This window comes from Platalea leucorodia (assembly GCF_965183815.1).
Source record: "Platalea leucorodia genome assembly, chromosome: 2".
Taxonomy (NCBI): Eukaryota; Metazoa; Chordata; class Aves; order Pelecaniformes; family Threskiornithidae; genus Platalea; species Platalea leucorodia.
Window position 1 is genome coordinate 132041646 of NC_138824.1, and position 457473 is coordinate 132499118.

The 457473-nt window shown below is 43.8% G+C and overlaps 7 protein-coding genes across 21 annotated transcripts; 4 read left to right on the top strand and 3 right to left on the bottom strand.

The window, feature by feature from the left end:
- Positions 1–193484: 193484 nt before the first annotated feature.
- SPAG17 (sperm associated antigen 17) lies at positions 193485–302286 on the top strand (the record flags this gene model as incomplete). The annotated part of the gene is made up of 47 exons (XM_082336821.1): positions 193485–193580; positions 202093–202233; positions 202628–202687; positions 218779–218910; positions 222694–222895; positions 226985–227179; positions 232842–233023; positions 236081–236227; positions 236947–237028; positions 237394–237512; positions 238416–238553; positions 238636–238749; positions 240213–240363; positions 242030–242260; positions 244253–244341; positions 244998–245114; positions 246635–246789; positions 251194–251382; positions 253063–253153; positions 254463–254699; positions 256209–256320; positions 256892–257020; positions 257539–257652; positions 260168–260376; positions 264057–264177; positions 267072–267400; positions 269677–269806; positions 271439–271659; positions 271954–272098; positions 273235–273389; positions 275251–275427; positions 277634–277761; positions 278928–279058; positions 280651–280778; positions 281173–281355; positions 283730–283843; positions 286049–286094; positions 287765–287867; positions 288318–288371; positions 291360–291462; positions 292051–292147; positions 293438–293536; positions 295457–295608; positions 296102–296271; positions 299503–299563; positions 300797–300941; positions 302150–302286. The coding sequence occupies 47 exons, from the start codon at positions 193485–193487 to the stop codon at positions 302284–302286; spliced, it is 6561 nt and encodes a 2186-aa protein (XP_082192947.1).
- Positions 302287–304149: 1863 nt separating this feature from the next.
- Positions 304150–330373, bottom strand: WDR3 (WD repeat domain 3). 6 transcript variants are annotated; one of them, XM_082304641.1, is made up of 28 exons: positions 330147–330373; positions 328959–329168; positions 328382–328500; positions 326602–326680; positions 326160–326255; positions 325595–325705; positions 324454–324555; positions 324239–324336; positions 323247–323342; positions 322684–322914; positions 321757–321850; positions 321280–321381; positions 318426–318511; positions 317834–317969; positions 317076–317132; positions 315546–315646; positions 315283–315394; positions 315033–315167; positions 313404–313454; positions 312661–312726; positions 311716–311808; positions 311124–311171; positions 309984–310027; positions 309374–309502; positions 308527–308620; positions 306303–307899; positions 304906–305870; positions 304156–304383 (listed from the first exon to the last, which is right to left on the bottom strand). In XM_082304641.1, exons 1-26 carry the CDS (start codon positions 330315–330317, stop codon positions 307744–307746), a joined length of 2817 nt encoding a protein of 938 aa, XP_082160767.1. In that variant the 5' UTR covers positions 330318–330373; the 3' UTR covers positions 304156–304383; positions 304906–305870; positions 306303–307743. The 6 variants fall into 6 exon arrangements, with proteins under 6 accessions (XP_082160769.1, XP_082160766.1, XP_082160767.1 ...); XM_082304642.1 differs by having other exon boundaries at positions 304160–304383; positions 304906–306424; positions 307293–307899; XM_082304640.1 differs by having other exon boundaries at positions 304153–304383; positions 304906–307899.
- Positions 330374–330531: 158 nt separating this feature from the next.
- On the top strand, positions 330532–356001 carry GDAP2 (ganglioside induced differentiation associated protein 2). Of its 2 annotated transcripts, none has more exons than XM_082303821.1 (14): positions 330532–330619; positions 332244–332490; positions 333992–334131; positions 338289–338442; positions 339995–340083; positions 342445–342521; positions 343615–343774; positions 345487–345637; positions 346625–346701; positions 348095–348171; positions 348747–348886; positions 349479–349533; positions 354229–354372; positions 355214–356000. In XM_082303821.1, exons 2-14 carry the CDS (start codon positions 332315–332317, stop codon positions 355259–355261), a joined length of 1488 nt encoding a protein of 495 aa, XP_082159947.1. In that variant the 5' UTR covers positions 330532–330619; positions 332244–332314; the 3' UTR covers positions 355262–356000. The 2 variants fall into 2 exon arrangements, with proteins under 2 accessions (XP_082159947.1, XP_082159948.1); XM_082303822.1 differs by lacking the exon at positions 330532–330619 and adding an exon at positions 331822–332051 and having other exon boundaries at positions 355214–356001.
- Positions 356002–381856: 25855 nt separating this feature from the next.
- TENT5C (terminal nucleotidyltransferase 5C) lies at positions 381857–387721 on the bottom strand. The gene has a single exon (XM_082304343.1). The coding sequence runs from the start codon at positions 387698–387700 to the stop codon at positions 386528–386530; it is 1173 nt and encodes a 390-aa protein (XP_082160469.1). The 5' UTR covers positions 387701–387721; the 3' UTR covers positions 381857–386527.
- Positions 387722–397222: 9501 nt separating this feature from the next.
- Positions 397223–401282, top strand: DUSP12 (dual specificity phosphatase 12). The gene is made up of 6 exons (XM_082305153.1): positions 397223–397512; positions 397618–397731; positions 397814–397932; positions 398845–398941; positions 399651–399837; positions 400449–401282. Exons 1-6 carry the CDS (start codon positions 397226–397228, stop codon positions 400608–400610), a joined length of 966 nt encoding a protein of 321 aa, XP_082161279.1. The 5' UTR covers positions 397223–397225; the 3' UTR covers positions 400611–401282.
- A 155-nt stretch (positions 401283–401437) lies between these two features.
- On the bottom strand, positions 401438–431999 carry ATP6V1A (ATPase H+ transporting V1 subunit A). Of its 8 annotated transcripts, XR_014227403.1 has the most exons (16): positions 431939–431999; positions 419442–419536; positions 417625–417753; positions 415855–416069; positions 414985–415122; positions 414322–414473; positions 413332–413494; positions 411981–412089; positions 411040–411162; positions 410837–410951; positions 409643–409706; positions 408680–408883; positions 406563–406657; positions 405189–405360; positions 403257–403719; positions 401438–403043 (listed from the first exon to the last, which is right to left on the bottom strand). XR_014227403.1 is itself a non-coding variant. In XM_082303870.1 (15 exons), the coding sequence occupies exons 2-15, from the start codon at positions 419521–419523 to the stop codon at positions 403627–403629; spliced, it is 1854 nt and encodes a 617-aa protein (XP_082159996.1). In that variant the 5' UTR covers positions 419524–419536; positions 431939–431999; the 3' UTR covers positions 401438–403626. The 8 variants fall into 8 exon arrangements, 7 of the variants coding, with proteins under 7 accessions (XP_082159996.1, XP_082159997.1, XP_082159999.1 ...); XM_082303870.1 differs by having other exon boundaries at positions 401438–403719; XM_082303871.1 differs by lacking the exon at positions 431939–431999 and adding an exon at positions 431312–431856 and having other exon boundaries at positions 401438–403719.
- Positions 432000–432119: 120 nt separating this feature from the next.
- On the top strand, positions 432120–453394 carry NAA50 (N-alpha-acetyltransferase 50, NatE catalytic subunit). 2 transcript variants are annotated; one of them, XM_082304870.1, is made up of 5 exons: positions 432120–432261; positions 445602–445738; positions 446211–446330; positions 447268–447334; positions 449479–453394. In XM_082304870.1, exons 1-5 carry the CDS (start codon positions 432254–432256, stop codon positions 449657–449659), a joined length of 513 nt encoding a protein of 170 aa, XP_082160996.1. In that variant the 5' UTR covers positions 432120–432253; the 3' UTR covers positions 449660–453394. The 2 variants fall into 2 exon arrangements, with proteins under 2 accessions (XP_082160996.1, XP_082160997.1); XM_082304871.1 differs by having other exon boundaries at positions 445605–445738.
- The last annotated feature ends 4079 nt before the right edge of the window (positions 453395–457473 follow it).

The window sequence follows — 457473 nt, forward strand, 5'->3', positions numbered from 1 at the left end:
AAAAAGACGGGCTGCCTGTAGTCATTCTCAGTGAAGGCGCCTGTGCCTGGGAAGGGCTTTTCCCTCCAGACTACCCAGATGACAGCCCTGGGGACATGCTGCAGCGCCCATCGCCTTCCCAGTGTTTCCTTCATAAGAATCAGGAGTGCCCAGTGGGTGGCAGGAGGGGTGACATGGCCTCAGGTTCCTCTCCTGCCTGAGCTGGTTTCTAACATTTCCCTTAATGTGCAGGCAGGTAACTGCACATTAATACAGTTGCATTTAAAGATGGTGTAAGTGGCCCAGGAACAGGCACAAAGAAAAACTGCTGTTTGATATATTAAATAATGCAGTCCAGTGTTTGGAGGCTTGATGTAATTACCTGCCTCTTCCTCTCCCAGTAAAGCTGGAACAAGTTGCAGTGCAATTAACCCAGCATAAACTTAAGTACAGCCTGCCAACCATCTGAACCAGGGCCAGCACTTTACTCCATGGTTTATATTATGTTGCTACGCAAAGGTCTGTATACAGAAATATTAAGATTAGTTAGAAGTATAAATGCAGATGTGTGTGTGTAAAAGCACCAGAGGACCACGGGAGCAAGAATTCAAAGAATGGCCTGTACTGATAGCCAGGGACATGACCAACAGCAGCAAAATTGGTAACCACTGGGGAATGTGTTGCTTTCACCAAAATCACAGCACAGATGACTCAACAGCAGAAAACCTGCAATATCTCGTAATACAAGGATGGCAACAAGACTACAGCACACTGTGTGTGCTATTTCTCTCCCTGTAACCCCAACAAGAAGCCAAGCTTTAACAGCAAGCTACCCAAAATGAGGATGGAGAAGACAATGTGCAGCAATGTCACCCAAGGTTTACGATGGGTAATTAAGCAAGACTCCAAGGTGAAAAGCTCAGTACTTGTGACTCCTGAAATGTATAAAAGACCCATCTAAAAACCAATTCATTACCACCAGTGAAAAGAAAGCCAGAAGATGAAGTGAAGGTTCGATGGTGATCTTCCCTTGCATGCAAGTGATTCTGCCCAGACTACTTGAAGACATACCTTTGGAGCTTGTGAGTCCCATGTGTGCCTTGGCAGTCTCATGTTTTTTAGAAAACTAAATAAAAATCACTTCCACTTCTATACAGTCTTGCACTGAGTTGTGTTACATCAGTTCCTGTAGTATTACCCATAAAATACTCCAACTCCTAACTCTGTGAACGTTACAAAATTGGGAGCAGTCTTTTTACAGAAGACTGGAGGAAACCAACAAAAATTTGGTGAACTGAGGGGGAAAAAAGTAAAAAGAATAAAAGAGTATATAAAAAGAGGTTATGTTAGCTTGAAGAAACCTACATAAAAGTGAAAAACAAAGTGCACGCATCCAAAATAAGAAAGAACTGGCCGTGAACATATAGCAAAAGGGACAACATAAAGTCTGTGAAGATGTTTTGTGAATAGCTCAGATACTTTTGGATAATGAATAGTAAACTGCCCTGCTTCTTGGATGGAGAATTTGAACTTGTCCACAGGAGCTTGTGATGCTCTAGCTTCTGACCAAAAAGATAAAAATCATATCAACAAAAAAATCAGCCTTTGAAAGGAAACATATTCACTCCTTAAACATGAAATGTGCAGTATTAAATTTGTTGTTTACACTGTATACACTATTGCATACACTGTTTATAGCTACTGAAGGTATCAGGCAACTAATCACTAAACATACACAATTAAAAGCACATAAAATTGGGTACGTTGTCTGTACATAAACATAACTGGTTTTATGCTATGCCTAATTGTTCTTTGTTTTTTTCCAGTGTGACACAAACACCATGAAGTGTTAGGAGTTATTATCTCAGCTGTCTGCCCCTGTAACAGGGGACTTGTGAAACATTTTCCATCACTGCCATGGTCTGGGAAGGAAACAGTCTGATTCAAAGAACTTCTAGGGTTAAAACCCTGCTTAATAGTGATTCCTGATTTATCATGTGTGCTTTCTGTTGGAAAATGAAGACCCTGGCTCCTGTCTTAGGTCATGCACAAATCCAAATTGGGGAACTAAATAATTCTGGAATCTGTGTTTTCCAGCACACAGGATGGGGTGGGGAGGTTCTGCAATGGCATAGGAGAAATGTAAGGCTGGAAAGATCTGTCTAAAATGACTATAGTTCAAGCTGTCAACTAAGGCTTATAAATAGTAAAAAGCAAGATGAGGAGATAGGGGGAGCAAGGCTTAGCTGTCATATGGCATTAGTTCTTTGCCTTCTCCTCTCTAATATCAAGGTCATATTCACATTGTGAGTGTATGAGCGTGCCGTGAATACCTGATGTGAAGGGATCTCTGATGTCCATCTCTTTCAGGTCTAAGTTGGCAGACTTCTCAGTGTTCATTGTATTAGCATCAATGAACAGTATCTATGAAATTGAGCCATAGCCATATAAAAATCAATGCGCCCTGTGTTCAAGGCAGTTTGACACCCCTTGACACTGAGTTTCAGCAATAATTTACTTTTCATCATATACAACATGTTGTGAAGAGAAGATAAAGCAGGAAAAGGGAAATTCAAGGGCAATATCAAGTAAAGTAGCTTGACAAGCTGAATTTAGCTGTGGAGCAGACTCACACTGCTAAAGCTCGGGGAAGTCCTGCAGGAGCAGTCCGGGGTGGGCTGTGGACTAGATGCCCAGTGCTAATGCTATTTTCCGTTTCTAAGTCCAACAGTTCTAAAACAGAAGGAGCAATATACAGCATCCATGAATTGCCCCTACAAGGCAAGCAGGGAATTCACAATTTCAATTGAGCTTGAATCCAAACCTAAAAAATTCTCTAGGTTCATCCATCCATAATATCTATGTTTTTTTCTCCCTTCAGCTGTTGCCACAATTGTGCCACTGGGGGGTTCTTTAATTCAGTTCTCCACTGCTTTTATCCATGTTTCCCAGAATGCTAACAGCTGCAATATAATGAGATTATTTATGATTTCTAAATATCATTTTCTAATGCATCTCCCAGGCCAGCAAAGCGGCAGCCCAGCAAATCTCGCTGAACTAGAGCTGCCTGTAACAATCCCAAGGTGTCCAGCCATCCATTTCCATTCATTTCCCGGCCCCACTGCTTTCTCACTGCACTTTTTCAGCTTTCCTTCTGGATCTTTTTTTTTTTTTTTTTTTTTACACAGCAATAACAGAAAGAAAAATGTTCTTGGCTGCTGGTGTTCAATCCCTGAAGAGGCATTGCAGCAGAAGCTTCTCTTCTAGGACTATTTTGGTGGTGTACAGAGCAAACAATATAAGTTCTGCCCTCGATGCTGTCCCCAGACACAGTGTCCCCTGACCCAGCAGCCCCTGAAGGAGAGTCTGCGGTGACATGGATGGATATGCTCCCACAACCTTCTGCTCTGATCTCAACAGCTGGCATTTCTTCCATTCCTCCATTTTTCTCACCCACTTTGGGCCTTGCCCTTTCAGACAGGTATGTACTTTAGGATGAACACGTTTCTAATGCTGCAAGTGCAGACTGAATCTCCTTCAGGGCGAGACTGAGTTGACTGCTTTTCAGCAAAGTTATTGGGCATTTATGTCTAAATAAAGACTTCCATATAGCAACAAAATATTATTTCAGGTTTTCCTATTTCATGTTGATTAATTTTTAAGATAATTTTTGCTGCTTTACATAGCCAGAAAAATACCTACAACCTCCTCTTTGCAATAGTAGTTGAAAATTTATTCTCTACTTTCCATAGCCAAGGCACTTACTTAGATAGTTTAACTAAGTAATCCCTGCACCTCCCTTGCTGGTGAAGGCAGTATAGCTCCATTTTACATACCAGTAAAATGAACAAAAGATTTGCCCTTGACCATGCATACCCTACACCAGTCTCTGCTCCATTTATTGCAAAACTGTAATCACTAGTAAAAGCAATGACAAAGTCCCCATCTTTGCCAATTTGGTTCTGCATTAAAGGTAATGTTGCTCCATTTATACTTTCAGCATTTAAGTCAGATGGGAGGAAGAGCATGCTGTGTGATGACTGACACCACCAAGCATAGGTAGTCTGAGCTATATTTCTCATGTTGCTGTTGCAACATCAACCAGCCATGCAGGCTTAGTGGGACCAAGCTTAGTATTTTATCACTGACCCATGGCAAGGCGATGGTGAAAGAGTTTCCAGCTGAGGCTGCAAAGGCTGTGGGTTGTACAGGCAGCAAAACTTGACCATCATGTGCTGCTCCAGAGCAGTCCTGCTGCTGGCCAGCGGAAATCTCCAGGGCACAATTGCCAGCTCCTTACCAGCACGCAGAGCTGCAAAGTGCACCCCTGGAAACTCAGTACTTGTGCCGACGGTGCTCTTCAGTTTGGTTTTACTCTCCCTCTGTGTGCGGATAAACACAGCCCTGTGCCAGCAGCCCTGTGTCGGTGCACAGGGAAAAAGAGACAGTTGTCCAAACAATATGGTATGGAGGGCTGGGGAAAAGGCATGTTGAAAATGTAAAGGACATTTACGTTAAAGGAAGGTGTGAGAGCTGTAGGAAGAGCCAAATTACAAAAAAAGTGAGTACTTCAAGCAGCCAAATTAAACAAGACACAATGGGGGCCAACTTTGCCTCCCAGGCTTTTCACGAGCCCACACCCCAGAGTTCAGGGGGTGCTGGGGGGAGAGCCATGTGTCCCTTCAGGTCTTATTTAACTTGGCGATGTGTAAAGAACTTCTTAACTCTTTTGTGACTTGCCTGTTTCTACAGCACTCATATCTTCCCACTTTTTGCTTTATTGCTGGGTGTTTTTTGTTGGGTGAGTTTTAAATCCTTTTGAAGACAAATAATTTTTTTCTATTTAGAAAAATAATCAGTGGAGGCAAAGCGTAAAGTCATTTCGATCATAGTATCTTGGAGGAAAATAGATACAGTATTTTGGAAAGAATTTGAAATGAAAACACAAAGCCTGATGGGATTTAAATGTAGAAAACCAAAAATTCAGTCTCGCCCCCTCTTTTCCCTCCCCCTATTCATGAGGTCACCATTTCTCATCTCACAGCCTATGGCATCTTGCCGGGATCCTAAGGCAGCCACCAGAAAAAGTGTTCTTTCCCCTGCGAGCGCAAAGCAGGATCAAACTGGCCAAGAGAAAATAATTAGAGTAGTTTCTCAAGGGTACAAAAAGAGAAACTTTGTAGAACCAGCAAGAAAAAGATGTCCAGAAAATGCAGGCGACCTTTCTTGTCCCCTCAAAAATTTGATGCATAAGCACTTGAGAAAAAGGAGACCAGGTGAAAATACGTGAATTAGTTAATGTGCACTGAAATTCAGCATTGTTGCTTGTAAACAACTTGCTTGTAAAAGAATTGTGTGTTCATGCATGTGCGTGTGTGTACGAAGGACGAGAAGCAGGAGAGTGTCCCTGCATGCACAACATGTGGCAAACCTCAGTTCAACAAGCTTAAGTTTAATCCTGCTTGCAAGCACTTCGCTGCAGCAGGCTGGCTCTCTGAAGAGGGAGGGCTGACACCGTTGACATCTCAGCTCCACACCTGCTTCTGTGGCAAACGACTTTTCTCACAACATTACTTGTACTGCCTCTGCTCAGAGCTCAGGAGGTGGACCTTTGTTCAGCCCTGGCCCGGTGTGAGCACCACCTAAGCTTTGCATCCCATGTAGTTCTCAGCCCACCTGGCAAGAGTGATCACTCGCTCTCTGGTGCTGCGTTGACCTTGTTTGGCTACAGATAATTCACCCTTCTTTAATAAATTGTGACCCGTTTGAGGGCAAATCAATAGCATGAGTGGAGTAGAGACTGTGAATATTGTTCTCCCCTTGCAGATTTCTTTGTAGAAAGACCCTGCAAAGTCAAAGGACTTCCTGGCCATTTCAGTGGCTCCTACTTGCTCTGTCACAACTTCTGGGACAACAGTGGCAAAGTACATGCTCTAACTCTTACCAAAGTCAGGCTGCAGCACGATTATTTTCAGTGTAGATTTCTGAGTTATTTTGTTGCTACATAAGTCCAGCGTGGACTGGAGTTGAAGATCCAGTTTAGAAATGCATCTTCATGACAATTTCCCCAATGCAAGAAAGAAGGAGAACTTACTACAAAGAGAAATTTGTGCCCTTTAGAGAGAAAGATTTGTTTGTTGAATTTTGGCTCTGGATTTGAATTGTCTCCAAGAAAAACTGATGGCATTAAGGGCACGGAGTCAGTTTGGCTAGATGGGATAGTCCTCTGAAATAGGGGAAAGTCTTAAGCATGTGCATCAAGCACATTCCTAATATCCTGTCCATAGGAATATGGATGTCCATATGACAAAGCCTGCAGCCAAAGTCTTCAGCTTGGTAAAAGCACATCTGCTGCCCATGGGCATGACTCAGGTACCAGTGAGGAGCACAGCTCCTGGCTGTGCACCTACAAAGTTCTATCTAAAGATCACCATTGAGTGATTTACCATCATGCTGACTTTGTTGCTCAGGACAAGACTAGCTCGAGCTGTATCTGACAAGACTTCCAGCCTACCATGGTGTTAATCACATCATTCAGTATAATGGTAGGGGATTCTCCTCTTAAATTTCCTTTCCAGTCTGAAAGCCTCCATTTGCCATGTTCTTCTCAGCTCCTTAAGAGCAAAGAGGTGCTTATTTCTGTTCAATGCCTTGCAGCACGTTGGTGTGAAACTGTCCCATACACCTCCTGGAATACGCACTGGGATTTTTACCTAGGTCTGCAGTTGCCCTGAGTACCTCTGAAAGACAAATCTTCTGGTCTTTATTCTTTTCTCATCTGCTGCTACTTTTGTCCTGGATCAGATGGAGTTCCTCAGTCCTGTAGTAATAGTATTTTCCTTACACCACTTGTGGGAATGTAGGGATGAGCGCAGAGTGTCTGGCTCTGACACTGACAGATCTCACACTGCTCCCAGGGAGACGCCCAAATGTTACAAAGATGAACCATATGGGCAGCCCCAGCACTTGAGGCCATTAATAGGAATTTTTAAGCAACTGTGATTGATGGGGCAGCTCTTACAAGTCTGAGATCAATGAAAATGCAACCTGATCTTTTGAACTCAACTCCTTAATTTTTTTGTTCCTTTTTCTGCAGAGAATCCCATAAAACCATTTCTGTGCAGACAAAAGCTGTCTGGGACACTTCATGTGAATTTGTCATGCATTTTCCTTTTGCTCCCCCCTCCACCCTGTTTGCGGTTTCACATGCAGTTTGGTTTTGAGTCTTTCTCCATGATTTGTACAGGCACTTCAATATCAACTTTTTCTGTACTTGTGACTGGACATTGTCTTAAGGGTATTTTTTGAGACTCATTATTTTTCATTTGTTTTCAATTTAATTAATTTACCCCTCATTATAACCTGAACACCAGGGGAAAAAAATGGTAGGAAAAAAGAAAAGCAAAAGTCATTGAGGACAGAGAAAAGGCTGAACAACCTTCAGGAGAAAGCGGGGAGACCAAGAAAAGAACAAGAGAGAGGACGCAACATATAATCATGTCTAACGAGGCTTGAATTATCCAATATTGATACTTTTCTTCCCTCCTGATCTGCTGACACAAATCAACACTATCCAAAATGGCCCCATCTTCCAACATTCTCTGTCAGACACTTGACCAACAGTGCAGTCGCTCCCAGTAACTTTGAATTGAGCTGGTCGTCAGCCAAGACGGTAATAGTCTTCTACTGGCTGGATACTCCTGGAAATGAAGAGGCTGCCAGGCTACTTACAGCTAGAGGAGAATGAGCCTAGAAAGTCAGAGGGAAGCTTCGTAGAAAGCCAGGCAGGGAATTAGGGAGAGCCTGGGGAGCATGGTAGTGAGAGTGGCATGGGGAGCTGTAGTTAGCCCGGGGATACACAAGAGACCCCAGGGTGCAGGAGGGAAGAGGAGGCCAAAAGCAACACGGATAGCATGGGTGAGCTTGAGGGAGCAGAGAGAACAGCAGGGCACACCAAGAAGAGAGGGCAGAGTGGTCCAGAGTGAGGATGTGAACAGCAAAGGTCTGCAGAGGAGAGGAGGGAAGCACAGAAGTAAGGAGAATTGTGAGAAAGGCAAGGGAAGAGCCTTGGAGAGTTTGGGAGGCATGCAAAGGGAGAGGGGGAAAAGCAGAGAAACAGCAACTCTTCTCTCTCCAAGGAGGGGAAGAGCAGGAAATGGAGCCCATGGTTTGTGTGGGACTGACAGCTGTATTTTGAACTTGAAACAACCACATATGAGTCAAGAGTTGGGAAAATGTCCCTTTGGGCACTAAAATGAAGAAACAGGTGAAAGCAACGAAAGTCACGTGTTTAGTGACTTGATGCTTGAACCAATGTCAGTGCAAAGGGGATTTGGAGAAGGAGTTCCAGGGGTGGTTCTGACTCTTGGATTAGTAGTGCCTGGAGTGGGATATCTTCCCTTCCCTTAACTAGCTGTGGGCTCAAATAACTCAGTGCATGGCTCAAGGTAGATAAGTTCTAGCAGAGTTTTGGGACAGGCTGCGCATACTAGGCTTCCAGGAAGGATGAGGATCTGTTCCCAGAAATCCCAGTTTGAATGCATTTTCTAGAGCACACCAAACCTTAATGGAGTAACACTCTAGTAAAAGTGGGGAGGACTTTTTTACTACCCCTTCCTGCTTGACTGCTTGGCATAAAGTTGGGCACACTTACCAGCTGAGTATGACAAATGGCAGCAATGGGAGCACTGGTGGTGGAGGATGCAATGCAGTCCCTCCGAGTTACATAGCACTACTGAAACACAGTGAATCGCCACTCTTGCCTTTCTTTGCAGCTGTTGGTGTAAGGCCCAGCTAAGAGAGAAACAGAGAGGTGGAATGAACCGGTTGAGAATGGTGTGAGTCTAGGAGCTGGGATTATTCAGTTTGTGTCAGTTGCAGGCTTAGCCCACCCTGGCTCATGCTGCTTCCCTGCTCTTGGCCATGGTTGTCAAGGAGCAAGTCTGGGTTCAGAGCACACAGCCAACTCAGAAAAAGAGTTGCTGAGGGCATTGATGGGATTGGGAGCACCCAGCACTTCATCACCTATCAAAAGCACAAAGAAAACTGAAGGTGTTTGCAGGACCCAGTGACACAGCTCAGCTCCGGACAGCTGGTCACCAAAGTAATGTGGGAACTTACAGTATGTGATAAAATTTCCAGCGTAGCCAGGCTTTCATTACAGCTCTGTGTTTCTTTTATAGGGAAAGAGTCAAACCTTTCCTCTGAACAACACCCGGGATTCTCCCTTACATTATCAGGTTTCCAAAACTAGTCCTTCTGGGACGTGGTCCTGGACAGGCAGAAGGAAGGGTGGCTACAGCTGCAGGCTAGGAATGATGGGTCCGGCACAGTCCTCTGGAGCTCCCACCCACTTCTGGGAGAAGGGCAAGCAACTGCTAAGCAATGGAAAGTGCTTGTGCACTCTCCAGTCCTCAAGCACCCCAAAGTGTTCAGGCACTTTGATACCTTCTAGCAGTGGGCAGAGATCCAGTTGCAGTTGTATGCAGCCTGCAGACTTTTGTCTTCAAACAAGCCCTTCAGTGGTGTCACAGAGATCGCTCACAATGTGGGTGACTGCCAGGGCCTCACCAGGATCTTCTGGAGAACCCACATCTCTGGTCTGCAGTTCATATGTGACAATGTGGTATCCCCGGAGACACACTCACACTAGATATTCTTCCATTAAAAGCCTTAACATCTGCAAAATGCAACATTCCCTCATTAAAAATATTACACTCATTTAGCTGATGGTAATGACTCAGAAGTGCCTTAAGCTCCGGAGTGTGCCAGTGACAATGCCTAACCTGAGTGGTCTGGACTTTACAGTCTTTTCTTTGTAACTAATACATGTGATTAACATTTTCCTTAAAAATGATCAGTGGAGCAGTGAGACATACCAGGCTGGCAGCGTTAAAAATTGGAGCTGTGTCCCCAAAGAGCAGATGTAGGTTGGCAAAAGACAGGGCCAGCTTCTCACACCCACACAGGTCTCTGGCCACACCACTTGGCCCCACACCCAACTTGGAGTGACAGCTTCAAGAATTGAACAGTGAGTTCAGTTGCCACAACTTTCTCAGATGCTGGCTGCAATTACTGAGGCTGCCAAAAGCCACAAGAAGGCAGCCAGATAGCATCACAGCGTGCTGGCGAGGCTTGCCTCTTACGAGCATCTACTGACTGGAAGCCCTTTCATTGCCATCCCCCTGCTTTTCTAGGTCAACTGCAGCACAGGGTTGAGCTTTAACAGGAGACCCAAACCAACCATCCATTGGCCTAACCCACCTCCCCTTGCAGACAGTTTGCCTCAGCTGGGCACTCCTTGAACCAGGTTGAGTGTTTGCTTCATTGAAACAGCAGCCTGGTCTTACAGAGCCTCTGCAACTGGTCACATTTAGACTTTCCCCACCATGAGCATTAGGGAAGGACTAAATGGTTGCAGGGAAGTTCCTTTCAGCCTTGCTCTCTCTGAACCTCTGCTTTTTTCTTTCTTTCCTATTTTCTATTCTGTTTTTTAAAACTTCCTTTAAAATGACACTGACTCTCCTACTTATAGTTGCTGCTCTGGAGCTCAGTCAGCCTTGTTGATCCCTGCTGCAAGTGACAACACTTCTCACTGTCTTTTATATATCAGCTTAACAGCCTGATAACAACTGCGCAGGACTGGATATTCCTGGCACTCTGTGCGTATACTGTGCAAGGCTTGTAATACGGCACTAGCTATATTTTGCTGTCTCTTGCTCTTGAACTCTTACCTTCTGATTGCTTGAAAATGACTCATGAGGTTCATATGGTCCAAATTAAGTCTATGGCTGAACACTTGTGGTGCTGTAGATTACTTAAAGGATTTTAGGCAGAATCTTAATCTTTCATTGTATGCCTGCAAAATCCGAGATTTTTGTAGCAGGAAGCAAAATACAAATTTTGCAAACTACAGAAATGTTTCATCAGCTGAAGATCTGAACCCTACTTCCATGCTCTTTTAATACCTTTCATAGCGCACTACGCTTAATGCAACTATAAAGCAATGTTGTTATGGAAACTTTCAGTCTCTCTAGGGCATTTCTCCATTTTTGTGCACTAGTTCAACACTAGAATTCTTCTTCATACAGTGGAGCATCTTCACCAGGTGTTTCTTTAAAAAACATGATAAGCATCTAATGGGACATTTCCATTTTCTTGGGTTGTAGAAGATGTTATGTGTATACAAGCGTCCATTTTGAGCTCTGGCTGGCAGGGTAATCTCTGCTGTCAGCAGTTCTTTTCCAAGCCATCCTAAGAGCTTCTCTCCAACCCCTATCCCTGTTCTCATCCTCTCCACATCTGCAGCATTGGCCCTGCACTCCCGGTCCACCAGCTCTGCTCCTCATCAACAAAGCAATGCTGGAGGATTTTCCAGAGCACATTCGGTGATGTGAATTGGTGAAGAATAGACAAATACTGCTCCTGGTGTGCAAACAATTACTGCACTCAACAACGCTTTTTCAGAGCTGCTGCTAAGCTTACTCTCCATTTGACAAGTATGTAGGTGAGACTCAAAAAGCTGAAAGGACAAAAGTCTTGGCTTCTCTATTCTCCATTACCCTAAAAACCTGACCTACCTACTGTTTTGGGGAGCTGTGCTGTTGGTCTGGAAGTCACTCTTGCACCCCAGAATTTGCTGCGGAAAAAAATTACCCTTCCCTAGGGCTTAATTATTTTATGCTTGATTCCCCAGCATTCCCAAAGGGTGTTCAAAACAGCTTTAGCACTTGGACTGTCCATTTTAAATTTTAGCAAAGGCTGGAGGGTTTGTCAGTGGTTTTTCTTTCCCAGCATAAGCTAAACATGCCTGCCAGATTTCTCAAGAGGGGATGTAAGATTTTCCAATTTCTAAATAGGCCAATGAAGCATAAAAATATCAAAATATAAAATGAATGTTTTATGAAAGGATTCTCTGTTGTCAAGGAAGGAGGGCTGGCAAACACCTGAGGGCGCCGGGAACTTTTCTCCTCTGTGACCTGAGGCTCTCGGGAAATGACCTTTACCAGCCTGGAGGCGCAGGAATGTGGTGGTGCCAAGCTTCCCCTCCACGTGTTGTGGGCAACTTCATGGAAAAACCTGTAAATATGGCAGAATGTCATGAATTGTTAGTAATATTACTAAGTCGTTAGATAGAGGCATGTACTGTGCATTTTATTCTCTCTAACTCTCTTTTCATAACAGTTAACTACTGTCTAACAAGGAAAGACAAGTCAGAGGTTTCATGCTTACAGGAAGTATATAGTGTCGATGGATTTGCATAGTATTTAGAAGAGTTAGAGTTACATTGCAGTGACGCAGTTCTACAGCACTTGCTAATTCCCTCTTCTCCCCAAATACTTCCTCCTGGCTCCCACTCTTGTTTGTTTGAACATACCCAGTCTGTTATTCCTCTCTCCAAGCGCTGTGCGGTTACCGGACAATTGCAGTTTAACGTATTGATGCTGCATTTAATATTCTGCAGCAGATCTCAGTGCTGACAGTGGGTCCAGATGGGGGTCCACTGCCCTATCCACAAGTATCAGACATGGTCATCCAGACTCTCCAAACGGGAATCACAGACATTTGTCTTTTGCTATCTATTTCCATCTTGTTTTCTGTCTCAAAACGTTGCTCTCCATTCATGCATCTGTTCAAGCAACTGCAGTAAACCAGGTCTTAAAATCCCACTTCATTGCCTAGCAAAGCAGAGCATGAAGCAGAGCAAAGCAGAGCATGAAGGAGAGCTTGTGTGATGGTGAGCTCCACGTCGGAGGCAGGCTTTATATTTGCAGATTTCTATCCAGAGTTCGGGTTTCACATAGATATTACCCCATCCTTGCCCACATGTGGCAGCCCGTTACTCTGCCGTGCCTGACCAGAAGTAGCAGAGCTGTTGCACCAACTTCTGCTCTGATTCTGGTAGAGGGGCAAACCTCCCATGAACCATCTAACAGCGTTGAAACAGTGACCCTGGAAAACTCCCTGGAAATGCCCTTTCCTCTTTCCACTTTGAGAGCTGGTTTCAATTGCCCTTCTTTCGTGGCAAATGGGGGTAGAGGTGGTGACATCAGGCCCTTCTTGGCAGCTCCCTTTTCACAAGGAAGCATGCATTCAATTAGAGGATTTTAATTAAAATACTTTTCTGTAGCATCCTGTTTCCAGGCCCTGCTGTAAATTTAACTTGACGTTCTCTCATTTAACAGGTGGGTGAGATTATTCTGAGAGCTGCCAGATGGAAGAAGGCAGAAACAGGGCTGGCTGTTGAGATAGAAGGATGAAGAGAGGAAGAGAGAGAGCAAAAGCAAGGAGTGGGACAGATATCTGCTGCATATCTGTCAATATTTACTATGTAACATGCTATCCCTTTCTGTGGTGGTTCTTCATTGCCACATGCACATGACTTCTTAAATTTCTTTTGAAGGATAAAAGTGGCAAATCCAGGATCAACACAGTTGCATTTGATTTCCTTTCCTTTTGGATCGGAGCAGTTCAGGAATAACCAATGAATGGCAACTGATGCAAAATTCAAAGTACCCCCATCCTATCCACAAAAAAGAAAAAAGCCACCCTTTTACTTGGAAGCTGGAAAGCAGAGTAACAGCTGTGAGGCTGCAGTGGTAGCCATGGGGGTGGGCAGTTCGCTAGTGGCCCCTTCTGCCACTGCAGCTGTGTCAGCACCAGCTTCCAGATGCAATGGGTTAAAGGATATGGGAGAGAAGAGATTGTTTCCAAGAGGTTAAAACTCAGTGGCTAGCAGGAGCAAGGATGAAGAATGTGGAAAGCTGCCAGCTGGGAGTCTGTGAAGTAGAAAGGCTGGAGGCAAGGGGTGGCTAGGAAAGAAAATGAGAAGGACCAAAAGAAGAGAGAAAAAGGGGAAGGACATTCTGGGAAGGAGGAACCGTAGGCAACAGGAGAGGAAGAACTGCTGGGGGTTGCTGAGCACAGGGAGAATGAGAAAGCCACAGAGGCGACAAGGAGAGGAATGACGAAGGAGAGGAATGAAGACCCTTATGCTCTCTTTTTCTCTTTGAAAGCAATAAAACATAAGGGAATTAAAGACCAAACTTCAAGCTAATGTGGAAAGGTGCTTGCACTGATCTCCTTCCACTGTGCTATGTAGGACTGGAGTACTCTGACCCATCCACCACACGCATGTGCTGCCAGAGGTGAGACCTCCAGAGCAATGCAGGGTAGAGGCTGCCTGAGCCAGTACAAAGGTGCGGTGCAAGCAAAGAGGGTATTATAAATCCTCAGAAGCATTGCGCACTGCTGTCATAACTCATAGCGGCAGTGCAACTAGTCTCACTTTTGCATTGGACACCTGAACCAGCTGCTTTCAAAGGAGACTTTTGCAGCAGAAGGCTTAGCAGATAAGGTGTTACTGGGGAAAATTCCTGGTAAGGCCTGTCTTTCTTCTTTCCGTTTGGTAGAGATTGGTTTAGGCTCCAATGTAAGAGGTCTGGAGCTTTCACAGCTACTGATTGCCTCTTTAGATTTGCTGTTCTAACTCCAGAGGCCTGCTGAGTGAATCCACAGTCTGAGTGATTTGGTTGTAGACTGAACTTGAAATTGTCCAGGTAAGCGCTGAGAGTCCTCATGGTTTCCCCACAAAGAATGGGATTTCAGACAGAGCGGCGGTCAGTCCAGGATGGACACGAGAACTTTTCATGGAACTTTTCTTTTGCTACAGACCGCAAACTTTTTACTCCATCCATAGTATTGTACATAATAAACCCCACCCCTCTGCTTTGTTTTGTCTGTAGAACTGAAATACGATGTGGACTAAACACCTCTGACTTTATAATTTTGCTGTTAAAGCTACCTGTATCCGAGTAAGGCTTTTTTTTTATTATTTTTGTTCCTAATATATTTTAAAATGTTCTCTTTAAAGCCACAGTGGTCACTTCTATTTTAAAACCTGCTTTATTTTGACTTCTCACGCATGTATTTTTAATTTATAAATTAAATTAACCATCTGCTACCTTCTCTTTCCCTATTTTTTTATCTGACCGCTTGTTATTTAATCACTGCTTTCAGATAGCCTTTTAACCAGGGTGGTTTCCGTTCAGCTGTGCTTCCATCCATACCCAACAAAATTGCATTTTACACATGCACGTGATGTTCTCTTGTGAGCGTTCATCTGCTAGGGGATCCACAAAGGACTCCCAGGCTTAACTGAGCTTTTCCAAGTTTTCCAGTCAGAAATACTTACAAGCATTGGGAAATGGACTTTGGAGTTTTAAATAAAAATTAGGTTACTGTTTCATGCAATTCTGTTTGCACGTGACAAATAAATACACTTTTGCCATCACTGGCATTGAGGCTACCAATGACCCTTAGGTTAGTTATTAACTCCTTGTCCAGCACAAGAGTTGGTACTGAGTTACCTCATCCCAGATGCAGGATACTGTCTGTAAAGAAATTACCACCTATTATTTTTAGAAATTCTCAGAAGTTTTGTCAGTAGCAACATGAGAAGTCCAGCAAATACTCCCCAGGTTCTTCTCAGCCAGATGTCTGCCATTCCCCATCCTCAGTGACACTAGTTAGACCTTTAGCTCACGTGCATTCAAATTTTGTTATTCTGAAACAACGGTGACTCTTCAGTACATTACAGCCTCTCTGATGTCTGGAGACACAGTCTCTCTGCTGTTATCCCTGCTGGACAAGTTGTAGCTGTGAATTTTAGTGCCCATGTTGTAAGATTTACCCCATCCTGATTGTAAGGACTGCTAGTTTTTTGGCTCTAGAATTGATGTCACCCAGTTTGGTTATTATCTCATGCACAGGTGGAAAAGAGAAATAGTCCTTTCATTAATGTACATGGAGGCATCTTAGAACTTGGACCCCATGAACTGGTTAGAGAAAGGTGCCTCAATGTCTTTACTTCTACACGTCCCTACTGAGTGTACGGTCGTCTCAGGTCAACCATAGCCGTCGTGGTCTGACTTCTCACTCACCCATCCCCTTTGGAAACAGATCTCTGTGGCCAAAGCTCAAGGGGACACAGCTGGGAAGATTTCCTATAATTTTGGATGTACGAATGTGAGTTAATTTTTTGAAGTTTATGTGAACACAGGTTTTATTTCTGATGCTATCACTGTAACAACATGGCCTACGGGATTAGTTACCCCAAAGGCTGCCAATTTTTAAACATTTGGACTCTGTTTCATGCCACAGACCACTGCTCAGACCTCTACATTTCCCATAGCCTTGTTTCTTCTGAGGAAAAAAAGGAATAAAGTGATTTAGGAAGAGTTAATACCCCTGAACAGATGCACCAGCAAGAGATGTGACAAAATGTCAAGTGGAATGTGCCTGAGGGCTTGGAATTTGGCCGTGAAGGCAGCAGATGAGTCCCCAGGATGGCATGTCCCCCAGAGGCCTGGCATGTTTTGGTGACAGCTGTGATTTTTATGACCCGGCTTCGATGACAGTTTGGGAGGGGTCAGTTCTGCTCTTCTCTGACAGGAATTTGGTTTGTCATCAGATTCTAAAATCCCTCTGATTTATGGCATCAGCCACTGCTGGCGTTTTACTCATATGCATGTCCTCTCCCCACTCCCTGCAGACTGGGAGGTTAAGGTGTAAACACTAATGTTTGAATTAAACTAATTGGGAGGAAAAGGAAAGTGGCAGGTCATGAGGTGATAGGAAACACCGAGAAGAGCTAGCTCCAAAAAGCTCTCATTAAGAGCACTTCATCTGAAAACAGACAGCTCTTCCACCACCATCTGAACACCAACTCTTCTACTAACCTCCACGGTCCATAACCCGACAGACTTACGCATGTTGCAGGGAATTAAAAGATAACAGAGGCCTACCCCTTGGTACCATGTCCCCTCATATTTGCCAGTGACAAAGCAAACTCCCAGAAAGGTGATCTGTTGGAACAAAAGCTTTAAGAGTAGGTGTTGAATGCCTCCAGCCACATAGGGTAAGGGCCATGTCAGCACAGCACTCCTCAGCTTCTCAGATCCCACTTGGTGTGACCACGGCGTGCATTCCCGTGGTCACTTAGCACCCAGCAGGGGACCCATGTGGCACTTGCAGACAGTCACTTAGGGCACAGGTAGCTCCTGTTTTCTTCCTGGGTTTTCTGACCACTGAAACATTTTTTTTTGCAGGTCTGGTGAGACCCAGTAGCACAAACAGTTCCTGTGCAAGCCAAGAGCCCAACTCCCATCAACACTGGCATTTAATTCACATCCTAAGAGAAGATGTTACAGGACAAGTATGTCCATTCTGATGACTCTTTCAGCTGCCACCACAGCTTAAAACAGGTGAAAAACAAGGTTGTTGCTTCCAAACATTACTTACTCACCCTTTACTTACCTTACAGGTACAGCTCTGTTACCAGCCAGGGGGGTTAACTGTCTCCTGCTGGGAACTCCAGTTCTGTTCAGGCTTCATAGCATCTGGAAGACCCCAAGGTATGGGATATTCTCTGTGGAAGTGAACAGGGAAAGCTGAAGGTGACCATTCAAATATCTGAGACAAGAAAAAAGGACTGGTTCTGAAGCAGCTTCCTTGCAACCGTGAGAAACACTGGCCTCTAATGCAGTTGTGATCACATTATTGAAAAGTCCTAAAATGGGTACGAGAAGACGTGGGTGTGTACCCATGTAAAGGGATGAGTGTCTGTTCCAGTACTCCTCATGAACTCTGCTATAAATGTGGCTGCACAAGCCTGGGACAGAGGCTGGAGACTTCGGGGATCGCTTTTTGGGGAGATGAAAACAAAATATTCAAAATCACTGGATACCCTGTGGCCGAGCTGTGTGTGCTCTGTGGGATCAAGAGGGGCTGAGTGGTGGGAATTCTCAGCACGGCACCTGACACTCTTCTAGCAAGATATGTGTATTGCCTGCCTGGATGCACCACCATTCTTGCCTGGCATCCTCTTACCCTTGGGCCTCATGCATTTGCTTCCCTCTTTCCTCTGTATATTCTGCCACGTCATTTTTAGCACTCTGATTAGGAGTTCCTTCCATTCCTGCTTACTCAAGTTCTTTGCATGTTTGTAAACACACAGTCTTACTAATTACCCAGTGGTCCATTGTGTTTTCCAGGCAAAAGGTGTAAAGATGTAATTTTCTACTGTAAATTTCTAATGAAGTAAGTAAAAATTAAAGAAAAAAGACAAAAACGTATTCAATCCTTTTTATCAAGCATGAATCGAAGGAATCCCAGGCTTGTATTTCTCATTGAAAGTTATTTGACCACAGGGTTTTACAGGATAAATACACTCCTTTCCACACAACTGATTAAAGGGATTTTACATCAGATTTCCCACAAATTTGCTTGACATGTTTGGTGAGTTTCTCTTTACCCAGGCAGGGGAGAAAATGCAAATATTCCCAAAAGTAAGAGAAACGATTCAAATCAATCAAGATTTTTTCACCAAAATGAAAAAGCCTGGGAGAATCATGGTAGAACAACAGCAAGAGGAAGCTCAACTCAGATCCTCTCCCACAAAGGATGCAGGGGACACAGAGGGTCCCAGGAGGTCCATCACACCTCCTGGGGACTTGGAAAAATAGCTGAACTGGCCCTTGCTGTGGAAACATTCCAGTTCATTTTTTTCATAAACCAGCTACAGTTTTGGTCTGTTGAAAAACTTCATCTCAGTAAGAAATATGTCAGGCAGAGGTCAATCAGGACGTCTCAGTACTTCTGGTGTGGTGGAAAACCATAATAGTTTTGTCATCCATCCATCAGGATGAAAAATATTTTGAAATATCAGAGTTTTCTGGTGAATGGGTGCTACAAATTCCAACTGCATTTATGTAGAGTCTCTTTTTTTTCTCCATTTGCCATCACAGGGCTCTAGTAGTCATGTTATAGCACTTCTCACAATTAGCTCTGTGTGAGAGAGGTATATGGAATGGCAATAGAAATCTCTGCCCAAGGGACCGTTCTGCTTCCTTTATGCCTATTTTGGTTTATGTTCCAGTTGTCATCCTAATATGCAACTGCCTAATCAGATAGCAAATGCTCCCTAAAGACCGCAGGATGCTGCGTGCAGTGTGGGGACAGCACTGAAACAGGAAAAGCCAGTGCCGCATGAAATAGAAGAATACATTTTTTGTTAATAGTCTAAATATTTTTCCCCTGATTTCCAAGCGGCTGAGTTCAGTAGGCACAATCCTCCTGTTTCCTTAGTTAGAGGAACAGCAATGCCAAAACGCAGGCTTTGGGCAAGATGAGTGGCCAAAGAATTGCAGGGAAAAGAAAGGACCAACTGATTACAACTGCTAACACAATCAGAAAGAGTGAAATACTGGTCTGAGGGCCCAAAAGACTCCCAAGCTCCACAGCTGTTTGAATAAGCAATCAGAATTTCAGTACCATCTATCTGCCTCTAGACTCCGCAACACTTCACAGATTTTTTTTCCCTGAGAAATGTTTTCCAGATTTGCTCTGCTTCTGCCAGTGATACAAATACCACAAGAGCAGTCTATCTCAAAAGTGTTCTGGCAAACAATTCAGGTGCTGGCTAAGAATCTAACGTGCATTGGCTACATTAGGCTTTTATAATGTGTCAGCTAGCCCCTGATAGCTACCATGTGGTGATAACGATTATTCAGTCCAAGCCCTAAACGAGATGGAGAAAGCGCATGTGTAAAGTGGGAATCCATCTCTGCAGCCATGCTCTCATTCCTACACTTGCTAGGGGTGAATTCAGAGGCCTGGGCCATTACCACTGAAAGAGGTCCTACTCTTCCCAGCCTCATATCTGTGGGTTCATCACCACTATTTGTCACCACTATGTCTTAATCTTTTTTTTTTTTCCCCAGCTTAGTAATGCAGAAGTTGTAGAGAGTCTAGTGCAACTCACATAGCTCTCTAAAGCAGCTAATGGTCTGACAGTCCACTGGAGAAAATTGATTGTGTCAGAGCAAACGAGCCACTCCTGGGCTGATCAGCCTCACCAAAGTCAAGGTTTGCACTCAGTTGCCGATATTTTGGAGTTGCATGTCAGGTATAATTTAATACTGGGAACTCAGAAGTGTCTGACTGGACTTTGGAGAGAGCCTAACCACTCTACCCTGCATGTCAAATTAACTACCCAGTAGTGAGCTCCCCTGGCTAAATGATCACCCGTTGGCCAGCTGCCACACCACAAAGTTCCCCATACAACCGTCTCAAAAATGGAAACTTGTTATTCCGGAGCTGCCCTGTGAATACCCGTTCTGTCAGGGCTGGAGGGAAATATTTGGGGCAGGCAGGCTGAGAAAACAGAGAGGTGTTGGGTGTCAGAATTGATTTAAATGGGCTGCAGCTTTCCACGGGAGCACTGGGGCTCAGCAGCCGGAGGATGGGAGGTAGCCAGGGTGGGGGCTTAGGGGCAGAAGAAAATGCACTAGAGATAATCCTCAGATACCTGAGAGCATCATTTGGATGAAAGAACAGAGCATTGTCTGTTCCCACTTGACGTGTGAGGCCTTCCTAATCTTCACAAGCACTCACAGGTAGCAATTGTCTTCTGCTGCTGGCAAATCAATGGAGGTTGCTTCCCAGGGGGCCTTGCAGGCTGAACTGCCAGGGGACCTGGTATGTCTGAGAGTGACAGATTCAACCTCAGCAAATGACCTTTATTTGAGTCAGCTGTGGAGTTAACGGTGCACTGCACAGAGCTGGCAGCGACTGCTCACGAGGCCTTTGCGAAGATCCTTTGAGGGTGCTGAGCACTTCTGGGTGCTTCACCCCACAAAAGATTCCTGTGTCCCTAAAGCTCCTGCATTGTCCAGACCAGGAGACCTACTGGAACACACCACATTTTCCTCGTTTTGAAGGAAACCAGGCTGGTTAGGAGTTGGTGAATACCAGCTGTCATCCAGACATGCCGTCAGGATATAGTCAGAGTGTGCCCAGGAGTCAGGAACTGCAAAGTGGTAAATTGGGATCCCTTGATAAAGGTGTGACCATGACCTAGAATCACAGGATCCTGACAACGTGAAAGATGTCTCTAGCCCAAGACACCACCCAAAGCAGAGTCAGCTGTGAGAAAAAATGAGATTGCTCAGGGCTTGCTCCAGCTGTGTTGCTTAATCCCTCTGGGCAGCTCACCTGCTTTAATGCCCTCATGGAACAAGCTTCAGTTTTCAATGCTTCTATGCCACCAGAAGGACAAGAAGAAAGACAACATATTCATGAGGGATAACAGAAAATGCACCACTGTAAGTCAACTGTTTGTCCTGTAACCTTTTCATTGGCCCCAGGCCACCCAAATCAGATCACATCATCTTACATAACACAGCTAGTCTACACCAGATTTTTTCAGACTCCTGGCTGCTGTCACCCAGACTTCATGAAGCAAGTTCACTCATGTAAGCGCAGGGTAAAGCATAGCTGCTGTTAAGCAAAGAAACCCTGTTCTTGCAACTTGCAGTCGCAAATTCCCAGGGTTGAGCTGGGATACACCACTCAATTCTATGCTTCCTTACCTCAGGATGCTAGAAATAGACCATTCAATGAGTCAGTCTTCTGGGGAGAAATGTCTTTCTGCTCTAAGTTCATCACCAAGAAATACCACTCTTCCCCTATCCTCCAGAAGCCACGTGCTTCATTAACCCTACAGGTACAAGTGCCTAAACACTACAAGTGACACCAAGATGTTACCGTACTGGGACCAACACAACAATAGCAAAAGCTATCCAGGTCCATGAGAAATCTGAAGAGACTGGTGTGCACATGAAACCAAGTGGCAACACATTACGTCTTTGTGAGATAAAGTCTACAGGAGTGAAACTGAACACGAGGAGCTCTTCTGTCCCTCATGGTATGGTGTCTGACACAATGTGCAGAGTACAGATCTTCTTGGAAACAGATACAAATACCTGCCATTTTGTTCAGGTGGACGTATTCTACATGACTATTTTCTTAGTCATAAAATGATATTAGTTCTTCCCATTTGCAAATTAATTTTCTACTCCAATTTCCAACATCTATAGAAAGTCACCTCCGATCTATGATACCTACACAGATTTGGGACAAGCAACAGGTACCCTAGATAAATATGTTAGTTATAAATATCTTTCAATCCTATTCCAAAACTATTTTGAAACTGTCTCCATGCTTGGCAAAGTTACCTACATTAAATTGTTTCCTCCCTACCTTGCACTGAGCCATTTTCTTCCTCATCTTTTACACTAGTTTTCTCTTTCTATTCCACAGCCTGTTGCCTGAAGTTCTGACCATTTTCAGAAGGCTTTCTGGCTTACTTCACCTCACAGAAAAAGACCCCTTGCCATATTTTCTTCCTCTTTTTAGTATCCAATAACATTACATACAAGAAATCCTTCTAAAATCCATTTTATATCAAGATAGTGTAAATCCAGTTATACATTGTGCTACATATCACTGCTATATGTTTGCATTTACATTGTTCATTTGTTTCTAATAATAAAGATAAGTTTATCATAATTGATTTTTACTTTCAAAATACAAAGATGCTCAACTCTTTGATAATAACTTTGCTGGGCACAACCAGTCCGATCTGTCAGCCCATAAACAGTTGAGCTGGTTTAGTCTTTTTGTTACACAGCTCTGTTAGCACTCCTGGTGACCTTGATTCATCCTTTGCAAACACATCAGTCTGCAGGGTCTGTGAGTCTACAATAAGAGTGCCATAACTCATCATATCTTCAGCTTTAGAGAGGCCCATCATTGCAGGCTTGACGTGACATCTCTGATAAATAGTTTGCTCAAAGTTCTCTTACAAACTTGCATATAGTACACAGGTGTGTATCAGCACTAGCAACTTTTTAATCTGGTCTGATTTTTATGCTTGGGCTGGCAGGCTACTCAGAAAAGATGCCCACATATGTTTCGCTATCATCCTGGGCTTCCAGAGAATGTGAATGGTCAACAGGCTTGATAAGGCCACAGCATTAAGCAGACATTGCACCGGTATGTAGCATGCAATAGATTTAAATCATATCAGAAGTTTAGCAGTCTCACAATCTCTTTGTGTTTCTCTTTCTGCAACTAGAAGTCTAATGCTACTTTCACAGGCATTTCGAAAGTATTATGACACTTACATATGTTTTTAACTACTGTTTACATGACAAGATTGCTTTCCAGAACAAGCTTTGTTATTTGCTATAAACTCAAAGGGGCAGCTGACTATTTGGTGAGGTGTTGGGTGCATTGTGTTTGTTTTGGAAAAACAAGAACTCTAATCTCAGGGAAGGCCTGAAGAATTTAGTCAACAATATCAACATCTGAGGCTATGCCACAAAAAGGATGGAACTGCTGTGAAAGGCAAGAAGGTAGGAGAAGGTAGGAGAGCTCAGTATGGAATGACAAACAAAAGTTATGTGGATTTTTGAAAGCTTTGGATAAGACTTGGATATCATGACATCCCCAACAATATGGTTAAAGCAGAAGCAGCAAGAATTCTGCTTGTTTGCAAAAGGGGACTTCAGAAAGGAGTATCTTGAGGACCCACAAAATGGCGTTTGGGCATTGCATGTTAAAACTGTTTCTTTTCTAATTACTTCTGGAAGGCCATGACAATTGTCATACCTGACCAAATGGGAACGAAATGTGCCCCAGTGTCCTTTCTGTAGCCAAGTCTGCAGAATGGAATAATGGGAAAAGCTCATTCTTATGTTTGCCAACAGAAGAGAAGGGGTTCATACTAGTGCTTTTAAAAACATATTTTTCCTCTGTAACTTCATTGTTCTCCCTACCACACCCACTTTTGAATCTCATTTAACTACTGACACAGTCCTCAGGTATTTTTGTGACCACTATGGATTCATTATGAACTATGTAAAAAACAAAAACCTCCTTAGATTAACCTTCTAATCTGGTGCTGCAGCTTAAATTCAGGGATGCCCTTTGGTCTTGTTAGCATTTCCCCTCCTCCATCTCTCCTTTCTACACTGAACAGATTTGGTCTCTTTACTCATCTGGAAGCCTGTCGTGCTTACAACCGTTTTTGTCACCTGACACAGACCCTTTCCCAGAAGTTAGCCAGAGTTGTTCTTTACCTGGTCACTTCCATCTGTGTGGCCACGGTGCAGGCTAGCAGTACGCAGCTCAAAGCATCCTACCAGATTTGGATCTGCTATTCTGCCAGCTGTGCCATTACCAGCAAATTCTCATCTTGTTCATTTGACAGAATGAAATGAAAACATTGGAAGATGTTTCAGAAATGGCTTGTGAATATTCACTTGCCCACCTGAGCCATGTGCAAGTACAGGGTACGATCTATTTTGAAATCACAAGCCCAAATGCCATAAAATTCAAACATGGTAAGCTTGTGCGCAGACGAGCAGTATAGCCTATGTGTTTGTGAACTACTTACTGACTTGCATTAAGGGCCTGGCTGTATCTCTGCCTGCAAAATCAAATTATAGAAATGGAAAAGAGTAAATCTCGACCCTCCCTAGCAGCTCTGTTCTTGCAGAACAGCAGGTGCAAGTTTCAAGGGCAGGTCAAGGTCACTTTCAAAACATGGCCCTTCATGTCAGGTTATCAGACAAAGATCATCTTCTTTTCCTTCCTAAAAGCCCGTAATAGCACAGGCTCCCATCAGAAACTGAATTACCTTGCCTTTGCCAGCAAGGAACCTTTCTGTTTCATAAATCCGATGCCTACTTTTCATCAGTACTGCAACACAAATGTCACACCAAGCCTAAGGGTCTTTAACTACTCTGCGATAGGTGAGGAGACAGAGATTCGCACACAAGAAAAAAAATTGCTCCTAAGTCTTTCCAGATATTCTACCTGCCTGTTCCTTTTTAGCCTTTTAGTGCCTACACCAGGATGAGTAAGGTGGCTGGTGGCTGACACGTTGAATTCTCACCTCCCTACTTCACAGCTTTCCAGATGGCATCATATTCCAAAGAGGTCTGACAGAGATCCTTTCCATGCTGACATTCTTTGATGCACAAGCAAAGTCTTTCTAGCCTTCCAGCCTAATCGATATCCTTGTTCAACTCATGCTACCCTTTCTTTCCCCCAGAATTTCCAGGCTTTCTCCCTCAAAACATGAGCTGCATCCAAAGGCCACTTTCGTCTTAAAGAAACAAGGCAGAAACTGCCTGGCAGTGTTATCACTGCCTGTGCTCTCTCAAGGGAGGCATTCTCACGGCTGCCTTCCCAACCAACCTGGGCAGAGCTCTTGTCAACCTACCAGGAGGAAGGAGGCTCAAAGCAGTCAAGTTCAAGAGCTTATTTCAGGGATGTAAGATTTCTGTGTGACCTTGTACAACACAGGAACTTTCCCAGCTTAGCAGTTTCCCCAGAGGTGTAATTCTAAAACACCCCCTGAAGGCAGCCCCACCACAGCTGCTCTGAGAGCACTTCCCAGCCCCACCACGCACGTTCCTCTTGGGATTCACAGTGGCACTACCTCAAACTGTTTCTCACGAGGAACAGAGCACCCATTGCCTCCTCTGTCACCCCCCAAAAGAATTCCCCCAGGTGCAGGTCTTCTCACCTGGTCATATTTCTCAGTCTCCTCACTCCTTGACTGTCCTTTCATAGCTTCTTTTTTTCTTTTTTTTTTTTCTTTTTTTTTTTTTTGAATGAGGGCTCTCATCTTGTAAACATCATCTGCACTTTTCTGTTGCTGTATGTGCAGTGTGTATTTGGATATATTCACACATATGTTCAACTGTTTTCAGCCTTTTTCAGTTTTCTTTACATCCATCAGATGCTCCCCTCCTCATTTACTATACCATAAATCTTGTGTGATCAGCTAACTTAATTAGAAATACTTTTTATACTTGCTTTCAGACTATCAGTAAAAATACTAAACAGTGTTAGACCAAAAGCAGACCTCTGTGGGACTGCATTAGAAACATACATCCCTTTACTGAAGATTCCCTGTTAGCAAATACAGTTTTCAGCTGGTGCCTATTTGTTTAATATCTGCAATAGTCCTAGTTTTTAATCAGAATGAGAAATATTTTAAAATTGCCTTTTGAAGAAATTGAACCCTACATTAACAGGATTAGCTTTGTCAGCCAGGAACCCAATCTTTTCAATGAACAATGTGAAGTTATTTTAATAGAATCCCTTTTCCATAAAACCTCACCAACTAACACTCGTTGAATTTCTGTACTTTAACTGTTTATTGATTGTGTCCCACTGTTATTTTTTCCCAGCATCAATATCACCCTAACTGACCTGTAACTTCCCCTGTTATGCCATTTATCACTTTTTAAAATGTCAGCAGACTAGCTTCCTAATATTTCACTGGAATCCTTCCAGTTCTTCAAAACTTGAGAAATTAAATCCAATATCTCAGAAAGCTCCCTGATCCACTTAAAAAACCCTTGACTGCAAGTTAGGCAGATCTTCTGACTTTAAGATATTTAAACTTTCATAGTTACTGTTTTACTCCGCTACCGCTGGACTGTACCACATCTACCAGTACACTACCCCAATGCAATAGATCTTTTTTTCTGGCTACTTTCCCAGTTTTGTTCTCCAGGAATTGCATGGGCTTTTGGCTCCTTTTCAGAGGAAGATATTCGTTTTAGTTTTTGGAGCTTTCCACATTTTGGTGCCTGGTATGATGGTTATGACCATTTTGACTGAGATTCTTCTCATGATGGTCCTTTTTGTGCAAAATCCCAGCTACAAGGTCAAACATTCTCCAAGGAAAGTCCACATTCTGGGAGGCACATCTTTAGCAGCACATCAGTGTGAGCTACGTTGGTTTTTGTTAACCAAAGGTAATATTTTTTTTTCATTTCTGTGTTTTATTTTTATTTACATTTTGCTTACAATCAGCTGACAGCATGTGGGCATTTGGCATTAGCAACACAAATACTGAATAAGTTAATCTGCATTGGATTTCTTAGATTCATTAAAACAATCTAGCTAACTGAAGTTTTACTGGTCTTGTGTATAATCCAGGATGTATATCTTCTATATGTGCTAATACATGTGTGTGCATCTATATAAACTGTATATGACATCGGTATATATTTCCAGCATTATTAACATGGCCAACTTAATTTTCTCATTGTCCTTCATCTTTTCCTTTCTTTTTTTTCAGTGCTAAGACACTATTCATAAGCCTAAGAGACCAATCCTGTATGCCAACCAATCTAAAAATAGCAATAATTACCTTCCTTTAATTCAAATCAACTTTTTTACTAGCCTGGTTAGGAAAAGCAGGCACAGGTAGGTATATTTTTTTGTTAACTCTCTTATCACCAAGTATGTCACCAAGTACGTCAGCATCTATCCAGGCTGTCTTTATCTTCAGTAATGCTCAGCGATCTTCTTGCTAATTTTGGTTAAAACCACTTTTCTGACTGAAGATCAGAAGATGTTTTTGATCATTCCTGTTGCTGCTGCAGTGCCTGTGCCCGTGCCTCGGCATTGGGAGGCACTCCAGATGGCCCCTGGGAGAGACGGCCTCTTCCCCAACACGGAGATGTAGAGAAGACAGGACATACCCTTTTGAAACGTCTGAGTCCTGTGGGGTAGCAGGCACCAGTACTCCACTGAGTCAATATGAATTCTGTATTTTTAACACTTCCTTTTTCAAAGGCTGCCAATTAGGGGTTGTTGAAAGTGTTCATTAGAATTGCCTTTTTCATAGCAAGCATGCAAAATCACCGAGCAGATGTCACATCTGAGGAATTCTTTGACAGGGTCGAGCAGTAAGTGTAGTGCCTTTTTTAACCACGAAGGTGATGTTCACCAGCCACGACACTACCCTGTGTGCTTCAGTCCCTCTCGTACTCTCTCCGCCTCTTCCTTTCTTTTTGCAGTTGTCAGTGCTCCGCATGTAACAGGACTCCGCCGAAGCCATGCAGCACTTTCCATTCTTCCCAGCAGCATTATGCACATGCTCTGCTAGCTCAGCTAATCCCTGTATTTCTCGAGAATGGAGGTCACCTCCTGGGAGAGGACTGAAGGGAGATTCCTCCTCCTCTGTGGAGATGCCAAATACAGCAACACATGGAGCCAGTTGGTGCGAGTTCCTGAACAAACTGTGACACATAAAAAAGGATCTCTCTAGCGGGTGTTCTTTTTTGGCATTTCCAAGTCCATAAAATACAAAGTGACTATTAAAATGCAAAATCCAGACCTATTTCATGCTGTGGCTGCTACAGGGTGGTAACAAGTTGAGAAGGAGAAGGGAGTTTTCCCTGTAATCATTTCTGATTCTAGCACTGATCATCTTCCCCGCATGTTTTTACATGATGTGGTACAAAGGGGGAAGGACTGGGCTCCCTTTAGTCTAGGAATATACAGCTGACTTACCGGCTTTCTGCAATAGCACCCTCCATGATCCTCTCCTGCACTGACAGTATTTTGGGGATACATCCAGGGTAGTTTTCCAGCATTCTTCATTGATGTCCTTTGGGCATCAATGCCAATGTCGAGACAGTCTTTTAAATAAACACAGATACAGACCAGCCAAGGCTTTGAGACGAAAGACAAAGGCTTGAATGAGGGGATCTCTGTGGCATGCTCAACTGGGCTGCTCTGGATAAATCACCAGAAAAAGCGGGAATGGCACCAAATTGCCTTCAACTTCCTTGGATCTCATCTTCTCATGACCTTGAAGAGTCAGAGAGAAGGGGAAGACAGCTGGTATTTTATGTCAAGGTCATGAGCAACATGGCTAGGACTCTGTCTCTGGGCCAGCTGAGGGCAGCATCCAGAGATCACACTGATTTCGATATAGCAAACCTCACCACTTCTGCTGGCAAAACAAGACTCCTGTAAGGTCTTCTAGACACAGGCCTGCTGCCTCACAGCAATCCTTAGGGACACCTTAATGGGACAATTGATCTGATGATACACTTCTCAGTTACATATAGTTAACTTCACCGTAACTGGGATTGTTCCCTCAAGGACAGAGAAGAGCAGAGACAGAGAAGTATTCTCAGCCTGGGTTGTGAGCATTTTCCTCTGGGAGGGGCAATCAGGTGTTGTGCATAATCCTACGTCTGTTTTTGTTGAAAGTCTGGATCTCCATAGTTCAGTGACACGATCCTCCTGTCCCTTGACAGTCTAATGAAAAATGAAAACCACGTAAGTGAAAAGTCCCGTAAATCCTAACCCCCTCCCAAATCACCATTCTGCTCTTCCACTATTATTCAACACACTCTCTGCAAATGATGTCCGTGCTTGTTATTTTCGTAGTGGTACTGGCAGCGCTGACTGCTCTTGCCCTTTCCCTCCTGCAGCACTGGCTGGAGCGCTAATCTTAGCAGAAGCCATTGTGAAAATCTTATCCTAAATCTGCCTTATCACTTTTAATAAAAGAGAAGGTCTTAACCATGGTGTCCTGGCTGAAGGCCAACCCAGGTAATTGCATACGGGATTCTTGTAGTTCCATGCAATGTCAACTAGAGTCAAGGTTCTTTGGTGGTGCCTCAAGGCTTTATGCCATGCACTCTGACACTCAGCTCATAACAAACTATATGCTCCATCGTCACCTGCGCACCCACTCCATAACTGTCTCTGCCTTCTTTCAGCATCACCCCAAGATATGTCACATTACTGAATAGATTTAATCCAGGGCTGTAATGTAAATATTTTCCAAGCTTTATGTCTCGTGTTGTGTGCTGATGTAATTAAAGACCTTACCAGAATGCAACTAGCAGGCATAGACTTGCTAAAGCAATCATGACTCTGAATTTCCTAATATTTTGAAATAAAAGTCTTAACCTTCATGCTACATGTATTTTTTTTTTTTTCAGTGTTAGAAATATCTGTTACAAGCTATCTATTCCTGTGCTCTGGTTCCTCTGATCTACCATTTCGCGTGCCCTTGGGGAGATGGGGAGGTTTCAAGCTTTTACTGAAATTCAGCAGATTCCCCTTATGCTCCTGGCCCAAGCCATGGCAAATAATTGTACCTAGATGGCAGGTCACATCAGAAACTACAGCGCATGCTCCTGTATAACAGAGAGGGAAAAGCATTTAAAACCTTGAAGGCAGGACTTATTTATTAGACAGTAAAGTTGTCAAAATTTATATGTTTTGTTCTACAGAAAGTTCTGATATCAACATTTATTTTGGATGCACATCTGGACGAAATGTTGAAACAGTAATGTTTTTACTGAAAGCAAATTTGTCCTTTCTCAGAAAAAGTTTAGCTTCAGCTTGGTTCGATATAACTGTGCGTCCCTTGGAACTGCTGTGGTGCCTCCTGAGGGTGATACATCATGTTTCTCAGTCAACGAAGTTCCCAGCCAGCGTCCTGTGATGTTTTGTGGCCATCTGACTCTCAGAGTACATTGCAAAAATTTAATGAGAGGGACGATTATGATGCATTATGGGAGTATGATGTCTATAAATTAAAATGTCCACAACGCACATAGTAACTCTTGTGGACATAAATTAAAACTGAACAGCCCCGTCTTGAAATGTTTTAATTCAGTTTGACAAACCAAAGTATTTCAATTTAGGCTGAGCTAATTCAAAACAAAGCATTTTATTTTTCCCAATAGGGAGTAAAAAACTCCAGCAAAATGCCATGGGGAAATTCAGAGCTCTTAAAGACTGCATTTCCATTCAGAAAAAGATATTCATGGGAAATATCTGACCCCCTATAATACATACTCCATTTCCACATATTTATATAAATATATAGATACATATATTATCACAAATAAAGAAATGTAAGACAGGTCTGTTAAATATAGCCTAATGTGCTTAATATACAGTTGGTATTATTTAAATTACAGTTTGATGTATAATACCCAAGTAGCAAGTTGGACAGAGGAAGTCATAGAGCATTCATTTCTAATCCCTACATGGATGAATCTATATGTTGCAAGCTCAATTCACTGGAAGCTATTTTTCTTAGTTTCTTGGGAAGAGAGGACGAGAGAGCTGAGAGGAAAAGACAGTGCATTTCGTCTCAGCCTTGATGTGTTCACAGCACTGACAGGCCCTCTGTTGCTTCATTGCTATCCTGTAATACTCCTAGCAATTGGGAAACATCTCATTACTTCCGTGCAGTTTTCTGGCTTCCCATTTTACAAGAGGAAATTTGTTTTCCTGAGACAGAGATCTTCTATTGCATTGTGGCAGAAATCTAGTGTTTATGTATTGCTGGCAAAGAACTATATACACCGTCTGTATTACCACTGTTTACTGGGAAAGATTTCACTTAATGAGAGCTGCAAATTCTCTCATCTTGGGCTCCCAGAAAAACTATTTCCTTTTTTGTTTTTCAAAAGGATTTCTGTTTCCTGGAGTCCAAAATTCCGTTTATGCTCCAAAGCAGAGTCCTGTCCCCAGGAATCTGTGCCATCAGAGGTGGAAAGGTGAGAACAGCATCAAATCCAAACATCTCACAGTTTTTAATGAGATTTCACCATGGGAAAAGTATGAAATTACACTCTTGTTATTCTTATTTCAGGAACCGTGAGTCATTGTAAACTGTTTCAGACACAAAATAATGGTAAAGCAGCTTTAGAAATTGATGGTAACTGTTCTCACAGCGACATGGCTTGCCACTTGCAGCTGTAACAGGGTTTCTGTAAGAAATGCAGCGTTAACCTGGCCTGTGGCACAAGAGAGCCCGCAGCCACGTCAGCTCTGCCAGCAGGATCCCTCTTCCAGCAACAGCGAGGAGTCCTCTAGGAGGGGATACTTCTGGGACAGAGCTGAGCCATAGGGGTTGCAAGCAGCAAGGGTTTTACAAGACTCTCTAGACTCAGAGAGGGGGCACACAGGGAGAGCCATGTCCAATCTTCCTCTAGGCTTTCTGACCCCTCCTGACCATGATGGCATATGACTATGCCATAACAGCTTGTGACTGTGAGCTGCTTCTTGATAAGCAAATTAGACCGCCCATTTTCCATTCCTCAGTTTGCTCATTCAGCTGCAGGGTCGGACTTGCTGCTCTGCCTCAGCCATCTGCCCGGAGTTATCCATCCCTGTGACCTTTCCAGAGTCTCTGCTTTCCAGGATGTGTGCCCGGCCTCCCTGGGCTGGAGAGAGCTTTCCATTCTGTGTTGTGAGATGCAAGTCCTGGCATTTCGGTTTATTCAAGCCTATTTTTGCTCAAAGGGTCCTGTTCTACCAGGTGATCAAGACTGCATCAATAGGTTGAATGAGTGCCCCCTCCTCCCCATCCTTTACCATGCCACCGACTTTGTGTTCCCTACAAACCGCATCAGCTATGAGTTTGTACTTCTCACAGCACCCTGAAGTGACATGCTCGTCCCTGTTTGCCAAGATTGCACATCTGACATTTCCACTCAAAAGTATCACTGTAGAATATGAGCTGAAAATAAACAAGATGATAACAGCTGACAAAAGAAGCTGGAAAATATTGTCTCTGGAAGAGGAATAGCGAATGCATTGTATTGTAAAACACGGCAAAGCACTCCAGAAATATGGATATAGCTTCAGTACTCAGTCAAAGGTACTATCAGCTTTTATGTACATGGGGGCAACGAGGTCCTGTGAACCTTCTAGAGAGACACCAGCATCCAGGGAGAGACAAGTCTGTGCAGCGCAGGTTGCCTTTTCTCAGCGTCCTGAGCACTTGCTACATGACAGCATCACCATCTGTAGCTGCAATTTTGAGCTACAAATAGCATGAAACATTTTTTCCTTCCTCCGTGCCCGCTATGCCATTCACGCCACCAATGTCCTGCTGCAGACCCATCCAGTCCTTATCCCATTTACCCTCCTCCTTCCCTATATTTGTGCCAGACTTATTTTGAGTCCATTTATGTGAGCCATTAATCATAGCGTGGTTAGTCATTTAAAAATAAAAAGAATTACTGGTCTGTGGACGTGACAAGTCATTTCCAGCTACTGAACAACTTGGCAAGGGATTTTTTTTCTCTTTGGTTGAAAATATTCTAGATACAACAGGGAGGTTTTTTATCTGTGTGTTTGTATAAAGAGAACATGTAAATGTGTCAGAGGGGGTGAGATGGGAAACAGCCAACTCTTGAGCAGTTGCTAAAAGATGACACTTTGTAAACTATGTTGATAACCCTCTGTGGGAGGAACAGCAAAAACTTAATTAGTACTGAATTAGGAGAAGTCTTATTTTTAGAGTACCGAAAGGAGCCTGCAGGACTTCTTGTCCTTAACTTCTCATGCAGAAGCACAATGATGTCTTGACTCCATGGGAAGGTGAGAGGCTTGACAGGGAATAAGGCGACCCACAGCTTCCTGTGACTTATCTCTGTTCAGTCCACACAAAAGTCTTGCTGACTTCTAGGAAGGACAAAAATCAGGCTTCTAATGTCTGGGATCTAAACTAAAATGAAGAAGCAAATACTCTTGTCGTCTGGGAAAGGACCTCAACTATGAGATGTCCCAGATCAGTTTGCTGCTGACTCCTTGAGTAATCTTGGGAAAGTCATTGACCCTTTTTGTACTTCACCTCTGTGCTGGCAAATGGCAATGGCAGCAGCAGCTGGGGCACAAATAGCTTTTCCACCTTGTCAATATTTTTTGCTTCTAACATATGTTGCGCTTTTTGCATGAAGACATGCCAAAACCCTTTTGAAATTAAGTACAAAAGGACAGAGATTGTAGATGAAATAGCTGGTAACAGCATGCTAGGATCATTCGCCCTGCATGTGAGAGGTTCAAGAATAAGTCAAAAGTCCCACTCGGACATCTGAACCCAACTCTTCTTCTTTGAATGTTAATATCTTAGCTGCCAGGCCCTTGGCTATTCTAGGTCGACCAGCCTCACTCTAGAGTAGAAGAGAGCCTTTTTCTTTTAGATGAAGATTTTTCATAAAAAATAGCTCTGGCCTTGCAAAAATTTATAGTTTCCTGATAAGAAGCTGTTCTATTCAAATATTCTTACCCATTCTAGATAACATTTTGCAGCTTTTACTTTGGACCAGTCTCATCTGGTAGGTGGGCTTTTCAATGATGCTTCAGTTGAAGTGAATAGAAAACATACCGTAGACTCTTTGTTGTCAGCGGCATTTAGATATTGCACTTATCTGAGGAGGCCACTCTGGTCTTGTGGCAGGTCCCTTGGTTTTACTGCAGAACACGAGAAAAATAATGAATTAGTAATAACAAAACTGAACAGTGAAAGCCAGTTGCTGAGAGCCATATGGGAGCACTGTTGTGGATGCCTCTTCCACTGTGTGAAAAGTCAGAGACGGCACAGATGAAGAGGAAAACATGGTGAGCAAATCTTTGTATAGCATCATAGAAAGAAGCCTAAAAATAGCCCAAATCTCCTTTCTCCACTTATTTAAATAAATCATCTTTCCCAGGAGAACTGACACTTTGCAACCTCACAGCCATATTTATAGGAGGTGGTAATAATTTGCAAGAATGGTCTAAGCTGGGAGGGAAGTAACTGATCTGGATGGCCACAGCAGATTGGTGATGACTGATTTAAACTGCAACATGGTGAGCTGAGATTAAATAGCAGGGAACTTTATAAAAATGTCAGCTGAGCAAGAGAAAAGGCTTTGAGGAGGTGTGAAGGATTCAGAGAGCTTGGGGTGCATCAGGTCAAGGCTTGCGACCTCTCCCGACACAAGGCTTCTCCAGCAACCCAAGACATCAGTACAGGGGATGCTTGTAGCCCTGAGGGGTACTAAGGACATGTCCAGGCTGCTCTCAGTGATGCTCTAGCTCTACTTCCCTGCACAAGGGGATGTGGTGTGGCAACACCATGGAAAAACAGCCTGTGACATGCAAGCGTTTGAGAATCTGCCCTTGGACAGGCTTGGTAAGGCTTCTGAGCCTTGGTAAGGCTTCTGAGCCACCTGTGTTGGTGTGGTCCAGATGATTGTTAGCTGTAGGAAGAGCTGAGCAAATGCCCCGGGTGCAGCCAGCCAGTGTCAATGCTGTACAGACAAGACTAGCAACATCTTTGCTGTTACCTTCAGGAGGCTCCATCCCATCTCCACCCTGTACAGAGCCACGTGGATGGTTGTTCTGGACCAGGATTCCCAACTCTTCAGCAAAACCACTTCAGTAAATTAGTGGAAAAGCTGCCCTGCATGACACCTCTCTGTGGGTGTCCTGTTCCCTGGAGCTTGGGTAGCTCTGAACAATTCTCATCATGACAAACACCTCCCTTGTTTCCACTATGGGCTGGAAGATAAATGAAGGGAAAATCAGCCATGCCCAGGGAAAGGAAGCCCACAAGAAATTTTGAATATAAGTGAAATATAAATGTCAGTGTACCGTACTGTGACAAAAAACACTGCTCTGAGCCACATTCATCTGTCCCCCTTTCCGTCTCTTAAGATCCCAGCTAGGCCAGCTGACAGCATTGTGTTTTAATAACTGCCGCGTATTGTCAGACACTTACTGTCCAAGGAAGGGTGCTGAAGAACCCATCAACTCTAATGAGCAAGAGAGTTTTCTTGTGTGATGGGAATCATTTATTCAAGCCCATTTCTAAGATGTGGAGGAGGCTAAAGACAAATTTGACCTTAGCTGTTAAAAGCATCCAGCTTTATTAGAAGTTGTTGCTAGAGCACAAGCAATATTTTACAGCCTGTCAAATCATTCCTCCTGGGGAATTTCAACAGTGGGAATTTTCTTCCCTGTGCTTTCATGCCCTCCTGCTACATACACTGGAGGGAGAAGGAAGTTGTCAGGGATCAGGGCATATTGAAACAGACAAGAAAATGGCTGCATCTCTCCTGCTTTCTCTCCTTGTAGTACTGTGTGAATGCCGCCTCCTAGAGATTCTCAGCCTCTCCCACCTTTCATGGCTATTTCCATTTGAGAAAGTAAATTGCCACTGCAGCTGCTACCTCCTCCTTCATTTTCATTCCCAGTTCCTGCTCAGTGGTGGGATGAACAGGAGTGGATGCAAGCGTTCATCATCATAGCCATAAAACCTTTTTAAGAGATACAAGAGTGCCATACTTCAGCCACACCATTTCTCATCCTGCAAACAAGCCTGACAAACCAAAGGGCCAGGTTGTTTTGGGAAGAAGAATGAAGGGCTGCAGCTGGTCATTTGAGCGCAGTGACTAAGATGGCAGCTCTGCTTGCCTAGCTGGTCTCTCAGAAGACCACTGCCAGGGACAATGCACTCCGGGATTTCCTGCTGCATAGTGATGGGAAGAAGGCAGGCTAGAAGAGATGGATCCATCCACTTAATAGGAAAGTTCCCTGCTCCCTGCAAAAGGACAGTACACAGACCCACTGATGGGAAGGCAGTCATGTGCCGTCCAAGACTGGTAGCAGAAACAAACTGCTGCAGACTTCCTCTGTTATCAGCCAACTATTAATCATGTTTGGAGACATAGTCCAAGCTTGTGCATAGCAGATAGGGTGTCCAGTTGCCACTTGGACTTCTGAGAAACCACTCTGTTGTGGCAAGCACAGGCTGTGATTAGTGCTAACCGTACCATAAAGTGGTTGCAAGCTGAATTAAAACATGTCATACGCATAGCCACTAATGTGATTGTTTTAGGACTGTTTTGGGGAAGAGAGTGAAGAAAAGATCAAATACAGCAAAAGGGAATCCCTGAGAGACAGAAAGACTCAAGCATTTGTATCTCCCAGCTGGAAAATTGAGTTGTTGAAAGGAGACTGTGGTTTTAAGGAAGCTCACTGGATAAAATCTGACAGGGTGATAAAAATAGTTTGTATTTTTGTTCCATCTCCAGCAGCACCCATGTTATTCCCAGCATGGTCATGACTTAGGTCTCAGCCTCCATCTGCCTGCTTAGGGGAGATCATTTCATTGTGTCAGCTGTCTCACAGTCACAGATGTGCACAGCGCTCCTAACCTGCTGCAGCAATCTTTCATGGCAGCAGTCAAATTCAGCAATATTCTTTTTACCTGCATTTAACTGAGTGACAGACTCTGCCCTGCCTTCCACAGCAAATGCCTTTAGAGACCAATCCAATACCCAGTGGTGTCACCTGGGGCTGACCACCAAGGCAGTTGGATCAAATCGGTAGGGTAGGACTCAGCATGTCTAATTTCAGGTGTCTGCAAGGAAGCAGTTTATGACTCAGTGGGTTGCCCTGGGTCCTCTTTACAGTCACGAAGAGAAATAAACACCTTTAGGACCTGATCTGTTTCACTCTTTTTAGGTGTCTACATTGCCATTAGGTAACGAGCACTCTGTAAAGGGAGACTATGCATCCAGACATCTTAGTCAGAGGAAGATGCCCACCTTTGGTCAGCTGCATCCCAGCCATTGTGACTAAAGAGAAAGAGTCCATCATAATCGCTCATGTTCAGAATTTATACTGTCCACAGCCCTCTGCCAAAACCAGCAAGCCTCTTCACATGACGAGACAGTACCCAGTATTATGTAGTTCTCAGTTACTCCTTGAAACCTGAAAAAATCAGAAACTGTAAGTGCAAGGAACTCTTTAGTGCAACATCGACCTTATCACACAAGGGCATCTTCAGTGCATGAAAGCCCAGCTTCCACTCACAGCTTCTGGCTGATGGTTCCAGGCCCTTAATTCATCCACTAACTTAAAAACTTTGTAAAAGCTCTGTGAAATAACAATGGATACAATAAGGGAAAAGAAAAAAAAACCCAGGATTTGCTAGGAAATATGGCTTGAATTGTTTTTACTAAAGCACAGGCAAATCTTTTGCTGAAGGAAGATAGAATAAAACTACAGCTAGTATTTAAAACACCCCAAGTGACTAAACAGTACTTGACCCAGCAAGACTGCAGCTTGAGGTTACTGGCAGCTGGTTGCCTAGAAACTGATTAGATGCAAATAGGAAAATAAATTACTTATTTTCATTGCAAGGAGCAAAATTGATTTTATGTGAACCAGTTGAGTTTCTTAAAATTCTTCCTTTTCTTACAGTATGAAGTGATATTTGTAATAACAAGACATAGTATTTGTAACACAGTAAGTAGTGTTTGTAACACAGTTTTGCTGTGAATTTGCTAGAAGGTTATGTGACAAGAAAAACAAGGAAAATATATCTGTATTGAATTTGACAGGCAGGGACTTTTCCATCTTCCATGATTCCAATTATTTCACTTGCATTAGATCAGAATGAAAAAGCCACAGAAGAATTAGAATTGACTAAAAACTCATGTCTTCCAAGAGTTTTGTGGAATGGCTCTATATGCTTATAAATCTGAGCATCACTTCAGTGTTTAACAACTGGGGATTTTGATGCCAACATGTAATTGTTGGTTCATTCTGGCTTGTGGCACCAGATAGTTGTGGTCCACTCTGGTCCAACTAATGGTGCCTTCTGTACATCCTGATTTTTTGCAGTTGTAGTTCTTACACTGCTGGTTGCTAAACATTTGGAATCCTCAATATTTTAAGCCCTGAGTAGAACTGTAGAATCATAGAATATCTCGAGTTGGAAGGGACCCATAAGGATCATCGAGTCCAACTCCCATATATATAATAAATTTATATACAAAGATATTGCAGGTGACAGTAAATTAGAGCTGAGTGTAACTTTTTTTGAGGGGGAGTATGTGGTGTGACACTGCACAGGATGGAGCATTGTAATCAGGAGAGCAGCACTAGGCTCTACAAGAGCCCCCCAACCACAGCCTCGAGAAATACCTGTGCTCTGCTCCTGCTCTGCTCCGACTCCCCGACACAGCGCTGGCGTGGACCATGCTGTGTCTGCCAGGTTTGCTGTGGTCGTGCCGAGTCCAGAGTCCCAGGGCCACCACACCCTCCTCCAGCCCCAGACGTGGGGAACGATGCGCACCACTGAGTCAGCCGCTTGCTCTGGCCTTTAGCTTAAGGCCCGCAAAATTGAAGGTCTCTCTACTGTGTTGACAGCTGGATCTGTTTTGGTTATGACTACCCTCCAGCATCACACGGCTTTTCTGATTATTCTGACTAGATGACGCTAAACAAAACTCAGCTGAATTTTTCAGGCTACAAACAGCTTTGTGAAACCAGAGTGCCCCTGCCATACAGCCCTGGGTAACTACCATCATTCATTCTCAAAAGCCAGCTTTAGACAGCACCATCTATGTTTGATACACCCTTTCCAAACATCAGGATTTATTCTTGGGAGCAGACAGTACCCTGGGTCTGTATTAAAGAACTCATTGTCAGAGCCCACAGGACTCAATAAATATGTCCCAATCTTCAGCTTGCCATTTTAAGGGAAAAAATGTCAATTATATATATAAAACCAGGAAAAAATTGCCTCACACTTCATCTGCCTATGATTAACAAACCATACCCTGCGCTGAGCCCGGAGAAAGGGCATCATCCAGCCTGGCTGTTTTGGGAGCTCCTGGAAAGGACATCTGTCTTGAAACCCCTGCGGAATGCTCGGCGTTGCACACCATTGCTCCAAGTGCTCCTCTATGCAGGGATGAGTGGCACAGCCACCCCTTCTGCACCAGCATGGATCCCTGCGGAGCTTCATGCTGAAGCTCTTGCCCCATCTTGCACCTCTGCGGGAAGCCAGTGTGGGAGGTCCTGGTGTGCTACAGCTGAACGTGCCTGCTGTCTGCAGCAAGCTCTACCCAGCACTTATTCCCTGAACTACCTCTGGCATTGTTCTGCTCGATCCCTGCCTGGTGGAGACAAGCGTGTGGACCTGAGGGAGAGGGCTGAAAATCAATTGCAGTAAACTTTGCTGGTGAGAGGACAACCACAGGAAAAAAAGGGAAAACGCACCAAGGGGGCTGATAGAGCAGCGTGTTTTACTGAGGGAAAACTAAGCCAGTTTCAGGGTCTTGGGTCTCAGGTCTCAGTTTTAAGAAATTCTGCAATACCATTGAAAAGGACATATGGTGAGAACCACAGTCTTCTACCCCATCTCTGCAGTGCTGTCTGCCCCCGAGGTCAAGTGGGCAAAAGTATCTTACACTCTTGGCAGCAAGGCATGAATTTTGCAGGAGATGAGAATGGCCCCAGATGGAGTGATCTTCAGAGTGAAACTCTTTTCTTTAGTCTGTCTTGATGAAAGTAAGAGAAAAAAAGGAAAGAAAGAAGGAAAGGAAGGGAAAGAAAGAAAAAGAAAGAAAAAGGAAGGAAGGAAGGAAGGAAGGAAGGAAGGAAGGAAGGAAGGAAGGAAGGAAGGAAGGAAGGAAGGAAGAAGGAAGGAAGGAAGGAAGGAAGGAAGGAAGGAAGGAAGGAAGGAAGGAAGGAAGGAAGGAAGGAAGGAAGAAAGGAAGGAAGGAAGGAAGGAAGGAAGGAAGGAAGGAAGGAAGGAAGGAAGGAAGGAAGGAAGAGGGAAAGAGACAAAAGAAGAATAGAGAAGGAGAGAGAAAGGAAAAAAGGAAGCCAGGAAGGAGGGAGGAAAAGCTGGAGACTGATGTAGGAGAACTGGAGAGAAAAACGGTGAGAGGAAAGATTAATACATTATAATAAAAATATAAGGAAAAAAGTCTGTAAGCATGATTACAGAAACTACATGCAACCTTACTGGTTTGTGCAGAGTTATACATAAACAGGTAAGTCTGATTAAAAGCCTAGCGAGACAGGTAACCCCCTCCAGAAGGAAGAAGAAATTGGAAGAAGGTTTCCGTGCTCACGGGCAGTGTTATGCCGATTCTTCTTTTCCTCAACTCTTCCAGAAACTTACATTATTGTCATTGCTTCTACTCATTTGTGCTCCTTTGCATTGGAAACGGGGAGAATGACTTCACCATACAGACAAGGGGAGAGCTTTGGGCCACCCTGAAATTTTGCCATCTCTAGTGAAGAAGGTTTAAATAGTGACAGAAGTTTTACAGCACAACACAGGCAGAGAAACAAGACACTCCATCTTGGGGATATGACACATACCAACTTCTAGGCTTGTTATTGATGTCCTATCAGATACAACCACACCAGATTATCCTGGCAGGAATGGTAACGTGCAGCACAGAAGGTGCAAACAATCATTTCAACTCATCACAGGAACACATGCACTCAGACCCTACATATTTTGAGGATGTTATCATTCGGAAGGGACACCTATCAGCTAAAGAGAGGCATAAAGCATTTGTAGCCTTCTCAACACATGCCTGCCCCAGGCATTTTTATATACAAACAAGCTTGAAAACAAAGGACTGAAGCTCAGACAAATATTTATTGGGCACACACCTATTTAAATGCTGGTTTTGCTGCCGAAGCACCAGACCCAGAAAAAGAGAAGGAGGAATAGAAGTCAAGAACTTTTGAACTAAAGTCCTTGAAAAGCAAAGACTCATGAAACCGCAGTGGCTCTGAGTAAATGTCTTGTCTGAATGCTAATTCTCACCACTGAAAAAGTACATATAACATCAACAATAGCAACAAGGAAAAACGTCCATGCTTTAAACAAACAAACAAAAAGCCTCCAAAACCACCCTGAACCCTATGCAGTGCCGGAATACAATTACTTGGGTATATACTCCGAAGGAACAGTTTTTATCAGCCACTGGCTGGATTACATTTTCTCAAATAAATAAATTGTATGTGTGTGACTTTCTATCACTTCATAAAAACAAAGTTATGTAAAAGCCAGTTATTTGCAGCATAACCTTTCTGAAGAAACCTCAGCTGATGTCAGGTAATTATTTGTCACCCGAATCTAATACTTTTCGCCCTGTGCCAAGTCATTTTCATGGGATCTGCAGGGTGTGATGTGGATCAGAAATACCTTTGCCATCCGTCACTGCTGAAAATCACTGGAGCTGGATCCATCTGCCTGTGTTTACCCAGCAACCAGAGTCGCGTTGCTAATGTGAAGGTCGCCCCATGTGAACCCATCAATCAGCGAGCTGGCGTTTTCAGCCCCGTACCAATATCAGAAATAAGTTCAAGGGAACAGCTTTTAACCCTTCACTCTTTCTAAATGGCCGGATATATCTATCCTTCATGGAAGTAATTTTCAAAGTCACATCCAAAGTGACCTTCAGTACGCAACTTAAACGCCGTACCTGTGAGACACCCCTGTGACCTGCCCATCCAAAACAGTAATTTTCCTGCTGAATACATCACAATATAGATAATGTAGCTAAGAGAGCCGTAACTGCTGGATTTAAATTTCAAGAAAACTCCTCTAAACTGATTACCAGCTATACTAAGAATACAGCTTAAACATTTCTACTCAAAACACAATATTTCATATAATGACATGTAGCTTTTGATTTTCCAAAAGGTTTAAATGGTTCCTGTATTGTTTTTTCCTAATTTGATTTTTTTCGGAGGTCTATGTCAAGATTATAAATGTAGTCAGCTGCTCAGTCATACTTTAAGGTAACGTGCTACGTGCATTTTTCCTTTGTACAGACCCATGCCTTCACGCTCTTTTTGTGATTAAAGCTAGCCAGACTAATTAATCCAAAAAAAAATTTCTACTTCTAAATTGTCTGCAGACAGACTGGGATTTTCACTAATTTCTTTCTTGTCTGAAATCATTCAATGGATGCTCTGTCCAAGCATACCTCAGATCGTATACTCTTCATAACTGACCTGCGATGACTGATCATGTTCCCAGTACTGGGCCTGGGAGAGATGTGTGTCTGTGTGTCAAGTGGAGCCCTGAACAGAGAAGAAAATATTTTGAAAAAGGTATGTGCTGCAAAGGTTCACAATTGCAAGACCTGGAGTAGCTTATCTTGGAGCTTGTGGAAAATAAACATATCTAAAAAAGACAAGATCTTCATGTATCACTGAAGTGTATCCACCTCTGGGCAATAGTTCGTAATAGTAGCTTAAATTTCCCAAGCGGTTGAGGTCAGAGAGTGAAAAATATCAGCTGAAACTGAGGGAGTTAATTTTGATTGGGGGCAGTCTACATGCTCTAGGTGGACCCTGGTCTGGATACCGACTTTATAAAATTTTAACCCTATGAAAGTGTCCTGAAGCATTCAGTTCAACAGTTGAGATGACCCAGATTATAGTTTGGGCTAATAAAAGCTGGTCTTTTAAGAAGTTCAACCCTGTTGTGTTCCCAGTCCCTTTGTGGGGAGACAGTTAACTATGAAATAATCCATAGCATTTCCCTGTGTGTCCTAGATTATGTCACTACTTGTTTTTTATTTATTTGGCTGATTTTGGTCCTTAATAAATTTGTTTTAAAGTGTACTCTTAAACAAGGTTTAAAACAAAATGGAGTGATCAATTGGAAGTCACCTTGTTTTGAAAAAAACCCACTGTTTTTAGGTGATGCAATTTTGTGAAAACTTCTGAGAAATAAGTGTTTTATGTCATGTTTCTGCAGTGTCTGCCACTCGTGTTTGAGACCATCAGCTCACATCAATTCTCTCCTCTATCGTTCCTCTAAAGTGTTGCAATGGGGAATGATTTTGGCTTCCTAGGTGTTTTGTTGCTACACAAAATCCAGTGACAAGTCATCAGAATGCCTGTGATGAGACGGTGGTCTCAGCAGCTTTCTGCAGCGGCAGAGATGACAGTGTGAGGTGCTAATACAAGTCAGTGATTAATGGGATATAAGAGCCCAGATAGATTAGACTGGATTAGGCATGCATATGCTTCATTTAAATTAAAACCATCACAAAAAAAAAAAAAAATCCTGTGTTTTGTTGCCTTGCCAGATAGATCAAGCTGTTCCAAGTCACTCTCTGGCTTTCCAGTGGCAGAAAGCTTTCACTCAAAGAAGTCCTAGGTGGCCTGGCAAATCATAGTCTCTAGACCTGAACTCTTTCTGTCTACTCCCTGTTTTATAGCTGTCGCTGCAGCAGCAAAGACAGATAAAGGAACCAGCAGCAGGTTCCAGGGTGACCCTGGCCCTGGGCGTATTGCATGTTACACTGGTGTAGACAAAGGTGGGATTTAAAATCAACCAACCCATGTAAGCAGTCACTCCAGATCCAGTAATAATGTGGTTTATATGGTGTTAACTCAAGGTAGTAAAGAACTGTTGCTTTATTTTTTGTTCAAAAAATTGAACAAACAGTTGAGAATAATCCGTACTACAGCAGCAGCAGTAGCCCAGTGTAGTACTATTAAAACCAACCAAAATTCAAGCTGTGTCACAGATGTACTCGCTGTGCCTCATTTTTCCACCGATGAAACAGGGCTGCAATGTTTAGCAGAGTTCGCAGTTTGTAGGAACCTGTGGTAAGGACTGTAGGAATCCGTGGCTATGTGTTACCATGCACTGGGATATCAAGCGATCTCCTCCTTATAGATTTCCCCAAAGTTCTTCTTTCCCTGTACGACCACTAAGACTCTTATGAGCTAGGATTTCCTGTTCTCCTGCTAGCTCATACATCAACCTCAACAAAGCCGGGTCCATGCAAGCATGGTTTAAGCCGCCTCTTCCTTCGTGAAACAAAATGCAGTAGTAAAGTACCTTCCTATTATTTCTGTGGACACCTTAATTTGAAATACTATGAGGTTTTATTTTAAAAAGATCCTCTGTATTTTCTTTTTTGTGCCAAATCATGCTCTCCCCTTTCAGTGCTTAAATACCAAGTGACTTTAATGGAATTGCTGAGATAAGGAATATGGAAGATTAGTGTGTTGCCTCAGATGCAGCTCCTCACATGAGTGAGAGAAGTGTGCTTTGGCCTTTAGATATTTTTCCCCTTGCCTGCTGCAGGGTCTTGGTAAGTCACTGCCAAGTCAGAGCCCTTCATATGCCACACGACATTGTTTGATCCCAGGAAAATACTGAGGGGCCTGCTCAGAGAAATCTGGCTCAGCTGGAGAAAGGAGCACATCAGTAAGCACCTTGGCTGGGTATCTGTGCTGTGGCTAATCCAGAGGAGCTCATGGATGCGGACCAGGGTGACAGCTGCCGGTTCAGTGCAGAGATCCCACTGGCAAGGCGTTGTGTGAAGCAGAAACCACCAACAAGCCAGCAGGCAGTGCCATGCATCTGGACCAAAGCACTGATACGCTGCCAACGCTTCAGCAAAGGTCTCCTCCAAAGCTTTTTTACCACAACTAGAAAGAGAAACAGAAACATTTGCAAATGCACTGCTGCCGAGCTCCATCTCACTGGCGGTGCTCACAGGCGTGCTCAGAAGACACGCAGACCTGTTTGTAGTGCAGTTCAGACTTCAGTGCACCAAAGAAAGGTTGAGAAATTAACTCCACCTGCTTCTGCTCCAGCATCTGAACTTTAACCTGGAGTTCTTTGCTGCTCCTGAGCACCCCTTTTCCTGGGCAGCTGTGACGAGCATCGTGGGAGCACGGAGGGACACCCTGGAGGGGAACTTCAGCAGGGTGCCTCAGGTCAGCATGGCTGCGGGATGGCGGGGGAGCCAGCTCCCGCCAGCTCCCGAGTACCACGATGCCCTTGGCAGCGTGGAGGGAAGAGGGCAGTAAAGGGAAGAGAGAGTAGAAGGAGCGTTTAGAAGTGAATTGGTTAAAAAGTTACTCTCCATGTGAACCTGTCAATCTTCTGTAGAGGATTAGGCCCACTGGGGTGAGGAAGCCCAGGCGTGCACACACACACACACACACACTTTCACATAGTATCACTAAGGCCTTGTGGTTAATTATAGCTCTGAAATCTGACAGAGAAAAATTAGAGGGGAGAGGGACAGCTGCGGGATCCTGGGGTGTAGGGTCTGATTTCCAATGTAATCTGCAGCCCACCAAAGATCTTCACTTTGGAAAAATAACGTTCAGCCATTTCTAGTCCCTGCCTGCTGCTTTTCCATTGCCTCATGTGTGCCGTGAGCCTCTGAGCTCCTAGCAGGGTCCCCATAGCAGCAGCCTGGCCCATGCTAAGCAAGGGTGGCTTGTGCCAATGAAAAATATACATAAGTCGGGATTGCTCAGACCTCCTTCTTTTCTTTCTACCCTGCTTTTCTTTCTAGCTTGCTGCAGGAAAGGAGTCAGGAAGACTAGTGCTAGTTTCTTTCTTCCTAAGTCTGCCTGCAAATCTCTCCTAAATCTGGAATTAAAATGAAGTTGGCAAGTTTTACCCTTTTCCGATCACACATCATTTGGCTCTTCTGGCCTCCAGAGCTAGAGCCTCCAGAAACAATCTTATTGATCCCATGTTTTGAGGATAAGGATAGTACAAGGTCCGTGTATTGCATCTGCCTCCCTTTGGAGCATGGGAGACTTCAGGGGGTCTTGCTGCCCATCCTGAACCTGCTTACCTACTTACGTGTAGTGATCTCATATTAAAAAAACGGAGACCCCGTAAGGTGGTTGCAACATGAGCTAGAAGGGTGAGTCCAAAGCTTACACAAAGCTGGGATCACTGTGTTTAAGGTTGGTGCCTCTGGTCTGGGTTACAGCAGTTTCAGAGTCATTTTAATGTACACAGGCAAATAATTACTCCTCAGCGGTCTAAAGTACAGTCAGGAATTGGGACTGGGTCTCCACTACAGGGTCAACCCCGTTGTTGGATGCAATGGTAACTTTTAATGCATCTTGGAAGGACAAAGAAGCTCCAATGAACTGGAAAATGTTAGTGATGTGCCAATGCTTCAAGAGTAAATGTGGTGGGGAATTACAGGCCCCTTAGCTTGACAACAGCCTGAGGCAAAAATCAGGTACAGGCTGATCAGAAGATGGAAAATCCTACACAACTTTAATAACTTTAAGGTAGGAATTTCTCATAGCAGTTCCTTCTTTAGTATTGCCATTATTTACTAGTATTTTCCAAGGAAGATTAATTTAAAACATCCATACCAGCTTGATGTCTTGCTGTACTAGCAGACATGAATTAAATGTAATTAATTCATCTTCAACATAAAAATAAAGTGCAAACCTCATGCAAACCCAGACCTCAGACTCTGCCAGAGCTCATTAGAAGCTAAGCACAATGCAAAATATCCCATTCCTTTTGAAATCTATGACAAATTATTTTAAAATAGTATAATTATGGTTAACCAAATTCTCATTTCTCCATTCGTAGCCACTCATCCAGGATACACTACAACTTCCTAGACTTCCTTTGGGTAACAGATACAGTCAGGCGTGGTTGGCCAAGCAGACAGACATCTTTAGGGCACAGGTGAAGCAGCTGAACACATGAGCAAACCCATTTTCTTCAACCAAACTTTCAATAGAGCTCAGCCAGCATAACATTAACCAGAGCTAACCTGCTGCGATGTAAAACAGGCAGGTTAGTTAAAATTACATTTACCAGTGACTTGAGCCATACCAGTCTGACTTTGCCCTCACAGAAAGATCACTGCCACAGCCTGGTTTGCCAGCTCTCTGGAGTAGCCAGTAAGCAGCAGCGTGGGGGCAAAGTTAGATCAAGTTGCTCAAAGCCTTGTCCAGCTGTGTTTTGGAAATCTCCAAGGGTGGAGATCTTGGGAAAGCCCAAGATGACATTTTTTACTGGATGGATAAGCCCATCACAAAATACCCATTCCCCTTTGGAGAGAACATTTCCCCTTTGCTGGGCTACTAGGAATATAATCTTCTGTATCAATGTACTGATTTACAGCCTCTTCTCTATTCTGCTGGCTTTGCATTACAATCCCTTACCTGTTAACCCATGCATGGGGGCATGCCCCAGGGGACACAGATACAGTAACCTAACATCACCACCTACAAGGGCTTTGTAGGGTCCCACTTGATGCACACATCAACTCCGGGTCAAAAGTTTTTCTTGCAGCTGATAATAGCAAGGCAAGAAGCCTTGTTCCAGTTTTGACTGCATAGCTAGGTGATGGTGGACGGCACACGTCACCTATCCATACAGTTCCAACTTTAATGCAGTCACCATGATAGCTAGCCATTTAGGTGGTTTCACCTCTCAAGAATGCTTTGGGATTGCCAGACGGAGGCTCTAGTGAAAGGCAAAACACGGTGAGCCTGATTCTCCACTAACTTACCCCTTCATATAATTCAAGAGAAAAACTGCTGAAGGTGTAAAGACAGCCTAAGCAAAGCAGGGACTCTGGTGCCATAGGGCTGCTATTAGGACCACTGAGCCACCCACAGGGAGTGAGTTCCCAGAAAGGCAAGTCTGTGATGTGTCCTGAGGCAAATCAGGGCTGCACACTTTGTTGCTACGTTGCATTGAAACATTGCTTTGGAGGAGAGTTAGCGGGCAATGCTGAGACTAGGTCCAGAGCGCTGACAGACCCTGTAGCCACAAAGCTGCTTAAGCACTTGCTGTTTTCTCCATCAGTGCAGAAATTACTCCCTGTTTAACTGTTTACACTGCAGCCTAGAGAGAACGTAGTCTGAGAAATTACCGAGTACTATAACATGGTACTCATCCCAAAGCTCAGCTGCTCTAATTTCTGCTTGTCTTTGTTTCCTTCCCTCAACCCCTTCATTCTCCTGGCTCACCCACCACCCATTCATTTTCTCTTCTTGGTATTTTTTTCTCCTATGCCTCCTTTTTACTCTCTTTCTCCAAACCACTTCTCCTCCCCTCCCCCTGCCCTGCATTTTCTGGCAGAGTTTTGGACTCTGAGTTCAGTTTTATTCTTCCCTGGAGAAATGACTTAATGCCTTGGCTCTAATGAGCATTTTGCTCACTGTGAGCCCTTGCTGCTTAGTCTGTGTGGAGATGTGCATGCCAGTAATTGGGAGCCCCATTTTTCTCCTGCTTTGCTTTTCTTCTTCCCCCCTCCCTTCTTTTCCCCAGTCTCATTTAGCCATATGATGGCTGAAGAGAGCAAAGTGTCAGACAACTTGGTAAGACCTTTTGTATTAGATCACTGCTGTTCAGGCGCTCAAGAGAACAAGCTCAACAGCTCAGGGAGCACGGACTGCAACAGGAATGAGCCTCCCGAGTATATATAAGGTTTCCCCTGTGGGGATATTTTCCCATTTATTTTTCAAGCAGATTAAGCTGCCCATGGATTGCCATATGCTCTGCAGTGTGGACACTGCTCTGGATTGCCATCTGCGGAGGCATGTGTCAGCTGAGCCCTGCTTTCCCAGAGCTTGGGTTGGCTGAAGCCAGTCTGTTCACCAACAACTTTCCAATGTTCCCAGCTCTGACCAATTCCCCTCTACCTCATAAACACAGGATTTCTCTAAGTTTTAAAGGCCCTCGGGTGCCCTAACTTGATCTGTTCCGTTCAACCACTTCCTGTAAACAGACATTTATGGTAATTTTAGTGGCCACCAGGGCCCCTTCTCTATTCAAAGTGAACCTTTGCTCCCAAACGTCTAGACTTTGACCTCCTCTCTCCCTGGCTTTCATGCTCAAACTCTGCCATGCTTCCCACTCCAGTGTTTGCCTCTGAACTGCCTGGTCCAGCCCCTCTGGTTCTTTCTTGCAGTCTTCACAGCTGCTGAACACCCTACTTGTGAGACGTCAGAAGACACCAGCAGAGTGGTAGTCGGCAGGACTTCCTTGCGCGAAGTAGTCACAAGGCACCCCACCAGCAAGAGGCCAAGCTTCAGTGCACTGCAGCTCCCCATAAAACAGAGGCTGAGAACACAGAAGGGATCTTGGCTGCAGCTGGCAGAAGGTGACAAACTTTTAAAATCATTTTAGTGCCTGAAAAAGCTCAAGAATACAAAGTTTCTTGACAAAAGAGCCACTGGTGTTTCTAAAGCTGTAGTTCACATGTCACCAAACCACAGTATTAGCCACATCCCAGTGGTATCCGCATGTCTCTTGAATGGCCTTTTCAAAGTCACCTAGTGGCTGCTGTCCTGTAACGAAGGGCATCCTTCTGCCTACTTTCTTGGGATCCAGCAGGTCCTAATGCTTGGTGAAACTGCATGTGCACCACCCAGATGGTTGGCCACTGTGGCAGTGCCAGTGCCAGCAGCTGTCCAAAAAATCTAGCTAGCCTGTGTTCATTACTGTGTGCCATGCCATGGTTGCATCTAAGTCCCCGATTCATTCTCTAGTCTGGAAGCCACATGCAAGACCTTTATTCCGGGTGCGTTCCCAATAGCTGTACATGACAGCAATCAGTATTTCTTTAGTGCACAGCCTGGACTCTCTGTCTTGAAAGTGCAGTTTTTCCTTGTGTCATTCAATACCACATCCTCCCTTCCAAGCCATAAGTCGGTAACAAGACCTAAAGCCCATCAGTAATAGAATGCATAATTAAAAACATTATAATCAACCTGCTAGCTAAGCTGATTCACAGTGGTCAGTTAGGGCTACCAAGTCCCTTGCACTCATACTTGGCTCTGCAAGCTTAACCCAGATGTCAGTGATGTTGATCTCAGGAGAGAGTCAACTCTTCTGTTCTAGTGATTCCACATCGGAGGGCTACTGCACCTCAGACTGCTGCTGCTGTTGCCTGGTGCTCTATAGCTCGCTCTTTGGGAACTGGGTAAGATGACTACCGTTCTCCCACAGACTCAGCTCATCACAGGTGATGACCTCATAGCATCATGGATTAACACATCATTTTCAAGAAGTGGAGGCAGTTTCCAACACCATAAATCCAATCTTTCTTTTTTTTTTCCCTTATTTGATTTTTTTTTCACTTTGGCATGTCTCGAGTATCTCTGACATCAGCTTCTAATTGTTTGGGCCATTCTTGGCTTTAGTTTTCTACTCAGCAAAACATCAGAGGGTGACAAGCCATGCTGACAACCTGCAATTTAACAGAGCTAAATATGGATCAGAGTCTGACTAAGCATTCTTCTTCAGCTATTTTTACACCATTTCCCACCCATCTGTCGTGTTAGGAATAATAGTAATTAGTAGTTAATGTCCAAACCCCAAATTTGCTTACAACTGCTTGAACTCATGGCCTCAGAGTGGCCTTAATTTATCAGACCTCACTGCATCAGTAATACCATGTAAAAGAAAATTAGGTTTGACAGCTGCTTAAATTGCAACAGCATACACTAAGCATATCTTATGTTGGTTAGAGTAGTAGTGCAGAACAAGTACATAGTGTTTTTGCAGATAACACAAATAAACATGTGCTTACTTTTCCCCATGGAGCAATTATTCTTTTGCTAGGGGAAATGTCTCCCTGCTCTTTTATACTTTTTAATGGCACGGATTTTTTTCCTGTAGTACATTAGGACTCAACAACCTCACACCTTTAAACAAAATTCCACCTTGTAATGAGATCTTACCCTCAAACTGATGTGGGGGGCTGTCCTAGCCATTCTCAACTAGTAGTTTGAAGAGTATCCCCAGCTGTAGCTATAGCAGTCAGAGTCCATGTTTTATCTGAGAGCTACCCTGTTTTTTGTTTTACTTTGTTTTATTTTAAACCAAATATCATGTATGCTATCTAGTTCTGAACTTTGCTCCGCTGTTCTTTGATTTAATGGTCTAAAACATCTCTGAAACCACTGAATCTTTCCCAGATTTGTCTTTAATCTTCAAATTGTTCTCTTGTAACTAAAAAAGAAATGTGTGTATTGTGCAGCATGAGAGGTTACCAGGTCCCTTTTGGCAATGTTAGGAAGGTTTTATGGTCAGTTCAGCTAACGCTGGCCTCCCATAAATAAAGAAGTGAAATTTTACACCTGTGGACTGGGGCCAAGGCCGCCTTCTCTATTTGAACATGCTGACGCTCTGTTTTTATTGGTGTGTGTGACATATAAGCCACTGGTCTCCAGCTCTGACCACACTGGTATAGGAAAGCCATGCTGATACCCTCCTCAGAGGCATCTGTGGATAACCTGCTTTTGCATTTACTGTTATAGTCTCCCGGGACTCCAGCCTCTTTCATTAACTCCTTCAGCTTTGCCAGCCGTTCAAACTTTGCACTCTGTGTCTTCTGGACATCTCTCGGCGGTCACTTCCTACGTTCCTTTCTGAGCTTCATGAGCATGTCACCCTTGACTACTTTCCCTGAGCCTTCTTCCATTGCAGGCGTTTGTTGATCTGTCACATTCTGCATGTCTGTGATCTACAGTTGCTACTTCAAGTAAATGAGCTAGTTGCAAACTTTCCTATGCACTACACTGATCCAAGGAATCTCTCTGTGATTTCCTCGTCTCTTGGGGCAGGAATACTGGTGTTTTTCTGACCACCCTGAGATCTGTCGTCACGTCTTATTGCTTTAATGTCTCTCCCCACTCTTTTTTACATTACAAAGAATTTATATTTGTAATTTTTTCAGTTTTACTCCAGTAACATGAGCTCTTTCTTAAGATGCCTGAGGACCTAGTCATGCTTTTCCGCTGTTTCTCCCCAGGTCAAGATGATACGCAGGAGCTATTGCCCTCCCTACCATCCAAAATTCACCACGCTATCTTTGTGAAACACCTGGAATACTAAACACAGCCCAGATTACAGCCTGCAGAAATTGTGTCTCCCGAAGAGTGTGTTGAATGTGCACAAACATGTGCTTTGTATTTTGAGGACCTCTTGCCAGAATCCTGCTGGGGCATCTAGCATAGAAAATATTTGGCATCAGCTACATCCCCCAATATTTTTCTTCTTTCAGGTAATGGAAAACTTGCCTTTTTACATTTTCAGTTCTTCTGAGGATCCCAGGTTCATCAGATGTACTAACAACTTCACTTCTGTCACCCCCAATATGATTCTCAGCATGACTAGCCTATCCAATAACATCCCTAAGCCTCCATTTTAAGGCAAAAGCAGTTTTCCCATTGCAGCAAATCATATAACAGTTGTATATTTTCAGCCCTGTTCTCTACTGTGCTGACAGCTTCCCTATCATCTTGAAGATGTTCTCAAACTCTTCCTCAGTGTCTTGCTCTCTCCCTCCTCCAATAAAGGCACCTTTCTGGGAAGACTGAAGGATCAGTCCATCTTTAATCCATAAGGGCTGCTCTTCCTCTTTCTGCTTTTCAAGACTTCAGATTTGTGACATAAAAATCTAGCTCATATATATACCTTTCAGTAGAGGTAAAATCACTACATGTTTACCATCACCTATGTGTAGATAATATTTTACAGTTAGTGTCTAGTACAAAAGTATAAGTCTCATTTATTGGTTGGCGAGTCCATTTGTCTTGAGTTGATACTATGAAAAAGCCACCTGTGTAGTGCTACCATTATCTTCTCATCCATACTGTGGATGCTCTGTTGTAATACGCAATGCTTAGCAAAGTGGTAGGAGCTGTTCCTTTTGCTTTTTTCCTCTTCCATCAAAAAAAGACTATCACAGTGTGGACTTTGATATGTTGGTTTTGCCTGACTGTGGCTGAACACTGCACACCTTTGTGCTTCAGCTCATTTTTTTCCACAATGTAGTTGGAATCGTTGTCGTGTTACACAACCTTCCTCCCTTCCTGCCCTCCAGCATCATGCCACCCTCCAGTATCACACTCTGCACGCACCGCTACAGTCTGAACAATGAACCTGTGCACAGCCCTCACTGAGGGCTTGATGATCTGCACTCTACCATACAGTTTTCCTTGTCTGCCTATGTTCCAGAAAACATCCAGCAAAGCATGACAAGAAAAGTAGTCAACAAAGCCCTGTTCTATCCATAAACACCTTTGAAGTGCATTAAATTGCTTGTTTAAATACTTCTGTGGCTGCTTTTCTTCCTGAAAATTATTTGCTTTGCCAGCTCACTTTCTGTAGCCTATGCTTGTTCACTTAACAAGGGTACTTCCAGTCTCTGAATGGTTGACTGAACTTTTTATAACTAGGAAGGATAGAAAAGCAATTTCAAGGCAGAGATGCAAACGCTTCTAGAAAACACTTTGGAACTAATTTCATGACATGTTGATCTTCCCTGGACTTGGTAACTTATCTCTGGGGAGCTCCAGACTGAGCTATGCGTAGCCCTTTGCTCCGTGTTCATTGTAGTTCCCTATTTCCTGGCATTTTTTGTAACTGAAATCTATTACAGTCTTAATTATATTAGCCACTGTTAAGCATATCAAACCATGGAACTTGTTTTTTTTTCTTCATAATTCGGAAAATTTAATTTAGCTTTAAACATAACAACATCAGCTACAGGATTACTAACTGTGATTCAGTAATTTAGATACAAGCTCCCACATAGATATTGCTCATTTAGTCTAGCCTTGAAGAATAATGAGAAATTTACTTCTTTCACATAGTAGATTATTTGTAATCTGCTTGAACTTTATAGCGTATAATCACTGACCTCAACGGTATCATGCTGGATCTGCTTCATGACTACATCAAGACTTGAAAGTTTTAAAGATGGTATAAAACAAGAAGAAAAAAATGCCCCAAAAGCCAGGCATAATAGATTTTTTTAAGCTGAATTTCATTATTTTTAACACAGTAAGCATTTACTTGAGTGTCTGGAAATTATTCTTGTGTACAAATACATGTGAATTAGCAAAACCCATAATTGTAACCTAAACTGAACTGAGCACCTGTCTTAAGATTTTCTAATAGGATTTGTCACTGCTCTGCTTATTTCTAATTGATTTTCAATCATCACCAGCTAGCAAAGGTATGGGTAAAGGCTTCTGATGTCATTTGTTCTCAGCCATCGTTCATATTGCAATGTTACAGACTTCCACGCTCTTCTGCAGGGGAATACTCATGTCTGAGCAGATCTAGGTAAAACTTTATGGTGCCTGAAAGAGCTCAAAGAAACATTTGTGTCAAACAGAAAGGCTGACTCCCCTCTAATTCCTGTAAACTCAGGCATTAAATTCCAACTTTTGAGCAGCAATAAAGACAACTGAATTATATTTGATTGTCCCTCCCAGACTGCCCAACGTACCGTACGACGGCTGGAGCATTCCTGCCTCGCGTCCTGGTGGCTCGGAGCATTCTCCAGTGGGCTGTATACCTTGTCTGCAGTCTGGTCACAGCTTCCTCTCCAACCTACTGTCAGATTTCATTGTCAGCCATATTTCACTTTGAGACGATGTGAAGATGGCTGTGTAACCTTTCCAGATTTTTTTCACAAATCATGACTCCCAGCTTCCTCGGTATTCCTGAAGCACCTGAGGAGGATTATAGCCTCAAAGTTGGCACGGACTTAGAGCAACTGCAAGTAGCAATATGGCAGACAGAACTATAAAACAATTTCTACAATAATGATCTTCTAACATATGTCTAAGTCTCTGAGATTTTCATTCACTGGACCAAAGCATACCTATATTTAGTGGGATTCACACTGGAAGTTTTTTATTCTTGCATTATTTTTGGAGGAAAGAGAAGCATGTCTTCCCTAGTGCGGGAAGAATCTCTCCCTGAAGAGATTAACATGGAAACCAGCCTTAAACTTGGAAATGGCATAGCAATGTGTCTGTTAATGAGGATTATGAGTTTTTCTAACTTTTAGGGAAATTACAAGATTATTTCTGTTTGAAAATTTACTGGTGCTCAAATACATAGTATTAATAATGCATTTCAAGCTGGAGCTATGAGCTCCTAGGTCTGTGCACCTCTGTCCAGCTGCATTTAAACACCAGGAACATTTGAAAAACAGTGACACAGATGAGGCATAAAATTACTTCCCTAAAGCCATAACTCTACTCCATAATATTATTACAATCACACTTTTAAATCTATACAAAAAAATCTTCAAGGGCAGAAAGTCAAGGACACAAAACTGGGAGCTGTTTATGCAATATTAAGGTGTGATTGCGAACTCATTTTCCTGTAGGATGCCTCCATCAGCTTGCAAGAAGGCCCCAAGGCCCCACCTCAGGAGGAATCCAGGCTGAGCAGTGAGAGGAGCCTTCTTCTGCAGAATGCTCACATTATCTGCTGCAGGAGTTGACAGGCATGAAGCAAAGGAAGAAGAGAAATATAACAAGACATCCTTTATGCATTACGGATTTTCCTAAGTTAGAAGAAACAATGTAGGAATTAAAAAAAGGAGAAAAAGTTTGGGTCATCTACCAGACCAGGATGACTAGGCTCACAGTTCATCATTTGAACTGTGGGCTTGTACCCTCACTTGACCCTCTGTTTCCCCCTGTCCCACTCCACAGCCTGTGTTCTGCTCCTGGAACCATCTCTATTCTGTCTGCACAGCAGGGAAGAGCCTATGGGCACACCAAGGGCTACGTCTAGACTAACTGTGATACTGAACAACTGCCTGGTCCCTGCTGCATCCTGTCACTGAGGACGCAAGCAAGGAAGCCAGCAGCAGGCTAGAGGGGAGATACTAGGGGAGAAGGGAAGGAAAAGGGGAAAGCTCTGTCTCAGTCAATGTGCAACACTGGAGCTATGGGGCCAGGAGCGTGCCCAGAAAACATTGGGTCTTCAGGAGACAAAGCTGCCAGTGTCTGAAAAACCTCCTGTTCAGGAAGCACAGACTTACCAATTATAGAGGCTAGTATGTTGGTCAATCTTAGAAGAATTTCACAGGGACAGGGAAAAACACATACCATATATAAAGGCACGAGCCCTATGCCAAATTTCAAGCCCTTCCTTACTTCAAAGCTTGGACTTTCTTAATGAAATATCTCTCCCTCTAATCTCATGTTTGGAAACTGTTGTTCCAGTTCAGCTGAAGCAGTTGATCCATCCTCCCAAAGTCATCATTAGGTAGACATTTGGCATGGAAATCTTCCATCTGTGCTGTTTGTATTTGGCAGAGCATTTCATGGGGAAGTGCTTTAAAAGAGTACAGCTTTGGAAAGTGTAGGACATTGTTAATGGTGAGATGTGTCATGCCATGAGCTGTGAAAATTATTCAAGGAGCTTCACAGGCCTTCATGGAATAATTTGCAAAGCAGAGAGGGAATGATCCTGAAAGCCTAAGCTTACTTGCTCAGGACTAGAAAGAGAACTAACAAAGGAGCTTTGAACAGAATTGCTGGGGATGGTTTCCCAAGCTTTTTTTGCCAATGTATACCAACTTTTAAGACTAAAGCCCCCTCATCTTGCCTCCTTTTTTAGCCTCTAAGACATATTGACATTGACAGCTGTACATCTTTAGTGTGGTTGTTGCTATGATTCCTGCATCTTGTATTTGCACATCTAGAAGAAAGCAATTTCTGCCCAGTGTAGGAATTTGACACTGTAGTATGATGTCCTCAACCCCACCTACATCCATCAATCTCCAGCTCTCTTTTTGGGACCCCATACAAATCCTTCCCCTAAATAAACCCTTGCCCTGCTATGCCTGCAGCTACAGGGCAGCCATAGCCCAATCCCTTCATTTGACTGCGAAGACTGATGTTGCGACTCGTACAGTAACACGTCCCTCCCTAAACCATGCATTGGTTCAGGGGAAGTGGAGATGGCAGTAGACTAATGCATTATGCAAAGAGACGAAAGAGGAGGCAAGCTGTCCTTCACCAGCCAGGAGAAAAGCAGCTAACCACAGAGTGGTTTCCTCAAGCAGGGCTAAAAGTCCAACGGACTTATCGTCACAAGAGTAGCTCTGGCAGGAGCTAAAAAGGGGAGTTGTAAGAGTTTGCTAATGCTGTCCTGATGAGCAGAGAAGGCAAACCACAAGGGACGAGCAGTCATATGGTTCTGAGACTGTCTGTCTTAGTTTACTTCACCTTAGTCTTTAACAGAAAAGAAAGGTCACCAAAAAAAGCCCAAGATTATAGAACTTGCAACTTCTGCTGTGCGAGCTGAAAGTGCCCTGGGAGGTTATCTCACGCAGCTGGCTAGCGTGGTGCTTGGGGCTGAGGGCTGGGACAGATGAGGGTTGCCTTGTGGAGGGATGCTGGAAAGAACACATCCTTACTGTTTCTTTTCTTCCACTATTTCTGGCTCTTCCTAGGCTATAAAATCACATCATTTAAAGAAAGAAAAATCACGAAGCACCGAAAAATGGATCCAACCTGACTTTCCAGTCACAAACAGGTCAACACAAGCCAACTGGCATGGCCACTGTGCAGTTCCCCGTAGCTCTAATTAGCTACTTCTCTTTTCCAATTTGCTGAAGTGATCTAATTGGCCCCTCTGCAAAAGGCAATTCAGGGAATGTCTTTCCTCGTGTAGTTATTTGTAAAATGTCAACCCAAGCTCGATGCTAAGGAACCTCAACCTGCACTGAGTTCAGCAAGGCTGATTTCATCTTGCCTCAATCTTCTCTCCCCATCCCTGCCCGTTGGATGTCGGGAGTTTGTTTATACTACTTGTCCCTTTTCTCTCTGAAGCTGAAACTCTTCTAAATGTGTCAGGAGTATGGGAAAACACAAAAGGAATTTTTCTGGCCTGCAAAAAGTGCTAAGCTTAACACAATGGTATCTAATAACAGCAATGCCAGTGTGACTGGCAGCTGGCCAGGGTCCATACCGACTTCAGTGCTAAACACAGCAACACATGCTGAGGCCTCTTTCTTTGGCTAAGTCTGAAGACTTTTGCCTCACACCCAGCCCACATTGCGCTTGGCATGAATGAGTGGGGAGACACTGTGAGGTCTGGACATAATGGGATCTCCGTCTGCAAGTCTCCCTTTCTCCAGAGTGACCCCCTCCCCCTCCACCATTCTTCTCTTCTGCAGATTTAATTTTCTGTAAAGTTCACACTTTCCATCTCAACAGCCAGGATACACAAACATGAGCTCAGCTTCCACCCTTGACCAAATTAGAAAGGAGATCTTCTGTTATTGTTGTCAATGCAGAGGAAAGCTTCTCAGCTGGGGAGGTGTCAGACCAGGGGGCACAGGCATTACCTGCTGTGCACCACCACCTCTGACAACACCGTCTCTGAGCTGGACAGACTGCCTGAGCACGGTGAACAGGAACGAGTGAGGGAAGCAGTCAGAAGATGAGGGAGATCTGGTCCAGTTTCAGAAAAGCTAGGAATTTCTTTTCAGCAGCTCCCTAGCTTTGGGCAGACTGACACCACTGCCCTGTCTGAAGCCCACCACCCTGCAATGCCCTTGACATTCTCCCAGTTAAAGCATTTCCTGCTCCTGGAGGATGGGAGGAAAAGTCTTCCTCTCCCATCCTCTGGATGCTTTCCAGTCAATGAAACGCTGCACACTACATGCAGTGCTGCAACAGTGGAAAAATACCACCAGTGTTTGGAAAGGAGCTAAACGCTCCTTCACTTTTGCCAGGACCAATGGAGAAAAGATGGGCTGGAGCTGGAAAACTTGTGACCCAGTCCTTTCAGATGCACCAGCGAACAAGAGACGTCCCTCCACACACAAAGGGACATTTTTATTGTTTGTCCAGTTGAGACTGCTCCATAAGCAGACAAAACAGTACTCTCCCCAAGACTGCTGGGGATGGCTTAGCAACCTAAGCAACTGGTTTGAGGCAACGAGACTTCAAGGAACCACAGTTTCGAATCCCAGCTGAACCCATTAAGCAGTTTATCCTCGGACAGATAAAATGTCTATCGTGTAGTTACTGCGCTCAGATCTTTTCGATGAGCCCTCAGAGACTGAGCTCATTGCTGGGCTTAGCGGAAAGTAAAGACCTCATGATGCTAGTGGTAAGAGCAGAAGTTTTCCTCCGTGACTCTGGTTAAGTTTCTTTCCAGACTCCCTTCTGTGCAGTTGTGTGCTATCCTGCGCAGAGGTTTTTTTATGGCAGCCCAGCCGACAGAATAGTTACGTACATATGCATATGCTCTCTGCGATGGTCCTCTGAGAGGAGCCCACTCCAGAAACATACAATGTATTTTAATCAGATCAAACAGAGAAGGTGGTGGTTTAAGATTCAGAAAGCTCAACAGAGAAAAGTTTTTCTGAAAAAAAAGTTTCCTTTCATTTCGGATCAAAGGAGCGGAGCGGGAGGAAGATTTCCTGCCGAAAAATATACTTTTGTGTATTTTGTATATTATATATGTAAAGTCTCTGCCTGGAAACAATCTCTATTTGCGGATATATTTTTAATGTGCAACTTCACAGATGATTAATTCAGTGTGGCCTTTTTTACTGTCTTTTTTTGTTTGTTTTCTGTTGCTGTGCAATTTTCATGTATTAGATAATTAGGATGTCACTTCCACCTTCCTTTTTCTTTCCTAATTTTCTCCCTTTCCTCCCCATCCTTTCTCCTCTAGAAAGAGTTTTTAACAATTCAGAAGCCCGAGAAAGTGGAAGATGAGCATTTTGACATATTTATTTCTTCTCTTGGAAGACAAAAAGGAAGAAAAATATATTTCTTTTTGCTTTTGCCTTTGATAAAACCAAAATTGTAAGAAAGATTACTCTGGTGCTTTCTTGCATTTTTCATGTATGTGTATTTCTCATTTTCCCGTATTTTTTCTCTCTCCTTTTTACAGAGGGAAAGGGAAGAGAAAAGAAGCAAGGAGCAAAAAAGTAAAATGTGTTTCTCTTTAGGAATAACATTTAAATGAAAGCTTCAACATGAAGTGAAATAAAGTAACTCATTCTATTTTGATTAGAATTTTTCTCCAGAAGAAGTTGTATGAGAACTTTGAATAATTTTTTAAAGAGCTTTTCACTATATAAAAAGTGGCTTTTTGAGCTAATGTTTCAAAGAAGTACAGCTGGCAACAGGCAGTCTCCAGGACACATTTCACCCGTACATCTACAGTAGGAACATACTTTATCAGAGCAATTACCAGACATATAAATCTAACGTGGGACCTACTATAAGTCACAGCATAGACATTAACTTATGCCAATCAATAATAAGTAACTGTTTAAAGCACAACAGGAATTTACCTCAAATAGGAGAGATGTGTCAGGAAGGAGTGATTTTATTCAAGGACAGATGACAGATTTACCATCATCAGACTTTCTGAGTGCAAACAAGATGGCAAGGTTGCAGCTCCTCACATTTAAGGGACTGTAATAAATGATGAAACATTCTCTATAGGAAGGAGATGAAATATTATCAGTGGGTCTTAATAAGGTTGCTCTGAAAAAGAACAGATGGTTTTACACAACTGGACTTGCAGCAAAGCTCAGCAAAAGCTGAAAAAAAATAATTTTGGCTAGAATTTGTGTAACTTTCCAAATTAATTCACTGTGGCCATGCTTATACTGCTTCTTCATTCATTTCCCATGAACATCAGAGCGATCAAATTTTACCCACACAAATTCCTGCAGAAGGCACATTTTCAGCTTGCTTCCTCACATACTCAGCAATGATGTATTTTAAAGTTGCCCCTAGAGCTTACAGTCTGATATGAAACTGGTCTTGGCTTAAGAAAAGCAGGCAAAGGCTTCCAAAGCCCCTTACTAGAGCCGTAGTGTTGCAGCTTTTCAGATTATAGGATCTTATGTTACCTCTTGAAATAAGGATCCACAACAATTTTTACACTGTGTGACTGTGATCACAGAAAACTAAAAGAAACCCTGCACTTCTTTGCTAAATTTCACATGAAGCAGTGTTTGCTAGGGAGTGATGCTTTAGGTATGGTCTGGCTCACCTGGAAGGGTTTTTTGGGTTTTTTTGTTTGTTTGTTTGTTTACTGTTCAGCAAGCTAATCTGAATTCTCTCCTGTCTTTTGCAAAGCTGCAGCAGTTTGTTCAAGCCCTCCTATTGATGAGGGCATGCTAATTAGCACAGCACACAGAGGAGTATATTATAAACCTTGAAACCAAGCACAGCTAATTAATAATATTTCAACTGCAAAATAATCCATAAGAAAACAATTCCTTAGAGAGAGAGGGAAAAAAAAAAGAACAGAGTAATTTTGAATGAGGTGTGCCTTGCAAGGAGACTGCAGTTGGCAAAGAAAGGATGAAGAGACAGAGCAAGAAGCAGGGATAAGTCACCGACTAAGCTCTCATTTGTAACTTTATGAACAATGTCTCATTTGCATGACCTAACCTGGCCAGTCCTCAGGGTGAATAACCTTTCTTTATATATATAGCAGGGGCTAGGAGGTTTTCCTGACATTCGAAACAGAGACAGCAGCCACCTCTTTTCATTCTAGAAGAACTGCGGAACAAAGCTGCTCCAGCAGTTTTGACGGTTTGGTGGAAGGAGGGAGGGAGAAGAGTGGATGGAACATTTCCATCGTGAGACTTTCACCTGTACCATCAACCATGTATTAAGGATGAGGCAGCAGTGAGTAACAGAGAGGACATGCTGCCAACGCTCCCGGACCTTGAGGGAAAAGACCGACAGAGTGCCCACCGGTATTTCCTCTTCCTATGTGGGGCGAGAAACGGAGAATGAAACCTTCATCCCTCTGAGAAGACACTGCCACATCCCCCCAGAATAAGCCACTGGTGTCACTCCAAGGGTGACGCAGAGTTTCTGATGTGATGAAAGCCACGTGATGAAAGAAGGATCACTGAATTATCTGGCTGAAATGCTGAGCCTGACCCCGAGGGCGCTTTGTGAACAGCACTGGCACATCAGCACTGGGGACCTGCCAGTGACAGCTTTGAACCCTGGAGTGCTGTCCTGCACTGAACTTCTCTCGCTCTTGCACTGAACTTCTCTCGTTCTTGCCCCCTCCCTCCCCTTCCCTTTAGGGGGATGGTGGTGGTTGGGCAAATGTCCCCCACCACCACCCGGAGGAGAAAAGACAGCCAGATTGTTCTTCCACCTGCCCTCTGGAGACATGTAGCCTGGCCTCTTCAATGTTGTAACATGCCAGAACCATGTCACACGTAATATTTGAGCACAGTGCAATCTCACATGCTGTGGCTGAGCTGGACTTTCCAAATGTCACACTGGTTTGACACCGGGACTAGGTTCACAGCCTTGCGATCAGCTGCAGAGAGTGGCTGCAGCACTGGACTCCTGCGGTCCCCCAGTGCAGGGCAGCCCCTTGGGCACCATCTCACTGGCCCTGATACATTCAGGCCACATCTAAACTGGCCTAAACTTGGGCTGGAGCTAGGGCTACTGAAACATTGGCCCTCCTCAGACCACACAGACCCCAGTGGTGCCCTTCTTGCTGGCTCTCCTGAGAGGTGCAGCGTGGGGCCCTGACACTGATCGATGCTTCTCCCGCAACTGAACAGCACCATATCCCCACCCCATTGCAGGGCAGAAGCCATTTGCCTCTATTGCTTCCTATCATTTTCCTCATCCACAGAGCAGGTGTCCTATAAGGGTTAACATCACAATAAATCTGTGCTTTCACTTCAACCAGCCTCCTGCATAGTTCTCCACCTCTGGTCACAACCAAAGATGCTAAACACTTCATTAGTGAGGAAGTCATTCAGCTATGTATCTTGGATCTCAAAAGAAAACCCCACATTCAGACATCCTTTCTAAATGAAAAAGACCCCAGTTCTCCTAAAATCTTTCTTTTCCTACAGTATGCCCACATTTTCACTTCTGGTGAGAGGTGCCAGGGGGTAAAGAAGGGTGAAAATCAAAGCACTGATACACCCAGTTACCCCCAAAGCAGCAAGAGCAAAAGCTCCCTCACACCACCTCTGCCTGGGAACTTTATCTCCTGCCTGGTGTGTCTGCAAGTCTCGAAAGGATTTTTTAGCTCCTACCAGCATGTGGCTCAGCAACGGAGAATGATGGAGCACCTTTGTGCCCTCGCTTGTGTTGTGTACCTTCAGGACAGGACTACACCCCTCGACCTATTTCACACAGACCTGTGAGACCATATGCTACAGCCACAGCTTCCAGCCATGGTGAGCTTAGGGCGGATTTCAAACCATAATCTGGGGGTGAAAAGACATACATTCCAGTATACATTCCAGATCTCACAGAGCTGAGTTCACTGGGAAAAAATCTTGGATCAAGCCAGCATTAAAGGGATCACTTTGAAAAAGAAGGAAAATACAGGCTTAGTATCAGGAAATATTTGCTAGCAGGGAGCTTTGTTCAAATGTGCAGCTTTCTCCCAAAGGAAGAGACAGGGCTTCCATCACGGCAGTCAGTTAAAACTAGACCTGACAAAGCCCTGAAGAATAATTCTCTTGTACTGGCCGGAGGGATGTATTAGACAGGATAAGAAGTCTTTTTTCCACTTCTAAATTTCAATTATTCCTCTTTAACCTTCTTTTTCTATATGCTCGCTCCCCTCAGCTGGGTATTGCAGGAATGGATTTCAGCTAAACGAACACAGAGGAGTGGAAGAGGCACAGAGCTCAGTCTGAATTTCTGCGTGGGCCTGAGTCCAGGAAGAAAATGGCTTCCCAAGGTTGGATAATTAATTTCTAATTTAATTATCAGCTTAATACCAAACATTTAAATGCAACAGCTATCTGTGCATACTGCAGCCTTCTATTTTCAGGCGCTATCTGCTTTAAAACTGCAGCTCTAATGCTGTTAGCAGATGGATGTGTGTTATTGCAGTATAGGGAACTGGAAATTCTCCATATACCAAGCTATAAATATTTCTTTGACATTTATTATCCTCACTTGAGTTCAGGTGCTAAAATACTTGGACTGAAGTCATATTTGTAGCAGAAAAAGTCAATCTTGGATCTTACCTTATTGCTGGCTAAATTATTAAGAACAGACAAAGACAGCAGGGAAAGGGAGTCCCTCACTTAGTAGAGGTCGTGCAACCTTTGAATCAAATTAGCTGAAGTTTCGACTCATTTAATGATACCAGTTCTCAAACACTCCTGCTCAGACAATATGATAGATCACTTCGCCAGGGCTTTTCTTATTCCCTCTCTCTCTCTCTCTCTCCCCCCCTTCCCCTTTTCTTGTCCTCCTTAGTGTGTGTGCAGTAGGATTGCATTTGCGGTCATGAATCTGAATCCCAGTTTTGCCAGCTGCATTGGATTGTAAACTCCAAGTCATATGAATCTCAATTTTGATTGCCCTAAGGGAAGTGTTGGATTATGTAAACCAGGAGATAATAGCCCTTATAAAATCCCTCCAATAAAATAAAATCAAGGTGTATGTGTCATGGTGGATTAACAGACTTGCCTTTTCCTTTTTTTTTTTTTTTTTTTAAATATATTTCAAGCTCCTGGTTGCAGTTGAGTAGAAACACTTACCACAGGGGAAAGGGGAGAGTACTGTCATTTGTGAATCATACAGAAATGTGTGACAATCTTTAAGATGGTAAGTCAGTTCCCTGTGGTGAAGATTAAATTGAAGGGAAATGGCGAATTGTCTGTGTGACAGTACTCAGCAACTGCTTATGTAGCAAAGAGCAGCTATTTGAAACAGCATGGGAATGTAGTGCAGCCAAATTGAGTGGCCTGACTTGGCATTTGTCCAGGACAAAATAACGACCATCTCTGCCCTTCAAAAACTATGGAGGAACTTCTAATAACTAAACCCCAAATTTACTTCTAGCAACCCAAAGTATCACCCAACGGTACACCTCGAATAGACGAGATCCCTCAGCTATTCACTGCGGCAGAGGTGTATGGTCAGCTCAGAACAGTAAGTCCCAGCTGTCTAGCCATTCCCCACATATGCCCCACCACCACCTGTGGTGCATGTACGGAGGGCTGGGACCTTTCTGCTGAGACGATTCTTTTTTGTGGAAGAACAGGGAAATATCTCTGCAGAACAGACGTTTTTCACCAGAAAAGTCTACGTCCTTGATTTTTGTTTGATAAAGCCAGGATGCCCCATTTCATTTAAGCTCTGCAACACTGTGATCCCCAGACAATTAGAGTTTGGGGGACCTAGGTCACCAGTCTTGACCACGAGCTAAATTACCCCTGTGGACTGTATCTCCCATGGTACCCCACTATCACAAGGAGGAAGTCCTATCTACAGGAGGACCATGATGCATTACATAAGGTCAGCCGTGGATGGGCTTTTCAGCTCTATTTTTATATGGACCATACAGGTCAAACATTGGCAATAGGGAGGGTATACCAAGCAGCCTAAAAAGCTGGGGTTGTGGTCCCCAAAATCTTGTGCCGGATCTACAGGTGCCTCTTCAGCCAGAGGTCTGGGCTGCAGCGCTGGCATCCCGCTCTGAGGACACTCTGCAGGTGCAAGTCTGCCAGTCCTGGGCCACAAGCTGCCAAGCCCAGCAGTGAGGAAGTGCAGCTCCACATTTTCATTCATTCAAAAGGGAAAAATTTCAGAACTTTTTGTCCCCTACAAAATTTCAGCATCTCAACATTTGTGGGGTTTTTTTTCCTCCCCCTTTTGGGGCTGAAAAACAGATGTCAACATTCACAGCAGCAGTTCTGTCTGTCTATTCTCTGGATTACTTTCAAGATACTTCTGCCAAATACTGAGTAATCTGGACACTACTTTGCTGACAGCATCATTCAGTCAGTGGCCCACAGGCTGCATCTGGCCCTTCGCAGACAAGACTAAGAATGGGGCCACTGGAATCACAAATAAAATCCGAAGAACTAAATAACCCTTCCTCCTACCACTCTCCAATACAGAAAGCCCAGCTGTTGGTGTTGGTGCTACCAAATTTGGCCCTCCACAGTGGCATAGTTGTGTTGCAGGAGTGGGATGGGAGCATGTTGGGATAAGAGGAGCACAGTCAGGGTAAAGGGTCCCTAAAAGACAAGTTTAGATGCCAGTGCTTTTAAAGTCAGACCACACTCATAAAATCTGGTTTAAAGTACAAAATTGATTCAGAGGTGATTTGATAATAATATATCTAGCATGAGAAGGTTATGAATCTAGCAAACAAAGGCAAAATAAGATCAAGACAAGAAAAAACAAATATGAAATGCCATGCCTGTTTAAAGCCCTGTGAGTAATTAACTTTTGCAAGAAAACTACCATAGGATGTGGTAAATTCTCCATCACTTGGGTCTTAAAATCAAGGTTAAACAACTTTTTTTTTTTTTTATAAGATATGCTTTGGTTCAGCTACAAGTTGTTGAAGTTAAGGCAGGATTTACTTGGTGACATTATTTGGCGTGTGCTACGTGGGAGGCCAGGCCAGACCAGATGATCATTAAAGTCCTTTCTGGCTTTACAATCTATGAAATTACTAACCTGAGAACTGAGCCCTTGAGCTTGACCACATTGCTAGTGGGTGAAATAACTCCTCAAGGTGTGGACAGACACCCTACAAGCAGTAAACGTCTTGCTCTACAGGGTTCAGTTTAAGTGAGAGCATCTACCTGTAAGGAACCACATTGCATTTGCTGCTCAGAGCACATTTACTGATATTTCGGAGGGTAAGGCACTTCTGTAGGATAAAACAGTGTCTTTGCACACTCACAGGTTATTTATGGCTGCTGACATGTCTGCATTAATGCTGAGCTGTGTTTTCCCACTTCCAGGACTAGTTAGATAACTTCTATTGCCAGATTCCTGCTGGCCGTCTTAGCTTCATAAATAACAGCTGACAGCTGTCTTGTGGGACAAATTCCTTGGAAATGGGGGCACTCTTGGAAAGGCATGGAAAGAGTGATACTTTTGGATCCCTGGCCAAGGTAGACATTTCCTACTAAAACTGCATCGTGAAACTTCAGAGAAGTATCCATCGTCAGCTGTTCATTCTTCTCTTCCCTTGCGAGTCCCCTGTTCCTGGTCTGAACTCATGGCAATCTTCCTGAGAGACTTCTCCTCCTATAAGAATCTCTTATTCTCTCAACCTCAATTCGAGTCTTTCCGGTATGTGCTCCCATCCATCTTGCTCTTGACTAGTTGTCTCCAAACTCCCCTATGGCTTGCTCCCAACCCCATCCCCACATCAGAGCAGCACATGGTGGGCAGGAGGGAGAGCACCTCTTCTAGAGGAGCATCGAGAAAAATGAAGAGCTTGTTCCAAACACAGGTCTCAAACTGCCTCTGCGGTCGGGAAGTTGCCTTGAACTTACAAGTAGTTGTAGGTCAGTTCTCAACATAGACCACATTTGACGGTACATCAATCTTGGTCCAATATTGGTCCTAGAACTTCAATAGTGTTTGCTGCTGTCCTAGCAGTAAAGTGTTTTATTTCTCTTGACATTCACCCAAATTTTAGAAAGGCTAAAAGGTTAAATAATCCTAAAGCAGAAGGAGTTTAGGTCTGGGGGTTAAAGGAATAGTTGGAGATTGACGCAAAATTATTTTACTGATCCAACACGTTTCTTTTGAACTCTCTCAATGTCTTCATTATTCCCACAGTTGTCTCCAGCACCGTGTGGCCAACTTCTAACTACATCTACTGTCTCAACAGGAACTCCTTGCAGTTCACAGAAGGGTCAGCTGAAGGGAGGAAGTGGGCAGTGATTTGGTCAACAAAGGCTCCAGTTTATTAACTGCTACAGGTGGCCAAAAGGATAGCAAACAGCGAAGCAGAGAGCACTTTATCATGCAAGCAACCAAGACATTTTCACTTGATTTACATAAAGATTGCACTGTTGAGACAGGAGCACAGCCTGAAGTCTACTGTGATTATACATCATGTACAGGAACTGCTAAGAAAGCAAAGGTAAGAAGGTACAGAGAAATAAAATGAAGGAGACAAAGAATCACATGCTCTCCTATTACTGACCTCTGTAAATATGACCTCTCTTTTTTGCTTTGAGCCAACCATATCAAAGATGTGGGAACTCTCATTGAGAGCATCCTTTGGAAAACTGTGAAGTCTGTTTTCTGGCAATAATGCTGTCCAACTGTATCGGGGCTGTTTCTCTCTGAACATATTGAGCTGACTCAGTAAAGTGCAGGGCTTTAAAAATCCCTCCTACAGGGAGATCTGCAGCCACACAGCCTATCTACAGCTACAGGGAAATACTGGGGGAAAGTATCTGAGAACCATGTGCACAATCCAAACGATTCAGCACTGACCTTCTAGTGTAGTGTTTATTAGCTCTTAACTATTAGCATTTGCTCAGTGTGCTTCATTGGGTGAGACTGACATAATCCAACAGTATGGTGTGGCATCTGGATGATGTTATCACACATACTCTTGCAGGCACAATCACATTCATGCGCATATGCATGTATGCACACACGTGCGCATACATAGAGATATATGAGCACAGCGCAAAATGGGCAACTGGAGGCTTTTCTTTTCCTAACGTTGTAGGTGACAAACTAGACAGGATGAAGGGAATAAAAGTCTTTCTGCCCTCTCTTGTTGGAAAGGGCAACTTCCAGCGCTATTAACGGGTTTTGAAAATCCACAGAAAGACACAGGAGTACACACGAAATATAGAGGGAAAATTTTTCATGGAGCTGGAGGGTAACAACAATACTGTGTGCTTTCTGAACAGGCTTCACAGGCAGCAACCCATAACTTTCCTCACTGAGATGGAAGAAGCCCATTTATGCTTGTCTTTATTCAATAGTGAACAGATTAGTGATTACTGCTGGGCATGACCATACTTCTCTAGATACGGCCCTTTGTCCCTTAGGACAGGGCAGCATAAACTGAGATTATAATCTGCTATATTGTCTCTCTTTCCACTTCCCTCACCTCAGGAAATGAAGGCCACGTGGGAATATCATAGCCAGAGCTCGAAAGGACACCTACACTAAATGTTGCTCTGCTCTTCTTATTACATGTTTCTTCTCTCTGAATGAACTGTGCTGAACCTGACCCACTGCTGGAGTTGTTGGAACAGATTTCTGCCCCACTGTGGGGCTGTTCAGGTTCATTTGTTCTTTTTTGAAATATCAGCAAAGAAAAAAATAATATAAGCTATGTCCCAGGAAATTGATTAGGCAGAAAAACACAGTTTCATCCTCAGTATAAATTTATGGCAGGGCTTTCACCAAGAAGTTGGTGCCTCAAAGTTTAGGATCAGCAGTGGTGTGAGCTGAGGTGGAGGGGTAGATACAGGCCTGGGGGGAGCACCATGGGGAGCGGCTGAGAGAGGAGACTAGAAATAGAAGGGGAGGCTGGGACTGAAGGAAGCAGCTGGTGACTGTCTGGAAACTGAGATGAGGAGGTGGAGATGAGGAGCTGAAGTGTAGGGGGAGATGGGAACAGGACAAGGGCAGGCTGGAGGGTCATGGACAAGCTGGGAGGGGAAAAGAAAATAAGCGTCTGCAATCATTTGATCCAGCGCTTCCATGCCAGGAAAGCGGTCTTCTCTATGGAGACAAAGGCACCGCTGCATGGTGCACGTTGCATGTTGCACTGAGAGCCCTGGGTCCTGCCTCCAGACTGTTTCTGCGTGGGGCTGGAGGGGCACCTCTGCACCGCCATCCTGGAGAGGGGCAACACAGCCTGGGGCGGGAGGGGGTGATGGTGGCACCGCAGGGCAGGGCAGGGGGACCCGGAGCACTCTGAGAAGGGGGACACTGCCAACTTTCTCAAGTGAGGTCCAGCCAGGATTTCTGGGTCATCTCCTGTTAGCAAATTGCTGCAGACCTCCTGGGCAAAGTGTCTGCCTCGTCATCCTCTGGCCCGTATACAAAAATGACCCCTTCCTACTACAGCCAGTTGTGCTGGTCCCTCAGGGGCAGGAGGTGGGGAGGACTCTGGAGATGTGGGCTTTGCTGAGGAGAAACCACCACCCCTGACTCCAGCGTGTGTCGATACTGCTGAACCATTTCCAGTGACGTGAAAATCCTGAGAAATCTAAATATTTCATTCGAACGCTTTGAAAAGAAGGACTTTTGATTTTTCTACGTGGATTTACGTCTCCTATAGAGACTCATTTCAGTTTGAATCAAAATTATTCATACGGAACATGAAAAAAAAAACCAGAATGAAACCTCTTTGTTTGACCCTTGCGATGCTTTTACATTTTTGAGACCTGCCTGTGAGTGAAGGAATCAGCCCTCCGGATGGTCCATGTGGGAGCAGTTATTGCTTCTTATGAAGGAATTCCCAGGTTTTCAGTTTGCTGTTTTAAAAACTGAGGAAATTTAGACAAAAACTACATTAAAAGATCATTAGGGTTGTAAAACCAAATACTAAAAAGTTAGGAGGGAGCAAAATGAAGATAGCCATGAAATTTAAGTTCAGTCCTCTTGCGCGTATACACTCCAGTGATTAATTATAAACATAACCATTTTTCTCCAGGATCCTCATCTCATGCAATATGCAGATGGGTGGTGCTTTGGTGATGAAAGCGGGCTGCATAATGAAAAAAAGCTGTTGTCTACCAGATCTTGTACAACTGCTGAAGAAGACAGAACCTGCAAAGTATGACACTGGGGGAAAATAGAGAGAGGATGAGAGAGGGAGAGAGGATCATGCTATGGCTTAGACAACTGAAAGCCGTCCTGAGAGAACTGGAGTCCAGCCTTGCTTTTGCCTCAGGGCTCCTGAGCAATACCTGTCAAATCACTCCACCGGGGTTCTTTTGGGGATGGTCAATAATTGTGCATTCCTCCCTCCTCCATGCGCCAAAAAAAAGAGGCCAGGCCCGGTCTGCAGAGCTGAGTCAATGGGAGCTGTGCTTTGAAGATGGGGGTGTGCCATGAAAGGAGTCACTTATTTATTTATTTTACATCGGGCAACCCCAGCTTGGCACTCTCATGTTCACATAGCATGTTGAGTAAAAAGCCTGCCCATGGACTAATAGCTCTGCCTTCGTACATGGGGCTGAAGAGTGATCAGTCACACAGGGCTGGGGACCACACACCGAACAATGAGGATTAAACCAAAACACTGAAAAACTCGTCAGTAACTGAACACCATGCGCTGAGTGGGGGACATCTTTGGAAAGAAGATGGTGTGATCTCATAATAAAAGACTGCAGCATATGCATATTATACCGGTCACCTTAACTAGGGTATTTCCTAACTTTTGTGCTGGACTCTGCAATTTTAACATTTTTATAATCAATTTAGCTTACAGTGGCAAATCAGCGTAACTCATTTCTAAAGCACGTTAAGAATGTCCACATGTTCGGCTGAATCAGTGACAAATCATATGCCTTTATGTATGGAGAGACCTTTGGATTAAGTTCCTTACAGCCATGTGCTTTGGTGAGCTGCAAAATAGTCACACAAGGGTTTATTATAGTTTCAATTCATTATTGTTTTAAACCAGTTTACTCTAAGCTGATGCAAATTTCTCGCAAACGTGTCTCCCGGGAGACTTTGTGGGAGATTTCCAAAGGCACAAATAGCAGTTCAAGCATTTAACTCTGTGTGAACCAGCAACACACAAGTTTCATAAACAGGGTGACCTTTTCTTGCTTCCTCTGCTCGCAGCAGGCCCATCTGTAATTGCTCAGCTGTTCCCGGACTATTTCAGATCTACTTGTTTCATCACATTATCTTCAGGAGGAAAGAATTTGGGGGGCCATTTATTAACACAAAATTGCCTTTACAGTAGAAAAGCTTCACCTTAGACACATTCCTCAAACATGAAGGAATCCCTGCCATCACGAACCTATTTTAGCTGTCTCTTCTCTAATTGCTCCTCTGTATATCTTTCTTTTCCTCTCTTTCATTTCCCTAATGTTCTCCTTGTTTTTAATTGGTGACACCAGCCCAGCCATCTGGAAAGAGAAGCAGGAGGGAGGGTTTGCAGAGAAACAAACTTTGGGTGCTTCTCCCCGCTGCAGCGTTCAGAAAATCACCATGATAAAAAAAGCGTGCCATCGGTATCCCTCATCAGCAGTTAATGCTTTTCATTCTCAGGTCGCAGATGGGCACCTGAGACACAGAGAAGGCCAGTGCAAGCTGTGTAATGGGCCAGCGGCAGAGGCAGAAATAAAGCTCAGGTCACTTGGCTTCCCGATCCCCGCCCCAGGCTATGTAGCAGGCAGCAGTGGGTCCCTCCGTTCACGGCTTTGGAAATTCATTTCCTATTCTTTCTGGAATAATTTACTTCCCAGTTTGGCCATGTGTACAGTGCATGCCCAAGCGTGTGCGTGCACACACACACACACACACACTCTTACTCTCCTTTGTCGGGGTGTAACGATACCAAAAGAGTTTCCTTATTATATTTTGTCATTTAATGGTGCTAGGATTACCAGATATTACCTGTGAGACGGTGTTTCCCATATCACAGTTTCAAGCCCCACGTTCTTTATTGACCAGAACACTGCTGCTCCTGTGTTTTCCCACCTCCACCCAGATGGGAATTCATTATCAATCAGGAACACCCATGAAACCTCTTCTGCTCGTCTCTCATTACTGTTCAAGGCTGAGACTACCCAGCAGGGGCGGTGCCAGTACCCTGACATCTGCCAGTCCTGCTGGGGTGCTGGCAGCTGGTGGGACTCTTGCCCTGATGCATTCAGGGGCAGGATGCTCCATATGCATTTCCATTTAGCCTCAGGCATAAGTGGAAGCGAACCTGCATCCCCCAATTCCCCCGACCTCCAGGATGACCATGGGGAGTGCATTGGGGCATGTTGGTTACTGGGGAGACCGACTCCCACCTTGCTACAACCTCCTTTCAGGTAGTTGTAGAGAGCAATAAGGTCTCCCCTCAGCCTCCTCTTCTCCAGACTAAACAAGCCCAGTTCCCTCGGCTGTTCCTCACCAGCCTTGTGCTCCAGATCCTTCACCTCGTTGTCCTTCTCTGGCCACGCTCCAGCACCTCCATGTCCTTCTTGGGGTGAGGGGCCCAAAACTGAACACAGGATTCGAGGGGCAGCCTCACCAGTGCCCAGCGCAGGGGGACGATCCCTGCCCTGCTCCTGCTGGCCACACTATTCCTGATACAAGCCAGGATGCCATTGGCCCTCTTGGCCACCTGGGCACCCTGCTGGCTCATGTTCAGCGGCTGTCGACCAGCACCCCCAGGTCTTTTTCCTCCAGGCAGCTCCCAGCTGCTCCTCCCCACGCCTGCAGCGTTGCCTGGGGTTGTTGTAACCCAAGTGCAAGACCCATCACTTAAGCCTTGTTGAACTTCATACAGTTGGCCTGGGTCCATCGACCCAGCCTGGCCAGATCCCTCTGCAGAGCCTTCCTACCCTCCAGCAGATCAACGCTCCCGCCCAGCTGGGTGTCACCTGCAAACTGACTGAGGGTGCACTCGATCCCCTCATCCAGATCATCGATAAAGATATTGAACAGAACTGGCCCCAGCACTGAGCCCTGGGGACACCACTGGTGACCAGCCGCCAACTGGATTTAACTCCATTCACCACAACTCTTTGGGCCTGGCCATCCAGCCAGGTTTTTACCCAGTGATTTCCATATCCATGGAAATATTCACGGACAATCCTCTCCATGGAGTAAAAACAGAATTTGCAATTGATAAATTATGTTGCTTTTCAAAGGCAACAATATTCTCTGCAGCTAGGTAAAAGACTCAGTTGTGTTGTGGACAGTGTATTCGGTATCCAGACATAAGGATGAAATTTGCTAATGACAGGGAAATGGCTCTCCTGAGTCCACAGTCCCCCCTTCCTATTACACCACGGGGGATGATTTAGTTTCAATGCATGACAGGTCCCACAAAGGGAATTATGCTATTAACTTCTGAACCAAAATTAATATAATCATATAAATAAAATGCACTGTTTCCTGTCTGCAAAGTGCATAGAGCTGGAAATTAAAAAAGTCTCACTCATCTTCTCTTTTACATTTAACAGGCCCTGCAGCCTAGCTGATTTCTTCTTCCATCTTCTCTCTTGATAGCCATCTCTGTACACAGAGATCACAGAGATTCAACAGAGCAGTATAGAAACTTATATAGCTGAATGTGTGGAGCCCTTGCATAATGTTAGTGTAACCAGTGAGGAATCAAGGCAAACTGAACAAATAAAAGTTACTTTTCAACCTTTTCAATTGTTTCCCAACTAAGTTAAACTGATGCAACTTTTGAGTGTAGAGGTGGGCCATGTACCAGCATTTCACTTGCTCTTCTGAGCAGTCTTTTTCAGACTCCCAAGCAGACTTGCCTGCAGAGATACAGAGAGAGACCTTCTAGAGTTTTTGTTCTTATTACAGAGCAATTTAAAAAATCAAAATCAATCACTAAAAAAAAAACCTTTCATCTCTCCAAAGCAGCCTCTTGAGAAAGATGTGTGTTCAAAACTTGTACTTCTCACATTGAATTAAAACATCCCCCAATTATTTTTTTCTCACATAATCTACTTTTTTAGTAAAGTCTATGCTAATTGCATGCATCCTGGCTGTACAATACATTTGGAATATTTTAATTTTTTGTTTAAATCTTTTCTGACATATCCTGGAACAAAGCATGGACTCATATACTAGTGACACTCTTCAAGATGTTCAGTCTACACACACATGCACCTTCTGGCTGTGTATATATGTCTATCACCTGAGGATGAAAAACTTCTTATTCTTTGGGTATCATTAAAGGACACTGTCACCCTGCCCTTCCTCATGCGCTGAGGAGTAACACATAAGGGAACTAATTCCCACTTTTCTTTCTTCTTCCTCTCAGCTAAATGTCCCAGTACAGAAATTCCAGTAAGGAAGAGAGAGAGAGCAGGGGCAAAAGATTGTCTGTGAAAACCACGCATCCTGAGGAACTCCAGTGACTGCTATGAAACACCAAATCTTTTTTCCATTGGTCCATGTGCATGTTCACCGTTTTGTGTCTCTAACCTCAACAAACCTCACGATTTCCTGCAAGTGGGTATTAGCATCTGAAAGACCACCCACAAAGTGTCCCTCAGCTTTAAATATCTCTGGTGGCACAATGACGCTTAAAGGTATCGGCAGAGGTCCAAATGACAGATGCTCATCAATAAGGATTGTACTCAATGAATGCACAAATGAAGCTTGAGTCATGGCTGGGTTTGCTCTGATGACCTAAAGGGCCTCCTTTGGCCCTTTGAAGGTCTCATAGCAGGATCTGGTATATCTTTCTGTCTATTTTGATTATCTTTGGATGAAGACAGCTCTTCCTTTGGACAGGTCGATGACTGACACAGCCAGTTTAGGAAACTATTCACAGGGTCCAGTCCTATCAACATGGAGAGCCATCTAGATGTTCAAGACATGAAGCTTACCCTGAGTGAAGCCCAGGCTCACAAGTTCAAATAGGAGCACACCCACACCCTGCTGCCTGCATGCCTCCACACACACATTCTCCAGCAAAACAAAACCTGAGGTTCTCAATTCAGTCTACGTTTTATAAGCCATAAAGAAAAAATGGACAGATATTCTTTGCATTGACTCTGTCTGGGCGACAAAGGAAAAGTTACTCAATCTCTGATGCGGCCTTTTGTTTCTCCTCTCTCCAAAAGTGTGTTCACATATGTATTCAAATGAGTGTTATGCACAAATGAAGTTGTGCATTATGTCACGATAGACCTTGCCACTTGATGTGGAAATGTGTGACGCAGGAGCTGGTGCAGCTGAGCAGGGGATGGGAAGCTGTAGCCCCTTCAGGCCTCCCCTGCAGCTCACTCTCGTCCATTCTTACAAACCTAAACAAAGCGGGTCCTTTGAAATCTGTCTTACAGGTTTTCTCCTCTTGTGGGAACTTCAGCTTTCCTGAGCATGTTCCATGCAGAGCTCAGGTGATGGTGGCACTTGGGTTACATGATTAAAGGCTCATCTCCACAAATACAAATGCGCACAGAGGAACGGCCAGCAGGGGAACCCCAACAGCCTGATCAGAGACAGGAGCACCCCGGTCTGGCTCCTGCCAGGGCTGTCACAGGAGAAAGATCAGCCCCATTGTCCAGGGCTGAAACCTACCAAGAGGAGCCATCATGAAAGACTGTCTGGAGCACCTTTTAGACTCAGGAGGTTATGGCCTACAGAGGTATAGCACTCATTATGCGATGCTGGGAAGAGCATTTTGGGATGGTACAAAGTAGTATTATTAGGGGACGGACCAGGGAAAGGAAGGGATCAGAGTGGATTGGGGAGGAATAAGTGTGGGAAAATAGAGGGAAGAGTAAGTGAAAGGGGCCCTTTGCATGTAAATCAGCTGCTGGTCAGTACGCTTGTCCAGCCATGTCACATGAGTGATGAGTGCAGTCTGCTCTGTCTTCCTATTAAGCTCTAATTCCATCTGTTTTCATGGGTGAGGGGACTGTCAAGTCTGCATGCGAGTGTGTGTGTAGAGAGGTCTAAGTGCCAGCAACAGGAGTAGCTGTTGCTGCAATTAGTGCACAGAGACACTGCTTTACTTTGCAAGTGACGTCTCGAGTGCCCAGTACCCCTCTGGCTGCTGTGCAGGACTGAAAAAGTTTGACTTTCACATGCATCATTTTGGTGGGATTCACAACAAATATGAAAAAACCTCCTAACAAATCTTCTTTTTGTGGAAGATTTCTTTTTTTTATAATGGAATTACTTCTGATTTACAGCGGAATGTGCAGGGAATCAGGACACTGTGCCTAATTAAAGCCAAAATGGAGGCTCTTGCACAAAACTTGCTCTGCTTTTGTCTGGCTCAGCTGCCAGTCTGAATGCCCTGGGTGCAACCCTCAATGTCATTAACAGCAAATACACTTGGACTAGCAGAGGGGAAAATTTTCCTTCCTGGGTCAGGGAATAGTCATGACACTGCTGATAAGGTATAATAAGTCATTTCAATGTCATTGACAGGTTTCTGCTCATCACCAGCTCAAATATCTGTCGTGAAAGTGTACCAGTCCAGGCACAAACCCCTGCTAACCCACCCTATACAGTGAGAACATCACCATCACCACATGGTGCTTTACTGGTCTTTAGGGAAAGGGAGAAGTATTCATCTCGGCAAATCTTCATTATGTCTGTCTTTATGCATGTGAGGAGGGGGAGAAAGAGTCCAAAAATCTCACCAGTGGACCTGTGCACAAAGTAAATCTAAGTGAAACTGTAACCTCCTCTTGCCCTGTTTTTCTTCCCCCCAGTGCATCTTCTGTGCAACTTCCATTGGCAAGTATTTAAATCTAAAAAGCAAGCCACAGGCGGAGAGACTCACTACCCGTTTTTTCCAGCTCTACCTGCACTATTCACCACCAAAATCCCCTGAAAGAGAAAAAAGCCAAATTAGTTTTTTCCTCACCTAGTCTGGCTATGTTACTCAGTGGTTACTGATAATAGCCAGGCTGCTTTAAGCTAAACTACACTAAATTAGGAGCTGTTTTAAGAATCTAGTTTGGCTTATTTTCCGTTATATTAACACTTCAAAATACTCCATCTGCTTACAAGATGGGTGTGAGAGAAGAAGAGAAACACAGCTGGCCCAGAGTGGGAAGAATGTAAGTTTAAACAGCCTCACCCCTTCCCAAATGTCTTTTTGGCGGTACTTTGTGACTTTCTGGATATTTTCAGTTCTCGCTTTCTTTAACAAAAGCGCATCATACCCAATTTAATTTTTATAATAAAAATTGAACTGAGAATTGCTGCCAGCCCACTTTACTGCTGCTGAAAATGCACTGGTATTCAAGATGAAAAGGAAGAGAAAGAAAGGTACTGTAAGAAGCCCTGAGAAGGGGAAACTTATCCATTATATTTAAGTGTGAGGATGCTAAAAGTTGCAAAGAAAAGATGTTTTCCTCTATCTCCTGCTTTAGTAGTTCTTCCTGATCCTTTTTCTTACAGCTATTTATTCATAGGCAAATGTTTTATTCCTTAAAAATCTTGAACTTTTTCCTTTGTAAAGCATGTAAAGAGCCAAATTCAGGGATATATTCCAGAAGTTATTGCAATAGTTTGCACAATGTCTTGCCATGTGATCTTCAATTACATGCCCCAGAAAGCATATCCTTCCACGGCTCGTTGCTAATTTCTTCCTTGACCCGAGACAGACCAGCTTGCGGTTTCTTACAATTTTTTAATCCACACTAGCCGTGAACCTGGAGGCACAATAGGTGCCACACTCAGCCAGGTTCAGCCTTGGTAGCTTGTAGACAGATTACAGCCACCATTTGCTGCCATGCAACTTAGATTGTTCCTAGTGGCATCCAGGAACCAGATGAGAAGAGGGTGTGGTGCCCGGCCAAGCTCCATCTATTGAAATAAATCCTAAGCGTGCACCTAAACAAGAGTGTCTCACAGCAGATTTTATAGAGATTTAGAGTATGACGTGTGATCTCTGGGATCCCATCAGCTCAGCTTTCACTGACTATGCCCAAGGGCTCTTGACCTTGGCTCATTTATGACTAGGGTTAGAAACCTAAGATGCAGCACCTCCCAAAGGCCACCAATTAATGGCTCAGTAAACTCTGCAGTTCTGCAACTCTCCGTCTTCTCTTCAAATGAGTAATGATATCAGTGATGATCATGATGTTTAAATAACCATATTTAATGTAAGGTATCATTTTGTTGGACTAAAAGAGGTAGTTTACCTTTCCAAGAACGCTGGCTGCTGACTCCTATGGGTATCTCCCGCTCAGACATGGTCAAGTCCTACCTCTGAGTTTTTCTTGGCAATTGTGAAAATGAGGGCGCCTTGCTTTCCTGTTTTCCAGTGCAAGCCGAGGTTGCGTGGAGCAGAACAAGACAGACAGGTGCACTGCAGTGTGCTTCTTGCAAGAGGTTATAGCACCCTTCCCTCACCTTGCTTCTGTCTCCACTGGCTGACTCTTTCCATCCTGTATGCAACAAAAGCAGTGCAGGTTTCAAACATATGTTGCAGCCTGGGCTCCCACGTCTTGGTAGATAGTTCCACATCTTCTTTCCAGTTCTGCCTCTCCTCTTCTACAGGCATACGTTAGAAGAAGATGTTAGTTCAGGCTTCCTTCAAGGTTTATTCAACTAAGGAGACTATAAAACAAGTATGAAACATTTTTCATATATAACCCAGAATGAAACAAACCTTCATCAGAGAGGAATTTCACCAAGCTCGCTTGCAGTTTAAAATAAAGACCAGCTCCTTAGTTGGGGTCAGGTCCAGCCCAGAGGCATCCCCCTTTTGAAGATGCAATGAACACAAAGGATCTGGCATGCACCTGAAAACTGGTACTTTTTTTCAGGCTTGGATTTCAGGAAATAACTAGGGAGAGCACTTCTTGCCCTTAGTAATTCCCTATGCTCATTACAGGGTTTCATGTTTGGGTGAAGTCTACGAAGGATTATGGACAACTTGAAACACTGAAGTCAGAAGTGCCTCAGGCACCAATTTTCTCTTCCAACTAATCCATCATTCCTGCTGTGATTTCAGGGAAGTGATATAGTAACCTGTCTCCTTAGAAGAAAGGATGGCCCACTGCTGTCTTTTATATTCTGTTGAATTATAACACTTTCCTTTTTCATCTGGCCTTTCATCACAGACTTAAGTGTTTTTCTTTCTGCGTATACAACCGTGCAGGTTACTCATTCATTATCTACACAGGGATGGCCACACTGAGCCCATCTGCAATCCTTCCCCTCTGCTCCCATAGGACCTTCTGAGGAGCAAAGTTTTTCTAATTTGGAACAGACTCTCATTCGAGCAATTCCTTACCAGCACCTCACCACCAACTGCATCCGAACTTACCACAGAAAGGGATTTTATGCAAAAGTGCTGCCTTCCCCTTCATTTCCAGCCATCCACAGCAACAGACCTCACACTATCTTCGAACAGTGTAGTCAAATGTAAGAAACAGTGTCAGAGACAGTGCACGAGAGTGCACTTGTTCTGGTCCTTCACTTTGCATGTGTTCAAAAAAAGCATTAAAATCTAGGTACCGGTGCAATTTTGATATATTTAATATGTACTTTATGCTGTGCAGTGGTTAGTTGCGTAGTGCTCACTCTTTTACCCTGATTAAAAGGTACACATTTTGTCTTTATACCAGAACAACTAGAATATCTCATGTTCTGAGACCACATTAAAGACTTTATCGAGGTGTCTGGTAAGATTTTAAGGGTGATTCATTAAAGATTTGATATAAATGTGTCCTTTTTTTGTCAAGCAACTATTGATTCTCTGCTCAAGCAGGACCATATCACGTAGTCTTAAGAGGAAAGCAAATGCATGAGGGGTGCAACATTTTTTCATTCAGAATGTACAAAACAAATTTACTTGTGAGGCAAAAGTATTATAGTGTACTTGGTGTTGCAGGTACGTCAGATGGATTTTCTGAGTCGTGGAAGTTGTTGGCAAGGTGCCCCGCAGTCAGATGGCTTCCTTTCTGTCACTAAATCCACAGTTTCACTCCTGATGCTTTGAGGCTCCTTTAAATTCAGAGGAGTGCCTGCCCCAGCTCCCCTCTGAAAGTGCTCAGCAAGGATTTGTGAGCAGTGCGAGACATAGCGAAGTTACCGAGTCACATCATGAAAAACTCTACAGCAGAAAGCAGCTCCAAGAACTTCCCTCTCAGTTTGTTCCCCTCTGCACTCCACTTCCCTCTCGGAGGATGCTGCCCCCAGTCCATCATTCAAAGCACCCGTAGAAATGTACCAGGAGGATAAAAACATGGAGGTATGGAACACAGATGTATATGTGATACTCCAATAGTTGTTCAGAGTTGTGCATCTATTTCCCGACTTATTTAATCAACCCTATCAATGAATAGGCCTAATGAGGTCATCATTCCTAAGTTTTATTTCTTTATTTGAGGAAGAGGCATCAGTAAAAGAGCTTGGGCTTAGTTTGGAAGTGTCTCTCTGCTCTTCTCAGTTTCAGCCTCTTAAGAGTAGGAATGGGTTTCGTTTCACCTAACTCAGATAATAGAGTTCCCTCCACATGGGCTGGTTACCAGCAGCTCCCTATAGAGTCTATGCCAAGAAACAGGCACCTCTCTGGTGCAGTTCATGACCTATTTTGGACGAGATGAATGAGACAAGCAGAAGAACCTTTTTTCTTCCTTGGACTACAAAAGGAGTCCAGACAACTATCACAGTTGAAGAAACATGTATCTTTACTTCTCATCTTAGGGGATGACAGATCCCACCCCTGCAGCCTGAAGCTGAAGTGCTGATTTTCACTGCCCCCCAAAAACCGTAAGATTTGTGAACTCCCTGATAGGCTGGAGGCTGCGGTGAAGGCCAGTGGAATACCCTCAAGCTTGGTACTTCCTGAAATCAAGTATTTAAAAAATGCATATAGACGACATGGTAACTATATACAGTGAAGAATTTTGCAGTAACAGAAAAAGGCCATGGCCCTTTTGATTCAGCATCTTTACATACTGGATAATCCTTCCTTCTAATATTGGCTCTCAGTTCTTTTGATTGAGTACAAAGACATTGTCTTCTCCTGGGTATTCTTTTGCTTTGCAACTGTTGATACATAACACTGCAATAACCTCTTCAGCTCGCTTCTCACTGTCTCATTCCCAGATGCTTATATCATGCGTTGAACCTGTTTTCTTAAAGGCCTTTTTATGTGCTGCCATTTATTTGCATTCCTTAAGTTCTGTTGTAGAATAAATTTGTGTGTTTTGCACTCCTCTCTTCACTGAAAAGTCTTGAACATTTTGCTTGTTCAACAGCTTTGCTGATTACTTTGGGAGTTTATAGCTTTAACTCCCATAATTTCAGTAAAGACTCACATATCTTGTCTAGAGCTGCATGTCTGTGGCATATTCTTTAATGCTTTCCTGCACCTGTTAGATTCTCATGAGAAAAATGAATTTTTCATATGATGCATTCTTCTGGTGGACACAATAGGTTTCAGTTTGTACAATGATCCTATCAATTTCTGTGCAGCTGTGAGTAAGATCTAGATGTAACTGAAGATATAGAGGACATTTGCATCATCAATAGTAAAAACAAGAATTATTTTTCAATCAAGAATATTTTCAAGCAAAAATTTTTTGGCACTGTTCAGTGCCTCTGTTCCTCTTCCAAACATATATAGCAAAAAAAAAAAAACCCTACTGAAAATGGTACCAGGATTCCACAAAACTCAGACCTCAATTCAGGATATAGTTTCATGCTGTCCGGGCTCATTAGCTGTGCTGCGTATGTTGTCCTCATCAAATACTGGGCAGGTGCATTTCACGGGAAAACAAAAGTCCCTTGTATCTGCACTCTAAATGATTTTATTTTTCAGATGGCTTTAAGGAACAAAAACAAGACCCTGCTGTTAAAATGTATAATCCAGATCTCTGGCCAAGACCACTGGCCTTTCTGTGATCTGATGGGTAAATGTGCAGTCACCAGGCTGACGGGAGGCTGCAGAGGTTCTCCTCAAAGAGTCCTGCTGTCTGGGTGGATGTGAAGGGCGAGGAGAGCTGAGGGCCAGGATGTGTATTTATTGCATCCCAGCATACTTTCTGCATCACTGCTTGCTCCAAAGCAGCGAGTGCAGCTCCATGGGGTGGGTTTGGAGTCAGAGCCCCACAGAATGGAGGCTTCTGTTCATCTGCGGTGCAGGAACATCTGCCAAGGTTTCTTCTGCTGTTCTATAAATGAGACTTGGTCCCAGCTGACAGACGTCCCCCGTCCCCCTCTCCCAGGAGACCGTCTCAAAGAAAGCCCAGCCATTCAGTTCATGCAGCAGCACAGGAGCATGTTGCCACCTGTTTTGCTTTGCCAGCTGAGCCGTTCAGGCTGTTTCTAGGAACAGGTGCCTTTCGCCAGCCCTATCTGCTGTTTCCAGGCAGAGTTCACCTCAACAGCATGATGAGCAGAGAGCTACAACCCTACTAAGGCTCCTTCTTGTCTCCTTGAGGAGCAGGACTGGGTACACTCCTGACATCCTCCAGGTGTGAACCACATGGTCCCAGCCCACGCATTTAATCTTCAGCGACCCCAGTCTCATCTCCATGAAGAAATTCTGCTATTCACAAAAGAGAGGGGACTCCTGTGGAGCTGGTCCAGTATTAATCAGCCAGTAGACCGAGATTTTCAAAATTGTTATACTGACAAGCTAACTGTGCTAATCATGCAGTTTTGCCCCTGTCTTGCCAATTCAGGGATGTGAATCCCCTCCTCTTTGCTCCTTTCTGTCACCTTCTGTCTACTCTCCCGTCTCCTTGGTCCCTTAACTTTATGCAAAGACCATTTTAAAACGTGTCAGAGGGCCATGAAACGATTTTCCTCATGCAGCAGATTTCAGGATCTTTAGCAATGACATCACAGGCCATCTGGAAAGGCCAGCAGCAGCCACATATCATCCCAGAACACACACATACCCAACACCTCCTTCCTATGTGGAAAAATGCAATCAAGTCCTCCTGGCTCAATGGAGTTGTAAATGTCCTTTAAATCTGTCACTTTAATGTCCTCCTTGGAAGAGGCAGAATGAGGAGGTAGTTTTTTTCCTTATGGCTTCTTATATTATAAACCAGAGGAATTCAAAGTACTCCATGGATTTGTTACAGGAGTTCTTTGAAAATACTGTATTGTCTTCTGGCAGCAGCAGCCGCCGCAATAAAGTTTTGAACTGTGTTTCCTTCTGACATTCAGGAGAGCCAGAAGTCAACCTGGCTACAAGCAGCTGAGACAAGACAAATCTTTCATTGCAGCAGACTACCAGAGTCAGGCATTCTCTGTACGGAAGGGTTCATTCTTTCAGGGTACATTTAGGAAAGGTGTAAAAATCAGGTTTTCCATCCCAGGGAAAAACATCATGCTTGGAGGACAGGGCTACGGTGCCTGCTGCCTGTGGAATATTAGCAAATCTGTAAAAAAATTAATGCACAATTTGTAGAGTGGTTAGCAATCCTCACAAGCACATAATACCTCTCCAAAATGATGTCAGCAAAACGAGGGGTAGTGAAACCCCAGATTGCTGCACCCCAGTGCACCAATATTTTCAGCACCTTTCCTAACCATTGGAACTACAATGGCTTATTATGCTGAGCTAAACAGAAAACTGCATGCAATGAGGAGACCAGCACAATGGGACAAACAGCAAGCATAATAAACAGAACAACCAGCAAGCACAACATGGAAATCATCAAATAAGAAAAGGTGCTCTAATGGGAAAACCAGGTATTTTCAAGTTGAAAACTTCGGACAAGCTTTTCTTTTCCGTTCAATTAATGCTTCCATACATAAGGAGGTTACACTACATTCCTTTTTGTATTTTTTGCACTTTAATCCTTTTTTTCCACTTGATATTTATTTTTCAGTTCAGTTTTTCCTTTCTTTTTTCCTTTAATTATCTTTTCACTCTACAGTTCATTTTAGCATAGTGGCATGCTTGACTGGCCAACCTGGCAGGCATGTAGCATTCCAGTACTGCATTTATGAAAGCAATGGATGAACTGGTTCCCCTGCTCACTATTTTTTTTTTAATTGTTGAGGATGCACTAAAAGACATAACCAGCTTTTGCATTTTGATTTTTGTAAATTTGTCTTGCAAGCTTTTTTGCCTTCTAATTTCTCACTCCTGATATTCTTGGTTTGACCCGTAGTCCGCATCATTGTTGTCTTTGCCAAGTCTGCAGTAACCACCATATAGATTTTTCTTGTTCTTTTTTCTTGCTCAGATTTTGTTCTTTTCTTCGTTCTGCATTTGAGTTTAATCCTTGTACTTACAAGCCTGACAGAAGGCTTGGACCTAAAGGGCCCTAAACACAATGTCCCTGCTTGAAAGACATGCCACAGCAAGTGCTTGGAAGATCCGATCCCCAACACACATGTGGTGTTCTCTGTACGCGAGTCCTTGGTTTGCTTCCGATTACTGTACTCCTTTTTCTTAAAATAGTTTTGAATCTCAGTCTCTGTAACCTCCCTTCTGCATCCATTAGAATTCTCTGTGTTTTTTTCCTCAATTATTGCAATTTTCTCCTTTTTTGTGGTCAGTTGCTGTTTCACTTTTGTGTGGGCAGGAAAAGAGGTTTTGTGCTGACAATGTTGATTAATCAGTATGGCCACATGTTGGGATATTTTTAGAGGGAAAAAACCCCCGAGTTTTGAAACATTTTTTATGTGGAAGAAGAACAAATGAAAGCATTGCAACCAGAGTTAATACTTAAATACCATTCTTAAAAGCAAATAATTATTCAGTGTAAAGGATAGTTGACATTAAAACATTTTTGAAATTTTCTTCAGCACTTATAAAACTCCTTTGGTTCTGGCTGTTTTAAAATGGTTCTGGTAATGCATACTGGAAAGTAAAGGAATGTATACAGACCATGTAATTCTCTGTGAAAAGAGAGAACAGTGAGGCTGATATTTCCATAGCCTGATTTCTTAAGAAACCTTCTTCAGAAAGAACTGGAAATGAGTTTTCAGGACTCAGCCAACTCTACAAATTATAAGCAAACACAACTGAGATCTCAGAATGCAAAACCTATTTAGGCACGTAACATCCCATGAATGCTAGACAGAAAGGGCAACTAAGCGAGACTTTTAAAATTACTTTTAAAATTAAAAGTCTGAATTCTTCTGAACTAAGAGCTCTGACTACAGTCTGTAAAGTGACCATTAGCTAAAAGCATTCAGTTTGCCAAGAAGCTTGGCTTTATGTAGCCCTTAAGGTCCTAGAAATTTAGCAAAGCCACCTAATGTGGACAAGGGTCAGAGTGTACCAGCCAGATCTTACACTTTTGATTGCACCGTCTGCATGTTTTCCAGATGTTCTGCTCGCAGCCAAGCTGGCTGGCATGGCAAGTCCTCGTCACCTGCTAGCCATTCTCTGCAGTGTTGTGCCACTGGGCTGCTCTACCAGACCAGTGGTTCCAAGGTGGCCAATGGTTTTGGCACATGGGCTTCTGCCAGCCAGCTCCTCCCTTCAGGGAGGCAGTGCTGCAGGTTTGGCTATTGCAGGCAGGTTACCAAAACTGTGAATCTCTTTGCTTTGCATGTGCTGCTGGGACTTTTGGCACTCTTAAATTGGACTGCCACATCAAGAGAAATGGTTTGGGGGCAGCCAGTGGATTACAGCTCCTCCAGATAGATTTTTTGCACAAGAAAGGTGTACAGTTCTTTTCTTGTAATACCTCTCACCCTGTTAACCAGAAAGTCACAACTGGGGGTTGTGTTCCACCATCAAATGCAGAGCACCTGGAGGACAGCAACATCCTTTCAGTCTTGCATACAACATCCAAGAAGGGGTCAGGAGACCCCCAGCAGAGCAGGTGTGTTGGCACCCTTTTCCTACTTTTTCTATTTCTTTGTTCAGGACTCAGAAAAAAACAAAAATATCTTTCTCCCTACAATTAGGAAATTCACACAGATCCTAGTAAAATAAGAACTGAGCAGGGAAGCTTTTGTATGTGCATTTTTGAATCATCGTTTCACTAATCTGCAACCTTAGAGCTTTTGATAAACCCTTTAATCTCTACCACTGAAGCTAATGGAGTTTTGTCTGAGTGATCATCTTCTACAGTCTACATTGCTTCACAGATGCAGTGATGCTGGTGACACATTGATCCATGATAACTGCTGGGACACTGTGAAAATGCCCCAGAGAGTGTTTTCCAACATGTCCTAAAGGAGCAGGTCACCTACCTTTCTATGAAGAGACTGAATATAATCGCCCTGTAAACATAATGTTTATCTCCAATTCATTCAAGGAAGACTGTAATGGTGCAGTGATCTGGCTAGGTGGCCTGCTCAATGGAACTTCACATGCAAAAGTCACGTGCACAGCACACGTTATCTTAAGCAACAAGATTATCCTCTATTCGACAACGCAGATGAGAAGAAGGAGAGACTGGGTCCTAGAAAAGCCCTAGGGTCATCCTGGTATTTCCCAGTGGAATGAGGAAGGAAAATACTAAACTTTGTAAAGGTGGGCTTTAGAGTTATGGGAGAACTTGGGCTGATGCAGGCTGAGGGAAAATAAAAGCTTTCACTGCCATTTTCAAAAGTGCCTCAGTCTTAGCAGCTTACATTCCATTTCCAAGAGTACTTCCAGCCTGGCTTTCTTAGGTTGTGAGGTGCCTGCAGGTACAGAAAGGCATTTCTTGAGAATTTCAACAACAGCCTGTCACATTAAGCACCTAAATTCCTCTGAACTCGAGGCACAAGGTAGATACCTGTTTGCATCTGAAAATCTGATCTAAGCCAGCAAGACTGCCAGATCTCTGACAATTTCAGTCACTTTGATGCCTAACCCACACTGATGCAGATATTGGCAGATTTACTTTCCTAAGTGGCACCCAATCCATTATGGATTATGTACAGCACGCTTCCCTAGGTGCTAGTGGGAGCATAAGCCCTAGGAGAAGGACGAGAGAGTAGGGGAAAGCATGAACTAAACTCTGCAAAAAAATTGCTTCTGTTATGAGGACTTGAAAACATACTAAAAAATATCTGCCTTAACATAGAACAAATCATACCATAGAGTTGGAAATAAATTGTAAATAAAAAGGAGGAAGACTGATAGGAAGAACAGATACCCAGAGACACTGAGCCAAACTAAAAAATATGCTGGATGCATTAGAAACAAGAAGGCTCTAGGTGTAGCAGGGAAAGATGATGGTGTAAGAGCAATTTCCAGGAAGCAGAGGAGCAGCAAAGAACTTTAATGAGTTCTCCGCACATTTTTATCATGGAAAACAATAGGGAACTTCTTATTGCAAGGGTCCTTTTATGGGAAATGAATGTAACCATAAGAAGTGTAATCTGCAAGGTCAAAGTTTCAGAGCAATCTGAAAAACTCAAGTGGAGGAAATCACAGTGAGCCGATGGCTCTGTGAAAGGGTTTACAAGGGAAGAAAATATAAAATTGCACAGATATTGATAAGAATGTGGAGTTTATGCAGAAGTATAGCAACTGTTTCTGAAGACTAGAAAGTCTCTTGCATGTTACCTTGTTCAGCTTTCGAAAGGGGCCAAGAACGAGCTGGGGAATTGGAGATCACTTACTTACCTCTGTGCTAAAGAAAGTAAAGACTTTCTCCCTAACAGCAGATAGACTAGACTGTATCACAACACCCATGGAGCACTCCTCCTTCATTTATTTTCCTTAGGGAAGGTGAGTTCCAACAAGCAGAACATTTCTTTTGCAGCGTTCCTCTAAGATGAGAGCATATCAGCATGACCTTTTCACCACTGTTTTTTACTGCAGTACTTCAGTGAAAATAGACCTTACGTATGCCCAGGATAAACCATAAGTTTTTTGTATCATAGATAAGAACAAACCATAATCTCTGCAAAAATTTGGCTACTGGAATGCACACATCTTTGCAACATTGTATACGTTCAAAACATAGATTGCAGAAGACAATTCCCAACTGCCTTTTCATCTATTTTTCTTCTTCGGCACTATTCACAGCTTACTGTTTGCAACAAGATAATTTAGTTCACCAGATCTGTTTCTGCCTTGAGAGGGCCATAGTGGTTGCACATGAGAAACTCAAAGTGGAGCAGATCTGACATATTCAGGGCATTGCAGAACCACATTGGATGATCATGTATTGAATCAGGCCGGTATTTTTAAATAGCCACAGAGCTATCCTGAACCTTAGCAACACCCTTAACTTGCAAAGGCCCTACAAGACTCTCCATGCTTCTGGCACCAATTCATATTCGTAGGCATCAAGTGTACAAGCAAGCTATCAAACTTTGCTAAGAGTCAAATAAATAAGCAAAGATACAGCCTCCGTACTAGCATTTCCCGACTTGATGTTTAATGTCTCATTAATGATGTTTAATCACACAACCTAAGTTTTCACTTCAAAGACAGTGGTGGTTTAAAACACCTACACAGTTGTCAATGATCCATTGAGCAGGTAATTCTGAGAATTTTTTTTTTTATTCCAAAGCATACAGTTAATCATGAAAATATATAAAAGAAATAAATATGTACCATAGTCTTTTAAAATATTAAAAAATACTCACTTATTAATATCAATGTACTGTAAAGTAAGTGTTGTAAATAACGGGGGGAATCCAGAGGGAAGAGGGTGCTTGGGCACCGTGTATGAGAATGCTGTTGCAGAAGGTGTTGCATGTCCAAAATACAACCACCTGAAGTTTGTTAAATATTTTTTTTTGTTGAAGAGTGAAATTACAAGAAAATGTTTTGGTAAAAGTCACAGGATTTTACTTCACATGTATGCAAACACACACACACTCATAACAAAACTTGTTTATGAGGTTCTTGAGAATAGCTACTAAGGGGGAGAGAGAAGCAGTCTTTATATTCTGTAACTACTGCTTTCTGTCATTGTCCTGCTCTTCTTTTTGCTCCATCATTTTTGTCACCCTAGATCTCTTTTGGTCCCTAAGCCTGAAGAAGCACAGACACTTCCCTGCAAGTCTTATTTCTCATACATACCCTTCCACCAACCTTTCATCCTGTTTGCGCTATGGCAAGTGATACCTATAGGTAGAGAACAGAAATATGGGCTACAGCCATCTTCTGTTCCAGCCACACACCAGTCACCAGGCTAACACAGCTGCCTCACACAGACCTTTCTCTCTGAGCTCAGAGAAGGTCCCTGCAAGAGCTGTTTCCTGGTCCTGGAGATAGGTGACTTGACATTTTTTTCTGCTCTAATACAGTGGAAGCACAGAAAAAGCCTTAACCTCAAAATTTGCAATAACAGTAAGATACTTGAGTGAATAAAATGAAGAATTTCCATAAAACAGACTGTAAGTGGTTTTATTCCAGCTTTGGGGGTATCTCCGAACATCCTGAACAGTAGAGTTGACCTCTATTTTCTAGTGTCTGCACACAGAAAAAGATGAATGAGAAAAAAAAAGACATTCTTTAAAACATCAACTCCTTTGCAACTTAATAGGACTCTGATCACCCATGTAAAATGAGTCATGTTTTATTACACTCTTCTCTAACCCTGACCTCCTCCACTCAGACACACCTCATGGAAAGATAGGTGGAAGCACAATTTCAAGGGAAAGAAGCAGGTAATAATATTAAATGGCCACGGTGGGACTGCAGCAATGGATTGAGCAGATTGGATTTGCCCAGTGCACCAAAATGCCCATTCAGCCCTCACCTCTTTACAGGCTGCCTTCTCAGTCCCTCTGTGCTATATTTCATGGTCAAATTCAGGTGATGACATGGACAATTTAGTGTCTGAGTTCTTTCTAACCCAGGACATGGTGTTGTAATTACACGCTCCAGTGCAGGCCTGCATTCCGAGATAACAACCAACCTTGTAAAAGAGGGGAAAAAAAATCCTTTAATAGAGTGCAGTTCCCTTCTCCCCAGACTGAGAAAGGAAAATGGCAAAGGAAATTTCACAGCATTGCTGCGTACCCGGAAGGGCCAATCCAAGGGAGCCCAGGTAACACCAGAAATTATTCTCCAAGAGCTAATGACCACTAAAAGCATAGTTTCCTCCTTCGTCTTAAGTGTTTTGCTACAGGCTTAATGCAAATGCAATTTTCATAAGCAGCTCTTTCCCAGATACGTTACCTCTGACAATACTACTTCAGTCTCTGGTCTTGCTCGAAACACTGCTCATTGAGTGTCAGAGGCTCATTCCATAAAGCAGTTTTCATTCGAGCAAATTATCTCCCAGCACACACTCAATAAATCTACACCCAAATCATCTGCATTTCCATGCTTTGGCCTCAAGACTGCGGGTTAGGACTGCAAAGTACTGCGAGACGCAAATCACAGGAAAAAATACCCATGTATCAGAAGGCAGAAGAACCAGGAGATTAGAAGATCACACAAAGTTTCTCTCAAAGATATAATTAAGGGAGACCCGGTAGGGGCAAGATGGGGCTTGTAGGTAGCAATATCATTACATAGCTGCTTGAAAAAGGTGCCTTTTTTTGCCAGGATCAGCTTTAACATTCATTAAAAAGTTAAGAGTCATTGCCTGATCCATTTGTTGAAAAAAAAAACCTTACGGTTACCACTGCCTCAGCCACAGGGTCGGTCTCTTGTTGGGTCCTTCAGCTCTCAGTCCTTCATCCAAGTATGAAATATCAAAATACTTCAAATTCTAGACTGGGTCCTCAAAGTTTATCATTCTGCCATTGCCTTTTAACAGCCCTTGGGTATTTGTGTTCTTTAATTTGAGCCCCTTCCTGCTTGGTGTTTTTTTTCTTTATAGTCTACTTATACATATGAATGCATTCACAGCAAACATCTCAAAAATCAAGTCAAGAGACAGTATTCATATATTATCACAGAGAAGACACACACCACACCACACCACACCACACCCACACCACACCACACCCACACCACACCCACACACACACCACACCCACACACACACACACACCCCTTTTCACTTATTTGTTTTCAAGCTCTGTCATGAACAGATGTTATTTTATCTTCAGGCCAACTGGAACAACAGCTCTAAGAGGTATGAACTGTACCATTCATCTCAGCACAGTGTTAATTCAGGGTTGATCTATACATAGGCTGGAACTAAAAAAAGACCAGCCCTATAAATCATACCTGTACTTCAAATGTGTACATGAAAATTGTGAAGGTTCATCCACATACTAACCTGAGTCGGTTAAATCACTGCCAGAACAGGGGATAGACAAACTCCTATATTGGCTCCAGTGTCTTCTGTGCAAATCTGGCAGAGACAGTCCCTGCACTTAAGAGGAAAAGGCTACTCAGAAGGTAAAAGCACAGCATAGATTCACTGGTAAGTTCAGATTTAAACCCAAGTTGCTATTTTGGTTCCAGTTTGGGTGCACATAAGCCCTCCAATGCCTGGAGATAACAGCTTAAATGTCACTACAATTAACCTTTTCATTCCTGTTCACAAGTCTCCGTAACTTATTTACCACACGTCACTCTATTGCCACATGCGGATAGGCATAGGAGACACAACGCCTTACGTTTCCCCTTATATTTCTCAGTAAAGAACCAAACTTAACAGAACCTTGGGCCCTCCTGGGATATATCAAACTCAAGGAACTCAGGAAAGCCCAGAAACACTTTGCATCATATATGAACCACCGTACAACAGGGAAGAAGGGGGGAAATAATTGTCCAGCCACTGTCCCTTCCTGCCTCCTCACCTTCGTGTCTTTTCCACACCGCATTGGCTCTGTTGCTACCCTGCAAATGGATTTACACAGGTGCACACAGATAAAGCTGAGAGATAATGAGGGCCATCAGGGATCAATTTGAATCTCCTGGTTTCAAGCAGGAGCACTTAAAGCTCTCTTCCCCCTTTTGTTCCCTTAATAAGGTATCTCTGCATTTTGCCATGTGCTGAGGGCACACCCAAGCTGGCTTTAGGCTACCCAACACAGGTACAAGTGGCTCTCTAACTGGGGCAATGTGTACTTAATATCAGGTGCAAAATCCAGGCTAGGGATTTGATGGCTTACCTATTGCCTCTACAACTGCCTTGTTGTATGGCATATGCACATGCATATGCAGGTTCTGAGAATCAGTGTAAAAAATGCTCCTCGGCCACATTACTGCAAATATGGCTTTAGCAGTCTGTGCAACACCCACTCTGTGTTTTATGGGCGCTGAGCCTCAAAAGCGGGCTTGATACATAGCGGGACGTTATTTAAAGGCTGGGAGAGTAAAACTGCTAGTGATGTGTCCAAAAATGTTTACAATATTTATTATGTGATCTAGCATGTTGCATAAAAACACCCAAGCTCTGTGCACAAGCAATCACTGATATATTTACGCTGTGGCTCTGGAGCCTAAGTGCAAAAATGTAAAATAAAGCAGTAGACTGAGGCTTTCAGGCATGAGGGAACAATCAAGTACCGTGTGATGAAACAAAATTGGAAGCCATTACATCTTCTGGATTCTGAAAGTAGATTTTTTAGAATATTTTAGTATTAAATGCTATTTTGAAAGGCATCATAAAAACTTGCTTTCACATGAAAGAGGGTAAAGAAAGGATCCTCCCCTTTTGAAATGACAAACATTCCTAGGCACTGCACTTCACTACAGAAGTTTCCAATGACAGCAAATAATATTGTATTGGCAAGCTCTCAAGTGACAGGCTGCATTGCACATCAAAAACCGCTATCTGATGGTGATTTCACAGGAGGAACAAGCATCTGCTGTGCCAAGCCATTATCTTAAGCCTATGATAACAAAACCGAAATGATTGAATATAAAATGCATGCTAAACAGCAGGGATAAAGCTAAAGAACTAAGTTGGATGATAACCTTACAATTCAACTAGCAGATGATTTAGATAAATATGACTGTTTTTCCATTCATTTCGATGAGCTCATTGATGTAAGGTCTGTAATATAGCTACACACGCACAGAGTAAAGGAAAGAGAGAGTACTATACCTATATCTGTATATCTACCAGATGCTGAAGTCAAAAATACACTAATGAAGCTGCCTAACTTCAAGGGCCAGCTGAATGTTAAGATGTGTGTACACAGCAGGAGTGAAGTTAATGTCTGAATTGATATTGATGTATCAAAACTTTTAAGTATCACTACAGATGCTTATGAGATATGATTGCTACAAAAGTCAAATTCGAAAAATCAGTTCGATACCAACTTGTGGCATCACGTTACTGTGTATAAAGAAGCATTCTGGATGAACAAGAATAAAAAAAAAAGGAGAGAGGGTAGTGAGAACTTTAACCAAGTTATGTTGCTTCACATGGGTTGCCTCTTCACCTAGAGCGAAGAGGATGGGTAGAAGAATCTTTATCTCCTAGAAAAAGATAGCACTCAACAAGTAAGGTCATTGATTTGTAACAGCAAGCAATACCTTTGCTAAGTGTTTGGAGAAAACGAGTCCATTTCTGATCTCTGCAATTGTTCAGTAACCACCATTTTTTCACTGCAAGCATCAAAATGGTTGAGGAGGGAGATCAGGGATGCTGTTCCAAGAATGAGAAAAAACAAGCATTATCAAGCTCTGTCCTCATCTTCCCTCTTCCATAGCCTCTTTTTGCTTCTTGTCAGTCCTTCTGTCCTTTGCTAGTGCAGCTGTCTAAATAGTCTGGCGGAAAGGAGAGAGAAAAAAGTTCCTGCCTTTCTTCTTTCTCTATACCACAGAACTTTCTCATCTTGAATTGCAACCACAGCAGTCTCCTTTTTTTCTGGCCTAGTCTCCCACGAACTCTCCACTAAAAAAAAACATCACTAAAGATAAGTTTCAGGTCCATAGTTTTGGCCACTAACCAGTGACATGCTGCTTAAGTTTTATGAAGAGGCCCTCCCACTCCTGCCAAATGTTCTCCATTTCAGCCAGGGATATGTGACGTACAGGCTAATCCCAAATCATGAGCCTCACTCCATCAAGGAACTCATTTTTAATCCCTCATGACTCTCACAGACACTGTAAATCTCCCACCCCCAGCATCTATTTCTCATCTGTAAGAAAACTCAGCACCAGCATTCTTCTAACACACCCATCTCAGAAAGTAACATAGCTGGTGCAACTGCTTAAGGTCCTGTTTGCTCAACTTACAGGATTAAAAAAAATCAAATACAAGATGCCTGTTGTTACAAGAAGTAATTACACAGCCTCGTTTTGCTATAAAGCTGTGGCCACCCAGAGACAAGAGGCCCCACTCCCCTTGTTTCTTGTTACGTTCCCACGTTTCCCCAATGTCTGCTAGTCCCTAAAATGCAAGATGCCCTCTTCAGTGCACTCAGACTTTCCTTCCCTGACTTCGTAATTTTTTTAGCTCATCTTAAAATAAATGGCCTTGGCATCTCTTCCTAGATTCATCAGCATTTATTACCCCATAAGAAGGTCACGCAAAGCAGTGAGATCATCAGGAAGCAGAAGAGTGGGGCTGCCACACAAGGGAGGACAAGTGGGGAGCCAAGGGCAATCCCAGCCCAGGCAGGGACCTGGAGAGGATCTGGAGAGGGAAGGCAGTGCTGAGGGGCTGGTAACTATTTCTGTTGACAGCCCCAACCAAGGCAAGGTGATGGATCATGTCCAGGGTCCATCTGGGGAGCTCAGTGAGGAACAGATGGAGAAAGGGGACAGAGATGGGACTGGATATGAGACTATAACATAGGTCCATAGGTTCCTGAGCTGAAACAGAGCCCAGGGACCATGTGCAGCGTGGGTGGGTGGAGTGACCTTGCTGCTCAGGGCCATTAAGGCCTAGTAGTGCATTAAGGGCCCTGACAGATATGTCTTGATAACTTAGGGTAAAGTGAATAACTTTTAAAATGAAGTCTCCGGAGGAACTCCCCAACAGTGACCTCTAGCACACAGGCTGCTGTTTTTGTACCTCCCACACAAAGCATCAATGAATTATTGGAGACCCAGCGCACCACCTCAGTAATAATAACAACGATGATGTATAGTCTCTTGTGTGATGGGCTGAAAGAGGCAGTCATGGCTCGGGACTCCTCAGCGGAGAGTGGTGGAAGCCAAGAACACTGTCAGTGGAGGGGAGGGAGGATCTTGTGCAATACTGGGACACCACAAAGATGAACAAAGAAAACTTTTCTGTACAATTTTTGTGGGTTTTTTTGTTTTTTAAAAATTCTTACTGTATCTCTCAGCTGAACTATTCCTTTCCCTACAAGCAGATCTGTCAATTTACTTCAATCTTTTGAGGCTTTAATGCACCTGATTCTTTGCAACTATGTTAACTTGTGGTATCTTCTGCATCTCAAGCTTGATATTCTACACAGCCCTTAATTTAGACATGTAACCGCTGTAAAACATCTGGACTGTAAAGAACCAGTCTCTTCTCTCACCAAATAAGGAATTGTCCTACATTAAGAGGGATGTTATTCCTTTTATTTTCTCTCTCACTGACTTCTCTAAGAAATTTCCCTGCCCCTCTTCCTACCTTTCTTCTTCTCTGCAGTGTTAAAAGGCAAGAGACTCTTATGCCCCTGCTCTCTAACCCTGACTTACCCCCACTCCTGCCACGGATTAACCTTTCTGTGGACTCACACTTCCCTTTGTCTGCGATCCCACTCATGTGGGATCCCCATTCACCCTTAATCTGAAAGAGGACACGGGTCTGTCATCTGAGCATCACGGTGAATGGGCTGCAGGCCAAGGCACTACCCCACACAGGGCAGGCAGGTAACACTGCACGTTGACATCACTTTTTTGAACAGAAATCCTAAGAAACATTTATTTGCTTGGTTTCTCTCCCTGCTTGCTTTGCTCTGACAAATACCTTTGCTGTATCTTTTCTTTATTTCATACAGTCTTCATCAGTCCAACTTCTTCTCTTTTGCAAAACCTGATGAAATTTTCCCCAAGAATGACTGCATTCTTAAGAGGCATTTACTGTACATTTTGTCTTCCCCTGAAGGAACTTACTGACGTGGCTTGTTTTGTTCTTTTTTTTTTTTTTCCTTTTTATTTCTTTCTCTATTTTCTCATTGTAATTTGCGTATTTGTTTTGTAACATTGCTTTGTGAATTGCTTTGCTTCTCCAAGGGTGAATCTATATTTTACTTAGATTCTCCTTATTTCCCCCTAGTTGCCTTGATTATGGCATGTGTGTTCCTCATGAAAAAACAGACTGTCAGTACTTTGTTGAGGTTGATTCTAGCTGGTTCATGTCAGTCAGGAAAGGAGAAAGTAAAGGTGAAGAATCAGATCTGTTGTGGAAGAAGACACGATGTTTGGAGAAGCATTTTCCCACCATCCTCACTGTGGTGTACTCAAGCACTTTCCTGTGACAGCCTGCCAACACTTTTCGTGTCCAAATTTGTCACTTTGAAAACCTGGCAAGCCTGCTGGGGGACGACGGAAAGGTGGAGGTGGAGGTGTGGTGGGGAGGGCCAGCCTCTTCCATTAGTTTCTGCCACTGGCCATGCAAGATGAAAGACCCTGGTGTTTAGGACATAGAGGGTATATCTCCAGGGAGAACTGAAATTCAAGCAGGGGAAGACACTTCCAGAGGCAGCAAGGCACAGGTCTGCATATTGAAAACAGAAAATGGGTGTCAGATGATACAGATTCCTAGATGTCCCTCTCTCATCCATGTATTCTTCCCATCTGAGCTCCACTCACATTAGGACAGGCCAGTGTAATCTGTCTTCCATATGTTGTAAAGAGAAACTGTCTCTTCAATGGCAAAACCATATCAATTGTTCCCTGCCAGACCCCTCCCCGTGGCTTGTGATGAATGGCCCCAGCACGCCGCCTGCTCCGGGAGATACGCACTTTGCTCACTGGAGATTGCAGCCTTTCTCCAAACCTTTCAGCAAGGTTTAACAAGTTCATATTTCTTAACCAGACCCTGTTCGCAGAACTCTGTCAGAAGTGGATAAATCAGGCTGGCGAGTAACAAAGAGGCATTATCTTGTCACTTGGGCTAAGTTTCTCATAGGTACTTGGGAACCTGCCTCCCACTCCCACTGCAATCAATAGCAGAGAGGTAGTAAGCTCTTCGGGACTCTGGGCCTTAGTGGCCAAAGTAGATTTGCTGCATATTAGGATTTTGCTACTGTATTTTTATTCTGCCTGTTGACTTCAATAGCAATTCAGTGGTTGTGGAGTCGTTGTGGAGTGGTTCTATACTTTAGGGGGCAGGAAACTATTTTCAATAATCAATATTTTTTGTGAAATCACTACGTGTCTTTATCACTATATTTTCAATTGAGGAAATTATTCAGTTTCCTGCTTAAAAACCTGGTTTTAAAGATGAGCGATTTCAGTTACCACAGTTTGGATCCTACAAAAAGTTCAGCAAAATCTGAAATTCGGTACCAGTATGGAACCTCTTGCATAAAGAGATTTTACGTATTAAAAAGCATACCTTTTTGCCATTGCCTTGTGCAGCTGTAAACACCAGTTACCACAATAGCAGGAAAATGTTAAGTATCTCAGGTCAAAGCTCCTGAGCAGCTGCAGCATCCCTGGCAGAGTGGAATCAGACCGCACTGTGCTCATTGTCTGGGTGTCTATAACAAAATCTCACCCAAAGATGGTGTGATTGACCTGATCCGCAGTGAAGACACAATGTCTGTGTAAGTAAGAGTGAACACAAGGGGCACAGTGGGGCATGGAGGGGGACAGAAGGGTCAAGTGCTCCTCTTCACAGGAGCATCATGACCTTGCCTCTCATCCTCAGCATCCTTCCCCTTCTCTACCTGGCTTACTCTCTCTTGCTGTTCTCCCCACCTTGCTGAAACCTTCATTTCTTCTATTACTTCATTTTTTTATGTTCTGCCATGCTCACTCACCACATCTGAGAGTTTTGCACCTGCTGCTGTCTGCCCATGTCCTAAGAAAAGTGCTACCCTCTCCCATCAGAGACCTTCTCCTGGGACCAGAACCTTCAATCAAACCAGGTGAAGCAGTTGCATCAGCAAAGACTCCCAGAAAGTCATCGTCCTTGGCCTCCTCCTCCAACAAAAGTACATTCAGGAGGGTAGGTGCTAGTGCATCCCTCGCCAGCAGGTCTGAGCAGTAAGCCCCTGAGTGTCATTCGCGAGGGAATGGGAACAGAAATAAGACAGGAACAGCAACGTGACCAGGAACAGAAGCAAGGCTTGCTCCCCTGCCTGAGGTCCTGTGGGTAACAGTGGCAGGAATGAGGACAAGCTATCATCATCTGTGTGAGACTGCCAAAAAGGCAGTGTGGTGCTCCTGGGCATGGCTTGTTGAGGGGCCCACCGCCCGGAAAGCAAAGTTTTATAGTACGGCTTCCCCTCCGACAGCTTCAAGCCACATGAGTAGCAGGGACACTCGGTCTGTCAGGTTGCAGTAATTCTAGTACAAAGCCAAGCCCCCAAAATATGTACAGTGTTGATGTAGAGGCCTCAGCACAAGCTTTTTTGATCTATTGGCTTGCTCCTCCTGTGCCATGCTACTTGCTAACGTAGATGTAAAGTTTTATAGAGGAAATACTGCATTGGTGTGCATGGAGTGTGAATGACAGCGTGCCTGTACATGGGCATCAAAAGACAGGGCAGAGCAGGAGGTAAACGCTGCTGATCATAGAGCAAGTGAAGAGACTGAGATGCGCCATGAGACCAAGAGTACAGATAACACAAAGGAGCTGAGAGGCACTGGACAGAGAACTGACTACAAGGCCATCACAGATGTGGAGCAACAGTGGTGGGATGCAGATCTACCTTGTCCTAAGCCTTCCTTATCCACAGGGACACAAACAAAAATGACAAAAATCACTTAATGATGTTTTAATCTCTTTTCTCCTTTTTTTTCACAGAGTACAATGCAGCAGATAAGGCCATGTACCAGAGTGGAAGCTTGTAACACGCCCCAAATCACAGGGCCCTGCCAATGCCAGAATTACCCAACAGATGTGTTGGATTCAGAAATAAATCTAACCTGTAGCACCAACTAGTTCAGCCACTAGCTGCACGCACATCAAGAAGCCAGGGTAATGGCTTAGCAGCCCAACTGCCTCCTTTCCCTCTTGAAGCAGGGCAGGCATAAGGCAGAAAAAGCTGAGGCGAGTGCTCTGCGCTCAGCTCCCATCACCGTGACAAGAAGATGTAGCTGCCAGCGGGACCATCTGAAGGTCTCTGTTCTCAGCATTTATGTGGCCAGGTGCAAATTTTCTAAAGGAAGGCAGTGGGGGGCAAAAGGAGCAGGGCTGTTGTTGCTGCAGGCCATTAACACCTCCTGGAGCTGTGCACACACGCCAGGTCCGGCCAGGCTGCACAGTCGTCTCCTCCCATGGTCCATGCACGCAGTGTGCTACACATACAATAAATCTGACGTGCCCGTCCACCCTCTCCTTAGGGAACAAGGGGCACTGACTACACCCGTAAGATTAGTAGTTTAAAACTGAGAAAGTGGGGGGGAAAGGTCAGGGGTTGGTTGGTTTTCTTACTTTTAAGGACAAATGCTGAACCTGTGGGATTCACTGTATCATTGAGGTCAACAGTTTGTTGCTGTTCAGAAAGGGTTTAGGGATTTAAATGGATAATGAGAGCATATACAGTTTTATTAGACAGACTCAGAAAAAATGCTTTGAGATGAGATCTAAGTCCTTCTCATGTTTCAGGGCATAAGCCAAACATTAAGTGATAGAGGCTGGAAAGAAAAATGCTGTATTCAGTAATCGTCTACTTCATCATTCCTTTCTGCCTCCCCTGATACAGCAGGCACCAAAAAGAGCCTGTGGACTTCAGATCACTGGTCCTTCCCCGGTCATGGCAGGGCTGTTCCTAAGGCAAGGACAAAAGCAAGGGTCTAGAGCTTTCCAACATAGGAGTGCATGTGCATCTACCCACCCAAACAGGGGCAAACAAGTATTCATCCCTACTCAGGCACGAATGCAGGTCTCTTAAAAATAGGCACAGCGTTTCCCCATTTTTTACAGCAGGATGTTGTTCAGTTTGTGGCACGTTAATTACTATTTACGGGGCTGCTATAAAAATTAGTTACCTTTTTATAACAAAAGGCCCACAGCCAATATTTTATAGACAACACACAAAGAGGTTTGGAATTGATGATTTACAGATCAGGAAATAACACTTAATCAGCTTCCCTACCTTCCCAAGCGGGGCTGTGCAGTTTTACGCCACCTTGCTGTTTTCAACTCATTATTTATTGATGTTGATTGCTTGACATTCACGACAGGATACGCTTGTTCTGAGAGGTGCACTCTGGGATTTATCCCAACATGGCAGAGAGGTGTGGGTTATATTATTTTGCCCGCAAGTCAGCTGTATCGTATGTCCCAGCACATAGAGTGGTCTCTAGCGTTTATGTCACACAACATAAAACCTGCTTTCATGGAGGGCGACCGCTCTCCCTGCACCACACACAGAGGGACCCCAAGAATGCAAAGCAAATGCCTCATTTACACCATCCCCACGGCGTGAAATGCACGTCGCCGTCCTGCCAAAGCACCGCTTCTGGTTACTGCCACCTACTTCTGTAACATCTTTCATCAGATGAACTTAAAGCTCTTTACCCCCATGAATCAATTAACTGCACACTGTCACTGTGATGTGGAATAGCTGTAGGTAATTTGTAGATAAGTAAATGGAGGCATTTCTTATGATCATATTCCATCTTAAGTGCTACAAATCACAGTCAGTTGATTAATGTCTGCAAACTCCTTGGAGTGGCTTGCGCTTAGTGTATCACTGCTGAAACACTGTTAATGTGGTTTGGGCCATTATGGAGTGGAGAATAGCCTGATGTGCTGCCACCCGCAGCAAGGGCAGGCGAGGACCTGCTCAGCATCACGCCTGACGGCTCTGCAGAGCTGACAGTAACGCTGTGCAGGAGGACACATTACCACTGTTCTGCCCTAACTACTCCGCATCCCTCCCTTGCTGGAGAAGATAAGGAAGAAGAAGAATTAAATAAAAGCCTACAGTCTCTGACCCTGCAGACTGCCACCTGCACTGAACACGGGGTCACAGCATGATCAACCATACCTAGAACTCAGCACTCCTAACAGAGGCAGTCTTACCTTGGGAGCTTCCAAACCACAGCTGTCAGCATCTTTTGGGAAACAGTCATTGTAAAAGGATGTCTGTAGCCCAAGTTAATCCAAAATAAAAATAAAAATAAATGCTTCTACTAGTTCTGCACTCTCCTGCAGGCTCATATGAGGTTTGGCAGCCACATACTGTCCTCTGAGAAGAGTGTGATTATTCTTCAAGTAGGTAAAACTTTACATTCATCTCTGTCATACATGCTGACAAACCAAACTATGGGACCACCACTCATTCCTTTATCTGGAATTAATTTTTGAAGTAATACTACTTTATGGCCAGCCAAAAGACAAAGAGTCCAGGGATAGCTTATTGATGTATTTCGCTAACTAGGTTTTTGAGAAGAGAGTTGTTTTTCAAATTTGACTTCAATGACTTTTCTTTTTACTAACTAGGTAAGAGGATTGTTTTGCATTTGTTCTTATATTTCTGTTTTTATTTAAAATGATTTATAAAATTATTTCTTATTTGTTCACAAGTATTGTTCTAAGACAAACAAATCAACACACATTTTTATGAAACAGTATGAAATGCATTTCAGCAGTTTATATGTTACAGCTGGTTGAATTGGGAAAAAAGCATCTGCAAACATGCCAGCAAGCCCCCCCTCCTATGACCCAGTCCCACAGCCTGTCCAACCTTTCTAGGCATTTTCCGTCATCTAGTAGTACGCCAACTTTGCATTTCTTTAAATGCTTAACCCAGGGCACGCAGACGCCCAGGCATTTGTTACAGCTTTTGTTTGAAAGCACTTAGCACCTATTTAAACTCCACTTCACATGCTTGCACAAAGCAATTACTCACAGTTCATCTCCTCATGAAAAGGAGACAATACAGACATGGAAAATGAAATATACTGTAATCTAAAATTGGTAACTTTCTGGAAAAAATAAATCCATGAATATGCATAAGCATGGAATGGATAAGAGAAAGGAGCTGTAAATCATGAAGAGAAAACTTATGGCCCACTCAGTTCAAATTTTTGACAGCTTCACAGTGAATGACATCCTGATTTTCCATGAGTGTCATCTATTTCATTAGGAAAGGTTTTCAGTGACGTTTACATGGGAGCACAAGTCCAAAAACCTGGGAAGCCTGCATAACTGGACAGAAAACGAAAGCTATTGAGCATGTTAAATCAGCAACTAATATATCTACAGGAAGCATTTAGTGGACAAAAGGAGGCGGTCTGCAAGACTTTCTGAAGAATGATAAACCATTGTATTACACAGTGGAGTGTGCGGTTTCTGGTGCCCCCACTTCAAAAGACCGCTAGAAAACCTAAGACCATCTACATGGTGTCTGTACTGATATAATGAATTTGTCTGAACTCACTAATGTTACAAAACTCGAGAAAGAAGTAGCAAGAGTAATTCCCTGGTAAAATATTTCAATATCTTGGAATATGTCTGTGCCAATACATCTTATTGTAAAAGCCATAACCAATGTAGTTTATCCAAAATAAAGTCAAGAGCTGACTCAATTCACAACCTCGGAGAGCTAAAGAGCATTCAGACATCTAATAGCACCTCATGGTTATCAGAAGACCTTGAAGTTCGACCCTCTGTGTTGCTCATTAACATACATGTCTAAAGACAGGAAGACATAGAGACTCCCAGCATTGTTCCTGGTAGTTTGTAATTACTATCTTTGCTACGAAAATATGTGCCTATTTTCAATTTAGATTGCATAGAATCATAGAATCGTAGAATAGTTTGGGATGGAAGGGACCTTTAAAGGTCATCTAGTCCAACCCCCCCTGAAATGCACAGGGACGTCTTCAACCAGATCAGGTTGCTCAGAGCCCCATCCAAACTGACCTTGAATGTTTCCAGGGATGGGGCATCTAGCACCTCCCTGGGCAACGCTGCTTTTGATGCAGCCCAGGATACGGTTGGCTTTCTGGGCTGCGAGCGCACATTGTCGGCTCATGTCCAGCTTTTCATCCACCTGTACCCCCAAGTCCTTCTCAGCAGGGCTGCTCTCAATCCCTTCATCCCCCAGCCTGTACTGATACTGGAGTCTGCCCCAACCCAGGTGCAGTCATCTGGCTTTAGCTTACTGTCATCAGTACTAATTATGCCTTCCTATGGTGGACCAAAACCCCTAGAGCCCTTAGTGTTTGCTTTCCATGGAAGTATTTCCACAGTGTAATACTCACCTGTGAATATTCTATTCAAGGCAAAAAAGCAATCAAGTCTCAAAATTTCTCCACATTTTCTATAACTGAAGTTTCTATAGCACCCAAACAATCGTTATGGTTCTTCTCTGCTCTCCAGTCAATACTGAAAATATTTAAAAATAGAGAACCTGGAACTGAACAAGTTATCCCCATCCCATTTTCCCCAGTGGTCTACACAGAGGTCAAGTCTCCTCTCTTCCACGTACTTTCATACCTACCTAATGACTGCATTAGTTCTTTCTGCCATCTGGACCAGGTGCAGAGATGGAGAGATTATGCTGAATGCTTGTTTGCTGAGACTTTTAAATCTATTCAGTGTGTCAGGATACAATCTCTCTTTCAAAAGTATGGCTTATTCTTCTGCCTATGGCACTGAATTTGGCTGTATGTTAATTTAAAAAGAATGGTCCCAGTCTGCCATGTAACCTAGGCTTCCCAATGATTCATTTTCATTCTCATTATTTCCAGTCTGTACCATTTCTTCCATTATCACTAGTCCTCAGCAAGGCTTCTATAGACGAATTTCTATGCCTTGAAGATGGAACTTTGTATTTGAGCCTTGGATGGCTGGGATGGAGTTAACTTTCTTCATGGCAGGTTGCATGGTGCTGTGCTTTCGATTTGTGGCTCAAGTAGTGTTGACAACACACTAATATTTTGGCTGTTGCTGAGCGGTGCTCGCACAGTGTCAAGGCTTTCTCCGTATGTCACTCTGCGCACACACACAGAGCTCCCAGTGAGTAGGCTAGGGGTGGGCACGAGGTTGGGAGGGGACACAGCCAGGACAGCTGACCCAAACTGGCAGAAGGGATACTCCATACTATATAACATCATGCTCAGCAAGAAAAACTGGGGTAAATGAAGAAGTTGGGGGGTGGCTGTTGCCTTCTGAGGAGGCTGTTGCTTGGAGTCTGGCTGGGCATTGGTCTGCTTGTGGGAGGTGGTGAGTGAGTGCCTTTGCATCACTTGGTTTGTTTCTTCTTTCACCTATTAAACTGTTTTGCTGGAGAAGAAAAGAAAGAAGAAAACTCAGTTTTCTCATTTTTGTTCTTCCTATCCTTTCCCTCATCCCACTGGGGTGGGGGGAATCAGCGAGTGGCTGTGGGGGTGCTTGTGTGGGGTCAACCCACAACAATATTAATGAAATACCTTTTGTGATTAAAAAAATATTACGCATATTTTTTGAAATGCTATTGATATGCAACTGCTGGCTGTGTGAAACCTTAAACACATGTCCCAAATTGAGGTCTCCATAACAAATGTACTGATAAACTCTGTTATGTCACCCCTGTTAACTGCATCAACGGGACCACTCAAGAGTTTATTGTATAACTGATCTATACGCCTAAAAGCCTCCCTGTTAAAATCTACCTCTCTCCCTGACAGGGAGGAATTAATCACTCACGGGCTTCAGTGTATATTTGGGAGAAGATGTCTGATATTAATGAATCCAGTAAATGAAACAAAATCCAGTGACTGTAACTTGAATTTGAGCTAGGGGGAACATGCAATATTTAACCTTTGGAATGAGCATAGGATGCAGAAGACTCTCAGCTCCTGAAGTCTTTAAGTTACTGGTGCATTTCTTTCAACAGTACATGACACAGTTCAGCGGTGATCCATGGAGCACCTAACCAGTTCAACCTGCTCAGTGAATGCCCTGGATGGTCCCCTCTCCTGAGTATGGGGTAAACTGGTGGTAGCTGCCTAGTCTAGGTGACCATAATGGCCCCTCCATCATGTAGTGGGTGCCCTGAACCTCATGATGAAGACTTCTGTCTGATTGAGAGGTTGATGTGGGAGAATCCAATGGTCCTTGAGGAAGAAGTCACCTGGGACAAACCTGCAATCGTTTCCTCTTGTGGCAGAAGTCTGTTCCCAGACTGCACCTTTGCCAGGGGCTCTTTAAACTCAAGGAACAGGCAATGAGCAGGAAAGGGATGCATAAGCTGGACCGCTGAATTGTAGAAAACTGTAGGAAATGTCATACCTACAGAGCCTGCCCAGCCCAGCTCTGTATGATTCCCTGCTCCCGGAATAATGTTTGTGACTTCTTTGTTCAAAAAAGAATACGCACCTCTAGCCTATTTGAGCCTTCAGTTATCAGCTCAGTGCAGGTGTTACTGCTGACATTCTCTGGCCAGTGCTATGCAGCGTTATGCGCAGGGGTGGCACTCTGGCTTTAAAGTTGATGAATCAACTGAAGGAAAACTAAAAGAAGAAACATGTCTGGCTTGATTCTGCTGCAGTGATGAGATGACACTAGAAATCCCTCCAAGGCTTCAAAGATGGTAGGGAGAAAGTAGCATTGCTAAAGGTGACTTAGGTGGATATGAATGAAGGCAAGGGATACATTGAAGCAAATGAAAGATATTTTCCATCCTGCCATGAAGGTGTGTCAAGCAGTAATCTGATCTTCTATGGGCAGAGTAGGAACTCCACAGCTGTGGGCTTGTTAACTGGCAAAACACTGGAAACCGCCTGAGAACCTGCCCCTCAAAGCACTGCAACGAGGACTCTTGCCCCATCCAAAGTCTTGCTTGCTTCTCATTACGGATCCCAGAAGAAGCATGCCTCAGGTCCTCCCCACCGCTTGCCATGGTGGCAGGAATACCCTTTCCCTGAGAGCTAGGTCTGTTTGCTCCCAGCCAGTGAGTGGGGTCCCTCTTCAGTCGCCCTTGCACATGTGCACTTCATTGTACTAAAGCTATGTAACAGTGCTGGCTTGATTTATGAGGGCTGCATTTCTTCCAGTGATCCCTGCTGGTACAGGACTCACTACTTCCCTTTTATGTGTCTGTGTCAGAGGGCAACTGGCAACCAGCTGTTGGAAACTGATTTTAAAAAAACCAACAAAAACCTTTATTATCATCGTGGTATTATTTCAAGTCCCAGTACCTGCCTATGGTCTCTGTGAGGAGGGCAATGGAGACTGTGGCTGAAGGCTAACTTTATCACTGGTGTGAAGAAATTAAAATGAAATCATCAGATTTCGCACTTGGACAAGTCACTGGAGTTAGTGAACCAAAACGCATTGCCTGGGAATCCCACTGCAAAGCAACTGTGATTCAGACCGAGGATGTGTTTTCCCGGTAGGATTTATACTCAGAGACCATACAATATACGTATTTCTCCCTCCCAGGTGGCTGTTAATAAAGGAATATCAAAAGCTCAGGAACAATAATTATAGTAATAGCATCTTTTTGTTGAAAGCAAATCTCCCCTCATACATCCGATCCAGCTGATCTGTTGTGCTCTTGTACATTGTGCAGATGCAGCGGTTGTGGAAAGAGGTGGCTGGTGCTCGGCCTTCTGCCTTCTTCCCTTGCCAGGCAAACACAAGACTCCTGACACTCCTCAGGTGGGCGTACAGCCCCTGCCCTCTTCGTGTGCACCCGCCCCGGTGCCTCCCCAGGACTGTCCCCGGTTCAAAGAGTCTCGGTTTCCAGCTGTGCCAGAATTACTGCGGTGGCTGGCCGCAGAAGTTCAGGATGCATAGACAGACAGACAGACCAGCAAATGGTCCAAGCATTACAGAAATGCATTGGAGAGAAGTGGTCAAACCGTCAGTCTGAATGTTCTGGCCTCAAATGAACTTTGCAGAAATGTATATCTAGAAATCCACATGTGGTGTTTACAGAACACCCTTCAGCCTACTTTACAAAGTACGAAGAGTTTGTAATTGCAGTATTTGTCCTCTTGAGCATGTCAGTCGCTTCCTAAGACCTGCTGAACTTAAAGGACAATTGCAACCAAATTTGAGGGAGCGCTGAATGGCTCTGAGGTAAGTTCCTTAAATTTCTTTGAAAATTGGCAGCTGACTAATGGAGGAAGGGCCACATTAGTGTTTTCAGTAATGGAAAGGCATAGGAAGGAGCTGGGGATATTGAGGTCAGATGGAGGGAATAGGGGAAGGTCTAGGAGAAGGCAGGAGGACCAGAGGTACTGCCAAGGGAGAGGCAGGGAGGTGGCTTCTTGCAGCAGCAGAATAAGAGAAGAGCTGCAGGGATGCAGGGTACAAATCTATAGGATACCAGGCTTTGTGAGTTCAATGGCTTACGGATCCTACCAAAACTCTGCAAAATCAGTTTGCTAAAAAAATCTACCTCACCTGATCTTCTTTACCTCTCAGTGAAGTACACATGGAAGATTTTTGAGAAGTGCTGTGTCACTGTAGCACAAGTGAGGAAGAAGGAAGAGTACAACTGAAGTGACAGGCGATTGAATCGAGACGGGCGGCAGGAATTGCCTGGGTTCCCGTCGGACGCAGCCCTCGGGGCTGCTTTGCACGCAGGCAACCGCCTTTAGACCCCAGCTGAGGGAAATCACGCAGGAGCTGAACAAACTCCCCGGATCTTCCTTCCCCATGGAAGGCAGGCACCCAAAGCCAAACAGCAAACCCACCTCCTTCGTGCTGCCCGGCGCCCTGTGCCTCCCAAGCTGTCCCCGTCCCCCCCTCCTCACCTCCTCCTGCCTCCGCTCATGCCAGGTGACAGCCAGTCTCAGGAAGGTATTTATTTTTGCATTATTGGCTAGCTTTGTTTTACCTCCTAAGTAAACCTTCCAGTATTTATAGCCTCGCCTCCGCACTTGTAGTATATATTAGCCTTTTATGCCTTCTCTGTCACCTGTTGAAATGAGAACTCAGGGTCTTTGGGCCTCTGCGGCCCTTCCCTTACATTAACTTAAATCACACCAGATGTGGGCCCTTACTGCAGAGGAAGACTAATTGATTTCGCCAGTCACAATATGCCTATTGTTTTTTAACACAAATAAACACTGTGGTGTGTGGGGTTTGGGGTTCTTTTGGTTTTTTTTTTCTTTGCCACAAGAGCCAAAGGTTATTCAATTAAAGGACTCCAGAAAGTGTGACTAATAATCCATGGGCAGGGTATTTCTACAGTAAAAAGGCACGGGGGAAGGAAAAAAAAAAAAAAAGGAAGAAAAAAAAAATAATCTCTACGCTACCCTGAGAACAGCGGCCTCACCGGGGCCAGCCATAACTGTGATGGATGGCTGGTGTGTGTAAGACGTTATTATTTGTTATGTGAGTGGGGGGAGATGGCAGGCGCATTGGGTAGTACACCTGCTGGGCTCCGAGAAGCAAGAACAGCTGTGTGCATTGATTTAGACGCTTGCTACTTGGGGCTCCAGGAACGAATCAAGCGACAGCTCATAAAAAAAGAGGGTTTTATGATTTTTTCCCCCTTCTTTCTGCAAACAAACGGCCACATCATATGTTTTCCTAACGCTGCCATAACTCAAAATTAAATCCCAGCCCAAGGTGTCAGGCTGGTACCATGTCAGAATTGTAACGGCTTATTTTAAAGGTCGTTATGGATGTACCAGGGAAACGCTGGGGGTTTCTGCATAAAGGTGCCATTTCGTTTTGCTGGAGCTGAGGCACTTAAGGGCAATTAGCTCCACTGTTAAAAAATGAGCTGAGAGTGTTTTAACTGGTGATTTTATGCTAATAGCAACTACTAATTCATATTGTTAAAAGAGAAAGTGCAGGCTGCCAAAGCTGCTCCAAGCAGCGTACTGTATGGCCCCAAAGCTTCCCCTTGTCCCTGGGTCCTTCCCCCACCAGAAGGTGTACTGCACGCCAATCTGTGTGTCACAGGGTCAGCAAACTTCTTCCAGAGCAAAGGAGACCAAAGCCTGAGCACAAACACTGCAACAGGGACAACTAGGACCCCTTTCTCCATCCTGCACCCCTGCACACCTCCGTGTTGGCTCCGGGTGATACAGTGCTGCAGATGCTGCTGGATCCCATCACTCGGCACCAGGGAAAAGCCACCATCCTTCCAGAGCATCGTGCAAGGCTGCAGTCTAGGCTTTACTAGCCCATGCTCACCGGCTCTCATGCACCAGGGTGCCTGGGAGAGCGCAGCAGTTATGCCCTCAGGGACACACCTGCAGTCCCATGGGCAGCTGGGGGTCAGATGAGGTGCCGCCAACGAGATCTCAGCAAGTCACTTGGCTGCTGCCTCTGGAGGAGCTGGCTTCAAGCGCTGCTCTCTTGGCTGTGCTGGCACTGCTTGGAAGCAAGGATAAAACCTCGCCATAAATGGTGCATCTGTACTGAGCAGGTACAGCTCTGACATGCAAAGGAAAAGGATCTGCATGATCTCTCTTTAAACAGATGCTCTCCAGGACAAAAACATACTTGAAGCAGTGCCCTAACATCCGTTCCTCCAGGTGGGCGCAGAAGACGATATCGGAGAGGAGTAGCTCCCGTTCATTGCTCTCCAGATGCCCTTTTTTCCTCCTTAACTCTGTTACTGATGCAAAAGATCCCAGCCCTAAAATCATGGATTTTACTCAGTGCATCATGCTTGTGATGAACTAGCATTTGGCCACTTGTGCAAAAGCATGTACAACAAATAGACACAAACACTTAAACAAGGAGAGCCTTATAGGAAGACTAGACCACATGGCTAGGTTACCCAAGAAAATGCAATTGGTTTTGCTTATCTTAAAGAGGGAAGGAGATAATCAGCTTTCAGAATTAGGGGAAAGTTGATCTATTCCCACTACCTGCCAAACAATAAGGTGCAAAGCCATAAAAAATATAAAAATGAAATTAATCTGAACATTGTAATATTATCCGGTCTGTTAGACTTTCAGCCTTGCCTTTCAATTATGAGAATGACGACAGTGAAAAAGAACAAACATCTTCACAAACATAAAATTGCACTACGGGGGCTATTTATGGAACTTCTTCTCTGACCTGCCTTACAGCTTTGACATGGCAGTCAGCAAATATAAAATTTGAAGCAGAATAGGAATAGAATAGAAAATACTCTAATAAATGGAAAATTTTATCACTTTCAGAATGAAATTCTGAAAACAAAGCAAAAAACAATAGGTCCCTCCCTTACATTAGACATGGATGTGTATGCTGAAGCTACCACTGAGCCCCAAAAAGCCTCATAGACCTTTGCAAGCAGCAGGTGAGCTCTTTGTTCAGACAGGACATATTCTTAAGTCTTTTGGCTGCACTGTCTGCACAGCTTGGAGGTACCCTCACTCCCCAGGCAGAAAGCAACGCTGTTTATTATTATCTCTGAGGATCTTTCTGTAGCACTCAGTACTCCCCGTCTGAGCTCTTTGCCACCTCTACTCTAGCCATTCCTTTCAAACAAATGGGCCGGCTAGTGCACCTGAACCTGGGTCCGCAGAGTTTTGGCTGGTTTCTGGTGCAACTGCTTCTCCCTGCTGCCAGAGGCCGCTCAGGTAACATCTGTCAGAGCAGAAATGGAAGATGCTCTCTGCTTTCTCCCTCTGTGCTCCTGTTGCTGAAGCCCAGCAGGGTTATATGAAGAACCGAAGGGCTTCTTCACTCAGATGCAGAGTGGACGAAAGTGGCAAGCTGTGGTTTGAAGAAATAAAGTGAACTGAGATGTTAGAGTATTCTGAAAAAACAGCATCCGAAGCTGAATTTTTGTAGCCAGCAGGCATAATTGGGATTCCTGGCTCTGCCTTCTCTATGTCTTCCCCATCCAGCTGCCGGCAGGCAGCTCTCAGGCTCCCCTCACCTTTTGCTGGGAGCATAAAATATTGAGCTGTTCCCAGTAACACCAAAGAAAAGCCAGGGAGAAATCGCAGTTTTCTATGTTAAAGGTTGGTTGAAATAAATCCTGAGACCACAGACTGGATGGAGAAAACTCTTGCAAATATAATGAACACCCCTGGGGGCCAGAGCTGAGGTCCTTCCAACCCTGTAGCTGTCTCTGGCAGTAGCAACAGGATATGCAGTTTGGGAGTAACACACAAACCTAGCCTGTGGTCCTCAGGATCCCCGAGCACTGAATTAAGGATGTTAGAGAGTACATCCCTTACTAGCCCTTTTATTCCATTTCATGGACCTGCTATCCACAAATTTGCGTAAATCCTGAATTCTGTCTGTCTCTACAACCTTCTGTGGCAACAGATGCCAGAAGTTTACATCCATCATGTAAAAAAAGTATTGCCTTTTATCTGTTCTAAAACTGTCTGCTACTAGTTTCATCATGTGCCTCTGCAGTTTTTAGAGTAACAGCTCTCAATTCACCTTATCTACCACCGACATGATTTTGTGGGGTGCTGAGTGAGGGAAAATAACACAGCGGCTTTCATGGAAATACAAAAATATGCCAGGTTACTATTTAGACACAGATTTCAAACATCAGTCAATGGGTGGGGGGAAAAATGGTGTCATTTGGATAACAAATGCAACTCAACATAAGGAACCCATATATTAGACTGTAGGTAAAACCTTGGAGGAACATTGAGCCACGAGAGAAGGTGATACATGTCTGAACCTTGGGGGCTCAGAAATCTCTCTCTCTCCTTCATAGAAACAGAGCAATGGTCATAGTACCCTGGTGCAATACATCATGTGCTCTGCTGCTAAATAATAAAATCACCATGGAGCAAAACCTCAACTGTTTCAAATTGTCATAACTCCACCATCTTTGATAATGCAATGACACTTTCCAGTACATTTTTGTTTCAATAAAAAGGAAAAAGAAAAAAATATTTAAGGCATGGAGCCCACCATGGTCCTGTGAATCTCAGAGTGTTTTCTCACAGACTCAAGAGTTTTATTTCTAACTTCTCTAAAAACAGGTACTAGAATAAAATATGAGAGCATTACCTCAACCTCTTTAACAATGGATAGACTTCTTTTTGTATAACCGTATAAAAAATGCTAGGAAACTTGTATTTTTCCTGAAAAGTTCCCCCACATAGAGAGTACCTGTGAAGTGTGGTCAGCTCACAGAGTCCTTATTTCTTCTGATGTTCTCATGCTTTTCCCATTCTCCTATTCAACTTAACAACAGGCACATGTATCTCTCCCTAGTTTTTTTCTGTACTGTGCAGGACTGATGGAAGCTAAGAGCTGGGGTAAAAAGACAGAATATCACACTTAGGGGCATTGTTGACATTATTTTTAAAAAGCACTAAGTGAATATCCTTATGCAGCTCCGGTAATCTGCTAGGACAGAATCCCACTTCTCAATATTTATATGTTAAATCCCTGTACATATATTGCATCTTAGGCATCTCTTTGCTTCCTTAGATATCCCTGACTTTTCAGGTTATAAAAAAGCCTGGCGAGGGAAGGGAATTGCAGCAGCAATGGGAAACAATTGACGCAACTCAAGCAACTAAGAAAATCTAGAAGTATGTAAAGCATTTTTTTTCCCACTACCAAGATGAAGCACAAAAGGTAACAAATTACTCTCTTAGAGAAACTGTCTCTGAGTGCTGACCTTACCTGTTACTCAAGCAATGAAACCGTCATTTCCCGTATGAATTTGGACCTGAGGTATGCTATTCCATATAATTTACATTGGTAATTTGTATGGTTTTTATTCTACTGATTTTAGATTCCAAGAGTCAACCCACGCAGCCAGATGCCTCACACCGTCTTATTGCATAAATAGGGAAAAAGTCCTTTACTATTTTAAGTCATCACAAAGCTGATCCTATATTAATTTACAGATGATGAGAATGTGTCCCACGATGATTGCAATAGGGGAGAAGCTCATCCTAAGTCTACTGTTCATATAGGTTCAGAAGAGTGCAGATTATCTTAATCTGCTAAGACCAACAACAATATCCCAAAGCATCTCTAAACTGTGGAACTCATTTATAAAGACAGCAGTACTTTTCTAGAAAGCAATCCAATAGATTTCAATATTTGTTTATATTAAAATTGTTCAGTATTTCTTTGTCCAAACTATTCTATGTTTTATTTTTGCAGCGAAGACAATATAGAGGCATAAATAAAATGTTAGCATTTAAAAACACTGAAATGTGATAACTTTCAAGCATGTGCAAAACAAGTAACTTCAAGGAAAGCAGAAGAATTACAGAACACGTGCACTATAATGCACATACAACAGCCACAACCTAAATTTTATTCTATGCACAAATAAAATGACAATATACATGTTAGACAAAACAGTTACTACCTGCATCTCCTGAAGGACATGCTTCTCTATTGTTAGAGGCGCTAGGAGGTACTTTATGAAACACCATACCCCCTTAAAACAGTGTAGGGCAGAGAGTGAATAATCCCTAGTCCTACTGGAGTAAACTTAGAAGATGGGATGGTATCAGAGGTAAAATTTGACTGAGAATTGGGGTTAATATTTTAATTTTAGCAAATAGCTTTGTAAAATCTTCAATGGTCCCACTTTTTTTAGGACTAGACATTTTCAAGTAATAGGAAGGAAATTCTTCATCATTTCTGTAATTATCTGCTGTGAAAAACCTGACATCATTCATTAATATTATTTGCCCATAAGTAGGCAGGAGATGTGTTTTATGTGTAAATTGAGAGAGGACGTCTCCAGAAACCCTACTGCACTGGTTCTTCACTTCAAGAGGAGCATGTTATCTTCTCAGCTTCTGATAACTTCTTCTCTTAATACCGCAAGGTTTCTTGGAAGTTCCCTATTTATGTGGTGACCCTAGCCTGTCTCTTTTTAGGATACAAAATCTGATAGGATCATAGCACACAGGAGAATTTATTTGTTTTAAAAATACGCACTGGTTACCTCCTTCCCCTTCCAGGGTTTTGCATAGGGGCAGGCTGCCAACGTTTGACAGGTTCCAGATGGATATACAGAACGGCAGTGAGGGTCAGTGGTGCCTTGTTCTGTGGTTAGGCTTCAACACAGGAGGATAGGAAACAATGGGCAAAAAGTAGAATATTTCAGGCAAAGTGTCCTAGTTTCGGAAAGGGCCACGGGGTTTTTGTACATTTACAAGCACTTTCTCACATTACGAGCTGACGGGTTTCTACTGAAGCCCTTGTCAGTCAATCTCTCTCTGTATTTCTCCCTGGTGTTCTGTTAAAGCCAAATAAAACCTATTTGCCTCTGCTTTTCTCCCTTGTTGATATATGTAAAGTTATCAGCTTCTTGCAGGTGTCTGCTTCTTGCATTTGTAATGACAGTTTAACAAAAAAATCAACCAAACCTGAGGCCACAGAAAAGCTTTCACAAGAGGGGTCAAAAGGGTTTCCTCTTTTACTAAAGGTCTGCTACATTATTAGCAGTGCCGTGCTAGAGATATTTACCTGTTGGTTGCTTTTCAATTGATTCAACATGTGGCTACAGGGAGGTTGGAGTCTTTAGATTAAACCCACTTCAAGTTAAAATCTTGGGATAATTCCGGGGGAAAAAAAAAAAACAAAAACAACTGCTTGTCCTGCTTTGGCTCCGTCGTGACTTTTCTCTGTTTTTAAGTTTAGCCTCAATTAAAAGAAAACAAGCAAACAACAAATAGAGAAAAACAATCCCAAACGATTAGGGTTTTGACATCTAAGAAAGCCAATTTTGGATGAGGTCATCTCATCACAGCCCATAAAGCTATCTCTTCCTCCCTTTGTAATACACATGTTCCAGTCCAAGTTCCTCCTTAGTCTTTCTGTTGCTAAAGTGAACTAAACATCCCAGGCAAAATATGTGTCTGATTTATGGCTTGTCTGGGAGAATTAATGCTACAAATGCAATAATGTCTAATTTCAATTCAAAAGGAAAAACAAACCCCAAAAGCATAGACCTCCCCATGAAAGAATTAAGGAACTGATTCATGGTTTATAAAGCCAGAGGGAGGCAGCCTGCACGTCGATCCTGACCTCCAGGATAGCACAGGCCCTGAATTCTTCCCTGAATTACTTCCTTTTGGAAGTAAGGCACATCTTTAAGTGAAACAGTCAATCTTAATTTTCAAATTGCCAGTGATAGAGAACCTTGCATAGCCAGCAGATCTGTTCTTTTGATGGTTAGCTGTCCTTCTCTGGTAAAAAAATATGTGCATTCTTTTCAGTCTGAAGTTACTGTATTTTTATTTCCAGCTATTGGATCCTGCGATGCCTTTCTCCAGTAGATAAAAACCAAACCAAACCAAACCAAAACAATGTTCTCAGTGCAGGTAGATATGGACAGTCATCTTTATAACATTCTTTAAGAGACTGAGCTCTTTTGGAGGCTTTCACTCCAGTGTAAGTTTCCAGCCTTTTAATTATCCCATTGATTCTCCTACGAGACTTTTCCTGCTATTTACTATCCAGCTTGGATTGTGGACATCAGTGAATATAGATGTTATGGCCGCATCGTCACCAAATACCATACCTGTATTCATTTTTCTCCTTTCTAATTCACCTCTGTAACCCTTTCTGGAGGTCTTCGGGGAGCTCCTATTTGACTGCGTACTGACTGTGGTCCCCAACACCCTGCAGAGTACCCGTACAGTGTACTCTGTCAGTATGGCCTGGGTTCTTTTTTCTAAACAAATGCCTTTACTTCCTAATGTGTTGCTTGCATCTGTTTCACCAGGCAATCTGGTCTGCATCACTGTTTTATCTTCTCCCCCCCCCGCTTTTGTTTTTGCACTCCCTAATCTTTGTGTCGTATCCAGTCTTTGTCAGTGGTAACCGCATATTTTTCCTGGTCGTTGATGATAATATGAAATAGTTTAATTCTGAAAACTGACCCATGCAGGGCTCCACATAAGACACACCTATTTAACAAAGATTCGAGATTTATAGTCTTGCTTTCCAATTTATCAATTAACTTTTAAAACATTTAGCATATACTGCATTAATTTTTTATTATGCCAGTTTCTGAATGAAAACACATAGTGACACCAAATTAAATTCCATACTGAAGGCTATTTTATTGACATACTAATCTTTATGCCCTATATTTAGAACTTGATATCCCCTATATCTCAAGCTACTTGGACAAGATCTATTTTACATAATTCCACTTTGAACATACTAATTTTTGACTACAGAAGTTCTGTCTCAGCCTCCACTATTTTGCCTACCAGTTCTAGACAGGCATCTGATTACTTCAGTCACCCTACTTTCCCTTTATAAGCAGTGCTGTCGGAAAGCTTTTATACAGGTACGTACATATTTTACATTTTAAAGACTGTCAGAGTTTGCAGCCCGGTTCCCAAAGTCCAGAATTCTCCCTTTTATCTCTAAGGCTCTTTACTGTGGTCCTTTGGCCAAGGAGGGCTTTTTGCATAATTTCCATCTTCCATGCAGAGCACAAAACTCCAACAATCTGGAACATCTGTATGGGTGCTTAAGTACAAGCATGTTCGGTGAGTACGGTGACCAGAGAGACAAACATTCCTCTGTTCGTATCTATAAAGTGCATTTCACGTGTATGAATGAATGGGGAGCTAAAACAGCAAAAGCAGGGCCTAGAAAATAACTGAATGAGTTGAAATATGGGCAGACAGCAACCCACACAGCATTCAACTGCATCTTTAGCCGTCCTCCTTTTCTCAGATACGCAAAAACAAGCAAGGGAGATAATACTGACAACTTTGCGAAGGGAAGGAAGATACTAATTTTGACTAAGCTGTGTAACTTGTGTGTAGGCTACCATTGATACACAACATACAGACCCTGTTTGAGCTGAAGACACTGCTTTTGTGCCATGTCTCTTACCTCCAACATATAAGCTTTGTCCTTAGGATACCAAAGAACAAACATCCACTGCAGCCAGGAGTTTTAAAAGAATTGGCTAAGGAGTTTTCTGAGCCACTGACAGAGCTTTTAAATAAATCTTAGATTCCTGAGGAATCCCTTTCTCCACAGAACTGGAGAAAAAAAGCCAGTCTCATGCCAGTAATTATAAATGATCAACAGGAATACTCAGGAAACTATAATCCCCTAGAAACTTGGCTTAGCAGCCCAGGGTCTGGGGCAGGTGGAGAGGAAAGATTGGAAGAGATACTCTTAGAGAGAGATAAGAAGATGTACATTTCCCTGTGGCACATCTAACATCTCCCTGTGGTATTTTCTCTTCTCTTCTCTTTGACTGAAAAGTGGAAAATATCCTTAGCTAATCATTTCTGGAAGAAATAGGAGATTCAGAGTTCAACATATGGAGAAACCCTTTGGTTCCAACAGTCTACTTTTCATGTGCATGTCTGAAGCTGCCAGACACATGCCTCCTTCACATCTGAAGTATTTCTTCTGACCACTGGTCTTCCTTTTCTTTTTCTTCCCTTGAGACTGGGCTGTGGAGGGAATACTTCATTACAGAGCGTGGACGTTTTGTTTGGCTCACACTTTTTATTTACTCCAATCTGTTGCATGTAATAAAGTCTCTTATTCAGCTTGCCCTGGAGAGTATTTACCAGATATCAAATATCATAGTTAATTTGATGTGGGACTTTAATCTTAAACCACCTGCTTTGACCCTGTTTTGGCTAAACTGTAACAGGCATTAGCCTCAGTGCAGAAGTGGATATTTTTGGAAGCCACAAGAGAAATGTGAATTTTCAAGTTACAAGACGTACGGCTTTTCTGAATTGCTTTTTATGCACTTGTTCTCAAAAGATGCTATTTTTGTGCCTTCGTAACCAAAGAACATCTGAACTTTGCCAGTTGAGACTTCCCAGGTGTTTACTTCATGCTGTTCTCACGCTGCAAATAAACAAGTTAAAATAATGGAAACATAATCCATTTAACACACTTCTGTGCACATTCATATTCCAAAATCCCTTTAAGATGAGAAGAGGAGACTTTGGACTCCTGGGGCTACTATGCACCTCCATGTTATCGATGATAATTCATTCCAGCATTCAGACCTTGCACAGGGGGGATGAAAATATGGGGAGATATTTCATGGAATCAGCATAGTTCAGGAGTTTTTAGCTGCTGCTGCCATTTGGTCAAGGCTGGCCCCACTGCTGTTCTAAGCAGACTGTGACACTTCTTGGCATGGAGTTTCAGACTGGTGAATGGAAAGCTGATAGCTAATAGGCCTCACGGATTTAATCATGAATCGTGTACTTGGTTTCGTTCAGTAATTTCTCTCTAGCTTGATTGAACAGTGGGGAAATTTAAGCAGTAGTAGTTGAAATTGAAAAGGGTTTTGATTCCCCTTGTGTTTGCATGACAGTTTTAAATAAATATTTCAACTGTATCAGGATAATCAGTGCATTAAACTTCACTCCAATGATCCGTTTCGCTTTTTCATCTGTGGCAGCAGTCAATATACAGGATTATTAGGCAAAACTTGCCAAATAGATAAATGGGAAACTTTGATACAGAAATGAGCTTACATTTTAAAACAGCAAGGTACACACCCATTATCAGCTTTAATTTATCTGCATATCATTTTTGGCACATTGTTTTATATCTGTAGCTTCGCATAATGGCTGTTCCGCACTAAGCAGTGTCCCTGACAGAACTACCTGCACTGATACCGCATTTTTGTTATGTGCATAAAATGGATTTACAGCTATAAGGATGTCCACCGATTTCTTCTGTGGTGCACAGCTTTCTTCCAGTGTTGAATGCTTCTCATTCATTGAGAATTCAATGGCCATGGATGTAAGGAGTATTTGATGCCCATTTTTCAGAAGCTTCATTTTCCACCCCTTTCTTAGCAGAACTCCTGCCCACCCCAGGGAAGACGTGGGTGTCCATCCACAGTGTCCTCATGGTGGTTGTTCCCTGGGAGGAGCAGCTGGATGTGATGCAGCAGATGCGTGGAAGCTTCCTAGGTGGCAGGAGGTGCATTTCGCTGTGATGCTGTAGGGAGGCTGAGGCTGCAGCTTCCACCAGGGACGGGCTCCTCCCAAGGCAGGCTGGAGCAACCACCCCTTCACAGGCAAAGCCCTTCGTCCCAGCAGAAGCTGAATGTGCTGCAAATCTGCCAGGAATTACCCATGTGAAGATTATAAATAACTGAAAAAGGAGATGTGGAAATGGCAGGAGCATAAAAATCTGGTGTCTCCCTTTGTGATTTGCAGACCAACACCCGGAGTCCAGCTGATAACACAAAGAAGATCCTTAGCTTTGGCTTGCCAGAAACAGAGGCAGGAACCAGCAACCTGAATTATGTGAAGCCCATCAGGCGCTGGATGGTAAAAAGAAGGGAAATTTCAAATAAATAAGGTGAAGTGGGCAGGCTTCCTTAGAGCACATGTACAAAATTTCATTATTGTTAAATGAGGGAGCCAAGCACGGCTTTTCATTTTCAGCTCCTGCAAGATTGATTTGACCTGTATTTAGTGAGGGACTTCAGTCTTTTGTAGCCACCTGGAGCAGGGGACAGGCAAAGGCCAAGGTATTTCTCTGTCCAGGTGGCCCTCATAAATATCTCGGTGGAATTTATTTTCTTTCATTTACTTTGGCATTGCTTGGGCACTGCTTGATTAAGGGGTGGTGTGTAGGAACTGACATGCCCAGAGATAGACAGCCACATCTGCTAACCATTTTCATTAATTATTACACCTGTACCATAAAACACATGTTAATAAAGGGCTGGGGAACAGGTTCAGGTTGCAGTTTTAAAAAGGCCCAAAGAAAGCAGAATGCTAGCCCTATACAAGAGCGAGCCAAACCTTTTGCTGATAAGATGCTGCAGGCTCCAACCGTATGCAAGGAAGAGGCAACGTCAGATACACACAAAAAATAAATCACACACAGGAGGAAAGTGCGTATCCTGGCAAACTATGCCTTTGTAGTCTATTGGCTAGAAGGTGAACGACAGTACACGGTCTTTCTTTCCTTTTTTTTTTTTTGCTGTTAGATGTAAAAGGAAAAAAATCATTAATCACTCTGCAGGATACAGCACTTAAATGGGTAAAGTTGCTGAAGGGGTCTGGTTAGCATCAGCCGATTTTTCATTTCCTTTCAGTGGGGACAGTGTGGTGCTCTGGAATCCCTGGAGCCCAGGAGCATGAATGCAGGTATTGAATTTTCAGGAGGAGACAATTAAGACCAAGCATGTGAGATACAATCGTATTTAAATTAATTCAGGTACCTCAGCTGAAGACCTAAATCCTCTGCCTTCCTCCTTCTTTGGGAGGCGTATTTGGGAGGGCTTTACTGGGCTGGCATTAATCATTAATCATACAAGCCTCGTGTCAGTTGTGATGGAACACAATGGAGCTCTGTATTTATTATTTCTTCCACTGAAAATGTTTACCATATTCTTTCTGCCTGTGGAAAATCATTTTGCTGAACAAGCTCTTCAAACAGCCTTTGCCAGGTTTTCACAGCCCTTTATTCTGAGATTCCCCGCAGTTGAAACGAAGTGAATGTGGGCCCTGAGCCTGATGCCAATTCTTCATTATTTGTTAGCTATCTCCTGACCGAAACCAGCTTCCATCATTGTCTGCAGATGGGCCAAAAAGGAAGAGAGAGCATAGGATCATTGTGAGGACACCTGCCGTCCTCCTCAGTTTGGGCTTCATCTGTGGTTGATGCTAATCTTTATCTGTTATCTTTGGGGGTTCCTTTGGCATATTATTACTCATCACTTCAAATATCACCAAGGAAGGGGCACACCATGCTGCTCTGGTACCCAGCACCACTGAGCAATAATGCGTGGTTAAGGAAATCTTTCCAAAAGGAGGAAGCCAGAGCATGCACTTGTCCCTCAAACCTGCTGAAACAGTACTTCACGGACAACTCAACAGTTCAATACATTTGGTCCTGACCTTTGCAGTTGGTCTGAGAAGCCATGTGATCCAGATGAAAGCTGAGGTCTGTGCTGTGCCACCGTACCCTGCAGAAGCCATGGGATCAGCTGGAGAGCAGCTGCATGCTTGGCAGGTTGACCATGGGTTATGAATACCACTGCCAGGTTTGAGGCTCTCCAGGCACCAGTCTGTTTCAAGCCCATGTGTTCCCTGAGAGCATGGATTCACAAACTGCATGGCTGCTGGGTTACTTGTAATCCTTTGCTTTTAGACCTTGTTGTACTGTGGAGATAGCAAAGGTGTCTGTGGCGGATGCTCCAGTTGAACACTTCCTAGGCTGAGTTTCATACCAAGAGACTGACAAAAGACTGGCAAGTCAGCCAGTAACTCCATTGATAAGCCCAAAGACATGCATATACTTCAACACTTTGAAGGACTGGAGTTAAAATTAGCATTTCATTTTCCTTATTTTCAAACCATACTTTTGCAGTCTTCTTTGTATTACCACTATATTATTCAAGAACATTTTTCTGGCTACTCTAATCATTAGAGTTCTCTCCAGGTAACAGATGCCAGCTTTTAGCAGTTGTAGTATCTGAATTGGAGTGCACAGAAACTACTGGTACATCAACCACATTCATTCTCCTGTACTGGAATAATCCTTGGAATGTATTAATTGCCAGTTATTGTTTAGATTTACTATCCAGCTCCACCTTCTGGTAAACTTGTATTAAATCTAACTTGTTAAGTTTCCTTCTACTTGCAAACACTGAAAGCAAATTCTTCGTTTTGCAACTATGCTACTGATCAACACTTAAGGATGAATTTACTGACCTGTGTTAACCCTGCCAATCACTGAATTTGTACCCCATCATCTGTTTCAGGGATACATGGAATAAAAGCATCACTTTCAGAGTAAGGAATAAGGGAGATCATCTGCATTCTCAAGTCGCTGAAATTTCTGATTCATGACATCTCTTAATGAACAGCTCCTAGGCTCCAAAATTACAGAATGGCTTCCTCAGAGTCATACTGCTACAGTCCTTTTAATCTTAGCTGTTCTTGTAAAAGAATGTGCAAATGTATCCAATGAGGTATCCATTCACTCTTGCACAGTTTCTCAAAAAACATAAGCATGAATACATTTATACTCAAAACTGAGCATTGGGTTTACTTAAAAATTGCCCGTTTATCTCTTTGCTTCTTTTCCCCCTTTTGAAGTATTTTATGCAATCAGACCGTTAACTGGCAAGTACGGGGAACATCCAGTACTACTGATTTATGAAGCACCAAGGAGAGATGCATTCCTATCTTGGATAGAGCATGGGGACACTAAGAATTTCAAAACTAGCTATTTAATTAATCCATTTATCCAGGCTCTTATCTACATTTTTTTAATGCATACACCTTGCCTGTAAACCTGCGTTTTCCTTTTGCATCCTCACCTTTTGTATTAATGTGCTTCTGGTGTATATGGCTACATCTCTACTAATAAACTAAACAGAGTTGCAACACATGCTCAAGAACAAGTCAACAATCACCCGTTATGTTAACTTCTAGCACACTCCTTGACACAGTTTCCCCAAGCCGACTGGACCCTCGTGCACAAAGCCAAGGCACAGCCTAAGGGGTGGTGCAGGCCAGTAAGTATTTCCCATAGGCATTTTGGGCAATGGTAGGTATGCCCCTCTCCTTCACTGCTCATTTTATTTTTTAGGATTGACATAGTCTATGGCTCCCATTTTCTATTCCTGAGAACGCAGAAGACTGACAAACTCGTCCACCATGTGGCTGTGCAGGAGTTGCATCTTGTGCAAACCACGACTGAAAAGATGCCGTTTCTTTTCCACTTACTCCCCATAGGCAGACCACCTTTGTGTCTGGCTGCTGCTTACAATGTGCTAAGAATGGGCTCTTCGTTATGCCAGTGTGCAGACAGCACACTTTTCAATATGCAGAAGGCTGGGGACAGCATATATTTTATTTATTTTCTCTTGAACCAAATCCTTAGCTTCTTTCCATCTTTCTACTCAAACAGCATTCAGCTGCACTACAGCTAATGGGAACTTGCCTGAGTAAGAACTTAGCATTTGTCCTCCTGCTGAAGGAAAACATCTTATTGTTTCTTGCTTATGTTACCGTAGGCATAAAATGGCTGGTTTTAAACCGAAGTCCCATTGGTCTCAGGACAAAAGGAAAACATAGTTCCACCCCTCAAAGTGATCGTAAGACAAAAGACAATAGGCAGCTACAGACAGATGAACAAGCACACAGACACAGAGAGACAACGCTGGTCAGTGTGATGAGCTGCAACCTAACCATTGTCACCGTAGGCATCCCTGGAAGAAAAACAATTGGAAAGAGAACCAAGCCAAGAAGGGCATTTTATTTGCAGAGGAATTCGCATCTCAGCACTTGGTGACAGTCCAGCCAGAACAAAAACCGGAATTGTTGCAACGTTTGATGAGAGGCGGCGTAGACCTCCCCGCCGGGGACGCTCTCCTGGCAGGCTGGCCCCACATGGGACTTGCACAACCTTCCAGTCGCAGCAAACTGGCACATGCCAGCAACCACGAAAACACTTCCGTCACAATTTTTCCAGCCAGCCAAGCCTGAAAGAGGCTCATGGAGCAGCTTTTGTCTATGATTACTGAGAACTCCTCCAGGAATGAGGGGCAGAAAAGGAGAAAACATGATCATTAGATCTGAAAATGTAACATGCAGGCACTATGGTATAGCACCATAGGCTGGCCAAAGATCCAACATCTTCCAAGTGAATGAGATATGATAGGTAGCATAAGAATTGACTGCAGACAGCTAGAAAGGAAAGAGTAGCTCCTTGCATTTTATGTAGGAGGTGCAGAAGAAGCAGAGGAGGGTTGCAAACAAAAGGTGACATGATCACAGCGGCAGGCTACAAACACAAAATGCAAGCTGACAGAACTTGGATGAGAGTTTAGCTGTGTACATGGAAGCCTGTACCCCCATCACACTGCGCAAAGGGTGTATATGGTCTGGATGGGATTCATGAGTCATGGGCTCTGCCCACATAGACTCTGAGTGACCAGCAGAATGGCAATGCTGTCCCCAAGAACTGAGAAAGTGAGCTTTAGTCAACCTGAATTCAAACTGTTAATTAGCTGTACATAAAGAAGTGCAGCTAACACAAGTGAAATTTTAACTTGGAAGAGAAAGAGATTCTTCTCTAGCAGTGACGTGAATTGCCTACATGGAATGGTCTGCGTGGAGACAGTCGATGGATTTGTGCCTGTGCCTGACCAGCAGTTTGAGGGATTTTACATTGAAAGAGGCGTCAGACAGGATCAAGCTCATAAGGAAACTTGAGTTTGACTGTGCTCTGGCCAGAGGAAAGAAAAGTTACCTCTGAATTCAGTCACCTGCAGGGTATCTTTGTCCCAGGGTGTTAAAAATAGCACAGAAGAATGGTTGGCTGCCACCACCACCAGACTGAAATGGCTAGGACACTTTCTCTTCTCTGAGAGCTCCTCTTTCCCTTGGGTGGAAGGAGACTGACCCAAAAATGCCCTGAAAGATGGTGAAAAGGACACTGCTTGGCTACAGTTTCTCCTTACCATTTTGTGTTGTTTACAGTTTCTTCCTCTGAGATACCTGTCCTCTTCTTCCACCTGACAAGCGGTACTACGAAGCTTCGCACCCAAACCTAGAGAGGCAGGGACGTGTCAGAGGTACAGGTGCATCAGGAAGTCAGGGTCGTGTCTCTTCTGATTGCTGGCAGATGTTTACTTGAGAAATCTAGGAGACCACACTTTTCTTTCTAAGTCTGTAATCCTGTTCTTTTCTCACCAACAAATCAGATGTCCTCTGCAAACCTTTTCCCTGTTGGTGTCATTTTAACCTATATGACTTTGGAGGTTGGTAGGAAAGCTGTTTTGCTGACCCACAGTTTTATTCTTGTTGGTAATTCAGTGCCTCACTTGCGTTTTGGCCCGTAATGACAATAGTTATCAGTCTAAAAAGTACTTCATCTTGCTTTTTGTTGGCAGTTGAGTTCAAATGTCTTACATGCTATGTGGAGACCCATTATATTTAATTATTTTTAACTCTTTTCTTCAAGCTTAAATGGAAGTTTCCACACCTCTAATGAGTAACAGGATACAAAAATTATAACTGTGATTAAAAAAACACTACTCGTAGTCTGTCACAGTATTTTAAATTTATTTGTGTTTAGATACTCAGTTCAAAATCGTATGTGCTAGACCTCTTAGTGGTTAGGGAAAACAGTGGGGAGTTACTAGTCTGGAGCCAGAGGGTGTCTGATTTTCGTTGGAAGCTGGAATATCCAATGCAGGAGTTGGAGGAGCCAAAAGTCCTTCAGAATAATTTTTCTGTTTTGCAAAATAAACAAAGGAGGATTCAAATGAAAGCAATGCTGGGACAGATTCCCATAGGAACATACAGCCTATTCTGGCAGAGTCCTGGGGCTCTTTTCTGCTTTGATTTATATCAGCAGCATAAATGCCCTTTGTCATTTACCAGCTGCCAAGTACCAGCAGAACCTACAGGAATAATATGGTTCAGTAATCTACAATACAGCTATTTCTTGGTTGCCTTGTCATTTCCCTATCTCTGTGCTCTCATTTAACTGTCCCTGTGCACGTCATTGGCTGATCCCCGGCTGATTGCTTCAGCAGGAATAAGAAGATCCAGTACAACGTCCTGCCTCCTGCCACTCTTCTCTCCTTCTTCAACAAACAGGTTTTATAACAGCCAAGTTATGGTCCCTATAGAGCAGATAGTTACACCAATGCCTTACACCAGTGATCATCTGTGTGTGTTGTACAAGAACAAGCTGTACCAGTATGACATAGTCATCCTGGAATAATGGTATGCACAGTCAGGGAGTGCTCTACCAATTTAACTGTGATGAAGTAATTAAATCAGTGCCAACTGCACGTTCAAATGTGTTCTTAGAAATCCTAGCCATAAGCAAGGAGTTGCCTATTCCCTTAACCCCTGATCCAACTTCAGAGGAAGGTCTCACCTCCAGTTCCACATCTACCTTGACATCCATCATAAATGGTCAGCGTAGATCAGCAGGGCAGCTAGTGAGAATTGCTGTTTTTCAGAATATTTTTCTGGTTGCAGAATGGGCCTGGGTCAGCACAAAGTCCCACTCCTGCTCCCCTGATTCTCCATCCTCCAGCCTCTCCACCTGCATGCTATAACCATGGCAAGCAACTAGGAACTGAGAGTTGAACGGCCTTTGTTCCTCTTGCATGACAGCAAGACTGTGCTGCATCGAAGCCTCCAGGCGATCTCTTAACAGCATGTGATTGTACTGTCTTTTCCACCTATTTAAGTGCCTTGTGGCACGCAGGGAAGGTGCGCTGTACAATGCAACAACGTGTACTCCCACGTGTGTCTTTTAAGGAAAAAATACACAAAGGAACAATTTTTTTTAAAGGAGAACTCTTTTTTCCACTTATGTGTTACTTCAGCTACTTTTAAGTGTTTTTTAGGATTAGAATATACCATTCTTGGCTTTTTAAAACAATACTTGAAGTAGGATATTTGTTTAAATTCTTTCTGCCAGATACTTTAGGCTAAACAACGCACTGGTGTCAATAAGCCACTTCCCACAAATGAAAACTATTTGCAAGGTCATAGACATCAAATACCAGGACAGACTCAAGGTCAAGGTCTTCTGTTCCCAGCTTGTCATTTTACCCTGCACAACCAGAGAATTCCAGAAAATGGTCCTGAACAGGATCTCAAGAGATCATCTCTGGTCCTCTGCCTCACAGCGTAGCAACTCCACCTATGGCATCCCCAGCAGCCGGTTTTGTCTCTGCGCAGAGAGAGCAGTGAAAGGGAATACCGCCTTCATTTCTTCTGGGGCCAAGAGAGTTGGAGATAGGTAACACTGGAAGCTGCGAATACCAGTGAATGGAGGAAGTGATTACTCAAAAGCAAGATTTCCCATGCAAATCACAGGAGATCAGAGATTTAGGCAAATTCACATTATGGCCAAGTCAGTCTGCCTAGCTGCTACTGAAAGACATTTGTCTCTTGGGTCCTAGTTCCCTTTCCTGGCGGCACCAGTTCCAACACCTTGTCACCTGCTCCCATCCTGGTGCTCACCTGATCCCACTGGAGGCTGATTCACACAACCAGCCCAGCAGTAAGATCAGCATTATGGTGTTTAAACTCCCTACAGCACTGTGGGATCAGACTAGCACCAGGGAGATGTAAAAGAAACAGCAGGAGCACAGAAGTGGGAAGATGTTTATGGCATGGAGAAGGAAGCAGGCTCCACAAACACCTTCCCCGAATGCTATGTCCTAGCTTAGCTGCAACCTGGAATAGCACCATCAACCTGCTGTTGATGCTTTAGGTGGGCATAAGCTGCCACTGCTGCAAAACCAGCAACCCCACTGCCAGCTGCTAAACCCTTCCTCCGTCCTGCGCCCCTCCTTGTGCTACCTCACGTATCTGTGCACCCACACAAGGAGCCAGGCAAAGAAATCAGAGCAAACAGTCATCTGGGTATGAGGAAAGGGACAAGGCAGGACCTGTGCTGCAGGGACGAAGCGGGGCTGGCTCACTGCCTGCTTGTAAAGGGAGCGTGGAAACCGTGCCCCAAGCTGGGACCGGGCTCGCGTGCAGGACGTCTGCAGTAGAGCCGTACGCACCTGCCACACCTCCCAGCGCGACCACCATCCCTCGTGGGCGCTCTGATAATTAGATAGCTTCCTTTCAAATGAACAGCACTTGTGCCTTATTTGCCTCACCGTTAATATGCCTCTGTAAGCATCTTTAATATGAGATTTTAATGAGAAGTGACAGGAAAATGTTCTGTTAGCCAGCACCAGGGAAAACATCCATCTATTTTATCTTCAGTATGGCACTGACCACTCTCGTCACCTATGGCTGATGTCCTAGCTAAACCACCCAGATGTGCTGGCCAAGAAGCACTTAATGATTTTTTTAAAAATTCATTTAAAATGAGGCCAAGAATTTAAAATGAGGCCAAGAATGGCAGGAAAAGAGTTAGCAGCTGATATGATAAAGTCATCATCGCCTGCCATGCTTGGGGATTTCTTGGGAGAGATTTCTGGAAGCCAGCTGATCAGGGACTGGGAGCTGGGTGGTACTTTGTCTCTGTTACTTCCACATTAGGGGTATGGCACCGGGAGGGTTAGTGAGAAATAACGCCAGCCCCTCATTGCTCACCCGCCTCAGAGGTCTTCCACTGCAAAGTTACTACCTGTAGATTCACTGTTTTCTTACCATATAGCATTGCTCCTCCCTGCTACAAGGTACTATGACATCCTACAGTCACAGTACAGCAGCATTTGTCCAAAATGTTACCTCTCACAACAGCAATTGCTGTTATTGTCAGTGTTGCAAAATTAGTCCGCAGATGATAAGACCAGAGCTATTTCCCATGGCAGCCGCAACTCACATTGTCTGCTCTAGCGCTATCTCCTGCTTGTGCTCCAGGGAACTGCATCAGCCGGGAAAGTTTTACGGCTCATACCTCTTCAGTAACACCTTGGTACCTGCAGTGGCTTTTCATCCATTGCCATATCACCTGTACTGCATAGAGCCCCAAAGGAACTTCAGGCAGTAGGGTGTGGAGGAAGACTGAGCAGCTGCAAACTTTTACCGGTGGCAAACTGAACTGCCCGGCCATTTCTGTTCACAGCCTGTGACACGAAAGAGCTCAGGGCAAACAAAGCAGCATGGCGGAGGAATGCCGTGTTCGCAGAAAAACATGTTTTTCTCTGTCTCTGCGAAGGCGCCGTGGCCTGGAGGATGAAATGCTACTGCTGAGTGAAGACCGCCTGTCTGAACCACGGTCTGACCGAGCGCTCCGCTTGGACTTGGATTTTCCTTGAACCACAACCCTGCAGGAATCCCAAATTATCCGGAGAAAGAAAAGGCACAAATGAGGTGTTTGTGGTGAGACAGTCTCCGCTTAAATAAATCCGAAGCGACAAGGAGTTTTCTGCGGGACTGGCAAAGAGAAGCCTTGTGGGGCAAGGACGGGGAGGCTGGGGTGACCCGGGAGGCAGGCTGCACGGGATGCTCGGGGAGCAGGAGGGAGAGCTGAAAACAGCCACCGCTGCTGTCAGCGTCTCGGAGATGGGGAGATGAGCCCTGCTCAGACCTGGGGGAGCACATCCTTGGTGCTACCAGATGGGATAATTCAGCGTCCCCGCCTCGACCTGCAGGCAGGAGTTCTGCCAGCTGAACGAAAACAAAACCTCTCTGAGTAAGTACATAGAAACCATACTCTCAGCTGGAAATGGCTTTCTGCAGTCCCGGGGCCTCTCTCAAAAGCCAAGTCAGCATTTTGTATCGGTCTGGGTACCAGAACTACGGTCAAATTGCACTGTCGCTTGCTGAAGAGCTCTAGCAGAACTATTTGCCATCGGGGAATTAATTTTGTTGAAGTGGAATTATTTCACAAGTCTGATGATTCCTCGGAGGTTTTGCTTCAGAGGTAAAGCTGGAGGAGATGGTCTAACGCTGTCAAAAGGCCAGGTTTTCTCTGAACAAAGTCTTGGGCTGTGACCTTGAAATTACTTTTTGTAATATTTTTCTTTGTAGTGTATGTATATATATTTTTAATATTTTTAAAAGAGGGTGTCAAAATCAAATGTTTAGAGCTATTCAAAATGAACATTTCTGAGAATATTATTTCATAAGGACTATCTATATTCCAGAGGCAGAGGAGTGGATCCTCACTTATTAAATTTCTACATAAAACAAATATAAAAAATATTCCATTTTCCACATCCCTCGAAGTTGTTATCAGTCTGAGCTAAAAATCTCCATTTTCTCATTCTTCTTCATAAGCATAGTACTATGGCAAACACGCAATCCTCCTGAGGAATTCACTTAGTGGAAGAAGTAATTCAGGAGTGCCACGTCTTCCTAGGGAACGTGTCTGAATCTCCCGAAATATTTGACCTCCCTCTCATAGCCTGCACAAACACTAATGACTCTAATGCCGCTCACGCTCTCTGCCTAATGACAGCAACTCCTGTTGCCAATTAGATGAGATTAGGGGAGAGCTGTCTTGTGCATACTGTACATGACAGCCTATTCCTAGAGCCATATATTGCCTCTAAATTGGCTAATGCCAAATTCAGGATGGAAATGGAAAGCTATTTGTGGGAGGCTTGTCCTGAGTCCCCAGCAGGGTGTGAGAATTCGTACTTAGTGCTGATGGTAGGGTTATGCTGCATTGCTGATGGATGTAAAAGAAGGCTGCCAAGAAGAGACTCCAGAACCATTTCCTAAATAGCAGCGATAAAAATTACTGTTAGAGCCTAAATCTGCACTGTTTTCCTGTATTCCAGGCAACTCCGAGCTGCCTAGGGGAGCAAGGACATAATTCTCTCTCAGAGTATCATTATGTGAGTTTTTGTACACTAAGCTTTTTATACCCACCTCACAAGGAGCAAGACTGAAAAGGAAAACCTGGCAGGAGAGCGAGAAAGAAGAAAGTGGAGAAAGAAGAAAAACAGCTGAGCAGGCTCACCAGGACAGGAGACTGTGCAAGAAAACCGTCACATCAGCCCACACCCTATCACTGCATGGTCAGAGGTGTCTTATGATCCCATGAAAAAACCTGTACCAGAATAATCAAAGCAAATTTTCATGCATTCCATTCACTTTCTGGAGTCTAGGTGGGGACTGGTTTTAAAATGCAAATTTTAGACTAAAATATGCTCTTTTGATTTGTCTTGGCTATTTTAAACATGACACTAAATTCTTGCCGATCAAAAATTTCTATTGGAAATTTGTATTGCACAAAAATAACCCTTTCTTAGAAGCAGAACTTTCTTTAAAAATGTCATTTTAAAACAATTTTCTGATCTCTGTCAAGCAAAATGTTTTGAAATCCTGGAATGTGAGTTACAATAGGCTGGACTATATTTAGAGCTTTGTTGATATCTACTTTGTTCGATTTTTCAATATTTATTTCTTTTCAAATTGTTCACAGTACTGGAAGAGTTACAGGAAAAAACCAACAACTCAGCTGCTCTTTTTCAAAGCTGATCAAGTTGCATGTTAGCTCTTTCAGTTTCAATTTTTTTCCTTCATAAACTAGTTTTTCTAAGTTGACACTCTTAAAAAGCCATATGAAGCAAAACTGAAAAGTGAAATAAAAGCATTGACATTCTCAATGGTATTTGCTTTCAGTGATCAAAAAAAAAAACAGTAAAAAAAAATTGTGTTTGGGAAAGATAGAAAAAGATGTACAAACATTAAAAACTGAAAAACATTCTACCTTTATTCACCCGAAGAAGAAACAACTTTGTATTTGGGGCTTTTGTGTGAAATAGTTCCAATATTTTTCTAACAGCTTTAATCCACACATATGTTTGTGCAGTGAAAAAACCCCAAAAGGGTACATTCAAAGCTGCTCTGTCCTTCTCCAGCGTGAGTGGAAATTGTCCTTCCTGATGCCTATAGCAGGTACACTTTCTATTGTACAAACAGAAAATACATCTACCCCCCCAACACACCTGCACTTCTTTAAATAGGGAGGATTTTTAAAAAAAGAGGAACGTCCATAATAATGTTAGCAGTATATAAGAATCATTTCTCCTTCAGTTTTATTTTCACATATGCCGAGTGGCAAAGCCAGGCAACAGACAGGTCATATAAAAAAAAGAAAGAATATATATCTGGTAGCACATTCTCATTTGTATTCTTCTGTTTACACAGTGTCTTGCAGAGTTTTGTGTTTGGCAATCGGATCCAGTTTTAACTTTCACCCTCCAGAAACTATATTTGTCTACAGTCTGTCCCTCTTGTTGGTCACAAGGAAGAATTGCTTTTCAGGCAATTTTTAGATCCCCTCTGCCCCCCTGTTGCAATTTAGTTATATCCTATCAGGAGGTTCTGACTGACGTTCCCAGGACTGCACTCCTCTACCAGGGGAGAGGTCAGGATCTGATATTCCCTCCCCTTTACCTTCAGCTAGAGAAAAAATAAAATTATTTTTAAGAAAGACTGCAAGACATATTTGTCCCCTTTGACTTCTTAATTTTGGGTTACCCCATCATGTTAAGATCAAGAATGCATTGATTACAATCTCAGGATTATAAAGAGGCTGATAAAATAAACAAACTAACGAATAGTCATCCTTTCATCCCTTACCTCTTTGCCACCTTTACTACATTTCACATTTTACCATTCTGAAACATGAAACCATTATTAAGAACTTCTTTTCATTTTCCTGATGCTGTTTTCCCTGTACCTGGATTCCACTCTTTCATTGCGTTTTTCCCTCTATTAGGTTGAAAGTTTTGTGCAGGACCTTCACCCAGAGACAGCTTTTGCCATCTATAACCGGGGGTCTCTAGACATTTCCTCATTAAGTTCTATCGCTGCATTGGTTTAAGGAATAATGTTAGCCAGTTCATCTTACTAGCTGTGTAGACCAGCAATTTACATCATAACCACTCTTACGATCTCCATCTTACTAATGATTTTAGCAACCTGTTTCTATTTTATCCCAGCAGCTCCCAGGAATATTTCCCATAGTCTCCAACATTCAGGTTTGTTTCCTGTGGTATACTGAGCTGGGTCTAAGGAATAAGCATGACCTGCCATTGTAACATCTCTAGTTTATCTCCTGTGTTGTTATTTATGGAGAATTGTGATGTGAAGACTGCAGGAAACAATATTTCTTTTGGAAGACTCCTTTGCCTCCCCGCCCCACGGCTGTGAGATCCTCGCGAAAGTCACACAGCAGATCAGATGCTGGTTCATCTGCAGCCAGTAACAGAATATTTTGGGCAAGTGTATATCCCACCAGGTCAGCTGCTAATATTTCGCTCTTGCTTTTCAGTGAGACAGGCAGGCATGAGATACTCTGACTAAGACCCAACTTGCACATTCCCACTAAAGCTTAATTTGGCTGCATTGCAACATCTGTGTTGTGCTGAGCCCAGTATCTCTCTGTGCTTCCAGGGCCAAACTCATCTATCATCACAGGCAGCAGTTTGGAAGATGGCAACTGCTGCTGGTCCCAACTTACTGACAAAAAGAAACAAAAAAAAAAAAAAAAAAAAAAAGGATTAATTTGTATTTTTAAAGGTGCTCAATAGCTGAGGATACCCCTCTAGGCAAAATCAGGCTGGAGTTACTCCCCAGACACTCTTCCCACACAAGAGGTGCATACCCTTGAAATTTAATAAAAAGAGCGAACGACACCCCATAATTTTCGGCCCAAGCACTGACTGAAAGGTGACATTACACAATAAGAGTAAATCTCCCACTCCGTTTATACCGGCCGAGTACCCAGAGACATTTCTGCCATAACTCCCAAACCAAAATAGCAATTGGTGAAATACAACCTGCGTGCTGTTGTCAAAAACAAGCGCGAGTATTGTAGTTAATGCTTGGCAGCAAGCCGGGGAGGCAAAGTTCACCAGAGGGGCCCCGCTGGGGATTCCTGGAGGCACTGTATAAATCTCTGCTCCTCTCCTCGCCCCAGCAGAGGCTCACGACGCGCTGCGTATGGGAGCACCCCGAGAGGTATGCCCCAGGCTGCCGGCAGCAAACACACATCACAGCCTGAAATAAATAACGTGAATGCACGCGCCCTACGTGTGCGCGCACGCACGGAGGAGCGAGGGGCCGTTCTTCGTTTGATGCAAACAGATAACCTTGATTTGATAATAGTTAACCGATCATTGAGGCTCTCATTCATTTGGCTCTTACTGGGCTTTTATATCTATCTGGTAATCGTGGCCTGGTACTTGCAGCTCCCACTGGCCCGGCACGCACCATTAATCTTCCCCCAGTAATTCAGTTTCTGACTCAACAGCTCAAAGTCGATCCACAGCACACCTTTTAGGGAACCACACGGTCTTATTTTAAAGGTTCAGAGTGATGCAGGATTTACCTTATCTATTTATCTGTCCTGAAGCTTAAGTACATCCACTACTAAAAAATTTATTTTAGGTTTGAATTGTTCAGCTGTCAGATCTTGTTATACATTTGTCCGCTAGACCGAAGAGCCCTGTAATATCAGATATCTTCTCCTCGCATATAAGTAATTATAGAACATGATTAAATCGTTTCTTAAGCTCTTTTACAAGTGAAACAAATAGATCCCTTCTAATCTCTCATAGTAAGCATGTTTTCCAGGCCACAAACCATCCTGGCAGGAGTCAGAGTCAACTGAAGTCAGTGGAGCTACACCAGTCCTCGCTTGCTTAGGATCTGATCCCCAAAATGCTAACATGAATATTTACAAACTAGAAAGTGTCTAGGTATGTAACTAGACACATTCTAGTTTCATACCTTTTATTCAGCTCACAGAAAGCATTCACTGTGTTGACCGCAAGTGCTCCCATTAAATATAGCATATTCACACACCAACTCAAATACACAGACTACCTGTAAATGCAAAACTAAGCAAAATTCAGAATATTTATCCAATAGAAAATTCTGACATCTCACCTTCTTATTTTGTCGCAGCTCAATAGTTGAAATGTTAATATTTCTCAGTGTAAGAAAATTACATTTTTATGAAAATGCAACATTCAGCCATTTTTTGTATTCTTCAGTGCAGACATATCACGTCAACATTGCCCAAATCAAAACACTTCTACGTGGATCAATGCTGTTGTGAATCTACATTGCCTCATCGTGGTAAACTGCCTCACAGGGACTGCAGGTCAGTACCCTAACGCCCTTGGTGCTCTGCGAAAGGCCGTGCTCCCTGATGAGACCACGCTCCCTCTCCCCAGCTGGCTCATGCCTTCCAGAGCCAGGCAGAAACTGGGCAACAAGAAACCTGCATGGCACTACGGGAAACGGGGACTTCCAGGGAGCTTCGCTCTGGGAAAAGGTTAACAGGCTAAGTTATAACACCAGCATTTGGCTTAATGCTGTACTGAGCTGCTCTGAAACATTTTAGGTAAGCGGAGCATTAGCAGAATTGTCTGATCTGAGTTGAAGGAAGACCGAAGTTTTTCATACTCACAGTATGCTCCGCAAAAACTACTGACAACTGCTTTTCATGCAAATGTATGTACACAGACACTTCACAGGTGTCCACATGCATATTGCACATACAAACAGAACTGCCATATGGACTCCAACACATATATAAATCACAAGCAAACACATGTCCTGAACTCACACAGTCAGCATACCTAAAACTTAGATGGCGAGTCTAAAGAGATGTCTTGTCCAAAGTGCCTCCACCATCAGAGGAGATTAATCTTAGGACAGGATGCTTGCTTTGAAAGTTTCTCTCTACATACTATAAAGTGTGTCAGTGGCTGATTTAGACTATAAGCTAAACTTTAATATGGCTAAAATGTACATTATGCACACCAACATGTGGTAAAAGCACGTAAACATTTAGTTATCCTACAGATGCATGCAAGCACAAAGCATGAGTGTATAGTACAGCTAATAGAAGCACATACCCAGATGTCTACCCTGCAAACAGAAACCCTTTTTACCAGCCTCCAGAATTTAATGCACGTCCTGCTATTTTCTTCATGCCTTTTCTTAAACCTCAGCTCTTACAGCCAAATGATCACTGCAGAATCAGAAATCTACTTTTACAATGAAAATGTTGCTCTTCTGTCATCAAAGCTGTAAAGATCAGACTGAAAACATGGATCTGACAAGCTAAGGAAAAAAGAGAAAGCGGACAAAAGAAACCAAAATCTACCATTTTCCCCAATCTTATGACTTACTCAGTCTCGCTGTTATTTTTAACACTGTTGGCAACACTGCAACAAGCCCATGCACATTAAAAACACATTCACAAGGAAAACCTAAAAACATAAATACATGTAGATATTACTGGCATGAACTCAACATACGTGTGCGTATCTTACCACCACTGTGCAAACGTGGATATACAAACTATATGGATGAGGGTACATTCTGCAAAACATATATGTGTAACACATGCAAATACTCAACACGCATCCTACACAATGCAGTCACACCACCACAATTATGCACACACAAACACTGCAAACCCACATACCTGCAATTTTGGAAGCACGAAATAGCCTGACTTTCTGAGAAGAAGTAACGAAAATATTTTCATTTGTAATTGATACTTTGAAAGTAAATGAAAAATTTTGTTTTGGTTCAAATTAAAATGTCAATTTTTGGTTAGAAAAATAAATTAAATGCTTTTATGTCAAAATAGCAATTTAAAATGACAGATTTCCTTCGGTTTCAGTTTAAATTGTTGTTTTGTTTTGAAAAAAAGAAAAAATATTTAACACAGAAGGAAAACAAAAATGAGCGTTGTGTTTCAACGGGCCAACCCGAGACAAAAATACTGTTTGGAGAAAATGAAAACCAACTGGAGAAATTGTAATGAAAAATTTTCATTCAAGTTTTCTCTTGGGAACCTTTACTTTCTAGACAGTGGTAACGCTCACGTACAACTCCCTTTTTATTCCACGTACACGTATAATCTGTAGGAGTATTTCATAAGGGCACACTCCAAGCACTTTACACACACACACACACTTGTGGACACTTTGTGTTTGCGCTTTCGGCATGTGTGCAAGCATCAAACACGCATTGGCCCACAGCAGACGCACACATGTGGTCTCTGTTAAGAAACCCAAGAAATAAAGCCAATTTTAGATCAAGTGAGCTGTGGTCCCCTGGCTCAGGTTCTACTGCAGGTGATTCTATAAACAAAGTTTAGTGCCAATGTGAAAGAACAAATACGCTATAAATAGTTCATGACTTCCAAAACCCCTTGTCTCATTCCAGTCCTTGTTCTAAACCAAACCAGCAGATGGGCTGAGAGCACTTCAAACCCACTCCTTGAAATAAAACGCTGGAAATAAAGGAGAACAGCATGAAGGCAGTAAAACAAAATAGGAAAAGGAGGTGGGGGTGGGGTGGGGAGAAAGGCTTTAATTTATTGGGGAGAGCACTGGGAATGTAAAAAAAAAAAAAAACAGGAGTGGAAGGAAGAAAGGGGACATCACCCTGCCTGATTGCAATTGTCATTAACTTGCAGCAAGGGTATTAAATTGCAGCACGGGTGCAAGTGCACGCAGCCCACCTCCAAACCAAACCTCCTCAGCATCTGATTCTTCTCTGCACCAAGTGATTTAATGCCCTGGCCCATGTGGTTTATTTACTGCCTCTTGCTCCATTTAATTGAACCCAGGGGCCTTCACGCCCGCACGGGTCAGCGCCGAAGCATTTGTTACCTGTGCCAGGCAGCACACCAGAGGCAGGGGAGAGGCCGTTCAGGCACAGAAAGCAACAGTTGGAGCCTGTTGGGGGGGGGACGGGACGGGACGTGGTTCGGCGTGGATTCTGATTAGTTTTACAAAGCAGGAGGTTACTCTGACATCTGGAGGGAGTTTGCGAGGAACTGAGACAACACGGGGCTGATGCAGCGGACTTCGCATATAATGGTCGTTTACACGCAGCCAGAGGTGTTAGAAGAACTTGAGAAAATCTCCAAATTCTCCAGTGCAGATTAAGAGCCCTAAACACAGTTAAGGAGGCAATTGGTTTAACTATAACCTTTGTAGCTGCTGAATGTCAAATAATGAAAATTACTGTCCATTAAGAGGAAGAAAATGAGACTATTAAGATAGTTACCTACACAATAAATTGGTGACTGCAGCAACTATACAAGGTGAGACAGCATTACTATTAGGTTATTAAAAGTAAGGTCTACTGAGATTAAATATAACTGGAGTTGTATGTAATTCAGTATTTCCATGTGCTGAAGTATAATCCTGCTGGTTGAAAGATCAGTCTGCAGTGCTGCTGGAAAAGTCTCCATAGAAGTGAAGCAGCAATGACAGAGTGACAGTCAGTGGATCTCCAGGAGAGGTCACTATCATATGACAACATGTAAAAATTTAGGGTACGTACACAGCAGACAGCGCCTCGGAGAGACAGCGAGGCAGGCTCCGGAGACGGTCATTCTGCATTAGCACGGTGCTCCGTGCAGACCCACCCGCTGTGCTACGCCAGGGAAAGCACGGGGCCGCGGGACTAGCTCAGCGCACCGTGCCACGCAGACACGGCTTTCGGAAACTCTCTTTTCAGGAAGCATGCTATGAAAAGAACAGTAGGGCTGGGAGCACATAGCTCAGGAATAGAAAAAAGCTGGTCGCAAATGCCGTACAGTGGATAAATACACCTACAGGTACCAGCGACCTGTTGAAGAGCTGCAGACTGTAACAGAAAACAGTTCAAGCAGAATGAAAGAGAAAAAAAAAAAAAAAGAGGAAACACATAGTATAGTCCTGAGCGCTGAGCTAAAGCAGAAATGGATTTTTTTCACAGGAATCCATACAAAATACATTGCTACTGTTAATCGCTACATAGACTTCTAGCAGCTAGATGGACTGCCAGACATTACAACAGTAACTATCAGAGATTAAGCAAAGCAATGTTTCAGCAGGCATGGCATACTCAAAAAAGCATAAGACTTTGGTATCCTTTCAGAAAGGGTGTGGCAATTTTCTGTGAAAAGGAAGACCTCGTCTCCATCACACAGCCAGTCAAACAGGGACGCTGTTGAAATGGCTAGAATTCTTTCAAAGTTGCAGAAATGACTCACTACGCTATTCCAGGGGGGACAAATGCCCTGGAAAGGCACTAGTGCCTAGAGCTTCAGCATAAGCAAAGGCAGGAACAGTGAAAAGAGTAATGGGGGGGGGAGGAAGAGAAAAGCAAAAAATCACCTTGACCCATGTCCCAGAGGTGGGATATCTGAACAAGAAGTGGCCCAGATTAAACTGTTCTCTCAGGAGAAATCTCATCCTGGGGAAGAAAGTCACAGGTGTCAAACAGATGACACTTGGTTCATAATTGTAAGAGCAGGTAGTTTTTTTTTTTTCCCCTGGAAGCACAGATAAACCTGTCCACCTCAAGCACGCAATTGAGACGTAAGAGCAGAAGAAAAAAGCCCATTGAACTCGTCAGCAAGAAGCAAGAGGAATTTAGCCTGGCAGGTTGGCTGGGCGGAAACACGCTGCCCCAACACCCACACCACCACAGCAACTAAGGGCAAGGCGGTGCCCTTCGGTTACAAGAATGACTTACATTTACAGCTTTATCAAAGCACTCACAAAGTATATACAAAATTCTACACATTTTAAAGGTGTGAAAAAACAATGCTCCTTAGCCAAAAGAAACCTTTTGCCTTTGCCCAGGCAATTTTACAGGGAGCAGTCTTTCAAAAATCCACATTATGCCATGTCAGCCAATTTTGGTTTTATGGGAATATTACACAATGTTAAATATGTAAACAGATTATCCTCCTCCTTATGGTTTATTTTATTCTAAATAAATGTGCCAAAAAAAAAAAATGGAACAATAAATAATTCTGTAGTGGGACCATTTATATAAGAATTTGCACTATAATTCTGTGGGCATGACTGAATAAAACCTGAACATTGCAGTATCTTTGCACAGTATCACACAGAATCAAAACACATACCAGAAGTGTAGGCAATGCCAGTCAAATGCTTTGAGAGGACGAAGAATGACATTGGAGTCGCCGGACAAGGGCGGAAAACTCACACACTCATCTGCCACCGGTCTCAAGCTTGCCTGGGATGGTAAGGACTCACAGCGCTTCTCAGGCATGCCCCAATGAGAAATGAGTTTAATCTTTGTTATCAGGCTGGAAGAAAGACGAGAATGGAAACAAAAAAACCCTGAGCCACATCTCCTAAGTTTTAAAGCTTTAAACCAAGTACACGTAGGGTAGCCTTTTGAAAGTTTCAAAAGGAATACAATCTGTAAAATCAAAGAGGTACCTAGGAAAAGTCGACTGTTTACCAGCACAAACTTCTTTACTTCAGCAGGGAAAGTTCTCAGCTTTAGATTGCAATAGTACAAAGGTGCTATATTTGAAGAAAGGAAACCACAGGGCATAAAGATAGCTAGTAGGTAAGATATGCTCAGTGAGATCTTTTAATAACCATTCCAATAGCAGAAACAACCAGAAAATCTTTCATCACCATAGGTAGGGTCAGGAGATTATGGGTCACATATACAATGCTTTAGAAATCTCACCTTGTACTCTGCTGAAAAACAGGGAATGTAGTTATATAGCATCTTCCGTATAAGACTTTTTCATTAAAGAAAGAGAGTACACACCGACAATTATCATCCCCCCAAAAAAAACCCCATAAAATTATCTGGCTTTTAGTTCTTGTAGAGATGAGGAGCAGATAGTTAATGATGAGTGAAGCAGGGGGTTCATTTATATCACATGGTTGATTAGTAGGGTTGGGTGTGATTTGCAGGGTGCCCAACCATAGCTGGTTTTACCAAGTGAAATGATTCCCACTAAAAGGTCTTCTGAACTTTATCAGCTGGAAGGAGAGCTGAGTATAAAACATCAGGCTTCAATTGTTTCAGAGAGAAAATCTGAGAGAGGATTAGTGATTAGAGAGAGTTGCCAGGAAATATTTGATAAACAGCAGACCTAAGGAACTGTTACATGTCCATTTTCAAAATCCCTTTCTTTCCTGCTGTGCAAAACCAAGAGCATTATTTGGCTATGTGTGAACCACAGAATCTGAAACATCTGGGGGGGGTGGTTAGACAAAAGGAAGGACAAAGAAGGAAGCATTTATGTATTCCTGTTCCTTCACTGAAAAGGATATTTTTCTGCGACATGTGCTCCGTGGGTGCTGGGTATGCTGCAGTATGGGGAAAGAAAGGTGCTTGATTCTACCTAAGTGTCTCTGTGGAGGACAGAGACAGCTTCAGCAGAGCAAGCGGCCTCTGCATTTGTAGGAAGAAACATATTTCTAGCAACAGACCAAATAAATTAAGGGTGTCATAGAGAAATCTGTCTCATTTGGATTCACAGATTTACAGCAAAGACAAGAGAGATGAAAAAATAGGAGAAAGCAGGTGCCAGAGAATGCCCAGTAAAGCTGTTCTCACTTTGGTTGAAATGGGAAATATCCACGCAATGGAAGTCCGCACCCCAGATACCAGTCAGAGCTCCCTGGGCCATGGGGCTCAGCAGGCGTTCAGCCTGCCCTGGAGCTGGCAGCCGCAGAGGGACAGTGTGCACTCACCCGGGCTTCTGTGGGATGCTTAAGGGTTTTGAATGCGTTCACACGGTAAAACAGAACAGTCAAGGCTGCCGTGATAGTATGAGGGAGCATCAGGTAAATGATTTTTTAAGTAAATGCCTTGGTTTCCCTTTTTCAGACCTTAATAGGCAGCTCCCTATTGTGGTAAAAATTAGGTGATTTGCTTCCTCCTCCTTCATCACACAGAGCATCCTCCTGTGAGAAATTATAGACTTGCCACTGCTCTTTCCACCTTGTTGCGTCCATTCATTGTTCCTGTTAATCAACGGGGCGGCAGCTCTACGCAGCCAAGCAAGCAGTGAGGAGCAGAGGAAAGGAAAAGGACTATAAGTGGTGGGGTTCAGACCTTGAGGACTCCCGCAGAGAGAAAGCTCACAGGGGAGAGCCTCCCCAGTAGCTCCTCTTGCACCACCTTTGCTGTGGCTCTGGTCCATCTCCTCTAAGACATGACCTGAAGCACAGCAGGAGCGACTGGGAGGTGGCCACCAGCACAGCGGGAGTAGCTGACAGATCAATCAGCACGGAGCGGTAGGAAGGAGTAAAACTTTGTGAGAGTGGTAGGGAGGGATGCTCACCTTGCTCCAAGTTGAGAAAGGCATATAAGCCTCTTCAACAGAACATTCTCTGTTGAGGGGGGAACAAGGGATCAAGCCCCAAACAAATGATGTCCTGTAAACTCAGATTACAAGCTATGAACAGGGTACAAAGAGAGATGGACAACAGCTTTCATTATTTAGGCACAAGGGGAAGGGCAAAGACAGGTTTGGAACTGTTGCCTGCATACTTTGGGAGCAGTAATCTCTCCCACAGTGTATTGTCTCAGATTTGACAACTTGATATATCACAACATCCCCTTCTACTGACTGCTATTGATTTAAATCTTTCTGTGCAGCTCGCAGATAGCACAGTATGGCTCATTACTCACTGTCTGGACAGAATACATTAGCTTCCATGTTTCTGGGTGTGGGCTCAAGGTGGGGTTTCCTCACATCCCCTACAAACTGGACCACTAGCTCATGTTTGGCACTATATCCATTTGCCTTGAGTCTTTTTCTGATGACAATGTGACGGTAGGAGAACAAGGGAGCGAAACGATGCCCTGAACACTAGGTTCAACTACTGCTTGCTGTACCTCCGCAAACATGTGTCCTGCTCCACTGCTGAGGTGGAGACCTGGGATAGCTGTGTCACCAGCTGCTACTGCCAATTTACGTACCATGTCATCGAACCCTGCTCGGAACAAGTCTAACTGATATGCTGCTTAAAACAGCGGTAGCAGCAGATTTTCATCCATTTACACAGGGCTTTACGGACAGCAGGGGTGCCAGTCCAACACAGGTGGCTTGTAACTCTCCTAGTGTCACAGCTTGGTGCCAGAGCGAGGGGCTGTAAGCCGACTGTTCATGGGCCTTTCCAGCTTAGGGCAATGGGTCAATCATTTGTCCTACAGCCAGCAGGGCACAGCTGAAGAGATGACAGTAGACCCTCATGTCCCATGCCTTGCCTGTTGGGTTTGACATAAGAGAGCCACTAAGCAAAGGCAGTACTTAAAATAGTTGGGCATAGAGGGTGAAAGGAGAAGTAATTTCTATTCAGACTATATAAGCTTATTTTCTGTTTGATTTTGTCATCTTCCACCTTGTCGAAGTGCTCCATTCATCAGCTTGAAGAAAAGGCCTTTAGTTAACAATTCAACATATCTTTTCTATTAAGAATTTTTAATTAGCATCTCTGGGTCTTTCCAGTAAAAATTTTAGCAAGCATGAAAAACAGGACTTGTATGCATGATATTCCTAAGGTTTTAAAAAAAGCAGTAAAACCCAAAATTTCTCTAATTAGACATCTTCAACATTGTAGACTGAAATTCTACATAAACTAGAATTGGAGGGATATAAGATGTCACATTTTTTCCATACTTCATTTCAGCTGTTACAATGATGTTTTCTATATTTTAAGAAGCCCATGAACAGATTCAGGTGCTGTCACCAGAATAGTATATGACCATGAGAGCAAGATGAGAAAATACAGAGTACATGCTCTCTTGGCTTTTGTGAACCAAAAGCATCCTGAGCAAGTGGCACAGCCATTAAAGGAACCAAAGCACACAGGACACATCTCTTGTAGTTGCTTGTATGATAAATGAATGGAAGAACCAGCCTTTGAGTCCTGCATTCTTGCTTCCCCATGCCTTTCCCTATGCCATTAGCCAAGGGGATTCAGTAGGGAAGAAGCCTATAGGATTAAGTGCTTATCAGTAAATATAGAAATCAATTTGCACTGACTTTGGAGGGGTTTGGAAACTAAACACTGATGGGCCAGACCCATACATAGCGTATGCCATCAGGATGTGACACACTGCCAGTATGATAAATTTCTAGCAAAGATGCTTCAGTAGCCAAGACAGAGTTTCACTGTAGCACTGAAAGCCACAACAGTTATTTTCCTCACATCATACCTCAGATCAGGTGAGCGCTAGGCTGTGATGAAAATTTGCAAGAAATACTTAAAACTGGAACCTGCTCTCTTCCCTGCTCCACAAAATGGATCTTTCTTTCTCCAAAAATTCATCCTATGCAAAGAATTAGGTCTGAAAAGTTATGGTCTAAAATGTAAAAGAAATGGCAAAGACGATCTTAGAATGCAATTCTTGGCCAAACTTAACTATGTACCTGTCACTTTGGTCCTTGCGATAATTCATAGATGTTAACACCAGAAGGACTGTTACCATTGCATCTGTTGTAATGCAAAACACATCTTCACTCAAAGATTTGTTTCCTTACTGATGTAATGTCCTCTGTTGAAGTGCATGAACAATTCCCATTTCCGTGACCTGCAGAAGGCCTTCATGAAGGAATTGTCCAGCAACCTGGGACTGGGCTGGAAAGTAATTTTAAAATACACATACATTCTCAAATTGAAGTCTCCGGCCCATTATGAATTTAGCTTTTCCCTTGATAAACTGTTTGGTGATTAATTATACTCATGGTTGAGAAGTTGTATGTTTTCTCAAATTTGCATTTTTCTAACCTCAGTTTCCAGATGCCACATCTAATTATAACCTCATCAGCTAGATTAAAGGGTCTCAGAATGAAACACATCTCCTTTTTGGAGACATCTACTGCTCATAATGAATTTACCCATTAATGTTCCCTTTCATGGACTAAGCAAAATAAGCTCTTTTAGTCTCTCATTTTAAGGCACGTTTTCCAGACTTCTTTCTTCCTGTTCTTCATACCTTCTTCAATATTCCAACTTTATTCTCTGAGTCAACACTGAAATCAAACACAGCTCTTAAGGGCTAATCTTAGCAGTATCCTACACAGAGGTTTTGACACCTCCTTAGTACAAAATAACTTGAACTGCTTCTGTTTTTCTTCTCAGGCTCACAGGCTCCTCGTCTGCAGTCCCCTCGAATGATCAAAGTCTCTGTATTAATTTTCAAATCCAGAGCTTAGTCAGTCAGAGGATTCAGGTTGTGATGTTTCTTAAAATGTTTTCAGCTACTGCGCTGCAGGTAAACACTCTGATCTAAACTTGGTTTAACATTAAGTATTGGTCAGTAATTTTACAAAAGAAAGATACAAAGGATGTTACAATTAATCATTAAAGTGGAGCTAATGAATGGAGCTAATAATAACATGAAGATCACACAAAGATCTATTGAACACTTACATTCATGCATTTCAGTTCATAGATTTTCGAACAAATGTTCCCATTTAGAAATGATTGGTTCTGCTGTAAAGATCTGTGGGAGTACAGCTTAGAATAAATACAGGGGATTGTTTTGTCAAAAGTGTGAATAAGCCATTTTGCAAACAAGAAACATGCAGAGATGGTTGAATACAGTCACATGTGTGCAATACAAATTCACAGAAACAGGCATACCCAAATGTGGGGTTTTATGTGATTCCACGTTGCATAGTCTCCGCTACTGTCAAACAATATTTGCACTGACATAAAGAAACTCAAAAACATACAATACCGTGAAACAAGTAACCTTTTCAGAATAAAGAGGGAATAATAAAACACTGAGCAGGAAAAATCTTTTCACTTCAGAATGCCTCATCTCTTTTTGCCTTGGGAATAAAAAATCCCTTTACAGTCAGACTTGCAGCAGCTCTCTCCAGACAGGCTACAGGGTGTTTATTTGTAACATTCATGTTTGCATAAGGCAGTCTGTTCAGTCAAAGATTTAAAAAAAAAAAAAAAAAAAAAAAGGCAGCATATGTAATCCTTTTTTGCACTCACTAAAATCTGCAGTTGTTCCCTAAAGTGATGTGTTTCTGTAACTAAGTTCAAGAGAAACCTTTACAGGCAAATCTAACTGATTTCTTTTTTATTAATTAGGCTAATCTAGGAAAGAAGTGTTTGCAGAGCCATCCTGATTGTTAAAGAACAATCACTTGAAAGCAGTATAACCCGAGGGACACTCTGCCTTTCCACTGTGTCCGACTTAGGGTCTCCTTTAGTTCAAAAGGAACCGCTGTGACCAGCCAGGAAAGTGCATGCTCACGCATAGGCAGAGCAGAATAATTCTTTATAAAGGAATCATTTCTAGTAAACCTGGAGAATAAATATAGATGTCGTCAGTCTGCAAATGAACTTTTGGTGAATCATTAGATGATACTAATTTGTTGAAGTCAGAAGTCAATGAGGAGAGTGAAGTCATGAGAGAATTGTGCTCCAATGATTAGATCACTGATTATCTCATTTTAATGTCCATGAACCAAAGCTATCAGATTGTCCCAGCATTCGTGCAGGACTCTCTATGGAGCATTCAGTAGTCGGCGCCAAAGATGCCACTGGCTTTGAGATCTGTTCTTTGCTAACTTTTACCTGTCACTCATCATTTCCGACATATTTTTTTCCAAACAGTGATAGGAACATAAGGATGAGAGGAATTTAAATGCCCTAAAATTGGGCTATTGAACAAGCCAGGAAAAGAGGGATAACAGTTACCCTAGATACGCTTCCATCTCAAAATACCATGTGTGCGGAGAACAAACGTGCTGATGATGTGGTAAGCCATTTGGCCCAAAAGAGGAAATTACATTCAAGTACAAAATATTGAATCACTTGGATATGGTTTTAGTACTGAAAAAAAGTTATTTTTGCCGCAATTGGCTCTAAAGAAAACAGTTTTTAAAAGGCTTGTCCTCGCTGGTTTTTGTAAACTGCTGTAGCAGGTCTCCCTCTGAGGGTGAGGAGGGCACTTTGGGGTGGGAAGGAGGAGAAGGCACGCACCAGTACGGGGCTACCAATTGCAAGGATGGCCTTCATCCAACTCCATTATGTCAGCCCAGGAGTCCTGATGTTAAGGATTAGTTCTGCTTTGTATGACCTCCTGAGTTTCTAATATCACATCTGACAGAAATCACAAGATGTTACTAGGTGTCTCAACTCTAACCGGTATTAATCTACATGGAAGTTTCTGGTACATGTCAGTTAAGACAGAGTCCCATGCAGAAACCAGTTGTGAACAGGAGATGTTACCCCTTACAGTGAAATACCTACCCATTTCAGGAACTGCATGGGTCAGGATTTCTTACAGTTATTGGCAAACCACTTACTACACTGTCTTTAAACCTACGGTCATTCTACAGGAAGAGGTTTTACACGTCACCGTCTATGACAATAAGCTATCCATCGTGACATCTCTAAAGTAAGGGAGAGTGCAGGGTTTTATTTCTTTTCAGTGACCCACTGTATCGCCTTTAGCAAGTTCACTTCTCTCTCTTGAAATAACATTCCCAGATTTCGTATGAAGTATGCTATTTTACTATGAGGATAAATTCTTTCAAGCTTGTCATGTTGTCATATAATAGCACAGATGTCCCACCCGATCAATAGCCGTTACTTCATGCAAACCATCAGGACAACGCTAAGCCTCTTAGAAGCTTTCCTATATGTGCATGCTACCTATGAGTAAAAAAAAATATTAAGGCTAGGAGGGGTTGATAAGTCATTTGTTTGATTTGTAAAGGAGAAATGTCCAGAATTGCATACTGGCCACTGTTATGTTATTAAATATTTTTTCTGGGCCATTCTGAGCTAATCTGCTGTCATGCTGCCAGGAAAACAACAGTGCAATGCTGCCGGATTGCTCGGGGTTAGGATAACTGATGACATCAGATGGATTTGTAGCAGACTCAAGTTTGAAACTTTGTGGTGCCTGAGTGATTCTTAGAGAAATTATCAGTCCTCTCAGATCAATACAAAAGGCACAAACTAAATCAACTCTTAGGTCAGCAGGCTGACAAGAAGGTAGCCTAAAAAATGGCAGGGAGGGTTGACGCAGTAGCAGGAGGATGCCCTGTTGGCACCCAGTACTGCCACTCACATATTTGACTGCATGGCACTTCTTGTGCGGTGGATTCCAGTGGATGTGGTTATCTTCACCACCACAAGAGAACAATGTGGTTAACTGGCCAGTACCAAAGACTCTGTGTGTCCACGAACTCCTGCCTTCCCAAGAAGCCACTTTTTTCCACGATGTGCTCAGAGAACCACCAGCAGTCAGTCTTCTGTTCTGTCACGTAGCCAGTGCTGGCAGAGTGTCGCGATGAATTACAAACTTAAAATTGCACATGCTTTGAAAGAGCTAATGACTTAAAATTGCAAGTGGTTGCTCAGACACTGGGAAAATACTGGCTATTGCTGGAAAAAATAATTTTCTGTGCTGGTTATGCTGCATGGAATAAGTAAGAGAGAAACATCTACAAGCACAATGGAGGAAGCAGAAACCACTCATCAGAAATTCAGATAAGAACAGAGTTGTCAATCCTTGGTCAAAACTTGAGGCAAGCTCCTGGTTTTACTACCACAGTGCTTCATCGATCTCGTCTACCCACACCTGCTTTCCCCTTTTCCGCAGCATTTAACTGCCTGATCGGGGAGACTATGAAATCTCTTGTCCACCTTCCACCATCTATAAGAAGTGAGGCCCAAGTTGCATTGATATGTACCTCCTTAACAACACAATCTTGATCCAGTCCCGAAGCCCCCTTTATTTTGTGCACTGAATGAAACAGGTAACCTGCAAAAGAGTAGAATAACAATTAAGTTAACAAAGCTAACATCATAACACTCTTCCAAAAAAGGCTGAGCTAAGCTCGGGCGGGCAACTTTAATCCTGGGATTTCTTAACTTTTGAATACATAACTCCTTAGGTTTTTTATTCTTTTAATATTTTTATGCAATTGGGCACACAGAGGCACAACAAGTATGAACTTCTGCAAAAGAAGTAGCCATATGGCCACTTCTCCTGCCAGCATTAACTATCTGCAGAAGGGAAGAGAAGATGTATTCTCTGCCTGCTGCTCTAACCGTGGGCAGCATGCTCAGTGGGTAACCCACCAGTGACACATTTTCTGAACCTCTGCCCTTCTCACCCCAGCCTGAAGGGAGCCTGCACCTAGCTACCTGCCTGAAAACCCACTTGCTTTCCCAGTAATAAAACTGTGTCTACTCTATCTCTTGCATCCTTTTGCAGGATTGTTTTTCAGACTGTCCCATTCAAGTCTAAGTATTTCATTGCACTTACAAGAGAGGCAAACATAGGCGCAGCCTGCCTACCACACGTGTAAATACAGGCTAGTGCTCACACTCAGAGCACAAGGCTGCAGCCTGTAAGCATCCATCACATCCTGACTCACACCCAGGGCTATAAAATGCATCTTGAAAAAAATAGCAGTTCTGTGCTTTTTGAAGGATGGGTTTTAGTTTAGAGAGACAGACAGAGCCCTGGGGGTGCGTTCTGGGCATTTCCTGCTGGACTATGTAGCTGTAAAGATCAGTCACATTATGAGCCTAACCAACTTGACAGAATCCCTTTAACTAAATCTGCAAATGAAGGCAACCCCTGATGGGAAGGAAGGGCCACTGTGGCTTAATTAACTGTTAATGAAGAGCCTGGGCCTTTCCAATACTAGTACAGGACAACTTAAAGTAACACAGCCAGTTGGGGATCACTCTTGGAAAAACAGAAAGCTTGCAGCCCTCTTCACAGAAATTGTACTTCTCTGCCTTTTAGTGTTTCTGGTGTGCCCAGAAAGCCTCCAAAATATGAGATGTAAGGCACAATTTTAGCTGACCATTGCCAATTGCCCTCTTATCCTACCCTGCCATCCCACTGTCCCCGCATCAATGTATTAGCCATGCTTACAGAGTATTCTGACCTAGAAATTATCATCTCCTTTAAAATACATCATTAAGTGCAGAAGTCACTTAAAGTCTATCCTCTGAATCTCTTTTAACATTGCCTTGAGTGATGGCCTCAATTAATTCAGCCAGATAATTCCTGGATACCAAGCAATGGTTAGATGTTGCCAGGTCCTCAGTTGCAAACCTTCTGCCTGGCAGTCTCAGGTAGTGACCTGCTGAGAGACTGAGTGATCTGTTTCTCTGCCTTTCCATGATAGTCAAGTAATTTGTGATCACCAGCATTCACTGATGTACTGTGGCGAATGAGATGAGGAAGGAAAAAAAAAAAACAGGGGTGGTACTAGCTTCCATACTATTGACAAAGGTTTGCTACAGGGATCCGAAACACGAACATGCCCATGGTTGTTCAGTCATCAGCAGTAAATTTCCCATGAGCTAGATCTTCATTAATATTCTCCAAATTTTGCACGCTGTCATAAAAATCACAGAAGTAGAATTGGAAAAGTCCATTGTTTTAATAGTCTGTTGGGACCAAAGAAGGCACACGCCTTTTGCTATACTCAGCACTTCTGTACTTCTTTTAAATGCAGCACTGTTTCAAATGACTCAAGACCTGGCTCTCACCATCTCTTGCAGATGGAGTTCCACAGCTAATAAATGTCACTGAAAAGATTTTTTTTTTCTCAGTGGCCCACCTATGTTTTGATTTCTTCATATTTATCTCATTACTCAAACTGTAATACTTTACCCTCTTTGGTGTTTCATGCTGGAAGTACATGTGGATGGCTCACATAGATTTATAGAGTCTAGAAGGGAACTCTGTGATGATTTAGTTTGACTTCTATATAACATACTAAAAAATTTTTTGTCAAGCGATTGCTTCATCTCAGCCATTAATTTGTGGCAGAATCAAAGCATACCTTTTAAAAAGACAATGAGTCTCCATTAAGAGACTTCAAGTGGCAGAGAATTTATGACGTCCCTGAGTAAAGTGCTACAATGGTTCATTATTCTCAGGGTTAAAATCTTAATTCTGAATTTTAGTGACCTGAACTCTGAGCCACCAACTCATTATAGCTTTCACCATTAAAGAATTCTCTTATTTTCAACTCTGCTTGAGTAATATCTTAGTTTTCAGTTAGCTTATACTAATTGTGAGAGTTTAAAGCTGGCTGACTATGGTATTGCAGTCTTCCCAGAAACAGAGGTCTTGAGAATATGCAGAACTACCCAGCCAATGTCACTCATTACAATTGACAGAGATCCCCTCTCCCCATATCTTAAGAGAGCTCAATCTTTGTGCCTCCTCTCTTTCCAGCCTCCTGTCTTTCCAGCAAAATGACCAAAAAAAGGAAAATTTATTTTGAATGAGTAATTATTACCACTTTTTCTGTTCTACCTTTGTGGTACTTTTCATCCAGAAGATCCAATTACCTGTGATAAGGGGAACAACTATATGCAGAGTTCATTTGCATGGAGAGTGGGAGCTGGAAGGGATGGCTCTGAGTAATATGTGTACCAGTACGGAAAGGAGGAGAGGGCAGCAGTCTTCTCCAGAACACTATTGTTATTAAGTGAACTTGTTATTACAGCAGCTTACATATGCCCGTTTCATACTAATGCCCACTCTGAGTAAACAGGATCTTGGCTTTTAAGGATTCCTCCTAAAAGCCTTTTCACATGCAGAACAGAAGGGAATTCATCCTAAGCACCTAAAAAATATTGACAATAATAATAATTTTTCACTGTGGTTTACACATTTGGCTTTGTTGGGCATACATTTCTGTACCAGCATAAACTGTTTTGGTTAGAGGCTTGACTTTATTTTTACCTTTGAATTATAGCCTCAGCTGTGGATACAGTCACACTTTATGTTTATCCTGGTAGAGATTATCTTCCTCTAGTAAAGGACTAAGCTACACCAGTAGAAACAGGTGTGGATTCACTCACCATAGGTGACTGTGTTGCCCTTAGCAGCACCACCTGCAGTCTGTGCTCTGCTGGATCACATTGTGCATTAATGGCCATGCAGCTGCACAGCTGCCTCCTCCATCCACCCTGCCCAACTGTTAGCACCCTTTCTTGAGCCTAATAGCATGGATACAAGTGAGGGACTTGATAAAACTTTACCTAAAGCAACAGAACAACTATGTCTAAGTAAGGAGGTTGCATAAGTCCGCTCTTCACAAAGGGTCTTTTGGATACAAGCAGAAATTGGGTACCTCAGCAGGAAACAATACAACGATTTCATGCTGTGATGTTAGGTTCATTAGATAACTCCTAGTGAAGCAATGTTCCCCTTGCAGGCTCCTCTGCCCTGCTGCTCTCTCTGACCTCGCTCAGAGATCTTACAGGTGGTTGCTTCCCTTGGCTTGTTCCCCTTGGCTCCACCATTCAGCTGGGGCTCTACACACAAATGCACCTGCCTTGGCCTGGGTGTTTGCCAACACATTTTCAGTGCTTTGGTTAAGTAGATTTGTACAGGACTGGGAGAAACAATGCAACTTCTTATCACCTATGACCAAACTCTCCAAGAAATTCAGTCCCTCAGGCAGCACATGTTTTACATCTGACTTTGATAAATCAGATATGGGCTAATTATTCCCTATAATCTGGGGTCATGCAGATATGGCCCTCAGAATTAAAGACTTACAGACTTTAAGTTCAAATTCCAAGTACTGTTCATTTCGGGAACTGGTCAAAGTGTAGAGATTGCTTGTAGCTCACCTCCCGGGCTGATTCAAACTCCATTTTAAGATGAGGTCATGGGAACATAAATGCAAATTCACAGAATTGAGATCAGAAAGCAATTAGGCCATTTTGTCCAATCTCCTGCACAGAACTTCGGAAGGTTTCAGAGTATGCTCTTGCTACTCTTCTGCAGAGTCCAGCAACTTTGGTTTGGCTGAGGCATATCAGCCAAGAAGAGGACTGTTACAGAAGATTACTTGTTTGGAAACAAAGGCAGCAAAACTTTTTCTGATGCCACAGTAGCATGACATGCGAGTAAAACTGAGATGAGACAATGAGCACAAGCCACTTCTCCATCTGTAACAGAGTAAGAGAGGGGAAATGCTCCAGGATGGGTCACCAGGACCATTTTCTGTAGTGCAGCATTTTCAGCATCATGCAGCACCAGGAGCTGTGCGCAGCCCACTACCAGCTACCGACTACAACACCTACCGTCTTTCTTGGACATGAGACAAAATGCAAACATGAAGCCATCTCAGTTCTGCAGAGATAAGAACTAGTGAGTTAGCACTCCGTGACGGCACATCTCAGATAACAGAAATGACATATCAAACCTACAGAAAATCTCATCTGGTAGCTGGGCTGAATGAAACATAAAGCCCAGATTCTTTGCCACAAGGTGATCTCTACTCCGTGCTGTTTCAGGATTTCTGCAAGTCTTAAAGAGCCATTTAAGTGAAATAAAAATAACTTTTCATAAATAAATAGTTTACTGACCGACCTTGCCAAGGCGGCATCTCCCCAAACCCCAGGGGAAGAATTGGCTGCACTGAATCAGCTACACTGAGAAAGGTCTCCCTCTTCATGCCTTCAACACCTACAAATCTTCCAGGGCCTGCCAGGCTGCCCACAAACTGACAGCATTTCTGCAATTAAAATCAACTGGCCTAGAGTCAATGTTACAAAAGGAAAGTGCAGGATTTCTTTCTGGCTTATAGGGGAGAAGGCTGGGGGAGAGGTTTGGGGAAAGACAGAATAGTAGGTACAGAGTAGAAGCAGTGTAGCAGAGAGCAGACAGGGTGTAGTTGCAAAAAGGTGTCCCGTGTTGCTCTCGGTGCCTAGAATTAGTTGAGCTTTGGCCATGTGAGAAAAATACAAGCCTTTCCACCTAACAAGAAAAAGACTTTTTTAGCCTTTTTTTTTGGCGTTAAACACCTTGTTAATTTTTCAGCGATTAACAGCCGTTTAGCACATGGAGAGTGCGGTGGGCAACTTATGTAGATGAATAAATTAAGGCTAAGAATGCATGCTAAGATGAAAATCAAAGCTGTCTGTTTTATTGGAAAGGCGTCTGCAAATGAGAAGGGAGGAAATTGCTATCTCATTAAAAATGGGAAAGAGAGCAACAGCAAAAGAGAGAGAGAGAGAGGAAACCGAATTCTCGTTAAAATAACTGGAGAGTCTGTCCTAATTATACGTTTCCAATTGCTAACAAGAGGATATTTGTTAGAGGTTCAGAGTGCTTTTCCTCCAACCAAAACAAACAATATTAATAGCATTATTCTGTCTCCTTGGTGCAGTAGCAGTGACAGAACCTTTTTCAAAATAAACATTTCAGGGCTAGAGATCAGCAAAGTTAATGCAAGCAAAAAAGGTCAATTGCTTTTTCTCTTAATGACTAGTTGGAGTGTTGTGGCCTGACCCCTGCCCTGCTGCACGTAAAGTGGCAGGTGGGCTTAAAAAGAGGCAGCTCAGCTTAGTAATGAACTAGTCCACAGGGCAGCAGAGGCACCCTTGCCCTGAACTATAAAGCTAACAGCTCCCTTCAGCCTCACCACGTGCCTGTGTCTTGTGCTGGAAAACAGTGAGACTCATCACTCGCCTCTGAACAAAAAGATAAGCCATCGTGTCTAGCAAACAGAGAAGTGGACTGAGTGCCAGAGACTTGTGACATTTACTCCCAGTTCTTCCACTGACTGATTCAATGACTTTGCAAATGTAGCCTTACCACATTCCCTAAATCATAGGCGGGTACCTTGAGGCCGTGTCCTTGGGAGGACAGAGTGCTGGCCTGGTCATGTCTGTCCCAGGTTGCATAAGAATGAATGTAATGAACTGAGCTGTTGTAACTGGTGCCAGCGGCCATGGGTCTCCAAAGTAATCCAAAGTAAGTTACACATTCCTTATGATTAACATGATCACAACAACATCATGGGGGCAGTGTGCAGGGATGTGAATGCCATCCACTACCCCTCCTACCGTGCTGCTGTGAAATCATTTTTGGGTGAACAGTCCCATTCAGTAGGTCCTAGCTGGGAGCAGTATGGCTGAAGGCCAGCCTCCACCACTTGGCCAGAAGACATGGTTTATTCTTTTGCATGGAGGAAAAAAAAAAAACCACCAGAAAACCCCAAAACAACAAAAAAGGGCAATGCAAATGTAGACAAAATCTCCCAAGATAAGTCTAGGTGGCTCACTGTATGAAACTCACAAGCATTTGAAACAGCATAGCTACCTCGAGGCAACACTTCACCAAAACCATTATTGTGCTGCCAAGCAGCAGGAAATCCTAGCTTGGCACTACCTTACCTACGGACTTAGCTACACTGCTTTTGGAGCTAGGTTTGACCATGGATTCCAGACTGTGCACTGGGCCACGTAAGCACAGACTTGGGTCCTCCTGCTCTGTCTCAAGGGAAAGAAAACATACATAGCAGACTGTGAGATGTTCAGAGATTGTGAGTGGGCGAATAGAACCAGGCTCAAGTAAGTGTCACTTTAAGCTAGTAATCATTTCTGATTTATAAGGAGCAAACTGAACGCAAATATTGACTACTTTGTGACTTGGTTTGATAATGTTACTAAAATCGACGTACAAAATAGACATGTCAGATTTTACTAGAAGGAGCCAACAGCAAGGCACATTCAGTTTATGATCTCTTAATTATAAAACAAAATCCACAACTACCTTCCCCACTGCTTATTGTTTTTACAGACTATAGCCAAGCTGCCAGTAAGCTGTACATAAGTTTAACAGGGAAGACTGGCTCTAATTTATGCCGCTATGAATCATCCAGTAGACTTCTGCTATTGTATCAATACTTACAACGATAAGGACAGAAAAGGCCTTGGGTTACTTCACTATATTCAGAGAAACTCTATGCATCTGTTGCGGAAACCACAGGGAGGCGAAGGAGTGCACTGGTCGAAGGGATGAGACTGCCCGCGCAAATGCAGCGTGGGCCTGAATCAGACAACCTTCTTTGCAACTTCCTTTCTTCCCTTCTCCACTTTTTTTCTTTTTCACAGGCGAATTCTCTGATAATCCTGCATGCTGGTATTACCAGCAGCACACAAGTGTGTCTAAAACCTTGACGACAGTCATTAATGTATTCCATCAGCACCCATGTCTCACAGCCAGCTGTTTTGTTGTGAAATCTGCCAAGCCCTAGAGGCAGAAAACTGTGCCCCCTCCTTTCGCTCCATACAATGTCTGGTGTAACTTTCACTTAACGATTAGTGGCTTTATTCAATCCATCAGCATAGGGCAGGGGTTACACTACTCTCAGGGGCATCCAGCAAAAGCTCATCTGATAGAAAGCACTCTGCTGAAGGAGAAGTGCCTATCAGAAGAGTAGCTGCAGGTGGAGAAATGAGAGAGGAAAGAGGGGAGGCCTTTTAGGGAGAGAAATACCACTTCTGTTCTGCTTAGTTATCAGAGCATACAATAGGATGCCTGGGGAAGAAAGATCTTGGCTGTCAGAGCAGGCAGATAAGGTAGGAGCTATTCTTGATTATTGCAGTGACCACCAGACTCTGCATCTGGGCTTTCTGTCTTACTCTATTCCAAGCAGAGTCTGAGAAACCTGTTTTGTACTGTCAAGCCCCTGTATGGAAAGCTCCATTGCTAATGGCACTCAAAATAGGAAAGGAGTGGTTTTATATATCATACATATTTGCCAACCTGCAAGTAGAAAAAGAACTTCTGATCATCTATAAAGAAAACCACTTGTTTATCCAAGATTTAGAGCAGCTAGAAATGGAAAACCACTTTAAGAAATCCTCTTTAAAAAACCTTTGCACTAACTAATAAGTTTATGAGTCATTAAGGTTACTGCTGTCCTCTGATTCACAGCAAGAATGTGCACACAAATGAATTTTCCATTACTATTGTCTCAGTACAGGCAAAAGAAACTCAGTTAAAGAGATGGGACTTGAGCTTTGCCCTCAAAACAGGTTTATAACCTTTCTCAAATCAGTAGTATCCAAGCATTCTCCACCAGGAACATTAAACTTTAAACATGGCAGACATGAATGTTCCATAAGCTCCCTGTTTTCTCTGGACCCATTCCCCAGCCAAGCCTACCTGGAGGCTCTCAATCAGTCTACGTTGGCGGCCTTAGCAGTCCTTCAAATCCACCACCTATTCCCCTCCCGAGCTGCGTCGCAGGCTGCAGTTGTCACTCCTGGTTCCTGCACTCCAGGTCCCTTGCTTGCAGTAGCCCTCTCTAGCTTAACTCTTGCACCTTTTGCCTTCTCTTTGCACAGTAAGTCTAGGCGCTTTATTTCCACCTGCACAACTCTGCTCTTAATTCTCTCTCATCCATGAATCAGGAGTGTTTCTGTGTTACCAGCACTGATATACCGGGTGGATAAAGAAGCTGTGCATCCTTCCACTAGAACTGCCTGTCGCTGCATAGGCACCTGCAACATCCAAAGCCGTTGTTGCTGCTCAGCCTCCCAGCTCAGGTCAGTGCTACGCTGCCAAATGTTGCCGACAGCAAATGCTTTCTACCCTCGTGAGGCAAGATGTTTTCCTATGCTGTTGTCTTCTTCTCAGAAATATCCTGCACATTTAGGAGCTTTGCTTCTTATCTTCCAGTTTTGTGTTTTGTTTTTTTTTTTTTTATTTCCAGGATTCCTCTTGTTTAGCCAGACTGTGCCTTCTTATTCTCTTTTACCTAACACATGACAAAGTTAAATTACTTTTATAAAGTCAGGAGGGAAAAAAGGGAAACCAATAACTTTCTAATTTCTAGAAGAAAACTGAGCTTGACACTTCACTGTAAAAACAACCAGTGATGTGCATGTGTAATTTTCTTCATAGACTTTCCAAAGTTTGCCAGACCCGAGTCCCGAGAGCTGGACCATGCTGACTGAAGAGTGTGCAACCCCATTTGATCCACCACTCTTGCAGAAAAAGCAGAAATCAGCCCTTACCAATCATTAGTGTAGATGACAAACACCTTCATTAGATAGGTGCAGTATTTAAATATAGGTGAAGACTCCCTCCTGTGGAGCTTATGAACTCTGCAAAACCCTATCAGGTTTTGAAACTGCTCTGCAGGGGAAGTTGCAAGTACTGAACAGCATTTGGGAGAGGCATTAGCTTTGAGGACAAATCCCTGAAAAGATGTAGGCAGTCAGTCTGAGTCCGTGGTGTCCAAGTCTAAATTTGTTAGCCTGAAAAAACAGATTCAGCTGCTGCCTACGTCAGCAGGCAGCAACAGCGAGGTGGCTGTGCATCACTAAACCATTTTCAGAACAAATAATGATGGCTGCGACGCTGTCTGTTGCTCCATGCCTGATCTCACACTCTTTCCACTTTTGACGTCATGAGAGGTGCAGGGCCGGGGGCATCTGGGGGCATTTGTGGCTCATGGGGGATCTTCTGCCCCACGTTCATGCTTCTGACGACTGCTTGGGCCTTCACGAAGACCTTCTTCCAGTCAGCGGGCATGAAGAGTAAAGAGGGCACCCAGGAAAGAGTGCGTGAATGAAAACTGGGGGTCTGGCAGCTGAAGTCTGAGCTCCAGAGACAGCTCAGGTTTTAACACTTCGTGTTTCCCAGGTATCTCCACGCGTGTGCAGACTGGGCTCTGGCACAGCCAGCCTGGCTCACTGCCCGCCTCACACCAAAGCCCCCCTCCGGCTCCTGAAACCAGGCGCTGCTCCACACCTTTCCCCCGGCACCAGGGCTGACAGGTGTCCCCTCAGCTGGGCTCCACTCCCTTCCCAGGGCAGCCGCCGACCAGAGGGGGCCAGCGGGCCTGGCCAGCGCGTGGGGGCCTGGCCAGCGCGTGGGGGCCTGGCCAGCGCGTGGAGGCCTGGCCAGCGCGTGGGGGCCTGGCCAGCGCGTGGGGGCCTGGCCAGCGCGTGGGGGCCTGGCCAGCGCGTGGGGGCCGTTGTGGCTGCTCTCCCTGCTGCAGAGAGCCGGGGGCTGGGGCAGGCGTCTCTGCCTGACCATCCCCACACAGCAGGCCTTGGCAGCCCCTGTGGTGGCCCCAGGCCTGGGCCTTGCCTCTCCCCACCGGGGCCGCCGCTGCTCCTCCTGCCTCAGCCATACTGCCGCCCCTACCCTGCTGCCACGTTGCCCCGGCAGCCTGAGGGCTGGCCCAGGGCCACTGTGGGGGCTGCCAGAGAGGGGGACGCCGCCTCCTTGCTGCCCCTGCCTGGCTGCTTCCCTCACCCAGGGAAGGCCGCAGTCCTCAGCTCCCTGGAGCCCGAGCGACCCTCCTCAGGCCACCTGCCCCACCTTCATCGCCCTCCCTCAGCCATTGCAAAGGGGCTGTTGCTGCCTCCATGGCACAAAGCCCTGAGAGAGTCCCGGCACAGGGCAGCCTGGAGGGGCTCCGGGTGAATCAGCTCACATCCCTGCAGGGCAATGGGCAAGGCTGCCAGCGAGCAGAGGCACAAACACCATGCCTATTGCTGAGCAGACTTTGCCATTGGTTTCCCTCTTGTGACGGCCTTGGTCAGTATTTGAGAAGAAACAAGGGATGACCACAAAGAGCTGGATGGTGGCTGAGGGAAGAAGCCCTTGAAATAGCCACGGCTCAAAGCAAGGCAGGACGTGATGGTGGGAAGCCCCCAGTGGTGCTTGGTACCGCAGCGATGTGTTCGAGGGGAGTTCAAGACCGGTAGCAAGTGCATTTCAGCAGCCCAAAGGAGCCGCTTCTTTAACTCCTTCCTGATCCGAGGCTGGCCACTTAGGCTTTCCAGAGGCAAAGGAGGCCTTTGTGCATTTTATTTCTCCCAGAAGATTTGCAGTCAGCTTTACCATACACCTGCCACCCTGCCAAAAATAATGTAAATGAGGTCCTTCTGTTTAGTCTGTAGCCAAGAAAGTCTCTTATATTTTGAACAACTCTGGCCCTGATGATCAGGGCTTTTTGAACGCACCTTTTTTTTTTTTCTCCTTTCACTTCTGCTGCATTTAATGGCTTGTAGATGGTGTGTTCTCCTGTATTTATGCACAGCCTCTCTTCTACAGGTCCAGGGTCAAACTCCGAAGCATGGCTCAAAGGACTGCAATACTACATTTAGGGGTATCCAAGTCTGAAAGCAAAGTATGCTGGATACACTAACAGCCCTGCAACAATGTTGGTGCTTCTTCTAGGAGACCTGTGTAGCTCTGTGAAAAGAGAAGGATGCTTTTACTGCTTCCTTCAGCTACTTTCTTTGTATAGACAGTTGTGTGCTGCTGGGGAAGTGCACCCAGAAGGTAGAAGGCTATGTTTTAGAACATGATAGTTGCTTTTGCTGCTGAGAATTGGTTTAGTATGATTTAGGATTAATTTCACATTTCAAAATTCGTCTATTTTATTTTACTTTTTTTTTAGTATTCCTTGAGCAAAAAGCATCCAAACACATCATACAATGGGAAACTTTTTTCACTTGCATAACACAGAAACATACATCAGGATTGTGGTCAAACTTTCTAAAAAATTTTACCTCCAGAGCTGAGACCAGGCACTGAAATGGGAGATTATAATAAAAGTCCAAATATAACCTTAATGATAGGTTTTGCTGTTTTGAAAGCTATAATATAGGGTAACTACTTGTACCAGCCCAGCATATGGGGGACTTCTTTTGTCTCTGACACTCACAAAAGCTTCCTTTGAGCTAGGAAAACATCTTTGGGTTCCTTAACTGGATCACCAAAAGAAAAGAACAAAAGGAATAAAATTACAAGAAAAAAAGGCTTATCGACTCCATCTAGTTCAACAAGCTCCCAAAATAGCAAGAGCACTCTGCCAAACCTCTAATGCCACAAGGTTCACTCATTCCTTGACCTGATCTTGTGCTTTTTGTTCCACGCTGGGATAGAAGAATTCACTAGCCCCTTCCGGAGCTGCACGTCTTGTCACGTATTGTCTGCTCTTTCAGTACTGGGAACACCTATGGTCATAGAATAATTAGAGCAATGAAGAAGACCCAGAGGAGGGAAAGACAGAGAAAAGGATGGTTATGTGGAAAAGCCAGAAGACAGCAGAAGCTGAAGGGATACACAAATTGAGAAGGAAAATACAGGGGAAGGAGAAGAGGGGAGGAAGGTGATGAGAGGAACAGAGGTGGCCCACAAAGAAAAGGAGATTATGGAGAGGTATTTTACTTTCCCATCCATCCGTTAGAAGCAGAGAAAGCCATAGAATTGCACTCCTCATTTCATTGTGTACTCAGTGGAATTCTCCCATCTGGTTTGACATACCAGCTGAATCTACAATCCACCCTGTAGCCTCAACAAATACGTCAATCAAAATGACCTGCTGTGAAAGCTGTGAGAAGGCACTCTTTTGTGTTATCCTCACATGCATGTTAGACCCACACAGAATCCCTGCTGTATCTTATTTTCAATCACAGGACGTTGGAAAGCTCCTGCAGATGTTATTTTTGCCATGCAAGTAAAGGAATATTGTGATGTGACTAAACCATGAAAGATGAGGAAAAGCCATGAAATGGGGTCTGGTGTGTGAGCTAGCAGAAGGGGAGCAGCCACACATGGGAGGCTCTGACACAGGACAAGCTCAGCACTCTTTCACATGGCTCATTCTGAAACCATGGAGACAACCAGCTTTGCAAATATTGCTGGAGGGCTGATGATGAAATTGCTGCAGTCAACCCAGATGTTTCTATAAAGAAGCCCTTCAAGAAACTCCTGAAGCATCAGTGATGGCCAAAGAAAACTTCCCCATTATACCACAGAGCAATTTAAACAAGTTTCACCATCCAGTTGCAGGAGCTTTCTCGGGGTTCTGGTCTTTCTTTTGTGCGTCTCAGATGTTCTTGGACCCAGAAAGTCAGTTCGGTGATTCAGTAACAGGTCTAAATCCCTCACCTCACAGGAAGTTTGAGGAATAGCTTCACTATATCGCAATATTAAGTTTAGATTTAGTTAAATTCTGAGGAAGCTGCCAGACATATGCAGCCTGCTTGGCCTGCCATTGCCAAGCTGGGCTTTATCCAGATACTCACAGTTATATATGCCAGTCCTAGAGCTCTCTCTTACTTGTGTAAAAGTAGTACGCACAATAAGTAAATTATAATGGTTTGGTTTTGCACATCACTATTCAAATGACATACACCTGGACTCCCTGTTGGTACTGCAGATAGATAGCATGAAACATTAAGCTATACTAAAGTAATTTGAGGAATTTGCCCTTGTGAGACTTTTTTTTTTCTCACTTATGACCAAGCTTCCAAAGAAGAGACAGAGCCTGAATAAAAGCCCTATGTTTTCTTAAGATCATTCCATGCTACTACCTTTTCATCTTCTACCACATCCTTCCTTCACATTTCTATTCCCATCAGATACAGTGGGAGAGAGTCCTATCTTTTATTTATTTATTTATTTAAGCAAATAATGCAATTAATTCTAACCCCATGCTGTAAATTGAGCTCAAGTGAGAAATTCTGGCATTTCTGTGAAAAGGACCGAGTCAGTATTTTCACATTTCTGGTACACAGCGGCACAGGTGAAATCAGAATTATTTTGTGAGCATGCTGAGGGGGAGGACTGTAGTAGGACATCCATCACCTTGTGGAGCAATGATGATCAGTAGATAGAGTGGCAGGGTGGAGACTAACAATAAAATATATAACAAACACATAATAAAGAGGCATTATTTGTCCCTCTTTCATAGACAGGTAAAGTCAGGAGCATAGTTTTCTTGGAAGTCCTTCATACTGACTCAGAGAAAAGCATAAACGCCCAGTAGCCTTACTCTCACCTCCTTATTCTGAACATCAGATGCTGATCCCTTTTCATTAGCATCACACTCCTGGTATGTGGTCTTCTGCAAAAACAAGGTGGCATACAGTTCCGTTTAAGGCTCTTCTGTGAAGAAAGGCACCTTATTTTGGAATAACTAGAACCTTCCCAGAGGATGCCTTAGGAAATGCTGCTACTATTTCCTTCTGACAGGTAGTCACAACTTAAATAAATGTATCTGGGTGGAAAACTGATACAGCAGTGAACACTTGTGTATGATCCCTGATAGAGTCCTTGGATGCTTCACTGATTAATTCATTTCAGCTTTAACCCAGTTGCTTTACTGGCCCTGCTGAAGTTAGTTAAGTTTTCAATTGGCCTGCAATTGGATCTTAATCATCCATCTCAAAGGTATGGGGAGACAATTTGAGCCAACCTGATGACTCACTGTCATGCTAAGCAGGTCACACTTGTCCTAAAGGGTTGCGTAAGGGTAGGGGGAGGGAGTTCACCAGGACGAAGCTAAACTGATCTCTGCTGATCTCAATCAAGCCTCTGTCCAGCAGTAAATCAGATCCTGTGACACAAGTAATCAAAATAGAAATCTGATGTGCAAGTGTCTTTGTGAGCTGAAGACTGTTCCTTTCTTCAGACAGCAGACTGGTAAAATGATGTCTCATGTAAACTGAGGTGGAAACAGTTTCGGTAAGGCCTGCTGTATCAAGCAGATTTTCTGTTCATAGTGAGAACATTGGAAGTACCACAGGAGTTGGTTTTGCTGACAAGTTCTGATACAAGGAATGCCAGCTCTCTCGCGCATGTTCTGAGTAAACCAAGAGTCTGTGTTTTAGAAGAAATAAAGAAGAAATGAGAAAAGTTGACTGGGGTTCAGTTTGTGCTTTCTGCATTTACATTGGGTTCTTGAGCATTGGATAAGTAGATTTTCAAAATCTGAATAAACAGGCAGCCTCTTGACCTCTCCTCCTAGAGGATGTTTCCCTACAGTATCTTCTCCAGGAGCCTTCCTTGCTACCTTGCTTCACAAAATTCCACTCTCCATTCCCTATCAGATAACCAAGGTGAAGTTTTAAATAGGGGAAGCGTGGGGCCAGCTACATAGCCTCATATGGGAGAACTGCTCTCCCTTTCTTCTTTTCTTGTCATATGATCAGATGCACAGCCACCACATGCCAAAAATGCCAGCATCCCACATCATGTGAGGGGCACACATGCGGTTCCATAATGGGGAATAACATTCAGCCATGTGAACAGCTCACTCCTTGTCACCTGATGGGAGGAAAGGCTCCGGGGACTTCAGAAATGAGGATAGCGAAGAAGAAACTAACAGAAAAATTAATCCAGCCTGCAACACGCTCCCTCTCCAGCCATCTCCAAAAACACTTTCAAGTGACACTTCCTACTGATGGGCAGCTGGAAGGCTGTCCTAGCAGAAAATGCCTTGGCCATGTCTTTGTCATCATGTGGCTGAACTATAGCAATGTCATAAACTTTGGGAAGAAGCCTTTAGCCCATAGAAAATTCCAGCTACGTACAGAGGGGAGCAGGCTATTATTTCATCCATACAGATTTGTGAGACATGATGTCTGATCCCCCTGTGCTCTGGGTGTGTGCTCTAAAGATGTGCAAAACCAGAATCAGGATATAGGAAATTTGGATCGATATCTTCTTCACCATCTGCTGCTCCACATACCTGTCATGCTTTTTGATACAGTCTTCTCTAATATAAACACATAGCAGTATGTTCTTCTAACTTTTAAAAGTAAACAAAAATTCCAATAAAAGTGTTTCTCCCTATGAAGCAACCTTTCCCCTTCCAGCAGCAGCTTCTTCCACCCCTATCTCCACTGTTCTAGATCAATTCCTTCATCCATGCAGTTTCTGAGCCATCTCTGGTATTGTCTATGGCATGCCTCCTTGGATTCCCATCCCTTCTGTGCAAGGAAAGATGATATCTTCATTTACATTTTTTGGGGTGGTTACAGGTCCTAGCTGAACAAGGTGCAAGGAGCTGCATAAGCAGTATGCATAAGTGGTATGGCTGATGCTAACAAAGAGGAATGCACCTCAGTAAATCCACTCCTGAAATGCCTCATCTGGGATCAGATCATGCGACGGCCTCAAGCTTGACATAACTAGAGCATAGATAGGAAAGCTTATACATTTGACAATTCCTTCAGAATGAATCTTACCTAGCAGGCTATGAGGACCAAGAGAGAAGCCTAAGCACATGCAACTTTCAGGTAACAAGTCTTTGCATCAGGTAAGACCCTTCTCCTCCCTTCAGCCTCTTGTCTCCATCACAGTTTTATCTGGAAGGGGACTATTTTGTGTTCTTTGTATGACAGGTAGCATGGAGAAATCTTTGTCCCACCACAGAGGCCTCTGAGGTAACAAGTACAACGATGATAGTGATATGTATTGAATGAAATCTATTGTGCTGGTCCCATTACTTTACACGTCCCAGGACAAGCAATGGGAGATGTTTGGGAGCTGCTGCTTTAGCAAATGGCGATCCAAGGATGATTGCTCCTTTGGGGCCTTGTTATCTACAACTTTTGCCACCTCAGTTCAGTAAATTTTTGAACTGCATTTCCCTGCCAGACCATTGCTTCTCTGAACTCACAAGCGTCTGTTCTGTCACCCTGTGAGCTACCTTCCTCTTCACGTCACAGCGTTTCCCTTCTGACCAAAACCTGATCATGGGTTCAGGCTGACAGCTGCAATCCAGCCACTGAGCTGCACTCAGAGCTGTGAGAGAGGGGCATCAGCCAAGCAGCTCCCCAGACAACATGTGCTTTAGCGAGGAGAATTCAGCGTAACATGGGTTGATGTTTCACAGAACAAACCACGTCAGTTCAACAAACCAACCTCATCAATTTGAGGCCATGAATCAAGGTTTTTGCTTGGTCAAGTTATTAAATAAATAAATAAATATTCACTATTTCTTAATCACCTTTTTTTTTTTTTTTTACAGGAGAAGTTTTGGTGGTTAATTTTTTGTTTTGATTTGAGAACAAAAGTGAATGTTGAAATATTAGGATCTCCCAGAATATCATGCAATGTAGATAACTCTGGTGCGTCATACAGAGTCCTATTACAGTTCCTTCTGATGGGAACTGGTTGCTCATAACCACTTGGTGAGCTCTGCTGAATTTTTCTGAAGGGGAAGAACAGGCATTATGTCTGTTCCAGGCATCATGTCTGTTCCTACTACCCATCACAACCTGGCTTTTGGGCCAGCCTGAAAGGCCAGTCTGTGAACTGCAGCATCTGGGCATAGAGGTGCTTCCTATCCTTCCAATTCTGCTAAAAAAGGTGGTGTCTCCAGAAAAGGACCAAGGCAGACATGCCAGATAAAAGCCGTATCTTTGGCCGTCTCAGCAGACATTCGGTGTACTTGATCAAATGAAGCCCTTGTGCTTGCTGTACTGCTGGACTTGCATTCCAGGAGAGACATCTGATCCCCTCAGGTGAAGGCGATTGCCAAGATATTTCCGTGGTTGGCCTTTGGCTTTGCAAGACAGATGTCTTAGCCCTCTGCTCACCTGGCAGTGTGTGCCTTTTTGTTCCCTGACATCTGGCAGAACTCTGTGGTATGACTTTGTGTAATATAAGTGCGACTGAACACTAATAAAAGAGGAATTTGGGTTTGTGTGGACATTCCGGTACTTAGCTTTTAATATCTGCACAAATGTTTCGACTGAGCTGAGGTAGGGTGCTTCCAATATAAAAATAAAATATACCTGAAAAATTCTAATTAATTCACTGACAGTAAGAATGGCCTCTTGATATTTATATGCTATCCTGACATGCTGAAGTGTTAATGATAATGATCTGCATATAAAATTAACTGAACAGTCAGAGTTTCTATCAGTGCTGAATCACTTTTCTATGTGGCACCTTGTGAACCACATTTCTTTTCTGTAGCTGATCATTCTTCTCATGAAATTTTACTGTGTTTTTTTACAGAGAAAGTGGAAAAATCGTCATTTGAAGAATACTCACATCTCAGCTGATCAATCCAAACTACCGAAACCAAAAATGAGACTATATGTTCCAAGAAGCTGTATATGTTATCATTTGATTCCATTATATTTTTAAAGAATTGTCTTTTAAAAAAGTATTCACAAAAATAACTTTTGGGGAAAAAAAACTAAAATGGGCTACTTCAAACTCATCAGCCATTTGCTATTAACATTTTCCAAGTTGAGATCAGACTTATGAGAGCTAATGTAGAGTGTGTTGAGATATCTTAAAGGATAGTACAACAGAGCAGCAAAGTAATATTTCTTACCCACTGGGACACTTAACCACAAACTGATTGAGTCCAAAGTATTCTCAATGAGCTGATCTTAGAGCTAGGAATGAAACTTCAGGCTTCTGGCTTGAAATCTGCCATATGAACACTATTAAAATAATGAATACAAATAACAGAGCAATAAATAGTACTGTTCCTGTGCCAGGCATACCCATATGATAGTTGCACTTAGCAAAAAAAGGAGACATTTAATTATATGAAGATTTGCTGCATTATGAGTTTCAGCCCTTGATAGCATCGGTGTCTGAAGACAACAGCTGTGCAAGCAGCAGAAAAATTCACTCTCTGTCGTGATGTCTGATCAGAGTGCATTCTTGAAACGTTGTCTTTTGTCAACTGTGTAAGAGGTTGAGATTCCCGAAGAAACAATTATGTGTCCAGCACTCGACAGCCTGCGTTCCAGCGCACGTGTCTTGTGAACAAAGCGAGGTACAAGCAGGCACTGAGATACGGAGATCCCTCCTGTGGGTATTTCCCACCAAGCTGGGAAGGTAACCCGCATAGCCCAGGTGTCTGTTTCACATGGAAATGCCACAGCACCTGAATAGAGCAAGTGCCGGAAAAAAGGGCATTAATATTCTGAAGAACCCCGTGAATGAAAGAGAGCAGCACATGACTGTAGACTTTACTTAATAGCACGAGTATTTAAACCTCTGGTTTTTCTGCAGTAAAACTGTTATTATCTGAACTCTCCATCTTGGTTCCAAATATCTGGATTTTATCAAATTCACCTATTTTTGAGAAATTACAAAATAACAAAATCCATTTAGAAGGAGACAAGGAATAAAATCCTTCAGGAGAGTAACAGTTCCCTTTAAAAACCTGGAATGAGGCTCCGATCTGCAGTGCCAGATTGCAACAATGGCAAAGGAAAAAGTCATCAAGGAAAATGCTGACTTCATATCACACCTGATGGTAACGAACCCAGCTGCAATTTCAGGCAGGGGAACGGTACTTCTCCCTCATCACTTTAAAGTCTGCTCTGTTTTAAAGTTCCTGCTAAATTTGACAGTTTAAAGGGGCATTTAATGGAATTGCTCCTTGTACCTTGTGTTATGCTTTAGCTCTGGAAGGAAAACTTGCCAGTTTTGCTGAAGTCATGCCAGGAGCGTGGCAATGTGCGCTATGCGTGATCATCCATTTGGGACAGAAGCGAGATGGTCACTTGCACAGACCTTTTATAGCCATCTGAAGATCGAATGACCTGCTGTGGTTCTAATCAGGGCTCAGCTCTGCGGCAACTGCCAAAAGGAAAAGGCCAAAGGAGAGAGAGAATTCAAAGCTCACATCATAACAGCAATCAAGCGGGGCCATAGTTACAGGCAAACCACAGAAATGAGCAGGGTAAAAGAATTATCCAACTATCACAGGCACATTAACGTTGGTCGCATTCCAAAGCACTCATTACAGCACTCCAGTGTGGCTCCCTGTACAGCTGGTCAAATAATGCTCATCAAATAAACGATTTGACAAATTTTGCAGAGTTTCAAAAATAAATTATCCAAAAAAGTGTGCTTTTTTAATTATTCCCACAGATGTAGTCTTGCGAGTCTAGAAATATGTTCAAACTCGCCTCTTTCCCTCAGCCTGCTCACTCTCTACATTTTCTTAATTCATGCTCCCCAGTTGCACTTTCTGAGCAAACCTGCTAAAATAAGTCTCTGGGTGCACATCGCAGCCTTCCTAAGCAACTCAAAATAGCAACGCAGCGTACCTTGTCCGGTTCTCCTGTGCACCCCTAAGTTTTAATAATAAATCAGCATGTCGGTACACATGACAAAGCCCAGAACCTTGAGGGTTTCTTCCAGACAAGTCAGGCATCCAGTTGTACTTCATCAACACTCCACCAAAGTTAATGGCACCATGCTGATTTACACTGGGTGAAGATCTACTCCATCATCACAATGACTCAGGTCAATGCACATTGCAGAAAGGGTCCTGCCTAGCTGCCCGCCTGAGTTTGCTTCTCTGTTGTCTAGTACACTGCAGTTTGTAAACACATGCGATCCTGCAAATTTATAATTTCCCCTGATAACCTTGTTTGAAAAAAAACAGAGCATGTATTTATTGAATTTAAGTGATTTTTTTCCCTTTTATTTGTGGAGCCATCAAAATGGCTCTTTGTACATATCAGTATATACTGAGCGCTTCTCCCGAATAACTATAAAATAACAGGTCAGCAAATTTCTCCTAGTTCTTTCGAGTGACTTTAAATGACAACCATGTTTGTACAGCCAAGATTGTGCAGTCATCCCTGAATGCTAGACCTGACTGATACAGTTCTCCACAGCTCTTGCTTGAAGGCCCTTCAGGTAAGAAATGTGTAGGCCAAAGTAATTAATTTTTTTCACTATGGTTAGGAACAGAGACACAATGGCAGGAAGATAGTTTATTCCCTATAAAGAAACAATTTAATTTCCTAGCCCTGCTGGACTAACTCCTTCAATAGCATTGTGTACATTTAATTAACAAAAAGAAGTCAATGTAGAAAAAATTCAAAACTATGCAGGTACATTTATTAAATTGTTTGATTTTGATCGCAGATTCAAAGCCCTTTTACAAGAGGTCCCAGATACCTGGCAGATCAGCTCTTGCTCTTGCTTCTAACCAAAGCTTCCTTCCCTTGAAGAGTGAATTGTCGGTCGATAGAGGGAGGCTTCTGACCATGGGAAGCAGGAGCCTGACCAGGGCTGGGGCCAGGCTGAAGAATTTTGCTGCCTGGTGAAACAAAAGTGAATGTTCGGTTTTCCTACTTTTAGGATTAAATGCAAAACCCACCTGCTTGGAAAGGTTTGGCTTTTTTTTTTATAATAATACTCTTTCTGTGATGCATTCATTCAGAAAATCAAGCCAAATTTAGCATTTCCTCATAGCAAGGAAAGAGGAGAAAAGTTTTTATCACTTAGTCAATACAAGGAATGTACAAGCATCAGGGTTATTAGCAAAATTATACTGGAACATCATATTTAGATTCAGAAAGACCTTGGTACGTCACTGGTACTCACTAAAAAATGTGTATTCTGTACATGTGAAACACACATGAATACAAGCCTCTCAAAATTTCTCATCTCTTTTTGACTACTTTTTTTTTAAATTTGACTTGATGAATTGACTGTGGTTAAGTGAGGACAACGGAGAGATGTGCACTACTATTTCTTCAAATCCGGAGCAGGGCAACAGTAAGCCTAGAGACTAGCTTTGGAGATAGATCGATTTTCCTTAATCTAATAAAGCTGAGGGGCAGGGGAGGGTGCCTGTACTGATCCATATCATTCTGGTAGTTCAAGCCCCTCACAAATCCTCTGTCAAAATGGGTGTTAAGCCATGTTGCAGCCTCAGTGGGAAATTAAGTTGTGGATTGTTCTTAACGATTAGGACAGGAAGAGTGGTGTGTGCTGATGGAGACTGTATTGGTGATTTTAGGCACATGGCCAGTATATATTTGTTAGGATCTGGACAAGATGTGCCAGTTCACTCTATAAAAAACCCTGAGCAGTCCAAGTAGTTCAGTAAAGTCAGTGGAAAACTAAGCACAAGGAAAAAAGGGTTCAGAAACAGAAATGAGTAAAAATGAAAATGTGTATCTAAAATGGAATCAAAATGTTAAAAGCGGAAGTAAAAAACAGAAGAGTGTTTTGACCTGTCTGATTCTGTACGGGTTGCAAGAGTTCTTAAAGCACAAAATCTTACACATTTAACCTTTCTTTCTCTTTCCTGAGCTGTGTATTTTTTCACCTTTTTATGTCTTGCTACCCAAGAGTGGATTCCAGCAGCACTTTTGTGATCCAAGGACAAGCCTTCAATTCTATCAGAATATTCAGTCTTTAAAATACGGGAGAGGGAGGGAAAGAGAAAAGGGTCTAGGGGTGAGAGATGCCAGAAGGCACCAGACTGTTTCTTTCCAGATGCAGAATTACCATCTATTTTGATTTTTATAGGCCAGTCTTGAAACAGGGCATGCTTGCATCCTACAGGATTGCAGTTTGGGACTTGTAGAGCCAAAGGCCGCAGCCCTTTTGGGGGCTCTCTCATCTTGCTGTTCATGTACACGAATCGGCTGGACGTGGGGTAAGGAGGTCTGGGCTCAGGTGTAGCTGTCACGCAGTCTCAGGAGTCTTCCTAGAAGCCGAGGCAGTGCAGCAGCGTTTCTGGTGGTTTTCAGCTAAGTGGTAAGTCACTGCAGGTGCAACAGCTGCTGACACAGCTCCATGGGTGAGGAGGGCTGTGAAAAGCTTTCCTTCCCTGAGCCACCTACACGAGTCCTAAGGGAGACGTAGAGAACAGAGCTGGAGAGACACTTATTTGGGGCAATGAAGAAGTCAACAGGAAAAGAAGGCAAAAAAACATGCCAAAGGTAAACGAAGCAGAGTAGGTGTGAGCACAGATGCTAGAGAGGTTGTTAGGGAAGAAGACCCATCGAGATCCTAAAAAGGCTGAGAGACAAATGAGGAAGCAATGGACGTAAAGAGAAAGAAACTTCGAGAGAGCACTATAAGAAGGCAGTACTTCACAGAAAATGTGCCGTAAGAGCAGCTGAGGGGGTCAATAAGGGCATTGGGCCAGTGCTGAAGAGGACAAAAGCAAAAAGAAAGCTACACTCGCATCAAAACATCACTGATGCAACCAGTGAACTCATTCAACATAAGGACTGGGCACCACAGGGTGAGGGAGAAGGAGGTGGACAGATAAAAAATTCAGAGAAAGAAATTAGAGAAATTGGGACAGGAGCAAGGAGGAGGTCCATCAACAGCAATCAGCCAGGACCCTCAGTGCAGTAGTTGAGTCAATCTTGCCATCAGGAGAGGACTTGGTCTCAGTGACAAGGAGCAGGACCAAAGAGAGCCTGCAAGGTCTAAATGAACATTTTAACTATCAAGCAGGGATTTGAGAAGAAGCAGATGGAGGGAATAGGGAAGAGGCATAAAGCTGGACAGACTACATCAAGGAGAAGGAGAGGGTGTAGGGAGAGCCTGGTATTTAGAACCTGCATATTTCTTCCTCGAAATGATGAGGCAATTTATTTTGGAGAGATTTATACTTCGTGGAGGGTAAAGGGGCTGTAGATGATCTGTCTCATGCAAGTTACGTTTGAGCCATTGGTGTCAGGTGGCACAGGAAGGGTTAACTTCAAGTCCCACCAAGCGGCTGTACAGCTGGTGAAATGCATCTGTCAACAGAACTATTACTGTCATCCCCAGATCAGCACAATGTCCTTGACCCTGGACGTCAACTGAGAGGCATTAGCTGTTACACAGACAGAGCTGTCATGCTCCGGTGGGAACAGAAAGGTTACAAGACCACTTGGATCAGCCCAAGGAGTAAAACTGTCCCTCCTTATCCAATAGTGGCTTAGAGATGCAGGTGAAGTGCAGTGTGATGGAGTTACTCCAGCGCCTTTTCCCTTTGGAAACCTAGATTTAAACACTCCCTTTCAAACAGGCAAGGAGGGGGACTCCGGTTATCGTCCTTCGTAGCCCCCATTTATGCGCATCACAAAACCGTTGTGTAGTTTGCTGGGCGCAAAGCCTGCGCTAGACGTGGAACGGCTCAAGGCTGGAAGGGGGTGGGAAGCAGATTTGGAGGGGGGACCCCAGGGGTGGCACAGCGGCGGGGAAATAGGCAGCGCGGGACAGAGGCCGTAGGGCTGCAACAGTGAAGAGCTGCAGGGCAGGACTACGAAGGTTGTGCTTTTAACCGTAAGAAGATGAACACAGGCATTAAAAAGTTCTCCTTTTTGAAGTAACTGGTGGCATTCCCATTGCCTTCAGCAATGCTTTTTTATCATTTTGTTTGCAGTGCAGTCACAGTAACAACAGAGGTAGAGGGCTCTTAATGTCACATTTCCCTGAAGGGATGTGAAGTCTTAAAGCTAAGATTTCATTAGTGAACAATTTCATTAAACCTCCTCTGATGATATATATAGACATACAATCCAGTGTTGTTCAATTACCAGGCAATTACATCCCGTCTTGGCTGAAATATTATCTAAATTGCATTTTTAAAGGGGTGATTGACAGTGGAATGGCAGCATTTCCCTCAATACTAGGATCTGGCAGCGTGGAAGGGAGATGAGAGCGCTACGGAGAGACAGAGGAAGCAGAGAACAAAGGGAGAAAAGGTGAAAGAAAAGGGAAAAATAACTAGGTTCTCTTTTTTTTTTTTTAATTTATTTTAAACTGTTAATCTGGCAGCACATTGTTCAGCTTGTAGAAGCGCCTCCCCTCTTGCTCCTCTAACTTACCCCCCGCCCCGTGTATTTTGTTATTTTCTTTTGAGGCAACCTGCATTAGCAGGACATTTTTGCGTTACTTAAACCGGGGACAATCCCCTGCTGCGCGCGGCTCAGGGAGAGCGCTCTACCCCGTGGTTTGTCTCCGGGTTCTGCAGATCCCGCGGCGCTGGTGACGTTCGCTCAGGCCTGGCAGCAGGTGGAAGCTCCCAGCCCCGCAGCAGCTGTGCACAGCCTTGATCTTCAGGTTTTCACACACAGTCCTCAACCTCCCCTGCCCAAGCCTCCTTTCCCTGTGGGTTGTTTTTTTTTTTTTAATGCGGAAAGCAGTAACCCTCTGGCCCGGCTAGCCCCCCGCTATCGGATTCCACCGGAGGAATTCTGGGCACGAAGCTTCACAGGGCAAACAGGTCTCCCGCCCTCTCTAAATGTCTCCCCCTTCCTCCCTCCCTCTCTCTCTGTCGCTGGGAATCCACCCTTATCCACTGCAGCGGGGACGATATTTTTGAATTGTGTTTATTTGTTGGCACCCTGGTGTGAAAGCGCTTCCCATCAACTGCATATTAATCTTGTCAGCAGTTTGTGAACATTTTCCTCCCTCTCTGCCCTAACTAATTTATGACTTTTGGGTCTGTTGCTCCCTTCCATCCCCGCCTCTCACTGTAATTAAAGAGAAATTAATCATCCTGATTTTTGCTAAAGTGACTCCAACCCTGTCAAAATGGCAAGAAAGGGACTACTTTAGCCCTAGGAAGAGTGAAGTTAGGAAAGTTGTAAATTGACTTTTAGAAAAACCTAGGTGGTGATACAGGTATCTAGCCATTACATGTTCACATGATCTTTGAAAGTCCTGGGTCGTTTGTGCCTGCACTTTTTCCATTGATCCATAGCCACTGGTTGGAACCTCTGCCGGGTTTTCCTTATCTTGAAATCCCCAGGGACGCTGCAAATTTTTTTAATGCGGAAAGCAGTAACCCTCTGGCCCAGCTAGCCCCCCACTATTGGATTCCACCTGTATTCTCCATTATCCTGAAATCTTTGAGGCCGTTATATTCAGTGATACAGCCTTTTATTCACTATACCCATCGATACATTAATACTTCTGTTACTTGATTACCCAAACATGCCTGGGCATTTTTGCAATCCCAGACTCCTGGTCCCTATTTCTTAGGTACATAGCCCACAGTGATTTTTATTTCAGGGTGGTTTCGGGGAGCTGAATTGAATTTAGTTGCACTGAGCAGTCTTCTTCAGGAAAAGGTGCTATTAGAAGCCCTCTGGCTGATGGGGGCAAGCAGAAATGGTGCGATGCTGTTAATGCACGGGGACATTGAGTAGTTGGAATTATAGAGGAGGTAACGGAGAGTGCCCACCGCACAAGGAGTGCACATCCCCACCCATCAGAGAGGAAGGAGGTCCCCCCACCCCCTTGGCAGGGTGGAACTAGCAGAAACCCTGGGGACTTTTTACTCATTTGATGGTCACTTCTGATGAGCTGCTCCAGCCTTTCACTTCCTTGGGCTAGCGAAGATTCACATGTCCACATCAGTGCGGACCCAGGTGGGTCCTGGACCCACTACCAGAACACTCAACTATAGGATGGATACTGCCAGCTTGAAATAAGCTCTAGCTGATTAAAAGTGGAGCTGCTTGCTTATATAGCACCCCAGCCTATATTTACCATTTAGTTTCCCAGGAACCTGGCTAAATAGCCCAACCAAATGCAGAGCTTCGGGCAATACCTTCTAGTTCCTCTAGAGTCAGAGCCCCAGTCATCTGGAAAACTCAGCACATGTCTCAGTCTTCCAGATCTACAACACAGACAGGCATAATTCAGAGAAGCCTCTGAACTATGCCCATCTGTGAGTTAATTAAATGTCTTCTGTGGCTGTTTGGCATTCATACAATGGTAGTAACTCTCAACCTTTACCACCTACATCAGGGTGTGACTTTTGCAGGGACCTAGCCACCGTGCCATTACAATTCATACTTTCCTTACTTCAGCAGCAGATCACTGTTACAGGCTAGGGAGGTGGCTATACTTGAAAAAAAAAAAATCTGCAGAGATGGAAGTGTGAAGTGAGTACTTGCCTTCTCAAGGAGCATCCTCCTGAGACCCCAGGTCCCCAGGGCCCTGGGATTTCTACCACATGCCTGTTAGACTTCAACGTTTTCCCTTTGATCTAAAATAGCCAGGACCAACCTGTATAAAGCATCCCCTCTTCCCTGCATCCCGTCCCCACTGAAGCTAGGGAAGGTGCTTTGACAAATCCAGACCCAGAATTTTCAGATCTCATTTTATCTTTCCTCCATTGTGGTGTCCAAAATTGCCCAGATCTGCCTGCCTTTTGGGGACACCATTTAAACTGTTTATATGATTAGTGTTCAGGAAGAGGGTCAGCTATAGGATAGAAGGGAAAGAAGGAGCTTTTATCTGGGTGAAGGGAAGTGGACAGTGGTTCGGATTTATAGTGTTGGGCTGTCGGAGTAAGAATACTTTATGACGCTGGCTGACAGGAATTTTGTAAAAGTTTGATATTGCTAAGTACTGTATCACTGCTGTGTTTGCATTTCTGTTGTTTTTACACACAGCATTTCACAGTAGGCAAATAGACATCATCCCAAACTGAGAGGTCAATGGCTTGGCTGAAAAATTAGCAACTTTCTTCTTGGGGACTGAAAGTAAACTCAGATTTTCCTCTTTGTAGGCCAGGTTTCTCTACCACACAGTGGAGCTGTCTGCTTCAGGCAAACTCTGCCTCCCTTGGAGTATCAAGAGAAAGATCGTGCTAAGCACTGAAAAGTGCAGCAAGGTGGGTAATCTTCTACTGGTTGAAGACTAGAAATGCAACAGGCAGAAGACATGACCCTCTAGATTCTTTAAATTCAACTAATTCCATAACTCAGCCTCTTCCTGCATAGATTTCTTTTGCTCCTTGTCCGAATATTCATCTCCTCCCTCTGCTGACATCTCCACATCCTTCCCTTCTAAGCTCTGATAGTCTCTGCTACCATATTTACACCAGTTGCAAGTGTGCCACTTTGTTATTTATGTCAGCATCACCCTGGCTGGCATTAGTAAGGCTTTGCGTACCCCAGGGCTGCAGCTATTTTTCTCTTATTTATGTTAATGAGTCCTGCATAAAAGATTTTGCCCAAGTCAAAAAAAGTGTAAAATTGATGACATAATTGTGGGAGAGTCTACAGGAATATTAAGGAGGATTAGGGTACTATCAACAAATCAGGTTTTGAGTATTGTTCCGCTAGGCAAGGAGTGTTTTCAATTAATTTGTAATTAAATAAGGGAAGCAATTTAGTGAACTCAGAGAGATATTCCAGCAAACGGTTTATCTCATCAGTCTGAACCTCACATTCCTCCAGAACAGGATCATTGTTTAGATCTTGGGCATGTTATATGATCTGACCTATAGGAGTAATTTAATAAAACATCAATATTTTCCTTCTATTAACCCTTAGTGTCATGCTGAATGGAGAGAGCTGCCTCTGCCGCCCTTCACAGTCCCCATTAGATCTGCACCCTCTCCAACTGGTTGGACAGGTGTTATCACTAAGCAGCCTGGGGCTTTCAAACATAGACAAACCAGACACGTTCTCCAGCAAATTTGCAGCACAGCAGTAATATATGGAGGAATGGAGATGAAGCAAGGGAGGGACAGATAGAGAGGACAGAACGATGAAGAGGAAACGCACACGGCTTTCACAGCGGAAAACATAGTGTCACTTGAAGAGATTTCCAACTAAGATGATGGGATTTGCTCATATTGTCTCAAAATGTTCCTTATAAAATCATTTCTTCCATCAGAGCCAGAAGTATAAGGTAGTTTAAGAGGACCTGAGAAGAGATGAGCAATTCCAGATGGGGTTCTATGCATGAATATATTCAGGGCAGGCAGAGCAGGGATTTGTTGATTGCTTAAAGGGCTTAGTGCAACAGCTGGGCACATTTTGTGTATGACCAAAAATAAGAGTACACATGAACACCGATGTCCAGACATCTGGCCTTACAACTATTGTTCTTGGCTTTTTTTTTTTTTCTCATAGCCAGAGTTATTCCATGGAGCAGATTGAGGGGGGAAGAAAACTATGACATGAAGGAAAAGGAGCCAAGAGAAGAAATTTAGGAGATAATTAAGAGGTAGAGTAGGAAAGAAAAACAAACTGAGGTGCAAAGGGACTATAAGGAGATAGAGTATGAGATGAAACAGGTACAGAACTGAAGAATAAAGATGTTGGGGACAAGGAATTAGAGGAGAAGGGAGTGAATGAAGTAGGAGAAGACAAGACAAGCAGAGCGGTGAAGAGAGTACTATATCATAACTATGTTGTTAAAGACTCACTGCAACCGCTGATAAAAGAAAAAAGACATGGACACCTTTGGTATAGATTTCTTCCATTTCAAGTCTCTTTTCACTTAGACTTCTCCCACCCTCTCTGTCCCTAGCTTGCCCCGGTCATTGTCATATTCATGATAAAACACTTGTCTGGAAAATTCAACTTGAAACATTAAAAAATTGAAAAATTGAAAAATTAAACTATGGACGTCTTAATTTTTGTTCATATTGAACATGTTCTGATAAATTTATTTTAGAAGATGTAGTGTTACTAAAGTTCAAAAGGAAAATGCGGTCCTGTCAGAGGGAATGCCTTTTGAGTCAGGAGTGTTCCTCTTTCTCTCCTTGTGAAAACTATCAAAGCTTGGCCAAGTTGGAAAGGTCTCATTTTGACATGCACAGGTCAAAGCTGCGCAGCCAAAGTCACCAAGGGTTTTGTGCATGCGTTGCATGCACAAGAAGTCAAGTAGGTTGCTTCTTATAGACACTGCTCCTAGAGTTAATAGTGGTAGGACAGACTCCCTCAGGATTGCGATGATCTGCAGCTGGCACTCAGAAAACATGGTGGAGAGGACCTACTGAATGGAAGCGAATGTGGAGGAGAGAGAGGAAGAATAAAAACCAGTTCAGCATAGAAATTGCAAACAGGAGTTTTTTGGCTGATGCTCAGGGCAGGGATCTGAGGAAAAGGGAAGGCTACATTCAGAAGAAAAGAGGAGGAGGAATCTGAGGAGGAAAGACTCGGCTTGAGGAGAAGGCTGGAGCCACAGGCTATATTGTAAACCTGTCAGATGAAGAGGTGCAGCAGGAGAGAGATCAATTCCAGTAGGAGCTGCGTCCAAGGTAAAGGAGTTGGTCTAGATAAACGCAGGGGCTGGAGAGGGAGCAGAGAGTAAGAAAGACAGAAAAGAGGGCAAATGGGAAAGGTGAATGAAGAGAAGCTGGAGTGGTACGGGCAACAGAGACTGCAAGAAACGCAGGTAGGGAGAAATTATTGTAACTCAGAGTGACGGAGAAACAGACTGATCAGGGAACTAGTCCATGCTGGTGACACAAATCAGAGAAGGGAGTCAGAGACAAGCTGAGCCAAGAAGCTGGGGCAGGGGTGTGGAGAAGGGATTGAACTACAACATTTACCTAAGTATGGGGGAAAGACAGAACTGCAGCAAGGACCAGGGAACAGCAATGGCACACAAGGATCACAGCTTGTTTGGCGCTGGCAGAGGGGATCCCCTTTGATCATAGTCCCCATCGGAACAGAGTCCACATCTCACCACTCCTTCCCTGCCATGGAGTCTCTCTGAAAGCCAACAGTATGTGGTAGTAAGAATTGTATGACCTCATCTCTTTTTAATGCTCATTCACCTACCAAATAGCAAACCTCTGCTGTTACCAGTTATTCCTGTTAGCTCAAGTGACAGGGGTTGCTGAAAGTGATCTTAAGTTATCAGTTGTGGAGTTAAGAATGTCAGTGTGATCCTACATAACTGGTTTATTTTTCCTCGAGTTCACCTTTCCTCTTTGAGGCCTAAAACATAAACTCAGAAAAATATTTTAAGAGAATACTATTAAGCTGTTCAGGTCAAAGACTTTAAAGTTGTTTAAAATAAGGTCAGTATTGTGAGGCATGCATCATGCCAAAAGTATGAGGTTACGCTACTGTAAGAATTTAACTCTGTTTTTCTTACAATTTCTCCTGTGATGCTGTATTAATTTCTATTTTTTATCTAACAGTAAAGTCAATGTCCCATTTGATTTTTAGTACCCTGAGACACAGTGTTCAGCATATCTGGAAATGGTTCCAACAAAAACATAATTGTCTGTGCTCTTTTTCAGCTACACATCCTGCAGAGAAATGCCTATGACAAGGAACATCTCATACAGCTTTTGGGGGTTCTCTCCTTCTCTAGAACCTCCTCCTTTCCCACTCCAGCCGCTGTGGTTCACCCTGTCCCTCTCAAGTTCCTAGAAGTAGGTGCCTTTAAGCTATACAGCGGTCTGGGTACTTTGAAGTTAAATACTGCTTGAAGAATCGGATCATATTTTCCAATTTCCATTTAGTAATGGCTCCTTCTCTGAGTGTGGCTCAAGCAAGCCCAGCTTCTCTGCCCATACCTGAAACAACCACATGCTGCTATGTCTAATTTGCCTCAGAAACCTGGAAAGAGATTGCTTTCCTTCTGGAGAGACTAGGCAGGACTGGGTTACAGAGCAACACGAAACTTCGGGCACATAAGAATTGCCTTGGTTGTGGTGCTGGGGTTTTGTATTTATAGGCTGCCCAACTCCAGGCGTGGAATGCAGCCATCGACTTTGCTTGTTTATCTTTGTTTTGGTTGCACCAAAACCTATAAACGAAACAGAAACCCCAGAAAACGGTTTCTGAGCTTAACCACTGCTGAGCTTTTGCCCAGCAGTACAACCTCTGGCTTCCCCTCAGATAATTACGGAAGGACCAGAGACTTGATCCTCAGTCATATATGAATTTTCTCCTCTGCAGAAGGGGAAAAAACAGTTCTTAAGAGGGGCCAGACAAGACCAGAGGATGTGCTGTAGGAAACAACAACACATGGAGCCCAAGTTCTGGATTAGGCATGGCCTGGTTGGCATCATTTGCTTCCATTACAGATGACAAAGCCATAAGAAGCCATTGTGATCACCTGCTCCAGCCTCCTGCATAATGCAAGGCATAAGACTTGCCTAAATTAGCTTATCTTAGAGCTATAGCGTCTGTTACAGGAGGAAAAAAACATCCAATCTTGCCTGGAAGCTTTCCAGAGAAGGGCGTTCATCACAATGCTTGCTAATTTTCCCTATCCTTTAGCTGCATTCCACATTAAATATATGGGGGGCCTTGTTTCCAGTCTGAACCAGTCTGTCTTCACCTTTGCCCGCTGCATATCATCATGTGTTTGTCCGCTCTACTGAAGAGGTCCGGTCCTCAGTCTGCCGTACCTGTCACATTTGAACGGTAGAATGACTCCACTGAACGGTGTCGTCTCTGCGGTGCAGCTCCGTGGAAGACCATGGACTTGAGCACCAGTCATGAATGACCCCTTGTCTCCTTACCAAGGGTTGCAGAGCATTGCTGAGAGAGCCGATTTCTTTTGAAGCCCATGGGGACTCCTAGCAGGGAAGACACAATGACTTGCAAAATACTGAAAATTGTTTATAATCAAAGTGGTCACTTATAAATAGCTCTCGCTCGTTGTCATGCGGCCAGCTTAATTAAGTAGCGCAGAGCGTGTGCGGTCACTCACCTCAGATAGAAAAATCTGTACTGGGCCTTCGCCCTAATGTGAATTTCCTGACCTGACAGATGGGGATTGAGTGTCTGTTTATGCCAAGAGGAGTTTGCTAACATTTTTCCTCTAATTACTAATTATACCAGTGAAAGGGTCTTTACGCCGGAGTCCTGGAAATGTGAAACTCGATCATCAGAGATTTGCAGGAAAGATGGAAGATTGATGGGTGACATCAAACAGCTGACAAGGAGGCCAGGGCAGCCAGACGGACCGCAGCTGCTCCAAGGGGTTTCAGGGGGTGGGGGGCAGCTGCTCAGGGGGGACGGGGGTCTGTGGGGGAGCAGCACGGAGGGGGCTCAGCCATTTTAACAGTTTGCCCCCCCCCAGTCATTTCAGACATTAATGGGTCTAATCTCCACGGGCTCGAGGCTGCGCGTGAGTGCGCCCACCGACAGGTGGTAAGGCGAAGCAGCAGGACTGAAGGCAGCTGCCGCCGCAGAGCAACACCAGAGGCAGAGGGCTCCGCACGGCGCTGTGAACACCCGACCGAGGAAGAGGAGCTGGAGGATGTAAATCAACTCCTCTGGGCCTCAGGTTTCCCAGATCCAAGCCTAAACATCAGTGTGTCCGTTCCCTGAGGCCCTGGGAAACCTATCTTCCCACCCAGCTACGGAGCGAGGACAGGGTCACTGCGAAGAGATCCCTGCAGGGCAGTTTCCTTCTCTGAAGGAGACAGGAGTTGTATGTTCTCATCAAGCTGCACCAATTCCTGTTCAGAGGTCCAAACCCAAATCATCCTGGTGGTCTCTGACTCGACGGTGGGATCAGCACGTTGTCCTGATTCTCCGAAAAATGTTTGGCCCAGGCTGGGCTGTGTTACCCCTACCCTGTTACCATCCAGCCGGCTGGAGACTGGTGCTGCATCGCAGCACCTGTACAAGCTCAGTCTCCAGTGGTCCTGCCACGGTGCACTTCACGTGGCCTCCAAACCACCGGTTTCCTTGGCATCCTTGGGAATCAAGGGGATCGGCTGCCAGAGCTTCCCCTACAGGCTCCCTTGTCTAAACTGCAGATCTCCTCCCAATTGCAGCCACTCCGCCCGTGTGGCTGTCCACATGGAGATTCCCGTGCTGACAAGAGGCCACCTTCTGCTGGAGGAGTTAAACCACCGTCTTGAATGACATTCCCTGAGTGGACCTAAGAGTCCTGGTGCTGGCACAGCTACTCCTGCTCCCAGCATTATTGCCTGCTCGCCGGTGCCACCCTGAAGAGGATTAATTATCACGCCATGAGCCCACATCGCTAAGCCAGCAAGCTGCAGCCCATATCCTGCCCAAACCCACGACTGTAGAAAGCGAGCAGAGTGACCGCTGGAAATACATAAATTGGGAGTCTACTGGGGAGTTGAGAGAAAACAGGCTTTCGCCGTCCTGGAGCAGCAGGCATCTGGTTGATTTGTATGATGCTAATTAGAACTTTATTCTTGAAAAGGGCCAAGTGAACTGTGTTTGGTTTTGCATTCCATGAATGTGAAAGAAGCACCCAGCTCAATAGTGAGCTGTCCTTATGAAAATTGCTTTTTGATGGATGTAAGAGAGCGCACAGCAGCAGCAGCACAGGAATGAGCAGATTTGTGATAATAGGAACTTTTTCACCAGTACAGTGAGCTCAATTTCTAACTGATACAGTAAATAGTGCACATGTATTAATAGGTAAGTAACCTGTACTGCCACCTAGCCAATACTCGAGGTAGCTAACGTTGCCACAAGCTCCCTCTCGGGTAACAAGCCTGCCTTTCACCAGAGTTGGCAGAATATTATAACACTTACGAGTGTTTCCCAGAGCTCTAGGTCGTGACTGCAAGTTCGAAACAACCAAATGATCACATAGGAAATATTACAGGTACACGGTTCCGCATGCGCACTCTCATCCCAGTGTTTCTGGTCCGGGTGGGTAGCCTTCATCTGAAGTAGAGCTGGAGGGATAGCACAGGGGATAACTCTGTAATGTGTATATTCTCTCCCATGAAGGAGCCTAGTCATCTATTCTACCTAGGAAAGGCTGTGGTCTCCCACACTGATGTTTGCATTTCTATGCTTGTACTTTTCTTCTCATAGATACAAAGTACTGAACATCTGCTAGCTTCACTGTGTGAAGAAAACTGCTATAAAGAATCTACCCTGAGTTTTGCAGCTCCAGCTTTACAAATGCATACAGAACCACACTGAAAATACAGATATTTAACATTACAACTAGCTTTGTACTGTCTTATTCTATCTTTCTTTCTTCAGATTATGTTTTATACATACTACTGTACAGAAGTGTCCTATGTTCTCCAAAAAAAAAAAAAAACCAAAAAACCAACCACAGGCTTTTTGAAGCACCCATCATCAACTCCTCATAAATATCCCAGAAAGCAGCTGGGCAAGATATCCCCAGCTTGATCTTTATCAGACTGATAAGCTGTTCTTTTAAAAAGTCTAATGCAAATGATTTCCAGGGCTTCCCATCTAGGTCAGGAGCCTTTCAAAACTTGATTAAAACATTCTATTTCCCCACTGACTTGAGGATAACAAATGGATGAAAGTCTGCACATAATGTTTCCTCCCTTCAACAATTCTTTAAATTCCAGAAGTGGAGGTCTAGAGCCCGGCGTGGGAGGATGAGCAAACAAATGGGTCAAGGCAGGTCAAGGTATCTCAGTTTAAAAAGACATTAAACACATAGTGCAGTCCCTAATGGTAATATTGCCAAGCCCCACCAGTACCATGCCCCACCAGCAGTGTATTTGCATGGACAGAATGGAAATTATTTTCTCCCAGCTTCAAACGCCTGCTTTTCAGTGCCTTCTCACCCCTCTCACACTTCCAGCAGCACGGACTGCTCGTTTGTGTGTAGCGGCAGTGATGCAGCGTGCCCCCGGGTTTGTGTTTTGAGCTCTGTCCCTCCTGTGTTCTCTCCCTGCCTTCACATCCCCTCCATAGATAAAATCAGGAATAGGAACGTAGTCATTCTTTCAGAGAAACCACACTGTTCCTGTCTAGTTGATGGAATAGTCGATGATGGCATAAATGCAGCCTTGAGGAATGCCTCCCAAAGGCCAAGCTGCATCATCAATAGTCCTTTCTCATGAACACTCAGGCAAAGAATTCGGTTTACGGCACTGTGAAGCTTTCCATCATTTCACCATATTTCTGAAAAGCAAAAAGGATAGTGCTTTCTACAGAGAACTCCACTGTTCTTGGCAGTAAAGATCTCCAAGTCTCTGATTTGAACAGCATCCTAGTACGTGTAGTGGATCAACTGACTAATGTTTCATTAAAATCTATTAGAACCACCGGATGAGAAGTGCTGCCAATTGTATCTACTACGTGTTGCTAATCCACTCATTCTGGGCAGAAAAGGAGGGGAAGCGAGCTCGATCTGCCCTGTTTTGCCTGTTAGACAGCCCTCTAACTAGACATGAGTATACCTCCAGCAATCCAGGACGTGTGGGCAAAGGTGTGTGAGCCAGGTACATAAGCTCCGATCGTTCAAGGTATCTAGGGAGCTGACTGCCTACAGATCTGGGCCTCAGCCTGTTGTTAGAAGCATCTAGAATTACTCAACCTCTGATGGCAAGGTCTGAATGAGGTAAGTGTTGAGCTCTAGTAGTTAATATTTTCCTTGCTTCAGAACTGATCAGCTTTTCCCACAGCTAGCTTACTGCCCCAAAATAACAGCGATATATTTGCAGCAGCTTGGAATCCCAAGTACTAAGCTCTAAAAACGAACATAAAGTGCTGATTGAACCTTTTGTGCAAAAGCTACGTTATGATCTCTGAAATAAAATTCCACCACCTCTGAAATGAAAACTACTCTAGGAGTGATTCAGTTTCAGAGTAGCCTTTTATTACACCCAAACTCTCACACTTCTTGGTGGCATAACTCTGTCTTTCTAGTGTTGTCTAAACATCATTAGACCAGAAGACGGCCTTTGAATTTCAGTTCATTAATTTTTTGTCCTGGAAAGCAATAGTTGGTGTTGCAAATCCAAAAAAAGTTTAAATAAATCTTGCAAATGTCAGACTTCTGTATAAGAGGAAACCAGACAAGTTGCACTTCATTGATCCACGCTGGTAGTAATGGCACTCAAGGTTTACTGACAGGAGTTTGCAGTAAAAATAACTCATTCGTCAGTGCTTTCCTTAAATTGTTATTGCTTAGTCATCACAGGATTTTGTGGGATGATGAAGAAAAGCAAAGATAATTCAAGGCAAATGGAAGAAGACATGTTCACCAAAAAAAGCTTTCTGTTGGCATTTAACATATATTTTAAAGAAAGCTAAGAAATTCTGCTTTCTTTCATTTTGCTCACAGCCTCACTTTGTCATACCTGATGACAGACAGTCATAATGACTTTAGGACGTTTGTGTACTCAGAACATATCCGCATGGAAGAGAAATAGGGTTTACACACCACAGCTGGTACATTGGGCCAAACCGCTGAGCTCAGCTGTTTACCTCAAATCTCTCCACATTATTTGCAAATGCTGACTAGTACCACTCTTAAAAATCACTAGAGACAAACTAAGCATTAAGGATGGCATGATCTGAAAACACTGGCACAGGCAGGTCAATACACTGGGAGCACGGCCAGATTTTAGCTAGTGTACCTTTTCCATTGATAGAATCATAGAATTATAGAATTGTTTAGGTTGGAAAAGACCTTTAAGATCATCAGGTCCAACCGTTAACCCAGCGCTGCCAAGTCCACCACTAAACCATGTCCCCAAGCACTGCATCTACCTGGCTTTTAAATATCTCCAGGGGTGGGGACTCCACCACTGCCCTGGGCAGCCTGGGCCAGGGCCTGACAGCCCTTTTGGGGAAGGAATTTTTCCTAGTATCCAATCTAAACCTCCCCTGGCGCAGCTTGAGGCCGTTTCCTCTTGTCCTATCACTTGTTACTGGGGAGAAGAGACCAATCCCCACCTTGCTACAGCCTCCTTTCAGGTAGCTCTAGAGAGTGATAAGGTCTCCCCTTCAGCCTCCCCCAGCTCCCCCAGCCGCTCCTCCCCAGCCTTGTGCTCCAGCCCCTGCCCCAGCCTCGCTGCCCTGCTCTGGCCACGCTCCAGCCCCTCCATGGCCGCCTTGGGGTGCGGGGCCCAGCGCTGAGCACAGCATTCGAGGGGCGGCCTCACCAGTGCCCAGCACAGGGGCACCATCCCTGCCCTGCTCCTGCTGGCCACACTGTTCCTGATACAAGCCAGGATGCCACTGGCCCTCTTGGCCACCTGGGCACACTGCTGGCTCATGTTCAGCTGGCTGTCGACCAGCACCCCCAGGCCCTTTCCCGCCGGGCAGCTCCCACCGCTCCTCCCCACGCCTGCAGCGGTGCCGGGGGTTGTTGTGACCCAAGGGCAGGACCCAGCTCTGAGCCTTGTTGACCCTCACACAGTTGACTTGGGCCCATCGACCCGGCCTGGCCAGGGCCCTCTGCAGAGCCTTCCTACCTTCAAGCAGATCAACGCTCCCGCCCAACTTGGTGCCGTCTGTAAACTTACTTCCAGATCATCGATAAAGATATTGAACAGAACTGGCCCCAGCACTGAGCCCTGGGGACACCACTTGTGACCGGCCGCCAACTGGATTTGACTCCATTCACCACCACTCTCTGGGCCCGGCCGTCCAGCCAGGTTTTACCCAGCGAAGCGTATGCCCGTCCAAGCCATGGGCAGCCAGCTTCTCCAGGAGAATGCTGTGGGAAATGGTGTCAAAGACCTTACTAAAGTCCAGGTAGACAGCATCCACAGCTTTTCCCTCATCCGCTAAGCGTGTCACCTTGTCATAGAAGGAGATCAGGTTGGTCAAGCAGGACCTGTCTTTCATAAACCCATGCTAGCTGAGCCTGATCCCCTGGTTGTCCCGCATGTGCCGCGTGATGGCACTCAGGATGATCTGCTCCATAACCTTCCCCGGCACCGAGGTCAGGCTGACAGGACTGTAGTTCCCCGGATCCTCCTTCCAGCCCTTCTTGTAGATAGGCGTCACATTTGCTACCCTCCAGTCCACTGGGACCTCCCCGGTGAGCCAGGACTGCTGATAGATGATGGAAAGTGGCTTGGTGAGCACCTCCGCTGCTCCCTCGGTGCCCTTGGGTGGATCCCACCCATCCCCATAGACCAGTGTGTGTCTACGTGGTGCAGCAGGTCGCTGACCATTTCCCCTTGGATCATGGGGGCTTCATTCTGCTCCCTGCCCATCTTCCAGCTCAGGGGGTTGGGTACCCCGAGAACAACTGCTCTGACTATTAAAGACTGAGGCAAAGAAGGCATTAAGTACCTCAGCCTTTTCCTCATCCTTTGATGGCCCTCAGCATCTTGCAACCCTGCCACAGTAAATGTTTTGCTTTGTCTGAAGTCATGAGACGGAGAGAGATGGAAAAAGGCCTGGTTTTCATTCTGACTGATGTTAACGTGAATTAAGGAATTTGGCTGATGGAAATTAGTCCTAATACAGTTTGTTAACTAAAAAAAGTGCTAATTAGAAATAATTTTAAACTTGATCTGTGTAACAATATAAAGTAAACTCTTGCTGCATTTTATTTGCTTAAAGCTTACTGAACCCATATGAATGGGTGGTCATGGCCGAAGTTGTATGTTGATGATAGGGTGTTACCGGTTGTTTTTTGCAACTTTTATTTATTACACAACACCTGTCAGTAGTAGTAAGTGGAACTTTTACATTAAAGCAGGTGTTAGCATCTGATAGGGATGAAAATATTGTTTACCCTTCCTAAAATTATGTCATTTGCTCTTTAAATGAAGAATTAGTTTTCTGAGAATTTTAAATTAAATCTGCTCTCCTTCAAATAACTAATTTCAGAAATGCAGAAAATCTAACACAGCCTTGTTTTTGCTGTCATTTGCAGAAACAAAGACAGCACAAATTCTTTCAACTTCGCATATTGTTAGGACTCACTAAAATCTTGCACATAGGATACGTACGCAGACTTTGTGGGGCAGAAAACTCTCTTTTTTTGTGGTTACTTTGCATAACTGCACAGCGTCCATCCAAAGAAGCTGAGGAATAATACACTGTTACAGATAATTCCACAAAGGTAAGCCACCCTTCGTAATACTTTCCATCTCTTGCTTACCTCGGTAGGAGGGTGCAAGACGAGGCCTGGCAGGCAGAGACTGCTCATAGCCTGCTCATCCCCATCACCTGGTTTTCACCGTGCTTTTCCTAATAATAGCTGGGGCTACAGCACTTGCGGTGGCACTATATGGGATCATGGCTAGATTCTGATGCCCTCAGGAATAAGTAAATTTTCAAATTATTTGAGATTCTATAGGATGACTGGCCAAATTACAGGATGTGAACTCAACTCATTAACTACCGCAGCACCCAGCCTTCCCATATTCTCTTATTTCATCCGTCATCCGGGAGATGGTGGCGGTGGGGTGCTTGATGAAGCGCAAGGGAGGAGGCACCCAGCACAGCTGATGAGCGAGAGGACCACATCCGCATAAATGCTTTTGTTGGAGCGCCGTGCCAGGAGCTCGCTGGCGGCGGAGGGGCTCAGCAGGGGTATCACTGATCACAGGGACCAGCTGCACCGAGAAGCAAGGACTGGCAGGAGGGAGGTGGAGGTCCTTCAGATGTAAGAGATCTGCTCCCGCCACTGCTGGGAGATGCTGGCTTTGAGGCTTTATGGTGCCTCGGTCTGCTGACACGGGCAGGGATATGTGCTGGCCGGGGGGAAGTATTTTGGGGGATGGGGGTCCAGCTTGAAGCTCGGAAATGCAGAATAAGAAAAGCTTGTGAAGCAGGAATGGTGCAGGTGGGAAAGAAAGAAGCATAGGATGCTGCTCTGGTCTGAGGTAAGGGGACTATTCGTTAGACTTCAGGTTTACGGAAGAGTAAAGGATTTAGTGGATGATAGGGTAAGGCATGACAGGGGTTTGGGATACAGTCCTAGGACTGGGAAATTTAATCGTGGCTGTTCTATAAAGCAGATTTTAGGCACAAGTATGACCAAAAGAGACAGGTGCCAAATTAGGGCAGGAAATAGCCATTACTCCATGTACTTCTTTCTAAAACCTCCTCATTGACTTAGATCTACTGGGGAACGTATGTGCTCAGAGAAACAGATGAGAAAGAAAGAAAGAAAGTTGAAGCAACAGTTTCCGAACAGCATATATTGTTGCAATTTAGTTATTCTGCAACTAGACGTTACCCTCAGAAAATTCAGTTAAAAACCATCAAAGTGCAAGTGCACAGAATTAGGATACCAAGGCCAAAGAATTATGGATCTAGCCATTTAATTACTCCAATTCCAGTTCCGATTGCATGTATTTTTACAAATAATCTCTTCTCCTTTCAAAAATAAGCAAACCCACCACGTTTTTCCACTACTTACCATCAATATTTTCAGTGCAAACTCTGGCATACACCTCAGGGCTGTTTACCCTCCACGGTGTTAATGTTTGTTTTTAACAGATTAGAAACATTTTTATTTTTGCACCAGTAACGGTATAGTGTTTCAAATTCCACTTATTTAGACGTTGCTTTGTTTGGCTGTTGAGAAAGGTTGGTGGTTAGTGCCCAGCACTACTGTGTAGGACTCCCTGGCTTGCTGGTGGCGGGAGGGAGGCATGCTCCAGAAGCAGATCCACACGGAGGAACCCCCCGCCCTTAGGGACACCGCTCCTGTTGTGCCAGAAGAAAGCGGGCAACGATACAGGATTTGAAAGTGCAGGAGGATGGGCTGAGGCTGGGGAGCTTGGCTTTCCGCAAGGGTGGGAACATGTTTTCTTTGGGTTCATTTCTTTAGGGAGAAGAATAAAACCTTGTGATCTGTTTTGGAAAGGGGCAGGAATAAAGCCCAAGATATCTGAAATCAGACTTTTTTGCTGACTGGCAGCACTGAACTGCTTCCAAATTTCAGTTACCTAGAGACAGTAGAACTACAAGACCAAATGCAGAGGGAGTCTTTCTTTAAAGACAGTGTTGCACAGCATCCAGCTGGAATTTGGCAGTCGTTTTACTGACAGATGATAATGGATTTCATTTTGAGCTTTGCCAGGAATCCTTACCCCTTTGGCTATAGAGAGGAAAAAGCATTCTCCTCGCACATGCATGCACGTGGGAGAGAGCAGACTACCAAAGCATCTTTTCTGAAATTAAATGCAGGGCCTTGTAAGTTTGGCGGTTTTTTTCCCTCCAGTAAAACAAAGTTGGTGGATACTCTTAAATGTAAACTTATTTGTATGTATAAAGGAAGTTTGATCTGTTATGCGTGTTATGCTTGTACATATTTGTAACTCAGCTTGACGGGAGATACTTGAGTGAAGAAAAAACAATGACTGGCGAGGCCAACACTAAATGCTAGAGCCGGAGGGAGAAGGGAATATCTACAACTTACTTTGGTTTTGGCCACATTATTGGACAAATAGGCTTACACAGGTTAGGCCTATTGCTTTGTGCATCTATCCGAGGGCAGGCCTTGCCATGGGGCGGATGAACTCAACTGAATGGTATTGTCTTTACAATTTAGCTGCTCCCTTACTCTCTAACCATCCCTGCGTGTTCTCACAGTTCTGCAAGCATCTAGCAACCTTTATCTTATTAGGAAGACTCATTACAATCCAAGGAGGAGAGTTTATTTTATTGTTTCATTATGGCTAGAACTCAGTCTAATTCAGAAATGATTGACCTTTTGCGCTGATTATAAGCGCACCATGCCACATTCAGAAGGGGAGTGCATTGATATATTTACACTCAGCTTAACCTTTGTCCCTTTCAGGGCATGTGCACTTGTAATTTACTGATGTAGAAATAAGCTTTCTAGATCCTAAAGCCAAGACAGATATTTGGTCCACATCCACAAGGCCAATGCAGTCCATGTGGGAAGATTTCATGCAAATTATTTAAGCGAATTTAGAGACTGAGAAATAAATTATAAGGAATCATTTGGTGGCCAGAGCAGCAACTGTAGGCAAAGAACTCCTGCATCCAGCTTGGTACGTGAGAGTTCAGGGAGGCTGTGGGAACACATGCCAGAGCTGCCAAATCTGCATAACTTGTGAGACGGCTGCGTCCTGGGAGGCTGCAACTGTCAAGCAAAAGCTGTCCCCAGCCCAGATGCTACAGTGCCATGAAACTGGGAAGGAAAGCAAAATGAGTTTTATGTTCTTCCCCCTCTTCCTCTGTGAGGGAAAAAGGATTGGACAGTGTTCTCTTAAAAAAAAAATAAAGTACACTTTTTTTTTTTTTTAATACCTTTCTTCTTCTTTTAAAAATACAAGGAATACGAAAGACTGTTTTCCTTAGCAGTGCTGAAGGCCATGTTAGCTGTTCTAGACACCCTTCTGGAAAGTTTTCTAAAACGGAAACAGCTTTCTGAAGCCATAATTCAGGAAGCCTCCCCATTTAAGAAACATTTAAATCTTAGGAAAGCAATATAAAGCAATTAAGTGTGTTCTTAAGGACTCAAGCAAAGAGGACTCTTTGCTCCCTTCTCAACTGAAGGCGAGAAGTTGATGGCTCTTACTGAAAAGATCATCTTTTCCAAATATTTGTCAAGCATTTAAAATAAGCATTTAAAAAAAAAGCAAGCACGATTAAAATTAATTCCCCTCTCAGTCAATCCGGCTTTAATTATTTAAGATCCAAAACTTTTACTAGTTCTTTAGTCAACCGTAGTCTTTCAGGAAATATCAAGTAGAGAAGACATGACTTTTACAACTAGTAATGCCTTTCCACTCCCCACAGTTTACTGGAGAACAAGTAAGTGCAAATGTTCTTTAAGTCACCCTAAAATAAAAGGCAATGTTTCTTCTTCCTGAAGGAGGTAAAGAGTATACCTAATTTCTAAATGGTCCTTCTATACTATTATTATTTAAAGCGTGGGCACAGGAACATGATATTGTGTCTAGCTGCTCCGCAGTATTAACCATGCACGCTTTCCTACCCTGCTGTGTAAATTCAGAATACACAGGGTCGTTAGCCCCTCTCCCAGGGAAAGGCAAGCTACCTTCTGTTTACACAGAGTAGTATTCAGAATCAGAAGTATATTGTAAATTCACAGCTTTGCTTACTCCACTCTCATTTGTTCATGTATTCACACACTATGTTTTCTAATAAGCCAGAAAATAAAAGGCTGACTTTATGCTTCTTAGCTTGCCACTCTCCCTGAAAATCTCACCATAAATATTCTTGTCATTCGCAAAGTCATCCCCCATTCGCCCATTCGCTCTTGCACTAACGGCAGACCCAGTTTCACTGCATGGAAACGTCAGGCTTACATGTGCGCATCCCTTTTTTGTGCAGAAGGTAGCCCAAGCAGTGTATTGTCTCTCTGGAGCCTTAATTTGCCTATTCTTCTCATCTGTGGCTTATCAGTACAGTTGAATTACACTCACTTTTTGGAATACAAGTTTTAAGATTGCGGCAACATCATCTTTTAGTTCTCAGGAGGAAGCTGGAGGTTTTCAGATGGCCCAGAGACAACTCGGTGCTCTGTAGTCCAGACCATTTGGAGGAAACAAAGGCTGTAGTTTCCCAATATTTTTTGTCTCTTTTGTCTGTCGGAGGATTTAACCAAGAGGGTTTCAGGGATCTGGTTTACAGCTTGGCCCACGAGGATCTTTGGCAGCACAACCACATGGACAGGGACGAGCAGCTAAACAGGAGACGTCTTCAGCTGACTTTGCTACCGGAGTCCCTATTTCAGAACTATACGCTAGGGCCCTTTGTGATAGCGTATAAATACAGTTTCTTTCTCTCCTTTGTTCGGGAGAGTGGTGGAGGTAATTTCAAATGAACTGGTATAAGCTCCCAGTGAGCGGCTGTCCTACTTCAGCTTGACTCGCTATCTGCTACAGCATCCAACAACAATAAACAGCAAGTTATCTAGATGCGTTTACTAAGACGGTAAGCAGCAGAACAAAACAATCTCCTTCAAATAATCGTTATTCATCCAAGCAAACACAGGCCAGTCCATTGTTCACCCAGCTACTGTTCATGTTCTCAGGGCTGTCTGTAGGCTGACATAAGTCTTGCTGGTTTTTAACGTTCCTAACGACCCTGGGCATACAGATCCAGGTGTGAGCATAATGAAGCAGTCGTCATCTCCCACGGACATCACGGCAGCGCGTATTTCCAGCCATACCATCAGCACCTGGGTGCACAACCCTCTCCCGTTGGTCCTCCTGAAGCTTATATCCAGCCCTGAAAACTGAGCCATGAAAAATCAGAAGGGTGGCTCATAATTGGGACATTTGGCACCATTTTCTGTGCATTCTGCCCCATGCCTCTGTCCTGTTCCGCTGCATCGACGGCCGATCCGGTCCCGTCCCTCCTTCCCGTACTCTCTCACTGCACCTCAGCAGGCACTGGCTGCATATCCAAGACTTTAATGAAGAACAAGGGTATGGTGGGAATGTCACACTGCTTGCTTCTGTGAACAATTGAAGCCTGATTTTTTTCTGTACAACAAAAGAAAACCTCAAAAAGAGAAAAATGGCCACCAGCCAAGAAACGGGGTGGGGGAAAATGTTTATGGATGTTGGCAAACCTACTGTGCAGCTTTCCCATGTTATAAACTACATCACTGTCTGCAAACCCTGGGGAAGATACCCTTCTGCAAACGAAGATGATATGAGACTCGCCTGTTACATCCCCTATGAACCTAAATTCCTACTTCTCCACTAAAACCCTGTAATTAAAGGTGTTTTATTCAGCGCATACACTAGGTCGGTATCATCCCGGAGTGAAATTCTGATTCAAGCAATAACGTGCTGCACAGCAGAGCTTTTAAGGCTCGGACGAAATTAAAGCTTTGGAGGCTCTGAACAGCCCTGGTCGGTATGAGGCGGGGGGGAAGGGCGGCATGTGGTTTGGGATATTTTCACCAAATGTTAAATCACACAGAATATTTCACTTGTCTCCAGTGTGAGATCACGACGTGACTCCTCTGTAATGAATTCTTTATCTTGGCAGCCCTCCTGCTTTCTTCCAACTGTGCCTCCCTCTCCCGCTCCGGTCCCAGCGCCGTAACATATGGCAGCGCTCGGGGAGCGATGGCGGCCTGGGCGCGGGCCCGGCCGCCCACACCCGCGCTCCCTCAGCCCCCAGCCCCGCCGCCTCGGCCCCCTCCTCCGCCCGCCCGGGCACGCCGCGGGCCGCGGGCGGCTTGGCTGCGGGCCGCCCGCTGGATGCCGGGCTCCGTGCGCCCCTTCGGATGTCACGTTTGCCTCGGCGGCCAGGGGACGGCGCGGGCCACCGCCGTCGCCCCTGAAGGGCCCCAGCCCTTCCCGCGCAGCCCCGGCGAAGCCTCTCCTTCGCGCGGCCCTGGGGGGCGAAGCGGCTGGCGCAGAGCAGAGCTCCCGCCCGAGCCCCGCGGGCGGCGGGCACGCGCCTCGCGGACCGCCCGCCGCCGCCGCCGCCGCCCCGGAAGGCGCCGCCCCGCAGGAGCCGGTCGCCAGGGCGACGCTTGGGGCTTGCCCGTCGCCATGGGCCCGAAGCAGCCCAAGACCGGCGGGGTCGCCTCGACGGGGGCCGCGGCCAACAGCTGGGAAGCCGCGCTGGTGTCCGCCCGCCTCCAGGAGGTGAAGGGCGGCCGCGGGGCCGGGCGGGGCCGCCCCGGGGGCTGGGGCCGCGGGGAGCGGGCCCGGGCGGCCCTCGGTGCTCCTCCGGGCGGGCTGCGGCCGCGCCGCTGCCGGGGCCGCCCCGGGCCGGGCCCCGAGTCCCCCCGGCGGGTGCCTGGCCTTCCCCTCCGCGGCGCTTTCCTTTCTGGGGCTCCGGGTGCCAGGTTTCGGCTCGGAGTGAACTTTTTATAAACTGCTGAAGAAGGAGGCGTGATGGAGGTGCTGACACAGCATTAACTGTAGCGTTGAAAATGTGAGGCTGTAATTTTCCTGCTTGAGTGTGTGCAGCTAAAAGGCGTTTTCCCCCCCTTCCCTTCTTTTACAGCGTGTGAGGATCTAAAGGCATATTTGGGTTTCCAGGTTCTAAGTAAGCAATGTAATTCTAATAAATCTTGACTTGCAAGAGAGAATTTGGTTTCAAAGTAGCAGAGTAGTTCAGCAAACAATAATATTTACCTAGCATGTGTTTATCTAGCGCTGCTTCTGCAAGTGAGACAAATGACTTCCACGGCTTGCATGTTGGGCGCGTTCCTGTTGTGCCCTGTTAAAAACCCAGGTGTTTGTTGTTGTTGCTGCTGTGTTTGGGTTGGTTGTTTTTAACATGTCAGCAGTTCTGGTTAAGTATGAGGACTTTTGAATGCAGGCGAAGGCTTTTAAACTGGCTAATCAGTTTTCCCGAAAATGCCGCAGGTGTCCAAAAATCTTTTAAATACTTACTTGCTTTTACTTTTATTTGGCAGTAACCATATAGTACAAGTTCAGCCAAACAAAATCACTTTTTGAAGTAAGCTGCTCAGCTAAGGCTGTCGTTTCTGATTTCTCCGTAGAACGTAGAGTTTTTCAGTAGAGTTCAAAGGCGCCCGAGCCCTTTCTGGCTGGTGACTCTCACCCCTGCGCTAGGAGAACCTCCCCGGAGCACGGGAAGGGGCTGGAGGTTCGGTCTCCGTCACCTACTCCGTTCCTGACCTTTCTCCCAAGCTTACAGCAAGGTGCCAAGTAGTGATTTATTTATTTTTTTCTTTACGGTGGTGTTTATTGTGGTTGTGGATATTGTCCAGTGAGTTCACTGAACAAAGTGCTTTGTTTACGCTGCTGTTTCTACATGTAATTTACTACGTTTGTTAAATGCAAACCGTTGTATTGAAGTATTTTAAAAGGTAGGAAAGAAAATGCTCAAAACTTACGAAATGCCAGAATTAGGATTCTTCAGGACCACACATTGAGGCAGACGGAAAGAAATGTTGAATACGTTCACTGAATGGGGTAAGAATTCTGTAGGAAAAAATACCCGATCACCTAATTAAAGGTTATCATAATGCCTGTACCCATGGGGGCTGAATTAAGATTCCTTGGTGCCTTAATTCTGGTATTGTCCAACTGTTTTCTGTTCCAGTTAAGCCAATTCCACTTTCTCGGGCTCACTGTTAGCAGGCAGAGCCTTGGGAACATGGGAAAAACTGTCTCCCTGCTGCGGTCAGCTTGAACTCAGGCTCCTGCGATGCTGGGCAGCCGCTGAAATTTCTTATTGCAGGAAAATTCTTATTCAGCTCTTACAGTCATGGGCAGGAGTGCAAAACTGTCAAATGCAAACAAATCTCTTCTGAGCATGTGTGAATCAAGATTCGTCAAGTACAGCCAAATATATATACATAGTATACATAATGTAAATAAACGTGCTCTGTAAAAGAACATCTTTGACACAAGTGTGGCTGTGCTGCCAAATTTTAGTTCCTTCCTCTCGCACACGGAGGGAATTGAATATCTTAATTACTTAATCACATAGGGTTTTTTATTAAAGGGTAAAAATGATTTTTAAAAATCAAATGTCATTCTGCAAATAGTCTAACCACACTATCCTTCCCCCCTCTCCCCAACCCCAGTAATCTCATAGCGTACAAGATTTAAACTCGAATATATAATGGTCAGGAGCGGAAAGCAGCCTGTAAAAGAGAGTGCTGAGCACCTGTAATTGTGGGTGTCACCAGACACGCTGCACAAAATTGTTCCCTACTCTTCCTCAGTATGGTACGTGATACACCCTGTGAATCTGAAATGATTTGGGAGATGACAGGAACTCGTATCGCTTAAATACATTTATCTCCTGGTAATTCATGTCTAATGAATTTTAAAATCTTTTACTTGTATCAATTCAGAGAATATTCTTTCCCTTTAGTGGAGTCAAAGGGAATTTACCAGAACTGGTTTTAAATTGTACCAGATAGACTGAGCAATGAAATTTCACATTTTAATGTGTGTTTATGGCTTACAATATTTTATTAGTCTGATCTATGAAAAGGAGTCATTTTACCGGTGCTGTTAAGATTTTATGGATGGGTATGCTAACTAAAATATGATTTAAATGGTATTTACTAACCAAATAATTGCTTTTACTAAACGCACTGTGAAAACTGGCAAACAGACAACGTAAAAACATGTACAGAGGAAATATGGAATTTTCATTACAGTTTATATACATCTTTTTTTGTTTCTAATGTGCTACACAGAAGAACATGGAGCTGCAAGTTGTATTTCCCTTCAGATATTTGTCAAGACATTTTGATTGGGTTTGCTGCAGAATTAAATTACAAAATATAAATTAAGATTCTTAGTTTTAAACTGTGCACGCTTTAAGTAGTTAAAGGGCAATATTTGCTAAGTGAAAGGTGAATTCTGGGCAAATACAGCCCTTAACAATTGAAATAATTGTAATCTATTATATCTTCTTCTTAACTAGTAAAGCTAAGCATAGCAACTGGAAGCCACCTTCTGCTCTGACGTTCCGTCTGTATGGTTTCTCTCATTTTATTGGCATTTTAGGCCCTGAAAATTGGCCTGAAATTAAAGCTTGTAAAACCGTTTAAAGTGTTCTGAATAGGATGGCCCCACTTTTGGTTACTATTCATACTGCTTCCTCTTCAGAGAGGAATTAGCATTCAATGGAGTTTTGGTACTCTCTCACCTGCCCAGATTATACAGCAAAAGCTCAGGCTCTTAAAACCAGAACCCATTAGTAAACAGGGGCGTGTGTCAGTCGGCAGATAAGGCAGGTGGACTTGCGGATTTCTCAGCAGGGATGCTCTACGCAGGCACTATGTTAGGGCTACAAAATTGCTGATGGGCAACCTTTCCCGGTAATGCCAGCTGTATTGACTGATTTACAAGCTCTCTTGTTGTTGAAAGCAATGGATGCGAGAGGTAACATCACCCTAAGTGTTCATAAATCACTAATAAATCTCATTATTTCTGAGGCATTATGTAAAAATCAGGAGATTAAAGAACTCTGGCTGTTTGGTGCTGAAGTGTTTGGAGTTTAAGTTTTCAAATGTTTCTCTTCAGCCATTACAGTTAAATTTGAAATTGTGCTGTAATGAAATGAACCTACTAGTTGTGGCCCAAAGAGGGGGGAAAAAAAAAAACCTAAACAACAACAACAAAAAAAACCATTAAATACCACAAGAATAAATGATGATGCAAAATGAGAGATACTCAGATTGCCTGGAAAGGGGGCGGGGTGAGGTGGCTGCTCGATGCTTTTCCTGGCCAAAGAGATCTAGAGACTGGTACTGCAAAAATAAGCAACATAGCTGACTTCTTCAAATGTCTGCTCTAGAACAGCTGCCCTTTTCTGTCTAGGAAATGAAGCAGAGAAAACAAGACACGTTTAAAAAAGAAACAAAATTTTGTGAGCTACATCTGCTTTTTTCCTCAATGTGAATTGAAGTTAGAGATTTTTTTTTAACATACCTATGCTATTCCAATAATACTGTGACAAAGAAGTAGGCTATATTGTACTGGTTTTTAACAGTTGGAAAAAAAAATCACATTACAGGGTGACACGGTGGAGGCTTGAGAACAAAATCAGGAGATGATGAGATACCTTCTGTCTTTTGTGAAAACAAGGATTTTGGAAAACTCCTAGCTGCTTAGACGGAGCTTTCAGAGTTAGGTAGACATTGCTAGGACTGGAGCCCCTTCACCTGAGGGACATACAAGCTTCCCCCATAGATGGTTATTTCCAACACTGAGAGAGAAGTTGGTGCATGTCAACTCTTGACATGGCCGATAGTTTTGGAAGGGGTTGGGGACAGTGTCATCGGGGACAATGGTTGTCACTGGAGGTTTTCCAGGGAGAGTGGTCTGGCCGCCCCTTAACTGGAGCTTGTTTCAGATCGTTTAAGGAGTATTCAGTTGCCAATCCCACATTTCCAGCTTTGGTTTTTTTCATTCGTGTTTCAATCAGTGTTGTTGGTTCTGTGGGCTACCTACTCTCCGCATTTTGGTCGTCGTCGTTCACAGTACGTCGTGCTGGCATTATACTCTCAATGGCAGCCTTCCTAGACTGTTTCCGTGCTTCTCCAGTAGTTAGTTTTATGGCTTTCTCTATCCTGTTCTTTAAGCTGGGAACCTCATTTGAGGTAGCCTTAGGGTCACTAATCTATCTTCTTTCAGATCCTTTCTCAGGTCTCACTTCTACAATAACATTTGAAAGAATTAAACTCAGTAGAGGACCAGTTGTATATTGAGGGAGAAAATGTTTTTAAAGTAACCATATACATTTTACTACTTTTCCTTCTCATTTTTATGTTGTGATTTTAGGTGGTGAGCTGTAGAAGCAGCGTCTGTTTCTTCTCTTCCTTTCAGTGCCTTGAACATTAAGGATACTGTTACAGTATTGATAATATAAGGGCAATATTGCAAAAGTAATAGATTTTTAAGGTCAGAAAAGAGCGTAGTCAATTAAACACCTTTAAACTATGTATTAACGCCACACATTCGTGGTCATTATTGACTTCAGTTGCTGTTCTCAAAGTTTAGCTTTTCTGAAAAATGATCTTTGAGGGCTTCAAAACTGGTCAGTCTGGAAATAGATGACATGCTATTAGTGACTCTGAGAATTCTGGATCATTATTCCCTGTTGAAGTGTTTGTAGCCATTTCTGGTATTTAACTAGCTCCAATTCCCAGGTATTGCACCTTTTTTACAAAAGGATCATTTTTTTCTTCATTTTGCAGCTAGGGAGGTATGGGCTATCTCTAATACTGTTTAAATTTTTACGCAAAAGGCCTTATATCAAGTTGCATATACTTCTGTAGAATTAAATTAGGTGAGCTTATAATTTTCCCTACCAGTTATCTTGTAGAGGATCATTCCATGTATTTTATTTTTAGTATATTAGCCAGTGTTTTGCCCATGCTGTGAGTATTCTCATAGCTGTTCTGTGGAGAAGCTTTAGCAGCTTGTTTCTTTGAAGCGGAGAATTTAGGAGGGGAGGAGATGCACCACACTTATGCCAAGGGTGTGCCTTTTGCTGAGGGCATACCTCTTTCTGAGAATGTTTGTGTTTGAGTAAATCCTAAGTTTTTTTAAAAATTCATTTTTCACAAGGAGGACTTACCCTGATGTTTTGCTTTGGTGCTTTGTTACGGGCTGCTGTGAAGGTGGGCACCGCAGTGGAAATCGGGAAAATTCTCTCTCCGTTGCTTTTAGTGCCTTCCCAGGGAACGCACAAGTACTGGGAAGGAGAAAGTCTTGTTGCTCAAGCATAACTCTGAAAGTGCCTGGGAAGTATGAGAGGGGCTAGAGAATAAGGATTTGGAGAAGGAATCTGAGGCTGGAGAAAGCTGGAAGTGGGATCAGATAATGAAACTAGGGACTAGCTGGACAAGGAGACTGAGGACGAGAGCAAGTAATGGATGTGGGAAGCATTAGGAGAAGTGGTGGAACCTGGGTGAGGAACAGCAAGTGGAAATGGAAGGAGAAGTGAGCTAGGGACAGTTGTGACCAAGGGGTGGAAAGATCAAGAAGAGACAGGACTGTAAGGAAGACAGGTTTCACAGACGTTGTTGTTGCAGGACGATGTTAATCAGTGCTAAGCAGGTGTAATTTGTGGGCACCAAGACACTGGCATGTTTTAAGGAGGAACTGAAGAAGGCATAAGGCAGAGGTTTGAGGACTCTCTGATGGAGATTTCTTTGCGTACCTGAAGAACGGCAGAAGTTGTGAGAGCAGGCTCTGCATTTCTGCTGGACCATGCTTCCCCTAGCATCTAGGGTAGAACCTGACATTCCTCAGTCTTGCTCTTCTTGTGCTGTCAGCATCTGTCTGTGAGACTGACTGAGCCTCGTTCCCCTCTTTTGGTGGTCCTCACTGAAGAGGACAGCGTAGCGGTATCAGTCGCTCCTTTAGCTCGCGTTGCAGGCGGATGGTTGTTCTAAAGGCCCCGTCCCTGCTGGCGAGCCCTGGGAACACCAGGGTACTGCCACACGAAGGCATTTCGGTCTCAATTCTAAAAGCCCAGAAAATTACGCGTTGGCACACAAGTATGGACATCTAAATGCTCTCTCTTCAAAGAATGGTAAAGCTTTTGCGTCCAGCTCTTGGCAGCTATACAATGACAACTCTAACTTGAATTCAGATTAACTGCAACTCCTGTGCACATGTTTTGACGATAATACTGGAATACCTAGCTCTTTCATAGCGCTGTGCACCTGTAGCTCTCTTGGCTACTTTAGGCAGGAGGAGGTATTGGCCTCCATCCTCCCCGCCAACTAGAAAGGGCAAAAAGAAATTGCGTGTGCTTGGTGCAGTCCCCACACAGGCCATTGCTGCTGCCGCTTCTCCAGCGAGCGGTGCCCGCTGTCCCAGCGCAACTGGGCACTCTCCGCTCGTCGTGTTTGCATGCTCCTAGAGCATCAGTGATATGCTTGCACTCTCCTGCATTTTTGAATTTTAAAAACTTCAGGTTTATTTTGTGCTGCTATAAAAGCTCAAGGAATTTTTTGATGTGTGGAACTGTAGGGGCCCTTCTGGATTAGGTGTTTGCTCTGTAGCTACTTGCAGTTTCAGAAGACTGCACTTAGTGACCCAGGTGATCTTTCCATCTTTTTTTTGTTTCTCTGAATATTCTGTGGTTTAAAAAATGGGGCATGTATGTATCATCACATCGTGCCATATTCATGTGATGTTATCCTTTGTTACCTGAAGAGTATGACAAACTGTTTCCCTCCATGCAAGCATTTACTAGTTTGAAACTTATGTCAGCTCTTGCTTTATCCCATCCCAAGTCATCAGTTACTCAAATTGCAAATGTTTAGGTAGGCTTTTTTTCAACTAAGGGAAGGAACAAATGAGGAAGGGTGCAGTAAAACTGGAAAAAGAAACTTCTCCTTTTACTGTTTACATCTAACTTTTTTTTTGGAATGGTCCTTTCCCTCACTTTACCGTCCACTCGCGTTTTGTTCCTCTTTTCCACAAGCACTTTGTACATAATATACACGTATGATAATGTTTCCATCAAAATCCTGAAGTTACCACCCTCTCTTAAATTTGTCTTTAAAATCTTTCCCTGCTATGATACACGCTGGTCCGGTATGTGACTCTGCTTGGCCTGGTCCTGGTTAGCGTGACAATGTCTTGGGACCACCTTGATCTTACTGAAGCTCTTTTAATATTTACCTTTATTCAGCTTTATTGATATCCTTGCAGTTTACACATGCAGATGTTCAATCAAAAAAAAATTTGGTGATTCCTGAGGAGCGTACAGCACAACCGTTGGAAGCACGTGCAGTTCAGGTGCCACTGATGCTGGTAGCGAATACTCTGGGGTGAGATGTAGATGTGCTGGAGAGAGCCACTCGCCTTGTGAAAGGGATTCTGGTTAAAGCAGAACAAATGGAAAAGAAGAGTAACGAGTAAAAGTTGCTTAGATGACATCGTTTTGAGGGTTCTGTGGATGCATATCACTAAATAACATGTTCCAGTCTTCTCTTGTTCTGCATTTCTTTAATGCTGAAATCAGATTTTTTTCCCATAAAAATATGCGTATTTTACTGCAAGTGTTTGAAAACTACTAGTGTTTTTCATTTGTGAGTATTGTAGTGAAATATAACTTGCCATTGATAAATAATTTTTCTTAGTCCAGAATACTTAGTGAAACCGTGTAAGAACCATGGTATGCATAAATATACCCTTATAAAACATCATACAAATAGTGCTACCATTTTCAGAAAATAGTATCTGGGCATTATCTAATTCCCGGGATGAGGGAGCTGAAATTTGTTTATTTTTTTCTACAGCAAATAATCACAATAATAGATATATTCAGTGACAATAATACATATATTCAAAAGTCACTTCTTGTTTGCTTACTGAACTGTCAAACCTGCAAATGACATTTAAAGGTTACTTTATCTGTGTGTGGTGCTAATGCCGCGTTTGCCTGGGGGAGGTTTGCAGAGGTTGTTAGTAGGCATTTGTGTTTTCCGTAGCATAATGCTGCCACCTGATGGCAGAAAGAATTGCGACAAAATAGTATGTGCTTTGTATACAGTTTATTTCAGTGTGATTAATACAGTGATGTTGAATATGTCTCAAAGGGAATAGCCATCTCTACGGGCTTATTCCTTAGAACTGCAGAGAAGCGCCTTTGTTTGCTTGTGTTTTAATACCTTAAAGATTTTGTTTTGGACCGTAGGATGACTGGAAGCCTAGCATCGCTTTCGTTGTGGGGACCAAACCTGAGGATGAAATCCACACCAAGGCCCTGTCTCTTGCTGTGCGGGTGCCGCAGCGGAAGCTCTTCAGCGTGGTAACGCGGGAAGACGTTTTCAGACAGGTATTCCCAGAATGGGACTTTTAACAACAAACCAAACCCTAGATCTCACTTCTAGATATGAACTTCTTTGGTCTGTGGTAACTGTAAGTTTTGTGTTCAATTGGATTACTCTGTGGAAGTTTTAAAAATTACACTAATTCATAGGAGTTAAAAATGGAAAAAGAGAAGCTTACTGTATAAGCTGCTCTGCTCCCTGTGGGTAGTGAGGTTTTGCTACAGACTTTTCTTCAAGATGCTGATCACAAAAGTTCCGTCCCTAAGGTACAAGTGTAGCTTAAGATGATTCCTCGCTATTTTGGAGTGAGAGTGTAGTGTTTTCAAAAGGGAATAACGAGTAAAATGATTTGCGTAAACTTAAAATCTTCTCACAGTAGAATGCTTTGTTTCCTTGCAGATCAGAGAATCTGGGAATCAAAAGGGAAAAAAGGTTAAGGATCTGCCTATGTACTATGAGGTAGGTTAAAACACGTTTTGCAGAGCCTGTGCTGTTTTACACTGAGGTAAATACAGCTGTGTCATTGTGTTGTGCATGCCTGAGTAAAGGCAAATCTGTTGGATGTAGCTGGTAAAAACGCTCAACCATCTAGATGCTTAAACTGCTTTCTTTTGGTGATACCAACAGTGTTCTGTTGGACTAGGTGAGTGAGGATCAAGATGGCTTTTTAGGGGTATGAAATTTATTATGTTAAATTATGTTATGTGGTTGTATTTTGATGGTGGTGTCACAAATTACAGAAAAACGATTCGACTCTACTCTCCCAGATGTTCCCAGTAATTTAGACTTATACCTTCATTTATGGGAGTGAAGTCCCATAAGTGAAACACCATCTCTGTGTGCTAGTATCCATTATAATCTCAGTTTGATGTTAAATTCTAAGCTGGTTCCTCTAGTGGGGTATGTCAGCGGGGTTAGGAATCATGCCTAGTACAAAGAGGACTTCCTTCTCCCTGCCTTGTTAATGTTTTACTTAGAGCTTGTGAGAGGTTATAAAATCCTGTGATTAATTAGAAGATTGTTTAAAATTTTCTCAGGTAGAGTTTTATGGCCCTACAGACCTGGAGCATAAAGAATTTTGGATCCCTCTAAAAAGATCTTGTTTGCATTTTAGTTCTGCAATGACTAATAAACTTTTTATGTGTCTCAGGTTTTGGTGGACCTTATAACAGGTCTTTTTAGTTGCAGCCTGTTTTTCAGTAATGCCAGACTACTATCTGAACAAGTCCCTTTGGAATTATTTACCACTGACATGACTGTGAATTTTATGCAATTAACCCTCTTCGTTTAGGACTAGCCTCCCAGGCAAAGTCACCCTTATATTACCTGGGATGTAAAACCCCGTCAGTCCTACTGACAGAAGGATTTTGAAGTCTGGCTCTAAGCAGAAGCTTTGCATGATACCTGTATTTAATTACTAAGAGCAATTTTCCTTGTGAAGTGGATACTTATTAAATTCCAGCTGTCAGTGCTGTGTCTCATTAGCTACTTACTTTACTCCTCAAAGACATTTTTTTCCTCCCCTCCTTTAACAGAGAATATAAAATGCCTGTTCTGACCTTTTGCTTGGACTCAGTTTCCGTTCTGGCTGCAGCAAATTAAAAGATTGATCATGTTGCCACAAGCATTAAGGTCTTGCCTCTCTGGGCAGAATTTGCTCCTGAGCGTTCATTTAAAGTCCATGTGCAGTTTGTGCATTCAGAGCTTTCACTGCAGTAAGGATAAACAAGTACGAGGTTAGCACACGACACAGGATTGTGAGATGTTCTTCTGAAAGGAGCATTTCTACCTTCACTGCATACGGTTCTCTTCTCTGTGGTAGGATTCAACACACTGGCATTTCTACAAGCGCGTATTCGTTTCTAGGAAGACTGTAAATGAGATTCCTGACGTTTAATGGGCTTTGAACATATGATGTGTACGTGTATGTGAATTTGGGACTGATGACATGCATAGGAATGTGGTTATTAATGGAATTAATAGTAACATTGTTGCCCATGTCATTGGTCTCGCACATTGCGTCTACTGAAATGCGGGGGCTTTTAATAAAGTTCAGTGCAGCAGTCAGCAGTGCCTGCTTTAAGTCAAGAAACTTTAACAAACTACTCTTGGTATATTGCAATCTAATTATCTATCATATTAAAATAATTCCTTTTGTCTATTCTAAATTATTTCCCTTCAGGTTTTCTATCATCTTACTGTGTTGTATTTCCTATCACTTTTATTGTACGAAGTGAAGAGGATCAGGGCAGGGTGTATGAATATGCAGCTAAAAGATTTCCAAATCCAAGAGAGTTAGGTGTCTAACACCTTTTCTGTCTCTTAATGGGACTCTTGATGGGAGTAGGAGTCCTGATTTGTAATTTTGTGGTAATTCCGGCACTTAATTAAGTGGTGGTAGACTGAATCTCTCATAAAGATGCCGTGGAAATTTTTTTTTTCCTTTGTATCTGGAAGGGAAAATGTTACGTTTCCTGTAAAATATCAACAGATTTTATAATAAATCAGATTAATTTATCATGTACAGTTTTTCCAACAGACAAGACCTAAACCTACAGTATGTTTGAATAAAATATATGCATTTTATAAGCAAGGTATGTATCTTTTATTGTTTGTGTACCTGTTTGTTTTGTCAACTTTCTGTTAGGGTTGGTAGTGTCATATGTAATTAAGGTGCTTTACCACTGCTAAATCTGATAGTGTTTTAGTTTCCAAACTTTGAATTTTGAAAATCTATTCAAGCCTAAATTTTCCATACTAGATTTGTTCATGAAACTGATTTTTTAAATTTTTTTTCTTGAAAATACTGGTGAGATTAAGTTTGGGGGCTGTGTGGATGGAAGGATTTTTTTTTTCCTTGTAAGAGTTGTTTTCCAGCTTTGCCGAAGTCATTGGGACAGGGTCAGGGAAGTTGTCTTTACGTTACCCAGGCAATTTTGAGAAGGATTCTTGTCCCATACTCATAAGGGAACAAGCTGGAGCTGCAGAGTAGTAATGTAGTGAGAAAAGATTTTGAAAGAAGATGGAGCCTCATGTGGTCCCTTCATGTGATAAGACTGGAAGTAGATAGATGGCGTTGCTGAAAACGGACAGTTGAATAAGGGATATAGCCATGAGAGAGAGAGGGATGGAAGGGGAAAGAGATGTGGAACGATTTTGTGGCTCTTTTGGATAAGCTGAGATGCTTGGGATAAAGGGTCGTGGAAGGATAAAGAAAGCGCAAGTGGCAGAGACCAGAGTGGTTTTGCTTGGATGTGGATCCTAGAGCACTGCCTTAAAAATGTGTCCTTGTGCTTGTGAAGCCAGCAAACAGCAAACAGCAGCATCCCTCCCCACACTGCTCTGACTCATCTCCTGGACAAGCCATCCCATGTAACCAAAAAGGCTTGATTACAATTAAACATAATAATCTTTATTCCACTACCTGTCAAGACTTAATATATTAATTCTGCTTTCTCACAGCATAGCTCCTACCTATAGTTGTCAAACTGAAAAATATTGTCAAATCAGGGGCCAGATCTAAATCCTGGCCCATTCTCATGCTGGAATTCTGTGAGACTGGAGCAGAATAAATCAGCTGTAAATAAGTATTTCCCAGCTGTTAATCACTGGGTAGAGAGCTAACTGTACTGGTGTCTCCTGCATTTTGAGGATGGGAGGCAGCACGAGCTGTGTGCGCTGCACTCCAGGAATCCTCACTAGACTTAGGATTCCTTGAGGACAGGTATAGGTGAACACAAGTTAGAAAAGCTCCTAGGCATGGCAGAATTTTATGTGTATATATATATACACAAAACCAAACCTAAGGAGTAAATTCGTCTTCTGCTAGGCTCTGTATAGTATGCTGTGGAAGAGTGGAAGCACTCTTTAAGTAGAAAAGATGGGCACAGCCCGGGGGAAGAGGCCATTGCACATGTGGAGTGAAGGCTGTGACAGCAGCAAATCCCGTAACTTGCAGCGGGTGGTGGGAGGGAGGTGGTTGGAGAAGAATATTGGAAAGGAAAAGGTAAATGGGCTTTGGACCTCAAAAGTAGTGGAAGTGTTTGATGTAGCTGAAAGTTCCTGCAAGTGATCTGTGATCTTTTTTTTTTTTTTAAAATCCTGCACCCTGCCTTTAATGATGCCTTTCTTCTTCTCTCCATCTTTCCTTCCCTTGTGAGACACAGAGCTTTGAAAAGATTTTCCTTCTCCCTTCATCTCTAGTTAAACTGCCCCAATGCTCTCTCTGTTCCTCTCAGTCTAGGCTGAGAAGTGCTCGGTAGTTAAATACCTCGTATTTTAGGCTTACACTGTTATGGTTTACACCATTCTGGCTTACAAGAGGATTTAAACAGGAGTTATGGCGCTTCTCTGAGAGCTAACTCTTCTGGCCAGGTGTGAAAACTTTGGACTTGTTTTTCAAGTGTACATGTGATCTGTTTTCCCAGGAGACCATAGCAAATGCTACAAAAATAAATAAACGTACGCACAAAATAAGTTCACTAAATTGTTTTGATTCTTCTTTTTTGGTGAGAAAGGCTACTGACAAGAAAATCTGTAAACGATGTAGCCCAAGAGTTGGCTTTCTGACCAATGCTGCTATCACCAGTTTGTTTTATGTTCTGTGAAATTAGTAGATGGATAGATTCGATTGGCAGAAGAGACCCATACCACCAGTCACAGTATTTTTTTTCAACCGTAATCTGTGTGCTGAAATTTTTAAAATCAAGATTGGATGTTTTTTCTAAATGATTGAAAACAATTAGGAATCTGCTACCACTTAATTTGTTTCTGGGGAGGACCTTTCCTGATAAAAGTTACTTCTAGTTTCAGTGTAAATGTATGGTTCGATGTATGGCTTACGCCATATTTACTAAATTAAATAAAATCTTGCAATTGATCTTCTCTGTGTAGAAACTTTGAGATTGTGTTCAAATTGTCCCTTAATTTTCCTCTTTATTTAGCAATGTGTAATAAATTCCTTCATGGCTTTTTTTCAATTCTTTAGTAATAAAATTTATAATAATATAATATATATTTTAATATATATAATAATATATATAGTAATATATGTAATAATATAATAAATTTATTTAGTAAAATACAAGCATAACATAATGCACGTACTCCTATTTGATAGCTCATTGCATACAAATCTGAAGATCGTGAAAGTTATCTTGACTGCTGCCTTACACTGAGGGCTAATTTTGGATTGATTGGTTCACCCTTGACCGATGAGTCCTGCCCAGAGTTACCACTTTACAGGTTCTCCATCCCGTCAGTTTGGCCTGTTTTCTTTCTTCTGAGATATGTCTTGTAATTTAGCAAAATCAAATCATATTGCTTTCTTGCACTATACTAAGTACATTAACCAAATTCCTTTGTGTGAATGAGTTTTCCACTACATTCTTTAAATCTCCTGTGGTTACCATGCCTTCTGGAGATCTTATAATTGAAGACTTTGTGTCTTTTCCCAGATCACTGACAAACTTCTAGAGTAGTCTCAATATGTTGTATGCTTCAGACCCAACAAGAAACTCACCTGTTTGATGATGCCTCTTTGTAACTGCATTTTTAAATCTGTCAGTTAATGAGTTTTAATCTTTGTCACTGCTTTATTAGCTATAGAATGCTTGTTTCTAAACCAATAGTTAAAGAATACTTAGGGAATTGTGCTTTACATTATATCAGAGTTATTATCTGTTTCAACTAGAATTACAGTCTTACCAGAGAAAGCTATTCTCTTTGTGAAAAGAACACCTTCTTTTTTTTTTCCAACAAAATTGAATTGGTAATAATTATTTTACCCTCCTTTTATTTGTTGTTCATTGAACCCTCTGTTAGGACATTAAGGAAATAATATCAGCTCCTCTGTTATTCTGCAATGATCAGCATTACATTGCCAGTACTTAAAACACATATGTTATTCTAGTTTTCCTTTTTTTAAGCATTGGTGTGACATCAGCTTTCTTTTATTTAGTTTAAAACTGCCCTTGTTCTCCAAGAGTTGCTTTAAGATTATATTCATCATATAAAAAATCTCCTCAGCTACATATTTTTAGTACTTCTTTGATTATGTTGTTCAGGTTTACTGCTTTTTGGTATGCCTAGCTTTAAAAGCTGCCTTTTTGCAACTTTCCATTGACACAGTTGGAAATAACTACTTATTAATGAAGTGATACAACATATTATCTGTTGTTTTTCCAAATACAGAGCAGAAAAATCACTGATTATCCCTACTTTTCCTGAATGTTTATTGATTCTTCTACTGTTTTCATTTAATACCAGACCAATGCCATGTTAATGATATTTTTTTCCTGATACAGTTTTTTAAAAAAGTAAATCTGTTATTGTCCTTATCTCTGCTGGCGTACGTTGTCTCTCCCTTGTTTTTCTTGCTTTTCTTCCTTAAATCTGAAATAGTGAGGACTTTTTAAATCTGTCTGTCCAGGATCTTGTTACCCATCTGATTGCACTGAATTATCTGTGTTTGATTCTTGCTTGTGACAAGCAAGAAAACATTAGTTTGCATGTCACATGCAGGAGCTGTTAATATTTAAACAGAAGAGAATACAGAATTTTGGTTACGAATTGTTCTGTTTCTTGTCATTGTTGGCTGAACTCGGGACCTGTTTGATTCTCCTGTTGACTTGCTGCCAGATCTGCGTGGCAAATTGTTCTCGTACAAAGCCTCACTTTATTTTACCTCCTTGCTAACAAGGAAGGAGTATCAACTCAGATACTTCAAGCTTCAGGACCGATAAAAGCAGGCGAAGTGTCAGTTTTACTGTCTGAGTCAAGATAGGTAACAGTCAACCCGTATCACCAGGCATATTGCGATATCAACCTAGTTGTGCAGTTTCAACAAACAAACCAGAGACCCCCAAATTAAATCCTTCCACTAAGCATAATATGCACAGTTTTGCCATCAAAATCCGGTTCAGTTGAGTGCTTGCATATAAATCTTAACTAATTCATGCTTTGTACAGCTCATTTTGAGGACTAAAAGGTTATTGCTTAGAAATAGAATCTTGCATTGTTTTAAAATTATTTATGTGGTACATGGGCTTTTTTCTTTGGTTTGTTTTTTTCCCTAAGATTGTGCTGTCAGAATCCTCGGGAAATTGCGTAATGTTCCCTGTCCTTCACAGTACTTCTTGCCTTAATAGGCAATAGGCTGTAGCAGACGGAAGGATCCTTGGGTTTTCTAGGTATAAATGAAACATGCCTCTCCTGTCACTTCCAACACAAATACATAACCAAAGATATTAAGAACTTCTGTAGGATAGTAGAATGTAGCAATAAACAAGCTGAAGGGGAAAAAATTGAATTAATTTAGCCAGGAAACAAAGGATTAAAAGCAGTCTTTAAGCATTTCTGTGAATGAATGCTTTGCTACAAGTGTGTAGAGTGTAGACTTACGAAGTGAGGGCTGCTGCTGGTAAGACTATTTGGAGTGCTGATCGTGTCATGATGTGAAGGGAAGGTCCACTTTAGATTGGAACTGAGCACGTAGTTCATGGGATAGGTGCTCTTACTGTATTATGAAAGTTTATATATATAAAAAATATTATGCATATATTTTATTATAGATGATTATATGATACAGTTATATATCATTAGATAATAAATATATTTTAATATGTACCAAAAATATATGTGCATAATTATTCAAAGGTACCTTATTTTATTACTCCCTCACCCCAATTGCATGAATTTCGCTCAAGAAACCAGTTAAGAATAGCTATTCTGTTTCTAAGTAACTTTTACGTTCTCTCTTCAGTCGGTCTTAAATACCTCACACCTTTCTGTTATCTTATACCTATCTGTTGTCTGATGTCACTTTTTTTTTTAGATTCTCTCATCATTGTCTCTAACGATATCTTCAGAAAAAAAAAAAAAAAGGAGGGCAGCACTAGGGACAAGGAGTATGCATTTGTTTCATGTTAAGGATGTTATAGTAAATTCCTCGGGCAGAAAAATCAAAAGTTTTGGTTTTAGCTTGATGTGAAAACAAAACTCTTAATGTCACAGACATAACACTTGTGGCAAGGAGTATTTTCACCCGAGAAGGTACAAGCGGTTGTGAGTCGTGTGGCATCTGGAAGAGAGCAAAGACTAGTTAGTAGCCTCGATATGTGTCACTGAAGAAATAAATTTCAGAAATAATGCTAGTCAGGAGTACTTTTAAGGAAGTCTTTTGGTTTCTTGTGGAAACATATAATTAAAGGTGAAATATTTTTGTGGAAGTGTATAGATTTTGACAAAACATCATCAGAAAGGTTGTGATCAAGAACAGGCTTTCTCAAAAGTAGAGACAGTTGTACTAAAATCCAGCCTTCTCAGTCTAAAAATCTATGTCAATAGAACTCTATTTTGTAATAAAAGTTAGAAAGATTTTGTTTTCATTCCACTGTAGAACAAAATTAATTATAAAAGTAGTTGTAAAATGGAACAGTTCAGGAGCCAAAACTTGTCTGGTGTCATGGTTTTGATGAGAGGGCTTGACAGTAAAAACAACTTTGGCAGCCATGTGGCCATGGTCAGAAGGATAGAAAGCTTTAATTTTATTTTTCATTCCAGTACAGAGCAAAACAAATACAGCAGTCTTAAATGTCATAATAAAATGGAACAGTTCTCCAGTTAGCCTTTGTCAAGTGCTATTGTGTGGATGTTAGAGAATTCTATTGCAGAAGGACTTGGCCCTTACACTGTGTGGATATGGAGGGGACTAATGCTCAAGAAACAGCTGGGAACTGTCGTTAAATGAAGATGCCTTTTAGGGAGGTACTGGCTCCAGGGAAGGGACTTTAAATCCTACTGTGGGCACTGTCTACTTATCTGTTTTCAGCTCTGTTGTATCTGTTACCAGGCTCCTACCAGGTACATCACAGTACAGAATATAGTATGGTTTGTAAACGATCCCTTCGGCTGGGGCTGCACGGCTAGAAGGCGCGTCCCTTGGGTGGTGGATAGGGGATCCCTCTCTGGAGGGTGCACCGGATAAAATTGAAGAAGGTGCCGTGAACCAACGCAGCCTAAGGGAAGGCCACCCTGACAGGAAAATCACTGGCCCTCCAAGTCATGGGGGTTGGGCAGGAGGCCAACTACCTCCTCCCGGAAAAAAAAAATAAAAAGTTGCAGAAACGATGAGCATCAGAAATGGCGGGGATGGAGAAAATCGGTGATGAAGTGAGGAGGAGGAGATGGAGCTGGATCGGTCATGTTCTGAGGAAAAAAACGACAGAAGACTGCGCTGTGGCCCTTGGGTGGACTCCAGAGGGAAGAAGAAAGCGGGGTCATCCAAAAACGACCTGGCGTCGGATGGTGGAGGTTGGGAGGAATGGTGCAGGATGGAACTCTTGGGAAGTGGCACGGCACGCAGCCGCAGACCGATCGAAGTGGAAGAACGATGTTCGCGCCTTGTGTGCCTCCTGGCACTGAGAGAATTCAGTTCAGTTCAGTTGTAAACGATCCCACTGCATGAAGTGGTACATTTACCTGAGATATTTATTGTCTTGTCCTCTGAGGAGAGTTTAACTACTCTGCCTCCTGGGTCCAGGTATTTAGGTCAGTTTACTTAAAAGGATGTTAAGAAAAAAAATTGTTAGCTTAGGTTTAGCAAGTTTCACAACTCCCATTGGTCTTCAGCAGTTTGTGTATATCAATATGATAGGCGTTAGGGAAGACTACCAGTGTCTGCGTATCAGCTGAGGTTAGATTTACCCCCCTCTTTACCTCGCAGGAGACCTTTACAAGCAGTTCAGTTTGCTCTGCTGCCAACTGAATAGGGACAATTTATGGCTGTGCCAAACTATTCCAAACAGACACTATCACCCCAGGCCACAAATCTTTGGCATCTTTAGATGAACTGCAAACTTGGGTTATCCACATTCCTCCTAGATAATGTTAAGGTATTCCAGGATTTCCTACCTCTTGAAGATTTTCCTAAAACTCTCTGAGAGTTTCTCAGCTCGCTGCACAAGCTTCTACCTGTCCTGCTTACCTTAATTCTTACTTGATAATGCCTTTCACTGGTGGACTTCTGAGTGCTTGCTGAATTGCTCAGACAGACAATTGCCTTGCTAGCACTGATGTCCAAGAGAGCAGAATATCATTGGCAAATGCCTTCTTATAACTTCGCCAAATGGAAACAAAATAAAATGTCCTGACAGAAGCATTCACCTGGGTTCAGCTGCCTTTCCAGAACAGCAAAGGTCTCCTCTAGTTCTGCGTTCTGTATGCCAGTCCAGTATTGATGTCTGAATGACCTAGGTCATCCTACTGGCATTAGAGGCGTGTGTGTGATCAGATAAATAGTTCTAACCCTCGGAGAACAGTAAAGGGATTTTTATTTCAAATATAGGAAACCCATGCCACCTAAAAAGAAGAAAATATTACCCAGAGTAAAGACATACCACCATGTCCTTGCATCAGCCTTTGCCATTGTCAGAGCATCCGATGCCACTGCATGATCAATAGTGACACGTGTAGTCCTTTGAGTTATCAAATTATACGCCTTCCTTTTGGGATTTATTTATTCCATGAGACTGAACTGTTGTTGCTATGAACCAGTCAGTCCCAGACATTGTAGTTGTTTGTAATCAATTTCTAAAGTCTCTCCAGTTCAGTATCCCTTTCCAGGGACCCCTCTAAGGACAATATGTCATGTTAAGAACTATTAGGATTTCTAAGTGCTGAAACTGGGGCAAAAAGTCTTGAGCTCCTGCAGGAAAACAATCTGTGTCTTCTGATTTTCTGTTTCCTAAAATCTGAGAGGTTGGGTTTTATTATTTACATGAGACAATTGAACACGTTCATCTTTTTTTTCCATTTCAGAATAGTGGCTCTTCTTCATAATCCTAATTCTAGTGCCCTCTGCACGTATTATTATTTTACTACTGTTATAATTATTTGGCCTGAGGCCAGTCATAAAACTCAAAATTGCTGACAATTTTATTTTCTTTGAAAGAAACTTGATACCTTTTGAAATTCATCTATCTATTTAAAACCCACTTTAGAACACTGGTGAGACCTTGGTTTTGCTTCCTAGATTACAAGGTTTCCTGCACGCGTGCAACTTAGTGTAAAATTTCCTGCTTTTCCTGTGTAAGTTTTATTGGAATCTCTGTGTAATTAGAGCAAACAGCAATTATGTCTGTAAGAATGTCATCCTTAAATTGGTAGAGGGACCCTCTGGAGCAGCCAAAGGAAATGCTGTTCTCTGTTTTGTTGCCTTCAGCAATTTTGGGTGACTATAATTGGTTAATTAAGAATAGTGTGTAAAACATTTTTCTCAAGTAAAGCAACTAATCCCAGAATCCTTTGTCACCAAAGGAAAAAAAAAATGCCCAAAGCCCTCTTGCAAAGCTGGTCCAAGGTGGAAAGATCCTGCCTAGGAGTTTTGTGGTGCCAGGCCCACGAGGGCATTGGGACTTCGTGGCCCATGAGTTCTGAGATGGCTTAGGAAACTCTGGCAAGGTGTAGCTAGATGGGTTCTGCCAGCACAAGGGTTGATGAGACAGCTTCGCTTCTTAAATCTTTTTGTTCCCCCTCTGATTGGGTTCTCTTCCTAGCCAGATGCAATGTTAGAGAAGCGTGACTAAATCCTTTAGCTTTGTAATGTTCGTTGTGTGGATCCAGTTGGCTGGAGTTACTGGAGACAATTTACTTCTCAGAAGCGTAAAATACTCTGCTCCACAATGGAAAAACTTGTTGGGCAGATTCATACAACTGAAAGGTAAACATTTCAAGATTCGATCATGGTAATATCTTTCTGCTTCTGAGCACAGATCACAGCAGGCTGGCCTGTCCTCTCTTTTTAAAAAGGCCTGGGTTCTGTAGAGGTTCTTCAGAAATCACTTAAATGCTATTTCAACGATCTCCCCCGCAATCAGAGTGTTAAAAGGAAACAGGTATCTGAAGGGTCACATGAGAAAACCCACATGAGAAAACCTTCCCCATGCATAAAACTCCTCCTTCCTGAGGTAGCAATACTAATGACTGATCTTTGGAATCACTCGATATTCATATTTGTATTTTGTCTTGCCTTAAAGCAGTTTGTTTTGGTAGCAGTTAGGTGGTCAGGAAGCCATAGGAGGTACACGTCATTGATGGTGAGAGCTCTTATACAAGCTCTTTAATAAAGCCAAGGTGAAAAATAATCCTAATTTTTGTGTAATGTATTTTCTCATTTTTACTTAAATTAGGCTATTCACCTATTTGTATTTCCCTTAAAACATTATTTAAGTATTTGTAACACTAAGACACATACACTGTGCACATGTCTCAGAAAGTTCTCATTCTGCATTGCTGAGGACACTTTTCTGTAGAGAGAGGTTTAAGGAACAGGCCTTCTTACAATGGATGTTACTAACTAGGTTTCTGCTAGCCAGATCAAGCTGTGTTATGCTTTGGTAAAAACCAGACTCACTCATATGAGTGACAACATATTTTTCTAGTGCACAAGCAGCCATTGCTGCTGCTTTGAGAAATGTTCTCACAATAGAAAGGCAGATATTTAGTGCATGCATGCATACATATTTGCTCAGCGTTGCTCTAATAGGGAAAGTGTCCTATTCTTCTTTTAGTAGGTTTGTTTGAAAAAGACTCTGAGGGGCAGGAGGAGTCATCAAATCCACTTTAATTTTTTTTTAATTCTCCGGAATACATGTTGGTAGAGTCTTCATTGATTAACAAAGATGCTTCATTGGCTTAGCTTAAGTTTTACAGTCTGCCTTGTGGATACATAAGCTGGATATGGAGCTCCGTTCAGATATGCAATTTATTTACTGATTCACATGAGTCCTTAAGCTCCATTTGAATTGTGAATCATTAATTCACCAATGAAGGATAATGATTAAGCAATGATAATGATCTTTTGACGTCATAGTTGGGAAGAGGTTCTGAGAGGAAAAATGAAATTAGATGAATGATCTGATAGTAGAGACTAAATTGCATTTCAGCACACTGTGGGTGTGATCTGAACGAAGTTTGAGTCAGCTCAGTGCCTTTCTGGTATACTTTCAAAATTATTGATCGTAATGTGCTATCGTTAATGAAATTACATCAGCAGATTCAGAAATATTTAATAGTGTATGTAAAGGAGTCTTTGGACAAAAGAAATTTATCAGTATGACACATGGAGCTCTTGTTCCCTAGTTTGTCTTGAAAGCTGCTTCTGAGGGATTCACGATACTGATGGCAGATTGTAATACCTGAAGATCGCTTTTTTCCCCCCTGCTTTTGTTAGCTTGCTCAGGAAAATACATTTGAACAGTAAATAAGAACTTGGTTGGTACATGTAGTCCCTGTACCCTCTTGACTGATGGCTCTGCTGCTTGAAATTGACTTGAACTGTGTCCGCTACTAAGGGACTGGAATTACTGAGGAGTTCTTCTAGGAACCATTATGTTTCTGTCAGGAAGTGTTATGTGAGTCTGAGGTATGTGATGGCCTAGATTTCTTACAGTTTCAAGAACAAGAGGAAACTTCAAGAACAAGAGGGAAGCTTTAGAAAGCTCACCCTGGATATGGGAGAACGACACTATGAAATGGGCTGACCACTGTTCATAGCAAGTGATGCTACTGCTTCTGAGGAGTGATAAAGCTGTGAAAATCAATAATGCAATTTATCACTTTGAAAGCTTTTCTGATTGTGATTTAGCAGCCACAGTGGTTCTCTATATTGAAAAGGAGGCATTTCAGAGAAAGATACCATAAAGACTCTGGCTTTAAATGTTTCCCAAACTTTTAAGGCCCGTCTCCTATCTCAATGGCGTTGGCATCTGCCAATAGTATAGTGTCACCTACAAGCACTCATGCAGTGTTTGAATGGCTTGAAATACATGCCCTTTGCACCAGACCGCTAAATCTCTGCGTGGTTCCTACTGCCACCATATGAGATCAAATACTGCATCACTGAAGCCTTTCTGCACTTCACAAATGTGACCCCTGCTGTGTGAGGAATGCTAAGTTTCCTCTTCCTTTAAAGGCAAAGAGGCCCTACCTAACTTTGTCCATCCAAGTTTCCATGGTTTCTCACATACGAAAAAGGTCATCACTGGTGGGATGAAGTACAGCCAATCTGAAATGAATCCACCTCATAGTATCCCAAAAAATTCCTTCTGTACTCCTACCAAGTCTTTGTCTTCAGCTTTTTTTTTTGTTGAGGCTCTGTGGATTCTTAACTGTTTATGCCAGGTGCCTGCATAATTCACAGGGCCACAAATGAAGTAAACATCCATAAGTGTAATAAATATAATTCCTTTTATCTACTGTGCATGGATTGATCTATGTTCTGTCTTTAAACTAGCATTGATGAGGGGTTGTTTTTTATTCGCTTATGAATAAAGGAGATTTTACATTGCTGTATGAAAAACTATTTGCTTTCTTTGTATTGCCAAACGTAGTGTGCTCATTTTATCTTTGTCTTATTTGTCTGCCTGCCCCCCACAGTCATGGCATGTACTCCTGTTAAGTGGAGTTTGGTTTGTACTTTTCTAATGCCTCACGTAAGAAAATTTGTCCTTCCCACCCACTCAGAGTTGTCCAGCTCACTATGAACCTTGGACAAGTCTCTTCATTCCTGCATTCTCTATCTACAAAATAGGAATAATCATGATGCATTGCTTTTGACTGGTAAAATGCTTTGAACTTCTCAGGAAGAACGGGTTGTAAAAGAGTCTAAGCATTCCTTCCTTCTTCCATGAACAGTAAATCAGCAACTGCCATCGAGCTGGGTTACTATATATACACTTTTCAGGAATCCTTCCAGAATCACTCCATTTCCCCTCTATTGTGTTTCAAGAAATGTGCAACTCATCTAGATTAGGCAGTTGGGAAGCATCCCTTTCCATAGGCTGTTAACACCCCTTCTCCAAAAAACCCTATATGAGAATTTTTCTCTCTAAGGGAAATTACTATGATGTTTCTACCAAAGTTTCTTTCTTTCAGAGCACAGAGCTTTCTAGCTCTGGGTGACTGGTTTTTGTTGGAATAGCTAATAGTTTCTAGTGTGCCTAAAGTCTGTGGGAGTTTTGGAGTCTGTTCTTAACATGTCCTTGATTTTCTGCTGTGACTCTGAAGAGTCTTTCCAGTAAGCCTTCTATGGTTGGCTTGTTGAGATAGTGACCAGTAAGTAGTCTTACTCCGAATAGAAAAGATGTAAAGCAGACTGATCTTAATCATGGTGTATTTTCCTATGCGTATGTTAAGGAGATCATCAGGTTTAATAGTGTTGGAGGGGCAGGATTGTTTTAGGAAGGTTTATAAATGCAAATATTTTGGTTGTTTTGTCTCCCTGTTACGCGATTCAGAAAAATATGAATTGTAAGAGGTTTCTTTTTCTGTACTTTGCTTTCATTTGTATGAAACAATAATTTGGCGTATAATGGCCAAAATGGAATCCAGACTTTGTTTTATTCAGAGAAGCATTTTTAGTGGCGGCATTTGCTTACCTGGGTTTTACTTGAGAAATGAAAATTTCGAAGCTGGGCAAGAAACTATGAGTGCTCAAAGCTAATGGTGGTGTTTGTGTTAGACAAGACACAGTTCAGTGAGATGCAGTGTGCACCTTCATTGTCTGAATGCTAGCGAGCAAAATTGACACCATATGTGCCCAACTGTAATTGCTCCAAGAGGGGAAAAGAGAAACATGTCAGAACATTTGAGTAACACCTAATTCAGCCCATGGTTATAAATAAAGCTGATGGTTGCTTAAAAACAAAAGTAGGAAAATATTATGGTTATATTATTCCTCAACAGCGCTTCCTACATAGGTGAACTTTATTACAGAGACAACACAAGTGAAAAGAAACATATAACAACTTTTTATGGTATTTTTATGTTATTTTATTTTTTTCGCAGTAAATAAAGTGGTTATGAGGCTCCAAGGAAAACGGCCCAGATGTTAGTGAGTTGTATGAAATTTAGTGGAAACAAGCTGTAAAAAACATAGTCATAAAACAGCCTGTCAATGCCACACATCTGGACAATGCAGCTGTATGTTCCCGCTGCTGTCATCACCCTAAGAAAACTCAATAGCCTTATTTCACCCCAATTAGGCTGCATACCAACGGAATCAGAATTACACAGGGAGGGGGTGTATTTTCACCAAGACAGACCCTCTCAAATTCCCTTCAAGAAGTTTTTATCTTTCATTCAGGGCTACTGCCTCCGACACTAGTCACTTTGTAAACAGTACTCCAAACTATTCCCCTTGATTTGCTATCTGTTAAATGCTTTTTAATTTATTGCTTTATAATAAGTAGTTGCTTAATGTTGCTTCTTTGTTTAAAACCTAGAAAAAAAGACATTTTACTGTGAGAACCGTGTGTCCATTCTAGTTTTATCTCATACTACAGCAGTTATAACTTCATTTGATGTCTTAGGAATGAAAGAATAGCTATACGTTTTACTGATATGCTGTTTTTCTGAAACTGTGGCCATTTTGACCCACGCATTGTACGGTGTGAGATAGCACTTCCTCATTTCAGCATGCAAAATATGTGTCAAATGCAATATTAAAATTATATAAGTAATAGTTTTGTTGTTTTTTTTTTCCCCTGCAGGTGATAGAAGTAGCCAAAGCCATTCTGGATAGTGGTGAAGAAATTCCTGTAACACTAACTGGAAAGCTGTTGAAATTTCAACTGCTTTGTCTCAAGCAGAAGGACCTGCAGAGAAGAGAAGCTGAAAAGAAGGTACTATAGTATGCCTCAGGGAGGATGCTTAATTAACTTTATGAAGACACTACCATTCTAGTGCTGTTTGCATAAATTCAGCTTTGTCCTCATGCTTAACTTCCTAGATCTATAATTGAAGAGAAATGTGAATAAAATTTATCTTTTTAAGTTAATTAGATTAGATTGGAGAAGAAGCTCTCAATTACTCAAATGCAGGTGAGACAGGGAAAAAAAAGAAAAGAAAAAATATTGTGCAAGAACTCTTTGCTAGAGTAATAAGTAGTAATGTCTTAGCTGAGTCTTAGAACCAATAGAAAATAGAACTGGGAACTGGCTTCAGCTGAATATATCTCTGCTGAAGTAAAGATAGGAGAGGTTATTACTTGAGAGGTATCAAGGATAGATGCAGGGCAGCAGTATGAAGAAGTTGTTATTACAAATCACCTCTCTGGGGGAAATTTGGAGAAGTTATCTATGCCATCCTCTGGCACTAAAGCAGGATAAAATATACATAAACTATTCCTGGCAGATGTTTGTTGAACCTGTTCTAAAAACCTTCCACTGCTGTGCTTTCACTTCTCTGCGGCAGTCAGTATTACTGCTCAGTTCTCTCTGCAACATAGTCATTTGGAAAAGGTTTCTAACCTTATCGACCCTGCTCACATTTAAAGCTGTTACTGCTTCGCTTCTCACTGTGTATGGGGACAACAGTTCTTACCCTCCATTCTACAGAAGTCTATTACATGTTTAACTAAACAAACCCAAATATATGCCATGGTTTCTAGCTTTTTGATTATGCTTGTTCCTCTCCTCTGAACTCTCTCCAAATAGTTCACATCTTGAAGTCTGCTTCTCAGAACCGGGTACCACATTTCCCAGTGTTCCTAAGACTCGCTTCCACGTATTCTCCAAGATTGCTTCAGTCAGATTGCTGATGTGTTCTAGGAGGAATTTCACCAAGCTTGCACAGAATCACAATCAGATCAGACTTCTAATTGCTTTCTAACATCTGTAATTAAAAAAAAATGTTGTCAGTACATTTCAACAGCTTGCTGAACGGTTGGTCTTTGCTATACTCCTTTTCCAGCAAACGTTCATGCAACTGAAGACCATTACCAGAAAGTCGTATAATTGCTGCAATAGTTTACCCTGTTAATTGATCAAAAACTATAATGTATAATGTGATGACATGGAGACCTAAGCAGTCTATGCATGTAAAAGATGCAAGAAGAAAATGTTTTCATGAATTTTGTGTGGTTGAAAAGTCTGTAACTTTCTCTATCAATAATGCTATTTGTGGGAATAATTGGTGGGTGAAGTATAGGGCACAAGCACAAGAACATTATATGCTAGGTGGGAAATTAAAGTTGTGTCCTGTTCCCATAGAAGTCAATTACAAAACTGATTAGCAAATTATAATGTAAGCCACAGAAATATATAAAGAATCTGAGGAAAAAAAAAGTGTTTTCAATCTGAAGAGAAATCAAGAGGTTGAAGCTGTAGAGCAGATTTTTTGTAATGAATGGAGAAAAAAAAGGCTTTTCTGTTAGATATCACTCAGTGCTGATAATTAAACTGTAAATGAAAAATTTGAAATTTAAAAATTAGGCACTTCGATATTAAAATGGAGCCTTTAGCTTTGATTTGGCAAGATTACTGTTGTAAGTATAATTTTATTTCCCTGGATAATCTGAGGATAGTCAGTATTGAAGACTGAAGATCTCTGGAACTTACAATGTCTTCTCTTTTAGCCAAGCAATCTGGTCAAAGTTGTCAGCTCCTCTGGATTATATCTATATCAAAGCATGACAGGCAAACGTGAGAGCAGCAGTTGAAGGACAAAGACAGAGTCAAGAACTGGGAGGGCTCTTGGCTGTGAGGATGCTCTGCAGTACAGAATGGGCAGAAACTGCTTTTAATGTAGAATTCTAACTAGATTGTCTGACATAAAATTTTTAATCCTTTCCAACTAGCTTGTACAGTACAAGTTCCATTGCCAACAACTCAGGGGTTGAAACAAGGATTTTACTAGCAGATCATTCTCAGAAAGCCAACATAACTGTCCATTGTTTTTTAGAATAGACATCAATTAATACAATGGATTGGCAGAAGAAAAACAGCAAGTGAATAAACAAAAATAAACCATTATGAAATTTCTTTATTTCAGTAGGAACAGAAGCTTATCATAAATTGACAGGTGTATGCATTTGAACTAATATGCAGAAGAGAAGAAGTGTCTCTGAATTAGAAAACTGTTTGAGGTAGTAAGATTCTGTAATACAAAGCTTAAAATAACAAAATTACAGACTGTAAAGCTAATGGAAGATTAGAAGCTCCACAAAAAGCTGCACCTTGTAGGGAAAGAGAAATACGACATTGAGGGGAAAAGGAAAGAGTCCTAGAAAGGAGAGGCTTTTCCTTCCTGAGGTGTTAAGGTCAGCTAGCATTCCTTGTTGGAATCTTGGCAAGTTCAGAAATGTCTCACTTATTTGAGACTTAATTACATAAAATGATGCAGATGCGATAGATAAAGCTGATGGTGAACTTTGTAGCCTGATGATTGTATCATCCGTTTTGATGTGTTCATCGGCTTACAATCAAAGTAGTGCTATCAAAATCATTGGTTTGAAATATCCAGAGTGGAATAGATTTGAAAGAAAATAATGGAAGCATCCAAATCCCCCATTTCACAGCACACATAGTTTTAAGAATCTCTTGAAGGCATTTTTAAATTTTACAGAAAGAGAATGCACGAAGAAGGGAAAGCAGGGAAAGATTTTCTGCTTTGGTTTTGAATTTGACCTAAACACAACTTCTACAGCTGGAAAGTCTGCTTTTCCAGCTGAATCTAGGGAAAGCAGCTGTGTAGTCGACGGCCCTCTCTCATTTGCATGGAGAGCTTTTCTCATTGCTTTAATAGCCTTTAAAGTGACACCAGCAGGATGGTAACAGTAAGTTAAGTTAATATAGTTTTATTGTATTTAGTTTAGCTTTACAATCCTTAAATGTCATTCTTGCATAGTTAGTGCATAGTCCTGCTGCTGGGCAGAAATAAGGTGGAGGTTTTCTTGCTCTTACAGCACCTCGCTTTACCTCAATATATTTTTGATTATTTTAATTTTAGACTGACTCTGAGCTTTCTGGATTTATAGTGTGAGGCTTTGGGATACTTGCAAAATCTTTTTTCGTTCTTTACTCTTAAGTTACTGAGCAGAACTTAATGTAGGTGTTTTTGTTTGAAAATAATGAGAATGGCTGAGTAATATCCTGTGTGAAATGAGCACAAGACTCTTGGTTCTAGTTTACAGTAGACAGATATTTACATCAAAGAAAAATAGTGCTGGTACCATTTTACACCATACTCAAGAGTGTTAACAGAGATGCTAAAGACTTAACAGAAATTGAATTTTTTGTCTTATTTCCCTTCAGTCCAGGGAAGGTTTCTGGCTGATGCAAGTGCTGTAGCGGCAGTAACTAAAGCACAGTGATTCTTTACTCGTCTTTCTACCAGTATGCATTTCATTAGTTTTGTAGGTATAATGTCTACCTACCTCTCTCTGTTCCTTTTTAATGTGAAGTCTTAACACTATGATTTAGTAAGAATATAATAAACTGAATGGCGTGTTTGAGAAGGATAAAGCAGAGTGTTCAGGATGGCTTCACCACATCAACATTATAGTGGCTGAGAAGGAAAAGTATTCACATAAAAAAATGGAACCACTAAAATTTTACAGCAGTCTGCCCTTTGTTCTGCACAAAGGCTACAGTGAGAACTTAGTTTATTCATCTTGTCAGGCAGAAGAAGAGCAACAACAGGAAAAAGATGGAGGGAAAGAGAAAGCTAAACCTCCTGGCAAGAAGGAGAGCCTCCCCAGTGCCAAGACAGCTGAGAAAGAAAGGAAAGGCAAAAAGACAGAAGGAGGCCCTCTAGCACCAGTCACTGTTAAAAGGGACACCCAACTGAAGCGACGGGGAGACATGGAAGAGGAAGTCAAATACATCGGTATGTAAAAAATGTAGATATACTCTTGATAAACTTGCTGGAAATCTTGCAGCCTAGCTTCTAACCGAGTACTTTGTTTTGTTCCATGTTGAGCAGTGAAGATTTATTTGGCAACATTAAAGCATTACCACTTTGCATTTGAAGAGGGCACTGTGTTCTGCTCAGTATTAGGATAGATTGTACAGTCCAAGAAATAAAATACAGATGAGGTATATGTAGCATGTTGACATCAAAATGTTTTAGCATGTGTAAGACTAAAAGAAAGTGGCTAAACAAATCCTGCAGAAAACCTTTCTTACAGAAGGATTTCAGAATAACTAAACACATTTGTGTCAGTATCCAAAGGCGGCTTTCTCCTTGTATTATAAAGTGTAACAGAGCTGCCTGCCATTGTCTGGGGATGAAGCCAGGTTCTGTACAAAGGGCAGTATGATTTAATTTGCTGTAAAAACATGTGGATAGACCTGAGACCTGAAGAAATCTACTCCAGAAATGAGCTATACAAGGTAAGGAATAATATGCTAACTAGTGCTGAGAAAACCTTTATTCTTAATACAGAGCACTCATGGTTACAAATTTCGCTGGAACAAAAAATATCGGAGAATGTGCATAGCTCTCCTCATTAGATCACAGTTATATTTCATTTGGACCGTGTTATGTTTGAGCTACATCAACATAAACAGAATCTCTCCTGCTGGAGAAGCACTTGCTGATTTTTGGATGCATTATGTGTACCCGCTATTCCCTAGTTGAACTGCTGCAGGCTTTCCTCACTCTTTCATCAGACCTTTGTCTGCATCTCATTTGAGATCAATGGCACTCTTCAAGCATCTAAAAAGCATTGGTCCAGGTGTTTAGAGCAAATCGTGAATCTTAATGAAGCTGACAAAAGTCCGCAAGAACAGAACAGTAGCTATCTGTGCACAGCTCCTCATTTTTTCAGCTAAGGCTTGGCTGTAACATCATTCTTTTGATAATTTTAAGGTTTTTCAGGGCCTGAAAGAAGTTTTCAAAGAAACATTCATGCCTTTAAGAATCCAAGCTGAAGCGATGCAGAGAACTCATGTCATCTTACTAAAATTTGTACAGAGTGTACAGTACCGAGTGGCTTTGGGTGGGTATTAATGTGCTTCCACTCGGCCCCGTGGAAGCAATTTTAGCAGCTTCAACATTTTTACTCCCTACTGCCTTGAGAGGTGGGCAGAAAACATCAGGTACCTGCATAAGATGCCCATGCTTTGCTGCCTTGTTCATCACAGCTAATGAGAAGACAAAGTAAGGAAAATATAAATTGCCTCGAAAAACTAACAAGCATGAAAAGTATCCTTGTTTAGTATGCTTAGTAACTTTATATTATGAACTACTATCATTGCTGTTAAACTATGATTTTATTGACTGGGATTTGTCTCATTAGTCCCAAGGATATTTACGAAACAGCAATAGTCGCAGAGTGCCTCAAAGGAGAAGCTGTTGAGGTATTTTGCACTTGGTCACTTGTGCTGTATTTAATTTTACAGTCATGACTGTACTGAGCTGAAGCCATTCTGAACAATTTACCACATTCATTGTGCATCCACACAGTTGGGCTTAATAATAAACAAATTGGTTCTGACTCATACAAAAAAAAATTGTATTCAGTGGATTGATTTCCAGTCTGAAGACAATAAGGAACTACCTAACAACGGAAAAGGTAATCTGAGCTTGCTGCTTCCTTTAGTCGTACTGAGGAAGACAGTGAGGAGGAACCGATAGCCCTAAGAAGGGACAGCACCCTGCAAACCCTTCACCCTAGGCTACAGGAAAAACACAGCTATTGTTTTATGGAGAGGTAATTGTTTCTTCATTCTTCCTGACAGTTCCACCCAGAAGTCCATACCAAGAGAAAATTAAGTCAAGTATTGCCAAAATTTCTGGAGACCATTCTAAATTAACATTGAGTGTGGTGAAACAACAGTGTCAGGAATTTCTCTCTTTCCTCGAGAACATGGCAATTAAGGTTCTTAGGGACCTCATGCGAAAGCTTTGTCTTGGGACAAAGTGGTGCCAGCTCCATTTCTCAGTGTCAAGAACACGTAGATCTATGAAACTTTTCTACCAAGAATGTAGTACTCTAAAAATCTTCATGCATATTCCATATTTTACAAGAGTCTGAGCAGAAGAAATGAAGAACCTTGGATGATCCTTAAAGGTGATACAATAAAAAATTTTTTCAGCATTCTTGGCCACTCTAATATAGCTGTATCAAGTGAAAAAAAAAAAAAAAAAAGGAAAAAAAAAAAAGAGAAAAATGCCACAGTTTTTACTCGAGAGTAGTCTGAGCTACTGCTTATATATGACCATGTCTTGAACTCAAAGACAATCTGTATCTGTTTCTAGTAGCTAGCAGTCATTTTATCATTCATCCCTAGTACATTATCACCTTTCTGAAATGGAATATTTCTGCTTTTGAGTAACCTTGAGATTACTTGCATTGATGTCTTTTGTCATTTAAGTATGAACTAGTCACTGATTATTACAGCTGACTGATTGTTATCAACTTGTCATGATTATTAGCATAATTATAACTGTTGAATGGCAGGCAGTCGTTCTCAGCATGTGCGCATTGGGATTTTTGGATCTCTGTAAGTCACTATGCAGACATCTGTCTTTTTTGTTAGAAATCATTAATGCTCAGTAATTGTACATGCTCATGCTTTTTCTTCCTGCAGTAACTGAGGCATCAAGGTATGTAGTTCAGTTTCAGTACTAGCAGTGATATAATGGACTAGTTTTCTTCTGGTTTTGATTTTGCTTCATGCAATATATGTACTGGACTGCGGTGGCTGCTTCCTCAATCAGTCTTTCTCCAAATTCCTCAGTTCTTTTATGTTTACCTAATGTTACAAGAAGAGGAGAGACAACCGTGTTGCCAGCCTGCTGCTCCAGCGTTTGCGCAGCCCTGGCTATGTACCTGAGCACAGGCAGATGTCAGCGCCAGGCTACGTTTTTTTCCTGCCTTTTTTTCTCCCGTGGATGAATGAGTCCCGTGAGCTGAGGAGTGGCCAAAGGACTTTTAAGGGTGTTGTGTTAGTAGGCATAAGATAGAATTTGAATGCTAAATAGAGCATAAAACTGTGTTTTGTTGTTTGTGCAGGATCCGCATTAATTGTATGCGTTCCATAGTCGATGGAGAGATACAGGAACTTCAGCAGGCAGTTTCTGTTGTTTTAGGATAAATAACCATGTTGGATTAATTAGGTCACCTGATACGTGTCTGAATACCCATATTTCTGCATGGACCGTAAAGGAAATCTACACAATTAGCTTCAAATAGAGTCAAGCTTCTAGAGGGCTCGTTTTTACTTACATAATGCTTAACCTTTTGCTTTGGTACTGAAATGCATTGCATATTTCTACAGAAGTAATAAGCCCAAACAGAGCAGGCGCTCAATGAAACCTCTCATCTGTACTTTAGGATGAATTTGGATATGCCCCTTGCCAACTAAAAGGACTGATGTGAGCTGGTATTACCAGCTGATGAGGGTTTTGCCAGGGAGTCTGCCTAGGAAACATGAACCTGTTGGGCAGGGAGCAGTCAGCAGTGAGTCAGCTCATACCTGCAGCTAATCCTTCAAAACTGTTACAGCTAATATCATCTCTCAGCTAAGACACAGTAACTTATTCTGTGTGTGCTCCCTGGCCAGCTTTATGCAGGATGAAATAGGATAGCGTAAACTACCATTAGAGCATGTGAGTATGTCCTGGCACTAAACTCCTCCTTAAAGAGAAGCAATTACAGAAATGCTGCTACAGCTGACATTCTGGTTATAATCAGCTTCTCCAATTTTTCTCCTGGTGCTTCTCCAAACAAGTTTTACTTCTGACTTGTATTCTTCCTGCTGAGTTCTAGGTGGTTTGCTACAGAAGACTTCAGTCTAATGCACATAATGTTTTTAAACTTATATGTAATTATCCCAATGAGGTTATAAAAGAACTGTTTCTCTGCCCTTAATTTGCAGTATCCCTATATAGTCAAGAAAAAAAAAAAAAAAAAATTGTTTAGCTGTTGAACGTCCTTGCTCTAATCTGGTTTTATTGTGTTTTGAACAGATGATGAACCAGATGATGGTGCCCATCATTACATTATAATTTTGGATTTCCACAACCCTCAGCTGTTGCCTGTGATGTCTGAGCTTGGGATTAACATTTCAAGTGTAATTAGAATTTCTTCTGAGAATTACAAGCTGTTGCAGACATACTTGGAAGCAACTAAACTGCAGGAACAATGCTTCCTTTCACCTGAAGGTAATCTGGTCATAAGAACAAAGCTTGTGTAGCAAGGAGACTATTTTGTATGCAAGTAAAGACTGTTCCTGCTGTGGTTTTCTCCCTCTCTGTGCCTTGTGTTTGTGCATACTACCTGTGAGCAGCTGTGTTTGCCAATGCAAAAATGATATTGCTATTGTTTTGGTCAGTGCAGAAACTTGCCTCAGCTGGATGATGGAAAGAGGGGCTGACGAAGCAGGCAGCAGTTGCAGCCATAGTTTTCTGCAGCAGCTACCAAAGAACATTTTATCAAATGCGTACTTCTATGACTCATTAGCCAGGAAGGTGTGTTGCTAGACAAACTGGGCTCATTTGGTAAATTCAAGGGAAGTGCACAAGGAGAGGCTGAGAGCTGGGAATGTTTACCCTGGAAAAGAGAAAGCACAGAGGGATCTCATCAATGTGAGAGCAGCAGAGTTGTACCAGAGGTGCCTTCCAACATCAACCATTCTGTGATTCTGTAATTGAAACAGAAGATTCTGGCAAGATATAAGGTGGGGGAAATTAGCCTGAAGACAGTCAAGCATTGTAGAGGTTGTGGGATCTCTGGAGATTTTCAAGACCGAGCTAGATAAAGCCCTGAGCACGTTGTCTGAATTTCATGTTGGCCATGCTTTCAGTAGGAGGTTGAGGTCCCTTCCAACCTGAATTATTTTAAATCTAATTCACAGTCTGATGATAAATAAGTGTAGGTGAGAAAACTGAGTTGATAGCCATAATTGTTCATATATGTGTTTTTTTGACTAATAATTATCGTTCTAATTATAACTGCGCATATTGACTTTCTGCAATGTTCTCTGTGGTGCTGGGAAATCCCTTGTGATGGATTCTGACACTGTTGAGATGGCACAAGCGACCTAGTAAATGGGAGGAATGGTGTCCTGGGTATGTTGGGCAGGAGAGAGGGTTATGAGGGTTGTTTATGTTGGAGTGCTGAAGGACAGGAGATGGGATGGTGTGACTCACTGCCATTCTGACCACTGAGGAACATAAACCATTCACCTGTGAGTGTTGTGGAGGCTGAACTATCTCAGCGTGCTATTCCTTCTTTCCCATTCATGTTGACAAAATGGGATACTCATATTGCCTCATTGCAAATGCTACAGGTTAGATTGTGTGGGCACTGGGGAATCTGTCCCCAAAGGTGTCAAGGTGTGCTAATGTGAATCACATAGATGGAGCCTTTAAGACTTAGGCAATTGCAGAACCCAACTGATGGACTCAAAGAAGTAACATCATGTTTGAATTTGATGAGCCATCTTATCTCTGGGAAAAACATGAGAGGAAAACATAATTCCCAGCTTCTTATAGTTTTGTTAGAACTTGTAAAATTTAAAGGTAATGTCTTACTAGAAAGTAGTTGGAAGTGCAGAGAGCAGAAAGCGGGGATTTGTTTATTTTCATTTTATTTACAACACCTGCTGGGGGTGAGAGGGCAGGGGCAAGTTTCCCCAAATATTTCCAAAGTTATCTTTTCTTTCTCTTGTATGTATAATAGCAGGAAGACTTCAGTAAACTTAGATAATTAGTAAGTAAAATTTGTGAGCAAACTTTTTAAAGGGGAAAAATGTAAATATAGATGATAGTATCTTGTGTAAGTAGTATTATACTTAGTAATGCAAGCTTTCCCTGTTACTAAGAAAGGATAGGTTGCAGTGAGAAAACAGCTTGGCTAAACCATGCATTCTTTGTGGATCTCAGATATAAGGAAGCATTTAAGAACTGGAAATAGGTGAGGTCACTAGGAATGAGAATATATGTTTATTATGAGCCTATTGGCACAAAATCAGAAATGTCACGATACAAAATGGGATGCAGGAGGAAGACCGAGGAAAATGTTCGTCTGCTGCTCAACAGAGAGGAATAACTGTCAAGAGGTGGTCCTGAGACAGCTGGCAGGGGTTAATGTTTGAGGGGGGCTTTGGGTACTTCTTGCTGGCCAGTGTGTTGGGGGGTTAATCTCTTTTCACTACAAATACAATTGCAGACAGGTGATAGTTATAACTAACCACAGTTAATGCTGGTAGCAGAAAGATTCAGCTTCAAATTGTGGAGGAATAGGTAAAATAACAGAGTACTACTTAGGTAAGGTAGAGAACTTTTCAGATCAGCTGATTCAGATTAGCTTAGATTGTATTCTGTTTAACTATCTGCCTGCCATTCTCATTTATATTTGAGAACTCATAAAGAGCAAGTGAGACAGTAGAAAAAGAGTTGTGAGGAAGAGGGGAAGGAGCACAAATAGCCAAGGTACTGTAATGTGCTTAATTTCTGTGTCTGGAAAAGTACTGGAACAAATGATTTATAAGCACTGAAAAGAGAAATGAGGAGATGAGTAACAGCTAGTGCATGCTGTTCAAGAACAAATCATGTCAGATAAGTTTAATTTCTTTACAAAATGAAGCAATGACCTTCTGAGCAGAGGAGTAGTCTATGTTGTATATTTGGGTTTTAATAAGGCTATTTCACATAGCCTACAGTGAGCAAGGTGCGTCTGGATCAAAATAAGTATATAGTAGGTGCAGTTTCATTCAAAAATCTTGGTCTCTGTAGAGTAGTTGTTAGAGGTGCACTGTTGAATAGAAGGATGCATGCAGCAGACTCAAGGGAATTTGTGCTGGGTCTGGTATTGTTTGGTATTGTCATGGGTATTGGAATAAGAGGGTGTGATTCAAATGCAAAATGTTCTTGACAGAATAGAGAATAATAATCTGGAAAAAAGACTATTCTGTTTAATATGGACAATATACTATGCTTATACAGGAATAATTAAATGTACAAATAAAGGCTAGGAAACAGATGGCTAGATGACAGGTTTGAAAGTTAAGCTATCATGCTGACTTCAAAAATGAACATAAGTCAGCAATATCACTACGCCACTAAAAAACAAATACCATCTACAGCTTATAAATGAGAATGTCCTAAAAAATACCTGAAGTGATCTTATCATGCAACTCAGTAGTGAGGTAAGACCTTGTAAGAAATGTATGCCAATCAGAAGAATTCCAAATGATGGAAAAGAAAATTATTAGGGATCTATAAAATTTTACCTATGAGGAAAAAAAAAAATGGAGAAAATACAAATTAGCAGGAAGAAACTTTCCACAGGTGAGGTTAGTGAAGTACTGAAGTAGACAGAGTAGAAATATTACTGAGCCTTTGAGGCTTTTAAGATTATATTAAGACAAACATTTGTCAGCAGCGATACAGGTGTGGTTAATTGTGCCTTGGAGCAGGCATTAACTTAAGTATTTCGTAGCTGAATGACTTACAAAACAGATCATGGTTGATCATTTCAATAATGTATGGAGATACTTTGAGAAGGGAAGACTTTAACCTGTAAATGTAATCATGTTACAGTGTTTCTGTTGTTCCTAGCGTGAATGCGCGTGAATCATGGATTAGGGACCGCAGCTTTCATGTTCTTTTTCTTCCCAGGTGTTTGCATCCCCTAATGGCTTTCATTTTGTGATGTTACCAAGTCAAGCACTCTTAGTACCCTTTCATATGGTTAGTTTTCTGTTCCTCTAATCACTCTAGTAGCTGTGCTACTACTAATTTGGCTTTTCTGAGAGCTAGTGAGAGAACTCAGACTAATCTCTCAGCCTGACAAAATGGAATTCATTTTTCTCCATTTCTGCTGGAAATGAGTGACCTGACACATCCTAGTGATTCTAGGATTTCTGTTTTCACTGTGATGGTTCAAAATCACCATGCAATGTATTAGTATATACTAGATGCTTTTCTTCCATGGTTATATGATGATAACAGATTGTTGTTGTTGTTGTTGTTCCAAAATCACGTAGTGTACTGCTGGGTACTGTCTCAGTTCTATTACTGAATTCAGTTCCTCTGCGGGGTTGTACCAAATCTCTTCTGTATTGACAGTTCCTCCCAGCTTCTACACCTTCTTTTGGGGTTACTCATGAAAGCTTTAATTCATTGTGAGAGGGTTTACATGACGAAAATATACTTGAGGAAAGAAAAGTCTTAGGACTGCAAGGCAAAAGAGTTAAGAGGGGAGGCAATAGTCAAAGGCAGAGCATCTAATGATTGATCTTGGCAAGCCATGATGTTTCTGTGAAAGGGAAAACCTAAGTGTCGTATGCATTTTTGTGTGTTTTTTATTATTAAACTATGGGACGGAGTTAGTAAAAAGTTATTATTCTTCTATTGTAAAGCAGGAATGTCTAGCTACAATGCTATTAGCATGGTGCCATTCACTTTTCATTCAAAAATGCAAAGAGATTAATCCATCGACTGAGCAGCCCTCGATGCTGTTACGCTGCCGAGATGTACTTTCAAAGCTGAGTTTGTTAGGGGGACGTTGCCACGGGTGAGGTCTTGTCCTGAATTAGAGGATACCTTTCATGAGCAGATGAAAAACAAAGAGAAAGTATGATCCTGTGACTGAGGTGAGCTGTTAGGAGCATAGAACTGTTTAAGATCAAGGCCAATGATCTACCTCCAGAAGTGCTCATAAACTGATGCCCAAGGAAAAGGAAAGGAAGGAAAAGAGTAGTAGGAAAAGCATGTATGAAACTTCTCAATGCATAGATCATCTAGCCACCAGTTATTTTCAAGTCAGGGGATTTTCCTGATCCTGGTGTGTTTTGTCTTTTTAGTAAACCTCAATGGATTTAGTTTGTCTGGTTTTTAAGTACTTGTTCAGTCTCCCCTTGAACTCATGAGAATGTCTTATACCTACAGAATCTTTTGGCAGAGTTTCCAGGTTTTCTACCCAGTTTCTGGAGTCACTTAATGGGAAATATCTTCCAAATCATGATAAAACCATTTCATGAGTTAATTGGCAAACATTTCTGATGGCTGCTACAGGAGGTGCATATAATTTGGAAAACCTTCAGGAGATCAGCATTTTTGGAAAAGTCCACAGGCTCACTGTGTTGTTTTGTTTTAAACCCATGGGGCCACTAAAATTATACAAGTGAGGTATTTGGCCTTCATAGTTAGCTTTTAGAAGTGCCTGAGCACCCATAAGTCCAAATGAAGGCAAGTCATTGCAGGCTTAGTGTCCTTACACCTCTTAAATTAGGCTACAAAAAGTAGGGTTAGTCTTGGATTCCAGAGTGTGATTGTAAGGTTGGCATTAAGAGAGAACTTTTGTTTCCTCTGTAGCTAGATCACCTTTGAAAATGGAGATTACTATGCAGTAAAAATGGAAACCATACAGCTTCTAGGCTTGCTATTCATAGTCATACTGTACCTTAATCTCCTTTTGCCCCAATTTCCACGCCAATAAAATTGTGATAATATGGCTTGCTTACCCTATACTTAAAGAACAGGTTCATCAAGGTAGGTGCTGGCAACTTTGAAAAAGTGCAACCTGGGATTTTTACATTTCCTAGGTTTCAAACATTCACTGCTGCTGTTTAGTTTGGAGGGGAGAGGTAGGGAGGTGGTTCTGGTCTTGGTTTTGTTTTTTTCCTGAAAGAACTACCATGTTTTACTGAAGCTTTATCTTCCTGGAGTTTTTTAATCCCAAAGTTGGGTGTCAGATTTTTGCTGAGACTCTGAGGATGGGAATATTTTAACAGTACTTATGGAAGACTAATATATGATTTGTGCTTTCTGTAAAAGAAAGACATTGTACCATGATTTATCTAATACTTATAAGTTTTAGTTGTAGAAGCAGAGAAAAGAAAGAAAGATGAAGCTATCAAAGACCTGGAAACATTTTGGAAATACCTGGAGCCGGTTCTGAACAGTGGGAAGCATGGATCAAGTCTCTTTGATGTTGCCATACTTCATCACCTAGTTAAGGAGAGTGCCTTTCCCCCTGACTGGTCTGACAGAGAAATGCTGGTCAGTAGACTCTGCTTTCACAATGCATGGTGTGCTTTGGGGTTTGTAACATCTAAGACCAATTTAGAAATGACAGGAATTTTGGCTTAGTCTTCTATGAAACAGAACCGGAGTAGTTAGTATATTTTTAACCTTGAAAAAAAATAATTTCCTAAGTATCCAACAAGTTTATTCAGTATGTATTCACAAGGAGTCCTTTGAATAAAAACACCAGACTTGGAGTTTCTTAATATTGTAGGCCACAGCAGCAGAGTTTTAAAACAGTTTGAGGTATTAAATTTATTCAGCGTTTTTACATAGACCCAATTTGGATCTCATTTGAGAGTCAGATGTCAGTATGAAATAACATAAAAATTATATTTTTGTCCTTGTAACAGCAGGTCTACTTACTGTATCTCAGAACCATCACATAAGAACAAATTAAAATGAATGCAAGAACGCTTTTTGATATAAAATGTTGGTTTTAGCATACCCAGCACCACTTTTTGTCCAACCCAAAACATGCCTCTGGCTTGTTACTCATTATAGTCTGCTGAGTCAGGACTATTTATTACTCATTATAGCCTGCTGAATCAGGACTATTACCAGGCACTGGAAGAGAAAGTGAACCATTAGAAATTTTTTCCAACCTAGGTTCTCAAGTCTAGTGAGGTAAAAGGGTCCGGTATTTTTCAATCCACAATGGTAGCAGTGAAAAATATAAACTGCTAAAGCAAAATAAAGCAACATGCCATAATTTAACGTACTGTATTTGTGGGCTATATTATTTGGGTTAAACGACAGGCTACACCCTCCTAACACTTATAGTGCATTAAATCCTGTACATAAACAATCTGGTGAGCTAGGAAGTACCCTTGATCCTGAAGGGATCAGAACTGAGTTTGGCTAAATCCACAGGGGTTTCCAAGGCATTCACTAAAAATGCCTCAATTGTGGAAACGGGTAGGCTTGCTACTTACAACATTACTTACTAGATCTAATCTTAAAATATGAAGCCTATTTTGGGAAAGAAGTTTTTTTAATCTTGTCTATCTTCCCCATAATCACATCTTATAGGGGACTTGTTGCTACTCGTGAATATCCTGCGAGCAGCTATATTATAACTGAAATAAAAGAAAAATGACCCGTCACTGAAATTGTTCCAGCAGATTGTAGCTGTAGTTTCACATTCTTCTGTATCTCAGAATTCAACAGAGCTCTAAAGAAGTAGAAACATTTGTAAGCTTTTAAAGAAACAGATGGGCAGAATGTAAGTTGTGAAATTGTAGGTGGATAGAGTAAGTCTGCTCTAGTGGGCTTCCTGGAGAGTCTTCAAGTCCTAGCTTGCTGCATCTCTGAAGTCCAAGACATACAGAAGGAAAACTCTTGTGACAAATTGTTAGACATTGATAGAAAAATGATTATTATATACAGCAAGTAATTGTCACTTTCAGATTTCAAATATTTAGAAAGGAAAATATTTTCAAACAGTTTTTTCCTTTACTGAAGAGTCACTAGTTGTTAGAGAACTTTTGACAAGTATCTCTGTCTCTTCTGAGAAGAGGAGAGAGCAAGTAAATTGAATCACAAAACTGTAATTAGACATGTAATATGGCTATACACACAATGTGGCTAAACTTTGCATGTGTCCCATTGGGTAGAGCCAGGTTGTGTTACTTGTAACTTTGTAAAAATTCTTGTTTTGTTTAAAAGATAGTGCATTGAAAACACTCCAATACTTGAACTGAAATTTTCATGTGCCCTGGTGATCTAAGTAATATATGAATGGAAAGTTTTTTTTATACTAACCCATTTTTCAGAAGAGCATCCAATTGAAAAAACAAAGGTACAAGAATATTAACTCTGAAAATTCTCTGAAAACTCTCCCAAATATCTCCTCTGGTCTTCAAATGCTATGAAAACTGAGACAAGTATTCCATAACCGATCAGTGATTTGGGGTGCTTGTTTTGAGGTGCCATAAAGGGGGTCTGAGTTGAAGAAGCAGATGCTTAATACTTCTTAAGGGTCAGTTAATATATTTAGTGCTTAATAACAGCTTCTTTGCCATGTTTCATTTTAGGAAACTTAAAATTGAGAAATCCAATGTTGATAGCCACCTCTTAGAGGCAAACTTCTTAAGACAAGAGACTTCCCCTACTTTCACAAGAGTGAAATAATCACTCAGAAAAGGGCTGTTGACAGACATTGTCTAAAAATTATAATTTCATCTTTTCCACAATGTCTAGGGTGTACAGGGGAAGAATACGTCCATTAAAGCCACTGAAACTGGAGCATGGCATGTGGTCTCAGATAGGGTTTTGGTATTTGTACAAAGGCATTTCACATTTAAAATAGTGGTTGGTGTTATTCTTTTTATTCCTCCCAAGCTTTGGTGAAAGCCACAGTACACCACCTCAAGAACCTTGACTCTTTCCTTGTCAGACTTTTGCAGATACAGCACTCTCCCTTTGGGCGTTGGGCTGGTATGCTGACATTCCTTTGCTTGCACAACTATGGAATTCAGAGTTCCGTACTTGAGGCTTTCTTTGTTTTAAAAGGGCAACAGAAAGAAAGAAAATAATATGAGATGACGTTGATTAGTTGGTTGGTGGTTCTTTTTATTATTTTTTTTGTCCTTCTAGGGCAGGAGAATAGTTGACCTTACAAATACGCTGCAGGTTGATCACCAGTAGAAACATGCACATATGATATAAAACAATTATTTTAAACCACCTCTCCTGTTCCTTCCCATTCAAAAAAATAACCTAAATTCCAGTTGCAAGAGAGCAGAGCTTGAATGGTTACTGTTAAGACAAGTTAGGCTTTATAACAACTAAAGCAATTGGGTGATACTCAGTCCAGACTGTGGTGTGGCAGTGTTTAGGCAAATAAAGGTGAGGAGACCTTGTTTGCTTAGAGTAACTATAAAACATTTTGAATTATGGAGAAAAAAAAATCCCTTGGAGGATTTTTAAACAGTTGTAGATCAGCTAGTTAGAGAGCTAATGACTCATGGCTAAGTTACATGACACTTTTGTATGCAAACTTCATCCTTTGTATCTGATTTTCTGTCGTAGCTTGCATTTGGCGCTGCACTGTTTGAAAGCATTGCTTGTTTAATGTATGACTGCCTGGACTGGAGAAGACAGCATTGTAACTACTTGGAAAACACCAAGTTTATTAATGTGCCTGCATTATGGGAGAGCAAATCAACACAACCACCTGTAACTGAGGCAAGGCTCCTTTGTGCTTTACCATGCTTCTTGTAGAGAATAACTAGTTATAGACTAGAATTGTCTGTCTTTAATTCTGCACTCAAAAATTCACTTTGGACCATCTCTCCACGTGTAATTTTTTGTGAGTGAAATTGGGATTTTTGCCGTCAGATTTTAAACCTAAAAAATGGGAAAAAAACAGCAGAGCACTGGGGAAACAAGAAAGGAAAATTTGAAGTATCATACAGGTGCTGGCATAAAGTACCACAGGTGTAAAAATTACTTAAATAGCTTCAGGTAGCACCTTCTTGTGTCTGGAAAAATCCCTATGCCTCTGTGGAGCTACTATGTCTTGTTGCAGATCTGTGAACTAGCCAGAGGAGGTTATTAGTTCTATCCAAGATCAGTTTCTTTATTTTGTTCACAGTAGACAAAAGCTTAAGTGGGCAGAAGAAAGTGGCTTATAGGACATAAATCAGTGGCAGGGAAAAAATGGGCTTACTCCATTTGTAGCAGTACTACTGAATGCTCATTTAAAGCATTCATAAAACTACATTCTTACTATCTTGTTCCATTCAGTTAGGTGGGATTTGCCTCCCCTAGCACCAGCCATTTAAAAGTTTAGCATCTAGTCTAGGGTAAGTAACCAAAGCTAAATGAAGTTAATTTCTCCCACCTATTTGTGCAATCCTCATTTGTTCCAAGGTTTTTTATTTTTGTTCCTTTAGGTACAACCAGCATCACAGATCACACCTTCAAAGAAAAAAGGGCAAGCAGAAGAAATTCTGCCAGCAGTAATTTTGTCACAGGGTATGTCTCAAGGATTAAAGCACTGGTGTGTAGCTGTTTGCTCTGTTGTACTATTCATTCACCCGACAACACAAATCTTTGAAATTATTTGCACAGTAAGCTGAAGGTGTGATTTGATGTTGTGAGAGTAGTTTCTTGGTGAATACATTGTGAAAATCTCTGGAAACGGCAGTGGTGATAACTAAGTTCTTTAGAAAATCACTTTTCCTATTTGTTCCTCGTCACAGTCAGATTTAAGAGCTTTACAGTAAGGGACTTTGTTAGTCTTTTTTTAAGGAAAATTGGCTGAAGTTTGAACTGGTTGGTAATATAAATGGGCATTTCTGAAGAAATCAGTCTTAATGTTTTATCTCTTATTACAACAGAGGAAGAAGCTTCTGTTTTGGCTGCTTCTGTGGACATGAGGTATTACAATGACTTGCTGAGTCAGATTCCCGAGGAGTACTTTTCTGTACCCTTAATGCTGAACTGTATGTTGGAACAGGTGGGAATATTCTCTTTATAATTCCTGTGGCTAATTTGGCTTAGACCTGGTATAATGAATTGATCAAAGATCAATAAATCCATCTGTTTCAGCCTAAAATAAGAGACTGTGCATGGAGGCACTGACCAAGGAAGTTCAATAGAAAGGAATCACCACTCGAAGTGACTTCTTTGAGTTTCTTTCATGTTGTGCACTTACCCTGTATATACAGTGTTATTCCAAAATTTTTTCAAGACTACAGATCCAATATACGCAAATGAGGAAAAAAGTGTAATTTCTTAGCTAAGTCACTAACAAGTTTTTGTGCCCTGCAGCAATGTTATTGATACTGAACTTTTACTGTTTTACTCAGTATAAAGGTCTTAGGGCAAGCCTAATGCAGAAGTGGCGTGTATCAATGCTAGTGCTAGACAGATCTGACTTTTGTTGGGTTCAGGCACAGTCTACGAGTCAGCAAGGACCCACAGTATGATTTGGAAATCTTCCTTCTTTTAGAAATTTCAGCACAATCTTATTTTTTACTTTTTGCAATTTAGTCTGAAAATAGACTCAGGCAAAAATACTCAAAATAAGGTCCAACACTTGATACACAATTAGTGTTTAATTATCTATGTTCATTAGCAATTCTTAACATTTCAAGTTGGAAATATTTTTCTTCTCATACTTCCAAAAGTGAATAACAGGAGAAAACATTTAATTCCGGTTTCCATAGTCTCTGTTTTGGGCAGGAACTAACATGGAGAATTGCATTTTTACTTCTTGTAGAAAAAAAAATTATGGTTTTCTTTCCTGACAATATTTATGGACGTATGTTTAGCTTATAGTAGGATCTGGTTGGTAGTTTTAATGAAGTTAAGCAGCAGTCATACTGTAATGACAGCTAATGTATATCATGTTTGCCAGGTTATTGCAAGTGAAGAAGACCTTATACCACCTAGTCTGGTGGTGCCAGAGCCCCGGGCGGATGGGCTGCATCATACCGTTGCAGATCATATAGCCTCCATCCTTCCTTCTCTTTCACTTTCTGAGAGTGAAAAAAAGGTTTGTATTGTCTTTTGTTCATTTCCTAAAAGGACAAATAAATCTGATTGTTGGAGTTTAATACATCTTTCTTTTTTAACAGAATCTATATGACTACTTTTCTCCTAAATATAGTGAAAAACAGACTGTCACCCCCGAGTACCCGCTCTTATTTAACTACCATGATACCCTGGCTCAGCGGTTGCACCTGCTGAAGGTATAGTGCTACCTGTCATACAGAAACAGTTCTAAAGTCCACAGGCAGTGAATACTTAATGCGCTGGAAAGGATGGAGTGGTGTTTTTACAAAGCAGAACAGTATAGCCTAGATTTTTCCTGTCGAGATAGATGCACTAACAGATGTGTTTACTGTGCTTAAGAAGCAATGAGTTACTGCTACTGACAGAGAACACGTCACAAACATAAAGCATTATATTGATTTCAGTGATCTGTTTGCATTATTAAGAAGAATGTTTAGCTTTTGGCATATATAAGAGATATTACAGAACTCTGTTGATTTACTGTAGTCAAACACTGATGAAACTGTGGAAAATGAGTTACTAACTTGACAACAGTGATTTAACACATAGACTCGATACATTCTAGATGCAGAGAAGTACCAGAAAAGATACAGAGTTTGTTAGTGAACACAAGAAGTGTGCTCAGGTTGGCTAAATAGTTGGAGCATAGTGTATACCCAGGACATTGCCAAATTCTAACAAAGGCAGAAAGTTTCAGAGACTGCAAGGCTTGGGATTATTTCAAAGTAACAGTTCCCAGACTTTTCTGAACCAAAAAAAACACTATGAATTCCTCAATTTTTTCCAAAGCCAGGGTGTAGTTTTACAGTTAAACTTTGAAAATACTCTGAAGGCAATACAAGTGATAATACAGTTCTAGATTTCATAGCTAAAGTGTATCTGCCTGGCTTCATGAATTACAAATTGTCTATGGAATACTTTGACAACCCTTGATTAAAACAGTGCTCGGAAACAAATTGAGCCTGACACAGTGGTGGTACTCAAGCAGAAGGCAGGACTAAGTAATCACCAAGAGAGGTGCTCTTAGCAGGCATATGCTTGATGTATACGATGTACTTGCTGCAGAGGAAATTCAGGATGTAGCACAATGTTTGAGGAGTGGATACAGGAAAAAGATTTGGAAGATACCATCCCAGACAAAGGTACTGTAAGTGCGTAATACTAAAAAGAGCAAAGCTGAAAGATACCAATAAGTCTCAAAAGGGAAACCCTTAAATATATAGGGATGCTGCAGTCACAGACTGGTCAATGAGTTTACAGACTTCATTACCGTGAGAAGTAGCACAGACCAGCTGAAAGATACGTGGAAGGTACCTTCTGCCTGTCTGAATAGATCAGTACATATTTCTGTATTCCAGAATTGTTGAGTCTAGCTAGCACAGGCAAATATCTTTGAACAAGTGTCTGTTATTATGCTGTCAGTCATTCTTATGTATCTCATTTTTTCTGCCTAAAATATCTGACACAATGATTCAATAACACACTGTAAGCACAGCACATGCTCAAATTTGTGTCCCGGTAACTTAAGCACATGCTTATGTCTTTTGCTATAAAAAGACTTCTTTATTCAAACATAATTTTTAGAAATCCACTGATGTGAAAGTTTACTTTAACTCTGGTACTTTGCGTTTTGTTCCAGGTCCAGGAGAACTTAAATCCAGAAAAGATTGAACGTGAAATGATGGATAAACTGCCTCTTACAGAACTTATCCATTTCGCCTTTCCTTCAGCTGAAAACAACACTAAACGCTTGGCCAGAGTTCACGAGCTCATGCATTATTGTACCAGTGGTAAACTGATGTTCTTTTTCATTGATATACATCTTCAATTTTTTTTTGCTTCTGGTTGATGATCCTATTAAATAGCAGGAATTTTGGGACAAGTTTTTTTTCAGCTGCCTAAAACCTTTGCAGAATTTCCCATTTTCGCATTCTTGCTTATACCTTAGCCTACTATACAAGCTAGGGCTGACTTTAGACCTCAGTTTCATGGTTAATGGGCAAGGCTGTATGAGTATTAAATATTGTGTGACTAAGAGCTGGAAGTATGTTAGAACTCATTTATTTATTTATATTCACAAACATAAAACCACTTACTAAATCTGAGAAAAATAAATAGTTGTACAAATCGCTATTTTGATCCTAGGACGTAGAATGCATTTTGGGAGACACTGACATAATCTGTACACTTACTAATGCCCATTTGGTGGAGGAGCGCATGTATCTTAGGTAGAAGATTTTTATTGGGCAATAATTGGCTTTCAGAATGTATTCTGTGTAAGCTGTTGGTGTTAATAATAAAATGGCTTTTATAATAGTCCCTTGATCAAACCAAGAATCCATTCACTTCAACCATAATCACTTCTGCAGTTACCTTTTCTTGGAGTGTGCATACCACCATGACGTACACTGTGAAACCATCCCAAAGACTGCATAAATACCCTTAGGTAGTTTTGAAAGTTTACGCTGGACTACTAAGAAATATAAACATCCAAATCCCTTTGGTTACATTTATGCCATCATATAAGGCACAGGATTTGAAGGTACTTTCCCAGCTATTCAGTCCTGAAATCCCTTGTGTTGGATTAATTTACACTCACTGCATTGTTTCTAGTTGTTGGTATGTTCATTTGGGACATTAAGCTATTAAGGTATTCTGTATTGCTGTAGCATTTCAGCTGACGGGTATCAAATTTGATGGTCTTCACTGGGCCACACTATACTGCCAAACTCTCCCAGCACTTAGCTTAGCAATGTCTTTGCTTTTATCAAGAAGGTGATTGATTCGAACAGAAGATGAGATATCCAACATTTTCAAGATGTGGGACATGCTTGGCTGTTTAACTACCATAAAGAGAAAACATTTCAAGCTGAAGATACGCTTCATATGATTTGGACGCTGAACTACCTGTCTTAAAATTCAGTCCTTCTCGTGATTATCATTGTTATATGGACACCAATGCATACAACCATAAATAGGATTTATTATTGCCTTTGCACCTTGCATACTTCTGTATAAACTATGTGTAAAATTTTGTCTGAAGAGAAAAAAACATTTGATACTTGATTTGAGAAGCTACAGATAATAACAAAAATTATGATAATGAAGCCTTTTCATGAACTGAAAATAACTAGTTGTTAACTGGTTTGATAAAGTCTACTCAGTATTTTAAAATCAACATCATTTGTATAAAGTTAATGAGCCAAGAGGTATTCAGATGTAGGAAACGCTTCATTTAAGATGGATTAATAGTTAGGCATATCATTTTGCAATTTGGAAGCATTCAACTTTGAATGCAGTGTAAAATGTAGCTCACATAATTTGATCCAATACCATTAAGGAAATCATTGTTGGCTTTTGCGGAGTTGCCAAGAACAATACACTTACATAGTCTTCTATTTATGTTCTGCTGAGCCATAAGGACACTTTCCGTTAATGATTGTAATTCTTTTCTAGAACTTCTAAGTTCGGCTGAAGTAGAAAGAGCCTTCAGAGTGTTTACTTTTGAGAGCCTGAGGCTGACTGGGCTGAGTGACTCTGGTCTCCTGGAGAGCTCTGGATCTATGGTTGGAGGTGATTCTGCAGTGTCTTATATCCCTTGGGATAATCCAGCCCGGTTTGCAAGACAGCTGAGACGACTATTCCTTATGGAAAAGAAGTTTAGTGGGAAATCTCCAAGAGGCTCTGGTAAAAAATTCTCTGTTTACATTACTCCTGAAGAATTTAAATCCACTATTTATTTTACCATATCCTTTGCTATTTCAGGGTTGTGATTTTTCTTACTTGTACAAATCACTGAATTTCGAGTCTTGTATAGTGTGTACATTGAGTATCTGTGTAGGATTACTAGATAAAGACAAAAGTTAGCTATTTTGTATGACAACATTAACGGTTTATTTAAGCAACTCCTTAAAATGACATCTGTAGAAAAGTGTGTACTAGAAAACTGTTATATTGCTTATGACATCAAATATATTTTAGAGACATAAAATACTGAAGACGTGCTTAAACACCTTTCTGAATACAGGCTCTTGTGAGTTATGATGGCAGCCGAGTCTTTACAAACTCAGTAGCAACCGCTGAGTGAAATCAAAAGTGATGTATATGGTTAATTAGATGAGTACTAGTGAATGAGTATTAGGAAGTGGAAAGGATATATAACTTACACATGAGGACTTTAGAAGGTGATATAAAAAGTTGAAAATCAAAAAAAGATGTGCCATATGTTGTAATTACACATGCATACATACTTTTTCCTATAAATTTTTTTCTTCATTTGCAGTCTGTGCAATTAGTAAATCTTTAGCAAGTTACTGTGTCACATTTGAACCATTATAACTATCTCATTCATATTAGAATGGGAACATTTTGGATAGAAGGATCAGAGATGGAGATCTCTTGTAGACAATGCAGAGTGAATTTTCTGCAAGTTCTACATCTTCTCCTTCTGCAGATTGTAACATAAAGAAAAGCTGTTGGCCTGAAGCAGTGTTGGAGCAGTTCTGGCCAAGAAGCAACATTAAAAACAAGACGTTATTTTTCTGGGATGTGAGAAAAATAGACATTAGGTCAGTTTAAGTTGCTATACCTTTAGATTTGTGATGTTGCCCGTGCTTTCCTAATATAGATGCCTAGGCAACTAGCTTAGATGGCATCCTTTGCTTAGAAGGTTGGAGCAGGCCAAATGAATCCCGCTTATCTGCCTCTTCCGAATTTTGGGAACGCTTTTTGGGTGTTAGTTTTACTTTTATGCTAGTCACAATACTAAATATTGCAGTTACAAACGTAGCCTCTAACATTTCATCACTTCTGCAACACTAAAGCAAATACCAGGAAGAGAAAACTTTTGCTTTCAGATTTCTTAAATCTTCTAGAGGCAGTCAGTAAACAGGTCTGATTTCCTAGAGAAGCAGAGCCAGATACATGTCTGGAGGCTGAGCTGGTTATGAGCTGCTTACGAACAAATACTCTCCAGAGTATTTTCTCCCAGGAAGAGTATTTTTCTTGTACGTGTGAATTTTGATCAAATATTAGCGACCTCTGCCCTAACTCTGGGCATAAATAATTCTATTAAAAGGAAATTATTTCAAAAAATTACGAGAGCATAGAAGTTAGGGTCGATGTCATCCTATTCATATCAGGTACCCATTGTAACAACGATAGTTTATCAGGAATGACTGGTCAGTTCCTTGGCAGAAGTCATATTCTGTTAGTAGCTTGTAGAACTCTATAAATCCAATTAATTTCAAGTTTAAAATGTTGTGTTTTTCAAAAACATGAAGATATCAACATAACTTATTTTGCTGCCTTTTTTATGTCACCTGTGCAAAGGAATGCTTGTTATTGATTCTCTTGTATAGTAAGCAGAGAAATGGTTCTTCATGTATGAGTCTTGAGGACACTTCTTAGAGTATTTTAGTCTTTTTGACCAGCAAGGCCAGCATTTTTTTTTTTTTTTAATGAGCTGTCTGGCACTTAGGTCCCTGGATTTTGAAGTGCTCTTTTAGGAAAGAAGTGTGGCAGAGCTGGTCATGTATTTATTGGACTAGTGTCATAAAAGAAAGCTTCAACTTGATGGCAGTCTCATCAGGGAGGCTAAGGAAATTGCATCACTCCAACCTTAGTGTTTAGGGCTGAAACTTCTGGAACGCTTCTTAACATTCTGCTTTCAATTTCCAGGACGTACAGAAACAAATGGCAAAGATGGACGAGATGGTCTGGCTGATCCTGTTTTGAACAAAGAATTGGATCTTTTTATTTCTGATACGGCAAGTGTGAGGAATGGAATAAACTGTTCTATAGCCTGAGACAACAGAAGATACTGTTCAGTGCCAGGATATGTTACTGGGGATTCCTTTGCAATGCTATATGCAAATAATAATTTTGCGATGTTTGGTGAATACTGCCATAAGTGCTATGAAATGACTTTGAGTTTTAAGGTGATGGGTCTTGGTGAAGCTACTAATGACAATTCTGTGCTGGTTTCACTGAATACTAGGGGTCTAATACTAGCATGAGAGATTAAGAGAAGTTGCCAAACTGTGTCACGTTAATAGACTGTGTAGTTTGGCATCTTCAGAAACACCTGCCTGCCATACAGCCCTGGATAAATATAGCAATTTTAAAATTACTTCATAGGACATGTTTAAATATTCATAATTGCTTACAGAACTCAAAAACATATAACCTAATAATAAAAATATTTAGATTATGTTTGCCATAAGAAAGCCAAGACCAAAAACCTTTGGGAGTAATTGTGTTTTTTATTAAATAGTGCCATACGGGTCTACACATGTGCAGCATTACGCAATTAACTGTGATGCAACATGGGATGCTGTCTGTTAAGTCAACAAGATTACAGTTAATTTAATACAACTGACACCGAAATGTTGATATTCATTATTTTGTTTTGGTGTATTTTGAGGCGAGTCTGGAAAATTATGGCCTAGGACCAAACTTAGAAGAAATAAAAAAGACACAGAGGCGTTGTTTGACAGACTGGAGTTTCACTGAGCATTTTCAACCCCATGTTCTTCTTCAGGTATCTGTGAACTGACAATCTGGTACATACAGTCATCCCCCTGTTGCTGTACAACAAGTTAGTAGCAGAGTACAGGGTATTTCCTTGCTAGATAATTGATTCAGTTTTATCCCTTTTACATTGTTCTTTAGCTGCTTTTCAGTTTCTTGTATGAAATTTAGTTTGTAATGGGTTTTTATTTCCTGGTTTGGCCAAACTGCAGCCGTCCTTTTTGGTAGTGAGTCTTTTAGCTAAATGTGTGATGGAGACAAAATGATCTTACCCTTAGGGGTGATCTTCCCTGGCAGTTATGGGACTCATTAGTGCAATGTACGTGAAAGCATACTTTTCAAATACCTATGCAGTATATGCTTTATGAGCAAATAGAAAATTTTGTTGCAATGGTACTTCACCTTTTCAAGGCTACAAGCTTCATTTATAGAAACCTTGCAAGCTAAAGACTAAAACTCATCTTGCAGAAAGACAGAACGACAAATGTGAAAGATAAGTTGAAGTGTAGATGGCTTAAGTGGGTAGGCATCCTCTTGGGAGGAGTGGATTATTAGTTTCTGTGCTGCCTTGAGCTTCACATGCTGCAATTCTTATTTGATCCCCGACACGTGCTATACATGGGTGAAGGAAAGGCTGCTTGCACTTTTTCAGCACCACTTTAGCATCACAACTTTAAAGTCTGGTCACACATTTCAGTACCTGGGGAATTCCTTCTTATGCAACATAAATAGCTAGTACTAACTCAACTGTCAATAATTAATGAATCTAATCAAAAGATGCTGATGGAAAATAACTGCAACAGAAAATAACGTTTTGTAAGAATACTTCCATATTTCTTCATACTACATGTCACATCTGCATGTAATTTTTATACCAGCTGATACTAAGGTTTTCATGTTTAAAGAGAATATTTGTTGATTGGGGGTCATTTCAGTTTTTACAGAACTATGCAACTGAGGTAAAATAATAGTTTCAAAGAAGGCTTTCTTCTAGCTATAACTATAAAATAAGTTTCAGGCTGCAGGCAATGTAAACATTGAAAATGATGGGGCAATACAGAACAGAGTGGAATAATGGAGAACACAGTAAATCTCAGAGATGTACAGGTCATAGTATAGCAAATTGAATACCAAGTAAACTTGAGCTAAGAAAAAAAGTAAATTTGTTTTCTTTTTACATGGTATATGATGGTTCTGCTTTTATTTACTAGTTATTTATTTAAATACTTCATTATTTAAATTTAAGTATTTAATATTTAAATTTATTTGTTTATTATGCAGCTGAACTTTTTCATTCGTGGTCAGTCTCAGAAGGTGGAGCATAGCGACTGCCCCTTCTCAATATGAATAGCGGTGGAGTTGCAATTTCCGCCTGCCTGAACACTTCAGGTTGCTGGACTCTAAATGCTTTGCGTACATCTTGTACTTGTTAAGTTCTGAAGCACCTTTTTCTAAAAGCCGTGCTGTGTAGCATCTGTACATATGCTGCTGTCTGCAGGGAGGAGGTACCTTTCTTTCTTTCTTTTTCAGGTTCTTCATACTGCGTCCCAAGAATACAGATGCATTGATTCCTTTTATTGTACCCAGGATAACTCTTTGCTAATGGTTCTTCACAATCCTATGAATCAGTATCGTTTGTGCCAAGAGACTTGGGATGTTGCATTGCACTCTAATGTTGGATTCAGGTAATTGATTTTATCTTTCATGTCTTGTTCACAGTTGTTTTCAATTAAAGCTTGCCTGGCTATGCTTGGGGCAAAGCTTTGAAATTAAGAGATACCATGATGTAACACATTTATGAGAAAGCAAGTCACGCAGGTGGAAAACAGTGCTATATCAAAAGAATTGTATTGAGACAAAGCGTTTCTGAGTGAGGAGAACTGTGCAGTAACTGTTATGTGATTCCTTATCACAAACTATAAAAATACATATAATGCACACGTACACGCAAAGTCATATTAGGGATAGCCATATCAAGAAAACTATATTGAGGACACTTCAGGTGAGGGAGGTTAAGAAGAAAATTCTGTCCAAGAATATAATTGTCAGGTTTTTCAACTGTGTGTACATAAATTAGGGAAGTGTCACTGGGAAAATTTTTCAAGAAAAGCTAGGAGCCATTTATTAATATTAGAATAATTTTTTAACAGAATACCACGTTCTTCTTAATTCCTTGCCACTATCAGTTTACCAGTTAGAGGTATGCAAGTAGCTGATGTGTCCACTATTATAGCTTCTGTCTGTGGACCTGTTCCTTTTGGAATACATTTTTGCACTGAAACAGCTATATAAATGATGTGGGTCCAACTGCTGTTCCAAATAATTGACCAAAAATAGAATATGTGTCCATGTACTGATACGTAAAGAAGCTACAATGCCATGGAGAGACAGCTGAGCTGTCTTTAACCATGTCACTCTGGTGCTCTATGGATTAATTAGATTTGATTTATCAAATAGAATTCCAAGCAAATTATCCAATGGGCAGCAATCAACTTGTCTGCAGGCATCCCTTTCTAAGTGCGGTGCCTCATTTATCAGAATATGGGAATCTTTTGATAGCAACTGTTGTTGGTACCTATATATTTGAACAGGTTTGAATGCTAAATAGGCAATGTATGCCTTCCTGAAGACCTATTTTGTATTGTATCTTTGCTCTCAGTCAGGGAACTCTGTGTGAGTCTATCTCGGCTCTCCAGGCACTTGGACTTAAATTCTTTTCCATGAAAAGAGGCTGTTGTGATGAGCAGTGACTGGGACCAGAGCCAGAAGAGATTTACCAGCAGAAACACAAAGTTTCTTGGAGAAAATGCTGGCTGGTTTGTGGTTGTTGGGCAAATCCACTAAATGTCTGGTCGATCAATTTTTTTTGCATGTGTATAACAGCTGAAATCTTCCCCAAAAGATAGTGAAAGATGGGGTGTTCAAGTAAACCTGGGTCTTGCATTCAGATAGACCCAGGCAGAGGATCAGTGATCTCGAAGTCTGTTACACAGAAGTCTATTGGAGCCCGGAGCTGTTTACTTTGCTGGCTATTCTTACTCTTCTTTGGGGCACTGGACATTAAAGGCCTGATTCAAGTTGCTTAAACATAAACACCTGGTGCTAGCTTAGCTGCTTGGTGTTTCTGAGATGTCTGCGTGGGGCTGACACATATGACGTGAGACCCATAGGAGACCCCTACTCTTTCGGAACAGACGCTGGAGACCAGGTCGCGTACCCTGTATATCTAACATGTCACTTGGTGTTGATGTACACTGAGTAACACTTCATCCCAATGGCATATTGTTGTGTTGTCTGTAGGAGCAGATAGTGAGGAACCAGACCTCCTCAGGAAGCGTTTATCCTTGAAACAACAGCTCTTCATCTCTGGGGTCCCAGGACAATTTGGCTGGTCACCTTGAAAGGGCATTGAAATAGTCAATTCAAGGCCAGCTGAAAAATGGGAAGAGCTCTTGATACCTGCAAAACAAAAGTTGCTAATTTTGCATCCAAAGGAGGAATGAAGCATGTTTTCTGGTAGATGCATTATAATTCAGCTGAGGATGGAATAGCTCTATGCTCCCTCTGTCTTACTCTTCCATACACACTGGAAACAAGGCTTAGGCACTGAAGATAGCTTCTGCTTGGGGCATGCCATCTTTTTTCATTGATGCTTCTTCAGCTTCTGTTTCAAAGCAGCAAGGAGTTCCTAAAGAAACTGGCATGAAAGCTAACAAGAAGGTTTGACTTTGCTGTTGTTTCATTTAATATTTCTATGTCACTGCTAGGTATGCTATTTAATATCTTTTGAAGAGCTATGGGCTCTCATTTGGATCTGTTATGTGGCATATATACTTGCTTTTTCTCTGCAAAATAATCAGCATGACTTCTGACCTTATTCAACCTTTTTGCTAAAGATCATTTCAGATTTCCAGACAAAGCATCATAAATATTTGCTAGTGTATGTTTCCAAGCAACATAACACTCCTCTGGAAGACAGTCTTTAAATACCTGGAGTGCTTCAAGCTGTTGCCTGCAGTAGCTTCCAGATCCTGCGGAGTTGCCAGAAACAGGCACAAACCCTACTTATTAATTAAGCAGTGTTATTACTGGTTTTTACCTTTGTATGAAATAACTGGCTCCTGATGAGTTTAGTAACAATTTATTGATTTTCCTTTCATTAAAATTACTATCATTCTAATTTTGGGGATGTATTTAAGAGTCACACTTTCACCACAGTTACAAATACACAACAGATGCTGTGCTTGACTCTCTCTCTGTTAGTTCTCTACCTGTGTTTACTTGTTACTTCTTTATTGTGACATCTTACAGACCACAGACCCACTTTGTAGGGTTGTTCCGTATTTGCTGTCTGGAATATACTTCTCTTACCTGCTGATCGGTTGGTTACAGTGGGTCCTGGTACAGCGAATTCTCATGCAAGGGGGAAATTAAATCTCTCATGTTGCAGCAACTTTTGCCTCTGGAGAGCCCTGTTACCCTTCCTTCTTCTCTACGGATATCAGGTCCCATAGTTCATGTAGAATGTCTGAAAATTCAGGAATTGTGCTGTTCAAAGGGTAGGCAGCAGGAGGCTGCCCATGAAACCCAATGGATGCTACTGACTAAGGAGATACACGTGTACCTGCAGTGACATGTGTGTATAAAACATTTCGACTCTGGTTAGGATAAGTGACCACTCTAACAGGAAGCCAAATGAATTCAGACATCATCAAAACTATTCTTTTGCTCAAAGTTAATCTTAATGACATTTGTTTACTGTTTCATAGTAAACACATTACACGAGTTACTGGAAAAGAATAATCCTTTCTGAGAAATGATTCTGAGTCAGACATTGGCAGTAGTGACATCAGAATACATATTAATAGAATGTGTATTTTTGACTTTGAATGACTGTTTCATTGCCCTAAAATATTTTCCATGCGAATAATCTCTTTTTTATTTATAACATATATTCATCTTCAAGTTATTCCAGTACTGGCAACTCTAGGTTCCAGCCTAGTTTTGCCTTTTGTTTTCAACACCTTTGTTTTTATAGCTTGTGCACTTTTCTTCAGATACAACCAGAGTCACCTTGTTCCTACTGAGTATACGGTCAACAGTTTCTCTATGCAAGTTTCCCAAAGCAGGCTCCATGAACATTGCAGGAGCTGGGAGAGACTTGCGTATCTTTAAGCTGTACATGAAGCGTATACATCTCTAGTCTGTGTAGGTAGCCTAATTCTCTTGCATATACAATGTAATGCTGCAATAAGAACTTTAAAACTGTCATGAGGTCAAGAATTGGTTGTGCCGCCTACGTGTTCACAACCAAAAACTGTAACGCATACGGAGCTTTTGAGTACAATTGAATCATCTTGAACTTACAAATGCAAAACATTGTGAAGACACAACAACTGAATCTTACGTGTTCTTTAAAAGCCCCCTTTAGTTTTGCAAATGTGAAGAACTGTAAAGAATTAGGGTAACACTCCAAACAAGGGGTTGAGTGGTAACTGCATGTAAGACTTCCAGGCTTCATCCTACCTTGGAAGCAGTTGTTCACAATGAACTATTTTGGCAGTCATTTCGGGCATCTTTGGAAGACGAGACAATGCAACTACTGATACCAGCTGCAAACTCTGGATCAGTTTGTCATTCAGTGTTTGCTTCAACTGCTAACTGTGAATATTCTTAATTTATGCCAGGCTACTGTGCACTGATTCTCTAATCTGGATTTGGATGGCAATTTCCAAGCACCTTGCTTGTCAAACTGATAAAGAAGAGCTAGAAATTAAATAGAATAACACCTCCTCAGCTGCTGAACAAACAAATGAAGTGTATTCTAAAAGACAATATAAACCAAGAGCAACTAAGAAAATAAGTTATCCTGGTGGTAAAACAGTGAGGTATATTAAGCAAATAGCAGCCAGGCAAAAGTATCAGCTCCTGTAAAAACCGAGCAAAACCCTGTCAAACACAAGCATTCTCTCAAAGGTTATAGAATAATATTTGTATAAGAAACTGAGAAGCCAAGTGATCTTGTTTGACCTGAAATCATATTAGTGAAAACTGTATTATGGTAAATAGAGGAATGTTGTACTTTTCAGGAACTATCTTGAGCTGGTGGCCAACTCAGTTGAAGACTGGGTGAAAGAGGAAGAAGTCAAATACCAAGAAGAGAAGATGGCTAAGGAAATAGAGTCTCTTAAACTGGAAAAAGCCATGGCAGAAAAACCTTTTGAGTTGTCTGCATGTGCTGTCAAAAAAACTGTCTTCCCTGAGAAAGCTAAAAGTGGGTATCTTTTTGTTTTATCCTAGAAAATTCATTTTTCATGTTGAGTGCTGAGACCAAAAGTTGTTCAGAGCAGAATCGCATGTATTTTTTCATAGGGTAGCCTTGTTTTGTCATCTGTATAGACTTAAATATGTTTTGAAATGAATTAAATGCATATGTTTAAATATTCTGCATCATCCTCTGTTCTGAAAACCGAGACCTTTAATGTCAATTTACATTTACAATAGCTGTGTTTATTTAATGGAATTACTTTAAGGATTACATACAAATATGAATTTCTGTTTAGATGACTGAACATAGGAAGAGATGAGCAGTAGTTAAAGTTGGCAACACGGTTCAGGAAAATTACTTTTTAAAAGGGCAGGATAAAAGCTGGAAGTCAGAAGCTGTGGGCTAGAAGCTAAAACTGGAATCCAGAGTTGGCTAGACTGCAGAGCAAACTTTAATCACGAGCAACATTTTGGATGGTGAAAATTGTAAGCAGTAACTGTTGAGCAGGCAGCAAAATCTGGAAACCCCCTTTGACAAAAGAAAACTTTTGTCCAAATTGCTTATTTATGTATTTAAATGGTATTAACAATGATTTGTTGATATTTAGCCTTTGCTTTGTTCACCTTCTTTGAGAATGCACTTTGAAACCTTCTAGTACTAGTAATTAGCATTTACAAAAATAGGAATGTTATTCCTCAGCCCAATTAACACGTCTGATTATAGTTTGGAAGCTGAAAGGACAGTTATGACTTCTAAATCGTAACTTGTACCTACCTAGCTGTCACAGGAGCTAGATTGAGTCTTGCCCTGTCTGGTGCCTCATGACAGATAAGAATTGTAGAGAAGTTCGCTTGCTGAAAGAAGATAATCGCCTCTAGCTGGGACGTGCAGATGGGCAACAGTGTATTTAGGTGATTTCAATTTCACTGGTAGTGCTGTAGCCCACACTGTAATTTGTACTGTTTAATACAAAGTAATTTAAGTAGAAGTTTTGGGTAGTGTAGTTTAATTTATCTTTTCTAGCAGGTAAATATTGGGTGTCCAAGCATGATATAAAACTACACACCTAGAGAGATACTCTTTTCATGAGTTATAGATGCTATTAAGTCCTAATAGTAAACAGGGGATATGGTAAGTGTTTCTTTAGTGAAAGTTTGAAGGTTCAGACAGCATTTATTCACTTTTTTGACTTGAAAGGTTGTAATATCTATGATTCTGGTATTGAGTTTGTTCTGGCATTTGGTGAGCTGATTAAAGCACTGGATCTGAATTCTGGAACAGTGGTAGTACCAAAAATAATAAATACTGCTTATTGTTTATTCAGTATTGCTTATCTGCATAAAAAAAAAAAAAAAAGTCTTGTTGCAGGAGCAAAGCCTTCGATAGCAAGAAGCAGAGATTGAGTTTTTAAATATGTTGATATATTGTTTAGCATATGTGGTCCCTAGTTACGACTGTCAAGTAATACTAGTTGTCAGATAAGTTTCTTCTAACCTGAATAGTCTTTCTATTTTATCTCTAAAAATATTTAACATTTTCTTTATTCTACTTTTATACTTTTACTGTTTACAAATATATATTTTTTAATTTACTTGCACTTCTTTTATTTTTATTTTCCTTTTTTTTAAAATTACTCTATTTTCATATATTTTATAACCTCATTTATTCCCCTTTCTTTTCTCAAAGGCAGCACGTCAGAACCTGAGAGCATAACGGAGACTATTCCAGAGTCTCAATGCGACAATGGAAAAAGTCCTTTTATCAGAGAAGGCTCTCTAAAGGTGAGGCAAAAATATGTATGTTTCTGAAATGGACTAAATAACACTGCTTTCCCAGGAAGGTAAGCCTTCATTCTTACATAGACTTGACTCAATCCTCTTAGTTTTTCTGTTCTTGACTATTTCTTGTATACTTTATTTCTTGTTTTCTTTAATTTATTCCTAATTGATTCACTTATGTTATTTTCTTAAGGGAAGACTGGAGTTAGACTAGACATTCCAAAAGCAATTTATAATTGCAGAACTAGGTAATGAGAGTTATGGATAATATCCTACTCCTCATTGAAGTTTTCTGGTTATTAAGCTATGAAAACATAAGATCCAGATTCATGGAAGTACTTATGTACCCAACTCCTACTTTCACTATGTACATCTCTTTGAAATTAAGGAATGTAAATATGATACCTCAGAGTTCCCTTATGACGGAGAATCCCATTTTACAGACGTAGACCGTGGTCATGCACTATAGATGAATTGACTTGCCTAGGTTCACACAGTAAGTTTCTGGCTGAGGTAGGAGTTAAGCACACATTTTTTAAGTCTTAGCACTGGTACTGTCCATTACTCTGTACAAATCTCCCACGCTTTTTTTTTTTTTTTTTGACTCCTTACAGTCATAGTATGCCTCATCTCTCTTACAGGGTGTAATGCTCTGTACATTAAGTACCGATATTGCAATGTAGCTATGAAATGGCGCTAACCAGTTCCCGGGTACTCAACTTGAGCTGGCACAGCTCAAGCACAGCTAATGCCTAACTTGTAGCTATGAATGCTTCCCATTTCTTCCACAGAAATGCTTGTGCTTTGGTATGCTTAGAATATAAAATGCTACAAAGCCCTAAATACTATGGAGAATCTTGGATGTTTCTTGTTGTCTTCCTGATATAAGTTGATAATTCTGGCATTGATACCTCATTCCTCTTTCTGTAATACAATAAAATCATTTTATCTCACAGTTGCATTTTTGGGAATAAACTAATACCAGTGATGAATTCTGATTTGGTGATAAGCATTGTGGAAAAGTACAAAACAAAATAATTCTTTTATGACTGAATGTGTAAGATACAAGTAATCATCTGATATGTCTTCTGTGGTCAAAAATGACTGATCCTGTGGATTGAATGAGTCAGTAATTTTATGCAAAATACAGTGCGTAATATTGTAAAACCGTAGACACGTTTGGAAAACATGTGAGTGACTTAAAACATGGTTCCTTTGAGTTTGTTTACTTATAGTCTTTTCAGCATGCCCATATAAAATACCTTGTAACACAAAGAGAACCAGTTATTTGAATTCCTAACATTTAATGTAGGCTTGGAAGGCGGAGCAGGACCGATTACTAGAGGAAGAACAACTTAAGGAAGTAAAAAATGGAAAAAAAGAAAATTTGGGAGGATCCCAAAAGAAAGGACAGGAGCTAATACATGAAGAAAGTAAAGGTTCCAATAAGAAATCTTCCAAAGAGAAGTTTGAGGATGAGCCGGCAAAAGCTCCTGAACTTCAGGAGGATCCCAGCATCCCAGAACCACATTCTGAGAAAGTTTATAAGGTAAGGAGATGTATTATTGCACCATGTTAGGGAAGTGCTACCTATTTATATAGAGAGTCTAGATCATAGCAAAGCTATTATCCATTGTGAAATTGGAGTTCAGGACAAATTAAGCCTAAGTAGGTCTTGTTTAACTCCATCGTTTTAGCAGCAGATCCTTTCCTAAAAGTTTTGGAAAGCAGTTTCTGATGTTTAAGATTATCCTACACACAACTATTTAATTAACTTGGATGGTTTTTCGTGTATATGACATGAACACAAAGATAAGTTGATCATGGTTTTGTGCCCATGGAAAATATATATATATGAGTTGAATTTTGCCTGAAAATGTGATTTTCATGGGAGAGAGTAGGAAATCTGAATCTGAATTCTCTCAGTGCCAGGAGGCACACAAGGCGGGAACATCGTTCTTCCACTTCGATCGGTCCGCGGCTGTGTGCTCTGGAGTCAAGGGCCACAGCGCAGTCTTCCGTCGGTTTCCCCCTCAGGACACGACCGATCCAGCTCCATCTCCTCCTCCTCACTTCGTTACTGATTTTCTCCATCCCCGCCATTTCTGATGCTCGTCATTTCTGCAACTTTTTATTTTTTTTCCAGGAGGAGGTAGTTGGCCTCCTGCCCAACCCCCATGACTTGGAGGGCCAGAGAGTAGGAAAGGGGAACATAAAGACCTGTTCCAGCTCCCATATGCAGGGACTGCTAGATCTAGTTGAAGTTTTGGCTGTCCACGTTGGAAATCAAGTAAACAGAGTTTGCCATTTCTTCCGTTTCCTGTTTCAAAATTCATGCTCTTGGAGTGCCCTAATACAAGCTATTCTGCCTGATATATTAACATAGGGATATTTCTTACAGAGGGAACTCTTCACTAGCTGTGTCCAAACAGTTTTTAGGCAGTTTGCACCACTTCATATTTGTGGAGCCTAAGCCTTCCATTCAAAACTTGCGAAGGTCAATATATTTTGGTCTAAACTTGCTTGAGTACAGACTTCAGATTCAGAGATATATAACACTTCAGTCTGAACTTACTTGAGTACACTCATCTCGTTTTTGCCAATTTGTGGCTCTTTGGAAGGCACAGCAATCTAAGAATCAGATTTACAGTGTCTGAATTCCAAAATCTAGAGGGTGGAAAGCTGAATCTTTATCTGCCCTTTATCTGATCCCATGGCATTGTACCTTGTCGTTTTGTACATGGTCAGAATTTTTCTTCCCTTCCCATTTTATGTTAGACCACCAGTCTACTTGCTACTCTTCAGTTTCCGTAATGGCTCCATACCACTGAAGGACCAGATTCTGCTCTTATGTGTAACAAGTTACTGCAATTAGTAACTGAGAAATTATTTGGATACGAGAATAACGTGCTATGTATTTGGTAAAGTCATTATTACATTAGTTAAATATCTAAGCAAAAATGTTGACCAGAACAGTGGGATCCTGCTGATGTCCTTTATTTGCCCTTTCATGGCTTCTGCCTTACACTTATACATAATCTAAAACGTGTTTTTCCAGTTTCTTGGCTACAATACAGGGGAGGATCTCATTCAAGTATCAGGAACCAATCGGTATCTTTTCCCATCTGATGGAGGACAGATTCAAGTAGAGAAGATAAAGTTTGTAAAAGGTGATTCTTTAATTCTTTATGTGTTGTTTTGACTCAGTTACTAACTGATGGCATAGTTTCTTGGTCCATAAATGCTTTTTTGTGTCTCAGTGGTAGAAATTCAGTTAAAGACATTGAAAGTACTATGTAATTCCATACTAGCCTCTCTCGCTACTAATGTTTACATTTTCCTGTAGTATGCTAACAATTGATAAATAAATCAAGTACCAGAAAATTAGAAATGGAGAGAAATTTGTTCATATTTATCTGTTCAATGGCAACCAATGCATGGTATTCCAAGACTGCACGTTCCAATAATTTGTCCAGTCAAATTCAATATATCTAAGCAACGGGGTTGTTCTGCAGCCTCTCAGATCTAATTGTCAGGAAGTTTTTGAATATTTAGTCTAAACTCAGATAACCTTAATTTTATCTTCTTGGTCTACTGCTAAGCAATTCAGTCCACTTCTGAGCAATTTTCTTTTTTGTGTGCTTTATAGTTGCAGGTGCAGGGTGGGTTTGTTTTTTTTTTTTGGCACGGGGCAGTTCTGAAGCCTGGTGGGAGCAATAACAGTATCCTGTTGCTTTGCAGACCTAACTTTGGTAAAGGTGAAAGTGATAAAAGACAACCACAATTTCTTCATTCATATCACAGACCCCAAGAAAAATATAAAAGAAATCGAAGTGCAAGAAATTAATGAAGAACAGAAAATGAGTTCAGGTTAGCGGAATGACATCATTTATATAAAGAATTAATAGTTTGAGATATTTAGTAATTGGATGCAAACCTTATCAGCTAACATAAAATAAATTCCTACGAATGGCAGAGGGTACGTAAGATCAGTGTTCTGTAAATAGAAGTAAAAATCCAGCCGGCTGACTTAAGCACCATGTAGAAAGATCTTACCAAGATGTAGAAGCACAGTACAGGTCAACAGATGCAAACCAGTCTCTTTTCCAAAGCAAGGAAATAAATGAAGAGAGTCACCGTTCCATGAAGAATTTTAATTTAATTAAAATGCACTTTCTAGATGAAAAATCGAAGCTATATTACACAAAACTGACTTACATACTACCCTATGAGTGGAATGATAAAGTTTTTCCTGTTCTATATTAATCTATTTTACAGGTTAGTCGTCCACATTAAGGTGCCACTGTTCACACCAGTCATTGGTTTACAGGTCGGGTGGTTCTGGTATGTGTTGCTATCTTTAAAATGCATTCAAATTTTTCTTAAAGGAAATTTGAAAAATCAAAAGAAAGCTGTGAGCAAGTTTGGATCTTTTTCAGCCACCTTGGAAAATGGAATCCAGCTGTCCCTGAGCTATTACGGACCTACAGGGAAGACAGCAGGTAAAGTAAGCAAATAGAAGAGGATATTTGAGAACCATAGGGGGAATTCTTTTTTTTTTTTTTTTTTTTTCTTTCATGTACTCCTTAACCCAATAATTTGTTGCATGCAATTCTGCCTTTCTCAGCAGCTGTTACTACGTGGTGGGGAATTTTGAGCAAGGCTTGAGGTGAGATTACATTGTCACGAATATTCTATGATTCAAATTTCAAAATGGAGGGAGGTCTCTGTGCTTTTATACTTACTGTGAAAATAGAGCAGTGCAGAGAGAAACTTGCAAGTATTGTTATTAAGTAGCCCAGCAAAATCAGCCAATTAATTTGAGCCAAAGAAAATGTGATTTGCTGAGGAGTCTTCTTGGTTTTCCAAGAAATAATATTTTTCTAAACTTATATAGGTGATTATGGAACTTTCATTTTACATTAGGAGTTGGACTTTAGGTTACAGTTGTGCAGACATAATGAGGCATTTCTCTCAGTCTTTCAATAAACACATTCACCGACTGGAAGCAATTGCTTCGCAAAACCACAGTGAAAATAGCGTCTGCTTTTACCAAGAGCTTTTTGTTTCCATTACATTTGAAAGGCCACTGAAACCATCATACGTATAAAAGTGAAACCCTCCTCTAATCAGAAAATAATCCCAGCATTTTTCAGCTCTTAAAATATGAAAACATTTAATTGAATGCATCTTTGTGTGGAGTGTGGTACACCATTCAACTATATACTCAGTTTTTAATATTCAAATACATTTTACAAATTATTTACTAAAAGAGGACTTTTTAAACTTGGGCCAAGAGAGCATCCACAGTGTAGTGGACTGAGGAAACTTGTGTTTTGGCATAAGAGAGAGACATGTCTAATTAAACACCTACATGTCAGGTGTGATGGTCAGGCTGTTTCACATCTACCATAAGCACCCTATTCTACATTAGAATAATCCTTGCCATGTTGAGCTTTAGTGCAGCACTGGTGATGGGCATTCTTTGATTGTTTGCAGTTTTTCTACAATCACTTGCTTATGCCTAATTCCCTTTGTGGGTGTTTGTATCGTAAGTGCTCAGAAAAATTCTAACCAGAGATATTCTGGTTTAGACTATTCTCATATGCTATCCATCCCTAATGTAGAACGGTATGCCATGTAATCTGTGGTTTCTCTCCACTGATTGGTTAAATTGGGTGCAAATTACTCATTTTCCCTGCATTACTAAAATAATTTTCTGGAACCTCTCTAATTCTCATTTTTTTTATTGTTTTTTTTTCTCATTTTTCTTATTGTTTTTTTCTCATTTTCTCTCTTCCATTTTCCTTTTAGGGAAGCTAAGACAACAAAAGGTTCTCAGGCCATTTGCCATCTTTATGCATCTTTTTCAATTATTGGTTAAATGTTAATATTTGTTTAAGTTTTGAATTATTAGTTGTTTTTTCTAGCATGACCAAAATCTAACTTCAGACCACCTTACAACCAGACTTAGAAGTAAGCTCCTCATGGCTTTGTGAGTCTGGCACTGCTTGAGGACCTGCAGGGCTTTCGTCTCTGGGTATTACTGAACCTTTGCACTTGCTCTTTGTGCCTTAATGAAATCATGAGAGTACAACTCCAAGTGCTAGAAATCTGCTTATGTGTACAGGAGGAAGGAAACCTTCCTTAATCTGACGGTCCTCTGGAATTTCCCATTTCTCTCAAGATTTCTGAGGACACTTTCCCTCAATCTCAACAATCCACTCTTTTTCATTGTTACCCTCAAACACTATGTTCTCATTTTTCAGAGCAACCAGAGCAAAGGGGTAGGTGAAATTTCCTTAGGGGTCAAGAGCCTGTAATGGCTTCTGTTCCTAAATTCAGCACTCTGGAAAGTAGTGTCATCTGAAACTGAGCGTGCTCCACTTCACAGCACGGGTGGCTGTGAAGGATAGCTCCCCTCACTAATATACAGAACTTTCTTATACCCAGTTTGCAGTATTCACATGGATATTTATACTCACCTGAGTGGATGGGTTATATTCACTAACGATTTTATTGGACAATTGCCTCAGAATCCTTCATGTCAGCTATCCTGCTACTTTGTATCATTATAGCAAAATAGAGCTACGTAGTGCAAAACTGCTGGCGTCGGTCCGTGCTGGATCAGCCCATGATAAAGCATAACAACAGTGATCATTTCCTAGGCACTAGACTCAAAATGTCTCCGCCTAAGTATTCTGGAGGTAAAAGAGAATTTTTTAAAATTGTGTGTTCTATTTTTGAGAGACAAGTGATGACCTGTGGGAAGCAATAGTTTCAAGATGCCTTTTAGGCTGACAAGTAGTCAGTCTGTGGAAAGATTTTTTTTTTTTTTTTTTTTTTTTAAATAATTTCATATATTCAGCCCCTCTATCTGAAATAATAACCCCCACACACAGAGGTTGTTATTTCTAAGGTAAGATTTAGTTTACAAAATCTTGTTAAAAATAAAATGTGGCTATCTACATTTATGAAACTTAATTGCATTAAAAATATTGCTTTTCCTTTCCTTAGATGATAAAACAGATCCTGTCTTAGCAAGAATTCTGAACATCCCTTCTGTTCATATTCCGACCATAATTTCTCCTGCCACATCAGCTTCTGGAAAAAAAGATAAGTCTGCCAAACAAAAATCAGGAAAATCTCTGCTGTCTGCAAAAGCAAGCCATAGCAAAATAGGCCCTCCACCACCTGGTGACCTGGTAAAGCAAGAAGAAGGAAAGGTGAGAGAATAGATATTATCCAATGAACACAGAAAAGAAACAAAAATTCAAATACATAAACTTATGTAACAGAAACATATATTCTTCTCAGATGGCTTTGAGCTGTGCCTTGACAAATTCCTAACAATTTATGGTGCTTCTAAGGGTATGTTTTACTCTTCCAGTTGTTCTCAGATGTACATGTTGGCAGCTGTTAATGAAGTTAAAGTTCCTTTATGATTCCGTGATATAAAGCAGCGTGTCTTCCATGGTCCACATACTTTTGTCCGTTTTGGCTTTACAGTTACACCTGTTACATTATTAATATCTCAGTGACTAGAACTGCTCTAGAAATTAATTTTTAGTGTAACCAAGTAGGAGAACTTTTCTGTGCTTTCCAAAACCTGTATTAGAAAGTCAAACCAACCGGTAAATTAGTGGAGACAGTTTTGCAAAAGCTTGCTCTGCAATTTGGTGTTTCTAGCTGATCACAAGCCAGGAACCAGCAACTTGAGGAAGTTACTTTTGCCCATAACTGAAGTACTTCTACCACAGGACAGTCCTTTCGAAAGGAGGGATGACATTTCGAAAGCAGATTCTGAATTTCTGTTATGGAATACTTAGCACAGAGTAATACAGGAATCACAGGACCATGTGCATCAGAAATGCATAGCGTTTAATCTTGAACATCTTCCACAAAACTCTGTGAGAAGCTTTTTTTGGCATAAAAACATGTGAGTGGGGGAGGCCATATGAGTTCAGAAATGGGTCACCATTGCCCTCTGCAAAATGACTAACCTAGCTTATTTCAGGTCATTAGCTAACTATTGGCAGAATATTTTAGGCAACCATCAGAGGTTTGTTTGATCCAGTGGTCTCACAGACCAGCAAGGGTATGAGTTATGTCCAGGTTCTCAACCTGAGCCAAATTTAAGTCCAATGTACTGCATATAACACTTTTCATGACCAATCATTTTCCATTAACTCAGTCATTCCTCCCTCTTATATTCTGCTGCTTCCACAGGATGATTGGGTGATATGTAGAGAACATGAGTGGCACCAGGTCTGCCGTGTTTTCCTGCACGGTTTTCTCTTTTGTTCTGTTCCTCCGACTTTCTCCATGGAAAATTAACACTAGTTCATTCAACTGTAGCGGCTTCCAATTCCCAAGGCATTTCATGAAACTCTCCTTTAGTTCTTGTTACCATTTCCTAGGGCACTGCCCCGAAAAGAATCACTACCTTCTGGTCTAAAGATCTGTTCATTTCTTTTTCAGAACTATGTCTTGAAAAATTAGTCTTTTGTCTACGCTGGTTACTTTGACCACTTCTCTCAAAGTCACTCCTGCTATGCACTCATGAGAGGTTTATGAGTTATCTTCTCAGGTCCCTTGGCAAGGGAGGTTGAATGGAGATCGTAATTCTGTTGAGAGAGCTGGGCTGAACTGTTTAAAGAGGTAGAATGGGCAATATGGAAATGAAGGGTTAAATGCAGTGCAGGTTTAATCAGAACAGGAGATAGCTTCCATTACAGAGCAAATGAGAGGAGAGAGTAATAAGAATAAGACAAGAATGCTAACATACTGAGAGCTGCAGGAATAGCATTGGAAGATTCTCTAAACACGAGATAGCTGTGCTGCTTCCATGCTACCTAGTGGATGAAATAATGCTGTAGCTCTTCTTTCAACATGGATTCTGTCCATAGCCACAAGAAGTCCTGCTGACCTAATTTCAACAAGTTTAGGTAGGTATTTAAAGAGCATGAGCATGGAAGGTGGTGTAGGGAGTTGCCAAACAGCACTCAGCATAACACACAGCAATTGTGTGGTATAAACAAACTGTAGACAAACAAATTCCCTTACCATTAAAATTCTGTCAGGAGGACATCTAAGTTCCTCCTCTTCTTCCAGAAGGCTTTTTACTATTTCGTTTAAAATGTCTTCAGTCCATTTTTGGTGTTTTAATAAAAACTCTGAAAGACAGAGCGTATCCATATTAGTGCATACAGCTCCTGGCTGTGTGTCTGCAAGTTATTTTGGAGGACAGGATTAAAATCCAAAGCAAACTTGACAAATTCACATGGACATGGTCTGGAAAATAGGATGCAATTCAGTAAGAATAAATATTAGGTTCTACAGTTAGATGTAAATAATTGATATATATGTATAGAATGAGTAACAGTTCTACCGATAACCGTTCTGCAGAGAAAGGTCTGAGAGTTCCAATGGATCACAAGCTATACATAAGTCAACAATGCCATCTTGCTGTGAGAAGGGCAAAGACCACATTGAGTTGAATAAATATGAGGATAGCCTGCTAAATATGTGAAGTTATTTTCCATTCGGGGCTGGTAGGGCCTCACTTGGAGTATTGTGTCCAGTTATGGATGCTGCACTGCAAAAAAAATGTGGGTCACACTGGAGAGTTCTAAGGAAAGCACGAAGAAAAATCAGAGGTCTAGATAACTTGACTGGTGGGGAAAGATTAAAAGGCGTGGTTTGGGTTTGTTTGATCTAGAGTTGAGAAACAGAATAGCCTTCTGTAAAGAGCTAAAGGGACACCACCATCTCTTATGCTACCCATATAATCAGAAGTAAACTAATTTTTTGCAAGAGAGATTCAGGCTAACTAATAGGAAAATGTCAGTAAGGTTAGTCAAGGTGAAGTACTAGAATAGATTGCCAGGAAACCTCCAGTCCTGGAAATTTTTTAAATAGTTTATGTTAACAGTTTTCTCTAACGAGGTAGACATACTTGAATTATTTTTACCGTTAGACAGGAAGAAGTAAATGACAACTCAGCGTGACTTCTACCCAATTCTGTGACTTCTACTCCATGATCCTGTGACTATGGTCTTAGGGTATTGAGGATAGCCTTAATTACCCAGTGATACTGTGTAAAGTAACCATAAAATGTATATCATCCTTTATGCTGAAAAACAGGTGGCAAAGCATCTGCCAATTTTCCCCTGTATTTCTATTCCTAAAAATTGAGAATATGGGGTAATACCAGGACAAGTTCTCTCTGTTACCTCTGTCTGCAAACCAAAACTGTTTTCATCTTATGGCGACAGGCATAGTGTAGTTCATTGTCACGTACGTTTTTGGGCGGATGACATCAAAGGGTCTATTGTTGTATTTTTTCCAAATGTTCCAGGGTCTTCAGACATTCCTTAGGTAAACCTCATCCTTTCTAGTCATCAGAACAGTTTCCACTACAGAGAGAATTACACATTTTGACTACTAAACATTCCTTCCTGTCCCCTTCTCAAGTCAGCACTGTATCTGCAGCAGACTGGAAGTACTGCTTTACTTATCTTTTGTGCTCTTTTAATGATTATAAGTAAAATAATTGATGTGCAATTTCAAGAATTATTTCACGCTATTCTGCTTCACATTATCCATTTATTGTCATCTTGACGCTGTGTACAAAGTAGCATAATGACTCAGCAAAATGAATAAAGTTAGGAAGGGTTGTTCTTCAAGGGTTAATATAGAGGAATGAAAGAAGAGAGCGCAATCAGAGAAAATAAGCTAATGTTTCCGCTTCAGAATCCATAAGCTCTCAAAATGTTAAAAATGAATGGTAGAAAGCACTTCTTTTTTTAAAATGTTTTGTTACAACTGAAATCTGTAGCCTGATTTTTTTTTTCTTCATTCTTTTAAAATGTGGAATAAAACTAATTTGTGTTTCATTCTGTAGATGGAAATGGAAGAATTGGCTTCCCAAACACAAGTGATGTCAAATGCTCTTGCTTTCCCAAGTTTGAACGTCTCCTGTCCCAATGGACTAGTATTAACTTTCCTTGGTGAAAGTTTTGGAGGTTAGTTTTCCGAGCCACTGCAAAGTAAGGAATTTTAAAAGAAGTTAAAATTACAGGAGAAAATTATTTCTGCCTTGGTGGGTTTAGATGTAACAATATGAATTTTTTAATGTCTCGGATTGCTATGTCTTTCATAACGTCTATTTAATAGTATTTGCAACATAAATAATGTGTTTTACTTCAAACAAATGTAAAATCTAGAATTGCAAGTTGTTGGACATAACAGATTGGGGCAGGGAAGCAGCAACCCTAAAAAGCACTTGGGAGTCATGTTGGATAATCAGTTGAATATGCATGTATATTGGAATACTAAAGAAAACTGGGAAAATTCAATTCATAAATGCATATATATATATATATATATATATCTTTCAAGGAATCTTGAGTGACAACAGGAAGATTGTTATGTTACCTATATCTGCACCTCCTTTGCAATTGTATGTATTGTTCTTAAGTCCACAAGACAAGATGTTCATATTTTGAAAGATTCAGGGGAGAATGACAATAATGATTGAAGCATTGGAAGAGATATCTTATAGTGAGCTTATGCACCAGAGAACTCAAATTAATTACCAAAGAAAAAGTCAAAGGAGTGACTGATGCCAGTCTGGAAGGACAAAGGAAACAGAATTTTGGTGATAGCTTGTAAACAGAGAGCTTGTAAACACAGTATACAAAAAGGTATTACAAATTTGAGGGGCTTGAAACTGAAAAGTAGTACTTTATACTAGATTTAAGTTATGCTCATTTTTTAATGGTAGGAATCATTAACAAAACTAACCCAGGCTACGATGGACTCTCTGCTACTGGGTATTTTACTATCAGGTTTTGTTGCCTTTCTAAAAGATATGATCAGTTTCAAACAGGAATTACTTCTCATCAGTCCTTTGGTTTATGCCATCCAGTACGTACAGAGAACACGGTCATAATAAGGCTTTCTGCCCTTATTGAATTTTCCTTTTGAAGACCGATAGGCTATATAGATACTTGTAAGTTTGTGCGTGACATCCCTCTGCAATGATTCCATTTCCTAGTGTTTTTGAAAACCAGCATGAGGTTCATCTTTGCATACTATAAACTGTAGTAAATCTTGGATTTTTGTAGTCACACCATTAGGTTTTGAAGCAGAAAACTGTGAATTCTGCTGTTGTCACCCGGTCAGTTTTAAAAACAACTACCTACAGGTGTCATTTAATGCTGATGTATAACAAATCTGTCCAGCCCAGTCTGTATTGGAGCTATTGAGTATGTGAAAATAGATCAGCACAACTGCAGAGGTGCCCATATCCAGGAATAAACCAGATTTATCACACACACCAAGTACATGCTAGCAGTAATTCCAATGCGTCCTATGTGTGAGCTGTTGCATAAAAAAAAAACCAGCAGAATCATTTGCCTTCCTGGCAGCTAATGAAACAACATACCTCTTAGAAACCAGCCAAGTAGTAAGTCCACTGTATATAAATTAATAAAAAATAAGAAATTTGTATTAATTAGCATTAATAAATGTAGTATGGTCCTCAAGGATCCGGCACAAATTTATAATCATATGAGAGAGGAATGTCTTGATGGTTTTTTGGTGGGGTTTTTTTTTTTTTTTTGGCCACATAGACCTGAATTGCTAGTAAAAGCTTCCCTCCTCTTTCTTCTTGGACATGTCTTTCCTTTTAATATCAAAATCACAGAATCATAGAACAGCCCAGGTTGGAAGGGACCTCAAAAGATCATCTGGTCCAACCTTTTGTGGAAAAGGGAGCCTAGATGACATTATCTGGTACCCTGTCCAATTGCATCTTGAAAACCTATGGCAATGGGGTCTCTACCACATCCCTGAAGAGGTTGTTCCAGTGAATGATTGTTCTCACTGTAAAAAAATTCTTATATTGAGATGAAACCTCTCCCAGTACAGCTTGTGCCCATTGTCCCTTGTCTTCTCCATGTAGCTCCTTGTGAAGAGAGAGCCTCTGTTCTCTTTGTAACTGCCCTTCAAGTGCTGGAACACCGTGATGAGGTCCCCCCTGAGCCTTCTCCAGGGAGAAGAGACCTAACTCCTTCAGTCTTTCCTCATAGACAGATTCACCAGCCCTTTGATCATCTCTGTGGCCCTCCTTTGGACCCTCTCCAGTCTGTCCATGTCTGTCTTGAATTGTGGGGACCAGAACTGGACACAGTACTCCAAGCGTAGCCTGACAAACGCTGAGTAGAGTAGGATGATCACATCTCTGTCTCTGCTAATAATGCCCCTGTGGGTGTAGCCAGCTTGGCACGTTTTGCCAGTTTAGGGTGAATGTGCTCAGATCAGTCTGGTATGAAGTAAAGAGGATGCAGAGGGTTTTCAAACATACATATTTTGGCAAGGAGCATGAGTTGAAATGCTGAATAGTTGAGGTGAACAGAGCAATTACGGACACATACATGTGGTCTCTTGACACAGCTACCATAAGTATACTCATTAGCACACTCAAAACACTGTCATAATTTAATCTAAGAGCCTTATTTGTTCAAGTAGACAAAATATCTGATTTCAGTTTCTATACAAACTCAAACTTGGTGAAACTCTAACTATTTTCACCTTCGTGGGCAGTTAGGAAATTCCTCTCACCTAATGTCAGTCTTCCAAAAGTTCAGCATCCATAATAAATCCATCTTCAGATTTCCCTTGTTTTCATTTGGAAAGACAGACACCTCCACAGGAGGATGCAGAGTTTCTGAGTAGATGACTGCTTTGAAACAGAGTCTGTCCCTTACTCTGTGGATTACAGAGGAAGCCAAGGAGGGTTACTCTTACTCACCTAAAGTTTCATACCTTCTGTAGACATGCGGAATGATGCTGGGTGTTAGCACTGTTTGAATGTGTGCTACGCAGTATTAAGTAATGCAGAATTTGTTTTCAGATTCGAAAGGTGAAGCCACTACAGCTGAAGCTGAGAAAGAGATGGTAAAGAAAGGTCAGGCCAAAGCAGATGAAGCAAAGGAGGAAGAGGTTATGGAGAGTGGAGAGAAGGAACACGAGGTTACAGAAGGTGAAATAAAGCACAAAGACACCAAAGGAGAACAGGCCAAGCAGCCTGCTGTGGAAATTCTGGTTCGGCAGAGTTATCCCCAAAAGGTAAAGAACTCTCACCTATATACATCTGTGGCAAGGCAAGCAGAACAAGAGGTGTCAAGAGTCATCACCACTCAAGGAACTGTTATAAAGTACATGATGGATGGATCTACCCAGGTATGTTTAGTAGATGTCACTGAAAGCAGCCTGCATGTGTGATTACCCTTGAACTTGTGCTTGTCAACTGAGATAGGGAAGTGTCCAGTTTGTAGATGAAGAAGTTAAGTAACCACTGAGTTATGCAGCTATGACAAGACTAAAATGCTCTTGACTTTGTTCAGAATCGGAACTTAAGGCACATAGACAGCTTTAATGATGAAAATTTTAGGCATGTGAAGATTTTAGGCAACTTTGGGATTAGGAAATAGCTGAATATGGTTTTGAGTATTACATTCCTGGACTTAAACATCTGAAGTATGGGCTAGTTGGACTTTGGGTATTTTTGGCAGCACAAAAGCATCCATATATTTTTTCAGTCATCTAAACAGTCATATGGGATCCAGAAAAGACCTGAGCTCTTCTTCAGTCCTGAAGACACCTTTAGGTATCCTAAATTTTCATCAAAGAGACTTTATATTCCTAAGTACCTCCTTTGTTTACACGTATTTAGGTTGCCCGGAATTCTGGTACCTTTTAGGTGCTATAGGCTAGATACCATCTTTGCAGATACTGTAATCAATCTACAAGCAACTATCTTTTTAAAGTGAAGACTCTATGTGTAGTTAGCAAACTGATAAAGAGAGGAGTCATCTGTTTTGACTCAGAAACTGCCAAAATGATTCCTTATTTCCTCAAGTTGTTGTTTGTTTTTTTTTCTAAGTAGACCACAACTCCTAGTAGAAGTTCTTTATGTTCATTCATTACATTAGATCTGTCCTGGTTTAACCCCAGCCAGCAACTAAGCACCACGCAGCCGCTCGCCCACTCCCCACCAGTGGGATGGGGGAGAGAATCAGAAGGGTAAAAGGGAGAGAACTCGTGGGTTGAGATAAGAACAGTTTAATAATTGAAGTAAAATAAATAAGAACACTTAAATAGGCAAAGCAAAAACCGTGCACGCAAACAAAGCAAAGCAAGGAATTCATTCCCTCCTTCCCATCGGCAGGCAGGTGTTCAGCCATCCCCAGGAAAGCAGGGCTCCATCACGCGTAACGGTTACTTGGGAAGACAAACGCCATCATACCCAATGTCCCCCCCCCGCCTTCCTTCTTCTTCCCCCAGCTTATATACTGAGCATGACGTCATATGGTATGGAATAGCCCTTGGGCCGGTCTGGGTCAGCACCCCCCTGGCTGTGCCCCCTCCCAGCTTCTTGTGCCCCCGGCAGAACAGGGGAAGCTGAGAAGTCCTTGACCAGTGTGAGCGCCACTTAGCACCTATTTAGAGACAGCTTAGCACTACTTAGCAAGAACCAAAGCATCAGTGTATCATCGACACTGCTCTCATCCCAAACCCAAAACACAGCCCCATACCGGCCACCAAGACGAAAATCAACTCTATCCCAGCTGAAACCAGGACAAGACCTTAAACCATTTAGCCAGGATTTCTGAGAAACATATCCATTTCAGAAGTCTGCAAAGAAGCTAGCTGCTGTATGTCTATATGTTCTCAACACACTGTCTTCTGACAGAAGAATATAGATCTTGCGTGCCTAGCATAATTGTACCATAGTCTCTCTATAAGCAGTTTATGAGTGCGTCCTTCTTTATATTAACTTAATATTTGTGACTCATCAAGAACGTATTGCATATAGATAGGCATTCAAAAAAGAAGAAATAGTGAATTACCTTACAGTAACTGTAACTCTTGAGATGTTTCTATATGTTGTCCGTTTGTTTCCCACATTGTACTGTCTTCTACCTCGAACATCTGTACTGTATTTGTGATGAATTCAGGGGCAATTGTTCCCTGCTACACAGGGAAGAATTGGGTGTAATGGACAATAGATCTCAGAAACCAGCTATAATAAGATAAATAACCATGACTTCTTTTTGTTAGCTGTCTTGATGGCTAAAAAATTAACAGGAATCCTAGACATGTGGAATACCTGAATACAGATCAATATGGTGATACAGATGCATTACCGCTGCTACAAAAAAAAGTCATCAACATTTGACCACTTAAATAGTCAAAGAATAATCTTTACTGTTTACTTCTACAATGCCTGTTTGTTACTAGAGTCCCCATTAATTATGTATGTAAACTGCAGCAATTAGCAGTCCTTTCTTTTTGAGACAGCTTCTTTATTTCTTGTATTCATTCTGTGAGTCTCTTTTTTCCGCTCTATCACCCACAATATTCTAGTGACTAATACATTTGCAACACATTCTTTTGAGACTTTCTAGTGGTGTTTGAAGTGATTTTAAGCTTTAGTATGTCCTCGATTGCTGTAGATTCTGTTTGCTGATGGCACAGTGAGTATGAGTCCTGATTCTGGCCCCGTCTTACCACCACCTACAATTCCAGATAACCAGCAACCGTTACCAGACTCGGAGCCTTCACCTGAGACCAGCATTAAGAAAGGTAACGTTTCCAGCGTTTTGGACAGATTTAAAGTTAGCAGGGCTGATGATACTTAATAAAGGGCATATTTCTTTAGACTGAAAATTCTGCCAGTGTGAAAATGCAATTTTATCTGTACTAAGCTGCTGCACACTGCTCATTTGCTACCTTCATATCAAATAATTTCTCTCCTACTCCAGGTTTCTCTTTCTCCTAACATGCTAGGACTCTAAAAGGGTGTGTAAGAACTACATTGGTAGCAAAGTCATTCAACACGAAGTATTTTAAAAGAAATCCTTGTAACTATGGTAGCGTCAAATCCTTACTTATGCGTTACACAGGTTTTTTGTCTTGGTATTGAGAAATGCTTCTCTTGCAGAGGACTTGCTATATTTTTCTTTCTCATTGTATGTATTCCAAGGCACCTACTATTTGTTATTATTAATTGGTTGTATGGACTTGTGGTCTGTCCCAATATAACCATTTTTACATTATTTTGTTTGGCTGAGAAAGAACCAAATAAAAGTTTACTTCATACCTCAGAGTGTAGTCCAAGATCACTGTCAGTTTTACTTGGTGCAAAGAATAATTATGACCTGTCATAATATTAACATATAATTTATTGGAAGTTGCTGCCAAAGAGAAAAGTCTCTCAAAAAGGAGACTTTCAAGTCCTTGTTCTTAGGATATTTCTTAGGATAACTAGAAGGATGTTTGAGAACTTCCCTGACGAACTATCTTCTAATTTTCAGTCTTAGTATCTCTGTATATCCTTTATTCCTTATCCTTTATTTATGATCACGTTTTCCCCCACCTTTTCTCTCCACTGCTTAGTCTTGACAAATTTATGGTGAAAAGTTTCATGTCTTTGTGGCTGGTTTTTTTGGCTATTTTTGTTGTTGTTGTTGTTGTTTGTTTTTGGGTTTTGTTTTTTTTTTTTTTTTTTTGCTATGATGCATATGCTGTAAGCCTTTTGGACTCCTCTCTGGACTATGCTATTGTCTTTTGCATACACATAGACTAAGTTCCTTTTCTTGAATATGGGAGACCAGAGTCCTCTATCACGTTCATAATAAGATCTCACCATTACCTTTCACACCGGAATCTTCGTCCCTTTTCTTCTGATGCGCCATAGGGTTGTGTTTGCCTTTCTTGTCACCGTATTTTCACACTGATCGCTTGTAGTCATTCTCTATGGGTGATACCTCCAGGTCTTTCTTTTCTTCTACTGTTGCAAACTTATCTGAAGCGTAAATTATTTTTATTCCTTTTTGCATTAAATTTCATTCTAATAGGCTGTATCAAATTCCTATTACTTTAATCTTCAAGCTTATGGGACAGTTTTGGATGCTTTTTTTTCTGTAGTCCATTCAGATTTTCTTCTGCATTGATAGTCCCTTCCAAAGTCATGTCATAATCAGATGTTGTTAGTGTGATGTTTACTTTTTCTGTGTCATTAATGAACACATTAAATAAGATTAGTTCAAGGGCACAGCTTTGAGTAACAGCAACTGTAATTCTCCTCCAGCCTGATAAATAGTTCTTCTTTCAATTCTGTCAAAACCAATACTCACAAAAACTCTTCGCTCTATTGATTTTTGTCTTTTGCCTTAGAGAATACCAAGTCTGATACAGAAGTTTTTGTTTCTGCAGGAAAAGGCAGTGACAGAAACAGTATATCACACCCAAACAAAGACGAGTTGTTTGAAAATATTGCGCAGGGTCTGGTTAATTCTGAGCAACCTAAGGAGAACCAGGCAGGAACCTGGGTAACAACAACTCCATCAGGCATTCGAGTGGGCACTGAGGGAGCAAAGCGAATGGATCTGAAGCCACTCTTAATCTATCAGGCAACTGACCCAGCTGATGGAACGGTATGACTATTTTTGTGTTGTTATAGCACTGTCTACTATGCTAAGAGACAGGGCTGCCGTCATATAAGTTGTAGGATTTGTTCTTTGAACGTACACCCTACAGGTTGTGTTACACTGTTACTAATACAAAAGCTTTGGATTTTGAGGAAAATGCAAGTCCTCCGTCTCTGAAGTAGATAAAGTTGCGGTAGTCTAGCTTCATCAGAGTTGCAGTACATAATACCTTGTTTTACTGTTGTTGCTGTTACAAGTATCGCAGAGCTCATATAAATGAGTATTCCTTCATTCTTCCAGGTTATGACTGTACGAGACGATGAAGTGATAATTGTTGAGAAGCTGGATGGTAGCAGAGTAGTAGATCATGCTGACGGTACTAGGATCACGACTTTTTATGAAAACTGTGAAGAACTTTTTGTACCAGAGGATAGCGAGAAAACAGGTAAAATCAAAAGGGGAGCACTTATCTCTGCTGTATCTTGTGAAGCAAACAATTGTCAAAATATAGTAAAGAAGGCTCATGCCAATAGCCTAGGTAACAAATCCGCTAGTGCAGTCTAGGCTCAGTTTGTCCGCTTGGTCTTTTTTTCATCAGTATTCAGTGCAAAAATTACATTGTAGTAAACAAGCAAATTGCCTTCTTTCCATGTATATACTTACATGACCCACCTTTCCCATGAGACCACAGTGCCTGAGTTCTAGTATGTTGGTTTGCCTCTCTCCACCTACCCTGATATAACAAGCAAGTTGATTTGAGGCTTAACTGAATAGGTGTATAAGGACCAAGGCATCCTCATATTCCCCAGAGAGGCCGTGGACACACCAGCCTCGCAGGTATTCAAAATTTGATTGAATACGGCTGTGGAAAATGCCACACCTAGTAGAAGTGAAACTACATTTGCCTGAAACAAGTGGGGCTAACGGTCCCCTGTATTTCTTCTGGCTGACAGTATATTCTGTACGCTTAGTTCAGTTGCTGGGTAAGCTCTGTAATTAACACGAAGTGTATATTTACTGTGTGGGTGTCAGGACTGTTGTGTTCAAACACAACAGAAAGTTCTGGTTGTGGAACACCTCCCTGTGGGATTTTAAAAATCAAAACAATGACCTTGAACTGGTCTGTCTATTCAATGGGAAGGCAATGGCCAAATTAACATGCCAGTTTGATTTGTTTTCCCTGACTTCTGCTGCTGAAAAGGAATTTCTTCACATCTTAGAGCTTGTATCACAGGCATAAAAAATTTCAGTGGTCCCACTTGTATGTTACAAATACCCAGATCATTACGGTTAGTACTGTACTTGATAAATTAGAGAGTACTCTCCTGACCACACCAGCCACAGATAGTTACAGATGTTTTTTGCTGTTGGATTTTCCTGTATCCAGTGCACAGACCAAAAACTTGAAGGTTGCATATTGTTTACCTAACATAAAATGATGTGATAAAGGAAGTTACGAAGCCTGAGGGTCTTTTACTGAGGAGATAAAGGTCCAGCCTTATGAGAGAAAAAGCAAATTGAATCCTAAGACTTTTCCATGGTTCATGTGCTCCTGTCTAGTTGTTCTGTATTAATTCTTAGATGAACCCTCAGAAGCTGTCATAAGGAAGGTGAAATCTGTGCAAGTAGAGAATCCTGAGTTTGCTACTGTTATAACAAATTGTGAGGATGGTACTTGTCGTACTGTCTTTGGAGATGGGACATCTATTATAGCAAAGCCACGGGGAACATATCAGGTGGGATTTATTTTTAGTTTGTGACAGTGAAATGTATCTTTGTGTTCCAAGATCCCTGCCATGAGCATCTCTCGCCTTGACTATTTTAACTCCCTTCTCTATGGCCTTCACGTATCCTATGATTCTCTCTCTTTTATACTCTGCCAATATGTAGATATTAGAAGTTCTAGTCAACTAAAAGCTGGCAAATGTTGTCCTAATTTTCATGAAGGGTAAGAAGGAAGACCCTGGTAATTACAGGCCTGTCAGTCTCTCTTCGGTGCCTGGTAAAATTATGGAGAAGGTTATTCTGGGAGTTATTGAAAAACACCTGAGAGACAATACAGTTGTTGGTCATAGCCAGGACGGGTTCACAAGGGGAAAGTCCTGCCTAACTAGCTTGATTTCCTTTTGTGACAATGTCACCCATTTGGTTGACCAAGGGAAGCCAGTAGGGTTTTTTTGTTTTAGCAAAGCTTTTGATACTGTCTCTCATAATATCCCTCTGGACAAAATGTCCGGCACACAGCTAGACCAAGTCCATAATACGTTGGGTGAGCAATTGGCTGATGGGTCAGGCTCAAAGAGTTATAGTAAATGGGATTACATGAGGCTGGCAGCCAGTCACCAGTGGGGTTCCCCAGGGCTCAATTTTAGAGCCAGTGCTCTTTAACATTTTTATAAATGATCTGGATGTAGGAATCGAATGCATATTAAGTAAGTTTGACAATGATACTGAACTAGGAGGAGCTGTGGACTCCCTCGAGGCTAGAGAGGCCTTACAAAGAGATATGGATAGACGAGACGACTGGGCAATCACCAACTGCATGAAATTTAACAAGAGGAAGTGCCAGATTCTTCACCTGGGACGGGGTAATCCTGGTTATACATACAAACTGGGGGACGAGAGGCTGGAGAGCAGCCCTGCGGAAAGAGATGTGGGTGTTTGGGTGGATGGCAAGTTGAATATGAGTCAATCACCATGTCCTGGTGGCAAAAAGGGCCAACCATGTCCTGGGATGCATCAAGCACAGCACCGCTAGCCGGTCAAGGGAGGTGATTGTCCCACTCCACACTGCAATGGTGTGGTCCCACCTCAAGTACTGTGTGCAGTTTTGGGCACCTCAATATAAGGAGGACATCAAACTATTAGAGTGTCCAGAGGAGGGTGACCAAGATGGTGAAAGGTCTCGAAGGCAAGACTTACGAGGAGCGGCTGAGGTGACTTGGTTCGTTCAGGTTGGAGAAGGCTGAGGGGTGACCTCATCGCAGTCTAAACTTCCTTGGGGGGGACAGCGGAGGGGGACATGCTGATCTGCTCTCTCTGGTGACCAGCCATAGGACACGAGGCAATGGAATGAAACTGCATCAGGGGAAGTTCAGATTGGACATTAGGAAAAGGTTCTTCACTGAGAGGGTGGTTGGTCACTGGCACAGGCTCCCCAGGGAAGTGGTCATGGTACCAAACCTGTGAGAGTTCAAGGAGCATCTGGATGATGCTCTTAAGTCATACATTTTAGATTTAGGTAGTCCTGCGAGGAGCAGGGAGTTGGACTAGATAATCCTTATGGGTCCCTTCCAACTTGAGATATTCTACGATTCTATGGTATTTCCTCACAACTGCATATTTAAATATTAATATTTAAATCACAAGCTTGAATTTCCTGAGGTTAAAGAAAATATTACAGAGACTAACATCAGCCTAACTCCTGGACCTTATCTTCCTTCTTTCTCTCCCTCTAGTCCCTCAAAACTGGATGATTCAGTAGTAAAGGTCTGAGAGCTCTTCTCTTGATTTGCATCTGTTCTTCATTTTCATGGTACTTCTAAACTGAAGATTTCACCTTTCAGGACTGAACCTTTTCCCTTCTTACTGTGATAGGTTTTACCCATCAAGACAGGCTGTCTTTTCATTGATGAAGATTGCTCAGCAGTTTATACCCATGAAGTTTACAATTTCATCAGCAAGAAAGAAGAGAAACAAGCAGGGAGATACATTATGAAACACACTTCCAGCACTATTTGTGAGATGATGGATCCTGAAGGAAATCTTTTCAAGGTAAAATACATGGAAGGAAACAAGTTTCTGCATTTTAACTAATCTTATGTTATAAACATCTCTCAAAGTCAGCTTGTAGCCTTGTAGTACTTATTCCTGAAGTAGCCTAGCTAGCCAGAAGGAACAGCTCCTGAATCAGGTCTCTGAAATGTTCTTGACGATGTAATGGGTTTCCCTTTTTTGGTATTTCCCCCTTTTTAGAGAGATTGAGATAAAACACATGGTCTACAGTTTACCTCACCTATAGTTACCTTAATTAGCATGACTTGTCTTATAGCAAAAAATCATCTCTGCAAATGAGGATTAAAAATGAGAGAGGATATTGGCTTTTCAGAAGGTCCATAGACGTGCTGTAATCTGCCTGGTAAGGCAAATATTGTTGTAAAAGGAATGATTCAGCCTTTAAAGTCATACTGATTGTGCTGTGATCTTTTCACACCTAAGAGATATTTTTGAGCTAGGTTAGTACTTAGTTTTGAGCTCAGGAAACATCATCTAAGCATCTGTGTCCTACATACTGTTTTCTAATTAAAGGTTCTAATAAAAGATTCTAAATGTGACATCCTTAGAGTATGCTTTCTGTTGTTGCAATGGTAATCATTACCATTTTCCCAGATGCCTGTGAAAGAGCACTGAGGTTCCGCTGGACATATGCATTATAATACAGTTTTTAACCTGGTTTCCTAGGCTGAAGAAGCAGTGCTTACATAAATCTATGCTGTCTGTCAGTCTCCCTAACAAATTTTGAACTAATCAACAGAGGGTTAGAAATTTCAAAGATATCAAGTTCCTACAAAATCAATGCAATTCAGAGCAGCACAGGAGTTGCTTGGCATCAGCGTCAGCACGTCCTGCTGTTTCTCAGCTGATGCTTAGGGAATGAAGGAAGGAGGCTGAGGCGGCTGTGGGGCAGTTGAAGGTATTGTGGGAGCAGTGGTCGCAGGGGATGTGGATGGGGGGCTGTAGTAAGAAAGGTGAGATTAATGGTTGGTAGGGATGGCAACAAGGTGCGGGTGTGATAGGATTGGTTCTTCCTCTGCCCTAGTCAGACCTGAGAGTACAGCGAAATGGGCGTGGACTGGGTGTGTCAGGTTCGGTTCATGGACTGCCCTTTGAATCACTCTGGTTTAAACTGTGTCTTCCCAAGGCATCTCTCCTTCAACTGACTGCACTAGGAATTTGAGGCATTATTATACCTTGTGTGCATATGTCAGTGGCACGTAAGTTAATAATGACACGAAGGAAATACTGTAGAAATTCACTCAGTATTATCATAAGATTATCTGAGACCGTATTTTTGAAGTGAATAAATGCCTAAAAAGGGACCCCTCTATACATATATACCTATAGGTATATATAAAAATATATAATCTGTATCTATATCTATCTATATTTCTTCATATATCAACATGTATATAGATGTGTATATATTTATACATACATATGTATATACACCAGGTATATATAGGTAGATGGATAAATATATATAATGCATATATATATAATTTATATCTCTTTATATGTCAACAAGTATATAAATGTGTGTGTATAGGGGTATATATTTATACATACATTCACCTATATACCTATATACATACACACATCTGTATGTACATACACATTTTTATATATATAGACACACATTTATATTTATGTATACACCTATATGAGTATATGTATGTACTATGTAATTATTAACTAACATATTAGCATATAGACATATATATATACATTTGTATATATTTGTGTGTACCTCTGTGTATAGGTGCATATCCATAGATACATATGTACCTCGCAGAGGTACATCAGTACCTGTCTGAGTATACAGTTACCTGGCTTGACCAGCAAGTGAGTATTTTTGTGTGAAGTTGCCTGTTGATGCCTGCAGATATATATGTTGAAGATGGAATGTCATGGACGGCCCTGTTTGACAACGAACAATCCTTGAGCATTTATTAAATATCAGCATGTGATACTAGCATTTATGATATGGCACGTCTTTCTAGAAATGTTTGTTTTGCCTTTTTCACTATCTTTTCAGTTTTCTTCTTTGTCTCTTTTTCCTGTGAATTCCAGGTTGCTCATCCTGAAATATGTTTTTTTCTGTCTCTTTCACTGGGCTAGGTCATGTTACAGTTGAGCAGCAAGTTACTCTTTTAAAAAGGTATCATGTAACTCAATTCATTTTGTATAATTTCTATTACAGGTCATGGCTGATGGCAGCACATCTGTGTGTGTTCCTAGCAGTGGCTCTGATGACAAGGAAGACAGAAGTTCAGCATCAGCACTCCCAGAAGTTAACAAACCTATCACTTATGATGAGCATGCCCCCAGGTAAACTGCGCTGGATTCATGCGTTTACGCTTTCTTTCTTCACTACACTGTATTTGTACAGGGTTTGTAGATTTGCACTTCCTTTGTTCAGTACTCTGTATTTGCACATTTGATGTCGTCATCTTGGAGTTCCATTTTCTTCTTGTGTCATCACAGTACTTTTGCATTTTTGTCATCTAGAAAAGAATGCAATTTGAAAGCCATTGGATTTGATGAGTGTGGTGGGTTGACCTCAGCCAGCTGCCAAATGCCCACCCAGCTGCTCTCTCACTCCCCCTCCTTAAAAGGACAAAGTGGGAAAATAAGGTGCAAAAGGTCATGGGTCAAGATTAAGATAGGGAGATCACTTTCCAATTACTGTCACAGGCAAAACAGACTTAACTTGGGGAAAATTAATTTAATTTATTACCAATTAAAATAGAGTTGGATGGTGAGAAACAAAGATGAAAAGTAAAACACCTCCCCCCATCCCCTCTTTTTCTCAGGCTCAACATCAACTGCCTCATTCCTGACCCCTCTACCTCCTCCCCACTCCAGCAGCGCAGGGAATGGGAGGTTGCGATCAGTCCATAACAGCTCCTCTCTGCTGCTCCTTCCTCCTCACGCTTTTCCCCTGCTCTATCATGGATCCTTCCCATGGGCTGCAGTCCTTTTGGTTAAACCTGCTCCAGCATGGGCTCTCAACGGGCTGCAGTGCCTTCAGGAAATATTCGCCTGCACCGGCGTGACCCTGTCCACAGGCTGCAGGGGAATACCCGCTCCACCGTGGTCTCCTCCACAGGCTGCAACGTGGATATCTGCTCCACCATGGTCCTCTCCGCAGGCTGCAGGGGAATCTCTGCTCTGGCACCAGGAGCTCCTCTTCCCCCTCCTCCTTCTCTGACCTTGGTGTCTGCAGGGCTGTTTCTCATACTTTTTCCCTCACTCGTCACTGCCCGTGTGGTATTTTGCCCTTTATTACACATGCTTTCCCTGAGGCGCCGTGGTCTTGGCTGAGGGGCTCAGCTGTGTCCTGCGGTGGGTCTGTTGGAGCCGGCTGGGACCGTCTGTGTCCAGCACAGGGCAGCCCCTGCCCTCTCCTCGCAGAGGCCACCCTGCAGACCCCCACTGCCAACAGCTTGCCTCCTATGCTCAATCCAATCCAATGTGTGTGGCTGGCTGTATAGGTTCTTCATCATCTACGCGGATGGTTCTGGAACCGAGCTCCTGCGGAGCAGGGATGTACACGAGTATCTTGCCAAAGCCTGTAGTGATCCCGCTGCTGCTGTCTTGCAGGATCCTGTGCAAGAATGTCCGGGTAGGAAAATTTTATTTCTTTTCCGACAAAATAATAACAGAAATAATTACAAAGGTGGAGTCAGAAGTTTCAAAACTCTTATTTGGACAGGAAATTTGAAAATGTTTCTCCCCATGTAGAGAGGTGTCCACACTTCTGGCACTGAAGCATGGGGAAGAGGAGCTTGTGGAAAAGTCTGGGAAGCAGAACATTAACTGAATGACACTGTAAAGGGATAAGCGAACAAACAACTGACATATCTTTATCCGCTCTCAGACACACAAACAAACGTGATTACCAAATGCATAGTTCTCTGTGTATTTACCATCAAAAAACACTGAATGTATCACAGTCTTCGTTAATCATATACCTCCATTTATCAATGAAGACAATGATACTCTGATGTTGACTAGTCTGGCTGTTGGAAAGGATAAATATATGTTACTAAGAAGCTGGAAAAAAATTACTGAAATAGGGGATGCCGAAAGTACATGGCACCAACCACTTCGTAGTAGCAACACAAGAAGTTATATGCTGAAATGATTGGTTCTCATTGTAAAGTTCGTTGGAGATGCTGTGTTTCTATAAAATACACTGTGGCATAACAGGTAGATCCTAAGAAAATAAATATATCTTTAAAAAGACAGGAACACGTGGATGCCCTGGATATGGGGGGTGATAAGGATAGTTTGCTTCAAGCCGTAAAGTGCTAAGACATTCTTCTCGGAGATTTATATCATAAGCATGGGGAACAGGTTTCCCACCTACTATTCTTACCAGGTTTTGCACATTTTTAAATGCTGCTTCTATTCACACTAATGACCAGTTCCCTGTTTTATAAACTGAATGAAATAATTTTGCCATGGGAAAAGGAAAAGAGAAAGGGCACTGAGGGAGACGGAGAGATAGGGAAGGTGGAAAGACCAGGAAGATGGAGAAGACAGATACCCAGTGAAAATCCCAGCCCAGAAAACCTGCTCGCAACCAGCAGTCATTTGTAATAGTAGCAAGTCTGCTTTTCCGGACTTCGTACTCTACCTTTCTCAATACTAGCTCTATTTGCCCTGACACCAAGGCTCTGCAATTTTGTATCATTGTGACAAAGCACCTCAGTGGTCATATCCATTTTGAAGGCCACCTATGGGGTAGATAATAGTAGATTAACTAGATTTTTTGGGTTGGAAAAAATATTTTGAAGAACATTAATATTAATATTATGTTCTGAATATGACGTACTTCTGAGATTAGTATTCAGTAAACATGGGTCGATGGTCTGCTCTTCTTTGTTTGGGATACTCCACACACTATACAACTGAGCTGTTACCCAAGAGTCAAAGCAAGTAGCATAGGCAGTCTGTTGTTGATCGTGGTAATCTGAACTTGTCCAACTATTCTATAATCACCTCAGTGATCTGAACTTGTCCAGCTTCTATAATCACCTCAGTGATCTGATATTATCTGTAGCCACAAGCATCACATTTTCACATGGAGTTTTACCACTTGATAATAAGGTTTTTTATACTTAGGTAAGTATACTTTTCTGGACGTCTGAGACACTTGACCATCATTTTTGGATTTGAACTGATTCTTAGCAAAATGTGTCTTCGAACCAGGTGTTTTCAGTATTACTATCCTCCGCCCTCTGGCTGAAGCCTCCCCCTGGGTAATGAAGAAAGAACCAGAGAGTATTGTTCCTCCAAACCTTCAGTCAAGGACCCGGGACACGTTTTCTTCTCTTGAGGTATAATTGCTTCAAAATTGTCTTTTGCCGCTTAAGCAATAGATGTTTGTCACGGGGGCAAAATGGAGCTCTAAACAATGTGACATTGTTAAGTCCAGTTTATTAAGCAGGCAAAGCAAGGGGCAGGCTATGTCAGGAAAAATGTAGTCACCTTGGGCTGCTTCTGCTCTCAGTAAGGCGATATGGTAATTTTAAGGGGAGTGCATCTTGCCGGATGAAGAAGTTTTAGAATAGATAAATTGTGCCCAAGAATCTACTGACTTTATTGTCTAGATCTACGATGCTATAAGGAGAGCTTGTGCTTTTCAGCTGAGACACACATAGCTGATATCTGCATTTAATCAGTAATATAAGTAGCCTCTTGCTCTTTTTGCTTGTTCGTGTCCATGTTCAGAGGAAGATCACAGGTCCCTCAGTCAGAACACCTGTTTGGAGGGGTCTCTGCATTGGATCCAAAGAGAAGACGTGCTTGCCAGTACCTGTGAGAAAATGTCCTAATAAACTGCAAATCCGTCAGCTATTCCAGTATAAGCCACTCAGTGAGGAACTAAGAGAAAAGCTGCAGCTTTCCCTTAAGGTAGTGCAATCACATTTATTCATTCTTCCGGTGAGCAATAGAGAACAGACAAATTGGGTGACATGAATTTACAGCATAACCCTGAGACAAAAATTCTGCTACTTTTGAAGAACGATCAGCACTTCATATGTAGACAGGTGCTCTAAGAAGAGTGTATTTCTGAAGCAGCTCAACTGTTTTCACTCATCTCTTGTGGAACCTTCTTTTCTGTGCAAATACGTGGGATCCAGTCCAGTACACATCACAGACAGTACACTAACACATCGTTTCCTTTCTGTCAATATTGATATCTGTTACTTTGCTTTTACTTTGCTTAGGGTTTGTTTTCCTTCACAAAGCCTTAAAAACTTAAATCTATGAAGTTGTACAAGAATTTCTAACCCACCATAATTCTACAGTTAACTTGCTGACCAGGTCACTGAGACACACTCCAGTTTTGGTTATGTATTCGTTTTCATAAATCAGTACAGAACATTTCCAGGTTCAAGGCTGAGTTCTGTCACTCTATCCCTGTCTAGCAAATAGCTATGTAACCTCCTGACAAAGTGTGTGTCCATCCCTCGTGAGTGACTGGTTCGTAACAAGCTGCAAGCTACACCTCACGTGCAAGTGTTCTGAGATGGAATCTGAATGTTCTGCAGTTGATCCTTGTCAGCAGCTTCGTAGTTCTCGGTTTTGGTATAAAACATTGATTTATTTAATTCACATTGTGAAGATGCTCTTAGAAGATATTTTAGAGTTAAAAACTCATTATTACGTACCAATTAGAGAATAACAAAATAAATGTGTTCTATAATTTATTAATTTAACATATTTTGATGATGGCATTGCAGATGGAATTTGAAAGTTAACAGCGTGTGAAATTTGTGAAGGTAGTAGCATGTTGTAGCCAGTTAGACTTCCCCGCCCCCTTACATTTCAAAGAAGACATGCTTGCAATAGAAAAATATGGACAGCTGTTCAGCCCTGGCATGTTTGGGGCATGCCAGTCTATCAGAATTAAATTTTACCCTTTTACAGTTTATAAATATATAAATTGCATACTGATCTTTTAAAGGCAATGCTATAACAAAAAATTCCCCACCAAAATGCCAAGGTGAGTCTTCATTGACTAGATCTGTTGTTGGCTTTTAGAGAAAGAAGAACGCTGTTTGTTACATTGGGAAGAAAGAATTGCAATTAGTGGCACTGAGAAAACATTTGTAATAATTGCGTTAATGTGCAATGGAAATATCCTCATTGCTCACATATCAATATTTAATGAATAGATTTTTCCAGAAAGAGGTATCTTAAATCTTTAGCCAAATATTCACTTTGTCAGAACTAAATCAAGATCTAAAGAAAAAGGTATTCTTCCTTTCTCCATCTCCTTTAAGATTAAGAGGTGTAAAGGAATCAAAAAGAACTGGAACTGGAACCAGATTGCTTCTGCAAACCTTGTCTATTCATAAAGCTTGGTACTGCATGTAGCTTTCTAGCAGAGTGGTATGTTAGGACAGCCTTCTGTAAGGACCCTTTTTTCCATCCAGCTGATCTTCTAAAGCATAAAGAAGTGTGGGAAAAGAGAAGTGTTCTTTTCTGTAGCGCAAAATGTGATTCTGGCAAAGTAAACATCTGCCTAAAAACAGAGATTTAGATTTTTTTTTTTTTTTCCTGAACCTAATTTTTCAATTACGCTGTTGTAAATTCCCTTTTCCCTAGTAGGAGATCAAACAGGAGGGAGATACAGATCACGTTTGTTAGAACATCTTTTATTCATTAAGCTGATCTTTGTTATATAATTGATTATTATTGAGAGCAGCTATTTACTCAACACATTCCTTTATTCACTCACATAGTTTACTCAAGCACTTGCATGCTCACTCATACTTGCCTGGCTGGTGCAACGGTTGGGAGGCCAAACCTACCTGCCTTCTCAGAAGCAGGGGGTCACACTGATGGACCAGGGGCACCTAGATAGCTGTTGGATGTGCTGCAAGTCACACCATTCATTGTGGATGCTAACGTGTGCTAGTGGCCTGGTAGAGATTCAGCAAACTCTTTTTGTCCTTAGTATATTAGTTCTTGCAGATTCAATAGTCTTGCTAGTCTTCAGAGTTGATTAGTCCTTGGTAAGCTTTCACCTGCTACCTTCTCAGCAAGTACTCCTCTCTTTGACCTGCTGGGTTTTTTAAAAACTATTTCTCCATGCAAACCTTTAGATATCTATATAACCCATTCACACAAATTCACAGAAGGGGCCTTTATGACATTGAGAAGCAGCGTATATGTTCATTACTTCTACAAACTCTTTTCTCTGTATATGTCCCCCTTAAGTCTACCTCTGCAAAGAAAACATCTGCATCTTTCTTGTTCTTTTTCATTGTTCCACCAGGAATATATAGACAACATCTTAAAGCAGGAAGATGAGTTGGAAGAGATGAATGTAAAAGAACCAAGAACAGAAGAGGAAAAGGAGAATGCTGCAAGTATCCTTGAACTCGTTATGGTGAGAGAAATACAGTTTTTAACTGCTTTTTCCAACAAAACCATTGTATTGCATTGGAAGCGTCAGCCTTTAAAACACAGCATCATCCGTTAATAAAACAGCAAATGTTAGGATAGCACAGTGCCAGCTCTGCTGTAGTTTAATGGTAAAGCAGAGCCACACTCCACATTCGGCTGGGCTACTGAATGGTACTACTGCCATTTTAGGGAAGCAATGCTCAAAACAGTTCAAGAGTTTGGCTCTATGGAATGATACATTCCCCAACACACAGGCTAAAAATACTGAAATGTCCGTGTCCCGCAACATTGGGATGAGAATGTTCCCAGTCTGTTGTCATTGCAGGTGGGAGACTTATATTTCAACCACAGTACCTCCATAGTAACAGTTTAAACCCTGCTGTTGGGATGATCCAAAACCAATCTGGAGGCATAGTGTTATCACTGCCAAATGGCATTTATGTTTTTGGAAAATGTGCTCTCCTAATTTGCACAGCTAATTAGAGCGTGAAAAGAAAAGGGAGGGGAATAAGGAATGGGAAAGGTGGGAAAACAGGGAAAGAGGGACTTGGGGTAGCAGTCAGGAAACAGTAAGGTTAGTGGGACATGAGTGGTAAAAAACATTAGAAAAGCTCAAGCAGCAAAAGTGTGTGGGGTGAATTAGGGTGAATGAGAGAAACACTCCTACATCTTACGTAAAGAGCTCTATTATTATTATGTAAAATGCTCTATTTCGGTTATTTTAAATTATTCATTTCTTACAGCTTCCTTTCATTTGGTACCTTGCATGATGTGAATTCACACGCTAGATTTTTAGTAGTTATTAAACACTGGTTTCTTTTTTTAGTCTCATCTAAGAAATACTTTTATTTCCATTTAATCAAATAACAAGCATATAGTGAATTCAAACATATTGAATTGAAAAATCTGACATTTGAAAAATAAGATCTAGCCCTGTTAATTTGAATATTCACTACCAGATGATCTATCCACCTTTCAAAAGTGAACATATTCTAGCAAGCAAACATCATCTTAGCCTTAGAGTCTACCTTTTAAACATTGTCTCAACATGCAAAAACATTAGGCATGAGATCTTTCCAGTTTTAAATGCTGTTAATTTCCTTTTCATAGTTTTCTGGATAGAGCTATAACTTTACTATTATTTTTCCTTACAATCTTAAAAAAACCCCATGTAATTCTAGAATTTGTCTCTGAACTTTTTAGCCAAGTTAGCATTTTCATTCGCTGCAACTAAAGCCAATTTTTTTATATTACAAGCTTCTGTATATTATCTCACTCGGTACTTTCAAGTGACGTGCAAGTTTTAAAAAGGGAGTAAAGAAATACCTAGCAAAAAAACCAGGAAGGAACTCGCAGCCGCTCTGGAAAGAGGAACACAGAGAAGTGATCTATCAGCACCTCCATCTGCCTCTGTCCTCTAGGCAGGCATTTATTTGCTTTGGTGAGACCCAGGTACTGAATCTCACATGCTGCCCCGTTCCAATGGACTTGTCTAGTGACTATTGTTGGTTGTACCAGCTACCATAAGCCCGTTTCCAAGTACAGATTTCACATTGGACAACTAGTTTTCTGAGCAGCGGAGCCTCGCTGTGCCCCTGCTGCCACCCAGGAATCGGTGTCACGCTCCTCCCGCGTCTCCGCTGTTCCCCAGCTCTGTCAGAACCCAGACTGCCTCGTCGCAGGAACTCTGCTTTCCATTTAACTGCTTCAGGGACAGCGTAAGAGTAAAGGAAACGGCTTCGTTTAGAGTCTCTTGCCCCTCAAACACTTCACTGCAAACCAACCACAAGAGAGACCCTCAGCAACGAAGCCTACAAATTCCTGAACGTATTTCCCATTTGACTTCTTGTTGTGACCATGAGTTTTAGATCTGGTTCACATCCTTTGCAGAAGGATTTGAGTTTGCATATGAACTGGCTTAGTTGATTTAATAAACAGCAACCATATAAAATACAAAGCCATCTGTGAAGTAGGTCATCAAGACCTACTGTTTAGACCAGGGAAATTGTACTTCATTTCCTTTTTCACCAGCTCATGTTTTCTAACACACTGAAATACCTCCATTCTTGAAGTTGCATTCTCAGGTAACAAGATAACGCTTGTTTAGGACAGAAAGCCTTCGAAACAGAGTGCTGTGGTTGTGAGGTCCGTTTCTGGCATGGTCACAGTTATTCCTTCTTCATTGCAGTCCTTCCCGAACTGGGAGAAGTCAACTGAAAACCCCAGTGATAGAGGTAATAAAAATCTAATATCTACCTTTTAAAATAGTAAAATATCATAGTAAGTTTTTAAGTACTGTGGTATTATTTTTAAAGAAGTAACATAAAGGTGAATTCATCTATGTGCTATCTACATGCTTCTGTGTGATTTTTCACAGGTGATTAGAACTTGTTAGAATCGATGATGCAGTACCCCTAAAAAACAGCTCCTAGGCATGTGTATTTGGCATTTTCACTCACGTTTCTGCATGTATTGAGTTTTCTTAGGTATAAGAACTATGACAGTACTTGGTTACTTTTATACAAGTATCAACTTTTCAGACAAGTTTTTCAAAGCAACTGGATAAGTCCTGGTTATTTATTACACTTGAAAATCGGCTCTCAAATGATCATGTGTTTTGGTTACATTAACCTTGCCTGCAGGAAAGATGGAACAGTGTATTAGCTTTCTCTGGTGGATTTCTGTTGAGGTTTTCATAAGATACTTGTTAACATTTAGTAATGTTTTCAATAGGTACAAACAAAAATTAAGATGTTTTTGTTTCTTTTAAAATCCATAAGCCTTTTCCATAGAAAAATCCATAGTATTCAATCCCATAGTGACACTAGCCTTTAAAGTGTTACTTTTCTGCCCTTCCTGCCTTGTCAAGAGTATTTCTGCTTGTTAAAAAAAGCATACTGTGCAAAGTAAATGGAAACTGCTGCAGCAAATGCATACTACACAGTTTCCTGATTTAAAAACATAGTTAAAATGGAAGTGTACTTGTAATGTGCCCTTATTAATGAAGAAGATTGCATGAAAAAGAAGCTCTTTAAGATAGGCAAAAATAGAAAAAGGAAAATAAAAGTATATTTTTATGATGAAAAAGCTGACAAAAAACCCAACCAAAACGAAACCAAAACAAAAAAACTAACTTTGAAGTTTGCAATTACATAATTCCCAAAACACTAAGAGATGTCGTGATCAAATAGGATCATATCTCTGAAATACTCAGACCTCCTAAATTTTCCCATGGAAATTTATTTTCAACCAAGGAAACTTCTTTGGACGCACAGCTTAGGTGTGAGGCATGAAGCAAGCAACACATTTTATAGAAGATGTCAGAGGACAGGGAAACTCTTTACTAAAGCCCCAAAGCTGGTCACAGTCTTAAATACGGAAAGATTGGCTTTTCTTCATTATACATATTGAACTAGTAGTTCCTTCCGTGAGAATGGCTGTGAAGCAGCCATGATCAACACAATTAAGCACAACTTAAGTAAGCTGAAAGCGGTAAAGGTCCCTGAAGGCCCACATTATTTTCTTCAGCTGGAGACAGAGACCTGGAATGTTGCTCCCCAGTCAGAAAGTGGCTGAATGGCAGCAACTTTTCCTATTCACAGGCATTTGATTTGTATCTTGAAAAAACACAAAGATATTTCAGGAAATACAGGGTAAGGGAACTTAATCTGATTCTGGTTCTTTCCACATTGACTTGAATTATTTTCCTGTCTGTTAATGTTCTGAAATTGATTTTGGAATGAAGTTCTTTCTGCCTCTTCCCTCCCAGTAATAAAGAATCTCTTAGGTTTTCATCAAGTGACAGAAAGATGCATTAAAAATATATACTTTTATGGTTTTTATTCATAATGCTTAGCAGCACTTAGCAGAACATGCACATTCAATAATACTCTTTACCTTGCAGCTCACGTAACTGAGCTGTACGAACAGGCGGTGGCTTCTCATCGCCGGTGTCACACAGAGAAGACAATCGCTGCCCAAAGAGAGGACCAACGCCGGAGGTTCAGGTAGGACAGACCAGCGAGAACTGATGCAAGTGTAAATAACGCGAAGGATGGAACCAAGCGCACAGGCAAGGCGATGTACTTTGCTGACTGTCATTAAGGACTGGGACCTAGATCTTCTAGATACCTATCACAATGTTTTACTAGCTTTTCCTATGATCATTTGTCCCTGTGTGCCTCTTCTTTCCTTATCTCAAAGATACTTTAAAGTTTGTTGGAAAAGGATTTTGAGGGTTTCTTTGATTGAAAAATATAATAAAAATGCAGATATGAGTGAACAATTTTGCAGCAAACCATACAAGTGGAAGTCGGGAGTCACCTGAGATGTTAATATAAAATACTCTTACAAAAAGCGTTCTCTTTCCAGGGTTATCTTGTAAGTATTTTTGTGCTTATAAAACATCGTGCTAGTTTTCTCATTTTTCACTACTTGTTTCTTCCCTGATCATTTAGCCCAGAAGGAGTAACACCAGTGTCCAAGTGGCAGAGCAGACTAGAAGAGTACAGGTAATAGTATTAGTAGGGCAGGAAGTTAATTATTTTAAGAGCCAACTTAAGTCTGTTTTTGGAAAGACTGTTGCTGATTTCACCAGGTGTTGGGTAATGGTTCAGTGGTTTGCTGGCAAATAATGGGGTGTTTTCTGCAACAGAAATGCTGAATGGATGGTTTGAGTCTCTCTCAATTTTTTCAAAGCCTAGCAGTGTTAAGTTATGCTATTCAAAACAAGGCTGAAGTCAGAAGTCCTGTGTTCCGTTTCCTGGCTCTGCCACCAGCGTGGAAAACAATTTAAATTAATATTTTCAAATGCTGATGCTGTAGGTTAAGATTTGAGTATTCCACGCATCCTGGCTGATTTTTCAGAACCCCAGACACGTCTATCACGTGATGGTGCTTCAAAGCTTCTCAAGGCAAAACAGTCCCAGCTCTCTCAACCTTCTCTCATATGAAAGATCCTCCAAACCCTTAATCATCTTTGTGTCCCTTTTCTGGACTTGCTTCTTTAAGTCCACGTCTTTCGATGTATCAGGGAACCCAGAACTGGACACAGTACTCCACAGGTGGTTGCACCAGTGCCGAGTAGAGGGGAAGGTTCACCTCCCTGCCTGCTTGGACCTGCTGACAACTCCTCCTAAGGATTCTGCTGGTCGTCTTTGCCACAAGGGCGCACTGTTGGTTCACATTCAATTTGATGTCCACCAGGACTCCTAGGTCCTTCTTTGCAGAGCTGCTTTTCAATGCTGGGCAGGGTGGCTTAAGTCCCCCATGAGGACCACGCAGTATGAACGTGAGGCTTCTTCCAGTTGTCTGAAGAAGGCCAGATCTACCTCTTCTTCCTTATTTATATGCATATGCTTGGTGCAACCCCACTTCAGCTCTGTTTTGTTGATTGTGATGTCCCTTGTGATATCCCATCACCCCAGGCCCTTTGCTTGCCTACCACATCCACTGCTTCCTTGCTTGATTGTGGAGGCTTCTCTCCCTCCCCTCTTCATTGTGGAGTTCACTGTAAAGTGCAGGATACACTCATGGTTCACACCTTGGAAATGCAGCTGCAGTTCCAAGCACATTTTAGGAGGCAAAACATGTGGACAGTAGGTAAACTCATTATCTTTAAGTGGAACCTTAAGAATAGAGTCATCTTAAAAATCAGTGCCTTACTGAAGCAATGCCCATTTTGCCACATTTGAACATTCTGCTTTGGGAATTAGCTGTCCCTCAGTTTCCTGTTTGCGAAGTATTTCTCCTGGGGGTCCTGAGGCAGCTGCTATAATCTTCAGGTTAGAAGTGGTTTTACAGGAAGATGTGTGTATGTGTATAAAGATAAAAATCTTTGTCACGCTTAAAGTTGTATTTAAGGCTGACCCTCAACTTTAATTCTAATCCACTTTGCTTCACTTGCCCTTATTTTTAAAAAATTTTCCTTTATCTCCCACTAATGACTGGTGAAGCTGTTTGATGAGTTCAAGAAAAAAAAAAAAAATCTATATAGATGCTTTGAAACAGTATATGTAGCTAAAAATGTGCATTTCACAATCAGATAGATAAATTTTCATGAGAATTTCTGCTCAGGTGTAAATCAAAAGTCACTGCATTTTAATCTGCAGATATGATAATTCACAAAAGCATTTGAAAAAACGTAGGACTAAGCTCAAAGCCACTATTAATTGAGAGAAAAATATGATTTTTTGGAAGGTAAATTTACAGACTTTTAATCTATGGAGATAATTATATTGCTGCATTATATAATTCTTTAGTACCACACAAAAACTTCTCATTTAAGTGTTGTGCATTAAAACCATTATCGTTTTCAGTTCTAGAGGAAAGGGCTTTCTGGATCTGACAGAACATCAAATTTCTCAGTGTAATCCAAGCACGACTGTTTAAATTTAAAGAATTAAAACCATGCATTTAATTTATGCAGAAATAGAAAACCTGATACATGAACTAGGATTAACACAGAGAAAGTTATCAGTAACATACATTCATTCACGATGGAATTAAAATAATTATATTGACAGCTATTTAGGTCATTCACTATTTCTTAGATTAAACAGAATAACTTGAAATGGTGATGAACTAATATTATAATCAGAAACTTGCTTTTTCTTATTATTGTGAAAGGTTAAATAGCAATTGAAAACTAAGATCTTTACCATACTACTTCTTAATTACTTTCGGACTTGCATGAGATTAAAAAAACTTCTATAATTTCAGATTTATATTTTAATATAGCATTTTACACTGTTTTGCGAACTATTTAAAGAATGACTTTAAATATATATATGTCTGAGTAGCCAGCACCCAAGAACATCGTGGGCAATTCTGGCTCTAAAACCAGTGTCAAAACTCTCAATATGATTAAGAGTGGTAATTCCATAGGTGATATTAGGCTCTGCAAGCCAGGGAAACTATAGTAGTGTAAAACTGGAGTAAATCAAGCTGAAAACATAACTGGTCTTTACTCTGGTGAATCTTACCTTCGGAAGTTTGAACAGCTTTTTCTGTATCCACAGAGCCATCAAGTTTTTCTGTGATAAAATAAGGAAATTGGATTAATTGTGTATTATAAATTCTAGCAATGCATCCGAAATACCACTTCTCAGATTTAAATGTTTGTTGGAAGGTTGGAAAGACACTACTGGCAGTCTCAGACGTGTGCCACAAGGTGTAGAGAACTGGGGCATGCTTTGAGGAGGAGCTCTCCATAGCAGCCGACCCACAGTCGATGTGCATTTTGATCAGCTCTTCCAAAAATCAGTGTCTGAGGAGGACGTTTTCTCTGCAAGCCAGACCAGCCTGTTCTTGATCCATCACTGAGAAAATTGCCAGTTACAAGAATATCGCTCAAAGTGATTAACCAGAACAAAAAGCACCACTTGCCTTTATCCCTTCCATTGCTTGATGTTTCAGACATAACACTGAACAACTGGGTTAACTCAGTTATCATGCTTTTTTCTTTCTTTTCCTTACCAACAATGTTAAAAATTTCTTAGGAAAGAACTTGATGAAGGAAAGAAGTCCTTAACGGCAATAAGAAACAAAATATTTCCTCCGTATTTTGAATCAGAATTCGGCAAGGAGTTTTTCCTGAAAGAGGTAACGTAGCTGAAAACCGGAGGAGTTTGTGTTAGGCCAGGTATTTTCTGTCACGTTCACACAAAGACGGTTGTCGGTTTACATCTCAGCCTCCATTTATCTCAAGAAACCGTTAGAGAGGACAGTTGTGGCAGGATTAATACTGGGAATTATATGCCCTTGTCAAAGGAAACATATTGCGGAGGTGGTATGTGTTTATTGAGCACAAACTCTGCAGATTCCTTACGTAAACTCTGGAGAGAGTCTGAGTCAGAGCAGAAGCTGAACCTCGGCTCTTTTCAAAGGCCCCTCTCTGCCAGCTGGAGAGGGAATTAGTGAGAGCAACCCTCCCGGGTTAACCGTGGCCTTGGGAACTCTTCTGTTGTGATCTCACCTGATAAATGCTCCAAGTGCATAAAGCGTACCTCAGATTCCAAAGCACTTTTTTGAGTATAATTATATTTTTATAGTTACCACTTTGGTTCTGCTTATTTGCACACCCCCCCCCCTTTTTTTTTTTTCTTTTATTGGGGGGAGGGTGGGGGCGGCATCTGCTGTTTTTTCCTAAGTATTTAGTGGGGAGACCTAAGCCCTCTTACTTTTCTCTAGTTTCCTGATGTGGAAGCACTATCTATGGAACTTCCTCCAGTTCAAAAAAAACAAAGCGGGAATTTCCTTCTAGAGATGACCAAAAAACCCAGTAGAGGTAACTTGAGCTCTTCTGCCTGGCAACGTTTTAGTATCTTCGTTGTTTTATCCAGTTGTCTCATTTCATATTGCAGTTAAATTTAAGATTACTTTATCTGACCCTATGTATTCCTAGTCATTTTGGCACATGAACTGCATGGACCACAGTGGCTATATCTGCTCTGATACATGAAACATGCCCAGCGGCATTCCCTGACATTGAGACCCACCAGCACGGAGTAGGCTGTGTAAATTCACTCTCCCAAAACAACACACCTTTTCCCTGGCCAAAACTTGTTTGCCTGAGAGTGCTTTTGGGGAGACTGCTACATGGCACAGTCAATATCATGCCAGCATTAATTATAAAATAATGAAATAAATAAATAAATAAAATTTATTAATTAAATAAATTAAAAAATAATAAATAAATGAAATAAATATAAATTTAACAATATAGATTATCATGTTGCAGTATCTGGGAATGTTCCTGTTTAATCCACTAATATAAATGTGGTCTATGAGACTTCTATATTTAGTTTGCTAAAGGAGCCTTTGCAGACATCACTGAGTGTGGAAGCACCATAGGCTTTGGATGCAAAGCAGAACAACTGTGCTATGAATGGGGGGTGGGTGCCTGCAAAATGCTCAAGAAAAACTTAAATGGAATAAAGAGTAGTTAGGGGTGGATGAGCAAGAACCAAGGACGCCAAGTGTAGGAAAAGACTAGTATGACTGTAGGGGACAAAAATGGGAGCTGGAATTCTGAAACTCAGTGGTAAGAGGGGCAGCTTGGGGGCTGGGGCAAAGAGATACAGTGTAGGAAATGGGCAGGCTCAGGGGGGTTGGAGGACATGGGAGGAATACTTCAGTTCTGTTGGAAAAGCAGCCCCGAGAAGTTACTGAAATCACGTAGTGAGATTAAAAGTCACGCACAGCAAAGAATCATACCAGGAAAGTGATCCTCCCGGGGGCTTTCTCAGACCTCACGAATTCCCATATTCCCTCATTTTGCAATCACCAGAAGACCTGTGTTGGATTGTCCATTAGCCCTTTACGGCTTATTGCTCCGTTAGCCAGACAACAAGAAATGACTAATCACAAGATAGACGGTTTTGATCCCTGTTGCCCAGTGGAGAAAAAATGTCACATGCAGAGTTTACCTAGCCTCTCATGGCTACGTAGGCAGCTTTCAAAGGTTGCCTGCATTAAAGGGGAAAGACTTTGTGATTTTTTTTTTTTTTATGTGTTTATGAAAATGATGATGATCATGAAAAACACTTGTCACAGTATTCCATTATTTTCCTTTTAGCATCTGAGTGTCTCAATACTACGAGCGATTCCTCAGCTTCACCTGGCCGCCTGCTGCAGGCTCATTCCAAACCAAAGGAAGGTTCCAGCAGCACAACAGGTAAAGCTGCCTTCCAGAATGTAGTTTGGAGCAGGCTAATATCTATCTTCTTATAACTTTTGACAAAATATTTACAATAGAAATTTAAATCCACCTATCTCTGTTCAGCATTCTGAATACACCTGAATGCAAGGCTGGCAGAAATGGAGAGGTATAAAACTAATGGGAGAGATTCCCTCCTTCACCCTAGGAGACTGCTGTAACAACGTGGGATGATGGGGATGGTAGAACTGCAGACAAAGCCAAGAAGTAATTTCTCTACTAAAAAAAAATTGCACAAGCCAATTTTCCCCGCTCGTTAAGGCCTGTAACAGAAGACTCTAGAACAGAGTTTGCTGTGGTTAAACGGTCTTTGCCATTTAAACATCCCCATTCAGTTTTGCTTTCCTTGCTAGGTCTACTGCTGTTCACTCTGTTTATGCATCTGCTTGTGGTGACAGTCTTGGATGGTCATGGCTGGAGAGCCACCAGTCTGCTTTGATTAGCCCCAACCTTGACTCTCACATAATGCCACACCAGCCGAGCTTCGGCAGCACATACTTGCAAAATCTATCCTTGCATCCCATAGTTAAGCTTCCCTTCTCCCCTTCCTTTCCCTTCTACACGTACTGGTAGCTTTTCTTAGTAGCAGGGCTCTGCAAGAGCTGTTGCCTTCAAACTTGCTCAATTTCCTCTGTTATTTATGCATAATCCATAGACCTCAGGACAGATGTATGAATTGGTAATTCCAGAGCCACACGGTAGGTGACAAAAGGCTCAGCGATTTGGAGGGGTGGGGAGAGAGATGCCAAAACTACACAAACTTCTAATGTCAAAGCATAAATTTTCTTACCTTTAGGCAAAAGAAGAAATGCTAGTGTGTCTTCCATAATGTACATGCTTGGCGCTTTTTTTTTTTTTTTTTTTTTTTTTTTAATAAGCTCTGGGCCATTTGCTGTGTTAGGTTGTAAGCCCTTCTCTACTCCCTGTATTTCTGCTGTCTGGAAATAAGAGGGGGAAATCTAGAGAAGATGCTGTTCTCAAATGACATGGGTGCCTCCTCACGGTGACTGACCAGACTTAGCGTTCCAGCTAGATAGTGCCTGCAGTCCAAACTGAGAAAAACCAATTCTCTTCAGTACAAAATATTGATCTAGAGGTTGACCTCTGGTGAGAAGACAGCTACCATAATTGTCTTGTGTTTTCCCTTCAGAAGTTATCAGACTTTACAATAAGCTAAATGTGTCTTATACTGTCGAGCAAAAGAAGCTGTATTTAGATCTAAGTTGCTCTGGCCATCCCTGTGCTCGGTCTATCTACGTTATACAATGGAGCATGTTTCAAAGATGACAAGGTAGCTAAGACCATCTTAAGCCCAGAATCAGAAGCATACAGGTCATGCATGTGAATGAACTGTTGCCTTCAAGACAATAAATGCTGCTCAGAGCCAGGGCTGCCGAGCCGGTTGTGCTGGCAGAGCTGCACTGCTTTGGGGCCTGAACTGGAATTTGTTGTTTCATGGACGTACAGATTTGACTTGAGCAGCCTGGGTCGTTGTGCAGTGCAGGCATGCCTTTGGAATAGTAATGTCCTCGATTTTGATTTTAGTGCTTGGGGTTTTGTACCGCCTCTTCTGTTTTTAATCACTTTCCCAGGTGTTTATATCTTCATTGTGAGTTTCCACTGAGATGCTCCCAACTAATTAGTTCCAATAATCATAGTACAGCTTTATTTACTAGTTAACTTTTAATTACTTGCTACTATTAGGGGGTTTCTTAGTTCCTTTCTTGACCTCTTAAATAAAAACGAGACCAATTCTTCTGTCCTTGTGCTAATCAAATGCTTTCATAGAAAACAAAAGCCTTATCTGAACAAGAACTTCAGGATTAGGCTGAATATAATGCTTTGTTTTTCATGGTTTTGGAAATCTTTCCTTCCCAGACCTAAACACGGCTGCAAGATCACAACAGACACCCTCTGAAAGTAAAGTTCAGAGTCTGCTGGTGAATGCTGCAGGACAGCCAAGAAGAGAGAAAGTGAAGTTACCGTCATCCCTCCAGGGAAGACAACCAAACTCCATACCAAATAAAAAGGTAAAATAACATCTTTTTTGTTGATATTCATATCCTCTCAGTCATCTCTTTTGCATGAAATATTCATTCGGGAGCAATACCATAAGGTATTTTGAATCTGTTTACTGAAAAAATTTTGCGAGTTGCAATTTACGTACAAGTTTACCGGCAATTCTAAAAGTACCTTTCCTCTCAGCTGCGAGGACGGACCCGTATGCCAAACACATAGCTCCGCACCAGGCACACACATGGAAGCTCTGATTTCCAAAAGAGCAGAGCTTGCCCCGCTCCCCCTGATACATCTCAATGGCTTAATATGTCTGAAAACTCAAACCAGTATGAATTTGTGGACAATACTCAAAGTGCCTTTTCAGTTTTTACTCAAATTAGGGTGTCTTTTTGTAATTCTTCAGGATGAGTGGACAGAGGTCAAATGTAGGTTAAATAAATCTGAACCTAACTTGATGGCCACTAACTTTACCTGTTGTCTAATATTTTAATTCTGTTTGCAAAGATAGAAGATCCGGTCGCAGGAAAGGTCAACACATCTTCTCTTGCAACAAGAAGACAGCATCTTAGTGGCTTCCACCTCATTCCGCCTAGAGTGACACTTGGAGTGCTAAAGGAAGGCTGCACCTATGCAGCCACGGTGATCCTGAAGAATGTTGGTGTCAACTTCTCAAGGTCAGTTTGGATTCCTAGTACCTTGGTTTTTAACTGTCCAAATATGCATTGCTTGTTAATTGTCAGCCTTCTGATCTAAGTAACATGGGGTAACAAATGATATTTTTATATTTGGAATCATTTGATAATGACTGACGGGATATAGGAGAGGAGATAATACTAGAAATACTTCAGTGTTATTTGCATATTAGTGTTATTAGGAAGATGGAAACCAGTAAGGAACAGCAGGTCCTGCATGCATAGTCCTGGCCCATTGCAGATTATTTACTGGTTCTTATCGAACTTCTCGGGTTCAGGGACCAACCTCCTTCATGGTAACCAGTACCGCTGGATGCTGCCAGTCTAAATCTAAATGGGCACAACAGTATTCAGGCAGCCACCTGTCTTCAGCTGCACTGAGAGACAGCTTCAGTGATGACACTGGGAACAAGCAGAGGACGAGGAGGAAATAAAGCATTTATTTATTCACACGTCACCCCGTCAGTGTGTGGGACGAGAGCACCACACTCTGCTCCGGTGTGGTGAGCATAAGTACGTTCATTTCTAGGTCTGCAGTCCAGCAGGCTGTCTCTTGCGCTGCATGACAAATCACAAGAAATTAGCAGATTTACCCAGCCCCAGTTTAGAGAATATATAAATACAGTAAGAAAATGCTTGTGACTGCTCTTCTGTGCTAGAATTCCCCTTTGGAGTGACTGTTCCTAGGTTCATTCAGTCACTCCTGCACCAGCGCCACCCCCGTGGTTTCACTTCAGCGACAGTCAGGCAGGTGTGTTTACGACCCCCGTCCTCCCAGGCGCCATACGTGGGACAGGAAACGGGGCAAAGCATATTCCTCCCACTCGGTTTGCTCGTAGCACGGCTGAGGCAAGTGCAGTTATGTACCTTGCCCTTTAGCTTCATGGAGAGCCTGCAACAACGGTCTCTTAAGTCCTTGCAGCTTCTGGGCTTCCACCTAAGGTTTGGCACTTCAAAACAGCTTCATTTGAATGGTTATAATCCCACCAGGTGGTTTCAAGAATTGCAGTGCTTGGTGGCAAGCTTTCATTTCAGATGGCTCAAAAGCCCCAAAGCCAAATCCAAGCTTTTTAAATTCCTGTGTTCTAAGATAGCTATTCCCACCAAAGTTTTCCAATGTCAGCTTCTCACTCCCACCTATCCTCAACTGCCTCCTGCAGCTGGAGAGGTTCTTAGTTTATTTAGCAGTTAAATGAAAGCTGCCAATCTCATCCGTTTGTCCTAAAGGACAGTTATATACTGTTCTCTCGGGAACTTAGAGTAAGCCAGGCTTGGACCACTCCTGTTACGTGGGCCTTTTTGTCTGCTAGACCCACAGGTCGCAGGAGACGGAGGCTAACTGAAAGCATGGAAATAAATGTCCTACTGTCCTGTTGGTCTGGGTCATTAAAAAGGTGGTTCCTCTTCTTGGTGCTGGTGATAAATAGTCTTTGGTTTTCCCTGCAACATTAGCACTGGTTAAGGAAAACGGTAAGGAGGGCATTAAACGTTCTTGGGCTCGAGTGTGCGAGTCTCGTGGCCCTGGCGTGCTGCAGCTTCTGGATGCTGTTTCTTTGGAGCACTCTTCAGATGGGCAAGCGCCTGCCAAACTTCCCTTTTCGGGATGCGGGTGAGCTACGGTCTGATGGCCTCTTTAAAAAGGGAGTCAAGAGAGGGGTGACGGTGACACTACCTCAGCAGTCACAGCATCCCTTTACTGTGGTACCACATGTCGGAATGTAAACATAAAGATTTGTGTCTGACGTGTTGTTCCTCCTCCTTGGGTAGCTAATTACCATCAAGAGAGGAGCTCACAGGAGACTTGCCCTGCTGGGATCATCGCAATCTCTTGTGAGCGCTCAGCCAGCTAGGCACTTTAGAAACCTGTTCAAGACCAGGTGGGAGACTACTGTACAGCTCCTGCCATCAGGAGGGATGGCAGAGACAGTGTTGGGTTTTTTTTTTTTTATTCAGCCTGGTTAGATATGGCTCCAAAGAGACCTTTTTTCCTGTAATGCACATTTAAGCATCATGGTGCATACCAGGAAAAAATCAGCAGATCGTATACCAACATCCTAGAGCTCAAGGTGTGTACGTTAATTTTTTTTTTTTTTTTCATGCCAGGGCACTACATGTAGACAGTCAAGGAAAATACCACCACGATTCTGATAAATCCAGCTTATCTTTTAAGCCTTTTACTAGGTGCTTCGAGAGGAGAGCTAAGTGACTAGCTGCTGCATGACAGCGGAATGTGCCGAGGGCAAAGGTAGGGCCAACGGTGGGCAATTCTGAGCCGTGTCTGCCTCACGCTGAAGCCGAAACTTTTCTGTGACAGGGTCGGTAGTTAACTACGTGCTGTCCAAACTGTCCGTACTATAGCCTGAACGTGTTGGGACGCCCTGACAAAGAAAAAATCAAGTCCGGTGTCTCCTAACAGCCAGCACTCCAGAGAAAGCGCAGGAGTTCTGACAGCCAGTCTGTAATTCTGCCGGAGCTTCTGTAAGATGGAGCCCCATACCAGGAATGCCTCTTCTGCTGCCTCTCCTTTAACAGCTTCTGGTGCAACTGCACGCTGGTAACTGTTCTCAAGGTAGAAGTGAAAATCACAAGATAAAGTCCAGAACCATGCAAAAGTAGAGGTCGTATCTGCTCTGATGATCTTTAGAGACCGTAACAGTGGAAGCTGCGTGCGCAGCAGGAGTGCACCGATGTGAAACAGTCGGTGAGAAATGAAGATGTGAAACTACTGCCTTCGTGGGTACTGTGAAATTAAAGAGGGTTACTTACACAAAACTTATACCAGTATTAATGCCTTCTACAATAGAAGCATAGCAAAAGACATTAAATAAAGACTGTTAAGGATTTCTGGGTGTGCAAGCCACAGGTGTTTGCCAAAAAGGTGTAATTTGTACTTCACCTTCCTTTGGGTACGCAGGCCGAGAATGCTGACGTTTCACATTCTGTTGAGGACCAGGCAGTGTAACGAGCTCTTTGGAGACTGACTTTGGCCCATTGATCTGCTCCTTTGTTTTTTTGTTAGAAACCTGAGCCTTGGCGAGGAGCCCAGGGATACCGCTGCAGCCCAAGCCGTACGCTGTGATGGGAAGGATGAGCTACAAAAATCCCACTGTCGCTTGCAGGAGCAGTGGAAGGGCAGGTGGCCTGCTCCCAGCAGCGCCCTTCTGCCTGCCTGAAACCGTGTCTGGCAAGCTAATTCTCTTCTCTTTCCGACAGGTTTCGGGTGAAGCAACCAGCTCCGCACACAGGGCTGAGAGTGACGTACGCACCAGGACCTGTAGGTTACACCGATTTTTTGGTTTTTGCTAGACTCAGCTGGCCCTCGGGCCATCAGGGGCCCTCTCACTCCATGGCTGGGAATAGAGCTGGCAGGGTACAGCAATCGTTTTGAGTTATTTGAAGTGATGCTGCCTTCAACCGCACACCCCGAGCGCTCCGACTCTCAGAGCCTGCACCGGGATGCAGAGGGATAAACGTGTTAAGGTCAGGGGAAAGGAGCAGGTCAAGCACTGAGGTTGGAGGGCTTTTTTTAAGCAAACAGGATACTCTGCCGCTACCTCCGAGTTTTCCCATCGTTTAGGGTATTTGTTGTATCTGCTCTGTCTTACACCTAGACTTTATCTCCTGCCTGATACCTTCAAGAGTTGAACCTAGTAAACTCTTGCCTCAAGCGTTTCTTCTCCTGCTTGCAGCTATTCTCCACATGAAGGCTTTTATCCAGCAAAGCACCACAGCACGTGAATTTGTCCCATTAAGTGGGAAGCTTTCGTGCTTCCTGCTTTTGTTCAGTCTCTCTTCACCTACGTGCCCTATCCGAACAAATCTTGTGCTGGCCAGTATCCCCACAGCATCCAGGTAACACCAGGCAATATCCTTGCCAGGGCTTTTACAGGCATGGAAGCAAGCAGCAATGACTTGTGCAAGGAGGCAGTGCCAGAAGGCGAGTTAAACCTCCTACTCCAGAGCCCCAGCCAAAACCCAGCACTTAAAATGGCTGGAATAATTTCCATTCTCTTTTCCTCTCCACACATCCATCCGTTTTGTATCTCCCTTTTCTCCCTACCTCTATGTTCTTTTTAGACTAGACTAGTTCAGTTGGAAGGGACCTACAACAACATCTCGTCCAGCTGCCTGACCACTTCAGGGCTGACCGAAAGCTAAAGCACGTTATTAAGGGCACTGTCCAAATGCCTCTCAAATACTGACAGGCTTGGGGCATGGACCACCTCTCTTTTTGCTTCTCTCCCACCTGTCCCAATTCCCCTTTTCCCTCTGGAACCTAAAAGGAAATTTATGGGGGAAAAAAATACAAACACGTGGCAGTTTTCTTTCAAACTGCAATGTGAAGAGATGCTGTTTTGTCCAGACCTTTCCAGTGGAACAGACAGCGGGTACCTGGCATGCATAATCACATGTGCTGGGCAGCGCAGAACAAGAACCAGCTGCAAGCACAGCTGGAGGGGATCATGTACAAAACACGCCTTACTGTGAGCAATCCGCTCTCTCCTAGGTGGCAGCAGGCTTGCAGGTGGAACTGGAGATAGAGATTTTTGCCATGGTAATTGGAGGGGAAGATACCGGTGGCCTTGAAGAAATTTCCCACGATATTGAAATATTAACAGAAACAGAGACGCTCCTCCTGCCTGTGAGAGCAAATATCCTTTGTTGTTGTCCTTCCCGCACCCACCTTGTAGCATCAGCATCATCCGTCTGTCAGGAGCCTTGAGCATCGCTTCCAGCACAGGCTGCTCTCCTAAAGCAAGCTTTACGGTCCTCTTCAGAAGCACGCGAATGGGCGTCTTCAAAAGCACAACAACTGAACAATTTAAGATTCTGACCCAAAAGCAATTTACATTAGAGTGGCAAGGTTTTGAAAAGTGGGGAAAGGAAGAAGGGTAAGCCCAGACAGATGTGACTTTTAAAGAATAAATGAAAAGAACAGGAACTCTTTCCCACCACCCCCAGTGGAAATCCTTTATAAGATTTTTGAAGCTACGGTGGCATCTGATGGTGCAGCCTCATGAGCACCAAGGTCGTGTGTCAGCCTGGGTGCTACCGAGACAACCCCCACGTCAGCAGAGACGCGAGCACCGAAGTGCACAAATGCTGTCAGAAATTAGCCCAGCGTGGGTTCAGCGGGCTTTTCAGTTGTGTAATTGAGGACAGAGGTAGAGGTAAAGAAAATAAAGTCAAGAACTATTATTTCCCTTTCCCTTGTGCTCCAGAAACTATAATTATTTTTTAGATAAAATTACAGGCTCATTTTTTAAGGGCAAGTTCTGAAGAAAGGGTGAAGTTCTGTTTGACTTTTACTCAAATTTACACTTAAAAGCCTGGGAGGTCTTCTGGAAACCCATACAATAAACAGCAAGGCAAGGTGCATCCAAACACTTTTTTTTTTTTTTTTTTTTTTTTTTAATTACCACACCAGAAACTCCACTCCTGGTAAGGGCTGCCCTTATGAAAGAAAGATCTTCAGGGTCATCTGAGACCGACCAGCGTAACAGCTAACAGCAACTCCACGGTGGCTTTATATGCCCTGGAAGTGACGCTGAAACTCCCCAAATTTGCTTCATAGTGACCCAGAGGAGCCTTTCGTGCCCGTTATCGCGGAGCTGAGCTGGACAGGACTGGTGGCACAGCAGCAGCACCAGTTCCCGCGGACACGCAGCTGCAGACCAGCCTCCAAAACACCTGCCCTTCCCCCGTGTTTTACCTCATCTTTCATCTTTGAGCTGAGGCCAGTAGTCCAGATTCAAGTTGTTTCACAGCCTTATTTCCAGAATTCCTTCTGGCCTCCATATATATTATTTTAGTTATATAAATGAACAGAAATGGTTGGAGCCTTAATGTGATATTCCAGCTGTGTTAACCAGTGCCGTTTATGAGTGCCGCCCACAAGGATACCCCGAGGGTGGGATGGCAGCGACAGTCCGGGCGGTTCCTGCAAGCCCCACGCCACGGCTCCGAATTACACTACCCCAAAAGCTTTCTAGTTAAGGTAAGTACTGCATGCAGCGATACCGGCTGTAAATCAAATCACAGTTGTTTTACCTCCTCTTGGCTTCTGCAAAAGCTGTCATGTGCGCACATCACGTGCCCGCGGCAGCCCGAGATGAGAAAAGGGCAGCACCATGCGACATGAACCAAAGGGAGCGCGGCAGGGGGTCACAGATGACCGCGACCGCTCAGGTCCGCGGAGGCGCTTGCAGCAGAGCCTCCCCAGTCCGGTCCCAAATCGGTCACTTAACTGTCTCCACGTTAAACAAGCCATCGAGCCTCCTGGCAGCGGGAGGCTGGATTTATTGCAGTTAAGCCCTAATAAATCAGCCTCTCTTTTAACACTCTTCGCTTTCTAAAACCAAGTCTTACTGCTGACCCTTTGACGCTGTCAGCAAGTCTAATAAGGGACCAGAGTCTTACAGACAGACAGGGCAACTGTAGCAGAAGTTGAAGCACACGCAACCCTCTGCACACGTGGTTTCATACAGCACGTTTCTGTAACCTGGGAGAATCAGACTCCCTACAGAGAACGGGCAAGTCTGCCCTGCCAAGGAGAAAGCCTTATTGGGAATTTCTCCTCAAAGCACCAGCCAACACGTTTAAAATTAGGCTGGCGTTTCATCTCACCCACATCAACTCAGGTGCTCTACGACACAATCGATGGTGACAGGTCATAAGCAGGAGCCCTATGGATGTTTCTTCTTAAGAGTCCCCATTTGCCTCGTATGTGTAACACTGACATCATCTTTTTCTTTCAACTGTAACATCTGTAAGCCTGCTGTGTTATCTAGCAAGGCGGCACAGACCTCCCAGCTGTATCTCATTTCCTCTCCTTTGGAGAAACAGAAAAGCGACCGCATAAGTCAGTTCTCAAAGGAAACACAGCCAAGACGTGCACCTCTGACTGCTGCATCTGCTCTGGGGCTGCCCGCAGTACTTCAAACGTAGCTTTTTTCCCTGTTTAAATATCTTACCTTTTCCAGTGTGGAATTTTACCCCAGAGTAAGAGACAATTATAGCCTAGAAGAACAGAGAAGTTAATGCCTTCCAGCTGAGGGCTTACAATCTGGAGCAGGTCAGCGAAGGCAATTTAGACAAACTTCTCGCTCCGTGTTGAACTGGAAGAGAAGCACTCGCGCAGTCAGGTCACGTTTCGTTGAGATGGCCCCCTGTCCCAGCGCGGTCCCCTACAGCCCTGCACTAAGCTATGGCTGGCGGATCATCTCTGCACACTGGATGTACACCAGTCTAGTTTCTCCTGCCAAGTCTTGAGTCCTGGAAATTCTGATCAGTGTCATCTCCCATCAAAAGCTCCAGGTGGAGAGAAACTACCTACCTGGTATTCTCCTCCCACAGCGCTAATCCAGCTACTCGTTAATCTCACAAAACATGGGACACTGGCACTCCTAGGTTAAGCCCTGTATTTGGTTAAGTAGTCTTGTTCGGCCAGCCAGAATAGAAACAGTTGAGTCTTTGCAGAGGCACGTGACAACTTCCCAAGTCCGTATCCCCTTTCCCAGGTGATTATCACCAGAGCCAATGCTTCTCTCCATCGAGACCTAGAAACGTCCCTGCAATATTAGGATCGATCACTAATTTGCCACATCTCCTAGCAGAGACCAACAGGCAAAAATCGCCAATGAAGCATCACCTGACCGAACTTAGTAATATCTCATTTATAGTTTCTTATTTATTTCTCATTTTATTTAAAACATTTCATAAAGATTCTCTTAATACACTCAAAATGAAATACTGCATAGAAAGCTGCCCACGAAAGCCTTCAATATTCCTAAGAGTAGATTGCCCCTCCTGAACTTGTGGCCATTTTTATTCCACTCAATTTGTGAAATAAAACCAAACTCTTTATCGAGTTGAAGCCCGGTGAGAACCCTTTCTCGTGTTGTTCCCTTCCAACAAGAAGGGCAGAGGCCAGTTCTGCCGAAGCCAGTGCGTAGCACTCTCAGTGCTCCCACACCACTTGCAAGGAATCTGGACAGAATGACCGGGTTTGCTTCAGCAACGGTACAGAGGTGTAGGTTTTCCTCCTTTCCTTTCATGTTAATTTTCTCTCCTCTTTCACTGCAGGTCAGAGCCCTAGAAGAACAAGATGAAGCTCAGCAATACTGAAATACTCAAATTTTAGTCCAACGTTATGGAAACATCCCAGTGTTTCATTTATTTTATCAGATTAATGTGAATAAATATTTTGTCTGTCCCCTATTATTGGGAATGTGGTCTAAAAGTTGCACAGCCTTCTGACATGACTGTCTGAATGCAAATAGTGGAAAGATTACTGTATTTCCACCCCAATATTGGGTAGTCTGCACTTCAGGAGAGTGCTGAATGGTTCCCAATAGGTTTATTTTGTTTTTAAAAGGGATTAGATTTCTATAACCTGCGCTGAGGCACCTGAAATCTTTTTTAAATACTGAGGATGCAGCAGGTTTCATAAGTCAAGAAAGAGCTGCTGCTCTGCTCTGGTCTTCTAATTCCTAAGTTCCTGTTTGCTTTCACAATCATACGCTTAACTTTCCGTGTGTTCACCGACCTTTAATTAGCTGCAGACACCAGATGGGGTAACACAAAGTTACACTCGACAGAGAGGATTCTGCTTACCTCCTCGTGTTCACTACCAGACATGGTCATCTCCAAATGCTCATCTGCGCACCTCTCTCCATAGTGGAAGACCGAGCCACTTAGAGACGGCCTTGTCCCCCGCTTTGTTCCTACTCACGCAGTAGTGACTAAAAGAAACATCTCAGTCTCTTTGTGAGACACCATATTTGTATATCCAAGTGCAGTTCTGCTTTCTTTTTATTAATTCATTTCCAGGGAGGTGCCTTCCTGTGTTTCATCCTTTTTCCAGCATGTGACATCCTGAGAGACGGGGAATTTTCCTTGATACACGCAGATGACTTGTTCTCTCAACACTTTACAGTGACCGAGAATCCCATGATTGGGGATTAAATAATAGCTTTCACCAGCGTGAAATATGAATGCCAGTTTTGGACTCTCCCATCCACATGGTTAAGTGAGACACATATTCTAACAATACACATTTTCAGTTGGCTCTGTATTTGCAAATGCTTTCCTGCTCAGGTTTGTAAATCTAGGGACTTTCACCAAGCTGAGGTACCCAGGGGTATCGGCGGATTGTTGGCACAGGACAGACCTCTTCCACTTACAGCACGTGCCAAGCTGCCTCAGTAGCAGTCCAAGCATGCGCCGGTGCCTTCCGCTGCCCCACCAGACATGGCTATTTGTCCATCAGCTCTGTGAGCCAGACGGGACCCGTTGCCCAAGGCTGAAAGCCGGCTCAGAAAGGTGCCGAAACAGACACCCAGCTGCGGACATCATTGTTTAAGCCCTACCCTCAGGTGAGAAAACACAGCAAGAAGCAGTGCCAAACTTGATCCAGGATTCTCCAACACCAATGATTTTGCTCCTGCCTGTGCCGATTTCTGCCCTGATGCTTTTCAGTTTTCTGTAGACACGGCCGACAGTCCTACATCAGTCCCCTCGGCAGGGCATTCTGAGCACTGCGGCAAGCCACTATTGCCGGTACAGCCTGGTCACGAGAGCTACAAATCAGAGAACCAGAGGGAAAGTTCAACGGGGAAGCCTGCATCAGCACCTATGGGGAGAGGACAACCACTTTCCACCACCTCAAAGACCTTTTCTTCCAAGGATTCTTCCCAAATCCCAGTGACAGCAAACAGAGACAAAGGCGAAGGAATTCCACCTCCTCCAACTCAGATCAAAGGAGGCACCGGTCATCACCATGAAAAGATGACTCCACATCCCAAGTCACTCTTCTCTACCACCACCTACGTCCCTGTCATCAGTCCCCGAGTTCGTGTGCACCTGTAGCCACAGCTTTCTCCCAGGCCTCCCAGAGGATCATCGGACAGCAGCTCATTACTTTGGTCCCATTAATATTTATCTCCCTGGCATTCAGGTAAGCAGAGCACATCACAGGGAGGCGTTAAGAGTCAGCCTTCCCCTTTTCGTACCTGGTTTTGGTCTCTCTCCTCTCAGTCATCACTGCTGAAGGTGCACTGTGGTGTCACGAGCCGCCCCTCCATTTGACACACTTGATTTATTTTCCCAGCAGGCCAGCCCATTTCAGCAGCAGCTGACACGGATACAGGATGTCAACTGAGGTTACCAACACAATTCGTCATTCCACAGTGCCTCCTCTCCCTCCCATTCCAGTAATCCCTCTTATGAGGGTCCCCTTTGGGAGGAGTAAAGGGATACAATAAAGTTAGATGGAGTAGGACAGAATAAGATAGAGTAGGAAAGGACAGAGACATGTTCGAGTAGAGCTGTTTGATCACAAGTTTATCCACATCTGGACAAATATAAAATTATAGAGGCACCCAGAAACAGCTGGCAGGGCTGTATGAGGACTGCTATTTCCATACAGAGTCTGAGAGCCATCTCCTGGAATCAGAGCATGAAGTGCTTTGAGTACCCAGGTCAGACCTGTAAGTCCAACAGTCAGCAAAGCACCCAGAAGCAGCCCCCACCCCATCCACCAAACCTGTGCTTACTGGTAAAAAAGACAGCATGTACTACAAACTAGTAACTTACCAACAGCAGCAGAGACTTGCTCACTTTATCCTCCCCCACTGTGAAAATAAGTCATTTTATCTGATCCAGGATAAATACAACATTGCAACAATTCAGTGCAATTTCTAAAACTGGAGCAAGTACAATGCAAACAAGCTACGCTTCTCATGCTCGGTCTGCCAAGCCTATGGAACAGTGCCATCCCGGACGGCAGCCCTTTCTCCCACAGATCTTATTCTCTGGAAAAAAAATGCTTTGAGAACTGACACACAGGGCAAGACAGCTGAGGCTTTACTAGAGAAATATCAGGACAAAACTCCATGAACAACGTTGTCTCGTAAAGCGTATGTAAATATGACTTTAATAGAGTGCAGCCGTCTTTTTCCCTGTCCCACTAAGAAGTGAGTGGCTGTAGACCAAGTCCTCACCCTTTGGCAGAAGTCACGCAGCTTTGCCCAGGGGCTCCAAGTACTGCCACAAACCACCAGCCGGTGTCAAAACAGCGTAAAATCTTGCCAGCCGCCTTCCCTGCACAGGGCCTGGTCCCACGAGCAGTCCACGTGCTGGACCCACTCCGTTCGGTTAAAACACTGCCAGAATGAGCTGACCTCTTCTTCGCCAGAGGAAAAGCATGTACCTTTGACAGCCACCTCAGAAATAGTTCAAATGCATATATTTGCAGCAGACTAGAGAGAGTTCATCTCAGAGACAACCATTCTGAGCTGGGGTTATATGCCGGGTTATACCACATGGGGAGGGGACAGACTTTGTCCCAGTCACCAGACATCACCACCGATGTTCAGCCACGAGAACGCTTCCATGGCCAGCGCTGAGGTTATGTGACCCCATCCGGGTGCTCTGGGTCTTGGGCAGCAAATGCTAGAGCACTGCAAGAACCATCTTCTCCTTCTTCTTCCTCTTCCTCTTCTTCTCCTCAAAACGGTCAGTAGCATCAGCAAAAAATGTCACCTCATCCTTGGCCTCAATCTCCCTCTTCAGGTACTGGAGCCCTGCCATGTTGAATCCCAGCACGTCCTGTAGAGACAGACCAGCACCACACTCACTTTTGGGTACATCTCAAGCTTGTTAGGGGGCAGAGGGTCCTGCACTGGCCACCCTCTACTAAGAAATGATGAAGGGAAGACAATCCACAGATTTAAATAAAGCAACATTATTTAAATGTAAACGTCACTGAGTAGGAGAACAATCAGTCCTGCCTCTGTTCCCCGCAGTTCTCTCTTAAGAGCAGCTACAATCCAGTGTATTTTCTGAAAGACAAGTTGCTGGCAGGCATCTGAAGTTGCCTCTGGGAAGATGCACAGTCTGCATTATTTGAGACTAGTAGCCCACAGAAAAGCCCAAGAGAAACAGAGTTCATTTACCTCCTACATATTCAGAAACTAGCAAGCCAAAACCCAAATACATATACCAAAGAAAACCAAAAGTAAATGAGGGAGGAAGCACGAGTGCAGGATCACCACTGCGTAGACTCACATCAGGAAGAACACAAGGAAAAGGCGGCCTGCTTGCACAGGAGGAAGGTGAAACGGGCTCAGACCCCTAACCGGCTTTCCCACTGGACACCACAGACAACACATGCTCCCAGCCATTGGCCCATTCTGTTATTCCAGATCCTGGAAAAAGGGGGGCTGCAACACTCACCCGGGCCTCACTGACTCTGGAGATGGTGGTTTTCTTCAGATTTTCTATCACCGTCACCAGCATGTGGTTGCTTGTGATCTGCCCAAAATGTATCCTGGGAACAAAGCAGGCAGTGATGTATTGCAGCATTGTTCTTGGAAACATCAGACAGCGCTCCATACGTTCCGGACAGAGGATTTCTGTTAAATCAGGCTTCCCAGACCAGCCTGGGGAGATTTATCTGGAAAAGCTATTCTCTGAAAAGCTTCAGTGGTTCAAGGGGAAGGCTCTCTGGGGTACCCTCTAAGGGCACGGGCTCTACAATGACCGTGCCAGTGAACGATGCCATTTCAGCCTTGATGCAGGACCTTTCATACCGATGAGATCTGGCGGACCAGGACCAGCAACCCCATCTGGGCATGTCAACACTCCGCATCCGATCAGTCCATTCCCGCTACCACTCACTGCAGGCTGCAGTGATTCCTTATCTCCTGCAGAGACCACATCTTTATTCCCAAGGATGCTTCCCAAGAGCTTCAGAGCGAGAGACATACAAGAAAGCCCAAATTTTCCCCACGCTCTTACGCTACATGCGTTCACGGCAAGCAGCGTCATCTTTGCAGCTGCAGGAGATGGGGTATATTCCCCAGCTCTGTGCCGTCTCACAGCACAGGAGCAAGGAGGACCTCTCTGCCCACGTAACTCGCGCCAAGTGAGTCATGACATGCAGCAGCACGAGGGGCCCAGAGGAACCAGCAGGCCTACTACTGACCGGAGCCCTGTCGGGGCTTCCTCGGGGCCAGGTTCTGGGTAGCAAGAGCAGCTGAACTAAGCCTAGCAGATCTGTCTGGGCAGATGAAAGACTCACTTGAGCAGAAAGAGGAGAGCTCGGCACAGGAGTTCAACTTCCAAACCCAGGTGAATATATTCATTGAAGAGTTTGAGCAGGTCAGGGACGTAGGAGAATGGCAGCACCAGGAGAGACTCTTCCAGCTCACTGAGGAGAAAGCAGAGGGGCAGAAGCATTAGTCTCAGTCACTGCACTGCTACAGATGAGCAGGGAACACTTCCCTATAGGAAGGCTCTGGTACAAAAGCTGCGCTAAGCATTCATCACTGCTGGTCTGCGACTGCCCACAAAGCACAGTGCAGCTCCCAGACTAGAGCCCAGGCCAGCAGACATCATCTGGCACAGGGAGCAGGCACACAATCCTCCCTCCTCGGCATCCCCAAGCTGGGCTTCACGTACATGTGCATACACATACACAGGCTTCACCCAACGCTCCCCATGGAAGGAACAATTTCCATTCCCCCGTTCCATGCATACTCCAAAAGAGGGTGCCAGGAACACCAACCCCAGACTCCCCAGCACTGCCCGTACCCAGCACAGGGGACTGTCCTAGGACCCTGCCAGTCCTGGGCCCAGAAACCCAATATTCAATCACAGACCTGTTCGGCAGTAAGGCTCTCAGGACTCACCTTGACTTGACCTTCTTGAAAACTTCTAGCACATACGCAGAAGGCTGCAACAGAGGAAAGACACCAGCTCTGCTTATCAAAAAACATTCCAACGCAAACACGTGCCTTAAAGTCCATTTCACCCCGTTAAAAGCACACAATCGTGTCTTGTGAGACGGACAGATCAAGCTGAATATAACAAATAGGAAACCCCTTCAGCTTCCATCAAGCTACCGGTCTGGGAAGTTCTCCCTCCACAAAACGCAAACCCAGCCTTCTCAGGATACTCTTAACTGGTGAATAATATTGTGAAAAGTCTAATTTATATTCCATCATAAATTATCTCATATTCAGTTCAATGAATCTTAAACAAACTGGATAGAAAACATGGTGAAACAGCCAAATACATACAAAACCTTACACAAACTCATCTCCCAAAGACTTAATTCCTGCTACTCCTGTTTATCCACTGAAAGCATTTGGCAGATGCAGAGCACAGCTGGGAAGCCTCTCCCAGGAAAGAGGATAACAGACTGTCAATGCATAAAGTATTTTTGTTCCTGGTGTGACATACTAAATGCTCATCGCAGTCATTTCACCATGTAACAGGATACGTAATAATGTGCCGCTGTGTTTTTACCCAGCGGTCTGGCACTTGGGCATTCTTCCAGGACTCTGGAAACAGGTTCAAATCCCTTCTCTGAATAGTGGGATTCAATCAAACACCACCCGCCTCCAAAGAAAGGGCTAGCTGCTAAGCCACAGGATTTCATTCACCCCTGTTCAATCTATTCAACTTGCAATTAAATGCGCCTATATTCACGGGCGAAGGGAGAGAACAGCCCCGGCTAAGTGCTTACCGATGTCACGTGGTGGGGGGCACCGTGACAGGGGTTCTCAATTACCCATTCCAGTGGATGCTCAGGTATTTTGTGTTAGATGGCACAGCTCCTCTGCAACATACTATAGCACGGCAACTGCACCCTCCTGGCAGCAGGAAGATGTGCCCTTCGGCACAGGAAAGGTTTGAGCTAGCTTTCCCGTATCTTGGAGAATACCGTAAACCGTTAGCTCATGATAAGGTACATGATAAGGTCACAGCTTAACCCTGATGGAGTTAAACTTTTTTAACACACATGCAAGACATAAAAAACCACTTACTGTAATATTTCCATAAGCACGGAGGATGGGATTGACAGGAAAGGGAACCTGGAGACACAGAATGGGTTAGAATGAGGCAGGTGTGTATGTACAAATGCATATTCCCAGAGAAAACTAACCCACGGTAGAAAAGAGCTTTTATCAAGTGTCACCCTCCCCAGAATGTCACTGAAGGCCTCATTTGCAGCCACTAGACAATCTCATTCTCAGATGTATATGACTAACTCAAACATGTATGAATTTTCTTCCACTTCTTAATTGTCACTTTTCCCACTTAGATCACAGCCCCTTATTTAGCAGGGAGTGTTGAGATGAAGGCAAAGACTAGGCTTTGGGATGAATTTGCAGCAGCATGCTCTCCCAGGGACAAAACTTACATCCCACTGTGACTTTAACATGAAGATTGTTAGAAAGAACACACCACTAACCATGCCCCAGGGCACAGTGCCACCGTGTTCTCCATAAGATTTCAGCAAATCTTTGCTGTGTCCAGCTGTCCTGATTTTATCTGCATGCTGAGCCTTTCCACCCAGACAGAGCTGGAAGGATACACCCACACACCTTGGGACTGGTACATTCCTCAGTCTTTTACCTCTTTTCCCACAGCTTTGCATATGGCCTTGTGCTCCGTTAGTTTTGCCATCTCTTCTCTGTACAGCTCAATAGCTTCCATGATCCGCTCAGCCTGTGCGGCACAAGAACAGCACATCAGTGATGGCAGACAAGCCAAAGCAAAGCTCAAGTCCAACTGGACAAATGGAGGGGGAAGCAGGAGGGCTGACACGGAGCATCGCAGGACGTCTCGCTCAGAAAGGTAACCTCAACTCCAGACCGCACCACTATTCTGAGCACATCAATCATGTCCTGAAGGTGTCAAACACCATCCACGTTCCCCCCACTGCCCCCGGTGCTCTCTGCTGCAGCTTCAGTTGTTGCCTTGACATTGAACCACACCCCAAGCAAGCAGTGCCCCTTCAAGGCACAAGCCAAGGTCGGACCATTTTGAGTATTCAGACTGAGGATTTCCTCTGTATTTGCAAGAGCACCAGGCTGTTGGAATCGGCGTCCATGAAGTTACCCACCCCCACACCCTCCTGGTACCCCACCTCAGGCAGTACAATAAATTTCCACCTGCCACAGATGCCCACGGACAGGGCAGCCCTTGGGCAAGAGGCCTGATGCCTAGAGAACATCCAGCTGCCTCGTGCTCCTTTGGGCTGCAGACACCAAAGGGCAAGAGCAGCCAAGTCTGTCCCACACATGACAGGCAGAGAAATCTGCATCCCGAGTATCTGCAGGAACCTCCCACCTCGTTCCCTGGAGAGATCTCAGGAGGAGAGCTTTCCTGGTGGGTGACTCTCCAGAGTCAGACCCCTCCCTGCTGGCCATGGAGCAGGACAGACTGCTCTTGCAGGCAGAGGCAATGTGACAGCACAGGTTACTGCTCTTCAAACTGATGCTCCCGCCCTCTGACAGCCCCCCTCCTTGAGAGACGGATAAGGCACAAAGCAATGCTGGGGGACCCACACGATCTTACCGCTTTGATGGTCTCAATAGTCTTCTTTCCTGCCAGCCCTGTCTCTCCTTGCGTCTCTCCAGCCACCTACAAAATACAGAGTTTGCAGCCTTCTCCTTCAGCAGCTGATACACGTAGGCACCCCTTGCATCCTATCACACTCCATGCTAAGAAAAACAATGAGCCCCATTCCCTAAACTGGTCATTTATCTGGGGAAATACGGGATTTCCCAAGTGCACAGCTCTTCCTCGGGAACAGAGGCGCTGTGCTAACACTGAGCTCTGGAAGGCAGGTAAACACAGCTCTTGGTTCTACCAACAGAGTCTGAGTAACGCGATCAGGGTCAAAACTATCGGCGACACAACCCAAGCGTCTGAGCAGGAGGGATCAGGCTTCCCCACCCGTCCTGCACTACACGGACCTGGAAGCAGCTGTCACAAGGCAGCCCAGCCTTGGTGCAGAGCTGGTGTGGACATGAACTGGGGAGACAGGACAGACAACAGCACAGCAAGGTTTCAGCATCCACAGCTACTGTGTAGCAGTTTGGCCAGCTCCACACACTCTCCTAAAGCTGTCTGTAGGAAGTACCAGAGTCAACTGCATCATGGGGCAACCACAGCTTCAGCAGCACCTTCCCCTCTGCACCTCCTCAAAGCAAGAAAATTACCAGTCCTCTCCGACACCTTTTCTAGGCCTCTTACAGAAATAGTTATTCCGGACTCTGTACAGGCAGACTGACACACGGTCAGATGGTGCAACTCACCACCGGCTGCTCTTCCTTCGCCACGCTCTCTTCATATTCAGCTTCCCGTTGCTACAGTGGATGAGAACACAAACATATTAACACAGGTGAGCAGGCAGCAAGCAAGGTAACAAGTCACCTCCAGACTGGTTGAGCAAGGGAGCCTGCAGCTTCATGCAGCCCATTGCAAAACCAGGACAAGTCAGCAGAGATCAACAATGCCAGTGCAAAATGCCCACTTTTCCCTGGTCCCAGTCCCAGGGAGAACTCTGGAATCTCCCAGACGGAAAGAAATCAAGGTCTCTGCTCTGGATGCAGGAAGAGCCCTTAGACAGCCCACCAAGCTGAGAGACAGACAACCGCATTTCACACCAGACCTTCCACCTGGCACGCAGCACAGAAGGAACAAGCCTAGGCAAGCCCCAGGGCTGTCCTAGCCTGCAAGAGGAAAGAGCCTCCTGTCTGACATCTCTCACATGAACAGGGCCCCATCAGTGTGTAATTCACTACTGGTGTATTCATGCCCACCTTGTTACTCAAATTTCACCCCAAACACACTTTTCTGGCATCTGGAAAAGGAGCTGTCTCTGTCTCTCCTTTTACCAGTGTCATTCCTAGCACACCAACTACTGGGCATCAAGATGCTGCCTATGGGTCACCTGAGCTCTCTGCAAACAGTCTGGGACAAAAAAAACCCCAACGCATTTATTGTAGGTTTCTCATCCACTCCTGCTTCTGCACATGTTTCTACATCCTTCCCCCCCTGTGGTTTGAGAACTGCTTTAAGAAGGGGAGACAGAGCCAGACTCTTCTGAGGGACATAGTGAAAAGACAAGAGTTACAACTTGTTCCAAGGGAATTTCCAATTGGATACATGAAACAAATGCGTCTGCCAACCCCGAGGTTGTTCAGCACTGGAACAGGTGCTCAGATAGCCTGGAAAATCTCCTTCCTTGGAGACGTTCATGTGTCTGAGCAAGTCTGAGCAGTCTGATACAGCTTTAAGCTTATCCTGCAGTGAGCAAGGGGTTGGACCAGAGACCCTCACTTTCCTTCCTACCGAAGTCCTTCTGTGAGTCCATGATTCCTCACAATACATGCTCAAATAGAGAAGTGGCTTCTTCCAGCATCCCTGAGCTCTGGGGCCTGCTACCGAGGTAGAATGGACCTCTCACAGTTGGAAAACCAAGACAAACTGCATTTAACAGGAGCAGTGCTCTCCATGACTCCACGACAGCCACCTGCTGAGCTGCCTCCAAAGCACACTTAAGTTGAAAGGAGCACAAGAGAGTAAGAGAAGGTCAAAGGCTGCAGCCAACAGACCTGTAGAAAACCACAGCTATAGAGGAAAGCCTGGGAAGGAAGAGAGAAGCAAAGCAGAGCGCAGGTTAGCCAGGCATCTGCAATGCAGTACAGACAGGCAAGCACCTGCAACATCCGCGGTGCTGTCTCCAGACAGCTTGGGCAACAGTCCCATCGTGCAAAAGACGCCAGTCAGCCCTGGGCACCTCAACACCAGGCTGTGGCTAATAACGAGCAAGTCTGCCAAGTGTGGAGCCAGACACTTCCACAGTGAAAAATGAAGAATCTGCCTGCTGGGGAGAAAACAGGCCTGGAAGTTGTCTTTGGCAGGAAGGATGCGAGACTCACCATCTCCCTCTCCTCTTCCAAAACAAGTGGCTCCCTCGTCCTTTCCCAGAGACGCAGGGACTTGTCATGGGATGCCGACACCACATAGTCTCCGTTGGGACTGAGTGCCAAACACCACACCTCCTGGTGATGCCCCTGCATGGTAGACAGAAGAGGTAAGACACGAGCACCGCCCAGCTCCCAGCCCCTGAGGGAAGTGCTGCTCATGCAGGGATAACGCTTCCTTTCAACAGTCTCCAAAACTTCCTACCTCCAGCGTCTGGATGTGCTCAAATTTATCTGCATCCCACTGCTTAATCTTACTGTCCTTCCCAGCTGTGAAGAAGAGATGGGATTTTGCCACAAACTGCAGATACATCACACTGAAAGGGAAAAAGGCTCAAATTCACCCACTTGGGGAACAATGCAGACATCCCCCCACTCGATATGCTGGACAAGAGGGTTATTGCTGGATCACAGCCTCTTGGAGATCAGATAGCCTGCAGCCCAGAGATGCTGTAGGATTTGACTGACCTGTCATCATGGGCAAAGAGAGAGCGGTGACAGTCCCCAAAATCCAAGCCCCAAATCTTCACATTCCTGTCAGCAGAGCCAGTCGCAATTAGAGTCCCATCCTACAGAGCAAAAAGGAGAGAGAGGCCCCATGAAGAACTGCTGCTGAACCAGTGACTGAGCAGCACTAGGTAGGCAGATAACTGGCTCCGGAAACATGCCCTCCTGGATCCCTCCGCCTCCTCTCACCACGGTGGCCCGTGCTTGTGGTACTGGCACAGCCCACCGACAGCACTCTGGCTCTTTTCTGAACCTCTGCAGGCATTTAAGACCTTCGCTACATCTTGATATTTTTGGCTTCCAGTGAGCCTCATTCCAAGGACACCCCAGAGCAAGATCTAAGTGCCAGGTCCCGCACTTGGGTCACAACAACCCCAGGCACCGCTGCAGGCGTGGGGAGGAGCGGCTGGGAGCTGCCTGGCAGGAAAGGGCCTGGGGGTGTTGGTCGACAGCCGCTGAACATGAGCCAGCAGGGTGCCCAGGTGGCCAAGAGGGCCAACGGCACCCTGGCTTGTATTAGGAGTAGTGTGGCCAGCAGGAGCAGGGCAGGGATCGTCCCCCTGCGCTGGGCACTGGTGAGGCCGCCCCTCGAGTGCTGTGCTCAGCGCTGGGCCCCGCACCCCAAGGCGGCCATGGAGGGGCTGGAGCGTGGCCAGAGCAGGGCAGCGAGGCTGGGGCAGGGGCTGGAGCACAAGGCTGGGGAGGGGCGGCTGGGGGAGCTGGGGGGGCTCAGCCTGGAGAAGAGGAGGCTGAGGGGAGCCCTCATCGCTCTCTGCAACGGCCTGAAAGGAGGCTGGAGCCGGGGGGGTCGGTCTCTGCTCCCCAGGAACAAGCGATGGGACGAGAGGGAACGGCCTCAAGCTGCGCCAGGGCAGGGTTGGGTTGGGTATTAGGAAAAACTTCTTCCCCCAAAGGGCTGTCAGGCCCTGGCCCAGGCTGCCCAGGGCAGGGGCTGAGTCCCCACCCCTGGAGGGATTTAAAAGCCGGGTAGATGTGGTGCTGAGGACATGGGTTAGTGGTGGCCTTGGCAGCACTGGGTTAACGGTTGGACTTGATGATCTTGAAGGTCTTTTCCAACCTAAATGATTCTATGATTCTAAGATGCAGCCCAAGAATGAACAGGCATGAAAAGGCTGCTCCAGTTCAGCACACGCTCTCTGCTCCCACTAACAAACAATTTGGGCTCCTCTCACACAGTTAGTAACTTCAGCAGAGAGCAGGCTGTACCTCTTAAGGTGAGTATAGGGAACCACCACTGCATTTCAATTTCCACTCACTCACAAAATGCCCTGGTCAGTGCTGTCATGACCACTACTCCGTGACCCCTCCCAGTGAGCACAGGACTGCAGGATAAAGAGGGGCTTGCTGTGTCCCGTGGAGAAAGGAGGTGACAAGAAAGCATTATCCTAGAGGCCCTGCTGCCAGCAGAGGTTCTCACAGTCATCCATATCACCACAGTCCCACCTAACACAGAGCCCTAATGATACTTACATAGGAGATGTCCATACACAGCACTGGCAGCTTGTGTCCATACAGAGAGAGGAAAAACTGAAGCAGAAGAAAGGTGTCTCAGTTAGACATGCTGGGTAAAGACATGTGAAAATCTCAAGCTCCAGGCTTGTTCTGCTCTGCCTCAGGACCTCTGTCTTTCTAGCGCTGCCCCACTTTCACTCTTGCCCTGAACGCTGTTAGCCGCAGGGCCATGATGGCACAACTGAGATGAGGGTGGAAGTACCCAAGCAAGCTGAGCTAATTCTGGTGCTAATCGCCACTGCCTATGGAGTTTATCTCTCTTTCTCTTTGCCTGTTTGTCGGTGCTGGTCTGTCTTGTGTTGTTCCCTAACATTCACGTGCTAGTAACACACAAAACCACCACACACTGCTCACAAGGAAGATTCCGCTCCCCCGGGCCTTGCCTGTGCTATGCCCTGTTTAATGCCACGTGTGACACATCCATCCGCACCCTCACAGCGCCTCGCAGCTCTGGAGTACCACCATGCCCGCAGGGTTTAGAGGGACCCTTGCCTCCTGCAGGTTCACAACACTTTCCAGATCTTCTCCCCAGTGTGGGCCAGCCATGGTTCGGCCAGGGTTGCTAGCAAACAGGCACCTGAAGTGGGCTGCATGGTCTCTCTTTGATTCTTACTAGCATCCCACAATAAACAGACCTTTTTCCTATGTATTCCTTATCTTTCAGCCTACAATTACATCACTCCCGGCACAGCCTCACAGCCCATTTGGTCACGCACCTTGAGCGTGTCAACGTAGAAAATCTTCACAGTGCAATCCAGTAAGGAGACAGCCAGCAGTTTCTGGTTGGGGCTGTACCGCACACAGAGAACATCTTCATCCAGCTGCAAAATGCGCACATGTTTCATGGAGAGTCTGGCAACAAAAAGAGGGAAAAAACCCAATTGTTATCCCAAACAAACAGGTTGGGAAGAGGTCTGAACACAACACCCACACTGCACCCTGGGAAAGAAAGTTAATTCTAACATGCAGCATCTCATTCCTCACTACGACTTGAACAAGACGGGACTGGAAATAAGCACGGCACTGTGGGCTGATAAACTTCACTGCTAAATTACTGCTTAATGATCTGAAGGCCCATCCTGTGATTAGAAGCTAAACTCACACACAAGCAAGGGATCAGAATGGGGCAAGGGCCCTTCCCCAGCTATGCTCAGACCTTCACAAAACAGCACTGAGCTCACACTCTTCTCCACGTGTTCCACATACATGTCATGGGCGCTTCTTACAGCGCACAGCAAAGGCCAAAGCATCCATCAATGACAATGGCTATTGCAGCTGAATGTCGTCTAGAAAGGTTTATTTTCTCACCTTTTCTGAATGCTGCTCTCATCCTTCACAAGCTCAAACTCCCAGAACTTGACACATTTATCAGCACCTCCTGTCACAAAGCCACGCTACAGGGGAAAAGAAAAACATTACTGTGAAACCAGTTTTGCTGTAACCCAGAGAAATTCTACAGCAAGGAACTGTCAACACACAAGGAGGTTTTTGAAATGTCCCACATTCCTACAGTACTAAGTGGATGCCACCAGGAGCACTTGCTCTGGCTGGAGCATGCATTACGCACTGGCTGAGCAACAACCATTGCAAAAGCTCAGGCAGGGAGGTCTAAGACAAAGACTCCAAATGTAAATCAAGACATGGGCTGAAACTTTGGGACAGAAAGCAATCACCTCAGCTGTAGGTAATGACGTGCTTGTGTTTTGTGGGCAGGTTGACACTCGCACTGTTACTGGATGTGTGGCCAGAGCAGGGCAGCGAGGCTGGGGCAGGGGCTGGAGCACAAGGCTGGGGAGGAGCGGCTGGGGGAGCTGGGGGGGCTCAGCCTGGAGAAGAAGAGGCTGAGGGGAGCCCTCATTGCTCTCTGCAACGGCCTGAAAGGAGGCTGGAGCCGGGGGCGTCGGTCTCTGCTCCCCAGGAACAAGCGATGGGACGAGAGGGAACGGCCTCAAGCTGCGCCAGGGCAGGGTTGGGTTGGGTATGGGGAAAAACTTCTTCCCCCAAAGGGCTGTCAGGCCCTGGCCCAGGCTGCCCAGGGCAGGGGCTGAGTCCCCATCCCTGGCGGTATTTAAAAGCCGGGTAGATGTGGTGCTGAGGGACATGGGTTAGAGGTGGCCTTGGCAGTGCTGGGTTAACGGTTGGACCTGATGATCTTAAAGGTCCTCTCCAACCTAAACGATTCTATGGATCACACACACCTTACCACCACCCCACAAGCACAGCCTTCTAAAGGAAGAACAGTTCAACGTTATCCCTATTACATTAAGAAAAAGGGTAAAATCTATCCCACATGTTTTAATCTGTAGGGCGAATGAATCTCAGGCAGATGATTACTTGCTATGGTTTTGATTCCACTAAAAACCACTCCAGCTTCTAGCCCAAGGTGACCATGTAAGAAAAACAAGAAAAGCATACACAACAAACAGAAGAAAGTGGAAATTGACAGAAACCAACATGAACCTGAACTGTGGTAATGGAGAAAAACCTACACAAGGAGCAAAAGACAAAGAGATTTCTACAGCCGGGGTGGTTAGGCCAAATAGAGTGAGTGTGTGCATCTAAAATGGGAACATTAAAAAAAGAAATGTTTTCAGTAGCACTGACCCATTTCTAGAGGGAAGTATAAGAACTATTAAACAGGAAGGCTCAGTAAACATGGGTTCAGTCAACATTTCTCATCTATTGTGCTCAGGGAAAAACCACGTACCATAATCACATTACAACACAGTGATGAAAAACTGCTCCAAAACCTCCCAAGGCTGTTAAAAAGCAGCTACCTATGTCAGACATTTGTAAATCAATGGTTCAGATCCACAGCACAATGAGGTACTCTCTAAACTTTCAATGTCCATTCTCAGCAACTTCAGAAATACTGAGGGGAATCCAGGAAGAAACTATTGTAACACCGTAATTCAGACAGAGTAAACAGGCAGGCCTGGTAACTGTGAGCATGGTCAGCAGAAGTAACAGGTAATTGCAGTTTCCATCAAAGAAAGTAAACTGCATACTGAGAAAAGAGCTTACGGAAAATTAATTTGATGGGGATTACCCTTTTCCTTAAGATTAAAGCTGTAGTTGAGAATAGTAACAGCGTTGCTCATGCAAGGCACGCCTCTGGGTCTTGTGTTACATTTCCATTACAAAAATAGGATAATATAGTTCAATAGAGCACATACTCCATGGATTAAAGACCAGCTAAGAGGTTTCAAAGCTTAATTTTAAATGAGAAATACCTAATAACTTGACACTATGTTGCTTACAGATTTTATGGATTACTAGAAAAATAGCCAATATATATAATGTCAGAGCTATTCAATCCTTCTGAAAAAGGGTGCCCAAACAAAACGCAAACATTAATTTATACCTTAGGAAGCAAGGATCTGAGCTCCACATATACACCTGCTGCGAAGCAGTGCCCCAAAACGGGCTTCGAGGGACACAGTGGATTATTATCCGCATACACATTCTCACTGCAGAGCTATCGCCGGAAGAGTCCTTGGACGGATTCAAAAGGCATTGGTGCATTTGGCACTGGTATAATTCCTGATCACACAGTGCACCCAGATCCTGGGGCCACCAGCAAAAAAAGACTACAGTAACTTTAAAAGTACAATTAAGAGCCTGGAAAACACATCCTGCAGGGACAGGAGAAGCTGAGCCTAACAACCATCAGATAGACGGGGAGGGTGATTTGGTCACTCAAGAAGAGCGCAACACAAAGAAAAACATCACTGTTAACGAGATCTTTAATCCAGCAGACAAGCAGCAAATTTGACAAGGAGGATAATCAGCCACCGCAGCAGGTTACGAGGGGCTGAAGCTCTACACAGCTGGAACACATCCACAAGGTACATACTGCTGCGCACACAGACTCCACCAGGGAAGTCCAAGCGTTCTCAGTCATGCAGAAGCCAGATGAGGTGATGAGGATGGCCCCCCTCAGCCCAAAGCCTCCTTGCCATGTGCCACACAACTAGAGAGATTATTCATCAAGCTGTGCCTGTATCCACAGTTAAAGTTCTCAGACGCTACCAGCCGCATCCTCCACCTCCCAGGACGAGGGGTTCCCATGCTCCCACCAGTAGTGCAAACACAGCACTACAGGAAGAAGCTACACGAAAAGGCGTGCAACAGATGACGCTTAGAAGGGTGGCTGAGTTACCTGGTCTGGTGAAAGAGCAATGGACCACACCGCCCCGTCATGAGCGGTAAGCGTCTCCATCAGACTCCCCGAAGCCAGGTCATACAGCTGCAGCTTCCCTGTCTGTGGAGAGACACATCGCAGAGGACAAATCAGCCCCTCCACTTTCACGCCACGTTGATAGCTCCTCGCAGGAGAGCACCCCTGCCACCCAACTCCTGAACAGCCAGCTTCATTAGGTGACTGTCACATACAGATGGCCAAACTCTATTCGCCACCAGGGACTTCCCAAAGCTCTCCCCAGCTGTCCAGGTTAAGCCATAGGAGCTACAGAAAGAGTCTGGGAACAGAGCAGAACCTGTCAGAGAGGTTTTTACACCTAAACCAGAGTGTTCCAGATCAGGAAACACAATGCATTTTCTGTAAGGCTGCCTTAATGCCATTCTGAGAACACTTCCAGACCTGGGCAGTCCGGAGTGCGGAAGGAACGCTATTTACCTTGGTGCCAACGATGGCCTGCCGATCCCCTGGGACAAAGAGCGAGCAGAGTGCGTACTCACAGTCCATTGTCCGGATGCACTGCAAGGTTGATCTGTGGACAAAGGCAGAGCCCAAAACCTCGTCACACACAAAATCCAGCCCACTACGTGAGACAAGCTCCAGAGTGGCCTCTGCCCACAGCTGTCTTTTCAGCTGGGGCCAGAAGATCCACCACCACCATCCTGTGACACAAACGCTATCCAGCGTTACTGCTAAGAACAGATCCCATAAAAATACACCATTCCATAGTTCACCATCGTGACTTATTGCTGTTAGGAGCAAGGACAGAGCTCCTGCTCTCCAACAGCAATTCCTGTCATTCAGGAGGTGAGGGAGGAGTATAAGACGGCACACTCAAAGGAAGCAGAGCTTGAAATTGGCACCACTCAGGAAACACTGGGACAACACTCTAGATCAAAACAGCAGCCTACTCAGTCTAATACTAGATCCTTCAGATAAGATGCCAAGAAGCCCACACGTTCCCCAAAGAACAGGCAGAAGCTAGTTTAGGGTAACAGTTAGTACCTCTTATTAAAAAGGAAAAAAAAAAACCAACAATATACAGTCTATACTGGACTGCTACATATGGCCTTTGTGTTGAGAGATTTGTCTTTCCATACCTGCCACTAAACTTAGCCTCAGTGCTGCTTTACAGCATCAAACTCCATGAGTTAATTATGCAGTTTTCACTCTATAGCTTCTCAGTTTCGCTAACAAGGAAAGAAGTCAAATAGTTTTCTATTTACTTCCGTTGCTTCATTCAGTATTTTGTATTTCTCCACCATCCCCTCTTCCTTATCACTGCCTCTCTGAACACAGCATCCCTGAGCTCTGGGAGACTGACACACGCAGCACAGAGGGGACTGACACAACCAGACGGTGTACCTGTTCCAAATCTTTACAGACTCTGCAGCTGCTGAGAGAATGGCAATGTTGTCAGAGCTAAAAGCCAATGTCCTGACATCACTGCGGTGGCCTCCGATGGTTATCTTGGATGCACGGACAGCCTGCGGGACTTGTGCCGACAGGTCCAGGTTGTACGACTCAATGATGTTGTTCTGGAGCAGCAGTACAATCTTCAGCTCTCCTTTTGGAGAGAGAACCAAGTCAAATGACCTGTTTGATTAGACAAAATCAGAGCTGTACACAGGGGCAATAAGACAAAACGTAGGAGGGATCAAATATCAAGAACAACTGAGAAAAAGGAATACAGACAGAGGCATGCCACAGGCGAGCGCACACTCAGCCACAGAGGTGTGCACAAACGGCACCACTTGTGGAAGAGTTGTGAATGGACTGGAGGTCACGGTAGGCCTCTGCCCAGCTCCAAGCTGAACAGATGTCGAGGGGGAAACTTCTTCCATCTCTCCCTGTATTGAGCTGTGCAGAGCTCTCCCCAAGCAGCTGCATGACCACAGCTCAGCCTCTACAACAGGCTTTCCACTCACTTGATTTTAGAAGAAGCTCTGATTTTAGTGACCCGCTCAATCTCCTCCTGCAGGCTCAGCTCCACGCTCTTTTCAGGCTCCTCTTCAGAGTTCTGTCTAGAGATGTCAGATAATGGAGGAGAGTCAAATAACCCAGCACAGCCAAAACAAACTAACACAGGGGCAGAGAAAAACAGAAGGAAACCACTTAGCCTACTGGAAACAACCACCCTCTTATCCAGCAGTGCTAACTACATTTAAGAATAGGGTGAGACAGTGAAGTTCATGCTGGTATGCAGACTACTGAAAAAGGCAACCACCTCCGGAGCCAAAGTACTTGAACAAGGCACGTTAGAAAGATGGATACAAAACAAACAGAAAGCTGCATTTGAGTGGGAAATCAGCTTCTGCTCATCTCCTACCGCTCATCAAAAGTCCTCAGCCATTGCCAAAATGCATCTCCAGATGCTCGGTGCATCAGTTTCTACCCTGGAACCAAACCTCTCCCTGAGGGCTGTTGTGAGGCACCTGTTAAGTGCCACAATACCCAGACACTTAACACAAGGTAAACATTAATAAAGCTCTCAGCTGCATCTCTGCCTGCTGTAAAACAGGAGATGAGGTATCAGAGTCACTCTGACTTCTCAGATGAAACTCACTCCTGTATGTCCTATCAAGGGCTTTATTTGATGCACCAAGCAGTGTAAATATGAATGTCAGGTAGAAGTGAGCAGCTCTGAAAAAAACATTTTATGTCCATTCCTTTCCATGCATTAGCTTTTTTTTGCAGAGGGAAGACTCAAACAGAAAGGTTATTTCCTTAGTCTCTGGGAGCAGTGTTGCTCAGACAAGCATCAAGGATGCACAGGAACAGTGACCCCAAAATACAACAGCTAGCACAGACAAAATGACCAGCAGCTTGGAGTTCAACCACTGTGTCATGCTCCTGAAGGGCTTTTCTAACAGTTCTCTGGACACAGACAGCATCCAAATACATCCAGAAGACTGCTTACTTGGCTTTTTTCTTTGCTTTCTTCATTTTCTTTTCCAATTTCTTTTGGACTTCCTCTTCAGAAAGGACAGAGAACACTTCCAGAACAGCATCTGTTCCCTAGAGACAGAGCAAACAAAGTCAAAGGCACGCAAAGCCGCCTGGCCCTTACAGAAACTACCCAAGGTCTCTAACAGCCTCCTCTACAGGTCGATAGCAGAGCCCCCCATTACTTACATGGCAGGCCAAAATCTTGCCCGTTTGGTCTGTGGCAAGAGTAACTACTCGGTCTCTCCCTTCTCGCATGATGGATCCAACTTTGCTGCACTTTACGAGGCGCTATAGGGAAAGAAGGAGAATAACTTCGGTCTGAAAGGTCAAGTGATCTTCTCAAGCAAACTCAGAAAGCTACTGGCAAGGGAAGTCAAGAGGAGAAGAGGGGAAATGGACCTAGAGAGTCCTGGTAAAACAGCTAGCAGGGATAATCTAGGGACAAAACAAGCATTTTTGTGATCTATAGGCTTATCTCATTATGTTTTGTTGCATTTTAGCTGAAAAAAATCATTGACAGTCTCGGTGGAAGAGTAACTTAACTTTATTGGCAAATCATAGCCATTTAAGAGACAGAGCTGAATTTTTATGCTACAAAGATAGCAGAGCTCAGTTCCTCTGTCAGAAGAGGCAGAGAAGGCAAGAACAGAGACTCTTAAACAGGTGGCTGAAGGCAGAGAAATCCTCTGGAGAGGAAGCTGGAAAAGTATTTAACAAGGTCAGGTATTTACCATAACTACAAGCAGCCTGACATCTGAGGAGGACCCCAGAAGTTCCACCGGAAAGACAGATTCAGTGAAGTCTCCACCAGGAGCACAAGTGGGTACGGCTTTCCACAATCGAATCTCACACCGTAACTCATTACGGTTACTCTGACCTCCCAGCTTCCACTGGTGACCTGCAAAGCTGGGCATCAGCACTGAACCCAGCAGCTGCCAACCAGCTAGTAACTATTTTATTCCTATGCTGTCCAATGAGAGAGCTCCGTTAGCACTGTCAAACTTTAAACACTTGCTAGCTTCCCCCAACAGAAGGCAAAGAAAAAGCTTTCGGTGGACGATAACATGTGTGTGCGTTTCGGCACACATACTTCTGCTGATGTTCTGCAGGTAGACGGGGCAGCAACTGCTGCTGAGGAAGATGTAATAAAGCAAGACAAGAATCACCACATTTTCCCTAACAGGCTAAATATGACACTCAGGGTATAAACCCCATACCAAGGAGCAACGTGTGAGTGACTCTCAAACTCCTGCTGGCTCTGCAAGCAGCACCATGCAAAAGGGGTTAGGCACACCATCCCACAGACAGCATGGAAAACTGAGCTTACTTCCTCGGGATGCTCATCCAACTCTAGGGTCTCATCGTCTTCAGTGTTTTCTTCTGCTCCAGGTGAAGATTCTTTGCTTTTCTTGGATTCTGGCTCATCAGGGTCTTTTACCTGTTCACGGACAAAAAACGATATGGAATACCTTAAACCCTAAGAGCTACGGTGTTCTGATTCCTGTCTCACACTTCACTTCCCTGGAGGAAGAAGTGGTTAGTGTACACTGCAACAAAGGTCCACAGCATGCCGGTAGGCACCAAACATTCCACATCCTCCACTGCTTATCATCCGGCCACAAGACTGTCTTCTCTAGCCGTAAGCCAGGAGGCAGGAAGATCTGACACACTCTGGAAACCTTGTTCTGGAAGTGCTCGCAGCTTTACTTCAAAGCTCAAAACACAGAAAACAGCAAAATCTATCCCAAGAGCAGTTTCCGGACTCCTCAGGACGCAAAGACATTGCTTTGTCTCCCAGAATGGCCATAAGATTTAACGTGTTCCAGACCCATCCTAGTCCAAAGACAAGCAGCTGGACAAGGCTGTGAGGGGTTGCAGAGGGAATATCTTACCTCCTGGATGTAAGTGATATCCCACACCCTCAGCTCGCTGTCAGCACTCCCAGTGATCAGACGCTTCTCTTCAGATATCAAAGCCATCCCCCAAACCTGTACGGAGGCAGAATGTGAGGAATTGGCTTATGAATCCTTTAACTATCATCATAACAGCAGAGCATCGGCAATTGATTTATTTAAACGGCAACCAAGAAGAGACTGGATCTAGTCGGGACCTCCTCTGGGGACATCTCTATTGGGATTGCCACCCACTGCATGTTGACCACAGATCCTGGAAAGTTTGGAAGTTTCTCATTTGCTCATCTCTAAAGCCTAATGACAAGCAAAATATATCACAGTGCCAGTTTAGAACTCCTGAGACCAGGGAAAGCACCGAGTGAGCCCTGACACGCAATCCAAAGCCCCTCCATCCCAACAGCTCCCCACATATCCTCTTTACCTCAGTACGGTGTCCAACCAGAGTTTTGAAGCAGTGCTGGGTGTCCAGATCCCACCATTTCACCAATGTGTCTTTGCCGCTGGAACAAAGAAGAAAAACTCAAGACACGAGGAAAGACTGCCAGAGCTCACGTGCTTAGAAAAGGGGTAGAAATACAAGAAATCTAAACCATGCCACAACCTGTCACAGAGCAGCTGCTCAGACATTGAATTTCGCAAGCTGTGCAAGGACAAAGTAGAGCAATACAAAGCTGCTGCAAAAAGGTATCTAGCAAGTCATCGAAAAGTGCTTCCCCCTCCGGATTCGGCTGCAAGCCCCAGTGTCACACAGCCTCCTTTCTCACTTATTTAGGGTGAGAACAGTAAGTACAAAGTGCTGATCAATTCTAAAGCTGCCTCTAAAACCCCTCTCCGCATTCTCAGCCTGTGCATTGACCAGGTAGCCAGGAAAGCAGATGGCTTCACTCTGAGGGTGATCTGGAGCTGCTCCTCCTAACAGAGAATTACAGCTGTTTCAGTCCTCCTAAGCCGCTGTAGGATTAGACCTCCTTGAAAACACATTTCTGGCTATATTATGCTACCCCAATGCTACAAGAGCACCCAAGAAAAATAATCTGAACATCTATACAGATTCTTTCAGTACACCTCACAACAATTAATACTTTTTTAATTTTTGCTAACTTTGTTAGAGCCTATTTTTCACAATAAGTTTCAACTAAATCAAAATATAAAACTTGTTGTTCAATTACTAAGCTCCTTCAGGACACAAAAATTTTGATTACAAGTGTTATTTATTGTTAAGCCATCTCTTTTGCTACATAGGATCCAAAGGCACTTGTAAATTGGACATACAAAAATATTGCAAAAAATTCTGTACACCAAGGACTGCAGTTAGCTGCTTGGGCAAAAAAACAATCTAAAGTAAGAAGCAAAACTTTGCATCTCCAGAAAAATAGGGTAACACCTCTCCTCTGTTAATAAAAAAAAGAAAGGAATTCTTTATCTCAATTTAGCTACTGAGAGAATTAAGAAGCATTTCTAAAGTTGACCTGCAAAGACTTGAAATTGCATTAAGAAACAGGCATCATCTACCAAACCAACAAAATACTACTTTTTCCATTTGAAACAACAAAAAAAGCACAAGAAACTTGTTATAATTTTACACTGAACTGATTGCATGCACTTTTCTATTAAGCTATTACATGACATGTTAATAAATAAAAAATTATTGACGGATATTTGAGCAAGAGTATCTTCTGTCAACCGTTTATGATTAAAGGGATACAGTCAACTAGCAGCTTGTGTTGAATAACTAAAAACCAACTCAAAAAACCATTTATCTTCTTTTAACTAATGCCTATAATTACGGCCTACTAGGAAGCAATTTTTCTGTCACGTTGTTGTGTGAATTACACATACAGAAGGTAAGTCTGCTTAATTCTTGAAGATAAACAGCAAAAATGGTCACATACATAACGAACATATGATTGCTATTCCTTGTTACAATAATTCTAAGTTGCTATATTTACCAGCAAGTTAAACCCTTTTCTAATCAGTATTCTTCAGGATAGCCATTTCAGTTCTGCTTAACACATTTGGATTCAGGCACCGGACTTTTGAAACATGAGGACGTGACAAAATCATATTGTGAGATGCTGCTGGGCCTGAGATATTGTGAGTCGAGAAGGGAAATACAAATGGCTGTAGCACCTAGGACATCTAAACTGCAAGTAAAACCATGGCTGCTTTCCTGGGTGACCACTACACTTAGGCTGGCTCACCTGGTGACCAACAGGTTCTTCTCCTTCACGAAAAGGACTTGAGTGACAGCATCCTTGTGTCCTCTCAGCCGGTACAGACCGCTCTCGTTGATGACATCCCACACGATGACATCTGTATCCTGGAACAGATAGAGTGTCTCCGAGGGACTGGCATTTGTCTCTGCAAAATATCTACCTCTGCTATGAGACTGAAAAGGTTACCTGTGAGCAAGCTTTCTCGCTCTGAATTTGAATGTTAGGGATGATTAATGCAAGTGACATTCCTTCCCCCGAGGCGCATCCAAACCAAGAGATGCACCTCTGCCCTGCCTTTTGCTATTCCTGACCCCACGAGCTTCTTCACCCTTAATGGCTCACAGGAGTACCCCGCTCCTTCCCTGCAGTCCCCGCTGCTCTCCCGGCCCTGGGCTCCCCAGCTCCATTGCTGTCTTGCAGCCTGAACTCCTCTCATTGCCATCCTCTGGCCATAGGCAGAGGCCACATAACCCGCTTAAAATACCAAACATTTTAGTGCAGGTCAGCCTTCTCCACAGAGCATCTCTATGAACGGGCTGCCCTCCAGATGTGCAACGCTCACCTTTGAGCCAGACACCAGCCGGCCGCCCAGATGGTCATACTGCAGGGCTGTAACTGCAGCCTTGTGTCCATTGAAAGTGATATTCGCTTCTCCGCTTAGGAGGCTGAAGACACGGATTGATCCATCTTCATACCCAACAGCCAAGTGCAACCCATCTGGAGAGGGGCAGAGGCAACTGACCTCGTGCTTGAGACCCTTAAGGATAAGAACCTGCAATTTTTAAAAGACAAAACACGTACAATGTTGATAAATGGCGTGTCAGAGCCAGATACTTACACAGCAGAAAGAATATACTCTGCTCTTCTACTGAACTTCCAGCTGAGCACTTCTGCCACTTTAGAAGTTCATTTTTCAGCTTCCTGCACTGAACACAGTGTCATTAGCCCCGTTTTAGACGGCAGACAGCAGCCAGAAGGGAAGTAATTTCTCACAATCAAACAGGGAACTGGTGCAGAATGAGGCCTGGAACTCAGAAGCCCAAATTTCTGCCCCTGCATTTTAAGTGCCAGAGAGCAAGGAGCATTGTTCAACAGCAAAGCCTGAAAGCTTCCTCCTGAGCCATCCTCTCTTGCTTGGCCTGTCTTGGGGCAGAGCTGCCTTTCCACAGACTGCACAAGGACTTGAGAATGATAAAAACATCTGCAAAACAACATGCCGGCAGTCAGCACTCTAGGGGCTGTAAAGCAAATCCCGAGTTCGGGTTGTAGTGGACAGTAACACAATGATTTCAGACTCTCGCAGGAGGAAACATGTGGCAAAGTCCTTAAAGTCACCGCTCACAACCCCCCTATGGGATACAACTTTCACTGGGGAAGCCCAGTCTCACAGCCGAAACGCAAACTCCACCACATCCCTGTTCCATCCCAGAACTTCCACACAGCGCTGCTGCTCGTCGCCAGGTGAAAAGGGGACAGCTTTCCACTCACTGGCGGCAATCACTCTTCCCCAGCTGAGGCACCAGAGGCAAACCTCAGAGGATCAGCAGTGTATGCTCAGCCAGGGCGCACCCCGAGCCGCAGACTTGCCCCACAAGCAAGCCTCAAGGCGTGCTCAGGCTACAGAAGCGGGGGGGGGCGGGGGGGGGAGCCAGGGAGGTGACGCTTCTCGTAAAACGTCGCCCGCTAAGACAAATAACTTCGCTGCAGATGGTCCCACGGCGCCGCACGCTGCCCCCCGCCCCGCTCGCACCTTCTCTCCTTTCCGCAGGTCCCACACGAAGACGTGCTCGCAGGCCGCCACGGCCACGCAGCGGCCCCGCTCGCCGCGCAGCCTCACGAAGGCCGCGTTGCCCCTGGCGCTGGCCACCAGCCCGAAGAGCGCGGCCGGCCCGTACCGCAGGTACTGCCGGGTGAGACCCATGGCGGCGGCGGGAGGCGCTGAGGAAACCCGGCCGCCCCAACCGCCGCCACGCGGGCCGAGCCGGAAGTGCGTCGGAGTGGGCGGGGACAGCCCTCGCCGGAAGCGAGGCGGCGAAGCCGGCGGAGGGCAGCCCGGGGGCGGGGCGGGGGGCGGGGCGGGGAGGGGCGGGGAGGGGAGGGGGCGGGGCTACCCCCGGAAGCGGAAGCGCCCGGCGGCGGCCCCGCCGTTCTGGGTGATGTCGCCGAAGCGGCGCCGGCCGAGACCCTGCGGGCGGGCGGGGCTGGCGGCGGCGCGGCCTGCCCGTGAGTTGCGGAGAGGCCGCCGTTGCTGCTGCCGCCGGTTCCGCGCTGACAGGGGCTGGGTGGAACGGAACGGAGCGGGGCGGGGGGGAGCCGCTGAGCGGTCGCCGGCCTCGCCCCCCCGGCGGTGCGGGTCGCCGGCAGCCCGGGTGCGGGCGGCGGGTTGTAGGAGGCGGGAGAGGCAGCGCCTTTCAGCCGGGCAGGGGCACGGCACCGCGCCCGGGGGCTTTGGGAGCCGCCGGTCCCGCCGGCACCGCTTTGTGCCGCCATCCCGCAGGGCTGCCGCTGCCGCGGGAGGCCCCCGGGCGGCAAATGGCGGGGGGGGGGGGGGCGGTCCGGGGGGGCTCCTGTGCGGCCCTTCTCTTCTGTCTGCCCCCGGCCCGCCTGCCCGGGCCCGGCTTTGGCTGTCGGTCGCGGGGAAGGCACCGTTGTAGATGAGCGCTCGGTTGGAGCCACGCCGGCTGCCCGTGCCTCCTTGTTCGTCGCCTGTCTCCCAGCTCTTCCCGGCGAAATCCTCGTTTAGATGCTCTTGTGGCCATCTTTGTCCCAGTGTCAGCCTTTATTACCCCCCAGTTTGAGTTTGGATGCTTGGGTTTTGTTTTTTTCCCTAGCTAATGAATATACTTCATAATTCACGTTTCAGAGTTACCGCTTGTGAATGCTATCTTTTAAAAATTATTATCAGTTATGAACCTACGAAAAAGGTTAAACTGTAGGTGTGTCTGTGGCAAACGGCAGTTACCTATGTGAGTGTGTTTGTGCTAGCTCATTTCGCTAGTATGGTTTAGTAGCTACAATAAAAATGTAGTAGCCTAGGCGTTAGGTGCTGGCAATTGAACAGTATGTTTTGGCTAGTTTGAGTCTTAATCTAGCAACCAGTATCATCCCAGCCTTTTTTAAAAAAAAAAAAAAAAGCCATATGGCAGAGTTCTGTCTGCAGGTTCATTGGGCCAGCGTTCAAATGTACAATTTTGCTCTCTTTCTTGCAAAACCGATTTGGGTGAAGGGGTTTTGTGCCTGTAAGAACCAAGCAACTCTAAGTCTTATTTGCAGTGCTTTGGAATTCACTGAACTGCAAGGGCTGTACGCTTTGGGGGGAGGGAGGATGTTTTCCTTGGTTGGTTTGTAAGGTTTTTTTGTGTGTCTAGGGTTTGGGGGGGGCTGTGGTGGTTTGGGGGGTGGTGTATTGTCTTTTGGTATTTTTTTTTTTTTTATAGTATGACCCAGGGCTAGACCAAAATATCTGAAGCAATAGATTGTACATACCCTGCTACAAATGTGCTTTTTGTTTAGATAAAGAAATAGTAATTTTGAGAAAGACTAAGGTCCTTTCTACACTTGGGAATTTGTGTTCAGCATTTTCAAAATGCAAGATCACAAGCCAGTTGGACCAATTTAATAGCAAAGGTGTTTTCATCTTGCACTGTTGGAAAAGGTTTGTCTTACTGCAAGTATTTGCATTGCCTTTTTGCATACAGATAACAAAACGGAGAGTGGTTGAGTTGGAAATCTGTTTTTCTGTTTTCTGCTAGCTGTAATTGCATTGCAGTCTTGTGAAAGGTTTGGCTCCACAGGAATTACTTTTAGTGAGCACCTGGTGACCTGGTTTGATTTTCTTCCTTTAAAGCACCTGGAAGACTCCAGTGAGAATTGGAGTGTGACAAGTTAGTGGAGGAAAGGAGTTGTTGTTTCCATTCCATGGATCCCTTGGGTGCTCCTTCCCAGTTTGTGGATGTTGACAGTCTGCCAGGCTGGACTGATGCCTATGAGGCTAAGCAGCTGGACTCTCACCAGAATCCTGTTGAAAAAGCTCAAGCTGATGTTAGATCACCTTTTCCATACAGGAAAGACATCAATGCGAAAATAATCTTATGGTAAGTTCCGTATGGCTCTAGTGTGTTTGTCATCGCTTCTCCATTGACTGCAGGATCCACTGCCTCATATAACAATTGCTGCTGTAGAATAAAGCCTTCAAGTTTGAGATTTGCTCCACCGTAGGCTATAAATTGCATGTTCGTAGGCATTCCTTGATGCAGCAGACTGGAGCTGTGCTTCCTACTGTCATACTGTATGCTTAGATCAAAACCTAATCGGGTACTTTGGTACAGTTTTTTAAATTTTTAAAAAAATATACTTACTGTCTACTAGCTTTTTTCTTTCTTTTCTGGCTTTATTCTGCTTTCACTTTTCTTGTTTAGATCAGTATTTTTCTTTCTTTCATGTGGTTCTTGTGGCTTGCTTTGGGCTCTTCCCCCTGCCTTTCTCTCTCCATTCTATGTTCTGTCTCCATGGTTTTCTACCAAAATCGATTGATAAAGTACAGTGTGCTGAGATGAACTTACTCCATCAGTTTTTCTTTCCTGTAACTCAGATACTTGAACCTGCTCTCTAGATGAGTTCACTCTTTGTTAATATGAAGAGAGAAGGATTTCTCAGGGACGCAGATTCAGGGATCAGCCTGAACCTTTTTCTGGTTCATACATGCAGGAAATGGGACTGTTCTTGGATTTCCTGAACCTGATTAAGTACAGAAAGAGAAAAGTAAAAGGTTAAACATCTCTTATGACTTGGGCTTGGGTGTAATAAATGTCTGCAATTTGAACTGTCATTTGAATCTCTCCCTGTGCGTGGGAATCTTTATTTCCCTTCCTATGCTCTTTGATCCCAAAATCTCTAATGGCTGCTGCTGCTGTGACAAAAAGCAGGTCAGAGTTTGCTACTCCTTTGTCTCTTGTGCATCTCTGCTTTATCTTCTGCATGTCTGATCCTGGAACAGCAGAATGAACAGGATCAAATTGCGGGTTCACAATTTCAGAACAAAAGCAATGCAAGCTTGCCTAGCTGCAGTGTCACTCTAGATCCTCAGTGGTCGGAGGAAGAGCAGCAGCAGCAGCAGCAGCAGTAAGGTGCCCGAATAGTGTGTATGCAAACCGAAAAAAGTACATTAAAAAACCCGTTGAAGTTTTGAAAGCAATATACTGCAAGGACTGTCCTCTTATCTCCAAGAGAGAATACATGTTTTTATGGAACATGTTACACTCCATCAGTTTAGCACACTGCTTCACATGTTCTGCTAGTTAAACTGCCCTACGTACAATTACACCGCTGCCTTTTCTACGTACGTCACTAAGTTACTGTTGAGGCTGGGAGTTTTTAAGGAAATGACGGGTTGCATGCGATCTTTCTTCATCAGTTAGAGGCAAAGGATGATTCTGCATGGTGAGCATGTCAGGGTACGCTACGCTATGTGGGCACTCGGGTACGGTTAATGCTTTTCCTTTAACTTGGCATTTCCGTGCTTGTCAGCACTTATTTGAGACTATCCTGCTTAATCTTACATTTAGCCTGCAATAGACTGTTTCCTTGTTTCCTCAGGAAAGGAGATGTAGCGTTATTGAATTGCACAGCCATAGTAAATACCAGTAATGAGTCTCTCACTGATAAGAATCCAGTATCTGAAAGTATATTCATGCATGCTGGGCCTGACCTGAGGGATGAACTCCAGAAGCTCAAAGGTAAGTGGCTGGAGGCGCTTTTATCTTATTGAAATCTACTGTCCTTGCATAGTACAAAGCATCAGGATTTGGGGCTTTGAACTAAAATCACGGTATAGCTCCCCCCCCCATCTGTTGTTAATGTGAAATAAATGGAGGAAACACATGCCAATCTAGTCTCTTTTTGCCATTCAGGTAACAGATGATTGCAAATCTGTGGCAGACGTTCGAGTTGCTGAGCCCTTACTTTGTGATACAGTAATTCCCGTTGTTATCCGAAGCCACTTAGAGTAGTCAGCTTATCAGAGCTTTTGCTCAAGGGACCAGTCTTGTACATATTCAGATTTTGCTCTTATCCTGTTCGGTGTGTGTACGCTGTGGAAGACAGGAACTGAAGTTCACCGTTGCAGAAATTCAGTGGGTTCTAATATACACTTTGTGTATTCTCTTTCAGGCTGTTAATATACACACACAGTCTTTCAGGAAACTATGGCAATAATAGATGGATTGCTAAAGCACTGCATGTCTAAGTAAAGTCTTAGCAACTATTTAAATTGTTTGCTTCATTTGCCTCTTCTGCAGAACAAAAGGTTTTATTGGAAAGTTACAGGACTGTCCCTAGTAGAAGGCTATGCTGGAAATGGCTGAGATTTGCTTTGCCTCAATTCTTTATTAACAGGGTTTATGGCTGATAATGACGTTTACAAATGCTCAGCTTTATTTCCCATCCCTGTTAGATGAAGACTTTCCTTATTTTGTGTGTGAGGAACAAACAGTTCATAATTATCCAAGGTTATACAGAAGTCTGATACAGTTTGCAGTTAAGAAATCATGTTTTTAGTAACTATGGTACTGAACCTAATTTTGAGACCCAACTGATCCCTGAGTAGTATTGCTCACTCTCTTGGGTAACAGCTCCTATCTCCTTATCGTGTAGTAACAAAACAGATAGAAGAGCCATAATATTTTTTAATACAAACTCTCAGTAACTTAAACTACAATTGAATAGACATCCTCTGCTTTTATAAAAACATGTTTTGCTGATTCAGCTTGCTTTTTGTGAGTAACCTGGAAGTAAAACAGGAGGAAGAGTAACCATTGCATAGGAGAGAGAAAAGTCAGTGTGTCCTTTGGGTGGAAACAACTGTTAAAATACAGCAGATGTTACAGAATAGTTAGGGCCCTGCTATGTTCACCAGAACTCTTCTAAAATAAACTTGAGTTTCTTGTGTGCGCTGTGAGGTGGGAAGAGCGGGACAACACTTCAAGGCGTCCTTAAAATTTGAGATGTCGGCTCCATAGGGAGTTATTTGTAAAAGTTGGGCTTAGCTTCTTAAATTCCCCTTTACCATGCTGAGTTGTATCTAGTTTTGCATCCTCTGCCCCTGTGATGACACTGATGTCTTCTCTCTGTAATGCATTCTGCAGGTTCACGACTCCCTATACATGGCAGTTTCCTTTTAATCTTGTGACAAGAGCTTTTCAGAAATCAGTTCTTCTGTGACACTCTACTGGTGTCTTGCATGGGGGGGGAAAGAGGCTGGGTTACAGCTTGGGTTTTGTGCACCCTTAATGTGTTTGTCACAGTAGCAGAAGTGGAAGCGAGCTTAGTTGATAAATTAGTTTATCATTCTTTTGTCACTTTTGCCTCCTTTTTGCACTCTTTCCCATTTAACTGAACTTTTTTTATAGGGGAATGTTCTTGGGAAGAAGTGAAAATGTATGGTCTTTGCTCTAAAGCTGTAAAATGGGTGCAGTGGTGATTTTCAGTTAGTTCTCTCCTGCTTTATTTCTACTGCTTGGTATATTTCATAGATTCCAAGAAAAATCACGACCTTACAGCATATGATGTGCTGACCTTTCAAAGGCATGTGCTTTCTTTAAGGCTCAGCTGACTGCTGTGTTCCTTGGAACAGTCTGTAGTTTTGATTAACACAGAAATACTGCAGCCAAGGCTCCACGCTTGCAGCTGAAGTGCTGTTGATATATGCTTGCCTATCAACACATACATGCAGTCTAATAAAGACCTTCTGTAACACCAATGCATAGTAGTCTTCCAACTCCAGTGAGACTTTTTCTCTGCTGCATGCTTTATATGGAGGATTCAGACTTTCCATTTTAAACTTGGAGGGAAGCTGTTCAAATGTTTGAAATCTCATCAGATAAAAAAATAAGATCTTGACTTTGTTCCCCGTTTTGCCACAGACCTTGACCTCTGCAGCTCACTCTACTAGCTCACCTCACCGTGTATCTTAACGTAGGAATAATACTTGCTGCTCATTTTACTTTTATAAATTTTGTGGACATCTCCAGTCAGAAGGCATTGGGAAGTACTAAGTGTGATTGGAGATTACTGATGCTACATCTGGTTGTCTGAATTTGTTAGTTTCCCTACTGAATTCGCAACTATACCTCAGTCAAACTTCCTTTGTTCTTTTTCAAAAGGCAGTTTTTCCTTCAGGCCTTTGCTTGTTCTTTTCAAGTTGGGTGACTTGGATGGGCCATGGAGGAAGAATAGTAACTTGATATCTGATATATTAAGTGTTTTGGTTTTAGCTTCTGCTTTTTCCATATTGTGCTTATTTAATTGTTCTCTTGAGCTGAGGTGTCTTAGAGGATGTGCAGCAACTCAGGAGAGTATGCTTAGTTTTAGTGTGCTGTTACATTCCTTCTGATTAACCCAGAAGAAACGAGGTGGAGGTCTATAGAAGCTAATGATGTGATTTATTGGATCAAAAAGTTTACAAGATGTTGGCTTAAAGGCAACATGGTGTTGCCATTAAAAAGACATGCTTAAAGTTTTGAGTAAGAGAAATTCTCAACCTGGAATGTCTCTTGCCGTGAGATATGCTTTCGTGCGTGCTGGTAGCCTGCCTGACCACCGCAAGGAGCAGAGTGGAGCAGGAGAGGTGATCGCTCCCCTTTACTGGGCAGCCTCACGATTGACTTAGGCCGAGCTACTGCGGTGCTGCTGCCAGAAGGGTGGGCACAGCCGCTCGTTCACACCTCGTTCCTTTTTGTGGGCACTGGCAACCTATAAGATCAGGTTGAAAGCAAATCCAGTGAAAATATTAGTTTTCAGCCAGATCGGAAAGCTGAAGTGCAGCTGTACAAGCAGAATGAAGAAGGTGGGAAATGCTTGTCTTGGTGGGGAAAGAGAAAGACTAGAAGTACTTCTTCAGCTGTCCAGAACTGGAATGGACTAGATTTGGGTGAAGAAGGGGAGAGTTAGCAGACTTTTCTTCTAGGTGCCGAAGCAAAAACAGACTTCAAACACTGTAGCCGTTCCTGGATTTTTCATTATCAGAAATATATTGACAAACTGAAGGGAATAGAGAGGTTTATGGATGTCATCGAGGGTTCTGACAAACTGATTTCCCTTGTGAAAAATTATGGGAACTAAGTGTGAGTAGCTTGCAGGGGATAGCAAAAGAGCAGTCAAAACAAAAAAGAGGTAAAGATGTGAGGTATGCTAGGATGCAGTAAATGCTCCTAGAGCATGTAACTGGAGGGTGCTGTGAACGGCACAGTTAAATGTGTTGCTTGAACTTCCTTGCCTTGAGACTAGACGCCTAGTCTGTCAGAAAGCATGATCTCCATGAGAATCACGCTTCTGCCTTGTGGACATGAAGAAACTTGCAAAACAAAGCAAGCTACCTTGTTCTGGGAGCCTAGATGAAGCAAGTGCTTGATCTATTTATTTCTAATAGCTTTGCCAACAGCTGCTGGGTTTGATGAAGGAGACTTGCAGTCCTTTTATCCAAAAAGCAATCTCCCCAAACCAAGTTATTAAATTCAGAAGGACTTTTTATTGCTGGTTTTGTAGCGTATTTGTGCATCAGTTCTCTGCACGTTGTTAAATCATTTCTGCCTTTGGCTCTGTGTGTAGCATAGTAAGCACTGCAATTAAGACAGCATTTCTAGCAATTTCTGGTTTGTCCTTATATGCATAGTTTTAAAATCGAGAGGAATGAGCATAGCTCTCACCACCTCAACCTGGCTAGGTGATACTAGGCAGCTGTTATGAGATAGAATGCTATCCTTAATATTTTATGTCTAAAACACTGACTTCTATGTATGGAGTTGTCTGACTCTGGAGGAGGCCAAGGGCTTGAATACTTCTAGCTTTCTTATCACAACATTGGCATTTATCCTTGTGGGTTTTTTTTTTTTTTCAGGGTGCAGGACAGGCGAGGCTAAACTCACCAAAGGATTTAATTTGGCTGCACGTTTCATCATTCACACAGTGGGACCCAAATACAAAAGCCGGTATCGCACAGCAGCCGAGAGTTCTCTATACAGCTGTTACCGCAATGTCCTGCAGCTCGCAAAGTAAGCACACAACAAGTTACATGAGGGTTTGCCATCCGTGGCACATCTGTTCTAGATACTGGGGTCTGCACAGAGGCCAAATGGCTGTGAACATCTTCTCACGTATATTGCATTTGGTTAAGGACATGAGAACATTCGTGGCTTCATGGTATACTTCATGCCTTTTGTTATCTGTGTCGCTGTCTAGATAAGATGCGCAGAGAGATCTGAGCTGGTTCAAGTCCTGAACAGTGTAGCTAGAGCTGTGCAGCATTCATTTACTCTGAGGAAAAGCAGCATTGATAATTGCTTTGGGTCCCGTGCTGCAAAAAGCTTTAAATGAGCTTGCTCAAGCAGCAGCTTCATGTGTCTCTGCAGCCACGTGAACATACCCACGGGCAGATCTGACTGCCGTGTCAGTTCATGTATCTGGCCTCTCTGCCTTTGTACAACAGCCATCTAGCATTGAGTCAGGGTGCAAGGTTATTTCTAAATTCACAGTTGCTGCAGATGGGTTTGTAGTTTTTCCTCTTTCATCTGTGGTATTTTCTACTTCCTCTTAGCTAACAGGTTTTTTTTCTTTCTATTTTTCTGTGTTCTTTCCTGTATTCTGTTCTTCTCCTGTGATGGCTGTTGTAATGGTAGCAATCACAAAAATACCTGAATGAGAGCAATGTCAGAAAATTTACTTAATAACTTCTTGGGGTTGGGAAGATCAGTTCTTCCAAGTCTGGACTGTGTGTTACAGTGCAATAGTAACTGTTTCATAATCAAGATTACAGCTAAGGTTTCTAGAATGTGCCAGTTTTGTTCTGCCTCAGAAGTAACAAGTAAAGTCAGGTCTGGATTGAAACATGTTGAAAACAATTAAAAATTGTAATAATTCTGCTTAGTGAATTCTGAGTGCCTTTCAGTCAGCCTGTTCTCTAGAGTAACTTGTCACACTGACGAAATCGTCTGCCAGCTCTGAGCTTGCTCAGACTGATGGCTGTTGGCGACACCTTTGCTTTACTCTTCTAAAGATGTGGCACTCTGCTGGAAGCATCTTACTGATCTTAAAGTATGTATCGCTCCCGGCCAGTGATTGCCTAATCATACCTAGGATTGAATAAGCCACCTCTGTGTCCTGACCTCTAACAAACCAAGTGATAGGTCAGGTGGAGGAACAGGAGAATGTTTGCAATAAAGAGCACCTTCTTTTCCCCTCCTTCTCCTCACTGTCAATCCTATACAGGAAGGAAAGTATTTTGGAAAGGATTGCAGGGAGCTTGAGGGAAGAACTTCTTCATTCAGGATATGAGAAATTGCAGGAACAACGTAGCTGAGGTAGAAGGAAAAATCTGAGAACAAACACAAGAGGAAACAGTGTGGGATCATTAATGGTTCCCTCCTTCTCTGCTTAATGATGGTATGTATGCATCTTGTCAGGAAAGAATCCTTCTGCACAAACCTGAAAGGGGGTTGCTGCTCCACAGAGGCAGGAAAAAACATACTGGTGTTATATACTGTACTGACAGACATTTGTTCTCATCTGACCTTCTATTCATTTGGTTTTCTTTTTTTTGGATTTCAGGGAACAGGCAATGTGCTCCGTAGGATTTTGTGTCATTAACTCTCTGAAAAGATGCTACCCCTTGGAGGATGCAACCCACATAGCACTGCGTAAGTTTGTTGGAAAGTGACTTAAACTGGATGGCAGTATTCAGCAGATCGCTTACCTCTGACAGACTGCTGTTGGTATGGGGAAACCTTATTTTTAGGGGGCTGTAGTTTGTTAGAGGCTGTAAAAAGGCAAGGCCTTCCATGGCTGATCAGGAAATGGAGGATAAAAACAAATGATCCTTTCTCTGAGCGGTCATCAGTAAAGATACATGAGAATCTGTGCTGGAACTTGTAGTCTTCAATATATTCATTAATAACCTGGAAAAGATACTGAACAGTGAGGTGAGAGAGTTTGCTGGTAAGAGAAGATTGTTCAGAATAGCAAAGATGAGGCCTTACTGTGAATAGCTGTAGATGGACCTCAAGCAACAGTGAATTTCATCTGCCATTTTAGTGTCATCAGTATATCCAAATGTAAAGTGATATTCTTCCCCCACTGACCCACCCTTATATGCTTCTGTCTTCACATGTAAAATGATGGTCTAATCCTTGGGAGCAAAATCTTGGGATTGTAATAGTTCCATGAAAACAACAGCTCACTGGAGTTCAAAACAACAAGCTAAGGAAGACACAAGAAAATTAAGAATGTTATGCTATAAATCTGTGTTTCGTCCACCCTTTAAAGCTGCACATTCAAAAAGAATATAGTAGAAGTTGAGGAGGTCAACAAGAATGGGGAAAAGCAAGAAATAGCTAAGTAAGCTAAAGTCTTTTTCAGACTAGAATACACAGAACTTGAAGGGAGTGTGACAGATGTCTGTAAACTCATGAGCAGTATGGTTATGGTGAATAGGAATCAGCTGTTCACTGTCTCCCAGAATGAGAACCTTCAAACAGTGTTAGTATGAATCAGGTTCAGAACAAACAAGGGGAAATCATTCTTTATGCTTACACTATTTGTTTTATGGAACATCTTACCAAAAGGCATTGTAGATGCTAAAAGTTTTCAAACTTGTTTGGGTTCAAGAGGAAACTATATTAAAGGGGGGGAAGGTTACTAAAAACAAATCAGAAAAGTTCCTAGGTTGAAAATACTTAGAGAATAGAAAAGTGCTCAGAGAAGAATATTATATACTTGCCTAGTTCTTACTTTTCCCTTTTTTCTTTTAACTTTTTCATTTCTATTGGCCTGTTCCAGTCTGCTTTCCACCACCCAGTCCCTGGACCTTCCTGCACGGTACTCCTGCACAGTAGGAAAGTTGTTGCAGATGTGGGTTTTCCTCTTGCTGTGCAAGCTGACTGGAGAAATCTTTCTTAGATTCCCCAGCTGATGCTGGGGAAACAGATTTGTCCATTGTTTTCTCTGCTATCTGCCTGTTGAGTGAGACATCTGAAAATATCTGCTCCCACAGGTTCAGAAAACTGTTTGCTGTGGAACCGCACAACTGCCTTTGTCCTGTGGTGTTGCAGGTCAACCCGATTACACGTGAATTTCTGTACAGGAACTATTTGAAAATAGCTCTTTTTTTTTTTTCCTCTGAACTGCTGTTTCTTGAAGAACTCTCACCAGTGTATTCTCTGTAGAGTAGACTTCTTTCCTGTATTTCTCTCTTCCGTTGTCTCTGTAGGGCTATATGCTACTTAGTGAAATACTGCCAGACCAACCTATTTGTTTGGACACTCTCTCTTGGCAGTCTGACAGGAAAGCACTTGGAAATCCTGACGTGTCAAGGTTGTTGCAGCTCAAGGACCTCATCTGTACAGGGACATGTCTGGGAGCTTGGTTACAAAACTCCCCCCCCCCCCCCCCCCAGCTGCAAATGTTTAGGAACTTGACTGTGTCCCTGGATTATGCTAAAGCTTTGGGGGAGTCCAAAAAAAGGAAATAAATTCTCTCATGACTTACAAATATAGTTTTTATATGCCTCTGTGGCATAGATGGCCCCAGAGATTTTGTGTGGCTGACTCTGTCTTGTACCAGCTTCTGCTATGGCTCGCTTATCATGCTTTCCTGATAACTTAGGGCACGATAACTTGTTTTAGGAATATCTGGGTTTGGCAGTTTGCACAGGACTCTCTAAAGGAAGGATTTGGCTTGATCTTGCAGGGCCATGGAATCACATTCCACAGACTGAGAAATACCTAGTAAGCTAAAATCAGAGAGAGACACTTCCTCTTTGTGTATCCTTTTCTAAAGTGAGAAGCAGGAGAGAGTGGAGATGGAACTTCCAATGTGGCCAACAACCCATTTTGTGTGTTAAACTACCACTTAATGCACACTTGCATACAGCCTGTGGAGCTATTTTGTATGAGGAGAGAGAGGTGTCTCTCTATTCTGCACTCTGTTGACTTCCTCACTTGTAGTCATCTGTAAATTTCTCCTCCTGTTTTCCTAACTACATTTAATCTTCTTCCTTGCAGGCACAGTTAGAAGGTTTCTGGAGATTCATGGAGAGACTCTGGAGAAGGTGGTGTTTGCAGTCTCCGAGCTTGAAGAGGTATCTCCTTGACGTTCATTCCACCAAAATTCATGAGCATGTTTGATCTTCTCTGCAGCAGTATTAACTCCTGCATTGCAGAGCTGGATTTGGATTTCCCCTTCAAATCACATAGACTTTTGGTCCCACAGCATCATTTTGGTCTCCTACTAGCATAGCATCTTTCCCAGTACTGTTTATGCTCATAGCAGTCACTATGGACATTTCAAAATCTTTCCACTTCCACATGGCTTCCATGTTCCTGAGCCATGAGCAGGAACTAAAACTAGAGGTTATAGCACGCAGTTGTGCTGGATGGTATCTGCCAGCCAGAAGGGAAATTCCTCATACGAGATTTCCTCCTTACACAATGCTGCTTCCCTTGTGCTTTAAAAAGGCCAGCTTAGCATGCCCACAGATCACCTACAAATATCTTAAACATTGCTTGCTGAAATCACAAGCCTGACGTTTAATGATCTGTATTCAGACAGATGCTAGAAGTTTGAGCGTTGACTTCTCTTGTATATCGGACTTGCTAATGGCTGTTCCTGGGCAGAACACCCACATTGTGTTCAGGTTCTGTGGCATCTGGATGAGGAAAATAACTAACTTGTTGTGGGTTCTAAAACTGCTAATCAGGTGGAGAGAACACATGAAGTACTACAGTGTTCAGTAGAGATTTTCACTATTTTCCTCCATGTGGGGAGGGTTTCTCTTGGCTGGTTGTTGCTTTTTCTTTTTCCCCAGTCAGATCACTAAAGGTGATCTGTGTAGTGGTACATTTTAATATAAGCAGCCTTCGCTGAAGTTTGTCATCCATGCATGTTGTAACTTCATTGCAAAGCTAAAGTATCTGCAATCTGCCTAAGTTGGTTCAGATTAAAGCAGAGTCCTCTCAAGGTCATTTCCCCGTGTGGCAAAAAAAAAAAAAAAAAGGTTAACCTTTATCAACGTTATCTGCCTTTATTGCCAGGTAGCAGCCCAAAATAAGCCATTGAGGGAAGTGGTACTTTGCCTCCAAACCTCTGAGAAGATTCCTCCTGCAAGGGCGGGTGTTACTTAACCGAAGAGCAAGGATGCGTGATAGACCTTCACGCATTTTTCTTATTTGTAGGCCACTTACCAGAAGTTGCTGCCTCTGTATTTTCCAAGATCCTTGGAAGAAGAGATACAATCCTTGCCTTACCTCCCTGCAGATATTGGCAATGCAGAAGGAGAGCCTGTAGTACCAGAGCGGCAGATCAGGATTACTGAAAAGCCAGGTGTTCCGGACGGTGAGTTCTTAACTGAACCTTGGAATAAGTATCTCTGTGTGAAAGTCACTGGCAAAACAGAAAAGGCACATGGGAAGCCAAGAGATGCCTCCCCACCTCACCCAAGGCAGGCTGTGATGAAGAGAGTTATCAAGCTGCCTCGTTGGCTTCGTGTGCCCCACAGCAGTAACTTCTGCTTTCTGCCTCGTTGTGTAGAGTGGTGTAGTTGGAGGACGTGGCAGACCTGTTGCTCTGTCTTTTTCTTTCTTGTGGGGAGAGGTGGGGTAGCTCATTCCCTCTGCAAATTTTCTCCCAAGGTGATAAGGAACTTTGCAGTTTTTTTGCAGAATCTTGTGCAGCCCCTAAGTAAAAAAGACTATTATTATTAATGGCTATCTTAATATATTAGTAAAATACTGCTTATATATTAGCAAATGTTGTCTCAAATGATAAGATTCTGTTGATACAGCATGTGCATCGAACTAGTAGATGCTTAATGAAAACTAGCAGAAACTCCCTAAGAGACAGAGGAATTAATCAACCCAGAGATCAGTGTTTGGGAAATGGCTGTCAAAGCTCAGGGGAAAGAAGTCTGTAAAGAGGTTGCCTGGATGTCAGGGTTGAGGAGGTGAGATACGTGTAGCAAAACAATTTAATATATAAATGAGCATAGCTGGCATGTTCTGCCTTATTTATTAAGCAGCGCTGTGAAAGTTTTACACTTCTTCAGGCAAAGCCTTAAACCATCAAAAGCAGATAACTTGGAATGGGTTTCAAAGGCTTTCTACTTTTGCATGGCCAGTTGGGATAAGGCTGAGTATGCAATGAGGATGCAGACAACTTAATTTTCCTGTTCACATTTGATATCAGCTCCTGTTGATCAGACTCCCAATTTTTTTTGCCCCCGTCCAAGCTGCTCGTTACCGGTATTTGCAGCTGTGGCTGATCAGGGTGAGGCATTCAACCACTAGCCGATAATTTGTGAAATTAACTGGGTTTGCGTATGTAGGAGCTAATGGGTATAGCGGAATCCTGCACTGTTGTCCCATTGCTACTGTAGCATGTCGCACTAAAACTGGGAAACTCAGTTCCCCTCCAGATTGCCCGGAGAGGAGGTGCTAGAAGCCTTAGCAATATTCCTTGATGACATCGTTCAGTGGAGCGTTCTGGTATTGTCACCAGCAAGCGAGCCTGTGCTCTTCTACTTCATCGCACAGTCATGTTGTAAGCAATACTATGAAAATATTCGAACTCAGGCTACCACTAGCTCTACAGCATCTGTTGGAGCAGTGTCAATGATACAAAAAGAAGCGAGCCCTTCCTACAGAACAGCTTCTAAACTGAGTAAACCTGCAGCATCTGTGCTTCTGCATGCTTATTTTTCCCCCTGTGACAAGTAGGACAACTGTAAAGCCCAAGCGCCTCTCTCCAGACCTTAATTTCTGAGAGAGTCAACCATTATCCCTTTGTTACAAGCTGATGACTAGGACTTGCCCAGTTAGTTTCCAGGCAAACCAACATTTTAAGGGAGTCTGTAGTTATCAGTCACATGCCGTAATCTGTCAGTGGTACTGGTGAGATACCAGAGCCGCATCATCGTACATGGTGGGTTTTTGTGTTCCTTTGTAGCATGACGACCGGGTTGCCTCACTGAGATGCACAGCAATTCAGCAGCAGCATTGCTGTCTTGTACGCAGCTTGAACATTTTCCACTACCTTTGTTTCTACTGCAGATGCTTCAGATGAAGAGGGTCTGGAGGCAGATCTGTCTTTCATCGGTTCCCATGCTTTTGCCCGCATGGAGGGAGATGTTGATAAACAGAGACGCCTCATCCTTCAGGGACAGTTGTCAGAGGCAGCACTGCAAAAACAGCATCAGAGGAAGTGAGAATTTCTGTGTCCGTGTGAATGTTTTGCATTAGTCAGCTCTTCAGAGGACCAACCCTTACGATGATTCAGTTATCTGTAAAGCCTAATCTTCTGGCAAGGAAATACAGATAAAGCCTGGTGTTGCCCTGGATTGCTGTGGTAGCCTCTTTGGCCTGAAGGGAGAAGGGAAGGGGCAGCAAGAGGAAAAGGGACGCCAGCGATGAGCAGCCCGCTGGCATACCCAGCCGCCTTATCTCTTTGCCACAAGATGTCACTGTTTTGTCACCGCTTTTGGTAGTGGGGTCACCTGCTTTCCATACTGCCCACTTGCTCCTGAGGCTCTGGGCAGATAGCAAAACATTTTTCTTCCATCTTCCAAAACAGAAATAATTAAATGAATGCCGAGGCTTTTTTCCTCTCCCCCACCTGACCCCCGCTAACCCTAATATGCACAATCGCTTTGTTAGAAGCCAGCTCCATGCTGGAGTCCTCTTGAGGCACGATGCTTGGCTTGTTCTGTCAGGTGAGGCACCAAGTTGTTCACCATTCAAAGGGGGGAAAAAAAATAAATCCGTATGTGACGCTAGTTGCTACGTAGTTGTGTTCAACTCCTAGACTTTTTAAATAATTTTTCTTTTTTTTTTTCCCCTATTTTTTATACACTGACACTGAGGTATTTAAATTGAAAAAAATCCTCTGAGATGCTTTCAGCCCAGATGCAATGCCACTATAGTTACTAGCTGGTGCATATGCATTGTCCTAATAAAAATCACTAGGTATGTAACTGAGACACTCAAATCTATCTTTTTTGTTTTGTTTTCTTCCCCCCAACATTTCTTTCTTCAACAACTTGATAGTTGTTCCATAGGTCAGAAAACAACAACATTAGAGGGCTCAGTCAGAAAGAGCTTGTTTTGTCCTTCCCTTCCCAAATACCTCTTCAGGCTTCTAATGCTCGTACAAAGGGGGATTAGGTCTGACCAGATGTTTTTAACTTTCTAGCTATAATCGCTGGCTGTGTCAGGCAAGAGCTGAAGACCTCTCTGATATTGCTTCTCTCAAAGCCTTGTACCAGACAGGTAAGTTCAGCGTACCGATGACTGATGTATATTGTCTTAAAGTAAAAATACAAAATAAAAATATAATATTTTCTTTGGACTTGAGTATATAAGTCATGTTATTAAGCTAGAAACCTGGTCAAAAACTAGGCAACGTCTCTGCAGTAAAGCAGGAATTCTCTCTTGATTGGCTTTGACAGACTGTGTGGTAAACTCCCAAACTGCTCTGCTTTAACGGTCTGGGGATACGTGCATGTCCTGAATTGTCTGTAGCTTTACACATCAATCAGTACTGGTAGATTAAGCCAATGCATAAGGTGCTCTGTATGAAATAATGCAGACCAAAAGAGGAACTATCTCCACCCTTTGTTAGAAAGAAATGAATGTTGCTTTCAGGTGATTAGTGCAGAGAATAAGCAGTTGCCAAAGCAACTTTTAATACAGCTTTCCTGAACAAAATGGGTTGCTTTATTTCCCTCAGGGTAGGTATGTGGTGCTCTGCTCTGTATGTGTCTCCTAGTACTAATGGCTGAGTGCCCTGGGCAGCACATCTTGCAACCTTCAGTTCAGTAGATGGTGAGATTAGGGAGAGATTCAACAACCCAACGGAGAGTTCAGTGGGAGAAAATAGCTGCGAGGTCCTTGCAGCCTGGGAAGCAGAGACGGGGAGCCTGTACTCTTCAGTTCACTTTTACGCTTTAGGTAGCGTCGTACTCGGACATTAAAAACTTGCCATAGTCCCAGTGGGTTATTGCTGCTCTGCACCGTGACAGGCAGAAATGGGCAAGTAGTCGGGCTCTCGAAAGCGTAGCTGTGTTTTTGCAGAGAAAGTCTGTTCAGCAGTTTGGCTGACATCTTTGGCCTCCTGAAAATCCAGATACTTACCTTGATCTTTGTGCAAATACCAAGGCGGTGTGATACCTTCTACTCAGTAGCTGTAATTTTAAATTCTCTCCTTTGCCTTAGACAAGTCTCTGTGGGCTGCAGGAGGTCCATAAGGCGTGCTCTGGGAATCTGTGCGTTAGGTTTCAGAGCTTGGTTTCTAGGAAGAAGTTTGCTTTGGTGGTAGAAGTGCAAGTGAAGGTGGTTTGTTTTTTGGTTTTTTTTTTTTTTTTTTAAATAAAAACCATGTTAATACTTGAGATTTAGGTAAATGTGGAGTACACGGGCAACATAAAATTGCAGTCCTTAAGACTGAAGTTTCTCGGATGTGATGCACCCTTTTTTGGATCAGAGTAGCTACTGGTATGGTGAGAACAGTAACTAAGTGTATGGCCTCTGTTGTTAAGATGGAAACGAGATGCGCTGCAAAAATTCTGAGCTGTGGCTGGTTCTCCCTGGTTTGAAGGGGACCAACCCCAAAACCTGGCATGACTGAGGGAAGTCCAGAGACTTATTTTTCTTTCTTTTGTAGGTGTAGATAACTGTGGCCGCACGGTGATGGTGGTGGTTGGAAGGAATATCCCCGTAACATTGATAGACATGGAAAAGGTAAGGCTTTGTAAAACTAGAGTTGTGTGGGTTGAATATGAATGTTCAGGGTGTAAGAGTCTGATTATAAGGGTAATTCAGTGTTAATACTAGAAACATTATCTGTAGAAGACTTAAAAAACATTAAAGAGGAACTATTTTTACAGGCAGATAAAAATGTATTCCGTTATAAAGCTTTGTGTGTGTTGAGGTGGCTTTTCTCAAGGAGGAACTGGCCTATTTTTAGAAAAACAGGCCTAACATGGACTCCTTTTTCTTCTCAAGAAGAAAGAGACTTACCCTGCTGCTATAACTGCCAAGACATGAAGAGTGAAATGTAACGAGTCAAATTAGTTTTTCATGGAAACAGCAAGAATTTATCTCCATCTGTGCGGTCAACTAGACAAAAAAGACATCTAAGTTATTACAGTCAAGTTGAAGACTTGGAATGTTCACCTTGCTTTTGTAGCTGAAACATAATGCCACCCAGCCTCATGATTCCTGATTTGTGAATGAATTAAAGGAAGCATATTAAGATGTAATGCCACTGTGAAAGAATTCTTTGCAGATATAAATTTCATTTCTTTCTGTCTCAGGCTCTTCTGTATTTCATCCATGTCATGGATCATATTGCAGTGAAGGAATATGTCCTGGTGTACTTCCATACGCTCACAAATGATTACAATCAACTAGACTCTAATTTCTTGAAGAAACTCTATGATGTTGTTGATGCCAAGTGAGTGTCAATTGGAAAAGAATCCCTTCTGGTCTTCCTCCGTGCTATGCAAATGTTTGTCATTCCCTGTATCTGGTTTCCCGTTTATTTGTGAGAGAGTTTTGTTGGGACAAAGACCTAAATAAATAACAAAGGCAGGAGGAAGGAAGATATGTTTTCTTTCCTTCTCAGAACCATCTATCACACCAGAAGTTCTGTGCTCTGCAGTCTCCCTTTGGGAGCTGTTGGAGAGGCATACAGGGTGTATTGTCTGTCTCTGTGCAGAGGTGGAGCTCCTGGAGCCTGGCAGTGTTAAAAGTATGTTGTTAGTTGTGAAGGAAGAGGCTTGGGTAACATTGGTAGTCATAATTTGTACATAACTTTCACTGTCCACATAAAAGACTGCAGGCTATGATGTCTTTACCTGAAAAATAATCTGCTTTTTTCCCCCCTTTACATTTACTTTTCTGGTATCTTCCCTTATATTAGATCTAATTTTGTAAAATTACATTACAGGCACTTAAGCAAAATGATCTGTGTTTTGACTGCTATGCTGTGTAGGTGCGCTTAATTAGAAGTCACCTTTAAAGAGTTTTTTCTTTCTTTAAACCAGGTACAAGAGGAACTTGAAGGCGCTGTATTTTGTCCACCCAACATTTCGTTCAAAGGTGAGGTATAGAGTACAAAAGAAAAGAATGTTCTGGGTGTTGGCGGGGTAGCGTGCAAGACTACAGTATGAGGAACATGGAGGTGCATGGAAGAGGACTTCTAAAATTAGGCAGTATCTTCTGGATCCATGGTCAGAACTAGAAATTCATCCCCATCTTTGATCTAGCTGTGGTCTCCCAGCCTTAGCGATAAGCTGAACCGCAATGCAGTGCGACTGTCTGTGCCTTGTTTTGCATGTGCTCTTAACAGAGAGAGGTGGAAGCTTTGGATCTCGCTTCTTTCAGAGAGAAACATTTTGTCCTTTTTCCTGCTGTCTGGTTGGCAAGATGACAAGCTGTGTCCAAAAACCCTTAGAATTCTTTTTTGTATAGGTCATTCGCTGGATGTTTCACCTTTTCTCTCCCCACAAGAGGTATTGTGTGTGTGCTGCATATCACTTCAGAGCTGCCCTGAAAAACTGAACCCGTCAAGCAGTAAGGTATTATCCTTGACGATGATCTGTGTGGGGCAGCAGAAGAGGGAGCTCGCTCCCTTACGTACTTCATACACGCTACTCACATGGCAGCAGTGTGAGTACTTCAGATGAACTGTCAGCAGCAGCCCTTCCTAAAATTTTTGTTTGTCTTATTAAAACAGTTAGAAATGTGATCCTCCATGTTCACATCAGATTAAGCCCTGTGTTTATTCTGCTTTTTGCTGACGTTGATCAAGTTTGAGAAAATTATACGCCTGCAAAACACATCTGTTTGCACATGTTCAGCAAGAATTTCTTTGCTAAATTTCCAAAGAGTCCTTTCTTTTCGTGTGCACAGATGGGGCAGCGTGAGACTTAGAGCTTCCTTGGTTTTATGTAGATGAGACTGAATCTTCCAGCAGCATACCTTCCAGTTTCTGTCAGGATAATTATTATTCCCACAGGATACAGATCTGAGTGCCAGAATTAGAGCTTCCAGCTCTGATGCTCCTGAAAATGTAGGAGCTGGCATACAACATTAGTAAGGTCACAAAGTTGAGTGGAAAAGCTGAAGCTAGGAAGTACTAGTGTGTTAGATTCCCAGCAGCACTTTCTCCCCCTCCTCTCTTACCATGCATTTCTGTTTGGTTGAGAAACATTTTTTTTGTTGGAAGATGGGGACCTGTGTTGACCAGTCCATCGCCATGTTCTCTGTTTGAACTGCAGCGGGACTGGACAGATCTGTGGGGCAAGCGGATAGTTGTTGGGCAGCGGGGAGGGTGAGAGGCATAGTGCTCTCTAACTTGCTGGAGATGGAGTTGGTTTGTATCTTATTCTAGCAGCACAGCTGGAGGCAGAAGAGGATGTGCGTCCGTGTCTTTCTGCCAAGCCTTTTCTGTAGCTGAAAGGCAAGTGGGATTGCTGCTGGCTGTTGCAGCGACCGTCAGCTTATGAAACACGATGGGGAACATGCGGCAGAAAGTCCTGGTGGAGAAGGTGGCTGCTAAGAGGGAATGATTTTTCTCTCCCCTCCTTTTTTGGCTATTTCAGGGTGGTTGTCCCTGTGGAAGATTGCTAGCCCAGAAGCCTAAATCTCTTAGAAAAAAAAAAAAGTTTGGCACATTCATCTCCCTACTTGGAGCATTGACTTCCTTCCCTAGAAACAGTGGAAAATAGCCCATGTCTCAAATGTAGGAGGAAGGCTTGTGTGTTCCTGCAGCTTCCCAAACAATCACACTTGTACATGTGTCTCATTCTTAAATCTCAACATAAATGGCCCGTTTTACTGCGGTATTGAATCCTGGCACAGTGGATGTCTGCCATCTGTTAGTCACATTGCTTATTTCTGAGCTAAAAGGGATCAAGAGGCTTTTTGTCATGCCTTTTGGAACGTCATGTGCCCCTAGAAAACAAGCATCGTTCTGAAAATGCTTCATAGTGCCGGTGACGATTCTTTGTTTGGTTACTAGACGTGAAACTTTTAAATTCTGTATATTCTGAGGATAATTGCCTATCTAGAATACGTGGTTTTCAGCATGCAGGGAGGAGGGTTCAGCAGTTATCCTAAAGCACAGAGTAACTGAAGCAGGGTGTGTCACTGCACAGTCTGCTGTTGTACACCAGTCCTCCTTTACTCATGCTTCGACGTGGGCCTTCTTGCGATCTGTGAGGGACTTGATTCTCTTGTGGTGCTGCTGAAACGTAACCGTTCTTATGATGAAATGGCATTGTAGGCAACAGCAGGTTTTTAGGCTGGCAGCAATTCTTGCAGTGTGAACACTTCACCGCCAGGACTTAGATTAAGGTACCCTTGAAGCGCTGTCACAAGTTCCTTCATACTCTTGCGTGTAAATGTACTTCTGCTTGCTATTGCTATAGTTGCCAATATATAAATAAAGGGCTGTTTGGGGTGTTTTTGTGTTAAGCCTTTTGGCTCCCACCTTCTGAGAGCTCCCCGGACAAAGCCTTACAGAGCTTGGTGTGTTCTGAGTGCAGTGTCAGGGGCTGGACCTGAAACAGTCTCAACCAGAGAAGTTCTGCTTTCGTAAAGTTAGTAGCTTGGCTGTGAATCAAGAACACTTCAAAACTGAAACATACCTGAACACTCAAATCAGATATTCATACTCATCATAATCTTCATATTTATCACGGATTATTTTTGTCTTGTTTTGCTGTAACAGTCATAAAAGCAGTTTCTGAAGATCAGCTGCCAGTATAAAGGTTGTTGCAAATCACTTACAGCTTTTTTTTTTTTTTACACAAGATCCTTCCAACTGTAATAAAATTTCCCAGGTTTTAGTAAGTTTCTCTTTGGGGTATGACCCAGTTAAGAGACTGGTCACACACTATCTGTGTTGTGCTGTTTTTTTGAGGGAAAGACATCTGATACTTTAACCCTGTGGTTTTCTAGCTTGGCAGAGTGACTTCGGTAGCCTTTTATTCAGATTCAGAACTGCAGTACAAGAGAAATGAAGGAAAACTTTAGCAGATGACTAGATTTTTAACTTTTTTTTGACTGCTCTGGTATAACTTATTCTACTTTCAGTGCATTGACCGGGATTTGGTTTAATTTAAAGTTCTCTGTCCTCTCACCGATAAGGAAATGGCTGCTCTCGTATTACTGTTTCTATAACCTGTGATTATTGAGAATGGAGATAATAGAAAAATTCTCTAGAAACATTTCTGGCTCCCTACCTTTTTTCCGTGTTACTGGGTAAGATGTGTCAAACTGCAGTGGCTTGTATACTGAGAAGGGGAGAAAAAATAAAAACCGCTTTTCTCAGTATCAGTTTTTGTGATGGCTGCAAAAATACTCCCTATTAGACTTCTATACATTAAACATCCATAGCAATTATTTTTAATGATTGTCATTCGTAATACGCCTCGGAATGCATGCTACTTTGGTACAGGATTGAGAGGGTATTTTTCACTCATTAAACTGTCATCCAGTGTCACTCATAGGAGGTCTTGTTAGAAAAATATAGTAAAAAGTGGATGCCAGTAATAGTCTGTCTCCCTGCTTTATGCTAACATAAATCTCTAATTCTGCCCTTAAAATCATGCACCCATCTTAAAAGTTCTGTCCTGTTCTTTACCTCCTTTTCTCTTTTTTGTTGTTCCTTTCTCGTGAAAATACTCTGTTTTGAGGAGGCAGCCTAGTTATTCCAAGACAGTTTTTAGGCATCAACTTTTTCTTTAAATGTTGTATTCAGGCAGATCATTTGTATTGACCTAATGTTTTAGTTTATTTGAAGCTCCCACTTTCCTCAAGGTTTTTCTTGTGGTGTTGCTTCTTTTTTGTTAACGTACTGCAGTCAAAGTACAACTATCAAAGAGAATCACAGAATGATTGAGGTTGGCAGGGACCTCTGGAGGTGATCTGGTCCAGCCCCCCTGCTCGAGCAGGGTCAGCGAGCACTGATTGCCCAGGACCTCTGGCTCTCCCAAGTTTTTTCTTTCCCTTCAGTCTGCCAGGAAAAGACTAGATAAGAAATAAACAAAAGTAATATAGTGCTTAATTTTGGAGAAGGTGGGTTGAAAAGCAAAAGCTTGTGCAGTCAATTTAAACAGGAATGTTTAATAACTTGTAGAACGTGTCTACACTATGGTGTCTTACTGGCCTTTGCAAAACAAAAATTCCTTATCCTGTTCGCATCCAAAAGAGACAGAGGTGTGCATACTTGTAGAATAAGTTGATAAGGCTTATTCTTGTAGAGTAAGATGATAAGGCTTTGGTAAGAAATGTGGTAAAACAGAAGGATGCACTTGTTCGCTCAGCCAACCCAAAGCAGAGAGGAGACTTCAGCAGGAGCTTTGAACAGCTGGAAGTCTCTTTCTCTCCCTCGAATTGCCTTTTCTGTGAAAGCGTGAAGGCAAAGGGTTGGAAATGCTTCTGTCAGATGTAGAGTCAAATAGGTCATATTCTGAGCTGGCTAAACTGGAAGTGAAAATGTGCCACTATACCGATGGTTTTTTGAAGACAAATAGCAGAACAGCTGTCACTCCTGTGCAGTAGAAAGGGACCTTGAACTGGGGAGGAGTGAGCGTGGAGGCTTGAAAGCTCTCAAGACAGCGCTTGCTAGCAGTCAGTGGTGGGCGCTTCCCGACCTTGCTGTGTGATTGCCATGACTTTAGTGTTTCAAGTTTAACCGAAGCCTTTTTAACTATGGAGTATTATGTTGAACTTGAAGGTTTTGAAACAGCACCATCTTCATTTGTTTTTGTTGGGGTTTATTTTCAGGTCTCGGCATGGTTTTTCACAACCTTTACAGTCTCAGGGCTAAAGGACAAAATCCACTATGTGGAAAGCCTTCAGCAGTTGTTCACAGCCATACCCCCAGAACAGATTGATCTCCCCCCTTTCGTCCTCGAGTACGATGCCAGGGTAAGTGACTTCATGTGGCAAGCATCCGTCTTTGCTCCTAAGTGTAGTTCTCATGCAAGTCCCATTCTGCTTTGCAAGAGCTTTAAAGGGGCTGACTTCCACACCTTAAGAATGGGGAGAAGAAAGGGAGGGTTCCTGGAGAGTCTAGCTTTTCTTCTGTGAGTAACACTTTTCTTAAACTTTTTTTTCTACATCAGTCCAAGCAGAGGGCTTGGCCGAGAAGCAGACTCCTTTCCCAACAGAGCAGTCTCCTATGTGCATAAAAGGCAGACTACCTTTCTTTAGCCAAGGACTGTAACATAACACACCGAGAGCCTGTGGACAAGATAAAATTCGTGTTATATACCTGCTATATACCTTACACTGACTGCAAAAAAACCCCATGCTATCTGTGTTTCATCTTCCCTGCCCCATGTATCAACGAGCATGCAGGAAGGAAAAAAAAAAAAAAGTCTCTACCCAAATAGTGGAATGAATATGGCTCACGTTGGCCAAGTCATTCCAAAGAGGATGTGCTGTAACCACAGAGTAACAGCCAGAGCTGTGCGGCTGCATAGGCCACTTTGTCTTGAACTGTGCAGCTGGCTATGCTAGCATTTGCGGCTTCCTTGCGTCGCAGCTTTGGCTTCATGGCAAAATCTTAACCTGCGCTTTTTGCTTAAAACACAGGCAAAACCAAGACCTGTTTTTGCCTGGTTACCAGCACAGTCCTCTCCTGGGTGAATTGTGGCAGTCACCGTACTCACGGAAGACAGCCAGGAGTGCCTCTGCTCATCATCCATTGCACCAAGGTGTATTGGAGAAGACGTTTGTTCAACTGCTCATTCTGTTCTCGTTGCAGGAAAATGGGCCTTACTATTCTTCTTATCCTCCATCCCCTGACTTGTGATCTGCAGTCCTGCGATGCTGCTGGTTTCCCATGGATCCAATGACCTGATGCCTGCCAAAACCTGTGCATTTGCCCATGTACAGACTTCAGAGAGAGGGTTTTCCTCCCCCAGCTCTGGTATTTTTTTACTGATGAGATATTTTCAAGCACTCAAGCAATCAGAGAACTTTATGCCACTGTGAACTGTACAACTATTTCAAATATATTTATCCAATGGAAAAGCTGATTCAAAGATCACTAGGTGCATTTTATTTTGGCTTTTTTTTTTTTTTTTGAAGCTGTTACATTTATTTCTGAACAGACTTTCTCTTTTCTGGGAAATCCAGCAAAAGCACTTGATCCTGTTTTTAACTGTTACCATTTTCCAGCTCCGTTTGCAATACCCATTTCTGACTGGTCTGTGCAAATATTGTGCAGTCCCAGCCTGACACGTTGCTCATCATCTGGTCTCTGTGTTTCACGTTGGATTACTTTCCCTTTCTGTTAGTGCTGATTACTTTGGTCTTAACCCAGCAAAAGTATCTGGAATTGGGAATGCCATGTCTGCAGGCTGAATAAAACACTACAGCCAAGCCAAGATTACTGCAAGGCTTAGTACCATAAATGCTAGGTGAGCTAGGAGCCTTGATAAAGTCCCCGTCAGTTATCATTGGATGATGTGACATGTCAGGATGCCACTACCCTCCCAGTAAGAATAAAAGTGAAAAGCATTTGCGGTTTCTTTTCTCTAACTGTAGTTGTTTACGTTCTCCTTTGACATGGCCAGATGTTTGTATGATAAATGAATGCCATCTGCCTGAAGTATGTGTGGAGGGGAGGGGGAAATGGTGACTCCAGCCCCAACCTCTGGTGGCAGAGATTGGTTTTGAGAGATACCAGTGTCCCTTTTATTTGCTGTACGCTGACACTCCCTGGTTTTTGAGAGACACAATACCTGTAAGAGAGCTGAGCCACACGGTACCTACGGAACTGGACGTGAAAAGTTTTTCAGCCTGCCGATGGAGAGCTAAAAGAGGAGGGAGAAGGCTCCCTTGTAAAACATCATCAGCGATGGCAGTCCTAAATACAGAAGGATGGAATCCCTGGTAGAGAGAATGGTGCAACAGTACTGAATGTGAAAGCGATGGCACGATTTTTGTGTTTTCATTCTAGCTGCTTTCCTGCCCTGACTTGCATCTACTACTCTCTTGTGACCAAACTTCAGTTTTCCCTGTTCTGCCACTTCAGCAATTACCTTTTTTAAGCGTAAGCAAAAGTCACTGTGAGAGATCCTAGAAGGTGGTTATTCACACCCATTGTCTTGACTGGAAATAGATATCTCTCTTCTGTTTAAAGGTACTGTAAACTGTTGGGATAAACAGGAAAATCCTCCCTTGCTCTACTTGCCTGCCACAATTTGTGTTTGCAGTCTGAGAGTTTGAGCTTTTTCAAGTTAAGAGTGCAGTGAAAGACGGGCCATACTGAGTTTCCTTTCTTTCCTACCTTGGCCTCCCGGCTTAATGTTGTGTTTATACGCCACATATCCTCAGCCTGTTGGTATGGCAGTTACAGATGAAGATAATCATTTGGCTGGCGTTTAACAGTAATGCTTATACAACATACAAAAAGCAAGTGGTTTTGCTTTTTAAGTGTCCCCCAGGGTCCTTATGTGATTCCATTATCAGATCCAAGGTGTTGCTAAAAGCTGGAAACTGCGGCAGAATGGAAAACCACCTTGGTGTTAATATTTGGGAGCGTTGCATCTTACGGTCAGTTCACACGTGATGCTTTCAGCACTTTGGTGGCTTTTGCAAAAATGAAATAGCAGCAGTCTACAGAGAGCGGCTACCCCACAGCCCTACCTCCTCCTGTCACCTAGCTGTTTACAGCTGCCCTTGTCTAGCGACTTTTATAGCCAGAAATGAATTTTCCATGCTTCTCTAATGATTTGTATAGCTCTCCACCCCCGGTAAGCACCTGCTGGTTTTCACACCCATGGCATTTTCAGTGGGGCTGCTGCAGAATGGCCAGTCTCTGCTTCCTAGGCAGATTAAAGGTGATTCAGGGCACGTTGTGAAAGCCGAACTCTCAGCTGCACAGTTTTTAGATGGTTTCTGTCCCTTTAGCTCACAGATGGCTCGGAGTCATAAAACCTAAACAGTTCTTCTTAGGACTCAGTCTGCACGTTTTCAAACCCTAGTCCAGTCATTTTAAGAAATGACTTGGCTCAGTGAAGTGCAAATCTGCCTCCAGAGCATTTGCAAAGCAAAAAGGAGATCTTGGCACTGTGCATCTTATTGTGCATATTTTTCCCTTGAAAGACTTTTTTTTTTTTAACTGAAGTCTTGCAAGTCTCGGTGGCAAAACAGACCTGCATTGTGCTGCAAAAATCCTGCATTTTCCAGCGAGTCTGGAGTTGTGGCAATTTACCAATTTGGTTTTTTTCGTGGAGACTTTTAAATGTAACATGCCAGTGGGGGGGGGAAATCGCTGAAGTCCTCAGGATATTCATTGCTATTAAAATGTTTAATTGTTTAATTCTAATATGCAAAAAAATCGCATTAAACCAGCGGAACCACATTTGGTTCAAGCTGAGATAACCACGGGCATGCCTGAGGTAAGGGTGGATGCACCGCCTGTGTGTCCCTAGCTCTGTGTCCCTTTCGCCACCCCTGCCCAGAGCAGTCGCTGCCGAATTAAAAGTTCCGATGAAGGTTTTATTGCCTTGCTTAAAGCTATTTCACACCATCCGCAGGCTCAAAAGGCGAGTCTCCACAGGGAAGCGCGTTAGCGTAATTCCGAGTGTCATCATTGCCACCGTAGCTCCCTCTGCGACGTTGGCGGCAGCGTGGCGGTTGCCAGGAACGCTCGGGTGCGGAGCTGAGGCGCTCCTTAGCCACGCCGCTTCGGAAAGCATCCTACGGTCCCTTGCTGGCACCGCAGCGAGGCGTCGGAAGAGGCGATGTCCGACCACGGGCAGGTGACTCAAAGTACCTCGGCTTACCTGCTGTCTTCTGGCCAAGCCAGGGTTTGAAGTGATTGCCAAGGCAGTGACAGGTGAAGTATCTGGTGGCTGGTTCTCGTCCTCCTGTTGTGTTTTGTGCTTGTTTCTTAACCGGACGCTGTTGGGAATAGGAAATGGCAAAAAATGGTGGGCAAAGTGGGAATGTCAGCTTTCTACAGGCCATCGAGCCCGTGTGAATTTGCCACGTACGCTTGAAGCTGAGCTGCTCTTTTCCTGGGTTCTCCTGCTTACAAGATCCTACGATGAAAACAGAGCTGCTGCGTTTCTCTGGCATCTTCTCTTCCCCAGCAGTAGCCTAAAACCTTGGTTTTCCTACTGTATATGCCTCTGTTGCCTTAGCTTTGTGCCCAATTAGGCCTTCTCCTTGGTCTGTCCCTGAGCACTTACGTGGCTCTAGTGCTGCAAAGGATTAGCATCCCACTGCTGAGACCAGCCACCCCACGTGAAATTAATTTAGATGGTTCTGCTGTTCAACAGGCTGATATCAGCTCTTCTCCTCTGTCAAACTGGAAAACGAGAGCAAAAGGAGTTATCCCCTTTCCTTGGCCTCTCTGGGAGGAATCTCGTGGTACATTTGTGACCAAGCAACCGAACGCATAGCCCCAATCTGAAACTCGTTTGCACCTCTAAGCATGATACAGAAATCCTGAATATGTTGATTCTGGCTGAACAGGAACTAATCCCCATGACTTCTGTTAGCAAGTGTGGTCTTGGGAGAGCAAGGGGAGTGTTTCAGCCCCGTTTGGGGAGAGGGTAAGAAGTGGTTACCTTGGAACAACTCGATTTGTGATTTCACTGCCAAGGAGGGCAAGCACCGATACTCGGCCTGTACTCCGAAGGCAGCTGGCCCACGGGATTTCCTGCAGTCTCCTGTGGGAAAGCGTCAGTCCCGGGTTAGAGGGATAAATGATGGAGTACACAGACCAGCACCGCGCAGCCTCTGCGCTAGGCTAAGAGGAGGATGGGGAAGAGGCAAAGCAGCCCTGAGCCACGCTGGAGCCGTGAGAGGCCAGCGACTTCCCTGCTGCAAGGTGCTGTTTTCAGCTCCCAAAGCTGAATGAGAGAAAGGTGGTTTATGCCTCAGTACTGGGATGCAGAGCCCTCTTGGCTCATACGCTTAAAACTAAAGCAAAGCGTGTGGGGTGGTGGGGAGGGTGTTCCTCCCCTGGTCCCTGAGTCGATGGAGCCCTTTCCTCCAGGAGAAGGGAGGAAAGTGCTGTGCAAAGGTTCAGGACTGTAGAGATTAAACCGCTACAGCCCCAGGCCCTCTGCAGCATGGCCTCTGCCTCCTGTGAATACCAGGTGCATTTCTGATAAGCAGTCAACTACTTGACACCACAGTCCCCCCTAAAGTATTTTAAATGGCAAAACAATTCACAACATGTATAACTGAAAAAATGCCAGGATTCCTAATGCAATTTAGACATAGTTATGGGGGAGGTGGCTTTGCTTGGAAGGACATCATGTACAAAAACGAGGGGAAGGGGATTGTATCAGATGATCTGCAGCGGCCTGTCTGCCAGCACAGCATCTGTTTTTCATCGGCTAATCAGATCCTGTTTGAAGCCTTTCTCAGCTGTGCTTCCCTTGAAAACCAGACTCCTCGTCCAGCTGAGACAGGGCTGCTTGTGCAGTTAGCACAAGAGCAGGAAAACTCAATGTAGCAAGTGCTCAACACTTCCACCAAAACGTTAGGAGAAGCCCTTACTCCAAGGAAGATGTAGGCAGCAGAGCCTCTTCTCCCGCATTCCTCCCATCTACTGGAGGAGCCTTATTCTCCCCTTTTTGGGGGTGAGGAGAAAAGGGAAGGTTGTTAAATGCCCACCCCTCTGCTGTGGAAGGAGGACCACTTGAGGTATCGAGCAACAGTTCAGCCTCCTCCTCTAATACTGATGCTTCTGGGTGGAACTAGTTTTAGGAGTGAGATCTGGCTTTGTAGCCATGGGTAGCCTGAGCCAGGTTCTGGAGAGATGATCTGGAGAGGCTGTACCTGGCCTAGGGACCCAAGCCAGCGTACACACCATGTCTGCATCGTGTCTACGTTAGTCAGCGTCATCCCGACTCGTCTCTGCCTGGTGCCTGCAGCTGAGTTGCTGTCTGCGTATGTGATTTTCACATCGCCCATTAAGGAAGCTCTGGGAAAACGTGATGGGCTTAATCTCAGTCCTTTGGGAAGGTCCTGTAACTCTCTGAGAACTGACATGAATAGCAAACACTCAGAAGAAAGGCTCAGCGTGATTATTTTGCTCTTGCTGGGTTGTTTGGGTTTTTTCAGAAAGCGATGAAAAGCAATTTTTAAGTAGTTGATAAGGAGAATGACTGATTTAATCGTTGGCCTTCTAATGAAGCCCTGGAGTGACGTACTCGCCACCGCTGCTGGGACCGGCTGCGTGGCCTGTCGCACAGCAGCAGATGTCCCGTGTTGTGCGTCTTTTCCCCATAAAAACCTGTGTGCCTGGCACCTTCAGGAAAGGTGGTTCCAGGGCATCACTGGGGAAGGCGTTGGGTGGGAGGGTCTTTGTGGTTACCATAAACCCGAGCTGCAGGTCTTACCTGGCACATGGATACACCATCTCCTGAGCAGTTAGTGCAACTGGGCTGTAACCTGGCCTTTGGCTTGAAGAAAGGGGTGGAGGTGAGGTTTCAAAAGTGGCCGTAGTGCTAAGTGGAGCTATTTTATCAACAGGATCATTCACAATTGAGTCTTCTTCGTAGGACCGCTTTGGTTTCTAGCGTGACGCTGTAACAAACTCACCCCTACCATAAGGCAACACTGCACGAGAGCAGACGGAGGTGTCGGTAGGCGAGCATCCCCCACGGGGTCGGGCGCTCGTCCCGCAGAACGTGCCCGGTGTTGTCTGGGCAGCTCACCATGCTTATTTCCTAGAAAGAGCTGATCACAAACTCTCCTCATTCTCACCAGAATGTTTGCGCAATAAGGAGCTGGTAACTTGCATGGTTTAAAAGGTTAATAACAGCAGCTGGCTGGTGTGACAACTTGGACACGCTTAGGCATTGCTAATAGTTTGGCAGGAAAAGCCATATTTACATCATCTGAACAGGTCTGCTTATTCACAAGTAAGATGTTACCCTGTCTGCCCAGAAAGGGCATTTCAAAGGTGGCTTTGCATATCGAAGACTAACACCAGCGACCATCAGCACACAAGAGGGACGCTGCAACACGGCCCCTTGGCTGGCCGGCGTTTGTTAGCTCCGCCAGTTCTCTGGATCACTGATCCATTGGCATCCTCTTCATCGGATCTTGCCGAGTTGGGTTTCTGCTGGCGCGGTGAGCCACCGGGCGCCTGCTGGATCGAACGCGAGGGAAATGGCCGAAGCACACGAGAAAGTGTGCGGTTTGGGGCAGGGGGGCCCACAGCACATGGACCTACTCTTCTCAGTAGCAGCCAGGGGCAATAACAGGCTAAGGATAGCCAGACTCTGTCCTCAGAGTCGCATACACCCTATGCGGGTTCAGGAGTCCCTAGAAGTCTTTGGGCCACCTCCTCAGCAAGCTGCAGGGACTCAGAGATAAGCCAGCGACAGGAGATCCCAAAAGAGAGTCACTGAACCAGCCTGGCAAGCGCTCACCCAAGCACAGAAGAGTGGAGAAAGAAACCTCAGACCCTGGGGTCTCTTGAATCTGCCATCATTAGTAAAGCGTAATCAGCCCAGCCCAGCAAACCCTTTGAGTCTGCACGGGGGGAAAACTGACAGAAAACTGCTGGGCGTAGCTGAAAATCTCCCTGAAAGCGCTCTGCATCGCACGCCAGGGGCAACCCCTTCTCCGTTCCCAGTGGGCTTCGGGGGGCTCTTCCCACCATGGCTGGACAGCACAGCATCTCAGGGACGTGAGCCTCTCTGATGCGTTATGAAAACGCATCCAGAAGCTCGTACATGGTCGGTACGAAATGTGAACTCGGTAAGATGTTAGGGAGCAGAGGCCAGCTGGTGCTCAACAGCATGGTCAGAACGGCCACATTAAACAAGCATTTCTGTGAGTCCAGAGCCGTGAGAAAGACCACTCAGCAGAAGAGCTGCTCTGTTATGAGACCTGACAAGAGCATTGTATACCTGCATTTCAAAAGTGCAAACCTATTTTACAGTAATGGTAGGACAGCTTCTTTTGGCAGATCCCAGTTCAGTAGTTATGTTACAGGGAAACACTCCGTGTCCTATCTCGGTAGCTTTGTTTGCGCTTGAGCGTCTCTCTGAACTTAACTCTGTTACAGCAATACACCAAAGCACATTCAAGGGACTGATCCAGGAATATTTTTTTAAAAAACAAAACTTTAAACACCAACAACTGATGAGCCCAAAGCACAATACGTAGAAATATTCTGCAGCCTGGCTGGCGCAGTAGCAGCCATCGGTGTGACTTGCTGATGTGCCAGCCTGGGACAGCAGAGCCTCAGGGCGCAAGATGGGTGCTCAATACAACAAAGCGTACCGAGACCCGAAGAAGATGGCGAAGTTTGTGCAGATGGAGTGGCCGTGAGCAAGATGCCCTTTTAGACGTTTTCGGAGCCATTGATGCAGTTAGGCACATTCTCCTCTGCTGCGTCACATTTAAATGATTCACTCTATGCACTGTGATCATCATTGTTATCATTAGCAAGCAAAACTAGTTAAATAGTCATTACAGAAGCAACAGTGCAGAAATATTTCACGATTAGCAATGAGCCTTCAAAGTGAGTCACTAAAATCAGACTCTGGGGCTGCCCGCAGCAAAACCCATTGCTCCCTCCTGTCCCATCCTCCGGTGGCCCATTGCCAAGGGGCTCCAAGTGCAGCAGAACAACACCTGGGCTGGAAAGGCGTGTTGGTGTTTGCTGATGGATGCAAGTTGTTTTACTGCTCCAGATAGGCGGCAAGCAGTAGAACTAGAAACAGTCCTTGCGCCTGTGGAAAATACACTGCGGAGTCAGCAGCAAGGTTTTCTGATAGAGGGCTACTTCAGCAGCCCGGGCTTGCACGCCCTCCCTGCCCGAGGCAATGCTCCTCGGCTGGCCCGAGGAAATAGCTGCGACCCTGGAGCAACCAGCACGGACGAGAGGGGCAGCAAGCAGTTCCAGTGGCACCCCATCCCCTAGCACGGTTTGGTGCAGTTTTAAACCATCGCGGTTAAATTAAGCATGTTGACTCCAGACACTTCTTGAGGTTTGGAGGTTTTGGGGTTTTGGCTTAGGGTTTTTTGGGTGGGGAGGAACAAAGCTCTGTAGGAGCCCCCTGGACTCTTCAGTCGTTCTTTGATGTGTCCTGGGGTCCGTGAATGGAGCGCGTGCCCGCACCTAGGCTCTGCGGGAGAGATGGGTGCCATGCCCACGGCAGCGCGGCGCCGCTGGGAGCTGCTCCGAGCCCTCCACCTCCAGCTGCCAGCACCCCGCGCAGTCTAAACAGCACAGGGCTTGCTGTGTCTGGCAAATCCCAAGAGAGGAGCACTTGTAGCAGTGCCAGGACAGCGGTAGAGGGACGTGCACATGAATGCAGAGAGAAATATTCTTTTCTCTTGGCACTATAACAAGCCCTAATGAGAAGCAGCCCACCCGAGCTTTTGTAGAATGAACTCACCAGGAGACTCCTCTGCTCTGATCAGCCTCCAACCCTCTCATCCGCTTAGGAGAAAGAATAAACTGGGACATACGAGTTATTTTCATACGCACAGTTGGGTAACCTCACGTAGGGAGGACTGGCCCAGGAACCGGCCAGAAAGCACGGGGTCTTCTTCAACTGAAGAATAAACTTTGAGAATGTTATTTGATGGCCCAAACTGTGATACTCAGGGGATTTCTTTTTTTTTTCTTAAATTTTAAATATTTCACTTTTATTTTCACCTTATTTTTTTCCTTTAATATTTGTGTTCCTGCTGGCAGACACCTTTTTGAAAGGTCACGTCCAGTCAACTTCCTCCCATCCTATTCTTGCTACTTTCCAAGCCAAGTAAGGCAGATTTTACTGTCTAGTCTGAAGAAAAAAAAAAGGGGGGGGGGGAGAAATTATCACAAAAGCATTTGTTTACCTAAGGACACCAGTTGCCAGGAGCGGCAGCAAAGTGAATGGGGAACTGTGGTCCTGAACTTGGTCCCTCATCGCCGTCCCTGGCCCCAAGCTGGCGGGGCGAGGGGAGCCGTGGCACCCACCGGGGACGGGCTTTGGCACGGCAGGGCCCCGGGGCCGGCGGCGCAGGGAAGCCGAGCAGCTGCAGCTGCCGCGCTGCTTTGGGGGGGCAGCGCTGATAGGGGCGACCCTGAGCCTGGCTGTGCCCGCTCGCCGGCCTCACGCCCCGGGCACCTCTGTTTGCACTGCAGCGAGCTGCGGAGAGCGGTGGGAACGGGTCACACGGGCCCCATGGCGGCCAGGCTTTCTGCAGGTTTCTGCTCAAGCTGCTCAGTCCATGGCGTGCAAATGCAATTATCTCTTTTTTCCAAGCCCATTTGAGCAGCAATACAGCTATCCCCTTTTTTTTCCTCCCAAAGTTTTAGCAGCAAAAGCTCCATTACGTTTTGCAAAAGCTCCATTAGGTTTTGCAAAAGCTCCTTGGCCAGGTAAAGCCAGCGGCCAAACAGGCAGAAGGTTTTTTGAAGGAAGTTTCAATCCTTCCCAAGTTGCAAACCAGATCAGTGAAGCCAAAGAGTCCTCCCTGAGCAGATGAAGGGCTCGTGCCGTGGGGCGAGTCAGCCCTTTGCAGCGTCGCTCCCAGGGGCAAAGGCACGGCGGCGACAGTCGCTTTCGGTCTCCAAAAGGTCACAGGCAATTCGTGGCTTCATCCGAGTTTTATTTGTTGTAGGGCTTTTGCTTTCTGGTCTATAAAAACCCAAGGTAGCCAAGAAGGGGTTTGGGTTGGGTTTTGGTTTTTTTTGTAGTCATAGATTTGCTTTTAAATCCTGAATTGGGTTCTCTTTGCATGACCTGCTTTCCCTAACATCTCCTGTCCCCCTCCTGTTTCCTGCAGGAGGAGGGTTAGATAAGGATAATCAGAGGTGGAAACCTCCTCCATTGCTAGCTGAAGCAGCAAACGCTCTTTGAATTTTCACATAAAACACTTCTTCCAACCACTTGCCAGACATCTGGAGACAAACAGCTGCTAAAAGGAACTAGCATAAAGCATGTATGTTTTGAATAGTTTGATTGACTAAAATATTTTTGCCTCTTGGTTGCTCTTGTTTTTTCCCCTTGCTTAGGTTGTGTCAAATCCATCTTCTACACTGCCAGTACTGGGCAAAGTCTTCCAGGAAACAGAGAGCAATCAAGACCTAATTTCCTAAATAAAAAAAACCAAAAACCCAACAAACAAAAAGAAGAAACAAAGTCTGCCAATGTTGCAGATATTTGTGTCTGCTTATAAAGAAACAAACAACCAAAAGCCATCCCCCAAACAAAGCAACTGTCCTCCCTCCTCCCCCTTGCAAGACGGCCTAGAAAGCTAGCTCTCCTTTCTGTTTTAGTGCTGCTTTTCAAAGGAAAAGGAGGTTTTCAAGTTGGAGACAGAATGAAATGGGCTAATTTATGCCAGCAATTTGCGTTGAGACTTCCAAAAAGCTTCAGCCCACAGTTTTAGAGAAGTGCAGACCCACAGGGCTTATACCCCTACCTGGCAAATCACTGGAGGCAATAAATAAAGGAGAAGCCATGACACATTTAGGAAATGATAAACCCACTGACTGTAGCCAGGGGATGCCTGCTGCAGAGCAAACGGCAACATCTCACAAACCCAATGGGATGTTCAGCTGAGCCAGCCCAAAAGTGGCGGAAAGGGAATGAACTGACATTTATTTGCACTTTCAAAGGGGTTTCGTAAGTTAATCTATGGACACAGTGTATGGATATAGGGTTGTGAGGTTTGGTTTTTTTTTTTTCTTTCTAGCCATTCTGCCTGGTGGTGTTTAACCTAAAGGTTATTAAAATAGATATTAAAACCTTCCTTACTAGTGCAAGGCCACATGGACGTCACTCATCGGTTCTTGACCTGTATATTTAAGGAGCAGCAACACCCCGTCACCCTGCCTTCTGCAGTACAAGGGGAGAAGCGCTGCCGCAGCTCAACGCCAAGCGAAGGGGTAGAAACACGGGCGGGAATATTTGGCTTCCAGGCCAGTGATTAAGATTAGTGAGCCTGAAGATGGGTTGATTTGGTTTAGGCTGGTAATGAATAGTCTCAAGCATGGCTGGAGGGACACCCACAGACATTTCATGAAAGCACAAAATTTTTCTTCAACACCCCGGCATCCCGTACTGTTGCAACCGTACCAACCACTTCCAGCCCAGGAGCAGCACACAGCAACTCAGTAGATCCCTTTTTTTAATTATTTTTGGCCCACTTTAACTGATGGTCCTAATTGCCTGGGCCAGCAGCTGCTGGAGCCCAGTGCTTTTGTGTGACGAGCAGATGCTGCAGGCTGCATGATGGACCGTCGCTGCCGGTTTGCATGCAGTGGTGCAGCCGCAGGCCCTGCCGCAGGACTGATGGAGCCGGTGCATTCGGAGGTGGCTGGCAGCTGCCCAGCTGGTGGCACAGCCCGAGCAGTGCCGGCACAGCCTGGGATGCTGGTGCTCAGAAGAGGGGTTGGTAGAGTTGCTGCCTCCTTGGGGACGCAGCTTCTGAAGCAGCCCAAAACGCTGCGTGACTCTTGAGCTACGGCACGAGCTCAGGGCTTGTTTTGCCTCCTCTTTCTGGGATAAACACCCAGGTCACGCAGGCCTGGGGACACGTGCTGGGGCAGCGAGTATTGCCAGTGGCCAGATGCATGTGCCAAGGGCCTCTCCAAAAAAGCTGCAGCTGGGGAAAGGGTCGCATCCTGGCACGGAGCCTTGCCTCACTGCTTTCTCAAGGTCTTTTCAGGATCTTTTCCTCCACAACAGAACATCAACAACCTTGCGCCCAGCTGATGTTTAGTCTGACCTCGCTGCTGCGTCTCCAGCATGCTGCTGCCTCGCAGGGCTCGCCAGCTCTCAGGCATGCTGCACGGCAGAGCTCGCAGGCAGCGACTGCGCTGCGGGGTTACGGCATGCCCTTAGCACTAGCGCTGGCTCCCCTGCAAAGCCGAGAGGCAGCTCCCAGGGCCCCATGTGCTGGCCCAGCCGCGAACACCGGAGGACTGGCACCCGGCATGGGGCAGAGCAGCCAAGAGGCTCAGCCAGCACCGTGAACTCTGTAGATGCAGCATGGCTGCCATCCACAGCTGCCGAACTCCTTGAAAAACTCTGACTTCTCTTCAAAGAATCCCTTCCATCGCAAAACAGAGGGGCTGGCCAAGTGAGCACGTTATTTGCTCCATCCACTGTGCTGTACCGCTCAGACATGGGGGCACAAACCCTCCTGGCATCACAGAGACCTTTTGGTAGGACCACGAGTTGGGCTGTTCTGCAGTCCCAAAGGAGCAAGTGCCTCTGGGGACCACACACACCGATATTTCAGATCAGTTACTGGGATGGACTATGAACAGCTCAGAAACTTCCTAAGCTGGTAACTGGGTCCACCCACACCCACACATTGCTCCTCCAGGGTGGACAGGAACATCTCCACCCGGCCACCCACCAGCCCCAGGCTCCCCAGGGTGGGACGGGGATGAGAACCACCAGAGCCAGGTGTGGGTGGCACTGGGCACACAGAGGACTGGATTCAGGTTTGGGAAATAGCACGGCCAGGCCACTAAAGAGCCGTGCATGGAGCAGGTGCTGGATGAGCCACAGACCCCGTTGCAGGACACCGCTCCAGCAGTGGGCACCAGCCGGCACTGGGACGGTGGGCTCAGTCCATCACCAGACTGACCCAGGGATACAGCAGCACATGCAGGATTTTGCTGGTCAACCACCAGTTCCTCAGAGAGCTGGAGGGTTTGAAGGCATCGTACACCACCTCTACTCAGAGACCCTCGCCCAGCTCAGCCAGCCGCCTGGGTGCAGGTCCCCTCTGCCTGCCCGTGTCAAACCCCGTGGCTGCAGGCAACGACACTGATCGCGATGGATGGAGACAGAGCAGAGCCCCGCTGCAACGGGCTCTCCGCTGGCCACAGCCCCCATCCACCCACCAGCGCTCAGGTCAGAGCACAAAACCAGGGGCAGGAGTGCTTTTGTGGGGTGTAGGAGCGCAGGAAAGCAGTGGGATGCATTTCTTAGGGCGCAGAGGCGGCTCTGCTTCCTACACCGTCTGCAGGCAAGAGGGGAGAGAAGGAGGAGGAGGATGGGGACCAAAGCATCTTGCAGAAAGGAGGTAGCCACAGGGCCCCCTCACGCCTGCCCCCAGGAAACACCTGGTTTGGGCTTCGGTTGGGAGCCCGAGCCGCCACGTGTGCACAGGAGGATGCGGCGGGTTTCTCTGTCCTTTTCTCCCTCTTCAGTATATTATCAGCACCTGGGACACTATGAAAGCCTTCACGCAGGGTGCACCTGGCCCTCCGACTTTGTCCCATTTTAGCTGCTGTGTCCTCTCGCAGAGCTGCTGTTCTGGGTCAGAACAGGGCACCAAGAGAATGGCTATTTCCAGCCACAAGCCCTCCTGTACCACCACCTGGGCTCAAAAGCAGCCAGCCCGGCCGACGGATCAGGCCAGGAGAGGGATGTGCTTCACAGGACACTGAGAGCCCCCAGGTGTCCTGGGTTCAGTGTAACCAGGAGACCCCTGTTTCTGAATGTTTTCCCTTTTGGCTCTGGCTCCCCAGGAAACCTGGCCTCTCCCCCAGGGCGATGGCATGGCCATGATGGCCACAGTACCTGCCGCCCATGCTGCTGTTGCACCAACAGGAAAGCCAAGTGTGCGCGGTGCCTCCGACAGAGAGGGTCTTGTGAGGCTGCTGATGTTCTGGTGGTCCCTGCTTGAGCACGAGCCAGCTTTTGCCTAGATCCAGCCCCAGGAGAGCTCTAAGCCTGGCCCTAGGTTCAGAGGTTCCCCTTTCCATTTTCTCAGGCCGTGTCCGACACACAGCTACCTCATCCCAAGCCATGGCCAAGCCTACAGAGAGCTACAGGCGGCTCTCCTCACGCAGCCTGCCTGGGATGGCCGGGAAGCACCAGCTCGTCTCTTACGGCAGCTCCCTGTGGGCTCAGAGGGGCAGCGATTTATCGGTTGCAATCACAAGCACAGCCCCCGTTAGCACTGTGGGCACTCGGCAAGCCAAGGCGCGCCCGGGAGGGGATGCCGGGCAGCTGCAACCCTCCCCATAACATCTTCCAGGGGCTGACAGAGACTGGAGCTGCCTTGGCCCATGGCGTGCTTCACGAAGCCAGTCTATCCACCTTCTGAAAGCTGTGTCCAGACTTGTCAGAGAGGCCAAACTGGGCTGAGTCTGGCCAGTAGCTGTGTTGCAAGCAATGTTACTCACCCCCTTGCTGAAGAAGTAATGGGCTGGATGCAACTCAAACATCAGTGTTTATAAAAGAACTCCAGCTGCCTAGCTGCTTGTTCTGGAGGTGAAGGGGAACCTCCAGGCTCCAGAGCTTTATTTCAATCCGCCCCACCTTTCTCAGGCACTGCAGTCTCCTGTGATATGGGGAGCTGGCTTCCTTGCTGGAGCTCCATCTCTGCTGGCTCCTTCTGCAGAGCAGGAGCAGGGGTTGTGCAGAAGAGGGGCACAGCCCCTTAACTGCTGGTCCACGAGCCAGCCGCGAGGCTGCTCCGAACTGCCGGCTGGGATCACGCTCGGCTGTTTCGGTAGCAGCACCAGCGCTAGCAATGGAGGTGGGAGGAGGTGGGGGCTGGCAGCAGCGGCCCTGCCAGAGGCGAGGGACTTGCACGGCACCGGGACGTGCCACCATGCAGGGCACAGTAAGACTCCTGTCCTGCATAGCAACAAGGCTGCCTGTGACAGGTTGTTTTGCCACCCATAGTCTAAATCAGGCCCTGTGGCCAGCACTAGCTTCACCGCTGAGAAGCCAAGGTAAGGGGAAGTGAAAGCCGCAGGGACCGGGACACCTGCTCTGCCTTGCTGTTTCGCTTGTCTCTCTCTCAGGAAACCTTGAGTTGCTATATTTGAGCACTGATTATATCCTGGGTCTGTTCTTATCCTTGTTTGTGAAGTTTGACTGAGTTCACACACTCCTGTGTACACAACGTGCCGCCCTCCGGCTGCCAGGGAGCGCTCACAGCTGGCCGGGATTCCCCTGCACCGCAGGGACACGGGGCCCGGGGAGGATGCAAATGCTGTCCCCGGGCTTTCTGCACCACTGACGTGCCGGCACCCGCGCAGAACCGGCGAGGAGCGGCTGACAGCCCGTGCTGGGCACCGGCGTGCGATCCGATCCCCCCACACGCACTGCACGGCGAGAGGTGCCCGGCGACGGAGGGTATTGGCCCTCCTCCTGCGGCGCAGAGCACCCCTCTAGAAAAGGCGGGAAAGCCGCAGTGGGGGATTTGCAATGGAAGAGGGAGAGGCCAGGGCTAAAGTCAGCCCAGATGCAGAGCAGCCCCTGCAAAGGGGCGTGAAGGGAAGGCTAATGGTGGGGAAGCAAGCGGAGGCTGTGAGGGCTGCGGTCTGTGGGAGAGGAGGGAGAAGAAAGGAAGGCCACTAAGCCCCAGGCCACCCTGGGCGGCTGGGCTCCTGAGTTCCCTGCTGGCCCCCATCAGCAGCATCTTCTTGTTCCTGAGGGTGATAACAATGATTTTTCCATTCTACGAGACCGGCCAGCCTGGGGAGGGCTGTTCCACACCGTGACCCCTCTTCTCGTCAATCCCATCCCATGGCAGCTTTTCCTCTCCAACTGTTTTTCTACCATTGAAGGGACCTTTAATTCTCCCAGGAGTCAAAGGGTACTCAAACCCGCTGAGGCTCTCAAGCCAACCCCCAAGTGCCCTCACCCTTCTCCTCCCCAGTCAGAGGGGACGCACTGGAGGGAGGCAGCTGAGTCCCCTTTGGGTGGGTGTGCATAGCCCAGACAGGGCTTTTACAGGCAGCCCAAGAAAGGCCACCTCTGCATCCACCTCCTTCCTCCCATCGACATTTCTGTGGTCAGGCTGATCTAGTCCTGATCTCTCTGTCCTTCGTTACATATTCTCCCTCCTGCTATTTTCTGTCCTTTACACACTGGTACCACACTCTTCCATACAAAGGTCTACCCGAGAACCCATACAGCATGGCCTACCCATTATTTTTCTACCACATGTCAAGGGGATTACAAGTTACACGTTGAAGTACCGCCAAAACACTGCGCCGAGCTAACACTTGGTCTCTGGCCCCAGGGAGCAAGCAGACTGAAACAGGGCAGGGAGCTCACACTGTAACACCAGAAGAGAAGGGGGAATCTGCTAGTCAAAACCAACAGCCAGGTAAGCGTTGCCTGAAGGGACACGAAACAGTAAGGTCCCGAAGAACGGGACTTTTCTGTGTGACTATTTCAATTTTCTCCTCTTTCCTTCTCTTTTCAGGTCTCCACCAATAAAACTGGAATTAAAATACTTCCTTCTCTCATGCCAAAAGGCAAATTAATTGATCCTTATAAGAGTCTCACAGTGAAAGGATCCACATGAAATGGCATTAACCATTTGTGACTGAGGGACTGGCATACGTGAGCCATAGCTGTGGGCAGGTGGATGCACAGTATTTGTCTAGGTAGCAGGTACCAGAAAAGCCCTGAGAAGGCTGGAAATGAGCCTTCATCTTCCCTTCACACTTCTAATCACAGGAGAATGTGAGGACAACCTGCAAGCTCAGGGGAAGTTTCTTCACAGACATGCTTTGAATGGGAAGTCTCCAACACCAGTCCTTCCATTAGCTATAGGCTGGTACTTGCTCAGCAAGCAAAGACGCAGCTTTAGTCACTTGCTGCCTGATCAGTGCCCTCCCTGAGCTCAAGAAGGAGGCTGTCTTCAGAAAGACGGGTAGGAAGAGGTCATGGGGAATAAGCGCTCCCTCTAGAGCCTCCCATGCAGACTGGGATCGCAAGGACCACAGTGTCCTGGTTTCAGCTGGGACAGAGTGAATTTTCTTCTTGGTAGCCAGTATGGGGCTGTGTTTTGGGTTTAGGATGAGAACAAGGTCGGTGATACACCGATGTTTTCGTTCTTGCTAAGTAGTTGCTAAGTGGCGCTCACACTGGTCAAGGACCTTTCAGCTTCCCGTGCTCTGCCGGGTGTGCAAGAAGCTGGGAGGGGGCACAGCCAGGGGGGCTGACCCAGACCGGCCAAGGGCCTTTTCCATACCATACCGTCATGCTCAGTATATGAGCGGGGGGAGTTGGCCGGGGCAGGGGCAATGATCACTGCTTGGGGGACGTGCTGGGCATTGGTTGGCGGGTGGTGAGCAAGTTGTACAGTGTATCGCTTGCTTTGTATTACTATTGTACTATTATTACTTGTTTTTATTATTATTGTTATTATTACTATTACTACTGTTTTATTCTTATTTTACTTTAGTTATTAAACTGTTCTTATCTCAACTCACTAGATTTCCCCTTTTGCCCTTCCGATTCTCTCCCCCATCCCACCGGTGGGGAGTGAGCGAGCGGCTGCGTGGTGCTTGGTTGCCAGCTGGGGTCAAACCACGACACACGGCAGCCCAGCTCGCTGAACTCCCATCTTCTCGCTCCCTAGCTAACCATCCCCGCAGCACTCCGCCTCGGGTTTTTTTTTGAGATTTCTCCATCAGAAGAGGAAGCTCATAAGAGTTAATTAACGCCCACTCTGCTTTGCCCCCCCAGCCCTTCCCGCCCCCGGCAGCGCGGCTTTGCGGGGGGCCCGGGCGCTGTCCGCGGTGCTGAGGTGCTGCTCCGGGGGGAGCCGGGGGGCACCGCCGGGCGAGAGGGAAGGGTCTGCTCCTGGGGGGAAGCCGGGTGATGGGGGGGGGAATAAAAATGAACCAGGAAAAAAACACAACCAAGCCAAGAAAATAACCAACCAAACCAAAAACCCCAAGGAACCAACACAAGAATTGGAATTAAACACTGCAAAATGAGTTTTAAGGCATGGCTTTCTCCACCCCGTGCCAGGGTAGCGTCATCTTCCAACCCTAAAAGTAAAAAAATTATTGTGACCCAGTCCTCTGTGTACTTCACGACATACTCAATCCATATTCCGAACCAAACTCCCTAGCCACTGAAGGAGAGGGTGCCTTGCCGAACTTTGCAGCAGCCTGAAAAAAAGGGGGAAGGCATAGAGGTTGAGGAGTTTCACAAAACCGCTTTTGTAAGGATACGTTAATTAATTGCCCTGGCAGCTTTTAACAAGCCAGCCTCTTCACAGACATTTATCATTACAGTCCTTCCAGGCCTCTTGCTGACCAGGAACGAATACAAATCATAAAATGAGACACATGGCAGGGGTGGACCATTTATTGCTGGCCCAAACAGGCACATGCAGCTGCTGAACAGGTGTATGATATGTAGAAAAGGTGGCAGAGAGTAACAGAAAATGACTGAGGGATTCACAGCAGACACGCACAAGTCGAATAAGTCACCGCTCATTCATTGAGGCAATTAATCCGAGACAAAACAGAGAGCGGAATGACTTCTCTGAGCCTAAAAATGGGCATTTAAATATCTGCCTCTCTTCTCTCTCTTCCGTGTAGAGCCCGTGTTTCTCCAAAATGAGAAATTAAAAGTTTTCCTTGTCGGCAATATTTATTTAGGGTGAGGTGACCTGGGTTTGGCAATAGCAGGAACTATTTTAGAAACTTCAGGGGATAAAGTTTGTTGGCTAAGCTGGGCAGGAGGTAAATCACAGGACATACATTCCCGCTTTTACAGACAGGATCCTGGATCTGAACATCAGGGATCAGTAACTTTGTTTTGTTTCCTCTTTAAAAAAGCCTGCATCATCAGTGACATCTAGTACCCATAGCACTAAACACATAAGAAATCTTTTCAATACTCTTTGAAGACAAAAGTTCAAGAACAAATTATGTCATGTATAATTCCTAATGGGAACACTGCCCTTACAGCCTTGAGTTACATTCTCCAAAGCACTGTGTCCGTCTAAAATAGAGGCAGCATGCACTTGAAGCATTTTCAAAGACTCTTGCCTTACAAAATTTTAGAACAAGGTTTTCTATGCTCTAAATCCATTTTATTTCTCAAGCAGGCAGAGAATGCCAAGTGCATAAAGCAGAGTCCCTCTCGTGTACCAGCCTCATTGCTCAGCGCAGTGATCTACTGTGTCCCATTTCTTCTGTGTGGGGCAGGGAATGCAGGAAGTGACAAGAGGATGAGAGATGACATCAGAAGAAAAAGTTCAAGCAGTCCACCACGGTTTTAAGCTTTGAGGCTGAGGTGACTGAAATTCAAGGATCTAGAGTAACACACTGCCCCTCCAAACACATCATGCCTCACCTTCCCCCTGTCCCAGCACCAAAACCTTGCTGCAGGAACAAAAGAAAAAAAAGACTGTCAGATATAAAAATGGTTCTAGAAAGCTCTTCTGTAATTATTTAAAGCTGTCCATGTAAAACTGTTCTAAGGAGCACTTCCCCATGTTTTTCTAATACCATGTAAAAAGCAGAACGTACGCATAATCACCTTTTCATTGCCATAAAGGAAGACTTCTTCTTTAGCAATGTGACTTGGTCGAGCTATCCAGATTCACAGAATCACAGAATGGCTGAGGTTGGAAGGGACCTCTGGACATCATCTGGTCCAAGGCCTCTGCTCAAGCAGGGCCACCTAGAGCTTGTCGCCCAGGACCATGTCCAGATGGCTTTGGAATATCTCCAGTTGTACGAGCCACATTCCTAACTGGGATCACCACACTGGGCAGCAAATACTGTACCAACACGGTTTGCACGTGAAAGTCTGGCCTCCATCAAGATGCTTGTGAGGGTCCTCAGATGTCACGCTTTCATTCAGGAGGGATTCTTTCATCTGAAAGACATTGTAATGAGTTTGTAACCAGAAGCTGAGTTTGGACCCCAGCTAACCCGGAGCATCAAGGAGCACAAAAGCAGCAGGCAGGTTTTGCAGGCAGGCACCAGCGCTGCGGGTGCCTCCTCTCGCAGTAACCCCCCAGGCACAGGACACAACGCTGTGTGAAATGCAATCGGCAACTTATTTTACGTGGCCGTACGTCAGGAACCCTCAGCCAAAATAAACCCCTAGGCTTGCTCCAATGCATCTTTTTTTTTAGAAAAGAATTTATATAAATGATCTTTCGCGAAAGAAAAATATTGTTGTGAGCCTGTGCAATATTTCACCATGATTTTTTAAAGAAAAAATGGTCTTCACAGGGGAGCATAAGAAGCAAAACATCAGCTGAATAACAATCACACCTACCTTTTGCTGGCCTTATCACCAGCGACAGGGATCTCCAGGTGATATCGGGGAGCCAGGCTACGACTGGCACCTACCCAAAGAAAAATTAAAATGACAACTATATAATAAAAGTAAGAAAGATGTTAATTCTTTAAAAATATTTTCAGTAGCAAGAGTCCTTTGAGCTTTAAAAACAGTTCTTTAAATGTTTGTTTACAACATTTATACCTTATTTTCTCAGTGCTTCTGTTCTCTGCTAACTCTATACTGTGAGAATGAAGATTTGGTTAAAGTCTAGGTAATGTGCCAGCACTCCGGCATGTCTGGAGTCTCAAGAATCCATTGCTACGGAAATAAAAAGGAAATTAAACCACTGGAAAAATAAAAAAAGTATGTTGGGTTGCTATGGAGCCAAATTAAATTTGGAGGTAAGGTTTAACTTTCCACTTAATTCATATCATTTGAAGGTAAGGTTCAACTTGACGCTTCATTCACATCACTGTGTAGTGAATACAGCAGGCGATGGAAGGGCCCTGTGCTGCTGCTCGGTGCCCAGCAGCCAGCGGGGCTCTCGCTGACATGGCCCACGCACAGAAATCCCCTCCTCGGGGTGCAGAGCGGGCACCACCGGCTTCCAGACAGCTCTGGCCACCCAAGCCTTATACCCCTTTTTTTCAGGTTTCTCGGTCCTCTGATGCCATTTTTAAAAGTAGTGTCACTTCAGTGGGTGTAAAATTTAGCCATTTGGGTCAGACTGTTTCAAACAGTTCCACGAGCCAGTGCTATTACACTGCAGCCTGTTTGTGACATATGGCAATGTAATATATATAGCCGTGAACAGCCTCCTCTGAGACGTCCCTCTTACAAATTAAACATTGTTTGGAATCTATCAAGCATGCCTGAAACAGCCTCAAGAACAGTCACCATAAAGAAACCAGGTTTAAATTGGTTTTTCTGCAGTTTTTCTCTTATTCAAGTCCAGACCAGCATAATGCATTACAGCAGTACTACTACTGCTTTTCCATGAAGTCTGTCATCCGGAGGTTTTGTCAGCAGCGGACATAAACTCTCTGAAAATAAGCTGATGTTCTAGAGCTGCAAGTCAGCCAAAGGATCCCAGAGATGAACTGTAGGCCCTTTCGCTACCCATCTATTCTCTGTTAGCAGTAAGTAAAATCAGTAATCAGAGATAAGCACCTTCAAACTAAAAGCTGCTGTTCTGGCATTAAAAGTCCTAACTTCGCAAGCAGTTTTACAGTTAAAGGCAAGACCACTTCTGTCGAATATCACATTGCTAATTAATGAACTCTTGTTTATGAAAGAAATTTCCTTTTTTTAATTAAATCCATGTTTCCAGATGGTACTTCAATTAAAACAAAAATTCAAGTTCTGGTCAACTGAAACTCCTGACCATAGTTGCAATTATGCCCATACAGCAATCTTTTATTTCTAACCAGACAACAAAAACCTGGCTGAGAATACTGAAGGGCAGAGCTCACACTGTAACCGCTGAGGAGAGCCACATGCGTAACACGCGATAACAGCACGTTTACCCCCGCGATGTTACATTGCAATTGAGTATTGCAAGAAGTTACAAATTACACGTATAGAGCATCCTAAACGCGAGCATAACACAGCCCCTCTGCAAATTCTGCCGGCGTGCTGCTGCAGTTTTACATAGGACGTGTGAGAAGATGGTACACCTCTGAAGCCCCCCAGTTCACCTGTGTGTTTTTTTTAAACACCCGCATCCTTCTGTTTGATTTCTGACACGTCCCAGTACCACCCCCACCCCCCCTTCCCACGCCATCAATACTCAAGGCTTCCGAAATATCTGCTGCTGGCCCTGCCAGCGAGCCCCTGCGTTACCTAAACATGCTGCTGCCCCTCCTCAGGGCTAGTTTTTTGGCCCAGGAAACAGTAGTAAATAGGAATCCTCCTTCTGTCAGAGGAGTGCTGCAAGGAAGGAGGCTAACCACCAATTCGAAGCATACGCATACTTAGCTGGAATATTCCTCCACATTCAAAGTTTCCTCTGCTCCAAAGCAGACGCTGTTTTTTACGAGCAGCGTTTCTCTGGAGTAACTCCATGCATTTGCTGCCAGAGGCTGAGCCCCATCCGCACGCGTTGCTCCCACCGATCCCACAGGGCTCCCGCGCAGCTGGGCAGCAGGACAGCCGTAACGCAGAGCCCTAGGCACGCCGGTCGCTGCAAATCCCTCCTAGCATTTGACGAACTCCCACCGGTGTCGCAGGGAATTTGGGTGGTGGGATTGATGGCAGGCGCCCTTCCCAAAAATAACTCACTTTCCCCCAGTCTTAGGGAAAGCTGCCCAGGAGGAGAAAGTGTAAGGGAGTTCAGGAGGTCTAGAGAGCTACATCAGCCCTGGCAATTAGTCAGGGCTACACGACGTTTGGGGAGCCCCACATGAGCCGTAAACCAGACCGGCAGATGATTGTGATGACTAACAGATGTGATGGCAAGAGGAGAAGCACGGAGCTCTTCGCTTTGCTCATGCTGTGAACTCGTGCCCCAGGGATACCTGTCACCACAGCGCTTTAGGCGTGGGGTGCAGAGGAAAGGACCGAGGAACTGCCATTCAGCTTTCTCTGCTGCCTCTACCCTGTATTTGCAAGGGAAAAAGAATACTCCCAAAAGAGCCTGCATCCAGTACCTTTGCAGACTTTGTGCTGACACTGGTTTTAAACCACCTGCAGGTTTCAAAGTGCCCACAACAACCTTACGTACTCTTCAGTATGCAAGAACAACGCAAAACCGTGAGCACTTCGGTCATCGCCAGACACTATGCAACGCTTAATAAGGCAGCACATAGTTGAAGAAGACAAGTTACTTTGTCCGTCCACATTGTGACTATTTGCCCATAGGATTCAGACAAAATGTTTTTCTAATACCACCAAATGCAAAATACTACATCTGGAAACCAGAAGCACAGATGTTGTCGATACCAGATGGGAGAGGCTGCCCTGAGAAGCAGCAGATGGACTTTGAAATCCCCGTGAATAACTGACTCGGCACGAGCACTCGGCATGCCATAACGCCATGGCAAAAACAGCAGGCACAGTTGGTAGACACAAATATCAAGAGGCTGAGAAGAAATCTTAGCACTGTTTTTTATCCATGGTATGGAGAGCACTGGGCTAGCAACTGGTGCTGGGTCGTGAGACACGCAGGAACCACAAAGCTCCAGAAGAGAAGGTTTCCCACTTCTGAATACAATATATACAACATAAAGCTTCAAGTGCTCATTTTCTGCAGTTCATCCAAGAGCTGAAGGGATTAGTGGATAGCACAAGCCAGTCTGGGACTTTTCAGTCTTGTTGGTAAGGATGCAGCAAGCCACAGGTCGCAGACGAAGTTCAGACCAATGTGGAAATGCAAATGAATTTCTCAGTAATGACCACAATCAAATATTAGAACAGGTTCTCCAAGTACACGAGGAATTGCCGCTACTGAGCGCCTTTGGGGCAAGATTGAATAACTTCCCAGGAGGCACACCGAGGTACAGCTTTCAGAGCAAGTTATTCAGATAAGTGACAAAGAGGGGGCGGAGAAGGGAACTGCTGCAGGTGGACAGTCAATTCTGAAGCAAGAAGAGTGTCCACAGAGGGACCAGCCTGCAGGGTAATTTGCGTGCCACACATCCAACACGCTCAGGCTTGCCTTGCTGCACGGGGACAGTGACTGAATCAGAAGTCTCACACTTCGACAATTTTCTAGCAGGGGAGACAATTTTCCCTTTGCTTGAGGTGCAACCAGTATAATCCCTGGGTAGCACAAGTTTCACGGTTTTCTAAAGCAGATTTGCTACATGAACAGGTAGAATAAAGTTAACATATGTTTCAGGGGTATAAGAGCATATGAACTGCCTGGTTATGTCATTCACGTGCTAAAACAGAGACCACAATAAACCACGTAACATCAGAAGGGAAATGTTCCAGCTTTGACAGCGAGACCACCTTGACAGCACCAAACCGGCACTTGGCTGCTGGGAATGCATACGGAGAGATTATTTCCCCAAAGCAGTTCGGGCCTTAGACGTTTGCTGGGAGCCTCCTGAAGTACGCAGGCTAGCTACAGGGGTTTATCAGTGACGAGAGGATTATTGCTGCAGATTAGCTTGGACCGGCCAGCTTCCTTGCGCTCCGTCTTGGCCAAACCTCACCCAGAGCTTGCACTTTTCCATTCTCTGAGCAGTGAGGTGGCATGGACCATCCCCTGCTCGACTTACCAGCGATGAGGACTCAGTACAGTATTTTGCGGGATCAGCCAGCCTAGGCAACTAGTTCCTGCTGGTTTACTAAAGCACCCAGCCGAGAGTCAATGGGATAACCCTGGAGTAGGTAGTACAGCTTTCCTTAATGTACATGTGAACCACCAGTTCAGGATCTAGCAGCTGCTTTGCACACAGTTCTTGGCAAGACAACCTTTTTCCAGCACGATGACTCAACTCTTTCTTTCCTACTAGGAAAATTACTAAGGTTTGGCAGGTTAACTACTCCCTTCAGCGGGCAGCCTTGCCTGTAGGATACGGAGCTCATCTTGTTCTCATTGAGATGAAGCAGAACAGATTACAGCACTGCTACTGCAGCAAAACACGACCGCAGTGTCCAACACCCACACTCCAGTGGCATATTACACCCTTTGATACATCCCCCTTTTAAGCCGCTGGATAAATACAAACCCTATTTTATTGCTGAAAATAGCAACTTTAGGTATTTAGGGTATCGGTGTACTAAATATAGAGTAAGCAATATTCAAAAAAAGCAGGCATGCAAAGAAAAATCTTTGTTTCTCTCCCAGGAGCATTTATGCTGTCTCTGTAAGGCCAGATTGAATACTCTGATTTCAAAAATATTAAATGTTCCATATTCCATCAGGGAAGGAGGGAGGAAAATAAGTGCATCTGCCAGAACAGCAGCAACAATTGAGAGTAGCATTTGTCTGATGCCTCTCACTCCCCATCACAAGACTGAGCTCATCTCGCAAAGCACGGATAAGGCTGCGTTCTAGCGGTACAACAGAACAGGACGCTTATACTTGTATTTTCACTAACAATACAACAGCGTTAGAGCAAGAATATCTTTCTTCTTTAGTTCCTTTCAATTTTTTACCATTATGTAAGTCTCTTATGGAACCGAAAGGGTACATACCGCCGCTTGCTTAAGCATAGCTATCTTGCTGTTTCAGTGTCTGACCCTGTAAAGCCAAGTTTGGTATTCTAGAAACTAAGGATGTTACCCAAAATAACTCTGAAGCTTTTACGATGAGATAAACCAAGGAGCTGAGGTAAGGGAGTTTCAGGTGACAAGCAGATGGTTTACATTGCCCAGCTGCATTATCAGTTCTCCGTTTAAGTTCAGAGGGAAACAATTGCATCTTGAAAAAGGACAACACAAGCTTCATGATTGCTTCCATGGGATCGCACTGCCTCTGCTAATCTCCACAGAAGTTTCCACTGCAGGTGTTACAAGGTCCTGAACACTGGCATTTCTCCAGCATTACTTAACTGAGAGGCTAGAGCTTGTCTGAGCTCTGGAGGGGATTAGAAGCAAGTACACTTTTTACAGTCTATTTATTTTTGATCCCAGAGCAGCAGGAGCAGCAAATAGACTGCCACATGCCCCCAGCTTTTGTTTAGCTTTGACCTGCTCATCCCCTATTGACCACTGGTACATAGAAGTATCAGCTTTTAGGACACAGTGAAAGCACAAAGACTTTCAACCTGTAAACAACTTGAAGAGCAACTGCTGGCTTTGTTTCTCACCTCCTCAGCTCATGAGTTGAGGTATGCAGGGCCCCTGACTTGGAGCAGCGTATAAAATGGAGTGCATCACAGATCAGACTGGCAGGCTGTAGCTCAAACCAGCCACTTACAGGCCTAGGACTGTGCCTTGACATGTTTTAGAGCCAAGTTGAGACCAGATAATGCTCAGAGAGGGCAAAAATCATTCTCTAGAAACTGTCACTATAATGTAAGTGAAAGATGAATCATGTCTCACTTAACTGACTAACGCTCGGTCAGTTGAGGCAGATGTGTATGTTCCTGAGGAAAAAGAGTACCTTGAATAACATCTAAAGCTAAGCATTACTGTGTACCCCACCGCTATGTCTCCCCCCACCAGTATATCTACACACACATTGGCCAATAAGCTCCACAAATACTTTGTCAGCACTATTTAGATGCAAGAATTAATTGAGGCAAACAATGTTTAGCATAAGTTTATTTGCACAAGAATTTCAGAATCATTACGGTCCAAAACCCAATTTCCAAGAATGACAAGTGAGCACCACAGTGCAGAACAGTAGACAAAGTTACTGTGACCAATCTCACATTTGGGCTCATCACAAATCCAAGTATTTCTAGTACCTTGTTTTGCCAGCTTAAAAAAAAAACCAAAAAAACAACACTTTTTCCAAAGAGGTATGAGACAGATTTTCCAAGAGCTGACTTCTTTTAATAGTAAAAAATAAAATAAGATATAAACATAGGAAAAAAAAAAGGCTTCTATATTTCAACAGAAAGTGCAATTTTAATCAGAAAGAGACAAGCCCAATCCAGACACTTCAGTGAGTTGCCTTCTCCTCCAACAGGGGCGAGAAAAACCAGAGTGCTCCAACCATTCCCCCCCAAAGCTTCTACAACTATAGCCCAGCATCCCACCTTATAACTAGTTCCATTGAAATTAAAGAACATATTGAAACACACTTCACCATATTTAACAAATGGTTGAGTAAGACTTAGATGCAAAGGCTAGAAGTATTACTATCCATTTGGCTCTCCCAGTGCCCAAATTAGACCAAGGTGCCAGTGACTATGGTCAACTTATTGCTTATTCCTGTGCCTAACAATTATGGCACCCTGACTGAGTTGAGTGAGAGGGATGGTAAACAAGTGCCATCGGTACACTGACAGCTTAGAATTGAAGCAATTTGTCTACGTTCTCTTCTAAGAGGCCTTTTCCCAAGCACTCATATAGTGATAAGCAGAGATCACTACCAGCATTAGTAGTTATTCTAGTGATCAGAAACCCACAAAGCCTAGGCACATAACATACCAAATGCTTAACCCCAGAACTCAATCCCAAAATACGGGTCTTTAGGTTTCAAGAAAAAGCTTTAGGTATTTGGTCTAGATTTAAATACTACCTACTGCTTTGTAGACAAGATTATTAAAGTGTGAGGAACTCTTGAAAAATGGTTACTCAAAAGCAAGCAGTAGTCTTCAACCTCCAGCTTAGCCATTGACTGAACTAGCTGAGGACAAACACAGCAACAACTACATCTTGAGCTGAGGGAGCATGAAATATGCTTTACCTTACAACTTTTCAGCGTGACCATGGATCGGCATAGGGATTTTACCGAAGTGACTAAAACCCAGTGCACTACTAGGTCTCCTTGGTAGCATCTTATCAAATAAAAAAAAATAATCTTACAATGAGGAAGTCACACCAATAAACCCTAAGTCAAGGGGGACTTGGCAATAAATATTGACAACAGATGCTTAACCTCAGACTGGCTTAGCCCAGCAGAGCTTATAAGCTACAGGAAGAAAACAGCTATTTTAAACCACACGGTCTAGTTTACTAGAAGCCTAGTCCTGAGGAATGATGCACAGATACAAGACTCGCGGTCTAGTGTTACTACACCTTTGTTTTGATGCCACTGCCAGGAGGGAATGTGTTAGTCTGAAGCATAGTAGTCTTTCTCTAACCTTCACTTGACACACAAGTGAGCAGCAGAGGACAGAGCAGGTTTGCAGAGGCATCATTAAGTACTGAATGGAGACTGAATCGAGCAGGCAGCCTGGACTTGGCCTAGGGTCATCACTTTAACTTTTACCTAGCGCTCATTCTTGTGTTGCTCCTTGCTACAGGGGCCACCATAAACCTAAGCCCGAACCAGCTAGCACACACCAAAATAAGCCACTGCCACGTGCAACATCAGGCTGCTAGGACAACTTTAAACAGAAAGGGGTAGACTGCTTGCAACACGGTGATGAAAAGCTGCTGAGTATTCCAGCTTTACCTGCCAAGCCAGGATTATTTTGAAGGCAGCGAGACGAGCAGTGTCCCAGCAATCCCTTATACAGTAGGGCCAATGCAGCAGGTAGTGCACAGCTTCAGGATACAGTTTAAGTATTCAAGAGCTTAACATCTAGCAGCCAGGCTACAAAGCATCAATATTTCTAATATGCCAGAGCGACTTAAGAGACAGGGAACACAGCAGTCCTGCAAAGCTTAAACCCAGAAAGTCAGCTGTTCAGAGAGCAGCCATTCGACGTAAAGCTTCCTTAGAGGCCTCAGCAACAAGTTACATTAGCAAAAGCACAGTATTTACAGCAGGAAGCTTAAATTCTCCATAGGTCTATCTCCGTAGGAATCCATTCGAGCCTTTTTTTCTAGCACTTCCCTTTCCAGCAGAGACACCTGGCCTGATGCTCAGCAGCCAAGGCATTCACAGACTAGTAAAACGTAAGTCTGTTTGTGTCAAGCCCGTGAGGACTCCTCCCGAGCATCTGACCGCTTCTTCCACATGAGCTGATACACAGGAACAATTTCCAAAGGCCAGCCATCACACAAGACAGCTACACAAGTCCAAGCTATTTGAGATGCAAATCAGACATGTCCCTCTAGGCAATGGTTTACTTCCGCAATGGGCATAGCTTAGGTTGGCTTTAAAAACATCTGTTTAAGAGGTGACAGCAATTACAAACTCCTAAGCAAGAGACTTCCTTCTTTCTAGCGCCACTCCATACAAGGCCAAGTATTGCCTTGCACGCAGAAGCTATTCACGCCTAGGTTTGCGTTCCAGCAGTAAGCTTGCACTAAGTTTAACGCATGACCACACTGGCATCATGTCAGTTTTTAAAAAGCCTTCCAAATAGGCAAAGTCTTGGGCGAGAGATGCCTTGTCTGTAAGCCACACCAAGTCCAAGCCATAGTTCATGAAAAAGGCTGGGTTCGCTTTCAAGTTTAGCTACTTTGGCTGACTACTCAGGAAGCCTTTAATGAAAAAAGCACAACAGAAGACACCGAATTGTTTGTCTGTTTGCTACTGAAGTTGCTTACAAGACTGTTCAGAAAGCTAAGCTGAAGCAGGCTCGGCTACAGACTGCTTTCTAGATTGTATCCCTCCCTGCCTCCCTAAGCTAAATGAAGTCTGAACAGAAGAGTAGCCTCGCTGCTCTATTGAGGCAGCCTTTATGAAGCAGTTACAAAAAGTGAGAGAACTTGCAATGTAACTATAAGTTTTTGGTCCTATGAGGAACAGGCAGGTTTTTACTGCCATTTAAGTGCTGCACTGCTACTGTTTTTCACCTTGAACAGCAACCATACATTGGTGTTGCACCTGCTTTCTGCTTTACCTTCTAAGCTTCATTCGTTTGATCAGACACTTTGGTCTCGCAAGCTTGCAGAGACAGCTAGAAGTCATAAAAGAGGTTTAGCAAACAAGTATTCTTAAACATTACACCAGTACATATTAAATAGCTCTAAGATTTGCCTTTCTAGTCTACTTCTCTGGTAAAGCAAGAGGAACTTGATCATTCACTATATGTATTTTACTACTGCAATTCAGTGAAAATCATCCAGTTAATATACCAATTCCTAATATGGCTATATACATAACTAGGGAATTTTTAGCCTTCCTTATAAAGCACAGGAGTTTCAAAGCAGCAAGTTCAGCACGTACCCTTGAGGAAGGTCAGCCCCCTCCACCTCCAAGGGAGTCCATACTCTTCCAGCGGCTATTCTGAAAACAAGGGCAGGCTTTCAACACGTACAGCTTCTGCAGAGAGCTCTGCTTAGGGTTTATATGCCTCTTCAAGTGAGGGTTAAGACCAGCAGAGAGGAAGAATTTTACTCTGACCACTCAAAACACCATCTCATACGGTGACGGGGTGATAGTCACAAACCAGTATGCTCCACCCTTAAGCAGTGACAGAAAGGCAAGCCTTCAGGACCTGCCTGAAGTTGTGCAAGAAGTTCATTTTAGGAGGCACTTTAGAAATTTATACTGTGGCAGAAGTGAACATCATCCTGCAGCTTACAGTGGTTTGGGTGGGGTTTTTTGGGGTTTTTTTTGTGGGTGGTTTTTTTTTTTGCTAGCTGTGGACCTGTGAAGAAGAAAGTTGGGCCAAACCTCAGTGCAAGAGCTGTGCTACTTTCCAACTGTGCCAAAAATTGTTTTGAAATATGCAGTCAGAAAGGCTTTATCTTGAGCCTGGACTCAACAGTGTTTTTCCATCCTAACTATTCAAACTGTGGTTCCAATTCTATTTAAGGTTTCAGTTCCTCATTTCAAGGACTCTTCACGGTACCAAGTCTTAGATCGTGTTTTGGTGCATGTTTAGAGATGCCACCTTCCAAATTTTTGTACTCAAGACAAATTTAGCCAGCTTATGCTTTAGAGATAGACCTGCTAATCCATCTTCAACTTCCAAGAAATTAACCTTGAACTTGAGGCAGGACCATATATACCTAGGTACTACAGGAAACAACATTTAGGCCCTCTACAAGACAGACAGTATCCATACAGTTATCGGTTCTACACAGCCAGAAAGTAGGAGCAGCCCAAGCATGCCATGAGCCCATACTTGCACAATTAGTTCAATAGAAAGTTGGCCAGAACTTGAACTGAGGAAGTATAGAGTAATGAGGTTAGGCAATAGAAAGCAGAGTCTTGTTGCTGTTCCAGGAGTGGCTTCTGCTCAAGACATTTTACAGTCTTTCCTCTATTAACTAACCCAGTTTACTGAATACTCCACTTAGATCACAATGGAGCCATTTCCAGAACTAGTACCAAGTTCTGTAACTACTCCTCTAACGATTGGCTGCCGGTTCTGTTCTCCTAATGAAGAGGTAATAAGGCTTCTTGGCATTTGTAGAGATACACTGAAAGGTTCATAGCAGGTCACCTGGTCACATATTCCTACTGCTCACCAGGAAATGGACAGTCCAATGCAGTCATGTTTCCATGAGAAAACCTCCAAGTGACAGTTATTACTTGTCCATATATACACTCAGCATCTTGGCCTTCAGTAGCCTCCACTCACGAACGCTCAAGTGAAATATCAGTTGCAAGGCAACCAAGTGGGGTAGGACTGGCTGTACGGCACAGGAGCGCTTGCAAGATAGTAGTTGCTGAAGTTTACATCGCTAACGTAAGGCGCTGGCTGGTAGTAACAGGTAACATTAGTGGCATTAGGGATGATGTTTTGTTCTGCCAGTACTTTGAGTGCTAGCAGAGAAATCAAGTTGAGAGTCTGCCTTCGCTCATGTCCCATGAGACAGACTGTGCTCTCATTCACCACCCTGCGCAGAATCATGAGGTAGTCATATTTGCTCCTCTCTTCTTTGGAGAAGTGGTTCTGGAGGTAGGTCTCTAGTTTGCGCTGCTGATCCAAGATGTCCGGGAAGTCTATGAAGAATCGGGAACACATGTAGCGCTCTAAAGTTTTGATCTCATCCTTATCCATGGGCCTGAAGTCTCGTACTAAGAGGTTACTATACTTCAGAAGCCCCCCACCTCGGATCTCTTCAGGATTTTTGGTAGCTATCAGCTTGTTCTGGAGGTGATCAAAAGCTGCTTCAAAGTCTCCATACATGCTCTCCCCGATCACAGTTGGATGGAAGTGCTCTGACATGGGGGTTTCCGAGTAGTCATAGTAAAAGAGCAGGGAGTCCAGTATGATTTGGAAGGAGTCCACGCTGAACTCAAACTGTCGTCGTATACAGTCTACAAACTTCAGCTCCACATTCCTGCCGTGTTTGTTGGAAAGTGATATCAAGCTCCAACGGTCAGACTCTGTGTACACTTTGACTAGCTTCTGGATATAGGCTTCCTTCAGTGTTACTGGACTGATTTTTAGCTTGCTTACTCCTTCTGGCAAGAAATTCAAGAGGGATCGCAACACCACATCACGAACTAACTGAAACTCTGCCTCACTTGGAAGAGAAACTTGAAAAATGAGATCCAGGTCTTTGCATCCCAGCCCATTATCCTTGACCAGGACATGACCAGCTGCAGAGCCATTCAGACGGACATCGTGTACCAGAATGCCTGCTTCACTCAGCCTACTCCGAACAGTCTGAACAATGTCCTTCAGAGTTATCTTCAGCGTCGGGAAGTTACCTCGTCCGTGGATCGGGACCACCTCTGTAAGAACCTCATGCAGACGGCTGACCTGCTCCCAGTTCAGTACACTGCACGACATGCAGTCTGTGTTACTTCCTTTGCCTGCCATCTTAAGGTTTTTCTTCTCCAAAGAAACTGTAGGGAGGTGGAATAAAAAAAAAAGACAAGTCAGACTTTTATGCTTCCTATTCTGTCTACAGAGATGCAAACTAGAAAGAAATAATTCTATGTACTAATGATTATCAGCAAGCCTTTCACCTGAAATGATACTCAGCTTCTCTATTGGTGCAGGCAAAACCCTTAGTTGTCACTGTCCTTTTTTTTAGTGAGGCAGTGTTAAGTACTTCGGCAAAGCAGTTTGTGCCAAAGCGAAATTATCAATGGTGATGACACATAAGCTTTGCCTAAGTTCAAGATTATCTGCAGCACCAGCCAAAGCCAGTGAGAGCCATAACTGCAAAGCACTTCTGAAAGTTCAGCTTTGAACTTGTTTCATTATACACAAAGCTCAAACTGCTCTCTCCAACTAACACGACAGTGGAAGACACTCAGGTGTTAGTTTCAGGGCTTAGACATCCAGTCCACTGAAAGCGCTTTAATTATGCCAGAGATACAAGATTTCTTCCTTTCTATAAAAGTTTTTCCTTTCTCAACCATCCAGCATCTACCACTCGTGGGATAAAGGCCAAGTACACCTTGCTCCTGCAAAAAGCTACAGCGCTTCAGCATCCTGGACAGAATTTCAGCTGCAAAGCCAGATAACAACCATTCAGTTCACACTCCAGTCTTTGTAAGCAACTCTTTACCCTTCTTCAGATACCCTGCATGATGAAACTACCTTTTTGGAAATATTCATACTTGCCCCAACCTTTTGCTCATTTGTGGAGGGCAAACAAGCTCGTAAGAGCTGGCATATATTCAGATGATGTGTATCATGCTAGTGTTACCCTTTAACACCAAGGACTCGAGAACCTCGCTGACCAGACTTGGTCACAGCCTCATCTGAACTTTTGCACTTTTTAAGGAGCCTTGTCACAGTTGACCAGATCATTCCCTTGTGCTTAAGCGGCTTGTGTTTTGAAGTATGTAGGTACTTACATATGTTCTACAGTCATGCAGCTCCAACTGGTATTAATACACTTTTCTCTTTTTAAGTGTTCCAGGTTTCTATTGTGGCCAGGTGCTTCCTGACAGCTACGGTCTAATTGAGGCCTCACCTTCTTCTGCCCAAGTGCTTGTGAAGACTGCAGCTGCCAAGGTCAGACTTAAGGTAGTTAACTCTTGCCTACCAGGAATTTAAAACCCAACCATACAGTTTCCTAACATTCATCAATGCAGTGCATGCAACACTTTTTCAGCATGATTCAAAGAGCAGCTATTGTCACTTCATGCCTGTCCTTTTCCAGCTTTTAGTTTTTGAACAGCCCATTTGACCTGTCACCTCCTCTACAGAAGAGAGTCAAATCCTAGATAAAATACACAGTAAGGTAAAAATGCTCCCAGGAAATCAGTTTCTGCCCTGGAGCATGAACTGCTGCATTTCGAGCTCTGCTGCTGCGGGTCACATTCGCTCCAGCAGGCACGAAGCAAACCTGCAGTTCATCAGATGATGAGTCCAGGACAAATCAAGGGGTTCTTCCAACGCAACCCTTAAGGCTGCAATGCAGCATAAACCCAGAGGCATCGAGCCTGCCAGCAGCTGCCCTCAGGCACTTCAAATGCATTCAAGTACATTTTCATCTTAAAACCGCTGTATTTTCCTTAAATCCTTCAGATCACTGAAGAACATGAGTCTTGCGTGGCTTCCAGCTGAAGCTGCACGTGCTTTCAGCAGCTACCTCCAAAAGCATCCCCTCTCCTCCTTCCCGCCTGTAGCCATCCCGGCGGCTCCGGCGACCCGCGCAGCCCACCCGGTGACCGGGACGGACCGGGCACAGGGCTTCCTGCCCCACCGGGCTCTGCCTGGCCATCCTCCCGGCAGGGCAACGTGCCAGGCCGCCCGTGCGGAGCGAGGATGCAGTATTGCATTTCCACTTCAGTGGAGAGTTTCGTTCTCGGGCTGTCAGCCTACGAAGCCTCCCAGCCCCAAACCACTCACGCGTTTGCCTGCTCTGCCGGATTTAAGTTAGCGACAACGGGATTTTAATGACTTTAACGTACTTGGGACGCTCGCGGTTTGCATGCCTCTTGCTTCACCGCCAACATTTTCCATCACAAGAAGATCCGATACCTGATGATGCTCGTTCACAACCCTGAAGGCAAGACGGGCGCTACCTGCTTTTCATACCAAGAGTAAGGAGTATCGTAGCTTCACTCGGGTGCAAATCTCAAACCAGAGGCAGGAGGAGCGAGGACAACGCGCCTTCACCTCTGCCATGACGGAGTACACGACCCTGCAGCAGGAGGATCCCCTACAGGACGCCTAATTTGACACAACACCTAAAAATAAAAGCTTAGACGACCGCACCTGCAGCCGGCGGCACGCGCGGCAAGCGGCAGCGGGGCGGCACCGCGGGCGGGGAGCGCGGCTCCCCCCGCCGGCCCCCTTCTCTGGGGGCGCTCGGCTCGGTGCCCCCCCGGGGCACGCGCCGCTCGCCGCTCAGCCGTTTCGGACAACCGCAATAACTGCAAAAAGCGTTCCTAAGCGCTCGCCGGGCGGAGACGCCCCGCGGCAGCGGCCCCGCAGCGGAGCCGGGACGCGAACCCGCGAACCTCCGCACCCCCCGCTCACCTCAGCTCAGCTCAGCCGCGCCGCGCACCCCCAGCCACCGCGCCAGCCTCGCGCGCGCGCCCCACCGCCCCCGCTCCCGCCCTTTATCGCCGCCCCGCCCCGCCCCTCTCCGCCCGCGGGTAACCGGCGGGCGGGGCGCGAGGCGGCAACGGCAGCGGCAGCGGCAACGGCGGCGGGGCTCCCCCCGCCGCGGCTCCCCCCGCCTCTTCTCCCCCCGCCTCATCTCCCCCCGCCTCATCTCCCCCCGCCTCCTCCCTCGGGAGCCCGGCGGGGCTTGGGGTGGGGAAGAGGACGGGGGCGGCCGCCCTCGCTGTGAAGCCCAACGGTCGCTCTCCGCCCCCCTCCCCCGCACCACCGTATGGCGGGGACGGCAGCGGCCTGAACGTGTCCAGGGCCTAACGGGCGATAATAGCAACGAAAAGCAGGCTGAACCGCAGCGTGGCTGTGCCGGGGGTGCCTCGTCTGGGACGGAACCACCGTCAGCGTGTCGCTAAAATCCCCAGGCTTCGCTCGGCGGTTTGGTACGGGGCCACCTCGGGAGCAGCCGGACCAGGAGTTCACACAAAACCTGCACGGGTGGGCCCGCGAGGAGGCGGTGGAAGTGGTGAAGGAGCGCGGTACTGGGGTCCACAGCTGATGGGAGGCCCTGGAGGCGGGGAGGAGGAGAGAACTGCCGGACAGGGCGCAATGAAAAACTCGCAGATACCGAGGAATAAAAATCAGCTGGCGTTTAATAGTACACGGCGCAAGATCACGCGCTGCGGGGATAAAAGCTACAGTTTCTGCTGCAAACCCTCAATGTTTCAGCAAAAGAGGAGAGAAAGGACCTGGGGTATTTGCCTTTTGTAGGATAGAGGGGAAAAAAAGTGCAAAACTTACCCTAGGACAGGCCAGCTGACGTGTTTCTAGTAGAGCTAAAAGAGTATTTACAAAGCACTGGGGAAAAAACCCCAACACACCTGTAACCCTGCTTGGTCATACGCGGTCAAGAAAGATGAATTAAAACCTGCGCACACGGGGGAGAGGAAAGAGGAAACTGGAAAGCTCCTCTTTGGAGCGTGTAAGCTCCTCTTACGCTGGACCGTGTAAGAGGAAACTGGAAAGCTCCTCTTTGCCCAGCAAACACAAACAGACTCGCCTTGTTTCACCAACAAAGCCAAAGCTGAGCACGAATATGGGTGGGTTGCTTTATTTATGTATTTATGTATTTATTTTTCTCCAATAGCGCACTGCAGGAAACAAAAAGAGCTGTTTGAACTAAAGGCTAACATTGACACAAGAACCGGATTCAAGGCAAGTTAGCATCTTTTTGTCCGATGAGATAATCGTGAATTCAGAGCATCGCAGGAGGGAGGGATGGGAATAAAACGACCTCGTTTCAAGACGGAGCTAGAAGAGAAAATACGTAATATGATTGCTTGTGGTGGCACGGAGTTGGGTGCGAGGACCTGGATCGCTCTCAGCATTTTTTCCCTGTGTTTCTAAAACAAGAAAGAGAAAGAGGGAACTCAAAAAGAAGTAGTAGCAGAAGTGACAGAGGCATAACCACCGGTAAGGAAATGTCTCACTTGGAGGTTAAAATAGGGAACGGTGTCCCCTCTTAAAAATATTTCTTCAGCAATATTTCTGCCTCAGATATTATTGCTTTATGACAATAACTGATTATTTTGGACAGGCTATTTTCTGTGGCCCCATGGGTAAACAGCAATTAAATTACATGTTGAAAAGTATTTTCTATGTGTAATCTTCATTAGATACCAATAAAGGCAAAGATAAACTGCAGCACGTACTGCTATTACAGATGTTAAAGCATTAATACAAGGTTCACACTTCACATTATTTGTTTACACGTTCTTGTTTCACGACAATGTTTGTAAAACCGAAGAGGTATCTCAGTTCTGTCTTAAAGATTGGGTACCTGGGGTGCTTTCTGCCTCCTCTGATTTGCAGACCTTGAGTGCCTGTCACTGGAAGCGCAGCACTCCCTGCAGCGAATTTAAACCCCTGACAACGCACTTGTGCTTTCTAATCGCTTTTCATCGGTCCCACAGGAGGGGTCCGTGGGGTGGGATTTCGAAACGCCATTTAAAGCCCGCTGGACCAGGCTCCTGTGTCGGTTGCGGGAATAACGAGGAATGCATCTTGGAGTAATGAACGCCTAGGAGAACCAGCCCGTTTACCCCTGGTGAGAGCCAGCCTTCTGCTAGCCATCCGCCCGTGTCTGCGCGCTGGATTGCTGTGCTGTGAGGATGGACAACAAGGAAGCACGCAGCCCGCCGGCGAGAGGAGAGATCAAAAACCGTGGGCTACCGCTCGGGTGCTGTGGCTGCCGAGGTGCCTCCGAGGCAGGCCCAGGCCCCGCTCCAGGGTACAGCCTTAACGTTTAACGTTTATTTAGGACTGACTTTCCCGCTGTCAGCTCTAACTCTGAGTCTGGGGAGAAGGAACGGATGATCCCAACCTTTGCAAGCCACCCTTTCTGCGAGAGACTGGGATACAGACAAATTCCTGCCGAGGGGCAGTGAGCGGCAGCAGTCATGGTCCCCCTCTGCCCTTGGACAGCCACCATCGTGCCCTTCTGCCACAGCCGCTCCAGCCTTCATCTCCCTCCTCCTCATCCGTGTCCTCAGCACCTGCTTCCAGCTGCAGTCCCTCCTCTCCCATCCTGTGCCGTCCTCCCCTTCGGGATACGCACCACAGGACCTGTTCTGAACGGTTTTCAAAAGAGAAGGGGGGGAAGGAAGAAGGACCAGATGGCTCCTGGGATGGCAGGGCGACAGGGGAAAAGGGTCTGGGAGCTGCCAAAACAGAGGCAAGTACGGAGTGTTATGAACACAGGGCAACTCGTTCATTTTAATCCAGTAAATAGGGCAGCAAATTTGGCAGAAGAAACACTTAACTTGTAAGTCAGCTCAGTGACCTGGCACTGTCAGATTAGTTTCCTTATGGGATGCATTGCTGAACGTAATGTGCCGTTATCAATCTCGGTTGCTACAGCTGTTAAAGCCGTACAGTGAAGCAGAGTTATTAACACACGGCAGTAGTAACTGTCATGCTCCATTCTGTAATTGAGCATCAAATCTGCAGTTGGGAAACTCTTCTTTTTTGCCTGACATGTGGAGTAACTGCATGTCTGCAGGTGCCGAGGGCGTGGAGACAGGTAGGAGCGTCCCACCCACGTGGGGCTGTGGTGAAATCCTCCTGCAGAGCATCACGAGCGAGCCCCTTTATTGCTGGCTGCCTTTACAAGCCTCCGAGGGTTCCTGGGGGAGATGCAGCAATCCTTCCTCCCCATACCTGGATAAAAGTAGACATGTGAATCCCAGCACAGACGCGCAGAGCGCACTAAGGCAGGGAACAGCAGTCCTTCAGAAATCTGAGGTTGAATTTGCTGCTAGAAGCACGGTGATAGCTGGGAAGTTCCAGCTCCAGGGGATGATACGTCACCGCGTAGGGCTTCCCAGCTCCCACCAAGCTCTGAGCTCAGCGAAACCCGAGAGACGCTCCTTCTCCAAGGGCCACCCTTCGCCTGCAGGGCCCGTGCAAAGCGGGAGCTCCAAGCTCCTGCTGCGTTGAGACGCGGGGAGGAGAGCGAACCCCAGAGTCGCCGTCTCTCACGAATGTCCTTTTGAAGATGTCCCCACCCATTAGCCCTTCCACGGCTTTGCTGCGTGCCACCCCTGGCAGCTCGGGCCGTGGGCTGCAGATGCTTCTTCTCACGAACCCTCTGCTCTGTACGCCCAAAACCACTTAAAAGCCTGCACGAACAGAGCCGCTTGAATGTGTGACAAAGTATGCAGACCAAATTCTTCCAGTAGGGATGAGGCGGTTATGCCTCTGCCCGGAGACTCAGTTTTGCCGATCCGGTTGTGCTGTGAGGCTCCGGAGCGGGCAGCCCAGGGAAGCCCGGCATTTTCTATTCCCTTACGAAGCAGCAGGGTAGATGCACGCTGAGATGGAATGCGCTTGCTGGAGCGAGTGGGCAGTGGCCTGTCATCTGACTTGTTTTCTCCTTGCACCTGAGCTTGCCCCAACTGCTTAATTGGTCACACGGTTTCCTGGAACCCTGGGGAGAACGAACCGTCAAAAATTTCGGTGGCGCAGGAGAAGACAAAGGCCGAAGGGGGGAGGCGGAGGCGGGGGGAGAACGAGGGTTTGCAAATCAGGGTGGAAAAATGTATTTACTCTATTTTGGGAGCCGTGAGCAAAGTCAGGACACATCGCCTCAGGCTGCAGGTGGCAAGCGCAGCAAAGGGGGGTACAGAGAAACAGCGAGGTCATTTCGGGAGTGCGGCCTTGGTCATGCGAAGCTCTTGCGAAGCTCTTATGAAGCTCTTGGGTGCTGAGCTGCCCGTGGGCTCTGCCCCAGGGATTTTGCATTTTCCCCCACCACAGGTTTCCGCTTTGAAATCACATCGGTTTCACCTCCCCCCGAGCAGTCACACCGCGATGGGACCAACCCCCGGGGGTCTGCATCTGCCAGCCCCGCAGCTCTGCCACTCGTTTTCATTGCAGACGGTACTGTTTGCCCCCACAGATTCACGGGTTTGAAGGCTAACAGAGACGATTAACCACCTCTTAGTATTCATATAATCCCTGGATAACATAATCCCGCCGTAAAACTCAGCCCCTTCAACAACTTGCACTTGCCTGCAGACCATCTTCAAATTGCTCGCGAGATGCCAGTGTTTCCCCATGGTAGTTTGCTGAAATTGTTAACTGCTTTCATGACTAAAGCTCCATACGCAGTTTGCTCTGGTTTTACTTTCCACCTTTCTTTGCAGTATGCTTTTTTGCTTTGCTAGATTATAGGGGCTTTTATTGAAAAATTGTCTGCAATCTTTACAGCTTTTCCAGTAGGGCCTCTATTTCTAGCTGGCGGCAATGGCAACTGGAAAGGAGGTTTTGCACGGGTAATGCAGTATTGTAGCTGAAAATAATCTAAACGAGAGTTGTCCCCATCCTCAGATACACAGTCTCACCCTTTGCTTTGGGTCAGGTTTATGGGATTTAAAACTAATCCGTCCAAAGAGGAGATTTGCCTTTGGCTGGAGCAGCTTGCCAGCCGGGCCGCTCCACAGCCACACAGGCACCAGGGCAAGCACGGGAGGTGAGGCGGGAGGACAGCAAACTTTAAGCTGCGGTGGACTGGCGCTCTCAGAAGCCTTGGGGCCCATCTCCGCTACAAAGAGCCGCCTCGGTCTGCTCGGTGGGCCACCAGCACTGCGTGGAAACTGTACAGCTCCGAAGCTGCTGTCCCGCTGTCCATCTCCCAGCAAGGCTGACAAACTGGTGCACGCTCCCTGCTGGCACTGGTGAGGCAGCCCTGAAGAGCAGGCAGGTAGCATCCTTGGCAGGATCCAGCGTGACAGCCGCTCCCCACAGCCCAGCTCCATCCACCTCTCCTGCGGCAAGGGGACAACAATCTCCCTTTCCACCAGGTTTCAGTCTCAGCCTGTCAGGCCCGAGGCGAGCGCCGGTCTCCCCTCCTCCATGGCTAGCCGGCATCCCGCAAGGATGGCCCTTGCAGACAGTTTATACAACAGTTTTGCCTACAGCTGTCTCGCACAGAGCTGCGCCAGAACAATCCTCCCAGCGACCGATAACGAGGGCTTTCAGGCTCTCTTATCTTGTGCGGGGAGGAAGGGTCCAGTTACACGTCCCACATGAGGCGACAGCTTTACCATAGCACGCTCTAATGAAATCTGACGTTGCCGCTGCTCAGAAACTTGCAAAGTCTGGCCTACGCTGGGTGAAACCTGCGGCTACGTGGTAGAGATCCCGTTGGACAAAAAGGCTCGAGGAGGAAGCGAAGCACTGGGGTCTTTGGAGACGAGAAGGAAAAGCCGGGGCTGGTGATGTGCTGGGTGGTGACGTTTCGCACAGGCATCCCGCTGAGGGCTGAGGGCGAGTACCCTTGCCTACGGGGGAAAGCGGGTGCTCGGCCTCCTCCCGCCACAGGACAGACCTGAACCTTACGAGGGGCAGGGAGAAAGTGGCGGCACTGAGATTTCTGCATTGCCCCACAGTCTTCGGGGGTGTCAGACATGACAGACCTCAGAATCGGGAAGATGACCGGAAGATATGATGCCTCTTGTCTGTGCTGCGTCGGATTTCAGTGCCAAATGCAAGCGATAGCTCGGGTAACGGTAAGAGATCAGAATAAAAATTGGGATTTAGTTACAATTCCTGTTTCGCAGCTCAAAATCTACTTGTTGCACGAGAGCTACTATAAAACGGAGGAGCAGGGCAGTTTTCAAGCTGGGCCGGACGTTTGATTTTCAGCGGCAAGAGCCCGTTCAGATGTTTCACGCGAAGCCAGCAAGGAATTACGTGGTCTGGCTTCCCCTTCAGGGTGCCACGGGACGCGTAGCCGGTTCGTAACGTTTGTAACAACAAAGGTTCACAGAACCCGCGACATTGAGAAGGTGCTTGCAGCGTGACTCTGGAACAGGTCGCCTCCGTCCAGCGCGGAGGCCCTTCGCAAGCGCGCGTTTGCCGGGGGAGACCCCGAGTTTAAACAGGACGAGGCAGAGGGTTGTGGGCGCGCAGATGCGCGAGGATTATTATGGAAATTATTACTTGAATACCGGTGAGGGGAAAAGAAAGCAGCGCCCCGACATCGGTTCCCGGACGTCTGACGCCCGCCGAGGCCGCCGGCCCGCGGCGGTTCCCAGCGGGGGCTTCCGCAGGCGCGGCGGGGCGGCCCAGGGGCGACGAGCCGCGAGCGGCACCGCCCGGCCGCGCTCCCCGGGCGGCTCCCGGCTGGGCCCTGCGGCCGGGGCCGGGGCCGGGGGCCCCGCCGTCTCCATGGCAACGCGCGGCGCCATGTTGGGCGTGGCGGCCGCCCCCCCGCCATGTTGGGGGCGGCGCCCTGCCCGCCGCAGCCCGCGCGCTGCCGCCATGTCGGTGGCCGCGGCTCCCCGGGGCGGCGGAGGGATGGTGCCGGTGCTGCCGGGGCTCTTCGTGGGCGGCGCGGAGTCGTGCTCGTCCCCGGAGGCTCTGGCGGCGGCGGGGGTGGTGGCGGTGCTGACGGTGGACGCGGAGGAGCCGCCGGCCGTGCCGGGGCTGCGGGCCATGCACGTCCGGGCGCGGGACGAGCCCGGCGCCGACCTGCTGAGCCGCCTGGACGACTGCGCCGCCTTCATCGGCGCGGCGCGGGCGGGCGGCGGCGCCGCCCTCGTCCGCTGGTGAGGCCCGGGGCGGCGGGGGCGGCCGGTGGGTCCCCCCCGCCCCGGCGGCGCCGCTGACGGCCCGGCGGCCCCGTCCCGCCCTGTCCCGCCCTTGCCTTGCAGCCAGGCCGGGGTGAGCCGCAGCGTGGCCGTGGCGACCGCCTACCTGATGAAGACGGAGGGGCTCGGCTGGGAGGAGGCCTACGCCGCCGTCAGGGCCGCCAAGCCCGAGGCCGAGTGGGTGCCCCGCTCCCCGCCCGCCGCCCCCCGCTGCCGCCCGCCCGGCGCCCGCCTCACCCCGCTCTGCTCCCCCCCGCAGGGTGAACCCGGGCTTCCAGCGGCAGCTGAAGCTCTACGAGGCCATGGGCTGCGCCGTGGACAGCAGCAGCGCCCTTTACAAGCGGTACCGGCTGCAGGCGCTGACGGAGCGGTTCCCCGGTGAGCGGCGGGGCCGGGGCGGGCACCGAGGCCGGGGGCAGCCTCCCGCGGAGGGGCCGAGCGAGCCCGGGCCGTGGCGGGGCTGGGGGACTCGGGGTGTTGCCCCCGGAGCAGCTGAGCCCCGAGCCTGGCAGGGAAAACGCTGACATGGGGCTCCGGGTCGTCAGCGGGGGGAAAAAGCGGCTTTGCGACCCGCCTGAGCGCTGGGATCCACAAGGCGCTGCTCTCCGTAGCGAAATTCAGAAAGGGTGACGGTCGGTTTGGTACCTTTCCGGATTTTGATGGACCCGGCTAGGCAAACTTGACGTCCTCTAAAAAGAAGTCAACGGAATTAAAAAAACAAAAATAACACATGCAAAACTGAGATAAAGTTGAAATCAAGGCATGAAGTAAACTTCATACTTCAATTTGCAAAAGGTTGACTGTAGGAGATATGTGTCCGTATCTGAAATTTTATAACAAAATACTAATCCGTAGCTCTTTTGCAACATCTCGGTGTTGCATCCTCAGCATGGCAGTGCTCTCTCCATGTACGTGTCGTTCTTCTTAGCAGTGCCCGTTCGTAAGCTGACTTTCTGTGTGCGCGCTGGAAGGTCAGCAGAGCTGCTGTAACTCCTCTGCCTGTGCTTTCTAAGTGAGAACGTAAAGCAAGATGCAGCTCTCTTACCATTGCTAAGGCCAAAGTCTAGATCCCAGTTCCTTGCCTTAAGTGAATCCCAGTCTTGGGTGTGGTGGGATGAGGCTCTTTCATTTTCCACTTATCCAGTGGAGTTGGTGAGTGGAGAAGCGCACACCAAGAAGGTGGCTGCTGCGTGGTGGGACGGGGGCAGAGGCGCAGCACTGCCGTGTCCCGCAGAAACGTGGCGTGGCTGCGCCGATCTGATTCACAACCTCCTGCTCACCCCTCCGCAGAACTTCAGGACTTGCCCCGAGAAGTCTTTGCTGCTGATCCAACCAGTGTATGTCAAGCTCCAAACACGGAGGTTCTCTACAGGTGCAGGAAATGCAGGTACCGAACCTTTTGTATTTCTCCGTTAAATGTCCTTTTGAAATTGAGCCAAGAGAAAACCGGCCTGTGTAAATCAACGGGCATGCCGTTACTGTCAGGACAGGGATGAGCTCCTCCCTAAGGTTCCATCCAGTGTACGCCACAAAGAGTTAGACAAATAGAAGTGTCTTATGGAATACAAAACTTCTGTTCCTTGAAGTTGTGCAGCGCTTGCGCAGCCTAACCTGCTGCGTTCTATGGGCCGTCCCGGTTCCGCGTGCTCTGAGACCGTAACTTCTAGTTTGTCTTTGGCAGTCGGTTCCTCCAGAATAAACTTCTTGTAGATTTTGGGGTTTACTGCATTTTAACTACCTTTTATGGATTGCTTAAGGTGAAATTGAATAATCCTGCTATTTCCTAGGTGTAGGTTTCTTAAAGTGTAAGAGCATAGCTTTAAAGCTTTAGTAGACAGGAATTGTTTAAAAATGGATCTATGTAAAAGACAGCATGCAGCTGTGGGGCAGAGCCCCAAACCACACAGATCGCGAGATTTGTTAGGCAGTAACCCTGAACGGACTCAGTGCCCGCTGACCTTCTCAATTAAAAAAATGTAGGATTTGTAATCCTGTTTAATTACTTGTTGTCAGGAGGTCCACGTCCCTGTGTTCTGTCGTCTGTAGGTTTCCCCAGTAAACAACCAGCCATTTTCTTCCCCCCCCCCGCCTGGCAGGCGCGCTCTGTTCCGTAGTTCCAGCGTTTTGCCCCACACGGAAGGCGGCGGGCCGGCAGCCTTCGCCCACAAGAGGGTAACGGAGTCCGCTCAGCTTTGCAGCGACGGCCGTGAAAAGTGTACCTCCTACTTCACCGAGCCCGTGCAGTGGATGGAGCCGGCGTTGCTCGGAGTCATGGAAGGACAGGTGAAGGGGAGCACACGCTTTGCTTTTGGGATGTTTTTTTTTTGCAAAGGCCGAACAAACTGTTTCTGTTCCCTGATGTGAAAGCCCCTGCACAAGGACCGAGGTCTCCCAGCCTCTCTTGTGTGAATTTTGCAGCTTATGAACAGACTCTTAAATGTTAAATATCCTGTAAGGAAACGAGCTGGTGATCTTGTTGGACCAAGAACACCGGCCAGGCCGTGGGCAGGGTTTATCTGCTCTTTGTTTTCAGTATGAGAAAGGGTTTGTGCGGCTTACGAAGCCCGTTGAGGTCTCGGGCTGACTGAGGCTGTCTGGAGTCCAAGAGACCAGCAAACAGTCCCAGGACCACGCCGGGTCCCAGCAGCCGCGTTTCCACCCCCTCCCTCCTGCCAGCTCAGCTGCCTGCTACGCCCCAGGGCATGGCAAATGCCAGCCGCGCCGTTTAGCTTTTTGGCCTGTTTTTCAGCCCGTTTACCTTCCGTGAAGTGTTACAAGGGAAGGAGCTGGCGCAGCGCAGGGGGCCACAATTTACTGTACCATGGGAGTACGTTTTAAGTAGAACCGAGTGCCTCTGCGCGCACCTGAGAGCGGCTCACGTGTGTTTCTTGCAGCTTCTGTGTCCCAAATGCACGGCGAAGCTGGGCTCCTTCAGCTGGCGGGGCGAGCAGTGTTCCTGCGGCCGCTGGGTGACGCCTGCCTTCCAGATCCACAAAAGTCGAGTGGATGAAGTGAGGACGCTGCCAGTTGGTAACTGCCGAGCTGCCGAAACCTGAACTCGTCCCTTCCCGTGATGGATTTCTTAACGTCCACAGAGAATGGCTGGCAGCCTGTGGTTGCCAGGAGCGAGCTTGTGACTTCCACCCCTTTGTAACGCGCTGGAATTACTCGAACGTCTGCTCTCTTCAAGCTTTCTGTATCTCTAATATATATATATATATATATAAAAAAAAATAGCAAACACTTCCTTCAAAGAGGTGTTACACAGTGGTCAAATATGTAAACAAATGCCCGAGCTTGAGGTTTTTAGTATATTCTCACTTCATCCGTTGCTGTTTGCAGGTCTCAACTCCTTATTTAAGAGGATTGCTAACGTGCTCCTCTCGGGCTGTGGCCAGCAGTGCCGCCCACCACCTGAGCCAGCAGCTCAGACGGGTTTGTCTGAACGGCGCAGCTGGGATTTCAGGAGGTAGCGCCTGCGACACGAGGTACATCCCACCATGTAAGGTACGCGGCAGGGAAATGCCTTAAGGCTTAGCCAAGTGCCATAAAGTGGTACAGCCACAACAGCTGCATTAGCACACGGGGCAGCTGCGAGCAGGGAAAGGGAAGTTCACGCTTGTATTACAATAAAAGTAGTCCTAAAAATCTCCACCCTGAGAATATTTATTACACTATAACTCTTCCTTTGATGTAATAGCTGAGGAGATGATGCAGGCTGTACTGGAATAGGAGAACTGAGGTGAAGTGTCCCTGCCCCACTGCTGCTTACAAGTTCACAGAGATCCCTAACGCGAAGTAAGATTTTAAGGAAGCACGGTATGCTGCCTGCACCGCTGCGGCAGGGGTTTGGTTTGACAGACAAAAACAGGACAGAAAGACCTACTTTAAATCCATTTTATTCTCATTGACTTCAACTTTTTTTTTTTTAAATTTTTTTTTTTTACACAATTTCCAGCAACATAGGGTAGGAAATATACAAGGTAAAGAAGGTGGTGGGGTTCTGCCCATCTTTGCATTCCGCCCACAGCTGTGGAGGGAAGACTGGCAGGACACAGTGAACAGCAGAATCTTAACACTGAAAACAGACACAAAACAAAAAAAGACAAAAATATATATGAAACTGTTTGAACTGGTCACACTTCAGGGCCAGGTACAGCACAATAAATATTAGAACTGCATTATCTTAGACATCTTCCATAAAGTTTATAACATCCTCTATTTAAAGAGATAAGAACATCTGGTTTCTAGCATGAAATGCTACATAGTACAGTGGTGAAGGGTACAAACGATGAGGAAGCCGGCAAGGGCTTGGATGGTGACCACTCTCTCACGCATGCTCATTGGTAAAAGCAGCAGCATACACCGAAGGTTTAGCGAGCTGTAAACTTAACCATTCGCTACCGGGACGTCGGAGGAGGAGCAGTCTCTTTGGGGAGAACCAAAACCAGTTCATCCCTCCGAGTGTCGGCCAGGCGCTCCCTGACAGACGGCGAGTCGACACCGCAGCGGAAGCGGTGGCATTTGGTCCGGAGCACGAGGTCCCTCTGCATCGCTGCCGTTCAAGGCCGGCCACCGGTGGAAATGCTTTGGTGCATAATTAACGCTTCGGTGGCCACGCCACTGGCATGGTGTTACTGTTCCCTGGCGGTCAGTAACAGCAGTAGCTGTCAGCTGGAACCCAGCAGCACTGGATGCTGCCTGACACGAGGCAGAGACGAGCGTGCCGGCATTTGTCTCCCTCTCGCTCTGCAGCAGTGGTACGGGCGCTGGGCTCCTGGAGCTGGGCAGAAAGGCTGCCATCCCATACTGCTTTTACCAATAAACGAACCCAAGACACAGCAGTTTCGGCTGCTTGACAGAGCGCTGCCAGAGCGGAGAGCAGACCAGTCACTGGTCTCCCTGGCATCGTAATCAACACAGCAGGAGTAAAGATGTTTTGTCAACCTTCCCCCCATTCATCCCCCGCCCCCAAAAGCGTAGCACCACACGTCCCTCCTACACCAGAACCGGGGGCCTTCTGCGCCGCCGCCGAAGAGGCCACGTGAGCACAGGTGGAGGAGGAAGGTCAAGCGCGGGCTTTCCTTCCCTTCGCCTGACCCAGGCAGCTGCCCTGGGAGGCCGAGCACCACCAAGGAGGGGCTGTGTTCCTGGTCCACGCAGGAGGCGTCACCGTACTCACTACGCGTGTCCTGCAGCGCACAGCAGCAGCCACGAGCTCCACAAACTAAAGCAGCTGAGCAGTAAGAAATTTTATGGGGTGAGTGGGAGGCAAGAAGGTAAAATTCTGCTGGAAGCTGAGCACCTATGGCTTTGATGTTAGCTGATGCCGAGTCCAACAGTCCTATCGGTAGTAAGTAGGAAAAAACCAATTTATTTCTCCAGTGTACAAAAGTATACTGGCTGCTTGTACGTGCTCATCTTCTAGTTGGTCCCTTCTTGGGGCTCCAGAACTACCACATTTCAATACCAACAGACTCCGCTGAGGGCTGCAGAAGGGACAGAACAGTGAAGAATTTTTGGTTGTATCGTGTCATCAGAATATGGTCAAAAATTCTGTTCGGGAATAGGGCGTTCTACATCACGATAGTCACTCAGCAAAAATTCTGTTCAGGAATAGAACAGAATCGTTCTACGTCACGATAGTCACTCAGCAAAGTGCCAGATGTAAATGCCCTTACCGCTGCCAGCTCAGGACGTACCGTGTGACTGCATTGAGATCTGCACCTTCTCTGCCAGGACAGCTCAACTGGTTACGTCCCAAGGTGAACGACGGGTTACCAAGAGAGCTGGGAGAGGCAAGGTGAAGTTTTCCCCACCCTGGAAGTGTACAACAGCATTTCCTCGCTCGGCCAGGCGCATTCACGCAGCACTCGCCGTTCCAGACACACAAAGCAATGCCAAACACAAACTAAGAGGAATGTTTCATAAGGACTCTCTGAGTATGAACAGGGAAAACATAGGGCTATTTATCAACTCAAGTACTGTTGCATCATTCTTGTAAGGGAGGGAGGCAGAGGAGTTGAGATGAGGAGTTGAGAGGACAAACTGGAGCGGCCGCAGAGGTGGAGTCTAGTCTTCCAGACTGCGAAACGCGTTCTGCATATCCTCAAACAGCTGAGCATAGTCTGCCTTGATTTTTGTCTCACCATCTTTGACAGGGTCCTGAAAGATGACACAGCAAATGAACGGATCCGTCGGGAAAAGCCTCGGGTGCTCGAGACAACCCGGCTTTGCCAGCGCTGTAATTTCTCGACCTCGGGATTAATGATAATTTCATGAAAGACAAGGGCAAAAAATGTAACAATCAGCTGTGCTCTGAGGCTGCAAGGCCTTCCCTGCAAGAAGCACCGACTGCCAGGCTGTGGCGGCTGTTGAGTGTCTCCACTGTTCCCCTCGCAGCGCTACGCTCCTCCGGGTCAGCGCAGCTCTCGGGAAACACGGAGCACTCACCTGTGTGGATGCACCACTTCTCCGTTGTCTCTCCAAAGTACGCAGACCGCACGGTACAGGACATTTAAATTCTCACGCCTTTTAGACTGTTACCCAGGAAATACAACTTTCCTTTCACGACTACTACTGTATTAGAGGGCCGACTCCACTTAACACATATTCACCCTCTGGAGTCCCTTTTTCAGCCATGCTGTCCCCCGCTCTGCTGTATGCCAGATGTCTTCTGGTGGCCAGGGTTTGTAAAAAGTGTATTGCTTCCCCTGCCTCTACATAACCAGCTCTCAAAGAAGCCCACGTCCCCTCGTTATGTTCTTGATGATTTGAGAATATATACCAAGAATCTGCTTCCTGCAGAAACAAGCCAGTACCCTGCAGGAACAGAATACCTTGGCACGCCAGAACATTTAATTTTAAACGTAATTTTATCTTATGGTACTTGTTCTTGAAAGATTTGCAGTTTTTTACAGAACAAGCATCATACTTCACGGAGAATATTCCTCAGCTACTTCAGCATCAGCCAGCATCACAGGTTACTGTCCTCACAGCAGTGCTACACCAGCGTGCTCCGGATGAGTTCCAGGAAAGCTGTGCTCCAAGAAGATGGCTACTGAAGCTACCCAGAGCCACTTGTTTCCTCTTTAGCCTGTGTTGAAGTTACTCCTCCCTTCCTCCCTCCTAGTACCTGCCTTAGGCCCTGAAGCCCCAAACGGGGGACGTCACATACTGCTGCATGAGACCAGCATTTCTTTCCTTAACTTCTATTTAAAATAGCTTGATCAACCTTTCTATCGTTCACTTTTTAGCACATTCCTGGATTTAAGTTTTAGGCTGCTTTTATCTGCTAATAGTCTCCTTAGAACACATTATCATTTTTTACAGAATTTTATCACAAAGCCCCCAAAACAGACAGGAGAGGTGCTTGTACTATTACCATGAATACATGTAACATAAAAGAGACTAGTGAAGGTGGGGTTGCCAAGGCTCCGCAGCCAGCATCACCCGATTAGGTTTCTGTACTGACCCCTCCCATGCTCACAAACCAAAACCAGTTCTTCAGTGTTTGAAAACGATTGCAAAAAGTCTCTGTTCATAGACCTTTTACCTAAGGCAACTGGTAACAGCCTTTCGGAGGCACTGGAAGCTCACAAAGAGCAGCGCAACCCAGTCCCTTACCAACATACCTTGAACTTCATGGAGGTAAGCCTGTAGAGGATCTCGCTCATGTTCTCTCGGATGATGGACCACGTGATCTTATTGTCACTCTGGGCTGTGGTTTCTACAGCACGGCGTGCCATGTCATAAAACGCAATCATATTGGAAAGCATTCCCACTGTTTTATAGAAAGGGCAGAACCTGATGGAACAGAAAAGGATCTGTCAGGCATCTTGGAACAGTTAACAGGACGAGGCTTTGCTCCTGCCTTCACAACAACTCCCAATTCTCACCGGAGAGAAAGAGCGCTGGCCTGCTTTACTCTGGGTATTTTTGATACACACTGTCAAAGGAGAGAGACTGCCTCGAATAGGTCCCACATTTTTAAACAGGCGAATCATAGGCTAAGACAATCGTCCTGAAGGGAGGTTTCTGAAGCAGCACCCAAGCCTTGGGCAAAACAGGAGACGACAGGAACCACCGCTGTACAAGTCCCGTGTTTCAGTCTGTGCCAATACAAAGGAGAAAGGGGAACGACCAGAGCAGTCAACGGCATTCCTCCTTCCTGCTTTGTCCATCATGGAGCAGGCTTCCTCCGAGCAGCCTGGGACGACCTGACAGCTCTGCAAGTTTCTTTGCTCACAGGAAAGGGAGTGTTTCTATGCAAGAGCACTCCGCACACAAAAAGCTCCATTTTTAATGGGTAGATGACTGCCGTGGAAGGTACCTTGTTGTTATTTATTCGCTGCATTGTGCTGCTTCCTGTGCTTCCCTATCGCACGCAAGCGTACCTGCCCTAGTAACCTAATCAGAGGCACACACCGTCACAGAATGAGGTACCTCTGCATGTTCAGTGATGAAGTGTTTCAAGACCTCCTGATCTACCTGGGCCGGGGAGTGAGATGAAGTACAAAAGGCCCCTTGTCAGGCTCTTAAAACAGAAGGATAACGTGGAAAGAAGCAAAGCAGACAGGGATAATAAGCACTGCACTAGGGAAAAGATCCAGTAAGTTTTTTTGATGGATCAAACTTACTCAAGAATTATGCAACAGTAACTGAAAGCGGATTCTTGCAGTCCCCCGTGCACTGCTAGAGTAAACAGGAAGACTTTGGGTGTCGACTGTGAAAATAAAGCGGTCCTCTCCTCCTGCTCCTAAGGAGGACGCGCCATTGCAGAAACACTGGCTAACTGAACAACAGATGAGGGCCTGAGAAACTCAAAGGTCTGCATGCCTTGGGTAAGACAATGTGAATACACTGTCGATGGCCTACCTAAGCACACTTCTTCCATTTGTTTACAGTGAGTAAAATTAATTTCTGTACCGATCTGTTGCCAAATAAAGCAGTTGTCTAAATCCAGACTACACAGGACCAAGAGGGCAGAGCAGCCAGTCAGATCTCACCTGTCATAAGGCGTATAACCATTCTGTTGCAAGAAGTCATCTTTTATCAGCTTGGCAACCTCCAAGGTAATTTTATCTGTTTCTGCCAAGGAAGCCTAGAAAAGTAAGGTACACTGTTAGTTCAGTACTCAGGTCCACGAGGACATGGTATAGCCTGGCCAAGAACCGTTCTCTTTCGGTACCTGTTTTCTTCCCACCCTCTTAAGATGGCTTCCAGCAGAATTCTGCCTTTTGGGTATTTCTCGCTCCCTGCTGTAGAACAGCCAATTTAATTGATTGCCAAATTAAGATGGGCCAAACAGTCCGTAAGTCCACTTTAAGTCTATCTGACAGTAAGCAATGGAAAGGAAGTTTCCTTTAAGATAATGGAAAAGTCACCAGATGCAGAAAACACACATGGCTCTGCTGTGAGGTACACTGAAACATCACCTTCCTACGTAAAGAGGTAAGTGCATTTTTACCTTCCTCAATCCTTACGTCCATGGAAGAAAAACTCGATCTCAGCATGCTAGATCACTAAGTAATCTTAAGGATCTGTTACTAGCCTCCACGGCCACCAATGGGCTTTCCCTGTCTGGCATTCAAGAAAAGCAAAGGAGCTGATGGCACCGCCTGTCACGCTGCGCAGGACCGCCACAACCCCGCTGCGCGCTGTTGGCGGCTGGCACCCAGGTCACTCTTCTCTGCCTTCACTGTCCTTTCGCTAAAGGGAGCAGACTGAGGTTTAAGTACCCCAGCTTGCTTTCCCTACAGGGAGCTCGGACCTTCCTTCACGAGGAGACTGACAGAATTCGGCGCTAAAAAGAAAAAAATATATCTGATTGTTTTTCCCACAGTTCCCCCTTTCTAAAGGTTTGTTGCAGTTATTAGCCAAGCCCAGACTGAAAGAAACTGTAAAAGATAACATCTTTGAGGATAAGACCACCAGTTCCAGTACTTCTATCATAGGAATAATGCCTGGCTTATTAATTCATATTTAATAAATTAATATTTAATAGTTAACAATTAATAATATTTAATATTAAAATTGGTAATTAATAACAAGCACTGGCTTATCAATATCCCTTCCACACCACAGAACTGATTCTACCCTGCTCTGTAAACTAGTCTTTTAGAATACGTTTCTGTAAATAGAGAACTGCAGAAGACCCTGAGACCGTGCTTCCTTTTCTTCGAAGACAGGTGGAGAGAGGAGAGCTCTGCAAGATCTGGTCAACGGTCCCGTCTCAGTCAGGCTAGAGCATCAGCGAACAGGGAGAGCGCCAGGACCAAACTTCCTCCGAATAACCATAGTTAATACATGTTACCACACACTACCACCACCTTGTAAATGCTCATTTGAGCACCATGGGATTAAGTTACTGTCAAGTATGTGCTAGGGACCTGTCAATTATCGTATTTACAGTGCTGAGCTGAAACACAGGGTTTTCACTAGATCCCTTTTGAGAGCTCTCAAGGGAAATTTTCCTGTCCAAGCTCAGCTTTCTCTCCGAAACAGTGAAGTGAATGAAGGAAATTAAAGAATGCCTGTAAAATGGAGCCATATGTCATGTCATGGCTTTCCACAGAAAAACTAGGTAATCACCAGTTTTTAGAAAAAGCAGACATCGCTTCTGTTTCTACAGGCCAGCTTATAAATGCCAACACCTCTGTTCTGCTGCTGGCAACATGGCTTCTAAGAAACTGTAACCCTTCAGACGACTTCAACAGTAAAGATCAGTCTGCACCGTTTCTCTTACAAAGATTACTTCCAATGAGGTACCACCGTAGGTGGCAACGAAGGGCATTTCAGCAGGACTAGAACACTGAAGCAAGTGAAGTTTCTCACCTCCAGCATTAGATGCCCTGCAATCTAATTTACATGAGAAAAGTAGCATCAAGCCAAGGTTTAGCAAATCTAAACCCATATTTGTAATGAGAAGTCACAAAACATGTAAGAAAGTTGGAATAAAGCAGTTATTAGAGGCAGGGGAGTCTGACACCTCCCGGTGACCATTTGCCTTTTTTGCACAACACAGTATCCGTGAAGCCTGATCTAAGGTCGAAAGCCTGCACTAGCAGTAAGGAAATGGAGGATGGCTCACTGACACCACATTTCCTCACAGCTGGTTACTCACCTTCCCCACCAGCTGCACAATCTCTGCAAGGTCCTCTTCCTCCTGCAGGATCTCTTTGGCCTTTGTCCTGAGAGGGACAAACTCTGTAAAATGCTTGTCGTAGTACTCGTCCAGGGCACGCGTGTATTTGCTGTAACTGATCAGCCAGTTGACGGAGGGGAAGTGCTTGCGTTGTGCCAGCTTCTTATCCAGGCCCCAGAAAACCTGTCAGAAGCCAGAAAGATCACCCAGTGTTCCAAATCAAAAGGGAACCAAAATAATTGATGGCAATAAAAAAACCCAAACCAATACAGAAAGCAAATTTGAGCAAATGCAGCGTGGCAAAGGCTATCACAAATCTTCAGATAAAAGCCTGAGACAGAAAGCCTTCCTTATGTTAATTCAACTATAGCAGTGACTTTCAAATACACTTCTCAAAAAATGATGCATCTTTTAAGCTGAGTCCAGACTTATTCAGCTTGAGACTCCTCATGAGGGACAAGTCAGCCATAACAATGTCAATACTGGAGTCTAATTAAGTGGACCCCTATTAGATGCAACTCCTTTTCCCAAAACAGGGCTGGGCAATCAGCTGCAAGACAGTCTTCTCCCAGTCAGCTCTGAGGATTTTTTCGTGCACCTACTAAGGGTGGTTCACTTCCCATCTCAGCTGAGAGTGGCCACCTTTGAAGTGCAGCTCAAAGGACAGCAATCAGGAAGCACACGGATATTCCTGAGCAGTCAGCGTTGGAGGGAATTGCTACCTTCGCTCCCTCTTCCAAAGGGATCTCAAACACGTCAGTTCAGAGACCATCTCATAAGGTCGCCTTGTACACTGCTGGAATGTTTTCCAAAGCACCCTGGCAAAGCTGCCTGCGTCAAAGCAAAGCTCTCCCACCCCAGCCACTGGCACAAATGCACTGAAGCATGATCACTTCGAGTCTCACAAAGTGGACAGAAGAGCTGCAACGTCGTGGGACGTACCTGAACAATGCCCAGAGTAGCAGACGTGACAGGATCAGAGAAGTCACCGCCTGGGGGAGAGACACTGAGCAGGACGAGATAAGGAAAAGTTACCAGAATCGCTTTCACAGTTTAAACTGAAGTACCAACATACGACTGCACAGCTCTGTGATCACAGAAACCAGAAGAGTCAACACAATTTCAAGTAAGTAACAGATTGCAAGCTTCCACTGCAAGAAAGTGTTTGATGCACACCCACACAGGTGATTATCAAGAACACCACAAAATATAGTTATATCAGTGACTGATTGACAGTATCAAGGTATGATTTCAGTCGCTTTAGCTCCAGGTAGTAACTCTGGCTTGGATTATCAAACCTATCTCAACTGGAACAGATTCAGCAAGTGTGCTGATAGGACACCGTGAAACACAGTGCAACGATTATTTTACAGAAAACAATATCCCAATTTGAAATTATTTCAGATATTTGCCTATACGATAACTACTTCAACTTCATTTGGGCTTGACATCCTAATACGTGCCTTCCCAGAGATTAAAAAAAAATAATCTTCCAACCTCAAAAGCACAACGCATTTGTGTACATCTGTTGCGGACAGCAGAACTAAGCAGAGCAAAGAATGGATTTGAGGTGTTCTTGCAGATACTAGAGAATCTCCTGAAAACGTGTCAGGGGGAAATTCACTTTGCCCACAGTATGATATACAAATCAATACAGCCCAGAAGAATGGCTGGGGACCACGTGCTTTTCACAGCCCATCACAGCTTGAGGTATGCTGCTCCACGTAATGCTACTCTATTTAAGCAAGAGAATCACGATTCATTATGCCCCCAAGTGCACCCGCTGCTGCTCTAACTGCCCCTTCTGTCCTGCACCGAGCATGGTCTGACGTACTCTTCAGTGACAGCTCCCAACAACATTCCTCCCTGAGCCATTTGCTCCGATTGCTGCAAGTGGCTGCGATTCCACACCCCACAGAACTACCTGTCCACATTCATTCTTTCTGCCCCCACGCACAATTTAGCGGCAGTTCTGGGTGAACGGAGACTAAATATCTACCTACTCATTCACATATTTTTAGTTCTGCAGCTGCACAGAGCAACAAGACTTTCTTTTTGTCTGAAAAATAGGTACTTTGACATGCAAAAACACAGAAGAACTGCAGCCAACGCAAAGCAAAGAAACGCAACACTCACGCTCCAACAATGCTGACGCTGCCTTCCCTTTCCGGATTTCCCAGACACTTCACCCTGCCAGCTCGCTCATAGAAAGAGGCTAGACGGGCACCAAGGTAGGCTGGATAACCACTGTCTGTAAACACCAACACGCAGAAATTGAGTCAAAGGCTCAGAGTTTAAAGGATGCGTTCACAAGAGCAGACTGAGAGAAGACTACTCACCAGCTGGCATTTCAGCCAGGCGCCCTGAAATTTCTCGGAGGGCCTCAGCCCATCGGGAAGTTGAGTCTGCCATCATACTGACGTGGTAGCCCATGTCCCGGAAATACTCGGACAGGGTGATTCCTAGGACAAAGACAACGGCGTGCTGCAGCATACAGTTCAGAAAGGAATGCCATGCTTGTATGTTGGCACTAAGATGCAAATAAGCCAAATTATTTACATTTACATTTGGATGGAAAGAGACACAAAGTTACTCTTTCTTAGCACTAGATCGTGTCATTCCTGTCTTTTGTTTGTTTCTTTCTTTCTTTCTTCTCACTCTCCCCATTTTTTGCTTATGAACCACTCTGGCTCATCTCACATTCCCGTGTATTTCTTTGAAGAGGCACGGCAATGTCACTGATGCTACTCTTTGCCTCACTGTAACCGTGAACAAAGCCTCTTCTTACTGGAAAACGTCATCTTCCCTTTCAAATTACCAGACCACAACAGTGAGAAAAGGTCATGTTTTACCTTAATTATCTGACAACTTCTCATAAAAAAGAATTTAAAAAAACCCTCTAAGAGGCTGCAAAGGAACGAAGACTAGCCTGCCATCTCAGAGAGTACTATTCCTGCCCATTAAGTGGGTGTACTTGTCAGCAGAAAGCTATTCACAAACAAAAACTTACATAATTTACACATGGAGAAAAACTATATGAGAGCTGGTGCAGTAAGTTCACCTTATAAGCAAAATTTACTCTGTATTTGGAAATTGTAATTATATACAAGCAAGCCAAATTCAATTAAGATACCAGGACTCTGTGCAGGCAAGGCCCAAAAGGGTTGACTTCTGAAACTAAGCAGGTTTCTCAGTACTGACCATCTCAGGAACTGAAAATACTAGAGCATGATGGCTTGCTCTACACACACAGCCTTTTCCAGCCTCCTGTAAATCTTACCAGTATAGATAGAGGCTTCTCTGGCAGCCACAGGCATGTTGGAGGTATTTGCTACCAGAGCTGTTCTCTTCATGATGCTTTCTACCTTGCCATCAACTTCCATTGTTAACTAAAATGCAAGAAAAGAAAAAAAAAAAAAAAGGTAACAGTAGCAAGTTTTTTTATTAATTTTTTTGTTGCTTGTTTTTTTACTGTATTACTCGCCTTGTATCAGGATACTCTGCTCATGGCCACTCTACCAAGAGCAGAGACGACATTCAAGATTTCAGGATACTATGCCGGTTTGCTTTCCAGATTGCACACAGCTTAACTCTTTAACGTACATGCCTCAGCCTCATCTCATCTTCTGCCACTGCCAGATCCCTTTTGATCCCATTCAAACGAGTAATGACAAATCCACTGCATCAGGAAGAACATTATCCTCCCTCAGCTCACTAGGCTGAAAGAGCCAAAAAATTTTAGCTTCTTGTCATAAGCCCGTTAGGAATCAGAGAGCTTTTCTTCCCTCATCTACACCGATCCAAGTTTGCCTTTGACAACTGGGCATAAACCCACCTACTCAACCCCGGTGAAGCCTCACAAGCACCTGACAACAGAATGCATATCCTGACATTTGTGTAGAATTCCACTTACCAATACCCTGGGATTTACCTTTTTCATGGCCACCTCAGCTGGACTGTCTCATCTCCTAATCAATCAACACACCCAAGCCTTTCACCCCTTATTCTGACAGTGGAGTTTCAACCTAACAGTTCAGACTACCTGGCTTCTTTGGCTTCTTTCCTGTATTTTACAGAAGACTGTGCCAAGACTAATTCACTAACATGTAACAACAGGCAGAAAAACTGGTAAACTTGTTGCCTTTTTTTTTTTTTTAAAAAAAAAAAAAACCAAACAGGCATTTTCTGCTTCCTTCAGAAGGTATTCCAAAGCCTAACGTGCCAAACTAATATCTGGTAAGTGTTTGTATCACCACCCTGCACCCTGTAAATACAGATGCTGCATTTGCTATGGTTAAGTTAGAAGTGTGAGAGACGTTACCAGTGCAAGGCAAGGTGCTTATAACTGTGCTAAATTACACCCTGGCATTCATTCTGGCTTTATTTTAAACAAGTTAGAAGGTACACCCAAAAACTAGCCCAGATTGAGGGCTAGTTTATTGAGGGGCCTCTGAAATCATTCTTGAATGAGCCAAAAGGGATTTCTGCTACTACAACCAGAACTTACAGCAGGGAGGCAAGAAGATAATTTCAAGTCACTCTACCAATACGATATTTTATTCAGTTACAATACCAGTACAATAGCAAGTCTTTCCAAGAAGGTTTACTCTCCATGAATTCTCCGTACTAACCTCAGGGAAATCTCTCAGTACTTCAGACATTTCATTTCCTCGTTCTCCACAGCCTACATAAATGATGACATCACTGTTGGAGTATTTTGAGAGAGACTGTGAGATCACAGTCTTCCCACAACCGAATGCCCCGGGAATCGCTGTTGTACCCCCTTGTACACACCTGAGTAAAGAAAAAGGACTCTGATTTGCAAGGAACTCAAAAGCAGCTCTCTCCCATCTTAGAATATGTTTTCCAATAAAACTCCCTAATTAAAAGCAGAGTGACAAGAGTCACATTCAGTGTTCTGGGGAGAAGCACAGAGGTATTTCACTAAACCAAAAGACCGAGGGAATAAACTATCCTTTCCTTCTACTGCCCTTGAAGCATATGAGTTATGCTGGTACAACAGCTAGACTTTCAGGCATGAAACACTGCAGTTTTCACAGCTGGAAGCACCGATGGAATGCAAATGCTAAGAAAAGAACAACTGTACTTAGCTGTGCATTATAAGAACAAGCAGCGCAATATTTTAGGATGAAAATTACTGAATTCAGTGTCTTGGAAGTGAGCTGCTTAAATGAACATTTTGTGTTACAGTGAAGTGCAACAGTTTTCATAAGTGGTGACCCCAAACACTGGGAACTATACATCCTCACGACCACGGAAAGAGATCCTACTTATGTATTCAAATGGAGATATCAAGCATGAAAGTTCCAGCCTTTCTGTAGATTTGGCACGACTATGTTAAGTTTATGCTTGTCCGTTCTTTTCTAGATTAATGCACTAGAACTACCTTGTTAAATTTATCTTCCTTTTTCCACTAGGAGGTTCTCCTGCCAAATATAGAAATACGAGGAATTCAGCTAAATATTTTTCGAGATTATGCTGTGGATACATAGTGAAAGCTTGGGTCTGTTTGCCTTTAAAAAAAATTTAAGGCCTTCTCCCTCCGCTTGCCCCCAAAAGAGAGATTTCTTATGTACTAGAAAACAAAAGGTAGTACTTACGGGAAGAGGGCATCCAGGACCCGTTGGCCAGTTAATAGAGGATGATTGGCTGGTAACTTCTCAGTAACAGGACGGACTTGACGTACAGGCCAGACCTGGACCATAGTGAACTTCTCCTTCACGCCTTCAAACTCCAGCTCTAAGACAACATCCTAGCAGACAGCACCAGACATCTGCAGTAAGCAAACAGCTGGACACCGGACCAGCACACAAAATTCTCACCTCAACTACTCTGCACAGCTAGGTCTTTGATACCACCACAGATTTCTCAGAACCTCAACACGCTATCGTCCCCTCCCGACGGAAGGCTCTTTCCCATATTTGCAATACTACTGGGGGAAAAAAAAGTGCAAGATGAAGCTTCAACTAAATACATGCTTTTGAAGAGCAACTGAATTTTACACATTCATACGATACTGTAGATCCCCACAGAGGTCAGCAAACACGGCATACTGAAGTGCCCTTGGGAAGCCATATACACAGAAAGTAACTGCACAAGATAATCGTGTAATCCCTGCAGGCAGGGTAGCAGAAGCGATCGCTAACTCAGACAAACTGTTGCATGAAACACATATTAACTGGGATTACGCAGAACAGAAAGAGTACATCAACCTCACGAAAGAGACGTGGGATATAACAGCAACTGCTGTTTGGGAGACTTACCGAAGTGTCATAGTTTCCCGGTGGAGCAATGTATGTAACTGTACCCCTGTTCCGTGGGGGCAGCATGATTTTGTGTTTGATAAGAGAGTTTTCGTTCACCATGCCATAGATATCTCCACCAGTGATGTGGCTGCCAACCTAAAATCAGAACAGGTCTATTAGTCATAAGTGAGAACACCAGTTTTAAAAAAGAAGCTTGACAAAGAACTGTATAAAGTAAGTATAGCTATTAAGTCTAGAACTGCGATTACTCCCTTTGTAAATGTGTTGTTACAGCACAGTAGCCCATTTACATAACTCATTACACTAACAGCACATTGCTAGCAACACTAGCTGGGTTCAGGTGCCTTTCAAGGCACGGAAAGTAGCAATTACTGACTGATGCGAGGAATTCTCCTCGTTTCTTTTACACCTCTCAGTTTAACATGTTAAGCAGAGAAAGGATAGCACATGTTAACCTGCAGGGTTGGAAAAAAGATGATGCCAAGGGCTAAAGCAGTGACATTTTCCAGCTCTGAGGCTATCTTTGCCATTCACAAAATGGCAAAGTTGCAGTTACTCTTTTTGCTCAGGTAACACCTGCTCCTACTAATGCTTAGTGCAATTCCACTAAGTTCTTTACAGTTTTGTAAATATATTAAAACTTTGCGAGTTTCTCATAGGCAGCAGCAACACACAGTAAGTCACATTGAGTAAGTTTTGGTGATCCCCATCCAGTCTCATACATCGCTACCACCTCCTAGCACCCCTTTTAACAAACTGAACACAGTGTTAACCACAGCGCCCAGCAGTCACAGCCTTGGCACTCTGCTCCAGCCCTAAGCTCTAGGGGCAGGAGCAAGAGGGGAAAACAGGCTTGCCGGAACCTACCCGCAGGTTTTTGGAAGGCGTAAAGTCCCACTTGACATCTCGGCTCAAAGCTGACACGTTGACACCTCTAGGGATATAGATACTTTTGGTCAGAGTGCTGATGTCCGAGAGAGGCCTCTGGATACCATCAAAAATAGCTCCCATAATGCCAGGCCCTAGTTCCACTGACAGGGGTTTGCCAGTACGGAGTACAGGATCTCCTACAGAGACACCAGCTAAAGGTTTGCTGAGGAAAAGTTCATCCAGAGAAAGGGAAAGAAACGGGGCAGAAGGCATCACATTCACAACATCAATACTCTTAAACTACCTGACTTTAAGGTAATATTTTTATTACTATATTACACATCATCATTTGAGAAGTATGTAGGCTTTATACTAAACTCAAGCTGAAATTGCTAAAGCAACAAAGCTGCTCATCCTCCAGAGAGGCAAAGTAGGGGTAAACATTCTGCTTTACAATCATTAGTTCAAGTCAACTATACAGACGAGTTTACTGGAGTGCCAGGAAGCAGGATGACAAAGCGTCAGGCATTTCTTAAATCTTCAAACCTAGAAAAGAGGTTTGATTGTTCCAGTCAATGTTATGAAATACGTAATTTTTCGCTTCAGAATTTGTTAGAGGACAACTGTTTTGACCTTGAGCCTTGCACAGCCTTTTTGACAGCAGTCTAATTTTAAAGGGAGTTTGTCCAAGACCAGCATTATTTCCCTCCTCTCCGAGATCAAGTTGTCCAGTCTATGTGCTATCTAGGCTCCAAAGATGCACAATGGACTTCTCTGCAAAGGGCCAGCAGGTTGGCAAAAGGTCCTGCAAGAATACAAAAGAAACCCCCAAAACCCTATGCAAGGCTCAAGAGATTAAAAGCAAGGTGACTTCAGAGAGCCCTATGGCAGAGCCCTCTCATCAGGAACCTAAGAGTAAACTATACTCAAACCTGTTCCACGTACTGATGGAAGGCTACTAGATATTGCAATGATGATGCCACCTAAAATGGTGCCATCTAAAATGGCAAATTATTAGGTACAGACAGGAACTAGTCACCAGTTCACCATCCAGCTCCTCAGAACAAAGCTTTGGGAGCCAGCACAGGCTCTTTCCTAGCCTCTGCAGATACACAGAGCCAACTCTTAAGTTTAAAAGAATATGAGGGAAAAAAAAGAAGGTCTGGCTTTAAGTTTTACGACTTCTTTTCTGACATTCTCTCATATATGTGTAATAGAAAATACATTTTAAGTTAACCAGATTTTAGAATACATGCCGCTTCCTAGCTGGACCAAGACTCTGTGAGCACACTGCAGAAGCAAAAATGTCATCTATTACATCTGGAAAAATACTCTGCCCAGAAGGCGGCATCCTGCTCACTTTACATTTCCTATATAAGTGTTACACAAACATAGTTTTCAAAAGCAAAGAAAAAATGCAACAAATACTGCTTGGTGGTTTTGCCATTTATGTATTTGTCAAACAACTGCCTTAACAAGGAGCTGCAATATTTAAATTAAAATGAACTTAAATTCCAAGATACTCATTATTTCATTTCCCCATAAAAATCAAAAAAGTTCTCCTCTGTACACAGCCAAGCGAGATAAGATTTACCTCAAAACCATCAGAATTTACAAGAGATGTGCAGAACAGATGTTCCTGCCTGCCAGCATCGGAAGTACCAAGCTCTGGTCCCAGTCAGCTTTGTCCATCCTCTTCACCCTAATCCCCGCTGTGTTCCGGACTGCGCAGCCTGGCAGGCCCAGAGGGATGAGTGAAAAGGATACAGGTTTCTTCATACACCTGGACGGTTGCCAAGTCACCTTCCAGTCGGATAATCTCCCCCACCAGTTCACTGTGGCCTACTCGTACCAGCTCGTACATCGCAGCACCTGCCATGTTGCACGCCGTGACCACTGCAGAAGACAGACACGTGGGCGCATATTTTTCCTGTAGCTCAGGAAAGTTACTCATCAGAAGTTAGTGAGGACTGCACGGCATAAGCCTGGTATTGACCCAAATCAGAAGGGCGTTCTTGATTTCACAAAAGGGATAACTTGGCTGCCACAAATCCTGACATTTCTAGTTCAAAAGCCGAAAGAAAAAGTTTTCTTATACTTTTCATGCCGTTCCTTTATGCTAAATAAGAGGACACTATCAGAATGTAGTGGTTCACAGACAATTCACGCAGTAATTTCTATTATCTGTCTTCACAGATGGCGAATGTTTAGGGTTTTAGAGACGCAGTGAACTTTGACAGACACGCTACACAGGCGCTTCTCCCTTTCAGTTATCTGGACCACGTTTCCATCTGACTAAATTAAAAATGTACAAGAAAATGGCAAAAGCTCACCTGACACCTGGTAGTTACATAAACCTGTGGCTGGGGACCAGCATTTTCAAGCCACTCAAACTTCTGTTTACCTTGGTAGCACCTGGATGCTAACATAACAAACTATTTCCTTGCATAGGTCAAGCCGAGGTGCCTGCCAAAGGCAATACATACCCTTCTATCTGGAGTGGCAGATGCCTACAAAGCTTTTAAGGAAGCACTATTTTGATATTTTATTTTGTAGAAAAGTCATGTATATCTTAAGCCATTTAAATTAACTTTCAAGAGATGAAGACTCTCTTACAGCATGTTTTGGGCCTGAAACCTACTGTTTTGAGTTAGATTTCAGCAGGTCATACATGAGGCCTAGCTGCTTTAGGACAAAATTTATCATGTCTTTAATATTATAATATCAATCTTGCACACAGGGTTCATGTATTTACACAAAAATACATTTTCCACTTCTCGGGGAAGAAAGCTATATCAGTTTAAAACTGTTTTTAAGTATCACTTCTGCAGTTAAGGAATTGGCAGTTAAAGAACAGGCATTTATTTAGGTAGACACAAGCCAAGGGAGTTTCTCATTCATCGCATAAGCTGCATTAACAAAAACACATGCCATTCTTCTGTTCTCACATTCCCATCCTTTCCTTCATCTCTTGAAGAGAACGCAGGAGGGAACAGAAAAGCCTGCACATATTCAAAAGCTGTTACCATCAAAGCCTAAAGAAACTATTTAAGCTGATAAAGAAGGAGGAAGAGTCCTCCTTCTCACACCCTGCCACCTTCCCTGACCCTTGCAGCTCCTCGCTGAGCTCCTCCAAGCCCACGGTGCAGTAACACAGAGCAGCCTGACACTGGCAGGGGCCTGGGTATTCCGGAGAGCACAGGGCCAAACTGCATTTCAGTGAGAAGGGACTATGCATCTCACACCCTTTTAGAGAAGCTTAACACACTGGGCCTGCAGATTTCTCATCCAGAAAGCTTACTACCTTTTGTTATTATTATTCATCAGGATGCTTCTGCTCATTACATCTTTAAATAAGATTGATCAGCAGTAACATCTTGTTAGTGTATTTCTTAATATTTTATCAGACTAAGTCAGTGATCCTTCTTAAAAAGCCTCCCCCCAAAAAAGGAAGAGGAAAAAACCCCACCCAGAGCTCTACTGTACGCTTCTACTTCACTTTCAAGTTCACCTCCAAGCGAACAAGATTAACGAGACTCTAGGTGAAACAGAACCCATGATTTCCTCTACAAAATAATACCTACCAGGTCCCGAGACTCCATGGACATAGCCAACAAAAGCCTCTCTGTCCTCATCACGGATTTTGGGTAGCTTGGAGAAGTCCATTTTGCCTGTTCAACTGCACAGAAGGAAAGAAAGAAAAGAGTCACTTCTGAAAAGCACACACTTGTAATAAGATCCTCCCCTCCCTCCTTGTTTCCAGTTAGAAAGAATTCTGAACTCGTACAGCCTGAAGCACCTTCACCCCACGGATTTTAAAGCCATAAAAAGTTATAAAGTAACTCATTTAAACAAAGAAAAGAACTAACATCCCCTATTGCAGAAACACAGGGGTGGAACATCACTCCATAATACGTTCCCCGAAACATGGCCGAGTGAAACAGTTACGCTCCAAAAACGCCATAACACTGCTGGACTATTTTCAAGCCCAATAACAGGATATTTACACAGTGGAGGACCTCTTCTGTCCTCCACATCTCATCGAGCCTCCTTCAAAACATGGAGTTTTCCATGATTCTGAGGGAGCAAGGAAATGTTCTGGGGCTGCTTTACTGCCACCAGTCTCTAAAAGGCAATACTACAAATATTAATTGTGAAAATTCTGTTGTTGCTATCTCAAGCTGCTGAATCAGAGCATTCAGAGGAAGAAACACACATTTTCACAAGCACCAGCGCGCAAGCATGCGAGTCCTCTCCATAGGCCTCGCAGCTAGGCATTACGCAGTCTCGCTCTCCGTGAAACCCATGGAGCATTGCAGAACTGTGATGAATAATGGCCAAAAAAGTCAGCCTGCGACAGTTAAACACCGACACCTCTTGCCAATAGCTGTTTAGAGAATCTAAACAACTGGCACAGGAAAAGCTGTTTTAGAAACAGACCTCCTCGACCCACGTCGGCCCTGTAATCAACAGCTGGGCTGTCCTGCTTCTGGTGCCGATAAGAGTAGTTCATGGTTTTGCTTTGTCAGCCCTTATCATGGTTTGCGTTACCGTGGCAACCGATCAGTGTTAGAGAACCGTAAGGCAACTCTCTGCCCGTTCCTACTGTACCGACGCGTTTGCGACGCCGGACGGGTGAAAGGTGCGGCGTGGTGATCCCAGCACGCAACGCGCCCTGCGGACCCAGCAAAAGCCGTGGTTCGGCGACAGGAGCCCTGTGAGGCATCTGTTGCCGCAGTCCTTGCAAGACACTTAACCTAACCTGGCACCATCTGCAAGGCAGCAAGTACAGAGGCATAATCAGGCTTGAAAACCCGCTGTAGACAACAGCGAGGAAGACAACCACGTTGCCACACAGTCCCCCGTCACTAAAGGATGCTTTTCTGCCTGTTCTTCAGGTAGGTAGCTGACATCTGCGCTAGTTACCTGACATCCATTCCTAAAATCTTATGACTGTTTGCCAGCTTTTTAATACTACAGTACAAATCCTCTGCCCCTCAGCCTCTTTACCAATCTAAATATTTTAAGCCAGCGGCTCTGCTCTGTAAGGAAAGGACCTCCAATGATTCTGAACTCCTGTTCATCCCGAAGGAACAGCTTCCTCCAGGCTCCATGTCTCGCTGGAGCGGGCTGTGTAACATGGCTACCATTGATCCATTTCACAACAGCCGGCCCGGCAGCCGGTCGTGACTCAGTCACCACCAGCCCGGAGTGCAACCGCTAGCTGCTCGCGGGCTCAAAGGCGAAGGCAGATATCTGTTAGATCCCTCTCCTCTCCGTAACGACAGGCTGTCCTTGAAGCTGCCTGTTGCTTAGGCCCAGAAGACTATTTTAATTTCACTGTTTATTTCTCAAAAGCCTCCTCTGACAAACGGCAGAGGGGAGGTCCTTGCAAAGCAACCTGCAGGTCCTGAGCAGCTGGTAAGAGCTGGTTCTGACCAGACCAACATAACTACCTCATCTTTTTTGCTTTTAACAATTAAAAACATCGCAAAACTCAAGCAGAATTACTGTTCATACTGTAAAAGGCAGCTGGTCTTATAAATCTACCCAACACATTTACTTCAACATACCACTATGCAGAACAATCTCTAGAGCCCTACTACCAAAATCTTCTATAGAAGCACAATAAAGAAAGAGCTAAACCAAATTCTCCCCACTGAATTAGTGACACTGTTTGGCAGTTAGACAGTACAGGGTCCCACATGAAAGAGTCAATTTCCAAAGGCAAGGAAAAGCAGGGAGAACACCAGCCAGTTTCATTTTAAATTAACTTTTCTTCATAACCAAAACCTGCCGGTCAGCTGATGCGGTGGATTCCTCCTCACCTTTCCTTGTTCCATCTCCTATACGCCTCCAAACAAAGTACACACAGTCTAAAAAGCCAGCGCTCACACAGCCAAGCTCACCTCTTTTTTAAGGGGCTACACATCTTTTAACATTGAACACAAATTAAGAAAAAAATTGCTATTATTTGTCTTTGCACAGTTGTCTTGTGCTTGTGTATTAGCATTACAGATTTTCATTTTAGATGGAAAAGTCCTTGAGGGCAGAAATGTTGCCTTACTTACCTGCGCTGTTAAATGTCTTCATTGTTAGTACTCAGATAAAATGACATTCCCTAAAGCATGCCAGAATTGGCTAAACATAACATTCTGTGCGTGCAGGCAGCATGTACTTACGCAGAAACCATGGTAGCTAGCCATTTTAGAAATCTATCGAGTCCCTACAGCCTTTCATAGGCCTCTCGCCAACAGAGGTTATTAGGCACTACATGCCATCCACTCCTACTAAGCCCACTAGCACACCTACACAGGGTATTACCTTAATTTTAATTCCCTTATGAGAGAAGATGCATCTTGTATCCTTTACAACTTATAAACAGGAATCTTCCTCATCTTAAGCAGTTCAACAATTGATTTTAAACATGCTCTTAAGCTCTAACATGGTCATATTCTGCCTAACAGTGCCAGAAATCAAAATATTACTTGCTGCAGAACCATCTCTAGGTGATTTATTAAAGTAATTCTATAGTCATAATTAAACAAGAAAGAGTCAATGACCTGCGTTTTCTATCTTGATTTCCCCCCAGCACAGCAATTTGGCTGCACAGCAGCCCCAAAAAGGTAACTATCCTGCTCTCAATGCCAGGGAAACCTCTTTTCTATTACAGTTCCTTGTTTTTGCTTCAAACATTTGATCACTCCCTGAATTTACACGATGAACTGCCTTACCACAAAGATCTCTTCAAAATTAAGACGCCGGTGAGATTTTTAGAAGGAGCCTTCTTACAGCAAGGACAAAAACCCCATGACTATTTTATCACATAAACACAGATTCTTACCTTATTTTGCAGAAACAGGGAGTAACGAAAATCCACAGGCCCAATGAAGCAAAGCCAGAATGCAGCAGTTAAGCACCACCACTAAGGAAATAATTGTCCTTCCAGTGCCCCTACGCCGAGGGATGAGAAAGCCTGCTGCAGCGGGGAAGCAGATCTCCGACAGGCAGCAGAGGCACGGCCACCTGACTGCATGAGTCATCAGTCTCGCTCTCCCACCAGCGCCGGGAATGCCGCAATAGCAAACCGAGCTACCTCCAGCCCAGCTGAACTCCCGGCTGTGCCCTCCTCGCTGCACAGGACCCAGCACAAGAAAGTAAAAGAAGCATTCAGCATGCATACGAAGGACCTCCTACAAAGCTGCCGGCCCCAACACCCCAAGCGGTGCATGCTACTACATAAAAATCCTTGAGAGAGGGATGCGTGCTTTCTGCTGGAATCTGTTTACCTCCCAGTCCTCCCGTGTAACGTACCCATGCGAGCGCATGTTGTGTTCTGGAACAGCCTAACAGAACCACGGGTTAACAACAGCCTGCACAGGGACGCGCTGAAGACACTGCAATAGTAATTGCTTAAGTATGTAGAACAGGTATTGATTCTTGTCAAAACAGCGAACTTGTGGGGCTCACAGCTGCTGATGCAAGAACCCCTTCCCCTGATTAGCAGAAGCATTGATGCAACCGCACGACATCCAACACCTTCGCGAAGCAGGCTGACGTGCCACCTCGAGTGTCAGCCGCCAGAATCCGCTGCCGGAGGTTGACTGGCACCAACACTGTCCTGTACGTCGTGCAAGAGATGAGCAGCTACGTGGGCTCGCCCTCAAGAAGCCGCAGCAGTTGAAGAGCTCCCTGCAGTCTTCGTAACTTCTCAAGACTATTTTCGCAAGTTCTAGGATTCGCAACACATCAAATTGGCACAAAAGCTTAAATATACCGACCAAAATTGTAGTAAACAGCACAAGATCAGCAATTCAGAAGCAGCAGCATTACATTAATAAGTCACCAGTGCTAAGATTTATTCTGCTGGAGTAACTTGGAACTAAGGTCATAGATTTTACTGTATCTGAAATAGACTAATGTGTTTTGACTTCCTAGGGTAGAAAAATGGAATCAGAATATAAGCCTTTACATTCAATATCCAGGAAAACTTAATAGGCATACACAATAAAACGTAACGAAATAAAATTTTCCGAAGAAAATCCCTCCTCCTCTTCTTAGTAAAAACCTAGACGTTACAGGACAGTAAAGATCACGGCCCGCACTGGACAACCAGCTCAGCGTCGCATTTGAGTCCTGCTTTAGAACCAGGACTGACAACATTTACTGCGCTCACCTGAGCAGGCTTTGGTTCAGCGCGCGAGTCCCGGCGTCCAGCTGTATGAGGATGTGTTGCAAAGGCCTCAGACACAGCAGGACAATCGCTGCCATAGATTTCCTGTAACTTGGACACTTTACACTTCCCTTTCCGACAGCCGATGTTTTTAAGAGGAAGTATTAAAAAAATACAGTGCCAAAGTTACTAGACAAATGCAGAAGTTCGGCAGCATTTCTGCATCTAGACTCCGGGATATTGTCCCAGAAGAAACAGCACACCCAGAACTCTAACACAGGTCACTTGGAAGGGGAGCCAAATAGTATTCTCAGGAAATCTGCTCCTTCGTACTACGCAGAGTTACAATTTTACTATAATACAGCAGGGAAAATTACCCCAGAGTTCTCAGTCACCAAAGAACAGAATCGCTGAGGTTGGCAGGCACCTCTGGAGATCACCTAGTCCCAATCCCCCGCTCAAGGCAAGCGAGAGCAGGCGGCTCAGGGCCATGTCCAGCTGGGTTTTCATTATCTCCAAGGATGGAGACCACACAACTCTCTGGGCAACTTGTTCCAGTGTTCAGTCACCCTTACAGTAAAACGTGTTTTCCTATGTTTAAAGGGAATTCCCTGTATTTCAGTTTGTGCCCATTGCTTCTTGTTATTTCAGCAGATACCGCTGAGAAGAGTCTGGCACCATCTTTGCTCCCTCCCACTAGGTATTTATATACTTTACAATAAGAGTCTCGGAGCTTTCTCTTCCCGAGGCTATGTAACTCCAGCTCTCTCAGCCTCTCCTCATATGAAAGATGCTCCAAACCTTTAACACTCTTTGTGGCCCTTTTCTGGACTCACTCCATTCAGTCCATGTCTTCCTCCTCCTGGAGAACCCAGAACCAGACGCAGCACTCCAGATGTGGTTCCCCCAGAGCTTTATTGAGGGGAAGAACCACCCCCCTGAACCTGCTGGCAGCCTTCTTCCCAATACAGCCCAGGACAGCGCTGGCCGCCTTTGCCACAAGGACACCCTGCCAGCTCATGTTCAGTGTGGTGCCCACCAGGACCTCCAGCCCTTTTCTGAGAAGCCACTTTACAGCCAGCCAGCCCCCAGCCTGGAGCAGGGCACGTGGTTATTCCTCCCCAGGCGCAGGACTTGGCATTTCCCTTTGTCGAACTTCATGAGTCAACCTATTTTTCCACTCTGCCGAGGTCCCTCCGTACAGCACAGCCTGCTGCTATATCAAACACCTTCCAACTTTGTATCATCCGCGCTTGAAGGAAACGAGGCAGGAGTCACCTCCTGCACTCAACACAACAATGTGGCTTAGTCTTCTCTTCATGCAGACGTCAAGAAACTAACGGTACCAACCTCCTTGCTGTAAGCTTAGAGTTGGAAGTATCACTGTTTCTTAAACTCAACAATACAAACATTCTTCCATTTAATTATTCATACAATTCCAGTTGCCACAGGACACTCTGAGGCCACCTCTCCTCTCGATAAGTCAGGAATCTGCTTCAGTGATGCTCAACTACATACTGCAACCATACAAGACAATTCATCTTTCACCCAACTTATTTCTTGGGCACTGTAAAGCCCCTTCCTCTCACGTGAGGCTTGCTACTCAGCACGTGCACGGGTAAATCCAGGTGTATGCAAGAAAAAAGATAGGAAACAGAACGGACTGTCACTGTCAGCACAGTACACCATGGCTACAAGGGGAGACTGTGCAACGTGGCAATTCACGAAGCCCATCGCAAGCTCCTACTGCCTTCTTCCTCAAAACGAACGGGGACTTACCTGTGGGTGTGCCAATACATACAAGCCTGATACTTCAAGCAAACATCATGCCCTGCACACAAGCTAAATACATATAAAATACATGCATATTTAATACATATATAGAGCGTAAGAGACTCTCCCCTACCACAAAGCTGGGGTGTGAAGTCTGTCCGTGCAAGAAGTACCACCCTCACAAACCGTCATCCAAGCATCCAAACTTTTATTCAGAAACTTGGGAGATTCCTCCAGTTAGCCCAGAACAGGACTAGAAAAAAAAAAGTTGTGTTTGAACATGACCGAGAAGTTAGCAGCAGCAATAAATCTAGATAGAAAGGCCAGCAAGGCATTCATGGCATAACTGCTTTGACCCACTGAAGATTCGATCAGCTCAGTAGATAACCAGCCTCCTAACTTCAAATGCAGTTATCACGCTATATCTAGAATTGATAAAGATCCTAGTTTTATCAATTAAAATACTCCTGTTGCTAGAGAAAGCCACATTGTCCATGTGAAAAAAATCTTCATCAGCTGACTGGCTCTATGCTACAGAGTTTTCCATAATAGGGTTTTCTACACCAATTCTTTCCTCTCAGCCCAGAAGGCTTCTCCAGAGGAGCTCTAGAGGCAGAAATGGATGAGCCTCCCCTTATTTCTTACTTGCTACACTGCTTCACAAGTTTCCTGCTGCAAAAAATTTTACATGCCTTTCAGCCTGCTACACATCCTGCCCCTTCTTTGGCTTGGCAGGCTTTCACACAAAAGAAAGATCTAATGCAACCAAGATCCAAGCCATAACACAGAATACTAATACAATATTAATTTCTGTGTCCCACAGTGGCCTTCTTTTCTTATCCTGATCCTGTCACCTACCTGCCAGGGCTGCAAAGTTCTGCAGCCATCTGCTTAGCGCAATGCTCAGTCATTTCCTCTAGATGAGCAACATTTTCATTAACCTCACCAACATTACTGCAGAGCTAAAATCCACCCTTGCTTTTGTTAAATAGAAGTCACTCTAACTTTTAGGTGCATTCAGCATCATTACTTGAAATACTTGCTGTTGCTCTAACCTTTAAGATGACAAACATCAAAATGAGATGAACGCAAAGCTGTAAGCAATTATAGCAGCAAACTTTACTACAGTTCAGTAGAGTAACTTCTGAATAGTTGAAGATTCTTACCTTAACGGACAAAAGGTGTGCAATTTCATAAAACAGCTATTGCTAGACTTCTAAGTCAGGCTCAGTTTTACATGCAGAAACGTATTAGTAATTTGGGCTCATTAAAACACATTGGCTCCTCTAAAAGCCTCACCACGGCCTAACCCCTTGTCCCTAAGTGTAATAGCTAAAATACCGGGCACAGGTTTGGAATAAGCATTTCATCATTACACTTAACTTTCAGAGCAGTCTTTAAAGCTGGGATATTATGGAATCTTCAGTTTATTATGTGACGTATTTGACGGCTAGTTTGAAGAGCATGTTTGCATGAACGTCTTTGAGAAAGATCTAATACCCCTAGCAGACAGAAGTACTCTTTTACAGCCCTTTGATATAATGAAACACCTGGTTGGAATCACTATGCGCATATTGGCAGTGGATTCCAGTAAAAGGAAATTAAGTTGAGGTCGACTTTTCCTGTAATGGAAAACTTCATCTTTAAGTTAAGCCACATTTGGAGATTTTATGTTCAATTACCTGAAGTATTTACAGCTTCTTTAGAATAGCCAGAGCCCCTCAAACATTTTAAATTTTAGTAGTGTTTAAACTACGTATTGTGGTGGTTGTTTGAATACCTACAGTGATGCCAATTTATCTCATCCTAACAAACCCCTCAAGATTTCAAGGATCTAGAGGAAAGTCACTTAATAGAATTGATTTTCTAGAAGTCCTTACCAGCGTCATCTGCATTTAGCCAGAAATACCACTTAATTTTTTTTCTAAAGAGCTGCTTTTTAAGGTATTACTTTCATAGTGAGAAACAAAACAATGATATAGTGTAATAATGAGAATAACCAAATGTTTGTCCCAGTAACTGAACTTCTTGGAAGATGCAGTTTCTTTGCTAGAATATTAAAAACCAGTCAAGTCATTCTTCAGGCTGTTAAAGGAAACTTGCATACCTGAAAGCTTTTGTCCAGCTGTGATAAACTATGTAATTAAGGCATAGTTTTCTCCCTATAAAGCTAATACCTTTTCCTATAACCTTTCTATCCCTCATCACACTCGACCATCCCAACCACGGCTCTTCATGCTTAGAGCACGAATGCAGACCAGCAGCAGAGACGTTCGGACCACCCGTCTTTTACGTAGTCTTCAACAACAACAAACCACTCCGGTAAGCGAGCATAGCTTATGGTATCCTAAGGGTGGAACACAGCGAGGGGAACACTACATCTTCACAGTGCAGATTTCACCGGTTTTCTTGGGATGCCGTCGGGCAGAAAGCGTTAGTTGGACAGACTGGCCAGCTGAAACACACCAACATTTCATCTTGGCCGCAAGAATCCTTACAATATGAGCGATCTTCAACTGATTAGGAAGGACAAAGACAAGACTCTCACATGACAGAGACACCCTCTAGGAACACCGCTTCTCTCTTAAGTGTTTGCATCTGCAATGGGTTTATTTTCGGCAGACGTTTTAGTTCATTTAACTGTTTAGCAGGACGAGTCTCGGCTCACTGGGGTAGCAATGGTCTTCAAAATTATTCATCTCAGGATTAAGCAGATGTCAGACAGCTAATGCAGAAAGCCCAGCGCTATAAAAGCATGGCCATAATGGCAGCTTCCCATACTAGTTTTAGTACTTCCTGATTACTTCTGATTTGAACATTTTAAGACACCCACAATGGACTCTCCAAAATGCTGCAAACTATGACAAAACTCAGTAACTGTCAACAGCCACCATCCACGTATTAGATCACTGTCAGATAAATTATTCCTGATGAGAGCGAGCAGTGACACTGAAATTTACTGTTACGCAAGCTCAGAGGCGTATTCAAGCTGATGAACCAAGAAAATAAATTCAGCAGCTAAAACTGATCTTCATCTGCCATTTGATAAACGATAGTAACAAAGTCTGTCAGACTATGACTTTCAGGATTTATCCACACACATCTTAGTGGTTTTCAGAGTAAGTTTATCATTTCAGTAAAGACAGACCTTATCAGGCGAAGCTTGTTACAGCAGCCATATAATATATGGAAGTCTAAAAAGCCTAGCAGCAAATGGTCAATCTTTCTAAAAAATGGGGGTGTTTAACTTTGGGAGAATTTGAAAAAAAACAGGAGAAATAAACGCACAGATGAAATAAAGTAACCAAACCAAAAATATTTATGAGATTGTAGAACTTATTGCCATGAGGTATAACCAAACCCAGGAATTTAGTATAAGCTTAACTGTCCACTTTCCAAGGGGAGGAGGGAGTGAACACAACAAAAAGAACAAAAAAAACCTTTTCAGAACATAAAAGAAGGTACAACAATGACAACCAGAAGATCCAGTCTAAGCCAGTTTTGCATGCTGGACCTTTAGCTGATTACTGGCTTAATCTGTACAGGAAGAAAAGGTTGAAAAGTTTAGATTCATTCCGCTACTCTGCTGGAGTAGATCCCCATTTCTCTCTGTCCAGCTGGAAGGCTAAAGAAGTCACATGTTTTAAGACAGTGAGTAAGAGTAAAGGAGCATGATATTCCAGTTGACTACATCGTCTGTTTTCCTTGGTATAGTTCCATTCTAAAAAAACCCATGTAGATACCATTGTTCAACAATACCTCAATGTTTCCAAGTCTAAAATCCCCCGCTTTTCTTTGTAACCAATGATACAAGTACGGAGGGAAGAAAAATCTATTTCTGTTTCAGGCAATGCAGGATTTTTTTAAAAAATAGAGAGAGAAAGAAAAAGAGTGACTATTACTTGGCCAGCAATAGCATGCAACATTTTTTGGTCAATGCCAGAGTAACCAAAGATATCAACTGGGTTATCCTGTAATCCTTTTACTTTTTTTTTAAAAGGCCAGGCATGTCCACTTAGGAATGCAGCTTTAGTTCATGAAAAAGCAATTTAAAAGCACGAAGGAGAAACACCAGTAGGAATTTTCAGGGCTCAAGAACTCAAAGAGACAGTGTTACGGTATCAAAACACAAGAGGTGAAGCATAGTGCCGCTAAATGTGTCTCCAGGGGAATCATCTAGTAACCTGCTGGTCTATAGCGGCTGTGGATGACAATGTGTAACACCAGTACCCATGCGTGTCTGGAAGATAAACGCACAAAGTCATACTGGGTAAAAAAATTAAGACAACAGAAGCACAGCGAAGCCTGCAGACTTTGTAAGTCTGGATTAAAATCAGGTATGAAACAGTTAATACATACTCAGACCAAAATAAAAGCTAAATTTAAGCTAATGCTGTATAAAAATTAAGCAAGTAGTACTAATCATTCATGGCTGAACCCTAATATTAGCACTATCTGTAGAAAATAGCTCTTGATTTGGAAAATGGAAAGGCTGCGTTTACAGGAAACAGAGATCTTCTGTTACTATTGCAACACAAGACTTCATCCTCCATCTGAACAGTCAGCTGATGCCAGCAGTCATTTTCCAGCACTGTCTTAATTTCTCCTTCCCCATCCTCTCAAGCTGATGTCCATAGTAGTTCTTCATTTTTGAACGCCATGCTTTGTCCCCTGATTATAGAATTAAGACTAGTTTTTTTCCCCACATAACAGACCAAAACTGTTTTCAAGAAGACTTGACATAATAAACTGACAAGCACAGCAAAAATAATCTGCAATATTTTTGGTAATTCAAAGACCTGTAGCCACTGATCTCATTTCACATGTTCTTAAGTAGAAAATAATAAAATGTAGATATTATTAAATATTTATGCTTGCTGGTCATTGAAAAGGCCTTTAAATGCACCGTACAGAGAAGCCAAACATTCAGCTGCTCCAGATCTGCAGAGTGCCAAAGTCAGCACAAATACAGCAGCTCGAGGATCTGCCTCAGTTATTCAAACTTCCACTTGCAAATGCCAACCTACATTCGGCACGTTTGTGCTGAAACGCTACAAAGGGGTGGGCTAACAAACCACCTTCAGCAGGCTGTCAGCAGGTTTTCCTCCTTTTCCACCCCTCTCCACTTCATCAAGTGGTATTAGCATCTGAAATACCGTGCTGGATCAAATAGCCTGTGTACTTTGCCAAAGTATTGCATTACAATGAATAAAACTATCACCAAATTGCTTTTATTCCCAGCTGGAGTGCAAATTCTCTGACGGAAGCTAGTAAAACCTTAGAAAGGAATCACTTTGGGCAACCATATTGAACAGATAGATCTCGATACATACGCGTCACGTACCCCGAAGTCACAGCTATCTGTAACGTGCACAGTATCACCCAGAACCCAGCCACGTAAAATTTCTTTCTTGCCTTCAGGTGAGTTCTAAGCGTGACATTTGGAAAACCTCATCTAAATCGGGATTCTGTCACCGGCTACAGGAATAGGAAACACATTTGACTTGCCATCGGTGTTTTCCATGGCAGAACAGGTGGGCCCTTGTGCCAGGGCAGGGCTGCGGTCCGAAGCCAGCAGCAACGTTCCCGTTCCACAGCCTCACTCGCTGCGGGGCTGCCGAAAGGCACGGGGAGGTTCAGCCCCACGCACCCAAGATGGTGGGGCGATCCGCCACCGAAACCCAGCCGCCCTCACCGCGAGGGATCCTGGTGGGCCCCTGGGATCCCTCCTCGGGCCTCTCCGAGAGCGCCCAGCAGGTTTCCTACGGGGGAAACCCTGCCCACCGGGTCGCGCTGCCGTCCGGGCCTTTCCTCCCTGAGAAACGAGACCGGGGAGAGCACGGCCGCCCGCAGCGGACTCTGCCGCGGGGGACGGGCCCCGTACGGGGCTCCGGTCGGGCGGCAGCCTCGGCCTCCGCTCCCAGAGCCGCCTTCTGCCCTTACCGCGCCGCGGGCAGGCGGGTGGAGGTCGGCCGCCCGGGGGGCCCCGGCCGCGGGGGGGAGCCTCGGAGGAGGGCTCGGCGGGGAACGAACAACCTCCCACCGCGACCCGCCGGGCGGAGGGAAGGGCTAGGAGGCGAGGGGAGGGCGGCCGCCGGGCGGCGCGGCGGGAGGGGAGCGGCGCGGAGGCCTCACCTGCGGCCGGCGCCCGGGCCCTGCTCCCTCCGGCGGCCCCGGATCAGCTGACGCCGGCCCCCACCGCGCGCATGCGCCGCGGCCCAGGGGGGGTCACGCGGGCGAGGGCGCGCGCGCGGCGTGAGGTGAAGGGTCACGGGAGGGGCGGGGCGACGGCGGAGGGACGCAGGCCCATGTGGAGCGGCCGCGGGAGCGGGAGCAGGAGGCTGAGCCGTCCGCGCTGCCCGGGCCGAGGAGGGGGAGGCCGCAGCCGCACCCGCACCGCCGGGCCCTGCACGCAGCCAGCGCGGACGCCGGCCAGGCCGCGGCCGCACCATGAAGGGGTGAGTGTGGGCCGTGACAGGGCCGCGCCGTCCGGGCCCGCTCCCCGCGCCGCCCGCGGGCGGCGCGGGGAGCGGGCCCGGACGGCGCGGCCCAGTCGCGGCGGGCATCTGCAAAGCGAAGGGAGAAGGGACGCCGGCCGGTCCTTCGTGCTTGCCCGGCGTGGGAGGAGGCTGCCGGCCTTGGAGGGGCGGTTTGGCAGGGCTATTGTGTGTAGCGTCCTGCCAGCGCCTTTGGTGGCTCAGGTCTCCCAGCGTTTATCCCCTCGGAGGCCGTGCGACGTGGACGGGGTGAAAACGAGCTGTGTTTTGTGTCTGGTTTCTGTAGCGCGCTGCTGCTTCGGGCTCGGCTTTTCGCTTCTCGGCGGCTCTTGACAACCGAGGGGTTTCAGGTGCGGTCGCTTGAAAGGCTTGCCTTCCCGCGGGGTGCGGGCAGCCAGGGGCCGTGTTTGAGCGGGGGACCCGAGGCCCTCGGAGCCGCGGTTCTGCTCCGGTGCCGGATGACCTGCCTGACCTTGCGCAGGTCGCTTTGGGACAGGTTTTTCAGCGTTGGTTAAATCGCCTAACGCTTATTAATTTTAGCCTCACCGGTGTTCCACAAGACGTGATCCTTCTGCTCCGTGCCTCGGTTTCTTCCTACGCACGAAGGAGGTTTGCCACAGCTGTTTCTCAAAAGAGTGTGAAATCAGTCCCCTTGAAACTGGGGTTATGCAATGCTGGGTATTATTATTCCAGTTTGGCAGCTTAAGGCAGGGTGAATGGAAGCTGAAGCACTTAAGCTTTTACTAAGAAATGGTAAGGGGTTTAGCTTATTAGCAATTGGGGTGAGGTCACACGACAAAACGGCTTGATAAGAGGTACTTAGCTATTTCTTACAGCATGCAAGCAGCTTCAGACATTGTGAGGGGCTGGCAGGTGTCTGTAGAAACGGGTTCAGTGATGATTGCAAACCCACTGACTCTCAGCTGATGTTAAATAGGTGTGTTTGGGATATCGGGCGATCCCTTATTCGCCTGCACCACCCTACGTGAAACGGGGCACCCTGCCGCTTAGTCACCTCTTAATGAAGATGACAGAGTTTGCGAGAAGAGCAACAGCGCCGATCAGCCGAGATGAAGTGGCAGGTGACGCGATCGTTGTTCAGCAGCGCTCCTGATGAAACTGGGTTTCCTTTTGTCCTCCGTCGACCATTCTGCTGTTTTCACAGCTTTGGCTGTGCGTCAGTCGTGAGCTGAGGGATAGGGCTACTGGGCCCTGGCCGCACGAGGTGGAAGGTGGCCCAGGGCTGTCAGGCCGTGGCCGTGGAGGTCTCCTGGCAGGCTGCAGCCAGAGCTGTCCGCCGTGCTGCAGCGCTCCCCGAGGGGCTGAGCCCTGGCTTTGCTCGCGCTGCTCAGGAGTTCTTATTTCAGGGAGCTTTTCACTTTTTTATAACTTTTTTTTTTTTTTTTAAATAAAAAGCTATGGAGGGAAAAAAACCCACCACACACCCCTCTTCTGCTTCCAGAGCACCAAACTTTATTTCTGTTACTTTACTTTCACGTACAGGCAGCTTTATCACTGAGTCAGCTTCAGAACTGATCCGTTTGGGTTCTGTACTTGCATATTTCCGCTTTTCTGGTACTTCTTCATCTCTTTAAAGAGCAGCATATTCCTCTCTTGTCAAAACACTGTTGGCAAGTTCTTGTGCAGAATCAAAAATCTTCATATTGAATCCCAGTGTTCTCTAAAAATTCAGATTGAGGCAAATGGGCTGATAGAACGCAAATTGAAAAATAACCCAATTTAAATACAATGAGAGAATCAAAGGACTAGACGAAGATTTTGGAAGAAATATATTAAATTACACAGGCCTGCTCTGGAACAAACTGAATTGTTAGTCAAGCTACAAAGATCAGAGAAGATCCTTAAAAAAACAAGTACTGTCAGAAGATAGGTCCAAAAATAGATCTAAAGCTTCAACTCCCAACATACAGAAGCTGATGTGGTGTTTGAAGGGATCCGATCTGTCTTCAGTATTAAATCCAAAATTGTGGATCCGTTCTTTTCAACAAACTGACTCCATCTGAGAACTTTTTCTGGGAGTGTATGCGTTGCATAGTTACCCACACCACAAAGTGCAGAGATAATTTTGGGAGCCCTAAGACCCATAACATCAGCTGTAATTATGAACAGTCTGCTTTCGCAGAGAAAGAATTAAAAAAGAAACTAGCAAGTTTACTGGTGTTTTGAAATTTCAGATCTAAAAGAGATTGCGTAGTCAATGTGCTTTGCTTGCAGCCCTCTTTCTTAGCTCTCTGAATTCGAAACAGCACATAGCAATGTGTTAATGATGTGTAGGGGGCTGTAGTGTCTCTGTCATCAGGGTATTTGAGATTAGGTGCCTTCTTTTACAGAGGACCTCTAGTTTCAGAGATAGTGAAAGATTTTTTTGCTTTCTGAGCTGCTTAAAATTTTGTGGGTTTCCTCTTATTTGATGATTTAAACATCAGCTTCTGAACTGGTAATTGCTATTACCTCCCACCTGCTTTTGTGATACTTGGCTTTATGTTCACTCTATCCTCATCTTCTGAATGATTTTAATAGTTCAGAGACTTGTTATGTTTCCCTTTTTTTTTTTTTTTTACACGTGAGTTGAAAAACAGAGGCAATTCACTGTTCTGTCAGTGAACTTCATGATCCTCTAAGGTTCATTTCTTTTTTCATTTATTGTATTCCTAAATGTTGTTAGTGTTAGTTCTGGAATTCGAAAATCTGTTTTAGAACTGGATTTGCATGAGGAAAAATAGCAGTGGGAGGGACTCGGGTTCTACTGTCTGTAGCAATTTGCCTGTTTTTGTAGAGCAGATGTAAATAATACTCCCTGCACTTCACTGCTTTCGCAGCATTGATTGTCTGTTGTTCGGTGTTTTTGTATTTTCATTACAGTTGTTATGCTACTGGTTTTAAGGAAAGAAAACGGAAAATCTTGCATGGATTCTTGAGCATTTGCTGGTTGCTGTCTGTGGCCTTCTGATGCCTTACAGTAAAGGTGCTCTCCTGACCTGTTTCAGTTCAGATGAAGCCTGTGAGAATAAGTCATCCAGCCCCTCCCTGCTGCCCTTACCTAAAAACCATGTTACACAGGGGGTGCAATGCAGGACAGGCGTGCTCCATCATATGCTTGTAGCTGCTATGGGACCGGGAGCGCCAGCTCACATACGGAGCATGTAGTGCGCGTTACAAGCAGGGCCTCGTGCCTGTGCTCCCGTGCACGTGTGTTATTTTGTCACATTGACCAAACCCCTCTCCCGTTTTGATGAGAAACACCTGTGGGATTGTCATGTGGCAGCATACGTTTAGCCACGTGATGGAAAACTGATTGAAACAGGGAGCAGAGTGCCGTGTGTTACACCGCTGTCTTAGAAAGTAACGCGTGCTGCTTTTCTGTAAGAAGCTTCTAGGAGACCGCCTCTAAACTTGCACATGCTGCAGTTAAGTCTTGCGCTTTGTAGTTTTGTGACTTGCTGCAGAAGAGCCCTTCAGACGAGATGCTGCACAAAAGGTAGCTGCTGCCACAGAGAGCTTCATAACTGAGAGGCTTTGTGGGCTAGTGCTATGCTGGCTGCCTTTGTAGAAGAGACGTCCCAGCTGGGGAATGCTGAGCCTAACAGAAAAATAACAGTAGTGTATTTAAAGTACAGTGAGTAGTTATGGATAAGCTCTGATATCGCTGCTTGTTTTGCCTGGATTCGCGAAGTAAACCCTTCAAGGTCCTGACGCTGTGCGTGTTTCTCATGAGAACAGGGAGGTTTTTTTCTCTACTCTTCTGAGTTAGTATTACACAGTTCGTGCAGAACTGTTGATTTGTTTCCATTTGCAAGGCACAGTGCTAAGCTTAATGTATATGGGAGGAAGTTCCAAGTTTATGAGAGAACTGCTGAATTGTCATATGCACTGGAGGCATGACAAAAAAGGTAATTGAGCTTGAAAATCATTGTTTGGTTTTAGGATTTTTCTGAACCTAGAAATGTCAAAGCGTGAGCTATACTTTCTGCATTTAATTTCACGGATGGTAAGTTTAGACCTTGCCTATATGCATGCTTACAAATAGCTTAATGTCTTCTAAATTAAGTTTATAAAAACTTAATGCAGTTTATTATAGGTACTTTAACCTAATCTGTAACTCTAACCACTTCGAGTTTAATTCCATAACCAGATTAAGACACTCCATGAAGTAGGAAGGATTGGGAGGATAGGAAGGTGGCGTAGGGATTGTAGCCATTTTATTTACACGCTTTAGAACCCAGTCTTGGCTTTTGAGTGGGGTTTGACCATTCAGTTCTTTTTACATGTATATGAGGCTTGTTGGTATATAGATTGGCTTGCTAGGTTGGGACGTTTCTTCTGTGAAAAATGTAGTATCTTTAGTTAGTCACCAAATGCCACAGACTCTGCTGCCATCTCCTGAGGACAAGAGAAATGATGCATCCTCCTTTGCCACATTAAATCTTTTCAAAAATGGGGAATAATGGGTGATGGTTGAGCCAGAAAAATACTTTTATCCAAGTGGAAATGATTCAGAGCTTGAAGAGCCTGCCCATTTGGCAAGCGTTAGAAGTGTTCAGACCAATAATCTGAGAAGGCGCTAGGTATTTTTACCAGGAAGAGGAGGAGGAAAGGACAGGAGAAGCTGGATCTTTATATTTGTTTGGGAATTGATAAGAGAAGTGCAGTACCTCCTTGTGTCCCTTCTGCTCTAAGTGAGGCAGGCAATGTCAGGGTTACTTTCTGCTCCCTGCTGAAAGAGGGGAAGGGAAGAAGTGACCTATGTGGGAGTTTTAAAGCAGCAAAAGTTTGTCAGGAGGGAGATTTGAGGTGAGGAAGCACGGGGCAGGGGAAGAGAGAAGCAGTCTATGCATAGAAGAATTGCTGGAGACTCTTGGACTTGAAGACCTGAGAGCAGAGAAGCACGGCATTGAGATGGGGTAACTGTATTTGTGTCAAAGCATATTGAATTAAGTCATTATGGCAAGGAAATGAAATGAGGCTTTACCGAAAATAGAGCCAAAACCATTTCCACAACACCGTCACTAGGTGACTAAGATTAAGATATTTGAATTTTCCTGGGGGCAGAGTAATTTTTTTTTTTTTAATGGATTGAAAATATCGTGCTGCATGGTAAGATCTTCATGCATGAAGTGCTTCCTGAGCTCACTTGGCTTTCCTCCTCCCTCTCCTCATTCTTTTCCAGGCTCCATGTGATTTTTGGCCCTTAGCAGACTAGAATCTCCATCCCTGAAAAAGTTTCCCATTTCCACCATCTGACCATTGTATTTTTCCTCTCTTGAGACTATGGGGTGAGACCCAGGGCAGCAATTTAAGGCTTGTGAAAGTTTTCTCTACATGGCGCTTGGAATTTCTTGTCAGCAAAGATCACAAATTAGATTGAAAATTGCAGCTAAAGGAGATCTGTTTATTTTTTAATAAGTAGCTCTTTAGCACAAATTTTCATCTGCGAACAATTCATTCTTATTCAAAACTGGGAAAAGGAAAGGGGGGAAAAATAGCTTTTTGTGCTTGATAATTTAGGTGCTTGCAATGATTGTTGCCTTAGAAGTATTTGAAGGTAGGCGCATAAAACTGATAGCGCGTTCTGTTAATTTTTCGCCGTGTGTTCTTTATATAATGCATGATTTGAACACCTCAAAAAACCACCAACCTGGGACTGAAATGGGAGGTATAAGCAGGAGACCCATAATGACCTGCCATTTTTTGCTAATCTAATGGGCACAAGCATTTGGAAAGAAAGGTGTTTCAGTGACTTATAGAAATATATAGTTTGTGTGAGGCAGATAAATGCCTTTTTGATGTCAATGCTATATGTCAATTCTATAGTTTGTTATGTCAATTCTATGATATGTCAACTCTATAGTTTGTTACCTAACATAAGTACAAGAAGTGCCTTTGAGCTATACAGATTTATGTAAATAAGGCACTTTGTGAACCCAGCATCACTTCTATCTTGAATCTGAAGGTAAGCCTCTGTTCTCACCTGAGGATCGTCAGGTACTTTGTGAATATTAATTAGCGAAGGTTCATGATCACCTGGGAGGCAAGTAAGGGTTATAATTGTTATACCCAGGAACACTGAGGGTACAGAAAGGGGCAGTAACTGGTCAGATGTCTCAGGGTATCTGTGATGGAGACACAAAACTAATTTTGAGCCAAGTTGTTTCAAACTGGTGAAGTACTTCTGCTTTGCAATCATGGTTCAAAATCTGAGTGTTCTTGTGAGCTTACTTGACTAGTAAGGAAAAGTGGTTAGACCAGCAATGGAGAGTTAGGATTTCTGGCAGCTCTTTATCTGCTGTATGAACGCAGGCAAGTTGTTTCCTCTTTCACCTGACTTTGATGCACCTGGGATAGCCAGATACAATATCTGAGCCTTTACCTCCTGAGGTGCTCTGAAGCAGCAAAGTGTTACAGGCTACTGAGCGATGTATGTATGGCTGCTTTTCTGTTCTAGACCAGCTACGTTTATTTCCGATATTTTTGGAGTTTGGAAATCCTGTCAGCTGGGCATGGTGATTCCTGCTCTTTGTATCCAACTGCAGAATGAGATAGCTTTAATTTTCTTGGGAAAGTTTGTTTTTATTTGATGCTTGTTGAAATAACCTCACTGTCTCCCCCTTGCACTTGCATAATCAGGCAGCTGAGATGCTTCACGATTGTACTGCTACTGTAGCTTTAGGGTTGTCTCTCTTTTTTTTTTTTTTTTTTTTTTTTTTTGAGATCAGAGTTGAGTCTAGGTTTGAGGTCTAGTACAACTCTTGAAGAGCAGGTTTCAGCTGGGAAAACTGTGAGGCTATTATAGCATAACTTTGCCTCTTGCATGTGAAGACTGGCCAATCTTTTGTACAATGGTCAGGTTTTCTAGGTTGAAGCAGAGTGAATTATCCAAATATAATGAAGAAACTTTGACTGTAATGTGCTGTGTATCTTTTCGTTATAAAGGACAGAGGCAAGGAGGGTCTGAAGTATGTCTTGGGGAATTACAACACGTGCCAGTGAAACCTATTCACACAGAGATCCATTTGAACCACAAGTCTTGAGTGAAGTCGTCTGTTAATTCTCATTCTAAAATTGCTTAGCTTTCTTCTGTACATCACTGTGGCCTCCTACAATCCAGCACACGGCTGGGGTAACTTCCAGCAGGGTATCAGGTGTCATGCAAATCCATGTTTTCAGTAGTAAGTGAGGCTAAAGAAGATCAGGGGGGCTCAGAAGCAAATTGGTAAGACTTTTTGCATGCTAGGCTTGTACTTAGCCTTCTGGTTTTCTGACAAGTGAAGCAGAGTAGATTTACAGCCCACAGATCTTCTAGATAATTGAAAACATACTGCTCTGCCCACAAGAACTAGACTAACTTGTGTGCCTAGCAAGACAGCTCATCTGTTTTAAAAAAAAAATACAAAAAACAAAACCAAACAAACACCCCCCAAAAAAACCAACAACAACAACAACAAAAAACACCAAAAAAAAAAAAAACCACCCCAACCAAAAAAACAAACCCTAGAGAGGCTCTTTTGGCTTTGGAACTGAATCTACGCAAAGCCACACCCTTCAGGTCTATAGCTTTCATAGCTCTGGTTTGGTTTTATTTTATGAGTGGATTATCCTGTCTAGACTCCTGCTTTGACTTGGAAGCCAAAATAGAAGCAATAAAGCTAGTTGGCCGCTTAGTGGGTGACAAACCTTCCCTGAAGTCCTCTAATTTGTTAGGGCCTTTTTCTCCCCCGTGCTCCCTCTCCTGACTGTTTGACGATACCTCAGTGAGTTTTGCGAGTTGCAGATGCAGCTCTGCTAAATTTAGCATGCCAGATGCCTTCAATAAGCCTGACTCCAGCTATCAGTTACACCGAGATCTGTTTCAGTCAGGCACATCCCTCTGGGGAGAGACTTGCACTATTTAAAGTTGAATGAGACTGAGATTCTTGCAGCATTAAGAAGCTCGGAATTCCCCCTTTTTCTCCCTCATGTTGGTTCTAAACTAGCGTTCAGCACTTGCTATTCCCTGGGACTGAATTTGTATTTGCTCTTGAACTGTAACTCTGGAAATTGGCTTTTTCTTGAGCTATCACTCTGTATAGCCGTTCTCCTTTGGTATACGTCGAGAGGCAAAAGGCAGCCTTAGCACAGGCAAACACTAATGTCTCGTTTAGCCTGTGTTACTTCCACCGGTATAAATTTACGATGTTAGAGGGAAAATCGACAGTGTTCAAATCACAGCCCTGTAGCAGGCTGTAGATAGAGGAATGCAGCTGCAGTAGGACGAATGGGATTGCAGTTGGTCCTACACAAAGCGCAACGTTTTTTCTAGCAAGTGCTTGAAGGATCCTAGGCCACTAGCACGCAAGAGCAGGGGCGTTAATACTGATGTTCTGGGCATGTATCCAGTTTCAGTAACGGCTGCATGTCACCTCATTAACGTCCCACTTCCATTGGGATTTCATGGATCACCCTTCACTTCCACTCTTGCATTGCTGGGCAGTGTCGCTGTGCGCTTTCAACAGACAGCAGCCCTACGCTAGCGAAGTCCCGCTGCGATTCTTCCTCAGTAACCGAGTCGCAGTACGTTGCAGTTGGGAGAAATGCAAACGTAGTCCTAGGATATGTCAGGAAAATGGTTCCGGTAGAGACAGGAAAAACCTCACTGCCGTTGTACAAGGCAATAGTAAGTACTTAGGGTACTGTAAGCAGTTTTGGTTAGCCGTGTTTAAGGAAAATTAACTTTAATCTAAAGGAATGGAAAGAAGACCTAGTATGACAATAGTAGGAATTAAGAGCCAGTCTTAAAGGAGGAGGCCAGGAGCTTGGCTTTAGTTACAAGAAGGAAAGTATAAAGAGGTCACGATAGCTCTCTGAAAAAGCATGTGGGATAGGGCGCCTTGGTGCCCATCAGCTATGGAAGCTAATGAGCAACGAGAGGCAGCGTACGGGTAGAACCTGAGCACATTTAGAATGGCAATCAGAAGAAAGCCTGACTATGAGGATAACAGTAGCTTGGGAACAGCCTGATGTTTAAGTGGCTTCAGAGGGCTGGTATTCCATCTAGGAAAGGGTATGGCTTTGTAGACCACTGTAGCAATAAGAGGCCCGACATTAAGTCCTTAGGTTCAAAGTGCGTGTTGTTGGGTAAATGATAAGGTGCAGCACAAAATCCTCTAGATGCTGAATGATCCTTGTGCTCCTCTTGCACAGTACTTCCAGGTTAAACTGGGGTAGGCTGGCACTTCTGCTCGAGAACCAACAGGTTCTGCCTCTGGCAATTTTTTTTCTTCTTTATACTGGCAGAAGACTTGTGTGGCAAACCCAGTCGGGGAACTGATGTGGGTTAAAACTAAACTTTTTTTTTTTTTTTTTTTTTTTTCTTTTTTTGGCTAGGTTAGTTTTAATTGGGGTTGGTTCACTACATTGTGGCACAAATGTTTGTGCCAGCAAGAGGATGGAAAAGAGTGGCTTGGGGACAGCAAGACTGCTGCTTTCGGCAGCAGTGCCAGCTCTCCTGTGTTTTCACTCGAGGCCCTAGCGGCACTTTTGCCCCGCTGTCCTTGGGCAAAGCGATGAACTCGCATGACGTGGGTCTTCCTTTCCATGTCCTCATTTAGTTTACTTATTAAATGTTTTTGTGTGTAATAGATGTGGTGCTGATTTAATCAGCTAGTGCTATACATTAAAGTAATCTATGGTTTGAGTACATACTATTTAAACAGACATATTTAGCATATTGATTTATGCTTCCTGCAGCATTTCTCAAACTTTTTTCATATTATCCTCCAGGATAAATTACTGGCCCTGGTGCAACTCTCGAGCAACAAGGAAACAGCTAGTGACAGAGCACAGGAGGCAGGCAGGAGGAGATGGCAGGAGGCAGCGAGGAATGTGGCAAGTGGTGAGAGAGAGAGGGGGGGAGCCCAAGGGCTCCAGGAGATCTGTCAACAGCACCTTTTAGCCACCTACTACTGGAACTTGTTTCTCTGGCCTGATGCCAGCCTCAGAGGTGATGTCTTGGCTCAGCAGCTATGAGCAGCCTTAGACTCTCCTTCCGCACTTATTTATTTATTCCCTGTCTGAAACCTTCTTGGTGAAGGTCCATCTTCTGGCCATGGTCCCTTTTTCAGCCGTCTTGTCCTGGCTGCCCCTGACAACATATCTTTGTCCTGTTGCACTGTCATCATAAATATTCCATAGTGACTGTCTTCTAATGCCTTATTTCTTTCTTCATTAGTAACTAATTAATTTTAAAATAATATTAGAAAACATACGACCTGGTAATAGTCGATGTCGGAGATTTTTGCTCAAGTATAAAGAGGGACTTGCTCTATAACAAGTTTGCTGTGAGTTCATTGTAAAAGTTCATGCTAGTGTTACTGATGTACTGAAGCTTGGATCTACTGAGAGAAAGAAAGTATCACCAAGGTTAATATACTGTTAAATCTTTTGGACAAGATGTCTAGGCTTTCAAGGGACTGAGTCTGACTGTGAGTTTTTTCTCTTCCCTTACTGACCTCCTACTCTGCAGCTCATCTGATCTACCTGGGCAGTTGAGACCTGCTCCCTTTGGTTTCCACTCTGATGCGGACTGCAGCAAAAGAGGCTGCTGGGTCTTCTCTTTGCTCCTAGTATGAGGTTATTCAGGTTCTCTGCTCCAGCAAAACTCTCTCCCAAACACAAATACACCTGGGAACACTTTGTGAGAAAAGGTAGCAGCACTGCTGGCTGGGATGAGAGAAGGGCGCGACTTGCCTTCTGTGCGCCTGAAGAAGCCCTGCCATGCTAGGCTGAACAGCTGTGCTAAGCTGGGCATAAAACAAGTATTACAGTTATGCCACCATCTACTAACTTTACTATCATTTGATAGCATGCTTGTTTACAACAGGATTACTGCTGTGGTGTGAGATCATCCTTACTAGCTCGGTACTTACTTTACATTGGAATATATTCAAAGGGGCTTGCACAAGTGGTGATACATGAAGAAAGGAATTGAGAGCAAAAATAATCTAGAAGATGGAAAAGGCTGTGAAACAAAGGGCTGGTAGTGGTAGAAGTCATGGAAAAGAGATACTGCAGACTATTTCAGCACAATATAGTGGTTTATAGCTAGAAACTTTAGAAATATATCCCATTGCTGTTGCTTGTAGTATGCCTGGGTATCTTGACATGGATGAGATGCAAGAATATGGAGACTGTTGCTTCTTCTGTCATTCTGGGTCACTGTTGGAGAACGTGCTGTCCAGTTCTAGTGAGACGTCTCTCAAGAGATTGCTGTACAATTGGGCAGAGCTCAGGGGCAAACTACTACAAAAAGAATTTGTGGCTTAGCAGTTGCTCTTGCAGTGAGGGGGGGGGAAAGATCGATTGACGTGCTGAGTGCGGTAGGGGGAAGATGAGGAGCTGTCTGGAACCATTGGCAAGCACCCATGCTGGCATGAGATGTTTGACATCAGAGGGTTTTTCAATCTCTTTGGCAAATGTGTGATGAAAAGTTAGACTTTGGAGTCACCAAAGTTCAATATGTAAATGCCATCCATTAATTCTAAGTAGTTAGAATAATTAACTGGAGCATATTAATCTGGTAGAGAATTACAAAATCATCAACAGTCTGTTAGTTAATGCTAGATGGTTCTCTGAAAGGTAAGCCCTACTTACAAATTGTTTAGCTTCTTCAGGGAGACTGATCTGTCGTACCAGAGAGGGGGCAGTGGTGATCCTCGATACCTTTGCAGAACTGAAGACTGTATTCTTAGCTGTAAAAGAAAAGGAGAAAGTGGGTGTGAGGGCAAGTTATGCTTCTTGAAGTAAATGTTGAAGGCTCCATTCCTGTAGCTTTCTCTGATAGTTGTGCAGGCTGCAGTACAATGCCTAGAAAGCATTGTATATTTATCACCCATCATTGGTAGCGACAACTAAAACGGATGTGCTATCTGGAGTACTAATCGTTTAAGGGTTGTGATGTATAACCAAGGCCAGTTAATAAAGCGGAGACAGATTATACTCTGTGCTGTTTGGTACGGTTCTTGAAGAAAAAGGTTATTGGTTATTACCTCTTCTTCGTTTCACTGTATTATGTAAGTTAATCTGGGCTGTTGTGTCCTAGGCATCAACTTACCTGAAAAAACAAGCTGCCTAGGCACAAGAGGCATTGGGGGTGGAAAGCAGCTACTGCACATTACTAGAATGAAGCTTGAAGCCTGGCGTACAGGGATCTTAGCTGCCTTTTTGAAAACAGAATTTGACTTTTTTTTTTTTTTTTAAAAAAGACAAACAGTGTCTTTACCGATGTCTTGGCAGAAAATGATCTGGTTGCCTGTATGTATTTGGTAAAACAGGGCTGAGATGAACCTAGAATTGTGTATGGTTCTAACTCAACATGCATTGGCTTTGTACCTGCCTACGTAATCTGGTGGCCATTTGGGAAAACACTTTTATTATCTTGGTTTTTTATTTTTCATTCTTGTAGCCCCCGTTAAAACTGTCTACTTGCACCCAAGAAATTGGCTTGGGGAATAAGAACACCTAATACCTTTTTTTCAATTTGCTTCTGCATATGTAGTGTTTCTGTCAGGAAGTTAGTCTCAGAAAAGGGAGAAGCTTGGTCTGTTTCTTTTCAGTGTAATTCGGTGCGGTACTGGTGTTTTAAGGTTGTGATTCTGCTCTCAGCCAGCAGGAAGAATGACTTCAGCGGTGATGATAATAGATGCGGATATCACCTTGACAGTGGCACGCTTGCATACTTACAGGCTTATTATGAGTTTGCTGCACACGGTATTGTTGCTCTTTAGAGACAGATGTCCAGTAATGACTTAGTTTTTGTCTAAGCATAAGCTTTATATTGATTGGTGGTAAAATTAGGGCTGTCTTTGAAGTATGGTTAAGGACTTCATTTTCTTGGTCGCTATGCTAGCCACCTGTCCCTCCCATCTTTTTCTTTTCTCCCCCCCGCCGCCGTGATCTTGATGATCAGTGAGGAAATTAATGGGAGAAAGTTAAAGCTGATACTCCTACACAGATTTGTGTTCTCCTGTCTCCCACCCCATAAAACCACACGTATACTATGGTATGTTGGTGTTAAGCGTGGCCCACAAAACTTTTGACTGTATAGTACCAACTGAAATTGGGTTTGGGAGTTAAATCAGCCACCAACAGAAGACTTAATTGTATGGGTTGAACACTGCAGTTCAAATATGTATTGAACTGATTATTAGGTGGGACAGTTCTCTAAGCATAAAAAAAGTAATTAATTTTTGGTGTCCTTAGAAATTTTGCAGTGTGTCAGATGTTAAGCATATTTTGATTTGTTCCAGTAGCCGGATCGAGCTGGGAGATGTGACGCCACACAACATTAAGCAGCTGAAGAGACTAAACCAGGTCATTTTTCCTGTCAGCTACAATGACAAGTTCTACAAGGATGTACTGGAGGTTGGCGAACTAGCCAAATTAGGTACAAATGTTCTTGCCAGTAATTGTGGGCTATGGTGGCAGAAGTGCTCATCATTGCTATCCATAATGGTTTTGAATAGCAGATCCTTCTATTTTGTTGTTTTAGATAATGAAAAATAACTGTTTGGGAACCTCAAAAAGCCACAGTCCCAGCCTCGGAGGCTTTGTGTTCTAAATAGATTCCATTTTACTGGGAATAGGCATGTTTTCTGTTAGAGCAGAAAACTCGAGAGATGTGTGCTGCCAGCTTACCTCCTGATGTCATTGCTGGTTGGTTTGAACTGCAGTAAGCCAGCCGCTGTGTCAGAGCACCATTGGGAGCTTCATTCGCAGTGTTAGCCACGATCTATGATTTTATCTGGATGGGAGAACTAGCAAGAGGGACGGAAGGAAGACGGAGGGCGTAAATGCAGGAGCTGTATGTATGGTTTGAGACTTTGTGACTGATAACACTTTGTTTCCCTCCCTGGCAGCCTATTTCAATGATATTGCAGTGGGAGCAGTGTGCTGTAGGGTGGATCATTCCCAGAACCAGAAGAGACTGTACATCATGACGCTCGGATGCCTGGCACCCTACCGAAGGCTAGGAATAGGTAAGGAGGAGCTTCTTTAGTATCTGAGTCATCAAAAGCCCAGATTGCTCTGCAGCCTTCTAAACGCTCTTCCAGAGTTTTAACCAAGACAGTACGCTTTTAGACCACCGATTTCTTTGGAAGGGACTTTGGGGAAAGAGTATGATTTATCATGTGCTCTCTTTTCCTACCTTTCAGAAATGAACTTTTTGTAGAACTTCCTAATTCAGGATTTCAGATTATTTTAACCTTGATCACATTATCATACTGTGATGTAAATACTCTGCTTCTACGGATGTGAAAATTGATGCACAGAGATATGAAATAATTTGTCAGAGGTATGCAGCCAGTACGCAAGTCATGTATAAGTAGAACACAACATTCCTTCATTGGTTTATCTCTTCAGTCTTCGAAATGAAGGGGTTTCTTCTATTTATTTTGTCTTTATGACTACTGATTATTGCTGCTCATGGGTAGTAACTGCTTTCTGTCTGTACTGCAGTTAGTTCTTTTCTCCGTGTTGCAAATCCATAGGCCAGATTAATCAAGACCTTACAGTAACCTGTTTGCTTTGGCAAACTGGAATGAAAAGATAACTTTTTTTAAATTATTTTACTAGGTCTTTATTAGAAAAAACTTAACCAATACTCTAACTGCTTTATATATTGTTTTGACCATATTTTGAGGTGAGTTTGAGACCTTGAAGCTAGTATTTAAATGAGCTGCTTTATATGTATGCTTCTGGGCTGTTGGGTTGTTTTTTTCTCCAAAGAAACAATGAATTAAATTTTGTGAGCAGTCAGATAGTGAAATACTTATACACTGTGTTTTATTTGCCTTTCCTAGTTCTCACAAGCTCTGTCATTTTAGCCTGCCTCTCCTCAAGAAAGCCCTTTGCTAAGTACAGACTTGATTGTGCACTTCTGGTTTTCTTAAGTATCTCTTTACCTTTTGGCAGGAACTAAAATGTTGAATCATGTCTTAAACATCTGTGAAAAAGATGGCACTTTTGACAACATCTATCTGTAAGTAAATGAGTTACACTCATGCATTTTTGGAGAGGTGATAGAGGCATATATGGGAGCAAAGGGAGGGAGATTCAAGAGCGTTTTTAGTCTGTATTTCAGTGGGGTCACGGGACATCTTGTCAGTACTAGCAAGAAAGCTAGGGTCATATTCTGGGCTGCTTGTGCGATGCTGAGAAAAGCAAAAGCTTGCTTGCTTTAGAAGGGCTTCTGCAAATGTGCTGAATTTGAAAGTAGCTTAGTTACAAAATTATGTTCTATAGCAGAATTACACTGTATGACTTAAAAAAAATTTTTGTGGAAGAATTTTTTTACAGTGTCAGGATACAGTGTCACCCTCAGAACGGAAAATACTGCAAGCCTTGCATGCAGTTTTGATATATTTGCTGTCTGTCTGATATGACAGTACTGCGTTACGTTAGAACACCAGATCAGAGGTGCTTGCAAGCCCTCTAGGTTCTCATTCAGTAGCAAGGGCCAACTGCCTGTTCCCGCTCTTGCGCTGTGCCAGGTCAGCTGTTTGTGCAGTGACACAGTAAACGAGGTCAAGACCTGACCCAGCTGGGGAAGCTGTTTTTGGTTTTGTTTCTGGGTGTCATTTTTGGTTTTGTTTGTTTTTTTTTTTTTTTCCTCCTTTAAATCAACTGCATGTCTACATAAGCACTTGGCATGATGCAGACATGAGAACAAGCACTGGGGTAAAGCACAGGGCTGCTTAAAAGAGCACCGCCATCCTAATAGATCCCCATGGAAATAGAGCCTGAAATCCATAGATGCCAAAGCTTTGCTTCCCCTTCACTGCTGGCTGCACGCTTCTGCTTCTTCCTGTGCGTTGGTGTCTGTGTGAATGCCAGGTGAGCTGATGCAGTTTTTGGCCAGATTGCTTCTCTGAGCCAGCTTCTTCCTTGTCCATCACTGCTTGCTTACACCAGTACAAGCACGGTGCGCTGGTAGGGAGAGTCCTGCAGCAGGTTCGGCTTGGAGGGACTCATGCTGCCACAGAACTGCACCCTAAACTCTTGCCAGGACCGTTGAAGGTGCTTAGTGAGGAGTGTTTCGTACACTGATATCGCTATAAAAGGAGTGACCTTCTCCTCAAGCTTAGTCCACCTCTGCCAAGGAGATGCAAAGTCTTCCGAGGCCTCTACTGTTGTAGCTTTGTGCCATCTCTGTAAGAGGAACAGGTGTTTTAAAAAGGAGTTCGAGTAAAGCTGCTTTTGGCGTGTATTCCTGCTCTCCTGCATAGTCATTACTATGAAGTTTCCTTTTAGCTATTTGGTGTTTATTGGGCTTAACGCTACGATCTTTTGTTTTGTTCTGCTGTTGCTTCCAGAGTTGCTTTGGTTCTATGGTTATGCAGCATGTTGTCATGACAAAGTGATTCATGAGCTTGTGCAGTGTCCACTGAAGTTTGGGAGTGTTTAACGAATGCCTTTTGCTGAGCCAAACTTTTTTTCTTTTTTTAATAGAACTTGTGCAAATAAATGTCCTAGTCACTTAGAATGAAGAGCTGATGGCTGTTTGTTCTGGAGGGCTTGAAACTCTTGAAACACGCTAGCAAGATCTGTAAAACTCTGGGGGAGATAGATAAAAGGGGAAAGGACTTTGTAAGTCCATAGGGCTTCTTTGTGCTGCCATAGCTTTTTTGTGAGGAGAGAGGGGTAGTTAGGAGTGAGCAAAGAGTTAAAATCGTATCAAACACCATTGCCAGTTTTGTGTTGCAGTGTGTAGGGATCCTCACTCAGACAACTGTGTTGGTCGCTACAGGCAGTTAAAATCGGCTCTACGGTGAAACTTTCTTATATATTTCCACGAAATATCTGTCACTTCCAGAGTAAGAAAAATCAAATCACGGAGCTAGTAATGCTTCAGAGTCTCTCTGCTATTTGTGTTCCTTAAAAGAGCTTTACTGAGGGGAAACATTTGCCGCTTCTCAGAATGATTGCCACAGGCCATCCAGGAGCTGTGTGTTAGCTCGGGATTGATTTGGGAAGACCAAAATTTCCAGTCCTGAACTTACACCATCGTTCCTGTCTCTGTATCTCCTTTTCTTACCTTGTCTTTGACCGTTCTGAGTGTGGAGGCAGAATACTGTACCACAGAAAGTGCTGATATCTGTCTCTCTGTCCTCCTTTCTGTCCCAGGCATGTCCAGATCAGCAATGAGTCCGCAATTGATTTCTACAGAAAGTTTGGCTTTGAGATCATCGAGACGAAGAAAAACTACTACAAGAGGATAGAGCCCGCAGATGCTCACGTGCTGCAGAAAAACCTCAAAGCCCCTTGTCTTGGCCAGAACGCAGATGTGCAGAAGACCGACAACTGAACAAAACCCCAACGAACACTTTCTTGCACTTGCTTGTCGCCAAATAAGGAAAGAGAGGCCTCTTGATTTTTTCTTTTTTTTTTTTTAACTCCACCCCTTCATCCTCTTAATTTTTTTTTTTCTTGACCTCTCTCCAACAAAATGTAATGCTTCTTCCAAGGATTGTCCAGTCATGTTTGGGTTTTTTTTTTTTTTTTGAGCTCTCCTTTCTGTTTTTTGTTTGTTTTGGGTTTTTGGTTTTTCTTTCTTTTTTGGGGTGGGAAAAGGTGTGCAGATCTCTTTAAGTTTGAGGTGTGGAGGGCTTGAGCAGGTTATCCTGATGACAAGTTTCCTTCAGAATTATCTCTTTCAGTAAGCAGAATGTAAATCCAATGGGAGGAAAAAGGAAAAGTGGTATCTTGTCCTTTGACTCCTACATTATTGTGTTTTTTATAACCTACAGGGTACTTTACTCCTCCCCAACCTTTGAATGTTACTTCAGTACTTCCCACTCTTCCTCTTAATTCTCCCCGCCTCAAAAAAGTATGTTTAGTTCTTCCCAGTATTTTTGAGTATGGCTTTTTCCTCCATCTTTTGCTGAGAAGGGCGGGCTACTTTACCATACCTTTTCACTCTGCCTGGGCTGATCTTTTTGAATGCTTTTTTTAAATACTCCTCACCCAAGCTGGTGCTACACTTCTTAACTGACTGAGAGGAGGGTTTAGAGTGGTCTTTGTTTTTTTTCATTTACCCAACTCCCAGCAGACTTCTGCGAGAGTAAGAGCTAGATCTGGTGTTGGCAAGAGCAACCTTGTAAAAATATGAATCCTGAGGCAAGACCCTTGCTTTAAAAGTGGGTGAAATGCTGTAGGGCTCATTGAGAGTTAGTTTTATCTGTGTTGTTGGGATGGGAGAAGTGACTGTGACCACCTAACCGGCTTTGATCACATAAGGCAAGCACCTGTCTCCAGATAAATTTGCTACAGCTACTAAGTCTGTGGTGACAAATCTGAGATGAGGCGAGGGCTGAGGAAACCAGGCAGTGACGCTGAGAAGGCAAACGCGAATCTGACCCTAATCACATAGCTTTGCGGGGGTCTCCTGGATTTGCTTGGGATTGGCTTGGCTTGCTGTGTTTATGTGCTCCTTCGGGAGGAGGTGGTTAAGAACTGCACAGTTTGCTCCTTTGAAGATTCTTTTTTCCTTTCCCCGTTCAGTGGTAATAACGCAGTTCTCCTCTCGTGAGAGGCTGTTCACGGAGCACCGGAAAAAAGCGGCATATATTAGAGCATTTTATGGGTTTGGAAAATAGGCTGACTGGCTTCTTCCTAGTACTGTAACCTCAAAGCTACAGTAAACTCTACTAAGCTCTGCTTTGCATCTTTCATGCTTCGTTTGCGTGAATATCAGTGCTCCTTTCTATGCACTGTTGCCAGCGATTTTATGTATGCCAATACAAATACCAACTTGAGCTTGGACTCTTCTCCAAGCACCTGGGAAAGTGCACTGAGCTGAGACAACACCAACCTGCCCGTTCCCCACGTAGATATTGAACTGCATTCCTTTCCTGTTTGTTTTTTAAAGTTTAAATCTGCATCTTGAATTCATCTGCTTTGAAATCCTCCAACCTATAGTGCGCATTGCAGCATACATCTGGTTAGTAGGTGCTGTCCAGTCATTCGAGGGTGACTTGGGAACCAAGGATTTCAAGATGGGACTTGTGGTGAGGCAAGGGACAGCATCCCTCGTTGCACATTATGTGGTCTTTGATACTGGAGGGGTGACTATACAAGCTGCTCCAGAATTACTCCTCCTTTCCCAGAGGCGTGTAGTGTTTGTTGGAGTGCCTCGTGCTGGAAAACGGCTACTCTGTTTGCTGGGTTTGCACTAACCGAGTCTCGGGGAGCAGCAGATCGCTAACGACAAAAGGCCCTTTGCACGGCCTGAGCACCTGTCTTTGCAACACTCGGTGGCAGGCTCGGGCTAGAAAGTTGCAAATGGTTTCCTTGGCCAGAAGCAGCCTAGTTTTCACAAAAGCTTATTTTTAGTACTGCTAGGACCTGCTTGCACTGGTTACGTTGGCAGTTCCAGCATCTTTCTAGAAGGGGGTGTATCGAAGCACAATTAGCTTGTCATATGCCAGCATAGTTTCCCTGGCCATCTGTAGACCAAACCAAGAGAAGTGTGTGGAGGGAGAGATACAGTATTTGAGGATGTTTGTGCAGCACAGCTGTAACTCAGACCATAGCTGCCTCTGGTGCCAAGCAAAGTGCTCTTCATTCTTCTAGGACTAAATGGTAAGTGTTTGGGTTGGGTAGATGGGTGTGGGGATATGAACTCTTAGGATTTGCTGTTGTCGTAGGCTTCCACAAATCGGTGTGTTTCACAGACAGTTTTCCTTCAGGTTTAAAAGTACGAGTCTGATGTCTGAACTTACTTGGATTAACCTTTGTTTCTGTCTTTTTGCTTTGGGCTGCCATCATTCTATGAATGTATCCCTGAAAACAATTCTTAAAGCTCCTATTCAACAGCAAACCTGCCTCATTGTAACTTCTGATAAAATGTTTTGTAGGAGATGGAAGAGAGAGTAATCACAAATATAAGACTCCTTTTCCCAGGTTATTAATCCTGGAAAACGGTTGTTGGATCTTGAACACAAGGTTTAATCTAAATCTCATAGAAAGCTGTGTTCCCTGTACATGGATAAGGGCGAGTGAAGGTCAGTAGTTCTGAATGACAAACAGTTGTATTTTATTAGTATATCAGCAGTGTGGAGTGTGGGAGGAGAACGCTGTATCTCAGTGCTGTTACCTAGAGACACTGAAACTCTGTGAAGTATGGGCTTATTGCAGAGACCTTCAGTTACTTTGTTGCTGCAGCAGGAATTCCTTTTAGCTTGAAAATAGCAGCTTATGAACAACTAAATTTTTTTAAAAGTTGGGAGTTTCAGTGGGGGGAAAAAAAACCCCACACCAGCACTTCCTGTTCTGGATGAAGATCTAGCAAGAAAAATGTACGCGACTAACAGCTTTAGAGTGTAAATTGTGTATATACGAGGTATTCCTGAATCTCTGCAACTGGTTTTGTCATACATCGGTTGAAGTATGAAGATATTATCTACAAAAAGACTCCTACTAGAGGAAACCATGGTACAGGGGAAGAAGAATCATTCAGGAGAGGTATCCCTCATTTTTGGGAGGGGGAAGGGAGAGATTTTATTTTGTGTATACAGAAACTGGCTGAGTTTACGTGATGCAGCTAATGGTTAAACCTGCCAACTAAATGAGACATACTGTTACAATTGAAAAAAACTTATGTGACATTTCGTTAATTCTTGATGGTGCCCTGTGTCTAGTAAAAATTTGATCCCTCAAACTGTTTTATTTTCCCCCATGCTGTAATCCAGGGTCAGCTGCTATGCACAAAGTCTGTGTTTTGTAAAGTGTTCGCTGACTTGGATGTTTCTTTTGAATCTGCAACTGCTTCCTGATTAATTTGGCTAAGACCACCCCTGGTCTCTTGAGTTAAGACTTAGTGAAAGGTATGCTGTATGCAGTTTACAGATGCATTCTCAATGCTACAAGTTAAGTTGCAGGGGGAGCAAATTCTTTACAATAAGATGGTCCATTTTTAATCTATACCATTGCCCTTGTTGTACATCAGGAGCATGTTTTTGTTTTTCTCAAACTCTTTAGAAATACCGTTCAGAATAAACGTGCACTATTTGAGTTACGTCATTTACGACTTGTCATGTGCATTTTTTTCAGTCCAGCTGTTTCCCTCTGAAATCAGATACAGAATATTCCTTAGATGCTTCATATAAACCGCGTAACTCGGAAGATTTCTAACATGAATTGTGAGTTGGGCTGCTGTGATGAATGCCATGGGTGTCTTACAGCTGACGAGAGTGCGGTCTGTTTGTTCGTTTTCCCTGAAGTTAGGAGCCTTTTCTCAGAAATCCTCTGCCTTGTGGGGTGGGGGAAGGAGAGGAAGAGGAACTGTCCTGGAATATTTTTGCATCAACTAGTGAGCAGTCTTGAAACAACCAGACCAGGCATCAAGATCTCTGTGGTTTGGGCTTTATAGGTTAAATATTTTAAAGTATTCAAATTAATTGCTAGCTATTGCAAATCTTGACAACAATCTTTGAAAAACTATGGTCTGTATCTGTAGAAGTAACTGGTCTTAAGATGCAGCAAGTGCTCTTCCATACTGACCTTTCTCAGAAAGGTATTTAAGTAAACACTCGTCTCTCTTCTTAACTATTCCCATCTCTTCTGTTTTGTCTGTAGTTTCTTTCTGCTCCTCTCCTGCTTTGAAGTGCCATTTATGAAGTGATAAAGTTGCACTCTGGTACAGTTTCTGGGGAAAAAGAAATGTTACCCCAATTATTCTATAGCACATTCTATATTCTGTTCATATAAATATTCTATCTGCTTATTTAAGTTCCTCTGGCAACTGCTTTATCAGTAGGTGGAGCCACTGCATTCATTAGGATAACAGGCAAAAGCAAAGCTCAGACTCTGAAACTTGGCTGTGGTCTTGAGCTGCTGCTACCAGCTGTCTCCCCTGACCTCTGCTGGAGATGGACTGGGGTCGGGAGCGCAGCCTTCATCGCTTTGGCCTCACCAGCAGCTGCAGAAGCTGGAAAACCTTTGCTGGAGCTGTTCTCCAAACCACTCGGCTTTTATTGATCTCCCCCATGTTTCTTTCCTTCTCCACCCTCATCCCAGTCACCGCTCTAACAGCCTGTACACTTCTAGACAACTTGGTTACTCCTTTACAGGGAAACTAGCAGATACCCCGATTGTCTGTGTTGTCCTTTCCCAAAGCTTTGCTGGTTCTGCAGGCAGTTCCATTCCCCTCACAGTATTCAAAACATGGGTATGTATGGGGTCCTTGTAATAACTTACGGTGTATGGTAGTTAAGTAAAGTTATGGTAACTTTTAGTTACAACAGTATGCTTTTTCTGTTACTGAGGTGATTAGTTAAAGAACAGTCACAATGCCAGGATCTAATAAGTGAGTGGTAAGTCAAGTCATTCACTTCACATGAAAAACTGGGATTGTTGTTTTTTCTTCAGGGTGTCCATCACCCTGTTTACCTGTGCTGGATATAACTTGCTGTTACAGTGCCCAGTCACTCAGCATTACAAGGTTCACTTGTCGTTCCTCATTCTTATCACCTCGACTACCCTCCAGCAAATTTTCACCTCACTCTACTTCCTTTTTTAAAATACTGTTGAGGAGCACAGACCCCAGCGCAAATCATCGACCCCACTGTTGACCTCCCACTAGTGTGAAAACTGATCTTTTATTCCATACCCTGCGATTTCTGTCTTTTAATCAGTTCTCTGTCCCTGTGTGGATGCTATCCTCTGATCCTGTAGTAGCTTAGACTACTTAAGAGCTTTTGGACAGGGATCTTTTATTCAAAATCCTTTTGAATAGCTACCAAACCAATCTGTCAGCTGAGCGCTGTAATCTGTTTCTGGCAATATTACTTTTCTTCCCATGGGCGTTCTCCGAATCTGTGCAAGCCATCTAGTTCAGATGGTTTGTATGGGACGTGAGATTGTGGCTCACTGTTGCCTTATCTCCTTTTCTCTTGTACCTAGAGGCATCAGTTATACCCGATGATGGAAAGGTTACCCTATCCCTCTCTTTATCCTGCCTTCTTTCCTCCTCTCCAGTGCTTTAGTATGGTAAAAGCATTCAGTTTTACTATCATTTTGCCTAAAGTCTTTGTGGCAACACCATCTCAAACTCTCTAGGCTGCTAAGTGAGTTGCCAGCTTGCTTTTTCGCTCGCTTTCCTGTATGTGGCCCATAGCCCAGGAAACTCCTGCACCTGGGGAAGGGTGGACTGGCCTGTCCTCTGATCGCCTTTCTGTCAGCTGCTGTATCACATCATACAGACGTAGGCCGTTACCGGTCACTAAAGCATTGAATCCAAACCTGCACTACAGGCAAGTGTTACGCCTTCTTTCCAAAAAATGCACTCAAGTCGTTCTGTTTAAAGTAAAGCTGCAGAAACTCTTGCTTTTAACCTGTCACACCAACAGCAAATCATCTCATCTAGTCAATGTAAAGCTCGTCTAAATATTTGTGCAAAATCTGTTTGGTTTGGGTTCTTTTTTTTTTTTTTAAGCTATCTTGCCATATAATTGCTAGTCTATATTCAACAATTTCCTGTTATATATGATTTCACCAGTGGGGTTTTGCCTGCTGCTGGATTTTTGCTACTGTATTCCAGGTATCTAACACTGTACTGGTATTCTGAAGATTTTTGAGCTCAAACACTCCAGGACACAGTGGGGTGGCAAAAGGTAAACTTGGGTTTACTGCTTTGGACAGAGGGTGCCTTTTTAGTGAAAATCTTCACTGAAAAAGCACGCTACCCTTTAAAAGAAAAAAAAAAAAGTAACTCGGTTTATATTGGAATAAATCAACATAGCACAGGTATTTTGGATTTCATTTGTCCTCCAGTTTGGTTGTGTCACATCAGAACTAAAAAATATGAAAACTGGAAAAGTGCATTTACATTTATACTTTGCATTGTGAAGTTGCTATTTACAGCGATTTTAGAATTTCTCTTCAAATACAGCTAGGGCCTTAAATTTATTCACAGCTGGCAAATGGGTCTTCCACTTAGTGTCAGTTGCAAGATTATTTTTCAAGCAGCGGCAATTCAAAATGAGATGTTTTGGGTTTTTGGTTTTTTTTTCATCTCATTGCTACTCTGACTCATTTCAGCAGCAGAAAAGTTCTTGGACACTGCTTCAGAAACTCATCCCTGCTCTGCATTAGATAATATTTTAGGAGGGTATATGGACACAAGATGCTTTCTGGGGAAAAAGGCATCTACGTTTTCTATAAAGCCTAAACATCACAGCTCTGCCTTTTTAGGTTGTCCCAGAGAGAAGAGGCTTTGCAACTCCAATGTCACCTACAGGCGAGCAAAGGTACAAAGTGCTTGTAAAATGCATTTGAAAAAGAGTTCCATAAAGGAACTGTTGCAGAACATCTGCGGAAGTAAACGACTGAGGCTCGAAGTGGGAAGCTACCTTGCTATGACTACTAATTGACTTGGAGAGGTGTCAGCAGGAAGCACAAACTCGGGTAGTGGGGAATTGTTAATGATTCGGAGTCCCTAATTTAGTGGAAGAAACAAGGCTTTTCGTAAGCTCTGATTTAATTCCCGAGGACGATGGATGAGGGGGCTTACCCCTGGAACTAAACATAAGCGCGGTGTCTCATAAAGCTCCCATTGAAACAACTGATTCTGTTAAAGAATCAAGAATAGCAAAGAAATACCAGTCACAGGAGTTGGTTAGGCCCTAATAAACACCCAGCTGCTATTTCTGACTTGGAAAACCTTTAGCCAGCTGCTTTTTTTTTTTTTTTTTTAAATCTCAATTCCTTCCCAGAACGGTGATTGCAGGGGAAGCAGGGCAGTATTTCAGTGTATAAATGTTGTTATGAGTGAGGCCTGTCCAGCTAAAAGGGAGATCGGCTTCGTTCCGGTGATTCTCGGCACCCGCGCAACGTTCAGCCTTCACCAACGGCCGCTTCGTAGCGTTTTTCTTTTTTATTCTGACAGAAAAACATTTTATATCTGGGAAAAAAATACTAGGTACGGGGTTATTTTGTTACCTGCCGGCTCTGGAGGGTTCCGGGGGAGGCGGAGCGGGCGGCCTCCCGCCGGCCGGGGAAGACGCGGCTGAAGCCGGCGCTGAGGTAACGGCGGCCGCTCTCTCTTTAAGAGCTTCCGCCCGCCTCTCGCCCCGCCGCGCTCCTCGTCCCGCTCTTCTCATTGGTCGACTGAGGTGCCGG

Coding starts and splice junctions, on each gene's coding strand:
- NAA50 (XM_082304870.1), top strand. Junction 446,331..447,267: donor CTACCGAAGGCTAGGAATAG/GTAAGGAGGAGC, acceptor ACCTTTTGGCAG/GAACTAAAATGTTGAATCAT. Junction 447,335..449,478: donor ACTTTTGACAACATCTATCT/GTAAGTAAATGA, acceptor TTTCTGTCCCAG/GCATGTCCAGATCAGCAATG.
- WDR3 (XM_082304640.1), bottom strand. CDS start 330,317: ATGGGTCTCACCCGGCAGTACCTGCGGTACGGGCCGGCCGCGCTCTTC. Junction 326,681..328,381: donor AAGAACCTGTTGGTCACCAG/GTGAGCCAGCCT, acceptor TCTTTGTTCCAG/CGGCAAAGACACATTGGTGA. Junction 310,028..311,123: donor GTGCTTATGGAAATATTACA/GTAAGTGGTTTT, acceptor CCTCTGTTGCAG/CCTTCTGCGTATGTGCTAGA.
- DUSP12 (XM_082305153.1), top strand. CDS start 397,226: ATGTCGGTGGCCGCGGCTCCCCGGGGCGGCGGAGGGATGGTGCCGGTG. Junction 397,513..397,617: donor GGCGCCGCCCTCGTCCGCTG/GTGAGGCCCGGG, acceptor CTTGCCTTGCAG/CCAGGCCGGGGTGAGCCGCA. Junction 399,838..400,448: donor TCGGAGTCATGGAAGGACAG/GTGAAGGGGAGC, acceptor TGTTTCTTGCAG/CTTCTGTGTCCCAAATGCAC.
- ATP6V1A (XM_082303870.1), bottom strand. CDS start 419,523: ATGGACTTCTCCAAGCTACCCAAAATCCGTGATGAGGACAGAGAGGCT. Junction 411,163..411,980: donor AGAAGCCTCTATCTATACTG/GTAAGATTTACA, acceptor TCTTTGTCCTAG/GAATCACCCTGTCCGAGTAT. Junction 406,658..408,679: donor TTGTGCAGCTGGTGGGGAAG/GTGAGTAACCAG, acceptor TTACTTTTCTAG/GCTTCCTTGGCAGAAACAGA.
- GDAP2 (XM_082303821.1), top strand. CDS start 332,315: ATGGATCCCTTGGGTGCTCCTTCCCAGTTTGTGGATGTTGACAGTCTG. Junction 349,534..354,228: donor ACCCAACATTTCGTTCAAAG/GTGAGGTATAGA, acceptor GTTTATTTTCAG/GTCTCGGCATGGTTTTTCAC. Junction 354,373..355,213: donor TCCTCGAGTACGATGCCAGG/GTAAGTGACTTC, acceptor TTCTCGTTGCAG/GAAAATGGGCCTTACTATTC.
- TENT5C (XM_082304343.1), bottom strand. CDS start 387,700: ATGGCAGGCAAAGGAAGTAACACAGACTGCATGTCGTGCAGTGTACTG.